This window comes from Hermetia illucens, chromosome 6 (assembly GCF_905115235.1).
Source record: "Hermetia illucens chromosome 6, iHerIll2.2.curated.20191125, whole genome shotgun sequence".
Lineage (NCBI taxonomy): Eukaryota > Metazoa > Arthropoda > Insecta > Diptera > Stratiomyidae > Hermetia > Hermetia illucens.
This window is the reverse complement of record NC_051854.1, coordinates 61,656,769-62,180,300: the sequence shown is the minus strand read 5'-3', so window position 1 is coordinate 62,180,300 and position 523,532 is coordinate 61,656,769. Positions and strand designations below refer to the sequence as shown.

At 42.6% G+C, this 523,532-nt stretch overlaps 1 protein-coding gene across 1 annotated transcript; it reads right to left on the bottom strand.

Annotated features, from left to right (window-relative positions):
- Positions 1 to 37,130: 37,130 nt before the first annotated feature.
- Positions 37,131 to 520,038, bottom strand: LOC119660594. The gene is made up of 10 exons (XM_038069268.1): positions 519,571 to 520,038; positions 191,029 to 191,157; positions 182,933 to 183,165; positions 131,093 to 131,294; positions 86,313 to 86,462; positions 86,058 to 86,201; positions 85,695 to 85,934; positions 38,459 to 38,700; positions 38,147 to 38,333; positions 37,131 to 37,686 (listed from the first exon to the last, which is right to left on the bottom strand). The coding sequence occupies exons 1-10, from the start codon at positions 519,662 to 519,664 to the stop codon at positions 37,460 to 37,462; spliced, it is 1,848 nt and encodes a 615-aa protein (XP_037925196.1). The 5' UTR covers positions 519,665 to 520,038; the 3' UTR covers positions 37,131 to 37,459.
- Positions 520,039 to 523,532: the final 3,494 nt, after the last annotated feature.

Genomic DNA, 523,532 nt, shown 5'->3' with positions numbered 1-523,532 from the left:
ACTTTAATGAACTTTGTTACGGTATTGTCGAATCCTTCAAGGATTATATGTTGCGTTTGGATACATGGCATGTTCGACCACGTTCTCGCTACAGCAAGGAAGTTCATTGGTGTTGTTGGTGGACGGGTGAAGAGTTTTGGAAGATTTCTGGGCATGCGATCATCAATTCATTGCTTTCGAAGTAGTTAACGCTATCAATCGCTGTTCACCAGTCCGGCTTTCTCCCTGCGCGTGGAACCTCGCGGAGGGGAACATCGGGAGATTCGGCGACGCTTTTGGAGCAGGTAGAGTCACACGGGGGACATTTTGGGGGGGGGGGGTATCATTGCAGCTGATACTGCTGTAAATTCAGTTGCGAACCGGATAACGAGTCCTGCGGGGGCTCCAGCAGACATCCTGGATATTTAATACCGAACAGATGGACCGCATGGTATGGGCATCATTCCTTACACATCCCGGGTCGATAAAAGCCGAGAGAAGGCAGTCGCTTGTATGAAAAATAGGAAAGTGCCATGTATGCCCGATGGTATTCGGAATTTATTTCGAATGTTGCGAATGTGAGTGAGATGACGCCACCGGTGCTCTCCACGCATTTTTAGAACTCGCCACAGGAGTGGAGAGCAGGCGAAAAGAGTGCCATGAGTTGGCGGCAGAATGACAGGAAAAAAATAATTGCTTATTTTCTGCCTTCAGTTGGTTAACCGTACCGCCACGGCGAGTGATTTTCAATTTTGAGTTAAGACTTGCTCAAACTTTAATGTATTTTGAATTTGACTTGTTGAAACTTAAGTGCAAGCGATAAAACGTATTTATTAAGGGGGTCATCCCGTGTGTCGAATCCGCGGAATCGATTTTTTTTGCAACAATTGTATCTAGATATAGTGTAGAATATATGGGCAAAGTGATTTTTTGATATTCGGAGTCGTTCGGAAATTATAGTGTTAAACACGTGATAAGTCACATGCCAATTTATGTCGATCGCCGTAATTAAGCGCTTATTTATCGGTCGGAGGGACGTTCGAATGACTTCACTAAAAGGATAAGAATTGAAGCCAAGGCAGTACATGCGTTTCTTGAAGAAACCTAAAGTTTATGGATTAGGTATAGGAGATCAATGGTCAGTTAAGATTTCGCATTCTACTTTTTAAATGTGTTTTTCTCGAAACTGCATGTTGTAAATCGGCTGCCACCATAGCCCAAAATCTATCCACCGAAACTCTTTGAAGTTTTCGGGACTTATTCAAAACACAATGAAAAAGCCGTGAAGAAACACCAAAATTCGCAAAAAAAACAAATCACCAAAAATTTAGCTTTTAATATTTTTTAATAATCCTACTTTGCGGACTGTAGTTCAGTCTGTACGTTAAAATGCTGTTTACTTTTTTTCTTTAAGATGATCGCAGCGCCTTCTAGCGTGGCAGCAGAAAAACACCTTTCTTTGGAGATGGGTGTATAAATCGCTCTGTATTTCAATAACGAATCATGCGATCATCATCATCACCAACGGCGCAACAACCGGTATCCGGTCTAGGTCTGCCTTAATAAGGAACTCCAGACATCCCGGTTTTGCGCCGAGGTCCACCAATTCGATAGCCCTAAAATCCCTCTGGCGTGCTGACCTACGCCATCACTCCATCTTAGGCAGGGTCTACGTCGTCTCTTTTTCTGCCATAGATGTTGCCCTTATAGACTTTCCGGGCTGGATCCTCCTCATCCATACGGATTAAATGACCCGCCCACCGTAACCTATTGAGCCGGATTTTATCCACATCCGGACGGTCATGGTATCGCTCATAGATTTCGTCATTGTGTAGGCTACGGAATCGTCCATCCTCATGTAGAGGGCCAAAAATTCTTAGGAGGATTCCTCTCTCAGACGCGGCCAAGGGTTCGCAATTTTTCTTGCTAAGAACCCAAGTTTCCGAGGAATACATGAGGACTGGCAAGATCATAGTCTTGTACAGTAAGAGCTTTGACCCTATGGTGAGACGTTTCGAGCGGAACAGTCTCTGTAAGCTGAAATAGGCTCTGTTGGCTGACAACAACCGTGCGCGGATTTCATCATAGTAGTTGTAATCGGTTGTGATTTTCGACCCTAAATAGGAGAAATTATCAACGGTTTCAAAGTTGTATTCTCCTAGAGTTGTAGTCTCCTTTCCTTATTCTTCCCGTTTGACTAGTGCGGTTCGATATTGTTCATTGGTTGGTTTTTGGGTGCTGACGTTGCCACCATCTATTTTGTTTTGTCTTCATTGATGTGCAGCCCAAGATCTCGCGCCAATTGTCGCCTGCTCGATCTGGATGAAGGCAGTTTGTACGTCTCGGGTGGTTCTGCCCATGATGTCGATATCGTCAGCATAGGCCAGTAGTTGGGTGGACTTAAAGAGGATCGTAAGTCTTGCATTTGCTCAGCATCACGGATCACTTTCTCGAGGGCCAGGTTAAAGAGGACGCATGATAGGGCATCTCCTTGTCGTAGATCGTTGTTGATGTTGAATGGTCTTGAGAGTGATCCTGCTGCTTTTATCTGGCCTCGCACATTGGTCAGGGTCAGCCTAGTCAGTCTTATAACCATGCGCTCGGGCTGCAAAAATTACTATGATCGCTCAAGATATTAATAAATCTATGGTGAAAAATTCGTGTTTGTATCTTTATCCAGTTCTTCACAAAAAAATTTCAAAAATTTCGTCACCGACAACAGTCAACTTTGCATAGTGGTTTAGTCGCCTCTAAACACCCACATTTATTACCCCCTACGAGGTTAGATTCCATTGCATTATGGAAAGAGCATTTGAGTTGAGCATAAATATCAAATGGAAGCGATTACAATTTCAAATTAGATCCATTATTTGAAGTTTAAATATCAGGAGAGCACTTGCAATCCAGAATCCTTAATTAATAGTCAGTCATGGTCGAATATTGCAAGAGGAAGAAGATTTTCTAGTCCTCATTATACATAATATCTTCTAAAAATCGATTAATCCATTAATAATTGGTACTCGAAAAAGTACTCCGTAAATTTCAATAAAACTCAATTGGAGTACTTTTCTCTTTTGCTTTTTTCTCTGCTTTTTCTTCTCGCCATAATTGTCGAAGAGTACATTTTCCTCCCGTATAATTTCGTAAATTTCGCTATTATTCAGGACCCAAAGGAGGAGACGGACTTCCCACAAAATATGATTTTCCGAAACCTCTTTGAGAACTTTTAAAGGACTTTTATGTAGGTTCAGAAATTTTTAATCGGCAGCTTCCAGGAGTATGAATGGCGAGAGGAGGTGGGACGGGTACAATTTTCATCGGAAATATTTCAAGTGCAATGAGAAGGTCGCCTCAAGTGTTGAGCTTACCCTTTGGATAATGGTTGCAAGATGGCTGCTAGGCTAAAGTGGAAATTTTCTGGCGATTCTCAACGGTTTAACCGGAAATTTTAAAGTTTTAATGAGTTTTCTGGAAGGTGTGTTAAGCATTTAATATGATTTTTCACTCACCATATGGCGTTGGGTTTCGATTATGGCTTCCTAACTTTTTGTTATTTATTTTCCCTGGGTTTGAGTAAATCCAGAATATTTTCGGTTGTTCCTGAATTCTGGCCACTTCATTCCAGTCATTTCTAGTTTTCGCATTGACAATTTCTTAATAAAAATCCGAATTTGGCAACGATGCATTTCGAGATTAAGCTCAGTGTCCTTCTTTTTGGTATTTTGTCCCATTTTTCTTTTCAAAGAAACTGCTTTAGTTTCTGGAGGATCGCAGGTAATATTACGCAAGTGGCAAGCTTAAAGAAGCGTGATCGTCCATCCATGATTTTGAATCAGAATTTCAATCCGGGACTACGAGATCGATAGGTTGACGCTCAACCAACTATATTATCGCACTGTGACGGAGCGAGAAACTTGCGTGTCGAACGTTCCAGGCATCATCATTTAAACACCGCAATCGTTGAAACTTGCGGCAGCAAATTCCTTGTGATCCGCATGAATGATTACAGGCAGGTAGACATTAGTCTAGGACTTCGACGAGGTTTTTGGCGCTTCATTATCGCAAACATCAATATTTTTATCTCAGGGGCGGATTTCCGGTGCCACTATGGGTTGCTAGTAGATCTACATAACAGGTCTCTCATTAATCGCACAACCTTCCTTAGGTCATCAGGAACAATATCCTCCTGTTCACCCAAAACTCTTTCTGTCGTTAAAGGCGTGGGCGACCCACTTTTTTAAAAATACCGGAACATCACTACCGAGTGTAGCCTCTCTGGGCCCGTTAAGCATGATGTTCAGCACCACATCACCACTAGTGGTTTTCTAAGGTGCATATATTACCATCACAAAAGCTCGCAGTTGTGTGGAAACGGGTATTTGCAAAACCTTATTCAGTTGTTAGTCTTTGCCACTTCACATGGTCTCTTGTGACGACTACAGACGTCTAAATGCTCAGAAGATTCCGGACTGTAACCCCATTCCACTTTATCACAAACTGCCGTAGACCTTAGACTTAGTAAAGGCAAGCTATAAAAGTCCTGTCGCTCTCGCAGATATTCAGAAAACGGACTACTCGAGTTCACTAGGAAGACGTTTGAACTGTGCAATGCAGTGCAAACCTTTCAGAGAGTCATACACTCTGTGTTGCGAAATCCTTACTTCTGTATCATATATTTGAATGATGTTCCGGTCGCGTTTTACTCTGAGTGCAAGCATTTAGAGCACCGTGAGTGTATTTTTCAATCTCGCTTTGAGGCCGGCCTAGTACTTGCTTTCGAAATGCAAATTCCTATAACCACAAATGAGATTTTTCGGCCAGCTGATTACCTTTGAAGGCGTCCAACCGAGCCCAGTCAAAGTGCAAGCGATTTCGAGCTTCCTGCTTCTGAAAAATATTAAGGATCTGAGAAGGTTCTTGGGCATGTTAAACTCTTACCGTTGTTTCTTGCGCAAAGCCGCCCACCATCTGTCGATCTATAATGCTTACTTGTGTGGGCCGAAGACCAAAGACGCATGCTTGATTGTGTAGTCCCAAGAGGCTATCCAAGGGTTTGGGACCACCAACCAACAGCTGGTAGATGTTACACTTTTGGTATCCTCTCAGCAGAATACACCCCTAATCATATTCGGTGATGTCTCAGACATTGCTGTAGGTGCTGTTCTTCACCAAACGGCGAACCAAATCTTCTTTTTCAAAAAGCTGATCCCTGCTCAACAGAACTACAGCATTTATGATCGTAAGTTATTAGCCGCGCAATTAAACGGTTCCGGTATTTTCTTGAAGGCAGGCGTTCACAGTGTTCACGGACCAAAAGCCACTCATTTTTACTTTGAAAAAAAGGCTCGTCAAAACATCTCCTCGCCAACTTCGGCACTCAATTGTTATAGTTATAGTCAACTCGCCGGTCAATATGGGACGAAAGGTCGTAATTTCCTCTCTGGTGAAGATGACTACTTGGTGTTTTCCAGCGTAAGGCTGCAACCATGAGTAGTTATGAGTAGTCGTTCGCTTTCTCGTTGCATTAATATGCCAGGTTTGTCCCTGTTCAACACTGCGTCCGGCAACAAGTGCCGCAATATCGTCTCCATTACCGACAAGGCGCGACTCTTTTGGCATGTTGAGTCTTAGCAGACTATCATAAGAAACGTTCCAGAAGTCCGGTCCTAGGATGGACCTCGTAGTGAAGGGAGCTGTCTTTCTGATGATCCCTCAATATCCGCAAGAGAGAGCTTGGCAGGTGGATAAGTTTTATAATGTACCTAGCATATTAATTCATCTTACGGACTTGAAGGAATTTCTAACAGCCTCGGCTCGCTGCATCCATAACCTTTACAATTGTATCTACCGTGGATCTCCCTGCTCTGAGCCCGAACTGCCTTGGGGATAAGTATCAGAAGCGCAGGTCGCTTCAGTGAGTCTATTCTTGATGAGCTTTTTGAGCACCTTCCAGGCCGTGTTAAGCATATATAGCGGTCGGTAAGCAGACGGCACCTCAGGGTATCCGTTTTCTCTGCTGATTAGTGCGAGTCTCACTAACTTCCAGCGTCAAGAAAAATGCCCTACTTCAGGCAAGCCTTGAACGCTCCGAGTGGTAAGTCTGACCGTTGGTCCAACACTAGTTTATAAACTTCCGCGATAACATCAGGACTTGGTACCTTCTTGCTTTTCATGGTGGAAACTGCATTTTCGAGCTCTTTTATTGTAAAAAGGAGGCAGCCCTCGACGCTTTTCGCGCTGTTGACATCAACCCCCTGCGGGATGCAAGGGGAATAATGCCCATGCAATGCGGTCCATCTGGTCGATACTTACTATGAAGGGCACAGAGCCCCAATTTTCCGGGTGACAAAGTTTATAGCCAAGTCCTCACGGGTCTTTATTTACCTAGTTGACTAAGATCCTCCATCCAGTCGTGAGCTTTGCTTTTATTTATCATACTGCGGACACCCCTTTTTGGTGGTCAATACTTTGCCTTTATGTCGCATACCTCTTCCTGGATATGTAAACATTGTGCCAAATGGAGCTTATGACACTCTTTCCGTAAGTCCGGAGTTTCTGCCGTCCAGTGTATAGAACACTTGTCACGGCTGGGGCTCCTCCGGAGCATATAAGCCTCACATGCTGTTGTTATCAGGTTCATCACTGAATTCATAACAGCATCAGCTAAAGCGCCATCCAGCGCGACACTGCCTGTTTCAAGAGTTTCGATTAATTTTCCACTGTTTACCCTGAGACTTTCCACTCTTGCGTTCTTTCCTTTTGTCCTTCGTTGCCTTCTTTTTTGGGCCTTGAAAACTACTTGGATAAAATCTCCTTCAGACGCGTCTTCCTCTTTTCCCTCTCTTCCTTCCTCGGCTCTAGCTAGGACGGTCGACTGCATTTCCATTCGGTTCATGTCAGAATTCACCTGCTCAGAACTAGCGATTTTGGGTGCGATTTTTTCAAGATCAGGGACACTGCAGGGTGTTGGAGTTGCAGTGTTCGCATCATCAGTTGCATCATTTTGTAAGGCTTCCTCTTCATTTCGTGGTCTCGTTATCAAATCCGATGTTTCAGCCCCCGCTGCCTCTTTCGCTGGTCGCTGTGGTTAGCGATGCATTTCCATGTTGCACCCAAACTCAGTCAGCCCTTTCTGCTTCCCTGATAATTCGTCGATTCTTCGAATTTTATTATATGTTTCTTCCATTTAAGTTTCGCCAGCGCATCGTATGCAAGGGAGCAGGCTGCAATAGTCAGAAACGTATGAAACCTCGGAGACAAAACTCGGTTCCCTGAGGGCTGACCTACACTTAGCTGATCCCGGAACTCACGGACAGATCAGCGCCTGCTCGTGGTATCGCAGTCTACTAACGTCCGCTCAATGCACACTACCCGGCTAGGGCTGCGAAGGTGTTAGCTCCTGATACACGTCAGAACTACCACCTTGACAGAGCTAGGCTTATATTACCCTCTCAAAGTGGGCAGAGAGCTGCCGACGGCTCGGAGAACTCCTAGTGTGTCCTGACGTATACCGGTCATTCGCCGTTTACTCTTCGCTTAGAATGGACTTACCTACTGCCAACTACTTACTCGGGCACCCCGGGGACGTCACTCGCCGTATTATGAGCGACGCGCTAAAGATCGCTAATGACCCCTGGGGTGGATTAGGTTTTACGAATGGGGCTGTTGGCCACAACCCCGACATACCTTCCGTTTCGAGCCAAAAGCTAGTGTTTGGTCTCCCAACTTGGCTAGATTTCTAGGTGTCCGAGGTCTCCCGACGAGGACGTGTGAGCAGGACTCTACTGGCAGAGCATTTATCAGATTTTGATGCCTTGGGTAATCGACTTCGTAACAAAATGACGTCTGAGACAAACACTTCGACACCCTAAGCTATCATCTAAAAAAAATTGGGTTTTCAAGGGGATGAAGCACCCCCGAACTTCATATGCAATTATCCTCCGGCTATTGATCTTAGATAGCTCCGGATAGCTGAGTGGTTACAGCACAAGGCTGTCGTACGGAAGGTCGCGGTTCAAATCTCGTTGGTGGCAGAGGGATTTGTATCGTGATTTGACGTCGAATACCAGTCGACTCAGCTGTGAATGAGTACCTGGGTTAAATCAGGGTAATAATCTCGGGCGAGCGCAATGCTGACCACATTGTCTCCTACAATCTACTGTAGTGTAGCGTTACGGTCTTGAATGAAGTGCTCTAACACACTTCAAGGCCCTGATCCAATATGGATTGTTGTGCCAACGATTATTATTATTATTATTTTCCGAGTTATCACAATCTCGGCAGATGCCAGATTTTACCTAATACTAGCACTAAGTGCCAAGCATTTAGGCTCGGACGATCCTACCTACTTAAAAACTAAAGGGGCGCTGGTGGTGGTGGCCGGTGGTAGGTCAGTGGGAGAATCCGTCGAGTACTCCCCGCAACATCGAGCACGTATGCAGAATGGTGTACTTCTGCATGGTTTGAACCAGACTGTGCGAAAGTCCCAGGACATCAAGGGAAGCCGTGAGGGATTTAGGTACAATACCTGTAGCTGACAATATTATGGGAACTACAACCAACCGCTCGAGACGCCAAATTTCTTTGATTTCCCGAGCCAATGGCTCATAGTTCACCTTCTTCTCCACGTATTTCCGTTCAATGTTGTTATTATGGGGGATAGCAACATCAATAATATACGCGGAGTGACCCGTCTTGTCAACTAACCCAATACATGCTGTAAGCAGAACTATCAAGTACTGCTTGCGGCTCATATCGGTAAACCGGACATGTTCCCGTGATCAGCCCATGCTTATATGCAAGGTTTTGATGGATAACCTTACAGCATTATGCCTGATGATGTATTACACCGGTGCCATAACAGTACAGCCAGAAACGAGATGGTCCAACGTCTCTAACGCCGAACCACACATTCTGCACTGGTCGTTCTCCACCCGTTCTTTCATGATGAGCTTTTTATAAGCTCGGGCGGCGACCACGCCATCCTGACTGGTACACATGAATCCCTCCGTCTCAGCAAAGAGCTCCCCAGTACACAGCCATCTGTTCGACAGATGCAAATCGACAAATGGCTGCCAAAGGCAATTCACGTGTTTACCGTGCATTGCCTTCGACTTCCATTCATCGATCCGCTCTTGGTCCGACTTCACCCCACTCAAAGGATTGAAAGATCGATCCTTCAAGTTAAGTGGAGTTAGTCCACAGTTTGCCTTACAGACAACCACATGCAAGGGACTCGTCTGCTCTTTGCTGTAAAAATAAGCGTGCAGCGAGTCGACTTGGCGATGATGTTGTGCCGCCACGTCAACCACGCCCCTACCTCCGATGACACGAGGCAGGTTCATCCGCTCCACGGCAGACTTTGGGTGGTGCATTCGGAATTAGGGCATAGTTGTCCGTATCCGCTGCTGGACGTTTTCCAGATCGGTCTTCGTCCACGGCAATATTCCGAATGCATAAGCCAGTGAAGGGATAGCGAATACATTCAACGCGCTCATTTTATTCTTCCCCGAGAGATGCGATTTCAGCACCAGCTTTACACGTCGCAGGAATTCGGACAGCAGAGCTTCCTTCAGATCACCAACTCGAGCATGGGTTCCTTGCAGAATTCCTAGGTACTTGTAGAAGTCTGTCACGGTCGACTTCGATGTGGAGGCCACCAATGCTATGTCCGGCATGCGGCTCATGATGACCTTTGCGGATGGCTTGGATTCGACTCTTGTCTAATCCAAACTCCATCCGAATATCACAGCTGAACATGTCTGTTATTCGCAACAGACTTCTAAGATGGTTGTCAGTACCAGCATACAGCTTGATGTCATCTAGGTACATCAAGTGTGTCAGTTCGCACTTAACACGTAGGCCATACTTTATTACAAAACCATGCTCTCTGGCATCATTCAGGGGTCCGACTGAAAGGGGTTTCAGTGCCATACAAAACCAAAGGGGACTCAACGAATCCCCCTGGAAGATGCCCCTCTGTATACGGATGGGCTCTGAGGTATTAGCACCCACAGATGTACGCACCGATAAGGTGGTATGTCACCCTTCCATGACTGTCGCCAAAAACTTTATTAGTTTCGGATCAATGCGATACAGATGTAGGATGTCGATTAGTCAGGTATGCGGAACGCTGTCAAAAGCCTTGGCATAATCGATATAGCAACTGAAGAGGTTTCTTTGGCCTCTAGTTGCTTGTCCTACAACTACCGAGTCGATAATGAGTTGCTCTTTGCAACCCCTTGACCCAACTCGGCAGCCCTTCTACTCCTCGGACAGAATGTTGTTGGTCTCGAGGTGCGCATTGATCCTTCCACTAATAATGGACGTGATGAATTTGTAGAGGGTTGGTAAGCAAGTGATCGATCTTGTGTCTGCGGGGTCCTGCACCGTGTCCTTCTTAGGGATAAGGTAGGTAATCCCCGCAGTGAGGAAAGGTGGAAATTCCTCCGGCCGACTCATGACTTCATTTATACTGCGTGCCAACCGACTGTGTACGCTGGTAAATTTCTTATACCAGAAATTCTGCACCGGATCCAGACCTGGGCCCCTCCAGTTCTTCGAGATGTTTATGGTTCGTCGAACTTCCTCTTCGGTAACATCCGCAAAATTCATGCCAGGGGTATTGGCATGGCGGGTGCCTTCGGCGGTGATCCACTCAGCATGTTCAGCATGCTGGGCAGGTAATCCCCAAAGTCCACCCCAATACTCTTTCGCTTCCGTCACCGAGAACTGTATTGTCTGGGCGCTCTGTTGGGATTCGTTGAGAGATCTGAAAAAGCTCCGCTGGTTCCTCGCGTATGTTGCATTCTGGACATGTCTGGAATAACTTTCGCCATACCGTCGTAACCGACTGCATATGACCGAAAGTTTTTGTTTTAGTGTGTCCAGAATTTCAACAACGGGTGTCTCACAGGGGAGGGCATAGTTCCGGTAAACCCTCTGCACTTTATTTCTCACCCGTCGGCTGGCATTGCCAGCGCTGATCTGGATCAGTCTAGCAATGTCCTGCCTTAGTGAGTCCCGCCGACGTTCCAGACGAATTTTCCATGGTGGATCCCTTTTGTCACTCAAACCAATAACACGAAAGTGAATCTTCTGACCATGCAGTCTGATAGCCGCAACTGCACCACAATACACAAGTGATTGTAGTTGCAGCAGCGACATATCAGCACACAGTCGAGCTGCAATCTCATCATTGATTTGAGATAGAATTCCCGGAGTTGCTGGAGATGCATAGAGTCTGGGAATACCTGGTCTATGCAAAGGATCCATACCCGAGAATTCTATACATGCTCTTTGGAATTCGTCCCGAACCTCAGCGGAAACCTCAGCTGGACGGTGGAGAAGAGTGCTTCGGCGAGTACTGAAACTGTTACCTGCAGTGCGGCGTGGTGTTGTTGCTGCCGCCGCCACTGCCCCCATCGACTCTCGGTCACCAGTTTCCCCGATGACTTCAAGTCGAACACGCTCCCTGATGGTGGCCGGGATTGTGTCGCTGCGAGTAATAAAGCGGTACTGGTCTGCGACTCGGTGCACAGTCACGTGCGCGAATTGCGGGAAACGCTCGACGAATCTCTGGTGCAACAAGGGGTGGTAAGATGTTGTACCCGCCCCCGACGTTATTTCGTAGTAGGAGCGGATGATGAAGAGGTTCATTTCTTTAGTCCATTTCATCCGCTTCCTACGCGAACCTGCTGAAGTGGTCGCCACAGATTGTGGCGAAACAGCTGCAGCAGGCGGCGCCTAGACGTCGAACCATCCCACGACTAGCGGTTTCGACGCCGTGCTGTCCATTACGCCCTAAGCGAGCCCGACCCAGTCACCAAGTCAGACGACTCCCGCCGGTTATCCGTACCGGACCTTAAATTTCTCCTTCTTCTCATTTTTGGTGGTGCATTTTATCCCTAGCTGCCAGGTGTTGAGATAGCTTCCTTAGTGAGTAATCTACAAGACTGCAAAGTTCCTGCACTTTCGTGAGGAAACGCTGCGGTGGCGAACAGCCATTCAGACTGAAGCTATCCATCCCTCCTCCTTTCACAACCGGGCTTGGGACCGGCTTCGGCGGAGTTACTGTTATTATTGATCTCAGACCAAGATAATTCCGACTCGTCTTCTTCCACGCGGAAGATGTTTGAACAGATACATTATGGAATCGTACGATGGGCCTTATATATGAGACATTCGTGATGGTTCCGTCCATTTCTTAGCTTAACGTAACCTTAGTCAGTTTGGTTCTGCTCAAAAGTTTCAAACTTGTCGAATAGTGCGGCAACTTCGAATCGTTTTTGGGAAATAAGGAAACAACATTTAAAATTGCAATCAAATTTTCAAGTTTGTTGTTTGTTCTATTTGTTGTGCCGATAATGAAAATAACTTTGCAGAATAAATTCCTGCGTTTACTTCACCTGGCTTGTGTTAAATGAAAGAAAATACAGAGAAGAGACGGACTTTCCTGAACTAGTCGAGGGTTGTTTTTATGGCTATTATTCACCTTACATTGTTCGATGGTTTAATTTATTTTTCGAAATAATTGGAGCCTGGAATTTGCATTCTTCTGGTACGAACGTCTTTTACTAAGTTTTCTTGCCTGGATGTTCCGGCTTTTGTAAAAAGCACGTTCCAATATTTCAATAATGGAATTGAACCCATTAAAGGATAAAAGTTCCTCCGCGGAGTTTGTTTTCATTTGCATTTAACAACTCTGAACTGTGGAAATTGTTTTCAAATTCACCATCAGCCAACCACGAAATCTCCATAAGCAAAGCTTCCTGTCTCAAGACTTCATTTTCGCAGTTCCTCCAAGTTTAGTCCTTAAACTACAACTTTTACGTTCCTCTTGCTCTTCATTACTATTCTCTTTCCAGAGCCTTAAAAAAATAAATTAATGCCGCCTTTGTGTTTCGGCGCTGAGTAGTTACTCAGACTATTAAGTCCAACATGGAGGTGGCTTGGAAGTTTTCAAAGGAGGGAAGTGCACCGAAAAGCAGAAATAAAAATTAAATTAAAGTGCTGTCCTGCATTCGTTCCGTTGGTTTCCATTTGTCGGGGCGAAAGAAGATAAACCAGAACGGGTCGGAGCTGAGTGCGACCTCGGAGTTTGAGGACAACGTGGTACTGTGCGGACGGAAGTGCAACTACATGGAAGGGAAATTAGTGCCATTGTTTCGAGCTGGGAGCTGCTAACGAGGAGTTAAATGCTGTGCTAGTTCGAGTCAAGTGGACATTCAGAAATGCGGTCACCATCCCGAATGGAAATACCTTAAAAATGTTATTTAGCCCCTTAATTAAGCATTTTTGTTCCATAAGGAACACTATATTGCTATTCTTGGCTTGGTAGCGGCTGGAGCGGAGCAACGAACGTGGGAATAAATTTACCGCGGGGTTTTACGGAGCTTAGTGCAAAGGATGCTTTTGTAAAGAATCCTTACAAGCAACGAAAGGTCTACGTAGAAACTGTTCACTGTGGAAGGAGGTGTAGCGGCGGTTTGAATATCTGTTTAGTAGGTTTTTATCCAAGCTGTTCCCAGTATACAATGTATAGTATGTCATGGGAGTTTTTGCTTGCATAAAAATTGTGTCATGCGATTTCCTAGCGAGGGAGAAGCTCATTCTTGATGACAGCCCTGCTACGTGTCCCGGTTTTTTCTAATCAGAATTGTTTTTAGTGGCGGTTGACCAAGAACAGGGTGTGTGATACCGGTGACACTGCATAGACCCGAGGTGATTGCTATTGAGAGTTATTAGACAGGGTGCGGCAGCATAACTTCCTTTTTTCAAAACTCAATAAAAACTATTGTATGTATCGGAAAATATTTATTTATTTTTTATAATGTAGGTACATGTCTAAAGTTTTTACTTACATTGTTTTGAAGATCAAATCTGTTAGGTGACGTCCCCCATTCTCCATACATTGCGTAAACCGATTTCTGGCGTTTGTCATGACTCTTGTTAGCATAGCAAGTGTTATGTTGGCAATTTCTTCTTGGATGTTGGTCTTCAAATCTTGTAGGGTTCTTGGACGGTTCACATAAACACGGGATTTCAAAAAAACCCCATAGAAAAAAATCACAAGGGGACAGATCGGGAGAGCGTGCCGGCCATTCCAAATCGCCTCTAATTGAGATAAGGCGCTCTGGAAAGTGTTCCCTCAAAACAGCCATCGATGCTCTTGAAGTGTGTGCTGTTGCACCGTCTTGTTGGAACTAAGTGTCCCCCAAATCCAAATTTTCTAGCCGTGGGAAAAAAAATTCTGTAGCATGTTTACATACCGGTCCGAATTCACTGTCACTGTAACCTCATTTTCCTCAAAAAACCAGGGACCAATAATTCCAGCTGAGGAAATTGCACACCACACTGTGACTTTAGGTGAATGCAAAGGCTTTTGATGCAATTCTCGAGGATTCGTGTCAGCCCAGAAGCGCATGTTTTGTTTGTTAACCGACCCACACAAATGAAAATGGGCTTCATCGCTAAAAAAACAATAGCACCCTCGGGAACGACATCAAGAAGAAGCTCACACGCGTTCATCCGAGAATTGAAGTCACATTCTGAAAGTTCCTGCACTATCGCCATCTTATAGGGATGAAAATGAAGATCATCACGAAGAATTCTTCTCACAGAACGATCGGATAGTCCAAGGGCAGATGCGTGTTTGCGCGCAGAACGCCGTGGCGATCGCAACATTGACGCTCTCACTGCTTCAATGTTCTCAGGTGATCTAACGGGCCGAGGGACTCCAGTTCTTCCTTTTGTCGCACTTGCAGTTTGTCTAAATGCAGTGACCCATGTAACAATTGATTTGCGGTCTGGGACGGGGGCCAACGGGGCTAAATTAAAGCGATTCCGAAATGCACGCTGTGTTGCAATAACCGAACATCCGCTTGAAAAGTAAACCTCAACGGCAAAGACGCGCTCCTCACTATTCCAACGCATGATGGCGACTGAACCGTGTCGGGACAAAACTCTACAGTATCCCCTCTTGAACAAGACCACTAGCGCTTCGCTATGACATCAACTAACTGAGTGGCGCGCATTTTAAGTTAGTTAGTTACGTTGTTTCATAATATGCAGATAATTTCGTTTCTCCTCTGTTTTGCAACGAGCTTATGAGAAGATTCATTTGCTTGTATCCCGTTTTCTCCCTTCCCTTCCGATCTAGCTTCCGTTAGCACCGAGTTCACATCACGTAAAAATATTCATCATCATCAACGGCGCAACAACCGGTATCCGGTCTAGGCCTGCCTTAATAAGGAACTGCAAACATTCCGGTTTTGCGCCGAGGTCCACCAATTCGATATCTCTAAAAGCTGTCTGGTGTCCTGACCTACGCCATCACTCAATCTCCGGCAGGGTTTGCCTCGTCTTCTTTTTCTACCATAGATATTGCCCTTATCGACTTGCCAAGCTGGATGATCCTCATCCATACGGATTAAGTGACCCGCCCACCGTAACCTATTGAGCCGGATTTTATCCACAACCGGACGGTCATGGTATCGCTCATAGATTTCGTCGTTATGTAGGCTACAGAATCGTCCATCCTCATGTAGGGTGCCAAAAATTCTTCGGAGGATTCTTCTCTCGAACGCGGTCAAGAGTTCGCAATTTTTCTTGCTAAGAACCCAAGTTTCCAAGGAATACATGAGGACTGGCAAGATCATACTCTTGTACAGTAAGAGCTTTGACCCTATGGTGAAACGTTTCAAGCGGAACAGTTTTTGTAAGCTAAAATAGGCTCTGTTGGCTGTCAACAACCGTGCGCGGATTTCATCATAATAGCTGTTATCGGTTGTGATTTTCGACCCTAGATAGGAGAAATTGTTAACGGTCTCAAAGTTGTATTCTCCTTCCTTCATTCTTCCCGTTTGACCAGTGCGGTTTGATGTTGTTGTTGGTTGGTTGGTTGTCGGTGCTGACGTTGCCACCATATACTTTGTCCTGCCTTGATTGATGTGTAGCTCAAGATCTCGCACCAATCGCAGCCTGCTCGATCTGGATGAAGGCAGTTTGTACGTCTCGGGTAGTTCTTCCCATGATGTCGATATCGTCAGCATAGGCCAGTAGTTGGGTGGACCTAAAGACGATCGTACCTCTTGCATTTACCTCAGCATCACGGATCACTTTCTCGAGGGCCAAGTTGAAAAGGACGCATGATAGGGCATCCTCTTTCCGTCGACCGTTGTTGATGTTGAATGGTCTTGATAGTGATCCTGCTACCTTTATCTGGCCTCGCACATTGGTCAGGGTCAGCCTAGTCAGTCTTATCAATTTCGTCGGGATACCAAATTCTCTCATGGCCGTGTACAGTTTTACCCTGATTATGCTATCATAGGCGGCTTTAGAGTCGATGAAAAGATGGTGCAACTGATGTCCATATTCCAACCGTTTTTCCATCGTTTGCCGCAGAGAGAAAATCTGATCTGTTGCTGATTTGCCTGGAGTGAAGCCTCTTTGGTATGGGCTAATGATTTTCTGAGGGTATGGGGCTATCCAGCCTAGCAAGATAGCGGAGAATATCTTATAGATGGCACTCAGCAACGTGATACCTCTATAATTGCTGCACTGTGTGATATCTCCCTTTTTATGTATGATACAGATAATGACTCTTTGCCAGTCGTCAGGCATTGATTCGCTGTCCCACACCTTGAGCACAAGTTGATGAACCACTTGGTGTAATTGATCGCCTCCATATTTAACTAATTCGGCTGTAATTCCATCGGCTCCTGGCTACTTATGATTTTTAAGCCGATGAATTGCAGGGACTGTTTCTATTATACTTGGTGGTGACAGAATTTGTCCGTGGTCTTCATTTGGCGGGACCTTCAACTCGCTCATGTTCTGAATGTTCAGTAGTTCATCAAAGTACTCAACCCATCGCCTAAATATTCCCATTCTGTCGGAAATAAGATTTCCCTATTTATCTCGGCAGGATGATCATCGGAGTCTGTAAGGCTTCATCCTGCTGACTTGGTGCGGTTGCTCCCTGTATTTTTCGAATTCACAGACCTGTTGGTTCGTCCAGGCGGAAAAAGGTCTGTGAAGTCGCTTTTCCGTTCGTCGAATTTCGAGATAAATCTCTGCGCGTGCCCGCGTTTGTGGAGAATGCAGCATTACTCGGTATGCAGCATTCTTCCTTTGCGTAGCTTACATTCATCGTTAAACCAACCTTCTGACTCGGCTGCGGCTGAGGCCAAGTATGCTTGTGGCCGTATTTATGATAACGTTTTTCAGGTGATTGTGAAGATCAATTGTTGATGCTTCATCTCTAGGATCTATGTTGATTGCGGTTATTGAGGAATCCATTTCCCTCTTATAGGTGCTACGGAGGGCTGTGTTGCGGATGGTTTCAGTGTTAACTCTCACCTGATTGTCAGAGGGGATTCTGGGTGGTGTTGTTATTCGGGCTCGGAGCACCATGCCAACGGGATAGTGTCTAGAGTCTATATTGTCGTCTGACATTCATCAAGCCTGAGAGGTGGCGGCGTTCGATGAGCACGTGGTCAATTTGGTTGATAGTGGTCCCGTCTGGAGAGGCCCACGTATGTTTGTGGACCGCTTTCCGCGCGAACCAGGTACTTCTAACAACCATTTCATTGACACTGCTAATTGAATAATCCGCAGTCCGTTATCAGTTGTATTTTGATGTAAGCTATGAGAGACAACGTATCGCCTGAATACGGGCTCCTTCCCTACTTGGCTGTCAAAATCCCCAAGTATGATTTTGATATCATATCTGGGACAGGCTTCGAGGGTTTGTTGTACTACCTCGTAGAAGGTATCCTTCTCCGACTCTGCAGTTTCTTCTGTAGGGCGTGCACGTTTGCCTCTCAAGCGCAGAGTGCATAGCCGTTCGCTTATGTTTTCAAAGACGATAACAGCAGGTTTCACTTTTTGGCTGACTAAGAAACCTACTCCGAGCACATGGTTTACTGGATGGCCACTATAATATATGGTGTAGCAACTCTTTTCCAGGAAACCGGTCCCTGTCCAACGCATCTCCTGTAACGCTGTTACTTTAGCCCTATATTGGGACTGTACAGGGAGCGGATATTCCATGAGAAAATGCGCATATGGTTATTCCTTTGTCGTTGCCGGGTTCGTCGTTGTGTTATCCGTTCAGTTCGACAGTTCTGTTGTGGCTTCGTAACTTTGGTTTTCCGTGTAGCAGTTCTTCGTTGAAAATAGTGTCGAGCCACGATTCACCGATACCACAGAAAAAGTACTTGTTAGTGAAAGCATTTACTAGTAGCAGTGATGATCAGTTACGAACTGCCCCTCCCTTCCCTACACACAGAAAGAACATTGACATGAAGCAACTTTAACTTGATCAACACCAGCGGGTTGGGGTATCCACATTACGAGGTTTTAAATAAAATTGAAAAAGTGGATTAAGCACTGCTAAAATGCCGGGTAACATCAAGCTCGTCCCGCCGTCTGCAGAAACAACGCTACCATCATAGACAAATTTATCTTCGTTTTTCTGCCCATTAATGTAGAAAGGAAAAGTCCGATAACCAGTCAGACTAAAAATCTTTGTTTTGTTAGTGTTTATCTTTTGTTCGACTCTACCTGCCTCCTTTTCCGAATCCAACGCTAATTTGACCAACCTTTATACTTTTTAAATAAACTTACCATAGCCCTATATGTGTGTGGCCACCGTCAAAGATTCCCTCACTTTACGTTCGACTTATTTGAGAATCTTCGCATTTGATGATGCAGCATTGCTCATTCACTTATTTATCACGAGCATCATCTTTTCAGGTGGCTTTTTTCTTCTGAATAATATCGGATATCTGATCTGCGCAGATCCGATACACACTAATACCAAGCCCGTTTCAATCACATCCTTAGCTCTCCTTCCTTCCGCTTGTTCCGTTTAGATCTTTGGAGAAATTATGGAAGGTATAATATAATAGTATTTATGATTCACACTGGATTCTTGCTAATGTATCTTTTATCTTATACGCTCGGATCTACCCTAGAAAGGCCTATGCTACAATTTCAAATCTCGACTCGGAAATCTCCACATCTGTGATTCTATCCTTCTGGTCACATTTCAACTTTACCATTTAGTACTCAAAATACACCCCCTAGTTCTGATCACTAGCCACATGGACGATATCCTGTGCCTTGCTTTACAGGACGGCAATTGAACATGTAAAATCTTTTGGCCTTCCCAGCTTAGTTTTCACGAGACCATCCACGAGAACTTACGGCTGCAATTGCCCTCTGGAGGAGTCCTCTGTTTAAAACTTGGCCTTGGTCTTATCTTGAATGCTTTGGCTCTTTCTCAGAATTCTAAATTGCACCGTTAATATTTTACTATCCTTAAAGAAAACTACCAAAGCAGCGTTCAAAAACTAGATTCTTTTCTCCTTGCTTTCTCGTTAATATTACTATGAAAAAAAAACAGATTCAATGACATCTCTACCTGAAATCGTGGGAGAAGCTGAAACGTATTTCAAATAACCATGAGCGATGGCGTGTAGGTGTGGTTGACGCGCTATACCCCAGCAAGAGGTGAAAGGCAACTATATATGTATATCTATCTGATATGATCACCTTCTAAAATGCGTGTTTCCTCACGTGTAAAATCGTAGAAGTCGACCGCGGAGTAGAGTATTCCAAAGCCTTAATGACAGAAGAGACTATCACGTGTCAGTGAGATCTCATCGGGGTAACAACCCCACTTTCCGCCAAAGTTTCAGTTCCCTTGTATTTGATTTATTTGGGTATTGGCAAACCTACAACAATGGCCATTCTTTCTCTTTTGCTTCCTGATTCACATAACAATTCAATTGTATCTAAAATAGTTTCATTTTCTTAATCTTTCTCGCCACTTGTTGACTAGAGTTCCCTATTGCCACTCTTTTCTTTCGGTCTTTCGGTTTTTGCAAAATTTAGGCGGAGCACCTATTGTTTTAGGAGAATTGTTGTATTCTACTGGCCGCGATTTGCGTACTCAACATCGTAGATTAATTTGGAATTAGCTATCCTTACAACTTGGAGAATACAGATCCTTAACTTTTTCTAGGCACACTAAGCTGAGTTGTGAACCACTACGGACAATGCCTCCACATTGAGGTAGTATGCTTTATAGGAGTGAACAAATGTCTTTCATCAACTAGTCGTATTAACTACCTATGAAGCCCTGTTTCCTTACAGCTACCCCTCTCTCTATCCACAGGCGTAGCTCCTCAATAAAATTTGCTTAAGATCACTTTCAGTCTTTACACTCCTATTCAAACTTCTAGTGATCTTCATCTTCGCAAGCTCTTGTCGCTTGGTTACATAATAACTCCTTCTTCGCAATTTTTTGCTTCCATTAATATTGATGGACTGCTTGCCATGTTATCTGAGCATCAAACTCTTGATCCCGTTTCTACCAATTCGTTTATGATCGTTATTGTGCTATCTTGCTCTATAGGATTATCACTTGTGATCACAGCTCTTACATGCGCCTTATTGGCTTAAGAGATTAACCCCCCCCCCCCCCAAAACGATTTTTTATTACATTTTGTTTGTCGTTAGAAACAGGAAGATCTTCCACCTCAGTCGACGCGGCAGGACGGGCCCCAGTCCTCTCGAGAAATGGGTAGGGGTTCTTGACGCATGGACGGTGTCAGGACGTAAGTAAATTAGTCCGAAAAAAACAAATACGTGTCTGTACGATAAATGTTGGCATCCTAACTGGAAGGAGGAACTCGCAAGAGCCTTTCGCAAAAGGCGCATTGATATCTGTGCTCTGCAAGAAACCCGATGGTCTGGTGCCAAAAGCTGCGATATTGAACGCGAACGCTGTAGCCCACATACTCAATACGGTGTTGGCATTGCCATCTTAGAGCAAGAAGTCGAATGATTTGATGATCGGGTGAAGAAGCTCACCATTATATCAGCTGATTGCACTACAGACAGGTCGACCTGATGGCGAGAAAGTTGCGTTCTGGCAACTTCTCAATGAAAAGACCTGTAACGTGCCTGCTGATGACTATATCATTATTGCCGGTGACCTTAATGGTCATGTGGCTGAAAAGGCTTACGGTAACAGATGCCACGGGGCAAAGGGGTTTGGAGCGCGCAATGAGGGTGGCGAGGGTACAACCGATTTTGCGGACACCGATGATCTTGTACTGTACTGTGCTGTTGGTATTCGTCAAAGAAGCGCCCTATCACCACTTCTCTTTGTTGTTGTTATGGACACCGTCACATGGGTACTCTATACACTGCTTTATGCAGATGCTGTTTTGCTAGCATCTAACACCAAAAATTATCTAGAACAACTTGTCAAAAAATGGAATGATCGCCTTATGCAACACGGTCCTAGGTTGAATCTGAATAAAACTGAGTTTTTGATGACCGATCCTTGTGAAACAGGCACAATCACTGTTAACGGAAGTTACCTGCCCAGAATTGAACGATTTAAATATATCGGATCAATGCTATCAGCCAGTGGAAAACTGCGATATGCAATTGCGCGACGCATTAACGCAACCTGGACGAAGTGGCGTCCAACAACTCGTGTTGTTTGTGATCGACGTATCAACGAACGTCACAAATCTAAAATTTACCGCAATGTCATCCGCCCTTCCGGTGTCTATGGTTCTGAGTGTTGTTTGACTATTAAAGATAATGAACGGCGTCTTGCGGTAATGGAGCCGAAGATGTTGCGTTGGACTAGTGGCGCGACTCGTTTTGATCACATCCGATATGACGATATCTGCGACCGGTATGGGGTTGGATCGTGGAAAAACTGCAAGAGAGGCGGCTTCGATACTAAGGACACTAAGGATAATTTACTTGTCAAGATTGGTCCGAATATCGAAGCCGATGGTAAGCTACCAACAGACCCGCTGAAATAACGGTGGATTGATACGTTCGATGGGGATTTAAAAGCCTGGGGATTGCATTCATATTAGGCATTTGATAGAGCCAAATGGCGAAATCGATCACGACGAGCCGACCCCGCTTTTGAACGGGACAAAAGCTGAAAGAAAAGAACAAGAATATGTGGGTGTGTATAGAGTGGGGGAGAGAGTCAACCTCTAAACATTTAATCATTGAGGTGCTCCAGTCTAACGGAATATCTCAAATTCAGATTATTAATCAAACTGTTTTCATTCTCAGCACCAGATACCAAAATTCTACCACCCAGCCTTTATCTTCAGTAAAATTTTAGCACGGAGCTCTACGCCTGATTTTAAATGCAAACTATTTTTTCATAGGAAAAGGCTAACTCAGCTCTTTATGCTCCTAATTTACATCATTATACTTCCTGCAAAACTAACGATTCTTAACAGGATTTCTTCTCCCTTAACAAGACCTCCTGTATTTCTTATTTTCATAACTATCTCCTACTTATCTCCTTACCTGAAGGTTTCTCAGGCTAGCTTGCTGCATTAAAATTTTCTGTGAATGACACACCACTCTTACACTTCCCGATTTCTAGTTCGATCTGAGAAAAACTTAAGCATTCATTTTGAGTACTTCTTTAAAATATTCTGAATATTTCAAGGATTTTACTTAATTATGCCTATGATAGCATAGCCAGGGTAAAACTGTATACGGCCATGAGAGAATTCGATATCCCGACGAAATTGATAAGACTGACTAGGCTCACCCTGACCAATGTGTGAGCTAGATAAAAGCAGCAGGACCACCCTCAAGACCATTCGACATCAACAATGGTCGACGAAAAGGGGATGCCCTGTCATGCGTCCTCTTTAACCTGGCCCTGGAGAAAGTGATCCGTTAGGCTGAGGTAAATGCGAGGGGTACGATCCTCTTCAAATCCACCCAACTACTGGACTAAGCTGACGATATCGACATCATGGGAAGAACGACCTGAGGCGTACAAACTGCCTTCATCCAGATCGAGCAGGCCGGGATTGGTGCGAGAGCTTGGGCTGGACATTAATGAAGGCAAGACAAAATAGATGGTGGCAACATCAGCACCGAAAACCAACCAACCAGCATTGGTCAAACGGGAAGAATAAAGATAGGAGACTACAAGTTTGAAATCGTTGATAATTCCTCCTATCTAGGGTCAAAAATCACAACCGATAAGAGCTGCGACGATGAAATCCACGCACGGTTGTTGGAAGCCAACAGAGCCTATTTCAGCTTACGAAAACTGTTTCGTTCGAAATGTCTCACCATAGGGTCAAAGCTCTTACTGAACCAGACTATAATCTTGCCAGTCCTCATGTATTCCTCGGAGACTTAGGTTCTTAGCAAGAAAGCGAACTCTTGGCCGCGTTCGAGAGAAGAATCCTACAAAGAATCTTTGGCCCCCTACGTGAGGATGCACGATTCCGTAGCCTACATAACGACGAAATCTAGGAGCGATCCCATGGCCGTCAAGTTGTGGATAAAATCCGGCTCAATAGGTTACGGTGGCCGGGTCACTTAATCCGTATGGATGAGGATGATTCAGCCCGGAAAGTATATAAGCGCAATATCTATGGTAGAAAAAGAAGACGAGGCAGACCCTGCTTGAGATGGAACGATGGCGTAGGTCAGGGCGCCAGACAGCTAGATATCGAAGAGATATCGAATTAGTGGACCTCGGCGCAAAACCGGGATGTCTGGAGTTCGTTTTACGAGAGAGGCTTTACCATTAAAGTCGGGCCAGATCCAGATTGGTCCCGATGTTTTCCCATTGCAAAAGGGACGCTGGTAAGCTTTGATAAGGCAGCGGAGCAAATCGCAGTTAGCAGAAATGACAACAAAACGAAGGTTAAGATACAAATTATAAAAAGCACGTCATCTAGCAGAATATTGCCATTGGTGAATACAATTATGAAAATGTTGACAATTTAACATACTTAGGAAGTTAACTATGAAGGGACGTAAATTAATTTAACGAAATAAAGACAAGAGTTCAGTTGACGGATAAAACATTACTCGATTTTCCCAATTTTAAAGTGAAAATACATGCAAGAAATGCGAAGCTACACATTTACAAAATGGCCACCAGACTAGTGCTGGGCAGACTTCCTAGTACAACTTGGGGGTATCTTAGTTGCATCAGAGGTGTTAGATAGACCTCGCATCTCCTGGTATGTATCCTGAGTCTGCACTAAGCATAAACTAGTATCGCGGTGCTAGTCATAGCAGGGGCTCTGATTGTGGTCCCCCAATCTATCCGTGTTCGAAGAGGACCGTGGGATTATGCCTATACGGCGGGTCCTCACGTTAAACCCGACGTGATAAGTCTAGTGCCATGTTACGATAGCAAAGGACGCACCCCCAAGCAGCAATAAAAATATTGGAAGCTTTCGGAAGGAAGGTTCAATGCAGAGTAGTGGGACAGCACGAGGGGACAATAAATGAAGTAGGCCAATCGGAAAACGCAGAAGAAGATGAGAAAATGAAGTCGATGTTAACGGTGAGATGATATTAGGAGTAAGAAATTGGAGGTAAATGTTGAACGAAGCCCTAAACGGTATGTAGTGCTGCGAAGAACAATAAGAAACTTTAACTAGTGTTATAAACTGTTTTCAATTCGTTTAAATGTTAAGATGAGGAAACGTCGATTGATGGTTAGTCCAGATGTCTGCATGTACAACCCAAAGACTATTTTCCTTTTTATAAATGAGCGCTTCCTATTGGTGTTGTACTTAAAATTACATTAGAATTATAACGATGATTGCAGGCAGTGTTTCTGCAACCAAGCGCTCCTTTTCTCGGACTAGACGCGAAGGATTACTGGTTTTAATCAACAAAACGGAACTGGTAAAGTATACAAGGACACTTTCCGTGGATGAGATTGGATTCCACCTTGGTTCTAACGTAGCCATGAAACTACTTAATTCCTAGTGAAAAGCAAAGAAAATTCTCCACAAAAGCCGCATGTACATGCCTGTTAAAACAGTCTGTTATATCGATCTGCTTACTTTTCCTCTCATCATTTCCAATCATCAGGATAATTGCAGATAACGTTCGAATCGCACCTGGAAAGGGGCGACCTTAATGATCATGTGGATGAAAAGGCAGACGGTAACAGGTGCCATGGGGGAAAGGCTTTCGGAGCGCGCAATGATGGTAGCGGGCGTATTATCGATTTTGCGGACACCCATGACTTTGTACTTATGAATACATTGTTCATCAAACGATTGTCTCATCTTCCTACATTTTATAGTGGGAATAGTAAAACGGTTTTAGAATGACGATGTTGAAATGAAGGTCCGTGAAAAGAAACGCCTTTACCACAAATTTCTCCATGATAAAACACTGGACAATTGGTAAATTTATAAGAATGTCAACCGGGAAGCAAAGAAAGCAGTCGCTGTCCCCCGAGCGGACCATTACAAACATCTTTACTATAAACTTGACACTCGGAATGGCGAGAGAGATCGGTATCGACTTGCCAAAAGCCGTAACGAAAGCACACAGGATATCGAACATTTCTGCTGCATTAATGATAAGAGCGGTACTTTGCTTACCAACCGTCGAGTCGCGACGGATATATGGCGAGTATACTTCGAGCAGATTTCAACTGAAGAATTTGCTCATCCTCTATTTCCACAATCATTGCCGACATTTGGAGTAGTTCCAACTGTCAGCGTAACTGGTGCTCAGAGGTGGCGGCGAGGAAGATGGGGCGGCAACCCTATCGGCCAAACCAAAACCAAGTGGTCGAGGAGAACCTCCGTAGTGGTGGCACCGGGAGACGCTGTACTCACTTTGGTTTGCCGGCCGTGATTCAGTAGGCGAATGCTCCAAAGACGTAATCAGGGCCATCAGACGCGAGTCTGCACGGGGACTCATCTGAAGTGGCAAATTGGTCACGAAACCTTACCAGCGGTATACTGGTACCATGGGAATCGGGAAAGCCCCTGGACTCACATACTTCGGGTGAACTCCTGTTGTATGTGAGGACAGCTCGGTTATTTGCGGTTGGCCCCCCTAGTGGGAGTTTCATGGTGGTTGTGGTTGTGCTCAAGCGAACAGAGACCTTCGGGCCTCGACGTGGTGTTGCGTATCAACACGGGTCCCGTACTCCATAGTTCGGTAGAGATTTAGGTAATTCTTGCATCCACCAGTATGAATGCTAAGCCATGCACTTGGTATAGACTGGTACCGTTGTTGCTTGTCTCCGCGGGGCTCTGATTGTGGTCACAAAATCAATCCGTGTCTTAAGAGGACCGTAGGATTAAGTGTCACGACAGGTGCCTACGTAAAACACTATGGGCTTCACTGTCAGCGCAACTGGTGCTCAGAGGTGGCGGTGAGAAAGACGGGCGGCAACCCTGTCGGCCAAACCTAAACCTCCATAGTGGTGGCACCGGGAGACGCAGTACTCACTTTGGTTTGCCGGCCGTGATGCAGTAGGCGAATGCTCCAAAGGCCTAATTAGGGCCATCAGACCCGAGTCTGCACAGGAATTCATCTGAAGTGGCAATTGGTCACGAAACCTTACCAGGGGTATACTGGTACCATGGGAACCGGGATAGTCCCTGGACTTTCATACTTCGGGTGGACTCCCGTTGTATGTGAGTACAGCTCGGTTGTTTGGAGCTGGTCCCCTAGTGGGAGCTTCATGGGGGTTGTGGTGATGCTCAAGCGAAAAGAGACCTTCGGGCCTTATTTCCTTATTTCGGTAGAGATTTAGGTTGGTCATGCATCTACCAGTATGAATGCTAAGCCATGCATTTGGTATAGACTGTTACCGTTGTTGCTTGTCACAGCGGGGCTCTGATTGTGGTCACAAAGTCAATCCGTGTCCTAAGAAGACCGTGGGATTAAGTCTTACAGACCGGTGCTCACGTTAAATCCTCAAGGAGTTAACTGTCAGCGCAACTGAAGTCGAGGAGGCAATAAAACGAATGAATCGGGAAAACCCACAGGACCTGACGACATCACATCTGAGCTCTGGAAAGCGAAGAGCTTGGACCCAACATTGTGGCACAGTGAATTTTTTAATCGGGTTATTAAGAAAGGAACAACACCATCTGACTGGCAAGAAAATACCACAATTCCGATATGGGAGAAGAAAGGTAGTCCAACAGAAATTATGTTCAAATTATCGTCCGATTCGGTTACTTTCCCATACCATAACGATTTTGAACGCATTCTTGACAACCGTAGGCGCGAAATCGTTGAAATAACCGTGAATCATGTCGGATTTATCAAAAACTGCGGAACTACTGAGGCAATACACGCTGCTCGGTTACTAACGGAAAAGCACAGTGAGAAGCATCGCCCTTTTTACTTTGCATTTCTGGATCTGGAGAAAGCATTTGACCGTGTGCCATACCAACTCATCTGGTATGCTCTACGACAACACTTAGTGTCAGAAGAACTCGTACGGTGGGTTCAATTGCTCTACCACGATCCGAAAAGTAAAGTTCGAAGTATGGCGGGTGTATCAAAACCGCTTCGTGCCTCCGTCGGTGTTCATCAAGAAAGCGCCCTCTCACCGCTGCTCTTTGTTCGTGTTATGGACATCGTCACACGGGACACCCAACGTCCAACGCCGTATAAACTGCTTTATACAGATGCAAACATGATCTCGAGCAACTTGTCCAAAAATGGAATGATTGCCTCATTCAACACGGTCTCAGATTGAATCTAAACTAAACTGAATTTTTGACGACCGATCCCCATGAAACAGGCATAATCATAGCTCAGTGATCTGCAATGTCGTTCGTTCTGTCGCACTATGTGGTTCTAAGTGTTGGCTGACTATAAAATACAATGAACGGCGCCTTGCGGTAGTGGAGACGAAGATGTTTCGAAACAACGGTGGCTTAATACGCTGGATGGGGATTTTAAAGCCACGAGATTGCATCCAGATCAGACATTTGATAAAGCCAAATGGTGAAACCGATCACGACGAGCCGACCCCACTTGTGAACGGGACAAAAGCTGAAGAAAAAGAGAAGGCACAGTCCGACGTGTAGCACTGATGAAAGGAAAAATTAGTTCCCAAAATATCGGCATATAAGAATTAACTTAGGAAAAAAAACAAATAGGCGGCAAGCTTGACCCTTCAGGTATGAAAGGTTATGTGCTTCCTATTAAAGTTTGCTGTTGCAAAAACGGATGAGCTTAAGGGTTGTTTACATATATCAAAATATGATAATGCACTATTGTTAACTTTATTTGAGCAGACGGGGAATAGTTTAGGGCCTGGATATCATGTGCATAAACCGTCATGATTTTTTTCAGATTTTTAGGTTGGGAAGTTTCTGAGAACGGGTCTTTGAAATAGGTGACCCCTTTCGAATCGTATTCCAACCGTATATTAGTTTTGATAGAGCTCCTTCTCTTTGCGACCAATGTCAAAACTAATATCTGCTTCGAAAAGTACTAATAGAGGTTTTTCATATGATATCCCATATGACTATATTCGGTAAGAAGAAAATTTACACCCCCTTTTCGCATGTATAGTAACCACCCCTTAAACTTAACGTATATCGACATTACTCACTGCGTCCAAGGAAATTCACAGTTCCAGCCTTTCTACCAAAATTTATTTTTGAGGAAACGGGTTTAACAGGCAGACAGTAAATCGGTGTTAATAAGGATGTGTTATCAATAAAACCTTAAAAACCGTCTAATTATTTCTAATAATTTAATGGCTAGAATTACCGAAAAAATAACACTTAGATTGTAAGTAGGTATTTTCGCATGTTCACTTAGATCCGATCATCATGTTGATCGCAACTCAATTCTTTTGGCATGTTAGCATTCTCCGTTGCAGATTTTCTGGAATCAGCACTTTGCTTAGAGTTTCCTCCAGATTTCTTCCTTCGTCCACAGTAGAAGAATGCGCACATTGCGTTCTGGGACCAATCGCAGTTTGACAATCAGGTAAAGAGTTCACTTTAAAACTGTAGAGGTAATACCGATATTTTAAGTACTTCGTGAAAAAATAGGTGAGATTATAATTGATATCGTCATGCATTTTTTTCAACTATTTGCTGGTGGCAAGGATCAGCCTGTGTATTCAATAAACCTAATCGCTGACTTCAAGGTGTCAATCCACATCATTCCTGATTTGACGAATGTTACTACGCCCTGAAGAGAGTATACACATCTCCCAAGTTGGGGGTGCATACAACAAAATGAAGCTTATCGTAGTGGCCAAAACCAGCCTACAGGTATCCCTCGACCCTTCTACCTTTGGCATTTGCATAATTTGGAGCGATCCTCCTCATTTTTACAGTGTCTAAACTATTGGCGTTTGAAGTACTTTTTCTTCATGACCTGTTCGCGGATACTATAAACAACTCAGTGTATTTTTATCCTTCCTCTCGCAGTGAGGAAGACGGGGCGGCAACCCTGTCGTGGTGGCATCGAGAGACGCTGTGGTTGTGTTCAAGCGAACAGAGACCTTTGGGCCTCAGTGTGGTGTTGCGTTCCAACACGGGTGCCGTACTCTTTAGTTCGGTAGAGATTTAGGTAGGTCTTGGATCCACCAGTATGAATGCTAAGCCATGCACTTGGTATAGACTGGTACCGTTGTTCCATGTCACAGCGGGGCTCTGATTGTGGTCACAAAATCAATCCGTGTCCTAAGAAGACCGTGGGATTCAGTCTTCCAGGCAGGTGCTCACGTAAAACCCTGAAGGACTTAACTTAACTTCCTCTTTCAATAAGTTTCTTCGTGCTTTCTGGTGGAAGGATAAGTGCAGCAGTTTCTGCGTCGCCGTTCGCTTCCCGGAAATATATCGTTTTTAAGAATATTACATTCGCCGTTCCGAACTGTGACCGGGTAGGTTGGGGGTCTAACATCTGAACGCACGCCCAGGGCTTGGCGGGTGTTCCTTCCCAATTTCGCTGATTTTCTCCCCCAATTTGAGTCCTCTTAATTGTGAACACCGCTTTGACGATGCGTTCCAGTTTTGGGTCGGTTTCGACGATACGCGCTATATGCGGATACAACATTTCGCCTTTTGTGTTTATCAAAATAGCGCCGGGACTGACATCTAATGAGTCCTTTCCTGTGATTATTTTGATTGTTTTCGTTTACCTGATCTGAAATTTTTACAACGTTTGCAACCGGAGCGTTTTCGGCGTGACATTTTCTCAATATTTGATGGATCTTTGTTAATAATGGAGAGAACTTGCAGCCTACAATCCCATCCTTTCGGTTGCTTTCTCCTATTCATATCTTTTCCTTCAGAGAGCAGTGTGACTTTTCCCTTTGCTTACTAAATGTTTATCTGGATATAACGTTGCCATAACAGGCAAAGGAACCACAAGACCAAAGTAGAAATTGTACAAAGAGTGAAATAAAATGCCAGAGATAAAATCAAATAAATCATTAATTTGATTATAAACTTTTTATTGATTTATAAAACTTTACAAATTATATCACAGATAACAATTTTTGTTTAAAAGTTTATCCCCACAATTTCACTTTAACACTCGTTTCGGAGCGATGATGTGGCAGCTGATAATCATGAATTTAACAGGCGATTACGATTCAATCAATTTACAAATATTTCATTTACTAATTTAATTAATGCCTGTCAATTGCATGTTACTCAGCTTGTGGAGCAATTTTACTAGTTTTTTTTTACTATGAAAATCATCTGGAATTCGCTGATACAACAACTTTCTGTGTTTGCTTTCAGGATATTGATTTCTCTTATTTTTAATTATGGAAAAAATTCATTAATCAAATTAGGACAGTAGAGATTAATGAGGAGATAACATACGTAAATAACAACATTCAATGGAAAACCAGGAGAACATTTTACTAACTAGAATTTCAGAAACCAAATCAACAGAGTTAAGGGAAAATTTGGTTAATTTTTTTCGAGATCTTAATTCTACAGAGAAGGCACTTATATTTAATTTTATATAACATAACTCAACTGTATTTATATTTCTTTTACATATATTTATTCACATTAATTCAATACGTATACTTAAGCTATGTATGTATATTATACTGACGAGTTTGGAATTTGATTTTTTGGTAAATTATCTCAATTTTTTGAGTCGTACTCGATATTCGAGAATAGTACGTTAGAGAAATAACGTACCATCAACGGCTTATTTATTATATTAAGTTAAAAGGAAGGATTGGTTTTAAGTTTCATTACCTGGTCATGTATTCTGCATATCTGAATACGTACTCATCCTTAAGATGGGTGTCAATGAGGAAACTGGGATGGTTGGGCTACTAGCTACTACTAACAATGCGACGTTTAGGATGCAGCACTGGGGAGTGTCTTACCAGAGATCTTTCTCAGTTTACGGTTGGGTCCTAAATTTCGCTGTAAGGTCTCCTACCCTTTCAGAGACTCCAGGATAATCGACTCATTCACAGCTGAGTCGACTTGTATCCGACGTCAAACTACGATACAAATCTCACTGCCACCAGTGAGATCTGCTGTAGCCATGAATAATGACAGCTTTACACGAAATGACTGAAGAGGTATGTTATAAGTCGGCCATCAAGACTGCCAGGTAGCGTACTCGGCTGGACTAGTGTCAAAACGTCAAAAGCGAGTGTGACTCAGTAAGATTTTGATCAAGGAACATAGGAGCCCATCCTTTGTTAAAATTCAGAAGGATTCTGGACGGAATCTGCTGGTGGGATTCTGAAGCTTCCAGTCTACACGCATTTCCTTGCCAGCTAGGTGGATTGTGAGCCACCTTGTTTAGAGGGTAAACCGCCAAGTCGTGTGAAATTATCAAATCGGTAATTACGAAGAATAAAATCAGCTTGTTCACACATAAATCTCCGGTTCCAGGGGGCACAATGCCGGTTATGCTTCAGAAACAGCAAGAAAGGTGTGTGCCGTGGGTTGTAGAGATTTACCGGAACTGTATTTAGTTCGGATGGTTACTGTACTCTTAGCGATGCACGCACGTTGGTTTTTATACCGAAAGCGGAAACACGTAGCCAGAAATCCGTGAAGGACTTTTGCTCAATCAGCGTTACCTGTACGCATCTGTAAATCTTAAACGTAAATTAGGCTAGCTCTCTGACGATGGTTAGGTGTTTAGTTGGTACCGAACTGGGAGTCCAGCACTGTGTGCGTAAATGCATTCACCTACCCTACCTACCCAAAAAAAAAAAAAACGTAAATTAATACAAACCGCTCTTCACAAGATAATTAGCACGGTTGAGCGGTGGTTACACAACTGCGACAATGCAGCCCTGAATCCCTGATCCTTCACATTAAATATGGTCTGGCGTGCAGTGTGTTGTTACACTATATGAGTCCGGATGCTGAACAGCGAAGCAGCGAGCATTTTCAACGGATTATGCCACACGTGAGCCGAGGTATGAGAAATGTAGCGTATGCTTTTGCAAAAGGATGTCAGCCGCAGCTACCGAAAATAACATCGACTTCGTTACTGTATTCCGTATCACTAAAGAGCCTGTGGGTAATCGTAAACCTTGCTATTGCGTGTGTGGTGACGTTAACGCCAGATTTCTTATCTATGATGATGAGTTGAAGAGGCACTTCCCCACAACCCCCAGTCAAATTCTTCCCTAGGGAGAGGAAAGAGGAGATAATCGTCAAAATTTTGAAGAAGTGCACCTTTATTTTGTGCGAGATGTGGAGGGTTGCTTCAATGCTTGCCGCCGCTAGAAAAATAATAGGTAAAATAATCTAGGGACAAATCAAGGAACACCTTGCAACCTTGATCAACAGAAGGAAGGCTGGTCTCCACTCTGGATTCTCTTCCACTTAACACACCTTAGATCAGTATGCTGAGTTCAGATCTCGGTTTCATGTACTTTTTAGCCATTGATCAGATAGATTCTGGCAGTGTGAATAGGGAGCGTATCTGGAATGCTCTATACAGGAGGGACATTTCGGAGAAGCTGGTCGTTATTATCAACGGATCATATGACATGCTGACGCACGGGAAAGACTAGAACTGGTTCCATCGACAAGTCCGTTCAGAAGAAGTTTGATTCTTTGCAGATCCCCATCGTACGGGCATACGCTCTGCGATTGAAAGTGGTCCTTTCAGGAGGGAGGGTGAAGCGATAATACGCAAAGGAAGAAACTTTTACGTCTAATTACCCGAGCGATGCAAGATGCAGCCACCAATTGAGAATTACCTTTATGGAGCTCAGCGAATTCACCAAAGAACGCCAGAATATTCATCCGAATATAAGGGCTATGATAAGAGGCATCAGGTTTGCATCTGGCCACGAGATGAAAGAGCAGCGAAAGCGCCAGGCAAGAAGTGAGCCAGGTGAGAAAAGAGACACCCATTCAAAGCACGAGAGAGAGGAAACCGAGATATCGGTGCACGGATGGTTAAACGAATAAACAAAAGGGCTCAACTCTGAAAAAAACTAGAGCATGTGAGGAGAACGGTTGAATTTGCTGGCGAAACTCATGTAGGTTGGAGAATATTATTATTATTTTCAAACCAGGTGAAAGGTCATATGCTGACATTCTCAGGAGGGTAAACGCCGACCCCGACTCACGAATCTGAGAGATAAAGTTGGCGACATTAGTCTATTCCAGAAAGAAAACCTTATGTTTAGCTAAAGAAATCAAAGGATCTAACCGCAGACAAATTTTTGAGCCAAATTGGAAAGAAAATGATAAGGAAAGCTTACGGTGGAACACAAATCGCCACAGTCAGCCTACCAGTGGGAGCAGCACTCAAATTTTTGGCAGTAGGGAGAGTAAGAAAGAGTTGGGTTATGTGTTGGTTTAGGGAGCAGGTGGCACTGAAGTTGATACCAATCAACCTCAGTTACTGCCAGGCGGCGCAGAGCTTACTCTCCCCAATCATCTGCGAGAAACACGTCGATTTATAGACCACCAGGTGGTATTTGGATGAAAATCCAACGGGCATTTGGATCAAAAACCAAATGGGCTAAGCAGCGCTACGGACCTGGGGAGAACAAGCCTTTCAGGAAATAATGGAACATCCAGAGAATGGATTCGTCAGAACAAAAGTAAAAAAAATCCACATATAGAATATTGCTGTTATATTGTATTAAACCTAGTGGTACAATTACCGAACTTGAGCAGATATTAAGCGCTATGGTTTTCACGCGAGAAGACTTTGGCTAAAATTCATAGCAGGGGATTTTAATGCATGTGCTCTTAAATAAGGCAGGCGCACACTGAATGTGGTGTTCCATTTGAAGCATTTCAGGAGTGAAATGTGGTGCTACCGAATGAGTGGAAGAGGACTAGTCTATAAAGGACCTGACATATGTGAGCGCTGCTTTAGTCAGAAGAGTTGTTTGGCAAGTTAGTGAGGACAATACTCACGGTGACCACGTGGCATAGAAATTAAGTGCGAAACGAGTTAGAAAAGAGCGCTCGCAGAATGCTAGGTGAGGTGGCCGGGAGGACCCCGAGGGCTTTTGAGCCGACAGGTTTTCCGACATATGGCTGGATGGTACGGCCAAAGAAAAAGCTGCTCTAATTGCCTAATGGGTGACGGAAGTATGTGATGCAACTATGCCCTTAAGGCGGTTGTTTCTCTGTAGTCAACCCAAATGCTCCTGAAAAAAGAACGAATTCACAACTTTGCGAATCGTATATTTTCAGGCAAGGAGGCTTTAGCAGAGGCTTACGGAAAAACTCGGTACTGTCAATCGAGAGGAGACTCAAAGACAACTGCACGGCGCTTGAAAGAGGCAATTCGGAGGAGTGAAAAAAGTGCTTCAAGCAATTGTGCGACCCTGTTATGGATATAAGCACTTGGGTTGGGACCTACTGGCTGAGTGGGTGGTGACTTGCCCTGGGCTTCTGAAAGAGATTGTTACCACTCTGTTTCTTCACCACCAAAATAGCGGAAGGCAAAGGTCCAGTTCAACGAGCGTAGGGTGTTGTGTCTATTGATATGGAATTTCATATACTATATAATGGGGTCGTTATTCTTTCCATCTCAGAAAAGGATACGGTTGTACAGCAAAGCAGATGTAGAGGTCTATGTGATAGGGGCAGATAATGAAAGCCGAACCGACTCAGGCGGATGAAAAATAGAAGTGGTACCGTAGAAAGAAGAACGCAGTGAAAATGGGAGTTGTTGTACATATGGTCGTATCGAAGCTGGCTATGAAATGTGGAGATTGGTATTTAACTGAGCTGTATTGTACAAGACGTATAGAAGGGGACACAGAGGGTGGGAATGTAGCAAAGCCAGACTCGTATGATCTCAGATCCAAGCTTCTCAGTCTGATTAATTATCTCACTCTTTTTATTTGTATTAATGGGTAGAATAATGAAAGGGTTAGTCAGTTTTTACAGGGTGTGTTCTCAAACTGGTAGCACAGTGCTCTTCCTGGGCGAACGGAGGGACGAAGGGATCTACGCACCCACGATTGTTGGAGGGGAATACTGGGAACGTTGGGAAAAATCGGCACTCGGCTTCCGGCTGTTGAAGTGAACAGGTCGCTTGGACTGTGGATACTTGTCGAAGCGCCTCGTCTCAGGGAATCGTGAATCATTTACTGGAGCAACGATACGCGATTAGCTTTTGTATGAAACTTGGTAAAACGGGCAAAGGGAGGGAGTATTAGGGTCGCTGGGTAGCACAAGCTGTTCCAAGAGTATAGAGAAAGAGGGGTAAATGTTAACCGTTCCTTGCCACCAGAAAGTGCGACGATAATGTATCTTGAGCGAAAAATTTAGTGAACTGTGATCATAGAACGAGCATCAGAATGATTGCTGATGTTTTGGGCATCTCCCAAACTCGACTTTTTGAAGTCGTGACAGAAGACTTAGTCATTAAAGAGTATGCGTGAAGTTTATGCCGCGAGTGCTGTCAAATGAGTAAAAAGGCAATCGAAAAGCTATCTGCAAGCATCTTCTTCATCATCTGAATGGGGATTCCGGCTTTCTGGACAATGTAGTGACTGATGATGAAACTTGGGTGTTTGATTACAGCCCGGAGAGCAAGTGGCAGAGCTCAGAATGACACCCCCTTTTTCCACGTCTGCTTAAAGTACGAATGACCAAATCCAAGCAAAGGTCCAGGCTCACTTACTTTTTTGTTCGACATGGGGTTATCCTCAAAGAGGTCGTACTACCAGGACAAATATAATAATTAATTATATAATTAATGCAGATTTTTATGTGGAAATGCTCACAAGGCCGCGAAAACGCATTGTTCGTGCCCGTTCGGCCATCGCTAACAGTTGGCTGCTGCGCCATGACAGCGCACGCACCACACAGTGTTCCGCGTAGTGGAGTATCTTGTCCAGCACGACAACGCTGCCTCAGTCCCCCTAAAACCTCGCCTTGGCCCCACCAGACTTTTCTCTATTCCAAGGGGAAGCAGGCCGTGTCGAGGGAGCTAAACAGAATTCCTGTCCAGGTCTTCCTTACGAAAACTGGCATACTCGTTCACAGCAGGATGTGTTGATCTGCAGGTAGAAGTGGAAGTGGAAGAAAGGGCAACAATCCAATCCAATGTTCAGAATAGTGGAGGTTGAGCTATAAGCACATTGCCAACAATTGTGCGTAGGTGTTTATGGTAACCATATAAAATGTAAGATGCGTTGCTTATATGTAGCAGCGACGTCAGTTTGTAATATTACAGCGGACTAAGTACCAAGTATTGATCACATGAATATGATAGTTTTCCCAATCATATATGTGGGCAGATTCGCATCAATTGAAAGAAAAATATTCACATTTTAAGCCGGAAAGTCTGCCTTTCACAAGAGTGAGTCTTGATGAGCATAAATCTGTCATCGGATTCATTGTCCCTGTGGTTGATCCTCTATGATGCCACATAGAGAAGAGAAGAAACCTAAGAATATACGTATATACCCTGTAGATGAACTAATTAGGTGCATTGGTGAGCTTATTGCCAATTATACACAAGGATCTCTGCAGCAATAGATGCGTGGGAGCTCCTAATGAGTGGCCTGTTTTGTCGGTCGAAGTCGGATTAAATTTTGTTTTGAAAGACTTCTTATTTGATGAAAGTTAATGTTAGAGATTTTTATCCATAATTGACGAGTTTTTTCGTTTGGTGATGTTTCTTCGTTAATTGCTCATTTGCAATGATTATCTCTGTCAGTTTGAATGTGCTCTGCCTTCGCTCTCAATAATGAATGGACATGTGTTTTGATATATTTTTCTTGGTAAAAATCCATTCAAAGCTGCTTGTTCCAACTTCCATACAATTCATAACCTTAGGGAAAGGATAGTGCAGCCTACAAGAGCGTTATGTATCTAAGCCGTTGTTGAGTACGTTTCAAATTTAAAAAGTAATGTTCATGTGAAGGTTTGCTTGTTGGATATAAAAATCATCATAGCTGCAAGGTCGTGTCAGACTTGTATGTTTGATATATTGGCAATTGCCTTGCATTTTATCTTATTTCAATTACATTTTATTATCTAGAGTTACATTTAACTTACACGATTAACTTTAACGCCATTCAGTTGCACACCACCTAAAAACAATAAGTTCTTCCGGAGGAACTTTTCCTACTATCCTTGGTTTTGCTATCTGCTTCGAGAGCGCTAGGGTTTGTGACGGCAGTTGATTGTTGTGAATCATCGTCAGACTGATTCGGTCATCCGTAGTAGAACTGAGGATTTTGTGCTACGCCACTCGAGAGTGTCCTTGGTGCGGTACCGTCATAGTGGAATGTCCCTGACTGAGGGTGCTGTGGTAGAGCATGCACAGGCTGAGTAGAATTCGGACGTCGGAGGATGCCTTCGTGGTCCATTATGTAGGCTGGATGGAAAGTGGTAGGGGCTGTTGTGTATTGTGCTAGTGAAGTTATTGGTACTACGGCTCCTGTGGATAGAAATGAGATTTTGTAGATTTAAGTCATGGTTGAATTGTTTTTAGATCATTGCATTCCGACGAATCTGTCCAACAGAAAAATTGAGAGGACATTGCCCACATTTATTGGAAATCTTAGTTTCTGTGGAATCACAACAGAATATGTATTGCAAATGTGGATTTTATGGGTTATCTGAACTTGGGCGCATCACAGATAAGTAGTTATGTATACTGAGACACTATCAAACGAGCTCTATATTGTCCTTGGATGACTCCAATAATGTCCTCGGTCATTTGCTCAGTTTAGGTTGTTCAGAGTTTATTAATAACAGTCCACAACTATAATCACTCCTGCATAAACTCCATCACCTATCAACGCTCATAATGATAATAACTGGATTCTGCTTGGACAGTTTGTCGCATACAATTGGAGCAGGACTAATGGCAATAATTAAAGTTCAATTTATCCTACCGATAGCGCTGCTGCCTCCTAGTGGTGGTTGACCAACAAATGTGTTGGCTACACCGATAATGTCGGGTGATTGTCGAGCACATACTAGTGAATTTGTGGGCAATAGCATTGTCGTGGACGTGTGAGAAACATTCGATGGTCCAAGGCTGCCATACAAATTTGTTGCCGGTCCGTACGTGATGTAATTCTGGGGAGAGGCAATAAGATTTCGAATCAAAGAAGTGAAACACATTCAGTGCATCATCCGTTGTGGATATCTGGTAGTTTCTATTAAGGTAGGGCACATATGGTCGTAAGGTATCCGGTACTCACCTCACTCTTTGAGACACTTGGCACTGGGACGGGCGTTGCTAAATCAATGTCAGCATCTATCTCTGAAATGCTGTCGTTGAAGCCATTGGAAATAGTCGTCTCTCCTTTTGGTGATGATGTTGTATCGTCGGATCTGGAGCGACGTTTTTGTAGCACTACACGTGCTACCACCAGAATGATACATAAAAGGACACCAACCGAGCCAGCAATTATTAAGTACAAATAGAGACGGTTTTGGCTATCTGTAAAACATAGAGGATAAAAGAAGTGGATTAGGAATCGAGCAATTTGAGTATGTGCTTCTGAAGCGGGAAAATGTTCTGAGTATTTATAGTTTGTGTATGGTGTGGGAACGTGTTGTAATTGATCTTCTTACAGAGTTCGCCAAACAGCTCTAAATGTACATATGTGTGCAGTTCCGGAGTGAATGGAAAAATCAAAAAATCATGATTGTAACATAAATCGTCATATATGTAGTGTGCGGTTTAGGAGACTTTTCTGACGCAAGTCAACTTTCACAATTGGTGATGACACATGAGTTGATGCTGCGGTTATTGAATGAGATAATCGATTTATAATAGCTTCCATAATGGAGCAGGCTCACATTGTAAAAGTTCAATTTTTCCTATTTTTGCTATTGAGGTAAAAATAACCTATTGTAACTTGGCAAGAAATTTAATCAGAGCATCTGATTCTATAATCTTTCCCCATCTCATTCACTTACTCACTTTTCGAGATCTTCATAAGGATGTAATTGCTAGTTAGCCAAAGTAACAAACGATAGTTTGAAGGAGCTATGACCGATGAATATATTGCGTAGGGTAAAGCCTCTCTGTTCACCACATTTGAATGGTTGTGAACAACTTTCTCAATCCCGAGCAGTTCATTGTCATACAGTAGAATAAGTTTGTCGAGTCGACACTCCTATTATGATCCTTTGGAAGGGAAGAAGAAACGATCACAGCCTGGCCATTCTCTCAAAATCATTCCGGGAGCAAATACTCACTCGTCGAGGAGCAAGAGGTCATTGAATTTCTTATCGCTAAACAGATGTGTAAGAGGTGGAGTGCTGAGCCCGTGTTCACCGGCATACGCTTTCGACCAGAGCGAAACGTGGATTGGTACCCACGATGGAGCATAAAATCTGGGAAACGCCTCCTGAACCAACACCAACAGCTGCATTACCAAACGCCAACTCCAACTTCACGTGGTGACCGCGTGGAGTTCTTTCTTAACGAAAAACTGCAGACGGAGAAGGATGAAGACGAGTCTCCCGCCCTTAAAAACGGGATAAATTGTACTACCTGGTCCTCCAGGTTGCGGGTTGGGTAGGACCGACAACCCTACACGGAGAACAACTTGTTATGAAGCCACAAAATGAGCGTCGGACTATACTGATAATACAACGACGAACCCGGCAAAGAAAATGGAATAACGATTTGCACATTTTCTCATGGAACGTGCGCTCCCTGTACATAGAAGGAGCTGTCAGGCAGCTAGCCAATACCCTGCCGCAATATATGACTGATGTAACCGCATTACAGGAGATGCGTTGGACAAAGAGGCTTCACTCCAGGCAAATCAGCAACAGATCAGGTTTTCTCATAAATTTCGTCGGAGTAGCGAATTCTTTTATGGGCGTGTAGAGTTTTATTCTGGCTATGCTAGGCGGATTTAAACCCGATGAAAAGATGGTGCAACTGATGTCCATATTCCAACAGTTTTCCCATCGTTTGCCGTAGAGTGAAAATCTGATCGGTTTCTGATTTGCCTGGAGTAAAGCCTCGTTGGTATGGGCCAATTATTTTCTGGGTGTATGGGGGTATCCGACCTAGTAAGATAGTGGGGAATATCTTGTGAATGGTACTCAGCAATGTGGCACCTCTATAATTGCTGCACTGTGTGATATCTCCCTTTTTATGTATGAGAGAGATAATGCCTCTTTGCCAATTGTCAGGCATTGATTCGCTGTCCCACATCTTGACCTGTTTGGTGTAGTTGGTAGTCTCCATATTTAACTAATTCGGCTATAATTCCATCGGCTTCTGACGACTTATGATTTTTAAGCCTATGAAGTATTTGTTTCTCGTCTTCAGTTGGGGGACCTCGCCGATGTTCTGGTTATTGAGCAGTTCATTAAAATATTTAACCCATCGTTCCAATATGTCTATTCTGTCGAAAATTAGATTTCCTTCTTTTTCTCGGCAGGATGAGCATCGAGGTGTATAAGGCTCCTTTTGACTTGTTGGTAAAATTTCCGCGCCTGGTGCAGGTTCTCCCTGTATTTCTCGAGTTCACAGACCTGTTGGTTTTCCCAGGTTTCCTTTTTCCGTCTGTGAAGTGGCTTCTCCGATCGACGGAGTTCGTGATAAGTCTCCGTTCGTGCCTGCTTCCTTTGAGAGTGCGACGTTACTCGGTATGCGGCATTGTTCCTTTTCGTTGCTAGCTTACATTTATCGACAAACCTGCCGTTCCGTTTTTTTTATTGCGACTGGGGTCAAGTATGTTTGTGGATGTATCAATGATAAAGTGCTTTAGATGATTGTGAATATCACTTGCTTGATACTCCATCTCCAGGATCTCTGTTGACTGCAGTTATTGCGGCATCTATTTCCCCCTTATAGGTATTGCGGAGGGCTGCGTTGTGGACGACTTTAGTGCTAACTCTCACCTGATTGTTAGAGGGGATTAGGTGGTGTTGTTATTCGAGCCCGGAGCACCATGCCAATGAAATAGTGATCCGTGTCTATATCGGCCCCACTATATTTTCTGATATTCATCGAGGCTGAGAGGCGACGTTCGATCAACATGTGGTTAATTTGGTCGAAAGTGGCTCCGTCTGGAGAGGCCCATGTATGTTTGTGGATCGCTTTTTGCGCAAACCAGGTACTTTCAACAACCATTCCGTCTGACACTGCTAATTGAATAATTCGCAGTCCGTTATCATTGGTATCCTTACGGAAGTTATGGAAACCAACGTACCTCCTGAATAAGGGGTCCGTCCCTGCTTAACTGTTAAAATCCCTAAGTGTGATTTTGTTATCTTACCTGGAACGGGTCCGATGGTTCGTTCTACTGCCTCGTAGAAGGTATGCTTCTCCGACTCTGCAGTCTCCTCTGTAGGGGCGTGAACGTTTATGAGGCTTATATTTCTAAATTTGTCTCGCAAACGCAGAGTGCATAGCCATTTGCTTATTTCTCCAAAGCAGAAAATAACAGGTTTCATTTTTTGGCTGACTAAGAAACCTACTCCGAGCACATGGTTTATCGAATGGCCACTATAATATATGGTGTAGTGGTTTTTTCGGTCCCTGTCCAATGCATCTCCTGTAACGCTATTACATCAGTCCTATATTGGGACAGAGTATCGGCTAACTGCTTGACAGGTCCCTCTCTGTACAGGGAGCGTTGTTCGTTCCGTTGTCGTTGCCGGGTTCGTCGTTGTGTAATCCGTCCAGTCCGAGGCTCCTGTTGTGGCTTCGTAACAAGTTGTTTTCCGTGTAGGGTTGTCAGCCCTACCCAAACCCCAACCTGGAGGACCAGTTGGTACAATTTGTTACGGTTTTGGGTTGTTTGGTTTTTAGGGGCGGGGGACTCGCCTTCATCCACCAGCTACTGGCTTATGTTGATGATATCGACATCATGGGAAGAACGACCCGAAATATACAGACTACCTTCATCCCGATCGAGCAGGCGGCACGAGATCTTGGGATGCACATTAATGAAGGCAAGACGAAATATATGGTGGCAACCAAAAATTAAACAACATCAAATCGCACTGGTCAAACAAGAAGGATACAGATAGGAGACTGCAACTTTGAGACCGTTGATAATTTCTCCTATCTAGGGTTGGACATCACAACCGATAACAGCTACGACTTTGAAATCCGCACATGGTTGTTGGCAGCCAAAAGAGCCTATTTCAGTTTACATAAATTGTTGAAGTGGTAGTAGGGGCCCCGAGTGAACGCTGATCCGTCAGTGAGTTGCTTGATCAGCTAGGTCAGGCCTCAGGGAACTGGGGCTTTGATATCGAGGGTCATCAGTTCCTGACTATTGCGACCGGCTTTCTTGCACTTGATGCGGTAGTAAGAACTTGAATGGTGAATAAAAATTACATAGTTAAGGAGATAGTAGGTATGCAAATGCGTCGCTCGTTGTGTCCAAAAAAAGTGGCAGTAAAGGCTGCAATACCCCATCGTCGAATAAAGAAGAAGATTCGTAAAGTGATGTGGCACCCGTAGCATGGAAATCGCTGAAACTGAGCAGATGACAATTGGTTGGTTCTAGATCGTATTTTGCACTTAAGGCGGATATGGACGCCAAGGAAGATGCGCGAAAAGCAGGCGCAGCCACAGCTCCGTAAGCGTTTAATGGATCGCATTTAGTCCATTGCAGAAACAACTGGGGGAAAAACCCAAGGAGGAAGAATTATCTGAAGGAGACTTCACCTGTTAGTGTCCCGGGTTCACAGGAAGAAGATGAAGATGGGACCAGAGGCAACAACACGCAGCGTCATCAGAAAAACCTTTGTTTAAAATTAAGTTAGGCACGAATGGTGGAGTACCAAACTAAAGTTGGGGGAACGAAGACGAACTAGATCGTCAGCGCTGCTTATTAAGTAACTGGAAGGTAAGACAGGCTTTTGCTCTGGAGGACGCTATCTTGGGTACGGAGGGTGATTCCAGATCGGGGTGACTTTATTGCCAGGGCACTTAATGGGGCAGGCCTCAACCGACTCCAGAGGAAAATGAACTCTCGAAATGGCGACGAAAACAGGATTCGTAGTTTTAAACATCGGATAGACTTTTCGGGGAAACATTCCCGATGTAACCTTTGCGAGTTCTGGAAGACTTCTCGGCAAGCGACCATCAATACATTGCGTTCGAAGTGGTTGATGCATCTTCTTTCTGTGCTTCATCCCGGCGCTCTTTCTGTGCGTGGAACATCACGAAGGTGCATACTGAAAGATTTGTCGAAGATCTTGCAGCAGATGGAGGTGGAGGTGGCGCAGTAGCTGCCACTGTCGTAAATTCAGTTATGAACCTGATAACGATAGCCTCCGGAGCATCCATGCTCAAGAGGGTATCGAGACGTAGGGGAACTGGCAATCCGTGCAGATGGACCGAATTCTCTACTCCTCCCAACTCCCTGCGCTTCCTGTATGAATTGATGACAGCAGCGTGGAAGGTGTCGACTTCCGTCCCCTTCTTGCTAAGGAGCTTTAAGTCATATACAAGCGCAACTGAGAAGACCCAAAGGGTGCAAAACGACAGTGTACACAAAATGAGTGGCAACTATTTTGCCAAAATGGGAAAAGAGGCAGATGGACTGAGCGGCTCATTGCCAACTTAGGGACGTGGCTGAATCGGAAGCATGGTGAGACTTACTATTTCCTTACTCAACTCCTAAGTGTGCATGGAGGTTTTCATTCTTACCTGCTCAAACTTGGGGGGATTATGTGTTTGGTAATGGAGTTGTAGATGACGCCCATCATACATTTTTTCTTGGCGAAGGGGACAATATTGTTGGGAAAATGCTGACGAGTGCTGAGAGGTGGAGCCGTGCTGCGAATTATGTTCAGTTTTTCTCGCTGGAAAGAAGATAAAGCTAGACCGGTGAAGGGTCCGCCCGGCAGGGGGTTCCTTGAACTCACAGTTCCATTTTTCCTCTTCCCTCCCGTTATTGAAAGGAATTTCCTGATTTAAGGGATCGCCAAGATGGGAGAGCGCGGTCCTAGCTCCAAGTAAGATGATAAAGAAATGCAGGCCCCTCTCACGATTGGGGGGGGGGGGGGTGTTTAATTGCGTGCTGGTGCGGAAAGAGCATCAATTAGAAAAAGTAACTGAGAATATTAACAACGATTTTATGACCCACTCTGAGTGCCGTGGTCTAAGGTCTAAGTGTGCCAAAAAGTGAATGGTACCCATCTTTAGAAAGTGAAATTGGTTTTTAGTTTAGTGATGTTTGATAAAAGAGAAACCCAAAGCTAGCAGATCTTGGGTTGAACAATTCATGAAACGATCAGGATCAGTATATGTCGAAAGTATCCTCTTGACTTCGAATGGAAGCTTGTATGTTATCATCGCTATGGTAGCTTCTTTTCCAAAGAAAATATTTTCTGCTACCATATGCAGATAAGAAATTTAGAGTTTCAAAAATGTAACGTGCTGGGAAAGCAGGTGGTATGCATATACGAAATTACGATCAATAAATCACACTCGATTAAAAACACCATCCTCATTTCCAAGCCTGCAAAACGTGAAACAATGTGCGGCTTATTTGCGTGTAAAATATGGTAATAAATAAACATTTTGTTTTAGATACATAAACAATATTTTCAGTAATTGCTTTATTAACAACAACAAAGTTCAAATGATAACTTATCGCTATCGAAAATTCCGAGTAACAGATCCTGTTTAGATCTAATAGAGCCCACACAGTGCCTATCTGAAAGGAAGCTTTGAATATCGTAAGGAGAAAACAGGAAGAAGCCAAGTTTGCGTAGTGGGCGAGGCAATGATGGAAGAGAAAGCGAAATTAGTCCGAAGCGTAGCAGAACACGTTAATATGGTGAGGAAGGAGATATATACATATATCGAGGTGATAATGGTGTAAAGAAGTTGAACTTGCTTCGAGAAGTATCCTTTCGTGGAGTAAAGGCAGAAAAGGCGGCTAGGTCAGAAGAAGGAGGGTTCAGGTTTTTTTTGCAAAATATATTTGTAATGTAAAGAGAATTGTGAATGACATATTTCATAACGTTAACGAATCTTTTGGGGTTGCTTTTCATAGACGTTGTCGAAGCTTGAATTCAGTGGACTGTGAATATGGTGACTACGCAAGGTTTAATTTTGTGTACCTATGCATGTATTTAATATGCATGTACTTTTCTCAGAAACGATGGTGCCTAAGGTACCTACAAATTAAGACATGCGTGCACGAGTCGAGATTCCTATGGAGGTCGGTCACGTTTTTGACGTAGCTGATGGAACAATCTGGTGGGGTTAACGCCCGACCTAATGGCGAGTGCAGAGTCGCTTTGGAGTTTCAAGTTCCCCCCATATACCAGCTCTGTGGGATTTGCAGTAAATTCCTCGCGGTTGGCTATCTGGGGGCTAAGTAGAACCATTGGCAGAACTTGCAACGAAAAAGGTTTTCTTGGGCCATTCTAGTGGCCTTCAGCGTCCTCTGCCATCTTTCAAGCATTCCATTGGATTCTGGGTGGAATGCAGCTGCCCGGTGGCGTTTGAAGTGGAGGTGTTTGCCTGGTACTGTGAAAAGAAGGACTAGAACTCCCTTCCCTGGGGGCTGATTATAACTGTCGGCAAAGTGAAGCATGAAATTTATGCTCGACAGAGAGCCCCGGCATAAAATTTTGCAAAAATGTCTTTCAAAGGTATTGCCTCAGGCTACCCCGTGAACTTATCGATGATTGTGAGGCAATACCTGAAACCGTGCGAGTCTCGGAAAACGCCAATTAAATCGAGATGGATTGTGTGGAAGCGGTTGGTGGACCCAGGCAACACGCCTACCTCTTTTCTCAAATGTTTTGGTATGCGATATAATATTTGGTTCCAAACTCGTCATCCTTCTGGGCCTTTGTAGTTGTCGGAAAATCAACAGTGGCGGGAATCTTGATCTCTGCAATAGGTGACAAAGCGTCAACAACTACATTATCCATTTCAGATACGTTTCGCAAGTGAACTGGGGGAGGATGCTTTCTTGTGCTTCTGTTGCAAAGTAAAGATTAGCGGCACTTTTGACCTACTATAACTTTGTTAATAATATTAGCACTTGTTACTGCCATTTTGTGAATCTGTGATAAGTTTAAAGGGTGTTCGCAGTAAATTTTCAAAATATAATAATATGCTATTAGTAACTTTTGAGTGTTACGACGAAGAGTATCTTAAGGCCTAGACATCATGTGCATCATGATTTTTTCAGATTTTTCAAGTGGGTAGTTTCTGCGGAACAGAGAGAAAGGTGAGTGTTACGTACGGTGAGATAGACAGACGATTCGTTTTCAACAAATCCTTAAAAGCCGGGAAACCGGAAGTTTGACGCTTTAGGTTTAAAAAGTTTTGTGTTTCCCTATGTGAGGAGCATAACGCAGTTCTCCATTGGCTGATAGCATTGACTCGAAATATTTAAATGGCTCAGTTCTGTTAGCGGTAGTGACCTGCCCAGAAATGAGCGATTGAAATATCTCGGGTCAGTGCTATCGGCCAATTGAGAACTGCGTAATGAAATTGCTTCAAGCATTAACGCAACCTGGATGAAGTGGCATTCCACAACTGGTGTTCTTTGTGATCGACGTATCAGCGAACGTCTCAAATCCAAATCCATCGTCCGTCCTGTCGCTTTCTATGGTTTTGAGTGTTGGTCGACTATAAAAGACAATGAATGGCGTCTTGCGGTAATGGAGACGAAAATGTTGCGTTAGACTAGTGGCGTGACATATTTTGATCACTTCCGAAATGAGTATATCTACGATCGATATGGAACCGATCGTAGAAAAATTGCGAGAGAGGCGTCTTCGATGGTATGGTCATGTAATTTGGGGTAACGAGAATTTACTTGAAAAGATTGGTCTGAAAATCGAAGTCGATGGCAAACGACCCAAAGGCTGACCAAAACAACGGTGGGTTGATACGCTAGATGGGGATTGAAAAGCCTCGCGATTACATCCAGATCAGGCATTTGATAAAATGAAATGGCGAAACCTATCACGACGAACCTACCCCGCTTGTGAACGGGACAAAGGCTGAAGAAAAAGAAGAAGATGTGAGGAGCGATGAGTGCGTGGCAGTTCCGTTTCACATAGTTACAAATTCTATTGACCTCCATTTCTTAGAAAGCGATTGAAGTAAATCATCTGATGAAAAGCACTGTATTGATAATAGTCAACCTCATACGCTTCACACTCGGAATTTAATATTGTTAGCAAATGTGAAGAACTTAACCTACAACAGATACAAAAAGGGCTGGGCAGAACTAGATTTTTCATGAATGGAATTTTAATATGGCGTTAGCATGTTATTTGCACTGAACTGCTATAAGTTTGGCGTTAATGGCCAGATGCGAAATTTGGTAGTCCTAGCATAAATTTAAGGGGGGTTTTTCAGTAAATTTCTAAAAGTTGGTAATATACTATTAGTAAGTTTATTTGAGCAGATATCGAAATGGGACATATTGAGGCCTAGATTCCATCTAAGCGCACTTTCCTGATTTTTTCGGATTTTTAGGTTGGGTAGTTTCCGAAAATGAGTCCTGTCTCACTCTAAGTGCGTACATTTTGACTCCTTACTCACGCACTTTGGCATTCACGCCAAAACTAATATTAGTTGCGGAAAGTACTAATCGAGACTTTTCATTTGATACCCTACACGACTATATCGGGTGAACATTTTTTTTTAATTCTCCTTTTGCATGTATAGGGAGCCCCTTTACTCCACCTATATTTATGTCACTCATTGTAAGCGTAGGATTTCATAGTTCCCATCTGTCCACCAAATTTCGTTTGGATTGGTTTAACCGTTTTGGGGAAAAGTGCGTGTGACAGACAGACAGCGAATCAATTTTAATAAGGTTTTGTTTTACACAAAATTTTGAAAGTGAGCTCGAGCTGCTCTAAATTTTCTTATTTAGAAAAAATATGTTTTAAAAGAAATGAAAATCCTTCCTCCGATCGTTATAAAATTTGGTGAGAATATTCTTGAGATAATGTACTTTTTTCGATTTCCGTAACCAACACAGTCTGTTAACTAAGTCCAAGGTCGAGAAAATGAGTCAATTTACGATAGAGTGCATCAAATCGTAGATGAGTGGAACGAGATATCGGTCTGCAATTGTCTGGGCGTTTATAATCGTCTCCATTCGCCATTGGGTTCAGGGAACATGGAGAATGGCGAAAATCAACCGCTGTTTGAATGTCTGCAACTGCCCTTAAGAAATGTCTCTCCACGCAACTGCAAGCTTCTGCGGTGGTAATTGGACGCACCTTAGAAAAGATAGGGAAGCAGTGGTGTTAATGTGGTGCGGAAATTTACGCTTAAAGCGGCAGAGTGTCTAGGCTCGGTAGTATGGTGGCGATATTTTTGCTGGAGTGCTCAAATACCTGGGTCGGGAACATTTCTAAAAGCCATGGAAAAAAAGTTGTTCTCGCTGATGAGGAGGGCACTGAGTTTATGAGGGAAATTGTAATGTGAATGATGGATTTGTTTTACAAATCAATTAGTAATCCATAGTATCTAAAATGGAATTGCTGATATCCGCACTAATGAAGAGTTAAGACAACGTGTCGAAGTCCTAGATTCATGTGCCTGTAGCGGTAAATGTCGATCGACGGTTATAATTCTGGGATGCGTACACAACCGAGACTTCAGCGCCTGTATCGACATGACAGTGATGACACCGGCTCAAGGACTTTTAAATTGTCAGGCTACGTGGTGCTTCATTTCAGGTAGCCGTCGCCAGAGCTCCCGGTAATTTTACGAGAAAGTGCATAGGCTGGGATCTTTTGTGGCCTTTTCAGCAAACGGTGGTAGCAGTGTTGTCCGATATTTGCCGAGGTTCCTAACAACTTATTACCCAATCACCCTTTTTCGGGAGGCGGATCTAGACCTATATTGATCTAGTTCCAATATTCAAACGCGAAACACCCACTTTCTCTGCCAATTTAGAAACAGTAGCTATTAGCGCTGCCACGGTGTGCAGCAACTAATGTACCTAGTTTGACGTGTCGTGAGTAACCCTGTTAATTACGGGTCGTGGATGAACCTCATGGAATTTGTCTCCGGTGGTGGCTAACGTGTGTAGAGTTCCCAAGTCCACACATGCCAGGACGGCCTGTGTTCTATTCGGAAGTCTCTGTCACCATCCAGCTGGTTCATTCAGTGCAACAGTTGGCTTGCCGCACGGTTACCAAACGTTAGTTCTTTCAGTAAGTGATTAAGATTAGTCGTTTGAGCTGCTCCTTCAGTTTCTTGTAGCAGCAGCCTTCAGACACGTCAGAGACAAGCTCAATTGTCTCTTTATCCCCGCTGAAGAAACCATGCTACCGGGATGTTACGCTAAAACGAAAAAACCCTGCTTGTACGGCAGACATTGAGGAACCTGTCTCCATCCTGTCCGTGGAGATCCTAAGGCAAACAAAGGAACATGCAAGGGCAACCCATGCATGAGAGAAAAGAGCACTGGAAAAAGCGGAGGAAAAGAGTCTTACGCCTCTTCTTGCGGTGTTTTCCTTTTCTTTTTACAAGACTTTCATAGAATGAAGTAACTAACTATTATATCGTCAATGTTAATGATTAACATGTTGCCTTCTGCCTACCGAGCACTTGAGTTGGTGTTGGCACTCGTCTGAGGAGCACTTCACCATCAGGGGTTACGTTTCACTTATCCATTTGGCAGGTCGCACCGGCACCACGAAAGATGGTATGGGATTATGTTTTGTTTGTTTGTTTTTCACCGTGCTGCCTCCTTTCGTATTCCGAATTTCATAGCTTGAATTTTTTTGCTTACCTCTAATAGGCCGAATAATTTAACTTTTTTCTTCGCGTGCAGTGAGTAATATAGAGAAATCTAGATAAAAACGACAGATACTATATGACCTTGTAATCTCGTTTACTGGTCACTGGCCAGCAGATTCGATTCGTTTCTTCTCCTAAGTTGGGTTTTTAGCGAAAAGAAGCGATTTTTACAAAGGGCGTCTTTTTCTTTTCGTGCTACTGCTGCAATAGATCCAGGATAAGAAGAATCTATTTTGGGAGAAATCAGTTGAGCAATGAATCGTAAACGTTTATTTCACAGCAAATCCTTAGTTTAATGCTTGTTTTCATAGACCCATACACTGAGATTCGGCGACAATGAATAAAATCAATATTCAGGACGTTCTTCCATTTGATGCCCCCCTTTCTTACTTTTATTGTTCCCTCCACTGACACCCTTTCCGTCAATTCCAAAGACGTAATTTTTTTTTAAATAAAGATCAAGTACTTTACCTAGGAGCCATAATCATCCTAAATTAGAAAGTTGAAGTGAATAAAAAGGACCACATTTTCTTTATTCTGCTTTCATTCAGTCAGGCAAAAGGAATCGCTAGAGAAAACTAAAAAAGTCTTGTATTCACATTAAATTTAACTTACCATTGTATTAATTTGCAAGCCACTCGGATAAGAACGAACCAAGACAAATATCTTCCGGGACCGAAGTTTCGAGATACATAGCTAAGTAAATGGGGATAATAAGTCGAGAATAGAATAAGAGTCCCGTGCTCGGGCCATAAATCCTTAAAAGTGTATAATTCGTAGCTGTAAATCACCCGCGTAATCTTTTTTGATGACATTTTTGTAATGCTTTCTTTCGACAACGAAAAAGACTAGTCACAGCTTGGCTTTGCTAGCACACGAAAAAATATCCCCATTCTATTATATATTCGTTTTAAGGAAATCAAGCATCACATTTGTTCGACCATTGAATCAACAGTAAGAAGAGGAAACAAATAGGATGAAAATGGGAAAATAGGAAAAACGTGGAAATGATGGGCTTACTTCCGTTTGTCTTCAAAAATGCCAACTCGCTTGAGAATTAAATGTTAGAACCAACTGAGAATGTCAGAACATGGGAAGGATTTTCTTCGTTCCACTCTAAAGATTTCTATTTGCCCAAGGATAACCAGCGAGAAGGGATCATAAGAAATGTCTGTGACATGAGCATAGGAAACGTTTTCGAAAATTTATTCCAGGAATGGATCACATGTCATCACAAAGCTTCCGCAGGAGTTTTAAAGTGTCCTTTATTTCAAGGCTTAGGAGAAGTTTTGAGTTCTTAATGAAAGTTTGTCCATAGCGAAGTAAATCTAATAACATGTTTTCCTAAAATTTATTCAGCTGCGGGGTTTGATCTAAAAAATACAAAACTACTTTCGATTTATGTTTTGTCATTGCAGTAGCAATATCCGATCTAAGGTATTTGGGGTCCTTGCCAATCCTTAACGCCGCGGAACTTTAGACATAGTTCACCATGATTAAATACAGTATATATAGTAGTATATGCTGTCCTTTTTACAGGGTCGATCAAATGAAGGGTGCCTTCCCGGCATTAACAGCTACCAATTTTCATCTCCAAGTGATTGCTGGGACTTCTTTCTTAACGAAAAACAGCTGCAAACGGAGAAGGAAGAAAGCAAATCTCCCGCGCCTAAAAGCGGGCAAATTTTGCCAACAGGTTCTCCAAGTTCTAGTGTTGGCTTGGGCTGATAATGCTTCTCGGGAAAACTTCCTACCACGAAACCCAGAAGGAACCTTGGACTGGACTGACAATACAAGAATGTTTCCGGCAAAAAATGATTTAGGATTTGCGCATTTTCTCATGGAACATCCGCTTCATATACAGATCGAAAGTTGCTGACCAGTTAGTCGATATCCTGTCCCAATGTAAGACTGATCTCATTGCGTTTCAAGGGATGCACAAACACAAAAGTGGTGGTGGAGTTGGTTGTAAGTAAGCTACGAAACGGAAGAACATTGCGTACCAGTCACCGGACTAAACCTTAAAGAATGCAGGCTCGTAGAGACCTATCGCGAACTCGATCTGCTTGGGAGAATTGACAAAAAAACAGAAGTGCAGGGGGCAAGAAAGCTTTACTAATTAGCCATGGAATGAAACTATATAAACCTCGTGATCATTATGCGGAGTTAAAAAGAGAAAATAGATTTTCGGCCATATTCTCTTAAGGGAAAGTCGCACCGCGTCCTTAAAGAACTATTGGGCCCATATAAACATATTGGAACGACGGGTTGAGTATGTTTATAAATAAATTACTTAACAACCAGAATAATCATGGTGTATGCTGAACGTTCGCCAAGCCAAAATGTTAGAGTTGATTAGAGCAGGTGCCAGACGAGGTCTTGTTGTCTGACCACCATTACTTAGAATTTACTCTAACTATTGCCGGCGACCAGACTATAATACACAAGCGGAACCCTTGGAAAAGGGATTGGGAGAGTTGGTAATAAAATCCCTAGGCAACTAAGATCTCTTTGCAAATAGAAGTTTTATTGGAAACTCTGAGTTGCACAACTTTAAGTGTTTTGAACGGGTTTGTTCTATTACCCGAAGCAAATGCGGTAGAATGGTTCTCTGGTGCAACCGAGAACTGCAGAAACTCGAGAAACCAACAAGATGACTTCTAAATCGTGCAAAAGTGGTAAGAATTAAGACTAGTTAAATTTCAAGAACACACGGCGTAAATATAAGAGACCCGTATGAAGTTCCAAACGAGACATCTTTAGAACATACAATAAGGATTTCAAGGTTGAGGGGACCCTTTAAACGGAATGAGTTGGCCAAGCTGAAAGTTTCATTGAATCTTCATAAACTCTAGAATTGAATCACAGTAGACTCTCTTCAAGGTTCAGAAATCGGAAACTGGTGACAGAAGTGGGAGGCAGCGAATTAACGATTTGTGCAAACTTTTTAACTGTTACAAAAGAAATCGGACCATTACGAGAGCAGTTGTTACCAGCAAAAAACAGCTAACAGTACTATCCTTTGATCCGATAGTACTGGTTTCTGAGAAATTAGAAGGCACTTTGCATAGGTGTTTACAAACTACCTACGAGAAGGGTCTTTCCGCAGACAGGTAATTAGGAAAGCTTGTGTTGATCCTGAAGTCCAGTTTGGCTTTCCAGAAGGTTTGACTAGCTGCTGACACTACTAAAATGTTTGTCAACCTAGCCAGAAAAATCTTTGCTGTACGGAAATACATCGGTATCATCGAAGCGCTCATCGCGGCATAGATGCCCTATTATATACTTTCTGCAGCGAAAGCTACTCTTGCGAAGGGTCGAAGAGGTATATAACGGCAGGTGTTCCTTAGGAGTCAGTTCCCGATCCCTGCTATGGAAAATCATGTATGGTGGACACGGTGGATGTAGGAAGTACCATTATAGGTTCAGCTTGGATGAATCATTAGATTGTCTTTCGGGCAAAGGTGAAGCCAAAGATGCAGAACATGTTTTTAAGGTTTTGTGTAAAACAAAACGTTATTGAAATCGATTCACTGTCTGTTTGTCTGTCGCACGCACTTTTCCCCAAAACGGCTAAACCGATCGGAACGAAATTTAGTGGATAGATGGGAACTATGAAATCCCACGCATACAGTGAGTGACATAAATTTGGGTGGAGTTTAAAGAGGGGCCCATACATGCAAAGGGGGGAATTAAAAATTTTTTACACCGGATATAGTCGTGTAGGGTATCAAATGCAAGGTCTCGATTACTACTTTGCGAAACTGATATTAGCTTTGGCGTGAATTGCAAACTGCGTGAGTAAGGAGTAAAAATGTATGCACTTAAAGTGATACAGGACTTATTCTGGGAAACTATCTAACGTAAACATCCGAAAAAAAATCAGGGTGGTGCGTTTAGATGAAATCTAGACCTCAAAATATGTCCCATTTCGATATCTATTCAAATAAACTTACTAATAGTATATTACCAGCTTTTAGAAATTTAGTGAATCCTAGGACTTCCAAATTTCGTACCAACATAGAGAAGAATATTTTGTATAAATGTGCCACGGCTGACCTTTTGGTTGGTTACCGTTGACTTCGATGTTCAGACCAATATTGGCAAGTGAATTCTCTCGCGCGAATTACGTGACCATACCATCGAAAACGCAATTCTCAATTGGCTGATAACATTGATCGGAGATATTTAATTCGCTCAGTTCTGGGCATGTTGTTGAGCAATTTAAATATCTCGAGTCAATGCTCTCTGCCAAGAGAAAACTGCGTTATGCTTCTCACTAAGGGAAACGGAAAACCTTTTATACTTGAAGCGTCAAACTTCCGGTTTCCCGACTTGGTTGTATTTGTTGTAGGTTAAATTCTTCGCATTTGTTAATAATATTAAACTCAGAGTCTGAAGCGTATGAGATTGACTATTATTAATACAGAGCTTTCCATCCAATGATTTATTTAAATCGCTTTCTAAAAACTAGAGGGCAATGGAATGTTTAACTGTGTGACACGTAGTTGTCCTGCACTCGTCGCTTCGCACATCTTCTTTTTCTTCAGTCTTTGTCCCGCTCACAAGCGGGGTCGGTTCTTCGTGATCGGTTTCGCTATTTTATTTTATCAAATGCCTGATCTGTATGCAATTTCGAGGCTTTTAAACGACCATCCATCGTATCAAGCCACCGTTGTTTCGGCCGGCCTTCTCTTGGTCGCTTAACATTGACTTCGATGTTCAGACCATCCTTGATAAAAGAATTCTCGTTAACGCGAATTACGTGAACATACTATCGGAGACATCTTCCGCGGAATTTCTCCGCGATCGGTGCTACCCCATATCGATTGCGGATATCTTCATCTTGGATGTAATCAAAACCAGTCCAACGTACTATCTTGGTCTCCATTACCCCAAGACGGCGTTCTTTCTCTTTTATAGTCGGCCAACACTCAGAATTATAGAGAGCGGCAGATAGACGACATTGCATTAAATTTTAGGTTTGAGACGTTCGCTGATACATCGATCACAAGGAACACCAGTTGCGAAATGCTACTCCATTCAGGTCGCATTAATGCGTGAATCAATTTCATTAGTCAGTTCTCCATTGGTTAATAGCATTGACCCCACATATTTAATTCGCTCAGTTCTGGGCAGGTTACTGAAGCTGACAGAACTGAGCAATTTAAATGTCAATGCTATCAGCCAACGTAGAATTGCGGTATGATCCTCACAAAGGGAAACACAAAACCTTTTATACCTGAAGCGTCGAGCTTCCGGTTTCCCGATTTGTTTTCACTTGCCTCAGATTTGAAAGTTCAAGGAGAAACTGGCTGAGACTGAGTTTTAAAAAGTCATGGAAAATGTGGTTGGCTAAACGGTGGAATTGAATACAACATGGAAGACAGTGGTTGCTGAGATGAATGTGCCAGTGATTAAAAGAAACAGTAGTGGAAAAGAAGGGAAGCAAATCGCCCAAAATAGTAGCAGCTAATGCATCTAGGGTGAACAGTTACCAACTGAACAACTTCGCGAAGCAACACCAGAACGTTGGTTCTGCGAGAAGAGTGTGGAGGAAGTATGAGAGTTAAGAGTCAGCATGGAGTCTTTCGATTACAAATACGTATTAATGGGGGATTTTTCCCAACCGAAGAAAACAAGCCAGAAAACTGGGAATTGTATTTATTATTTTATATTTTGAATAAACCCGATATTTAATTCGATACGGTACTGACATTATATTTCTTAACGGGTCGTTTGAATTGCCGTTTATTGAATATATCGGCAGCTGTTAGCTGGTAGCGCTTAACAACTAAAATAGAAAAAAAACATACAAATTATAACCGGATCGACATGAAGGAACATTTACGCTCCGAATTGGATTTCGAGCTGGTTACTGGTTGTCGAAGTGAAATAGGAGCAGGAAGGAGCTGGCTCCTCCCCTTTATTTAGCTTTCTCGTTGAATACTGAAACGGATATCTAAGCTCCTTACATTGAATGCAAGTTGAAATTGCAATTTTTGCCTGAATGACTCTACGTAGAGTGGACGTACACAGAAAGGCGACCTGTTGCTAGAACTTTAATCTCGTGTAGATGGAGGTGAAGACTTACGAAAGAAAATCGAAGTGTCACTGGGTGATACTCCGGTGGTCAAAATGACTAAGGATTCGGTGACGATCGAGTGCAAATGCCTGGATAAATTCACCAGAAAATCGGAGGTCTGTGAAGTTTTGCAGACCCTATAAGGGCTACAATTAGTGAGTGAGGTTAATATGCTATGACTTTGGAGAGGCGTACGGTGACACACAGATAGGATCGATAAGTCTTTCTATCGAAGGAGCGAAAAAGCCGATTCCAGTAGACATAATATGCATTGGATCGGTGGTCTGCCAGATACATGCTTCGAAACGAATGTCGCTATCGTGTTTAAACAATACGGGAACGTGTCAACGAGGAGTACACACGCAACTATCACCAGGCTATCATCTTCCAAACCTCGCAAAGGAATATTATGAAGTCACTAAAAATAATAATGAACGGCGTCTTGCGGTAATGGAGAAGATGTTTTGATCACATCCGAAATGAGGCTATCCGCAATCGTTATAGAGTTGCGCCGATCGTGGAAAAACTGTGAGAGAGGCGCCTTCGATGGTATGGTCACGCAAATCGTGCTAACGAAAATTCACTTGCCAAGATTGCTCTGAAGATCGAAGTCGATGGTAAACGACCAAAATAATAATAATAATAATCGCTGGCGCAACAATCCATGTTGGATCAGGGCCTTGAAGTGTGTTAGAGCACTTCATTCAAGACCGTAACGGTACACTAGGAGGCAATGTGGTCAGCATTGCGCTCGCCCGAGATTATTACCCTGATTTGACTCAGGTACTCATTCACAGCTGAGTCGACTGGTATCCGACGTCAAATCACGATATAAATTCCACTGCCACCAGTGAGATTTGAACCGCGACCCTCCGTACGATAGCCTTGCGCTCTAACCACTCAGCTATCCGGACAAACGACCAAAAGGCAGGCCGAAACAACGGTGGCTTGATATGCTGGATGGGGAATTAACAGCCTCAAGATTGCACCCAGATCAGGCATTCGTTAGAGCTAAATGGCAAAACCAATCACGGCGAGCTAACCCCGCTTGTGAATAGGACAAAGGCTGAAGAATAAGAAGACTAAAAATAATAAAGATGAGCTTGGTAACCAGTGAATTTGCCGCAAAAGTGTTGAAGGAAGTATTTCTGGAATATATATTGTTAGAAAAGTACAGGGAGCAACCGAATGGGCATATTGGAGCCATGGGTTGAGTACTTTGATGAACTACTGAACAACCAGAACATCGGCGAGTTGGAGGTCCCGCCAACCGAAGACGACTGATAAATATTGCCACCACCGAAAATAGGAGAAACAGTCCCTGCAATTCATCGGTTTAAAAATCATAAGTCGGTTGGAGCCGATGGAATTTCAGCCAAAGTAGTTAAATATGGAGGCGACCAATTACACCAAATGGTTCATCAACTTGTGCTCAAGGTATCGGACAGCGAATAAATACCTGACGATTGGCAACGAGGCATTATCTGTCTCATACATAAAAAGGGAGATATCACACAGTGATATAGATATAGATATTCTCAGCTATCTTGCTAGGCCGGATAGCCCCATACGCCCAGAACTTCATTTTCCCATACCGAAGAGGCTTCACTCCAGGCAAATCAGCAATAGGTCAGATTATTCTCTGTGCGGCAAGCAATGGAAAAACTGTTGGAATATGGACACCATCTTTTCATCGACTTTAAAGCCGCCTATGATAGCATAGCCAGGGTAAAACGGTACACGGCCATGAGAGAATTCGGTATCCCGACGAAATTGATAAGACTAACTAGGCTGACCCTGACCAATGTGCGAGGCCAGATAAAAGCAGCAGGATCACTCTCAAGACCATTCGACATCAACAACGGTCTACGACAAGAGGATGGCCTATCATGCGTCCTATTTAACGTGGCCCTGGGGAAACAGATTCGCGCTACCGATGTAGAGGCACCATTTTCTTCAAATCCACCCTGAGACCATGGGAACAATGAGCCGAGACGTACAAACTGCCTTCATCCAGATCGAGCAGGCAGGGATTGGCGCGAGATCTTGGGCTGCACATCAATCAAGTCAAGGCAAAATATATGGTAGCAACGTCAGCGCCAAAAACCAGCCAACCAACAACATCAAACCGCATTGGTAAAACGGAAAGAATAAAGATAGGAGAATACAACTTTGAGACTGTTGACAATTTCTCTTATCTAGGGTCGAAAATCACAACCGATAACAGCTACGATGATGAAATCCGCACACGGTTCTTGGCAGCCAACAGAGCCTATTTTAGCTTTCAAAGACTGTTCCGCTCGAAACGTTTCACCATAGGGTCAAAACGCTTTCTGTACAAGACAATGATCTTGCAGTCCTTATGTATTCCTCAGAGACTTTGGTTCTTAGCAAAAAAAAGTAGGAACCCTTGGCCGCGTTCGAGAGAAGAAACCTCCGAAAAATGTTTGGCTACCTACATGAGGATGGACAATTCGGTAGCCTACATAACGACGATATCTATGAGCGCTACCACGACCGTCTGTTTGTGGATAAAATCCGATTCAACAGGTTGCGGTGGACCACCTAATCCGTATAGATGAGGACAATTCAAACCGGAAAGTCTATAAGGGCAATATCTATGATAGAAAAAGAAGACGAGACAGACCTTGTCTGAGATGGAACGATGGTTTAGGTCAAGACGGCAGACAGCTTTTAGGGATATCGAATTGGACCTCGACGCAAAACCGGGATGTCTGGAGTTCCTTATTAAGGCAGGCCTGGACCGGATATTAGTTGTTGCGCCGTTGATGATGATGAATTTCGCATGTATTTTCTGGCTGAGTTTTGTCTCAATCAAACGGTCAAATTCTAATGTAACATAAACAATTGATGCTTCTAATATATCTTATATATATGTAATATATAAAAATGTACATATGTTGCTGGAGGGTATGGAATTTAATAATGCATTTTCCATAGTTATATATTGGCTTGCACAATGGAATAAATTACCAGTTTCGTAGGATTTTGGGATACCTGATGTTGTTACTGCCAAATCTTTTCGCTTGTTCTTGGGTTAACAAATTGAGAATTCATAATCGATGGAGTCCATAGAGAATCATAATTATAAGCAATCCTATCTTATCTCTTGGAATTTTATGTAATCTTGTCTAGACGAGATGACTGTGGAAAAAAATTATTCATACATCAACCCTTTAGTATTAATTTGAAGCCTTCGGGTAAATATAGATAGACTGCTAGAACATCATCAGATTTCAATATCGACCTCAAGCGAAGATCCTTTCTATGCTGATTCCATTAATAATCTTCCAAACTAAAACCTTCCAGAAAAATAAGATAAAAAAATCAGCTCTGAAATCGGTTAAGGAAGGGAAAGAGCAGGTCATCGAAATAGAATACTGTCCTACATGAAAACCCATTTAAATTGAAGACTTTTCCTTTTTCAACTTCCATACATCGACTTGGGGTAAAAGTGCTTAGACCCATCCCTAACGGGCTTTTTTTAGAATGCCGTGGAGACCATCTTTGACTTTTATTGAACACATAGATGTGGTGACCACAAACTCAATTGGAATTTCAATATTCTTGTGACAACTTTATTGGCCAATTGTTCGTATAATAAAGTGAATTGAAATTGAAAACTTTTTTTCTTTCACTTTTCTTCACTTGTAAACAGTTAGTACATAAAGGCAACGAGAGTCCGATGGCAAAAGATGGAGATTTTATCGGGAATGGTGAATGAATAATAATCCTCTGGAATGCCAATTCAAGGCGCTGGAGCTGCGGATGGGGGGAATCCTTCATAGTTCATAACACCATTCGTAGCCAATCGATTGAAAAGTTTGAAGATAATACATGCGATAAAACTTCGGAATGAGTGGCTTTTAACTGACTTCAATTTCGTCAATGCAGTGGTGAGTTTTAATTGGGCGGGGAGACGGTTGTTATTGTAAGAGGTGGGCAAGTCCTTACTGGCTGTCTACATCCTCTTGCTGATCAATATGAACGCATTTTCTTTCCACTTCATATACAAGAATTGAATTTACATTTCTGACAATCTTCGCAAATAATACAGGGTGCGCAGCATAACTTCCTTTTTTCAAAACTCAATAAAAACTATTGTATGCATCGGAAAATATTTATTTATTTTTTATAATGTAGGTACATGTCTAAAGTTTTTATTTACATTGTTTTGAAGATCAAATCTGTTAGGTGACGTCCCCCATTCTCCATACATTGCGTAAACCGATTTCTGGCGTTTGTCATGACTCTTGTTAGCATAGCAAGTGTTATGTTGGCAATTTCTTCTTGGATGTTGGTCTTCAAATCTTGTAGGGTTCTTGGACGGTTCACATAAACACGGGATTTCAAAAAACCCCATAGAAAAAAATCACAAGGGGGACAGATCGGGAGAGCGTGCCGGCCATTCCAAATCGCCTCTAATTGAGATAAGGCGCTCTGGAACGTGTTCCCTCAAAGCAGCCATCGATGCTCTTGAAGTGTGTCCTGTTGCACCGTCTTGTTGGAACCAAGTGTCCCCCAAATCCAAATTTTCTAGCCGTGGGAAAAAAAATTCTGTAGCATGTTTACATACCGGTCCGAATTCACTGTCACTGTAACCTCATTTTCCTCAAAAAACCAGGGACCAATAATTCCAGCTGAGGAAATTGCACACCACACTGTGACTTTGGGTGAATGCAAAGGCTTTTGATGCAATTCTCGAGGGTTGGTGTCAGCCCAGAAGCGCATGTTTTGTTTGTTAACCGACCCACACAAATGAAAATGGGCTTCATCGCTAAAAAAAACAATAGCACCCTCGGGAACGACATCAAGAAGAAGCTCACACGCGTTCATCCGAGAATTGAAGTCACCTTCTGAAAGTTCCTGCACTATCGCCATCTTATAGGGATGAAAATGAAGATCATCACGAAGAATTCTTCTCACAGAACGATCGGATAGTCCAAGGGCAGATACGTGTTTGCGCGCAGAACGCCGTGGCGATCGCAACATTGACGCTCTCACTGCTTCAATGTTCTCAGGTGATCTAACGGGCCGAGGGACTCCAGTTCTTCCTTTTGTCGCACTTGCAGTTTGTCTGAATGTAGTGACCCATGTAACAATTGATTTGCGGTCTGGGACGGAAGCCAACGGGGCTAAATTAAAGCGATTTCGAAATGCACGCTGTGTTGCAATAACCGAACATCCGCTTGAAAAGTAAACCTCAACGGCAAAGGCACGCTCCTCACTATTCCAACGCATGATGGCGACTGAACCGTGTCGGGACAAAACTTTACAGTATCCCCTCTTGAACGAGTCCACTAGCGCTCCGCTATGACATCAACTAACTGAGTGGCGCGCATTTTAAAAAAGGAAGTTATGCTGCCGAACCCTGTATAAATACGCTCAAATTCGTTTACTCGAAGAACCACTATTTTTGAAATTTATCGCAAACATTCTCAGAACATTTAAACAATCTGACTCTTTGCCATGTAATCGAACCAGCCGCCTGCCTATGCCAAAAATCGAATCACTTCGCCTCCAGCATTTCCAATTGATTGCGCTCTTCAGATAACCGTGTTCCTTTATACGAGAATAATCGAATAAATCATATTCGTACTTTCAAGTGAGCTTACTCGATGCCGCCCACGCAATGTTTTATTGGCCCGAGAAACAAAAGCATTTTATCTGATGGCTTGTACGAGTATACATACTACATACATATATGTACTCCTTCCCTATTCCGCCGCTTCCATTTCATTTTACGGCCGTCTTGAAAAAGAAAAATAATAAGCATTTAGATGATAAAACCTTGCGGTCTTCCGAATTGCTCTCGGCCTATTTTATTGAAGTTCCTACTAAACTACATATAGAGACAACCAATAGCAGGATAACGCAAAGACGCAATCCTACGGGAGTCTCGAATCTCTCTATAATCCGTAGTTTATAGCAATCATCAAATATAGATAATCTCACTCGTAGGATTACAGAGAAACAAAAGAAAGCTGCTCGAATCATATACTGCTAGTTTGATGTTGAAGCTAGAGCTGCGTCCTTATAAGGATACTAAACTGATACATTTTGAATGCTTTCGAAATGAGTTTTTCTTTCTTGTTGTGAGAAGAGACTCATTAATGAGGACCTTAATCCGTCGAATACAGTAGGACCTGAGCACAAATTATTGAAAACCGATAAAGTTGATATCAGCTTTAAAATTTCTGAATCCTCTTTTACCTTATTAGGAACGGTGACTACGGGGAACGTGACCGATCCTATATAATCCTGATAATTAGATGTCATAAAAAATTTCTAAAAAGAGTATCTCAATTGAGACGATAAAGGATAAGATTTAATGTCTGATAAAGAGCTACCAAACGGACGTTTCTCTGTAACAATATTAACCACACCGCCAAACAAAAGTTTCCTATCAACGCCATTAGCTTTTTGTTAAGGATGTAAAACTTTTCGGCTTTTCCACATCGTTGTTTTTTGTCGGTTATTCGTCACGATATCATTGTGATAATAGATATAATAATCTATGGCAGAAATGCATTAACTGTCGTTAAAAACCGACAAGTCAGAAACCAGAGGCTCGGCATTTCAGGTATGAAAGGTTTTGTTAATTTTTTATGTAAGAATATTTGGCCACACCTGATCTCGCTTACATATAGCGCGTAGTTAATATACGTTGAAATATCGAGTATATTCAATTCGATGTGGTATGATACCAGTTTTTTGACACGAAAGAAGCAACTTTAGCCCACTATAACTTTGTCAATAATAACAGGATTTCCACCAAACTTCCCAGTATGATATTTCTTATTAAAACTTATTCCAAAATTTTATAAATCTAGGATGAATATTGTGGGTGTTCGCAGTATATTTTCAAAATATAAATATGTAATATAAATATTATTAAATTTATTTGGGCAGATGTCGTAATGGAGAGTATTTTGAGGTCTAAATACTATGCGCACGGATGATTATAATTTTTTCCAGATTTTTCGGCTGAGCAATTTCCGAGAACGAGTCCTTGAAGTAATTGTCTCATTTTGGACACCCGCACTCCTTGCCTCTGTACCTAATGTCAAAAATAATACCTGATACGGAAAGTACTACTCGATACCTTTCATTTGGTACTCTACATGAGTATATTTGGTGAAAAAATCTGTGCCCACCTCTTTTAGTTATATGGGGACCCCCTCCATAAATTTATTTTCAGCAATGTCATTCACCGCATGCGTGGGGGATCCACAGTTCCCACTTTCCTACCAACTAACTCATTTCATGTTAACCGATTTTAATAAGGTTTCGTTTTCCATAAAACTATAAAAGGTCAATACCGGGAGCTGGGTGCTTCGGGTATAAAGGCTTTGTGCTCATCTTATGTGTGGAGCTTTCTATGCCCGGCTTTTTATTCAGAATATTCCTGCAATAACTGCTAAACTCCAGACATAAATATTGAGCTAATCCTAAATAAACAAAAGTTGCCCATTCAACTTGATCTAAAATATAGTGGTATGCTATTATTAACTTTATTTAAGCAGATATCTGGATGAGATGTACTTTGAGGCCTAGATCTATACAAAGATGTACCATTGTGATTTTTTTCATATTTTTCAGTTGGATAGGAAGCGAGACCTGTTTCACTTTTTGGGGCACAAATTTCGAGCCCTCACTTCCCTCTATTTCATCCAATATCAGAAATCGTTTCAAAAAGTACTAATCGAGTTTTTTTATTTGATATCCCACATGACCATATTTTGTGAAAAAACTTTTGCAATCCTCTTTCGTGTGTATGCCGCCCTCCCTCAAACTCAACACAACATAGCGCCATTTGCTATGTGTAAAGGGATTCACAAAGCATACTTTCTCACCAAATTTCGTGATAATAAGTTCAGCCGTTTTCGAGTAAACCGTGTGAAAGACAGAAAGACAGATTGAATTGATTGTAATAAGGTTTTGTTGCTTACAAAACCTCAGAAATGATCATGTGGGTAGAAAGCCTTGCAACAATCCTAGGGCCCTCAGTCGACGCAGCAGGATGTACACCAATCGAGAAGTGGCCAATGTATCATGACGCAAGGCGGCGTCGAACAAGCCAAATACTTGTCTGCACGCAAAATATTGGCACCGTCAGTGGAAAGAGGTCTTCTGACAACTTCTCAATGCAAACACCTGTAATGTGCCTGCTGATGACTATATCGTCGTTGGAGGCAACTTTAATGGCCATTTGGGTGAAAAGGCCGACAGCAACAGGTGCCTCCTCGTCGGAGAGGAATATGGAGCACGCAATGACGGTGGCGAGCTTATAGTCGATTTTGCCTGCACTCACGATCTTGTACTTGTGAATACATGGTTCATCAAACGATTGTCTCATCTTCTTACATTTAATAGTGGGAGCAGTAAAATGCAATTGGACTATATCCTAATGAGACGCCGACATTTTGTCACTGTCACTGACTGCATCGATGAGTACATCGGCCGTTGAGGGTTTAAATAGTGACAATTTCGTGGGAAAGAAGAACAAATTATGTCACTTATGCGATTGCCAGCCATTCTGAATGTCGGAAATGGCAGTATATAGGTCACACTCTAAGAAAGTTGACAACTCTATTGCCGGCTATGCCATACGTAGATTCTATGGATGTCCTGACAACACATGGCATGCAACAGTTGAAGTAGAGCGAACGGTTTTTGGGAAGACCTGCAGAGAGCTAAATCATATTTCACCGAACTGATTGCGAGCAAGTGTGATTGATGCGATCTATGAACTATTCTCTCCGGAAATCAAGAAATTTTGAGTCTTTAAGGGTAGTTTCAGTTTCCATAACAGTGTTAGCTACTGTAGTCTTTTAGGGTTTCCAGAGTGCCCAGAACCTCCTGCACAATGTGAATTGAACCATCGAGAAATACTTTTCACTTTGCATATGCATGTGTTCAATGTTTTTGGCGAGCTTTCTCGATGCTCCATCACTGCCCCTCCGTTTTTTATTAGGTAGGTGAGCCATTATTGTTTCTGATTTGGAGACACTTGACGGGACAATATGTAGATAAGAGTCCACACAAAACCTATGATTTGATAAATTTGAAGCTAATAATATCATTCAGATATTTGATTTAGGCTAGAAGTTTTTCGAAAATACGCAACGAAGGTGCTGTACCGTATTAGCTCATTTTGCCTGTTTTTTTTGCATAGTTGCATTAATTATAAATTTAAAATCATTCAGATTCAGGGAAGATATTTCGGAAGACACACCGGGTGAAAAATCTACCAAGATTACCAAAAAAATGGTGGGCAACATAAAGGTCGAAAAGTTAGAACGGAGAAGGGAAATATACTTGCATGGCCATTGAGGTGGATGACTTAGACCTGGATAGAGCGCTGAAGTCGGACAGTGAGACGATACTGCAACACTGGAGAGGAGCTTCAAGGATTAATGGAGTCAGTGGCCAGCACTAACTCGAAGGGTAGTCATGGCATCGAGCAATTTTCGTTACGTTGGTGAAGGTCTATAAGGCGAACGCTCACCGACTTCTCCTCGGCCAACACGCATTGTGAGATATGGGGAAGTAGTGTCACCACTCAAGAGATGTGCTAGAAATAGGCAAGAAGAGCTAGACATAACTCCTCTGGGGAAGAGTCTTATAAATAAGCTGAAGATAAAGTCGCTATATCGGATCACAGAATGATAAGATTCAACATTGAGGACAGTTCTGAGGTAGAAAAAATAGCGATTAATCGTAGGAGAACGGGCTAGGTTATAAGGCACCAGAGCAATGATATGACTCATCTAGAGGTGATCGGTGATATCGAGAGTAAATTAGAACTAGAAATAGTAGTGGAGGACCAACGGCAAGAAGGCCAATATAAGTGACCTACATTCCGAAAGCGGGCAAAACAGTGGAGAAGGATTTAGAGAACTACGTTAGAAAAAACGTTGAACAATAATCTTTTACATACATGTTAACTTGCCTACCGAGCAAGACAGTCAACTGAAACTGTCATGTATTAACTCATCATCAACGGCGCAACAACCGGTATCCGGTCTAGACCTGCCTTAATAAGGAACTCCAGACATCCCGGTTTTGCGCCGAGGTCCACCAATTCAATATCCCTAAAAGCTGTCTGGCGTCCTGGTCTACGCCATCGCTCCATCTTAGGCAGGGTCTGCCTCGTCTTCTTTTCCTGCTATAGACTATACTATACTACTATAGACCTTATAGACTTTCCGGGTTGGATCATGCTCATCCATACGGATTGAGTGACCCACCCATCATAACCTATTGAGCCGGATTTTTTCCACCATCTGACGGTCATGGCATCGCTCATAGATTTCGTCGTTATGTAGACTACGGAATCGTCCATCCTCATGTAAGGGGCCAAAAATTCTTCAGAGGATTCTTCTCTTGAACGTGGCCAAGAGTTCGCAATTCTTCTTGATAAGAACCCAAGTCTCCGAGGAATACATGAGGACTGGCAAGATCATTGTATGTATGTAGGGCGCCAACTTAATATCGCGCGAGTTCATTATTTTAATTTGAATTAACAAGTTATTTTTTTTGCTGTGTAAATACAGAGAAAGTATTTGCTCCGTAGATTGTAGATCCTTGCAGCGATAAGTTTTAAAGTGTATTAATTTAAAAAATAACTAAACCACGTAATATGGGTGATATCGATAAAGGATAAATAATTGGCTTATTTCATAGAAAAAATAGCGGCCAGTGTGGATTTTAGCTAGTCCTTTATAGCTGACTTTTTAGAAAAATGTCGGGTCGTTAGATCTACTGCCCGAAATCAGGGTTTCGGGGATTCTGCCTGCGGGATCGGTTCAAAAGTCCATCAAACATTAAGCAAATCGGGAAACTGGAAGTTGGACGCCGCAGGTATTAAAGGTTTTGTGTATTTCTTATATAAAGGCATTTGAGTGTGCATTTGCCCTATTAGTACGTAGCACGTAATATATGCATATTACTGAAAATTAGAATAATATACTATTATTCATTTTATTTTTGCAAATGTCGGTATTTCGGAGCCTAGGCACCATATAGTAGCCTTTTGATTTTTTTCAGATTTTATGGTTGGATAGTTTCTGAGAATGGGTCCATTAGAGGGATGTTGAGTTTCGACCCCCCGCACTCTCCATTCTGACAAATATCAAAACTAAGACCGGCTTCGGAAAGTACTAATCGAGATCTTTCATTTTCTATCCCACAAGACTTTTGCATATATGGAGACTCCCCTTAAATTTCATGTTCCCATATTCCCGTCAAATTTGTGTCAATTGTTATAATCGTCTCCGAGAAAAATATGTGTGACGGACAGACAGTAAACCGATTTTAACAAAGTTTAGTTTCATACAAAAATTGATCCATCAACGGTCTGTAGGAGGCTTAGAACGGCCGGCCTCCATGGACGACAAGTTTCTTAAATGGGAAAAATGGGGAAATAACCTTATTTAAGAACCAAGGACCACGAAAATTGAGCTCTAGAGCGAGCAGACAGTAATTTTTTTCCGATGAATCCCAATTTAATATTTTTGGATGAGATGCGATCCACCACGTATGGAGAATGTCGGGTGAACGATGCGGAGTACATCCAGTCAGACGGTGAGCAGAATGATCCGGGTCTGCTTTATGGTGTGCAATGAATTTCCTTAAGAGTTAATGGTGCAGCCTATAAACGACTTTTAGAGGAACATCTGATGCATGGAAGAGCAACACCAATATTCACGCGAGGTCATCTTTCAGGACGATTCTGCGGTTGCCGCAGGTCCACATCACAAGCAATAATTTATAAGAAGTATTGAAGGCTTCCTAATTATTTGACTTTTTTCTCTTTGATTTGCCTCGGACCAAACCCATAGAAAATTTGTATCATCATCATCATCAACGGCGCAACAACCGGTATCCGGTCTAGGCCTGCCTTAATAAGGAACTCCAGACATCCCGGTTTTGCGCCGAGGTCCACCAATTCGATATCCCTAAAAGCTGTCTGGCGTCCTGGCCCACGCCATCGCTCCATCTTAGGCAGGGTCTGCCTCGTCTTCTTTTCCTACCATAGATATTGCCCTTATAGACTTTCCGGGTGGGATCATCTTCATCCATACGGATTAAGTGACCCGCCCACCGTAACCTATTGAGCCGGATTTTATCCACAACCGGACGGTCATGGTATCGCTCATAGATTTCGTCATTGTGTAGGCTACGGAATCGTCCATCCTCATGTAGGGTGCCAAAAATTCTTCGGAGGATTCTTCTCTCGAACGCGGTCAAGAGTTCGCAATTTTTCTTGCTAAGAACCCAAGTTTCCGAGGAATACATGAGGACTGGCAAGATCATAGTCTTGTACAGTAAGAGCTTTGACCCTATGGTGAGACGTTTCGAGCGGAACAGTCTTTGTAAGCTGAAGTAGGCTCTGTTGGCTGACAACAACCGTGCGCGGATTTCATCATCGTAGTTGTTATCGGTTGTGATTTTCGACCCTAGATAGGAGAAATTGTCAACGGTCTCAAAGTTGTATTCCCCTATCCTTATTCTTGTTCGTGCTTGTGTTTGACCAGTGCGGTTTGATGTTGTTGGTTGATTCGTCTTCGGTGCTGACGTTGCCACCATGTATTTTGTCTTGCCTTCATTGATGTGCAGCCCAAGATCTCGCGCCGCCTGCTCGATCTGGATGAAGGCAGTTTGAACGTCTCGGGTGGTTCTTCCCATGATGTCGATATCGTCAGCATAGGCCAGTAGTTGGGTGAACTTGAAGAGGATCGTACCTCTTGCATTCACCTCAGCATCACGGATCACCTTCTCGAGGGCCAGGTTAAAGAGGACGCATGATAGCGCATCCCCTTGTCGTAGACCGTTGTTGATGTCGAATGGTCTTGAGAGTGATCCTGCTGCTTTTATCTGGCCTCGCACATTGGTCAGGGTCAGCCTAGTCAGTCTTATTAATTTCGTCGGGATACCGAATTCTCTCATGGCCGTGTACAGTTTTACCCTGGCTATGCTATCATAGGCGGCTTTAAAGTCGATGAACAGATGGTGCAACTGTTGTCCATATTCCAACAGTTTTTCCATCGCCTGCCGCAGAGAGAAAATCTGATCTGTTGCTGATTTGCCTGGAGTGAAGCCTCTTTGGTATGGGCCAATGATGTTCTGGGCGTATGGGGCTATCCGGCCTAGCAAGATAGTGGAGAATATCTTATAGATGGTACACAGCAACGTGATACCTCTATAATTGCTGCACTGTGTGATATCTCCCTTTTTATGTATGAGACAGATTATGCCTCGCTGCCAATCGTCAGGCATTGATTCGCTGTCCCATACCTTGAGCACAAGTTGATGAACCACTTGGTGTAACTGGTCGCCTCCATATTTAACCAATTCGGCTGTAATTCCATCGGCTCCTGGCGACTTATGATTTTTTAGCTGATGAATTGCACGGACTGTTTCTCCTAAACTTGGTGGTGGCAGTATTTGTCCGTCGTCTTCAGTTGGCGGGACCTCCAACTCGCCGATGTTCTGGTTGTTCAGTAGCTCATCAAAGTACTCAACCCATCGCTCTAATATGCCCATTCTGTCGGAAATCAGATTTCCCTCTTTGTCTCGGCAGGATGAGCATCGAGGTGTATAAGGCTTCATCCTGCTGACTTGTTGGTAAAACTTCCGCGCCTGGTGCGGTTGCTCCCTGTACTTTTCTAGTTCACAGACTTGTTGGTTCACCCAGGCTTCCTTTTTCCGTCTGTGAAGTCGCTTCTCCGCTCGACGGAGTTCGTGATAAGTCTCTGCGCGTGCCCGCGTTCTTTGAGAATGCAACATTACTCGGTATGCGGCATTCTTCCGTTCCGTTGCTAGCTTACATTCATCGTCAAACCAGCCGTTCCGACTCCTTTTGCGGCTGGGGCCAAGTATATTTGTGGCCGTATCCATGATAACGTTCTTCAGGTGGTTGTGAAGATCATTAGTTGATGCTTCATCTTCAGGTCCTCTATTGACTGCGGTTATTGCGACATCCATTTCCCTCTTATAGGTGTCGCGGAGGGTTGTGTTGTGGATGGCTTCAGTGTTCACTCTCACCTGATTGTCAGAGGGGATTCTAGGTGGTATTGTTATTCGAGCTCGGAGCACCATGCCAACGAGATAGTGATCCGAGTCTATATTGGCCCCCCTATATGTTCTGACATTCATCAAGGCTGAGAGGTGGCGGCGTTCGATCAACACGTGGTCAATTTGGTTGAAAGTGGTCCCGTCTGGAGAGGCCCACGTATGTTTGTGGACCGCTTTCCGCGCAAACCAGGTACTTCCAACAACCATTTCGTGTGACCCTGCTAATTGAATAGTCCGCAGTCCGTTATCATTTGTTTTTTCGTGTAAGCTATGGGAGCCAACGTATCGCCTGAATACGGGCTCCTTCCCTACTTGGCTGTTAAAATCCCCAAGTATGATTTTGATATCATATCTGGGACAGGCTTCGAGGGTTCTTTCTACTGCCTCGTAGAAGGTATCCTTCTCCGACTCTGCAGTCTCCTCTGTAGGGGCGTGAACGTTTATGAGGCTTATATTTCTAAACTTACCTCGCAAGCGCAGAGTGCATAGCCGTTCGCTTATACTTTTCAGGTTTTCAGGTTTCATTTTTTGGCTGACTAAGAAACCTACTCCGAGCACATGGTTTACTGGATGGCCGCTATAATATATGGTGTAGTGGCTCTTCTCCAGGAAACCGGTCCCTGTCCATCGCATCTCTTGCAACGCTGTTACATCAGCCCTATATTGGGACAGGGTATCGGCTAGCTGCTTATCAGCTTCATCTCTGTACAGGGAGCGCACGTTCCATGAGAAAATGCGCAAATCGTTGTTCCTTTGTCGTTGCCGGGTCCGTCGTTTTGAAATCCGTCCTATCCGAGGCTCCTGTTGTGGCTTCGTAACATGTTGTTTTCCGTGTAGGGTTGTCAGCCCTACCCAACCCCCAACCTGGAGGACCAGTTGGTACAATTTGTCCCGTTTTTAGGCGCGGGAGACTCGCCTTCATCCTTCTCCGTCTGCAGCTTTTCGTCAAGAAAGAGCTCCCAGTGGTCACCACGTGGAGGTGGAGATAGGGTTTGGTAGTAGAGCTGTTGGTGTTGGTTCAGCAGGCATTTCCCAGGTTTTATGCTCCATCGTGGGTACCAATCCACGTTTCGCCCCGGGACCTATACTACCCTTTGACCACAATTTGTATACTTAGGCACTAATGAAGAAAAAGGTAGCTGAACAGAAGCCGAAAAATCAAAATTATCTGGATTTAATCGTCTTAAGGTCGTAAATTGAAATTGCCCTGCAGATTCTTCAGAATCTTATTTAATCAATGCCAGGGCGGATTAGAGTGGTAGTTAAGCAAAGGGAGGTGCGACCAAGTACTAATTGAGCATTTATGAGCTTATTGTTTAGTTATTAAGTAAACAAAAAAAATATTATGATACGATTTTGTGATTGATATGAAGCATAAACTAAATTTACCTAAAAAAAGAACGAAAATGTTGACTGACGGTTTCGTCCAGGGCAGAGGCAACTCATCAGACGCTGCCTCACCTCTGCCCTGGGAGCAGCGTGACCGAAAGTAACGACAGATGGTAATTGGTCCACTTTAATATAATCGCAAACACGTAATGGGCGCGAATTATATTCAAGTGAAATCCGTCATAAGTCCAGACCTAAACCAGGCCGAAGTATTTTTTTGTAGAGGATGCTGGAAGTCCTGAGTCCGCACCCACTTAGTGACGGACCGGACCACTTGGGCATTCGTACCCATTATGTTTGCGATTATATTTAAGTGCAATTACCATCTGTCGTTACTTTCGGTCACGCTGCTCCCAGGGCAGAGGTGAGGCAGCGCCCGAGGGGTTGTCTCTGCCCTGGACGAAACCGTCAGTCAACATTTTCGTTCTTTTTTTAGGTAAATTTAGTTTATGCCTTCGTCTTCGTTCTTCTTTTCATTTTTGAACTTTAGGTGTTAACCCAAAAAGAGGAGCCCGTGGACCATAAACAGTGGGAGCAAATTGCTCTTCATTTGGTCCGGTCTGGCATTAAATGGATGCGGACTTAGGACTCCTCAATCCCTAAAAAGAAAAACATATTAAATTTTTCGGGTAGCTCTATATCTTTTCTCAAAAATCAGACTCTTTTTACTGATCGGATTTTTTTGCCTAGAACTATATGTCCAAAAGTTACAAGGGCTGGGATATTTCCTAGGTCTATAACAGGCAAAATATACGGACGCACTTCGAAAATACTACGCCAAATACACGCTGCAATAGTAAGGCCAATGATGACCTACGGGGTGGTAATCTGGGCATATAGAACCGAATTCAGCTCAACAGTCAGGGAGTTGCATAAACTTCAAAGACTCACTTGTGTATGTATCACTGGTGAAGTTATGTTAGTATGTGCGTGACAGCACCCTGGTGATCTTTCAGGGATTAATTCCTTTCCATCTTTATATAAAGCCACGGGCAAGGAATGCAATCTTTAGAATGTGTGAGGGTATCAGCAAGACGGAGAGTGGAGAGGGTGGTATTTTGAATTATTGGTACTAAGGGATAGCATGGCAATCAGGTTTCCTTTCCACAGGAACTGTGAAACGCGATGGAGTAAATTGCTAGAGCATTACAGTTGCATATTGCTTAAATCAACTGATTACGGGTCTTTTGCGACAGAGGGCACGCACAGCGCTTATTGATTGAAGAGAAATGTATTTTTGACCAATAAGAGTGCACTAGCATATTTCAGGTCTAAATATACTCTATGGATAGATGTGCCTCTTTCAATCTTCAAAGGAACTGTAGGGAGCAGGATATTGCTATTCTTCAACTTGAAACTGGTATCGGAATGCTTTAGTACACTGAATTGCATAATAAGCTTTAATGCTCGACCTGAAGATGAGCTTCTTCGAGCAAATCAAAGCAGCCGCGGACAGGGCTGCAGCAGGAGTCGTGGCCTTGAGTCGGCTAATGGCGAATGTCGGCGGCCCTATATCAACTAGGAGACGTCTCCTCATGGGAGCAACGCAGTCCGCCCTTCTCTATGGTGCGGAGAGTGCAGAGGCGGGGAGCTTTGCGAGTGGCGTCTGCTTATCGCACCGTCTCCGAACCGGCTGTGATGGTGATTGCGGGAGTGATCCCCGTTGCCCTCCTTGCCAAGGAGCGCAAAGCTATCTATCGCCGTAAGGGCGAAAACTTAAGAGAAGTGGTTGCCCGTGAAGAACGTCAACGCACCCTTAGCGAATGGCAACTTTCTTGGCAAAATGAGCCAAGGGGCAAGTGGACTGCGCAGCTCATCGACAAATTAGACCCATGGTTGAACAGAAAGCACGATGAGATTGATTACTTCCTTACCCAACTTCTTAGTGGGCATGGAGGTTTTCAGTCTTACTTGCACAGGGTTTGGAAGGCGCGATCTCCTGATTGTGTGTTCTGCAATAGAGTGGCGGATGACGCTGAACACACCTTTTTCTCTTGCGAGAGTTGGGACGGCCTCCGCCAGCAGCTTTATGCAGACACAGGGGAGCTCTCTCCAGACAACATTGTCAGAGAGATGCTGAAGAGCGCTGGCAGCTGGAATCGTATTGCGCATTATGTTCGGGCTCTTCTTACTACGAAGAAGATTGAACTCGACCGGCAGAGGGATCGGACGGTAAGGGGTTCCCTGAACTAACAACTCCCTTCCTCCCCTCCCCTCCCGTTGGTGAAAGGAATTCCCTGACTTGATGGCTCCCAAAGCCGGGAGAGCGGGAGGGCTAGCCCGAAGTAATGTGTCAAACGGTTCCAGGCTAGTTCTCTGATGACAGGAAGGTGTTTAGTTGGTAGTCCACCAGCGTGCGGTTGCGGGAGTCTAACACTCTGTGCGTAAACGCATTCACCTACCCTACTCCCAAAAAAAAAAACAAAAAAAAATTGCATAATAAGGACTGGATAATCTAGGTTTTAGGCGGATGAGCCCTTCTAGGAAAGGACCATGAGCCCTATTCATTTGCCCTTATCCAGATTTAATTCTTTTTAGTCCGGATCACAGGATTGAATTCTCCACACATCCCGCAATTAAAGTTATCTTAAATTTCTTCGTTTGAAAAACGCTTGAATGCGCCAATAATGATATCATCTAAGGAAAACTTGTTTGTTATCTGGTCGCATATGGCAAGTGAGTTAGAGAAATTTCCTAACCTGAAAACTCATTTCTTCATCGCAGGCTTCCATCATATCTATGTATGTAGAAAAAGACCTTGACAGCTTTTTATAGAATGCGTATACGCACAAGTAACAATATAAATAAGATCCCTTAATTTTCCAGACGAAAAGAAAAACAATTCAGCTCGTCCCTGGCAAAGGGAAACACAACTTGACTTCTCTAATGGAAAATCGAAGAAAAACTTTCTTCCTTCTGTTTTTATTCGTTCTGTCAGAAATGAGGACAGAATCCTTGTATAGATTCTTCTTTCGTGAAACTGTCGCACGTTTTGGTTTCTCTATGGATGACGAGGTAAATTTAATTTACTGAATCGTATCTGTAGTTGCACACAGTGTTTTTCCTATATTTTCTGTCAGTCAATATTTCCCGATATATGACGAGAGAAATTTTCTGTGGCAGGAAAGAAAATTATGTTGTTAAGTGAGAGGTTTAATTAACCTGTCCCGAAATGATGTGACATAAACAGATAATGTTTACGTGATTAGCTGGTTGGGAAAAACATCGTAGCAATAGTTGATGCTTCGCTATAATTTGTATCTTTTTAGTGATATTAAATGTTGTCATGTGAACATATGGAAAGAAAGTGTGGAACAAAAGGTAGTTGTTCTTAAATGAAATTAATTTGAATTCTGGGTCCATATTAGTGTCGAAATACCGGTATAAGGATAATGCAGGCAAATAATAATTTGCAATATAAAACCGAGACAGTCTTTCACTTTCAAACTGAGAAGGAAGTAAGTTCAAAAAGAAGAACTGTGAACTCAAATGGAGTTAATTCTTTATGTAATTTTGACACATATTTTAAAATACGACTAAACTATAACATTTGTACTTTAAATATGAAGTCATTCAACTGAATCAATATGGGGTCAGTCAAGTATGGAAACCGTATTTCAACAAGCCAATCACATGTTCAAAATTGAAAAAATTGGGATGATTGGAAGGTTTCTAAGCTCCAATTTCAGATTTTGAGATCAATACATTGAAGGGACAATTTATTTCGTTTGCTTATTATATTTGAACAGATAACCGTACAGTTTTCTAGTGATTTTTTTAAAAGGTCACTACAGCACGAGCCGAGTAAATATTGATTGGATGAAAGTGGGGGATGTTATTGGTCCATGTAATCTAATTGAAAGCCATAGACGGCATGATTGGAGTGAAGCACTGAAAAACTCATTTATATCTGAAAGAGAATGAGGGTAGGGCTCTATTGGGCTGGAATCACTGCTGTAACGTTAGCTAACGTTAAAAATTCCGGAAGAGGGGATCAGCCTATAACAAAAAATTGTAATGACTAATTAGGTAGGGGATGAAAATGCTAAACTGAAATAGGGATTCCGGACCAGAAGTTGTTGTATACACACACTCCACTAGTATGCAGGCGGGGGGAAATCTACAGGGTAAACTGTCCAGAGGGCCGGAAAACATAAAGAACCAATTCAGCAATTAGTCTAGAATCGTGAACACCAAACCATCAATTGAATCTGATGATAAATACAGCATTCGTAAAAGTAGCCCAAACACTTTGTGGGCTCCTAAGTAATAATAGTGAATCATGTTGTTTTGTTGTTGTTTTTTGTTTGTCCCCTGGGACCCGGCAGGCTATCAGTCTAAACAGGATCTGATACCAGCCACGAAGTAAACGAACAGGACTGATGGCAGGCATTTAGTTTATGTGGCCAGGAACACACTACCGTTTATGGCCAAAAACAGCCAAACGCAAATTTAGTAAGTTTGATTCTTTTTAAGGTTTTGTGTAAAACAAAACCTTATTAAAATCGGTTGACTGTCTGTCCGTCTATCTGTCTGTCCGTCACATGCATGTTCCTCGGGGACTGTTATAGAGATTGACACCAAATTTTTTTCCCATACATGCAAAAGGGGGCTGTAAACTTTTTTTCTTCAAATATAGTCATGTGGGGTATCAAATGAAAGGTCTTGATTAGTACTTTTCGAAGCCGGTCTTAGTTTTGACATTTATTGGAAAGGTAGGGAGTGCGGGGGAATGAAAATGATCATTTCTCTAAGAGGTTCTTAGAAACCACACAGCCGAAAAATTTGAAAAAAAGTTAGGAGGCTGCCACTGGGCTGGGCTCCGAAGTACCTTCCATTCCGATACCTGTTCAAATAAAGTTAATAATAGTATATTACCATCGTTTTTAGTAATTGGCTGCAAAATCCCCTTTAAGTTCACCCTAGCACCACGAAATTGCAGTGATGTAGGCTATAAGATACAGCACAACCTTACCAAGCTTGGTGGAAATCGTACTAAAGCTGTTGCTTCTATAAAAATTCAAGACTACGAATGTCAATATCACCCGAAAGTGGATACTCTCACATAATATATGCATATATTTACGTGCGACGTACTAAGAAATACACAAAACCTTTCGTAGCTGAAGCGTCCAGCTCCCGGTTTCCCGACTTGTTTTAATTATCCGATACACTTACAAACACATAAGTGTCAAAGCCTGCCCGTACAGGCTGGACACGTAATGAGTTGGTAATATTTAAGTTGAAAAAATTAATCCACATTTCAGGTCAGGATTGTTAGTGTTTTTTCGTCGTTTTCGTAGTTGATGATGATGATCATTATAAGTTTCAGTATACAAAAAGATGAGTTCCGGGAGAAACAGGATTCATTGTAGAATTAACGGTGATTGAGTTCCGGAAAACCAGGATTCTGTATTCCATTCGAGTAAAATAAAAAGTTGTCTGCATTCTCCATCCGAAAGGCCCCCAAACCAGACAGCAACTTGTCGCACGAACGCAAAGGTTGCTAGGTAGTTTAAAGGTACACCTTGTGGATCAGGTACTTCTCCGCACCTCTACTAACCATTGCGAACCATTGGAGCGACGAGGGGTAATGATAGATGAATGCAAGATAAAAGCACGGAAATGGCAATAAGTGCCGTCCCATGAAGAACCTGAAACTATATGTATTATAATCTGACTCTAGCCTCTTTAAAGAAATATAAAAGGTCACCAGTCATGCCAGGATCTCTACTCAAAAAGATTTGTTGAAGGTTAAAAAACTTATTATGCCATCTACACTGAACCCTAAAGTGGGCATAGTCCTTACGCTTGAAAATTATGTGTTCGTCAGTTTCTCTAACCACGCAAGTGTTACATTTGTCCGAGTCTATGTTTCCGAACCTTTTGTTATATGTGTGATTGGCCTGAAGACGGTTCATTATTTTTTCTTCAGAAGTTGTAATCCAACGCGTAGCGTCCGCTTAAATTGTGGGTGAAGCAGCGTGAATGTTAGAGAAAAGTGGTCCTTTGACACGTGATATTGCCAAAAAGTCATCCTTCCACTCTCTATAGGAGTGTTCCTGAATTGCCTTCAGAACATCTATAACGGAGGGTTCGAATAAACTTGTGGGACTAGAGTCCAGAAACTTACGGGCCTCTACAAGGGCGAGTTCATTTAATGGGTGTCCCGCATAGAACTTTTGTAGATTTAACATAAATGTATTTTGTCCACTAGGTGATGCAATGGCGTAGTTTGTTTGAGTAATTTACAAGTATGGGGAGAGTCTGTAATGATAGCAAAGTTTTCCTCACCCATCTTGAAAGCCATCCTGATGGCCTGAAACACAGCAAAAAGTTTAGCCGCCTAAACCGAATTGACATTCAAGGAAAAACGTGAGACTTGCATTCCATCTGGACCAACCAGACCCACCACGCATAAACGCAGCATCAGACGCCAGAACCAGCAAACGTCATGATTTCAGGCACTCCACCGAAAGGATAACCTGCATCTTATTAGAGGTTGCGGGAATTACAGTGTCAAAGTAGCTGCGGAACGACTTATAGGTCGAGGAGAGGCCAATATCAGCATCCGCGTTCTGAACCTCCACACTATAGGTTTTAGGATTTTTTTCCTTTAATTTAAGAAGTTCTTTGGCTGTCAGGAGGGGCCTTCTGAAACGGGGAGGTGGCCCTTTGGTCAAAGCAAAAATCTGGTGGAATCGGGTAGTCCTGGTCAGTTCGAGCATCTTCTCAGGATACAAGCAGATATTGATTTGAGCATGTTTTCAAAATATTTTAGCGGATTCACAGTGGACGTAGCGGAATCTCTATAATGGGCCTTACCACAGATCTATAGAAATTGATGGCCTTATGGGGGTGTGGGGCCTGCTTGGCTTCACGGTTTTAGGAATAATGGAGTTCAAGTGGTTTCTGACCGAACTAGTTCTTGTCATTTGCTTGCCTAAAAAGATGATGAATTTGACATGGACAAGGCGTATTTATTATGCAGGGATGTTGTATAGATATTAAACAACATGGGATTTAAAACGTATCTGTCGTAAATGCCATTTCCAACTAGAACGCTGTCCAACCGTAGCCGTAGGCGTTGATTGGACATTATGCTTGACAGCTATAAAGCAATCTCATCAGGAAAGCGGAAATCTGACATTATGTCCCCAAGGGTAGCCAGATCAACCTTCTCAAAGGCGGTCTTCACTTCCAGTACCACAGTCAATACCTACTGCGCTTTACTTTTTGACATTTCTCGTTACCGATAAGTCAGACCAAATTTCACGCCAGCGCTTCCGTTTAGTGTCAGCAACAACCATCTTCCATAGACGTTTGGCCTCCTCAAATAGGAGAATATTTGCGGTGCTGGATCTGGTTCTGAATCGCCTATACGCGATTTGTTTCCTTCTAAAGTACAATTTGAACTCCGGGACCCACAAGCCTTCGGCTGGCCCATGTAATTAGTGCAAGGTATAGTTGCATCAGTAATTACCCTTTTCAAAGGGTTAGTAAGAGTAGTAATATCTGCTAGAGGCGCTGAGTGGCTGATCTGCGCCTTTAACCTATTTGAATCAATTTTAAATTTAGAAGAAACATTTAGCACCTGCGTAGAAATGCAAACGGGTGTATGGTGTCTATTAGATATTTTATCCATGATCGGATTCCATTGCAAACATTGACTGGCAGAATTAGGAAGAGCTATGTCTAGAACCAAGTCAGATTGATTAGGCATAGACGGAGGGTTGAAAAAAGTGGGCATTCCATTATTAAGAAAATTAAATGAGGAGTTGAGGACAGCAGCCTCCAATCTCATCCCTTTGCCATTACTAAGGCAGTCACCCAGATTTTTGGATGAGTAATGAGTACATTGTTAATGCATAAAGGTGAAATTTACAGAAAATGTATGTATATTTATGATTTTAGGATTGTGACAGCCATCGCAAGTGAGGCTCACAAAAATTACTGTGGTCATTCGCTGGAAATGAAAGATAAGCTTTGGATTCTGCAAAAGGTGTACAAAATGTGAGAAATAAGACAAGGAATAGATTTAGGTAAGAACCGTCAACGATCTGGAATGAACCCGTGAACCGCCTTGACGACTGTTACTTTCGTTTGTGATCATAACTGGCATTAACGGAAACAGTCGAGCCAAATGGGAATATCTTCACATACGGCTGGCATATAAACATGTTTTGAGCCCTGAGGTATCACCTGAGCTTGAAGGTGATGCACCACAGAAGTAGTCCTTGCATTTTAAGATGAAAACTGACAGTAGTGATAGTTACTTTGAAGGTCACCTGGAGACGCCAAAACCATTCAACCAAGATTATTTAGACGACCTTATAAGAGATCTAGGACTGTCAAAATTTCTAAGCTAACAGAAAAAAACTTAGTAACAAAAGAAACGCAAATTATGTATTGCCGAATAAGAGAACAAATTCTCCTTAAGTATTCGGATTTGGTAAAGATGAACCTCATTCAATGGCTGCAATGAGATTACAATGGGACAATAGAACGTTTTGCCTTCGTTGCATAAAAAGCTAGGGATTATAAAACAATTTGTAAAAGGTCTTGACAAAAATGGAAATTGTTTCCCTTTTCTACCAAAAATGTTTCCGAAATTCAGTGTAGCAAAATGAAAGCGGACATTTTTCATGGGCCACAGATAAAATCGTTAATAAAAGACTCGAATTTTACGGACACTATGACAAAGGTCGAGAAACTTGCATGAAATGAGCTTCTTTGCTTGTTTAAATTTTTTTGGGAAATATGAGAGTTTCTGACTTTTCTCAACACGTCACCGTTCCAGCTTCCAGACTGCGAAGAAAGCATTCTCGACGTTAGTGTCGGAGTCACTGGCCGGGTTGTGAGTTCTAAAAGGCTTTCCAGCGAACGACCATTATCTACCACTATCCCTGCGCGTGCAATGTCGAAAAGGTGAACATCGGGGAAGAGGCGGGGCCGCACTGGAGGACTCTTCGGAAGGTAGTAGCGCTACAACCAACACTGTTGTAAATTCAGTAATGGTAACGACAGTCCACCGGGCTTATATTTCTTGGAGGGCACCTTCTATTGCCGACCTACAGAAAGAGTGTCATTAACTTACGCACCACAATGGCATAGCACGGTTTAGATAAAAGGAGATTCCGTGCCGTGATAAACAAAAGCAAACCTCACAGTTCATTGCCCACTTTTCACCATGAAAGACCTGGAATTGACAGTCGCTCTTTCCTTAACAAAACAAGAAGGGCCAAGGACTCGGGGGTGCCCCTCCAAAGGTGCATAAGCTGTTCCATAATTGGTGGCACCTACTTCTATGCGCAGTCAATGCATACCTAGAGGATTCAATTTTCCTTGTTGGTGAAAAGTGTCAAGACCAGCACAGATTGGCTTAAGCAAACGAGATCCCGAGGAGTATTCTCTCCGAAGCGATATATACTGGCGGGGAATTGTTCCCAATATAGTTCGGTTTTAGAGTAAAAAAGTCCACACTGATGTTGTCATGGAGGTTGTGGTTGCTATTCATCGAGCTGAGGCGCAGAGCCGTTAGTGTCGACTCCTCGTAACTCTTGATGTCAAAAATGCCTCCAATAACGTAAGGTTGCAGATATGCTAGCCAATCTAGAAGATTCATTCAGTATACTGGACTACTTTTTGGGCATGTTGTGGGATTATCTGAGAGTTCACTTCCTGTCCTATGAGACGTTGAAGGCCAAGGTCCATTCCAACTTTCGAACACTTCTTACGAGAGTCTATTAAAACTCGACATGCTAGAAAAGGCGGACATATTGTTGACACAAAGTAGAGTTGACATATTGATGCGATGTGTAAGTGGATAGGTGACTATCCATGATTTCACCTTTGCACTGAAAAATACTGAAGTAGTCTAAGGCACCTGCGTGGCTGGGATGACGCTTTGGGCAGGAGGTGTATCGCAAGTACAGAGACGGGGAGCTTTGAGTGTGGTATCTACCCAAGACGCTATCTCAGAATCGATAGTGATGGTGGGCGCGGGAGTAAATCCCGTTACCCTTCTTGCCAAGGAACGTAAAATGATTTACAAGTGCAAAGGAACAGACACAGCAGAGGTGGTTGAACCAGAAGAACAACAATAAACACTTACGAGGCAAATATATTGCGCTACTTGTAATCAATTTAGGTCTGTGTTTGAACCGAAAGCATAGTGAGATTGATTATCTTTTTACCTTGTTCTTAGCAGGCGTGGAGGTTTTCGATGTTACCTGCACAAGATTAGGAAGGTAAAAATTCTCGAGTGTGCGCTGCTATTGCAATCGTAAACGGCGCCGTTGAGGTTCTTGTTGCGAAAAAGATAGAGCTCGACCGGTGTGGGGTCCAATGGTGTTTCTTTGAACTAACAATTCCCTATCTCCCCTGCCCTTCTTTTGGTGACAGAAATTCCCTGATTGGCGGGCTGCCTAAAGCGAGGGTAGTGGAAAGTAATGTGTCAAACGGAGACATTCATTTGGTATTTCGAGGGCTTGTCGTTCCGGAAGTCCAACACTTTGTGCGTAAGCATATGTATCTATTCTATTGGAAAAAATGTGAATATTGGAAGAATCGGAAGTAAAACATAGGAGAAGCTCGGAAATTGGAACCGCTTATTTCAATTTCAGAGTGGTACATGTAAATAAATTGTTTGTTTTAACTTCCAAGCTTTTCTAATTTCTGTGAGTTCTAATTTTCAAGCTGTTACTGTATTTTGTCACACTTTTGACTTTGGCGTAATAGTGACATTCAAAGTTTTAGATTGCAACAAATTTGCACAGACAACTTTCACCTATTATAACTTTGTCAACAATAGTGCGAGTTCCACCAAACTTGTTAGTATTGTGTTTTATATTATAGTCTATATTTTTGTTTTGACTTTCGGACGTGAGACTACAGCCACATTCGAATTCACTTGTGTAAATACCAAAATATTCATATATTCGTATTCATAGAAAATCATCGTACGAATTTATTCGTATTCGTATTTACCAATACAAATATGCTCAACACTGTCCGGAGAGTCAGGTACTTGATAAATACAATTGCTAGTTCTTAGAACCTTTTGAGAGAAGAATCTTTTAAATAATTTTCAGCCTCTACTCGCTGAACATCTTGATCGTCCGTCTCAGAACCTAGAGCCTATATTCCAAATTCCATGACTGTAAGGGAGCAAGGGAATGTTATCTGCATGTTCGATGTACTAGAAGAAAAATGGCATCGTCCGTTGAATCCCTCCACGTCTTCGAACCAAATCAACACCGATAAAAAAAAATATTAGTAACAGAATACAACCGTGAAAACTCCACTTTGGACTTCAAATTTGCACTGAAGCGATAACATTGACCTACCATAGACATCGAGCCAAGTAAGCGGTTCATCAACCGAGATATTTGGGTTTGGAATGGCGAAATAAATAAGAGTCCATAAAAAAGCCTCTATCACAAGTTTCTCAATGATGAAATGCTGGCCAATTGACAAATTTACAGGAATGCCAACTGACAAGCAAAGAAACCGATTGCTGACACCCGAGCGGCCCATTATAAAGATTTTCACGATGTATTAGACAGTTGGGACGGTGAAAAATGTCTGCATCGGCCTGTCAAAAGGCGACACGAATGCACAAGGATATCGAACACTTTTGTTGTGTTAACGACAAGAACGGTACTTTGCCTACCGAAGACGACCTGGCGAGAATATTTTGAGTAGATTTCAGCTGAAGAATTGGTTCACCCTCCACTACCGCTAGCATTGGAAACGTTCATTTATTAATTATAATGGCTTAAAAATTGAATTCTCACAAGGCGGAAAAGAAAACGCGGTGATTGACTGACTTTTCTTATAACGCCATCTAGCTAGCAATTTGAATCATATCTACGTGAAAGCATCCAGTTTAGTGTTTGTTACTTGTTACTTTTCCAGTAATCGATCAGTTTTTTATAGGAAAGTGGAAAATTGATGTGTGAATGGACAATCCTTCAATTTATTCTATGTTTTGTTCTATGCACAAAATGGATTTGCACTGCGCGGGATTCGAAGCTTGGGTCGGTTGAATATTCTGCGGTATCTCTGATTTGAATTTGAATAATAGTGACAGAAAATTCTAACGCAATCGTATATTATCAATTAAGATTGGAGTTAAAGTTAAAAAAATGTTAACTCATATTGAAATGATTCTCACAGTTTAAACCTAACTCCAAACAAACTGGATTCGGAACAGCCTTTTTGGCTGCTTTCTGCGGGGTTTTAGTGGAGTTATTCGTGCAGCATCGTGCCAATATTTCATCGTCCTCCTTGGCATTTCACGCGAGAAATTAATTTTGGAAGTTTTATATTTTTATGAGTAACTGTCAGTTGTCGGGCTACTGAAGTTTCTTGACTCGAGTTATGACGTCACACATGGCGCGAGCTTTTCAGCCTATTTGAATTTAGTTGAATTTAAAATGCTGATACTTTGAAACACACCGTTTTTTTCCAGACGGTCTTTGGAAATTTAGATTGCACCATAGGAGTGACTTGAAAATAAGGCAGGGAGCCATATCATGAAGATTTTTGAACGCATTCTTGACAATTCACGAAATTGTTTAAATAACCGTGAATCAATTCGGAATTGTCAAGAACAGCGGAAATACTGAGGAAGATGTTGTGTTGGATTAGTGGCAGAATACGTCGTGATCACATCCAAAATGAGGATATCAGTGATCGATATGGGATTGCACCGATGGTGAAAAGACTGTAAGAGAGGCGAGTTCGTTGGTATGGTCAAGTAATTCGCGCTAACGGCCGGCCGGATGGGATTTGAAAGCCTCACGACTACATTCAGATCAGACTTTTCATAGAGCAAAATGGCACAACCAATCACCACGAGTCGACCCCGCCTGTGTACGGGACAAAGGCTAAAGAAACAGAGGATGTTACGTCACTGCCAGCAATTTCACTCAGAGAGGAAGAGGAAAGATTTTTTTAAAGGTAACATGAGTCTGCAAAACATTGTGAGGGAATGCTCAAATAGGAGGGAAATTCGCGCATAGTGATTTTGGGGATTACGAGGATTGAGGTGGAGCTTTGAAAGGTGGAATGCACGAAGAACCCAAGGTGTGACCGTTTTAAGCGCAGTCCTTCTCGTGAGGCAATAGTTCGCGGCAGTCCTGCCAAAAAAAGGGAGAAGAAAAGAGTGGGGTTTCAGTGGGAGAGAATTGCGCAAATTGCTGAAGTATCTTGCTAAGCTTATCATCTCCAGAAAAAAAGAAGACATACAGATAATAAACTGAATTTATAAGGTTTTGTTTTGCACGAAATCTTCAAAATCAGGTACGTCTTTAGGCAGAATAAAGTATGAAAATTTGGCAACTGGTACTATGTGCATTCCTAAAAGAAAACGTGGACTCTGTACGCTCATCCTAAATGAAAAAATGCTGATGCGATTTGAAGATTTTGGAAGAGCATTCGCCGTTCATTAAAAATGAGTACTTATAATACGAAAGTTCTACCGTACCTGGGAGAAATTACCCTGTTGCTAATTTCAATTAATAGAAGTGCCAAATATTTACCAAAGTAGTTCAGAGTAGCATGATTGATTGATTCCTACAAGTTCAAAATTCGTTTCCAAAGTCCTTTTTGTCTTTGAGTTAGTCAGGTCAAGATCATATTTCAATCTAAATTTTTGTACCTATTTGATAATAAAAAATAAATAAATTGGACGCTATTCAAATAATGAAGTGGTGGGATAACACAAATTTCAATGAAGGTAATTTATAGAAGTTAAAAAATTGCTTGCTTTTCATCTAATTTCTAAAGAACTATGAAAAAAAAAAAATACTTAATTCTATTCATGGCCTTTATTGCCGCATCAATATTTACCCCATTCAGATACCTATCAAGTAACCGAACTGCAATTGAATTTCAAATATCCACTGCCTTTTGCGGGAAGCTTTTAAATTGAATAGTATGAGGGATTTGTGTAAACCTAGACACTTTTCAGTAATGAGAATACTCATGGGCAAGCATATCGTCTCCCAAAATCCTTTATAGAAGGGAACTCTTTGTTTAGCTGTTATGCACTTTCAAATCAGAAAATTGAATTTCACTTTCCAGGAGATTTTAATACTAAGCTATGTATATATATACATACCTTCAAGGCTGATTCCCTTAGGTTGTGTCACTATTGGGTTTTGAGTAGTATCTGGTTCCATTGTGCTAGAGATATTTACTACACTGACCCGCGTGAAATTACTTTGAAGTTTCGGAATGGCTTCGGACTCTTTGTAGAATTGATCCTCATCGTAAATATCGTTTTCATCACCGCCAAAGTTCTCTACCTCATCTGGTTCGATGTCCGATTCATATCTATCTTTGAGTACTTGTTTTGGTACTGTGCCGTAGTATGGAAGAAAGAGCGAAAATATTTATTAGAATCTATAAAATTGGAGTCAGATTATGGATTTAAATCATATCCTTGGATGGCCAATGACCAATCAAGATAGATGATACTTACCGCATGTATAAACAACCTTCAGGTAGATCCTCGATTGTGGGCTACACGGAGAGCCAAAAGTTGTTGTATCTGCTGATAAATTACATCGTCTTCGTCCATGGCAAATTTGCATTACAGTTTCAGTTGCGTAGGAGACCAAACATGCTGGTAAAACATGGAAGGAATAAAAGGGATTAATAACGCCGTGGGATATTCTCATGTTGCTGACATTAACAGGTGCTGGTAAACATCAAAGCATTCTAAATGACAACTTACTTTCCTCTTTGACGCCCTGGGGCTGGGGACATTGGATGCTTTCATACTCCGTACGACCAAAGCTGGCACTGTAGATCGCAATTCGGGAGTAAGGATTGCACTCCAGTTGGATTATGTCGTTTTTGCATGCAACCTTGCTCCGGAATTCATCTGAAAAAAATAATACACATAACTAGATTTCACTAGTTCCTTTTGATGTGGTTTTGTTCTATTGTTTTAATTGGATTGTAATTTTACTACCTGGATTGCTTTATTTTGGGAAATTCATTCAATATGTTTGCATGATTGATTTCTCTTTGTTATCCGATTTAACACAGCCATACAAATTTAGGCATTTCAGCCCAATTCAACATCTTAATGAATATTACAAATTGTAGACATTTCTCAGAAAAGCCAGTAATATCTTATGTAATATATCCCAATAATTACATATCAATTACTTATTCTGTAATGTTCATCAATTTCCAACATTTCCGTATTTGCATATCCCAAATGATTTATTCGAGCCCTAAAGCTACTCTTTTAGGTAAACAATTTAGTTGGGTCCAACAATGAAACTGACAGGAAAACGTCCGAGAATAGTTTGAGAAACAAACAATGTTGATTGATCCAGTGGAAATTTCCGAACAACTAAATAACTAGGCGCCGCGGATATTTTCTGTTCTGTCTCGGAAATGAGGATTATTTATGTAAACGTATATGGATTTATTACATATTCAGTATAGTGGGAACATATTTATAAGGTTTTAAGTATTTTTTTGTTTCTATTTGCATGACAATCAGGAAAAGAGAATTTTGTGTTTAAATTTTCATCCTTGAGTAAATTAAGACGAAAACTAACTAATCGGAAGTTTAATTATGATAGTTGTTACCCCATTAATCGTTTCGGTCTTGCCTACAAATTTTTCACCCCTGCCAGCCCTATGAAGATCATCATCATCATCATCAGCGGCGCAATAACCGGTATCCGGTCTAGGCCTGCCTTAATAAGGAAATCCAGACATTCCGGTTTTGCTCCAAGGCGTCCTGACCTACGCCATCGTTCTATCTCAGGCAGGGACTACTTCGTCTTCTTTTTCTACCATAGATATTACCCTTATAAACTTTTCGGGTCGGATCCTCATTCATACGGATTAAGTGACCCGTCCACCGTAACCTATTGAGTCGGATTTTATCCACAACCTAACGGTCATGGTAACGCTCATAGATTTCGTCGTTATGTAGGCTACGGAATCGTCCATCCTCATGCAGGAGGCCAAAAATTCTTCGTAGGATTCTTCTCTTCAACGCGGCTAACTGTTCGCAATTCTTCTTGCTAAGAACCCAAGTTTCCGAGGAGTACATGAGGACTAGTAAGATTATTGCTTTGTACAGTGAGAGCTTTGACCCTATGGTGAGACGTTTCGAGCGGAACAGTTTTTGTAAGCTGAATAGGCTCTGTTGGCTGACAACAACCGTGCGCGGATTTCATCAGCGTAGCTGTTATCGGTTATGATTTTCGACCCTAGATACGATCTCAAAGTTGTAGCCTCCTATCTCTATTCTTCCCGTTTGACCAGTGCGGTTTGATGTTGTTCAATGGTTCGGTTTTGGTGCTGAAGTTGCCACCATATAATTTGTCTTGCCTTCATTGATGTGCAGCCTAAGATCTCGCGCCGCCTGCTCGATCTGGGTGAAGGCAGTTTTTACGTCTCGTGTGGTTCTTCCCATGGTGTCGTTATCGTCAGCATAGGCCAGTAATTGGGTGGACTTAAAAAGGATCGTACCTCCCGCATTTACCTCAGCATCACGGATCACTTTCTCGAGGGCCAGGTTAAGGAGGACGCATGATAGGGAATCCCCTTGTCGTAAACCGTTGTTGATGTCGAATGGTTTTAAGAGTGATCCTGCTGCCTTTATCTGGTCTCGCACATGAGTCAGGGTCAGCCTAGTCAGTATTATCAATTTCGGGATACCAAACTCTCTCTCATGGCCGTTTATAGTTTTACCCTGGCTATGCTATCATAGGCGGCTTTAAAGACGATGAAAAGATGGTGCAACTGGTGCGCTTGCCGCAGAGAGAAAATCTGATCTGTTGCTGATTTGCTTGGAGTGAAGCCTCTTTGGAATGCGCCAATGATGTTCTGAGGGTCTGGGGCTATCCGACTTAGCAAGATAGCGGAGAATATCTTATAGATGGTACTCAGCAACGTGATACGTCTATAATTGCTGCACTGTGTGATATCTCCCTTTTTATGTAAGAGACAGATAATGCTTCGTTGCCAGTCGTCAGGCATTGATTCGCAGCCCCACACCTTGAGCGACCTATGATATTTAAGGCGATGAATTGCACGGACTGTTTCTTCTATACTTGATGAAGGCAGCGTTTGTCCGTCGTCTTCAGTTGGCGGGAACTCCAATTCACCAATATTTTGGTTACAGTTACTGTATAATACTCAACCTATCGCTCCAATATGCCCATTCTGTCGGAAATCAGATTTCCCTCTTCATCTCGGCAGGATGAGCATAGAGGTGCATAAGGCTTCACCCTGCTGATTTCTTGGTAAAACTTCCGCCCTGTACTTTTCGAGTTCATAGGCCTCTTGGTTCTTCCAAGCGTCCTTTTTCCGTCGATGAAGTCGCTTTTCCGCTCGACGGAGTTCCTGATACGTCTCCGCGTGTGCTCGCGTCCTTTGAGAATACAACATTACTCGGATAGTGATCCGAGTCTACATTGGCTCCTCCATATGTTCTGAGATGAAAATCAAGTCCGGATAGTACAATGCAATCCAATTTAGTAATAAATCTTTGGCGTACTTCATTCAAGACCGTAATAATACAGTAAGAGGCAATATGGTCAGTATAGCTCTCGCTCATGATTATTACCTTGATTCGCAGTTGCGTAAACTAGTACCCAACTTTCAGTTAAGATCAAAATTTTCCTGTCAACAGTGAGATTTGAACTGCGGCCTTCCATCGTAGCATCATAGTGTTCTAACCAGTTAACCGTTCAGCTAGTTTGTATCAATTTATTGCTAATAAAATATACCGGTCCTAATGTACAGCCCCGAAAGCTAGCTCTCATTGTTTATATGTAGTCTTCTGGGCCTGGTATACATACATATGTAGCTTATTGAATAGTTTCTTACCAACTAGATAGGAAAGGTAGTGGGAATTATCAGGATGATTGAAGATATGTAATGACTTAAGTAGTTTGGGCAGGAGATAAAGGATTGGATGGAGAATTGGTGGAATCGTGAGGGCAACGATATCTGAGAAACCTCAAAAGATACCGAAATTGATCATGAATGTCCGCCGACCAATACTGTAGCTCCGCTAAAGTGTAACACGCGTTTGCGCGCATCCGTGGCAGCTGTACTCCGAAATATGGGGTGCTCCCTTTGAACACTTTAGTCCCTCACGCGCTAATAACTAAAATTTCATGTGTCTTTTAGCCGATGTGTAAGAAATCGGGACCTGAAATGCAAAATGTGTGTGCATGTAAAGTTAGGGCAGAAACGGAAGCGAGGCTAAAATGTGAAAATAAAAAAGTACTGGATCGATCAAGCGCGTGGAGACCTAAAAACTCGAGAGGGAAGATTCACGGCGAAACACATCCTCAATCGATGTTTCCACTGTCTCAGATTTTCAAAAGGCGCAATAAATGGAGGATGTCCCTTAATTTTTGTGTGAAAAGGAAGAGGTCGTTAAATTAATGAATTACTTCAATGAACTCATTTTATATTCACTCATCATCATCAACGGCGCAACAATCGGTATCCGGTCTTGGGCTACCTTAGTAGAGAACTCCAGACATCCCGGTTTTGTGCCGAGTTTCACCAGTTCGATATCCCTCAAAGTTGTCTGGCATCCTGACCTAAGCCATCGCTCCATCTCAGGCATGGTCTGCCTCCTCTTCTTTTTCTTCTATCTATGATATTGCCCTTATAGACTTTTCGGGCTGGATCATCCTCATCCATATGGATTAGGTGACCCGTCCATCAGAACCTGTTGAGCCGGATTTTATCCACAACCAGACTCGTTGTATCTCTCATAAATTTCGTAGTTATGTAGGCTACGAAACATATTCATTAAATAACAATAATAGGTCGCAATTTAAATAATTTCATAGGAAAAGGAAAGAAAGAAAATAAATTTAAAATGAAAATAATAAACAAGTCGAAAACCAGATGCTGGGCATTTCAGGTATGAAAGGTTTTTGTGTACTTTTTGTGTAACAATATTTGAGTGGATTGCTGTTCCATTTGTAGGTAGCTGGCAATATATTTATATGTACTTAATACGTTAGACTATTCACTTTAGTATGATATTTTTATTAAGTGTCTTGGATTGCAGTAAATTTTCAACAAGCAGACAACTAATCGAGACCTTTCATTTGATATTCCACATTACCATATTCGGTAAAAAAATTGTACACCCTCCGTTTATATGTATGGGGATCCCCCCTTAAACTAATCGTAGAATGATGTTATTCATCGCATGCATGGGCGTTCACGGTTCCAAATTTTCACTACATTTCGTATTATTAGGTATAACCGCCACTACAACAAGAAATACCACCAGCAACACTAGCTCTCAGCCCCAACTACCTTCCGGTCATTACACGAAGATAGCCGGCGCAAACAACGATGAAGCAGGCCAACTATTCATCGCAAGTCAAAATCAGGCGAGTGAGGAAAAATTCTCTCCCATAATTATCCGGGCAGATCCCATAACAACCAAAAATATAACTAATAAGGTTCTCACTTCAAATCCCAACATCATCGCGATAAAAAACATTATTCATTCCACTCACGGACTCGCTACATTCCAGGCGGACTATGAATCCGCCAAGGAAGATAACCACCTTTTCACATACATCCCGTTCCACCTCATACCTGTAAATCTAGTTCCGCGTGAACTAGATTTCACATATCCCCCAGAGAACATACTAAACGAATTCCATCGCCACGGCGTCTCCGAAGTCACCAGTGTCTAGCCCTACGAAACGTCGTCGTGTTCAATTTCAAAACTCCTCCATTTATTCTTTGTGACGTTCCCTCCGAAATTCCAACAGTCCTCCTTTACAAAAGTCAGGCCGAGGTTCCATTGAATCAGTGCAGCTCCACGGTATAATCCAGTATTAAAACTGCCAGCGCATTGGACACGGTGTGTCGAACTACAATCCCCCATAGCGTTGCGTTAAATGCAACTTCCACAATGTCCAAAAAAAAGGGGAAGTGAAGTCCTTGGTGTTTTACGTGGGTACCTGTCATGGAGACTTAATCCTACGGTCCTCTTCAGACACGGATTGACTTTGTGACCACAATCAGAGCTCCGCTGAGACAAGCGCAACGGTACCAGTCTATACCAAGTGCATGGCTTAGCATTCATATTGGTGGATGCAAGAATTACTATCTAAATCTCTACCGAACTACGGAGTATGGCACCCGTGTTGATACGCAACACCACGTCGAGGCCCGAAGGTATCTTCTCGCTCGAGCACAACCACAGCCCCCATGAAACTTCCACTAGGCGGCCAAACGCAACCAACCGAGCTGTACTCAGATACGACAGGAATTCTCCTGAAGTATAAGTCTAGGGGCTACCTCGGTTCCCATGGTACCAGTATACCCCTGGTAAGGTTTCGTGACCGAAGCCACTTCAGATGAGTCCCCGTGCAGACTCGGGCCTGATCGCCTTACCACGGTGCCACGACGTGGAGGTTCTCCTCAGCCACTTGGTTTTGGTTCAGCCGACAGGGTTGCCACCCCGTCTTCCTCCCCGTCACCTCAGAGCACTAAAGAAACGGGGAGAAAAGCCTTGCTGCATCAACTGCGGAGCTAGCCCACATCCACCGCCCGCCAAACACAACCTCAAAGTGCAAACCTATTCTACACGCCAAATCAGCCCTGTACCCAAAACTCTCCTACGCAGCAATCTAGAAATGTCACCGGTCCGCAACCCACGTTCGATTTTGACTCTGAGATCAATACGCTATTCAACACCTCCACGGCTCAATTAGCCTCACAGGTCTGAATTTTCCTTCCCACTTATAATTCCCTTTCCTCGCCGATGGAGGCGAGGCTAACTCTCCTCTAATTTCTCTGCCAAGTGTCTCCTAGTAATGTCAAGTGGTATTGCTGAACGTCAATTCAGTAATTAGGCAACAGTAACGTCATGAATTGTCCACCCTCCTTAACCTCCAACCTATTTCTTCTCACTGAATCCAAACTAAAACCCAAACATGAGGACAATCACAACGTGCACCAAGCTATCAAAAACATGGTGGGAGCCACAGGAGGAGGAAACGGGTCCCAAGAAAAAAGCCGAATCCTGTCGTTGTAAGATGGAAATTGCCATCATAACTGAACCACACAAAAGCCGCCATGGCGGCGCATAGTTTACAGATTTGACCGGTCGAGGACGATAGTTGGTCGCAGTCGCCAAGCTATTCAGTGCACCATGAGTCAACCGGCCAATGGTTTTCTGTGCGCAAAATAATCGTTTTGTATGTGTACAGTTATTATGCATAGCCCAGTCTTACACTGTTTGAGTTTGAAGATATGTTAGACAAACTTGTTCACAACGTCAAGGGAACCAACTCCAAAGTTGATTCCTACTGATCTTAAAGCGTGAGCTTTCGATTCGGAATGCAGAAAGAACAACACAAGAACAACAAACACCTTTTGGAAAGAAGGGTCTACCTCAATCGTAGATCTGACCCTTGTCTGCCCTGCTCTGGTACGCGGTATGTCATGGCACATTACCGAAGGCTACACCTACAGGGATCACCAGGCAAACTATGGAGAGAACCACATGGCAGGGAAGCACCACATTAAAAGCCCAAAAAGACATTAGGCTTGTATTCAAAATCATTTGGTTAGCAAATTTTCATGGGTAGACCAACCTACCGAGGATGGTTGGAGATCTGCAGCAGAGTAGTCAAAAATAAACTTCCGGCTCTGAACGGTATATCGCATTGATCCTTTAAGCTCGCCGTGAAATCTAGACCGAACATATCCCCTAAATTGTTTGAAGCGTATGTGTCCAAGAAAATATTTCCTGCAGTGTCAGAAGTTGGTACTGTTGCCTAAGGCTGATAGACCTTTACTGTCCCATATGTCTTCTAAGCACTATGTGGATGTATAATATATTAATATGTAAGAGTGGGTAATTTATAATAAATTGTTAAGAGTTACTTAGAACCCAAGAGGCCTTTCAACGTGGTCAGTTGTTCCGGAGGAAAGTGGCCTTTTCTCGTGAATCAAAGAAAAAAAATTGTCGCCTCCTCGCTGTGGTGGAGAAAAAATCGAACAGGACATCCGGGACATAAGAAGTTTTCGAGTATCCCGATGAAAAGATATGTTCATTGAGCGCCACAGATTGGATCCTGCAATGTGGAAAGATACGCCTTTTAATGCCGCCATACATATCTTCAAGTGTAGGTCAGTTTTGGTGGTAGTCCAGGGTCCGTGAAATATTTATTAAAGCTGGCGCTTCGGTGTTGGTTGTCGTCCCGGGAAATCCGAATTCCAGCTTCCGACTTTTCGATCGATTTACTTTGCTGGCAGAAAACTTAAAGCTATTCCAGGCATGAAGGTCCTCCTTCTGCTTCCAAAGAGGACCGTGCGATTATTATTGGGAATCAGAGTTTCGCTGTGACTAGCACAACGGTACCAGTTTACACCGAGTGCAGGCTCAGCATTCATACTGGTGGAGGCAAGGCCCGCGTAAAATCTAACGAGTATGGTACCCGAGTTGTACAGCGCAACTCCTCTCCACTATCATCACTCAAACTCCCACGGGGTGCCAACCGTGAATAACTGGGCCAAGAGCATATCCTCCAGGAATTCTTCCGGAACATATGCGCTTAGGTAGCCATCCCGGTTCCGATGGTACCAGATGATTTTCGGTGAGGCTTCGTGGCAAGGGCCACTTCAGTTAATTCCCTTGCAGACTCGAGTCTGGTCGCCTTTTTCAAGTATGTTCGTTCTCGTTTCTCGCACCAAGCTGATGGAGCCAGAAAATCAGGCAGGAAATCGAATCTATGAACCCTTCAAGTGTTTATTTGTTGGTTGAGGCATGAAGGGGTCCTCCTTATCTTCCTTTTTTTATTATTTCTTTTTTAATTGCGTGTTTTGATGCCTTTGCTTTCGATTTCTTCTTTTTCTTCAGCCTTTGTCCTGCTCTCAAGCGGGGTCGGGTCTGCTTTCGTTGGTTGTCCCTTAATGATTCTTATTGAGTTACATTGAAATGAAAAGCTAATTCCTTTTGATTTGAGAACTCCCTCTTCCCCTTCTCTTCAATAACTTACAAGCCTCAGATCAATCAAAAGAGAATCCCACTATACTATGGCTTGAGCATGCCAAGGCAAGCCGTGAACATCAAAGGCCGCGCCTCATGAACATCTGAGGCAGTAGAAGCAACGATTGAGAAAGCGAGTCCGGAGTTTGAGGGCACCACACGCGCGGTCCAGCCTTTATTTTTTAACATTTTGTTGAAAATAACACTTTATTAAAATCGATTCACTGTCTGTCTGTCACCCGTAATTTACTCAGAAGCAGTTACACCTGTTGTCATGAAATTTGCTAGAAACGTTACAACTGTGAACCGTCATACGTTACATTGCTGTACATCGAATTTAAGGAAGGTTCCCAGACACGCAAAAGAAGGATTCAAATTTTCTTTTACCGAATATAGGCATGTGCAGTATCAAATGAAACGTTTTGATAAGTACTTTTCGCAGCAAAAGTTAAAACTGGAAAGTTTTGTGGGAATCTTATTACTATTACCAAAGTTCTAGTAGGTTAAATTTGTCAAATTACTATTCCCCCCTCCCCCTCCTTTCCTGAACCTGGTTAGCAAAGGGGCAAGTAAGATCGTGTTGACGGAATATTTCGGTGGAGCATCAATATTTGCGGGCGGACCACCACGGTCAAACTCGGTCAATTTCTTTTTAGATTTTTGAGTTAGCTCTTCTTTTTCAGTCGTCTGCAGCCACTCAGGGTGGTCTTTTAAGTCATTACAAGCTAGTTACCGAATAAACATATGTTTACGCCAGCAATTCTTAATACCAATATTCACTATACTATAATATCAAAATCATATGAAGGCAAGGAGAGGCAAACCATTGTTAGCAATTAAATTTAATCCCCATTCCAAGGCTTCATCTTTTCCTGTTTGGGATCAAATTCATTTCATATCGTTTGTGAAGATTTACCAAACTTATCTCAAGACATGGATACGTATGTACATACATATATGTATCTTTTGTACGAAGCGTAGTGAACTCATTTTCATGAAATCTAATAAATGTTTACGATGTGGATATTGCTATTTAAATAGGATCCTCAAATAGATTCTTCCTCCGTCATAAATTATTCAAGATGTCTGAATACATGCGTTTATAGCTACAGCATTTAACTTTATTCTACTACCTTCCTTTTATTGTTAATTGGCTTTAATTGTCTGGCAGGCTAACATTGTTTGAATGTTTTCATTTACTTTTGTAATTTGCTCAAGTACCGTCAGGTAGTAAAACACATTCATTTACATTCTGGAAGGTATTCCTTGTAGGATAATTTTAAAGGGCTGAAGGATATGGCATAGTATTGAGGGAAGCAAGGAATTTTTTGAATATTTCTTGAACGACTAAATAAATTGTGTTGTGATTTAAGGGGGTCATCCCGTGTGTCGGGTTGGAGAAATCGATTTTTTTTGCATGAATTCTATCTATATATAGTGGAGAATATGTGGGCAAAGGGATTTTCTGATATTCCGAGTCGTTCAGAAATTACAGGGTTAAACAGGTAAGGAGTTTGCAGCCGCGGCTAGAGTACTCGATGAGAAAGAGCATCGAATCGTTTTTTAACTGTTAGGAGCAGAGACCCAGATTAACAATGAGTCATTAAATGCATTGGTCTGGACTTTCGCTCCTAAACACCTTCATTCTGGGGCCAAGGTCGTAGAAATAGCCACTTTTCTGGCTGTAATTATTTTCAATGAAGGATTCAATGGCATTCTCAAAATCCTAGTGACAATGGGATATCAAGTTGGACACATATGTCAGGTTTATGTCGACCACTGTAATGAAGCGCGAATTTGGCGGTCCGAACGACGATCGACTGACCTCGCTAAAAGAGCCAGAATTGAAACCAGAGAGCAACAATTGGCCTTACAAGATTTTTTGAAGAAACGGAGGGTGCTCTCTATGGATCAGGTATAGCAGATTAATGGTGAGTTAAAATTTTACTGTTGATAATCACATTTAAATTTTCAAATGCGTTTTTATCGAAACTGCATCTTGAAAATCGGCTGCCACCATAGCTCAAAATCTATCCAATCAAAGTCTTTGAAATTTTCACGACTTCTTTAATACATATTTCTACGGTCCGCAAACTAGGATAATTGCAATCGGACGGTTCGTTTTTTTTATTCATAAAGAAAGCCGTAAAAAAACACCAAAATCCAAAAAATTAAGTTTAAAAGCCCACCAAAAATTTATCTTTTAATATTTTCTAATTATCCTAGTTTGCGGGCCGTGGAATATTGTCCACATTAAAATGCCGTTTAGTTTTTTTTCCTCAGATGAACACAGCGCCCTCCCTCCCTCCCTCCTCCAAAATAATTTTTCAAAAAAAGGCAAAAAAAAAAACGGCCTTCACTCGGGATGACCCCCTTAAGTACCTGGGCCGGTGTTTTGGGAGGATTGCAAGCAGTAATTTTTCCATAATACATTCGGGCGCACTTTCAAATGTTTTGGGTAACAAAGTTTAACTGCACACCAGGTACAAGATATTCATATATAATAGTTGTATCTACATTTGCAATTTGGCACCATCAATATTTATGTCGGTCCTTACAGAATTGGTAATCTGTCGTTTTAAAAACATATGTACATAGGTGAACATTGTTTTTATATAAGGGTAACATGGGACATGTCCAGATTTAGATGGTCCGGTTTTCAAGAACAATGGATGGGGTGCGTGAAGATAGCGAAGCTTACCGGAAGTTTATTTTTCAAAAGAGCACATCGTACCCTAATAATAGAGGCCGTGGACTTGGTACTGGGGGTATAATATGGTCCTTGCTGTTTCGGACTCAAAACCGCATTTGAGCGCATGATAATCAAGACTTAAATCAATAAATTAAATTCGCTAAAAGGACAAGAATGGAAGCCAAGCCTATACATCTGTTTCTTGAAGAAACCTAAGGTTTATGGACTAGGTATAGCAGATTAATGGTCAGTTAAGGTTTTATGGCTAAAAATCGCATTCTACTTTTTGAAAGCGTTTTCCTCGAAACTGCATGTTGAAAATCGGCTGCCACCACAGCTCAAAATATATTCAACGAAATTCTTTGAAATTTTCACGACTTATTCAGAACATATTTCTACGGTCCGCAAACTAGGATAATTGTGATTCATTCAGTAGTTTTTTTTTATTCACTGAAGAAGCCGTAAAAAAACAGCAAAATTCACAAAAGGAGTTTAACACGGCACAACAAATTTAGCTTTTAATATTTGTTAATAATCCTAGTTTGCGGACTGTAGTTAAGTGTGTACGTTAAAATGCCGTTTACTTAACACCTTTTTTTTGGAGATGGGTGTATAAATTGCTCTGTATTTCAATAACAAACTATGCGGTTGGGCTGGACAAATTACTATGCACGCTCAACATATTAGGTTGTTGCATATGAAATGGCTGATTTGGCAATCAAGTGACGTTAGTTGCGATTTTGCTGTATCAAACCACCACCAGTTGGCGCTGTTCGCGTCGGATAATGAAATATAAATATTCCTACATTTAATCAAGGAGTCATTTCAGTTTTGACCATCGTTGTGATAACAGTGAATGAAAAGGAAAAAAGGATGGAAAAGAGCCAAAAACGTATACTTTTTCTGTATGAGTTCAAACTCGGTCATAAAGCAGCGGAGGCGATCAGGAACATTAACAGCGCATTTGGAGCTGATACGGTAAGCGAATGAACCGCACGGCAGTGGTTCGAAAAATTCCAGTCAGGCGACGTAAACCTTCAAAATGAGTCACATGGACATCCAGGACCGTCGATTGATAACGACGAGCTGCGTGTGCTAGGCGACATGTCAGTCTGTGAGAGACATTGCAGAGAAACTGGGCGTACACTATTTGACAGTTTCTCGGCACTTACAACAACTTGGAAAGGTGAAACACTCGACAAATGGGTATCGCAAGCTCTTACGTAGCAAAATATGCGATTCGAATGGACATTTGCAGTTCTTTATTCTCCCGCAACAGAACCCCTTTTTGTACAGAATAGTGACATGTGATGAAAAGTGGATATTATAAGACAATCGTTGTCGATCAGCACAATGGCTAGATGATGATGAGCCACCGAAGCATATGCCGAAACCGAGCCTCCATCCGAAGAAGGCACTGTGACTGTTTGGTGGTCTACAGCTGATGTTATCCATTATTCATTTTTGGCACCTGGAGAAACGATAAATGCACAGAAATACTATGCCCAACTCGAGGAAATGCACCAAAAATTGAGTATACAACGGCCGCGATTAGTCAACAGAGATGGTGTGATACTCCTTCACGGCAATGCACGAGCTCATGTATCCAGAACAATGGTTCAAAAGTTGAACGAATTGCAGTATGAGACTCTGCCTCATCCACCATATTCACCGGACCTTTCGCCAACCGACTACCACTTTTTTAAGCATTTGAATCATTTTTTGGCGGAAAACAATTTAGGAAGGAAGAGACTGTCAAAATTGCCTTCGACGAATTTATCAACACCCGACAGTTGGACTGCTAAGAAGCTGGCATACATGCTCTTGAATCTCGTTGGGAGAAGTATTTTGAGTCGACTGGCACCTATTTTGATCAAATAAATAAATTTTTAAATTTTTATAAGTTTTACAGTCGTTTCAAATTTTGGTACCAAAACGGCCATTTCATCTGCAACAACCTAATATTAATGAATCTATGATGAAAAAATCGTATTTGTATCTTTATCCAGTTCTTCACAAAAAAAATCTAAAAAAGCCAAAAAAACGGCACGGGATAGAATATCAAGATTTGGTAGTGACTTCATTCCGATAAGTATCTACCTCATCGTAATTCACACTCTATATGCTCTAGTTGTACAATCTACAAGCAGAGTTAGCTGCTTTGTGCTCCCTAGGACGTAGGAAAAAAATCATTACAGATACAGTTCTTGGCCATGTTATTAGGCGTACTATCATTTTTAAGGTCTTGTATCTTGTGTTAAAACGATTGACGCCAAATTTGGTAGAAAGGTGGGAACTGTGAACGCTCACGCATATAGTGAGTTACATCCTTTTACATCTAATTTAAGGGGGGTCCCCATACATGCAAAAGGGAGGTGTACATTTTTTTTTCATCAAATATAGTCGTGTGGGGTATCAAATTAAAGGTCTCGATTAGTACTTTTTGAACCCGGTCCTAGTTGGGAGTTCTGGGGGCTGAAAGTGATCATTTCTTGAACGACCCATTCTCAGAAACTACTCTACCGAAAACTCTGAAAAAAATCAAGAGGCTGCCTTTTTATGGTACCTAGGTTCCGAAATACCATCCACACCGATATCTATTCAAATAAAGTTAATAATAGTACATTACTATAATTTTTTAGTAATTGGCAGGAAAACCCCGCTTTAGTTTACCCTAGAATCACGAAATTTTGCAGCAATGTAGGCTACAGCATAGAGCATTCTACTAAATTTGGTTAAAATTGCATTATTACTAACAAAGTTATAATAGGGCAAAGCTGTCGCTTCTGTGCAAATTCAAGACTTTGAATGTCAATATCACTTGAAAGTGGGTATTCTCACATACATATTAATGGGACAAATGTAAACTCAAATCTCTTTATAAACGAAATACACAAAAATGTCTTGGGTCGAAAATCATAACCGATAACAGCTATGATGATGAAATCCGCGCACGGTTGTTGACAGCCAACAGAGCCTATTTCAGCTTACAAAAACTGTTCCGCTCGAAAGGTCTCACCGTAGGGTCAAAGCTCTTACTATACAAGACAGTGATCTTGCCAGTCCTCATGTATTCCTCGGAAACTTGGGTTCTTAGCAAGAAAAAGTGCGAACTCTTGGCCGCGTTCGAGAGAAGAATCCTTCGAAGAATGTTTGGCCCCCTACATGAGGATGGACGATTCCGTAGTCTACATAACGACGAAATCTATGAGCGATAAAATGATTATTATTATCAGATAAGTCAGTATTGAAAAAGTAAAAAAAACTAAAGCTAAAGAACTTTGCCGGGAAGAAATTTAAACGGTTTGGATTTTAAAAATGCAAAATACTTCACGAAATTATTTGGTTTGTCATCAGTAGTAAACGCACTGGACGCTTTTACGATGTAAAAGACACAGTAAGGTAGGACGAATATAAACGAAACCGTCGACTGATGCAGATCGAAAAATGGTTTCCGAATTAGGATCTTTTTTTATGCAAGATGAAACCATTTGCAACATAGCCTGGTTTACAAAAATATATTTTCAGGAAAATAATGTCCCCATTCCCAGAGAGTGAAAGAAGGGGATGATAGTTAAAATTAAGAATGTGACAAATTGAGAGGTATCTGCGTGCTCCCTGCCGTCGCAGAGGTAATAGTTAAAGCTATCTTCAAAAGCATCAAAGAACATCTCGAAAGCTTGATCGGCAGAGATTAGGCTGGTTTCCACCCTGGATTCTGCTGCATTGACCATATCAGCACCTTACGCATCATTTTGGAACAGTGCGCGGAATTTATATCTTTGCTGCACCTGCTCTTAATTGACTTCGAGAAAGAATTAGATAGTGTGTACGAGGAGCTCTATGCAGGGGCGCCATTCCTGAGAAACTAATAGCTATTATCAGAGCGACATATAGTACATGTGATGATGCAAAATGTCGCGTGCTGCACTGAGATAAAATCTTAGAGAATATTGTGGTCTCAAGCGGAGCCCATTGGGGTTGCATTTTGCCAACGATATTATTAAGGTTTTGTGTAAAACAAAACCTTATTAAAATCGATTCAATGTCTGTCTGTGTGTGTCTGTCTGTCTGTCTGTCACATGCACTTTTCTCCAAAACGGCTAAACCGATCCGAACGAAATTTGGTGGACAGATGGGAACTATGAAATCCCACGCATACAGCGACTGGCATAAATTTAGCTGGAGTTTAAAGGGGGCTCCCCATATATGCAAAGGAGGGATTCAAAAATTTTTTCACCGGATGTAATTATGTAGGGTATCAAACGAAAGGTCTCGGTTTGCATTTTCCGAAACTGACATTAGTTTTGGCATAAATTGCAAAGGGCGTGAGTAAGGAGTTAAAATGTACGCACTTGAAGTGAGACAGGACTCATTTCCGGAAACTACCCAACCTAAAATTCCCAAAAAAATCAGGGTGATGCGCCTAGATGAAATCTAAGTCTCAAAATATGTCCCATTCCGATATCTGCTCAAATAAACTTACTAATAGCATATTGCTACTTTTTAGAAATTTACTGAAAAACCTCCTTAAATTCCTCCTAGGACTTCCGAAATCTGTACCAGCATATAGGACAATATTTTGTATATACGTGCTAAATTTCGTGGAAATCTGGCAATTAACGCCAAAGTTATAGCAGTTCAAACTTAGCAATTTCACGCCAATTTACTGCTTCCAAAGCCTTGCAAATCAGATGCTGACGTCATAATTACCAGGAATAATTGACATTCGCGTGAAATATTAATGTCGCATTTATGAAGAATCTATTTATCTGCAGCCCTTTTTAAGGTTTTGTGTAAAACACTTATGTGGAATCTAATGTTCGAGAGATGTCCCATTCCGGTATCTGCTCAAATAAATTTACTAATAGTATATTATCAATTTTTAGAAATTGACTAAAAAGCTCCCCTTAAGTTCATCCTAGGTGTGCCAAATTTTGCACCGACATAGAGGACAGTCTCGTGCATACACATGTCAAGTTCCATGAAAATCCAACTATTAGTGTCAAAGTTATAGAAGTTCAAACTTATCAATTTCGTGCTAATTAGCAGCATCCTAAGCCATACAAATAAGATGCTGACGTCATAATTAACGAGAATAATTGAAATTCGAGTGAAATATTAAAATTCCATTCAAGAAGAATCTAATTCTCCCTAGCCCTTTTTAAGGTTTTGTGTAAAACAAAACCTTATTAAAATCGATTCAATGTCTGTCTGTCTGTCTGTCTGTCACACGCATTTTTCTCGGAGATGGCTGTAGGCATTGTCATTAAATTTGGTAGAAAGGTGAGAACCGTGAAAGCTCACGCATACAGTGAGTTACATCGTTTTACGTTGAATTTAAGGGGGGTTCCCCATACATGCAAAGGGGGGTGTACATTTTTTTTTCATCAAATATAGTCATGTGGGGTATCAAATTAAAGGTCTCGGTTAGTACTTTTCGAAGCTGGCTTTAGTTTTGACATTTGTTAGAATGGTGGGGAGTGCGGGGGGTTGAAAGTGATCATTCCTTTAAGGGGGCCATTCTCAGAAACTACAAAACCGAAAAATCTGAAATGGGAGTCTGCCACTATATGGTGCCTGGGCTCCGAAATACCTTCTATATTGATATCTGTACAAATAAAGTCAATAATAGTATATTACTATAATTTTTAGTAATTGACTGCAAAACCCCCCTTAAGTTCATGCTAGCAAGACGAAATTTCACAACAATATAGAGTATAATATAGAGCATAATCTTATCCAGTTTGGTGGAAATCGTACTATTACTAACAAAGTTATAATACGTCAAAGTTGTGGCTTCTTCGCAAATTCAACACTATGAATGTCAATATCATCCGAAAGTGGATATTCTCACATAACATATGCATATATCACCTGCTACGTACTAAGAAATACACAAAACCTTTCGTACCTGAAGCGTCCAGCTTCCGGTTTCCCGACTTGTTTTATTTATATTTGATGTTGGTTAAATTGTTGGCATTTGCTAATAATATTAAACTCAGAGTGTGAGGCGGATGAGGTTGACTGTTATCTATACAGGAGTTTCCATCAAATGATTTATTTAAATCGCTTTCTAAAAAATAGAGGGCAATGGAATTTTTAACTATGTGACACGGAGTGGCAATGGATAGGTCACATATATACCACTCTCCGAAAATGTCCAACGAGTGGTTCGCCCCACGAGGAATTGGCGCAGAGCAGTGGAGAAGGAGTGCTGGCATCTCAGGAAAACGTGAGGGAGTTGAAGCGCATTTCATGCAACCGTGAACGATAGCGCGTAGGTTTGGTTGACGCACTATACCTTACCAAGGGGTAAATGGCAACTACATATATATTATATATGGAAGTACTCTCTAGGACTTGTCTCGTTTTTTCCATGACATTGCTACAGTGGTTTTGTGAGTTATCTGTCACCGACTCTGTGATGAACCTGCGGCCTCTGAAGATATACATAGGTAGCAGTACTGCGATGGCCTTCATATAACTATAAAATAAAGCTTGCCTTTACTATTGTGACCAAATTTCGAAGATTCAACGCGATTGTCATTTCATTCGCCCTGGTGTCTGCAGGCGTGTTAGATGTTCCTGGCATCGCTATACTTACCATATGTATATTAAGAGAAGTAATAGCGGAAATTTATTCGTAATCACAATTATAGTATGCCCAGATAACATTAATTTAATGAATAATATTAAATTAATTCCCTAGGATATACATAATATGAGCGTGGATTGAGCAAAGAGAAACAATCGGATACAAATGGGAGTTTAATTTAATAATAAATAACGCACTCCCAGCTTGTGCTCATATAAAATTCGGGAGGAAAAATATTTAATTCACATGGGAAAATGTTTCTCATCTTCAATTCGGAAATATTTCATTTATTTCACATTAGGAAAGGAGAACATGCAAAATGACGCATGTAAAGGCAAATGCCAGGTTAATATTTCCGATATAAAATTTACGATATCCGTACGTGATCCGGTTGAAAACAAATACGGAAATTACACACATGTCCATCCAAAACTCAGCCTTTTTTCATCCCCGTGTAAAAGGAGATTGATGATAATTCGCATATGCAATATTGACCATAAAGTGAAGTTATCGGGATAAATGGAAGGGTTCATAAAATTTTTCCATCAGATATCTACGGATGCTTGTATGGTATTTTCTAGAGATTTGTTAGCGCTCCCATAGAACACTATCAAATGTTGGTCTGCAGGAGATTCAAATTTGATTCCGACTCGCTGAACTTACTATGTACATATATATAGTTTGTGGGGATGCAGCTCAATGTACTATAAAGCTCTATTCCGCTATTGGTGTACCAGATGGGGATACAATTGGAAAAGTAGATTCTATTTTGTATGTACCCCGTTTGATCTCGATATGAAACAAATTTCAGAAGTAAAGCCGATTTAATGGTCTGCAAATTAATTTGATGTTATAACATGGCGAAACTCAGTGCAGGCTACTACATAGGTAGGAATTTGAATACACAATGGCGGTAGGAAGACATAAATATGGATAACTCTTGGATAAAGAAATTTGATTATGTATACAGGGCTTCTAAAACAGAGAGCCTCTAATCGGGGAATACCGAAATAGTGACTGTGAATGTCTCTCCGGATAGTTAGTTCGGCTAACAATGTAGTAACATGATCCAGAGAAAAGGTTAAGCTAGGTTGACGGAGCGGAGGGAATGGTAGCTCCAATACTGTGACCTCATATATTAAGCCCATTGTCCCACCTTCTTATACGTTCATATATTCAGACAATTTCAGGCTTTAATAATGCGTGCGTACAATTCATTGCTTCAAGACCCATAAGACGCCAGGAGCTGGTGAAATTACAGCCGAGTTTTTTCAATTGATTGGTAACTGTTGCCGCAGCAATCCAATTGAATCAGGGCCTTGAAGTGTGCTAGAGCACTTCATTCAAGACCGGAAACGGTACACTACAGGATTACAGTACCTTGTAGGAGGTAATGTAGTCAGCCTTGCACTCGGCCGAGATTATTACCCTGATTGGACTTAGGTACTCATTCATAGCTGAATCGACTGGCATCCGACGTCAAATCACGATACAATTCCCATTCCCACCAGTGAGATTTGAACCTCGACCTTCCGCACGATAGCTTTGTGTTCTAACCACTCAGATACCCGGGCTTTAGTGAAATCTAAGGACGCCTCGCACATGCAAATTGCTAGTTGTAGCTGCCTTCTCTATGGCAATTACGTCTCTAGTCTGAAAAATGACGTTGGTTATTAAGGGTAACGCTGTGTCTTGTCCTTTTACTGAAATTTACTGCAAAGGGTCGAGCCGAGTTGAAATAATACAAATTGATCATATAATACATCTTCAACGGCGTGCCCATTGAGATGCAAACAGCAAGAGTGTGATGACCCGTCTGATTGAGTACCTTGATTTTGTTGCCATTTATTTACATGAGGCCTATTTTGCTTACCTCCTTCTCTAAATCTAGAAGTTCGATGGAAAACAGGTAGATGTGATCAGTATAGTAAAGGCTTTTGAGGAAAGGCGACATATCGTCGATTGAAACCGTTCACATTATCGAAATCTATGAAAAGCAGATGGAGCAGTGATCTAAACGTGTCCACTGTTCCACAATGAAGGTTCTAATATGGTCAGCATAAAAGGATCAAGAGAGGCATTTGGTCTACTCTCTGTCAATCGAGTTTTCAAAGTGTTTGTGATGCACAGAGAAGGTTCGCAGGGAGACCATCAAGGCTGACGGCTTTACAGGTTCACTTCTGTTTGGAAAAGCAGTCCAGGTAAGTGGGTTACGATGGCTAGCGATTACATTCACAAGAGGTGGAACTTCAGCGGGTGTTATATAATTGAAATAGGACGTACATGGCAACCTGAACAGGGAATTGGAAAAGAGTGGCTTAATATCCGTCAATATTCTCAGCCGGCAATTCAAAACCAGTAGCGTTCAATCAAGAAGATAATCTTCCGACTGATTGAACTCAAAAAATTTGTAAGGAGTCATTTTAAGGGAACTTGGTCACTGCTGGTTGGCATTTGTTGCGTAATTGATTAAAAATTTGGAGATTATGACATGGCTGACAACCCTACACGGAGAACAATTTGTTACGAAGCCACGAAAGGAGCTTCGGTCTGGAAAATATATAATAGTGGTCAGTAAACCAGAACAGGTTCCTTAGTCAGCCAAAAAATAAAACCTGGTGTTATGGGCTTTGAAAACATAAGCGAAAAGCTATGCACTCTGGGCTCTCAAGGTAATTCCTTCATTAACGTTCACGCTCCTACAGAGCAGACGTTCGAGTGGGAGAAGAAGAGCTTCTATGACGCAGTAGAACGAATTTTCGACACCTGCCCCAGGTATGACACCTAAGTAGGGACGGAGCCCATATTCAGGCGATATTTGTCTCCCATAGCTTACATAAGAATACCAATGTCAATGGACTGCGGATTATTCAGTTAGCAGTGTCATAAGAAATGGTTGTTGAAAGTACCTGGCTTGTGGGAAAGCGGCCCCCAAACAAACGAGGTATTCTCGAGAAGGGACTACTTTCAGCCAAATTGATGAATGATAGAGCATAGAGGAGGGCCAATATACGACGAGTCAGTAGGATGTAGACACATATATTTCGATGCTCATCCTGGGGGGTTGAATATTTTGATGAATTGCTTAAGAACCAGATTTCGACAAATGCGGTCATCACCAACAATGTAAGAAACAGTGCGTGCAATTCATTACCTCAAGACCCATACGTTGCTAGGAGCCGGTTGAATTACAGCCTAGCTTTTTAAATATTAATAATAACCATAGGCGCAACAATCCAATTGAATCAGGGCCTTGAAGTGTGTTAGAGCGCTTCATTTAAGACTATAACGGTATACTAAAGGATTGCAGTGCCCTGTAATGGGTAATGTGGTCAGCATTGTGCTCGCCCAAGATTATTATCCTGATTTGATTCAGGTACTCATTCGCAGCTCACGATACAAATCCCACTGCCACCAGTGAGATTTGAACCGCGACCTTTCGTACCACAGCCTTGTGCTCTAATCACTCAGCTATCCGGACACAAATATTGAGGCCACCAAATACATCAAGCGGTTCATCAACTTATGCTCAAGGTGAGGGTCAGCGAATCATTGAATGACGACTGGCAGCTAGGTATTGTCGGTCTCATGCAGAAAAAATGTGATACCGATACGCAATGCAGCAATGTAGAGGTGTTCCGTTTCCAAGATATTCTCCGCTATTTTGCTAGACCGGATGGTTCCATACGCCCAGAACTGATACCAGAAGGCGATAGGAAAACTTTTGGATTATGGTCGTTAGTTGTACCGGCTTCAAGGCCGTTTATGCTTACACAGCCAGGATACGACTGTAGACGGTCAGGAGAATTCGGTCCTTAAGCTTTTTAAATGCCTGATGGGCAGTTTTGCCTTTTGCAACGTTATCGTTCGTATCGCTCCTCATAACACAAGCAGTCCGGAATTTTTTCGAAGTACTGTTTGCCGAACTCGATAGCAATTTTCACTCACCCACTCCTAGAGTATGCCAATTTCACAACTTCAGCTCTTGATTCCCTTGGTTTGGTCCATTTTCCTAGTTTTAAGTACTTAATTGGATTTTCTCTCTTTATTAATACACATAAAGAAGCAACAATAATTAGAATAAATAAATAAATAAATAAATAAATAAAAAAAAATTTATGTCATAATTCTTGGGTTTATTATGCGGTTTTTTTGATGCACAGTTGAGTGTGTCGAATGTCGATCTAAAATCCTTAAATACAATGTATAAGGGGTTGTTTCACCACACAAATTGCCTGACGAGAGTGGCTGGAAGTTTTCTCAGTGGTCCAGAGCAGATATTTCTATAAAAATAGGAGAGCCTCCATAATTTTTAACCCAAACCCGTCACATCCCGCGCCCGAATTTTCGCTCTACGGCCGTGGCCGCTGTATTTCTAATGAGATAACTTCTAGTAGCGTTACTAACCACTCCTCCTTTCATTCGTTTGAAATGAGTTAGTGAACCTCTCTTTTTAATATAGCAATATTTGCGTAGCCAAAAAACCATTGAAAGAGTCAGTTTTCAATTATGTTGTCCTTAATTGATGCAATTCGCCTGCATTGTTGCAGTATTTAATGTAGTATTGCTGTAGGTGTTACATGGAAAAGGATGCCCAAAAATACCTACCAAAAGAGGAGTTGGAGGAGAGCAGAACATTGGAGGTAGACGGCTTTTTTTCGTAATTAATTAACAATCGAAATTAAATATTGGTTAAATTACTCAACCTATGTCGTTTGAAAATATTTTTCCGTGAAATTAGCCCAAAGGTACAATGCTTTTACAAAAACGCCTCCCTATATTCACATTAATGCAAAATAGTCCTTCCCTCCCACTGTCAAAGCTGAAAATAATCGGTGGTAGAGGTAGATACATATTAGTTTCATTCAACTGGCCGTAATAATAGGGAAATTTAATCACATTTGGCTGGTCGGCTCAGGTTACTGTATTCTGTCAACTTGTACAATTTCTTCCTGAAAGGGTGGTATTCCACGCGACATGTGTCCGATTAACAACATATATAGAAGGATAGAATGGGTCTGGTTTCATATTCTGTACATAATGGATTAAATTTCATGTTTTTCATGTTTAATAAATTGATGTTAGTGAAAGTAACCTCGGAGTGTAATTTGGAATAATGAAGTTTTTGTTTTTCCAGATTTCACCAGGATGGTCGCCATATGAGCTGTTATGTTATCATGGGATAATGTTAAAATTGTTTGGTTACATATGAATCTATTATATAAATCATTGAATTGATTTTTGAATTAGAACGATGCAAAATGGGAAGTCTAGCTCAGAGAGAATACATAACCTTAATTATTACATCACGGGGCGAAGTTATCTTACTTTGGCTAGGTCTCCGCGGGGTTCGTAACCCGCTTCAACATTTTCCCCATAGTGTCTAGAATACATACGGGTCTATAGGAGGACGGTTCCCCTGGCGGTTTGCCAGCCTTAGGCAGCAGCACCAACTTCTGCCGCTTCCGGTATGCCGTCCAGACCCGGGGCTTTGCTGACAGCGACTTGGCGATGATGTTGTGCCGCCACATCAACCACGCCCCTACCTCCGATGTCACGAGGCAGGTTCATCCGCTCCACGGCAGACTTTGGATGATGCATTCGGAATTTGGACATAGTTGTCCGTATTCGCCACTGGACGTTTTCCAGATCGGTCTTCGTCCACGGCAATATTCCGAATGCATAAGCCAGTGAAGGGATAGCGAATACATTCAACGCGCTCATTTTATTCTTCCCCGAGAGATGCGATTTCAGCACCAGCTTTACACGTCGCAGGAATTCGGACAATAGAGCTCCCTTCAGATCACCAACTCGAGCATGGGTTCCTTGCAGAATTCCTAGGTACTTGTAGAAGTCTGTCTCGGTCATAGCTTCGATGTGGAGGTCACCAATGCTATGTCCGGCATGCGGCTCGTGATGACCTTTGCGGATGGCTTGGATTCGACTCTTGTCTAATCCAAACTCCATCCGAATATCACGGCTGAACATGTCTATTATTCGCAACAGACAACAGATGGTTGTCAGTACCAGCATACAGCTTGATGTCATCTAGGTACATCAAGTGTGTCACTTCGCACTTAGCACGTAGGCCATACTTTATTGCAAAACCATACCCTTTAGCATCATTCAGTAGCCATGAAAGGGGGTTCAGTGCCATACAAAACCAAAGGGGACTCAACGAATCCCCCTGGAAGATGCCCCTCTGTATACGGATGGGCTCTGAGGCATTAGCACCTTCAGATGTACCCTTCTGCTCCTCGGACAGAATGTTGTTGGTCTCGAGGTGCGCATTGATCCTTCCACCAATGATGGATTATTATTATTATTATACTGGACATTCATATGTACCTAAAAGTACAGGCCTACTAAGCATATGTAAATTTTGTATAAATTAGGAAACATGAATTTAGAAATATATAGTTCGTCAGAATTATCAAAGCTGAACAGGACGTGTTTAAAACTTGTGGAGTTTAAGCAATTGCTGCTCCCAAAATCGGTTAGCCTGGAGTTTGGCACTTAAGCTGCTCCGACTTTCCATAATCTCGTATAGAGAGAAGATAAAGAGGCTAGGATCGGAGGGGGCACAAATACGACCCTTGGAAACTATCATTGGGCTGGTAACATCACACATTCGTCTGGCTCTGTGGCAAATCGATCGAAAGCTGGCAAGTTCACGATTCCACCAATAATTGGGTCTTCTAGCGGGGAATGGCCATCTCCTAGGCATCGACGCGTCACATGCCTTAGAGATGCTTTGTGTAATACGGAGAGCTCTATCCGTGGAGGTGCCTGCTTTGCTAGGCAGGTCTAGCCACACTTCCTGACTATGGCTTTCGTTAGTCGATAAGATATTGTGATATAATAGCATGTGTCAGTGTTGGCCAAGGTGTCGCTATGAAACTAGTACTATATATAAGTACATATTATTTATTCCGAGCATTTTCTTTTATTTAAATGCAGTTCGCAGCCATTGGAATTTTAAGTCCTCCAACCATAGTCTTGGAGCTGTAGCTATTCTGAATAAAACTTCCATGAATTTTTATATATTCAGCTGTTTTTCAGAACACAATTTTTAACTGAATTTATTATTCAATTAATTATTTAAATTGTTCCTGTTTTCTCACTTTTCTTCTGCTGCTGCTTTCCACTATTGTGCACAAAGGTCGTGTCATGGAAATTTCTTGTTGGCCATATAGCGGGACGAGTTAAATTCATTGGGCTCCCGAACATTTGACAATTCTGTTTGAATTTCGTTTTCTTTTCCTTTTGTCCTCGATCTTTAACTTTTTTTTGTCAAACGATGGGAAATTGAATTTTCGCATGAATGCCTTTAGATGCTGTTGGAGGATATTTGTATCTCAGTCGAAACAAAAATCATCCAGGGAAATGGATGCCGCCACGTAAAAGTTTTGATTAAGATTTTGTCAAACTTCCTAATAATATTTGTTGCAAATGACAATCATGATTGGAAGAAAGAACCATAATTAAAATTGGTTGGATAGTAAGGGAGTCATATGGAGAACACAGTTCTGTAGCGTATATTGAATCATAAAGGTGAAGTTTAATTAACGACAGCATATCCATGAAACTTCTTCAAAGAAAGGCCGCTTATGGAACTACATAAAGTACTAACGCCTGCACGGTTTGTAATCGACCGGGTCAATGGAGCGAAATCAGCTCGTTTGAGCTGCATTCAACGGGTTTTCGACGTTGTCATCTATTTACGAACCTGCCAATTACATCAAATGCTCGCAATAACCTGCTTTGCATGTATCCAGGTACTCAAACGAAGAGAGCAGCGTCAAAGGGTTGAAAGTGTTAGGGCATGAAATCAATAAAGTGTGTGACGCTGTCAATGAAAAATCAAGCCCGATCAGAAATTCAAAGTCCAATGGGAGTGCAACATAAGCCGGGAATAATTTCCATTTCTTGGAAAACTAAATGGAACAATTTGTTGCCTGGGTTCATAACTATGTACCCCTAACAACGGTAAGTTCTCCTCTCAGTAATGCAAAGAGGGTGTACGTGAGATAGTATAAAATGTACTCACGATCGGAAAATTCGTGAAATACCCAACCGATTAAGGGCCACAATATTTATGGGTTTCAGAACCATATCTTTTTCACAGATGTGGAGAAAACAAACAAAGAAAAAGTTGCTTTTTACTTTCAGTGCATTGGCAAATACGTACGCTTTTGCTTACGTTTATGAAAAGGAAATAGGGCAACTCTTTTAGAAGATGAAAATTTTTAAGAAGGAATTACATTTTCGTGGAATTTTCCGGGTTTGCTGGGTCGAATAACGTTCTTATTATGCCCGCGGGGCTTGTAATCCTTTGAAGTTTTTTAGTAGGGATGAAGTATCTACTAAATACCCATACGGAATAGAAGACGTTGGAGGGAGTCGTGAATACTCTTTGGTACTTTTATATTCGGCTAACCCTGACCTACTTAGCTGGTGTTTAAGAGAATATTAATGTTCTTTAGCCAGGAGCATTGGAAGTGTTTATAAGGGTGCAGTACTAACCGCATTCGTTAAAGTGCGAAATTTCCTTCCTTCCTACAATTATACGGAAATCTGCGCCAATATCAATGCATACCAATGTGTTATTCAGTTCGGGATAAAGGCGATGATTTTCTTACTTTTGAGAGTCGTGTGGAAAAATGAGGAAAAATGCATAGATGTAAGTTAATGTTCGGCAAGGGAAATACTTTTTAAGGTTTTATGAAAGTTAATTTACTGTTTGTCGTCTCCCTTTTGTCGGTTCAGCCAGGTGGAAATCTTAGAATGACAGCGTGTGAGGGATTTTCACTCAATAAAACCATCACCATTTTTTTTTTTCTCTCTTTTCAGCGTAGCAGCCCCAAATCATTACTTCGCAAGGAGCACTGCACTTTAAGGCGGTCTTCTACCGTCAAATGCAAATTTCAAGCCTATTTTTGGGAATTAATTGGAAAGCAACCACTAAAGATAATCTTTAGTTTTCTTTATTTGCTTTGTACATGTTTTAATAATAATAATAGTTAATAGTTTAATAGTTGTGAGTGAGACGTCTTTGCCGTAGTCCTTGCCGGTAAGTTATAGCGAGATGTTCACCGAGCAACTGAAGATGCATCCAAAGTCGTCAAAAACAAAATTATCGCGTTGAGTCATAAGCCTCGGAGAAATAATAATAATTGTCGGCGCAACAATCCATATTGGATCAGGGCTTTGTATTGTGTTAGAACACTTCATTCGACACCGTAACGGTACACTACAGTACACTATAGGAGGCAATGTGGCCAGCATTGCGCTCGTTCGAGATTATTACCCTGATTTCTCAGGTACTCATTGACAGCTGAGTCCACTTGTATCCGACGTCAAATCACCATATAAATCTCACTGCCTCCAGTGAGATTTGAACCGTGACCTTCCATACGACAGCCTTATGCTCTACCCACGCAACTATCCGGACACCCTCAGAGAAATGCTAGGGCGTTTATCTCAGGCGAGGTGGCAAGACGGGCCCCGGTCCCAACGATTTGATGATCGGCTGATGAAACTGGCCTTTATATCAGCTGAAGGCACTATTTATTTCTTTACCGCGTATGCATCGCAGACAGGTCGACTTGGTGCTTTCTGGCAACTTCTCGATGCAAAGGCTTATAACATATACATGGTTTATCAAAGGATTTTCTCATCTTCCTACATTTTATAGCGGCAACAGTAAAACGGAGACCGACTATATTCTCATAAGATGCGGACATTTTACCACCGTAGCTGAATGCAAAGCCCTTCCATATGAGACCATCGGACTTCAACATCGACCTTTGATTGCCGTCTTGCGAATCCAGCCACGAATAAAATAACTTGAGGAATGCACTGGCCCGCCGCGCATTAAATGGTGACGATTTCGTGCGAGGAAAGAATGATCTCACTTACGCTATGACCAACCATTGCGAATGTAGAAGAATCGTGGAAACATGTTAAAGGCACGATTCACATAGCGGTTCATTAACCGAGCAACTTGACTTTGGAATGACGGTGTTTCTCTGCTATAAAACGCTCCTCCAGTCAGGGTTGTGTTCTATGTGGGGCAGACTCAGAGGACTGGTTACATGTCCTCTCTGTTTGTCCAGCGTACCGTGACATCCGCAATCTAGGCGACTTGGGCGTTCACGGGGTGAACGGTATCTTCGATGTTAGCCAGTGCCTTGCTAGCAGTGGGACACTTAAAAGCGCTAATGAGTTCGCGCGTGCTGCCTCCTCGACGCTGCTTCGCCTGCAGTTTATGGGCAATTGGCCTAGTGGCCGCGGTGGTCAGCCACCAGTTTTGCGTGTTTGGTGTTAGTGTTGTTTTATGATGTTCTTTGTGTTGTATTGTACGCAGAGCGGTAGTTAGCTGGTGAAAGGTTCCGTTGCCAGTTAACCCGTTGGGGAGTTCCGTCCCCACGTACTCGAGGAGGGCGATCAGACCCGAGTCTGCAAGGGACTCATCTGAAGTGATTCTGCTACGAAGCCTCACCGGAGGTTATCTGGTAACATTGGAATCGGGATGGCCCTCTGAGAGCATACGCTCCAGGAGAATTCCTGGAGGATGTGTTTTCGGCCCGGTTATTTGCGGTTGGCCCCTTAGTGGGAGTTTCATGGTGGTTGTGGTTATGCCTACATAGCGGGCTAAACTCCTCGGAGCTCAAGCATGGAGTTGCGCTGTACAATTCGGGTGCCGTACCCCTTAGTTGCGGCAGAGATGTTATATAGGCCTCGCATTCACTGGTATGAATGCTGAGCCTACACTCAGTATAAACCAGTACCGCTGTGCTAGTTATGGCGGGGCTCTGATTGTGGAGAATCAATCCGTGTCCGAAGAGGACTTTGGGATTATGTCTACACGGCAGGTACTCACGTTAAACTCCCAGGACTTTCATGCAATAAAATGCTGGCCAATTGGCAAACTTATAAGAATGCCAACAGGGAAGCAAAGAAAGCTGCAACCCGAGCGATTCATTGCAAATCATTACGATAAACTGAACACTCGGGGTGGAGAGAAATCTGTATCAATTTGTCAAAAACCAACAACAACGCATACAGGATATCGGGCACTTCTGTTTGCTTACCGACCGACAAGCGGCGATGGACAGATGGCGAGAGTATTTCAAGCAGATTTCAACGGAAGAATTTGTTCATCCTCTACTATCACAAATATTGCCGAACAATTCCACTTGGCAGCGCCACTGAAGTTGATGAATCAATAATAAATGAAATCGGGGAAATTCGGGGAAAGCAAAAAGACCTGACGGTATTGCATCTGAAGTCCGGAAAGCGAAGAGCTGCGACTTAACACTGTGGCTCAGTGAATTTTTAAATCGGGTTATTGAGGAAGGTAGACCACCATCTGACTAGCAAGAAAATATCACAGCTCTAATATAGAAAAAGAAAGGCAGAATGTTCAAATTGTGATCGATCCAGTTGCTGTCCCATATTATAATTTTTGAAAGCACTCTTGACAACCGCGCGACTTGAGAAGCTTGACTTCGACCTTGTCCCCGCTCAACTGCTGCAGTTGGCTCGGGGAGCGGTCGCCTCCGTCAGCAAGGCGTGAGGGTGCCCTTTAATTTTGAGTAAGAGCATTCTTCAAGCATGTCGGCGACTAGTCCAAACAAACTGCTCGTTCAGGATGACGAGCCCATGATAAAATTGCGTGGCGTCAGTAGAGATGCCCATGAGCGCGAACTGCGCCTCCAATTGGTGGAATCTGGCCTCCTGGTTATGCCGCCAAAACGGTGGCACCCCCACTACCGCTGCGGCTACCAGGGGTGCGAAGGTGCCGGAGGCGTCTGCAGCGTTGTTGTCGAATGATAAAGCGAAAAACCTTCCGAGCCCACCTCATTTTCCTTTAGCCCTAATGTATATGTGCATTCAGCGCTCACTTTAATGTGATATTGATATTGAGTACTTTAGGTTGCAGTAAATTTACACGGAAAAGTCAACTTTGAGCTGCTGTAACTTTATCAATAATAGCATGACCCAATTTGGGGATATCATGCTTCATACTATAGACTCTATTACTACAAATTTTTATAACTCTAGGGTAAACGTAAGGGGGGTTTCTAGTCAATTTCTGAAAGACAGTAATATACTACTGTGAACTTAAATTGAGTGTAGAGTATTTTGAGGACATGGTCGTGGCTATTTGATTCACTTGACTACCAGGTGTGATATTGTCCAGAGATATCAGACGTAAGGAAGCGGAATCGTCGGATGGAAGCTAGGAGGTCCGCACTGGATACAGTATGCTTTTCGGTCGCGGTAATGTGGGCAAGGGCCATAGACCAACATATCTGCGGTAGTTAATGCTATACTTTTTATTAGGTCTTGCTCCAAGGTTTTTCGTGGGAACTATTGCCTAGTCATTTTCGCACTTCTAGCTGCAAAGAAGGAGAGAGCAAGCTCCAGTTTCGTTTCGGACCACTGCCTTCGGAATTTTTTATAAGGTTAGCAAGTTGTCACAGGGACAATTTACTATTTTTCAGTAATGCCTATGGAACAAGATGTTGGAGCTTAGACCGGGGCCAAGGTTTTATAATCAAGGTTTTCGTGATGGGTTTCCCCATTTAGAGTGGATGGATGGGGCTGTAATAAAGTGGCTCCAAGAGGAAATCCAAGCCCTTAGTTCTCTGGATGAGGGCATGGACATGGCCGCACTGCCAAATGCGGCAATTGCTAGAGAAATTGATCGTGAGGGGATCGAGCCTTTGACAGTATAGAGTGAACGAAACTTGGCTAGAAACCGACCATGGCATAAGCTTCCAACTGGAAAAAATATAAAAATCAGAATATTAAAAGCCCTCAACGCTGAGGGTCGTCCTTATATCTTTTTGAGGAAGAGCCATGGGTTCGATTTAACAAAATCTGTGGTATTGGATCAGTTAAAGGGCCTAGGATCTTTTACGATTTATAATCTTCAAGCCTGTGTCCTAATGTCAAAATTTTGATTGACGGGCAATGAACGATTAGATCGCCCAAATCGCAATGAGTAGTCAATTTGACAGTTCTTCTTCTTTCCTTTAGTCTTTGTTCCGTTCCGAAGCGGGGTTGGCTCGTCATCATATCATCATCATATGAAGCCACCATTGTTTCGGCCGGCCTTTTGGTCGCTTACCATCGAGTTCAATGTTTAGACCAATCCTGGCAAGTGAGTTTGCGTTAGTGCGAATTATAAGGCCTTCAATTTTTCCACGATCGGTGTAATCCTATGTCGATCGCGGATATCCTCATTTCGGATGTGATCAAGGCATGTCACGCTACTAGTTCAAAAAACACCCTGTTTATTGTCTTTTATAGTCAGCCAGTTAGAACTATAGAGGGTAACTGGGCGGAAGACATTGAGGTAAATTTAGACTTGAGACGTTCGTAGATATTTCGATTACAAAGAACGCCAGTTGTGGAACGCCACATCATCCAGGTTGCGCTAATGTGTGAAGCAATTTCAAAACGCAGTTCACCATTGGCTGATAGCATTGATCCGGGATATTTTGAAGTTATCTCTGAATATGAGTAATAAAAAGGGATTTCCTAGGGGATCACTTTTTGATGACCGCCGGTCAAGTCTCAAAAGAAAATTACATGATGAATCTGAGAACCTAGTTGGTCGCTGCGAAGCTAATAATAACTTCACTATTGTGTACCCTATTACTTGTAGGTAGTTGTAAGCTTTTCGATGGGCCTGTGAGGGAAGTTAGCGGTAGGTTCTTTACCCACGATGACGACCTTTTGAAGGGAAGAAGGAACACTTCAACATCATTTTCGACGGTGTGAATTTTAATAGAGGGTGAATCTGGAGTGTTTCCAGATAGAAGGAACATTTCGGAGAAATTAATGGCTATTACCCCAGCAGCATATGATGGTTCAAAATATCACGTGCTGAGTCGAAATAAAATCTAAGATAAATTTGAAGTTTAGAGTGGAGTTTGAAACTAAAAGGTAAAACAATTAACTTTGAATTTGCATTAATAGGTAGAAAATTAAGGCCATTGTTCAGTTTCTATATGTGTATCTGTGGCGTTGTTACTACTAATGACTGTATCGAACTTGATATTGCTCGACGCATTAACAGCGTCAAGCTCACCTTCAGTATTTTGCGTAAAAATGTAAATGTAAAATGGTCGTCACTGGCATTTAGAATATTTCAAAAGATCGTGTCATGCGTACCTTCATTTCAGACGATATTAAAACGAAAAACTCAACATATCTCGCATATCTCTTACCATCCCAGAAGCTCGCAGTTGCTAAGAAAGCTTTCGACACTGTATTAAAGCAGGATATTTGCACATCAAATAGCTGCTGGTCTTTTTCACTTCACATGGCCCAAAAGTCCACCAGGGAATGGAGACCATGTGGCGATTAATAGGTACACTGTAACCAGTAAAAGGGGCACAATAGTTCTTCAAGGACGCGATGCGACTTTCCCTTAACAGAATAATAATAATAATAATGTGGCGATTACAGATATCTAAATGCTCAGATCATTCCAGACCGCTATTCTATACCATTCATCTACGACTTTGCGCATAACCTCGCTAACTGCTGTGTTTTCAAGAACTTGGACTAAGCCAGGGCGTACCAGAAAATCCCTGTAACCCCAGAAGATATTCTGAAAACCGCAATATGTACACCCTTCGGACACTTCGAGTTCACACGGATGCCTTGTGGTCTGTGCAATGCGAAGCAAACTTTTGACAAGTTCATCCTATCTTGCGAAAAGTTAACTTTTGTTTCGTGTACTTGGATGATGTTTTGGTCGCCTCTTCTTCAGAGTCTGAGCATTTGGTACATCTCGAATCCATTTTCAGCATATTCTTTAGGCCGGTCTTGTGTTTAACGTTGAAAAGGGTAAATTTTTTCAACAGCAGGTGAAGTTTTTAGGCTACATGATTTCCCTTGAGGGAATCTAATCGGATCCAGACAAGGTTTACGTCATCACGGACTTCAGACAACTTAAAACTATCAAGGATCTGCGAAGGTTTTTTGTATGTTAAACTTCTATCGTCGTTTTTGAACCAAATAATAACAATCGTTGGCGCAGCAACCCATATTGGATCAGGGCCTTGAAGTGTGTTAGAGCACTTCATTGAAGACTGTAACGGTACACGACAAGATAGTCTGTAGGAGGCAATTTGGTCAGCATTGTGGTCGCCTGAGATTATTACCCTGATTTGACTCAGGTACTCATTCGCAGCTGAGTCGCCTTGTTCCGAAGTTAAATCACGATACAAATACCACTGCCACCAGTGAGATTTGAACCGCGATCTTCCGTACGACACTCAGCTATCCGAACACTTTCTGACCAAAGCCGCACAATATCAAACGATTCTCAATGCCTACTTGTTTGGATATAATATTAAAGACTCACGCATTATTGCGTGGTCTACAAAGGCCGTCCAGGCGTTTGAGTTAGCGAAACGACAGATGGCGGACGCTACCCTCCAGGCATTCCCTCAAACCGATGCAGCTCTAGCCGTATTTGTCGATGATTCAGACATTGCTATATGTGCTGCTCTCCATCAAAAGGTGAAGCAGATCTGGCAGCCGTTGAGCTTGTTTTGAAAGAAATTGAATACAACTGAACAGGACTACAACACCTACGATCATGAGTTATTAGCCGCGAAAATGCAATAAAGTACTTCCGATACTTTCTAGAAGGCCATTCACAGTGTTCACGGATCACAAACCTTTTACCTTCACTTTTAAGTAGAAGCCCGACAAAGCATCCGCCAGCCATCTCTGGTACCTAGGCTTCATAAGCCAGTTTACTTCGGACATCGAGCAAGGATAATGTAGTTGTAGACGCTTTGTTACGAGTTTCAGAGGTTAAAATCTCTGCCGCGGACAATTTTTTGGCAATCGCCGAGGCACAGAAGGATGATACAGTGCTTCAGAGCCTCAAGCACAACTCCAAATACAAACTTCAAGTGTTTTTTTCGGCTTAGCTTCCATAATACTCTGCGAGACCTCTGAAAAGAGACCTGGGCCATATATTCTGGCCGATTGTCGCAAGGAAGCATTCCATGCAGTACACAATCTTCCGCACCCAGGCATTCAGACAACAAATCGGCTTGTCACTAACAAATATTTCTGGCCCTCAATGAATACGGATGTAACCCCTGGGCTAGACAGTGCACCGGGTGCCAGAAGTGTAAAGTCACAAAGTACATACAGAAAGAAGTAGGCTCATTTCCTCGGTCTACAAAGCGTTTTCACACGATTCACATGTACATTATTGGCCTCTTACGAGATTCGCATGGCTTCAGGTATTGCTTCACAATCATCGATAGTTTCACGCGGTGACCTGGAGGAATACCTCTGGTCGACATTTCCGTACAATCGTGCGCCGAGGGCCTTTGGTGGAAATGGATCCCTGAACGCTGTTCGAGTCTACCCTGTTCTCGGAGTTGAGCCAAATCAAACGCCACCGTAAGAATGTGTACCACCCAAAATGCAATGGGATACTGGAACGCTGGCATAGGACACTGAAGGCCGCTATAATGGCGCACGATGACTCTTCATGGTCGCAAGTCCTGCCTTTCGTTTTACTTGGCCAACGTACAGCCCATCGTGAAGAGTTTGCCCGTTCAGTGCAGTGATCCTGTGTTCGATACCAGGTTAGCCCTTTCCATCACTGTTTTTCCTTGGACATCGTGGCAAGATTAAAGTCATCCCGCCATCCCGTCATGCTTCGACGAGGACTAACACCTCCAACACATGCCATGGTTCTCGTGGATGCTCCCCGGAGATCCTTGAAAGCACTATCTAAGGCCCATGTGAAGTATTGAACATAGGGGAGCACTTCTTTAGGCTTGACGTCCACGGCAGGACCAAGAATGTCTCCGTATTCAGGCTTAAGTCTTTTGTTTTCGTGCCTGAGGTTTCGGGGAAAAAGGGTGCACGTTATGTGAGATTCAATCTTTGCTCCTAAAGTTGGCGTGCTAGGAGTCGGGTTTTGTCACTGAAACCGCGTATCAGCTGGGGGTGAGGTAGTGTGAAAGCAACACCAGGGTAGTGTAACTCGCCTGAGTGGCTCGCCTACCTGTTGGTAGCGGGTTGATAGCCAAGAGGTCAGCAGAGCAACCAGGGAGGTTTAGTTTACGGTGATAAGGTGAAAAAGTAGAATGATGGTTTAATAATTTTTTGAATTGGAAATATTAATATTCATTGAGCGGTTCATCAACGGGGACACTCGGGACGACAAGAGAGATTTATATCGACTTATCAAAAGTATACAGGATATCGAACACTTCCATTGTGTTAATTACAAGAACAGTATTTTGCTTACGGATAGATGGCGGGACTATTTCAACGGAAGAATTCTTCTTCCTCCATTTCCGCAAGAACTGCCGACATTTGGAGCAACACGGAGTCTCGCGGTAATGGAGTCGAAATTGTTGCGTTAGAGTAGCGGCGTAACTCTCTTTGATTACGCCCAAAATTAGGATATGCGCGATCGATGGGGTTGCACCAATGGTGGAAAAAAATGCGCCTTCCTAGGAATGGTAATGTAATTTGCGCTAATGAGAATTCACTTGTTAAGATTGGTCTGAACATTGAAGTCGATAGGAAACGATCAAAAGGGGGACTAAAGCAACGATGGATTGATACGCTGGATGGTGATTTGAAGGCCACACGGCTGCATCCATAGCAGGCCTTTGGGAAAGCAAAAGTGCACAACAGATCAACAGAAAGGGCAAAGGCTGAAGAAGAAGAAGAATCATAAAGAGTCAACTTCCCTACATAAGGGGACAAAAAGCTCCAGTTCACTCAAATTCGAAAACATCCAACCATTGCAAATAATATCAGATTTGTTTTTATTTGCCATTTGCATTCGCTCTCATAAAATAATCATCCTCTTATTCCGCCATCATGACAATTTTCTTCTCCTTCAACATAAACGGTATCGAAGCCGTGAGTTTATTCAAAGATATTCGAACGCTGATTTAATGCTGCACAATGTACCGTGGAGACACCATGAAAATCAACCGGATTGAATGGATCCTTGCATATTGCAGATGGGATTTATGAAAGCTTTTCGCATTACAATAAGTAGTCTTTGTTGTATGCACTTGGTAGGATTTCAAGGGTTCCTATTAGAAGTGTCTTTATTGTCGAGTGGATTTCTCCGCCAAGTAAGAAAATGGCACTCGATAAATCCCTAGAAGTGCAGGTATATGTCCTGTTTGTACACACATGTGTATGTATATGAGCATATATATATATAATTCGCAATAAAATGGAACCGTGGAGGAACTCTTCGTGGCGCGGAGACAGACACTAAAGATGGGTTGGTCCTAGGCATTACTATTGAGATCATTCTCGAATGGTCTCTCCTGTTCTAAGGATGTCGTTTCTTTTTACTGCTCACATATGTAGGGGGAGGTTCAATAAAACTTGGATTTCAATCAGAAAAATATAAATGTCATTCAGAATGTTTATTTTTTAGTCACATAAGTCTTTCTTTATGTTGAACTAGAAAATGTACATTTGTAAAGAATGGTTGAAAGGAAGGCTCTGGGAAAATTATCTCTTCACAGGAAAATGCTTAAGTGTATTAATTCACTTAAATTGTACTCTACCAATTTCGCGGTCTTATGATAATCTAGTTGTACCTGTCTTTGTCGTTATATTGAAGACAGTTATACTCTACAAGCCTAGGATAGCTTAAAACAGTTTACGATAGGAAAAATAAGTTCCACGAGGACTTAAGCAAACATTTCAGATGCTTCTAATTTCCATCTCGTTTACGACCAGTATGATGCAGAGCAGATTGCTTTATTTCTTAAATGGTGGAATCTTGTCCCTTTTATATCCTGCACTTCAGTTTAGCTCACAGTTAGTTTCGTAGAAAATATTCCGTCTTTACTAAATGAATAAAATGCATAAAGTCTCGAAAATGTACATGAAATTTTCTACTTTTCTGGATGTAACATTTGCTTCAAAACCTTCCTGCTCACCTCTCTCTTCCTTTCCTTTAAAGTATCAAAGGAAGTGGCAGCCAAGTTGTAGCAAGGAAATTCATGTAAATGAAATTTCTGTACATCAACAAAGAATTTGAATGGCTCCGGTATGTGGGACCGTCTTCTTAAAAGAATAATATTCCTGGAGAACATAGTAGTTTTATAGTACATCTTTAAGATATCTAAATAGTTCTCAATGATTCAAGGAATTGCTATAGAGCTGATCACAGATTCCGAACAATGGAATAACAGCAAATGAGGCAGGTATCTTACAGTGAGCAAATAATTTTGTGCTGTCGGTATCAAGATGTTAGAGGTAGAGTAAGAGAATTCACTTCGAGAGAAACTACACAGGAACATATCTACTTCCAGAGATACTATAACATAATGTGCGGTACCGCAATTTGAAGATAACAGGAGCTCTTTGCGGGAGCAATATTCAGAGTATTGATTACACTGATAGCGTAGTCTATGTTGGAATCACTCAGTTGTGACTGCCGCTATTATTAGCATAAATGGTCTTACGAGATAGAGGAATTGCTTCCCACCATCTGCCGGTCTCAAACGATCGGAAAATGGTACTTCTGATAGTTCTTCGCAGCATACAATGAGTGCGGAATATTGGTAGTCAGTAATAGGCAAGAATAATAGAATGGGTGAACTTCCTTGGTATAGTCATGCATATCATTGACGAATCGACATGAACAATATAGGTGACACGGATGATAACTCAAACTCAGAGACACAGTTCACAATTTCACCGCAAAATATAATGAATTATGTTATGATACTGGTTCTGATTTGAGAATATCTCGGTAATGAAATGTAGTCCTTTGGGATTTGTAGCCACTGCGGTTCGAATGCTCCATTTAAAACTGTAATACATTTCCCGTAGGTAGGAAGTTAGTTATATTTCATTCTGTTTTAGGCACAATTTCCCGAGTGTGCAGGAAAACTCATCGCCGGGAAGTCCTTTATAGTGCGATACAATACAGACCTCCATAAGCTACTTAGCAGGCTCTTTGTACGTGCACAGAATCGGTCTATTGAAAACAGACCTGTTGAGATCATGGTTGCATTGAACTGGATAAAACCATATGATTGTGCTTCATATAGGGATTTTGTGGGCTCTTTTTACAGTAGACAATTTGTTAGTTTTTAGTTTCAAAAGCAATATTGTAGGTGCATCCTTTATTATCATGATTTAGTTCGACATTTTGTTGTGATAAGTGGACTTGCACTTCTCCTGTTGCTCTCTATGGCATAGATGCACGTTTTTGTAACACGGTGGATACCAATATTTTATAGTGTGAAGTTTGATGGAAATTATGAGGAGTCTCAAGTGTAATCTACCCATGATTCCACCAATATTTGATGAAGCAATGGGTAATCTAATTGCTCTGCCATATACGGTCCAAAGTTTGTTAGAGAGAGGCGGAGAGAAGAGCTACTATAATTTGGAACACCTAGCCATCTCAGGAAGTAAGCGAGGTAAACTATTCCCGGACTACTTTACTTTAAAGGGCTCATCCGTTGTAAATATACTATTACTAACTTTATTGTGTAAATATCAGAACCGGATATATTTTGGGGTCTAGATTTCATAAAAATGCACCACTGTGATTTTTTTCAGATTTTTCGGTTGGATAGGTTCTGAGAATGAGACCTGTTACACTTTTTGATGGTCATATTTTGAGCCCTCACTCCCTCATGTTTCAACCGATATCATATATGGGACCAGTTTCGAAAAGTACTAATTGAACCCTTTCGTTTAATACCTCACTTTTTATGAAAAAAATGTTGCATCCTCCATTCACATGTATGGGTAGCCCCCTTAAACTTAATACAAAATGGCGCCACTTGCTGTATGTAAAAGGAAGAACAGTTCACACGCTCTTACCAATTTTCCCGGCAATCGGTTTAGCCGTTTCCGAATAAATCGTAAAACCGGGATGTCTGGAGTTCCTTATTAAGGCAGGACTAGACCGGATACCGGTTGTTGCGCCGTTGATGATGATGATGACAGACAGACAGACGGATAGACAGGCATCGAATCGATTCTAATAAGGTGTTGTTTCATACAAAGCCTTAAAAAACATTGAAAGCTAAATTTTTGGTGCCTTGTTAAACTTTTTTTTTGTAAATTTTAATGCTTTTTCAAGGTTTCTTTAATGAATAGAAAAAAATAGCGAATGGATCACAATTATCGTTGTTTGCAGACCGTGGAAGTATGTTCTGAATAAGTCGTGATAATTTCAAAGAATTGCGTTGGATAGATTTTGAGCTATGGTGGCAGCAGATTTTCAACATGCAGTTTTGAGAAAAATGCATTTAAAAAGTAGAATGCGATGTTCAACCATAAACTCTTACCTGACCATTAATCTGTTGTACCTAGTCCGTAAACCTTAGGTTTCTTCAAGAAACACATGCAAAGCCTTAGCCTCAATTCTTACGATTTTAATGAAGTCATTCGAACGTCATTCGGACCGGTAAATACGCGCTTTATCACGGCGATCGAGAAAAACCTCACTAAAAATCACTTTGCCCATATATTTTACACTATATCTAGATACAACTGAAGCCAAAAAAAATGATTCCTCGGATTCGACACACAGGATGACCCCGTTAATTTACTGTTAAGAATTACAATTCTTGGATACTTTGGTCTGTGAATGCTTCTCGACGACGGTATTGACGCTCTCCCAGAATGTTCCTTGAGTCGACTGGTATCCGACATCCAGTCACGATAACACAGTAGGCAGAGGGATTCTGCTACCACTGGGATTTGAACCGCGATATTCCGCTACGACAGATTATCTTGAGGAGATCGCCAGAGAATATTGATGAGTATTGAGCTCACATTCAAAGTGTTGTTTTTTGATCGGACCCATAGGTTTGTTGATTGTCAAACAGGAATTTGCTATTGTTCTGGTCACGTATCGCATCAGAAAAGAATTTGCAACTGGCTGCAAGTCTTTCAATGGTACCGTTAAAGGCGTATACGGTCGTCTTCTTATTCACATTGCTGAGCCGCTTAGCAGATGGAGAGAACATTTAACCACGGTTATCAACTGCATAACATAATGTGCGGAGTTCAGGTCAGTTTCATCTGCACTTTAGTGATTTTGAGAAAAGCTTCGCAGCGTCAACAAAGTGACATATGATGGTATAAAATTTTTACGATTCTAGTATGAACTTAAGGGGGAGGGGGAAGACGGATCATTTAATAATATATCATTATCAACTTTATTTGAGAAGACATTGGCATTGAAGGAATTTTAAGTCAAGATGCCCGCTTTGTGATTTTTTCAGGTTTTGAGTTAGGTAGTTTGTGGAAGTGGCCCCGTGAAAAAAGTGATCATTTTTTAACACATCATCTCTGCAATCCCCCCTTTCATCATCAACGGCGCAACAACCGGTATCCGGTCTAGGCCTGCCTTAATAAGGAACTCCAGTCCCCGGTTTTGCACCGAGGTCCACCAATTCGATATCCCTAAAAGCTGTCTGGCGTCCTGACCTACGCCATCGCAGGCAGGGTCTGCCTCGTCTTCTTTTTCTACCATAGATATTGCCCTTATAGATTTCCCGGCTGGATCCTCCTCATCCATACGGATTAAGTGACACGCCCACCGTAATCTAATGAGCCGGATTTTATCCACAACCGGACGGTCATGGTATCGCTCATAGATTTCGTCGCTATGTAGGCTACGGAATCGTCCATCCTCATGTAGGGTGCTAAAAATTCTTCGGAGGATTCTTCTCTCAAACGCGGCCAAGAGTTCGCAATTTTTGTTGCTTAGAACCCAAGCTTCCGAGGAATACATGAGGACTGGCAAGATCATTGCCTTGTACAGTAAGAGCTTTGACCCTATGGTGAGCCGTTTCGAGCGGAGCATCCCCCCCTTTACATCAATATCTAAACTAGGACCTCTCATTCGATATCCACTTGCCTCTATTTCGTGAAAACGCCGGCGTTAATGCCGTGTATTTGACACAGAGCACATCTGTTTATTGCTTGTCACATCAGATGGGGATATACACCCAAGAAAACCATCTAAGCGTCGTCGAGACACCGACACACCAAAACATTAACCATATGGGTCACAGGTACACAATGATATTGCGTGCTGGGGGAGCTACAACCTTTTGGCAAAAATATTTGGGTGATTTCTAAGTTTTTCTGGGTATTTTTTTAATTTGACTAAGTATTTTGTTATCTACGGGAGGAGCATTTAGATCTCGATGTAAGCTACTATTTTTGATGAACCAAGGCGTATTTGCTATTATTGGAAAGATCTTTTATTGGGTTTGTTGTAGTAGTTTGATGCTGGACATTTTTGTTGTACTTTATAGCTGGGTATGCCGTAGGTCCGGATGGGTTTAACTATTGTCTTTTACAAAAGGAACTTATTACAACTTATTATAGATACCATTCTTATACTGGTAACTAATTGTAGATACATTTTACTTTCAGGTTCACTTGTGTTCGTTTAGCTTCCATGTGTCTTCTTCAAGTAAGACGTCGATCAGGGTGAAAGCCAAGATATCTGACCCTGGCATGTTTTCCAATGAAAAGTGAAGATAACGTGATAGCTTCGCCACACGTTTGCGCGTTTTCTTCAGATATAATTCCCTGGATCTAACGATCACCGTATCATCCGCGAACGTAGATACAAGATTTGAAGATTTTAATCAGATACTTGATAGCGTGTAGAGGGAGTTCTTGACCATTTTGAACGTAATTTTGTCGTGGTTACATGCTTTTTTAGAAGCGAGTTCTCTGATCACGCCTTTGTAACTCTGAAGCGAAGGTTCGTTTCAGCAGATAAAGTTGCAAGTTGAACTTCATTTTTCATTGAGGTGGGGGCAATAAGATTTTCTAAATTAGCCGCCAGTGCAGCACGTTTTTCAGCATCGCTCCAGGGCCCAGTTACCATGTCCAACGTGCAAGGGTTAGGCGGATATTGAGGGATTATCTGAAAGACCGCTTCCTGTTCTATGAGACGCTAGAGGGCCAGAGGAGGATGGAAATCACGTCGGGAGTAGCGCAGGGATCCATCCTAGGGCCGGACCTCTGGAACGCTTCCTACGATAGTCTTCTGAGACTCGATATGCCTGAAGAGTCGCGCCTGGTCGGTTATGCAGACGACGTTGCGGCACTTGTTGCCGGACGCACTGTTGAACAGGCGCAAAGCAGACTTGGCATATTGATGCGACGGGTAAGCGGATGGATGACTGCTCACGGTTTCAACCTTGCGCTGGAAAAAACCGAAGTAGTCATCCTGACCAGAAGGAGAATCCCGACCTTCCGTCCCATATCGATCGGCGAGTTGACTATAGAGTCAAAACCAGTGATTAAATACCTTGGTTTAATGCTCGACTCGAAGATGAGCTTCTTCGAGCAAATCAAAGCAGCCGCGGACAGGGCTGCAGCAGGAGTCGTGGCCTTGAGTCGGCTAATGGCGAATGTGGGCGGCCCTATATCAACTAGGAGACGTCTCCTCATGGGAGCAACGCAGTCCGTCCTTCTCTATGGCGCGGAGGTATGGGCTGATGCCCTTGACAAGGAGGTGCATCGTAAACGCCTCGCTCAAGTGCAGAGGCGGGGAGCTTTGCGAGTGGCGTCTGCTTATCGCACCGTCTCCGAACCGGCTGTGATGGTGATTGCGGGAGTGATCCCCGTTGCCCTCCTTGCCAAGGAGCGCAAAGCTATCTACCGCCGTAAGGGCGAAAACTTAAGAGAAGTGGTTGCCCGTGAAGAACGTCAACGCACCCTTAACGAGTGGCAACTTTCTTGGCGAAATGAGCCAAGAGGCAAGTGGACTGCGCGGCTCATCGACAAATTAAATCCGTGGTTGAACAGAAAGCACGGTGAGATTGATTACTTCCTTACCCAACTTCTAAGCGGGCATGGAGGTTTTCAGTCTTACCTGCACAGGGTTGGGAAGGCGCGATCTCCTGATTGTGTGTTCTGCAATAGAGTGGCGGATGACGCTGAACACACCTTTTTCTCTTGCGAGAGGTGGGACGGCCTCCGCCAGCAGCTTTATGCAGACACAGGGGAGCTCTCTCCAGATAACATTGTGCGAGAGATGCTGAAGAGCGCTGGCAGCTGGAATCGTATTGCGCATTATGTTCGGGCTCTTCTTACTACGAAGAAGATTGAACTCGACCGGCAGAGGGATCGGACGGTAAGGGTTCCCTGAACTGACAACTCCCTTCCTCTCCTCCCCTCCCGTTGGTGAAGGGAATTCCCTGACTTGAAGGCCCCCAAAGCCGGGAGAGCGGGAGGGCTAGCCCGAAGTAATGTGTCAAACGGTTCCAGGCTAGTTCTCTGATGACAGGGAGGTGTTTAGTTGGTAACACTCTGTGCGTAAACGCATTCACCTACCCTACTCCCAAACAAAAAAAAAAAAAAAACGTGCAAGGGTGGAGAATGTTCTCTCGGTATTTTCAGATTCCTACAAGCTTTCCAAAGAAAAAAATCGATATCTGCTTTTGAAGTTAAATGAGGTAATTTTTCTTACTCTGCATAGAGCTATCTACATGCTCCCTGTCGTCGGAAAGATAATAGTTAAAATAGTCTTGGAACGCATTAAGCAACATTGAAAGGAATCAATTTTTAACTCTAGATGTTTCTGCATTGACCACATAAATACTCTGTGGATCATTTTGGAGCAGCGAGCAAGGTTGAGATCTTCAATTCACCTACTTTACATTGATTATGAAAAGGCGTGAAGGACACTCCGGAGAAACAAATAGGTATTATTTGAATGACATAGGATGGCGCGAGCTGATGCCGCGCCGGAGTAAAATCTAAGAGAAATTTGAGGACAACAGCGAAGTCTGTGAGAATTGCATTTTGTCCCCGATATTATCTCTTCTTGTTATCGATGACATTCTTCATCATGCCTTGTCTGGACGACGTGGTGAAGTTCTATGGACCATGGTATCTTTCCTCAAAAAACCTCGACTAAGTTGGTGATATCTGTTCGCTCTTTCACCGGGTCATTGATCTTGGGTGAATGGCTCTGTATTTGGAGAGAGAGAGAGAGTCGGAGTGAATATAAAAATCAATAACATTATCTCAATTAGTGTGCAGAGTATATCTAGTAAGCGTGGTTTTTGCCAACGGTGGCATCGAACTGAATTTCGCTTGACAGCGCTAGGTCTGCTCTGACTGTCTTGTCTAAATTCTGGAAATTTATTTCTCTCAACCCCAAGATCAAGTTGAGACTGTTCTGCCCTAATGTTATCTCCATGATGCTATTTGGGAGTAGCACATTTAAAGTGACCACCACTGCTACTCAAAAGCTCCAAGTCTTCGGCAACCCTTGTATATGACGTATAATTTCAAACAAAGAATTTGGTCAGTGTACAGGCCAGTTACCTGTGAGTTATGTGGTAATGGATAGGCAACGCATTAAGGAGGGGCGACAATTGCATTGCTACGCCATGCAGTGGAATCCACTCTTTCAAGATGGGCGATGAGTGAGTCACCCCAAAAGTACTCAGCGCAGAACAGTAGAAGAGGTTTCGAGAAGTCCTAGAAGGGGATGAAATGCATTTGATCGGATTGCAGATTTGTTCGTTAGAGCATCTGGTTTGCTTTCACTGTAGCGCTGTTCGGACATCAGGAGACTGATAGGATGAGAGTTGGTAATATGATTTAGCTGAAATCGTTTTTCGACGAGTATTTTTCGTTATTGCGAAATCGATGGGATAGAAAGTTTTGCAGGGGTGGCCAGTGGAGCTTAAATGACTCTATAGAAGCCTAATACGTGGAGAATTGTAGAATATATGTGAAATATTTTACCTTCTTAATCATACTATTCTCTTTACTCCAGAAAAATTAATTCACGATGCCAGTGCGTTGTGCTAGAAGCATTACGAGAATTGAGGTCAACTATTATGATACTATTTTTACGTTGGTCGGGTGCAGAATTTTCCTAATAATTTCTCTTCTTAACTAAGTAATATGAAACATTAAACCTGAGTTATACTCAATTATTTTGAATAAATTTATTATACTATCAATGATGTACGAAAACTTGTACATACACAAAACTTCCCATGCAATCTTTATCGTTGTAGAACGTGAAAAAAAAACACCATCTTCACTTGACTACGCTATTTCTATAAAACGATTTCACTGCATCGAATTGAAAAATGGAGATTGAAAAATTGAAATTTTATTCTCATACTCGTATGTACTTACATGGTCGACATTTGTAGGCGATTTCAACAAACTTTCGAATGCGAGGGCATGGATTCAATTTAGTATTTGGGCTATCGTAACTAGAGCTTCCAGTGGCGTCTCCAATACCGCTTCGCCCCGCTCCATAGCCATCCGGGAGAACGTTGAATTTACAATGTTTCTTCTTTTGGCACGCTTCCACGACTGTTTGCAGCAACGAGTACTGTTTGTGAGAAATGGGGAAAAAGGATTAAAATTAAATATAAATGAGATGTGTATTGAATTGTAAATGCAAATCTATGGAAAGGAATAGTGAAATATTTATGAATCATATGTAGCTTATCATTATTCACGAGTTCGTTTACCCATCACGAACTCGTGAATAATGATAAGCTAAGTTCAGTCTCTGAATTACTTATTAGTTCTAAGTACTGACGAAATTTGTATGCACCATATCTTATATCGTTACGATTCTTTGCTGGCTTAGGACGCAGTAAGTTCAAACGATAGGCAAATTTGACCCTTCATAATTTCGGTAATAGTAGTACGATTCCATCAAACTTTTCATATTTTATGAACTTTTCTGACCATCCCAGGTTAACTTAAGGGGGCTTTTTAGTAAAATTTAACAATATAGTAAAATACTATAGTTAATTTTATATGGTTTTACAGAGGAGCATCTTAATTATTTTCTTTTACAATTTTTCCATTAGATAATTTCTGATAATGATTCTTGTCTCACTTTTAGGTAGTAATTTTAAATACTTCGCTCCCCTACTAAATACTAATTGAAATCTTTCGTTTGATAGCTCAGGTTATATTCGCAAATATCCACAAAAAATCATGTATTTCATTCTATGTATGGCATTTCAAAGACTGCATATATTCAGAAAAGTATGTGTGACAGACGGACAGACAGACAGTCCTGCCAGATCTCATATCAAGTGCGACCCCGTATGGCGGATACGGGTCTATTTATTGATGTGTATATATGTTTTCATGTACTTTCTTTTCAAACTGTGCATGGGCAAGTCCTTGTTCGAGGACCAAAATATTATGAGAAGGATACCAAGAACACAAAACTATAATGAAGACTGGAGAAGGAGAAAACTTACAGTACGGGAACTCAAACTTCAGTATCGGCGGTTTTCTGGTCCGAGCAAGCGTGTTCCCGGCTGTCGATACTTTCCAGTGACCGTGATTCGGTAATGAACAATTTGCTCCCAGTGATATTGAATGCTGGAAATGGTTTATATCTGAAGAAGAAAGGGTTCGTATACGGTTCGACTTTGCCAAGAAAACTACTAAGAAATTCGAAGAAACATGAGCTGAAAGGAGATCAGTGGACGCCGAAAACTGCTACAACTCCTATCATACTCATTCAAGAGGGGCGAAGGCAGGAGATAGTTAAAGATGAAAAGAGGAGCTCCTCAATTCTGAAATTTCCTCAAGTGCCAAAGATGATGAAAGGAGGAAAATAGGGCGAGTTTATTAAAGACAAGCATAACGTATACCAATCCATAAAGAATGTGGTGAGAACTTTAACAGTCCTCTATCACAGTTCGAAGAAGACTAAGATTCACTGAGGAAGCGACGACTGATCCTCAAAAACTCAATATATTGAAAACAAAGGGGAACGTTTTCAGCGTTATCTTAAAAATCAGCCAAATTGACATACGTAACAGTATAATTAACTCGGAGGAGAAAGGAAAACAAATCCAAGAAGAAGCCGAAACCTGCTGTCCCGACCAGTGTCACAGGCGATTCAAGTAACAATTAACCGCACTGCCATCGAATTACGGCTAAATAAATGAGTACTGGAAAAAGAGGGAGTTCCGCTAGGGATTCAATAGGCACCTATGAAAAATAAAGCCATACAGGTAATTTTGAAAAGTGGAGCAACAAAGTCGAAGCAAGCGCGACTGTCGTCTGCAGCGTAGCGAAACCTAAGAGCGAAGCGAGAAAGGTAAGTGCAAAAGTTCTCAAGGCGATTGTTATTTGTAACAAGGGTAATCTATCTTATTCAGAAATACTGAAAAAGGCCCATCATCAAAAATTCAGTGCGAAAATATCAACATTACAAGAAAAACCCTGATGGATTTCACGCTCAAGTTAAACACTAACTTGTGGACAATATTGGAGTGCGCGCCCAAAAACCGGAGAACTACATACAGTGTAAGGTTGTCATGAGGCGGTATTTAGTTCAAGTCGGAAAGACTTTTGGAGGAGTCTGTTGAGTTTACGAAAAGCCTACGGGTCCCAAATTGCGGACGGCTGCCGAACCAGCATGAGCCAGACGATAGTTTTGTGTGGACAACATGTTTCTGGTCAAAAAGTCATGGGTTCCATTTAAAAAGGGGAGTATCGGATCAGTTAAGGTGGCTGGGTTATTCTACGGTGAAAGATCCACAAAATCGAGAGATTGTGTTTTGATGTCAAAATTGTTAGAGGCGACTTTGTTGAGACAATTCTGTCCCTAAGACCTAGACGTCTCATTTTACAACACCAGATTAATTGTAAGAGGGAAAACCCGATAGTGTCCTCCACCAACGCAAAAACTAAGCTATCCGGTTGCGTATGCAGTGTCGTCTGGCTTATCGCCCTTTATAGTTCTGAATGTTGGCCTACTATAAAAGGAAATGAACGGCACCTTGCGGTAATGGAGCAGAAGATATTGCTGGTCTTATGACTGCAAATGTATGATGTAGCTCTATGTTCCTGGGACCTAGAAGAAGTGAAGTAATCTTACAGTTGATTAGAGATTGACCATTGCTTGACGGAGTTTCAGTGACCAGCCATTGTTATTGTCGTTGTTATTCTGACATTATTTTTATTATTATTAGTGTGAATGAAGATTGCTGCGCCAATGATTATTATTATTAGTCTGACTATTGTAGACTATAATATAAACATGGAATTCTATGAAAACGAGTTGGAGAAAGTTCAATGAACTTCTTAGGAAAAAGTACTGCGCTCTAGGCGACTAAGATCAGTTGATAGTCCGAATCTCACACTTTAAGAGTGCTTTAAAGAGATAGGCCCTGCTATCCTAGGCAAAAACCGTAAAGAGGCTTCCTCGTGGAACCGAGAACTGTAAACGTTCAGAAAATCAATCAGACGGTTTCTGAATAGTACTTTTCAAAGTAATAAGAATGAAGACTGGTTCAACTTCAGAAACTTTCGGCGTAAATATAACACAATTTTAAAAATTTCGAAATGAAAGACTTGCTGTCAAGAACTGGAAGTCGAAAGAGAAACTTCAAGCCTGTGTAGTATCCTTAAAAGGGATGAGTCCGTCAAGCTGCATTCTTAGCTCGGAAGTAACTGTCCCGAACTCCAGAGTTGGAAGTACACCATTCATGAGAACAGATGATCAAAGTTGACGGAAGAGAGATGGTGGCTTCCACAAGCTTTTCGATACGAAAGTTATAAAGTGAAATGGAAAACTGCCAGAATATTAGTTATCTGTGAAGAAGCAAAAGCTGCTGTACTATTATTTTAGCAGGTCAAATCAACTGAAATGGAAGGCAACAATCGACAAATGCTAAAGGAAAAGAAGCACCTAAACTGACTTCTAGGAAACAATTTTGTTCTGCGTTACGAGCTTACCTCTTGGCAAAAGGTTAAGGTAGCTTAAACTCAAAGAAATTCTGACAGATCAGCTTAACATCATTCTGGCTAAAATTTCTTGCGAGTTTGGTTAAGCGTCATATTCTGAGGAATGCGCTAAAGTTGTATCCACTAAATGTAAACCACTACCAGTGCTTACAAGAACGTAACCCTGAAAGGCGAGTACGCGATAGGATATTTAACTGTGTGCCTTTCCACTTCGTGATGCCGCTAGAAAGCGTGTTGTCAATGATACCTTAAGTGTATCTGTGCTATAAATGGTTTTCGTTTAACCCCTCGCTATCGTTCGTGGTTACCTGAAATGCCCTTCAGCACCCCTCACGACTTCCCGAGACGCTTGCAGTCCTCGTCTTCTGTTCTGCACCAAGTGCCTTTAGGGCGACCCACTCTTGGGCTATCTTAGGAGAGTGGATTCTATTGCATGGCGCCCCTCATTAACGTGTGACCTATCCACTGCCACTTATGTTTTTCGATCACCGTGCGTACGAGTATCAGGCTTGTACGCTGACCGAGTTCTTCATTTGAGGTAGTGTCATTCCAGCGTACTCTGTTGATACGACGCAGACAGGTATTGAGGGAGCTTTTGGGTAACAGTCGAGTTTACTTTCCATGTCCTACTCTCAGAACACTAGGACAGAACAATTTCTACTTGATCTTGGTGTTGAGATAACTGCATTTCCAGATTTTAGACTGGATGGTCAATATGGATATAGCACTGTTAATGTGTCGGGCCACATCCAGTTCGGTGCTAGCATCGACAGAAACCAGCGTTCCTAGATGTACAGATTGATCGACAACTTCGATGCATTCCCCATTAATGCAGATAGGGAGAGTGCCCGCCAGACACAGAACCTTGATTTTGTTGGTGTTTATCTTCAGTCTAACTCTACTTGCTTCTCTTTCCAAATCCAAAACTATTTGGCGAAGGTCCATGATCCGGTGAGCGAGCAAACAGATGTGATCAGTGTAGTCAAGGTGTTTGAAGAAGGATGTCACTGTCCATTGAATGTCTCCACGTCTTCAGGACAAGGCAGGTTGAAGAATATCATCGATAAAATCATGTGTCGCTCTGGTGATAATTATTAGCCCCTCCTGCGTAGAGCACTGTCTCGAAATCGATGAAGAACAGGTGAAGCAAAGATCTTAACCCCGTACACTGTTCAAAAATAATCCGTAGAGCGTTGAAGTGGTAAATGTAAGAGGATGCGAAGCAGAAACCAGCCTGCTCCCTGTCGATCAAGTTTTCGAGATGTTCTTTGATGCATTCCAGGATTATTTAGTTATTATCTTTTCAACGGCGGGGAGTACGCAGCTTCCCCTCCAATTATTACACTCAAAACGGGTCCCCTCGATTGGGATCTTGACGATCACTGCCTTCTTCCACTCTCTGGGACAGGTTTCGGATTCCCAAGATTTCCGTACGAGTGGAAGTAGCACATCCGCAGTAATTGGAGATGTAGCGATACATAACTCTACGGGGAGACCAGCAAGTTCAGCGGCTTGACTTATTTCAGTGCATTGATGGCTGAAATGATTTCTCTTCTGCTTAGACAAATAGTCCGTACGCGCATGTTGCGGTAAAAAGCCATTTCACCCCCAAGAGCAGGAACCCCACTGGATGTGATACGGTTAAAAATTGTGGCGAAGTGTTCTTTCCATCTCTTTAGTTGTTCATTAATGTGGATGAGAAGTCGACCCTTTAGGTCGGGCGTTTAGGAAGTCTCCCTTGAACCGCGATTAATTGCTCGTAGAAACCATCGTTCTTCGCTATATTCGAAGTCTCCGTTGTTGCGTAGTATTGTACAATTCTAATGCTCCTTATCCTGGACCAGAATCTTGTAGTTAGAAGTCTGTCAGAAACAGGCTCCCAGGTCAAAAGAGCGCCCCTTGCGGTAGGCGAGGAGCGCCTGTGCAGTCTAGAAGCCAATGATAGTCTATTTATGATAGCAAACGGTTGTTGCCGAGAGGTCAATCTTTATTCGAGGCGTTGCTAACGTTTCAGTAGCAGTAAAATTTCGAGATTTGTAGGTTGCTAGCCCACAAATTCGTAGCCCTAGTCGGCACTTATGACAAGCAGGGAAGGCTGTATTCGTAAGCCCCAGCTCATAATCTGTGCTATGCTCACGTATAAATATTTATGCGCTGAATTTGGTTATTTCCTGATGACACTACTACACGCACTATGAAAAGGAGGAAACCGAATGATCTTTACATTAAAAAGATGACAAGGAAACCCTTCAAGTTTCCAAAGAAATGAAATATGTAGGAGTAATTTTTGTTTGTTTCCTTGCTGCCAATGCATCCATAGTGTGGTGGGTTGAGATGAGACCAAAGAGTTTTCACTGTAAGCTAGCCTCACGGTAAAGAACTGTATACTTGGGTATTCCCGATGCCCATAATACGACATCCGGGGTAGCGGTAGATGCATTAGTCAATCTGAAGCTCTTGGATATATTTACATACTCAGAGTACTTCAATGAGAGCAACTCATAGAGTAGTTCGTTTAAGTGTGTGAGGAACCAACGAACGTGACGGGCACATAGCAGTGGAAGAAATGTTGGGAGAACTGAATATAGTATAATCATTAACGTTCACGCCCCTACAGAGGAAATTGCAGAGTCGAAGAAGGATAACTCCTACGAGGCAGTAGAACGAACCCTCGAAGCCTGTCCCAGATATTATATCAAAATCATACTTGAGGATTTTAACAGCCAAATAGGGAAGGAGCCCGTATTCAGGAGATACGTTGGCTCCCGTAGTTTACATTAAAATACAAATGATAACGGACTGCGGATCACTTAATTAGCAGTGTCACATGAATTGGTTATTGGAAGTACTTGGTTTGCGCGGAAAACGGTCCACAAACAAACTAGGGCCTCTCCAGATACGACCAATTTCAACCAAATTGGCCACGTGTTGATCGAACGGCGCCACCTCTCAGCCTTGAAGAATGTCAGAACAAATAGGTGGGCCAATATAGACTCGGATCACTATCTCGTCAGAATGGTGCTCCGAGCTCGAATAGCAACACCACCCAGCCGCAAAAAGAGTCGGAATGGCTGGTTTGATGATCAATCTAGGCTAGCAAACGAAAGGAAGAATGCTGCATACCGAGTAATTTTGCATTCTCAAAGAACGTGGGCACGTCCAAGAGACTTATTACGAACCTCGGCGAGCGGAGAAGTGACGGACAGACGGAAAAAGGAAAAAGGAAGCCTAGTAGAACCAACAAGTGTGTGAGCTAGAACAGCTAGTACAGGGAGCAACCGCACCAGGCGCGGAAGTTTTACCAACAAGTCAGCAGGATGAAACCTTATACAACTCGATGCTCATCCTGCGGAGACAGAGAGGGAAATCTGATTTCCGACAGAATGGGCATATTGGAGCGATGGGTTGAGTACTTTGATGAACTACTGAACAACCAGAACATCGGCGAATTGGCGGTCCCATCAACTGAAGACGACGGACAAATACTGCCACCACCAGGTATTGGAGAAACAGTCCGTGCAATTCATCGGTTTATAAATCATAAGTCGCCAGGTGCCGATGGAATTACAGCCGAATTGACTAAATATGAAGGCGACCAATTACACCAAGTGGTTCATCAATTTGTGCTCAAGGTATGGGACAGCGAATCAATGCCTGACGATTGGCAACGAGGCATTATCTGCCTCATACATAAAAAGGGAGATATCACACAGTGCAGCAACTACAGAGGTATCACGTTGCTGAGTACCACCTATAAGATATTCTCCGCTATTTTGCTAGGTCGGATAGCCCCATATGCCCAGAACATCATTGGTCCATACCAAAGAGGCTTCACTCCAGGCAAATCAGCAACAAATCAGATTTTCTCTCTGCAGCAAGCGATGGAAAAACTGTTGGAATATGGACAACAGTTGCACCATCTATTCATCGACTTTACAGCCGCCTATGATAGCATAGCCAGGGTAAAACTATACACGGCCATGAGAGAATTCGGTATCCCGACGAAATTGGTAAGACTAACTAGGCTGACCCTGACCAATGTGCGAGGCCAGATAAAAGCAGCAGGATCACTCTCAAGACCATTCGACATCAACAACGGTCTACGAGAAAGTGATCCGTGATGCTGAGGTAAACACAAGAGGTACGATTCTTTTTAAGTCCGCCCAACTACTGGCCTATACTGACGATATCGTCATCATGGGAAGAACCACCCGAGACATACAAACTGCCTTCATCCAGATCGAGCAGGCGGCGCGAGATCTTGTACTGCACATCAATGAAGGCAAGACAAAGTATATGGTGGCAACGTCAGCACCGAAAACCAACCAGCCGACAACATCAAACCGCACTGGTCAAACGGGAAGAATAGAGATAGGAGACTACAACTTGGATGGACGATTCCGTAGCCTACATAACGACGAAATCTATGAGCGATACCATGACTTTCAGGTTGTGGATAAAATCCGGCTCAATAAGTTACGGTGGGCGGGTCACTTAATCCGTATGGATGAGGATGATCTTGCCCGGAAAGTTTGTAAAGGCAATATGTATGCTAGAAAAAGAAGACGAGGCAGACCCTGCCTGAGATAGAGCGATGGCGTAGGTCAGGACGCCAGACAGCTTTTAGGGATATCGAATTGGTGGACCTCGGCTCAAAGCCGGGATATCTGGAGGTCCTTATTAAGGCAGGCCTAGACCGGATACTGGTTGTTGTGCCGTTTATGATGATGATGATTGACGAGCGATTGAAGGACAGGTGCAGGAGTTTAGAAACCATTTTCTGTTTTTAGATTGAACATGGTGGAATTACTTTGGATACCTTGGTCACTATGTTATAGAGGGAAATAAAATCTCAGATATTTTAGGAGAAAAGGATTTTCCTGTCATAACCAACCAAACATATCTCAAGTTTATCCTGTCGAGAAGCAGGAAGTCTTCCAGAAGTATTGTTTCTTAGCATATGTTCAGAATAGGAAGAAAATGCAAGATTATATTAGTCCACCCTCTAATGAGGAAGCGGAATTTATGCAGCACCAGTCATTAAATTTCTAGTGCTGATTTACTCCAGGGTTAGTTGGTTCCAGTACATCAACTATCGAAAATCCTGGGATACACAAACACAAAATTACCAACCATCAAGGGAAAAATGGCGAATATTCATATGTGGATAGGATGCGACCTGGAAGCCTCAGTTTAAATGGAAATGACTGAAGAGAATGCATAAAATAATAACGAAATCAAGGTAACGCTGTAGAAGGCGGCAATATATTTTGATTATGCATTTAAGCTAAACTTATTACAAATTTTAAACAAATTCTTCCGAGAAATGAAGTGATTTTATCAACAACTTGAACCATAATCTTGGAATTAAATTCATCTTTGGATTTCATTCACTTAATTGTAGCAAAAGTGGAGCATTTCCGAGGTTTCCAATTTTTTTTTATCTCGATATGTGCAAATGTATATGCATGCTTATTCTTCTTCTGCTTTGCTTCACTCTCTAAATCTACTTCTGTTGAGTAAAGTTGTATTTTCGCTATGTCGTCAATATGGTGGCTCAATCTAATATGTGTCTTGATCGAACTCTCCATTTAATCAAAGGGATTCCTATGGCTTCTATCAGATCCATCTCGTTAAGATAAAGATTAATCACCCGTACACGTTTATTATTTACTTCTGACAAACATTTTTCCATTTACATATTTCAGAATAATCTGGGTATTTCCATGTCAGGAAGGATAACATCGATATAACGGCACATGGTTTAGAGAAAATGTTGCACGAAGGGAGAACCACCCTGACTGCCGTTGGTGATTTGTAAAGTGATGCTGCCATCTAATTACATTAATTTCACGGAACATTCGTAATGAATTACTAAGTGAGCTTTTCAATGTTCAAAAGGAATATGCTTCACTTTTGCTTTATTCAAGTTGATTTATGTTAAATATCAAGCTCAAAACTAGAGCTGAGTTTGTACTTGTGAATGGAGCCGTTTGTCAAGAATAATTTAATTGACCTCGTGCTGTATTGAAGACGATATAATATAATATAATTATTTGTGTATATTTCGAAAGGACGATAGGGACGAGCTAATTACTCCAAAAAGTCTTTTATGATATTTCAAAGTGTACTTTTTACTTTTACAAATGTTTACAAAAGAGCACTCTTCGTACGTATTCAAGCAAATCTCTTGGCAACTACTTGAATTAGATACTTAGGTTCCGTTCTCCGTAATGATGAATTTAGTAGGATTTGAAGATTTGAAAATTTGCTCAAGTTTTTTGTTTTGAATGTTTCTAAAAATACGCTTAATGTTTGCCAGCATTTCGACATTATGAGGAGTCATTTTGCGCCCAATTATCCACCCCCGTTTAAAGTCCTTGTTAGGAAACCTAAAAATTTTGCGATATCTAAAATACTGTTTTCTGTGAGCATCTTTGTTTGAGTTCTTCAAATTTCTTATTTATGTTAGAAGCTGTTCAATTTTTGAACGAATATTATTCTGTCATTCTATGTATAAATTTAGATGTTTTCCCCAATTTTAATATCCCCATTTACATTTCAAAGCGGCATACTGAGCCCACGCACAACTTTATTGAGAGTTTACTTGCCATTTAGCACTAAATAGAAATTTTTCAGATGTTTTCTCGTCGGATCCGGTGATGTCCTCTTCGTCCTATTTTCACAACTTGATTGATTTTCGACCTTGTTGATACGTATGTACATATATATATATATTATTTGGTTACTTGGTGGAACACTTCAATGGATTTGTAATGTCGTTTTGGGTCATATGAGAATGTTGACCTTTTTTATTTTCGGACGGAAGTTTAAGTATGGTCTTTTTATTGAGAGAATCAATCGAGACAGAATAAACTAACCACAGAGAAGAATCTGAATGGAAAAACTGAGACTACGCGGTTGAAGCATTTCCGAAGTTGAGCTTTGCGATGAGATAGGTTTTTGGAACAGGACGAGAAATTATTAGGAATGGCGGGAGGGGTGGAGAGACATATCGTTACCACATATATACATATCGCCAATCTCAATCCCCAGACAATCGGTTACTACAGAAAAGGCTTCTAGCCAACGGCGGCGGAAGGCAATTCGGAGAAATGCGAAGCTTATTAGGAATGACGACATGGGCGTTGCTGCAGCATCAGATGTGAACAAGGTAGTAACCCCAGTGAGATCCAAACTTGGTGCAGTAGACTGCTCCCTACGGCTACAAGCAGGGAGATTGGTTAAGTTGATTTGCAAGATGTCAAAGACTCTTCCTTTCTACTGGTAACGAGGTTGAAATTGCAGCACTGTCCTTATATGTTTTTTTGGTACAGCAGTCAATTAATAAAATCTGTAATATTGGACAAGAAGAGGGGGCTGGGATTTCCCAGGATGAAAAATCCTCAAAACCAAGAGTTATTATTGCCTCTGTGCACTTACCCTATGATTCACTGTTTTCTTCACTGACGTAAGATTTAAAGGATTTTGTAGGGTATGTGGAGTTAAGTGGACTCGGACTTTTAATAGGTTGTGCAAAAACTCAACATTTTTGTTGAGGAAATGGTAAATGATTTGACTTCATCTTTTCAGTTGGTCTTATGATTGCGAATCTGGTGTGTGACCCAATTTTCGTCGGGTCAAGAAAAAACGAAGTAATTGACCTAAGAATTTGTACCGCGGCGATAGATTGTGGTACACAGACGGAATCCTAGGGAAGCGGCATAAAGTTGAATGTGTTTCTTTGCAACAAAGTGCTATTTCCTAGGCGGCTACGGATTACTTTAGGGATAGAAGCTCAATTGGAAATTCTGAATCACATAATTTTACAGTTACTTTGAAGAGCTTTGTCATATTATCCTAGTTAAACCCGTTAAAATGACAGAACCGACAACTCAAACCACTCAGGAAATCAACCAGACGACTTTTGGATCGAGTTTATAAAAGCGATGAGATTGAAGAGTGGTTAAACTTCAGGAATTCACAGCGTGAATACATGAGGCTTATAAGAGACTCTTTTAGAATATACTGTGCGAAACTGCAAAGCGAAAGAGGTACTTCAAGCCTTTGCAGAGTCTTTAAGCGAGATTAGTCGATCAAGTTGGACTCTCTTAGAAAACTGGATGGAACTTTCGTGAACCTCACAGTCGAGACGGTGAAGGTTCTCTTGGAAGCACACCAGCTGGGAGAACAGGTTCCATAGGTGGGAGGGTGAGAATCAACGATTTCTGTAAAACCTCCACCATGAAAGTACTCCACCATGGAGAAACTGGAACACTGTGGTAGTGGTTTAAAAAACAAAAGCTGCTATAACATCCCTTGAGCATTTCAAAGCACTTGGAATGACTGCGTCTATCGGGTAATACTAAAGAAGAGCATCAAATGTCAAGAGCGACTGCTCTATCTCTATTTTTTAGCATGTTTTCCTTTAGCCCACGTGTCTACCTCTGGGCGGAAGGTTCAGATAACTTTCACACTGCATATGCGCGACGAAAAGTTCCACTGGCTAAAAGAAAACCAACATGCTTATGATCGTGGAAAGTCCTGCTCTTCCGGGAGGAAGCTCTGAAAGGTGAATATGCAATGAAAGTGTCCGTAGACATTGAAGAGCCTTTTGACTGCTCGGTGTCTAACTTTAGGTACATATGTGGATCTATGCTATGCTAACACAGAGATTGCTATGTGCCCAAATATTGGTCGTTATGTGACAACATAAGGTTGTCCGTAAAGAGGGGTCACACTTTCGTGGAGTATGTTGACCAACTCGCTACTATGTCAATTTTAGAATCTGTCAATATCCACCCAAGCTTATGTCGATTCCGGTTCTATGCCAGCTCTTGGTCGAGAGCTCGGGACGGTATGCAGAAATATATAACGCGCCGTTGATTGAATTTACATGATTGGTGAGTCAGGCATGTGTTTTCAGTAAATCTAAATGAAATCATCAACAGTTGGCCTACAGCATTATACGACCACGAGCAGTGATGCGATACTTCTAGACAAAGTCTTTAAAATAATTGAAAGTCTCGTAAGCAGCTGGGGGAAATCAACATCTTTCCTGCTGCCTCAGAAAAGGCAGCTTCGTATCCACTGATGACTGTTCTGGCAATGGATTTTTGACAAAGAACAGCAACATAAACGCCGTTACTGCAGCGCCAGAGGGACACTCAAAGGAGCCGAACTAGTTGACTAATCTAGTAAAATATCTTTCGTTGACAAACTTGAAAATCCGTCTCCGAGGAGCACATATTACGTTTTGGTATCTATTGGTATCGTGAAGAATGAAACAAATTTTCCAAGATAAGAGGATTTCTCCTTGCCATTTCTGGGTTATTGACGAACGATCGGAAGACAGGCGGAACGCAATCTCCCGCCATAGTCAAGCTTCCTTGAAGGCGCTGAGTAGCCCTTTGATTGCCTGCAAAATCATTCAGGAATGTAGAAATCGTTTGAACTATATATCTAGATTCAATACGGTAGAACTACTTTGGGTAGAGCAGGATCCACGGAATATTTTCTATATTAGTGTCCCGCTTATGGACGTATAAGACATCAACTTTTGTGTTGAAGTATTCCAGCAGCAGCGGATAGCATCACATTTACTAAGGGAGAATTTTGACGGGTTGCGGTTGGAGCACTTTTAGGAATATCATCGTGTTAAGATGCTGGTCGCGCAAGTGTAGTGGGTCGACAAAACGTGGAATGGGAATGTATTCGAATTTGGATTTACTTTGATGTTGCTGCTAATTAGGAAGTTGTCAAGATAGGAGTGGCGAGTGCCGGCGTAGAATTGGAGATATTTGGTGCAGCATTACTTGTTATCAGCCAGGGCGGTGTAGCACTACTCTGGTTTTATAAGTCGAACCAGGAGTTATGTCAGCAAGGGACTTGCTGACAAGACATGCACTCAATTCAATCATAATAATTGACGGGATAGTTTGGCAAACTGTGAAGATCCCGTATAGCATGGTTAGCGGATGCTTGTAAGGTTAGTGAGCTCAGATTGCTATTGTACAGAGTATCGGTGGAGGATACAGATGGTCGCGTGAAAAAGGACGTTGAGATTACGCAAGGTTTGTTTGGTTGGATCGAGTTGCTTCACAGTGAGTCGACTCGTTTCTGTTTCCTTAATTTTGATGAATTTAGGGCATTAATTGACCCGCTGACATTTCATACATTTCAGAAGCTGCTATGCTATTCATTGTCTTCATGACCAAAGTGCAGTTTATCGCTTTAACTGGATTGGGACCCTCGACCTCGAAGAAGGTATGAAACACTATAATCCTAGTTTTATTCTAGGGCTGAGACGAATGGTTTTACGGAAAGTCCACTGGGAATGAATTGGGCATCCAGGCGCCTAGCGATCTCTTGGGCGGAATAAGTGTGCTCACGATTGATGGGGGATATGATTCTTTTCTAAAGGGGCTAAGTTTATGTGAAGGACTTTGACAAGAAGGTTTTTGGTTGTTGTGTAGTCCTCTTTGTTTTTAGGAAGTATATATTTGGTGATTTACAAGGAAACCTTTAGTAATAGGATTGGTCACAGAGTTTTGCGTGGTATAAGCTTTCAGTTGACTAGTACAATTGGAGAAATTCTGGTATCAAAATGTCGGCTGCTTCATCATCATCAACAGCGCAACAACCGGTATCCAGTCTAGGCCTGCCTGCCTTACTGGCCTACGCCAGCTCTCCATCTCAGGCATAGTCTGCTCTGTCTTCTTTTTCTACCGTAGATATGGCCCTTATAGATTTTCCACGCTGGATCAACCTCTTCCATACGGATTAGGTGACTCCTCCACTGCAACCTATTGCGCCGGATTTTATCCACAAGCAGACGGTCTGGTATCACTCATAGATTTTGTCATTATATAGGCTACGAAATCATCCATCCTAATGTAGAGCGCTACCAAGGAAGCTGCTGCATGGTCGCTGTTTGTGATGTTTGTGTTCATCTTCACGCTGCCGGTTGCTGTGACCGTATAATAAAAACTGCCTGATACTCCATAAAGGACTGATGCGGGAATATACCAGCAGCCCTGGGGGGGATTGAAACTCCGGAGCCCTCCCTCCCCCCTCAGAAATTGCAAGATCAATTTTAATCCGGGACCCTCCCAAAAAGGACGAACAGAACGGTTTACTTTTTCTGAACTGTTTGCTTATGGAGGGTATAGGGGCCCATAGTGCTGAATCGAATCTCATTATCCAATGTTAGTATTTTACGGATTCCAAATGTGGAAGATCCTCTTCTTAAGATATTAGATATTGAGAGGGAATTTTGAGGTTGAATTGAGAACTACTGTGGCGCCGATGTCTACTGAACGAAATCTATGGTAGAAAATTATTTTAGGTCAATAAAAGGTTTTATCAACTTCGCTTCTTCATATGCACTCAAAAGAAGATGATATACGTTGGTAATCATCTCAGTCGTAAGTTTTTCAGTAATCCAAAGCTTCTAGGCCTTCTGTTCCTTATAAGTCATTTTTTAGTGAGTAGTTGAACCTCGTGTATATAAAGTTATCAGGGAGCATGATAGAATTCTTTCTTGATTTCTCATAGTCAACACTTCTATATTACGGAGAATCTAGGGTAATTTCGGCATGTTTCTTCTCCTTTTAAAAGCATTAAAAATTAGTCGAGAGATCTTCCGATGTGCTTTAGATATTCCCTAAGCTTAGTATCAGATTACAACTTCTTATACAGAGAGCGACTTGCCTTATAGGCACGAGGTGCTGGTTTAATGTCATCACTATGAGTAGAAAGTCATTTAGAAATATGAATACATAACGATGTCGGTATGCAACGGTGACTTTATCTATTAGCCGCTACATGGTTTGCCATGAATCGAGAGCCTAAACTGCACAGTCATGATCTGATAGAGCGATGGTTCAGGGGCTGTGAAGGTGGTCTTCCGATGCCTCATCTTGAGATATATGTCGAAATGCGTTTAGACTTGTAATGGATCTTCCTTTTGATTTATAAACAGCTTCTCTGCATACAAATCTCCATGCCCAGATGGCATAGCGCCAGTCATGCTACAGAAGCAACAGGAAAGGGTTGTGCCGTGGCTTGTTGAGATTTACCGGAGCTGTATCTCTTTAGGATACGTACCCCGGTCCTGGAGGGGCGCATGAGTGGTTTTCATACTGAAAGCAGGCAGGCGCGGTCATGAGTCCGCGAAGGACTTCCGACCAATCAGCCTGACCTCTTTCGTGCTGAAGACCCAAGAACGCGTCCTGGACATTCACTTAGGGACGATTATGGAGAGAACGCCTTTCTCTAAGTCCCAGCATGCCTATCTCAAAGGAAAATCCACAGAAACCGCCCTCCACGAGGTAATTGGCACGGTTGAGCGGTCGCTGCAGTACAAGTAGTATACCCTTGCTGCTTTCTTGGATATAGAGGGAGCTTTTAACAACGTCAGTACCAACGCCATCAAGGAAGCCTTGACCGGTATTGGATTGGAGGGGTATCTCATGTATTGGATTATATCCATGCTAAGTACCAGGATAATCCAGTCGGATCTGGGAGGCAACCACTTGATCAGAGCTGTGAACAGAGGCATGCCTCAGGGTGGCGCCATCTCACCGGTGCTCTGGTTAATAGTAATGGACAAAATTTTACGTACATTGGACAGTAGTGGGGTGAAGGTGGTGGCGTATGCTGACGACTTGGTACTATTAGTATCAGAGATATTTCTGTCCAATATGAGCGACATCATGGAAGGAGCGTTGCCTGTGGGTCGCAAGATGCGGGCTCAGCATAAACCCAACGAAAACGCAACTGATGCTATTCACCACCAAGACAAGGATACCTGAATGCCATCTACCACGGCTGAATGAACAAAGATTGGTTCTTTCCTCTAATGTATCTGGGTGTAATCCTGGATCCTAAGCTAAATTGGAGATTGAACATAGAACTGAGGGTTGGCCTGTATAGCCTTCTATGCCTGCAAGAGAAACTTTGCAAAGAAATGGGGTCTTCGGCCGAGGATGGTTTTCTGGATGTACACCGCTATAGTGCGTCAAATCCTAACGTACGGCTCTATTGTATGGTGGCAGGCTTTAAAGAAAAAATACAATAGAACGAAGCTTAATAGGATTAAAAGAACTGCGTGTGCAGGTGCTACTGGGGCTCTGTTGTAGTCTTGCCCGGCAGATGCTCTCAATGTACTCCTGCATCTCCTCCCCTTAGACCTCCACATTAAATATGTTGCAGCGTGCAGTGCCGTCAGACTACGTGAGTCCGGATGTTGGGCAGTGAAGTCCTACGGCTACCTCAACATCCTAGATAAAACACCTCGGGAAATCTGGGAATCCCCCACGGACTATGCCACACACAAGCTGAACTTCACGAGAAACTTTGCTGTGGACCTTCCAACCAGGGCAAAGTGGAAGATCGGCTGCGTGTTGCAAGGCAAGGTTTACCCTTGGCAGTCCTTCAGTGAATACAGTCGGTGTTCCGCTGGTGGCTGACGGGGACCGAGTCTACTCGCACTACCTAGCAGCTGCTGGCCTGAGATGGCGAAGGCTTACAAGCTGTGCCAAGTCAAGGAGAATTTGGCCCGTTTATAGCATAGGCCGATCACGAGAGCTCCTGTACCAGACGCGTGCAAATGCATTCAAGATTACGGCGTCTGCACTGGGCACTGACCCATAGGAGACCATGCCGCTAGGCTCGGCATACCCTACAACACGCATTGCCGAAGCTGCGGAGAAGGAAGGGAAACCCTCATGCACTTTCTCTGCGATTGCCCAGCTTTGGCTAGAGTCAGGTTGCAGGCACTGGGTAAATCATTCTTCGGGGACCTCAGAGAGATTTCTAGCTGCTGGGGGGAGAGCTGCTTTCTTTCGTGAATGCTACGGGCTGGCTCTGAAGATCTGAGCCGGCTCTCTGCCTCCCTGCTCCCATAACAACAGTCACGGTCTTAGGAGTTTGTGGCATCAAAACGGCGCACCAAAGCGCTAATTGGGCTCCTCGGAGCGGCCACTGATACTTACCTACCCTACCCTACCTTTTGGTTATAAATTGGTTGGTTATAAATTGGTTGGTTATAAATTAAAGAAATATTGCTGCCTGCATTTTCAACCCACGCCACGCCATTGCTCAGTTGCTCAGAATAAAATATCGTTGAATGCGTATTGCCCCAGGGATAAAGTCTACTTCTTGTTTTTCTCTGATAGGTTGACTCCTGTTTCAGAATCTTGTTCTGCTTTTGAGCCAACTCGAGATCCAGAAGGTTGTTTCCTCATAGATGTACACGAATTTAGTCTATGAATTACTCTCCAACCATAGAATCTGGTATCTGGAGCGCTATTAATAAACAAAGAAACAGTCCCCTGCTGTGAGGTTAGTGTGAAGCGAAAACGATTCTGTTTCACCTTGATCCACCTTCCTGCCGATGCATAGATGAAGATAGGCCCATATGCACAGCACATAGGCTACATGTGCCTGACTACCTTCGACCTTAGTAAGTATCACATCTTGATGAAAACATATAACAGAGCCTTCTTGAAAAAAAAAAATCAAATTTTAGAACCTCCTTGGGTTCAGTATGCTTCCAGATTACGGAGTTCGGCACAGTTTTCCTTAAACTTTGATAATATGAGGAATTTGAGTCCAGAAAGTTTTGTAGTATCTTCCTCGTTGTTTGTTTAGCTCATATCACTTCTGTTGCTTTCCTGGTTTTGAAATTTTCTCTCCAAAAAGGGTAGCATATACCTGTATACTTCACACCCACGATAATTATCTGGATACCAAATGTAGTTTGACTGAAGTTGTCGCGACATGCTATACTCAGTTATTGGGGTATTTAAATGGGGGACGGTAGGGTCTGAGAGGTAGTGTTACGATTTATTCTATAATTGCTTCTCTTGTCGATATATCAAGGAGAAATCACTCATTAGGTTCACAACATTATAGTCACCTTTCCACAATTAAATTTGCTTTAAGTTGCTTATATCAGTTTCAGAACCACGATTCTGGAATAGCTTTCAACGTTCCTTAGGTCTCGGTCATGGCCGGGAGGACAAAACATGAAAAACAATTGCACACTTTTCTTTTAAAACTAATTTCATGGAAGAGAAAAAGGAAAATTAATTTACTAACATAGACATGTCCTTACATCATACTATTTATGAAAGGAATTATCCATATCCCATTACCAAGGAGTATTGTGTTTGTCTGAAGGACTACGCTATTTTCTGCTTCAGTAAACAAAATGAACGTCTCCCTAAGGATGTTGGATACTTTTCCATCATGTGCTCCTTGTCATTAAACTAATGGATGAACATAGTTACGAAATACAATATAAGAAAAAAAACTTGAATTTATGGCGAGAGTTTGTTCTATTCTTTATGTGGACAGTTTTGGACCAATGATCCATGGCATCCAAGTTGCTTTAGGGTAATTTTCTTCTTAGTGAAGGAGGACAGGAAAAAATGGATTAACATTGTTATGTTCGCGTTGCTAAGAAATATATGCCAGAAAGTGAATGGAGTTTGTCAATATCGATGTTTTTAAAACTACGTCAAAAGCTGCTGAACGGCGAACGGCTGAGGTGGGCATTTTGCAGTTCTGGCTTTACCCCCTTTTAAGAGAATAATGTAGTTTGATTTTGATATTTGGTATCTGTTGTGCGAAGGAATGGGAAAAGGTGGTTTAAAAGCTATGATAATATAATAAGTATTGAGATTATTACCAGGAACTAACTGTTTGTCGTTCTGGCTTCCTAATTATTAATAATATTATTGAAAATAATGGTGGCAAATTAGGTACTTGTTGTAAACGGCGATGAACAGGATTGAAATATGTAGGGTCAGCGACACTTCGCGAACACACATTCCCATTCTGCTGGACTATCTATGTTTTTCCATATTGGAACTGTGGTACTTTCTTGCCAGTCAGATGGTGTTCTACCTTCCTGAATAAGCCGATTAAAGAATTCACCAAGCCACAGTGTAGGGTCCCAGCTCTTCGCTTTCCAGAGCTCAGATGTGATGTCGTCAGGTCCTGTGGCTTTCCCCGATTTCATTCGTTTTATTGCCTCCTCGACACACTGCACTGTCAGTTAAGTTCTTGAGGGTTTTATGTGAGCACCTGTCTGGAAGACTTAATCCTACAGTCTTCTTAGGATACGGATTGATTTTGTGACCACAATCAAAGCCCCGCTGAGACAAGCAACAACAGTACCAGTATATACCAAGTGCATGGCTTAGCATTCATAGTGGTGGATGCAAGACCTACCTAAATTTCTACCGAACTAAGGAGTACGGCACCCGTGATGAAACGCAACACTACGCCGAGGCCCGAAGGTCTCTTCTCGCTTGAGAATAACCACAAGCCTCATGAAACTCACACTAGGGGGCCGACCGCAAACAACCGAGCTGTACTCACATACAACGGGAGTTCACCCGAAGTATGAGAATCCAGGGGCTATCCCGGTTCCCATGGTACCAGTATACCCCTGGTAAGGTTTCGTGACCAATTGCCACTTCAGATGAATTCCCGTGCAGATTCGGGTCTGATCGCCCTGATTAGGCCTTTCGAGCATTCGCCTACTGGTCCACGGCCGGCAAGCCAAAGTGAGTACAGCGTCTCCCGGTGCCACCACTATGGAGGTTCTCCTCGGCCACTTGGTTTTGGTTTGGCCGACAGGGTTGCCGCCCCGTCTTCCTCACCGCCACCTCTGAGCACCAGTTGCGCTGACAGTGAAGCCCATAGTGTTTTACGTAGGCACCTGTCGTGAGACTTAATCCTACGGTCCTCTTAAGACACGGATTGATTTTGTGACCACAATCAGAGCCCCGCTGGGACAAGCAACAACGGTACCAGTCTATACCAAGTGCATGGCTTAGCATTCATACTGGTGGATGCAAGAATTACCTAAATCTCTACCGAACTATGGAGTACGGGACCAGTGTTGATACGCAACACCACGTCGAGGCCCGAAGGTCTCTTCTCGCTTGAGCACAACCACAACCACCATGAAACTCCCACTTGGGGGGCCAACCGCAAATAATCGAACTGTACTCACATACAACAGGAGTTCACCCGAAGTATGTGAGTCCAGGGGCTTTCCCGGTTCCCATGGTACCAGTATACCCCTGGTAAGGTTTCGTGACCAATTTGCCACTTCAGATGAGTCCCCGTGCAGACTCGGGTTTGATCGCCCTGATTAGGTCTTTGGAGTATTCGCCTACTGAATCACGGTCGGCAAACCAAAGTGATTATAGCGTCTCCCGGTGCCACGACTATGGAGGTTCTCCTCGACCACTTGGTTTTGGTTTGGCCGATAGGGTTGCCGCCCCATCATCCTCGCCGCCACCTCTGAGCACCAGTTACGCTGACAGGTGGAACTGGTCCAAACTTCGGCAATGATTGTGGAAGTGGAGGATGAGAAAATTCTTCAGTTGAAATCTGCTCCAAGTATTCTCGCCATCTATCCGTTGCGGCTCGACGGTTGGTAAGCAAAGTACCGTTCTTGTCATTAACGCAACAGAAGTGTTCCATATCCTGTGTACGTTCGTTAAGGCTTTTAGCAAGTCGATACAGACCTTTCTTGCCATCCCGAGCGCCTAGTTTATCGTAAAGATTTTTGTAATGTTCCGCTCGGGTGACAGCGACTGCTTTCTTTGCTTCCCAATTTGGCAATTGAACAGTGTTTTATCACCGAGAAATTTGTGGTAGACGCGTTTCTTTTCACGGGCCTTCATTTCAACATCATCATTCCAAAGCCAAGTATTTCGGTTGATGTACCGCTTACCTGGCTTCATGATCCCGATGGTTGCAGAGGCCGCTTTGTGGATCGTGTTTTTCATTTGGTGCCACGATTCTTCCACATTCGTAATGGTTGGTAATCGCGTAAGTGAGATCATTTCTTCTTTCTTCTCACCAAATCGCCACCATTTAATGCGCGGCGGGCCAGTGCGTTCCTCACGCTGTTTTATCGGTGGCTTAATTCGCAGGATGGGAATCAACGGTTGATGTTAAGTACGATGGTATCATAGGGAACGGCTTTGCAATCAGTGACGGTGGTAAAATGCCGGCGTCTTATGAGAATAGAGTCGATTTGCTTTTTACTGTTCGCACTATAAAATATAGGAAGATGAGACAATCGTTTGATGAACCATGTATTTATAAGTACAAGGTCATGAGTGCCCGCAAAACCGATTATACACTCGCCATCCTCATTGCGCGCACCGAACCCCTTTCCCTTATGGTACCTATTACCGTCCGCTTTTAATCCATATGACCATTAAGGTCGCCGGCAATGATGATATAGTCGTCAGCAGGCACATGACAAGTCTTTTCATCGAGAAGTTGCCAGAAGGTATCTTTCTCGGCATCAAGTCGACCTGCCTGTGGTGCGTACGCGGTGGAGATGTGAATAGTTCGATCTGTTGATATAATGGTAAGCTTCATCAGCCGATCATCAAATCGTTCGACTTCTTTGATGGTATCACGGAAACCCTGTGAGATGGCAATGCCAACAACAATGATATTGCGTTGGATCAGTGGCGAGGCTATGATCACATCCCAACTGAGGACGCACACGATCGATGTGGGGTTGCACCGATAGTGAAAAAAGTACGAGAAAAAGGCAATCGAAGACGCCGTGGGGACATGTAAATCGCATTCACTTGCCAAATCAAAATGGACGCGAAACGGCCAAAAAGTCCGTTGAAACAATGATGGCTTGATAAGCTAGATAGTGATTTGAAAGTCTTTCGACTCCATACAGATCAGTTCTATGACCAAACAAAACGACTCGATCAGGACGAGCTGACAGCGCATCTGAGGAAAACATAGGCTGTTGTTTAATCTGCGAGTTTATCCTGCAGTCTTTCGTGGGCGTCATCATTGCGGTCATTGCTACGGAGGAAATAGTGTAGAGGTTGGGAGCTCACTGTCACAGGCACAGGAGGCGAGGAGGTAAAAGTAGAACGCCATTGCGACCTAAGTTTATTTGAAACTAGAGGCGCATGGTTTCAGTCCACCCGTTTGTATTTGTCGGCGGGGTTGATCTCGATTTTCCCTGAATTTCCTGGAAAGACAGATCTCGTCATTCGATGAAGAGGGAGCCTCAAGGAAGTAAGGATCTTTCGCTACTGTACTGGTATATTTACAAGCGGCGATTGTGGGAAATACATATCCAACCAAAACCTCTGCGAAACCCCCAAAACACCGCTCATCGATGTCTTCATACACAGGTTCTTCCGTAAGATTAAGTAGATTTATCAACAAAATGTTGTTTTTCCAAGAATTGCACCAACGAACCAATTTATAATAATTTCAGCTCACCAAAGTTCAAATCAGAAAGTAGCCCTAATCAGGTTAATACACACATGAAAGCTAGCACCATAATTATTCCGTTTTTAGTTACAAACTGAATAAAGTTTCCAGAGAAATTCAGGACAGGGTCGTCCTTATACGACAAAAAGAGATAAGAGTGGCTTTGCTAATTAAGACCTGAATTTATTATGAGGAGGGGATATCTCACCTGCGTAATGAATAAATCATGGAGTCCCTTTCGTCGTTCTAGATACTATTTATTTAATTTTGGGGAGTAATAAGACGAACACAACTTCTATTTAGTAAGTCATCGCCTCATGTATCTTTTACTGGTAAACTTTTAATTGTATATTTAGGGTTTGCTTCTCTGTAGTTCCTTATTTCAATGAAAGCAATTGCAAAATAGCTCCTCTTAATATTGGATTATTCGGTTGATCCTAGATAAATTACAAGAAGTTTATTTGTCCACGAATGTAAGTATAGTATGTAGGCATGAGCCTTTTATTGGGTGAATATAAATTCGCACATACTCGTCCATTCTAGTGATTGGGGATGATTTTTGTTTCTTTTTGGGTTATTTCGGCCCCGTGCTAAGAACGCTTCGCTGAGAATTATTTTCCAAACCAAATCATTAATTTCTCACGATCTTTTATTCATGATTATGGTCTGGTCTACACATATTTTGCAGCCGTGATCCGAAGTTTATGCCTGTTTGCGGAAAGTAATTAGGGGTTGTTTATCTTCTTTTGAATGTAAGTTGAATTGATTATTTCTCTTTAATAATTCTATTAATAAGTTCGAAAGACACGACTGCTACGGTCTACTTTTGTTACTTCGCAGAGAGTCAGCTGCAAGCATATGGAATGGGGGAATTTTCCAAAGCAATACGTACGTACGAATATGCATGTTATAATTAGATATGATATCAGAAATGAAGTTATATATATATTTAAGCCGAAACTGTTGAAGTGCGTAGGTCATTTTGAACGAAGCAATAATAAATTTGCAATTGCCGAAATTATTACTTGAATCAAAGAAGTTAGTAGTAGTGTTCAGGCTAATACAATTTTAAGGGGTTGTGCCTTAAGGTGGTTTGAAATAATCCATGTTGATTTCACATCGACAGCCTTACCAATAAATCAAACGCTTACCTCCATGACGGTAATCGTTAGGTAACGTAAATCAGCAGATGAGGAAGGATGAACGTGTAGGATAACGTAGAGAGGAGCTGACTGGTCCTTCAGGGCAGGGGTTGTGCAATAAACTGAATACTTGTTCATAAGTAATTGATTGCCATGGAGCCCGAAACTGAGCTCCGGGTCGGAAAAACGGAAACATAATGACTAACAGGGAAATGGAAAATAAATTATGAATTTGGAATTTGAAATGTGCGAAGCTGAAAGTGAAGCTTCGATGCCCTACTTTCGAACGATGTACAGATGTACAAAAGAGCAAGTCCAACGTGGAATTACTAAAGGCCATAAGCTTTACAACATAACTAACGATAATGGTAGCTGTCTCCTAGATCGCGTATAACCTGGTCACCCTGTTGCCCGTGTCGGTGGCATTGTTGATTAAATCTTCCAGAAGACGAAATAGGAAGGTTTGGCAGAAGGAAGTCCCAAATCTGCATGTCACAACCCTATCTTTCACCCCTACCAGGAAAAGCGGAAGAGAGGAAAGCTAGTGATTTGGACACAACTTGTCTAATGGCGGTAAGTGGAAATGGATCCAAGCAGACCGGGCACGGTGAATCAGGGAAAGCTCCCAGTCGACGGCAGTGGAAGGCATTTCGAGCGAAGGTGTGACAAAATTAGATGAAGGCAAACATAATCAAACGGAACCTTTGGCAGAAGGTAGGGATGAACTGTAAACCAGCAGACTCTTCACTTGGCCTTAGCATACATTAGACTACGCTTAGACCTACAAATATAAAGGTTGGTCAAATTAACTTGCAGTATGCCAAAGCCTCTTCGTTTCCATCCACACGACCGAGAGCCTATGTCCTAGAAGCAGCCATGCTGGGACAATTCTGTATCCAGGACTTAATTTTGATCATCTCAGAATACAAGATTAATGGTAAGAGAAAAAGGGGCATGGTTGCTTCTGTGTATCTACCCAATAATTCTCTGTGTTCCATCGGCCCAAGTACTAAGGAATCTTATAGAGTATGTGGCGTTGATCCGGCGGTGTGGATCCGGCGCAGCTCTGAATGCACTACTCAATTTGCAGCGCCTGGATATATTTATTCAAAGCACTGCAATGAGAGCAGCTCATAGACTAATTCGATTAGATCTATGGGAAAATAACGGATGTGGGGGCACAGAGCATTGGAAGAGTTACTGGGAGGACTGAATCCAGTTCTTACAATGCCTTCCGATTCTCGTGTCCCCATACATCTGTTTGGTAGAAGATATGAAGTTACCCTGAAGCGTAGAGAGGACTGGGAAGACCCAGAGGAATGCGTGGCGGGATATGCGGAAGTCTTCTATACCGATGGCTCAAAAACAGAAGAGGATTCTGGAGCCGGAGTCTACCTCTAGAATAAAAACGAAAAGTGGGCTTTTCCTTTGGGACAATATGCAACGGTTTTTCAAGCCGAAGTTTATGCGATCCTAAGGGTGGCAAACTGGGTGATTGACGAGCGGTTGAAAGGCAGGCGCATCGCAATCTGCAGTGACAGTCAAGCTGCACTGAGGGCATTGAGCAGTCCTTTGATCACCTCGAAAATCGTTGAGGAATGCAGAAACCGTTTGAACTTTATGTCTAGATTCAATACGGTGGAACTACTCTGGGTACCTTCTCATTATGGCATAGAGGGAAATGAAATCTCGGACGCTTTAGCGAAAGAGGGATCAATCTCCCCTATGCCAGCAATTGGAGTATCAGTAGCATTGGTTAAATCTGTTTTCAAAAACTGGGAACAAGTTTCCCATAATGACAGGTGGCAGAGCCTAAATGCTGCTCGACACACCAAACTTTTCCTGCCAGAACCGAACATACGTACCGGAAAGTTTATCCTGTCGAAAAGCAGGATGACTTGCAGGTGTATTGTGGGCATTCTGACAGGCCATAATTCACTAGCTGGGCATATGTTCAGAATAGGAATTACCGAAGATGATACGTGTCCCTCCTGTAATGAGGAAGCGGAATCCACGGAGCATTTCCTATGTGAATGGCCCGCCTATGGACGCATCAGGCATCAGATCTTTGGTGCCGATGTTCTCCAATTGCGACGGGTAGCATCACATCCACTAACGGAAATCCTGCGATACGTTAACGAATCCAGAATATTCCGTTAGACGGGGGAGGCGAGTACAATGGACCAGCACGGCCTGAGTGCTCAGAAGCTGAAGCTTCTCCCCCACCATACACACACACACACATATGTGGTGTTGACCTGTCGTAAACTCCTATTGGGATGTGATGCAAACGCTCCACATATTTGTGGGGAAAATAGCAAGTAGGTGAGAAGCTATTTGATTTTATCACTTGAGCTGATTTTAAGACTGCGAATGTGGGATGCACCTCCATGTTTGTTATGCTTTTGGCATTTGTACAGCAACAGGGGGGAAGCTATAGCCCCAATCAGAAGGCGGTGGCCCATTGTACTCGACTCCTCCGTCTAACGGAATATCCCGGATTTGTTAATGTATCGCAGGATTTCCATTAGTGGATGTTATGCTACCCTTTGCAACTGGAGCGCATCGGCACCAAAGATATGATGTCTGATGCGTAGAAAAGCGGATTCCGCTTCCTCATTACCGGAGGGCCACGTATCATCTTGAATAATTCGCATTCTGAACATATGTCCAGCTAGTGAATTGTGACCTGTCAGAATACATACTACTCTCCTGTAAGTCGTCCTATTTTTTGAAAGGATAAACTTTGCGGTGTGCATGTTATGTCCTGACAGGAAAAGTTTAGTGTATCTAGCAGCACCTGTTATTATGGGAAGCTTGTTCCCAGTTTATGAAGCCAGCCTTAGCCAATGCTACTGATACGCCAATTGCTGGTTCCGGTTCTGGCATGGGGGAGATTGAACCCTCTTTTGCTACTGCATTTAAAATTTTATTTCCCTTTACACCACAATGACCAGGTACCCAGAAATGATTAAAGGATTGCTCAATGCCCTCAATACAGCCTGGGTATAACTGCAGATTGTGCGTGATTGCGACTGCCCTTCAACCGCTCGTCAATCACCGAATTTACGCATTTAGGATTGCATATACTTGAGCTTAACAAACCGGTGTATCTTATCCCATTGGAAAAGCCCATTTCTCGTTTTTATTCTAGAGGTAGACTTTGACTCTAGAACCCTGTTCTGTTTTTGAGCCATCAGTGTAGAAGACTTCCGTATATTCCGTCACGCATTTCTCTGGGACTTCCCAGTTCTCTGTATGTTGCAGGGTAACTTCATATCTTCACCAAACAGATGTATGAGGACCCGAGAATCAGAAGGCATTGTAAGAACTGGATTTAGTTCTGCCAGTAGCTCTTCCAATGATTTGTACCGAATCGAATTAGTCTTTGAGTTGCTCTCATTGCAGTGCTTTGAATAAATATATCCAGGGGCTGCAAGTTGAGTAATGCATTTAAAGCTGCACCGGATGTCGTGATCATCGCAGCGCGGCTAGTTTACGGTGAAAACTTTTTTGTCTCACCTTAACCCACCCTACTACGGATGTATCAGCGAACATCGGCTTAATGACAGCAACGCATATTCACATTACCACATGAGGTCTGAATCCCCATATCGAGGCAAAGGTCCGTTTGTATAGTTTATTGGCAGTGGGAGGTCTGTCAGAAGTTCTTTGGATTAAAATAGCCATCTTTCCCAGGCTTCTGTATAAAGACTACCGTCACCTTCTGCCAAGACGTAAGCCCATAACCTAAAGCAAGACATGCTAGAAAAATATTCGTTAGCAATCGCTCTAAGTGCTGCATACCTTTCTTGAGCGTCGCTCGATAGTATGGTAGCCCTCACCTTCTCATAGGTAACAATCGGTTTAGCAGTATTCCAGTTTAGCTTGCAGCTTGTTGGAGGGGTTGCAAGAACCGTCAACTCGCCTCCCTCCCTTGCACGTCTCTCACCAGTTCTCCCGTGTACTGCCAGGAAAGTCTGTACTGATTACAGCCTGGAGCTTGTGAAAGTAAAATCGTGTTTTCTAGGAGAGTTCAACTCAGCTGACTCATTCCTTTTAAGGATTCTGCACAGCCTTGAAATTTTTCTTTCGCCTTCCAGATCCTCACAGTACGCTCTGAAGGAGTCTCGTTTCGAACACTTAAAGAGCCTCTGTTTTCGCGCTGAGACTTCCGAAAGTTTAGCCAGTCTGCATTCTTATTGCTTTGATATGTATGGTTGAGAAGTCACCTGGTTGATTTCCTGAGTTTTTGTAGTTTCTGATTTCACCAAGCAACGGTTTTACTGCTGTTACCTCGGGAAATCGAACAAGCCTCTTCATAGCACTCTAAAAATGTGCTTTTCAGAGTTTTCAATTCATCTTCCAGCAACAAAGGGGTCCTTACTCGCCTAGCGAGCTGTACTTTATTGCTAAGCAGATCAATGAACTTCCCCCAATCCGTTTTCCTAGGGTTCCGTCTTTGTATTGCAGACTGTTCGCCCGCAATAGTCAGATTGAATTCTAGGTATCGGTGATCTAACAGTGAGATTGCCTCATGTACCCGCCAGTGTGTAATCAATTCTAACGCCTTCGAAGTACAGATTGTTAGGTCAATTACTTCATTTTTTCTCGGTCCCGCGAACATAGGGGCGCCTTGACAAATATGTTGAGCACTCGTATCGCAACCTATTAAGAGTTCGAGACCACTTGATTCAGCATACGCTACGAGATATCTTAGTTCCTGCGACGGTGGAGCACACAAAGAATCATAGGGTAAATAAGCAGAGATATCTATGATGCTTTTGCTTTCACCATTAATCTGGTATTATACGATGACGGTAACTTGGTCTTGGGAGCAGAACTCTCTAAACATAGTTGCTCTAACCGTCTTGACATCAAGACACTAGTTCTTGGTCATATGGACCTTTCATCGTAAAAGATCTTAGCCCCTCTTGCTGATTCAATGCCATAGATTCTATTAAATCGAACCCATGGCTCTTGCACCAGAAAAATGTAGGTCCTGTAGTCCTGCAGCTTTGTCAACTTCCCTGTCAGCATATAGGAGGAGACTTTGGCATGCTGCCGGCTAATTTGACCAATCTTTATGTTTTTCGATATAAACTTAGTCTAATGTGTAATGCTGTGTAATGTAAACTATTAGAAGTGTATGGCGCGGTCCGTGTGTGGAGGGGTTTCCCCCTCACTGTACTCGATCCTCTCGGGTTTGATTTTTCTGAGAATAGTCGAACTTGGAAGTACAGCAGTTCCCATCTCCTCATCCATGAAAAATCTCATTTCACCCCGCAGAGCATTTGTCTGTTTTCCACTTAACACCTTCACTGGTTTTCTGTGTCCAGTTTGCATAGATCTGACCACACGAACTCAGTCAGTTTCGTTCACGTCTCTGGCTTTCCTTTTTTCCGTCTGTTTCGTAAATGGTGTAGGAGAAGTTACTAGCAGGTAGGATTCACGTTTTCCACGTTTTACTGTAAGACTAACGCTACTTATAATATGATAGAACCAAATGGCGAAACCGATTACCACGAACCGACCTCGCTTGTGTTAAGAAAAAGAACAAGGCTATCGCTACTTATAATATAGTTTGAACATCCCAGGAAAATGGATTGAACAAGGGTCAGTGAACTTCACAGGAAAAAAGTGCAGTTCCCTAGTTGACTAAGGACTTTCTTAGCGATAGTAGCTCAATTTGAAACTTGGAACCGGACATTGGAGTTGGAGTGCCTTAAAGAAGCTTGTCCATAGGTAAATGAAGTAAAGTGCTGTAACCGGGAAGGCCAAAGTTCAGGATGTCAACCATCATTCATCGTGCTTTTAAAACCAGTAAAAATAAAGGCTAGTTAAACTTCAGGCGCTCATAACCTGAATGTAAAAGGCTCGAAAAAAAAAAATCGGAATAAGGCTCCGCTAGAACATACTATGAAGAATTGGAAGGTAAGACTGGGACTTCAAGGCGGGATAAGTCCGCCAAGTTGGAGTCTCTTAGTAACCGTAATAGAACTTTAAAGATCTCCACAGTTGTGCGAGTGGAGACTTTTTGGAACTACACTATCCAGGAGAATAGGTGACAGAAGCGAGAGGTAGAGAATTGGCGGTTTCTGCTACCCTTTCAACACGAAAATGTTGAAAAGGAAATTGAAACACCACGAGAGAGGTTTTCAGAGAAAAAGTAGGAGCCTACTACCCTTTGGCATCCATCCAACGATGCTAAATGAAGAGTTCCTAGAGCAACCTGTAGGAATTATTTTTTTTTGGCATATCTTGTTTTGGGCTATGTACCTGCTTTTTGGAGGAAGGTTAATGTAGTTTTCATATCAGCTGGGCAAGCTGGGAAAATATGACTATTCAGACCAGAATATTTCAAACAAATGAGCTTAACATCGATTTCGTTGAAGTTTCTGGCGAGACTGGTTGAGCATCATATTCACGAGAAAGCGCTAAGGTCGCATCTACTAAATGGAAACAAAAATGAGCGCCAGCATGCGGAGCCCTGTAAATCCGCTCTTCTCGGTTTAAAAAATGAAGGACACAACTCTGCAAGGCGAGTACGCGATGGGGGTATTGGTGGAAATTGAAGGGGCCTTTGACCTTTTCAAAAATTTTGTGATGCTGCTCGAGAGTACGATCCCGAACTGTTCCGGGGAGGGGTGATATTGCCATTTCTATGGAGAATGTTGCTCGATTCACTACCATATGAACCACAATTTGCCAATACACGAAAAGCCAACGACGTTGATTGATTTAATTGATGAGTGTTGCTTCAGGCATTGGCTTTTAGTCAATTTAAAAAACATAAAGGTAATGTTTATAAAAAGGAAGAAATTGAATAGTTTTTGGCTTCTTCTTTGGAACAAATATGTGAAGGCAAGGATGAAACGAGCTTTCATAGCTTATGGACCGTATAGAGGGACCACTGGATCGACATAGAGTCTTGTGCCAGTTGTAGTAATGTTCATATATGTTGCTATCAACCCTCAGGTATCAGCAGGCCGATGTTCATCTCGGTTGATGTACCGCTTACCCGGCTTGGTGACCCCGAGTGTTGCAGAGACCGGTTTATGGATCGTGTCTTTCATTTGGTTCCACGATTCTTTCATATTGGTAATGGTTGGTAATCGCGTAAGTTCTTTTTTATTCTTACGAAATCACCACCATTTAATGCAGGCGGGGCAGTACGTTCTTCACGCTATTTTATCGGTGGCTTAATTCGCAGGACCGCAATCAACGGCCGATGATGATATAGTCGATTTGCATTTTACTCTTTTCACTATAAAGTGTAGGAAGATGAGGCAATCATTTGATGAACCATGTATTCATAAGTACAAGGCCATCGGTGCCAGCAAAATCAATTATACGCTCGCCACCCTCATTGCGCGTTCCAAACCCCCTTCTTCCATGGCATCCAGTGCTTATCAGCAAACAGTACGGGAACAAGGACCCAGCCGCATGTCGTCTTTTCTTATTACGAACCGTTGTCGCTGGGTTTGGAACGGCACTTCACTTCGGGTTCGGAAATAAGCCCGAGGGGATGGTTTTGTCTAGATCTAGGGATAACGTTATTTAGAGATTTTGGCTTCGGGCGCAAAGCCGAAGGACTGGCTTTGCCTGGATTTGGTGTTTAGGGAAAACGCTTTTCAGCGACTACGTAATGGAGAACGCGGTTCCACCACCATTCCAGGTTCCAGGCTGCGAAGAAAGCATTCCCGACCTTAGTGTCGGAGTCACTGGGCCGGTTGTGGCATACCTAGAGGATTAAATTTTCCTTGTCGATGGAAAGTGTGACTTTCCAGGCTGGATGGGATGGATGGGGTCAAGCAGTGTACTGCAGGATAGACTGATGCGGAACATAGCTCCCTGAGGCCAACCTATCTTTGTCTAAGGATGAGTTGTCTCTCCTCTGGGACGGTGTGTGCCTTTTCAGGGGCCAAGCCTCTCGTCTACCAAGACCGTTAGTGAGTGGTGATAGCCACACCCTGTACGAGGTGACCCTACTATTAACAAAACGCTACGGATCTAGACTGGGGAGTCGAAAAACACCTCCCCCAATCCAGGGTGTCATGCGAACCGTGCCCATTGGATAGTTTGCAGTCGGGGGTAACTGACTGTATTCGAACGGAGCCTCACTGATACCTGGTCGCCTCAGTGAGTAAGTTAGATCTTACCGTGCTACGGGGGGCTATGGCACGGCGGACCTCTTAACCCCCATACTCGTGGGAATCAAATGAGTACTAAATTGGAAAAAAAAACAAAAACCAAAAAAGCGGGGCCCCGTACCGCACCAAAACTGGTTAATCAGGTGGAGGCACGTCTCCGAATTACTGAAAGCCAGGTGACTACACCCAAGAAGGGAGAAGTTGGGACGTCAAGCAGTGGATCCAAGGTGAGCATTGGTATACTGCATGGACTACAGCCAACGAACACCACTGCTCAAAGAGCAGGGACCAGCAAAAGCACGTCTGAGATAAATATAACAGACGTCAGGAAGGAGACAGGTCTCAGTGGCGGCGGGGTTAAATGGTACCTGCGCTATCTGAAGGAAGGCCTGAAACCAGAAGAGGCCCTTAAGAAGGCTCAGGACAGACCTAAGCCATCTCTACCGGAGCCGAGAAAGCGGGGAGCAGCAGAGATCAGCCCGCATGAAGGGAATGCCCCCAAAAAACCCAGACCTGAACCCACGGGAGGAGAAAACCCGGGCAGGTCAGGAGTGAAGGCAGGACCCAGGAAGCCCGGCATTAGCTATGCTAGTGCGGTCAAGGGCATTCGACTGGCCATACTGCCAAAAAGGTTTCCCGAGCAAATACTCACTCGGGAGGAACAGGAAACCATTGAAGAACTTGTCGTCAAGCAGATGATCAAGGGATGGACGTCGAAACTGGTGTCCACCGGGATACGCTTTCGACCAGGCCTTATACTGGTGGACTGCGCGACGGAAGGTACCGCAGAATGGGTCAGAACCATAATTCCTAGATTGCCAGGCTGGGAAGGGGTGGAACTGTCAACATGTGCTGGAGATGATATACCAGGAGCCCACATGGTGACAGTTTTTCTCCCAAAGGCCGCGGCAATAGTAACAGAAGACCTCATGAGACTCCTAATTGCTCAGAACGAAGATCTCCATACTCGACTATGGAGAGTCTTCAGAAGCAAGGTGGAGGGAAAGGGTAAACTCCTCACGATCGGGGTAGACGACCGATCCCTAGAGGCAATTAAACGTCGGAGTTGTCATATCAACTACCGATTTGGCAACATACCCGTGCATGTGCACAAGGAAAAGCCAAGGAAAGAGACCTCGGAGGAGGCATCGGGTGGAAAACTTACCGAGGTCCCTAAAGAAGTCGCGGAAGCCATAGAGGCGGAAAGAACGGGATCAACCAGGGAAATAGACCTGCTGCCCAGTGAATAGCAGAAGCTGGACGACCTAGACCTAGGACTGCTAGGGCTCGGGGTGGACAGCGACGCGCAGGAAAGCGCCATGTCGGAGGAGGAGGGTGACACTCCGACAGTGGAGAAGAGCTCCAAACAATAACGGAGCCAATGGCCAGCACTAGGATAGCCCAGATAAACCTCCACCATGCGAGAGCTGCATCTGCAGTGATTGCAAGGGCAAATTCCAAGGAGAACATTGGAATAGTGCTGGCTCAGGAGCCCTGGGTGTACCGGGGGCAGATTCGCGGTCTGCAAGGAGGAGACATGCAGGTAATTTGGGACTCGTCTTGTGAAAAACCAAGAGCTTGCATAATTCTCAAACGTAATCTAAAATACATATGTCTTTCTGAGTTCTTAACCGGGGACCTTGTGGCTATCCAAGTCCCATTGGAAGCCGGGAGGAGCACTCGAAAGGTAGTGGTAGCATCGGGATACTTCCCAGGAGACGAGAGCCGGGCTCCACCGGAACAAGTCGCAAAGCTGACGGAGTATTGCGAGGAGAGGGCATTACCACTTCTTCTCGGCTGCGATGCCAACGCCCACCACGTAGTGTGGGGAAGCAGTGACACTAATCGTAGAGGTGAGTACCTTCTCGAATTTATTCTTAGTAATAAGTTAGAAATATACAACGTAGGGAACACTCCAACATTTGTGACCAGCACCAGACAAGAGGTACTAGATACAACTCTAGGAAATACCCTAATGAACGGGATGGTCAGGAATTGGAGGGTGTCGGATGAACCCTCAATGTCTGATCACAGGATAATCAGATTCGACATTGAGGGTAACTCCGAAATAAAAAGAATAATAAGGAATCCCAAGAGAACGGATTGGGAATCCTACACAATGCACCTGAGCAACAACATTGCCCACCTTCAAGGGAGCGGTGACATCAGGAGCGAATTAGAATTAGAAACGGTGGTGGATGACCTCAACACAATCGTCATTGACGCATATGAGGCCAGCTGTCCTGCCAAGACAGTCAAGTCATCAAGGGATGTACCATGGTGGAACAGAAACTTAGCCAGAATGAGAACGGAGGTACGAAAACTCTTTAACCGGGCAAAACGAACCGGGGACTGGCGGAGGTATAAAAATGCACTGACTGCGTATAGCAACGCGATCAGGGAAGCGAAACGGAACAGCTTTAGGGAATTCTGTGAAGGGATTGAAAAGATCACAGAAGCAACTAGGCTGTACAAGGCTGTAGCCAAAGACGGGAGAATATCCTCTGTCTGCTTGAAAAAGGAAGATGGGACATTCACCGAGAATGAGGAGGACAGGGTACACCTGCTTCTCAGAACTCATTTCCCGGGGTCCTACCCCTCGGCGGCAGGCGACAATAATCTGCCTGACACCCCAACAACGAATAAAAGGGGAAGGAAATAGAGCTGGAAACTAGCAAAAGGGGTATGCTCAGAAGCTAGGCTAAGATGGGCAGTGGGAACCTTTCAACCAATGAAATCTCCCGGAGCAGATGGCATTTTCCCTGCACTTATCCAGAGAGGCCTAGGAATTATCCTAGAGTCTCTTCTGAGGGTGGTAAGGGGGAGCATAGCACTGGGTTACATACCAAGGGCATGGAGACGGGCAAAAGTGGTCTTTATTCCGAAGGCGGGTAAAAAGGATCCTTTTCACCCTAAATCTTTAAGACCAATCTGCCTAACATCGTTCGTACTCAAAACGGTGGAGAAGGTAATAGACAACTATATTAGAACTAACGTTCAAAAGCGTAATCCCTTACATCACTGTCAACACGCTTACCGGGCAGGAAGGTCAACTGAAACTGCTCTGTATCAGCTGACAGAGGTACTACGGGACGCCATTGAAACAAAAGAAATTGCACTGTGCGCGTTTTTGGATATCGAAGGAGCATTCGACAACACATCGCACACAGAGATACAGGATGCCCTGAGCCGCAAAGGAGTGGGAAACACCCTGGCACTCTGGATGGGCAAAATGCTAGAAAGCAGACAAATAGAGGTACAAACAGGTACAAATTCTATTATCATGAACACCACTCAAGGCTGTCCACAGGGCGGAGTACTATCGCCGCTGATGTGGAGTATGGTAGTGGATGAACTCCTGGACGTGTTAACTAATACTGGAATACAAGTCCAGGGGTACGCGGACGACATTGTTCTAATCTGTAGGGGCAAATATGAAGATACCCTATGTGATAGAATCCAAACTGGATTAAGGGTTACTAGTGCCTGGTGCAGGAAGGTGGGACTGCGGATCAACCCAACCAAAACCACCATAGTACCATTCACTAGGAGGCGTAAGCTGGATCACCTGAAAGCCATAACATTACATGATATGGAGGTGAAACGAGAAACAGAGGTCAAATACTTGGGAATCACGCTAGACCAAAAATTACTCTGGAAGACACATGTCGGAAACACTTGTCGGAAAGCCACGAGGGCTCTGATGACTTGCAGATCCATAGCAGGAAAAAAATGGGGTTGTAGCCCGAAGATACTACTTTGGATATATACTGCAATAGTAAGACCAATGATTACCTATGGAGCGGTAATCTGGGCAGAAAGAACCCAACTCAGCACAGAAGCCAGGGAATTACATAAGCTCCAAAGGCTGGCTTGCGTGTGTATCAGTGGGGCAATGAGGACATGCCCAACGGCATCCCTGGAGGTCCTTCTGGGATTAACCCCTCTCCATCTGCACATACAGATGCAGGCAAGGAGATCAATATTCAGGATGGCTGGTAGCATGAGTGAGGCGGGGAGCTGCCTAAATTGAAGGAAGATTGATATCCTTTCTAGGCGGTATCCCGAATTACTGATACCGAGGGACAACATGACAACGAGGTTTCACTTCGATAAGAAGTTTGAAACACGTTGGAGTAACAAGACAAACTGGGAAGGCGTGGCTGCGACATACGGCTTAAACCAGCAACTGATTACTTGGTACACTGACGGATCCCTCACAGCAGAGGGAGCGGGTGCCGGTGTCATTGGTCCAAGGAAAATGTACTTTGAGCCAATGGGCAGGTACACTAGCATATTCCAGACGGAAATTTACGCCATAGGCAAATGTGCGTCCTTTAGTCTGCAAAGGAACTACAGGGGGCAGAACATAGCTATTCTCACCGATAGGCAAGCAGCGATCAAGGCACTTAGGTCCAACCAGGTGAACTCTAAACTGGTATGGGAATGCCTTGAGAGACTGAATACACTCGGCTCGTCCAACAAGGTCTGGATACTTTGGGTTCCAGGCCATGCTGGGCTGGAAGGCAATGAGGCAGCGGATGAACTAGCCAAGAAGGGAGCAGGGATGCCTTTATACGGGCCAGAACCCTTCTGTGGAATCGGAAACGGTTTCATGGCTATGAATCTAAGAAACGAAGAAAAACGGCTGAGGGAACTATATTGGGCGGGCCTACCAGGGATGGAGCAGTCCAGAGTGCTTATTGGGGGATACGAACCCATGCGCACAAAGGATTGCTTAAACCTCACCAAAAAGAACCTCCGAATCATAGTGGGAATTCTCACTGGTCATTGTCGGCTGAACTACCACCTAGGGAAGCTAGGGATATCTACGGACACTGCCTGCAGGTTCTGTGAGGAGGAGGACCAAACCTCTATGCACGTCCTGGGACAGTGTCCAGCACTTGTGCAAAGTAGGTCGATACATCTGGGAGAACACTTAATACCAGATGCAAAGCTGAAACTTCTGGAAGTGGGGAACATACTAAAGTTCCTAACGGTTACTGGCCTGCTTGAGATACTATGATCAACGAGTACACTATAACCAGTAAAAGGGGCACAATAGTTCTTCAAGGACGCGGTGCGACTTTCCCTTAACAAATAATAATAATTCCAGGCTGGATCATCCTCATCCATACGGATTAAGTGTTCCCCCCACCGTATTGAGCCGGATTTTAACCACAACCTCACGGTCATGGTGTCGCTCATAGATTTCGTCGTTATGTAGGCTACGCAATCGTCCATGTAGGGGGCCAAAAATTCTTCGGAGGATTCTTCTCTCGAACGCGGCCAAGAGTTCGCAATTTTTCTTGCTAAGAACTCAAGTTTCCGAGGAATACATGAGGACTGGCAAGATCATTGTCTTGTGCAGTAAGAGCTTTGACCCTATGGTGAAACATTTCGAGCGGAACAGTTTTTGTAAGCTGAAATAGGTTCTGTTGGCTGAGAACGACCGTGCGCGGCTTTCAGAATTGCACTGAAAAATACTGAAATAGTCTAAGGCACGCAGGTTTGGGATGATGCTTTGGCCAGGAAATGTATCGCAAGTACAGAGACGGGGAGCTTTGGGTGTGGTGTCTACGATGGTGTCTATGGTGGTCGCGAGAGTAAATCTCATTACCTTTCTTGCCAAGGAACGTAAAATAATTTACAAGGAAGAGACACAGCGGAGGTGGTTGAACCAGAAGAACGACAATATACACTTAGGAGGCAAATAGATTGCGCTAATTGTCAGTAACTTAGGTCCATGGTTGAACCGAAAGCATGGTGAGATTGATTATTTTTTTACTTAGTGCTGAGCAGGTATGGAGGTTTTCGACACAGCGCATTGGAAGTCATATTATATATGGATGCGTCAATCACTCGTATGCACCATAATTCACGGTTCGCTGAAATGTACATAAACTCGCTCCAGGGCTTCCCGCGAACCCTACACTCCTCCTCTATTGCGTGGCGTAGCCGACAATGGAATCGTCGGACCTCTTTAATATGAGACCTTCTGATTAACTCAATAACGGGTAACTGGCCTGAATGCCGATGAAGTTAGCTCTGCGAGGATACCGGATGAATGCATTTATGGTTTAGATATTTTCTTTTGTGCCTGATGACTAGCTATTTCATCGACAAGAGACAAACTTCAACGGGTGTCATACAGTTATGAATCGTTGTGAATGTCTCTATCTCTTTCGCTGCTAGTCATCGCTGACGAGGAGTCCACTGTTAACGTTCCTCACAGGACAAGTGAAAGATTTGCACTACAAGCAATTTCTTTCGCGATGAGGTATACAGTGAGCTGCAAATCCCCTTTCGTCACGGCACATAGCACTTTGAACTTCCTAAGATTTCGTACGATAACGTAGCTCGAGCACGTCAGTATTTTTAATGCCGGCCAAATTCTCATCACTATTACCATGCGGGTAGTTCGAGGTATCTGACATCTCCCAACGTAGAGTGACAGTCAGATCATAAAAGAGGTCGATGCTGAACTTGATCTGATCCCCTTCGAGGCCGATGTCATTGCCTCTCTTGTTATGCACATCCAGGAGAGAACCCTTAAATCTACTGCTGATCTTAAAGTAATTAATCTGATTGCTCGTACGGTGTCGGTCTCTGCGCCCGAACATGCTACCAACAATGAAATAAGGCAACAATCCACAAGACCATCGCATCGAAATTTACAGCGAAAGTCAAACTGCGCTGAGGAAGTTGAACAGTCTTTTGATCACCCCAGAAAGCATTCAGAAATGTAGAAACCGTTTGGATTGGATTGCTTCTGGAATGCAGTGGAACTACCCTGGATACCTAGTTGCTGTAAACTAGAGGGAAATGAACTCTCGGAATTCATAGTAAATAAGTTTGATTTTTTCCCATGTCGGGACTAGAAGCAGCAGTTGGAATGTCAAGACGAATGTTGCTATCATAAACCGGAAACAAGCTCCCATTAATGTAGAAGTAGAATAGTAGAATATTGCTAGATACACCAAACCTTTCCTGTCAGAACTAAACAAACATTTATATTCAGTCTAAAAGCAAATTGGCAGTACGCTGTGAGTGGTCAGAAGCTCTTCCTCTCGTGCAGTGGATCCTTTTATTCTATAGCCTAATTCCAGAAAATTCTGTATAAGCTCTTTGGTATTTCTTGTACACTTCTGCATAGTCTTCAGATTTACGATGTAGAAATGTGCTTCGGTGACTACTAAGCCTGTTGTCTGCAGTATTGTGGATGCTGTCACGTCTGTTCCCGTCACTTCTCTACCACTAGCTTGCTTGATTATTTCAACTAATACACAATAACAGGCAATTTTGTACTACCAGAAGTGATAAATTGGTAGTGATCTGCAACGCGCTGCACAGAGACATGTGTGAATTGGAGTCTCGGCTCAGTTACCAAACCAGACGGCGCTCACCGGTTACTCGCAAAGGGCCCCAATTTTTTCTTCTTTGTTTTAATTGGCACTACATCTTGTTTCTGGTTGTCAGGTATCGTTGTAGTTTTTTAGTGGGTAATCTATGAAGCCTGGGATTACTAACAGATACAGGGAGCAACCGCACCAGGCGCGGAAGTTTTATCAACAAGCCGGCCGGATGAAGCCTTACACACCTCGATGTTCATCCTGCCAAGACAAAGAGCGAAAGAGGGACAGAATGGGCATATTGGAGCGATGGGTTGAGTACTTTGATGAACTACTGAACAACCAGAACATCGGTGAATTGGAGGTCCCGCCAACTGAAGACGACGGACAAATACGGCCACCACGAAGTATAGAAGAAACAGTCCGTGCAATTCAGCGACTTAAAAATCACAAGTCGCCAGGAGCCGATGGAATTACAGCGAAATTGGTTAAATATGGAGGCGACCAATTACACCAAGTGGTTCATCAACTTGTGGGTTGGGAGATATCACACAGCAATTATAGAGGTATCACGTTGCTGAGCACCATTTATAAGATATTCTCCGCTATCTCACTAGGCCGGATTGCCTCATACGCCCAGAACATCATTGGCCCATACCAAAAAGGCTTCACTCCAGGTAAATCAGCAACAGATCCGATTTTCTCTCTGCCGCAAGCGATGGAAAAACTGTTGGAATATAGACATCAGTTGCATCATCTTTTCATCCACTTTAAAGCTGCCTATGAGAGCATAGCCAGGGTAAAACTATACACGGCCACAAGAAAATTCGGTATTGACCCTGACCAATGTGCGAGGCTAGATAAAAGTAGCAGGATTACTCTCAAGATCATTCGACATCAACAACGGTCTACGACAAGGGGATGTCTTATCATGCGTCCTCGATAACCTGGCCTTGGAGAAAGTGATCCGTGATGCTGAGGTAAATGGGAGAGGTACGATCCTCTTTAAGTCCACCCAACTACTGACCTACGCTGACGATATCAACATCATGGGAAGAACGACCCGAGACGTACAAGCTGCCTTGATCCAGATCGAGCAGGCGGCAATAGGCGCGAGATCTTGGGCTGTACATCAACGAAGGCAAGACAAAATATATGGTGGCAACGTCAGTACCAAAAACTAACCAACCAATAACATCAAACCGCACTGGTCAAACGGGAAGAATAAAGATAGGAGACTATAACTTTGAGACCGTTGATAATTTTTCCTATCTAGGGTCGAAAATCTCAACCGATAGCAGTTACTATGATGAAATCTGTGCACGGTTGTTGTCAGCCAACAGAATCTATTTCAGCTTACAAAAACTGTTTCGTTTGAAACGTCTCACCATAGGGTCAAGGCTCTTACTGTACTGTAAGACTATGATCTTGCCAGTCCTCATGTATTCCTCGAAAACTTGGGTTCTTAGCAAGAAAAATTGTGAATTCTTGGCCGCGTTCGAGAGAAGAATCCTCCGAAGAATTTTTGGACCCCTATATGAGGATGGACGATTCCGTAGCCTACATAACGACGAAATCAATGAGCGATACCTTGACCGTCTAGTTGTGGATAAAATCCGTCTCAATAGGTTACGGTGGGCGGGTCACTTAATCCGTATGGATGAGGATGATTCAGCCCGGAAAGTTTATAAGAGCAATATCTATGGTAGAAAAAGAAGACGAGGCAGACCTTGCTTGAGATGGAGCGATGGCGCGGGCTATACAGCTTTTAGGGATATCGAATTGGTGGACCTCGTCGCAAAACCGGGATGTCTGGAGTTCCTTATTAAGGCAGGCCTAGACCGGATACCGGTTGTTGCGCTGTTTATGATGATGATGATGAATCTATCAAGCCACGAAGTTTATGCATTTTTTTAACCTACCTCCTGAAACGTGACAGTGGCTTTCCGTTATTTATATTAAAGTTATCCATTCTTCTTCCTTTCGAACGTGGGCTAGAGCCTGGCTAGGGTAGGAATCCCATAGGCCGTATCTCATCAACATCCAAGCGAAATTTGTTGGATGTCCTACTATTATTAACAGGGTTATACAAACTGAAATTTGCCTTCATAGCTTCGAATTACTACACTTTAAGGACTACTATAAAATGTCAATACCGCATTGAACTGAATATCAGGTGTATTTAATGTATATACACTATGAGCTATGACTCCAAACTGGTATAAGACCTAAGACACCTGAATTTTATTTTGAAGCAAGCAAGCATCAAAGGACCTGACCTACCTTCCCTCAAAAGTTGGCAGAGGGGTTGTCGAGCGTATGTCGACTGATGCTTCGTTTGGAGTGCACTTGAGTGGTGCCGCGTTATCAAAATTGAGTTTTCAATTCCCTTTCGGCAGCTCAGCCAATTTTGAGTAATTGATTAGGCGTCGATAGGTCTTATAATAGTAATCCCAATACTGAAAATGGCTTATCTGAAACTGTAGACAAAATTCCTCTGTAATTGTAATCTTGCGGCTATTAATCACAGATAACCTATGCTCTATTATCCTTATATCCTTCAATCAATTCTAAATTCTTGCTATACCCCCATTCTTTTCATACAATTCATAATTTTCCCAACATATTATCCTTATCTCCCATGATACCAATATATCTGACTTACACATTCATCAAAAGTTTTTAAAGAAATTTCGCCATCAATAAATCAAGTAACGTATTTAAAATGGAACGAACGGACGATGCAAAAATACCCAACAGGGAATTCAAATAGGAAACGGATAGAAGGAGTTTGGTCGAAAAGTCACGTGAAAGTTGGGATGCTTCTGTCATCGCGGGCGGGAGGATATTGGGGGTAACTTTAAGGAGTCCGAGAAAACGGTCATTGGAATTAGATGACCAGAGGCATCATATTTGGGAAGTGAACGCTTTATGGGAATTGGGATGCTATGGAAAAGGCTTTTCCATTTCTAAAATGCTGTGTTGTGAAAGGTTTTGTAAGTTCAACAAAAGTGCCAGACGTTTTAGCTAAACTTTATGCTGAGGGCAACTTGTGACAAGATGAAATATGAGAGTAATATAAAGTTAGATGCAGTTTCAGCTTGGTGGCGTTAATTCAGGTTCTATTTTTTATTTCCTCTTGTCAGTGAAATGTGTGTACCTGGGAATATTAATATCCTTCTCCGATATAGTAATGTCCTGAACATTCACTCTGAGGATTAGTTGGTATTTGTTGCTTGTAATAACTACTTGGAAGGTTGACTGTGAAATGTTTACACTTTTGGTAGTTTGTAATGGTATTTTGGATTTCATCTTTGACGGGCCTTGTCCTCTTATCCCTAGTGTATTTTGGTATAATCATACACACGTAATCATGTGGGAGAGGATGGAAGGGATAGGGATGGCCCGTCTCTTCTACCTTTCTAATAGCGGCGATAAATGCCATACCAAATCACCACCAAAATATGAAAACGCTTTAACTTTGATCGGTGATCCGTTCGAGCTTTCAGTGGGGTTAGAGAGAAGGAACCTCTATTTCCCGTTACCATACATTCGTCTTTGGCAGTATAATGATATCAAAATAAACCCTCAACAAAAAAGCTCTTGTTATCGGGGACGTTTATTGTTGCCTTGCCCGGAGAACCTGGAGGAGTTCAATGGACCATGGTGTCTTTTCTCAAACACATCGAACACCTACCTAACACCTCGATGATAACTGCCTGCTCACCGGGTTATGGACCCTGGCCAAATGTTCCTGGATTTAGAAAGAGAGGCAAGTAGAGTTGGATTGAAGATAAAACTAACAAAATCAAGGTTCTCAGTCTGATGGGCGATGGCGTTGATTTTTTTCTTTTGCTTCAGCCTTTATCTCGTTCACAAGCGGAATCGGCTCTTCGTAATTGGCTTCGCCATTTAGTTCTATCAAATGCCTGATTTGGATGCAATGGCGAGGCTTTTAAATCCCCATTCAGCGGATCAAGCTACCGTTGTTTCGGCTCGCCTTTTGGTCTCTTACCATCGACTTCGATGTTCAGACCAAGCTTGCCAAGTGAATTCTCGTTAGCACGAATTACGTGACTATACCATCGGAGACGCCTCAGTCGCAGTTCGGTGTAACCCCGTATCGATCGGGGATATCAAAATCAGTTTTGTTTAAATTCAATCTGAGACTGTGTTGCATGAGGCGATGATTGATGATATTTTTGGACAAGTTGCTCGAGATTATTTTTGCAATTAGATGCTAGGAAAACATCTGTATAAAGCAGTATGTAGGGGACTGGGCGTTGGATATCCCGTGTGGCGGTGTCCATAACAAGAACAACGAGGAGTGTTGAGAGGGCGCTTCCTTGATGAACACCAACAGAGACACGAAGCGATTTTGTTACACCCGTCGCACTTCGAACTTTACTTTTCGGATCGTGGTAGAGCAATTGAACTCAGCGCACGAGTCCTTCTGACCCTAAGTGCTATCATAGAGCATACCAGATGAGTTCGTGTGCCACACTGTCAAACGCTTTCTCCAGATCTAGAAATGCAATGTAAAGAGGCGATGCCTTTCATGTATTGCGTGAGTAGTTCCGCAGTTCTTGACAAATCCGGCTTGATTCACGGTATGGAAAAACAGTTGGATCGGATGGTCATTTCAACATTCTGCTGGACTACCTTCCTTTTTCCATGCTGGAACTGTGGTACTTTCTTGCCAGTCAGATAATGTTCTACTTTCTTGAATAACCCGATTAAAGAATTCATCGAGCCACAGTACTGGATCCCAGCTCTTCGCTTCCCAGAGCTCAGATGCGATGTCGTCAGGTCCTGTGGCTTTCCCCGACTTCATTCGTTTTATTGTTTCCTCGACTTCCGTTGCGGTGACAGATGGAACTGCTTCAAATGTCGGAAATGATTGTGGAAGTGCAACAAACTCTTGAGTTGAAATCTGTTCGAAATATCTTCTGTCCGTCGTGTCTCGACGGTTTGTAAGCAAAGTACCGTTCTTGTCATTAGCGTAACAGAGGTGTTCGATATTTTGTGTGCGTTCGTTTTGGCTTCTGGTAGCTCGATACAGATCTCGCGATCGATTATCTACTTTATCGTAAAGATTTTTGTGATGGTCCAATCGGGTGACAGCGATCGTTTTCATTGCTTCCCGGTTAGCATTCTTATAAATTTGCCAATTGGCCAGTGTTTTATCATCGAGAAACTTGTGGTAGAGGCGTTTCTTTTCACGGACCTTCATTTCAACATTCATTCCAAAGCCAACTATCTCGGTTGATGTACCGTTTACCTGACTTGGCGACGCCGAGCGTTGCAGAGGCCGCTTTGTGGATGATGTCTTTCATTTGGTTCGACGATTTTTCCACATTGGTAATTGCGTAAGTGAGATCATTTCTTTTTCTTCGTTCGGCTTCTTTGATGGCATCACGGAAACCCTTTGAGATGGCAATACCAACATCGTATTGAGTGTGTGGGCTACCAAAATGGAGAAGTTTATAGCCATTTTTACCGCGTTCGCGTTCCATTTCGCAACTTTTGACACCAGATCATCGGGTTTCGTGCAGAGCGCAAATATCAATGCACCTTTTCCGAAGGGTCTTGCCCATTTTTCGACAGGACCGGCGCCAGTCCTGGCGCGTCGACTGAGGTGGACGCCCTAGCATTTCTCCGAGGCTTGTTACTCGATCCGATAATCTTGTTTCTAACGACATTCGATGCATTGTCTTGGTCGCCCTGTCGCGCGACCTGTCACCAAGAGAGGAGAGGTAGGATTTAGCATAATGGGATAACTCCGACTATACTTTATCTACCTCTTTCCTTGATCTCAGCAATTTATTTTTGTTTTCCCGAGGACAGTACAAAGTACGCTGCCTCAAAACCTATTCCTTTACCTGAACATGGGACCAGCATACTATTTTAATAGCATGTCGTTGATAAATTTGTATTATTTAGGAAATAAAGAGACGTAGTGATACCAACTCAAAGATCAAGTTGAGGTTGCCCTGAAGTAATCTTCTATCTGTGTTGCTATATTAGGCCATGGAAAGTGGCCCCCACTGTTATTCAGAAGCTCAAAGCCTTCGTCAGATTTGTCTGCGATGAGTCGTCGGGATACACTGTCTTGATAACTTTTTGAACAAAGAACGTCGGACTACAAATCAGTTACCTGTAGACAGTGTGATCAGAGAGCGAAAGTGGCAGTGGATAGGACACACTTACCATGCAGTAGGATCCACTCTTCCAGGATGGGCGACGAGTGAGTCATTCTAAGGGCACTTGGCGCTGGACAATGAAAGAGAAGTGCAAGGGTTTCCGGAATTTTCGGAGGAAATTAAAATGTATGTCAGCAGACAATGTACGATGACGTGTAAGAGTGGTTGACGCTCTATGCACTACGAAGGGATGAATGGCAACGATACATTATAAACCTGATGTGAAAGATGAAGCTGAGGAAATATGAGATGAAAGCCTGACATTTATTATATTAACCAATTTATTTATTGATTTATTTTTTTACAGTAAGTAAGAAAAACTGTTACACTTCATTGCGTAAGGAACTTCCCAAGGAAAGAGGGCGCTCTGAGCTACGTTACGGGATATTAATACAGGTTTACTTCGATTTAAGAAACTATATGGACCTATAAAAACGTATCATAAGTCGATAATGACGTTAGCCGGACATCAAATATGTATACAGTCAAAATATAAGCTAAGATATCTGGATTGGTGGAAAATCTGTGACATATCTCTCATCAGGCTTTGCTTTTTCTGTGGATAAGGAAACACTCACCGGACGGGATCTGGGACTATACACGTATAGGCGTAACTCAGATAGGAGGGAGTAAAATGCCATCCGTGGTTAAAAATTCGCTATGGGGCGGATTCCCAGAGAAGTACAGGCAATAGAGAGATCGGTATTATTAGTGTGCCAGCAAGTGAAAATAGGTGTTAATATTGATTATGGTGGGCAACTTAAGAATAGGTAGGATCTCACGCAGACTCAGGGGCTAGTATGCATCCCTAAAGGGCTCCTACAAATGCCTCGATTTTGACTACTTTGCAGAAACATACATCAGCCAATTTGATGCACCGGAAAGGCGCAAGAAGTGCCGTGGTTTCGTACGAGCATAGGCAAAGAGGACAACAGTTGCACCATCTATTCATCGACTTTAAAGCCGCCTATGATAGCATAACCAGGGTAAAACTGTACACGGCCATGAGATAATTCGGTATCCCGACGAAATTAATAAGACTGACTAGGCTGACCATGACCAATGTGCGAGGCCAGATAAAAGCAGCAGGATCACTCTCAAGACCATTCGACATCAACAACGGTCTAAGACAAGGAATGGCCTATCATGCGTCCTCTTTAACCTGGCCCTGGAGAGAGTAGTTGACGATGCAGATGTAAACGCGAGACGCACCATCCTTTTCAAGCCCACCAAACTACTGACCTACCCTGAAGATATTGACCTAAGAGAAGAACAACCCGAAATGTACAGTCTACATTCATCCAGATCGAGCAGGCGGCGCGAGATCTTGGGCTGCACATTAATGAAGGCAAGACGAAGTACATGGTGGTAACGTCAACGCCAAAAACCAAAGAACGAACAACATGAAAATGCGGCACTACAACTTTAAGACCGTTGATAATTTCTTCTATCTAGGGTCGAAAATCACAACCGATAACAGCTATGATGATGAAATCCGCAGATGGTTGTTGGCAGCCAACAGGGCCTATTTCAGCTTGCATAAACTTTTACGGTCGAAACGTTTCACCATAGGGTCAAAGCTCTTACTGTAAAAGACTATAATCTTGCCATTATGTATTCTTATGTATTTCTCGGAGACTTGATTTCTTATCAAAAAAAAAATGCGAACTCTTGGCCACTTTCGAGAGAAGAATCCTCTAAAGAATTTTTGGTCCACTCCATGAGAATGGACGATTCCGTAGCTTACATAACAACGAAGTCTATGAGCGATACCATTACCGTCAGGTTGTGGATAAAATCCGGCTCAATAAGTTACGGTGGGCGGGTCACTTAATCCGTATGGATGAGGATGATCCAGCCCGGAAAGTCAATAAGGGCAATATCTATGGTAGAAAAAGAAGACGAGGCAGACCCTGCCTGAAATGGAGCGATGGCGTAGGTCAGGACGCCAGACAGTTTTTAGGGATATCGAATTGGTGGACCTCGGCGCAAAACCGGGATGTCTGGAATTCCTTATTAAGGCAGGTCTAGACCGGATACCGGTTGTTGCGCCGTTGATGATGATGATAGGCAAAAAGGGTTCATATCTACAGCTGCTACGCTCATTCTAGCGTAATAATAACACAATGTGGCGAGATGTGAGAGAGTTTCGCGTTGGACACTGGAGATCCACTGCCATGACCCAGTCTTGAAGTAAGGAAGCCTTGCGTGTCCGGAGCATACCAGATGCCACATTTTAACGATTATAACTCTGTTAGTAATAATGCGACTTCCACCAAAATCATTTGAACAGATATTGGTATGGGGGTATTTCGAAGCCTAGGCACTGGATAGTGGCAACGTAGAGATTTTTTTCAGATTTTTCGGTTGTCTAGGTCTGAGAATGGGTCCGTGAAAGAGATTACCACTTTTTAGCCCCCACCTTCCCTCATTATGCATTAACATTGTATTTCAATCTGAGATCATTTTCACCTGATACACCACATGGATATATTTGATGGAAAAAAAATTACACATTTCTTTTGCATGTTGGAAATAACAAGGCTGGGGGACTGGACAGGATTCCGAATGAAGCTCTTCTCGGGGATATTTTAATTACGCATGGCGCTTGCTACCGAAGCGTTAAAAGCCACTCGAGTGTCGCCTGTATCCGTCTTATAAATACTACGTGGAAGATGTTGGAGGGGATGATATACATTGGCTGCCGGCCTTCTATCGGAGAGATAGTATGGGATTCGGCGAGCCTATCCCATAGCCAATCTATTCTCTAGCAGTGCAGTGGTCATTGACAGGTGCTGACCAGTAACAACACTACATTTCAGAAATGCCTCTAATTCGGCCAGTTAGAGTGTGAATAAACGGTGAGTCACTGCCTATTTAGCTTGGATAATCGAGGAAATCCCCCGGAAACAGAGGCGGTGCTACAAGACAGATGATAGCCCAGAAGAATATATTGCGAAAGCAGATGTTCTTCAAAGTTCCGCGTTGAGTTTTTTGTTGTCGAACATTATGGAGCATGGAGTGTTTGATCTTTTTGCGTTGCACGTAGCGATAGTGATGGGTTTCGCAGACAATTCGATGGTAGTTGTATGAAGTTCTAACAGCATGGGGATATGAAACTATGGTATATGGGGAAGAATCTATTGATGTTGCTAAATGATGGTTACGGATGGTCAAACTGGAACTAGCGTTCGAAAAGGCGATGGCAGGCTTCGTTGCTTATCGCAGAAAAAAGAAACACCTAAGTGGGAACAGCGGGAAACGATGTGAACTTAAGGAGGGTCGGTTGAATTGCGCTGAGGATGTGCGGTCCATTTGGGATAGCATTGGGTGATACTTTATCAGTTATCGTGGAAGTGGTGCTTATATGTTCTCTAGCACGAAAAAGGGAAAAGGGAGGAAGAAACAATACAAGATCAACAGTAGGGTAATTCCGAAAGTGTCGGTGTACCTAAATTCTGCTTTTGTATATTCAAAATAGGAGGAGTGGAGAATTAAATTTTGACTTGACAATGTTCCTGCCCCTTTCTCCAAGACATTTGATCGAAGTCGAAACTCGGCGTGTTTGAAAGGAGATATTATGACCCATTGTACTCCATCACAATTTCCAAGGAAGCAGTATGATATGATATGGATGTCACCAATAACGAGAAGAAAAAATATCGAAGACGGGATGCAACCATGTCGGATTACACTTTGGAACTTAATTTCCTCTGAGATGGAGCACGTTATGTTATAATAGGCTTTACAAAGAAAAGTTCCTTTGTTTTCTACAATTGGGTAATGAAATCATTTAAAAATTAATTCCAAGTATATTGTAGATGTTTTATTGAGAGTTTGTAGCAGACACGTGTTTTGGACATAAAATGTGTCCTTCTTCAGTGCTACTTGTACAACTCCCCAATAAAACAGCTACAGTATAATTGAAATTCATTTTGAAGTGATTTTTGTTCAGGGGTTGAGGAGTCCTAAGTCGGCATCCACTTGATATCGGATCGCGCCAAGTAGAGGGCAACTTACTCTCACTCTTTATGATCCATGGACTCCTCTTTTTGGGTTTAACATCAAGTTCAAAAATCAAAACAGGGGACGAAGACGGTTACGGTTTCGTACCAGGGCAGGGGCGACTCATCAGACGCTTCCTCACCTCTGCCTTGGGGGCAGCGTGACCGAAGCGGCTAGCAAGTGTTAAACGCTTATAGGTAGCGGGCTAGTGAGTTGTCTCTGCCCGGCTACGAAACCGTAGCCGTCTTCGTCTACGTGGATCAACAACTTTGGGAGAAAGTTTCTTCACGTGGTTGACGGACCCAGGATTCCTTCAATTGCTGAAGAAAATTTGGTTTCAAAAGGCATGGTGGGGCCATTCAGGGCGAAAACCATAGCACTCAAATATCCACTTATTACATTGAAAATGGAAATTTTAAACATTGCCCCAGCTTCGCGGAATCTTTCTATAAGTAGAATTAGTAACTCTGCAGAAATTGCAAGAAACTTCTCTGCGGGGAATTCGCCAAGGCTTTGTTCTGCTAGAGTGGAAAAAATATTTCTCTTTTATTTAGAGGAGCAGTTCGTATTCGTATATAAATGCGAATGGTAGAACTTAAATTGATATTGCACTTAAAGAGTCATGGTGAAGCACTTCTTTCACCTTTTCAGGTGGTCATTATAGATGAAAAGGCTACCGTTTATGCCTCTCACAGCCCTTAATGATGGGATATGTGGTAGCAAGATCATTATTATTTGTAGCTGCTTCTGCTTTTCTGAACATCACATCGGTGGATTTCTTCTTATATTTTATGACGGTAATGGAGCTAAAGCGAGTCATGCTGACTCTCTTTCGTAACGATCAAGAGCATTCTAAGTTTCTTCTATTCGTTTACGTTCTCACAGTTAGTCATGTCTTGTGATGTCACTTTGGCACGTGGCAGCAATCTGACTTGACACCCAAGAGAAAGACACTGATGGTGACCCAGTGCGAAATATATAAAGAAACTGGGAACCGTCACTTTCGTTGTTTTCAAGGTTATCAAGTGTGGTTAAGATGCAAGTTGAACGGTTGAAATTCTCTCGATTTCATAAAATCATTCATTAACGCTCTAATGGGGCAATGACATTTGCAATTATTCTCTGCCTCCTTCAAACAAGGCCACATAAAATCCATACATAGCTTCCCATAGTCAAACCCGTCTAAAGCAAAAACTTGTATCTAACTTTTGTTTATAAATTGAATGTATTTCAAATGACGCTATCGACAAAAGAACCATGCTTACAAGGAAAGTCTATTAAGGAGACAATAGTCTTACAAGCTGGGATCATCGAATCAAGTCCTGGCACGAATAAGGAAAACAGCCATTTATATATAGAATGAGGGTACAAGTCGCAAGAATTCAACTTTCATTCCGCTTCGAAGTAGGGATGGCGACCGAGAGTCTCACATCCGCACTCGTTGAAAGAGTTAATGAACAAATGAATAAAGTTTTCCAATTCTCAAACATTAATTGGCCTTTAAATTCTAGCTAAATAGCACCCAGTCTCCCTGCGGAGCTGGCATCGAGTCAAACTTGGCAATTTATACTTCTTATGAGACCAACGAGGATTACCATAGATGCAAAGGATAACATTGAGTTGGCTAGATATGTGACACTACCCTTGAAACAATTTCAGGAGCAGAGTGTGTGCTATGAAAAGGCGGCAGTCGTGTGCAATTCAAATATATGACGCCCATTGTGATCATCCAGGCAACTTGTTACTGGCCGTTATCATGGCTCGGAGTCCAAAGCCCTATCATTGCGAACTTATGGCTACTGAAAATCCAGGGTATCTCAGTTCGCAAACGATTGACCCTTCTTCTCACAAGCTCTGTAATGATATGCAGTTAGGAAGATTCCTTATAACGTCTCTAAGAAACGTTGAGGTCATGGCGGGTTGGAAGCAAATCTACTATGGAACTTTTCCAACACCGAATGGCGGTTAATTAAACGAGTTTTACTGTTGATTTCTTGATATTACGTTTAATGAAGTTTTCCTAGTGATAATTTCACAAGGAAAGTCGGAAATGAAGCGTGAACTTAAACAAGGACTAATGAAAGACTTTAGAACAAACCTGCAATGCATTTGGCCACAAACAGTTCGACGGGATGTTCTCCTTTTGTGCTGAAAGAATGTTGTTTGAAGCTGTGTTGTTTGCGGAAATAATGGATGTTGCTATATTTGTTTTTCCAATGGATGCCGTTGATTCACTGTTCAACGATGAGGCTGAAAGTAATGTCCTGTCTCCCACATTTGTGTTGATATTGTGATCTCCCGAAGCACACAAATCTTCCAACGTAACCCCATCTGAAAAAGAAAATTGAGAAATTTAATGCCAATGTATGCAGTTTTGTCGTAACTGCTTTACCCAATAGTGTGGAATGGAAGTGAAAGTACATATCCACCGTGATGCATCCTCTTCGTAGGAGTGCATTAGTTTCAGGCGGAAACTGTTCATTTTTATGGAAATAGCTCTTATTGGATGTTAGTACTAAGGTTGGGAAGGACCTTCATAGTCATAGGTTTAGTCCTTTAATTTAACCTCAGCTTAAAAATCGAAGCGATCCCATCAACAATGAGTTTTGTTCTCAATGCGATTTATTGTTTTAAATAACTCTTTACTAAGGAGTCCCTTGAATGAATAGAATGTCAATTGATACCATTAACCTGTTATTCAGTTAGGAGTGTTACACAAAATTATCGTTGCAAGTATTCGTTTGCGCGGAAAGCGGTTCACAAACATACGTGGGCCTCTCCAGATGGGACCACTTTCAACCAAATTGGCCACATGTTGATCGAACGGCGTCACTTCTCAGCCTTGATGAATGTCTGAACAAATAGGGGGGCCAATATAGACTCGGATCACTATCTCATTGGCATGGTGTTCCTGCCTCGAAAAACAACACTACCTAGAATCCTCTCTGACAATCAGGTGAGTGTTAACACTGAAGCCATCCACAGTACAGCCCTCCGTAACACCTGAAACGGAGAAATGGATGCCGCAATAACCGGCGTCGACAGAGATCGTGGAGATGAATCATCAACAAACGGTCTTCACAATCATCTGAAGAATGTTATCATCGATACGGCCACAAACATACTTGGCCCCAGTCTCAAAAAACTTGGAACAGCTGCTCCGAAGATGAATGCAAGCTAGCAACGGAACGCAAGAATGCTGCATACCGAGTAATGCTGGATTCTCAAAGGACGCGGGCACCTACGGGGACTCCGGCCAGCGGAGAAGCGACTTCACAGACGAAAAAAGGAAGCCTGGGAGAACCAAAAGGTCTATGAACTCGAAAAGTGCAGGGAGCTAGCGCATAAGACGCGGAACTGTTACCAACAGCAGGATGAAACCTTACATACCTCGATGATCATCCTGCTGAGACAAAGAGGGAAATTTGATTCCCGACAGAATGGGCATATTGGAGAGATGGGTTGAGTACTTTGATGGGCTGCTCAACAACCAAAATATCGGGGAATTGCCCCGCCGCCAACTGAAGACGACGGACAAATGCTGCCATCACCAAGTATAGAAGAAATAGTCCGTGCAATTCATCGGCTTAAAAATCATAACTCGCCAGGAGCCGATGGAATTACAGCCGAATTGGTTTCATATGGAGCTGACCAATTACACCAAGTGGTTCATCAACTTATGCTTAAGGTGTCGGACAGCGAATCAATGCCTGATGATTGGCAAAGAGGCAATATCTGTTCCATACATAAAAATCAATATATCACCCAGTGCAGCAATTATAGAGGTATCACGTTGCTGAGTACTATCCATAAGATATTCTCTTCTTCTTTAGCCCCATTCGCCCAGAACATTATTGGACTATTCCACAGAGGCTTCAGTCCAGGCAAATCAGCAACAGATCAGATTTTCTCTCTGCGGCTAGCGATGGAAAAACTGTTGGAATATGGTCATCAGTTGCACCATATTTTCATTCATTTTAAGGCCCCCTATGATAGCATAACTGTACACGGCCATGGAAATATTCGGCTGACCCATCAACAATGGTCTAAGACAAGGGAATGGCCTATCATGCGTCCTCTTTAACCTAGCCCTGCAGAGAGTAATTTGCGATGCAGATGTAAACGCGAGACGCACCATCTTTTTCAAGTCCACCAAACTACTGGCCTACCCTGAAGATATTAACATAATGAGAAAAACAACCCGAAATGTACAGTCTACCTTCATCCAGATCGAGCAGGCGGCGTGAGATATTGGGCTGCACATTAATGAAGGCAAGACGAAGTACATGGTGGTAACGTCAGCGCCAAAAACCAAAGAACGAACAACATCGAATCGCACTGGTCAAACGAAAACAATGAAAATGCGGGACTACAACTTTAAGACCGTTGATAATTTCTTTTATCTAGGGTCGAAAATCACAAACGATAACAGCTATGATGATGAAATCCGCAGATGGTTGTTGGCAGCTGACAGAGCCTATTTCAGCTTGCATAAACTTTTACGGTCGAAACGTTTCACCATAGGGTCAAAGCTCGTACTGTAGAAGACTATGATCTTGCCAGTCCTTATGTATTTCTCGGAGACTTGATTTCTTATCAAAAAAAATGCGAACTCTTGGCTACTTACGAGAGAAGAATCCACCGAAGAATTTTTGGTCCACTCCAAGAGAATGGACGATTCCGTAGCTTACATAACAACGAAGCCTATGAGCGATACCATGACCGTCAGGTTGTGGATAAAATCCGGCTCAATAGGCACAATGACAGAGTGCAGATTAGCAGAAAAGAGAGTCCGCAGCGATGAATAATTAGTAAAGCCCCCGCTGGCAGAACCTAATTAATGAGATGAATAGGAATCCGTGAGGACTGGGTTATACTTCATAACATAAAAAATCAGGGCTCCGAGGAAAGCCTAAACAGATGTACTGAGATCATTCCCCGCACATTAAGCAAGGGTTGGAACGCATTGTAGATTGCCCAGTTTTCTCTTTAAAAGAGTTGGAAGGGGTATTTTTCTCGTTGAAAAACACAAAGTGGTCAGGAGCCGATGGTAGCCGGCAGTAGTGTAGTAGTGATCACTTGCGGACTCATAACAGAAAAAAATGGGAATGCAACCTGAAAATACGCCGTTGAGTACTTACTGCAATAATAAGGGCATGCTTATGGGGTGGTAATCTAGGGAGATGGAATCGAACCCAGTACAACATTCAGAGAGTTACACAACTTTACAGACCAGTGGGTGTATTACTATGGCAGGGTAAACTGGTAGAGTGTGACTGTGACCTACGGCTTAAACCAGTAACCTAGTACGCTGACGGATCTCTTACACCAGAGAGCGGGGCTGTTTGTCCAAAAAAAACGTACTTTGTACTAATGGGTAAGCACGCTAGTATCTTCCAGGCAAAAATGTGCGCCATAGATAGATATACCTCCTTTAACCTTCGAAGGAATTCTAGGGGGCAGAACATTGCATGTGATATTGTGATCATGAAGAGTAATCTGAATACTGAGGTGGACTTTGGGCATGTAAAAAGGTCTTGGACACCATAACGATAATTATGAAAAGCTTGTGTGTCAATGAATGCTCGATCAGATCGAACAAATTGCGATCAACCGTACATTTAGGAATTGTCTTTTGGATGTAGGTAACAAGAAAGATGTTAACATCCGCCTTAAAAGGGATCATCATGGTCGCCTGTTTTCGCTCGCGTATTGTGTCGGCCATTTCACGCGAAGTTGCAGAGCTGCATCCCAAGTTCAACATCGCTCGCTTATATGATCCAGTTGTTGTCCGACAATTTGAAAGCTATCTTGGTTATAGGATGGAAGATTCCTTGATAATTGTGACATGGATGGATCGTCACTAATCTTTTCTTGGAGGGTACGTAGGTCGTTGGCCATGTCCCGAAGATGTGTCACAATATCTGGATAACGGTGGAATCATGCAAGCAAATGGGTGAACCTAAGGGACTGAAAGCTTTACGAGTATTAATCGCTGCGAGTAGTCACGGGCGTGACGTGCTCGGTATAATGCAAAATCCCCTTTGTTCCGTTAATGGTCGACTTATCATTCACGATGCTGACCAGCTGAAGAGGTAGAAGGAGCACTTAACCAGGTTACACCTCTGGTGAATGAAATTACTAGTTGCTGTAGAGTATTGATACAGACCCCATATAGAAGGGAAATCATATCGGCCAAAAATGGCCTTCTTTTTCTCCGGCTTTTGTCGATCGATTTCGATTTCGTTGGTTTTACTACTTCATTGTGACTGGTCTCTAACTCCGCCATGCTATTAACATAGTATGCTGGCCCCAAGCCCAAGTAAAGGAGGAGGGCTTGAGGCAACGTACTTTGTACTAACCTCAGTAAAACAAAATAAAATGCTGAGATCAGGGAAAGAGATAAATAGAGCATAGTTGGAGGTTTTCCACTTCTTCTCTCTTGGTGACAGGTCCTGCGACAGGCCGACCAAGAAAATGCATATAATGTCGTTACAAACATGATGATCGGATTGAGTCACAAGTCTCGGAGAAATACTAGGGCGTCCACCTCAGTCGACGTGGCAGGATGGGCCCCGGTCCTGTCGAGAAATGGGCAAGGTTTCTTGACACATGGACGGCGTCAGGACGTAAGCAAGTTAGTATGATCAAAACAAACAAAACAAATACGTGTCTGCACACTAAATGTTGGTACCCTAACTGGAAAGAACGAGGAACTCGCAAGAGCCCTTCGGAAAAGGCGCATTGATATCTGCGCTCTGCAAGACCCGATAGTCTGGTGCCAAAAGTTGCGACATTGTACGCGAACGCGGTAAAAATGGCTTTAAACTTCTCTATTTTAATAACCCACACACTCAATATGGTGTTGGCATTGCCATCTTAGAGGGTTTCCGTGGTGCCATTAAAGAAGTCGAACGATTTGATGATCGGCTGATGAAGCTCACCATTATATCAGCTGATCGCACTATTCACTTCTTCACCGCGTACGCACTACAGACAGGTCGACCTGATGCCGAGAAAGAAACCTTCTGGCAACTTGACGATGAAAAGACTTGTCATGTGCCTGCTGACGACTATATTATTATTGCCAGCGACCTTAATGGTCATGCGGGTGAAAAGGCAGATGGTAACAGGTGCCATGGAAGAAAGGTGTTCGGAGCGCGCAATGAAGGTGGCGAGCGTATAATCGATTTTGCGGACACCCATGATCTTGTACTTATGGATACATGGTTCATCAAACGATTGTCTCATCTTCCTACATTTTATAGTGGGAACAATAAAACGCAAGTCAATTATATTCTCATAAGACGCCGACATTTTACCACCGTCACTGATTGCAAAGTCGTTCCCTATGAGACCATCGCACCTCAACATCGGCCGTTGATTGCCGTCCTGCGAATTAAGCCACCGATAAAACAGCGTGGGGAACGCACTGGCTCGCGGCGCATCAAATGGTGGCGATTTGGTGAGAAGAAAGAAGAAACCATCTCACTCATACGATTGCCGACCATTACGAATGTGGAAGAATCGTGGCTCCAAATGAAAGACACGATCGCGGCCTCTGTAATCCTCGGGGTCACCAAGCCGGGTAAGCGGCACACCAACCGAGATACTTGGCTTTGGAATGATGATGTTGAAATGAAGGTCCTTGAAAAGAAACGCCTCTACCATAAATTTCTCGACGATAAAACGCCTGCTAATTGGCAAATTTATAAGAATGCCAACCGGGAAGCAAAGAAACCAGTCGCTGTCACCCGAGCCAACCATTACAAAAATCTTTACGATAAACTGGACACTCGGGATGGCGAGAGAGATCTGTATCGACTTGCTAAAAGCCGTAACGTACACAGGATATCGAACACTTCTATTGCGTTGATGACAAGAACGGTACTTTGCTTACCAACCGTCGAGCCGCATCGGATAGATGGCGGGAATACTTCGAGCAGATTTCAACTGAGGAAGACCAGTTCCACCAGTCGGCGCAACTGAAGTCGAGGAGACAATAAAACAAATGAAATCGGGGAAAGCCACAAGACCTGACGACATCGCATCTGAGCTCTGGAAAACGAAGAGCTTGGACCCAACACTGTGGCACAGTGAATTCTTTAATCGGGTTATTCAGAAAGGAAGAACACCATCTGACTGGCAAGAAAGTACCACAATTCCAATATGGAAGAAGAAAGGTGGTTCAGCAGAACGTTCAAATTACCGTCCGATCCGATTACTTTCCGATACCATGAAGATTTTTGAACGCATTCTTGACAACCGTATTCGCGAAATCGTTGAAATAACCGTGAATCAAGCCGGATTGGTCAAAAACTGCGGAACTACTGATGCAATACACGCTGCGCGGTTACTCATGGAGAAACACCGAGAGAAGCATCGCTCTCTTTACATTGCCTTTCTGGATCTGGAGAGAGCGTTTGATCGTGTGTCACACGAACTCATCTGGTATGCTTTACGACAACACTTAGTACCAGAAGAATTCGTGCGCTGGGTTCAATTGCTCTACCACGATCCGAAAAGTAAAGTTCGAAGTATGGCGGGTGTATCAAAACCGCTTCGTGTCTCTGTTGGTGTTCATCAAGGAAGCGCCCTCTCACCAGTCCTCTTTGTTCTTGTTATGGACACCGTCACACGGGATATTCAACGTCCAGCGCCCGACACACTACTTTATACAGATGATGTTTTTCTAGCATCTGATAGCAAAAATGATCTCGAGCAACTTGTCCAAAAATGGAATGATCGCCTCATGAAACACTGTCTCAGATTGAATCTAAACAAAACTGAATTTTTGACGACCGATCCCATGAAACAGGCACAATCATTGTCAGCGGCAGTGATCTGCCCAGAAGTGAGCGATTTAGATATCTCGAGTCAACGCTATCAGCCAATGGAGAACTGCGTTATGAAATTGCTTCACGGTGCTGGTGTTCTTTGTGATCGACGTATCAATGAACGTCTCAAATAAAAAATTTACCGCAATGTGGTCCGTCCTGTCGCTCTCTATGGTTCTCAGTGTTGGCCAACTATAAAAGATAATGAACGGCGTCTTGCGGTAATGGAGACGAAGATGGACTAGTGGCGTCACACGTTTTGATCCGATCGTGGAAAAGTTGCGAGAGAGGCGCCTTCGATGGTATGGTCATGCAATTCGTGCTAACGAGAATTCACTTGCCAAGATTTGTCTGAACATCGAAGTCGATGGTAAACGACCAAAAGGCAGACCTAAACAACGGTGGCTCGATACGCTGGATGGAGATTTAAAAGCCTCGAGATTGCACGCAGATCAGGAATTCGATAGAGGCAAATGGCGAAACCGATCACGACGAGCCGACCCCGCTTGTGAACGGGACAAAGGCTGAAGAAAAAGAGGAAGTGTGACTGGTCTCTGAAGCGGGCGGTACAGTTTTCTCCGGATTCTAATCCATTTCGGAATCCATTAAATTAATAGCCATGTTTGTGTGCTTCGAAAGAGCGTACAAATGTAATATTGCAGATTCCAAGTTATTCCTATTAAAATGAATACTCAGTTCAAACAATAACATAAATAGGATTGTTTGGATCAGTGTCACTGGCAATTAAGGAGGCCATCCTGCAGGAGAAGGTGCTGTCTGAAATAGTCGCCTGAGACACAACCACAGTAAATTTCAAGTGGGAGGCAAAACCGAAAACTTCAAATGCCATGTTCATGATAAAGACTTAGAAATAATATTTGTTCATATCTGTCTACGTCTGGCTCACTGGGATCCCTGGTTTAGGCCCCCATGTTATTGTACTGTTCATAGAAATATATTTTCAACAATATTGATAAGCAAGTTACAAATGTTACTGGAAAGTACCTGGCTCCTATCAATAAGGCGGTTGGATTCGGAAAATGGGAATAGATTTTCTTGTGAATATCTGAATCAAGCTTCCGGCTCCGATATTATTGTATCCAAAGTGAATACTCACTTCCGTAGCTCCTCTTTGTGTCGCACGTGTGCCTTTTGAATATGTATGGATAAATAAAGGGAAACGTGGAGATATACTCTTGCAAAATAAAACCCATTGTAGTAGGTGCAAGAGAATATTCAAATCAGTTTGTTGGATAAACATCATTTTGGAAACTTTCTAGTGAATGAATAAATACATGTGCAGACTTAGGAGCACATATCCCACCTAGTATCTATTTGGCTACGGTGAAAAACTTACCATTTCGATTAGATTTTCCAAATTGTGCCAATTCGATGGAAATGCTCGTGCCTCGGGGACATGCTAATGAAACTTGATCCGTGTCGCATCCCAACTTTTGATATGTTCTTAGTGTTGCCGATAGTAAAGCTGTGGTTTTGCGTACAAGTAATAAAACCGTTGCAAGTTGATGTGATTGCATCGATTCCCCGTCCAGAAGGCAAGGATAGTTTCCAATTGTATCGGGTGGACGTGTGGATTTTCAGGTTGATTCGTCCACATGACACGGTCGAATAGCACCGAAATGTTTCATAGGATGCGTCCCAGGAGTATATAGAAGTGTTTTTGATACGAGTATGTGCGGACGATGCATGAATTTCGATATCGAAGGATATGTTGAACAGGTGCCGGCGAACATGAAAGTAGAAAAAGAAAGCAAAAATATTTTAATTCAATTTACTATGCTTGACCTGAAATTAATGTTGAACTATTTAATTTGATTTTATTTTTCTTTGAAGAGTTTTATGGAATGCCTTTTTCTGTAATGCTTTGGTGAATTTCAGTTTTCGAATAATTTAATAATAACAATACATGGTATGGTGGTCAAAGGGTAGTATAGGTCCCAGGGCGTAACGTGGATTGGTACCCACGATGGTGCAAAAAACCTGGGAAATGCCTGCTGCACCAACACCAACAGCTCTACTACCAAACCCTATCTCCACCTCCACGTGGTGACCGCTGGGAGCTCTTTCTTAACGAAAAGCTGCAGACGGAGAAGGATGAAGGGGAGTCTCCCGCGCCTAAAAACGGGACAAATTGTACCAACTGGTCCTCCAGGTTGGGGGTTGGGTAGGGCTGACAACCCTACACGGAAAACAACTCGTTACGAAGCCACAACAAGAGCCTCGGACAGGACGGATTTTAAAACGACGGACCCGGCAACGAACACGGAATAAAGATTTGCGCATTTTCTCATGGAACGTGCGCTCCCTGTACAGAGATGAACCTGACCAGCAGCTAGCTGATACCCTGTCCCAATATAGGGCTGAGATAACAGCGTTGCAAGAGATGCGATGGACAGGGACCGGTTTCCTGGAGAAGAGCCACTACACCATATATTATAGCGGTCATCCAGTAAACCATGTGCCCGGAGTAGGTTTCTTAGTCAGCCAAAAAATGAAACCTGCTGTTATCGGCTTTGAAAACATAAGCGAACGGCTATGCACTCTGCGCTTGCGAGGCAAGTTTAGAAATATAAGCCTCATAAACGTTCACGCCCCTACAGAGGAGACTGCAGAATCGGAGAAGGATACCTACTACGAGGCAGTAGAACGAACCCTCGAAGCCTGTCCCAGATATGATATCAAAATCATACTTGGGGATTTTGACAGCCAAGTAGGGAAGGAGCCCGTATTCAGGCGATACGTTGGCTCCCATAGCTTACACGAAAAAAACAAATGATAACGAACTGCGGACTATTCAGTTAGCAGGGTCACACGAAATGGTTGTTGGAAGTACCTGGTTTGCGCGGAAAGCGGTCCACAAACATACGTGAGCCTCTCCAGACGGGACCACTTTCAACCAAATTGACCACGTGTTGATCGAACGCCGCCACCTCTCAGCCTTGATGAATGTCAGAACATATAGGGGGGCCAATATAGACTCGGATCACTATCTCGTTGGCATGGTGCTCCGAGCTCGAATAACAATACCACCTAGAATCCCCTCTGACAATCAGGTGAGAGTGAACACTGAAGCCATCCACAACACAACCCTCCGCGACACCTATAAGAGGGAAATGGATGCCGCAATAACCGCAGTCAACAGAGGACCTGGAGATGAAGCATCAACAAATGATCTTCACAATCACCTGAAGAACGTTATCATGGATACGGCCACAAACATACTTGGCCCCAGTCGCAAAAGGAGTCGGAACGGCTGGTTTGACGATGAATGTAAGCTAGCAATGGAACGGAAGAATACCGCATACCGAGTAATGTTGCATTCTCAAAGAACGCGGGCACGCGCAGAGACTCTTCACGCACTCCGTCGAGCGGAGAAGCGACTTCAGAGACGGAAAAAGGAAGCCTGGGTGAACCAACAAGTCTGTGAACTAGAAAAGTACAGGGAGCAACCGCACCAGGCGCGGAAGTTTCACCAACAAGTCAGCAGGATGAAGCCTTATACACCTCGATGCTCATCCTGCCGAGACAAAGAGGGAAATCTGATTTCCGACAGAATGGGCATATTAGAGCGATGGGTTGAGTACTTTGATGAGCTACTGAACAACCAGAACATCGGCGGGTTGGAGGTCCCGCCAACTGAAGACGGCGAACAAATACTGCCACCACCAAGTTTAGGAGAAACAGTCCGTGCAATTCATCAGCTAAAACATCATAAGTCGCCAGGAGCCGATGGAATTACAGCCGAATTGGTTAAATATGGAGGCGACCACTTACACCAAGTGGTTCATCAACTTGTGCTCAAGGTATGGGACAGCGAATCAATGCCTGACGATTGGCAACGAGGCATTATCTGTCTCATACATAAAAAGGGAGATATCACACAGTGCAGCAATTATAGAGGTATCACGTTGCTGAGTACCATCTATAAGATATTCTCCACTATCTTACTAGGACGGATAGCCCCATACGCCCAGAACATCATTGGCCCATACCAAAGAGGCTTCACTCCAGGCAAATCAGCAACAGATCAGATTTTCTCTCTGCGGCAAGCGATGGAAAAACTGTTGGAATATGGACAACAGTTGCACCATCTGTTCATCGACTTTAAAGCCGCCTATGATAGCATAGCCAGGGTAAAACTGTACACGGCCATGAGAAAATTCGGTATCCCGACCAAATTAATAAGACTGACTAGGCTGACCCTGACCAATGTGCGAGGCCAGATAAAAGCAGCAGGATCACTCGACCATTCGACATCAACAACGGTCTACGACAAGGGGATGCGCCATCATGCGTCCTCTTTAACCTGGCCCTCGAGAAAGTGATCCGTGATGCCGAGGTAAATGCAAGAGGTACGATCCTCTTCAAGTCCACCCAACTACTGGCTTATGCTGACGATATCGACATCATGGGAAGAACAACTCGATACGTACAAACTACCTTCATCCAAATCGAGCAGGCGACGCGAGATCTTGGGCTGCACATCAATGAAGGCAAGACAAAATATATGGTGGCAACGTCAGCACCGAAGACGAATCAACCAACAACATCAAACTGCGCACTGGTCAAACACAAACACGAAAAAGAATAAGGATAGGAGAATACAACTTTGAGACCGTTGACAATTTCTCCTGTCTAGGGTCAAAAATCACAACCGATAACAACTACGATGATGAAATCCGTGCACGGTTGTTGTCAGCCAACAGAGCCTATTTCAGCTTACAAAGACTTCCGCTCGAAACGTCTCACCATAGGGTCAAAGCTCTTACTGTACAAGACTATGATCTTGCCAGTCCTCATGTATTCTTCGGAAACTTGGGTTCTTAGCAAGAAAAATTGCGAACTCTTGGCCGCGTTCGAGAGAAGAATCCTCCGAAGAATTTTTGGCCCCCTACATGAGGATGGACGATTCCGTAGCCTACACAATGACGAAATCTATGAGCGATACCATGACCGTCCGGTTGTGGATAAAATCCCGCAAAACCGGGATGTCTGGAGTTCCTTATTAAGGCAGGCCTAGACCGGATACCGGTTGTTGCGCCGTTGATGATGATGATGATGAATACATGGTATGATCAACAAATAGTATGACTGATTGGATATAAAAACAAGTCGGAAAACCGGAAACTGGGCGCTTCATACCTGAAGGTTTTGTTTGCTTCTTCTGTGAGTCTATTTGAGTGCAGAACTATCCCATTTGTACGTACTCCATTATGTATATGTATTTAGCATGATTTTTTTCAGATTTTTCGGTTGGGTAGTTTCTGAAAATGGGTCCTTTAAAGAAATCATAACTTTCCACCCCTCCCACTCCACGCTTTTATAACAAATCTAAAAACTTCGATTCGGAAGGTGCTAATCAAGACCTTTCATTTGATACCCAACATGACTATATTCCTTGAAAAAAAAATTTACACCCCCCTTTTGCATGTATGGGGACCCCCCCTAATCCGAACGTAGAAGGATATGATTCAATGCATGTCTGGGCGTTCACAGTTCTCACCAAATTTCGTGTCAATCGGTATAGCCGTTTCTGAGAAAAATGTGTCACAGACAGATAGACAGACATTGAACCGATTTTAAGAAGGTTTTGTTTTGCAAACAAAACCTTAAAAAGAAAATTAGGGTATCCTCTAATGCATTTCAAAATGTCGATTCAATTCTTTTTTATCATTCAAAATTCTTGGGGTAAACTTTATGCACACATTCCTCATTGCCAAATGTTCACTGATGATGGTTTGGACGGTGCCCTAGGACAGGCTTAACTCCTTATTAACCAGACGAATTGATACCGGATGAGCAGAGTTAAGAAATTGTTCTATTACCATAACATTGCTGTTAACTCTTGATATGAAAACTCTTTAAAAGGATAATACAAACCGGGGAGTGGCAGAGGTATAAAAATGCACTGACTGCGTATAGCAACGCGATCAGGGAAGCGAAACGGAACAGCTTTAGGCAATTCTGTGAAGGGATTGAACAGATCACAGAAGCAACCAGGCTGTACAAGGCTGTAGCCAAAGACGGGATAATATCCTCTGTCTGCTTGAAAAAGGAAGATGGGACATTCACCGAGAATGAGGAGGACAAGGTACACCTGCTTCTCAGAACTCATTTCCCGGGGTCCTACCCCTCGGCGGCAGGCGACAACAATCTGCCTGACACCCCAACAACGAATAAAAGGGGAGGGAAGGAGAGCTGGAAACTAGCAAAAGAGATATGCTCAGAAGCTAGGCTAAGATGGGCAGTGGGAATTTTTAAACCAATGAAATCTCCCGGAGTAGATGGCATTTTCCCAGCACTTATCCAGAGAGGCCTAGGAATTATCTTAGAGTCTCTTCTGAGGGCGCTAAGGGGGAGCATAACACTGGGTTACATACCAAGGGCATGGAGACGGGCAAAAGTGGTCTTTATTCCGAAAGCGGGTAAAAAGGATCCTTTTTACCCTAAATCTTTCAGACCAATTTGCCTAACATCGTTCGTACTCAAAACGGTGGAGAAGGTCATAGACAACTATATTAGAACTAACGTTCTAAAGCATAATCCCCTAAATCACTGTCAACACGCTTACCGGGCAGGACGGTCAACTGAAACCGCTCTGTATCAGCTGACAGAGGTACTACGGGACGCCATAGAAACAAAAGAAATTGCACTGTGCACGTTTTCGGATATCGAAGGAGCATTCGACAACACATCGCACACAGAGATACAGGATGCCCTGAGCCGCAATGGAGTGGGAAACACCCTGGCACTCTGGATGGGCAAAATGCTGGAAAGCAGACAAATAGAGGTACAAACAGGTACAAATTCTATTATCATGAACACCACTAAAGGCTGTCCACAGGGTGGAGTACTATCGCTGCTGATGTGGAGTATGGTAGGGGATGAACTTTTGGACGTGTTAACTAATACTGGAATACAAGTCTAGGGCTACGCGGACGACATTGTTCTAATCTGTAGGGGCAAATATGAAGATACCCTATGTGATAGGATCCAAACTGAATTAAGGGTTACTAGTGCGTGGTGCAGGAAGATGGGACTGCGGATCAACCCAACCAAAACCAATATAGTACCATTCACTAGGAGGCGTAAGCTGGACCACCTGAAAGCCATAACATTACATGATATGGAGGTGAAACGAGAAACAGAGGTCAAATATTTGGGAATCACGCTAGACAAAAAATTACTCTGGAAGACACATGTCGGAAACACTTGTCGGAAAGCCACGAGGGCTCTGATGACTTGCAGATCCATAGCAGGAAAAAAATGGGGTTGCAGCCCGAAGATACTACTTTGGATATATACTGCAATAGTAAGGCCAATGATTACCTATGGAGCGGAAATCTGGGCAGAAAGAACCCAGACACCCAGAACCCAACACAAGCCAGGGAATTACATAAGCTCCAAAGGCTGGCTTGCGTCTGTATCAGTGGGGCAATGAGGACATGCCCAACGGCATCCCTGGAGGTCCTTCTGGGATTAACCCTTCTCCATCTGCACATACAAATGAAGGCAAGGAGATCAATATTCAGGATGGCCGGTAGTATGAGTGAGGCGGGGAGCTGCCTAAATCGAAGGAAGATTGATATCCTTTCTGGGCGGCATCCCGAATTACTGATACCGAGGGACAACATGACAACGAGGTTTCACTTCAGTAAGAAGTTTGAAGTACGTTGGAGTAACAAGGCAAACTAGGAGCGCGTGGCTGCGACATACGGCTTAAACCAGTAACTGATTACTTGGTTCACTGACGGATCCCTCACAGCAGAGGGAACGGGTGCCGGTGTCATTGGTCCAAGGAAAGTGTACTTTGAGCCAATGGGCAGGTACACTAGCATATTCCAGGCGGAAATTTACGCCATAGACAAATGTACCTCCTTTAATCTGCAAAGGAACAGGGGGCAGAACACAGCTATTCTCACCGATAGCCAAGCAGCGATCAAGTCACTTAGGTCCAACCAGGTGAACTCTAAACTGGTATGGGAATACCTTGAGAGACTGAATACACTCGGCTCGTCCAACAAGGTCTGGATACTTTGGGTTCCAGGCCATGCTGGGTTGGAAGGCAATGAGGCAGCGGATGAGCTAGCCAGGAAGGGAGCAGGAATGCCTTTACACGGGCCAGAACCCTTCTGTGGAATCGGAAATGGTTTCATGGCTAGGAATCTAAGAAACGAAGAGAAATGGTTGAGGGAACTATATTGGGCGGGCCTACCAGGGATGGAGCAGTCCAGAGTGCTTATTGGGGGATACGAACCCATGCGTACAAAGGATTGCTTAAACCTCACCAAAAAGAACCTCCGAACCATAGTAGGACTTCTCACTGGTCACTGTCGGCTGAACTATCACCTAGGGAAGCTAGGGATATTTACGGACACTGCCTGCAGGTTTTGTGAGGAGGAGGACGAAACCTCTATACACGTCCTGGGACAGTGTCCGGCACTTGTGCAAAGTAGGTCGATACATCTGGGAGAACACTTAATACCAGATGCAAAGCTGAAAGATCTGGAAGTAGGGAACATACTAAAGTTCCTAACGGTTACAGGCCTGCTTGAGATACTATGATCAATAGGTACACTATAACCAGTAAAAGGGGCACAATAATTCTTCAAGGGCGCTGCGACTTTCCCTTAACAGAATAATAATAATAATAATAACTCTTGATGCTGACTGGCGACCGGCGTATTCATAATTTTCGACGAGTTGACTTTGCTCCCGAAACAATTTGTGTTACTCAAAGAGACTTGAGCCGTTCATCGTTGCATCCCGGTAGATCTGCTTGATAATTTCCAAGGTTTATTTGGCGTGTCCGGATAGCTGAGTGGTTAGAGCGCAAGGCTGTCGTACGGAAGGTCGCGGTTCAAATTTCACTGGTGGCAGTGGAGTTTGGATCGTGATTTGACGTCGGATACCGGTCCACTCAGCTGTGAATGAGTACCTGAATCAAATCAGGGTAATAATCTCGTTACGGTCTTCAATGAAGTGCTCTAACACACTTCAAGGCCCTGATCCAACATGGATTGTTGCACCAAAGATTATTATTATTATTTATTTGGCAATTTTTTGCAAATTAGAAGCAAAACTTGACGTTGAAGAGATACTTGCAAACTTTTGGGACGATGCTTCTAAACAGCTGCTCGTAGGAAACAGAGAATGTGGACGCTCCAGAGTTGGAGTAGAATACCGTCTACAAGACCCAGGAACGAAGCTTCGGAGCTTCTTCGGGTATGAGATAATAATTATATTTCCAGATTTCAACCGCAAAATGTGGCAGCTTCGAGGTCATTCACTAGTTTTATGTGAAATAATAATTGGAAGTTCCATTTCGTGCTCCAAGAGAGCCATAAATATACATGGGTCTCTCCAAACGTGACTATTTTCCAGCACTGAATTTTCAGAGTAGAAACTTCAAACTAGTTAACTGGATTCTCAAATCCACACTTCATTCCCTCTTGCTCCCACCATAAAACATGGTATCCAACGATAAAGTCGATACCAAACAAGGGCAGCGAATCAATTTTCCGACTCGAATCGAATCTTCTAGCATAACCAACCCACAGAAAACATCTTCACTCATTCTTTCAACCACCCGAATCATCGTTTTGTCGTACCGAATGTTGTCACAATAGTAGTCCTGATGTCTGAAAATAAGAAATCCACAGGTCCCAATAAAATTCAATATATAGGAGCATACTTGCTCCTAGCATTTCTACCTTTCTCTTTATACTCCCCACCTTCCTTTTAACCTCGATAGCTACAATCGATTCGATCCTGTTTTACTATCGCTAAGCGCAATTAAGCACATTCCAGTTCACCATTCGATCTAAACACTCGGCCAAGCGTTTCTTGTCCAGGTAAGATTCCAACCATACTCTGCCTCCTAGACATTTTTGTTTACAGTGGGAGACCGTAATTCTTTGGCCTTTAGTAGACCCATTGTACCAACCCCTTTTAAACAATCACAAACATCCACCACTATAATCGGGCTTCGAAGTCGGGGCACAACGTGCAGTAGTGGATCTAGAATAAAATCCTGTGGTTTATCAAAAGAACCACCACCACGTACTTAGTGACAAGGCAATGTTAATCGTTGCGATTTTCGACAGAAGTATCATATAATTAAAAGAGCCGTGTTGATAATTTTAATACCGGACCGACAGATTGACCGATGTTCCACAAAGCCCCGTTACTCTTTTGTTATAAGGTAGCCAAAGTGAGCGGTCAACTGTTGACATATCTCGCAAGTACAGGGTGCGGCAGCATAACTTCCTTTTTTCAAAACTCAATAAAAACTATTGTATGCATCGGAAAATATTTATTTATTTTTTATAATGTAGGTACATTTCTAAAGTTTTTATTTACATTGTTTTGAAGATCAAATCTGTTAGGTGACGTCCCCCATTGTCCATACATTGCATAAACCGATTTCTGGCGTTTGTCATGACTCTTGTTAGCATAGCAGGTGTTATGTTGGCAATTTCTTCTTGGATGTTGGTCTTCAAATCTTGTAGGGTTCTTGGACAGTTCACATAAACACGGGATTTCAAAAAACCCCATAGAAAAAAATCACAAGGGGACAGATCGGGAGAGCGTGCCGGCCATTCTAAATCGCCTCTAATTGAGATAAGGCGCTCTTGAAAGTGTTCCCTCAAAACAGCCATCGATGCTCTTGAAGTGTGTGGTGTTGCACCGTCTTGTTGGAACCAAGTGTCCCCAAACCGAAATTTTCTAGCCGTGGGAAAAAAAAATTCTGTAGCATGTTTACATACCGGTCCGAATTCACTGTCACTGTAACCTCATTTTCCTCAAAAAAACAGGGACCAATAATTCCAGCTGAGGAAATTGCACACCACACTGTGACTTTGGGTGAATGCAAAGGCTTTTGATGCAATTCTCGAGGGTTGGTGTCAGCCCAGTAGCGCATGTTTTGTTTGTTAACCGACCCACACAAATGAAAATGGGCTTCATCGCTAAAAAAACAATAGCACCCTCGGGAACGACATCAAGAAGAAGCTCACACGCGTTCATCCGAGAATTGAAGTCACGTTATTAAAGTTCCTGCACTATCGCCATCTTATAGGGATGAAAATGAAGATCATCACGAAGAATTCTTCTCACAGAACGATCGGATAGTCCAAGGGCGGATACGTGTTTGCGTGCAGAACGCCGTGGCGATCGCAACATTGACGCTCTCACTGCTTCAATGTTCTCAGGTGATCTAACGGGCCGAGGGACTCCAGTTCTTCCTTTTGTCGCACTTGCAGTTTGTCTGAATGTAGTGACCCATGTAACAATTGATTTGCGGGGCGCGGGACGAGAGCCAACGGGGCTAAATTAAAGCGATTCCGAAATGCACGCTGTGTTGCAATAACCGAACATCCGCTTGAAAAGTAAACCTCTACGGCAAAGGCACGCTCCTCACTATTCCAACGCATGATGGCGACTGAACCGTGTCGGCACAAAACTTTACAGTATCCCCTCTTGAACGAGACCACTGGCGCTCCGCTATGACATCAACTAACTGAGTGGCGCGCATTTTAAAAAAGGAAGTTATGCTGACGCATCCTGTAGTTAGAAAAGTTTACTTGTAAAAGTTCATGGAATATACATAATGATTTGAATCGAAACTTGACAACTCGACATTTTTTGAGGCGGTTTCCATAGTTAAGAAGCTATTTCTCACAGGTACAGGTAGCTTAGGGCCGTCAAGGAAAATTTAGTTTATTTATAAACGGATCAGGAGGACACGGCGTCTTCGGATTGCTTTAAGCCATGGTGAAAGGCAAGGGTTATTGCTTATTCAAAGCTGGTACGCGAGAAGATGGTTCGCCCGAATTCGCTGCTTAACTTGGTATTTGTTCTAAAGCAGATGCTTACTAGTGGCTAAATTGATCTCAGAAGACACGTCAATTACGAAGTAAATTGCATAAATCCAAAGGAATATCTTCCAGATTGTACATATTGCCCAAGATTCATAAAACTTATAAACTGCTGATCCCTTGTGTTAGCTTCTTCTAGAACTTCTTCTTGCCTAATTCATCACATATCCGAAGACGGTGTTATCAGAACGCACCTCACTCATTATGATCACAGTGTCACCTTTAGGAAACCCCCCTTGACTTCATTAAATTCCTCATAGAAGGAGTCCTTCCCTTCTGAACCGGAAGTTTACTATCGAAATGCTCCTCATTCTGATCAGGAATCTCGAATTCGAAATCGATTCCAATGTAATGAGGTGCGTCCTGCAGTTTCCGTGAGAATTAATCCAACAGCGGATTCACAATGCCGCAAGAAATATCCAACTTCATTTAAGCCCTGAATGTTTAACTTGTATTGTTGGAACTCTCACTAGAGTTAGACAATTCTGGAAGCCCTCGATATCGTTATCAAGAAGCGAATTTTCATCTTACGACAAACAGGGAATCCCTTCAGTAAATTCTTAATTCCCATCTCCCAGTCGCAAATATTAATAGGGAATACTATTAAAAAGGCCCCATCCCTGAGACACGGCCATTTGGACTATAGCGAGTTGTCATTCCCTCTTTCTCAAATTCAAACCTTCTTTGTCGGGGGCGTATGATACCGTAAAATGTCTTCTAGCCTTGGTGCAGACACGTACGTACAAACCGACACCCAACAAGTTTTGTTAATGAGATCTTGAATAAATAGGTCAGCAGTTCCCAGATGATCTGACTGTTCTGTATAGATAGTGTCAAACTGCGACTTATTTCCAATGACAACAAAACTTTTATGAACAAGTTGCGGTGTAGTGATAGATATTCACCTGAGTCTCATTGTAGATGTTAAGACATCATAGATATGGTATGTTTATATTTTCAAGAGGGAAGGGAAGAAAGGAGAGAGCGAAACTATTCTTGATACTAGTGTTGTGATTTACGAGGATTACTTTTTTGGTTATTAAAAATTATGGACATGGACTGTCAATTGAAATGAGTTTTAACTTTATCTTGAAAATCCTCGTTAATATTGAAGGAGTTGCCCTTGTTTAGTCACTTCCTCCAGGGTAGGTAAGGGAGGAGCCTAACAAAAAATTTCTCTCATTTCTGAAATTGGTTCAGGATCCTTTGGAATTCAAAGGGAGATCTTGAAGTCGAGCCATGTTTTAGATAAGAACAATTCATGATGACAATATGCCCCTTTTTTATCGGCTATGCACAAATGTCATTGATTTCCATAATAAACAGCTGCATTGATCGTAGTCTCATTATGCATGACCTCCAAAACCAATGCAAATTTTGATTCTAAGTTTCAGTAGCCATGAGTTTTTTTCATGAAATTGAAGGAGTCCTAAGTGACCCATCAGTTTGATGGGAGCAGACCAGTTCCACGATTTGTGGTCCACAAACTCCCATAAGGAGCCATAACTCACTCCCCCTCTATCATCTATCATGAGCTCTTGAGGTGACCCAATTCTCGGTTATCTTAGCTAATATGTTCGTCAGACATATATACATTTATTTAGGTGGTAGTGAAAGCGCCAGATTTGGCGCTTTCCCAAAGGGTTTAGTGAAAAGGTCGCGTTAAATTTATATAAAGCAGATTAGCTAAATAGGGTTGCAGACTTTAGTCCTATTGAAGGCTGGGGGATAGGTAATGGCGTGAACTGATGAGCACCGATAATAATTGAACAAATCGGGTTAGCTCTAATGGTTTAGAGAATTTATTTCGAAAGTTCCCTCCCATTTTCCGATGCTCTGATTAGGGTCAAAAATGAATTTTTTCATCATCCTCAACTCAATGAATTTTCAATTCACGTGATCAAAAGTCGTTTAAAAGAAATTTATTCATACAATTTTCTAAAGTCAACTCGGCAAAAACTTTTAATTAAGTTCAACATAATCCTTGGCTCTTGTTTGCCATGAAAAGTCTGCCTAGTTTTATTTAGCGTACAAAAAAAATTTCTGGTCTGATTCCCTGTTTCCAATTTAATCTAATTGCAATTTCCCATACAACACAATAAACTTCATGCCGTTTGAAATTCTCTGGGGTATGACATAATTTCCCATTTTTATAACACATAAGTTACAAAATCACAACGACAATAAAATAGGAGATTCGCAGTTCGCCTCCATAGCCGTGGCGCGTTCATTTTGTAAGGGGATGCCGCAGTCAACAAACCCAGCTAAACCTGGAGCCAGGGAACATGCGAAGCGAAACGACAGAATATTGTACAACCGTAGCACGAATGGAAATTCCAAATAATAGGGAAAGCGGTGGCGGCAAAAAGAAAAAAAAACAAAAACATAGTATTGAATGGATTTACCCCAAAGAGAGGAAGAATAAAAATTGCAGATGAATACGTAGGGGATGGCGAAAATGGGAACTCACTGGGAGAAAATGTAAATCAATTTCGTGCTAAATCCTATGACTTTTGGGTACTTTTTGCACGTATTCATTTGGATATTTTACTAACGCAAAATTCCTTGAATAAGTGTTCTGGCAAATTATTGACATTGGCAAAGTAAAAATGTATTTCCGCGGAATGGAAAACAGCATTTCCGATCCCATTAATTGGATCAGGATGTACTTTATTTAGATGCCTAAACCACATCACAAACTCCAGAAACGACAATGAATCGGGTTGTATCTTTCCTCCCCAATTGTCTTCTTTCTACTGTAAGCCGTTGTTAGAGATTACATATGTATGTATGCACCTGGCGGAATCCGAATCTGCGATTGAACGTCATTTGCCAAGTCAATCAAATGCGGAGTATATCAGCTTCATTACTACCTGCTCCCCCAAAGGAGTGTATTCCGGTAAAATACAAGGAGCATCAAGTACTTGAAGTAAGTCTTCGCAGTTTGCTAAATTTATCACGAGTAGATAAGTTATACCTAAATCAGATAAGTCGTCCTGACTTTTTTATGTAAATGTATTTTGTATAGTCCCATCGAATCCTTACGACCATTATCAACGGCGTAACAACCGGTATCCGGTCTAAGCCTACCTTAGTAAGGGACTCCAGACACGCCGGTTTTGAGTGGAGGTCCACCAATACGATATCCCTAAAAGCTGTCTGGCGTCCTGACCCACGCCATCGCTCCATCTCAGGCGGGGTCTGCCTCGTCTTTTTTTTGTACCATGGATATTGTCCTTATAGACTTCCCGGGCTGGATCATCCTCATCTATACGGATTAGGTGATCCGCTCACGGTAATCTATTGAGCCGGATTTTATCCACAACCTGACGTCATGGTATCGCTCATAGACTTCGTCGTTATATAGGCTACGGAATCGTCCATCCTCATGTAGGGGAGCAAAAATTCTTCGGGGGATTCTTCTCTCGAACGTGGCCAAGAGTTCGCAATTTTTCTTGCTAAGAACCCATGTCTGCGAGGAATACATGAGGACTGGCAAGGTCATTGTCTTGTACAGTAAGAGTTTTGACCCTATGGTGAGACGTTTCAACCGAAACAGTTTTCGTAAGCTGAAATATGCTGTCTATTAGACCAGAATGTCCTTCTTGGATCACGCTTTCGTAACCTGTCAGGAAATCGATGAAGATCAGGTGAAGCGAAGATCTAAATTCCACACATTGTTTCAAGCTGATCCGTAGAGTGCTGATGTGGTCAATGCAGGAGGATCCAGAGCGGTAAACAGCCTGATCTCTCTCCATCATAATCTCGAGATATTTTTTGATGCGTTCCAGGATTATTCTGGTTGTTGTCTTTGCGACCGCAGAGATCACGCAGATACCTCTTGAATTGTGGCAATCGAAATGTATACCCTTCTTTGGAACCCTTACGATCATCTGCTGCTCTGCGAGAGGTCTCGGATTTCCAAGACTTCAGTATAAGTGGAAGTAGCAGATCTGCAGAAATTGCAGGTCTTCTTCTTCTTCTTCAGCCTTTGTCCCGTTCACAAACGGGGTCGGCTCGTCGTGATCGGTTTCGCCATTTGGCCCTATCGAATGCTTGATCTGGGTGCAATCTCGAGGCTTTTAAATCCCCATCCCGCGTATCAAGTCACCGTTGTTTAGGCCTGCCTTTTGGTCGTTTACCATCGACTTTGATGTTCAGACCTATCTTGGCAAGTGAATTCTCGTCGGCACGAATTGCGTGACCTTACCATCAAAGATGCCTCTCTCGCAACTTTTCCACGATCGGTGCAACCCCATAACGATCACGGATATCCCCATTTCGGATGTGATCAAAACCTGTGACGCCACTAGTCCAACGTAACATCTTCGTCTCCATTACTGCAAGACGCCGTTCATTGTCTTTCCCCATAACGATCACGGATATCCCCATTTCGGATGTGATCAAAACGTGTGACGCCACTAGTCCAACGTAACATCTTCGTCTCCATTACTGCAAGACGCCGTTCATTGTCTTTTATAGTTGGTCAACACTCAGAACCATAGAGAGCGACAGGACGGACAGCAATACGGTAAATTTTCGATTTGAGACGTTCGTTGATACGTCGATCACAAGGAACACCAGTTGTGGAACGCCACTTCATCCAGGTTGCGTTAATGCGTGAAACAATTTCATAACGCAGTTCTCCATTGGCTGATGGCGTTGACCGGAGGTATTTACATTGCTCATTTCTGGGCAGATCATTGCCGCTGACAGTGATTGTGCCTGCTTCATGAGGATATAATCGATTTGCGTTTTACTGTTCCCACTATAAAATGTGGGAAGATGAGACAATCGTTTGAAGAACCATGTATTCATAAGTACAAGGTCATGGGTGTCCGCAAAATCGATTATACGCTCGCCACCTTCATTCCGCGCTCCGAACACCTTTCTCCCATGGCACCTGTTACCATCTACCTTTTCACCCACATGACCATTAAGGTCGCTGGCAATAATAATATAGTCGTCAGTAAGCACGCGACAAGTGTTTTCATCGAGAAGTTGCCAGAAAGTATCTTTCTCGGCATCAGGTCGACCTGTCTGTGGTGCGTACACGGTGAAGAAGTGAATAGTGCGATCAGCTGATATAATGGTGAGCTTCATCAGCCGATCATCAAATCGTTCGACTTCTTTAATGACATAATGGAAACCCTCTAAGATGGCAATGCGAACACCATATTGAGTGTGTGGGTTACCAAAATACAGAAGTTTATAGCCATTTTTAACGCGTTCGCGTTCAATGTGGCAGCTTTTGGCTACAGATCATCGGGTTTCTTGCAGAGCGCAGATATCAATGCGCCTTTTCCGAAGGGCTCTTGTGAGTTCCTCGTTTTTTCCAATTAGGGTACCAACATTTAGCGTGCAGACACGTATTTGTTTTGTTTGTCTTGTTCAGACTAACTTGCTTACGTCCTGACGCCGCCCATGCGTCAAGGACCCTTGCCCATTTCTCGACAGAACCGGGACCCGTCCTGCCGCGCCGACTGAGGTGGACGCCCTAGCATTTCTCCGAGGCTTGTGACTCAATCCGATCATCATGTTTATAACGGCATTGTATGCATTGTTTTGGTCGGCCTGTCGCGGGATCTGTCACCAAGAGAGGTCAGGTAGGATTTAGCATAGTGCAATAACTCCAACTATACTCTATTTATCTCTTGCCCTGATCTCAGCATTTTATTTTTTGTTTTACTGAGGTTAGTACAGAGTACGTTGTCTCAAACCCTCCTCTTTTACCTGGGCTTGGGACCAGCATACTATGTTAATAGCATTGGCGCAGAAATTGCAGTTGCAGCGATAAATAATTTTGCCGGCGGACTGTCGAGCCCAGCGGTTTTTTGATTACATTCATGGGTGGAATGATTTCTCTTCTCCATAGAGGAACAGTCCGTATCCGCATGTTATGGCAACTAGCCATTTCATCCAGAAGAGGAGGAACTCCACCGGATATGGTACGATTAAGAATCTTCAGTTGCTTGTCATCGTGAATGAAAAGTCGACAAATAAAGTGCTTCAGAGGACCATCGAAAGATTTGCGATTACTTGCAAGTTCTTCTGTCACGCGGTATACAATTCTGACATCATTGTATTTTGAAGCATATTCCGCTTCCCTGACCAGTGCAATAACAAATTTCCTTTTGGTACGGAACACACAACGCTGAACTTCTCGGGATTTCGCTCGGTAAAGAACTTTGAGCGCGTTCATCCACCCTTCCGTTCATTGATCCGCTTCCACAGCTCTGCAGTTAGCTAGATCTTGTGACGTTCATTCGGAGTACAGCCAACGACCTGCGTCGCACCCGAGAAAAGGACGACCAATGCTTATATTCTCAGGTGGACTTTACAAGTGGTCGATGTTGAACTTCGAGGGTAGCAGCTCTTCAGTCCTCCTACAAGTGACGGACGCTACACGCGATTGAACGCCAGCTACCATCGCGCACATCTAGAGGACAGCTCCTAAATCTACTCCTGATCGCAAAATGCTGCAGAAATCTACAAACCTTCCATCATTATACAGGGTGCGGCAGCATAGCTTCCTTTTTTAAAATGCGCGCCACTCAGTTAGTTGATGTCATAGTGGAACGCTAGTGGTCTCGTTCAAGAGGGGATACTGTAAAGTTTTGTGCCGACACGGTTCAGTCGCCATCATGCGTTCGAATAGTGAGGAGCGTGCCTTTGCCGCTGAGGTTTACTTTTCAAGCGGATGTTCGGTTATTGCAACACAGCGTGCATTCCGGAATCGCTTTAATTTAGCCCCGTTGGTTCCCGTCCCAGACCGCAAATCAATTGTTACATGGGTCACTACATTCAGACAAACTGCAAGTGCGACAAAAGGAAGAACTGGAGTCCCTCGGCCCGTTAGATCACCTGAGAACATTGAAGCAGTGAGAGCGTCAATGTTGCGATCGCCACGGCGTTCTGCACGCAAACACGTATCTGCCCTTGGACTATCCGATCGTTCTGTGAGAAGAATTCCCGTTCCCGAGGGTGCTATTGTTTTTTTTTAGCGATGAAGCCCATTTTCATTTGTGTGGGTCGGTTAACAAACAAAACATGCGCTACTGGGCTGACACCAACCCTCGAGAATTGCATCAAAAGCCTTTGCATTCACCCAAAGTCACAGTGTGGTGTGCAATTTCCTCAGCTGGAATTATTGGTCCCTGGTTTTTTGAGGAAAATGAGGTTACAGTGACAGTGAATTCGGACCGGTATGTAAACATGCTACAGAATTTTTTTTCCCACGGCTAGAAAATTTGGATTTGGGGGAGACTTGGTTCCAACAAGACGGTGCAACAGCACACACTTCAAGATGGGTGTTTTGAGGGAACACTTTCCAGAGCGCCTTATCTCAATTAGAGGCGATTTGGAATGGCCGGCACGCTCTCCCGATCTGTCCCCTTGTGATTCTTTTCTACAGGGTATTTTGAAATCCCGTGTTTATGTGAACCGTCCAAGAACCCTACAAGATTTGAAGACCAACATCCAAGAAGAAATTGCCAACATAACACCTGCTATGCTAACAAGAGTCATGACAAGCGCCAGAAATCGGTTTACGTAATGTATGGAGAATGGGGGACATCACCTAACAGATTTGATCTTGAAAACAATGTAAATAAAAACTTGAGACATGTACCTACATTATAAACAATAGATAAATATTTTCCGATGCATACAATAGTTCTTATTGAGTTTTGAAAAAAGAAAGTTATGCTGCCGCACCCTGTAGTTACAGTCGCCAAGAATGTGTTCTCCATCACAAGTCTGACCAAGGTGTTGTCAGAGCACACCTTTACTCATCATAATATCACCTATAGGAAGCCTTATCTGAACTGTTTGTAGAAAACATCCCCCTCCACTAGATTGAAAGTCACCTTTGGTGCACAGCACTGTACAATTCTGATGTTTCTTAGCCTGGACCGGAGTCTTCTAGTCAGAAGTGTGAAGAAACCGCGAAAGTCAAAAGAGCGTGCCTTGAGGTAACCATCAGCAACAACACGACACTGGATTCGCTTCTGTTACCACTCGTCTTTCCAGAGTATAAAAGCACATTGCCATTAGTGTGGCAAGAGGGAGAGGGATACTCTCTAAAATCCCCCCCCAGCTTACTTCGCTTAGGCCAAGAATGTCCAGTTTATGTATATCGTTGGAATTCCCGCCCAAGTTTCAGGAAGCCGGACGAGAACTCACTAACTAAGATTAGACCGAGCATCAAAGTCGATTGGGAACGACCAAAAGGTCGATCGTAACAATGATGTCTTGATATGATTTCAGAGCTTGTCGGCTGGATTAAGCCATTACAGGTAAAAATGTGGCCTTCGTTCCAGAAGAACTAAACTTGCTACTGAAGAGAGAAAGGGTAAAAAACAAAAGGATTTCTGTGGTCATTAATTTGAGTGCAGTGGCAATAATTGACAATCAACCATCTGGGTAGTTTCCGTTGCAAATTGGCAGATTCTAATTATAAACGCAGCAGCAATCCGATTTTTGACCTTAATAGATTAACATATCCAATTATTCTGCCTAATATATACATGTGTGCAGAATTTGGAGACTAAACCAAGCATTAAATTCTTCTCAATTTGGCACCATACATACTCATACATAAATCAAGAAACGAAGTCGGAATACAAATATCTCGGAAGCAATCAAATAAAACTTTTTCTCCCGCTCTCCCTTCAGCTTCTTTTCTCTTGTCTTCTATTTCGGTAATGGTCCGACACTGTCCAGTTTCCTTGAAGCCTATTGTCCTTTTTATTTTATGAGGCATTCTGTGAAGCCACGAAATTCTTGCCCGTCCCATTTCCATCCTTCAAGGAGCAATTTATAAATTTGACCAGCATTAACTTCAGCCACAATGTCCTTGCTTAATGTACACATACTGATTACTATCAGGACATTATTCTTTTCATCCTGCATACACTCATGCATATGATGTCCAGTTGGTTAATATTGTTTGGACATGTTTATTCGCATAGTTAATCAACGTTATTTATCCTATTTTAAAATTAATCTGATTACATACTATTTTGGAAAAAGGTCTATGCCGTGGAGAGTTAACCCCGGTACCTTTTGCAGTAATTATTTGAAACCCTAGAGGTTTTTTTGTGGGGCATTTTTGCTTCATCCTTTGTGGTGGAGCCATTACGAGAGTTCATATTTGTGATGCAAATTATTTAAAGGGACGGGCTGTAATATTTCATGTTATTTAGCGGGAAAGCGCATAAATTAATCAGGGAAAGTAATCATATTTCTTCCTTTCTTTTTGGCAACCAGAGAAAGGATAATTTACCGGCGTCCTAATTAAACAAATGGTATGGTGCGCTGTTTCGTCAAGAAAATGTTTTCAACTGGAATCGTCCTGGGATTTGTGTGGTTTAGTTTGTATGCGGAAATAGGATAATCGGTAGCCTGGAAACCAGGGAACTTCGGCAGAATTTCACATTGTTAGGATCGAACTAGGCGTCACTATAGTTCCAAAACCCAAACCGATCCTGATTTAAGCGTGCAGAATAGTTATATTCTAGGAAACTACAATATCTTTATTCCATCTTGCTTCACAAATTGCTTACTATCAAGCATGTGCTTATATTATCAGGACCAACTATTATGAAGCTATTCGTAGAACTTACGGAAGCAGAACTTTTCATATATGGAAATATCCCAAAATTCGGTCTTACCACAATTCATTGTCATGGAACAATAGCTTGATAGGAATAAAAATATCGATCAATTCCGGCATATGTTATTAAACCGAAAACCAGGCACAGTACATACAATGGAAGCTTCAACAGAAGCCGAGATCCCTGGCCGAATCAGTTATTTCAATACCCGAATAAGCATAAAGGATACCAGAAGACGCATCTATTGCCTGGCAATCAATTCACCTTTCTCCTCGTTTGACCTACGTCCAGCACAAGTCAATGCTACCCGAACCGTATTTTGTAATAACAATGGCAACGGACAAGCCAGGAATGTTTAAAATTCTAAGCGTTCACCAGACTCTACCTAACTTCACCAAACTTGAAGAATGTGTGTTCTCTCCTCAAAAATCGAATAGAATTAACCGGGATCGAGAGGTGTCTAGAAGAGGGTAGCAAACAGCAGGCTATTGTGGAATATGTTTTATGTGATCCTGTATATGTTTAGAATTCATGGTACGTTCTGTTGAAAGGTTTTTTTTCCTCGTATGGACATATTGCTTCGTGGCTTCCTACATTCCACACCTTTTCACATAATAAGTAAAAGGTAAAATGACCTTTGCTACAGTGTGTACGAGAACGGAGTCTGAGTTGGGCTGTTTTAGAGTCGATTATTTCCATATGTAGTAATTTGAAAATCATGAGAGGTGGATTTAATACCAGGGTCAGTCATAAACGTAATCCTGGATGAATGAATGTCTTAAGTGGGGCAATGAACACGGACATACAGTAGACGCAATGAACAGGAGCTCAGCCTTTATTCTCGCAAAACTTGTAGCATCCTGATAGCTCACAACTTAATGTCCATTACCACTGGAGCCATGATGCTAGGGACCATCATGAAACACCGCAAGGCATTTGACATCACCTCGAAGCTGAACTACGTGGCCATGGTGGACTTATTTTGATTTACGCCTGTTTAGAAGTCGAAAGTCGTCCTGACTAAGATCTTCTGTAGGGAAACTTTGCAAGTCGACTTAATCTATGCGACAACGTTTCCTGAATTAATTGCTCGTATGATCCCCTGAAGCTTGCCATTGTTCTCTTAGCTCCGCTTCCTTGACACGTACTCTCCTAAAACTTCTGCATTATGGTCGAAGTAAATACATTTAAATGTAACATCTAATAATCTTTTCGGAGATACAAACTGAAAGACTTTTGCACGTGCTTTTTCTGCTACTTTTTCGGGGGATGAAATAAGTTCCTTGGAAACTTTTATATTTATTTTATTTGGTTTGAAAATTTGAACAAGTTTGCAGGCGGTTACGAGTATATTGTAGTAGCAATCAAGGGGATGAAAAGCACAAATATGTAAGGTCAAAGAAACCACTCAATTTATAGCTCTAAGGTAGACGTTGATAGTTACCGTCCTTTGGATACAGCGTGGAGTTTTGCTTTTGGTTGTTAGATGGAAAACTTATAGTCACATACCATGACAAGCAGGTGCAACCCAAGTTATAGTCGCGTTTTCCCTGTTGCATTGTGTCCAAAAAATGCAGCTTCGAATATATTGTTTAGGTGTTTTAGGTCAAGCTGTCGCCAGGAACAATTTATTGCCTTTAACGTGGATGGTGGGCGAGCTATGATTGATTGAAAGTGGCATACATCTTTCGAATGACTTAAGTTTTTTACGGCCAAATTTAAATTGCGGATGTCACTTCTTCCCGGACCTTGAATATTGTGGAAGTTCTAAATTGAAGTTTTTCTTGAGTGACGTGCTAAGGATAATGAAGTGTCAGTTGGTTTGAAAAACGTATTGAAATGCAGGTGAAGTGGATCGCATATTTTTGCAGTGTAGATATTGTTCCAGAAGTTCTCGATGATCACCTAACATTTGATTGTTTCGCGTTAATACCAAGGTACTATTCACATGCTACGTATATACGATGTTTTTGGGTACGGTAACAGACAACTTTTATCTACAACAAATTTTTTAATAATGGTATGGTTTTCACCAAATTTCCCGGGATAATGATCGTGAATGGTGGACTCTGGACACCAGGCGATCATCAGTTTCAACTAGCCTTGTCTCAGAGAAAGGGGCGCTGTTGAGGTCGACTCACTTTCCCCGAATTTACTTTCCAGGTTTCAGTCGGCGTCACCTGCTGAAGACTTGTCCATCTATAGTCGCGCAAAAAACAACTTCTGGGCTAACCGCTTTATGACAAAACAACGCCTCACGCAAACCGCCTTTGGGGAAATTGATTTGGGTAAACCGTCTTTGTTCAAACCTGCCCAGGTAAACCACCTCCAGCTAAACAGCTTTCGGTCAAACCAAGGCTCATAATTCGTGCCAAGGTTGAAGTGAAAGGAGCTTCCAGTGCATCCGCAACTAGGAGCAAATCGAAGCAGTAGCGATTCTGTGACGATCATCGGCGCAAAAGCAACAAAGTGGGCGCGGCGGACAAGGTCTTCATTTCAAGGCAATCGAAGCCGATGGATGGGTATTGTATGACGGTTAAGATACTGAGCAATGAGTGAGTAACATCTCTAGTTGTGAGGACTACGTTTTCGCAAGGCAAGCGCTTTGAGTCTGCAGGTGTATTTTGTGAAATGTTAAATTTGTCGACGAAAACGCAAGCTAGTGGTTCTGGCAGTACCGCTCCCCCGCAACCAAATATGAGAAGTGCGCGACGAACCCTGAGTTGCCACTCTTCGAAAAGTACTTTCTATCGCTTCCAGAAAAGGGGCGTAATGGTGCTGAGATTCTGAAATAATTTAGTGTCTAGAATAACTTGAACACCACTACTTGGATGCTGCTATGCAACTTATCAGGAGAGAGAGCCGATAGGGCGAGTGTGTTCCTTATGATCGGCGTTCCTGAACCGGAAAGGTTAGGGAATAAATCTACTGCCGGCCTTATTACGGGGTGCGTGCAGTTCACGACATTTTTATATTAAATGTAGATAACGTGCTTTCTTCGAGTAAATTTGCAGCATTGTAAACAGATCTCTGCAATAATCAGTCGTCGGATCAACAGCTCTACGCTTCAATTTACATATATACATAATACAAGAACGGTGCGTTGTTGGTGGGAAACTTAGGGACTTAAACTTGGTTGTATGCCAATGGAAGTTGTAGACTTCGCTCCTGCCCGATGGATTCAAAAGATCTTCAGACGTCTTGGTTAGTGATCTATGCGATGGTAATATTACAGCGGCTAAAATGTCAGTTGAAAGATAAGGGAGATCCTAAGAGTAAGTTCCCAGTTACAGATTCATAAGGATATGATGTTAACGGCCACTATATGGGCTGGGGAAGTTAGAGCTTCAACATAAGAGGATCGGGACTATTGGAATATTTGATAGGGACTGAAATTCAGATCCCCAATTTGGTTAATAAACCCGCTTTCAGTTTTCACGGAGGCATCCCCTGACATTACCTCATTTGTCGGAGATATTTAAGAATATCTGGCTCATGGATCACAGGCGCGTTGATTTCGTAATGGACATGGATCCATCTATAACATCTAGAACTGAACACCTGAGATGCATCAATTGCTGGAATTAAAAACTTTCAATAAGTCAAAGGAACTCGGATAGCTAAAACAAGAGTACGATAACCGAGCTTTAATGTGTGATTCAACTGTTGGTTGGAATTGGTACAAAACGGCTCAGAAAGGTCCAAAGGCCGGGTAAACGATCATCATAGCGATGCATTTGGGAAGAAACTAACTCTGCTGAGGCAACCTCAAAGTTGAAGTGAATTCTTGTTAAAGAAATGGGCAGCTCACTTGTTTCATAGATACAAGTGTGCGGGCGCGGAAGGCATCATTCCTGCTCTAGTAATAGAGGGAATGGATACGTTGGATCAACATATTCGAAAAATACACCGTGCATGCCTAGCACATCCCTATATTCCTATTAACTGGGCCCAAAAGTTTCGACCGATCAGTCTAACTTCCTTTTCAGTAAAAGGATTGGACTACTTATCTGTCCATCGGTTGATGCATACATCCCTAGGTGGCAATTTCACTTTAGGCAACATGTCTACCAGAATGACAAATCCATGGAGGCAGCACTCCATGAGCTCACGGCAAAAAATGAGAAGGTTTGGTTTGAAAAAAAGAATACGCCTTAAGGGCATTCATGGACATCAGAGATGCTTTCAATTATGCCTCATTCGGTGCAATTTATGTCGTGGCAAGACAGCGTGAAATCGATCCGCTGTTAATCATTGCATTTGATTGCCAAATAGCCGTAATGATTGTCGGTATTTCTGCGAACACTGTGTCCATCTGAAAATTCCTTGGCAAACAGGTGAATCTAATGCCTGCCGGTCATATGGTTTTCAAATTTGTGTTCGAAAAGAAATATTCCAGTGTAATCACCCAGAGGGAAGAATGGTCAAAAAATGGTCACTAGTCTTTTGGGATTACAGACTCAACAATTTTCACTGATGGGTCAATGAGAGACAGATCGGGCGCAGGAGTGTAATCGGAATCCGATTATGGATCTGGCTCGACATCTTGGAAAACTAACCAACATTGTCCCGGCGGAGATATATGACAATTTATTGGTAGCCACCAATTGTTTGGGAGAAAATTTTCAGGTTCGCACCGTTCGAATCTGATTCTGCAGTCGGGCAGTGTTTTCACCACTAAACCGCTACCAAATATCAAGCCAGTGCAGTAAATATAATTGTTTTTGAGAAAAGTGTCTGTGACAGACAGACGGACTAAACAGACGAACAATAAGACAGTATTTCAACAAAAGTCGTTAACGAAGAATCAAAAGAATAGTAGATTCAGAATGGATGAAGAGGAAACACAACTAAAAAATACACCAAAGAAACGATTAGAGGGTAAGAAGGCGAGCCATGGAAAGAGTGACAGGGAAATATTATGTCGACAAGTTTGGAGAAAAGTGTGGAGCGGTTAGCAATGTTAAACGTCTTAGAGGAATCGGTAACGTTCACTTTCTGGTTGGAATTTGAGCAGAATGGAACAGTCATTCTTAGTGACAGTATGTTGGCCAAAAGGATAGGACACTAGAAAGATAATGGCTTCTGGAATGAGTTTTCAGTGATTTACTGAAGGTTGCGAAGTTTAAAAGCAAGCGAAACCAGCGTGTATTCGGAAAAGGTATTTTTTCATTACTGTGTATTTGATACCATCTATAAGATATTTTCCTCTCTTTTGCTAGGCCGGATAGCCACTCCAAGCAAATCAGCAACAGATCAGATTTTCTCTCTGCGGTCCCTGCGGCAAGCGATGGGAAAATTGTTGGAATATGGACATCAGTTGCACCATATTTTCATCGAGTTTAAGGCCGCCCATGATAGTATAGCCAGGGTAAAACTGTACACGGCCATGAGAGAATACGGTATCCCGACGAAATTAATAAGACTGACTAAGCTGATCCTGACCGATGTGCGAGATCAGATAAAAGCAGCAGGATCACTCTCAACACCATTCCCTATGCCCTATCATGCGTCCTCTTTAACCTGGCTCTAGAGAAAGTGATCCGTGGTGCGGTGGCAAATGCAAGAGATACGATCCTCTAAGTTCACCCAACTACTGGCCTATGCTGAGGATATCGACATCTTGGAAAGAACCACCTGAGACGTACAAACTGCCTTCATCCAGATCGAACAGGCGGCGATTGGCGCGATATTTTGGGCTGCACATCAATGATGGCGAGACAAAATATATGGTGGCAACGTCAGCACCGAAAATCAACCAACAAACAATATCAAATCGCACTGGTCAACCGGAAGAATAAAGATAGGAGAATACATCTTTGAGACCGTTGATAATTTCTTCTATCACAACCGATAACAGCTACTATGATGAAATCCGCGCACGGTTGTTGGCTGCCAACAGAGCCTATTCCAGCTTACAAAAACTGTTCCGCTTGAAACGTCTCACCATACCGTCAAAGCTCTTACTGTACAAGACAATGATCTTGCTAGTCCTCATGTATTTCTTGGAGACTTGGGTTCTTAGCAAGAAGAATTGCGAACTCTTGGCCGCGTTCGAGAGAAGAATCCTCCGAAGAATTTTTGGCCCCCTACATGAGGATGGACGATTCCGTAGCCTACATAACGACGAAATCTATGAGCGATACCATGACCGTCTGGTTGTGGATAAAATCCGGCTCAATAGGTTACGGTGGGCGGGTCACTTAATCCGTATTGATGAGGATGATCCCACCCGGAAAGTCTATAAGGGCAATATCTATGGTAAAAAAAGAAGACGAGGCAGACCCTGCCTGAGATGGAGCGTTGGCGTAGGTCAGAACGCCAGACAGCTATTAGGGATATCGAATTGGTGGACCTCCATGCAAAACCGGTATATCTGGAGTTCCTTATTAAGGCAGGCCTGGACCGGATACCGAATGTTGCGATGATGATGATGTGTGTTTCAGGCGAAGCTTTTTTTAAGTATTTCATTGGAGTATCAGAATCGGTAAAAACCGAGGGACTAGGTCTAGAAAGGAACATAACAAGGAAGCAAGTTACTTGGAATGGTATAAAAGGAATATATGGGTTGGCTTAATTACTTGTTAAGCCATTCATTAAGATGTTCATATAACACGTGAGTTAGAGTTAATGGGAGGGGCTGAAGACCGGGAAGCGTCAGTCTATATGTCCAGTCAGGTATCAGAAATGCAGAATAGTTTGCTTTTGGCGATGTCGTCGTGGATACGGTGAGTTGGTGTGGTGGTGACGCGATTTTTAGTAGCGGTCCATTAGAATATGTTCGATTTGCAGCGCTCGTCAGATTGACGGCAGCATTTGAGGCCACTGAAAGTGTGTAGAGAAGCAGGAGCGAAGAGCTAGGTGTCCAGAAAGGCTCAGTATTGACACCAACTCCTGCCTGAATGTTAGATGTGGAGTGAAACAGAAGCGTCGAATAAAAGGGACAATATCAACTGCCTGGTTATATGGCAGTATTTTGGTGTAACCACCATTATCATGAAGGACGCAACAACCGATATGTGATCTAGGCATGCGTATATAAGGAACTCTAGACATTCCGGTTTTGAGCCGAGGTCCACTAATTTGATATTGCTGGAAGCTGTCTGGCGGCTTGGCTTACGCCATCGCTCAATCTCAGGTAGACCCTACCCACGTCTTTTTCCAACAATAGATATTACTTATTGCAATTGAGAGTGTAGTACTGCTACAAGCGTTTCATCGGTAGATAATCTCCGAAAAAAGCTTGACGCGAATTCTAAGAAACGCAGTTGGGCGGCCTAGACATTTAGTGGAATTCCCATAGTATCCCCAGTAGTTATTCTTGTAGATTACCAAATATTTTACTTCGTATAGGTTAAGCCTTGTGAGGAGAGCTGCTGTTTTTTTTCAATAAAAACTGAATTACAAGAAATCGGGAAGAAAACCGATCACTGTGTGTCGACTTTCACGGCATCAGTTGATCAGCTTGATACTGATCCATTAACGGCCATATTGAAAAAGGAAACGGCAAACGGAGCCAAGGTAAGTAAAGGAGTCGGTATATGCAATAAGGGGAACAGTATATAGGACACAGTAAGGCGCGCTAACCAACGTCTGAAATTCAACATTTACTACAGTATTGCTCTCGCAATAAACGACGTCTCGTGGGTATAAAGATAAAGATTTTTCGCAAAATCAAAAACTCAAAAGTGAAAACCTTTTTGAAAGGATAACGAAAGAAGCAGCCAGGCGTCAACTAATTACGTTCTCCAAATCAAATGCGTTTCCCGTCAAGTTTACTTGGAAAACACGTTGACATGCTGATGACGTCTTTATTCTGCAATCAGAAATTGAAGTCTGAATTCAGAAAGATTATTTTGAAGAGATTCATGTATGGCAGGAGGAGGGAAACAAGTTGAATAATGATGAAATAATCAAATGGTCGAAGAAATTGATTGTTAAGTACGAGATCGGACCGGATTGATTAATACTCATCAATTTTCTGAAATGCTCGATAAAATATTCCTCTTAGCTGATAAAATCCAGAAGATTTTCAGATTATCCCCCGCTGGACTCTTGCCTTTCAGGGTTTCTCTTTACATTTGCTACAAAGTGTGTTATCTTTAGAAACTGACAGTTTCTAATTCCGTTCGCGTGGCTTACCATCACAAATTAACACCACTGTGTCGAAAGGTTTTATATACGGATTCTGTCACCACTGATGAAACTTATCCTGAAAGACTGAAATTACATAACACAGGCTAGGTTGACGGGGGAGCCGCTGCTAAAAGCTCTCAGGTCTTTTATTGGGCCCGTTATACTGCCTTCTTGAATTCAAATTCAATATTCAATGGCTTCTCGCTTGCGGCGTTCGCACGCATTTACGAGAACGTACAGAGGCGTTGAAGTAAACCTTTCCGAGATCTGAGGATGTTGGGTATCATATGAAGTGTTGGGGCGTCAAGTTCTCTTCCTCAGCAACAGACAGTCAAAATCATCAGCCTAACTGTTCCAAGTGGTATTTCAAGCAGTGCCTTGTTAAATGTCTTTCTTTAAGGGCACTAAAATTGCTGCTGAACGGCTGTTCGAACGCCTTGGCATTAAAGACCTTTTGCTCAGCCGTGGGAAAAATAACCGGAAACCAAAGCACCTGGGAGAACAATGTGGGTTTCTCAAGGAGAAGAGGAATATTCACTTCGATACTGGGCATTAAGTTGCCTCATACTAGGGGGTAGCAGAGGAGAAAAACGGCCAAGCGTAATGGATTAGTGAATAATTTGGTGCCCTTCATCGATGAAAGCTGAGCTGGCTAAAATTTTGGGAAAAGTTAGTTCAAGAGCAAAAGTGGACAGCGAGAACTGGCAAAAGGACAACACAAAAAGATTTGTGCGGGAATAATCATTATAGTATTTCCAAGAAATGCAAAATGAAAGTGGATCCGGACAGACTTGGTCGATAGTGTGGGTCGTATTGGGCGAACGCAGAAAAAGGCAAATTAATCCAGTGAAAACTAAGCGGGTTTCCGCGGTCAGGTGGAAAAGGTGCTAGGTGAGCAGGCAGAAGTGAAAACTTGAAAGCAGGAGATACTAGGACCAAGATGAGGGTACGTCAAACAACGTACACGCTAAGGAAACAATTTGATCTTAGCGGAATAGAATAGAATGACCCAAAGAGGATGAAGGAAGCATATGGGGGTACCCAGGCAGCTATTATTACCTTGGTGGAATCTTAAAAACTGATTACCGTAGGTAAGGTATGAGTAGACTGGGTCGTGTGCCGACTTAGGGAGAAACTATCTCTCAAGATATGATAATCCATGAAAATTATCGAAATTACACTAGTGATATGTTGGTAAAAGACATATCTTGGCACACGACGATAACTTCATGCGGAAGGAAAAAGTACAAAAAACCATGGAATTCCCGAAAGGCAGCCAGATGAGGGCCAAATTCAAAGCGTTTATATCTACAGATGTCTCTTCTCTCTTAGTGCAATAATAGCGCAATATAAGACGAAACAAGAGAGCTTGGTGTTGGACGCTACAGACCAGTCCACTTTTGACTTTGGAATGTGGAAGCCGAGTGACGAACACCAGGGACCAAATTTTTCTTGCCCACTTTTTAAAGCAAAAGGTTAAGTTCGATCGTTGATTTGACTTACCTCAGTACCATATTGCCAAGAGAGTTGGTCTGGTGGACGAGTGAGCACTACACCGACAGTGACCCCCACCCCATTCGATTTCGCAACAGAATTGAAAAATTAGGATAGCTGGCTGCTCAACTGTTTGCTTTAAGAGGAGGTCATGACCGCGGTGGAGAAGGTGAGTCAGCCATGTCAACGGATAACTGACGCAACTTACTCTACAATGCTGCGAAGGCGTTTTCACCACGGTATGACGCAAAACTACTGATGGAACCAGGAAATTTCGCTGCTGGGATCATGTGGAGGAGGAGGAGGGAATCGGAGAAAGAATACTGAAATCTTTGTACATGTGGGCTATATGGTACAATACGATACGAATAAGTAGGGCGCTGCCTACAAGGAGAACAAGATACGGGACAAAAAATCGACCCAAGTGATGTGTCTACGATTCTTGTTTAAATAATCACAATACTTTCCCCATAACACGAAAAAAGTGGACCTCCTTCAGCGGTTCAACAGAACGTGTTCTCGTTCCATGGAGTAACTGAAGAGGAACCACAAGAGATCAATAGATCAATTGAGGATAATAAAGTTCCGAGATTTGACGAGATTTCGAACAAAATTGGTCTGACATGGTTCATAAACACATTTTAATTGTGCATGGTATAAGAAGCGTTTCCTGCCAAGTGGAAAAGGCAAAGATTAGTCAGGCTGCGCCAAAAACCACCTGGTATGCCCTGATTGGCCCCAAAGTTTCGTATTGTTACCCCGCTATGGAGCATAAGGTATGATGAAGTGTAAGTAAAGCCATTGATCTTATAAAAGCATGGTTATGAATAATTAAATTTAACCTGGACGACGAAAAGATGGATGCAGTCCTTACTACCAATGGTAGGAAAAGCAATACTGCTAAAAAAGAAAGTCTTTGCATCTCTTCGGATTGGTCTCCCTTGAACCACAACTGTCCCCGGCACTACACCCGAAAGCCTGGAGTATGTTATGCTCCATTGGTCGAGATTTACAGATGGAAGAGTGAGGTTAACTGAGAACAATAATCGCGATACAAGAAAAGTTCCAGGAACTGGATCGAGCCCAGAAAGTGCCAAGGACGTGTGATTTAATCGTGCTGGTGTAGACTCGAGTTCCTTTCATGAAATAACACTTTACGGTCGTTCCGCGGAAAAATGAGTGGAGAAATGCGTGTGATTTTAATGGGTGGGAATTGGATAACTTGGCCCATCCATGAAAAAACTGTGTCCAAAAACTTGACAATAGTTATTATGGCTGCGTCGTCCAGGACCGCTTGCGCGAATTTCTTTGTCTCGTCTAGGAACCATGGCAAGGTATCTATGTATTAGCCCACAACAAAGGTAAAAAAAACCCTCCCCGTTGCTAGCCTTAAGGTAACCTGCCTTAAACATACACATTTTTTGTGTCTTTACAGGTGACATTTCCTGGTGTCACATCACGCTGGGTAATTTGAATATAATTGAATAATATATGTGGTATATATTCCGAATATGAAGATTAAGAACATTCGTTTTTTCTGTTACAAAAATAGGAATGATATAATTCCAGTCAGTGGATTTTCATCTTTAAAACCAGTTTCATGGCCCATTAGGCCTGAGATATGATTCTGGTTGGTGCCTGGAAAGTGCACTTAAGGCAGACGGTTAGCTTCAACTTAGAGGTCACCTTGAAGGAGTTAGTCTCTTCTCAAAAGCTTCAGAACTCTCTAAGCATCTTTGCACCAATTCCACGCAATAACTGAGTCATACTTCGGAGTTCGGTTAAGCACTGCTCTTGTCGTTCACCTCTGTTTTGCCAAAGCTGAGTTCAACCATGATGTTGTCTCCTTTTTAAGCTATTGAGTGGACAGTGTTCTACGAAAGCCTCTTTTATCCTAGTGGGGATCATCTGTGTTGTTAGCTGGGTTGAGTTCCGGTAATGGATTTGTGCACCACCTGGGGATCCTAACTCGGGTGCTCTGCTCTAGCTTGTACGTCGCACAATCTCTATTCTTCGGCAAGGGCTACCATGTCACCGTCGTGTCGATGACCTTTTTCCTTTCCGCACTGTAGTTGTGAATTAATTATTCAAGTTGAAGATCTGCAGTTCGGTCCCTACCATGGGCATTAGTATCGCATCCTGTCATTGCTCTTTTATGAATTTCCACTGGCAACTTTCTGCTCGTCTTGTGGTTTCATTTTGATAAGAACCAGACGCTTTAGAAATACTTAATTTTCAACGCGTTACAAAGATTACAAAATTTATTTTAAATATACGATGAATTGAAGTTTATTCCTTGTATAGAAATTTCTCTTTCTTTTTGCCACCAGATGAATTATATAAGACTATTTATAAATCTAGTCGGCGGGTGACATGGGGTGGTAAAATTTTAGGGCTGCAAAATTTATCAGCTGAAAAGAATGTTATTTTTAGGAGGCACGGGTTTCTATATTTTCAGTTGAGTTGCTGCCTCTCGCACAGTTATCTTCAGAAGCAATCATCTAGATAAAGTGTATCTTTTTTGTCGACTTGACCTGATATTTTTATTTTGTATAATACTTAGAGCGAAAACTCATAAACTAGTATCACCATGCCGTCATTTGTAGCGAGTTCATCTAGCTCCAGCGAAATCTATCCCCTAAATCTTCCAAGAAATCCTGTAACACGCTTTTAATAATAACACTTGCGCTTGGGCGTAAACACATAATACATGTTAACATGAGACACAAAAGACCTAAAGCATCTCGACTTCTTGACAGTCTGACCTTGTGTGGAAATACCTCTAAAAGCTTTTATCAGGATATCTGATATACGATATGTTAGGATAAAACAATTTGCCCATATCTTAATATGTTGTTTTTTGTTTTACGACCATTATACCCGAGCCGATTTGGGAATGATAAAAATTAGTTCTTGTTCGCTGGCTAAGGACCAACAGATTATAGACTCTTAGTCTTATTCCTGCAGGCATACGAACTGAAGTTACTTTGCGGGGGTGATTTATGAAGAGTTTATTTGTGGGGGTGGAGTGTGGGAGCATAGACTTGCCGCTCTTTTGTGCTAGTGGGAGCAGCTTGATTATATCTTTTTTAAAGACCATTCATGATTCAAGAATAATTGGAAGCATAAGGATAAACGTCCCTCAATTTATTATTGATCTACGGCAACTGCTTTGATATCTACATTTGCCGTCGAGGGTTCTGATATAAATGGCTTCCAATTCAGTGGTGCTATAATGTATTGATACTTCAACAAGGACTTGAGTATCACGACGGAGTAGAGAAGCCACGTATTGTGAAGTGGGGAGTTTTTATCGTTAATTCATATATCAACGAAGATGGGTGGGTTGCAAAAAGACATGATAAGGTTTGAAATTTTCTGGTTGATAATAAGAGCTTTTTTCTAGGACATCAATTTATAATGCTATGTTTACAACTTATTATCGGTTTCGTTGGTGAAATATGTTACAAGAAAGTAGGGCGGCTGGGATTCGGTGAACTTCTAGACATTCATTTATTGTAAGCGAAAAATGAGACTTTAATATGTAGAGTGGGAAGCATATTTCAGAAACCTCCCAGACAAGAGTTCAAAGTACAACTGAATGAACTTCATCTAAACATCGCATTTCGCACCTCCAGCAGAAATTTCCGCTATCTCTCAGTCTTGAACAAAAATAAAATGACTTCACTAAAATGTAGATAATTCTGCAGCAAAAGAAAAAACTGACCTAGACATTTTATATCCCTTTATTCTCGTACTCAATTCGGCGGCGAGATAAGGTTTCACTTTATTCTGTTGTCATCGTTCGGGCCACGATGCAGAAGATATTTCCTCTAAGTGCTTACTCACTTGATTTCTCGCAAACACGATGTCAATGTTTCGAGGATAAGGAATGGGTGCCACCCCCAACCGTTCATTGTGTAGAATGTCAAATCCTTTTTCCGTCTTTCTTTGGTGACTTTATCTGTTGGCAGAATCGTTATTGCGTGGCGGCATAATAAATTTTTTTCGGGACAATGATTGCAAGTTCTTATGCTAGCGTCTCTATGGAAATGTGGGGGAAAAGGAAAAGGCAGGTGGTGGGGGATACAGCATGGCAAGGAGCTTTTAAATTGTGTATGGGACCTAATCTGATCGGGTTAAATATCATGCATGGAAGTATTTGTACTTACTAGGTTAATGTTGACATCCTCTAGGATTTATGAGATGACATCTAGGGAATTCGGAAGGTTGCTTGTAAATTTAAAGAAACCAGGTTTCAATTTTATATTGGCCATTAAGAGGTTTACGATGCCATCGTATGATTGTTATTCCTTGGATGGTAAGGTTAAATCTAATATATTACCAATGAATGAGTCAAGTTTTTGCTGTTCCCTAAAATCTGCTCTTTAAATGTGTCATGAATACATCAGAAGCTTTGAAACTAAGGACGAGTGTCGGCCGCTGTTTCGTCACAGTCTGTGGCGACCACTCCAGCAGGTTAGTGTAGGCAACGAATGAAGTGGATTGAGGATGTGAACCTCTTTACCATCCATTCCTACTACGAAATAACGGCGGGACAAGAATAACATCGTGCCGCACCTTGATGCACCAGAGATTCGTCGAACGCGCTTTCCGACATACGCGAACGTGACTATGAAGTGGGCCGCAGACCAGTACCGCTTCATTTCTGGCAGTGCTACAATCCTGGCCATCATCAGGGACCGTGTTCCACATGAGGTTATCACGGAAACTGGTGATCTAGAGTCCATGGGGCAGAGGTAGTGAGATCAATAACACCACGCAGATAATAGTTTCAGTACTTGCCGAAGCACACTTCCTCACCGTCTGGATGAAGTCTACGCTGAGGTTCGGGACGAATTCTAAAGAGCGAAGAGTGTGTATAGAAAGCATAATGTCCATTATTAGTGGAAGGGTCAATGAGCAGAAGGGCTGCGGGTCGGGTCTTTGCAACTCATTATCCCTTCGGTACTTGTAGGAAAAGCAGCTAGAGGCCAAAGAAGTCTCTTCAGCTAATCCATATAGCGGATTATGCCAAGGCTTTTGACAGCGTCTGGCACACCTAGCTAATCGATGTCTTACATCTGTGTCGCATTGATCCGAAACTAATAAATTTCTTGGCGACAGCTACGAAACGGTGGCATAACGCCTTATCAGTGCATTCATTTGATGGTACTTACACCTCAGAGCCTATCCGTATAAGGAGGGGCATCCTCCAAAGGGAGTATCCTTTGGCTTTGCATGACACTGAATCACTTTTCATGCTAAAGGGGGTGAAACTATGACCTACATGCTAAGTACGAGCTGACACACTTGATTTACTTAGATGATATCAAACGGAATGGTAGCACTGACGACCACCTTAAAAGTCTTCTGCGAACAGTAGCTGTGATATTCGGATGAAATTTGGATTAGACAAGCGTTGAATCCAAACCATCTGCAAAGGTCATCGTGAGCGGCATGCCGGACATAGCATTGGTGATCTCTACATCCAAACTGTGACCGAGACCGAGTTAAACAAGTACCAAGGAGCGGGAGAAATCCACTTAACTTGAACGATCGATCTTTCAATCCTCTGAGTGGAGTGAAATCAGACCAGGAGCAGATATGAATGGAAGTCGAAAGCAATGTACGGTAAAAATGCGAATTGCCTTTGGCACCCATTGGTCCATTTGCATTTGTTAAACAGATAGCTGTGTGCTGGGGAGCTCTTTGCTGAGACGGGGGTATTTATGTGTGCTACTCAGGTCAGCCTGATCGCCACCCGAGCTTATAAGAAGCTCATTATTAAAGAACGGGTGAAGGACAACCCGTGCACAATGTGTGGTTCGGTATTAGAGACATTCCCATGTCTGGCAATACTATTATGGGACCGGTAGAATACACGAACAGGCACAATGCTGTATGTAGGGTTATTCACTAAAACTTTGCATGCATTGGGCTAATTACAGAAACATGTCCTGTTTACCGGTATGAGCCGCGAACAGTGCTTGATAATTCTGCTTACTGCATGTATTGGGACTGGCAAGTTCCAACTGATCGCTACATAACGCATAACATGCTTGACATGCTGTTAGTTGACAAGACGGGTCGCTCAGGTGTATTATTGATGTTGCTATCCTTCACAATAATATGTATAATAATGGATGTGTCCAATGTGGTTAGAGCACTAGGCTGTCGTACGGAAGTGCACCGTTCAAATCTCATTGGTGGCAGCGGAATTTGTATCTGGATTTGATGTTGGATACCAGTCGACTCAGCTGTGAATTAATACCTGAGGAAAATCAGGGTAATAATCTCGGGCGAGAGCAATGCAGACCTCGTACAGGCTACTGTAATCCTGTAGTGTACCGTTACGGTCTTGAATGAAGTGCTCTAATACACTTCAAGGCCCTGATCCAATTGAATTGTCGCGTCAACGATTATCATTATATTATCCTCGATAATAGCAACATTGAGCGAAAATACGTGGAGAAGAAGCTGAACTGTGAGCCACTCGCTTGGGAAATCAAAGAAATTTGACATCTCGAGAAAGTGATTGTAGTTCCCATAATATTATCAGATACAGGTATTATATCTAAATCTCTCACGGCTTCCTTTGATGTCCTGGGACTCTCATAAACTTGGTTCAAATTATGCAGAAATATCTTGGAAGATTCCTTCGCCTTAATTTTCCCGATTATTATTTTCTCGTGAAATTAAAAAACAAATTCTTTCGCTGAATTCTTCACATGTTGACGAAACGTTGGCTGTCTCTCAAACTGCCCACCGAGCAAGTGAGTCCTTGCTCACTTCAAGCGATAATTTCGCCTAAGTTCACGACTAAACATTCACCGATACTGGGAATGTAATTCTAACAGAGTGCAATTTCACTCTGTGCTATTCTTCTGCATCGGTTACAATTACTCTCCTGAGGGAGTGAGTTTCCTCTACTCGTACGTGCTAGAAAAATATCTGCTAATTCTTCAATTTCAACATCCGTTTACCCTCAAGTCCCAGCTTCGGCTACAACTGCCAACTGTAAATCAAAAATTTGCTACTTGCATTTAAGAACACTTTTGCTGCCTTCAAATTTTACCGCACTAATAAGAAAAACCCCAGGTTGTATTCTCCTGCGTCCTGATATTGATGAGTACATTTGATGCTCCGCAAAATCATACAACGAAATTTCCCTATTGCCCCCCCCCCCCCCTCAAACCGTTAGCTTAAAATGCATTCAATTGCATGTTGACAAGAGCATGTACATCCAATTGAAACTGTTATTCCGATTTGGGATGGGGGGTGATGAGCATGACGAAAAATTCTATGTTGTATAAAATAAAATGAAACTTTTCATAAGTGGGAATCAGGGCAATGAAGAAACAACGCTAATTTGCAAATTGCAAACCGGCGCATGTAACACATTTGTGTTTTTTATTTGAGCTATTCGAATGAGCAAATTGAATCTGATATTCGACATTGAGGGTAACTCCGAAATAGAAAGAGTAATAAGGAATCCCAGGAGAACTGATTGGGAATCCTACGCAATTCAATTGAGCAACATTGCCCACCTTCAAGGGGGCGATGACATCAGGAGCGAACTGGAATTAGAAATAGTGGTGGCAAACCTCAACACATGTCATTGACGCATATGAGGCCAGCTGTCCGGCTAAGACAGTCAAGTCATCAAGGGATGTACCATGGTGGAACAATAACCTGGTCAGAATGAGAACAGAGGGACGAAAACTCTTCAACCGGGCAAAACCAACCAGGGACTGGTAGAGGTTTAAAAATGCACTGACAGCGTATAGCAACGCGATCAGGGAAGCGAAAAGGCACAGCTTCAGGGAATTCTGTGAAGGGATCGAACAGATCACGGAATCAACCAGGCTGTACAAGGCTGGGGAGACGGGGGAATATCCTATGTCTGCTTGAAAAAGGAAGATGGGACATTTACCGAGAATGAGGAGGACAGGGTACACCTGCTTCTCAGAATTCATTTCCTGGGGTCGTACCCCACGGTGGCAGGCGAGAACACTTTGGCTGACACCCCAACAACGAATAAAAGAGGAAGGAAGGAGAGCTGGAAACTAGCAAAAGAAGTATGCTCAGAAGCTAGACTAGAATGGGCAGTGGGAAATTTTAAACCACTGAAATCTCCCGGAGTAGATGGCATTTTCCCAGCACTTATCCAGAGAGGCCTAAGAATTATCATAGAGCCTCTTCTCAGGGTGGTAAGGGGGAGCATAGCACTGGGATACATACCAAGGGCATGGAGACGGGCAAAAGTGATCTTTATTCTGAAAGCGGGTAAAAAGGATCCTTTTCACCCTAGATCTTTCAGACCAATTTGCCTAACATAGTTCGTACTCAAAACGGTGTAGAAGGTCATGGGTAACTATATTAGAACTAACGTTCTAAAGCGTAATATCCTACATCACCGTCAGCACGCTTACCGGGCAGGACGGTCAACTGAAACTGCTCTGTATCAGCTGGCAGAGGTACTACGGGATGCCATAGAAACAAAAGAAATTGCACGGTGCGCGTTTTTGAATATCGAAGGAGCATTCGACAACACATCACACACAGAGATACAAGATGCCCTGAGCCGCAAAGGAGTGGGAAACACTTAATGGGTACGAATTATATTCAAGTGAAATACGTCATAAATTCAAACCTAAACCAGGCCGAAGTAAATTTTTGGTTGAGGATGCTGGGAGTCCTGAGTCCCCACCCAACTGGTGACGGACCGGATCACTTGGGAAGCGACTTACTTACTACGTGTTTGCGATTATATTTAAATGGAGCGCTGCTCCCAAACCAGAGGTGAGGGAGCGTCTGATGAGTTGCCTCTGCCCTGGACGAAACCGTCAGTCAACTTTTTCGTTCTTTCTTGCTTGTATGTCCTGCAGACTTGATCTCTGAATAAGGCTAAAAGGTCAACAACTTTTCCAATGACTAGGTCATGCATAAATTGAAATTAAATATCTAGACATAGAATTGAAACCAATAAACAACTACTTTGCAGAAAAATATCATCTAGAAATGGCCGTTAAAAACGACTGACGTGCTGTTTTATTCGAATTCTCAAATTCCACAAACAACATGCAATATCGAATGTCAAAATATATCGTTAGTGAAAAATACAAGAAAGCGTCTTTAATATCTGCTTAGCGAAGCAGAAATCGTTTCCTGTCACTTCAATTACCAACAGAAGGAGCTTCACGAACAACTTAATTTTATTGCGAATATTTCATTCTTAGAACCAAGTTCACATAGAAAGCATTAAAGGAAATTCAGATGGTATGTGCTAAACGTGTTCACCTTTAGATTGGATGCTCGGAAAAATGGGAAAACATATGTTGGAGACAACTGTCTGGGGGAAAAAACGAGGGGAGGAATAATAATTGGAAAGGTTGCAAGGACGATAAATATTTGAATTTTCTTCAAATTTGAATTTGAATTGTTTGCCTGAAGTAGGAAGAAGATTGCGAGAATTCAATAAAATAGAACTTTATTTCTGGAATTATTCAATCCTTGTGTTGAAAGACAATTGAAATTCGTAAAATTTTACCTCCTTCTTAGTGATTTTAAAATATTTCTTGATTTTTTTTAAACGTAAATAAAAAGCATCATAAACACAGGATAATGTGTACGTGTATTCCTTTCATTCAAATTATTTGAAACAAAATTTGAAGAAGTTCACGTCAGTTACAAAAATTCTAATTTCATGCTTGAGATATCATAGCCGCTTGTATTTGGTGAAAAGTATACTTGCGGTTTCTCAAAGGATCATCTCTGTTCCAAGAAATCTGTATTCATCTTATGCGTTTCGGATTTTTAAAATTTTGTGATTTGTTACTTTCGTTGCCGTCTATAACGCCAAAGATACATTTCGCTTGTGCAGAGTAAGTAACATAATCTAATACAAATTGAGTAATTTTACATTGGCGATTTGGAAAAATTGGGAAATTTCAAACCGGTTGCTCTTTTCCAATTTCTCAACATAATCCTGGGTGCATTAAATATTCTTCTCAGAGAAGTTCAAGTTCAAAGTCGTTCACAGATGGAAAAAGATGTGATCCAAAGATTTCAACCAGCGTCGATGGAGGTTTGGAGGTGTGCCCAAAAAGTGGAGAAAAAGACTAGATAATCAACATTCTCAAAACGAATCACGTTGCGTGCTCTGAAAACGAATGCGAAAATCAAATTGCAGGTTGGCAGTGGAAAGTTGGAAATATCTAGTACTGAATACGTTGTCATTTTCCTGAATAACAGTAATCTCCACTTTTATAGCTTTAGAATAGAATTAGAGTTGAAGATATTTACTAAATTTGGGACGTTCATGAAATCTTCCATAAAGTTACGCTTGGAGCGATTTCGGAAAATGAGGAAGAGTACTGTGTTAGAACTGCGGACGACAACAAGCATATCGACCTGGTTGGTGTTTTAGAACCGGAAGGATATCAGTGTGCATCTGAAGAAGGTTTTGTGTAAAACAAAAACTTATTAAAATTGATTCAATGTCTGTAAGTCTGTCTGTCACATGCACTTTTCTTCAAAACGACTAAACCGATCCGAACGCAATTTAATGGGAACTATGAAATACCACGCATACACCGAGTGGCATAAATTTAGGTGGAGTTTAAAGGGGGGCTCCCCATACATGCAAAGGAGGGATTCAAAAAATTGTCCGCCGGATATAGTCGTGTAGGTTATCAAACGAAAGGTCACGATTTGTACTTTCCGAAACTGACATTAGTCTTCGCGTGAATTGCAAAGTGCGTGAGTAAGGTGTCAAAATATACGCACTTAAAGGGATACAGGACTCATTTTCGGAAACTACCCAACCTAAAAATTCGAAAAAATCAGGGTGATGCGCTTAGATGAAATCTAGGCTTCGAAATATGTCCCAGAGTCACAGTCTGCAGTGCACAGTCTGACATTTACATATATTCTGCTCCACTATGCATAGGTGATAAGTTTCCAGCACTAGAACAACACAAAGACGAACAATACCCAATTTGGGGCAGGGGGGGGGGGCAATGGGTAAAAATCCCACACTCTGGCGTGCCCAGGCGAAGGTCTTTTAAAGATTTCCACCTCCTTACAAAAAAAAAAAGACAGACAGACAGACATCGACTCGATTCTAATAAGGTTTTGTGTTTACATCATGTCATGTGAACTCACCTTGTTGTGGAATGTCAACATGTTATGATGACGTCATACGTCTTCTAGAATGCACGAAATTCATACAAAATGTTTTAGTAAGGTTTTGTTTCGCACAAAACCTTAAAAAAGACAGACAGACATTGAATCGTTTCCAAAACAAAACCTTAAAAATTAATTTCTGGTAACCATCACATAATAAAACCTCCTAGATGCAGACAACATAATTTCAATTATCCTACAGAAACAACGACGAAAACTTGTTCCATAATGACAGAGATTTATCGGAGGTGTGTGTGTGTGTGGCTTAGGCACCATACACCAGGAAATAGGTAAGAATAGTTTTCGTAACGAATGTAGGATTTAAGGCCAATTAGTCTTACATTTTTTGTATTCAAACCCCTAGAATATGATTTAACGAACTTAATGCAAGCTGATTACGAGGAAGGCTTTCCTGGACAAAGAAAAAGCGTTTGACAATATCAGAAATGAAGCTACGGGTTTTTTACGAAATCTATACCTATAATTAGAGTCATCGAATGACTTCTGACGCACCTGATGATTAATAACTGGGGATGAAATCTTAAGGAACGTATGCGGGTTGGGGTCTGCTAACGATGTTGTGAAATTGAGAAAGGACAATGGACAGTGCATTCACTGAGTTTACAAAGATTGTCTGCGCAGGAAACATAGTCTAATCCCAAGTGGTAGCACCCCAAAAAGTACCATTCTTTCGCGTCAAAACGAATTATCTTATTTTGATTAAATCTAATATTTCCGACAAATATCTACTTGAAAATTACCAAATGATTGTCCATCTTTAACTTCGGGAGGAGTGCTCCTAGTTTAACTTCGTATTATTCTGCATGAATGCATTAAATGTAATATCATTGAAAACATGCTTAATCAAAAAGTTTTCAATCATAAACCGATTTGGTAGTGATTCAAAAAATTAACACTTGTCAGATCAAAATGAAAATCCATGGATTGAAATGTGCGGGGAGCAGGAGGTGAAGTGGCTAACACGAAACCATCGCGCCATATAGTTAGAAAGTGTCCAACTTTCAGATCGCATATTTTGTGCAATTGCGATTGTACTGTTCTTATGAAATTTATATTGTTTTTAACAGAACGACTATAAATTTTGGACCACGCTAATAACAGGATTTCAATTTGGAATTCTAGAAATAACAAGCCAAGTTTTGGGAAAACCAAAGAAAAAACGAATTCAGTTTATATCCTTGAAGCAATCAAAGTAGTAAATGAGCAGTAACATTCCCTAGACTTCATTATAATTTTATCACAAGTTGCGGTAGACGCACAAGGCACAAAGGATATTATGAGAATGTTCTTTGAAGGAATCCAATTTTCTTCCATCAAGGACTGCGGGTACTCTACACAGTTTCCCGGCAAGTAATCTTAGACGACTTCGTATATTGAACGTACGTTTATGTACGCCATGACGCCGCCCGTAATATCAACTGCCGACAAGAGAAACCTAAATTTTTATACGTCCCCGGTTGGCGTCGTCCTTCGTAGTCTTTGCCAGTCAACAATGCCCGTAGAAAACGCTCAAGTTCCATTTTCAATATTGTTGTTGATATAATTCGATAGAATTTGAGTAAAACAAAAGCGTGGCATAATAGCAAATAAGTACTTTCTTCTGTTTGCTCGGATCAACTTGATCCGCCTAAATGGCGCAAGTGTATTTTTTTGTCTGAAATTCGATAAGGTTCTTCCGGGAAACATACAACTGAATCGAATGGAATATGTCGGAAAAGTCCAGTCGAATCAGAAAATGTCTTTCAAAATAGCGATTACAAGGTATTACGTTGCTGAGGAAAGATATTTTCACATCACATAGTCGTAAAAGGAAAACCAACTGATAACTGTATCCTTTTAAGGTTTTGTGTGAAACAAAACCTTATTAGAATGGTGACGGTGTCTGTCTGTCCGTCTGTCCGTCTGTCTGTCTGTCTGTCTGTCTGTCTGTCTGTCTGTCTGTCTGTCTGTCACACCCGATTTATTCGGAAACGGCTAGACCGATTGTTACGAAAATTGGTGAGAGTATGTAATCTGGTGATCCCTTTACATGCAGTAAGTGGCGCCATCTTACGTTAAGTTTAAGGGGGGCTCTCCGTACATGTGAATGGAGGGTGCAAATTTTTTTTTCACAGAATGTAGCCAAGTAGGGTATCAAATGAAAGGTCACAACTAGTACTTTTCGAATCTGGTTCAATATTTGATATTAGATGAAACATAGGGGAGTAAGGGTTGAAAATATGACCCACAAAAAGTGTAACAGGTCTCGTTCTCAGAACCTATCCAACCGAAAAATCTGGAAAAAATCACAGTGGTGCATCTGTACGAAATCTAGGCCTCAAAATATATCCGGTTCCGATATCTGCACAAATAAAGTTAATAATAATATATTTCCACATTTTAGAAATTTACCCGGCAGCCCCCCTTATGTTCATCCCAGAAATACAAAATTTGGCATGAGTGTAACGAAGAATATAATGCACAGTTTGGTCAAGTTTGAAGAAAATCCAACTATTATTAACAAAGTTATGGGGGGTGAAACTTTACAATTTTTTGTGAATTTCGTGCACTTTACAACCCGCATGACGTCATCATCACATATCAATTCGTCAATTCCACAACGAAATGAATTCTTATGAATTGGGTCGCAGACAATTATTTTGTTTTAGTTTTTTAGTTATTTGTCAACCAGACATGTGTATATGTAGGTATATAATATATGCGTGCTAATGAACTTTGCGGCTAGTGCCTAATTCAGATAGATATAAGACGTAAATCGGAAATATGGGTACGATAAATTTAGATACGTGCATATATGTGTACAGCAGGTAATAGGCAGTTTGTTTGTTTAGGGTGAGCGTGATATCTATGGCTCTAATATGTACGTATGTCTCGTAGTTTGGAAAAATATGAAGGATTATGTTGGATTTGTAGCTATATACGGACAGAGAAATGTGCGTCTCTTACATAAGATGAACACAAAACCTTTATACCCGAAGCGCGAGCTTCCGGTATTCCGACTTGTTTCAATCTGTAGTTAGTTGAGTTACACGCATGTTCGTCACTCGTGAGTACAGTGTTGGTTCCTGTTGTCTCGAACACGCGAAAAATGTAAATATCCTCGCACGTGTACATATCCTGGCAGATCTCTAGGCATGTCGTTTGATAACTGATTTGAATTTCTGCTTTTCAATGCATCCATATTCTTTGACAGCAAGATTGATGTTTGGCAAATTTTCAGGATTGTTCTCGCTTTATCGAAAAGATATCAAATTATATGCCTGATCTTCTGTTGCCTAGAATCACACAATTGCGGGTGACAACAGTTTTAAATGACAGAACTGTTTGTATATCAAGGACAATTCCCATTCCGCGGCGAACCACAGGGAATATGTATTGGAAGTTCTGACTGAATTGGAAAGTAAAAACACGTCCCCAAACTCCGTGCATGAGATGAATTTCATTTTTGATCACGTGGCAAAAATCAGATTCGTTATAAATCTGTTTGATATGTAACACACATGACTCTACTGTGAATTTGTAGTATATATTTCCTTTGCAAGAAGGAGGTCCCTGCAGCCGGAAAAGTAAATACATATGAGTTGTCATGCCCGGACAACGACTGTCATGAACTTGGGTTCTGTTTCAACGGGTATGAGAGTAAACGTTAGATCATATCCATATTTATAATTTGAAAATGTTTCTATGTTGTTCTATAAATAAAAATATTTGAATTTTGTTAATTTTTTTTATTTTTATTAAATTGATATGAGGGGGATGATCGTGGGCATATTATATTCCATCTTACTGCTTAGCCTCTGAGCACTCAGATCACTGTGGTTCATTATACTCGATAACCCGTCAAGTGGAACACGTCAGATTCAGTTCCATACTGCAGGATTCCATTTAGAGGAGTATATTAGCGCTACCTCACATAGGAAGTGTTTCGTGGTTTCCGCTTCCTTGTTACAGAATGGATTATTTAATAATACTCATATTCCGAACACAGATGAAGTTCAGGAAGTCATGGCCAGCCAAAACGTACAAAATACTTCTGCATAACTTCTTGCTTTTAAATACAGCAAACTTCCCAGCACATTTTTTTGGTTCTGACAGAACTAGACTCCACACGACTTGTCCTAATTGGAAGTCTTTCTTTACTTTGTGACAGCAGCATTTTTCAATACTACTGGCACTCCAATTACTGAGTTCTGGTTCAGATATGGAAAACATTGGACCTTTTTTGCTGAGGTATCCATCCATTTCATTACTTTGTCATCATCATCAATGACGTAATAACTGGTATCCGGTTTAGACTTGCCTTAATAAGGAACTCCAGACATCTCAGTTTTGCGTCGAGGCTCACCAGTTCGATATCCCTGAAAGCTGTCTGGTATCCTGGCCTACGTTATCGTTCCATCTCAGTTAGAGTTTGCCTTGTCTTCTTCATTGCCTTCGTTGATGTGCCGTTCAAGATTTCGCGCCACCTGCTCGATCTGAATGACAGTTTGTGCACCTCGGGTCGTTCTTCCCATGATGTCGATATCGTCAGCATATGCCACTAGTTGGGTGGACTTAAAGAGGATCGTACATCTTGCATTTACCTCAGTATCATGGATCACTTTTTCAGGGCCAAGTTGAAGAGGACGCATGATAGGGCATTCCCTTGCCTTAGACGGTTGTTAATATAAAATGGTCTTGAGAGTGATCATCAGGATCAGCCTAGTCAGTCTTATTAATTTCGTCGGGATACCGAATTCTTTTATGACGGTGTACAGTGTTACCCTATGCTGTGATAGGCGACCTTAAAGTAGATGGTGCAATTGATGACCATATTTCAACAGTTTTTCCGTCGCTTGTCGCAGAGAGAAAATCTGATCTGTTGCTGTTTTTCTAGGAGTGAAGCCTCTTTGGTGTGGGCTAATGATAAGTAACCAAGTACCTAGAATAATTCCACTATATTTAATGCAAATGTAAATCTCATGATTAAGGGGTTGCTAAACGTTCTCAAGGCTTGAAGGTGGCTATGCGCTTTTTTGATAGTCATCAGTCAAACATCCAGGTTGTCGCTCTTAGGTTCTAATATACTCTAAACAATCATTGTGTCTTGCCTAAAGGAAACTTGCGACTTTCTTTTTTGTGTGAGAGGTAAACCACTACTCCAGAAGTTTATTCTACTTTTGAGCCATCTGACTTCCGTGTATCTAGCCACGCTCTCCATATAAGAGGAGAGGATGGTCCCTTCGAGGCGGTCGCCTACTCCCTAAGTTATCATCCCTCCAAATGTTTTTATAACATCATGGTAAAATTTGAATTGTCAACACTACCCGATTTATATCACAGATAATTGTTTTCATTCTTACAATCACAATAACATTAATAAGCCGAGAAACCAGAAGCTGGACGCTTCACGTGTAATGAGTTTTGGTTATTTCTTACATAAAAACATTTACCCTATTAGTACCTAGCACGTAGTATATATGCATATATTACGTCACAATATTCACTTTCGCATATTACTCACATTTAGAGTCTTAGAACTTGCACTGAAGCGAAAAAAAACTTGACCTATTATAATTTTGATAGTAATAGTGTGATTTTCACCAAACTTGGCAGAATCAACCTTTATATTATAATCTATATTATTGCAGTTTCATGATTTTAGGTTGAACTTAAGGGACCTCAGTCAATTACTAAAAATTGTAGTAATATAATATTGTTAACTTTATTCGAACAGATATCGATATGCGGAGTATTTCGGAGCCTAGGCAGCATATAGTGACAGCTTTGTAATTTTTTTACAAATTCTTCGGGTAGGTTGTCAGAATGGGTTCGTGAAAGAAATAAACACTTTTCAGTCCCCGCCATCTCTTTTCATAAATTTCAGAACTGAGATCAGTATTGAAAAATACTAATCGAGACCTTTCATTCAGGACTATATTCGATTGAAAAAAATGTACATCCCTTTTTGGAGACCCCCGTAAATTACACAAAACCTTAAAAACAATAATAAATATAATCGCTACGGCAACAATCTATATTGGATCACGGCCTTGAAGTTTGTTAGAGTACTTCATTCTAGATCGTAATGGTACACTACAGTACACTGTAGGAGGCAATGTGGTCAGCATTGCGTCTGCCGAGATTATTACCCTGATTTGACTAAGGTACTCATTCACAACTGAGTCGACTGGTTTTTGACATCCAGTCACGATTACAAACCCCTCTGCCACCAGTGAGATTGGAACCGCAACAGCCCAATAATTGGGTGGCTCAATATTTTCGTTGGGTTTTTTTTTTGTTCAAGGAATTTTACTTCAACAAAAATAATAAAATTATTAGTAACATATGTATTCCCAGAAGTCGTTTATTGACTTAGAACCTGTTCCCATCTCTCGCCAAAAATTGGCCGGTCCTGCCTGACAGAAGTTGCTGAGCCAGATTTTGATGTAAGCGGGAAATCTGTTGGCCAAAGATTTGAAAAATATCATGGATGGTGAAGAACCTTCCATATGAGCTCTTGGAGTGTGCCTTTGACCAATTGTGTAATATGAAGCCTAAGGTAGTCGTGAAGCAGTATTGTTTGACCCTGGTAGTTTCCTTTCTTCAGATGAATTGCTTCATTTATACAATACAGCTGAACAATTTTTTAGCTCCTTTCTGATCTACTTTTTTGGCAAAACTGTGTCACTCTTGTGCAGCTGAGTGCAAATCATGGTCATGGGAATTTTGACGTTTCTCCTGGACCGACCCATTCTCTTCTTTGTTTCATATTGATCATCTATCCTCACCATCCGATACAAGAAATATTGCTTGCGTCCACGTGTTGCTCGGTGGTGGTAAAGCTGCTGAGAGGCAATTTTAAGGCGCCGTTCTTTGTCTTCTTCGTTAAGCTGAGTTTTTCGACAAATCTTATCGAAAGAAAATAATTAAGCACTGTTACATGACAGCAGCTCATTTCTTCGACCAACTTACGTTAGGGACCGTCCTTCTTCAAATGTGCTTTGAGATGATCTCCGTCCGATTCGGTCCCTGTCGTGGAGATCAAACTCACAACTTTTGAACTCGGCCAACCAGTTCCGTGCCATTGTCACACCTATATCTGCAAACATTGCAAATGTTTCAAGAAGTGGCATTGTTAGTCTGATTTTTGACCTCCTTGATGCTCTATTTCTTGGCAAAAAGGATGATGAAAAAAACTCAAAAACCACCAGGCTTATGCAGCAGTAAAAGTTACTTCAAATGGCTGTAAACCTTTTTCTTTTGAAATGAGGAGGAAGCCACAAGCCAGGGGAACAGTATAAAGTCGCAAAAGCGTTGGACGAGGGAAGCTTCTAGGAAGCTTGCTATCCAGCGGAGCGATAGGGAATGTCTTAAGAAGCTCTACTCGGAAGCGGATGTAAATTCGTGGGAGCGTGCCTATAGAATTATGGTGGGATGGTTGAGAGGCGGGTCACTCCCACAGATCATATGTGCTACTCTCTTGTTGAAAATCATCCAGGGGTTATTCCTGCAGCAGAAAAGTTCCCGGTTTGAACGGTATACCAAATAGACCTCTTAAGTTCGCCGTAAAACCCAAACCGGACATGTTCGCTGAATTGTTTGAAGCGTTCATGTCCGAGGAGATATTCCCTACAGCATGGATGTATCAGAAGTTGGTACTGCTGTCTAAGGCTGGTAAACCTCCCATATGTCTTCCAAACCTGCTAAATATTGGACCGGGTATGTTACAACAGATTACTCCCAATCGTTGAAAGGCAAGGAGGACTTTCAAGTCGGCAGTTTGGGTTCTGTAAAATCAGATCAACCATTGATATCATCAAAATGGTTACTGGCTGGGCCGAAAATGCAATTCATGGAAGGAGTTGTACTAGCAAATATTGGGTGGTGGTGGCCCTGGACGTGAGGAATGCATTTAATTCGGCCAATTGGAACCTTATACAAAATTGCCTGGAGACGATTGGTGTTCCCGCCTATCTCGCGGTTATTATCGATGGTTACCTGCGAGAACGGACGCTCTGGTATGACACCGATGATGGACCCAAGGAATATGTTGCCCCCGGGGGTGTTCCACAGGGCTCCGTACTGGGCCCACTACTGTGGAACATCATGTATAATGATGTACTTAACCTTCCTCTTCCGGAGGAGGCCACGGTGGTTGATTACGCCGATGATATAGATTGGTTGTAGTTGCAAAGCATCTAGAGAGAGCTAACAGAGCTAAGATAGCGCTGAACTGGCCCTTGTGGAGGAAAAAAAAAGGAAGCAGTCCTCATCACAAAGCGCCGGAAGCGAAATTACGCCCGATTTAGAGTCGGCAGTCACATCGTCACTTCCAAGCCAATCACCAAATATTTGGGGGTGATGATAGATGCGAAGCTTAGTTTTAAGCAACACGTGCAATATGCTAGTGATAAGGATAATGCGGAACGTCGAAGGGCCGCAGTATAATTGTGGGGTACTTGTTGCCAGGGTGGTGAGCTGGATCTTCCTTTATGTCACCGCTATTTGTTGAAAGACATTTCGCATATCATGTAATGCTCATAAACTGAGTGCGTAGACCGCAAGGAGGACAGCCCTAAGGGTGTGTTCTGCCTTCAGAACTGTTCAGATGAGACTCAATTCGGAATGATGAATATATTCAATCTGAAGTCAGTCTCTGCTTTGTCGCAGACGAAGAACGCCGAAAGGGAGAGATCTGTAAATAGATGGCAGGAGCGGTGGGGTCGGTAGACACATAGACCGATCCCTACCATCAAGGCGTGGCTGGGGAAACAACATAGGTAAATTAATTATAATCTCACCCAGTTTCTGACAGGGCATGGGGATATAGCCAATATTTCGACAGGTTCAAATTGGACCCCGAGCGTATATTTTTCCACTGTCCTAGATTCAGGGACGAGAGGAGGATTGGGATGTGATCAACTCAATGATAGCATTAACCCAGGGCATACTGTGAGAAGCGAAAGAGGAGAAGAAGGCGTGGTTACGAACGTCGCGCATAGAAGATAGGAGAAATAGCTAAAGTGGGCTAACTCCGCCCACAGATGTAATACCTTATCGTGGTTCCACGGGCAGGAGCGAGTCAGGGGTAGTTTTAGTGGGTAAAAATTCTACACTCTCGCATGTCCAGGCCAGAGTCTTTTGAAGGTTTCCACCTCACTCGGAATACCGGAAGCTGGCGCCCGGGTATAAAGAGTCATCTTACACATTCACATTTTCCCATTTGTATATAGCTTCAAATCCAACATATTCCCTCATATTTTTTTCAAACTAAAAGATATGCGTACATATTACAGACATAGATATTCTCACCTTAAACAAATAAATTGCCTATTACTGAATACTGTACATATCATGTTTCCGGCTGCATTTCTAAAATATGCTAATATACTATTATCAATTTTATTTATGTAAATGTCTCAAATCTAAAATTTACCGCAATGTCGTCTATCTACCGCTCTCTACAGCTCTGAGTGTTGGCCGACTATAAAAGACAATGAACGGCGTCTTGCGGTAATGGAGACGAAGATGTTGTTTTGGACTAGTGGCGTAATTTTGATCACATCCGAAATGAGGATATCTCCGATCAATATGGGGTTGAGCCAATCGTGGAAAAACTGCAAGTGAGGCGTTTTCGATGATATTGTCACGTAATTTGCGCTAACAAGAATTCACTTGCCAATATTGATCTGAACATCGAAGTCAATGGTAAGCGACCGAAAGGAAGGCCAAAACAATGGTGGCTTGATACGCGGGATGCAGATTTAGAAGCATCGCGATTACATCCAGATTAGGCATTTGATAAAATAAAATGATGAAATCGATCACGACGAACCTGACCTCGCTTGTGAATGGGACAACGGCTGGAGAAAAAGAAGAAGATATGAGGAGCGACAAGTACATGACGGCATACGCTTCGCACTCTGAGTTTAATATTATTAGCAAATGCGAAGAATTTGCTCTATAACAGATAGAAAAAGGAGTAGATTTTTCAGGAATGGAATTTTAATATTTCATTTGAATGTCAGTTATTCATTATCTTATTTGTGTGGCTTAGGATACGATAAATTTGCACGAAATGGATAAGTTTGAACTGTCATAACTTTGACACCAATAGTCGGTGCAAAATTTAGTACGTCTAGGATAAACTTAAGAACTAGATTTTTCATAAATGCGAGTCTAATATTTCACGTGAAAGTCAATTATTCTCGTTAATTATGACATCAGCATCTTTTCTGCATGGCTTTAGAAGCAGTAAGTTCGGCGAAATTGCTAAGTTTGAACTGCTATAACTTTGGCGTTATTGGCCAGATTTCCATTGGAAGTAGGATGAATTTAAGGGTTTTTTTTTAGTCAATTTCTAAAATCTGGTAATATACTATTAGTAAGTTTATTTGAGCAGATATCGGAATGGAACATATTTTCAGGCCTAGATTTCGTCTAAGCGCACCATCTTGATTTTTTTCGGATTTTTTGGTTGGGTAGTTCCCGAAAATGAGTCATGTCTCACTTTAAGTGCGTATATTTTAACTCCTTATTCGTGCACTTTGCAATTCATGCCAAAACTAATGTCAGTTTCGGGAAGTACAAATTGAGACCTTTCATTTGATACCCTACACGACTATGTCCGGTGAAATTTTTTTTAAATCCCCTCTTTCCATGTAACTCCCTTTAAACTCTACCTAAATCCATGCCACTCGCTATATGCGTGAGATTTCATAGTTCCCATCTATCCACCAAATGTCGTTCGGATCGGTTTAGCCGTTTTGGATAAAAGTGCGTATGACAGACAGACAGGCAGTGAATCGATTTTAATAAGGTTTTGTTTTCCACAAAACCTTAAAAACTAAACAAAATAATTCTTTTTTACTCCATTCATATGAACCCACCTCGTTATGGTATTGACGAATTGATATGTGATGATTATGTCATACACATTGTAGAAAGTACGAAATTCAGAAAAACCGGCAAAGTATCACCCCTTATAGCTTTGTCAATAATGGTTGGATTTTTTTCAAACTCGACCAACTATATTCTTCATTACACCTATGCCAAATTATATACTTCTGGGATGAACATAAGGGGATTGCCGGGTAAATTTCTAAAATATGAAAATATACTATTATTAACTTTATTTGTGCAGATATCGGAACCGGATGTATTTTGAGGCCTAGATTTAATAGAGAAGCACTACCGTGATTTTTTTCAGATTTTTCGGCTGGATAGGTTATGAGAACGAGATCTGTTACACTTTTTGATGGTTATATTTTGAGCCCGCACTCTCCTATGTCCCACCCGATATCAAATATGGAACCAGTTTCAAAAAGTACTAATTGAGCCCTTTCATTTGATGCTCCTCGTGGCCACATTTTATAAAAAAAATTTTGCACCCTTCATTCACATGTATGGGGAGCTCCCCTTAAACAACACAAAATGGCGCCACTTGTTGCATGTAACGGGAACAACAGATCACATGCTCTTACCATTTTTCGTGACAATCGGTTTAGCCGTTTCCGTATAAATCGGGTGTGACAGACAGATAGACAATCACACAGCCCGACAGACAGACATCGACTCGATTCTAATAAGGTTTTGTGTTTACACAAAATATTAAAAAACTTAACTTAAAAAAAAAAATGTGTCCCTGCGACCTCCCATTCATGTGAACTCAGTTTGTTGACGTCATACACCTTGCAGAATGTTAAAGGTGTTAAAGTTTCACCTTCTATAAATTTGTTATTAATAGTTGGATATCCTTCAAACTTCCCAGAGTTATGCCTTATGTGATATACACTTCTAGCGCGAACTTAAGGGGGTCATTCCGTGTGTCGGAACCGCGGAATCGAATTTTTTTTTGGTAACAATTGTATTTAGATATAGTGTAGAATATATAGTGATTTTTTGATGTTCGAAGTCATTCGGAAATTATAGTGTTAAACACGTGATAAGTCACATGCCAGATTGATGTCGACTGCCGTAATAAAGCGCGTATTTATCGGTTCGAATGATGTTCGAATGACTTCGCTAAAAGGACAAAAATCAAAGCCAAGGCTGTACATGTGTTTCTTGAAGAAACCTAAGGTTTATGAATTAGGTATTGCAGATTAATGGCCAGTTAAGGTTTCATGGCTAAAAATCGCATTCTACTTTTTAAGTGCGTTTTTCTCGAAACCGCTGCCACCATAGCCCAAAATCTATTCAACGAAATTCTTTGAAATTTTCACGACTTATTCAAAACATATTTCTACGGTCTGCAAACTAGGATAATTGTGATTCATTTAGTAGTTTTCTTTTTGATTCATTGAAAAAGGCGTAAAAAACGCTAAAATTCACAAAAAAAAAGTTTAACACGGCACCAAAAATTTAGTTTCTAATATTTTTTAATAATCCTAGTTTTGCGGACTGTAGTTAAGTCTGTACGTGAGAATGCCGTTTACCTTTTTCTCTACGATGACCGCAGCGCCATCTAGCTTGGCAGAAGAACACGTTTTTTGGAGATGGGTGTATAAATTGCTCTGTATTTCAATAAAAAGCTATGTGATCGGGCTGAAAAAATTACTATACACGCTCAAGATATTAATAAATTTCGGGTAAAAAATTCGTATTTGCATCTTCTTCCGGTTCTTCACAAAAAATTTCTAAAAGAAGCTAAAAAAACGGCCTTCACACGGAATGACCCCTTTAAGTGGGGTTGCAGCTAAATTTCTAGAATATAGAAATATACTATTGATGAGATAGATGAGATGTATTTTGAAGCCTAGATTTCGTTTCGATACACTACTGGGATTTTTTCAGATGTTTAGGATAGGATATGTTCTGAGAAAAAAACACCTGTGACACTTTTTGAGGGTAATATTTTGAGTCCTCACTCCTCTACGTGTCACCCGATATCAAATATGGGACCAGTTTCGAAAAGTATTAATTGGGCATTTTCATTTGATACCTTCACTTGGTCACATTCTGTAAAAAAAAGTTACTCTCTCCTTTCGCATGTATGGGGAGGCGCCCTTAAGCTAAACACAAAACGGGGCCGCTTATTGCCGTTTTCGAATAAATCCGGTGTGACACATAGGCAAACGGACAGTCGACTCGACTTGTTTCGCATAAAATCTTAAACAAGTCGGGAAACCGGAAGCTGGACGCTTCAGGTACGAAAGGTTTTGTGTATTTCTTTTATAAAGAGATTTGAGCGTGCGTTTGCCCACATTAGCATGTAGCACGTAAAATATGCATATATTATGTGAAAATAGCCACTTTCAAGTGATATTGACATTCATAGTCTTGAATTTGCAGAGGAGCGACAGTTTTGACCTAGTTTAATTTTGTTAGTAATAGTGCGATTTTCATCAAACTTGGTATGATCATGCTCTACATTATAGCCTACATCACTGCAGAATTTTGTGCCGCTAGGATGAATTTAAGGGGGGTTTCCAGCCAACTACAAAAAATTATAGTAATATACTATTATTAACTTTATTTGAACAGATATCGGTATGAAAGGTATTTCGGAGCCAAGGCACCATATAGTGGCAGCCTCCTGATTTTTTTCAGATTTTTCGGTTAAGTAGTTTCTGAGAATGGCCCCCTTAAAGAAATGATCACTTTCAACCCTCCGCACTCCCCACGTTTCCAAGAAATGTCAAAACTAAAACCGGCTTCGAAAAGGACTAATCGAGACCTTTAATTTGATACCCCACATGACTATATTTGATGAAAAAAAATTTTACACCCCCCTTTTGCATGTATGGGGACCCCCCCTTAAATTCAACGTAAAAGGATGTAATTCACTGTATGCGTGAGCGTTCACTGTTCCCACCTTTCTACCAAATTTGGTGTCAATCGCTATACCCGTCTCCGAGAAAAATGCGGGTGACGGACAGACAGACAGACAGACAGACAGACAGACAGACAGACAGACGGACAGACAGACAGACAGACAGACAGACAGACAGACGGTAAACCGATTTTAATAAGGTTTTGTGTTTACACAAAACCTTAAAAAGACAGACAGATATTGAACCGATTTTAATAAGGTTTAGTTTGGGAAATAAAACCTTAAAAATCAATTTCTGGTGATCGTCACATAGGAAAACCCCCGAAATACAGACAGCATAATTCAAATTATGCTACAGAAACAACCACGAAAACTTGCTCCATTATAACAGAGGGTGTACCTCTCGTTTAGGCATCATACACCAGGAAATAGGTAGGAGTAGCTTTCCTAAATGAGGATTTAAGGCCAATTAGCCTTACATTTTTTGTATTCAAACCTCTAGATTATGATTTAACGGACTTTATACAAGCTGTTTACGAGGAAGGCATTCCTGGACAAAAAAAAGCATCTGACAATATCAGAAATGAAGCTATGGGCTCCTTACGAAACCTATACTTAGAGTTAGAATAATCCAATGACTTCTGGAAAGCTATAATACCATTTAACCGGAATCGTCTGTAGAGGGTGGAAATTGGGAAGGCTACCAATTAATTTGAATTGTCCGCACCTGGTTATTAATAATCGTGGATGAAATCTTAAGGAATGTAGATGGGTTGGCGCCTGCTAAAGATGTTGTGAAATTGAGGGAGGTCAATGGACGGTACAGTCACTGAGTTTACAAAGATTGTCGGCGCAGGAAACATAGCCTAATCCCAAGTGGTGGCACCCCAAAAAGTACCATTCTTTCGCGCTAAAACGAAGTACCTTATTTTGACTAAATCTTATATTTCCGACAAATATATACTTGAAAATTACCAAATGATTGTACAGCTTTAACCTCGGAAGGGGTGCTCCTGGTTTAACTTCGCGTTATTCTGCATGAATGCATTAAATGTAATATCATTCAAAACACGCTTAATCAAAAAGTTTTCAATCATAAACCGATTTGGTAGTGATTCAAAAATTAACACTTGTCAGATCAAAATGAAAATCCATGGATTGAAATGTGCTGGTCATTCTTCCAAAAAAAGACATCGATTAAATTCAAATTTATAATTCTTGATATTTAAAAAAAAACATGCTCAACAGTGAAACTGCAATTACACAGTGTAAAAGTAATGAAGTTTTTTCGCAAATTACATCATCAATAACGAGCTCTGGGCCTTGCACTCCCGGCAACAACATACTAAATGCAGTATCAACACGTTATTAACTGCATGCAATTCGGGGCTCATATAAAGTCATGAAAAAGTGATTTTTCAGGCTGCAATGTAAAGCTGGAATAATGACATGCTGCCCATCAAGGACTTTTTATTGGACTGGGACGAAAAAATTTTCTGAAACTGAGCACAATTTGGGGTCAGTAATGGTCATACAATTTTACGCTTTATGAAATAAAGTAGGGCAATGCGATGTGATTAACTGTAATGATTTTTCAATTGAAATTTGGTTTTGAAGGATGAGTTCCTTGTGTAAATTGTGAAAGGAGCTGCACATACGAACATGTTTTATATGAGTGTCAATAGCCATTGAGATTATAATCTGTTCAACATGACACCAAAGAATGAATTCATCTCCTTGTTTGATTAAAAAATTCCAGGTATCCGTTTTCACACCATGAAAGCGACTCTGATGAGCCAATAAAGTAAAATTCTAGATGTCCAGTCCTTTTTCCCTCGAAAGCTCTCCGTGTATACTTCACACGTATTATAGCCTTTCATCAAGATTTTTCCGCATTGTTAGAGTTCCTAAAATACCTACTTTACACTGACACGTGTTAATTATTATGGTCTATTACTTCGAACCCTCGTCAATGGTCACAATCCGCTTAACCATCGATTCCTAACGCATTCTCTTCACGTAACCATGTAAGCGGATTTTCTTGCCCAATGAATCGATTCAATTGAAAGTCAATTAGAGAAGCATTACAAAATTTTTATGATTGACCACGCCACAGATTTAATACTAAAATAATAGCTTACACTGGAGATTTTCCAGGATTATTTGCTCACCATAAGCACGCACTTACACTCCCCTCTCCCATTCTTTCCAAATAAATCCTTGGAAATTTTTTATAGGACCTTATGAAATTCAACAAACGTCGCGTTATGAAGGGTGAGGCTTTTCCGATACCTTGAACTTCTTGATGGTACTTTTTCAGTGTATTTCAATGGAAAGGACATTGGATTTACAAGGCACCAAAGTTGCTTTTGTAATCCATCTTTTGAGAAAAAAATCTTTTGCGGTTATCTTTGTTTTCCAATGTGGGATGTTTTATATGCCTTTCGGGAAAGTACCAATACTTTTGATTGAGTCAGTTAATGGACAAATGATGTTTGGGTGTTATTCAATTACCCTCGGCTACAAAAAAATATTCAAAAGAACCGAATTTCTTAGATAGTATATTAAAAAACTGGAGCAGGTTATATGTATATTATACTATAACTACGAGCATATAATTATAATCATATGTAAACACGTAACATACCCGTATGTGTGTCCAAACACTTTTTGTTGTTTTTGAGTGCCCAGCAAATTTGAGTGAGTATTAAATGAGGAGATGGGTCGAGTGCACTGAAGATATTCTAGACTTGCATTTTTTTTAAATCCGCTTCTCAATTTATTGTCTTTCGATGTTAATATAGGATACGCGTTAAAACTCTAGAGATCTTCGTCTCAGCGCAAGATATGGTGGCCCTTACAAATATGGGTATGGGGGGACAAAGAGGATGTACTGGTTGTATTGGAAAAGAGGACTACGAGAACAGGATATAGAACAAATTTGAGAATATACGCGCCAAAAACGGGACAAATTGTACCAACTGGCCCTCCAGGGTGGGGGTTGGGTAGGGCTGACAACCCTACACGGAAAACTAACGTTACGAAGCCACAACAGGAGCCTCGGACTGGATTATATAATACAACGATGAACCCGGCAACGACAACGGAATAATGATTTGCGCATTTCTCATGGAACGTGCGCTCCCTGTACAGAGATGAAGCTGATGAGCAGCTAGCCGATACCCTGTCCCAATATAGGGCTGATATAACAGCCACTCAGGAGATGCGTTGGACAGGGATCGGTTTCCTGAAGAAGAGTCATTACACCATATATTATAGTGGCCATCCAGTAAACCATGTGTTCGGAGTAGGTTTCTTAGTCAGCCAAAAAATGAAACCTGCTGTTATCGGCTTTGAAAACATAAACGAACGGCTATGCACTCTGCGCTTCCGAGGCAAGTTTAGAAATATAAGCCTCATTAACGTTTACGCCCCTACAGAGGAGACAGGAGGGATTTTAACAGTCAAGTAGGGAAGGAGCCCGTATTCAGGCGATATGTTGGCTCCCATAGCTTACACGAAAATACAAATGATTACGGACTGCGGATTATTCAATTAGCAGGGCCACACGAAATGGTTGTTGGAAGTACCAGGTTTGCGCGGAAAGCGATCCACAAACATACGTGGGCCTCTCCAGACGGGACCACTTTCAACCAAATTGACCACGTGTTGATCGAACGCCGCCACCTCTCAGCCTTGATGAATGTCAGAACATATAGGGGGGCCAAGATAGACTCGGATTACTACCTCGTTGGCATGGTGCTCCGAGCTCGAATAACAATACCACCCAGAATCCCCTCTGACCATCAGGTGAGAGTGAACACTGAAGCCATTCACAACACAGCCTTCCGCGACACCTATAAGAGGGAAATGGATGCCGCAATAACCGCAGTCAACAGAGGACCCGGGGATGAAGCATCACCAAATGATCTCCACAACCACCTGAAGAACGTTATCGTGGATACGGCCACAAACATACTTGGCCCCAGTAGCAAAAGGAGTCGGAACGGCTGGTTTGGCGATGAATGTAAGCTAACAACGGAACGGAAGAATGCCGCATACCGAGTAATGTTGCATTCTCAAAGAACGCGGGCACGCGCAGAGACTTATCACGAACTCCGTCGAGCGGAGAAGCGACTTCACAGACGGAAAAAGGAAGCCTGGGAGAACCAGTAAGCCTGTGAACTGGAAAAGTACAGGGAGCGACCGCACCAGGCGTGGAAGTTTCACCAACAAGTCAGCAGGATGAAGCCTTATACATCTCGATGCTCATCCTGCCGAGACAGAGAGGGAAATCTGATTTCCGACAGAATGGGCATATTGGAGCGATGGGTTGAATACTTTGATGGGCTACTGAACAACCAGAACATCGACGAGTTGGAGGTCCTGCCAACTGAAGACGACGGACAAATACTACCACCACCAAGTTTATGAGAAACAGTCCGTGCAATTCATCGGCTTAAAAATCATAAGTCGCAAGGAGCCAATGGAATTACAGCCGAATCAACTTGTGCTCAAGGTATGGGACAGCGAATCAATGCCTGACGATTGGCAACGAGGCATTATCTGTCTTATACATAAAAAGGGAGATATCACACAGTGCAGCAATTATAGAGGTATCACGTTGCTGAGTGCCATCTATAAGATATTCTCCGCTATCTTGCTGAGCCGGATAGCCCCATACGCCCACAAGATCATTGCCAATATCGAAGAGGCTTTACTCCAGGCAAATCAGCAACAGATCAGATTTTCTCTGTGCGGCAAGCGATGGAAAAACTGTTGGAATATGGACAACAGTTGCACCACCTATTCATCGACTTTAAAGCCGTCTGTGATAGCATAGCCAGGGTACAACTGTACACGGCTATGAGAGAATTCGGTATCCCGACGAAACTAATAAGACTGACTAGACTGACCCTGAACAATGTGCGAGGCCAGATAAAAGTAGCAGGATCACTCCCAAGACCATTCAACATCAACAACGGTCTACGACAAAGGGATGCCCTATCATGCGTCCTCTTTAACCTGGCCCTCGAGAAAGTGATCCGTGATGCTGATGTAAATGCGAGAGGTACGATCCTCTTTAAGCGCACCCAACTACTGGCCTATGCTGACGATATCGACGTCATGGGAAGAACGACCTGAGACGTACAAACTGCTTTCATGCAGGTCGAGCAGGCGGCGTGAGATCTTGGGCTGCACATCAATGAAGGCAAGACAAAATATATGGTGGCAACGTCAGCACCGAAGACGAACCAACCGACAACATCAAACTGCACTAGTCAAACAGGAAGAATAAGGATAGGAGAATACAACTTGGAGACCGTTGACAATTTCTCCTATCTAGGGTCGAAAATCCCAACCGATAACAGCTACGATGATGAAATCCGCGCACGGTTGTTGTCAGCCAACAGAGCCTATTTCAGCTTACAAAGACTGTTCCGCTCGAAACGTCTCACCATAGGGTCAAAGCTCTTACTGTACAAGACTATGATCTTGCTAGTCCTCATGTATTCCTCGGAAACTTGGGTTCTTAGCAAGAAAAATTGGGAACTCTTGGCCACGTTCGAGAGAAGAATGCTTCGAAGAATTTTTGGCCCCCTACATGAGGATGGACGATTCCGTAGCCTACACAATGAGGAAATCTACGAGCGATACCATGACCGTCCCGTTGTGGGTAAAATCTGGCTCAATAGGTTACGGTGGGCGGGTCACTTAATCCGTATGGATGAGGATGATCCCGCCCGGAAAGTGTATAAGGGCAATATCTATGGTAGAAAAAGAAGACGAGGCAGACCCTGCCTAAGATGGAACGATGGCGTAGGCCAGGACGCCAGACAGCTTTTAGGGATATCGAATTGGTGGGACCTGTGGGCGCAAAACCGGAATGTCTGGAGTTCCTTATTAAGACAGGCCTAGACCGGATACCGGTTGTTGCGCCGTTGATGATGATGATACTTTACAGAAACCGCAGGACCGAGCTTATGTAGCGGCCATCATTTCAGTCTTAAGTTTTATTTTTATTGATCCACGGGTTGAGTAGGATTGGAGGCAGTACTGGTTTTCAAAAGTTTTGTTTGTTAAAAAAACTTTATTAAAATCGGTTCAATGTGTGCCTGTCTGTCGGTCTATCACACATACTTTTCTTAGAAACGGATATTCCGTGTGATACCAAATTTGTTGAGAAGGGGGTACAATGAAAGCCAACACATGCAGGAAGTTACATCTTTCTACGTTGAGTTAAAGGGGAGGGGCGTCCTCATACATGAAAAAATGGGGGTGTAAATTTTTTTCAATCTAATATAGTCATGTTGGGTATCAGACGAAAGATCTCGATTAGCACTTTTTGGAGGCATTGTTAGTCTTGATATTTCTTGGATAGGGCGGGGAGTGCGGGGTCCGGAAGCGATCATTTCTTTAAAGGAGCTATTCGCAGAAACTACCAAAAAACTGAAAAAAATCATGGAGTTCCCTATATACAATGTACAGGTCTCCAAATACTTTCCATATCGATATCTATTCAAATTAAGTTAATGATAGTATTTAATTGTATTTTTGGGGAAGTTGACTAGAAACCCCCCTTAAGTTTATCTTAGAGATACAAAAATGCAGTAATACAGACCATAGCATGAAGTATGATATCCCAATCATGCTACTATTGATAAAGTTACTGTAGCTCAAAGTTGTCTTTTCCGTGTAAATTTACTGCAAATATCAATATCACATTAAAGTGAGTTTGACAATGCTAAATATACATATACATTACGGGCTATGCACCAAAGGGATAGTTCTGCACTGAAATATGCTTACATAAGGAATCAACAAAACCCTTCATACCTGAAGCGTCTAGCTTCCAGTTTCCCGACCTGTTGAATCTATTAAGCAAACAGTTGAGAAACCGTGATGTAGAAAATGTGATAATTATTTTTCCGTTGGAGAGTAAGAACGGATAAAGTTTCAATAACTTTCTCATAACCTTCTGAGCTATAATTGTCATTATGAATAGCGCATAACTTTTTCCTTAAATATCATATCGGAAGAACATGCCACTTCCATGTTTATGTCAGTTTCGGAGTAAATTCAAATCCTCCAGTCCCTTGGCTTACGGGACAGAACAGGGGCCTGGGAAATTGCTAACCAGCCTAAAGCAAGCTTGTGGTTTTAGCGGTTACCAACGAATATACAGGTAATTCTCAGCATTTCGGAGGCAACCGATCTTTCGCGGTTGTTCGAAATGGCCGATCGATTAACCGAAGTTCGTGAAAGATTACTAAAAATTTGAAAGAGGTTCTTGGACATTTTAATCATTTACCGGCAGGAGGATTCGGTTTTGTGGTCTATTTAAATGAACGCATAATTTTCATATTGGTTAATTGCTTAACTCATAAGTTGAAGTAATAAAAACTTGTTGTTTCTTTTTCGTTGGTGTGGTTGGTAGCACTGATGAAGGGAACAAGTGGTTCCCGAAATATCGGAATTTGCAAGACTAAATATCCACACCAACGAAAAAGAAACAACAAGTTTTTATTACTTCAATTAATTAATCGTTGGAAACACCGCATAATTTCACTCAGATTAACTCATAAGGTTGCACGCAACGACTTCCATGAGTCCCAAGGATGGCAAAGTTGAAGAAATTCAAGTTCCTGTTCATAGCGAAGGCGGTTTGACTTGTTAGCGGAAAAGCGTTAAAGTAGCTAGACTAGCCTGAGGGCTATCGAAAATGGTTTTATTAGTTTTTGCAATGTGGGGACGCTCCTCGGTAACAGTATTGAGTGAACCCAGAATTTTTGCTTAGCTTCAAATCGAGCAAGCATATATATAAGCATATAATAGCTGGGGGTTCTTAGCGTAATCGAACGGTGAGGGTGAAATGTGGAGGGTTCTTCTATTCCTCTTGTGGGACTGTGCTTTTGTGTTCTGGAAAACCAAGTGGTAGCGAATGCGAATCTGGTGTCGAGCTGTCGTAAACGATAATAGAAAGGCGTGCTTTCATGAACATCGACAGTATCTTGACTGCGAGATTCCGTGGAGGGTTAAGGAGCATCATATTTACGCAATGCTTTTCAATGTAGAGCAGAAGAATTCTTTCTATGTGAAAATAGATGTAGTCCAGGAAAGGATTCTGTTCATTGTGATCATTATGTGTGATCTGAATATGAAGGTGAGATCTGACAACAGTTCACAGCAAACGGAGTGTCAGCCGAAATTTCTGGCATACAACTGTCGTTCAGCATTACGAGAACTTTCCTGCTACCACAGGAGTTTGAAACATTCATATCGAGAATATCGATGGCTGTCGTAAATGCGTATTCATCTCTGATATGGTGAAGTTGTTTGCCAGATCCCAAATGGACGTTACAAAGCTTGGGTGATTGTGGGAACGTGGAAGCAGATCGATGAACATAAGGAGCTAAGAGCTCTGCTGATGGTTGGAAGCAGTGGTGGGGGCGAAGCGCTGGAACTTGACAGTACATTTCCTAGTAGGGGAAGTACAAGCTGCCGCAAATAACAACGATTTTGGGACCGTATAGCGTATCACGAAAGAACTTCCCGGTTAACTTGAATAGTACATGTCTTTGTAGAGGAAGCAGAAGCTGCCGCAAATAACAACGCTTTTGGAACCGTAAAGCGCATCATCAAAGGACTTCCCGGTGGTCGTAATCCTTTTGGTGTTTTTCGGGGACGTTAACGGTCCACGATGTCGAGCACTTAGATATGTGGCAGAGGAATTTTACCATAATTTTGAATTGTATAACATCTGGTGAAGTTCACTACTTGCGAATGATATGATAAACAAACAGAAGTGAAATTTCCTTTGCTATCAAAGCTAACTCCCTCGGAACTTTTCCATGTAGCTCTTGGAAGTCTTTGTAGAGTTGTTACTTGTATTCATTCATAACTGCTAAGAGTTTAAGATCTTTTGAAATGAACAGATGAAGATGTCCATTGAAATTCTGAAGGAGTTCACCTGTCTTGAGTGTGACAATTGGCGTTATTGATTTCGAAAACGTTTTCTATAGCCTGAACATGATGGGCATTCTGGAAGTGTTGATCCATTGAGGACTATGTCATTGCAATGGAACTCACTATTTCAGAATAGCTGATGACTGGTTCGCATTAGAAGCAAGTGACGTAGAACGAAGAAGGACGTGTGGGTTGGCAGCGATGATGCATAAGTGTGGTGCGCGCGGTGTGCCCCACATTAGGATCTTTGGTAACCAGATTAACATTAAGAAGGCACACAGAGTCCCGCCCCTTCTATTTAATGAGTAAAGGTGAAAGAATCCAATTTTAAACTTGCGATGCCAGAACGTGTACGTGAACGGAAATGGGCACATGTGGGAATGTTTATGCGCAGGCCGAGTAGGTGACGGCAAAACGTTTACCCACGATTAAAACGTGGCTATGCAAAGGATATCCAGAAATATAATCAAATATAGAAGAGGAGATGAGAGAAAGTGATAATGCAGGGCTTCGGAAATCCGGTTTAAGCAGCTTTACTGAGCGGGTAAGTCAGAAATCTAATGAATACAGTGCCTTAGCAGGAAGAATCTTAGGTACAGTGGCATTCAATTTTACAAAACGTGCGGGAGGGTATAAAATTGGTTCCATTCGAGGATTTGTTAAAAAGATGTTTTAGTTGAATTAAGCTTACCCCCGTACGAAGAGCAGTACCTAGCATTGAAAGTGCTTCCCTCAGCGCAGAGAGTGTAATGATATAATGGCATAGGTCGGTGGCCGAAAATACCATCCTGACCTGTCGGAGACCACCAAGAGAGGGGAGTTATCTCAAAACTTAAAATGAAAACAAAGTTGGCGAAATCAACCGTGAAGTTGCGCCCGCAAATACTGAAGCTCCATTGAAGGGTTCTGTCTACACGCGCTTGCTTGTATGCTAGCCTCAGGAATGTGGAAGGGCGGGGGTCTTCAGAACACTACCATGCATCCTGAGATGTACGGCCACTTACGATGATCGCGAGGCCATCAGCCAAATCCATTTAAGTCACTACAAATTGCTCCCACCGTGGGGCCTTAAATTTCCAAGGTTCATTGTCCAACATTCATTTGGTTCGGATACCTGAATAGGTGGAAGATAGCCTATTCCGGCTCCCAATTTAATTTTCGTATGTCGTATAGAAATATAATAGCTTCGCAGCTTTCTTCCTGGCTGGGTTTCAGGTGATCTTTCAAGTTGTAAGTTGACACTTTTCAATTCAATTGTCAATTTGCCAGGTGTAAGTTGACACCTTTCTTTCCAGTAGCAAGTGTTCTTTAGCCTCAATTTTCCATCCCAGAGTTTCCTCTCTTGTCGTTGGATGTAAACCTCTTGTGTTTGCATTTGAGATTTAGCGTTTTGTATGTTGGTTAATTGCTTTCCAGAAGTCTTTGGATTTATGGGCCTTATGGGTATACACTGCAAAGTATTGCTGTCCAAGCTAATTGAAAAGTTTGATATCATTTCCTCTTCGTCTGGATGAAATGACGGGTGAGGGACGGGGAGGTCTGCCAATGCTATGCTGTTCCGTCCTCAATGTCTCATCCTGACTTTTCGACTCGAAGCGTGGAAGCTATCAAATTTTCTGCGAGGGGGAGAAACTTGGTGTATGCTTCTCCTTAAACGGGAGTTTTCCGGTGTAACAAATTTTTGAGGCTGTGATGGTGTTATGGTCATCCGTAAGTCTTGCGGGGAGTTGAGAGTATGAGAGTCGAACAATTTAGGGCGAAAGGAGTCCTCAACGTTCATTGTTGAGAATATTCGTTTACTTTTTAGTTGATTTATATTCTTGATTATGTGATAGCTTTCGGACTTTTTTCATATTTGCAATTTTTCAATTTTGGGGATTTCATCGCCCCTTTTTACCCTTTATTTTATTCCTTTCGGTTCTTTCCGATTTTAAGTAAATTGAAGCTACGTGTCATCAATACGACCGTTTTTCATGCAATGGGCTTCGATGCCTATTTTGGCTCTACGTAAATGGAGATCTCTTGATTTTGACTTCCTAACGAGGTTCTGTAGGTTGGGTTGATCTTTCCATGCAGGATGCAAGGGCAATGGATGCCTATGTCGCTTTACGGGTTGAAGAAAAGTTTCGAAAGCGATATGTTGCCTCAACCCGTACAGCACATTAAAATTAAAGACAGGACGATGAGGGGTACGTCAATTTTTAAGGACATGACGGCAGGTGTTGATCCGGGAACTGTGACGGACATAACGACTGTATGTACAATTTTACTCGGATGATGACGATTTGTCTATTGGATGCCAAGGACGACCACTTAATACCATCTCAGCTGATTGTGCTAATACTATAGCATCCTGAAAACTGACATTTGCTGGCGCTTCAACATATTTATTCACAGTCAACCTTACAGGGGAATTCAACGTTTTTTGCACAAGTACTTACGTATACACACTTTCTTAGAGACAGAACAGCAGATTGTTATTGGGATGACTACTGGTCTGTCAGAGAAATCAAGTTAAGGCACTTCGCTAGCAGTTTTAGGACTCACTAGAAACTGATCCGCAATCGCACCCATCTGAAGAATTTGGCAGTTACCATAAAGCCGTGCATTTGCTTACCAATGGACCAGGAAATTCCTTGACGGAAGGTAATCTACTGAAGCTGGAGAAGCGGTGAACATGAAATACAACTCACGGAATCATCAGTCTTAGAAGAAGATTTAATTGCTGACTTGGTATATTTATGAGGACTGTTTGGAAGATCTCAAAGTCTTTTGTCATGACTGCTGGTTTCCAAACATGTTCAAAATGCCGAGTTCCAGAGCCCAATTCCAGTCATCCGTGTATTTCTGAATAAGCCACACGTGACTGCGAAGGCATTGCGACGACGTCTTTTACAGGAATTGCGAAAGTTGCCATATTGATGCGGTCCGACAACTTAGAGATGATAAGTACGGATTTGACTTAGTTCTGAGGCGGTTGAGCTCTACACTTTGCATACAGCGAAAAATGCGGGATCGTCGTCTCTACTACTTTGATGTTCCCACATTCGTATTCGTCCTTATGTTGATGTTACAGTTTTTGGGAGAATGTGCCTCAGGACTGATTAATACCGGAGCTACGGTAGGTTATTTGGCTTCGGATTTCGCCTAATTTCGTTATGTCATTACATGAGTATAGCAGGAGGAAATTTTGGCATCTAATTAGGTGAACGACGTAAGACGTAGTGACCAATTGGAAGCGGTTTTTATTGCACTGGGTAGTAAAGTTATGGATTTGTTAGAATTTGTTAAGAAATGCAAGAGTATTCATTAGAATATGAGAGTTATGATAAGGGACGTGCGACACAGCGCAAGATAAAAGAGCGGGAAGAAACCAATAAGACAAGTGATGCGCACTCAAAATACGGAGATGCTGTATAGATAGCTGAATAGATCAAGGGGACCTTTTAAAGACAGAAGAGATGAACACTTGAAAAATGCGCTACAATTACAGTGCGTGAGGAAAAGAGTGGATCCAAGATCGGGGATATGGTAGACTGGGGAAGAAATAGAGAGGGCGGGGATAGATCGGAGGTGACCGACATCTCCAAAAAAAGTGAGTTCTTAAAAAAAAATTGTGGAAGTGAATCTTCAATCAATGTGAGGGCAGATATTAATTGCATCAGACAGTCTCAGAAGGAAGACGTTGGACTGGATCTCAAGAAATTGCAGGATGTAGTTGAGGGCAGATTCTACAACCAAACTGAAAAGTCCTTTGGAAAGTTACAACTTAGGGACATGTGGTACTGAAAAAATGCTTCAGACATATTGGCTTAAATTATTTACAGGTAAGGCATATCAATGCAGAAGAGACATTCAAGCTACGTAGAGAATGCTAAGAGGAAAGTGGTATTAGTAGCGATTGTAGAGTCGAATAAAAATATATGCTGTGCAGGCAAAAGGGTTTAAGTATTTTCCTAGAGTACAGGAGAGCCACCAACGCATATCACACATGAACTTGTTATAAACATGATGACCACTGCGAGGTGTGTTTCTAACGAGTGGACTCTTAAGGAAACAATAAATGGACACGTTGGGATTTCAAAGATTTTCTTGTTAAGAAGTTTGGGGTCCATTAAAGATCTGACATATGTGAGCGAAAATTACCCAGGGGAGTCTGAATGTTAGTAATCAAAGCGACTTCCAGGAAATATGATTTGAGTTTAATGTCGCATCGAACTTTAGAAGGAACTCTATGACCGCACTGACAATGAATGTTTTTGTGGTCGATATATCATCATCATCAACGGCGCAACAACCGGTATCCGGTCTAGGCCTGCCTTAATAAGGAACTCCAGACATCCCGGTTTTGCGCCGAGATCCACCAATTCGATATCCCTAAAAGCTGTCTGGCGTCCTGACTTACGACATCGCTCCATCTTAGGCAGGGTCTACCTCGTCTTCTTTGTCTACCATAGATATTGCCCTTATAGACTTTCCGGCTGGAGTCATCCTCATCCATACGGATTAAGTGACCCGTCCACCGTAACCTATTGAGCCGGATTTTATACACAAGCTGACGGTCATGGTATCGCTCATAGATTTTGTCGTTATGTAGGCCATTCGTCCATTCTTCGGAGAATTCTTCTCTCGAACGCGGCCAAGAGTTCGCAATTCTTCTTGCTAAAAACCCAAGCCTACGAGGAATACATGAGGACTGGCAAGACCATTGCCTTGTACAGTAAGAGCTTTGACCTTATGGTGAGACGTTTCGAGATTTTGTAAGCTGAAATAGGCTCTGTTGGCTGGCAACAACCGTGCGCGGATTTCACCATCGTAGCTGTTATCAGTTGTAATTTTCGACCCTAGATAGGAGAAATTATCAACGGTTTCAAAGTTGTATTCTCTTATTTTTATTCTTCCTGTTTGACCAGTGCGGTTTGATGTTGTTGATTGGTTGGTTTTCGGTGCTGATGTTGCCACCATATACTTTGTCTTGCCTTCATTGATATGCAGCCCAAGATCTCGCGCCAATCAGTGCCTCCTCGATCTGGATGAAGGCTGTTTGTACGTCTCGGGTGGTTCTTCCCATGATGTCGATATCATCAGTATAGGTCAGTAGTTGGGTGGACTTAAAAAGGATCGTACTACTTGCACTTACCTCAGCATCACGGATCACTTTCTCGAGGGCCAGGTTAAAAAGGACGCATGATAGGGCATCCCCTTGTCGTAGACCGTTGTTGATGTCGAATGGTCTTGAGAGTGATCCTGATGCTTTTATCTGGCCTCGAACATTGGTCAGGGTCAGCCTAGTCAGTCTTATTAATTTCGTCGGGATACCGAATTCTCTCATGGCCGTGTACAGTTTTATCCTGGCTATGCTATCATAGCGGGTTTTAAAGTCAATGAATAGATGGTGCGACTGTTGTCCATATTGTAACAGGTTTTCCATCGCTTGCGGCAGAGAGAATGATATTCTGGGCGCGTGGACCTATCCGGCCTAGCAAGATAGTGGAGAATATCTTGTAGGTGGTACTCAGCAACGTGATACCTATATAATTGCTGCACTGTGTGATATCTTTTTTTTTATATATGAAACAGATAATGTCTCTTTGCCAATCGTCAGGCATTGATTTGCTGTCCAACACCTTTAATACAAATTGATGAACTACTTGGTGTAATTGGTCGCCTCCATATTTAACCAATTCGGCTGTAATTCCATCAGCTCCTGGCGACTTATGATTTTTTAGCCGATGAATTGGACGGACTGTTTCTTCTATACTTGGTGGTTGCAGTATTTGTCCGTCGTCTTCAGTTGGCGGGACCTACAACTCGCCGATGTTCTGGTTGTTCAGTAGCTCATCAAAGTACTCAACCCATCGCTCCAATATGCCCATTCAGTCGGAAATCAGATTTCCTTCTTTGTCTCGACAGGATGAGCATCGAGGTGTATAAGGCACCTGGTACGGTTGCTCCCTGTACTTTTTTAGTTCACAGACTTGTTGGTTCTCCCAGGCTTCCTTTTTCCGTCTTTGAAGTCGCTTCTCCGCTCGATGGAGTTCGTGATAAGTCTCTGCGCGTGCCCGCATTCGTTGAGAAAGCAACATTACTCTGTATGCAGCATTCTTCCGTTCCGTTGCTACCTTATATTCATCGTCAAACCAGCCGTTCCGACTTTTTTTGTGACTGGGGCCAAGTATGTTTGTGGCCGTATAAATGATAACGTTCTCCAGGTGGTTGTGAAGATCATTTGTTGATGCTTCATCTCCAGGATCTCTGTTGACTGCGGTTATTGCGGCATCCATTTCCCTCTTATAGGTGTTTCGGAGGGCTGTGTTGTGGATGGCTTCAGTGTTAACTCTCACCTGATTGTCAGAGGGGATTCTAGGTGGTGTTGTTATTCGAGCTCGAAGCACCATGCCAACGAGATAGTGATCCGAGTCTATATTGGCCCCCCCTATATGTTCTGACATTCATCAAGGCTGAGAGGTGGTGGCGTTCTATCAGTACGTGGTCAATTTGGTTGAAAGTGGTCCCGTCTGGAGAGGCCCACGTATGTTTGTGGACCGCTTTCCGCGCAAACCAGGTCGATACCTCCCTGAACAGAAAGGTCACCCAAGTTGACTGCAATGCTGCGGGTCATACAATTTCGAGCAAGGGAACTATCGGATACTTATAGAGGAACCCTGTATTAATGGTGGAGAAGAAACCTATAGGCAATTGCGGGGCAGCTTGAAAGAGATCATTTGAGGATCTATACATTAATTTTTCGAGTGGACAAAAATTAGAACAGATCGCTTGCGTACCGTTCTGTTTTTTCAGCGCATCAAGGAAAGGCAAACAACGGTCCATTATAATGGGTGCGCTACACCTCTAGTTACTTTGGAGAATCTGCCGGAAATAAGACTTTAGGTTTGTATGACGTTATCAATAAAGTTTTGAAGTTGTAAATGAAGACTAGGTTCGAAGAGGCATGCCTAGAAGAAGGAATATTCGGTGCCCTGGAGCAAAAGTTGTGGTTATTACTGAAGCTTAATAAGTTATTTCGAGGCCCAAGATCATATCGTCCGATCTGTTTGTAGGAAACAATCGGGAAGATGATGAAGAAAGCCATCTACAATGGAACGCAACCACCCCACCGGGAGCATAATACGTTCCGTGTTTGCATGGGTGGAAAACACCATTTAATTCAAATCATTGACATAGCCAACTCAGCCCGTGGCAGACATATCAAAATCATGAAAAAATATTTGTCGCAGGATATTTCCTTGTATCTAAGAAAAATAGGTTATAAGTTGCAAAGAAAGGAATCATATGCGCACTTTTTTTCTTACCTCAGAATAACTGCAATTTTTATCAAGTTTGACTTATCATCTCCAACCCTCTGTTTTGAGGCTTTGAGTCACGTAAATCGACTGTGTACGTCCATGAGAAAATATGAAAATCTTGAAAATGTTCATTTTACTTCTAGGCTGACATTTTCGCATAATTTGTCAATTTGGGGACGACAGAAAACTACAAAATCCTTCGTATTCAGGACAGGACTGTTGTTTTTCGACTTTTTATTGAATACGTAATAAAGGTAATAACACTCTCCGGAGGTATAAAAACTTCTTCTAGACAGAGAAGTTATTTTTGTGGAAGTAGATGTACCTGGATAGAAACAAATGGAAGTAATAAATTTAACAGGACATTCCCGACCACTAATGTCGGCAAGACAAATTCCATTTCTGTGCGTATTACATCTTCAAGTGAATTGTGAATGGGAAGGAGGAAGTGTTGCAAAAATCAATATCCCCACTCCGTTTGGTCTTTTTTTCTGCGAAACAGCACCAGTGGGAAGTCGGTTCCTTAAAATAAGCCTCATATAAATTATTTTAGTTTTATGTCGGCACACAAACTGTACACTGTTAACCGCGCAAGGGACTCATTATTTTGCATTAGCAGAAGATTCCAAGCCCGCATGTGGGTAGATATGTCTGGATCCTGTGGTCTACATGCACAAAGCACGAGAATGTAATAAGATTTGCGGTGACGCAAGAAAATTGTGTAACACATGCATTTTCAATATTCTCCCTCATATTAAATACAATATAGGGACAAATCGTATAAATATTACTATGGGCAAAGACAGCTGCCACATTATTGGCCAGAGCTTTGCATGTGAGATTTCTGCCTCCCGGATCTTTTCCCATTATCTTGTTCCCTTTACATATTTTACGGATGTCCCTGATACCGTAAAATTCCTTGACGAAAATGCAAATTTAACGATAACGATACCTAGATGTTATAAATGGCAGGCGATGAGGCGGGCAAAGGACTTTTATGCATTGGGGTAGTTACGGTTTATGATATCTTTCTTTGCATCATGCTTAATTCAGCAGGTTAGAGGAATTCTACGTAGGGTAGTGAGGGGTAATTTTTGGCAGAGAAGATGTCTACTACTTCAAAGTCTAGGATGGCGTCTGCGATAGGCGTGGGTCTGAAATGCAAGAAATTCATTCCAAATGAAAATATGACGAGAAAAGATGTCGTAATCTTTACTCATTAAGGATCGTTTGAAGTTATTCTGCTTCTAGATTCGTGGAATCGACTTTTTTTGTCTGGCCAGATTTCATTAGTCTAAATGTTCATCTTTTTCATGGAAGGACTGAAAGAATTCAAAGAATATTAATTTCCCGGCCCTCATCCAACATAAAACGCATATGCATCATCATGTATCAAACTTATGTCTTTAGAGATATTGAAGACTGATCTGTATCTTGTCCTAAGTGGCAGCTTTCATTTGCAAAATTTGATGACGATCAGGACGAGGACAACTTAGACGGGAAGTTTAGTGGGAAAAACTCTTTTGCTAACATTTCAGGGAACATTTTTCGGACAAGTTTATGGCCAAGGTCTCCCCTTGTATAAAGCAAGCCTAATGCTGAGTGGAGAGAGGCTGAGCATTCAGGACCTAAATACTTTCTGACTGTAATTTATGCATATTTATGATGCCACTTTCGTACCTACAGAAAGTGTCTTGTAACAACTGTGTACATTGGTATCTAGTGAGCGTACATGAGTACGCATATTTATATTTACATATTGATGTATGCATAACCAAGGAACGCTAGTGTAGGCTTAGTGCGACAGCAGCTTAGTATTCCTTCGACGGATGAATCTTCGTGGCAGTACTATCAGTTATTCATAAGATACTTACGTATAGATGTACGAATGTACATTTCGGCATTAAAATGTAGAGGGGCAGGCAAGGATGCAATGATAAATTCAGCGGGAGTACGCAAGATGAGAAATGACTGTAAATTGAACTCATGACATAGTCATAGCGTGAATCATCCACCTATTTTCAAGTTTTTACATATACATTCATATTTGATTTTTCCATGAGAAATAGAGCCTGCATAGGATATAAATGTTTTGAGTTGATGTCTTTTCCCGAAGCTTTTCAAAGACATGTATATTTGCTCAGAATTTTTTTATACGAACTTATTTCCCCCTTTTGTGGGGGGAAAACTTTTCAGAATCACTCAGATGGTTTTCTTTTCGTTTATTTAACCCATTTCTAGGCCTCGGTTTTCCGGTTATGAGCCCATCATATATTGAATAAATTTTTAGGCTCAAGTGAACCAACTAGTTAGATAAGTCCTTTAAGAATTGGAAAATAAGGTAAAAGTCGGTGCTTCAGTTAATTTTTCTTAGAAAGCTAGCTCAGGTAAGTGGGCATATATGGTCGCCATGCACTATTAAATAGGGCTTTGCACCTCAAGCATAGGCGCCAATGTTGTCGGTTTGATGAAATGTGTTTCAGCTACACTTTCCGAGAAGTTTGCAACCTTTTTTCTGGGTTCACCATTACAAGGTTCTGTCCTGTAATAGTGAATTCCATTGTATGGTATAGCTAACAATGGGGTCGTCACTTTTGCCCAATTTGTGACGCGTTCCTTGCCACTTTCCGCTTCTCGTCAACACGCCCACGATCATTATTGCCCTTAAGGCAATCGAGCTCTTCAAATTTAGAGCTATTAATGTGATAAGCGATATCAAGTTTGCGGCTACCGTTGAAAGGAAAAATGTTTCGTAGATAAAGCTCATAATGCAAGACTGAGAGCTTTAGTTTTGTTGGTATTTATCTTCAGTCCGACTTTGGCTGTTTTATTTCCAAACCCAGAACCATTTGTCCAGGCTGCATGATCTGATGAGAGAGATGTCATGATCTATTATACCCTTCTCCACCTTCTGGAGAATAAATAATATCTGCAATAGGACATCACCCTGGCGGACTTCAAAGAGCTCATTCTCAGCACAATTTTAACTTTTATCTTTTTTATGGCCGGAAGCACGCGTTGTCACAAAATTGCTAAATAATCCCTGGACATTTTGATGCCAGGATATAATATAGGAGCAGTTTCATGATTATTTTTTCACATTTTGGGTTGGACATTTCCTGAATATGGCCTCGTGGAATAAGTGATCATTATCTGGCCTCCACATTTAAAACTAATGTCAAAGCAAGGATTCACTTCAGTACGAACCAAGACCTTTCATGTGGGGATATATGTGTGCCTTCGCAAGTCCACCCTTCCTATCAAACTTCGTGTCAATCGGTATATAAAGTCAACAGATAGACAAATAGACAAATGAATCAATAAAAGTTCGGAAAGGGGAACCATAAGAACCGTGGACCAAGGACGTAAATAAAGGGATGAAGAAGGAACTAAAAACGCAAATTTTCCCAGAGATAATTGTAATCTCCAGCAAGGAAAATCTGTCAAGTGCGGAATCCCAAAAAGCGGACTTCATGTTTGAACTGTAAAAGGCACAAAACATGAGATCTATATTGCAAGGGGGAAAGGAGAACAGTTCATTTTCGCAATGCAACTATAATAGGAGTTAGCGCAGAAGTTGTTGGCCGTAGGAAAACTTCGAATTGGATGGGTTGCTTGTCTAACAGAATAGGTCTTATTAAAGAGGTGTTTCAAATGCCTTATGTTTGAACACTGTGCGAAGGTATGTACCAGCGGCATTGATCAGTTCGTTTAGTGCAGAAGGTGTAGGGAGCAAGGACACGGTGATATGGAGGATAGGGATGCAATGCATATAGTATGAAGTGAAGGGGATACGGGATAATATACATAATGATGAAAGTAGAAAACGCTCGGAATTTAGGAACTCAATAATGATAAAATAAAGTTCATTCCAATCCTTCCCTCAGTAGGGTCGCTAAGGATTTGTTTGAGCAATCTTTTACGAATTCGAGATGGCAATTGCCATCATAACTGGCCCCAAGCCATATAATATATAATGAGTCAGTTGGCTAGTGGCTTTGTGTAGGTCAAAACAGGCGGTATATACATGTACTGCTCTCACATTCGACCTAGTCATGTTTTGAATTTGAATACTTGTTAGATAGCCTTGCCTTGACATCCAAAGTCCAAGTTTGCCGATGACTTTAAACTATAAAATAAATAACGGAAAGCAGGCCAGCTTTTTTTTTTAAATCCTTTACTCTGTTAGATACAGTTTTAGTTAATAAAGGTGATGAATTCACCTATTGGAAGAGCAATCTGGTTCAATTGCAAATCCTGCTACTGTCAAATCTTACGCTTGCCCGCAGTATATCTTTGGAAGTCAGTTCAAGCAACCATCAGGCTATCACTTTTGAACTATGAAAAAAGTCACAGAACAGGACACCCGCAGGCCAAAATCAAAAGATTAGATTGGTTTACCGTTCATCTTCGAAGATCATGCTTCATTCAGCGGTGCTGTTCAGATGAATCTACTTTATATGAAAATGACGTCATACACGTCTTACGAGTGCAATAAATTCATACAAAATGTAAAACCTTTACGCTCTATAACTTTATTAATAGTAGTTCAATTTCCTTCAAACTTCCTATTTTGTTTGGTTTCACACGAAACCTTTAGAAAAAATCAAAAAAGTAACAAGGGGCAATCATCTCCTATCTCGGAATAGACTGCTTTATTTTCACTAATGACAGAAATCATTTCTATGATGAAGTCTAACAAAACTCTCAAAGGCCGTTAATCTATATCATGATTTCAAATTTCAACTAAATTCAAATGCATTGAATAGCGTGTGACGTCATAAATCGCGTCAAGAAACTTCAGTAGATCGACAACCAGACGTTGCTTACCAAAATTTCAAAGTGTTAAACTTAATTCCGCACGTGAATTGTCAAGAAGGACGGTGAAATATTGTTTCGTGCTTTGCTGCTTATATAATTCCGCAAAACCCCGCTGAAAGCTTTTTTAGCTTTCCCCAAAGGAAATATTCTTGGGAAGTGCATCGCCATTGCCCGACGGAGTCCAGTTTCTTAGGAGTCAGGTTGAAATTTTGGGGATCATTTTGTGGCGCGGCAGGATCTGCAGCATTCGAAATTTATTTCGAATGTTGCGGATGCGGACGGGTAGATGGCGCGGAACTCTGCACTCACTCATTTTTGGAACGCACCAAGGGAGTGGAGAATTAGCGGTGGAAAAATGCCGTTGGTTGGGACAGTAAGGACCGCATGGAAATAAGCCGGTCTCTTCTGTTCCAACCGCGGCGGTGTAAACACCTAAAGTAATTTGTAATATTTGAAAAGGTTTTTTAAAGTCAAAGGTTTTTAAAGTTAAAGTTTAAAGTTTAAGTTAATAAATTCGAATTGGTTTTTAAAGTGGTGACCCCGACACTGGACCCGCAAACGCAGACAGTAGGTAGGTAGGTAGGTATCAGTGGCCGCTCCGAGGAGCCCAATTAGCGCTTTGGTGCGCCGTTTTGATGCCACAAACTCCTAAGATCGTGACTGTTGTTATAGGAACAGGGAAGCGGAGTCCAGCTGGATCGAATCTTCAGAGCCAGCCCGTAGCATTCACGAAGGAAAGCAGCTCTCCGACCCTGTAACTAGAAATCTCACTGAGGTCCCCAAAGAATGGTTTACCCAGTGTCCGCAGCCTGACTCGAGCCAGAGCCGGGCAATCGCAGGGAAAGTGCATGAGGGTTTCCCTTCCTTCTCCGCAGCTTCGGCAATGCGAGTTGTAGGGTAAGCCGAGCCTAGCGGCATGGTCCCCTATGGGCCAGTGCCCCGTGCAGACCGCCGTAATCTTGAATGCATTTGCACGCGTCTGGCACAGGAGCTCTCGTTATCGGGCTATGTTATAAGTGGGCCAAATTCTCCTTGGTTTGGCACAGCTTGTAAGCCTTCGCCATCTTAGGCCCGCGGCTGCTAGGTAGTGCGAGTAGACTCGGCCCCCGACAGCCGCCAGCGGAACACCGACTGTGTTCCCCGAGGGACTGTCAAGAGCAGAGCCTTGCCTGGCCAATCCGTCAGCCCGCTCATTCCCTTCTATGTTCCTATGCCCGGGAACCCAAAGGAGAGTGATCTTGAGCGTGCCGCCCAGATGGTTGAGCGTGTCTCTGCACTGCCCCACCAACCGGGAAGATGTCGTCGTTGAGTACAAGGCCTTGATGGCCGCTTGGCTGTCGATCAGAATGGCTATGTTACGCTTGGGGCTCGAATCACGCTCCAGCCATCGACAGACTTCCAATATCGCCAGTACTTCCGCCTGGAATACACTGGTGAAACCTGGGAGACCATACGACTTGGACACACCGTGTGTATTCGAGAAAACCCCCGCGCCGACTCCATAGGCCATCTTTGATCCGTCCGTAAAGAATACCGTGTCGTAGTCTTGCAACACGCCGCCGGTCTTCCACTTTGCCCTGGTTGGAAGGTCCACAGCAAAATTTCTCGTGAAGTTCAGCTTGCGTGTGACATAGTCCGTGGGGGATGCCCAGATTTCTCGAGGTATTTCATCTAGAATGTTGCTGTGGCCGTAGGACTTCGCTGCCCAGCATCCGGACTCACGTAGTCTGACGGCACTGCACGCTGCAACATATTTGATGTGGAGGTCAAGGGGGAGGAGATGCAGGAGTACATTGAGAGCATCTCCCGGGCAAGACTGCAGAGCCCCCGTAGCACCTGCACACGCGGTTCTTTGAATCCTATTAAGCTTCGTTCTATTGTATTTCTTCTTCAAAGCCTGCCACCATACAATAGATCCGTACGTCAGGATCGGACGCACTACAGCGGTGTACATCCAGAGAACCATCCTCGGCCGGAGACCCCATTTCTTGGCAAAGGTTCTCTTACCGGCATAGAAGGCTACAGGCCTTCTTAACCCTCAGTTCTATGTTCAACCTTCAATTTAGCTTAGGATCCAGGATTACACCCAGATACTTCACATTAGAGGAAAGAACCAATCTTTGTTCATTCAGCCGTGGTAGATGAAATTCAGATATCCTTGTCTTGGTGGTGAATAGCATCAGTTGCGTTTTGGTTGGGTTTATGCTGAGTCCGCATCTTGCGGCCCACAGGCACACCTTTCGCAACGCTCCTTCCATGATGTCGCTCATAATGGAAGGAAACATCCCAGATACTAGTATCACCAAGTCGTCGGCATACGCTACCACCTTCACCCCGCTGTTGTCTAATGTACGTAAAATTTTGTCCATTACTATTAACCAGAGCACCGGTGAGATAGCACCACCCTGGGGCGTGCCTCTGTTCACAGCTCTGGTCAAGTGGTTGCCTCCCAGATCGGATTGGATTATCCTGGTACTCAGCATGGATATAATCCAATGCGTGAGATACCCCTCCAATCCAACACCGGTCAAGGGTTCCTTGATGGCGTTGGTACTGACGTTGTTGAAGGCTCCTTCTATATCCAAGAAGGCAGCAAGGGTATACTGCTTGTACTGCAGCGACCGCTCAACCGTGCCAATTACCTCGTGAAGGGCGGTTTCTGTGGATTTTCCTTTGAGGTAGGCATGCTGGGACTTAGAGAAAGGCGTTCTCTCCATAATAGTCCTTAAGTGAAGGTCCAGGACGCGTTCTAGGGTCTTCAGCACGAATGAGGTCAGGCTGATTGGTCGAAAGTCCTTCGCGGACTCATGACCGCGCCTGCCCGCATTCGGTATGAAAACCACCCGTGCGCGCCTCCAGGACTGCGGTACGTATCCTAAAGTGATGCAGCTCCGGTAAATCTCAACAAGCCACGGCACAACCCTTTCCTGCTGCTTCTGTAGCATGACTGGCATTATGCCATCTGGGCCAGGAGATTTGTATGCGGAGAAGCTGTTTATAGCCCAGCCGATCCTATCCCCGGTAATTACCGATTTGATAGTCTCGCACAGCTGGGGTTGCCGCAAACCCTCCAAGCGAGGTTCTGACTCACAGTTCTCCTCGCTGGAGGGAAAGTGCGTTTGCACCAGCAGCTCCAAGGTTTCACTAGAAGATTCCGTCCAGGAGCCTTCCGACTTTTTAAGGAAGGATGGACTCTTATGTTCCTTGGACAGAATCTTATTGAGCCTCGCGGATTCACTAGTGCTTTCAATGTTCTGACAATAGTCTAGCCAAGACCGCCTCTTGGCGGTCCTGATGGCCGACTTGTACTTCTTTAGGCAGTCCTTGTATGGCTGCCAGTATTTTTGCCTGTAGCAGATGTTGAAGATTTCTCTGGTCAACTTCCTGAGACTAGAGAGATCTTCGTTCCACCACGGTGGCAGGGTCTTTTTGCTGTACTTAGCAGGGCACGAGACTTTGAAGGCGGTATCAAAAGCCTTCTCCAGAGCCCCGACCTTTGACTCCAGTTCGTCTGTCGTGCCAATCCTACCAATATGCGCACCAGAGAGTTTGTTCTTAATTACCTGACCAAACTTTCTCCAGTCGATCCTCCTGGGGTCTCTAAAGGGCTTGGAGACCTCTGCGGCGAGATCTAGACTGAAGAGTATCCAACTGTGGTCAGGGAAGGATCTCTGGTCAGACACTCTCCAGTCCTCCACCCTAAGAACCCCGTTGTCGGTTATTAGGGTGATATCAAGGACCTCCTCCCAACCGTCACAGTTCTCCGAGCAGGGGAAATGAAAGGTTGGTGTACTGCCCCTGTTACACACCGATAGATTTGAAGTAATAATAAAATCAAAGAATGACTCACCCCTTTCGTTGATTTCAGAGCTGCCCCAAAGCGTATGCCTTGCATTTGCGTCGCAGCCTATCAGCAGATTGGCTTTCTTTGGTGTTATGGTGTTCGTCAGATGTTGTAGTTCTTGTGGCGGAGCTGATCGGTCGTGAGCCATGTACGCCGAGGAAATATACACGTTCTCTGCCCCCACCTGCTCCAGCTTGACCACAACTAGGTCACTGGAACTCAGGTCCGGGCACAAAAAAAGGGTGCAGACTCTTCCTCGCAAGAATACATGCTCTAGGTTTAGCATGATCAGCGTCTCCTGTGCTGTGGAATAAATTAAAATATTTGCTTTGGAGCCCTTTGATGGTTCGGTCGCTTCCGACCCAGGGCTCCTGTATTAACGCGATGTTGATGTCGTCCTCTAAGAGGAAGACGAGCAGATTAGCCGAGGCACACTTCGAGTGCTGCAGATTTATCTGCGTTACCCTCAGCATGATCTGCTTGCGTGGGGGGTTCGTCAGCCCCCGTCGGACCGTCGATCGTCATCTCCTCCAACAGCTCGTTGGCGGCGTCGATTGGGTCGAGGTCGTCGTCCGGTTTTGCAGAGCGGAACACTTTTACTTTGGCATTCCTGACTCCGAACCACACTTTGTAATCGGCCTTTTTCAGTGCCTCCAGGCACTCCTCGTTTATGCGGAGTAGTACGGGCTGGCTGTTTATCTGAGGTTCCTCCTCCTTTATAACAACCCAGTCGTCCATGGGAATCCCGGAGTTGTGAAGGCGCAGGAAATGGACAAGCTTGTCCTTCTCCATGCGGATCTTCGGCAACCAAATGCGAGCGACCGGTCTCCTGGGAATCTCGTCGTAAGGGATAGTCTTGAGCTTAACGCCCTCCCAAGCGTCGCTGATCTTAGCGACGCACGAGCCGAGAAAGTCCTTAGAGAACTGGTTCATGCAAGCTATTACGTGGAACCCACGGACCACATGAGATGAATCAAAGTGGGGAGTGAGTCCTGGGTGTTTGCCTCCGGTTTCCACGAGATGTTCATAGACCATGCCCGACAGCCTAGCCTCAACACTGGTTCACACCTCCAGCGTTAGTTTGCCGCTAGCAGAATTGCCATCCGCCAGCGCCACCCATAAGTGACTCCTGGCCACATCGCTGAAGGTCTTCGCAGTACGTGGCCCGCCGGCTGACGGCTGCTGTACAATTTCCTTCGTATGTTGCTTGGCGTCTGCGCTCTTGCCCACTCTACTCCGCTTTTTATCTTGTTCGACCTCGTCTTGAGATCGGTTGCGTTTTAGGGCTTCGCCTTCTGCTCGTCAGCCCGGCGTTTGCTGTTGTATTCATCAACAATCGCCTGGTATTTAGCGAGGTCTTTTTCATCCCGCTCGTCGACAGTACCGGCCTCCTTATTCTTGGCAATCTTGCCGAGAATATGCATGGCCTTCTGGTACTGACTCTTGAGCAGGACACCCGTGGACCTTCGCTTCTTAGCCGGTTTCCGGCGATTCTTGTCGGTTTTCGCTTTCGAGGGATCCCCCGACGCTGAGGGCTTCGGGTCAGGAGTACTATGTCTGGTACTCGCTACACCCAGCCTGACGGCAGTGGGTTCCAGGCTAGAAGCCACTAGTCCGTCTGACGCCTCGCTCCGGGAGGTCCCTGCGGCTGGTTTCAGCATAACGGTGCTACGGCTGACACCGAGTGTATTGCTCTCGACGGCCACTGTCTCCTGGCTGGAGGCCAGCAGCTCGTCCTCCGATGATGCGCCTGGCATCATCGCCTCCTCTTCTATCGTCGTTTTGGTTTTTTTATTAATTGAGTCCATGCCTTGGTCCCACGAGTAGTCCGGGAAGAATGTCCACCCTGGCTGGCCTGGCCACCAGGGTAAGGGTCTTATTTGAAACTGAAGGTGCCCAAGGTATTCAGAGTTCGCATACTAAAGACCAAGCTCTCCATTGGCCACGCAGCCCTCGGCGTATGCTGTTCCACCTTGGCTTGGGGTCCTATTAGCACCTTCTCCGGTGCAGGGAAGACGATCCCCAGTACAAACTATAATTCGGTCTGTGTTGACGACAAATGTGCAAAGCGGGTTAACAACGCTCCCGCAAGGTCTAACTCTGCTCCATCAGCCTGGTCAGCAGCCACAGCTAGTGCAAGTGCAAAACAGTCAACCAGTTGTCCAGCAACAGCAAACAATACAACGAACGATTATTTCACAACCGCGGCCTCAAGCCCAAATAAGGCCACAACGAATTATCATCCAGCAGCACAAAGACCAGCAGACAATTATAACGCAGCAACAACAGCTCCAGGAGCAGCAGAAACAACAAACCCAACAACAGCAGCAACGGCCGCCCCCGGCACCGCCAACGCCGCAGCTACAGCCCGACGAATTCGAACCAGCGCCGCCGTCGAGGAGAACCCCAGCTCGGCTTGAAAGTAGCACACGCAAGGACAACTAGTTATATCCATTTCAAATTTATTTAATTGCATCATTTATTATATCAAGTGAAATTATTATTATCTCATCTCTATACTCATTTTATATCCATTTCAAATTTAATTGTTATCATTAGTTTTGCAATATTCGCACTAGAGCGAACCCCGAGCAGTGGTTCGTGCATTTGGAAGCGCAGTTCCAAATGTCCGGCATCACATCGGACGCGACCCGCTTCAACTACGCGGTGGTCGGCCTGGACGAAGAGTCCATTCTTATGGTGTCTGACGTAGTGAAGTCGGCATCATACACGCAGCTCAAGAGTGAGTTGATCAGGCGCCTGTCGGCAAGCGAGTCGGCAAAATTAGACCACTTGCTGGCGGGTTTAACGTGGGGTGATCGAACTCCCAGCCAATTGCTTCGCGAAATGAGGCAATTGGGTGGGAGCAAGATTGGCGACGACCTGATCAAGTCGCTCTGGCTGCGACGGCTTCCGGAGGGCACCCAGGCGATACTAGCTTGCGTTTCCGGTCCCTTGGAGGAACTGGCAGCGACGGCCGACCAGGTACAGGAGGTATACGTTCGCCCAACCATAGCGGCCGTTCAACCACAGTCGGATGAGGTGAGCGACTTACGGCGCGAGATAGCTGCTTTAACGGCCAGCGTGGCCGAGATGCGGGCGACGTTAGGCGCTCAACGTTCGAGTGCCAGATCGCGAGCTCGCTCACGGTCTGCCACACGAAAAGGGCGTTCGGGTAGTAGGTCGTCAGGACAGCCTGCGGGCAAAGGTATTTGCTGGTACCATCTGAGATTCGGAGATAAAGCGACAAGATGTACGCTACCTTGTAAATTCGCGCCTACCGCAAAAAACTAGGTCCGCGGGGGGTCTTGGCGACGGCCACCCAGAGCGCAGCGCCACGTTGCCTAACTATTTTCGACCCCCTCAGCAGACGCAACTACCTCGTCGACACGGGTGCGGAGGTTTCGGTTCTTCCCGTACCCCGGCATTATCGACTATATCCACAACCCCTCAAACTGGCGGCAGCAAATTCCTCCCGCATCAATACATACGGGTACAGGCAAGTGGACGTGAGTCTTGGCTTGCGTAGGACGTTTTCGTGGCGTTTCATCCTGGCGGATGTCAGCTTCCCCATATTAGGCGCAGACTTCTTGTGTCACTATGGGTTGCTGGTGGACTTGCAAAATAAGTCCCTTATAGACCCCACAACCAACCTAAATTCGTCGGGCCAAATGTTATCTCACGCTGACAATAACCTTTCCGTTCTTTTGGAAGACATCACCGACTCTCGTGTTCGGACACTCTTCCAAAAGTTCAGCCAGATTACTACCGAGTGTAGTCTCTCGAAACCAGTGAAGCACAATGTGCAGCACCACATAAATACTACTGGTTCCCCGATTTTCTCGAAGGTGCGTTCTCTACCACTCCAGAAACTGGCTATCGCGCGGAAAGAAGTTGAACAACTTGTTCAACAGGGTATCTGCAGGCCCTCAAACAGCTGTTGGTCTTCCCCTTTACATATGGTCCCTAAGCCAAATGGCGAATGGCGTCCCTGTGGGGATTACAGAAGGCTAAACGCACAGACTGTTCCTGACCGATATCCGATTCCACTCATCCACAACTTTGCGCATCGCCTCGCGAATTGCCGCATCTTTTCGACCTTGGACTTAGCCAAGGCATACCACCAAATCCCAGTAGCTCCTGAAGACATTCCAAAGACGGCAATATGCACACCCTTTGGACTCTTCGAGTTCACCCGAATGACTTTGGGATTGTGCAATGCAGCGCAAACCTTTCAAAGGTTCATTCACTCAGTCCAGCGAAACCTCGATTTCTGTTTCGTCTATTTGGATGATGTTCTGGTCGCTTCTTCCACTGAGTCTGAGCACTTAGCCCATCTCGAGTGCATTTTTCAACGTCTCCTTGAGGCCGGTTTAGTCCTAAACGTTGAGAAATGCAAATTCCTTCAACAACAGGTGAGATTCCTCGGCCACTCCATTTCCTCTGAAGGAATACAGCCCGACCCAGACAAGGTTCAAGCAATCACAAGCTTCCCGCGTCCAAAAACAGTGAAGGAGTTGAGGAGGTTCTTGGGCATGCTAAACTTTTACCGTCGTTTCCTGCCCAAGGCCGCCCATCGCCAGTCCGTTTTGAACGCGTACTTGTCTGGCCCCAAAACAAAAGACACACGAGAGATTGTGTGGTCTGAAGAGGCTGTCCGCGCGTTCAATAAATCCCGACAGCAACTCGCCGACGCTACACTTTTGGCATTTCCTCAGCAAGATGCCCTAGCCGTTTTTGTCGATGCCTCTGACATCGCAGTAGGTGCTGCCCTTCACCAAAAGGTGGACCAAGTTTGGCAGCCGTTGAGCTTCTTCTCGAAACAGTTGAATCCCGCTCAACGGAACTACAGCACCTACGATCGCGAACTGCTCGCCGCATACCTGTCCATCAAATACTTCCGTATCTCCCTAGAAGGCAGGCCGTTCACAGTGTTCACGGACCATAAGCCTCTCACGTTTGCTTTGAAACAAAAGCCCGACAAAGCGTCCCCTCGTCAGCTTCGACACCTGAGTTTTATAAGCCAGTTTACGTCAGACATCCAGCACGTGTCCGGCAAGGACAACATAGTTGCTGACGCTTTGTCTCGTGTCTCCGAGGTTAACATCCCCGCCTCACTCGATTTCTCGGCTATTGCCAAGGCGCAGGAGGATGACGCAGCACTTCAGAGCCTCAAATCCTACCCCAAATACAAATTTCGGGAGTTGCCCATCTTCGGCTCAAACCGCTCGCTCTGCTGCGAAGACTCGGAAAAGGGACCTCGGCCATACATTCCGGCCACATTTCGCAAGGAAGTGTTCCACGCAGTTCACGACTTGGCGCACCCCGGCATCAGGACAACAAACCGGCTAGTCACCGGCAAATACTTCTGGCCCTCCATGAACAAGGATATCAATTCCTGGGCCAGAGAGTGCATCGCATGCCAAAAGTGTAAAGTCTCCAGGCATGTAAGGAAAGAAGTGGGCTCATTCCCCCGCACTACCAAGCGTTTCCACACGATACACCTCGACATAGTAGGGCCTTTGCGAGTCTCGCACGGTTACAAGTATTGCCTCACAATCATCGACAGGTTCACGCGGTGGCCTGAGGCAATACCTCTGAAAGACATTACGGCGCAATCTTGTGCCGAAGCCCTCTGTCGAGAGTGGATACCACGCTTTGGCGTCCCTGCAGTGGTCATCACTGACCAGGGAATGCAATTTGAATTCACCCTTTTCTCGGAGTTAGGCAAACTCCTGGGTTTTAAACGCCAGCGGACTACGGCATACCAGCCGCAATCCAATGGGATGCTGCAACGTTGGCACCAGACGCTGAAAGCCGACATTATGGCACGCGACGACCCGTCCTGGACTCAAGTCTTGCTTCTCGTCCTACTCGGCCTTCGTACAACCCGCCGAGAGGAATTTGCTGCCAGCCCCGCGGAGCTGGTTTACGGGGAGAACCCAAGACTCCCAAGCGATCCGGTCTTCGACAAGAGATCGGGTCTCACAGAGTCGGGGTTGGTGCGTCTGCTGAGGGACAATCTCCGACGCATCAAAGCGCCACCACCCACTCGACACTCGCCCACACCTGCCTGTTCGCCCAAGGAACTGGACACATGCACGCACGTTCTGGTCAGGACGGATGCCGTCCGGAAGCCGCTGCAGCCTCCATATGAGGGCCCGTACCGCGGGAGAACATTTCTTCCAGCTCGAGATCGGTGGACACAAAAAGGCGGTCTCTTTGTCCAGGCTGAAACCCGTGTGCGCCCCGAAGCAGCGTCGTGTCCGCTTTGTGGATTAACGGGGAACGAAGTTCCGGGATCCGTCGCCGAAACCCCCTAGGTTTCGTCTGGGGGCGGAGTGATGTCGCGCGGCAGGATCTGCAGCATTCGAAATTTATTTCGAATGTTGCGGATGCGGACGGGTAGATGGCGCGGAACTCTCCACTCACTCATTTTTGGAACGCACCAAGTGAGTGGAGAATTAGCGGTGGAAAAATGCCGTTGGTTGGGACAGTAAGGACCGCATGGAAATAAGCCGGTCTCTTCTGTTCCAACCGCGGCGGTGTAAACACCTAAAGTAATTTGTAATATTTGAAAAGGTTTTTTAAAGTCAAAGGTTTTTAAAGTTAAAGTTTAAAGTTTAAGTTAATAAATTCGAATTGGTTTTTAAAATTTCAATGTGAACATTTTTTCAACTTCAACTTCAATCTTATTAATAATATATGACTGTTAAAATTTTGAATCACTACTATTCAAATAGAAATCTAGTCACAGAGGACGAGATACCGGATTGAACCGGATCAAGGTTCGAATCCCACTCAGTTCAAATCAGTTCAAATCCATTATTAGAATCGGTTTACTGTCTGTCTGCCTGTGTGCCTGTCCGTCTGTTTGTCTGTCTGTCTGTCTCGGAGACTGCAGCAGCGATTGACACCAAACTTAATGAGAAGGTGGGAACTGTGAACGGTCACGCACACAGTCCATTATATCCTGTTACGTCGAATTTAAGGGGAGGTCTCCATACATGCAAAAGGGGGGGTGTAATTTTTTCCATCAAATATAGTCATGTGGGATATCAAATGAAAGGTATCGGTTAGTACTTTCCGAAGTTGGTCTTAGTTTTGACATTTGTTGGAAAGCCGGGGAGTTCGGGGGGTCGAAAGTGATAATTTATTTATCAGAAACTGTCCAACCGGAAAATCTGAACAAAATTAATTGGCTGAGCTCCGAAGTACCGATTTCCTTCAAATAAAGTTAATAATAGTATATTACTATAATTTTCAGTAATTGACAGCAGAAGCTTCCTTAGGTTCATTCTAGTACCACGAAATTGCAGCAATGTATGCATAATATAGAGATCGATCCTCCCAAGTTTGGTGGAAATCGTACTATTACCAACAAAGTTATAATATGTCAAAGTTGTCACTTCTTTGGAAATTCTCAAATAATATATTCTCACATAATATAATGCAACGAATTCACACTCAAATGATTTTATAGAGGAAATACACAAAATCTTTCATACCTGAAGCGTCCAGCTTCCGATTTCCCGATTTGTTTTTCCGGCCTGTGTTTCTTTCAGACACGTACGTTTTATCGGCGTCCAGGTTAAGATACGAGTGAAGTTTCTTGTGCACCTGCGTTCGGTCATTATTTCAGCAGTGTAAACATTGTGTTTGAACATGTTTGAACATTAACTGCACTCCTCCACAGGATTGTCTCTATAACTTTTACGCTGGCACAGGTAAATCAATTATGCAACAAGATGGCGAAGATCCGCATTAATTTAATTTCTCACGCTTGTTAAATGGAAAATATGTTTGAAGCAATCGATGGAAACAAATAATAATCAACATTACAAAACTATTACTCCACTTAGTATAATATCATATAATTAAGTTTTAACACCTCTCTTTTCCCCTCGTCCCGTACTTGTCAGAATTTGCTATACAGCTTGTCACCTTTACTGTCGAAACGTAAGGTAAACTGAAAGATTGTTCTTTCACGCAACAATTACCCACTTTTCAGTGAAAAACTGGTTGATTACTTTAAAAGTAAATAGTAACAACCACTAAACCGTACGTTTTCAAGTAGATGAGAGTCAAATCGCTTCCTCCTTGAAGTCACATGAAGTTTCACCGCGTTACCTTTTCCATCTTTTGAGAAGTCAATTTTTTAACCATTCTAATTGATAAATGAGTATTACGAATTGATTTTTTTTTCAATGGATATGGTAATTGCGTAGGTGAAAATATTATTTCGGCTTCAAAAAACATATAGTTAGCGCTAGGCTTTTCACCATTGTGATCTCGCGAGATCCACCAACCTAACAACCACTATCCACCAAACTAATTCTTAGTGGTTTGCGTATTTGACAATCTTATTAGGACAAGTACGTTATTGGTAATTACATTTTATAAATTGTTTTCCCCTGGAAGCGTTTTAAAGAAATTTTCCAATATTTCACAGGTAAAAAAGAGGTCGGCTTATATTCGGTTGTTGCACATGAAATGGCCGATTTGGTACTAAAATTTGAAACGACTGTAAGGTAGGTAGGTAGGTATCAGTGGCCGCTCCGAGGAGCCCAATTAGCGCTTTGGTGCGCCGTTTTGATGCCACAAACTCCCAAGACCGTGACTGTTGTTATAGGAACAGGGAAGCGGAGTCCAGCTGGCTCGGATCCTCAGAGCCAGCCCGTAGCATTCACGAAGGAAAGCAGCTCTCCGACCCTGCAGCTAGAAATCTCACTAAGGTCCCCAAAGAATGGTTTACCCAGTGTCCGCAGCCTGACTCGAGCTAGAGCCGGGCAATCGCAGAGAAAGTGCATGAGGGTTTCCCTTCCTTCTCCGCAGCTTCGGCAATGCGAGTTGTAGGGTAAGCCGAGCCTAGCGGCATGGTCCCCTATGGGCCAGTGCCCCGTGCAGACCGCCGTAATCTTGAATGCATTTGCACGCGTCTGGCACAGGAGCTCTCGTGATCGGGCTATGTTATAAGCGGGCCAAATTCTCCTTGATTTGGCACAGTTTGTAAGCCTTCGCCATCTCAGGCCCGCGGCTGCTAGGTAGTGCGAGTAAACTCGGCCCCCGACAGCCGCCAGCGGAACACCGACTGTGTTCCCCGAGGGACTGCCAAGAGCAGAGCCTTGCCTGGCCAATCCGTCAGCCCGCTCATTCCCTTCTATGTTCCTATGCCCGGGAACCCAGAGGAGAGTGATCTTGAGCGTGCCGCCCAGATGGTTGAGCGTGTCTCTGCACTGCCCCACCAACCGGGAAGATGTCGTCGTTGAGTACAAGGCCTTGATGGCCGCTTGGCTGTCGGTCAGAATGGCTATGTTACGCTTGGGACTCGAATCACGCTCCAGCCATCGACAGACTTCCAATATCGCCAGTACTTCCGCCTGGAATACACTGGTGAAACCTGGAAGACCATACGACTTGGATACACCGTGTGTATTCGAGAAAACCCCCGCGCCGACTCCATAGGCCATCTTTGATCCGTCCGTAAAGAATACCGTGTCATAGTCTTGCAACACGCCGCCGGTCTTCCACTTTGCCCTGGTTGGAAGGTCCACAGCAAAGTTTCTCGTGAAGTTCAGCTTGCGTGTGACATAGTCCGTGGGGGATGCCCAGATTTCTCGAGGTATTTCATCTAGAATGTTGCTGTGGCCATAGGACTTCGCTGCCCAGCATCCGGACTCACGCAGTCTTACGGCACTGCACGCTGCAACATATTTGATGTGGAGGTCAAGGGGGAGGAGATGCAGGAGTACATTGAGAGCATCTGCCGGGCAAGACTGCAGAGCCCCCGTAGCACCTGCACACGCGGTTCTTTGAATCCTATTAAGCTTCGTTCTATTGTATTTCTTCTTCAAAGCCTGCCACCATACAATAGATCCGTACGTCAGGATCGGACGCACTACAGCGGTGTACATCCAGAGAACCATCCTCGGCTGGAGACCCCATTTCCTGGCCAAGGTTCTCTTACAGGCATAGAAGGCTATACAGGCCTTCTTAACCCTCAGTTCTATGTTCAACCTCCAATTTAGCTTAGGATCCAGGATTACACCCAAATACTTCACATTAGAGGAAAGAACCAATCTTTGTTCATTCAGCCGTGGTAGATGGAATTCAGGTATCCTTGTCTTGGTGGTGAATAGCATCAGTTGCGTTTTGGTTGGGTTTATGCTGAGTCCGCATCTTGCGGCCCACAGGCACACCTTTCGCAACGCTCCTTCCATAATGTCGCTCATAATGGACAGAAACATCCCAGATACTAGTATCACCAAGTCGTCGGCATACGCCACCACCTTCACCCCGCTGCTGTCTAATGTACGTAAAATTTTGTCCATTACTATTAACCAGAGCACCGGTGAGATAGCACCACCCTGGGGCGTGCCTCTGTTCACAGCTCTGGTCAAGTGGTTGCCTCCCAGATCGGATTGGATTATCCTGGTACTCAGCATGGATATAATCCAATGCGTGAGATACCCCTCCAATCCAATACCGGTCAAGGCTTCCTTGATGGCGTTGGTACTGACGTTGTTGAAGGCTCCTTCTATATCCAAGAAGGCAGCAAGGGTATACTGCTTGTACTGCAGCGACCGCTCAACCGTGCCAATTACCTCGTGGAGGGCGGTTTCTGTGGATTTTCCTTTGAGGTAGGCATGCTGGGACTTGGAGAAAGGCGTTCTCTCCATAATCGTCCTTAAGTGAATGTCCAGGACGCGTTCTAGGGTCTTCAGCACGAAAGAGGTCAGGCTGATTGGTCGAAAGTCCTTCGCGGACTCATGACCGCGCCTGCCCGCTTTCGGTATGAAAACCACCCGTGCGCGCCTCCAGGACTGCGGTACGTATCCTAAAGTGATGCAGCTCCGGTAAATCTCAACAAGCCACGGCACAACCCTTTCCTGCTGCTTCTGTAGCATGACTGGCATTATGCCATCTGGGCCCGGAGATTTGTATGCGGAGAAGCTGTTTATAGCCCAGCCGATCCTATCCCCGGTAATTACCGATTTGATAGTCTCGCACAGCTGGGGTTGCCGCAAACCCTCCAAGCGAGGTTCTGACTCACAGTCCTCCTCGCTGGAGGGAAAGTGCGTTTGCACCAGCAGCTCCAAGGTTTCACTAGAAGATTCCGTCCAGGAGCCTTCCGACTTTTTAAGGAAGGATGGACTCTTATGTTCCTTGGACAGAATCTTATTGAGCCTCGCGGATTCACTAGTGCTTTCAATGTTCTGACAATAGTCTAGCCAAGACCGCCTCTTGGCGGTCCTGATGGCCGACTTGTACTTCTTTAGGCAGTCCTTGTATGGCTGCCAGTATTTTTGCCTGTAGCAGATGTTGAAGATTTCTCTGGTCAACTTCCTGAGACTAGAGAGATCTTCGTTCCACCACGGTGGCAGGGTCTTTTTGCTGTACTTAGCAGGGCACGAGACTTTGAAGGCGGTATCAAAAGCCTTCTCCAGAGCCCCGACCTTTGACTCCAGTTCGTCTGTCGTGCCAATCCTACCAATTTGCGCACCGGAGAGTTTGTTCTTAATTACCTGACCAAACTTTCTCCAGTCGATCCTCCTGGGGTCTCTAAAGGGCTTGGTGACCTCTACGGCGAGATCTAGACTGAAGAGTATCCAACTGTGGTCAGAGAAGGATCTCTGGTCAGACACTCTCCAGTCCTCCACCCTAAGAATCCCGTTGTCGGTTATTAGGGTGATGTCAAGGACCTCTTCCCAACCGTCACAGTTCTCCGAGCAGGGGAAATGAAAGGTTGGTGTACTGCCCCTGTTACACACCGATAAATTTGAAGTAATAATAAAATCAAAGAATGACTCACCCCTTTCGTTGATTTCAGAGCTGCCCCAAAGCGTATGCCTTGCATTTGCGTCGCAGCCTATCAGCAGGTTGGCTTTCTTTGGTGTTATGGTGCTCATCAGATGTTGTAGTTCTTGTGGCGGAGCTGATCGGTCGTGAGCCATGTACGCCGAGGAAATATACACGTTCTCTGCCCCCACCTGCTCCAGCTTGACCACAACTAGGTCACTGGAACTCAGGTCCGGGCACAGAAAAGCGTGCAGACTCTTTCTCGCAAGAATACATGCTCTAGGTTTAGCCTGATCAGCGTCTCCTGTGCTGTGGAATAGATTAAAATATTTGTTTTGGAGCCCTTTGATGGTTCGGTCGCTTCCGACCCAGGGCTCCTGTATTAATGCGATGTCGATGTCTTCCTCTAAGAGGAAGACGAGCAGATTAGCCGAGGCACACTTCGAGTGCTGCAGATTTATCTGCGTTACCCTCAGCATGATCTGCTTTCGTGGGGGGTTCGACAGCCCCCGTCGGACCGTCGATCGTCATCTCCTCCAACAGCTCGTTGGCGGCGTCGATTGGGTCAAGGTCGTCGTCCGGTTTTGCGGAGCGGAACACTTTTACTTTGGCGTACCTGACTCCGAACCACACTTTGTAATCGGCCTTTTTCAGTGCCTCCAGGCACTCCTCGTTTATGCGGAGTAGTACGGGCTGGCTGTTTATCTGAGGTTCCTCCTCCTTTATAACAACCCAGTCGTCCATGGGAATCCCGTGGTTGTGAAGGCGCAGGAAATGGACCAGCTTGTCCTTTTCCATGCGGATCTTCGGCAACCAAATGCGAGCGACCGGTCTCCTGGGAATCTCGTCGTAAGGGATAGTCTTGAGCTTAACGCCCTCCCAAGCGTCGCTGATCTTAGCGACGCACGAGCCGAGAAAGTCCTTAGAGAACTGGTCCATGCAAGCTATTACGTGGAACCCACGGACCACATGAGATGAATCAAAGTGGGGAGTGAGTCCCGGGTGTTTGCCTCCGATTTCCACGAGATGTTCATAGACCATGCCCGACAGCCTAGCCTCAACACTGGTCCACACCTCCAGCGTTAGTTTGCCGCTAGCAGAATTGCCATCCGCCAGCGCCACCCATAAGTGACTCCTGGCCACATCGCTGAAGGTCTTCGCAGTACGTGGCCCACCGGCTGACGGTTGCTGAACAATTTCCTTCGTATGTTGCTTGGCGTCTGCGCTCTTGCCCACTCTACTCCGCTTTTTATCTTGTTCGACCTCGTCTTGAGATCGGTTACGTTTTAGAGCGATGGGCTTCGCCTTCTGTTCGTCAGCCCGGCGTTTGCTGTTGTATTCATCAACAATCGCCTGGTATTTAGCGAGGTCTTTTTCATCCCGCTCGTCGACAGTACCGGCCTCCTTATTCTTGGCAATCTTGCCGAGAATATGCATGGCCTTCTGGTACTGACTCTTGAGCAGGACACCCGTGGACCTTCGCTTCTTAGCCGGTTTCCGGCGATTCTTGTCGGTTTTCGTTTTCGAGGGATCCCCCGACGCTGAGGGCTTCGGGTCAGGAGTACTATGTCTGGTACTCGCTACACCCAGCCTGACGGCAGTGGATTCCAGGCTAGAATCCACTAGTCCGTCTGACGCCTCGCTCCGGGAGGTCCCTGCGGTTGGTTTCAGCATAACGGTGCTACGGCTGGCACCGAGTGTACTGCTCTCGACGGCCACTGTCTCCTGGCTGGAGGCCAGCAGCTCGTCCTCCGATGATGCGCCTGGCATCATCGCCTCCTCTTCTATCGTCATTTTGGTTTTTTTATTATTAATTGAGTCCATGTCTTGGTCCCACGAGTAGTCCGGGAAGAATGTCCACCCTGGCTGGCCCGGCCACCAGGGTAAGGGTCTTATTTGAAACTGAAGGTGCCCAAGTTATTCAGAGTTCGCATACTAAAGACCAAGCTCCCCATTGGCCACGCAGCCCTCGGCGTATGCTGTTCCACCTTGGCTTGGGGTCCTATTAGCACCTTCTCCGATGCAGGGAGGACGATCCCCGGGCTGTTACTTCAGACCATCCCCCCGCCAGATCTACTTGCCCCTAACACATGACCAGCAGACAAGCAGATCCTCGTCAGTTGGATGGGCCTACTCCCAGCCCGGCCCTACACACTCTTGGCCCGCCCGAAGACGGTTTCCAGCGGCCACCACGCGGAGGTCGTGTGAGGACTTGCCTAATTACGCAACTTTAACCTGAAGCATAATCAGACCAGGCCGACTGTAAAGCATACAAACATTAATTTAATTAATTGAAATATGTGCCCGTCGATTCAAAACACTTCTCCCAGCGAGATTCAAGAGCATGTATGCCAGTTTCGTGAAAGTTAAATTTTCGGGTGTTGATAAATTTTGACAGCCTCTTCGTTCCTAAACTGGTTTCCGGCAAAAAATGATCCAAATGCTTAAAAAAGTGGTAGTCTGTTGGCGAAAGGTCCGGTGGATATGGTAGATGAGACAGAGTCTCATACTGCAATTCGTCCAACTTTTGAACCGTTGTTCTGAATACATGAAGTCGTGCATTATCATCACACCATCTCTGCTGACTAATCTCGGCCGTTGAATACTCAATTTTTGGTGCATTTCCTCGAGTTGGGCACAGTATTTGTGTGTATTTATCGTTTCTGCCGGTGCCAGAAAAGAATAGTGAATAACTCCAGTTGTAGACTACCAAACAGTCACCATTACCTTCTTCGGATGGAGGCTCGGTTTCCGCATATGCTTCGGTGGCTCATCAGCATCTAGCCCTTGGGCTGATCAGCGACGATTGTCGTATAATATCCACTTTTCATCACATCTCACTATTCTGTACAAAAAGGGATCGCTTCTGTTGCGGGAGAGTAAAGAACTGCAAATTTCCATTCGAAGCGCCATGTTTTGTTTCGTAAGGGCATGCGGAACTCATTTGTCGAGCTTTTTCACCTTTCCAAGTTGTTGCAAGTGGCGGGAAACTGTTGAATGGTGTACACCCACTTTCTCTGTAATGTCTCTCACAGACTGACGTGTGTAGGATTCGACTCCTGGATGTCCACGTGGCTCACTTTGAAGATTTACGTCGCCTGACCGGAATTTTTCGAACCTCCCAACTGTGGTTCGTTCGCTTACCGTATCAGCTCCAAGTGCGCTGTTAATGTTTCTGGTCGCCCCTGCTGCTTTATGACAGAGTTTGAACTCATACAGAAAAAGTATACGTTCTTGGCTCTTTTCCATTTTTTTTTTCCTTTTTATTCACTGTTATCATAACGATGGTCAAAACTGAAATGACTCCTTGATTAAATGTAGGAGTATTTATACTTCATTATTTGACACAAACAGCACCAACTGGTCGTCGTTTGATACAACAAAATTAACTTCTCTTTATTGCCAAATCGGCCATTTCATGTGCAACAACCTAATATATGTAGGTATATTATCCTTGTATACTGCATTTCAGACTATTCGTTTCATTATAATGCTGATATTTTCTGATGCTCTAGAGGGCCGTAAATTCAAATTTGACGCTATAACTTTGCTAATGGTAATAAAATTTGATCTTAGTATGGGTTTCCTTGTGAATTCAATTTACAATTGAGCAAAAAGCAAAAAAAATGCAAATAAAAATCCAATATTTCTTCCCATCAAAATCCCATATGCCCCCATCAAAACTCTTCAAATCGCAAGAAGTGGTCAAGCCGATCGCGCGTCCTACACATCAAGCCAATTCCAATTCGCACGTAAGAAAACAGGTTTCATTATCATCAACGGGGCAATATAGACTTTCCTGGCTGGATCATCCTCATTCATATTTAAAGATTTCGTCGTTATGTAGGCTACGGAATCGTCCATCCTCATGTAGGTGGGCAAAAATACTTCGGAGGATTCTTCTCTCGAACGCGGCCAAGAGTTCGGAATTTTTCTTGCTAAGAACCCCAAGAAAACGGGTTTAGCAGTTAGTAATATAATGGAATGGTTTGCAGTGTGTGTGCCTCCAACTAGTAAATTTCTAAAATATAGGGATAGGATGTATTTGAGGCCTAGATTGTGAATAGGTACGATTTTTTACAGACGTTTCCGTTAGATAGGCTCTGAGAACGAGACCTGTTTCACAGACTCTGCTGCACTTTGCCCAATGTGAATGTCTAATTTAGCCCTTTTGTTTGATATCCCACACGGCCATATTCTGTAGAAAAGTTTTGTTATCCCCTTTCGCATGTATGGGGAGCCCTACCCCCGCAAAGTCAACACAAAATGATGTCATTCTTTGCACTTGTAGCGGTTCACAGACCACATATCCTCACCGAATTTCGTGACGATAGCTTCAGTCGATTTGGAGTAAATATCGTGTGACAGACGGACAGAGAGACATTGAACCGTTTTTAGTAAGGTTTTGTTTCACACAAAACCTTAAGAATAGCTTCCAATTATACTTTGGGATGTTGGCTATTTGGATAACCCACTCGGAAACATGTGTAATTATGTATCGATGGAAAGTATTCTTGCCAGGTTAATCACCGTTGATTCTATATACATATGTATTATACAAATGCTAGCTTTCTCATCTCAGTACGCATACGTCCCTTGATTGTAGATTCGTAAGGTTCGCGATACATGGAGTATACACAATGATGGACTCACAGACTACACCCTTTATGCAGATAATCTTAAAAATTAGTCATTCAGGCGAATCTCTTGTGTATATTTTGCTGATTTTGAGATTCTGTTCTTTCTTCACAACATATCAAGCACTATGAAATCCTTCATTTTCCTAGCAAACAAAAGATCCAATTACCAATTTAAACTGAGCTTTTTCCGCACTCCTTAGTGTAACATTACACAAAATTTAAACTTATCTTACGACTACCTACAATGACATACTCATATATACAATGAAAATTACCTAATGGATCCACACGGAAGATAACCTCTGCGGAAAGTTTTCCGTTGCATAAAATGAAAAAAATCAGGATTACGGTGTTTATTTTCGCTACTGCTGCAAGTGGATGGCATGAGATGTTCCAACTGCTACGCTTGCCAAGCTTCATTTTGTTCCATCCAATCCGTAGATAATGATATAGATATATGTAACTTCGAAACCACAGATTTAACAATAGAATTCTGTTTTCACTCCCGAAAATTCACTGCGAAAGCTTTCATATACACTCACATGCACATGAACAAATCCAGGATAAACTCATACGAACTCATACCAGCGCTTTCATAGGGATAAAAATTAAATTGGAACTTTTTATACCGTCAAAAACCACCACGTCCGCTATGAAGTAACTTTTTTCCTACCAAGGATAGTAAATAGGAGGATGTTTGATGTCCTGAGTCCGGGTTTGCTGTGCATTCACTATTTATTATCATCCAGAATGGAGTTGGCATGGGAACTACCAGGAGTAAGTATGTTTGGTCTGGATTTTACCATATTTTAACCGTTTTCCTTTAAAAACTTTTAAATGAAATTTGTGAGAATTTTAATTGAGACTCGATCCTGATGTGAATTTTATATCAATGTCATCGATGGTGATGTCTATTCACAAAAATTTTTAATTGGAGGTCCTGAAGTGTGAATGAGAATGTGGTAAATTACATAGACAAAAGCGAAAACTGAGATTGTGTGTTTTAAAAGAGAATTGGAAATTTAAAATTGTTTATCTGATAAATATTCGTTTATATTCAAATGCTAAAAATATACATATGCATAGGTATGTACAAAGGTAGTACATGCAAATAATAGTGAGAAAAAAGTCACAAGTGGCAACACGTGTTGCGTTGTTCACATCAGACAATACCTGTCAGATCGAGTACATAGATGTCACTTTTCTGCTCTTGTGCAAATAAGCAATTATTCAGTCTTCTAACAGGGCGAAAACATTTGCGGGGACTTTAGCTTCATTATTTTATTAAAAAGAATTGAAAATCCTCCATAAAAAAAGAACTTGTAAGCTTGGATTATGTTGTAACTAAGTAATAGTAATAAGATTCGCGTACATCACTGTGCAGCGGGTTGTAGACAAGTACCGCTTTACTACCCGCAGCGGTTTTGCGCCGAGGTCTACCAATTCGATATCCCTAAAAGCTGTCTTGCGTCCTGACCTACGCCATCGCTCCATCTTAGGCAGGGTCTGCCTCGTCTTCTTTTTCTACCATTCATATTGACCTTATAGACTTTCCGGTTGGGATCATCCTCATCCATACGGATTAAGTGACCCGCCCACCGTAACCTATTGAGCCGGATTTTATCCACAACCGGACGGTCATAGTATCGCTCATAGATTTCGTCATTGTGTAGGCTACGAAATCATCCATCCTCATGTAGGCGGCCAACAATTCTTCGGAGGATTCTTCTCTCGAACGTGGCCAAGAGTTCCCAATTTTTCTTGCTAAGAACCCAAGTTTCCGAGGAATACATGAGGACTGGCAAGATCATAGTCTTGTACAGTAAGAGCTTTGACCCTATGGTGAGACGTTTCGAGCGGAACAGTTTTCGTAAGCTGAAATAGCTCTGTTGGCTGACAACAACCGTGCGCGGATTTCATCATCGTAGCTGTTATCGGTTGTGATTTTCGACCCTAGATAGGAGAAATTTTCAACGGTCTCAAAGTTGTATTCTCCTATCCTTATTCCTCTTCGTATTTGACCAGTGCGGTTTGATGTTGTTGGTTGATTCGTCTTCGGTGCTGACGTTGCCACCATATATTTTGTCTTGCCTTCATTGATGTGCAGTCCAAGATCTCGCGCCAATCCCCGCCTGCTCGATCTGGATGAAGGCAGTTTGTACTTCTCGGATGGTTCTTCCCATGATATCGATATCGTCAGCATAGGCCAGTAGTTGGGTGGACTTGAAGAGGATCGTACCTCTCGCATTTACTTCAGCATCACGGATCACTTTCTCGAGGGCCAGGTTAAAGAGGACGCATGATAGGACATCCCCTTGTAGTAGACCGTTGTTGATGTCGAATGGTCTTGAAAGTGATCCTGCTGCTTTTATCTGGCCTCGCACATTGTTCAGGGTCAGTCTAGTCAGTCTTATTAATTTCGTCGGGATACCGAACTCTCTCATGGCCGTGTACAGTTTTACCCTGGCTATGCTATCATAGGCGGCTTTAAGGTCGATGAACAGATGGTGCAACTGTTGTCTATATTCCAACAGTTTTTCCATGAGACAGATAATGCCTCGTTGCCAATCGTCAGGCATTGATTCGCTGTCCCATACCTTGAGCACAATGGAATGACAATGACATCGAAGAAGAGTTAACTTATTTTGGAAGTACGCAGACTTAGAGAATAAGTTACAAGATTGGTTTGGAAAGTATAACATCGTGCCGGGTATCGATTTCTGCATTGCTTATTATCCGAAAACAGAAATTTCATTTGTTGTATCCTCGGTTTCACCCCATATAAGTTATTCTGTCTCGGCACACGAAAATATCTTGTGCCGAGCTGGTGGAAAAATTGATGTGATCGCTGATCATCCAATTTCCAATTTTCTAAAAACCATTAATAAAAATTAATGTATTTTAAATATTTGTTTTAAATTATTATTTTAAACATTTCTCCTCAAAGCTCATCAACCTTAAAACTTCCAATAATAATAAACGTTAATTAATCAATATCCAGTTATATATTTTATAAGCGATTTCTTTTCGTGTAATTTGCATCGCATGATGTGTGATTTCGCATACTAGTGTTCGATCAAGGGCATTTCTACCTAGCGGATCGGTGCCGGCAATAAAGAGACATTTATGTAGGCAATATTGCACACCGTTTTTTGTTTCGGGTGGCCGAAAGAACGAATACTGGCAAATGGTGACGCAAATCAAAAAGCAACTTCTCTGTGTTTTTAACAACTGCGCCATCATACAACAAGAAAAAGAGAAAAGCTTGAGACTGGCGCGGTAACAGTTCTACCAGGAAATGGGAATAATCGCTGCACAGATCGTAGGAAACTTTTGTTCTGAGGACTACGCGAGCCATTGGTTTGAGAAACACGAGTTTCAATTATGAACCTGCGATGAATCCTTGCATTTCTTTTTGCGTAATATTGTTTGCGGCAACCTCGGTATTTCGTGAAATAAGGTCCATTATCCATAATCAATGTAACCCCATTGAGCGTAAAATCAGTAGTATCCATTCTTTTTCAATTTTTCTCTGAATCGAAGGGAATTTGGCTCCTGTAACTTTCCGGAGTTGATTGTTTCAGGCAGTTTTCTTTCATCATCATCATTTACAGTGTAATTGGCATAATTGGTTTCTTACAGGAAGGTGTGGGCGGAAAAAAGTTATTGATAATAACTTAACGTAAGAGCGCGTTCTTTTTCTTCATTTTTTGTGCCGTTCACAAGCGGAGTCGGCTCATCGTGATGAATTGCGCCATTTCGTTCTGGCATTTGCCTGATCTGGATTCAGTCTCGAGGCTTTCAATTCTTTGTTTACCATCGACTTCGAATTTTGGCGAGTGAATTTTCGTTTGCGCGAAAAAACTTGACAATGCAATCAAAGACGCTCCTCCCGTAATTTTTTCTCGATCGACGTAACTCCACATTTACCGCGGATACCTCATTTCGGGTGTGATCAAGGCGCCACTAGTTTAACGCGTTCATTGTCTTTTATAGTCGGTCAAAACTTAGAACCATAGAGAGCGACAGGACGGACGACACTGTGCAAAAATTTAGATTTGAGACGTTCATTGATATGTCGATCACAAGGAACATCAGTTTTGGAGCGACTAAAGTGTGTAAAAGGATCCCCCTTCCCTGCATGCTCTAGCCTGGTTAGCAGAGTGACGGGCAAATATAATAGATTCATCAGTGGAGTCGCACTAGTTTGAGGTAGTTATCTCCCCATGATTTCCCGATGGATTGATTTTCAGCTTTCGAACACCATACTTGTTTGGAAATTTTCTCTGGGCACGAAAAATGTCGAATTTGCAGGTCACTTCGACTTGTAGCCTAAGGGCGGCCAGGCCAACCGAAAAAGTTTGAAGGCATCACCTTGTCACCTGTTCCACCATCCACTAGTCAAAGTCTGACAATTCAGTTCACGGGTGGATCACCTTCAAAGAAGAACCCTTCCGCTGTGAGAACATTCGGAACTTGGGCGCTGATGGTGGAACTGTGCAGTAGGGATAAGGGCAAGGGCCAATCAACCAACAATCCCGGCAGACCTTTATTATTAATTAGCATGATAAAGACGAATTTGAGTATGACGATAAAGAACTTAAAAAAACTATCTAGAAGGAAGCAAAACATATTTACGGAAAAACTGGGCTTGAAATTTCTGTTTCGGACGCTAGAGAAAATTTCGACATGGGGAGGAAGCCCACATTTTCCACCGCTTCTCATTAGGCTTGGTAGGAAGTGATAGCAGGACTCTGCTTTATGCAGAGGTTTGGGGATACAACCGGTATTTCAAGGTGTTCCTTCCCTCTAAAAGTTCAAATCAAAATCGGTTGAAGTGATCCTCGATATAACACACTAGTAGCTTCATATACCCTTGAAATTTCATTATAGCGTATACTGTACTATTTATTGTTACGTAGGAATTATCTGGCAATGATTTAAAAAGATACAACAGTATAAATTAATAAGAAAAGTGATTAAGAATGCCTTTGAAAAAGATACTTTTCCGGCATGATGTAAGTTTCATTTCGCGTGACTGCGGACTTTATGTTACAGAAAACATTAAAATCTTATCAGTTTAAGAGAGCTACATGCGAATCATCTCCGTTTTTCTATTGTCTTGTGCACTACTACTCGTTTGCGATATTTCTCTTTCGTTGTCATATAGCATTTTTATTGTTTTCTTGTTTCTATTTTCTGTATTCCTTCCCGACTACGTCCTTTAATTATGCAATATTATTCCTATTTGGTTTACATGGGTTAATCAAGGAAGGTAGCTTTTCCCTTTTGGTTTGCCGGTCGGGTATGGCGTGTATACTGGATTGATAAATTTTGGGTTACACGCTTTTCTCCTAGTAGAGTAGAATTTGGTCATTGTAGTGTGAACTCCACAAGAAAGTACTTTACTGATGTCTTTGAAGGTACCTTCATGTGCCGGGAATTAATTTGCCCCGATTTTCGTTTGTAAAGTGCTTGAGGCTTTGAGGCTGGTAAGGGAACCTACCTTAAGTACCCCTTTGAGGTAAAGACTGTTCTTCTGTCTGAATTTCTGTCTTTATCTGAATGATGATTCTTCTTGTAAATTTGGACGTGAGGTAAGTGATCTTTGCTTCTTTGCATCCAGGAAGAAGTCTTCGAGTATAATGCTGGAAGCGGAGGATTAAAGCGAGGTGCTATGCATGGTGACTTCAATATCTTTTTCGTTCCCATTTCGGATGTCATACATGGTAGTCGGTGGAACCTCCATGCAAGTCAATGACAGTATTGCGTGGGCTATTCACGAGAGGAGGACGATTTTTCTAATAGACTTGATCTCAGTATCGGCTAATGTCACTTTATTGAATAAGAAGTAAAAATGCTGCATTCGCTTCCTTCACATCCTTCCAAAAAAATTGTGAACCATTTTTTTTGTTCGATAAAAAGGTGAAAAACAAACAAGTCGGGAAATCGAAAACCGGACGCTTCAGGTATAAAAGGTTTTGCGTATTTCTTTTATAAAGACATTTGAGTGTGCATTTGTCCCATGTGACATTCAAAGTCTTGCAAAGAAGTAACAACTTTGACCTATTAAAACTTTGTTAATAACATTGCGATTTCCACCAAACTTGGTAGGATCATGCTCTATGCTATAGCCTATACTACTGCTAATTTCGTGGTGCTAGAATGAATTTAAGGGGTGTTTCGCAGCCAATTACTGAAAATTATAATAACATACTATTATTAACTTTATTTGAACAGATATCGGTATGGAGGGTATTTCGAAGTCTAGCCAATATATAGTGGCAGTCTCTTGATTTTTTTTTCAGATTTTTCGGCTGGGAAGTTTCTGAGAATGGGTCTGTTAAAGAAATTAGCACTTTCAAACGCCCGCACTTTTCACCTTTTAAACAAATGTCAAATCTAAGACCGGCTTCGGTACTAATCGAGACCTTTCGTTTGATACCCCACATGACTACATTTGGTGAAAAAAAATGTACACCCCCCTTCCATTCGACGAAGGAGAATGCAACTCACTATAGCAATCTTTAACGGTTTTAACCGTCTTCGAGAAAAATGCGTGTGACAGACAGACCGACAGACTGAGAGTAAATCGATTTTAGTAAGGTTTTGTTTTACACAAAGTCTTAAAAAGAGCAGTTTTAGGAAGCATTACTTTAGCTGCAAGTATTGGACTGGAAATGATAATCACATTTATGCTTGCCAAAGAAAGAAAAAATTAAAATAAATCTCCTTAAAGGACAAAATACCTTTATGGTATAAAGTTTATACTATTGGTCAAATATTATTTAAAAAAAAAACATAAAATTCGGATTACAAATAAAAAGAAATTATCCACAAATTAAAAGTGAATTTCACTGGGTTCTGAAGAAGACAAGCAAACATAATAAGTTCAAAGTCTGCATCTGATGAAGCAACAACGGGTTAGTATGTTGAAAAATTGAAATTTCAGTTAGAAATGTCTCCTGTCGAATTTTATTAAATGCGCTGACCTTTAGGAGGATCTGTTATCGGTTACTGTAGGAGAATAATCTGCTGCTTTTGGATAAACCAAAAATTATTGAAAGCCCATTGACGTAGTCAAGACAGCATACTTCCACCAAAGTGCATATATTATATGATACGGTACCATTTATAAAGATGATGTGCAACTTGAAGTAAAGCATCTTGCCTTTTCCTCCATTCTACTCTAGCCTTTACGCTTTACGAGAGTGCTGCTGGTGATTCCGATTGTAGAATGGAACACGTTAAAAAAGATGAAACAAAATGGCGCAGAATTCAGCCTTTCTCGATTAGTGGTTGCTAAGGAGCCAGTTACATATTTCGGTGTGTCAAGGGAATTTTAGGACGCTTGGGAATATAACATCAATCAATAGCGATTAATAACATCAATAATTCGTGCTAACTAGAATTCACTTTCCAAGATTGGTTTGAAAATCGAAGTCGACGGTAAGCGACTAAAAGGCCGTCGAAACAATGGTGGCTTGATGCACTGCATGGGGATTTGAAAGTCTCGCAACTGCAACCAAATCAGGCCTCTAAGAGAACAAAACGGCGTAAGCGATCACGACCGACCTTAGGCGCATAATAAATGACATTCGATAAGAGACTGTGCTTACAAATGGATAAGACTCCTTTTTGGCAGATAGTTTCGAGTGGACAGCGGAGCGGACAAGGACACAACAGGAGGGCATCCATGTAAAAAGTTATGATAATGGCTGATGGTCTGTCGATTTGATTAGCGACAAAAAGTTGGTGATAAGTTTGACATGTGGGCATGGACCTTACTGGATAGTAGAATCTTCAGCCGAATATATCATGTCCTAATTGAAAAGAAGGTTGCCACTTAACTTTTCCCGAAGCAAATAGGGTCATTACCTACTAAGGAAAAATATCGCAGCCACATAGCGAAGTATGCCATCTATAAAGCCAGTCGTGAAACCGGAACATTGTGATATACTACAACTGCCATCGAGACCTTTCATGTGATACCTCATATGAATATATTCAGTGAAAAGAAATTGCATTTTGCATGTAGGGGGCCCCCTTTAAACCTAACGTAGTATGGAGTTACTCATTGCATACAAGGGGGTTCGCCGTTGCCACTTTCCACCAAATTTTATCTTAATGGGAAAAACCGTTTTGGGGAAAAGGCGGGTGTGATAGACGAACGGTTTGACAGGCAGACAGTCGGCCGAAGAAACAGACAGAAAATCGATTCTATTAAGGTTTTGTTTCACACAAACAACGGAGTAAAGACATTAGCGGGGGAGACCGTAGGATTTGCCAATAGACAACGAATTAACTGATTTGACCAAGAATGAGAACCATCTCCTTTAATTCCTAGTACTGAAATTTTATGCAATTATATGTTTCTGCTTACGATTATATTTCAGAACAAATTTAATTATAGATGCGGTAATATTGGGTTGGGGAAAAAGAAATGTCCTATTTGTGATCGAAATTTGACGCTTTATTTAACATACTTAGAATTATCCGATTTAAGTCATATATGCGCCATTTCGTTCGCAAACTTGTTGCCATTTAGAAGGTAACTCAATTATGCTCCTCGTATAAACGCCAGACAGCCAGTTTTCGCAAGCCACTTTTGGGGCCAACTTGGTAGCACCAAGAGCGTTTTGCATGGACCGGAAGAGATGGCGCCGTTGATTCGGTCCAAGAAATTTTTTTACATGAACTCGTGTGGCACCCAAACATCCAGCTTTTTTTGGAATCCAGTTTTTTGCAAATGGTTCCAAACGGTTTTGTGGTCTATATTCAGTCCCTGGCCAATCGAGCGAATGCTCACATGCCGGTCTACTTGGCTGATTTCGATGATTTTATCGGTTTCTACAACGATTGGTCTACCAGTACGGGGTGTATCTTCGACATCCACTACACCAGAACGAAATCGATTGAATCAACACTGTCTTGTGCGAAGCATTACAGTATCGGGCCCATACACTTTTTTTTCGGCCGCCTTCGTTGCATTTTTATCTGACAGGTAGTAAAAACGTAAAATATGACGAATTTCTTGCTTGGTGGACGCGCTATAACTTGAGACTGAAACGTACGATCAACACTGTCAAAGAGACACTTGTAGCACATATTGTCATCTTCAAATCGCCGAATAGTATGACCCGATGCGATAAGTACAACACAAGATATGTTTAAGTGCCGCCATCTATTGACAAAATGCGACATTTGTTTTTCCCCAAGCCAATATTATATTATTACCGTGAGTAGCGGTTTGGTGTAACAAGTGATAATTTAGCACTCTTCATACCGCATTTAATGCAGTGAGTGATTATACTGCACCAGTACACTTTTCCATTGTATACAATATTTGCTGGATTATCATCATCAGTGAGAATAGTAAATAAATGAGATAACCAGCTAGGTTAAGTGCAGTTGTGTTTCAACTTTTGAAATAAAGAACTTGTTTAAAATAACTCTGCCAGGCACCATAACTGGCGCCCAGCGTGTTTCGATGGAACATTTAGTGACAACAGAAAACTCCTACAACCTTAATTAGAAGAGCAGCATTAAGAGGATTAAATAATTAAAAGTCTTTTTACAGCCCCGAAATAGAACGAGATTTATTCAGGAGAATGCAAACGCTCTCACTAGGTTTTGAAGGAAAGCGAAAAGCAATATAATTCAACTTTACTATAATGATATCAAAATACCCAAAACTTTCCGATTTCGTGCAGGATTTCCAAGCCTTTCATAAGAATACAATGCGGTTTCTGCCTCACTGCGTACAGACTATTCTAAGTGTACTTGAAATAATTTATTACCCTTGCAAATACCGATATTTCGGGAACTTGACTTGTGACTTATTATCCCTGATGAAGGGAACAAGTGGTTCCCGAATATGGGTGTTTGCACGCTTAATAAATATTACCAGCGAATGGAAAAGGCAAGTGGTAATTATTTCAAATAATTTAACCGCTAGGAACAGTGCAAGATCACTCTTAGGGGATGAAAAAGTTGTTAGATATCAAAAAGACAAAAGACAAAAGAGCCTTGGAGCAACAGCTTCACTCAATGGCCCAGAGGCACACAATCATAGCCTGTATGCTGCAATCAATCATCAACTTTCTTTAATTACCAATAAAATAAAGGCTGAGGTGTATTCAGATACTATTCGGCTTTAACGGAAAGTTCAGGAATAGAGCCTTCAATGCCTTCGTTAGAGATGTGAATGGGGATCTCTCTAAAATCTTGATAATCCCAAATTCCCAAACATTGTCGGGGCATACGCATCCTGCATCGAGCTTCAAAATTTCAATTTTCGACACACTCTCTTAGACCAATAAATTCGTAGCCATGGTACTACGCCTGAAGTTGTGATGCTCCAACAAGCTCCACCTATCCCAAATCAATAGGTTACGGTGGGCGGGTCACTTAATCCGTATGGATGAGGATGATGCCACCCGGAAAGTCTATAAGGGCAATATCAGGAGAAAAAGAAGACGAGGCAGACCCTGTCTAAGGTGGAGCGAGGCGTGGGTCAGGACGGCAGACAGCTTTTAGGGATATCGAATTGGTGGACCTCGGCGCAAAACCGTGATGTCTGGAGTTCCTTATTATGATGATAATGATGATGGGTACACTATGGTTCCCTTTATTTAAACTTAGGTCATCGTGTATGTACGTTGAATATACCTGACATTCAATCCAATGTGGTAATGATATTCTATCTCACAGGGAGTAGAGAAAATTTTTCCTATTATAATTTTGTTCATAATAATAGGGTTTTCCACAAACTATGTTACTTTCACAGAGCTGGGATTTAACGGGGTTCGCAGTAAATTTTCCAAATTACAAATTACAGTTATATACAATTATTAACTTTGTTAACGGAGTGTAGTTTGAGGACTAGGCTTTTGGAGTCGGTGGTTTCTGAGAACGGGTACGTCAAGTAATTGACCCCTTTCCGAATTATGCACTCCCCCTTTATGCAACCAATGTCAAAACTAATATTTGGATGGAGGAAGATCACTGAGCTTACTGAAACGGTTGTAGAAAAAACGAGCGTATGAGGTTTTAATGCCAAAACATTCTCGGAAGCGTAGCCCTAACTACTGGTAATAATAATAATCGTTGGCGCAACAATCCATGTTGGATCAGGGCCCTGAAGTGTGTTACAGCACTTCATTCAAGACCGTAACGGTACACTACAGAACACTGTAGGAGGCAATGTGGTCAGCATTGCGCTCGCCCGAGATTATTACCCTGATTTTGACTCAGGTTCTCATTCACAGCTGAGTCGACTGGTGTCCGACGTCAAATCACGATACAAATTCCACTGCCACCAGTGAGATTTGAACCGCGACCTTCCGTACGACAGCCTTGCGCTCTAACCACTCAGCTATCCTAACTACTGGTAGAACGCTGAAGTAGTAAAATGCCGTATAGAATGCTTGACGGGCAGAAGGCGAAGCCAGCGCCGCGGAAACACGCCAGAGCATGAAGAAAGATACTTTGAGTATAAACACGAACGCAGAAAGTTGCAGTGGCCCATGGCGAGAAGTAAAAAGTATTTCATCAAGTGACTCTGCGATGAGGTAGACGCTGCCCCTTAAGGAGGTGAGGTGAGGGCCCCCTACTATTATGTGCCCTAGAGACAGTTTCTACATTGTTTTCCTAACATCTGGAAACTACCACGGTTTCCACCGGTAACAATGGGCACCGAGAACATCCTTTTAGTAATCGCAGAAGAAGCTCAAGACGCCGTAAAAGGGGTCCCGGATAACACATCTTCAGTATAGATCGCTGAAACTGACAACTAAAATGGCATCAAGCATGTTCGGACAGGTGTCCACTGACTACCTAGAAGAAAGGTCTTTCTGCACAGAGCCTGTATTGATCCTGGATCAGGTAGACCGATAGGTGAACGAAAATCCTATAGACCTATCTGGCAAAACTCTTGAGCGGATAATTTACAACCGGCTATATCTAGTAATTGATAGTGGCAGTTATTAGGAACTTGGGCTTTCAGAAGGCACTGTAGGCGGTTGATGCTACCAAAGTGTTTTTTGAGCTAGGCAGAAAGCCTCTGGCGAAGGGAAAAACTGCACATTGGTGACTCTCAACATCAAAAACGCCTTCGATGGCCTTCCAAATGGAACGATATCACCAAAGTGCTCAGCCCGGCATATACGTCAAAGTATATACAGAAATATGTAGGGGCAAATACAATATGAAGATACCCTATGTGAAAGAATCCAAACTGGACTAAGGGTTACTAGTGCCTGGTGCAAGAAGGTGGAACTGCGGATCAACCCAACCAAAACTACCATAGTACCTTTCATTAGGAGGCGTAAGCTTGATCACCTGAGAGCCATAACATTACATGATATGGAGGTGAAACGAGAAACAGAGGTCAAATATTTGGGAATTACGCTAGACCAAAAATTACTCTGGAAGACATATGTCGGAAACACTTGTCGGAAAGCCACGAGGGCTCTGATGACTTGCAGATCCATAGCAGGAAAAAATGGGGTTGCAGCCCGAAGATACTACTTTGGATATATACTGCAATAGTAAGGCCAATGATTACTTATGGAGCGGTAATCTGGGCAGAAAGAACCGAACTCAGCGCACAAACCAGGGAGTTACATAAGCTCCAAAGGCTGACTTGCATGTGTATCAGTGGGGCAATGAGGACATGCCCAACGGCGTCCCTGGAGGTCCTTCTGGCATTAACCCCTTTCCATCTGCACATACAGATGCAGGCAAGGAGGTGCAATATTCAGGATGGCCGGTAGTATGAGTGAGGCGGGGAGCTGCCTAAATCGAAGGAAAATTGATATTCTTTCTAGGCGGTATCCCGAATTACTGATTCCAATGGATAACATGACAACGAGGTTTCACTTCGATAAGAAGTTTGAAACACGTTGGAGTAACAAGGCAAACTGGGAGAGCGTGGCTGCGATATACGGCTTAAACCAGCAATGGTGTCATTGGTCCAAGGTAAATGTACTTGGAGCCAATGGGTAGGTACCTCAGTATATTCCAGATGGAAATATACGCCATAGACAAATGTGCCTCCTTTAATCTGCAAAGGAACTATAGAGGGCAGAACATAGCTATTCCTACCGATAGCCCAGCAGCGATCCAGGCACTTAGGTTCAACCAGGTGAACTCTAAACTAGTATGGGAATGCCTTGAAAGAAAGACTGAATACACTCGGCTCGTCCAACAAGGTCTGGATACTTTGGGTTCCACGTCATGCTGGGTTGGAAGGCACCGAGGCAGCGGACGAACTAGCCAAGAAGGGAGCAGGGACGCCTTTATATGGGTCAGAACCCTTCTGTGGAATCGGAAACGGTTTCATGGCTATGAATCTAAGAAATGAAGAGGAACGATTGAGGGAACTATACTGGGCGGGCTTACCAGAGATGGAGCAGTCAGGGAGCTTATTGGGAGATACGAACCCATACGCACAAAGGATTGCTTAAACCTTACCAAAAAGAACCTCTGAATCATAGTGGGAATTCTCACTGGTCATTGTCGGCTGATATCTACGGACACTGCCTGCATGTTTTGTGGGGAGGATGACGAAACGTATATACACGTCCTGGGACAGTGTCCGGCACTTGTGCAAAGTAGGTCGAGGCATCTGGGAGAACACTTAATACCAAATGCAAAGCTGCAAGATCTGGAAGTAGGGAGCATACTAACGTTCCTAAAGGTTATAGGTCTGCCTAAGATCCTATGATCAATAGGTACACTACCACCTGTAAAAGGGGCACAATAGTTCTCGAAGGACACGGTGCGACTTTCCCTTAATAGAGACTTAAGACTTCTTCAGAATAAACTTCAGACAGCGAAAGCTACGGTTCGGAAGAAGGGCCGAAGACGTACGATATATCGGCTATTGAACATAATGTGTGATAGCGTTCTACAGCTTCCGGTACCTAAGAAAACCATTGTCACTGCATTCGCAGATGATGTTGGAGAGATCAGAACATCCAATCACCCCGAAGAAGTAAAAATCTGTACTGTGTACTGAACACAAGATGGAATCGGTACTTTTTATAAAGCGGCGGAAATAGAAAACTCTTCTGTTCATCGGGCAAATGTTTTTCGTCCCCAGCCAACGTGAAAATTCTTGGGGGGTAACTTTAGACTCCAAGCTGAATTTTAATTATAATTGACGCAAAAATTCATGCTTGATCAGGGCCTTGATTTGACTCAGGTTCTCATTGACAGCTAAGTTGACTGGTATCCGACACCCAGTCACGATTACAAATGAGTTTTAAACCCTTTTTAAAGCTTACCCCGTAGCAAACAGCCTGGGACCAGGGTAAGAATGTCCTGTGGATATACAGGCTTATCCCAAGTATAAACATGTGGACTATGCGAAACCGTAGAGAGAGTTCTTAACTGGCCATTAGGGGCACGAGAGATACCTCTGTAGGTTCGGTTTCGATGAATAGTCTTACATGGGAAGTGCAGGTGAAGATGCAGAATACGTTTTATTCTCGTGTCCAAAATTCTTGAGACTGAGGTAAATACCTGTTTAACCGTTGAAAAACTGGTAAGGTACATGATGCAATTAAATATAGCATGGAACGCAGTAGTTGTAATAGTGAAACGGATCCACTAGCGACTAAAAAAAGTAGAAGCGGAGCGGAGGTATAGAAGGGAAACTACTGAAATTAATGCAAAGCTCAGAAGCTAATCTAGAGTAAACAGTTAAGCATTGAAGAGCCCTGCGAAGCAATTTCAGAACGGTGGCCTCGTAGGAAGAATATGGAAGGTTATAGTTGGTAAGAGTCCAGCGTGCGCGTCCAAGATTACAGATGAGTATACATTGAGCGCCGAAAGAAAAAGGGCAGACAGACGGATAGACAGATAGACAGACAAACAGTGAACCAATTTTAATAAGGTTTTGTTCGCGCTTTGCGTCTGGAGAGTTCATGTGCAAAAAAAAACAACAAACAAAGAAATAAAGGACAGACCGTTATTGTAGACAGAAACGATGCAAAAGGACAATCGTATCAGCATCAGCACGGCCACCGAAGAAAAGATTTACAAATTCTACCTAAAGAATGTACTTTCCCCGTCCAATACTTAGCCTTGCCAAGTAAATACCAAGGCACTAATTGGTATTATGCTTCCCTTGTATTACATCCTTTTGGGTTGGTAGTAATTCATTGGGCATCTACGAACAGGTGTACAACCCGCAGCGTTATAAGGTAATATGAATGAAAAAGAGATTGTCCTGGATTTGGAATATCTCCATAAGTTTCACTTCGACGATGTCAAAATGTTTGGTAGTTTTCATTTAACGGGATAACATGGCCAATTTTGGAAATTTCATTTTTCCAAACTCTTACTCAGAGTGGCAATCGTCCATGACAAGCAGATCTAATGATGTCGTGATATCTTTGAGGAACGAATACTGTGAAACATCCATGATCTCATACAGAAGAGATCAGAAATCAATGACCATCCGCTGTATTCCTTCTAATCAAACTTCGTAAGCTTCAGTGAGCACGTCATGTGGCCAAACAAATCCTGAAGAGTGAAGCATCACAAGGAAAACCACGAAAACGATGAGAGGAAATTATGGTAGGATTATAGCAGGTCACTGTTAGAATTCGGCAATTGAAGGGCGGGATCAACTGAGTCATATTTGCAACGCAATATGTTGAAAACACTTGTCTGCTACGTATAATCGAGGTACGCTGGTGTGATAAAATTCTGAACGAAGAATTTCGTCGATGCACAGACTGCCTGCCGATGTGTTGATCAAAAGGCGGAAATGACAGTGGGTGGATCAAGCAATAAGGAAGGGCGACAAACCTATTACAGGCTACGCCATCCACTGGAATCCACTATCTCAAGCTGATCCTCGAGAGGGTAGAATCAGAATATATGCCGCAGAACGGTGGAGGAGGAATGCAACCATCTCGTGAAGCTTTCACAATGGCGCCTAGGTGTGGTTGACACTCAATGCCCTATTAAGGAGTGTACGGCAATCAGGCTCAATTTTCTACTCTCGTGTCACAGACGATGATCACATTTACTGCATAGCTGCCAAATAAACAAGCCCTTTCCTTATAAGAATAGATCCCGTCCACATTCAGGTAATTCAATCTGATTTTTTCCAAAATGATCCCGAAGTGTTTTATTGTCAAAAAGGAAAATACGTTTCTGTATATCATCTCACAATTATTGAATCAGAGTTTTTCCATTAGAAGTATGTTGCTTCACATGATTTGCATAACGAAGTGGTATTTCTTCCATTTGTATCCGCACGTGTCTTTCAATTCGTGGAGGAATCTTTTTCGTTCACGTCTGAGCAATTTGGATACATGAACCATTAGATATAAATCTGGAATAAGTGAGAATGCAATCATTCATAGAATGGAGGATTAATTTTATTTGAGGTTTGAATAAATGGAGAAATTATATGCAAGTCCAGATTTAAACAATTTAAAACTCCGTTGCAAGGATGCGAGTAATATTTACGTTAACCTGGATTTGTGATTTAGAACGTAAACATTTTTATACCGTAAAACAACTTTTTCAAGGGAGGGAGAGTTCCCCGTGGTAACTAACTCACCAAATGAATTTATACGAGAATGTAAAACTAAATGGTCGGGCAATGTGAAGTGTCTATGTGGAGCATTTCTCACGAAGGGAGATGAAAGGAGCTTTTGAACTCAAATTACTGGGGCATCACCTCTTACTTGATGGTGACTGAATTTCTTAGAAATACCCTTCTTGGGAACTCGACGGCTTAAGATTCTTGAGTTTGCAAGTGTTTAAATAACACAACCTACTCATACTTCTGTGCTACTTATCCTTCGAAAGATTTGGAACAGATTAGGAAAACGACTGAGTAATTAGTTTTTCCCTACCATGAATAACTGTTCCCATTTTGGTAAGGTGAGTTTATGGACGAACTAGAGCTTTAATGCGCTTAGTAGATAGCTAAATAAAATTGCCAGTCGGGTGGACCTTGCAGTTCTCATAAATTTTGTTATGCTTATATCAACTTAGTAGGCGTAAAAGTTGGTCCTTCAAGAGTTGGATAGAATAACCCCGTAAGGGTAGATGACAAAACGTTCTCCTTAAACCGCTACTCTTGACGTATGGGCAAATTTCGCCAGTAGGAAGGCATAGAATGTATCGGAGGAATTCTGTCTATAATAATGCGTCTGTGAGTTAAGTTTGAGGCACCTATCCTGGCCAGGAAGACCTCGTTGATGATGAACTAATTTAGTGGTTTCAGATTTATTTTCTAGCGTGGAGAACCAAGGTTTGATTGGAATTCGTAGGGAGATTTTGGCGTGGGGAGATATTCCTCATTCCGGACATCCATGAGGATTATCTTTAGTCCGTCGTTCAAGGACGGCAGGGAGATTACGATTGAGCCCGCTGGAATCCAAATTAGCTGGACTTCGTCAAGGTGGGAATACTCAACAATGGCACGAATTTCTGCAGCTGATTAATGGGTGAGTATTTGAGATGCGATGCATTTGAATGCTCTAGAAATGTCGTTTAAAATTACAATTTTTCGGAAATCTAGGTCCTATGCTTCACGGATTGAAAATTTAATGACGGTTAATTCTACAATGAGGATTGAAGTTTCACCGACTTTGAAGAGTAAATATTCCCCAGACGTCGAGAACACAACAGTGCCGCCTGTAGGAGGAGATGCAAGTCACAATTTGTGAGCTCATCCACAAGTCGGCTACCTACATTGTGTTGAAATTTGGGACTGAGAGAGGTTGGAGAGGGTGATGTTTTGTGGTTCGGATTTTGGTGGACCTGGTGGGTGTTCGATCGGGTTTGATCCGTTGAGAGATGTTTTCAATGGCTCTCGTATAGTGCGAATAATCATTTTCACCTTAGATAGGTACCACAGAAACTTGACTGTTGAAGGTTTATAATTTGATGATTTCTTTTGTCGTGAGAATCATTCTTCAGTGTTTGTCGCGAGGTGCGTGCGTCATGGCGAAGATGACATGCGTCAGGGTGAATTTGCAAATCCTGCACAAAGTCGCAGTTGCTAGGCTGAAAAGCAGTCCAGGTTTTTGTTAATGTAACTGGGACTGTTGATAGTGAATGCTGTAGGATATTCAAGTCTAGGTCTGATTGAGCTCCTATAGAGCATTACGCTCTTGTTGAGATGGATTCCACTGTTAATATCTAACCCTGCCTGTAGAGTGTTGGTTGGAGCTGCGGCACTTGATAAGAGATCATCAAAATGAGGTTTAAGAGACTGGTAAGGGAGATTTCCTCTCCTGATATTGGGACTTTCCCTTATATTGGGCCTTTCCCTTTCGGTACTGCAGACTGTAGGCATAAGGCGATTTTATTAACTTCTGTGGGAAGGGTTATGTTTGGAGATTGGTTTTTAGTAGACTGCACGCTACAAAAGATTCTGTACCTTGCGTAGTAGAAGCGGTAGAGATAAGGATTGGGCTATAGTGGTTTTTGCTGATATTAACCATTAGCGTGCCCCACGTCTAAACTGGGATTGTTAATTGTTCTTAAGTCCGGAGGTGAGTCCGTGAGTTGTTAGTGAGATGGGTGTAGGTAGGTTTTTCATTGTTAATGGTTTGCAAGTCTGTTTCAGAACGGGAGCCGGACCCTTGAGAGAATTGATAGTATCACAGTATGTCTGGGAAATCACCAGCTAGAACAACGTTTGGTTTGGTTTGCATAATAAAGAGACGCTATTTTTTTATTTTTTCCGAGTTATGACAATCTCGGCAGATGCCGGATTTTACCTAATACTAGCACTAAGTGCCAAGCATTTAGGCTCGGACGATCCTACCTACTTAAAAACTAAAAGGGGCACTGGTGATGGTGGCCGGTGGTAGGTCAGTGGGAGAATCCGTCGAGTACACCCCGCAACATCGAGCACGTATGCAGAATGGTGTACTTCTGCATGGTTTGAACCAGACTGTGCGACAGTCCCAGGACATCAAGGGAAGCCGTGAGGGATTTAGGTACAATACCTGTAGCTGACAATATTATGGGAACTACAACCACCCGCTCGAGACGCCAAATTTCTTTGATTTCCCGAGCCAATGACTCATAGTTCACCTTCTTCTCCACGTATTTCCGTTCAATGTTGCTATTATGGGGGATAGCAACATCAATAATATACGCGGAGCGACCCGTCTTGTCAAGTAACAGTACGTCAGGCTTATTGTGTGCGGTATGGCGATCAGTCAGAACTTGCCGGTCCCAATACGTGCTGTAAGCAGAACTATCAAGTACTGATTGCGGCTCATATCGGTAAACCGGACATGTTCCCGTGATCAGCCCATGCTTATATGCAATGTTTTGATGGATAACCTTACATACAGCATTATGCCATAACAGTACAGCCAGAAATGAGATGGTCCAACGTCTCTAACGCCGAACCACACATTCTGCACTGGTCGTTCTCCACCCGTTCTTTCATGATGAGCTTTTTATAAGCTCGGGTGGCGACCACGCCATCCTGAATGGCACACATAAACCCCTCCGTCTCAGCAAAGAGCTCCCCAGCACACAGCCATCTGTTCGACAGATGCAAATTGACAAATGGCTGCCAAAGACAATTCACGTGTTTACCGTGCATTGCCTTCGACTTCCATTCATCGATCCGCTCTTGGTCCGACTTCACCCCACTCAGAGGATTGAAGGATCGATCCTTCAAGTTAAGGGGAGTCAGTCCACAGTCTGCCTTACAGACAGCCGCATGCAAGGGACTCGTCTGCTCTTTGCTGTAAAAATAAGCGTGCAGCGAGTCGACTTGGCGATGATGTTGTGCCGCCACGTCAACCACGCCCTACCTTCGATGTCACGAGGCAGGTTCATCCGCTCCACGGCAGACTTTGGGTGATGCATTCGGAATTTGGACATAGTTGTCCGTATCCGCCGCTGGACGTTTTCCAGATCGGTCTTCGTCCACGGCAATATTCCGAATGCATAAGCCAGTGAAGGGATGGCGAATACATTCAACGCGCTCATTTTATTCTTCCCCGAGAGATGCGATTTCAGCACCAGCTTTACACGTCGCAGGAATTCGGACAGCAGAGCTTCTTTCAGATCACCAACTCGAGCATGGGTTCCTTGCAGAATTCCTAGGTACTTATAGAAGTCTGTCTCGGTCATAGCTTCGATGTGGAGGTCACCAATGCTATGTCCGGCATGTGGCTCGTGATGACCTTTGCGGATGGCTTGGATTCGACATTTGTCTAATCCAAACTCTATCCGAATATCACGGCTGAACATGTCTATTATTCGCAACAGACTTCTAAGATGGTCATCAGTACCAGCATACAGCTTGATGTCATCTAAGTACATCAAGTGTGTCAGTTCGCAATTAGCACGTAGGCCATACTTTATTGCAAAACCATGCCCTCTAGCATCATTCAGTAGCCATGAAAGGGGGTTCAGTGCCATACAAAACCAAAGGGGATTCAATGAATCCCCCTGGAAGATGCCCCGCCGTATACGGATGGGCTCTGAGGTATTAGCACCCTCAGATGTACGGACTGATAAGGTGGTATGCCACCCTTCCATGACTGTCGCCAAAAACTTTATTAGTTTCGGATCAATGCGATACAGATGTAGGATATCGATTAGCCAGGTATCCGGAACGCTGTCGAAAGCCTTGGCATAATCTATATAGCAACTGAAGAGGTTTCTTTGGCCTCTAGTTGCTTGTCCTACAACTACCGAGTCGATAATGAGTTGCTCTTTGCAACCCCTTGACCCAACTCGGCAGCCCTTCTGCTCCTCGGACAGAATGTTGTTGGTCTCGAGGTGCGCATTGATCCTTCCACTAATAATGGACGTGATGAATTTGTAGAGGGTTGGTAAGCAAGTGATCGGTTTTGTGTCTGCGGAGTCCTGCACCGTGTCCTTCTTAGGGATAAGGTAGGTAATCCCCGCAGTGAGGAAAGGTGGAAATTCCTCCGGCCGACTCATGACCTCATTAATACTGCGTGCCAACCGACTGTGTACGCTGGTAAATTTCTTATACCAGAAATTCTGCACCCGATCCAGACCTGGGCCCCTCCAGTTCTTCGAGCTGTTTATGGCTCGTCGAATTTCCTCTTCGGTAACATCCGCGAAATTCATGCCAGGGGTATTGGCGTGGCGGGTGCCTTCGGCGGTGATCCACTCAGCATGCTGGGCAGGTAACCCCCAAAGTCCACCCCAATACTCTTTCGCTTCCGTCACTGAGAACTGTATTGTCTGAGCGCTCTGTTGGGATTCGTTGAGGGATCTGAAAAAGCTCCGCTGGTTCCTCGCGTATGTTGCATTCTGGACACGTCTGGAATAACTTTCGCCATACCGTCGTAACCGACTGCATATGACAGAAAGTTTCTGTTTTAGTGTGTCCAGAATTTCAACAACGGGTGTCTCACAGGGGATGGCATAGTTCCGGTAAACCCTCTGCACTTTATTTCTCACCCGTCGGCTGGCACTGCCAGTGCTGATCTGAATCAGTCTAGCAATGTCCTGCCTTAGTGAGTCCCGCCGACGTTCCAGACGAATTTTCCATGGTGGATCTCTTTTGTCACTCAAACCAATAACGCGAAAGCGAATCTTCTGACCGTGCAATCTAATAGCCGCAACTGCATCACAATACACAAGTGATTGTAGTTGCAGCAGCGACATATCAGCACACAGTCGAGAAGCAATCTCATCATTGATTTGAGATAGAATTCCCGGAGTTGCTGGAGATGCATAGAGCCTGGGAATACCTGGTCTATGCAAAGGATCCATATCCGAGAATTCCATACACGCTCTTTGGAATTCGTCCCGAACCTCAGCGGAAACCTCAGCCGGACGGAGGAGAAGAGTGCTTCGGCGACTACTGAACCTGTTACCTGCAGTGCGGCGTGGTGTTGTTGATGCCGCCGCCTCTGCCCCCATCGACTCTCGGTCACCAGTTTCCCCGATGACTTCAAGTCGAACACGCTCCCTGATGGTGGCCGGGATTGTGTCGCTGCGAGTAATAAAGCGGTACTGGTCTGCGAGTCGCTGCACAGTCACGTGCGCGAATTGCGGGAAACGCTCGACGAATCTCTGGTGCAACAAGGGGCGGTAAGATGTTGTACCCGCCCCCGCCGTTATTTCGTAGTAGGAGCGGATGATGAAGAGGTTCATTTCTTCAGTCCATTTCATCCGCTTCCTACGCGAACCTGCTGAAGTGGTCGCCACAGATTGTGGCGAAACAGCTGCAGCAGGCGGAGCTGTGCTCCTGGTCGTCATGGCGCCTAGACGCCGAACCGCCCCACAACTAGCGGTTTCGACGCCGTGCTGTCCATTACGAGAGCCCGACCCAGTCACCAAGTCAGACGACTCCCGCCGGTTATCCGTACCGGACCTCAAATTTCTCCTCCTTCTCATTGTTGGTGGTGCATTTTATCCCTAGCTGCCAGGTGTTGAGATAGCTTCCTTAGTGAGTAATCTGCAAGACTGCAAAGTTCCTGCACTTTCCTCACCTACCCCCTGAGACGCTGCGGTGGCGTACAGCCATTCAGACTGAAACTATCTATTCCTCCTCCTTTCACAACCGGGCTTTATATTATATTTATTTTTTTTATTATATATTTTTATTTTTATTATTATATATTTATTTTTTTTTTCTTCATAATTTAGTTTATTGGTAATTGTATTGAATGCTTTTACATCTGGTTTAGCAACTTTTGATAGTCAGAGACTTTCTGGTTACTCGAAGGGTTATAGCATTGAAGGTCCCATGATCAGGTGTGGGAAAAATTGAACGTTTTGTTTACGGGGTGGCGTAATATTTCAGCACTGCGCTAAGGGAATGTTTCCCTCTTCGAATTTAGTTAATGTCGTCCTCGTGCGGGTTTCTGATGGGTAAGGTTTTATTTTCGTTGAGAGACGGAAAATTTGTGTTTGATCTCAAACCAAGCACTTCATAATAATTGACTGAATTCTTTTGGACATCTCCAATTATGACGTTTTGGAGGGTACCTATTTGGTTGTGTTGAAAACCATTTTGGGCAAGATTTGTTCTGGACTTGGTGGTCAGGGCTACCAGCAGCATTTTGAACACTCGCTGTGAGGTTTGGTAATGGTTAGAAAAGTGACCTAGTCTTCCACACTTCCCACATTGTCATGGTTTCGGAATGTAGTTTTGTAGTCCGCGGGTAGTCAAAAACAAATTTTCCCGGGGAGGTCAGATCCACTGAGCATGAATTTAACAGTGACCAAACAAAGAAATTCCCCGTGATTTCCAGATTTCTTCCATTTAGTCTTTGAACTATAACTATTTGTATTAGCAAGGTGGATCCTTCAAGGATTTTCTTCTCCGTCATGGCTATTTTCTTTACTATTACAAAACAAAATATGTTATTCTGAGCTATGAAGGCTCTCAAGCCTTCCTACTTCAATTTTTCAAATAATAATGCACGTACAAAGCGCGGTGGATACTTGGATCCTCGAAATGCTATTCAAATGGAGAGAGAGAAAGAGAAACCCAGAAACTATTAGGAAGGCTAATTCGACGAAGACAGCGCACTGCTAATGGGATTTCTAAAGGAAATGGATGACGCGATAGAAGAAGATAGTTGAAGGAGAAGTCCGAAATGAAGAGTCTCGACGACACCTTGTGGAAGAGGAGACTGTCTTCAAAATAGGACTTTCTCACCTTGCCTGGGACAGGTACATGGAAGTTGATAGCAACTGTAACTCGAAAGTTTTCTTGACATACTGGTGAAGCACTTGTACTTTTGTTGATCAGAAGCCGGAAGGAGAAGAGCCGAAACATATTTCTGCAAACTGTCAACCATTAGGCGTGGTTGATGCACTATTCGCCATTTTGGGATATATGACAACCATATATTGCCTACTTTTGTGTCTAGATGGACAGGAAATATACAAGTAAAATGATAATAGGAATAAAGTCTTGTAAGTATAAATTACTGGGGTTTAACTCAAAAAAGAGGAGTCCATGAATTACAAAAGAGGGAGTCAGTTGCTCCCCAAGTGGTTCGGTCCGTCACTAAGTGGGTGCGGTCTCAGGACTCCCAGTATCCTCAACAAAAAAAAAATATTATTTACTTCGGCCTGGTATAGGTCCAGACTGATGACGGGTTTCACTTAAATATAATTCGTGCCCATTACGTGTTTGCGATTATATTTAAGTGGAGCAACTACCATCTATCGTTGCTTTCGGTCTCGCTGCTCCCAGGGCAGAGGTGAGGCAGCGTCTGATGAGTTGCCTTTGTCCTGGACGAAAGCGTCAGTCAACTTTTTGCTTTTTTATAAATTAGATGTTCTCTTATAGCAAATATTGACGGTTTTCTTCAAGGGTTTTATCACTTTTGACCATTTACTACGTGATATTCCCCTCTACCTCCTCTCAGGATAGTATTAAGATGCACTCTTTAACAGATCCTTTTTAAGGGACAGTCTAACTGGGATTTTTTTCGAACGAGCGCTGTCTACCTTTGAATATTAATCGTTAGCGCACATATGTAGATATAGTATGAAATTTCGTGTTACATTCACTAAAAGGGTTTGGACAGTATTGATATGCTCACTATTGGGTATACTTTCCGCATCTATGGGATTTTCAAACAGGGATAGGTGGACGTTGATAGGCGTTATGTTGTTTTTGTCGCTTCGATGGCGTCCGTCAAACTTGTTGTTAATTGTCCACTCAGTGATGCCAAATAACTGCGGCAAATTACACGATTGAGTAGCACATTCAAATGTACGTCTACTGTTCATCCTTTTGTGGAGGACAGGATATTTACACAGTCTTTTGTCGTAGGTTGTTATTTGTCTTTTTATTTAATTGTCTATTGTGATGGTGCCATGTTATGGTCCTTTAAAGTCGGCTCCCCAACATTCGGTGACCTCATAATTAACCAACACCAACAACCAACTATATTATAAGAGGGCTAGACCACTCGAAAACCTCACCGCTGCACCCACAGTGTGGGGTAAACCAAAAGAAGACAATTCTAGGGTGTGGACAAGAACTTCAGGTGACGTAGATTTCAACTTATTGAATTTTGCGTCCGTACTTGGATCAAGTTTACTTTGGACTACAAGTCAACTAAAATAATCATCATCATCAACGGCGCGACAACCGGTATCCGGTCTAGGCCTGACTTAATAAGGAACTCCAGACATCCCGGTTTTGCGCCGATGTCCACCAATTCGATATCCAAAAAGCTGTCTGGCGTCCTGATCTACGCCATCGCTCCATCTTAGGCAGGGTCTGCCTCGTCTTCTTTTTCTACCATAGATATTGCCCTTATAGACTTTCCGGGTGGGATCATCCTCATCCATACGGATTAAGTGACCCGCCCACCGCAACCTGTTGAGCCGAATTTTATCCACAACTTGACTAGTGGTATCGCTCATAGATTTCGCCATTATGTTGGCTACGGAATCGTCCATCCTCATGTAGGGTAACGAAAATTCCTTGGTGGATTCTTTTCTCGAACGCGGCCAAGAGTGTGCATTTTTTTTTAAGAACTCGGGTTTCCAAGGAATACATAAAGACTGGCAAGATCATGGTCTTGTAGAGTAAGAGCTTTGACCCTATGGTGAGACGTTTCGAGCGAAACAATTTTTGTAAGATGAAACAGGCAGCCAACAACCGTGCGCTGATTTCATCGTAGTAGCTGTTATCGGTTGTAATTTTCGACCATAGATAGGATAAATTTTCAACGGTCCCAAAGTTGTAGTCTCCTATCTTTATTGTTTTCGTTGTTCGATGTTCGTTCTTTGGTGTTTGGCCTTCATTAATGTGCAGCCGGAGAACTCGGCCCGCCTGCTCGATCTGGATGAAGGTAGACTGTATATCTTGGGTTGTAATTCCCATAATGTCAATATCGTCAGCATAGGCCAGTAGTTGTGGACGTGAAGAGGCTGGTGCGTCTTACGTCTGCATCGCGAATCACTTTCTCCAGGGTCAGGTTAAAGAGGACGCATGATAGGGCATCCCTTGCCTTAAACCGCTGTTGATGTGAATAATCTCGAGAGTGATCCTGCTGCTTTTATCTGGCCTTGCACATGGATCAGTGTCAGCCTAGTTAGTTTTATTAATTTCGTCGGGATACCGAATTTTCTCATGGCCACAACATTGCTACATAAAAAACAGATTCAACCTACAAGAGGTTCAGCAGGTGACACTGTGTCCTCCAAAAGTTACTATATGATGCTGATTTCTGACTGGTGACATCCTTGAATTGTTATTCTCTGAAATCGGTGGTGCCTCAACGTCGTTAATTGAGAGTGCCAGTGCCATATATTGATAATTACCAATTTTTGTTGGCTTAAGTTGAACAATCTTTACATGGATGATTAACGGACGGCATATTGTACGGGCAATTTGAGTGTGCAGTTATTTCTTGAAAAGGCTACATAGATCGGTGCACTCAAAATTGGCGTAATCCAGGCTGCCGCTCAAATTTAGCCAGATCTATGTGACAAAGTTATTGAAAATTGGATTTGTCCTACTTTGGAAACCCTCAGTGGAGAGTTGAAGTCTGATATATTTTATTTAGTTTTTCTTTCATGTTTTAGCACATTTGTTTCTATTCCATGTCAACATTGATTCACCCTTATAGGAAACCCCTATAAGGCCTATAGGGGTATTGAAACTACATTAAAATGTTGTTTGTATTAAAGGGTAAATGCGATTACTTTTTAATTCTGTGTAAAATGATACTTAAAGGGTTCGACGTTTCTTTCTTCAATATATTTTATAACCTGTAGTGACAGAGTACTGAAGAAGGACGCACTTGGTATTCCGAGCAAAGGCTTACGGGGAATTAAAAATAATATTGTTTGCCATACAGTCTTCCATTTTCCTGCTCTTATTCTCATTCTATAAGTACGAAAAGCTGCTCTAGAAAACATTGCTTTGGTTCTTTGTTTGCAATTCGATTTTCATTCGAATTTTCCGAAATTTTTCGGAGGTAGCAATACGAATTCTTCCCCGATTTCTCGCCCGCCTAGCTCATACTTTCAATGTCTATCAGTTTCAATGTCCCAGTTCCTTCTTTTGAAATTAAAACTAATCCTGTATGACCCGCCAGGATCTTATTAGTGCCATGGTGATAAGGTCTCTGCAAATTTGGGGGACCTTCGGGAACAAATTGTATAATCATAGCAAACTGAACTCCTTAATTTAAGGTTGGAAGATATCGTGCGCCTCAAATGCATATGACTACAAAAAAAAGTTGGAAATAGTACTATGAAAAATTACAATCCCGACAGAGGAAAAGCTTCGTAGCAGCCTTGTGGTATACACCTCCAGGTTTCAATTTGAAAATTCATGGTCCATTGACTATGTAACAATCCAACATTTGCCTCAAATTTCGTTTTGTTATATTTTGCAAATCAATGAAAATTTCAGAAACCAATGGAATTCTGTTGCGCTGCGTTTGATTGCTTTCAATGCAAATACTCCCAGTTAACCTGAATTTAACTTGTTTAAATATTGATCCAGCACAAACTTTGCAAAGTAAACATTTTCCTTGATCGAAACTCTTCGCTTTTCTGTTGCTTTTTAACTGTTTCTGTAATGCAGGTTACAGCCAATGGTATACTGGGTCTGTCAGACACTTGCCTGAGTTTCCCATCTATAAATTCCTCAATTGCGAAAGTTCATCCTTTGACTTGAAAATGCGTAGATAAAACCTCCTATTGCATGTAGAGTTGTGAACTGATGTAGCGGCATCAGACGGAGGGTGGAGATTAGCGAGAACACTCATATATTTTGTTGAAAATTGAAATTTGTAAGGGGAGGGGGTCACTAGTCTGCTGTTATGCTAACAATTACTGAGATTCACTGATAAAAATGCCGATTGCTAATACTTATTAACACACACTCAGTTTTCGCGTTCACTATGTCCAATCAAAGGACTCACTAGGGGAGCTACTAACCAGATACTCATTACAACGGACGATCTAGCGGTTTCAATTCAAATATTCGACAACGACTAACTAGAGACAGATCCACCTCAAACTTCTAGCTGCTGGATAGGAGAGAGATTTGGATTCATGTCCATAGAAGATTCGTAACTGATCAAACGTCGTTATGATGAATGGGCCCCGAGCTCATTAGCGATGCAAATGCAGTTCACGACCGTTGCGTCCTTTGCCTCTCTAACATAAATGCTATTGTTGCCACGCGTTTCAATTTCAACTAATTTGGTCCGGTGCTGCCTCGCGGAGCCATCGAGCAGTGGTTATCGGGATTCATTAGCATCATTCAATTGATAGGAATGTTCTAACAACCACCGCAACGAAGCACGTGATTATGTAATTATCGTGCATTAATTAGATACGACCGCGACGTTGATTCCAAGAAGGACTTAATATTCTACTTTTTGGAGGTATTCCATGCAACGTCGCTACTAAATCACTAGGTTTATGGCTATGAATTTATAATTAAAACCAACGACACCGGACACTAAACACCGGACACCGAACACCGCACTATCGAAAATACATCAAACTCGGGACTCGAATCCTTAGAACATTCCCGCACATCCGACACGTTCGTATAATACATGGGCCACGGCTGGCTTCTGATGCTTTGAAGAATAATAAAATATTGTCGAGTTCACGGAGTGCTACAACTCACGAACCAGCGATTGTACAGATTGCACTGAAACAAGGCTCGAAAGATACGTTTATTTTGGTCCATGCCTCAGCATCCTGAGTGAGAGTCGTGCCCAGCAAGGATTTCTCTTAAATTTTAGAATGTTATACATAGGAATCGTGAATGAGAGTTCTAGCATCACAGCTCGCCTAGACTTTGGACTGTGTTACTATCTCGAAATCATCCATATGTGCTGTGGATGTTGGGTATAGCCTTGAAATGGAAGAACTCACCGAATTTTCCCAATTTTCCGGGGCACATGAGCACACTTTCGGAATATGAATCAAATGTGGAGTGGATGCAATGCGCGCAGACGTGCTTCCATTCTCTTGGAGAAAGTGATCCTAGTGTTTCTCGATTTATGAAAACATTCTGAAACGCTTGATACCACAATGATGCCTTCGGTGGGTATTATGGATGCTGTAACATAGCAATGGCTATGTTGATTCGGACTGGATGTCTCTTAAATTTCATAGGGAGTGCCATTGCCCCAGTTAGGCCATTCTTCGTGGGCGCTCGTACATTATGGAATTTGAATTGGTTCATGGTACCAATGTTTTTGCGTGGAGCTCGAAAAAGGACACACATGTCGGCAGGGCGCCAACATGCTACGTTTGCGATGTTTCCATTGATACTGTTTCGGAGTATAAACTTTTGTGGTATTATAGATATCTGAATATCTGGTAGTATCATAAATGGATGATTAATTTGTGGATTTGTGTAACGGAACACGGTTTCGGCATTTGCGTATAAAGTGTCCTGTTGTACGAGGTTAGGGAAGCTTATTATTGTGTTAGTTTCCAAATGGTCGTAAGTATTTGATAACACTTGATGAATTAGATGGAAATTTGGACGAGTTTTACGGGATAATTTGAATTATACTTTGTAATACCAGTTGAGATTATTGTCAATTAGACGGGAAAGTATATCAATATATAAATATGCATATGTAGCTCCGCAACGTGAGTGCCCATTCATTTTCTGTTTGATGCTCTTTAACTTTCAAACTCTTACTTATCATTGAAAAATAATTTAACTACTTTACTATAATGTAACTACTTTACTGTTTTCTATGCGTAAATACCAAGTGTCTTAAAATTGTAACTTGTAACTAGTGTAACACTTGCCAGGCCTTTTTTCAGGCTAATATAAGAAACTGAATATAAGCCCATAGTTTCCCACTTTTCAAAATGTTTCACAAAACCTTATTAAATTTGATTCAATAAAATATACATACACATATATATATATACATGGTGCCTTTAGCAATGAAGGTAAAAGTATACAACAGGAAAAGATATTTCATTCGCTAGTGTGATACATATTTATTTACCAAATATCGATATGTCGGAAACAACTTGTTACTCAGTGTAAGACATTCCCGTCCCGGTATTGATGTTTGTCCGTCTGTTTTTAGGGGTTGAAAATCTTTTAAAATATTATACATTGGCGTATATTTACTAGGGTGGGGGATTATTACCCATTTAAACCATCCTGTGTTTCCTTCCTCATCCTAATGGAACTTTCTTGAATTTTCCTAGTCCATTCATCAATTTTGCAATGGAACCGTATATGTACACATTTTGTTTTTTAAAACTTTAACTGATTATATTTTATCTTTATATTTTTAATGATCCATCCTGAGTGGCCGGACACGACTAAGAGCTATCTCAAAAACTTAAAAAGTTAACGAAATCATCGATTAAAGTCCGGGAATGTGGAGGGTACTTTGAACACTTCGACCCCTCCTGGTCGTCTCCCGGCATTCAAGATGGACGTTAGGCATCAACCAAACCGATTAATTCATCACAAATAGCGCCCAACGTAGAGCTCAAAGGTTTCAATGGATAGCCTAGTCGAAGCTTATTCCGACTCCCAACTTAGTTTTGGTGTGTCGGTTAGAGATACAATAGTTTCTCAACTTTGCTCCCGGTTAGGCTCTACGTACTCTTGACTCCATCCTTCAAGTGGAGACGAGAGTTTGCTATCCTTTTCTTGGTAGTATATTTAACGAACTTGTTGTCGTTTGTTTATGTCCTTGAGACTTAGCGTCTTGCAAGTCTTCCAAAAGTCTTTGGATCTCCGGGCCTTTACGGCTATATGCTGGAAGATATTTCCGTCCGAGTTGCTCAGCAGTGTCTTCCATAATGGCAATCTCTTTATTAATTTTTTTGAAAATTCAATATTAGTTCTTCTTCGTCGGGATGAAACTGGAATAGGGTAGTCGGTCAATGCCGTGCCCGCCCATTCTTGGTTCTCGGATTCCAATCGAAGAATATTGAATTTTCGTTATTTTTTTTGTTGTTTTCGGAGCAACGTTGGTGTCTTCCCGTTGGCAAATGCAAAGATGTGGCGAACAATTTTTGAGGATGGGGTGGCATTTTGGCTATCCCTGAGTTTTGTAGAGTAGTCGAAAAACTAGGGAAGATGAGTTGTTATGATTCATTTTTTGAGATGGTTAGTTATTCTTTTTCGATTATTTTGGTTATTGATAATTCACCTATTTCATTCTTGATCTGGATTCTTGATCTAATCATTTCACGATTTACATTTTTTCCGTTTTGTCGATACGAAATAGCCAAAGGCCGGCTGAAGCAACGGTGGTTTGATACGCTGGATGATGGTCTGAAAACCTCGCGACTGCAACCAGATCTGAGATCTTGCCGGCCACACAAAAGGCAGAAGTGGAAGAGGCCATAAAGCGTGAATGTCTGGAGGTAACCAATGCCCGGATGAGTATGACCTCAGTAAATGATCGAGGCGAAAAACTCGCCGTGGTGGAAGCCTCCGAGCAATATGCGAGAAAATTTCTTAGCAACGGCAAAATTAAAATTGAATGGCTAGTACGCAGGGGTACGAATTTGGATAATCCCCATCAAGTGCTACAGGTGTCTGGACTATAAATACGTCAGTGACTTGCAAGTGACCCGAGAGGAGGAGAGCATGCTGCAGATGTGGTCAGGTAGGCCACCAAGCGAAGACCTGCAATGGAAGCGAAAGTTGCGTTCTCTGCAGGGATCATGGCGCATCTGGTGAGAGCGTCGCATACACTGCCGGTTTGGAACGGTGTCCAATCTTTAGGGCGGAACTTGAAAGGGCTAGGGCGCGAATAGCATGATCCGCATTCTACAAATTGCACCGGAGTGTAACCGCTCACCAGCTGCTAGCGCAGTTCGCTGCGAAGGTAAAGGCGGATCTAATGTTAATCAGCGAACACTACACAGAACAGGCATCCGGCTTCATGGCATCTTGACTTATCGGGTACCGATACCATCTGGGTTCGGGACGACGTTGGAATTTGTGTTCTTGCTCAAGGTCGAGAATATGGGTTTGTCTGGATTCGGAGATTAGGGATAAGGTTTTTTAGTGTTTATTTGATGCCGAATGAGACGATGCCGGACACGGAGGGGTGAATCTTGGTATGCGATGATTTTAATGCTGGGGCCCTTGAATGAGGCATGCCTCAGCCAGACTTCAGATGGGAACGGATCCTGGAAATGGCGTTGAATACCGAGCTTGTAGTTTTAAACACTGGATCCACTTCAACGTTTCGGCGCTCCCCCTGCTTTTGGAATATCGCGAGGGTGAACATCTGGAAGTTCGTCGAAACTCTTGGAATAGGGAGGGTTGCGCTGGGGGTGCGGTGAGGAAGATGGGGCGGCAACCCTATCGGCCAAACCAAAACCAAGTGGCCGAGGAGAACCTCCATAGTGGTGGCACCGGGAGACGCTGTAATCACTTTGGTTTGCCGGCCGTGATTTATTAGACGAATGCTCCAAAGGCCTAATCAGGGCAATCAGACCCGAGTCTGCACGGGGACTCATCTGAAGTGGCAAATTGGTCACGAAACCTTACCAGGGGTATACTGGTACCATGGGAACCGGGAAAGCCCCTGGACTCACATACTTCGGGTGAACTCCTGTTGTATGTGAGGACAGCTCGGTTATTTGCGGTTGGCCCCCCTAGTGGGAGTTTCATGGTGGTTGTGGTTATGCTCAAGCGGGAAGAGACCTTCGAGCCTCGACGTGGTGTTGCGTATCAACACGAGTGCCGTACTCCATAGGTCGGTAGAGATTTAGGTAATTCTTGCATCCACCAGTACGAATGCTAAGCCATGCACTTGGTATAGACTGGTACCGTTGTTGCTTGTCTCAGCGGGGCTTTGATTGTGGTCACAAAATCAATCCGTGTCTTAAGAGGACCGTAGGATTTAAGTCTCACGACAGGTGCTACGTAAAACACCATGGGCTTCACTGTAGCTGAAAGGTGTTCCGTCCCCACGTACTCGAGGAGGGCGATCAGACCCGAGTCTGCAAGGGACTCATCTCAAGTGGCTCTGACACGAAGCCTCACCGGAGGTTATCTGGTACCATGGGAACCGGGATGGCCCTCTTAGACCATATGCTCCAGGAGAATTCCTAGAGGATGTGTTCATGGCCCGGTTATTTGCGGTTGGCCCCCTAGTGGGAGTTTCATGGTGGTTGTGGTTATGCCTACATCGCGGGCAGAGCTCCTCGGAGCTCGAGCGTGGAGCTGCGCTGTACAACTCGGGTGCCGTACTCCTTAGTAGCGGCAGAGGTGTTAGATAGGCCTCGCATCCACTGGTATGAATGCTGAGCCTGCACTCAGTATAAACCAGGACCGCTGTGCTTGCATGGCGGGGCTCTGATTGTGGTCCCAAAATCAATCCGTGCCCGAAGAGGACCGTGGGATTATGCTTTCACGGCAGGTACTCACGTTAAACCCCCAGGACTTTCATGTCGCTGAAAGGTGGCGAGATTGATCAGCATGGGAAAAGAAGACCCTGACCTATCGTTTGACCACTACACTACCGACCACTGTGTATGCTTGAAACGGCTGGGAAAGTGCTCGAAAAGCTAATCACGAGTAGACTCGCTGAAGCAATCCACGTTGCCGGGGACTTATTCCCAAGGCAGCTCAGGTTTACAACAGGGGAATCCATAGTGGATGATGTTATGGAGGTCGTGAATGGAGTGGGCATTTGTACCTAGTTCCTAAGGTTAATGCATTTAGTTAGTCAGATCACTCACTTTGGTGTGATACTGACTTTCATTCATTCTATTTGCAAAAAGTAGCAACTTGGACCTATACCTATAATTACTCTTTTAGTAATAGTGTGATTTTTATCAATCTTGGTAGCATCGTGCCCTATAGTACCCTTTATTGCTGGAAAACTTGACGATTCTAGGATAATCTTTAGGCGGGGTTACCAGTCAATTTCTAAAAAAATATACCTCTAATGAATAATGGCATAATAATAATGTTCATGGACCACCCTATTTTTTTCTGCTATTTGGGTTGTATAATTTCCGGGAACGGGTCCTTGAAGTAACTGACCATAACCCCGCACCTCTGCCTTTTGCAACCAATGTCAAACCTAATATCGGTTTCGGAAACTAATCAACACCTAATTTGATATCCCACAAGACCATACGCGGTTAAAAAAATGTACACCCCCATTTTGCATGTATGAGGACCGTCGCCCCCCCCCTCTCCCCTAAACTTTACGTGGAACTATGTGACTGCATGCAGAGGGAGTCACAGGTTTCTCACAGGAGTAACCGTTTCTGAGATAATGGGTGTAACAGATAGACCGACAGTCAGACGGAGAGACAGACAGTAAACCGATTTTAATAAGGTTTTCTTTTACGTAAAACCTTAAAAAGGAGATGACACGCAACTGTTAAAGGGGACCCCACGCACTCTAGCATATAAGGAAGACCTTAATCGGGATAGTACAGATGGCGGAAAGCCATACGAACCAAGTTCCTTGAAGAACAGGGTATGATCAACGGGGTCGAAAGCTTTAGAGAAATCAGTATAAATTGTATCCACGTTTTACCTTCAATTAAGGGATTTAGATAAGGGCAAAGTGGAAGAGCGTGGCTATTATACACGGGTTAAACCAGCAACTGATTATTTGGTACAGCTGCTATTAAGGCACTCCAACCGTAAAGAAGAACAATTTTATTCCTATATATAAAAAAATTCTTTCTTCCGCGGCTACTAGTCGCTGCAGAACTGCATCCATTCACGTCAAAACCATTGGAAGTGAAATTTCAGGAACTGAAGGAATAGAATAATCGTGAAGATCCCATAGAAATGCATTAGAGCTCAGTGAGATGATTTGGTGGACTTGGAAGGGGACCCATTTCCGTTCTGGATGCTTCACATATACTAACCTGCTTAACGCTGGTTGATCTATCACAGAGAAAAAGCTATTAAGGCAGAAGATTTTCACAATGTTAACAGGAAGTATATGCTATTTGGATTACGCTGTGCATAAAAGATATTCCTGACAAATACAGAGCTTTTATCAGAAATACATTTAAAACTACCAAATAAGCGCGTCTTAGCTGGAATTTTATCAAATTTTGCGGCAATCTCATGGCCCCGGAGAGGTTAATTTTGATTAGGTTCATTTGAAAAATTTACATAACATCTTAAATCAACAAAATGAAGTCCTCTTTTATGTTTGCTGTCTTATTAACGGAATTCTACATATTTTATGTTCAATTCGAGCGTAAGGTTGATTACGTATCACGTTTAATATATGTACTTGTTACTCCCTCCATCAAAGTAGTCATTCGAAATATAAGTACCTGGGAGAGATGCAGTCCATGCGCCGTAAGAGACGTACATACTCGTATAAAGTTTTCCCTGGTAAAATTTTGTAGCAGGCATTTATTCACATAATACTGATTTAGTTCACTAAATCGTGTTTGAATTGAAAGGGATGTTGAGGTCGAATATCAAACACTACTATACTAGCTTTAGTTCCTATGTTTGGTTTTCTCAACTTATGACCTTGAAGCTAGAAATTTATGAAACCCCCTTCGTATTTTAGTGAACTAAAATGTTGATATTGTTTAAAGTGGACTTCTAAAAATGTGTATACTCATATGTACTATTTATTATCACTTGGTTAGTCAATAGTTGTAGATAAATTACATACATTATTAAGCCCGATGCTAGGGCTCCAGCTTTGATGAAATAGAAGATACCGAATCGGTTGAATGTGGCTAGTAAAATGCCAACATTTCCTATCAAGTTATATTTATTAACCCAATTCCTGGTTTAATAATAATAAATCATTCATTTTCCCTTTCATTGGCGTCATATTGAATGCAAATGAGTTTGAAGTTGACGCAATTGGAGGTAATTATTTTATAACGTATTCTTTCAATGGTAATCAATGTTCATTGCAATTTGGTTTGCTTCAGAGAGAGAGATTATTCAAAGTGAGGTGGAATGTGGCTCATTAAATACCATCAGGAATGACGCAGTATTTGCCTAATACGATATTTAATCGATCATCCGGAATTTGGTTGGAAATAATTTGCAGGCATTTGCATTTTCAGGCGACATAATTTTGCCATTTTTGGTTCGTATCGTAACGTATTTAAGGGCTAAATGAAAAAAATAATTTCAGGCATTCCATTTTGGTCGCCGGTTACACACGCATCAAATTCGAAGCTGAAGTTTACGCGTTTGGCCTAAAATCCCACGATCCCTCTCCGCGCTAAATCGGAAATGGGGGTAACTAACCTAAGGATGGATGGGAGGCAATATCCAATGGCTCGCATTATAATGATGGTGAGTTTTTGCATAAAATATATGCGACCATTCGAAAATGAATTGCTACGTCCTCAATTGTTACAAGGAGTGGCGTGGAGGTTCAGATCTTGAAAGACAAACGGATGGCGTATTCAAAACAATACATATTATAGTCTGAGAACAGAGTCTGTAAGTCCAAACTTTTACAGAACAGGAGTACTTATTGCAAGGATAGCAGCTTTTTGCATCACCAGGTATAGTCTACCACTAAAAGATACTTTGACGTGAGGTCCTGTTGGAGAACCTTGCGGATGGAATTCTGACAGCTGGTGTGCTCGGTGCTGGTCAATATTCTATTCACAGATGTATAATCTACAATTGGAATTGACAATTGAACGGTCATGGTATTTGTTGATCATTTTGTAAGGCTTCCAAACTAATGCTTGCCAACAACGAATTTTTGAGACGTCTTTCTCCTTCTACTTGCGACGATTTTCTGCTAGCCTGAAATTACATTCGACATGGGATCCCATTTTATGCTTTTGAAGTTCAAAAGAGACAATTTATTATCTTTCATGATGGTAGTCTAATGTAATAAGCTAGAGGATTGTTTCTCGCTGAAAAACTCACGAAGAGCGCACTTGAATGAATATGTTTTTATAATTTGTAGATAAGTATTTCGAGAGCTATTTACTCTCTTCCTCAGTATTTTAACAACTAAATTACTGGGAAGTTTTTTTCTGTTTCTAAATAAGAAAAGTTAAAAGGTAAAGATACATATGTAGCTACAAATTGTAAGAAGTTGTATTAAAACCCAAAGATCATCATCAACGGCGCAATAACCGGTATCCGGTCTAGGCTTGCCTTAATAAGGAACTCCAGACATCCCGGTTTTGCGTCGAGGTCCACCAATTCGATATCCCTAAAAGCTGTCTGGCGTCCTGACCTACGCCATCGCTCCATCTTAGGCAGGGCCTGCCTCGTCTTCTTTTTCTACCATAAATATTGCCCTTATTGACTTTCTAGGTGGGATCATCCTCATCCATACGGATTAAGTGACCCGCCCACCGTAACCTATTGAGCCGGAGTTTATCCACAACCGGACGGTCATGGTATCGCTCATAGATTTCGTCATTGTGTAGGCTACGGAATCATCCACCCTCATGTAGGGTTCCAAAAATTCTTCGGAAGATTCTTCTCTCGAACACGGCCAAGGGTTCACAATTTTTCTTGCTAAGAACCTAAGTTTCCAAGGAATATATGAGGACTGGCAGGATCATAGTCTTGTACAGAAAGAAAAACCCAAAGATGCGAAGATACAAATTGTAAAAGGAGAAAAGGTCCACATATATGTTAGGTAGAGATTAATGCGATAATGGTCACTAATTATCAGTAATTAATGGGTGGTGCGGTGCCTATATTTGTTGGCAAGTTCTTTAATTAGTCCCGATGCACAGTTGCTCTCATCTGTGTTCATCAATTTTGTCGCATCCTTTCGCAATATTTCTCTCCCATGCGTCCAAGGTGGGCGACTTATTCACTTGTCGTACCAGCTCCAGATTTGACCTTGTCTGAGAATGGGTTTCCTCGATAACGTGCATAGCTACCGATGATCGCACCGTTCTGGTTCCTCGTCTTTCCCCTTTGTCTACTTCTTTTATGTGTTGCTGGAATCTCGTCGTGATGATGCGTTTTGTTTGGCCAATGGAGAACATCTGGCAAACATTGCAGTTGATTTTGTATATTCCACTTTTTTAAGGTTTTGTGTAAACAAAAAACCTTGTTAAAAGCGGTTTACCGTCTGTCTGTCTGTCTGTCCGTCACACGCATTTTTCTCGGAGACGGTTGTAGTGATTGACACCAAATTTGTTAAAAAGGTAAGGTAACTATGAACGTTCACGCATATAGTGACTTACATCCTTTTACGTCGAATTTAAGGGAGGTGTACATTTTTTTTCATCAAATATAGTTATGTGGGGTATTAAATTAAAGGTCTCCGTGAGTACTTTTCGAAGCGTGTTTAAGTTTTGACGTTTGTTGGAAAGGTGGGCAGTACAGGGGTTTGAAAGTGATCATTTCTTTAATGAACCCATTCTTAGAAACTACCCAACCGAAAAATCTAAAAAAAAAGTCAAGAGGCTGCCACTGTATCGTACTTTGGCTCTGAAATACCCTCCATAGCGATACCTTTTCAAATAAAGTTAATAATAGAACACTACTATAATTTTTAGTGATTGATAGGAAAACCCCCCTTAAGTTCACACTAGAATCACGAAATTTTGCAGCAATGTAGGCTATAGTGTAGAGCATGATGAATTTGGCGAAAATCGTACTATTACTAACAAAGTTATACTAGGTCAAAGCTGTCATTTCTGTGCAAATTCGAGACTATGAATGTCAATTTCACTTGAAGGTGTATATTTTCACATAATATATGCATATATTACGTGCACATGTGTGTGTGTATGGTGGGGGAGAAGCTACAGCTTCTGAGCACTCAGGCCATGTTGGCCCATTGTACTCGCCTCCCCCGTCTAACGGAATATTCCGGATTCGTTAACGTATCGCAGGATTTCCGTTAGTGGATGTGATGCTACCCGTCGCAATTGGAGAACATCGGCACCAAATATCTGATGCCTGATGCATCCATAGGCGGGGCATTCACATAGGAAATACTCCGTGGATTTCGCTTCCTCATGACAGGAGGGACACGTGTCATCTTCGCCCCATCCATCTTGCCTGTCAGAATGCCCACAATACACCTGCAAGTCCTCCTGCTTTTCGACAGGATAAACTTTGCGGTACGTATGTTCAGTTCTGGCAGGAAAAGTTTGGTGTGTCGAGCAGCATTTAGGCTCTGCCACCTGTCATTATGGGAAACTTGTTCCCAGTTTTTGAAAACAGATTTAGCCAATGCTACTGATACTCCAATTGCTGGCTCCGGTCCCGGCATAGGGGAGATTGACCCTTCTTTCGCTAAAGCGTCCGGTATTTCATTTCCCTCTATGCCACAGTGACCAGGTACCCAGAGTGGTTCCACCGTATTGAATCTAGACATAGAGTTCAAATGGTTTCTGCCTTCCTGAACGATTTTCGAGGTGATCAAAGGACTGCTCAATGCCCTCAGTGCACCTTGACTGTCACTGCAGATTGCGATGCGGCTGCCCTTCCACCGCTCGTCAATCATCCAGTTTGCCACCCTTAGGATCGCATAAACTTCGGCTTGAAAAACCGTTGCATATTGTCCCAAAGGAAAAGCCCACTTCTCGTTTTTATTCGAGATATTGACTCCGGCTCCAGAACCCTCTTCTGTTTTTGAGCCATCGGTGTAGAAGACTTTCGTATATCCCGCCACGCATTCCTCTGGGTCTTCCCAGTCCTCTCTAACGTGCTATATACTAATGGCATAAAGGCGCACTCAAATTTTTTTATAAAAGAAATACATAACTTCATACCTGAAGCGTCTAGCTTCCGGTTTCCCGACTTGTTTTTCTTTTAAGTATTGCTAGAAAAGATTTAATTCTGTAAAAGTATTTGGACAATAGCATGCTAATCCATTGATGTTGATTCTTTAGCCAATTTTAAATGGGTGCTATATGTTTTTAGGTTTTATTTTGCTTATAGTTCCATGCGTTTCTTGACCTAGCTAAAGTACTGAGGAAGAGAGTAAGTAGCTCTCGAAATACGTATTTACAAATTATAAAAATATATTGTAGTAGGAGAAGCTACATAATTTTATTTAGAAGAACTACAAGCATCGGAACGATAACTATTTTTTGAAGTGGGATGTTTTCAAATGAAGCAACCCCTTTTCTCCATGTTTGCGAGATTCACACGACGCACAAATTCTTGCTTGCAATATGGCGAAATAGTTATGTACGTTGTCCATCATAATCATCATTATCGCAACAATCGGTATCCGGTCTAGGCCTGCCTTAATAACGAACTCCAGACCTCCCGGTTTTGCGCCAAGGTCCACCAATTCGATATCCCTAAAAGGTGTCTGGCGTCCTGACCTACGCCATTGCTTCATTTCAGGCAGGGTCTGCCTCGTTTTCACCTTGTATTTTGTGGTTTTTATTGTTGGTAACTGCGAAAAAGTATTTAGGAGGGAGGAAGCTGAAGAGCATGCGTCTAAACACGAATGAGATGACTCATGAAAAATCCGGCTTGATTCACGGTTATTTGAACGATTTCGGGAATACAGTTGTCAAGAACGCGCTCAAAAATCTTCATGGTATGGAAAAGTAACCAGATCGGACGTTATTTTGAATATTTTGCTGGACTACCTTTCTTCTTCCATATTGGAACTATGGTACTTTTCTTGCCAGTCAGATGATGTCCTACCCTCCTCAATAACCTGATTGAGTTCACTGAGCCACCGTGATCGGTCCCAGGTCTTATTTTCCCCGATTTTTTTCGGTTTATTACTCCTCGACTTCAGTTACTGTGACAGGTAACATTCCTCAAAATATCGCAATGTTTGTGGAAGTAGAGGATGGATAAATTCTTCAGATGAAATCTGCTCGAAATATTCTAGCCATCTATCTATCGCGCCTCCTGGGTAAGCAAAGTTGTCGTTAACGCAACAGAAGTGTTCTATATCCTCTGTGCGTTCGTGTCGGCTTTCATACATATCTCTCTGGCCATTCCGAGTGTTCAGTTTATCACAAAGATCTTTCCAATGGACGGGTCGAAGGACAGCGATCGTTCTATTTGCTTCCCGGTTGAATTCATGTAGATTTGCTCATTGGCGAGCATTTTATCGTCGTGAAACTTATGGTAGAGCGTTTCTTTTCATGAACCTTCATTTGAACATCGTCATTACAAGGCAAGTATCTTGGTTGATGAACCGCTTACCTGGCTTACTGACCCCGAGGGTTTCAGAGACCGCTTTGTGGATCGTGTCTTTAATTTGGTTCCACGATTCTTTCACATTTGTAATGGGTGGTAATCGCGTAAGTGAGATCATTTCTTCTCACGAAATCGCCACCATTTAATGCGTGGCGGGCTAGTGCTTTCCGCGCCCAACTTTATCGGAGGCTTGATTCGTAAAAGGATTCGACCGCCGATGTCATAGGGAACGGCTTTCCAATCAGTGACAATGGTAATGGCGTCTTATGAGAGTCAAGTCGATTTGCGTTTTACTATTCCCGCTATAAAATGTAGGCAGATGAGGCAATTGTTTGATGAACCATGTATTATAAGTATACGATCATGGGTGTCGGCAAAATCGATCATACGGTCGCCACTCTCATTTCGCGCTCCAAAGCTCTTTCACCCATGCCCCGTCTGCCTTTTCACTCATCGTCATCATCATCAACGGCGCAACAACCGGTATCCGGTCTAGGCCTGCCTTAATAAGGAATTCCAGACATCCCGATTTTGCGATTTCGATATCCCTAAAAGCTGTCCGCCATCGCTCCATCTCAGGCAGGGTCTGCATCGTCTTCTTTTCCTACCATGGATATTGCCCTTATAGACTTTCCGGGCTGAATCATCCCCATCCATACGGATTAAGCGACCCGCCTACCGCAACCTGTTGAGCCGGATATTATCTCTCGGTTGTGATTTTCGACGGCTAGACAGTCAATGGTTCCTTCTTTATGCACGTGTTAAAAATATTGAAGCGACGGGTCGACTGCATACGGCCAGAAATTGCCGCCGATTTGAAGCTCCGACATGATAATGTGTCCTCTCACACCTGCTTTATGGTTGCCTAACAAGAAATGATATCGAAATAAATCCATCTCCCGCACTCCAATTCCCCTGAAATTTTGGATGGTGTCAGCGATAGGTTTGGGGAAAGGCGTAGGAAGGGGTACATGGAGGAGCGGATATGGTAGGTTTTTCAAATTGGGACTGAGAATAATTACCCGTGTAGAAGGCTACTCTACCCTTCGAATCGAAGAAGGGGTTTCACGACTAGAAGGATAAGAGAAGTTCAGAGAACAGACGAATATAAAGAAGGTTCTTTTCGACGGGATTAATCATGACCTAGGTGAAAAGGTGTTTATGTCTGATATTGGTTTAGGAAGGTAACTTTGTGACCAAAAAGGACAGTGCCGAAGAGGGGAGTTTGTCAGGGATCATATACGATTTGGTTGGAAATTTATTCAAAATACTTTTCGTTTTTGTAGACATTAGAGTACGGAGTCACACGGAACCTTTCTATTTGGGGCGAGAAACTGTTGGCCAGAAAATGAAGCCAAAAATGTAAAAAGATTTGATGAGTTGTTTGTAACAGAACAGCTTTTCTGGGGCGTTGGGGCGCAGATCGGACGGGATACAGGGAACAGCAGGCACCGTTTTCATAGCTCAGCACCTTCGAAAAATGGGATATGTGGGGAAGACGCGAATTAATCTCCGCCCCTAGGTTGGTGACTTCATTCCTAATGAGAGTGAGCGTATCATGCCTTGTCATGGCAATGTCTTCCCACATTTTCAGAATCATCCTCATGTTATTGCAACACACAATCGGTAATTGTTAACGTTTAAAGTATCGATAAAGCTCTTCCATATAGGAATGTACACGAGTTTCCCCAAGGTAAATGTTTTTGGTGGACGATAGCGTTAAAAGTCCGTTTAAAAAAGACAGCGGTCAAAAGAGAAAAAATGTTGACTGAATGCACTGGGCAAGGAGTAGACATTCGAGCATATGTAAGGCAATCAAAGCTGCTGTCGAATGTTGACTTTGCAGATATTGCAAGGCGTCCTGTTAAATTCATTTAGGGATTCGTAACTTTGCTTTTTGCTTTCTGAACTACTACTTATCTCCTTCTTTCGGTTTTGGTCCTTGTTTTTCATTAGGCTTTATTCGAAAAGGTAAATGCATCAGGGTCAAAAACTATAAATGGGTTAGTGTTGTTTATATTTTGTAGGTGCATAACTATCCAGACTAGTTTGAAATCTTGCCTCGCCTTTTTTTGACCATAACTGAGCTTCGTGGAAATTTCCGGCCCGCCCGCCTGCCTCGCCGAACTTGAATTATTCCAAAAACTATACGCTATTTTATCAAAATGTAAGGGGCCTAAGGACCAAGCTGTCGGATTTCAAACTGTCTGCCTTAGCATTCCAACATCATGTCATCTGCATTTCTGAAACCTGGCTGGATGATAGGGTTGTAGATTCTGAGCTCCTTGAAGGTTACTCTGCCTTTCGTTGTGACAGAGACTGCGCTGCGCTTGACAAGACAACTGGCGGAGGTGCGCTAATAGCTGTTAAGTCCTCCTCTTCCTACGATTCTGTTACCATAGGTGCCCTTCCGCCAAACGTATGTCCCTTTATCATATCGTGTGTATATTCTCCCTGCCTAAGCCCGCCTTCTCTGTACAAGTATTTCTTCGACAGATTATCAGAGGCCCTAATCGTTTTGTTTCCCTCACTTCCTTTCATCCTCTGTGGCGACTTTAATCTTCCTATGCCTATCCTCCTGGCCCATTACTCCTGGCCTTCCCTCCCTCCCTAATAACTCGACCCACTCTTCCCTTCCTCTATCCAATTTCATGTACACCTGTGGCGCCCTCCAGTTTAACCTTTCTGGAAACCACTTAGATCACACTCTTGACTTTGTCCTCTCTAACCTTCCTGTGCGTTGTCTTTCCCAATCCCAATGCTCCGTCTTACGTTGTCCCTGACGCCTATCATCCTGCTCTCGAGTTCGATGTTCAGATATCCCGACTCCACTCTCCTGTCGCTCGGAAGCCTACCAAGTTCAACTTTCGTAAGGTGAACTTCGAAGGTCTGAACTCAGCCCTGGCGTCAATGAACTGAGTTCCTCTCTTCTCTCCATTTACGTGTGACCAAGCACTCAACACTTTCTATACCATTTTATCTGATCTACTTCCTTGTTACGTTCCCTCCTCTCCTAAGTGCTTACGCTCGTACCCAGTCTGGTTCACCACTGAAATTCACAAAAAATACGTCAAAAACAAACTGCCTGAAAGAAGTTCCTGTCTTCTAGAAACTTTGCTGACTTAGTTTTTTTTCAAATCGCTTCTTTCCTCGGTCAAATCTGTAATACGTAAGTCCAGAAACGAATATTTGTCCAGCGTGGAAGACTCACTAAAGCGCGGAAACCTAAAACCTTTCTGGTCCCACATTCACAACTCCCGCTGCCCTGCCCAGTTATCCCCTCCGTCCATTAAATTCTCTGGCTTCTCAGCTAACTCTCCTTAATTATCTTGTGATTTACTCTGCCGCTACTTTTCGTCAGTCTATGTTCCCCCTCCTTCCTCCGAATCCCTCCCGATAGTGGATGTAGCCTGTCCTGCATCGCCTACCATTCCCCTTCTTACCCATATCGTTGTCGAGTACCTCATTGGCAAACTTGATGCCAATATCGGACCTGTCTACGGTGGTCTTCCAAACGTCTTTTTGCTCGAAACTGGTAAGTCCATCTCCCTTCCCCTATCACTTATTTTCAACAAAAGCCTCCAAGAGAATTATTTTCCTGGCTTGTGGAAAGAGGCTCTCATCATCCCCATTCACAAAAGTGGCGATCGTCCTCTTGCCGAGAATTACCGCCATATTTCCCTCCTCTCTTCCTGTTCCAAAATCCTGGAAGGATATGTCGGTGACTGGTTGTCCGCCCACTTTGGCTAACACATAGTGAAAGAATAACACGGCTTCGTTAAACGTAGGTCCACTGCCTCCAACCTGCTTGACTTTACTAACTTTGTAGCCAAATGTATAAATTCACGGTAAGAAGTGCATACCATTTACACTGATTTCGCTAAAGTATTCGACACTGTAAATCACAAGATACTTCTATCCAAACTCTCGTCCCTAAACGTTCCCATACCATTTGCCTTATGGCTTGCCTCTTACCGTTCCAAGCGATTGTGCCGCGTCTCTTTTGACGGCTGTACTTCCCGCTCCTTCTCCCCCTCCGCTGGCGTCCCACAGGGATCTATTCTGGGTCCTTTGTTATTTTTATTTTTTATTAACGACCTTCCTCCCCTCCTTACTTGTCCCTGTTTGCTTTATGCAGACGACCTTAAGCTGTTTTCCGCTATATCGTCGCCTATGGACTGTTTCCCTTTAATCTAACCTGGGCACTCTGGTTCGTTGGTGCTCGACTAATGGTTTAGCGCTAAACGTCAGAAAGTGTCACTCTATGTGCTACTCCCTAAAATCCTCACCCACATTCCTTATCCTGCTTAAATTCCACTCAAAACCTCGGAGTCACTTTCGACAATAAGATCCGCTTTGACACCCATTGCCTCGATGTCATCATTCGAGCAGCAAAATTGTCAGGCTTTATACTTCGCTCCTCCTCTGATTTTGACTCCATACAACCCTCCTTAGCTCTCTTCAATTCCCTCGTGAGGAATACCCTCGAGTATTGCTCTGTGATCTGGTCACCCTCCCGTAACTGTGATTGTCTTGCCCTTGAAAATGTGCGACGTAAATTCACCCGTTCCCTCTTCTTTAAGAAAAGCTTCCCTCGTGTGGACTACCCCTCCCGCCTCCGTTTTCTGAACCATGCTTCCTAAAACAGCGTAGATCCTATCTGAATTTATGCACGTTCTTTAAACTTACCTCGGGACTCATGGACTGCTCCGCCGCTGATGAGATCACCTGCCGTCCTGCGTCTTATAACACACGTAGCGCAACCATTTTCAACGTGCCCTTCGCAGAGCTCGAAGTCAACTTTAATTCCCCGATTCCTAGGCTTCGCCGAAATTATAACGCAGAACAGTTTGGTCCTTTTAACTTCCCTACTTTAAGTAGTTTTAAACGCAGGATAAGTTTTTTGCTTTCTCCTCCTCCTGAGGACAATAATTATTTGGAATTTACTCTGTTTGTTGTCCGTTAAATTAAATAAATAAATAACTAAACAAATCCTCGATAATCTGAAACTTCATCATCATCAACGGCGCAATAACCGGTATCCGGTCTAGGCCTGCCTTAATAAGGAACTCCAGACATCCCGGTTTTGCGCCGAGGTCCACCAATTCGATATCCCTAAAAGCTGACTGGCGTCCTGACCTACGCCATCGCTCCATCTTAAGCAGGGTCTGCCTCGTCTTCTTTTTCTACCATAGATATTGCCCTTATAGACTTTGCGGGTGGGATCATCCTCATCCATGCGGATTAAGTGACCGTAACTTATTGAGCCGGATTTATCCACAACCGGACGGTCATGGTATCGCTCATAGATTTCGTCATTGTGTAGGCTACGGAATCAGCCTAGTCAGTCTTATTAATTTCGTCGGGATACCGAATTCTCTCATGGCCGTGTACAGTTTTACCCTGGCTCTGCTATCATAGGCGGCTTCAAAGTCGATGAACAGATGGCGCAACTGTTATCCATATTCAAACAGTTTTTCCATCGCTTGCCGCAGAGAGAAAATCTGATTTGTTGCTGATTTGCCTGGAGTGAACCCTTTTTGGTATGGGCCAATGATGTTCTGGGCGTATGGGGCTATCCGGCCTAGCAAGATAGTGGAGAATATCTTATAGATGGTACTCAGCAACGTGATACCTCTATAATTGCTGCACTGTGTGATATCTCCCTGTTTATGTATGAGACAGATAATGCCTGAATCTGAAACTTACCACTGAAAAACAGAATACGGTGTTCGATGTAACATACACTGAGATCCAGAGCTTCCACGATACTATCATATAAATGCATACCACTCGATAGTACGTATTGAATTTCCAGCTTCGTCATATGTGATGCACTTAATCCTGGTCTCACTAGCTGCGGTCTGTCGTCTGTTTTACCCATGATATTCTATGTTTGTTAAGAATACACTAGCTGTGTCTTCGTTTCTTGTCTTCTTATGGATAAAAAGGGCCGAATTTATTTTTCGTATATGGAAATATGTGGTTCCAGAAGCCTACATATTTCCTTATAATTTTATTGATATATATGTTATTGGAGTGGCTAGCTGCCTCTTATGGTCTAAATCCTCCTAGCATCATGAAGGTAATGAATTAATAGAAATTTGCTTTATTATCCCTTCATTGACAGATTGATCGAAAGCGGTGATAAATCCTAATGAAGGAATTTCCTTGAATTATTTAGAAGCAGGGTGCACTGAGACTTTTTTTTTTCATTTTAATACTTTTTGATACTCTTAGCTACAACAAAGTACATCTTCTGTAAAAAGTTGGGAAAAACCAGCCACTACTGGAATTGACTTATTTGCATTCACAGATCGAACCTTCTTTTAAGGACCAGTTGTCCATAAAATTTCTGTTACTTTGGTACTTTGATCAACCTACTCATCGGACAATACAATGTATTTAGCACGCATCATGTCCTAATAGTTTTGGTTTTGCGGGTGCTTTAATAACACATAAACCTCACCCACAAAATTTGGAACTACAACTTGTCTATAAATTAAAGAAAGCTCTTCCTCGCCTTGGCCTAAGTAGAGCATTGATAGTTGAAATTGAAATCTGTTTAATTAGTTTTCCTTTCATGCATACCGGTTTTCAAGTAACCCTTCCAAACATTTTAGATAAATAACTTATTGCTTCAGATAAGCTTGCATCTTATTTGGAATGTTGTTCCAATCTGTACTGTATCGAAATTGAAATTCCTGAGTAACGTTCCTTTCTACTCCAGGGAACACATTCACTACTCGTAAGTTTATTGTAGTATCTATTAAGGTGTCTTGTATCGTTTCAGATGCTACAACATCTCGGATGCATTTGCAAATTCATTTTCTTTCATAATCCCAAATACTTTTCTGAGCTAAATTGCAAGATGGATGTACGGAGTTTATCCGACCGGAACTTGAACATCTCCCTGAGCCCTTTTCCTTCATTCGGCGCCGCCTCTCCTGTAGTAGTTATAAGATTTCAATTAGAAATTACAAGGCTTCTTTCCATCGCACCAAGAACATTCTTCAAATCCTGTTTGCAGACTTTACATGGCACACATTGCCGTTGCACATCGGTTGTAATACTCAGCACATACCCTGGACGAGTGCATTCAAGTGCAGGAGGAATTCCATATGTACGATTATGAGTGGATGCTCATTTTGGGAAACGAATTCTTTTGAGGACTATAAAAGGCACACATGCAGTACTTAAGGGCGGAGAGCGTGCATTGGGTTATCCCGTCGTTAAATGAAAGACTAGCGTGAAAGTACGAAAAATAGCTGGAAAATTTCCAGCAGTGTAGATCCTTCTTTTGGGATTCATGCGGATGCTGTCGTTGATGCTACGATGCATGGGAAGGAGAGGTAGCTGCAGAGAGTGTTCGCGTCAGACGAAAAGTAGATGATACGAAAGACAACGGGAGGGCTTGGCACATTCACCATGTGTGTAAACCTCTTCGACATGCTTTGGATTTTAACACATACCAGATCTTACACACTAATTTGCATTTCTAATTACTGTCGTCATCGTTGTCAAATGGTGTTTTCGCCTTCGGCGTGGTGCTGGAAGTACATATTGTGATATATCTTTTATAGTAATATCTTCTGAAGTATCATTTTTAGTTAAGAATTTTACGCTTTAAACGAAAAAGGTTTTGATGTTGCAAGGAGTCGTGCAGAATGAATTGAGATTTTTCAATGTTTTCAGAACCGTCGAATGAGAGGGTGAAGGAACATACTTTCTTAGATTCTTTGTATTTTTATTGTCGAAATAAACAAGAGTGTTCCTTGGAAACCTTCGATTCCTCACGTGTTATTCAAGAAAAGTTCACGTGACCTTTAATCGATGCGCGGGTCCGCACTGAAACTTGGAAAATAGCAAACCTTTTCCTTCCTTTATTGAATAATCAACACGGAGCTAAATTGGAATTGAAAGAAAAAAAAAAAAAATAACTGCTCCATCGCGCTTGTGGAGCTGTAAAACTTAAGATCCGAGTGCCGACATTATGAGGGAAAGTCTACGACGCATCGCATCCTCAATCGATGGTTCTTCTACTTCAGATGTACTACGAAAAGTGGCTTTTGAGGCTTCCGCTTTACCTTGGCGTCGCCGGACCATCATATTCAAGGATTTCTCTTGTTTAGGGTAAGAGTTGCGGGGTTAAGAGGGAGGAGGGTAAGAAGAAGTCCTCAAATCAATAGTATCTTATCTGAAATTCGTTGTTTTCTGTTAAAAAATGAATCCATAACAATATAGAATAAATTAGTAATATTATTAGTTTATATTACTAATTTAAAAGTCGGGAAAACGGAAGCGTGACGCTTCAGGTATAAAAGGTTTCGTGTTTCCCTATGTGAGGAGCATAACGCAGTTGTCCATTGACTGATAGCATTGACCCGAGATATTGAAATCGCTCAGTTCTGGGCAGGTTACTGTCATTGCCAGAACTGAGCGATCTAAATATTTCGGGTCAATACAATCAGCCAAAGGAGAACAACCTAATGAAATTGCTTCACACATTAACGCATCCTGAATGAATTGGTATTCCGCAACTGGTGTTTTATCTAAAATTCTGAGTCTTGGCTGACTATAAAAGGCAATGAACGGCGTTTTGCGGTAATGGAGACGAAAATGTTGCGTGGGACTAGTGACGTGACACGTTTTAATCACATCCAAAAAGAGGTTATCCGCTATCCATATCGCGAGAGGGGCGTCTTCGATGGTATGGTCATGTAATTAACTTGCCAAAATTGGTCTGAATAGTGAAAAGCGACCAGAAGTCCGACCGAAATAACGGTGGGCTGATATAGTGGATGTGTATTGTAAAGCCTCGTGATTACATCCTAATCAGATATTTGATAAAATAAAATGGCGAAATCAATCACGACGAGCCGACCTCGCTTGTGAGCGGGACAAAGTCTGAAGAAAAAGAAGAAGATGTGAGGAGCGATGAGTGCCTGATAGTTCCGTGTCACACAGTTAAAAATTCGATTGGCCTCTATTCTTTAGAAAGCGATTTAAATAAATCATTTGATGGAAAGCACATTATTGATAATAGTCAATTTCATACGCTTTACACTCGGAATGTAATATTATTAGCAAATGCGGAGAATTTAAACTACAACAGCAACATTGTTCCCATCTTTCCACCGAATTTTGTTCGGATCTGTTTAGTCATTTTGGAGAAAAGCACGTGTGACAGACAGACAGACAAACAGACAGTGGATCGATTTTAATAAGGTTTTGTTTTACACAAAACCTTAATAACGAGTCCGAACCCGGAAGCTGGACGCTTCAGGCATGAAGGGTTTTGTGTATTTATAAAGACATTTGAGTGTGCATTTGCCCCATTAATACGTAGCACGAATTATATGCATATTTTATGTGCATACATATTCAGTCTTGAATTTGCAAAGCACCGACAACTTTGATCTATAATTACTTTGTTAGTAATGGTTCGATTTCCATCAAACTTGTAGGATAATACTCTATATAGTGTATAGTCATTGTTGCAATTTGCTGGTGCTAAGATGAATTTAACGGAGATTCTGCAACCATTTACTAAAAATTATAGTATGGAGGGTATTTCGGATCCTAGGCACAATATAGTGTAGCTTCATGGCAGTTTCTGAGAATGGGTTCGTTAAAGAAATGATCAGTTTCGACTCCCCGTACTCCCCGCCTTCCCAACAAACATGGGGGGAGGGGGACCCGCCCTTAAATTCGATGTAATTATATTTCTCACTGTATGCGTAAGTGTTCACAGTTCCCACCGTTCTACCAAATTTGTTGTGAATCGCTACAACCGTCTCCGAGAAAATTCGTGTGACGGACAGACAGACAGATAGTAAACCGATTTTATTAAGGTTTTGTTTTACAAAAACCTTAAAAATGGAATAAAAAAGTAACCAAAGTAAAAAGGCATGCACTTAGATGGCATCGAGCTGCATGCTGGTACCTTAGGAGTCCGTTGCAAATAGTAATTTGTTTAACCTTGATATTCGGATGGAATATAATTTAGAAAAATTTCGAATCTAAATCATACTTAAAGGTCATCACGAGGCGCACGACAGACATAGCATTGGTGACCTCCACATCCACACTATGACTGAGACGAATTTATACAAATACCTATGAGGTTTGAAGTAAAATAAGGACACTGAAAGTGTTCGCTATGGCTTCACTGGCTTATGCATTCGGAATAGTACCGTAGGCGAAGACCGAACTGCAAAAGGTCCAGCGGCGTATACGTATACTACGTCAAAATGCCGAATGCATCATTCAAACTCTGCCATGGAGCGGATGAATCTGCCTTGTGACATTGGGGCAAGGGTGTAGTTGACATGGCACAACACCATCGCCAAGTCGACTTGCTTCGTGCTTATTTTTACTGCAAAGGGCACGTGAGTCCCTCGCATGAGGCTGTTTTTAAGGTGGACTACAGACTGACTTAACTTAACTTGAAGAATCCATTTTTCAAACATTTATTCCTAGGTAATACAGATCACACAGGCAAAGCAAGGAAAATAAACACAACCAACTGCAGCGAAAGTATTGGCACAACAAGAGAAATGAACGCATTCTAAGTAAAATCCAACCGAATTCGAACTTTCATTGAAATTTTAATGTTATGTACTCAATTGCGGTTGTAAAACAACGATTTATCGGATTGGGAAGGTGTTGAAACACACCCGGGTAAATTTTGTTCCCAATAAAGCCACAATGTTTCCCAGAAATCATTTCTTGAAGAGATGTGCCTTATATGAACCTGGAGTTTGAGGAAATAATACAGATGTTCAAACACGTTTTACCGACTGAAGAGGCATATAGAGTTTGCATGAGCATTATACAACCACATTTTCCGAAATAAATGGTGGTTTTATGCCCAAGGTGCTCTCTAAAGTGAATGTATCCGCCGTGGACGTCGTGACATATTCATACAATGTCATAGCGTTTTCGGTCGGTCTTCTCTGTCTGTTGCCAATGACGCCTTATCTTTTTCGAATTACCATCTTTCGCAGTAGGTCGTTCCAATTTACGTCCAACAAAAAAAACTGGTGGATGTATTTCAATTACCTAATTCGTTTGACCAAAATTCCCAACTGAATCCCAGGAGCACTCAGAAGTTTATTAGCGCAGTGAAATGAAAAGTTTACCCTAATTTCATGCAGCACGTGCTAATACCAAAAAGTCTGAACCAATGCACCACCAATTTGAATCATCCGATTGTAGAGAAAACTGGTTATTTGTAGATGGATAATTCGCACTAATTCTACGATTTGGGATGTAACATTTATTCTAACCAATAATATTCTCGAATTTAACTCGGCCATGCTATTAAGACACTATGCTGGTCACAAGCCCAGGAAGGAGGAGTGTTTGAGGGAACGTACTTTGTACTATCCTCAGTAAAACAAAAATAATATAAAAATAAAATAAAATAAAAAATAAAAAGTATCATTGGAGTTATTCCACTATGTTAATTCTACCTGACCTCTCTTGGTGACAGGTCCCGCGACAGGCCGACCAAGAAAATGCATCCAATATCGTTAGAAACGAGATGATCGGATTGAGTAACAAGCTTCGGAGTAATGCGAAGGCGTCCACTTTAATCAACGCGGCAGGAGGTGCCCCGCTCCTGTTGAGAAATGGGTTTTTGACGCATGGACGGCGTTAGGACCCAAGTAAATTAGTACGAACAGAACAAAAACGTGTCTGCACGCTAAATGTCGGGACCTTAACTGGAAAAACCGAGGAACTCGGAAGAGCTCTTCGGAAAAGGCGCATTGATATCTGCGCTCTGCAAGAAACCCGATGGTCTGGTGCCAAAAGCTACGACATTAAACACGAACGCTGTAAAAATGGCTATAAACTTCTCTATTTTGGTAGTCCATACACTCAATACGGTCTTGGCATTACCATCTCACAGGGTTTTTGTGATGCTATTAAAGAAGTCAAACGATTTGATGATCGGTTGATGAAGCTTCCTATTATATCAACTGATCGCACTATTCACTTCTTCACCGCGTGCGCACCACAGACAAGTCGACCTGATGCCAAGAAAGATGCCTTCTGGCAACTTCTCTGGGGCAAGGAGTTCAGAGCGCGCAATGAGGGTGGCGAGCGTATAATTGATTTTGCGGACTCCCGTGACCTTGTACTTGTTCATCAAACGATTGTCTCATCTTCCTACATTTTCTGGTCAGAACAGTAAAACACAAATCGACTATATTCTCTTTAGACGCCGACGTTTTGCCACTGTCACTGATTGCAAACTCGTTCCCTATGCGAATTAAGCCACCGATAAAACAGCATGAGGATCGTACTGGCCCGGTGCGAATTAAATGGTGGTGATTTCGCGAGAAGAAAGAAAACGATCTCACTTACACCGTTACCAACAATTACGAATGTTGAAGAATCGTGAAACCAAATGAATGACACGATTGACAAAGCGGCCTCTGTAACCCTTGGGTAAGCCAGGAAAGCTGTACCTCAATCGAGATACTTGGCTTTGGAATGACGATGTTGAAATGAAGGTCCCTGAAAAGAAACGCCTCTATCACAAGTTTTTCGACGATAGAATGCTCGTGAATTGGCAAATTTATAAGAATGCCAATCGGGAAGCAAAGAAAGCGATCCCTGTCATCCGAGCGGACCATTACAAAAGTCTTTACGATAAACTGGACATTCGGGATGGCGAGAGAGATCTGTATCTGCTAAAAGCCGTAACGAAAGCACGCAGGATACCGAACACTTCTGTTGCGTTAATGACAAGAACGGTACTTTGCTTACCAACCGTCAAGCCGCAACAGATAGATGATGAGAATACTTCCACTTCCACTTCCATAATCATTGTCGTCATCTGGAGCAGTTCCACCTGTCAGCGCAACTGACGTCGAGGAAGCGATAAAACGAATGAATTCGGGGAAAGCCATATGACCTGACGACATCGCATCTGAGCTCTGGAAAACGAAGAGCTGGTACCCAACACTGTGGCTCAGCGAATTCCTTAATCGGATTATTCAGAAAGGAAGAACATCATCTGACTGGAAAGAAAGTACCACTGTTCCAATATGGAAAAAGGAAGGTAGTCCAGCAAAATGTTCAAATTACCGTCCCATACCATGAAGATTTTTGAACACATTCTTGACAACCGTATTAGCGAAATCATTGAAATAACCGTGTATCAAGCCGGATTTGTCAAGAGCTGTGGAATTACTGACGTAATACACGCTGCGCAGTTGCTCATGGGGAAACACCGTGACACAGTGATCAGTCCAGAACTGAGCAATTTAAATTCCTCGGGTCAATGCTATCAGTCAATGGAGAACTGCGCTATGAAATTGCTTCACGCATTGTCGCAACCTGGATGAAGTAGCATTTCCCAACTTCTGTTTCTGATCGACGTATCAACGAACGTCTCAAATACTAAATTTACCGTAATGTCGTCCGTCCCGATGTCCTCTATGGTTCTGAGTGTTATAAAAGACAATGAAGTGCGTCTTGCGGTAATGGAGACGAAGATGGTGCTTTGGACTAGTGACGTGACACGTTTTGGTCACCTCCGAAATGCGGATATCCGCGGTCGTTATGGGGTTGCATCGATCGTAAAAAATTGCGAGAGAGGCGTCTTCGATGGTATGGTCATGCAATTCGTATCTAACGAGAATTCACTTGCCAAGATTGTTCTGATCATCAAAGTCAATGATAAACGACCAAAAGGCAAAAGGAAATAACGGTGGCTTGATATGCTGGATGGGGATTTAAAAGCTTCGAGATTGCATCCAGATCTGCCATTTGATAGGGCCAAATGACGAAACCCATCACAACGAGATGACCCCGCTTGTGAACGGGAAAAAGGCTAAAGAGAAGAGAAGAATATATCTCGAATTTGTTTTTTCTATTTACACAAACTTGAGTATTCCAGGAATACATGTAATAATCCCTTAAATCTTTCAACTTCTGTAAACTCGAACAAAAGTAATATTTAAAGTTTTTATAAGCAAACATTTCACGAAATTGTCTGAAGCGTTTCAACTGCCAAAACGGGTCCACTCCTTACCCAGCCAAAGATAAGAACGATCTCTTGCGCCGAGTCAGTTCAGCTGATCATTTTCCGGAAGAGGTTCCGTAATTCTTGCATTTTGCTGACCTTGAGCGTCAATTTGAAAGTTGGGGACAGCAAAAGCAAAAATTATATCAAATTTTTCACATTGTTACATTCCCTCCACACAAAGCGAGACGTTACGCTTACCATACATTCAATAAGATGTAGTCTGGGCAAGTACCAGGTGGGGGGTTTATTGAAATTATTAATTTTAAATATTAAATGTTAAGTATAAGTGAATGTTCCGATGGGAATTAGGAAATCGAAGGGAGTATATATTGAAAAAGCTAGAGGGTGCTAAAAGCGTGCGAAAAAGAAGAAAAGTTTCATATTATTAAATGCACTCTATTGTCAGAGCGCCTGGAAAAGACGAATTAAATGTTACATATGTCGCAAAGCTGCGTAAAGCTGTATAGGCATGCTGTTAAAAAGTTTACTTCCCATTGGTGTTCCCTACAAGAAAATGCTTATCTAAATGAGTTCGCTCTGGAGCCTGGAAAGATTGGCCGTAATTTTGAACATAACCAAAATATATTAATAATATTAGGCTTTAGATGATCTTCAGTCTGTTAAAATTCTACAGTAATTGCCTTGTATCATCGCTATTGATCAGGTTCCAATTTGAACATGTCTTGCGGTTCCTAAAATAAGGATATATAAGTTAAAGTTCACTTATGCTTTTCACATAGGGGAAACTAGAAGCAAATCCTTTTCATTCGGTCGGACTCGGTTAGGGCAATAGGGTTCGTGGAGGGACGATCTTTCCTGCAATTTTATATATCCCACTACAACATCTAATTTTCAGTATCTCAGTAACAGCTAATTTTCAGTATCTCAAAAATATTCAGTACAAAATTCATTAGCATCCTTAATCCCGTAAATCTTATTAATTTATTCAATACAGTTATATACAGGGTGCGGCAGCATAATTTCCTTTTTTCTGGCGATTTCTGGCGTTTGTCATGACTCTTGTTAGCATAGCAGATGTTATGTTGGCAATTTCTTCTTGGATGTTGGTCTTCAAATCTTGTAGGGTTCTTGGATGGTTCACATAAACACGGGATTCCAAAAAACCCCGTAGAAAAAAATCACAGGGGGACAGATCGGGAGAGCGTGCCGGCCATTCCAAATCGCCTCTAATTGGGATAAGGCGCTCTGGAAAGTGTTCCCTCAAAACAGCCATCGATGCTCTTGAAGTGTGTGCTGTTGCACCGTCTTGTTAGAACCGAGTGTCCCCCAAATCCAAATTTTCTAGCCGTGGGAAAAACAAATTCTGTAGCATGTTTACATATCGGTCCGAATTCACTGTCACTGTAACCTCATTTTCCTCAAAAAACCAGGGACCAATAATTCCAGCTGAGGAAATTGCACACCACACTGTGACTTTGGGTGAATGCAAAGGCTTTTGATACAATTCTCGAATGAAAATGGGCTTCATCGCTAAAAAAACAATAGCATCTTAAAATAGTTATCGTTCCGATGCTTGTAGTTCTTCTAAATAAAAATAAAACTAGGTAGCTTGCTCCTACTACAATATATTTGAATAGTTAGTAAATACGTATTTCGAAAGCTACTTACTTAGTAGCTTAAGTACTGAGGAAGAAAGTAAGTAGCTTTCGAAATACGTATTTACTAACTATTCAAATATATTGTAGTAGGAGCAAGCTACCTAGTTTTATTTTTATTTACAATAGCATTCTCGGGAACGACATCAAGAAGAAGCTCACACGCGTTCATCCGAGAATTGAAGTCACGTTCTGAAAGTTCCTGCACTATCGCCATCTTATAGGGATGAAAATGAAGATCATCACGAAGAATTCTTCTCACAGAACGATCGGATAGTCCAAAGGCAGATGCGTGTTTGCGCGCAGAATGCCGTGGCAATCGCAACATTGACGCTCTCACTGCTTCAATGTTCTCAGGTGATCTAACGGGCCGAGGGACTCCAGTTCTTCCTTTTGTCGCACTTGCAGTTTGTCTGAATGTAGTGACCCATGTAACAATTGATTTGCGGTCTGGGACGGGAGCTAACGGGGCTAAATTAAAGCGATTCCCAAATGCACGCTGTGTTGCAATAACCGAACATCCGCTTGAAAAGTAAACCTCAACGGCAAAGGCACGCTCCTCACTATTCCAACACATGATGGCGACTGAACCGTGTCGGGACAAAATTTTACAGTATCCCCTCTTGGACGAGACCACTAGGGCTCCGCTATGACATCAACTAACTGAGTGGCGCGCATTTTAAAAAAGGAAGTTATGCTGCCGCACCCTGTATTTCTAGAAACAGAAATAATTATTCATCCTTAAAATGCGTAATCAAATGTATTTCTATATAACGCGTTGCAAAAATGGCGAATATTTGGTAATAGATTTTGCGACATTATTTCGAATATTTAGCAAGATTCGAGCAAGGAGTTGCCTCCTTGGGAAGGAGCCTGAGGATCAGTCAGTGAGGGAGAGAAAAACTGTTATTAAATTTCGTAGCCTAACTTACTTGTAGTAATGCAAACCAGATGTATTGATTGTAAGCGATGAGATTATCCTTGGACTTTCAAGGGAGGATTTCTCCTCTACAATACATCGATGGCGGAACAATCCAATTTGGATCTAGATCTTGGCACGTGTTATGGCACTTCATTCAAGACCGTAACGTTACAATAATGGGCAATGTGGTCAGCATTGTGCCCGTCACGGAGTGTTGCCCTGATGTCACTCAGGTATACAGTAGAGACGGCTAGTATCCGACTTCTAGCCAGGATATAACCTCTTCTGTTATAAGTGTTATTCGATCTGTAACTACTGTTCTAATCATTAAACCATCCGAAAACACACAATTTATTGCTTGATTTAATTTGCTTTTCTTTTTCCTAGTTGTCATAATTTCGGGAGATGCTGAATGTCGGTGGTAGGTCAATGGGCAAATCCCCTAAAGTTAAGCACATTTGCAGACTGATGTAATTCTTCATACTTCAATATAATATCAGACCATCCTAGGACATTAATGGAAGCTGTGAGGGATTATGCAAGCTGAAAATATTATGAGATTGCAGACACCGTTTCGAGACGTCAAATTTTTATGATTTCCCGAGCTAGTGGCTTATAGTGGACCTTCTTCACCATGTTTTTAAGTTCAATGTTGCTAATTATGAGGATAGCAACTTCAATAATATAAACTAACAGCACGTTCCGATCCCAATACAAGTAGAAATATCCCCATACATGCAAAAGGGGGGTGTACATTTTTTTTTCATCAAATATAGTTATGTGGGGTATCAAATTAAAGGTCTCGGTTAGTACTTTTTGAGGCCAGTATTAGTTTTGACTTTTGCTGAAAAGGTGGGGAGTGCGGGGGGTTGAAAGTGGCCATTTTTTTAACGAACCCATTATCAGGAACTACCCAACCGAAAAATCTGGAAAAAATCAGGGGGCTGCCACTATATGGTACCTAGGCTCCGAAATACCCTCCATATCGATACCTGTTCAAATAAAGTTAATAATAGGATATTACTCTAATTTTTAGTAATTGACAGGAAAACCCCCCTTAAGTTCAGCCTAGAATCACAAAATTTTGCAGCAATATAGGCAACAGTATAGATCATGATCCTGCCAAATTTGGTGAAAATCGCACTATTACTAACAAAGTTATACTAGGTCAAATCTGCGCTCCTCTGCAAATTCAAGACTATGAATGTCAATATCACTTGAAAGTGGGTATTTTCACATAATATATGCATATTTTACGTGCTACATGCTAATGGGACAAATGCACATCCAAATCTCTTTATAAAAGAAATACACAAAACCTTTCATACCTGAAGCGTCTAGCTTCCGGTTTCCCGACTTGTTTCTGTCTAGCTTAAGCACAATGGGTCGGATCTTTTGCTACGGAATAATTTTTACGAGAGAATGGTTGCTCATGGCTATACTGTGACTTGTAGTTTACTTTTTTGATAAAAATTTTGAATCGCCCCAGAGCTCAATGCGGCAGGAGATCTGAGAACATTCTAAGTTCCTTGGTACCTCCTCCGGAGATTCCAAGTCCACTAGGACACTACGATAAAGTGCAGTCTTTGTTAACTCATTGAATACCACTCTGGTGTAGCATCCACTACCCTACCAACCATAACCGGCTATGACAGTAATTAGAAACCTCCTTTGATGTTATTGCACTTTATAAGGAAACAATTTCAAAATACCCGCGGATGTTAGTGTAGCTTATTAAAACAAAGTTGCCAGTTTCTCTCCGATGTCTTCAAATAATATAAAAACACAATTTTTCAATCCTTCGTACTTTATTATTCTCCGCTGCGCTAGACAACGTTTCTCAGAGAATTCAGGAAACAATGGAAAACACAAGCCATTAACGAAAGGGTGCATTCCTTCCCAGCTTCTTTTTTTTTCATGCAGCTCCATAATGAACCTGCTCCTCGGCGAAAATTAATTAGAACATGAAATAATTGTCTACCACGAATCGAATGCGATCCACAGACTAGCTGAATAAGTGAACGTAGAAGCAAGACCAAAAAGGACGTTTCAAATGGTTTTAATTACGACTCTGGTCACAAGGTAAACGGTTTTCCATGCCTTTATGGTGACTATACGATGGAGCTGACTGAAGTTCCAGCCTTCGCACATGGAAATTGGAGCAGTTTTAATGGGATTATGCAAATCGAGCAAACATTGTTTAATGAATGACAGGTTCAGCGAAGATACCGAGAAACAGTCGTTTTTACTGGGATATAAAAGTAAGTATAATAAACCTGTAAAACAGCCGACTTGGGGGCTTTATGGAAGTGGTAAGTCCGCAGTTTATTCCTTATTAAATGAATATAGGATGGGAACAGAAGTTGTATTCAAAGGTAAACTCAATTGCCCGTTCTCCTCTATCATCATCGGAATAAATAAGGAACGGAAAAAATATCCTTTAGTCGCGAAGGAACAACCATCGTCAAACGACAATTATTATTTTAATTATCTGGAACTTTCTCATTTTTACCACTTCGATGCCACAATGTTCCAATAGTATTGAGGTACCATCGCTGCAACCTTTATTGAGTACAGGCATCCCAACAGCTTTGAGAAGATTATCGAAATCCTGCAAAGTTTGGACTGAAATACGCTAGGACGGGAGAAAAAAAGTTTTAATTAGAAATTTCCTTGCAGGGATAGAAATTTAAACGATAGTTCGGTTACTTTGTTGAAACTGGGTGGTCACTGTGATGGAAGTAATCATTACTCGACTGCAATTAGCGTTTTGGAAAGTATAATCAAAATGACTAGTCCTTTTGGAGGGAGCGACCATTGCGTTCATTTTATGCAATAATTTTGGATGAGGTTCATTCATATTCGCTTGGAATTGTGTTTGTAATTTTCAGGTATTTTAAATAATGATTTCGCATTTACGGTAATGCAATTGGTCCTTCACAAAATCATTTTACTATTTCCTTTCGATTGCCACTTCTTTATTAGCCTTTATGTCACAACTCCCAATTCATAAAATTAGGTTTGATGGAAAGACCTTATCTTTCTCGAAAGAACGTGGGGAAATTGAAAATACCATAGTCGGGGAAGCACATTAAGTCCTTGAGGAAATTACATAATATAAACAATAAGATACTGTGTATTCGGGTGTCAATGGAACGACATTAAGTATTATTATGAGCAACACATCTAAAAAATTTTAAAATTCGCTTAGAAGCCTACAGAGTTCCCGATCTCAGATCGGGATCTCCCAAGATGCAAGAAAGAAATTAAGTTCAGTTGCGATAGTTATAGAAGACAGAAAATTTACTTTTGCTTTAGTCGGCTTAGGGTTATACTGCGGGTTTTTCGCCTATAATACGACTCATACCTATATCGTGTTTGTGTATACATATAAGAGAACAAACAACAACTGGTAACGCTTCTTTCGGGATGGGGATGAATTGTCCCAGCTCTGGACGTCCGCCTTCAATTCTAAAAAAATCGGATGCTTTGATTCCCGGTTGGTCCATTTCTATTGTAGAGGTGGGCCAGATTCTGACTACTTGTCTCTTTCCTAAAAGAGGGGTCCTTGGACTAATAACAATGGGTGTAAGTTATTCTCCATTTGATCCGGTCGAAGATCAACTGGATGCAAATCCTTCAATTCATAAAAAACCGCCTTAACAAAATTATGGAAAGGCATTCCTTCAATTTGGCTACAGCTCTGTGCCAGCCCTTCTGCAAGATCTCATTTGCGCTAAAAGTCCCACAAAAGTTAACCAGGTAGATAAAGATTATAATGGAGTACACAATCCACAATCCAAACCACAATCCAGAATTGAAGAAGCGATGTACCTGTATATAAGGACGATACTTAATGTTATGACTTTGTCATGACATAGGCACATTACTTAGAGCCACAAAAATTCGTGTCTCTACGCTAAATATTGGTATTCTCACTGGTTAAATGGAGCAACTTCCCCGGAAGAGTATTATCGCTGTCTACAAAAATTCAGTGATGTAGGGCCAACAGCTGTGACACAAAAAAGGGAAAGGTGATAAAAGTGACGTTAGTACAACTCAAGGAACGCACTGGCCCTCCGCGAATTAAGTGGTTGCAATTTTGTGAGGAGATAATTTTACTCTCGTTATTGCTGGCTATTATGAATACCAAAGATACAGGATCCGCCATCCATTGGCTTGGCAAGCGGTTCATCAATCAAGATTCTTGAAATAACGATATCTAAATGAGGATTATGAGAAGAAATTCCTCTATCATCATAAGTTCCTCGTTAATAAAACGCTGGCCATTTGATAGACAAACCGATCGCCGTTTCAAAAGCGGCTGCTTATAAAAATCTTTATGATAAACTGAAGATCCGGGACAGCACGGGAGATCTCTATCGCCTTGTCAAAAGCCGATGACAGCTCAGACAAGATATCGAACATTGTTGTTTTAATGACAAGGATGGTACTTTGCTTATCGCGACCTTCGCTGGATAGATGGCGGGAATTCTTTCAACAGATTTCAAAAGAAGAATTTTTTTTCCTTCGCATCCACAAGGATTGACTACATTTGAAGCGACTCAACCAGTCGCCACTACAGGTGCTCAGGGTCGCAGAGAGGAAGACAGCAACCCTGATGGCTAAACCAAAAAAGCCTATGTCTGTGGAAAACCTCCTTGTGGTGGCACCGGGAAACACTGTACTCATTTGGTTTGCTGGCCGTGATGCAATAGGCTAATGCTCCCTAGCCTCATTAGGGCGATCAAACCCTAGTTTGCAAGGGGACTCATTTGAAGTGGCTTCTGTCACGAAACTTTACCAGGTGTATACTGGAACGGGGATAGCCCCTGAATTCTCTTGGTTTAGGAGAAATCCTAGAGCGTATGAATTCAGTCCAGTCGTTTGCGGTCGGCCCCCTTGTTTAAGCTTCATGGGGGCTATGGTTACGTTCAAGTTAACAAGACACCTTCGGCCCGCAAACGTGGTGTTGCGGTTCAACACGGCTGTCATACTCCAAAGTTCGATAGAGATTTAGTTATGTCTTACATCCAACAGTATGTATGAACTCAGCCGCGCACTCAATATAAACTGGTATCGTTGCGCTCGTACCAGTGTGGTTCTGAGTGTGGATACAAAATCAATCCGTACATTAAGAAGATCGTTGGGTAAAGTCCACTGGACAGGTGCTCACGTAAAACCCATAGAGACGTAACTGTCGGCACCACACACCCGACTAATTCCAGTCAAGTCGGTGGGGAGCACCGTCCCCAGATTCTCGATAAGGGCGATGAAACGCGAGTCTGTAATGTTACTCATCTGAACTGAATCTTGCCAAGAGACTTCACCGAAGGTTATCTGGTGGCATTGAAAACGGAATGGCCCTTTGAAAGTTTATGCTCCACGAAAATACCTGGAAGGTGTGTTCTCGGGTCGGCGGAGACGTACGGGCACTATTCCCTGCCCACTTCGCACGGGATAATGAGCCGTTCATTGAGCGGAGGAACATAGCAGCTGAGCTCGACGGGTTGTGCTCCTCGTAACGCTTGTCGTCAGAAGCACCTTTAATTCCGTAAGATGGAAAGACATTCTAGGCACAGTAGACAATACTTTCCACGTGCCGAACTATCTCCTACATACTGACTATCTAAGGAACCGCTCTCTGTTCTCTGAAGCGGTAGAGGGTCAAAGGAGAATTGAGGTCACGTCGGGGGTAACACAGGGATCCATACTAGACCCGGGCCTCTGGAACGCGTCCTATGATAGTCTACTTAAACTCGACATGCCAGAAAAGTCGCGTTGGTCGGTCGGTTATGCAAATGATGTCGCGGTGCTTGTTGTTGGACGCACTGTCGAGCTGGCGCAAGGCAGACTTGGCACATTGATGCGACGGGTAAGCGGATGGATGACTGCTCATGATTTCAACTTTGCATTGGAAAAAACCGAAGTAGTCAGAGCAGAGCGGGGGTATGTGCTATTGCTCTTGGCAAGGAGGTATATCGTAAGCGTTTCGTGTAAGTACAGAGATTGGGAGCTTTGCGGGTGGCGTCTGCGTACCGCGCTGTCTCTCAACCGGCCGTGATGGTGATCGCGGAAGTGATCCCCGTTGCTATTCTTGCTAAGGACCGTAAAGCAATATACAAATGCAAAGGAGAAGTGCCAAGGGACATGGTTGCTCGTGAAGGATGGCAATGCACCTTAGATGGCAAAATGAAACTAGACGCAGATGGACTGCGTCAGTCATTGACAAATGTACTTTCTTTTGATTCTGAAATCATCACTTTGCTCACATCCCACTTAACCTCCACTCCATTCTCAGGAGACTGACCAATCTCATCGATCGTCATGGAAATTTTGGGAGTGCACAACGATGTATCGAACTATAATACTTCGGAATGATCATTGTCCGTATTAAACCAAAGAGAATAAATAGAATGCCCTTAGTTCCATTGTATTCTTCTTTTAGAAGATTCTGAACCATCTAGAGTGTCTTCAGATCCTTTAGTGAAATCTGGCGATGCCGATAAGTGCTTGAATCTTCTTTTCTATTAGGACTCGCCGATTTTGATATGGTCGATTCAGGACGTTTGCGTAGAATTTCCTCATAGATATCTAAGCGATCTATCGCTGACTTTGCACCGTCTTAGTTTACCTTGCAGCATCATTAATCCAATATCGGAACCATCATAGACCAAACTGAATAGGTTTCTAAATGGCTTATGGTAGCTAATACCTTCCTGAAACAAAGGAATATCTACGGTTGGTGGACTGCGTCAAGATAATTTCTTCCTCATAATGGAAAAGTTTTAGCTTTATCCACTAACCATCGATTTATCCTCAGGAACCTCGCTTGCCATGCTTGTGGTATTCTTTTTCTCTTCTCTCGCCCGCTCCTTTGAATTACTACTTTTAAGCTATGCCTGGTAGGTCCTTGTTGTTCCTCTGCCACCAAGGATGTGTATAATCTTTTGGGCGTATCTATTGGGCGTCCGTCAGTGAATATCAAAAGAATGATTTGATATACAGGGTGCGGCAGCATAACTTCCTTTTTTCAAAACTCAATAAAAACTATTGTATGCATCGGAAAATATTTATTTATTTTTTATAATGTAGGTACATGTCTAAAGTTTTTATTTACATTGTTTTGAAGATCAAATCTGTTAGGTGACGTCCCCCATTCTCCATACATTGCGTAAACCGATTTCTGGCGTTTGTCATGACTCTTGTTAGCATAGCAGGTGTTACGTTGGCAATTTCTTCTTGGATGTTGGTCTTCAAATCTTGTAGGGTTCTTGGATGGTTCACATAAACACGTGATTTCAAATAACCCCATAGAAAAAAAATCACAAGGGTACAGATCGGGAGAGCGTGCCGGCCATTCCAAACCGTCTCTAATTGAGATAAGGCGCTCTGGAAAGTGTTCCCTCAAAACAGCCATCGATGCTCTTGAAGTGTGTGCTGTTGCACCGTCTTGTTGGAACCAAGTGTCCCTCAAATCCAAATTTTCTAGCCGTGGCAAAAAAAAATCTGTAGCATGTTTACATCATCATCATCAACGGCGCAACAACCGGTATCCGGTCTAGGCCTGCCTTAATAAGGAACTCCAGACATCCCGGTTTTGCGCCGAGGTCGATATCCCTAAAAGCAGTCTGGCGTCCTGACCCACGCCATCGCTCCATCTTAGGCAGGGTCTGCCTCGTCTTCTTTTTCTTTTTCTACCATAAATATTGCCCTTATAGACTTTCCGGGTGGGATCATCCTCATCCATACGGATTAAGTGACCCGCCCACCGTAACCTATTGAGCCGGATTTTATCCACAACCGGACGGTCATGGTATCGCTCATAGATTTCGTCATTGTGTAGGCTACGGAATCGTCCGTTCACTGTCACTGTAACCTCATTTTCCTCAAAAAACCAGGTACCAATAATTCCAGCTGAGGAAATTGCACACCACACTGTGACTTTGGGTGAATGCAAAGGCTTTTGATGCAATTCTCGAGGGTTGGTATCAGCCCAGTAGCGCATGTTTTGTTTGTTAACCGACCCACACAAATGAAAATGGGCTTCATCGCTAAAAAAAACAATAGCACCCTCGGGAACGACATCAAGAAGAAGCTCACCCGCGTTCATCCGAGAATTGAAGTCACGTTCTGAAAGTTCCTGCACTATCGCCATCTTATAGGGATGAAAATGAAGATCATCACGGAGAATTCTTCTCATAGAATGATCGGATAGTCCAAGGGCAGATGCGTGTTTGCGCGCAGAACGTCGTGGCGATCGCAACATTGACGCTCTCACTGCTTCAATGTTCTCAGGTGATCTAACGGGCCGAGGGACTCCAGTTCTTCCTTTTGTCACACTTGCAGTTTGTCTGAATGTAGTGACCCATGTAACAATTGATTTGCGGTCTGGTACGGGAGCCAACGGGGCTAAATTAAAGCGATTCCGAAATGCACGCTGTGTTGCAATAACCGAACATCCGCTTGAAAAGTAAACCTCAACGGCAAAGGCACGCTCCTCACTATTCCAACGCATGATGGCGACTGAACCTGCTGCCGCACCCTGTACAACATATCTTGCAGTTGAGCAATTTTTTAAAAAAAATAAACGACAATGGCCGCTATTCTTTAAGGCAACGCGCGTGTGTCGCAATTACAAAATCGATGAATAGTAAGGCTACCGCAAACCAGAATTATACAAAAAATTTGGCGCAGTAAATAGTTACTGCCAGGCACTTCCAGCAAGGTGTACGCAGTAACCGCAAAAGTCAGTAATTGGAAGGGTCTTCATAAGCGAAGAATTCACGATTTACAAATGGTAATACTATAAACAGTACCAAAATGATTGAAACAAATTTTTAAGGTTGTTCAAAACAAAACCTTATTAAAATCCGTTCACGATCTGTTTGTCTGCCACACGTACTTTTCGCAGAGACGGTCACGCCTATTGAGAGGATACTGTATAGAAAGGTTGCAACTGTGAACCCCCAACACGTGCGCCAAACTACTTTGTACCACGTTGAACTTAAGGGGAGGTCCGCATACACCTAAAAGGGCAACGCAATTTTTTTTCACCGAATATAGCCATCAACTAGGGATATCAAAGGATTAATACTTCTTACAGCAAAGTTAGTTTTGACGTTGGTTACAAAGGGAAAGAGAATGGAGGTCCAGAAAATGTTAAAAACTGGACAAAATTAAAAGGTCCATGCGAACGGTATCTGGGACTGAAAGTACTCTCCGATACGATATCTGCTCAAAGAAAGTTAATAATAGTATATTTTATATTTTGAAAATTTACTGCGAACTTCCTTAAGTTCGTCTTAGATTCATAAAATTGTTATGTAATATATCAAATATTATGTATAGCATATTCTTTTTCTACAGCCTTTGTCCTGTTCGCAAGTGGGGTCGGTTCGTTGTGCTCAGTTTCGAAATTTTGTTTTAACAGACGCCTGATTTGGATGCAATCGCGAGGTTTTAAAATTCCCATCCAACGTATCAAGCCACCGTTGTTCGGGTCGGCCTACTGGCCGCTTACCATCGACTTCGATATTCAGACCAATCTTAGGGAGTGGATTCGCATTAGCACGAATTTGGTGACTATAGCATCGACAGTGCCTCTCTCGCAATTTTTCCACGATCGGTGTAACCCCATATCGATAGCCGATGTCTCATTTCGGATATGATCAAAACGCATCATGTAAGGCGCCGTTCATTATCTTTTATAGTCGGAAACCACTTAGAATCATAAAGAGCGACATGATGGACTACATTGCGGTAAATTTTGGATTTGAGACGTTCGTTGATGCGATCACAATATCAGAACCCCAGTTGTGGAACGCCACTTCATCAATTCAATCTGAGACCGTGTTGCATGAGGCGATCATTCTATTTTTGGACAAGTTGCTCGAAATTAATTTTGCTATTAGATTCTAGGAAAATATCATCTGCATAAAGCAGTGTATAGGGTGCTGGACGTTGGATGTCCTGCGTGGTAGTGTCCATAACAAGAGCAAAGAGGGGTGGTGAGAGGGCGCTTCCTTGATGAACACCAACCGAGACACGAAGCGGTTTTGATACACCTGCCATACTTCGAACTTAGTAGAGCAATTGAACCCAGCGCACGAATTCTTCTGGCACTAAGTGTTGACGTAGAGTATACCAGATGAGTTTGTGTGCCACACGGTCAAACGCTTTCTCCAGATTCAGAAATGCAAGTAAAGAGGATGATGCTTCCCACGGTGTTTCTACATGAGTAACCGCGCGGCGTGAATTGCGTCAATAGTTCCGCAGTTCTTGATAAGTCCGGCTTGATTCACGGTTATTTCAACGATTTCGCGCATACGGTTATCAAGGATGCGTTCAAAAATCTGCATGGTATGGGAAAGTAATCGGATCGAACGCTAATTTGAAGATTCTGCTGAACTACCTTTCTCTCATATTTGTGTGGTATTTTCTTGCCACTCAGATGGTGTTTTCTTTCCCGAATAACTCGATTAACGAATTCACTGAACCATCGTGTTGGGTGCCAGCTCTTCCCTTTCCAGTGCTTAGATTCAATGTCGTCAGGTTCTGTTGCTTTCACCGATTTGATGCGTTTTAGTGCTTCGTCGACTTAAGTGGCGTTGACAAGTGAAACTTCTTCAAATGTTGGCAATGCTTGTGAAAGTGGAGGATGAACATATTTTTCAGTTGAAATCTACTCGAAATATTCGCACTATCCATCAGTCGCGTCTCGACGGTCAGTAACCAAAGTACCGTTCTTGTCATTAATGTAACAAAAATGTCCAATATCTCGAGTGTGTTGGTGTCGGCTTTTGACAAGTCGATGCAGATCTCTCTTGCCATCCCGAGAGTCCAGTTTGTTGTAAAAATCTTTGTAATGGACCGCTCGGGTGACAGCGACTGCTTTCTTTTTTTTCTTTTTACGGACCTTCATTTCAACATTGTAATTCCAAAGACAAATATTTCGGCTGATGAACCGCTTACCTGGCTTGGTGAACCCGAAGGTTGCATAAGCCCTTTTGTGGACTGTGTCGTTAATTTGGTTTCACGATTCTTTCACATTCACAATGGTTGGTAACCGTGTAAATGAGATCAATTCTTCTCACGAAATCACCATCATTTAATGTGCGGTGGGCCTGTGCATTCCTCACGTTGTTTTATTGGTGGGTTGTTTCGCAAGACAGCAATAAACGGCCGATATTGAGGTTCGATGGCGTTGTAGGGAATGTCTTGAAATCAGTGACGATGGCAAAATGTCGGCATATTCCGGCGAAGTTAGTGGATACTAAATACGGAACTACGGGTTACGCTAGTAAAAAGATAGTGGTGGAAAAATGGAGACTTCGACCAAGGATGATTTCACAGCTACAGTTCGTCTGATGTTCGTCTATGGTTCTGTCGTAATGGTCGCTTGTGCTGCGCATAGGTATAATGGGATGACGCTTAATAGGACCTAAGAAACCGTTGTTGGGTGCATTGATCTAGCTATGTGTCCCTCCGTGGTCCTAAAATTAGAGTATGTCAGCACATTCAAAGCGGAGATACTGATGATACGGGAGGATAGCCCACAGATGGTGCGGGAACCGACATCTAAACAACCGGGAGTCAAGCCGGTATCAAAACTTTAGATCCAGACACGGACTGAGCAATCAAAGTCTCCCCACTCTGGGTTGCCGGGCTCAGAATTATGGAGAAGAATATGTCAACGAACTGAAATTCTATTCGTAGATTAGTCGCTAATTCCAAAGGTCTACGACAAGGGGATGCCCTATCATGCGTCCTCTTTAACCTGATGTAAATGCAAGACGTACGATCCACTTTAAGTCCACCCAACTACTGGCCTATGCTGACGATATTGACATCATGGGAAGAACTACCCGAGACGTAGAAACTGCTTTCATCCAGATCGAGCAGGCGGCGATTGGCGCGAGATCTTGGGCTGCACATCAACGAAGGCAAGACAAAATATATGGTGGCAGCGTCAGCACCAAAGACGCACCAACCAACAACATCAAACTGCACTGGCCAAACAGGAAGAATAAGGATAGGAGAATACAACTTTGAGACCGTTGACAATTTCTCCTATCTAGGGTCGAAAATCACAACCGATAACAACGACGATGATGAAATCCGCGCACGGTTGTTGTCAGCCAACAGAGCCTATTTCAGCTTACAAAAACTGTTCCGCTCGAAACGCCTCACCATAGGGTCAAAGCTCTTACTGTACAAGACTATGATCTTGCCAGTCCTCATGTATTCCTCGGAAACTTGGGTTCTTAAGAAGAAAAATTGCGAACTCTTGACGGCGTTCGAGAGAAGAATCCTCCGAAGAATTTTTGGCCCCCTACATGAGGATGGACGATTCCGTAGCCTACACAATGACGAAATCTATGAGCGATACCATTATCGTCTGGTAGGTGGGTGGGTCACTTAATCCGTATTGATGAGGATGATCCAGACCGGAAAGCCTATAAGGGCAATATCTATGGCAGAAAAAGAAGACAAGGCAGACCTTGCCTAAGATGGAGCGATGGCGTAGGTCAGGACGCTCAGGACAGCTTTTGGGGATACCGAATTGGTGGACCCCGGCGCAAAACCGGGATGTCTGGAGTTGATGATGGTGATGAATTCCAATTAAAGTGCGCTCAGTACCCTTGCGGGATTCGAGAAGATTACAACTCTTGCCAAACAGCTGAAATTATGAGCCAGATATGTATGAATGCCTACAGGATCACATCGATCTGCACGAAGGACTGTCCAATTGAGTACTATGCCGCCATGACCAGAATGCCCAGCTCTGGCCATAGTCAGGACTGGAATTGCATAATATTGAAATAGACTATACATAATACAATGTTTCTTTGAGAAGGGTTACGTTTGTTCTCATTTCCTTTTTGAGTTCATTGATTTACCTGGCTTAGGATTAAAATATTATTGAAATGATTCTATTGAGAAGACCTTTTAGACTCCGGTCCTGATGAAAACTTAATATGGTTCTCAATGTTAACAAAAAAAAATATTTTCTCAAATACCAACTTCTCTCCGCAATTCATCTTCAATCGGGTATATGTACTGCAACAGATTCATCTGGAATTTCTTTCCTTACGACATACCGTGAGCAGTAATTTGTCTTCCAGACATAATACATACTCAAACATATCACATATAGTTCCTGGCGTCCCATTCAGTGTCACACGTCAGTATTTTCATGGAAGAGGACGCGTGACATGGAGCAACTGCGACTGCGGATTCGGCGTTTCAACAAACCACGGAGACCATTAAGTCATAATGATTGTCATGTCGAATCAATTCTATTGTCGTCTGTAGACGCTGGAGATGGAGGATGTAATGGATATTATTGTGGTTACAACATCCCTTTTTCAGATGCACTGCATGCACTTGGAATTTTAAGTTGCATCCAAAGCGATGAAACATGACACCGAAGAGCTATGAATAGAGTAGGAATACTGCACCTGACTCTTTTGGATAAATTTAGTCTAAAAGGGATAATGGATCTGGAAATGAAATTGTGTACATTCCTACATTATTTGCTGGGTATATTTATACGAACATATACATTATTATTTAGTCATGTGAGCTTGTAAGATGTAATCAAAGATATTTCTTGTAGAACTTTTTATTTTAAGTGGGAATAGTACGAAGTAAAAATTTCAAGGTCCTAAGTTTCTAAGTTTGTGTTTCACAATATAATTAAAAGATGATACTTGTGTTAATCTAGGTTGAGAACTCTCCTTTTTCTTGCAGAGTGGTAAAATTACATATTTAATTAGGTGTGTGTGCGCAGCATGCGTTTGGCAAAACCAACCTCAATTTTTCTCTTTTAATTTCTCATGCGCTTTTCTTGATATGAAATCGCGCCTAATGTGGGAATCAAGCCCGTGTATCATATGTTTTGTTATGGGGTATGTGTAATGGTGGGACTTAAGAATATACTTAAAGTCTCCCTTGTTTGTTGTAAGAGACGACCAAAAGGGATAGAAATTTGTGGACCAGCAATATGCAAATTTCGAAATTTTATTGTTCTCGAAACATCAACAACGTGGATAAGGACTGGCTATCAAAAACGGACTATCATTTTTTTCTGGAATGTGCGCAGGCTCCTCGACAACGGTAGCGAGGATTCTCAAAACGCTTGCTTTCTCCAACTTGAGCTTGATATATACTTCACATTCTGGGCCTAAGTGAAGTAAGATGCTGGGATTTTGAAGAGTACTCCTCTCTCCCTTGCCAGGCTAATGGGATTATGCTTTTGTGCTCTACAAAGCCAAGTGGTAGCAGACACGAATCCGGTGTCGGGTTGTTTCTGATGGCTACCGAAAGGCGCGCTCTCCAAAACTTGGGGCCGTTTTCTGATAGACTTCTATCTGTAAGATTCCGGTCCAACTTAAGGAGCACCACAATTGAACAGTGCAATGCCCCAAAGGAGACTTCCGATATACTGGAAAAAGATACTTTCTGCTAGCAATTACACCCATTTCGAGCGAGGCTTCCTAAAAATGACATTGTGATCATGATGTGTGATCTGAATGTCAAGGTGGGCTCTGACAATACCTTGCTCGGACGTGTGATAGAGAAACACGATCTTTGCGACCGTAACGATCATGGTGGTAGGTTCGTTCATTTCTGTAACTTACACCGCTTCGTCATTTATGGCACACTATTCGAGCACAGAGCCAGGCATAAGATCAGTTGTGTTTCGACTGAAAGGCACCGTACTACTGTTGTGCAGCAGAAATAAATTTCGAATGTTGTTAATTCGATTGACAGATGCAACCGCCCGTGTTCTTCGTGGTGGAGTAGGCCTTGATTTGACAAGAAAAGTAATTGAAGTTAAATCAAGGCCTACTCCGCCACGGAGAACACCGGTGGTGGCATCTGTCAATCGAATCAACAACATTCGAAATAAAAAAGAGTAACGGATCTAAAAATTAAAAAAAAACCATTTCCGAGAATTCGATCTTCAGAGCGAAATATTTTGTGACTCCTAGTTGGATCATGTTGACATGATCAATCTAAAGAAAAGAAAATTCAATGAAGGAAAACAAAATTCTCAGATCCCATTACTTGTGTGACTGAGAGCAGTTCGTTTGCAGTGACTGAGGCCGTTCAACAATTGGCGAATGCGAAAATTGAAAGTGTCGACTATTCACACTGTCAGAAGACTCCGTCAACGTTGTTGCAATTCTGACTCGCGGTAGCGAACCCATCATTTACCACGTATCCAGACTCATTCGGAGAGCCGGAGCATCAGAAGTCCAACGAGCGCGACCACCTTTCAACATTCGCAGCAGTAATATAGACAACGCACGATTATTTGGCAACTGCGGCCTCAAACCCAAATAAGACCACAACTGACTTCATCTCAACAACCACCACAGCATCATTTGCTATCACAGATGCAAAAACAGCCGTCTCATCCGCAGCAATCAGTGGTCTCGATTGGAAATTTAGTTGGGCCGATGTCGACGACGTTGGCAAATGGTTTCAATTCGTCAACCCCAAAATCGCCCAAGGAATAAAAACAACTTGTTATAATTGTTGAAATATTTAAAAAAAACTAACCTTAATAATCATCATAAAATCACCACAAGAGATGGCATCGATACTCTTTGGATTTTCGCCATTTTGGCGTGTTTGCATTTTGGTCTGCGCATCAGGCGTCTGCTTCCGGGTGCGTCGGTGGTGTTTACTTTGTTATGCCGATTGATAATAAAGACGCGTCAGGCCCATCGGACCCTCAAGTGACCGCCCTCGCTGTGCGCGTCCCTCCCTTTTGGCGACGGAATCCAGAGCTGTGTTTCGACCATCTGAAAGTGCAATTCCAGATGTCCGGAATCAGGGCGGACATGACAAAATTTAATTATACCATTGTGGACCTGGATGAGGAGTCCATACTCTTGGTGGCCGATATCGTAAAATCGGCCTCTTACACCGTATTGAAAACAGAGTTGATCAAGCGCCTGTCGATAAGTGAGTCAACTAAGCTGGATCACTTCCTGGCAGGTTTGACGTTGGGCGATCGAACTCCCCGCTAATTGCTTCGCGAAATGAGACAATCGGGTCCTCGCGTTCGTCTCCAGTTCTTTGGAGGCGCTGGCAGCTGTGGCTGACAAGATGCATGAGGTGCACGCGCAACACACGATAGCGGCCGTTCAGCAGCCTTCAGATGAATTAGGCGAGCTGAAGCGTGAGATGGTCGCTATTGTGGTCAGCATGGCGGAGATGAGGGCGACGCTGGACGCTCAGCGTTCGGGCGGCAGGTCGCGAGCTCGGTCTACTGCTCCAAAAGGCAGGTCGTCAGGACAGCCTACGGACCAAAGCATTTGTTGATGGCATCGCAGATTTGACGAAAAAGCTGTAAATTCGCGCCTACCTTAAAAAACTAGGTCCGCGGGGGGTCCTGGCGATGGCCACCCAGAACACAGCGCCACGTCGCTTAACAATTTACGACCTTCTCAGCAGGCGCATTGTAGACACTGGTGCCGAGGTTTCGGTTCTTCCCGTACCCCAGCACGATCGGCTATTCCCTCAGTTTTTAAAACTTGCGGCGGCAAATTGCTCGCGTATTAACATCTATGGGTACAGGCAAGTGGGTGTGAGTCTTGACTTGCGTAGGACGTTCCCGTGGCGATTCATCCTGGCGGATGTCAGCTTTCCCATTTTAGGCGCAGACTTCTTGCATCACTATGCGTTGCTAGTGGGCTTGCAGAACAGGTCCCTTATAGACTCCACAACCAAACTTTATTCGTCAGGCCGAATCTCATCTCTTCCCAACAACAATCTTTCCGTACTTTTGGAGATTATGTGGGCTGAAGGGGCTATCCGCGCGATTGACAAATCCCGACAACAACTGGCTGATGCCACCCTCTTGGCATTTCCTCTACAAGATGCACCCCTAGCCGTTTTTGTTGATGCCTCTGACATCGCAGTAGGTATTGCTCTTCACCAAAAGGTGAATCAAGTCTGGCAGCCGTTGAGTTTCTTTTCTAGACAGTTAAACTCGCTCCACGGAACGACAGCACCAACGATCGAGAACTGTTCGCCGCGTACTTGAGCGTTAAGTACTTCCGCTTCTCCCTAGAAAGCAGGCCGTTCACAGTGTTCACGGACCATAAGCCTCTCACATATGCTTTGAAGCAGAAGCGCGACAAAGCGTCTCCTCGTCAGCTTCGACACATGAGCCTTATAAGTCAGTTCACCTCAGACATACAGCATATGTCCGGTAAGGACAACATAAATGCTGAGCTTTGTTACGTGCCTGCGAGGTTAACATCCCCGCCTCACGGGACTTCTCGGCTATCGCTAAGGCGCAGGAGGATGACGCAGTACTTCAGAGCCTCAAATCCAACCCCAAAATGCAAATTTCGGGAGTTGCCCATCTTCGGTTTGAACCTCTCTATCAGCTGCAAATACTCGGAAAAGGGACCCCGGCCATACATTCCGGTCACTTTTCGGTTAGTCACCGAGAAATACTTCTGGCCGTCCATGAATAAGGACATCAACTCCTGGTCCGAAGAGTGCATCGCATGCCAGAAGTGTAAAATCACCAGGCATGTAAGAAAAGAAGTGGGCTCATTTCCCCGCACTACCAAGCGGTGCCACATCTTACACCTCGACATCGTAGGCCCTTTGTGAGACTTGCACGGTTTCAGGTATTGCCTCATAATCATCGACAAGGTTTGCGCGGTGGCCTGAGGCAATACTTCTGAAGGACATTACGGCGCAATCTTGTGCCGAAGCCCTCTGTCGAGAGTGGATCCCTTGCTTTGGTGTTCCTGCAGTGATCATCACTGACCAGGGAATGCAATTTGAGTCCACTTTTTTTTTGGAGTTAGGCAAAGTCCTGGGGTTCAAACGCCAGCGGACTACTGCATACCACCCGCAATCCAATGGGATGCTAGAGCGTTGGCACTGGGCGCCGAAAGCCGCCATTATGGCCCGCGACGATCCGTCCTGGACTCAGGTCTTGCCTCTCGTCCTACTTGGCCCCGCGGAGCTGGTATAGGGGGAGAACTCAAGGCTCCCAAGTGATCTGGTCTTCGACAAGAGATCGGGTCGTACAGACTCGGGAGTGCTGCGTCTGCTGAAAGACTATCACCACCTCCCACCCGGCACACATCCGTACCTGCCTGCACTCCTAAGGAGCTGGACACGTGCACGCACGTCCTGGTCAGGACGGATGCTGTCCGGAAGCCGCTGCAGCATACGAAGGCCCGTACCGTGTTTTCGAGCGAGGAGAGCATTTCTTCCAGCTCGAGATTGAGGGACATAAAAATGTTGTCTCCTTTTCCAGGAGTTCAGTTGCTGAAACTTCTAGGTTTCATCTGGGGGCGGAGTGATGTGGCGCAGCAGGGTTAACAACATTCGAAATTTCTTTCGATTGTTGTTAATTTGATTCACAAATGCCACCAGCGGTGTTCTCCGTGGTGGAGTAGGCCTTGATTTGACGAGAAGTTAAAAAGTTGAGTTGACATGAGATTTTCAATCAAGCAGAGCTAATTATAAAAAGTTGAAAAATTTTTCGAGTCAGAGAGTCTCGTTAATTATTCCTTAACTTTGAGAGAGTTTCACTAATTATTCTTTAACTTTCCTGTATATTAATAAAATTATTTAAGCTGAGTTTCTACGATTATTTTAAAATATCAAGGTTCTGAATTGAAAGCAGTTGCTAGCGATATTCATATTTAATATCTAGAAGAATGTTTCAATCAAACCGTACAAGACTAAACGACCAATCAGATCGAGCATTGCGCCGTGCTGTGCTCGAACTCCGATTCCATGTAGTCGCCAATCTTTCGATGGTCCTGTGGAGAATGTTAACGGTTGATTTCTCATCCACGATGATGAGCAAGAGGAGGAAAGAACACTTTGCCATGGTTCTTAATGTTAAAAAAACAATTTTTCGATGCCATGACCATCGCGATTCGCATTTGCGTGCGTCCGACATGCAAGTTTTTCGCTACGACATAAATGCACTAAAACGGAGTAAAGACGCTGGGCGTAACGGTCATAGTTATTATATTTATCGCTGCACCTACAGTGACTGCAGATCGGTTGCTGCCACTCGTACGAAAATCTTGGGAATCCGAGACCTCTCCCAGCATGTGGAACAAGGAGATGTGAGAGTGTTTCTGGTGTGCTCTACTAACAGCTATTATCAGAGCGACATGTGATGGCGCAAAACGAGTTGCACAGAGGTAAAGTCTCGAAGGATTTTGAGATCAAAAGCGAAGTCCGGCAGGGTTGCATTCTGTCACCGATATTATTTCTTCTTGGTATCGATTACGTTCTTCATATTTCCTCGTCCGGAAGAGTTGGAGGACATGACATCTTTCCTCAAACAACTGACTACCCTGATGACATCTGTTTGTACTCTCACCGGGTCATGGGCCTTGGTCAAATGGCTCTGGATTTGGAAAGGAACGTAAGTAGAATTGAACTGAAGATAAAAACCAATTAAACTAAGGTTTTCAGTCTGACAGGTCATCGCACGCTCTCTATCTGCATTAATGGATAGAGCATCGAAACCGTTGAAAAATTTGTAAATTTAGGAATCATGGTTCCTGCCGACGGTGGCACCGAACTGGATGTTACCCCACCCATTAACGCGGCTAGATCTGCTTTAGCTGCCCCTTTCAAAATCTGGAAATGCAATTATCTCAAAAGCAAGATGCAGATGATGTCTATGCTAGTAACCTTTCTGGGTTGCTATATGGAAGTAGCATATGGAGTAAACTCCACTGTTACTCAAAAGTTTTTACGTCAACAGTCTTCTGCCCCGTGTTATCCGAGTATGCAGACGAAAAACTGGGCGCATAGGTCTGTCATTCGTATGCGGTGATCGGAAGACATAAGTGCCAATGATATGTTACATATTAAGGAGAGGCGATAATTTCATTGCTGGCTACGCCACGCAGCGAAATCCTCTTTCCCAATATGGGCAACGGGTAGGTCGTACCAAGGACAGTTGGTGCAGAACAGTAGAGAAGGAGTGCAGGAATCTCAGGATATTGTGGGGGGAGTTGAAGCGCATTTCTGGAAATCGCGAACAATGATGCGTATATGTCGCTGACGAGCTATACGCCAGCAAGGGAAAATGACAACAATGTATGTACATACGTGTAATGAATTTTATATTTAATGATGTTCAAAATGGGTATGTAGCATCTACTATTGTTAGCACCTTGGACAGAATTTCCCAACATAGGAAAAAATACCGTATTTTAAACCTCGTAGGCGCCTAAGGACAGCTCAGAAGAACTATCGATTGTCGGGTGCTTAGTCTCTTTGTTTTTAAAGGCGGGTTGAATTCTTCTATGTTTAATTCTCTCTCATGTAATATGAAAAAAAACCTTGTGTCCTGGCTCCAGCCCATTTAGGAAAGATGTACCAAGCCTTTCTCGAAAACTTAAGAAATACATAGGAATGCAACTTTTTGTTGTAAATGCAGTTCTTAAGAAAAGATTAGCAGATGCCGAGCGGGTGATATCTTCGAGATGCATTTTCCATTTTATTTTTATAACTATAATTTATATTACAATCGAAATTTAGTGTTATCCAGAGAATTCTGGTAATGGATAAACAGGCACCATTGGGGGTGGCAACCTACAGATTTCTTCGATTTTTTACTCGAACATGATTTCCTTCTTGGGAACAGGAAAATTTATAGTATAATTAGAAATTTAAGATAGAACAAAGCTTATCGCAACATTCGCGAAATTCCATTACAAAAGAAAGTAAGGAGAGAGCGACGATATAGTCATCTCGCAACAATCCCCAGTTGATATCTACTGAAAGCAAAAAGAAGGAATAATTGGAAGCGATAATCTAACTATCAATGCCCTCGAGCGGCCTAGGAGAACAAAACACATTTTCGCTGCTCTTTGTTGAAACTACCTTAGGAAGAAGTTTATAAGCCAGTGATTTTCCTTCACTTCACGCCTCCTTTTCCGTTTGAAAAAAAAAAAAACAAATAAACTGAGCCGGTTTAACTACTGATCTTACGGTACGATTAAAAGGACTCTTTTACGTATGTTGCAAGTTATGCACCTTCTGAAGTTAAAATCCTTGGGAGGAAGTTTTTCTCTTTCCTTTCGCCTCTTGGTTATATTGTATATTAATCGTTGCGCTGAAATTTATATCTTTTTCAAGCCAACAAAAAAGCATCTAATTCAAAATAAGTGGGAGACTGGGTGCTTGGGTCTTCGGTATGCAAGCTTTGTAGGTACATAGTACGTAGTTTGTACGCGAATAATAGAATGTGTGTATACGGGATTAGTTACTTCAATCTGATACTGATGCTAAGGCAACTTTTACTTATCCACAATTGAGTAGAATCCCTGAGAAACGCCTTCTGAACCAACATGGTTTTGCTCCCAAGCCCAATCTCCCTCTCAACGTGGTGATAATTGTGTGTCCTTCTTTAATGAAAAACTGCAGACGGAGAAGAATGAAGTCGAACGACAAATTTGATCGACTGGTCTTCCAGGTTGGGGAATAGATAGAGGTGAGAAAAAAGGATTGATTTTGTAATGGCGCATTTTGTAATCTAGCGTAAAGACCAAACCCTGTCCCAGTATCACAAGAGATTCGCTAGACATGTAACGGTTCACTATATTATAACAGTGAACCTTATCAGTCAGTCCTTGTAGATGATTTCCTAATCAAAATAAAATGCTGCTTTTATCGGCTTTGAACACTCCAATGACAACAGACTGCTGATTATTCGGCTAGAAATGTCATCCGAAATTCTTGTTAAAAATACTTGAAAGATATCCATAAACAAACGTGCGTCTCTCCAGATGGGACTACTTTCAACCAAACTGACCACGTGATAATCGAAAGCCGTCACCACTCAGTCTTCATGAATGTTGAATAACTGCCATAAACTGGCAATTCATCGGTGGAATTGTAGCTAAACTGGCTAAATATAGAGGCGACAAACTACACCAAGTGGTCCACCAGCCTGTTTTCAAGGTTTGACACATCGAATCAACGCCTGATGATCGGAAACGGGATGTTATGTGGTGGTGAGCCAAATTATTGATGTCGAAACTCTTTCCATCACTCCGTCCTTTAAGGTGAACTTTTCTCCTCCCATCTTTCTCCAAGAAGGAAATTGGATATCACCTTTTAAATGCTAACTATGGGACTATAAAAAATCATATCAAAGGCAAAACAAGTCGGGAAACCGGAAGCTGCATACTTCAGGTACGAAAGGTTTTGTATATTTCTTATATAAAGACACATGTATTTATTCCATTTGTACCTAGTACGTAATATATGCATATATTACATGAGAATTTCCACTTTCGGCTGATATTGATATTCAAAGTATTGAATTTGAAAAGAAGCGACAACTTTGACCTATTATAACTTTGTTTTTCGCTTAACTTGGCAGGATCATGCTCTATCTTACAGCATACATCACTGTAATTTCGTGGTGCTAAGATGAACTTAAGAGAGGTTTTGCAAAGAATTACTAAAAATTATAGTAATATGCTATTATTAACTTTATTTGAACAGATATCGCTATGGAAGTTATTTCGGAGCGTAGGCACCATATAGTGGCAACCTCCTGATTTTTTCTGATTTTTCGGTTGGCTAGTTTCTCCCCACCTTTCCAACAAATGTTAAAACTAATACCGGCTTCGGGAAGTACTAATCGAGACCTTTCATTTGATACCCCTGACTATATTTGGTGAAAAAACAATTTACACTTCCCTTTTGCATGTATTGGGACCTCTCCTTAAATTCGACGTAAAAGGATGTAACTCACTGTATGCGTGAGCATTCACATTTCTCACCTTTCCACCAAATTTGCTGTCAATTGCTGTAACAGCCTCTGACCAAAGAGGGTGCGACAATTGAGCTTGTCTCCGAAAAAAAGGTGAGGAGCAGGTCTTTAAACGAAATGAAATGGCTAAATTAAGTCACTTACTGATGGAGGTAAATTTTGGTGGTTGCGGGTGAAGTCAACTGCTGCATGGAATGAAGCAGTTGGGTATGGCAAGTGGCGAGTTACTAATCTTTGCGGCTGCAGGCACTTCTGAAATACTTTCGTGGTCTTTGGACATGTTGGGCGCTGAAAAAATGCATGAGATTCACGCGCATCACTTGGTTGGTAAGGTCTAGCATGACACATCCAGTCGGGTGGCTCAGCTGCAGCAGATGGTGATGGCACTAACAGCTACCTGTTAAATTGGTTAAAACAGTTGGGGTATTCCGAAAGTTACATTCTGATCAAAATCCACCTCCTGAAAAGTGCGAACGGGTACTAGGTCGTCGGGAACCTTGACAAATGCCAGAGTGCGCTTGTACCACCGAAAGTTTGCGAAAAGTTCTCGAAATTTACTAGCCCTTGTACTTTTTCAAAAAAAGAGACTGTCGGTGCCTCTGTCGGGGGCTACCCAAAATGTAGTATTGCGAAAAAATGTATGACCCCATGAACCGGTGTCACTACGTAATCGATACAGGCGCTGAAGTCATGGTTCTCCGCGAGCCCTGGGATCATAGGCTTACATTGCAAACCTCAAAACTCTCGACAGAAAATTTCCAGTTGATCTACACGTACGGCTACAGATGGGAAGTCATCAGTAAAGGACTTCGACGAACCTTTTCTTGGCGCTACATTATAGCGAACATCAATGCTCCCATTTAAGCGCAACCTTCCTATGCCATTATGGATTACTAGTGGATTTACTCATCACATCAATGATTGACCCCACAACTTTACTTAGGTCATTAGAAACAATCTCTGTAAGTCTAAACTTCTTTCCGTCATTTTTGACGACAATTCCGATACACGTATTCGGGCATTTTTTGAAAAATACCGCAACATCACTACCAAGCGTACTCTTTCTGAGTTACTTAAACAAAATCAGCACTATTGGTGCGTCCATTGCGAGCGCAGAAGCTCGCTGTTGGTCGGGAACAATTCTTAAAAATTTAAGCTCAGTATTTGTAGATCTTTAGACAGTTCTTGGTGTTCCTAACTTTATATGGTCCTTAAACCCAGTGGCGAATAGACACCTTGTGACGATTACAGACGTTTAAACTCCCTGGTGATTCCCAACCGATACCCATGGTATGGGTAACGCTGACTGCCTCATTTTCTCGATTTCGGACTTCGACTTTGTCAAGGCACATCATCATATCCCTGTAGCTTCTGAAGGCATTCCAAAAACGGCACTCCTCGAGTTTATTAGGATTACTTCCGGACTGTGCGTTTTTGGAGATTCATATACTCTTCACTTAGAATCACGTTTGTTTCGCATATTAGGATGGTTGTGGCGTCTTCCTCTGAATCCGAACATTTACAGCATATCGAGTGCCTTTACCAACGTCTCCTTGAGGCCGGACTAGCATCCAATTTCGAGAAATGCAGGTTTTTGCAATGGAAAGTGAGTTTCCTGCTTTCGAAAATAATTGAGGATCTTGCATATTAAACTCCTACCGTCATTACCCACGGTCACTCACCATCAGCTGATCCTTAACGATTATCTGTGTGGGACCAAGACCAATGATTTTAGAGGTTATGCAAGCTTGTGAGACCAACAAGAAGCAGCTGGTGGGAGCTATAATGCTACATTTCCTCAGTAAGATGGATCTCTAACGATTGAACCTGTGGTAATCTTTGAAAATTTCCTATATAAAAGTTAGGGCTTTGAGGTTATAAATACTGAAACAAGTCGGGAAACCGGAAGCTCAGCGCTTCGGGTATAAAAGGTTTTGTTTGCTTCTTCTGTGAGTATATTTGAGCGCAGAACTATCCCATTTGTACGTAGCCCGTATGTAGCCCGTTATGTATATGCATTTAGCATGTCAGACTTTCACACTTTAGTGTGATGTTCATAGTTACAATGAATGCGATATATTTTCAGGCCTAGATTTCATTTGATACCTCACATGGCTACATTCGATGAAAAAAATTTTACATCCCCCCTTTACATGTATGTATAAACTCTACGTAAATTTATGTCATTCAATGTATGCGTGGGATTTCACCGTTTACATATGTCCACCAAATTTCGTTCGAATCGGTTTAGCCGTTTTGGAGAAAAATGCGTATAACAGCCAGTCAGTGAATTGATTGTAATAAAGTTTTACACAGGGGCGAAACCGAAGTAGGGTACAAATTGTGTGCTCTTACCCAACCGAAAAATCTGAAAAAATCACAGTGGTGCAACTATATGAAATCTAGGCCTCAAAATACATCCATACATAGTGAGTTAAAGTTTTCCGTTTCAGGTAAATTGATGGCACCCAACACGTGTATGACGTCATTGTCATATAAAGTGAATTTGTATGAAAGGCGGGACCGTGGGAACGTTTTAGTTTACGTTGTTCGACTTTATTTTTGGTTATTTGCATTTCATTGTCAATTCCTACAGGTAGACATGTAGATTCTAACAAAGCTTGCCGGTAGTAACCAATACAAGACATGTGAACGGGGCAAAGGCTGAAGAAAAAGAAGAAGATGTTCTGGTTACCAGAGGTTTCTAATTCATATACCTAACATATAGGTATATGTATGGTTTTGTGCACGGAGCAAAGTGGAAATGCGTGAACATACGTTACATCAATTTAAATGTGTACATCTATATGCTTGCGCCGCCATGCGGTAAGAGACAATGCTTGTCACTCTAAATGGTGAACACAGTTTTTATGTGAATCTTGAGCTTTGTGAAAATATTGCTGAATATTTTATATTCTTAGGTGTGTCTTCTTCTTTTTCTTCAGCCTTTGTCCCGTTCATAAGCGGTTCGTCGTGATCGGTTTCGTCATTTAGCTCTTTCGAATGCCTGATCTGGGTGCAATTTCGAGGCTTTTAAATCCCCATCCAGCGTATCAAGCCACCCATTGTTTCGGCCTGCCTTTTGGTCGTTTACCATCGACTTCGATGTTCAGACCGATCTTGGCAAGTGAATTCTCGTTAGCGCGAATTGCGTGACCAATACCATCGAAGACGCCTCTCTCGCAATTTTTCCACGATCGGTGCAATCCCATAACGATCGCGGATATCCTCATTTCGGATGTGGTCGAACCGTGTGACGCCACTAGTCCAACGCAACATCTTCGTCTCCATTACCGCAAGACGCCGTTCATTGTCTTTTATAATCGGCCAATACTCAGAACTATAGACAGCGACACGACGGACGACATTGCAGTAGATTTGAGACGTTCGTTGATACGTTGATCAAGTGGAAAGTCGTACATAGCGAATTTCTCACATAAGATAAATACATAACCTTTATACCCGAAGTGCCCGGCTTCCGGTATCCCGTTTTCATCTGTTGTAGGTTGTCTTCTTCACATTTGTTAATAATACTGGGCTGGGGTTGACTGCTATCAATATAGGGCTTTAAGGATCAAATTATTTGTGTAAATGGTTCTTTTAAAAAGTAGAGGGCAATTGAATTTTTAACTATCGACTGTCATTCCTCTCATAGAGGAACAGAAAATCTTTTATACCTTATATTCCTCAATTTTGACTAACATTGAGTGTTTAATTGTTACACACAACCAAATCTTGCACAAGATAAACACACGGCACGTGCATATGAGCACATGAATCGGACATTACCAAACCATGTACTATGTATGTATGTTTCTGAATTGAGACTATTGCAGCTGGAAAAAAATGAAAATATCCCGGTTCTTTCCAATAAACTCAAAATCAGGTTTCAGTTTTAGTCGAATAAACTAGTCGTCAAAGACAGACGAACAGAGACACAGCTATTTTCAAATCGGATATCTTATGTCAGTACAAAGCCTTAAAAGCAGTTCTAATTTCAGTTTGCATAACTCTAGAAAGCATGCGCCCCTAAAATCAATCAACAACTAAAATATTTGTAAACTGCTCAAATCACACTGGTAGCTACGGTGATTTCGTATGATTCCATGATTATGATTACGGTAATTACGACTTCAGGATTACATGATTGCAATCGTAATCATGGCCTGTGATTATGATTACAATTATGTAATCACAAAATCATGCTCCTTTGGGATTATAATCACAATCATCATCGTAATCATAATCATGATTATGATTTGCCCACTTGCACGCGATGACGATGTTGATACGCAAAATCAAGGTAAATATTTATTGAAGGTATGGATTTTGCGGCAGATAGCAAGTGTATGGACGCGGCATAATAAAGAAGCCAATAGTTTGCACATTTAATTATACGTCTGCCATATTAGCACAACACATGCACAAATGCTTTAAAGGCAATTTGAATATACCTCAGCAGTTTCTCCGCAGATGACCCTCGATGCTTTGAAGTTTGTTTGAATTTACACCAACTGTAATTAGTACTCCATGTTATTATCACATAATGCCTCTTTAATTAATGCGATAGTACAGTTCGAAATTGAAATGATTAACATCGAACAATACTTCATTGAAGCACTACCGACGGGGAACATGTTGGTGCACATATCACCACTCGGTAACATCAATATTGCTTAATCGCAATGTCATCACATCAATTTACCTTAATCACTCTAATTGAAATTATGGTAGGCATTAGCATGTTCCTAGGACTAATCGGTCGTAGGTCGTAAGGATAATCAAATAATCAGCATAAATAAAGGTGATTGATTCCATTTGAAGGTATGCAAATTCTGTACAGTTCTCGAGATCATCTTATTCCTGTCCATTTTGCGTCCATTCAGAGAATAATTACAATTGACTAAGAAGAATCAAAAGGGAGTCACGACCCCAATATAGCAAATTCTTTTCCCTACCCTTCAAGCAGCCTTTTTTGCTTCTCATATAATCCTTAACACGCGTTCATGCTCCATAATGGCTGAATGACCCCCCTCTTCCGAAATAAGCCGATTTATTTTTCTGAAACAACATTAAGGACTATTAGCTCAAGTACCTTTCGCCTTAGTGCGTTTCAATTGCCGTTTATTTTAAAATTCTCCGGCTATAATAGAAGCCAAGCTGAGCGTTATTATGGCCTTGTGGGCCAGAATGCTAGGGAACAATGCAGAGGAGACAGTCTACAGCAGCAATCCATTAGGGGTAACCATTTGTCTTCATCTTGCAACATGTTGTTCAACGGAGAGATTGTGTTTTGAAGTTAGTGGCAAACAAACATTGTTTTGATGCCGAGATTTATCTTTTTCGTTATGCCACTGAGTATTGGAGCATATTTAAGATTCTTGAAAGTTTAGCTACGTTATGCAGAAGAAAGTGTTTTTGAAATTTCACAATATCAGCAACGGATGCGTTTTTGAGGGCTATCGAAAGTTTGAATGTCTTCATGATACCATTTAGATGCGAAGAAAATATTTTAAACTTAAATATATGAGGCGAAGTAAAAATTGAAAACAATCTCAGAATCAGATTAGAATATCTTCGTGTTTTGAAAAAGAAAGGGTCGATAATGCCTTCCTTTTAATCCATCAGTATTTATATGCACATAAATTACACCGAATGGACTCAAATGGAAAGGGCGCAATTGTCGTACTTTGTAGAAGGCTACTATTTTTGATTCCGTCAGAATACTTTGCCTCAAAAATTTTGTGCAAACACTCTTCTACGCATAAGGCGTGGCTGAAAGTTCGGAATCCGAAAAACCTCTTCTTTTTCTTCAGCCTTTGTCCCGTTCACAAGTGGGGTCGGTTCGTCGTGATCGGCTTCGCCATTTGGCTCTATCGAATGCCTGATCTGGGTGCAATCTCGAGGCTTTCAAATCCCCATCCAGCGTATCAAGCCACCGTTGCTTAGGTCTGCCTTTTGGTCGTTTACCATCGACTTCGATGTTCAGACCAATCTTGGCAAGTGAATTCTCGTTTGCACGAACTGCGTGACCATACCATCGAAGACGCCTCTTTCGCAACTTTTCCACGATCGGTGCAACCCCATAACGATCGCGGATATCCTCATTTCGGATGTGATCTAAACGTGTGACGCCACTAGTCCAACGTAGCATCTTCGTCTCCATTACCGCAAAACGCCGTTCATTGTCTTTTATGGTCGACCAACACTCAGAACCATAGAGAGCGACTGGACGGACGACATTGCGGTAAATTTTAGATTTGAGACGTTCGTTGATACGTCGATCACAAAGGACACCAGTTGTGGAACGCCACTTCATCCAGGTTGCGTTAATGCGTGAAGCAATTTCATAACGCAGTTCTCCATTGGCTGATAGCGTTGACCTGAGGTATTTAAATCGCTCAGTTCTGGGCAGATCACTGCCGCTGACAGTGATTGTGTCTGTTTCATGGGGATCGGTCGTCAAAAATTCAGTTTTGTTTAAATTCAATCTGAGACCGTGTTGCATGAGGCGATCATTCCATTTCTGAACAAGTTGCTCGAGATCATTTTTGCATCAGATGCTAGGAAAACATCATCTGCATAAAGCAATGTGTAGGCCGCTGGACGTTGGATATCCCGTGTGACGGTGTCCATAACAAGGACAAAGAGGAGTGATGAGAGGGCACTTCCTTGATGAACACCAACAGAGACACGAAGCGGTTTTGATACACCCGCCATACTTCGAACTTTACTTTTCGGATCGTGGTAGAATTGAACCCAGCGCACGAGTTCTTCCGGCACGAAGTGCTGTCGTAAAGCATACCAGATGAGTTCGTGTGGTACACAGTCAAACGCTTTCTCTAGATCCAGAAAGGCAATGTAAAGAGGGCGATGCTTCTCACGGTGTTTCTTCATGAGTAACCGCGCAGCGCGTATTGCGTCAGTAGTTCCGCAGTTCTTGACAAATCCGGCTTGATTCACGGTTATTTCAACGATTTCGCGAATACGGTTGTTCCGAAAAACCTAAAATCCAATAATTGTAATCAAGGGCTTAAAGCCAATTGAACCGCCGATATTCATCTCTCTGACAATTTCCTACCTTCGTTTCCGTTGGAACTTTGAAGTAGATTCAAACTTGTTTCCCAGTTTCTTTAAAATTGATTCATCATATTCTCACCTGAAATGGTAAGAAAACAAAATGAAATGTTAACAATTTGGATAAAAGCCAGTTTAGTTTATGTAAGGGAATTTTCAAAGGCATTTATGTCAAATTAAAGAAAAGGCAGCAGTTCTCATCCCCCTTTTATATTAGTAACACCAAATTAATATGTTCGATATAATTAGCGCTTAATCAATATAATTCTATCTAATCTGGCAGGTAGCAACTTGACCAGAGCCGCAGATAAAGGGGTGTCCCAAAATGGTGTCATCTCTTTGGTGCTCTGGTTGAGATGGGCAAAGTTTGGAACTATTCTCCAATTTAAAGTATATACCGCGCTAGGTGGTCAAAGTGTAGTTTAGGTCCCAGGGCGAAACGTGTGATCGCTGAAAGCTCTTTCTTAACGAAAAGCTTCAGACGAAGAAGGATGAAGGTGAGTCTCCCTCGCCTAAAAACGGGACAAATTGTACAGAACAATAAAGAATAAAGAAAGGAGACTACAACTTTGAGACCGTTGATAATTTGTCCTATCTAGGGTCGAGAATCACAACCAATAAGAGCCACGACGATAAAATCCGCGCACGGTTATTAGTAGCTAACAGAGCCTATTTCTTGGCCGCGTTCGAGAGAGTAATCTTCCGAAGAATTTTTGGCCCCCTACATGAGGATGGATGATTCCGTAGCCTACATAACGACGAAATCTGTGAGCGATACCATGACCGTCCGGTTGTGGATAAAATCCGGGTCAATAGGTTACGGTGGGCGGGTCACTTAATCCGTATGGATGAGGATGATCCCACCCGGAAAGTCTATAAGGGCAATATCTATGGTAGAAAAAGAAGACGAGGTAGACTCTGCTTGAGATGGAGCAATGACGTAGGTCAGGACGCCAAACAGCTTTTAGGGATATCGAATTGGTGGACTTCGGCGCAAAACCAGGATGTCTGGAGTTCCTTATTAAGTCAGGCCTAGACCGTATACGGGTTGTTGCGTCGTTGTTGATGATGATGGTGAAGGTGCCTCACATTTATCACCGTCTCTGAGTGGAGAATTGTTTTCTACGAGACCCTCGCACCCCAACATTCGCGGTTGTTTGCTGCTCCGGAAATCAAGCCACCGCCTGTGACGGATTAAATAGGGGCGATTTCGTGAGAAAAAGAAGAAAAAACGAAGAGTCGAGTTAGAAACACGATTCACAAAGCTTCATATGCAGGTCTCGGGTCACCAATCCTAAAGTGGTTCATCAACAGAGATATTTGGCTTTTCATGGCGACAATAATGTGGACCAAAGCGAAGAAAGCAAACGCTGTTATCAGAATGGTCAATTACAAAAATCGTTATGATGACACTTGGTATAACGACGGGGATTTGCCTTGGCGAGTAAAAAGCTTACAACAAAGCCAAGAAAAAATGCTGATCGATCGACGAGCTGCGATGGACAGATCGTGAGGATTTTCAAGTTGATCCTTCCCTTGCACAACCATTGCTATCACCCGGAGTGTTTCCATTTGTCAACGCCACCGACGTCGAGTAATCAAAGGAATAAATTGAGGGAAAGTCAGATGACTTGAGTCCTTCAATCGGGTTATTCAAGAGAGTAGACCATCATCTGACTGGGAAAAAGCACGACCGGTACACTATGGGAACAATACAAAATCAAAAGTTTAGCGATTCAGGTATGACAGGTTTTGTGTACTTTTTATATAAGAACATTTGAGTAGATATTTGTCTTATTAGCATCTAGTTCATAATGTATATGCATTTAATATAATTCGAAGTCTTTGATTATAATAAACAAGTCGGGAAACCGGAAGCTGGGCGCTTCAGGTATGAAAGGTTTTGTTTGCTTCTTGTGTGAGTATATTTGAGTGTAGAACTATCCCATTTGTACGTAGCCCGTTAAGAATATGTAATGTATGTGTAAACTTAAGGGGGTTTTTACTCAATTTTCACAAAAATATGGTAATATACTATTATTAACTTAATTTGAACAGATATCGATATGGAGAGTATTTTGAGGCCTGGGCACCATATAGAGGCAGTTTTTTCAGATTTTTCGGTTGGGTAGTTTCTGAGAATGGGTCCATTAAAGAAATCATCACTTTCCACCCTTCCCAATCCCCGCCTTTTTAATAAATCTCAAAGTTAAAACCGGCTTCGAAAAGTAATAAAGACCTTTCATTCGATACCCAACATGACTATATTTGGCTAAAAAAATTGTACACTCCCCTTTTACATGTATGGGGAATCCGCCGCCCCCCCCCCCACCTCCCCCCTAAATCTCAATGTAGAAGGATACCACTCACTGCGTGTCTGAGGGTCCACAGGTCCCACCTTCTCACCAAATTTCGTGTCAATCGGTATAGCCATTTCTGAGAAAAGTGCCTGTGACAAACAGACAGACAGACACACATTGAACCGATTTTAATAAGGTTTTGTATCTTGGGACCTATTTCCAAAACTGCAGCAGTGAATTTATTTTTTGCTAGGTTCTTTAGCCTATATGTTTGTACGTGTAGTCCCCAGTCTCATCTAAGTTTTACTCCGTAGGTTGTGGCAACGCAATTAAAAGAAGGACGTAATCTGGAAGATAGTTCTTTATTAACTTTTTGCATTGCATATAGTGCAACTGAAACCGTGGTTACATATATACACATATATATGATTTGCAGTATTGGGCCAAAATCGAACTAAAGTCCTACCCTCCGGCTGATAAGCTCAAGAGATCCATCGCACGAAACCCTAACAGCTAGCTATTCAATTTGGCCAATTGGAATCTAATGCGTGAATCCTGGCAAGATTGGTATTCGCGCTTATTTCGCAGCTATTTAAAAGAACAGGATACATTGTCTCCGCGGGCTTCGTACTGGGCCCATTACTAAGGAACCATATGTACAACGATGTACTCAATCTTTCAATTCCGATCCGATCCGATCCGTAATGCGTAACATGGCTCTACCTGTCAGCGCTCTTTACCATCTTTTCGAAAATGTTGTCTGCAGCTCCTGTGTTTATCGGCCTCTAGTTTCAATTTGTTAAGAGGGTGCCTTGTCCTTCTGTACGAACAAGGATGACTACTTCGGTTTTTTCCAATGCAAGGTTGAAACCATGAGCAGTCATCCATCCGCTTGTTTGTCTCAACAATATGCCAAGTCTGCTTTGCGCCTTTTCGACAATGCGTCCAGCAATAAGCGCTGTGAAATCATCCGACTATGTGGCAGGTCGAGTTTAAGCAGACTATCACAGAAACTACTAAAATCTACGACAAGGGATCCTAGGTTTATATAAAAGAGAGAGAGAGAGAGAATGTAATTAGATACATCAAAAAATCACTGGAATAGTTTTTAAAATTATCATCCTGGATGCGGCACTAATTATGTGTATGAGAAAAAAATGTTAGGCGATGACGGCTTTACGGTTTTTTAACTGGGCAGAGGCAAATCGTCAGACGCTGCCTCACCTTTGCTCTGGGAGCAGCGTCACCGAAGCGACTCGCAGATGTTAAGTGTTCATTTATATAATTTGCAGAACACAGCATGACTACGAATTATACTGAGCGCAAATCCGCCAATTCTATTGACCGAAGCTTGCCCAGAGCTAAAAATTCTCAAAAAAATATGTGTGTGAGCCTTATTCACATGTCGCACTGGTCCTACGTTGTCAGTTGTGCCCTACATTGTCCTTATTCGTTAATGTTTACAGCAACCTCTGATTTTACTGTATTTGCTCCTCGTCTTTCGCCATGTTCTGTTCTGATGAACCGCCTTTTGTCTGCCCTACGTAAATTTTGTCATACTCACTACAACTTATTGTGTATACGCCGCGTTTTACCTCTTTCTTTAGTGGATCCTTTTGACTACCCTTTTTTTGTGATAGTTATCCCTCTACTGAAACCGACCACCATTTTCCCATAAATGTTTTTATTCTGCGGAATTTGTTTTTCGACCAATATTTAATGTGGGCTCCTCCGTATTTCCTTTTGTTTTCACCAAATTATTTTATATTCTATAAATACATATAGCTAGCCCCATATTAGCAAACAGGATCAACTTTTAAAGTTAGTGTAGTCGGTTGTCGACTTTCCCATGCTAGTTGTTTCGAACGTGGTCCATCTTTCACTAAATTTCAGTTTCTCTGAGAGCACTTGAGGATGAAATAAATAATAGCTCTAACCTCAAGCAGATGACTGACGGCTAAGATACATGGGAGTTTTCATTGGTTTCTTGATCTCTTGATTTCAAACCATGGTTTGGTCGTAGATCGTTCTGCATAAGATATGCATATCTTATGCACAATAACGGTTAATGAATATGTTTCCAAAGTGCTTCTATTTATAGAGACTTGAAAGGATCCGATGACACCTCAGCCACTTCTTTCAAGTAAACCATGAAAACAACGAAAAACTCGGTTTCCGAAAATGATGGCATCCTTACGCTTGCTTTGGCTGACTTATTTTTCAAAATAAAAGGTCTTTGCAAACAGTTATGAAAAGCTGTCGGTTTAAATGATCATGATCCAGAGCGAAGGAGAGCTTGAGGTCACCGAGGCGTTCAGTCCGGCTTATAGGATCGGAAGTAATAAAACAGAATCTTATTATCAGTATATTTGACAAACGGTTTCAGTCGCTTAATGCGTGGTTTCAAAATGGAAAAATTGACCCTGGATAAAAAACTTTTTTTTAGATTTTAAACAATAAACTAAGTTATTTAAAGCTAATGGGGCAGAGGACCCCAAGTGAACTCAAATGGCAGTGAAAAATGGTAGCCAGAGGCTTCATTCGGAGTCAAAGCTATTTGAAGCTGATGGATCGGGCCTGCGACCCCACGTTAAACTACTTTATTAGATTGGTGAAAAGTGTCAACCACATATCTGTTATAAAAGTTTGAAGAAAAGGGGACCGTCATGCTACCTATTGCGCGGTCCAATACACCTTCTTTAAAGGGGCAAGTGAGATTTCGTAACATTAGATTTGCCGCCTTATAAAGCAGCTCATCGATTCAATTGTTGTAATATACTTGTTGCAAGGGTTGGATAACATTCTTGGATTTTAGATGTAAGAAAGCTATTTTCTGATCACAATATTAGAATAAGTCGAGAAACCGGAAGCTCGACACTTCAGGTATGAAAGGTTTTGTGTATTTCTTTTATAAAGACATTTGAGTGTGAATTTTTTTCATTAGTACGTATCACGTATAATACGCATATATTATGTGAGAATATTCAGTTTCGGGTGATATTGACATTCAAAATCTTGAATTTCCAAAGAAGTGACAACTTTGACCTATTATAACTTTCTTAGTAATAGTGCAATTTCTCCGCCTTTCTAACAGATGCCAGAACTAAGACCACCTTTGGAAAGTACTAAGACCTTTCATTTGATACCCCAGAGTATATTTCGTGAAAAAAATTTACACCCCCCTTTTGCATGTACGTAAACTAATTGTGCGCAAAAATACATTGTGTGCCAGTAGTGACGATCCCCGGGAAGTGTGTTAAATTTATTACTAAAGATCAGGAAGCACTTCTGATGTTGACCAACAGGATGAACGCTGCCTTCTCGGTGTAAAAAATAAATAAATAAATATTCTAGATTTTGTGTAGGTGCACCACTGTGATTTGTTCTCGATTTTTTGGATGGATAGGCTCTGAGAACGATACTTACTTTTCGCGGCATACATTTTAAACCTTTACTCTTGCTTCATCATCGTCATAAGACGAATTTTGACAAATACTAATCAAGCCGCTGCATTTGATAGCTCGCATGACCATATACGCCTTCTCATGTATGGGGGAGGGGAGTCCCTCCTTAATTCCAACATAAAATAATGCCACCAATTACACGTGTAGCGCTTACCAACAGTACCAAATTTTGTGACAATAACCTGAGCTGTTTCCGAATAAATTGAGTGTGGCAGACAAACAGACATTGAATCTATTTTAATAAGATTGTGTTTCACATAGAACCCTAAAAAAAGGAACACTCCTTGATGGAACTTAGAATTGTCAAAGCAGAGAAAAGAGCATGGGTAATTCATAATTGAGCTTAACAGCCTCAGTTTGCTAACTATTAACAAATACAAAGATGCTCAGAAGGTTCTGAAGGAAACTATAACGTGTTTTCTTGGAGAAGCAGATTCGCTCTAGGCAATCTCTAAATTTTTGCCTGCAATTCGGCAACCTAAGCATGGTCTGTCCTTGAGACACACTCAATTGTCATTCTAGTGAATTACCATAAATGGCTATTTAAGCCGCTCAAGAGATGCATATTGGCGGACCCTGATGGCGTACTCCGTGAATTGGAATATATATACTGAGCCTGAATATTAGGAATATATGACATACGCACGTTTTCATTCAAAAAATTTGAGAAGTGAAAATGATATTTGTTGGCAGACCTGGGAAACAGATGTAGAAGGCTTCTAACTAACTAACCCGACTTCGTTTCCTCTAAAAGGACTGAAAAGAGTGGTAGATCATTTCATGAACGCTTCTATGTTCCTAAATGATCTTCGTCCCTTTCTGATACAGCTGGACAAGTTGTTGTTTGACGCTGGAGATCCTACTCCTAAAATTATTGCCTTCGATTTCAATGTATGGGGTTTGGAGTGGGGAAGCCTAGCGACGAACACCAGGGGTCAAACTCTACTTTAAATCTTTGCGGAATTGGAGATCGCACTAGACAATGTTTAGCGTCTGCATACCATCCGAAGTAGAGAGGTAGGCTTGACTTTTAATCTAACTTACCTTGGTACTTATGCTAGTTTGCGAGAAAGATGGAGTGAAGTGAGAATAAACACCACGCCCATATTGACTATTAGTCCTGCTCCTCGTTCTCGACATTGGAAACGGAGGAGACGGCAATCGAAGGCTCAACTAGAGTAGTTGAGATGGTTGTGTCTGCGAATGCGGAGAGTTATCTAAGGGGGCCAAAGGAAACATCGTGAAGTCCAGACGTTGAAGTAAACCGAATCGCTAAAGGCAGGCGTGCCTTGAAGCAAATGCCAACAAGTTGTGTGCTGGCTAAAAGGTTGTAATGAATAATATCACTTCAACTGATCTGCGATTCAACTCTAGTTCAAACAATCGCATCTCTTTGCACAATACGAAGAAAGTGAATCTCAAGCAATGGTCTTCTGAATCCCAGACTTATTGAGAACTACGAAAGATCAGTCGACAAATTGGAAATAATAAGGCTGCAGGATTGGACGGAATCCCGAATAAAGCTGTAAATTTGGCTGCTAAAATTAGGCACACATGGTTCATAGACACATTTTTAAGGTTTTGTGTAAAATGAATTGTAAAATGCACGAATGGAAAGTCAAAATGGACGCACTTAAAGTGAGACAGGACTCATTTTCGGAAACTACCCAACCTAAAAATCGAAAAAAAAATTGAGGCCTCAAACTATGTCGCATTCCGATATCTGCTCAAATAAACTGACTATATAGTTTATTACTAACTTTTAGAAATTTACTGAAAAACCCCCCTTAAATTTATCCTAGGACTTCTGAATTATATATACGTGCTAAATTTCATGGAAATTTGGCCATTAACGTAAAAGTTATAGTACTTTAAACTTAGCAATTTCGCGCGAATTAACTGCTTCCAAAGCCTTGCAAATAAGATGTTGACGTCATAATTAACGAGAATAATTGACATTCGAGTGAAAGAAGAATCTAATTCGCCCCAGCCTTTTTTTATATTTGATGTAGGTTACATTCTTGGCATTTGCTAATAATATTAAACTCAGAGTGTGAAGCGGATGAGGTTGACTGTTATCTATACAGGAGTTTCCATCAAATGACTTTTTTAGATCGCTTTCTAAAAAATAGAGGGCAATGAAATTTTTAACTATGTGACACCAAACTGTCAGGCACTCATCGCTCTTCATATCTTCTCCTTTTTCTTCAGCTTTTATCCCGTTCACAAGCGGGGTCGGCTCGTTGTAATCGGTTTCGCCCTTTTTTTTATCAAATGCCTGATCTGGATGTAATCGCGAGGCCTTTAAATCCCCATCCAGCGTATTAAGCCAACCGTTGTTTCGGCCGGCTTTTTGGTTGCTTACCATTGACTTCGATGTTCAGAACAATATTGGCAAGTGAATTCTCGTTACCGTGAATTACGTGACCATACCATCGAAAACGCCTCTCTCGCAGTTTTTCCACGATCGGTGCAATCCCATATCGATCGCGGGTATTCTCATTTCAGACGCGATCAAAACGTATCACGCACCAGTACAATGCAACATCTTCGTTCCCATTACCGCAAGACGCCGTCCATTGTCTTTTTTAGCCGGCCAACATTCAGAACTATAGAGAGCGGCAGACGGACGACATTGAAGTAAATTCTAGATTTGGGACGTTCGCTGATATGTCGATCACAAAGAACACCAGTTGTGGAACGCCTGCAGCAATTTCATTACGTAGTTCTCCATTCGCTGATAGCATTGGCTCGAGATATTTAAATTACTGAGTTCTGGCAATGGCAGTAACCTGCCCCTCGAGATATTTAAATTGCTCAGTTTTGGCGATGGCAGTAACCTGCCCAGAGCTGAACGATTTAAATATCGCGGGTGAATGCTATCAGCCAATGGAGAACTACGTTATGATCCTCACGTAGGGAAACACAAAATCTTTTATACCTGAAGCGTCAAGCTTCCGATTTGCCGACTTGTTTAGATATTATTTTTGGGGTTTCGGGGAGGTGAAATATGAGACGGATGATGATTGATAGGCGGAACAGTAGGTAGGTAGTAGTAGTAGGACTCCGTGTTGGAGTCCCTGCCGTGGAACGTAATATATGAAGGAGTGTTTGATCGTCACGTGCCAGAGAAAGCAACATTCATTAACTTGGCAGACGACCTGGTGGTTGTTGCGCAGCATTGCAAAGGCTAGAGAGAGAAGTAGTAAGCCTATTCATCCCATCAAAGCATGGTAACGAATAATTAATCTGGGAGACCTGGGGGACGAATAAAAACCGCGACGGTCATTGTTCGCCGGAAAAATAACTCTGTCAAAGTCCGGGGTAGTAACCGCGAAGTCGATTCAAAATTGATCAAGTTGAGTTTGAAGGAGCACTCGGGTTATGGGTGAGAAAAAAAAGAATGATATCAGAATGAATATCGAAGGAAGAAAATATAGTCGCTTTCTGTCTATTACAGGAGTGGCGATATCTCTCCTGCTAGATGCGGCTTCTGTCTGGGCACTCCACAACACATTAAGCCGAGAAGAGCTGCTGGGCTGACTCATACACTGATTCCGTATATTGAGAGATGGGTCCAATTACTTCCTAACATTGTTGCTTACGGCACATGCTGGTTACAGGGAGCATTTACATCGGTTCGCATCCCCCAACTGTTCCTAATACGCCGCTATATCCGAAGATCCATAGTTCAATTGTTCGAGATTTACAGATGAAATAGGGAGTTAGCGCAGTTGTCAGACTCATAATCTCATCGAGGAGATGTTGTTGTTAGAAGCAAATTTGAGCACGGTAAACGCAACAATAACTGCGATACAAGAAAAGCTGCCGGAACTGCATCGAGCCTGAAAGTGCAAGGAACGCGTGATCTAATCGTACCTGTACAAGCCAGAGTCCTTTTCGGGAAGTAATACAAATTTTAGTGGTTGAGAATCCCACGCACTGCCGCAATCTGGCGCAACAGTGTCATTTTAAGATTTCCACCAAAATAACTAAAGAAAACAGAATGTATTCACATATGAACACATCAAAATTTCACGACTACTGCATTAATGAGTAAATCTTCTAGTCCTTTTTCTTGTTTAATATGCGTTTGCTCTTGATAGTCAACTGTAAAAGCCCACAAAGGAGTTAAGAGGAAAACTGTTGCTTACGGCTATTGAAACTATGGTAAAATCACTTTGACTCAAGAAGGAATTTAGTTTTAATATTCAGGAATCAACTTTCATGCTGTGAGCAAAAAGGGACTCCAGACAGAGCCACTTTTATTCCTTTGGGCGATTAGACATTTATGGAAAATTTCAAAGCTTCCAGCTTTCCTACCCAGTTCGGCATTACCACAAAAGACAGCAAACCCAATAGAGACAACATTTTCCACAATAGTTTCATGTCTTTGAGAAAGCTTAACTGTTAAGATATGTACCGGCATTTCAGACTATGATTAAGGCATTTAGTCCATGAGAACATTCGTCTAAAATGGTAAATATGGTTAGCGTTTGTAAGTACTCATATGTGAAGCCTGAAGTCATTGTAAAAAACGTTTTTGTTGAGTTTCAGTTTCATAAAGCTGATATTTGTGCTTATGTGCTGAATTGCCCTAGAAGAAAAGAGAGTCCTTTTTCAATATCCAGAAACTAGCATACAACTATACATGACTATATCGACATTGGTATACACATATTATCCTTCAATTGACCTAACGGCATTCACCATATGTCTGCATCATCCACGAAATTCATCATCGGAGCGCCTTCTGTGAAGGCGAAAGGCGGAGGAGTCTAATGCATTGGGGAGAGTGTCAGAGGAGCAAAAGAAACTAAAAGAGGCGAGATACTTCATACCAACAGTGAATACAAGAAGGGAGAACGAGGAAGACTCAAAAATTAATTTAGGCTATGTTGTCGACTAGAAGTAGGTCAAGAGCTGCTTTTGATCCTTTTCGGAAGAACGGAGACATTGGCCATTTTCTTGTGTATTTGAAGAGTATGTACAAATATGTGTACATATCGTTTGATTGAAAAGTGTAGTCAAGCGGAAAAGTGATGCGTTTTTTGGTATCAACATTAAGTTGCCTCGGGAGATATAACAATGCAAAGCAAAATGTCTTCATTCAATAATGGGATGGGCTGTTTCTTAGAAAAGTGTCCAGCTAACATAACATTTATAGGAATGTCATCCTTGATGTTGTTTAAAATGACTCCCACGCATCCTGTACATATATATAATAGCTCTCGGAAATACTTCATCTAATAAGTTTCTCCCAGGCTGTTCTCACAATGGGAAAGTTAATATCTTGGAAATTTGGAATTTTGGAGGACAAGCACCGATTGAAGAGGACTTGCTTTCTAGGCTATTGCTTTTTCCCCAGTCCGTTTGCCTGAAATCATTCTCAGTAAATTTCGTATGCAATTGAAGTACTATATTGCCAATATTTTGGTAATACATACATAAATAGAATTAGGTATCTTCAGACATGACTCTTGATTCTGATGGAGTCACCTTTTGATTTATTGTCACCAATTGATACGTATTCAGAACCAATTCGTACTTCAGTGAAGATTTCACAAAACGAGGGTTATGCTTTCATGATAAGGAATTATTATCCTAAAGAATGTTTCGAATTCTCCAATTCTCCGCATGAATGGTGCCATTGAATTGCCAAATTTGAGACAACCCCCCCGCCCAAATCAACCCCGACTCTTTTCGTATTAGAAAATTATTTTGCTTGCAATAGCGAAACAGTACATCCAGCTGATCTCTGTGATAACAATAGGATATCAAGAACTTTTTTTTGTTCTTGTTTTCCAGGAAGTGGAGGAATGGAGAGTTTTAAAGTGGTAGTATACTGAGGGAAAGTGTCCGGATGGCTCAAGTGGTTAGAGCGCTGGGCTGTCGGAGCGGAAGGTCGCGGTTCAAATCTCGCTGGGGGCAGAGGAATTTGTTATCGTGACTGGATGTCGGACACCAGTCGACTCAGCTGTGAATGAGTACCTGAGTCAAATCAGGGTAATAATCTCGGGCGAGCGCAATGCTGACCACATTGCCTCCCACAGTGTACTGTGGTGTACCGTTTCGGTCTTGAATGAAGTGCTCTAACACACTTTAAGGCCCTGATCCAATATGGATTGTTGCGCCAACGATTATTATTATTATACTGAGGGAAAGTTTTCTACTACGTATTATGTATTATAGAAGAGTTTTAGAAGCAGAGATACGACGGTGACTCCGATAGAGATAGATAATGAGTAGGAAGAGAAAGAAAGCAGATGTTGTCGAAAATTTCGTAAATATTCGACTAATCGTTCAGAAATATAAACACGTTATGCAGATAGGGCCCTAATGGTTGTTATTAGAAAGTGACTCAAAGTTATTCGAAGTGAAGAATAGAATTACTGTACTTTATTAAAAGGGGCCATGTTAGTCACTTCCGTTTACAAATCATGCCTATAAGGTTCTCAATTCTCCGGTCTATATCTCTACTGAATGTCTCGCTCCACATTGTGTTATGTCTGAGTATTCAGCCCGCGTTGGCAACTTTAACTTTTCCATTATGTACATTAAGCCCGAGCAGTCTCAATTTAAGGTTGGTGTTGCTGACAAACTCATGTTAGGGATCATTATCCTGGTTTGCTAATGTCAGCCTTTCCGGTTTTTCTGGATGAAACCTCCTAGGAAATCAAAATTCTATTGCGTGTTTATGCTCTGCTCGTTGGGTTTTAAGCAATATTTCTTACTTGTCGTAAATGTCGACAAAAAGGAATACAAATCTGTGGGTTAGAAGTCTGTAAATTTGGAAACCTTACTATTACCGAAATGCCAATATCGGACTAAACTCACAACTACGGACTTTGGCTATTGAAAATTAGTTTCTGGAACGTGGACACGTTCCTCGGTAACGGTCTCGGGGGTCGCCAAAATGTCTGCTTTCTCGACTAGAACGAGAGTTACAGCTATATAAGCTTTGCATACTAGGCCTATGCAAAATAATATGGAGGAAATGTGCAGTGTACACCTTTTCCTCTTGCGGTACTGCGCTTTTGCACTCTGGAACCCAAGTAGTCGGTATCGCATTGTTACCAATCGCTATCGCCCTCTCGCAAGAGCCAGTTTCTGATGAGATCTTGACTGCAATATTCTGGTCCAAATTAATAATCAAATAATCGTTGATCGATAAACTAATTGGACCAAGGTTTCGAAGCACTTTAGAGCACTTCATCCAAGACCGGTACGGCACACGACAAGACTGCAGTACACTGTGGGAGGCATTGCGCTCAAATCTGATTATTACCCTGATTTGATGTAGGTACTAATTCACAGTTAGGTCCACTGCTATCCGACATCTAGCCACTATACAAATCTCTCCGTCTCCAGTGAAATTTGAATCGGGACCTTCTGCTATGAAAGCCTAATGCTCTAGCCAGTGAGCCATCCGATCCAGGTTAACGAACATCACAATCGTATATGCACAAGCAGAGCCATCCGAAACAGTAAAAAAGTATGCTTCGTATGAGCTATGCTTCGTATGAGTTCAAGAGAGACCTCCTGAAGGTGTGGTTATCGCAATGAGTGATCTGAACGCCAAGACGGACTCTGACAACACCTTGCCAGGACATGTGATGGGTAAGCATGGTTTTGGTGAATGTAATGATAGTGGTGGCAGGTTTGTGGATTTCTACAGCTTCCATTGCCACGACATCAGAATTGTATACCGCATCACGAAAGAATCCTGCCGAGACAAAGAGGGAAATCTGATTTCCGACAAAATGGGCATATTGGAGCGATGGGTTGAGCACTTTGATGAGCTACTGAACAAACAGAACATCGGCGAGTTGGAGGTCCCGCCAACTGAAGATGACGGATAAATATTGCCACCACCAAGTTTAGGTGAAACAGTCCGTGCAATTCATCGGTTAAAAAATCATAAGTCGCCAGGAGCCGATGGAATTACAGTCGAATTGGTTAAATATGGAGGCGACCAATTACACCAAGTGGTTCATCAACTTGTGCTCAAGGTATGGGACAGCAATGAGGCATTATCTGTCTTATACATAAAAAGGGTGATATCATATAGTGCAGCAATTAGAGAGGTATCCCGTTGCTGAGTGCCACCTATAAGATATTCTCCTCTATTTTGCTAGCCCGGATAACCTCATACGCCCACAACATAATTGTCCCATACCAAAGAGGCTTCACTCAGGGCAAATCAGCAACAGATCAGATTTTCTCTCTGCGGCAAACAATGCAAAAACTGTTGGAATATGGCCATCAGTTGCACCATCTGTTCATCGACTTTAAAGCCGCCTATGATAGCATAGCAAGGATAAAACTGTACAAGGCTATGAGAGAATTTGGTATCCTAACGAAATTGAAGGCTGACCCTGACTAATGTGCGTGACCAGATAAAAACAGCATCATGCGTCCTCTTTAACTTGGCCCTGGAGAAAGTGATCCGTGATGCTGAGGTAAATGCAAGAGGTACGATCCTCTTTAAGTTTACCCGAGACGACCCGAGACGTACAAACTTCCTTCATCCAGAACGAGCAGGCGGCGCAAGATCTCGGCCTACACATCAATGAAGGCAACACAAAATATATGGTGGCAACGTCAAAACCAACCAATCAACAACATCGAACCGCACTGGTCAAACGGAAAGAATAAAGATAGGAGAATACAACTTTGAGACCTTTGATAATTTCTCCTATCCAGGGTCGAAAATCACAACCGATAATAGCTACGATGATGAAATCCGCACACGGTTGTTGTCAGCCAACAGAGCCTATTTCAGCTTACAAAAATTGTTCCACTCGAAACGTCTCATCATAGAGTCAAAGCTCTTACTGTACCAGACAATGATCTTGCCAGTCCTATGATATCCAGCGAAACTTGTCTCTTGTAGGTAAAGTGGCAAGTCATTGCAGCATGCGAATGCGAATTGCTGCTCTTACTGAATGATAAGTCATCAATCATCAATGCATTCAAACGGAGTGAAGTCGCTGGGCTCAACGCAGAGCTATTCATCTCTGCATCTACAGTTTGAGGTCCATTACCTCTGAGACCTTTCCTAGGGAGTGAAAGAAGGTAATGATCGATAAGATTTAGAAAAAGAATAATCGTCTTGAAAGCGTCAATTGGAGGGGCATCTGCGTGGTCCCTGCCATCGTAAAAATAATAGTAATCATAATCCTGGAACGTATTGACACCTCGAAAGCCTAATCAGTAAAGAGCAGACTGATCTCCGCTTCTTCTGTATTGGCCACATCAACACTCTGCAGTTCATTTTGGAAAAATGTGTGGATTGTACATCTTCGCTTTACCTACTCTTCGTCGATTTCGCGAAGGCTGTCAAACGCGTAAACAGGTAGTTTATTTGGAGTGCCTTACACAGGACGAGTATTCCGGAGAAACCAAGACAAGGTTGTATCTTGTCACTGATATGATTTCTTTTTGCTAATTGCAATATCCGGAGTAGCGTAACACTTCAAAGAACCATTATATCTTTCTTCAAAGTCGTTGACTATGCTCAAAATATCTGCTTGCCCTCTCAACGAGTCATAGACTTTGGGCAAATGGCTCTGGATTTGAAAGGAAGCACGTCGAGTTGTACACGAATACAGCCACAAATCTAAGGTTCATTTGAGCGAATCGAGAACAACGGAGGGTAAGCATAGTTGACGCACTATGACCCGTTAAGGGTTGAATGGCCAATGGCCACAATATAAAAGGCTCCCGTATTTCTGCTTCTTCAAATGCTGATTATGTTTAGATCATTCGATTTTTAAAGTTTTGTACTTCTCTGTAGCAGATGGTGACTCCACTATATCTGTCAGGATTTCAGGAGCCGTTCACCCTAATGCCACAAAACGTATGGAACTGTGTTTTGATTGTCGTAAACCAGAAACTCAGAATTATCGTAATACAGCGCTTCGCTTCAGTCAATTCACCTTCCATCAAGCTTTAAACGCCTTGACAGTAACAGAAGACCTAAATATGAGCTGTATTAAAGGACAAAGGTAGATGCTTTTCTAAAGTAATACGAAAGAGATTCCGGGCTGGGTAGTCCAGTTGGAGAAATTGTTTTTAATATGTAACTTGATATAAGGACTTTAATATTTCATCCACGTTATGACCTGGTTGAGGGTACATCACCCATTCCATCTACCTTTTTTCCAACTTGCTTATTTATCAGGCTTGAAGTTCAAGATAAAAAAAGGTAGATATCGTTAACTATGAATAGAAAACATACATATGGCTTTGTCTCGTACAATCATGGTTTAAAAAAATTCAAGTTCAGAAATATATTACTAGACGACAGAAATAAGCCGGGAATTTTGCCTAGATCTTCCGTTAAATGTAATTTTTTACTACATCAGCTTCTCGCCTACTGATACCTAATCAGTGGGCGAGGAGCTAAATTAGCGGTGGGGTGGGCCGATTGCTAAGATAAGAGCCTCGGGCTCATTCCATATTATATTCCTATGACCGGAGACCCAGAGAGGCCTACTTATTGTTGGGGTCGAGGGCGAAGAGTTGGAGGAGCATGTCTTACAGGCATAGAGGTCTATAAGTCTATCCTTACTCTTAACATTGATACTATCCAGTGCGTGAGACACACTACTTTAATGGTACCTCTATATCCATGAAACCAGCTAGGGTATATTGCCTGCATTGTAGCGCATTGTGGGGTACGCATGATGCGATTTGGAGGGGGGCGTCCGCTCCATGACCACAATTAATTGGATGTCTAGGATCTTCAACACGAATGAGATTAGGCTGATTGGCCGAAAATTTTGCGCGGATTCATGCCCAGATAAAGGAAAAAGGTTTGAAGCAACGTACTTTGTACTACCTTCAGTAAAACAAAAATAAAATGCTGAGATCACACAAAGAGATAAATAAAGTATAGTCAGAGTTATTCCACTGTGATAAATCCTACCTGAAAGGTACTGGGACAGGCCGGCAAGAAAATGCATCCAATGTTGTTCGTCATCGTTGTGTTGAGTCCTAAACTTGGCTTGAAAGTTCACTTTAGTCGACGCGACGCGGTTCTTAACACATCGACGGCGTCAGGACGTGAGTAAATTAGTCCGAACAAAACATATACGTGTCTGTACACTAAATATTGGCATCCTTCCACTACTTCGCTTCATACGCAGCACAGGCTGGTCAACCTGATGCCGAGAAAAATACATGCTGGCAACTTCTTGATGAAAAGACCTGTAACGTGCCTGCAGGTGTCATTGCATTGTCATTGCAGGCGATCTTAATGGTCATGTGGGTGAAAAGGCAGATCACAACAAGTTCCAAGATGGAAAAGGGTTTGGAGCGCGCAATGAGGTTGGTGAGCATGTAGCGATTTTGCGGATACTCATTACATTGTACTTGTGAATACACGATCAAAGGATTCTCCTATCTTCTTACATTTTAAAGTGGGAACAGTAAAACGCAAATCGACTGCAAATGCACCGACTTTTTATCACCGTCACTGACTGCAAAGTCGTTCCCTATGAGATCATCGCATCTCAACCTCGCCCGTTGATTGCTGCCTAGCGCATCAAGCCACCACCATGAGGAATACCCTAGCCCATCTCGTATTAAATGGTGGCAATTTCGGGAGAAAAAGGAAGAAACCTCACTGATGCAATTACCAACCATTGCGAATCATGGAATCAAGTTAAAAATACGGCTTACAAAACGATCTGTGCCCGGGGTCACCAAGCCAAGTAAGTGGTTCATCAATCGAGATACTTAGCTCGATGTCCAAATGAGGATCCGTGGAACGTCTCTACCACAAGTTTCTCGACGGTAAAATGCTGATCAATTGCCAAATTTAAAAGAATGTCAACTGGGAAACAAAGAAGGCGATCGCAGTTATCCGAGCGGTCCATTACTCCTCAAAATCACACAATTTTGTTGCGTTAATGACAAGCATGGTACTGTGCTTGCCGATCTATGTGCCGCGATGGGGATAATATTTCGAATAGATAACAACGGAATAATTTTTTCACCCTTCACTTCCACAGGCATTACAGGGTCTAACTCACAGCATTGCCATTTGAAAAAATTCCACCTGTTAGCGCCACTGAAGTCAAGGAAGCAATAAAACCAATGAAGTCGAGGAAAGCAAGAGGACCTCATGATATTGGGGAAATCAGCTGGGACTCAACACTGTTGTTCAGTGAGTTCTTCATGCAGGTTTGGCAGAACAACATCTGACTGGTAAGAAAGTACCACAGTTCAGATGTATGGAAAAAGAAAGGTAATCCAGCAGAAAGTGCAAATTACTGCCCGATCCGGTTACTGTTCTATACACGCTGCGCGGTTACTTATGTAGAAACGGAGTGCGGCGTGCATTTCTGGATTTAGAGAAGATGTTTGACAGCGTGCTATACGAACTCCTCTGATTTGATGTATGAAAACACCTAGTGCCAGAAGAACTCGTTCGCTGGGTTAAATTGCTCTACCACGATACGAAAACAAAGTGTGCGAGCAGAAAACCACTCCGTGCCTTCTTCGGTATTCATCAAAGAAGCGCCCTCTCAAAATCTCTTATTGTTCTTGTTATGCATATAGCCACATGGGATATTCAAAGTCCAGCGCTTTATACACTGCTTACACACTACAGATGACGTTTTTCTAGCAACTCATTGCACAACTGATCTCAAGCAAGTTGCTCAAAAATGGAATGATGGCCTCAAGCAATATGGTCTCAGATTGAATCTGAATAAGACAGATTTTTTGTCGACCGATTCCCAAGAAACAGGCACTATAACTGACAGCGACAGTGACTTGCCCAGAACTGAACGTTTTAAATATATCGGGCTTTGGTTCACGAATTAGCATAAGTTGGATTAAGTGGGGTTCCATAACTAGTGTCCTTTGTGATCCGCAGTGTCGTCCTCCTGTCGGTCTGTATGGTTCTGAGTGTTGGCCGACTATAAAAGACAATGAATGACGTCTCGTTATAATGGAGACCGAGATGTTGCTTTGAACTAGTGGCGTAACAAGCGTTGATCACATCCGAAATGAGGATATCCACGACCGATATGGGGTTGAACAGATCGTGGAAAAATTGCGAGAGAGGCATTTTCGATCGTATGGCCTTATGCGCTAACGAGAATTCGTTTGCCAAGATTGCTTTGAATATCGACGTCGATGGGAAATGACTAAAAGGCCGGCCGAAACAACGGTGACATCATAGGTGGATGGAAACTTGAAAGCCTCGCGATTACATCCAGATCAGGCAAATAACAGACCAAAATCGCGCAACCGATCACGGCCAGTGGACCTCACTTTTGAGCGGGGCAAAGACTAAAGAAAAAGAAGAAGACTGGGGCTGCATACCCCCCAGGCAAGGGTCTAACTCACAGTCTTCCTCGCTGGCGGAAAATTGCGTGCTTCTAGTAGATGTTAGACGGGACTTTGAAGCCGGTATATCATCAAAGCTAAGAAAGTAGAAGTAAATTATCTTTCTAAAATTCGAATCAACAAACGAAATCTTTTGCCTTTAACACCAATCATAACCAACTTTGAGACATTCTCATATAAATTACAACATTTTCATTTTTAAGGTTTTGTTATTAAAATCAGTATAATGTCTGTCTGTCCGTCTGTCTGTCTGTATGCCTGTCTCTCTTTTCTTTTTTTTTGAGGAGGTAGAAATCTTCAAAAGGCACTGCTCTAGGCACACCAGTGTGTGGGATGTTTACCCACTAAAACCACCCCCGACTCCCTCTCTGCCCCATGGAACCACCCTAAGGTATTACATCATGAGGCGGAGTCAGCTAATTCTAGCTTAATCCCATTTCTTCTATATGCGGCGTACCTGACCGCGCTTTTCTCCTCTCCTCTGCCTTTCGCAATTTATCTTGAATAGATGCGATCATGCAGTTGGCAGCATCCCAATTCTCTTGTTTTGCTAGCATTTTCGCCACCTGATTTTCTGGTACCAGCAACTCTCCTAGAATCCCCTCTAGATTCCTACTTTTTTCCACAAATCTCGGACAGTGGAAGAATATATGCTTTGGGTCCTCTGGGGCTCCATCGCAATTTGGACAATCGGGTGAGGTCTCCAATTTAAACCTGTGCAGGTATTGGCGATATCCTCCATGCCCGTGAGAAACTGGGTGAGATTATAATTAATCTCTCCGTGTCGTCTCTCCAACCACTTTTTGATGGCAGGAATGAGCCTGTGAGTCCACCGAGCCTTTCCTGAGCATTCCCACCGCTCTTGCCATCTATTTATGGATCTCTCCCTCTCAGTTTTCTTCGTCTCCAATAAGGGAGAGATTGGCTTCGCATGGTATATATTCGCCATCTCATCTCCCAAGATGTCAATCGGCATCATTCCAGAGATGACGAATGCTGCATTATCTGAGACAGTCCTGAAGGCAGAGCATACCTTCAGGGCTGTCCTCCTATAGACTGTATTCAGTTTGCTAGTTTTAACTGACATCCGCAACGCCTCCCTCCAAACTGAGGTCGTGTAGAGCTTGATTGAGGTCACCACCCTGGCTATAAGCAACTTAGAGGTATCCGTGGCCCTCCCACGTTTGACATCATCCTCGCCAGGGCCATACTAGGAGTGGATGATTTATCACAAACATACTGTACGTGTTGCTTATAGCTGAGCTTCCTGTCTATCACCACCCCCAAGTATTTGTTAGTCGGCTTGGAAGTGATGATATGACTCCCGATTCTAACACAGGGGTAATTTCTCTTCCGTCGCTTCGGTTTTTTCCTCCGCAAGCGTCAGACCAGAGCTCTCTAACCAGCATTTGACAGCGTCTAACCAGACGATAGCAGCGAGATAGGTGGGAATACCAACCTTCGCTAGCGGTTTGCGTATTAGATTGCAATTGGCCGAATTGAATGCATTTTTCACATCCAGGGTTACTACCACGCAATATTTGCTGGTACTACATTTCCCGTGGATTGCATCTTCGGCCAAGCCAGTAACCAATTTGATGGCATCAATGGTTGATCGGGCTTTACGGAACCTATACTGCCGATCTGAAAAGCCGCCTTGGTTCTCAACAACCGGAAGTAATCTATTATAGATTAGTCGCTCTAACATTTTCCCCACCGTGTCCAAAAGATATATGGGTCGGTATGACGATGGTCACCTGGAGGTTTACCAGGATTAGGCAGAATTATCGACTTCTGTCGCTTCCATGCCGCTGGAAATATTCTTTCGGGCATGCACGCTTTGAACAACCCAGCAAACATGTCCGACCTGGATTTCACGGCAAGCTTAAGGGCCTTATTCGGTACTCCGTTAAGGATCGGCGCTTTCTTGTCTCCTATTCTACCGCAGATCTCCAGTAGCTCGTCTCTGGTGACTGGCGGGATTGCCGTTACATTCAGAGGTGGTTGGAATGTGTCGAATGTGGAATGTGTTGCTGGGGGGATAACCTCTCTTTCTTTTTCGGTTCCGGGCATGATAGCTCTTTGCGCTGTGGCTCGACACATGTCTCAAAGAAGATTGCCTGGTGATCACTGTGGGTGTAGCGTTCGCTGACGCGCACCAGGACACACCACGCGCCTGCGAAGGACTGACAAAGGTCAAGTCTACAACCGAGCCTGACCTCCCTTCCTGCAAGGTGTTTACAGCACCTTTTAGCCAAAACTATGTCCATCTGCGCAAAAGCTTCTAATAAACTGCGCAGCCTAGCATTTGATTCTCTGTTACCCCACTCTAGGGCCCAAGCATTGAAATCACCAGCAATCACCTTTGGACTTCGTCCCCTTGCGTCGAGAACAAGATTATCGAGCATTTGCTCGAATTCAGACACTTGAGTGCGAAAGTCATCAGTTTTGCCTACGCTGGATCTTTTCAGCTCGAACATGAGATCCCTTTTCTGGGTTCTTCGGATTCTGTTCACATTTCCGCTCAGATCTTTTAGGTCGGTATCTCCGCGTAGGACAGATTGCCCTTACTTACTTACTTTTCGTTCCGCTTTTTTGTTGGTAAATTTAGTCTGTCCATCGTTTTCGTTCGCCTTGGGTTTCGCAACGCTGATCTAGTTTCCTAGATATGCTGCACGTTTTCCTCCTTCTGAGCTGTTGGTGTTGGTTTTCCGAATGTCCTGTCCGCCTTTTTTTCTCTTAGGCGAGTGCTGATTATTTAAAGGATCCCCCTCTTTTTCACGTACTCGTTTATTTCGCCGGGATTCGATGGTAGTACGGTTCGGCGTCACTTGGGTCGCCTGTGGCACTGTTGGTACAGCGGGGTTCGGCGTGTCTTTATTATTCTTTTCCTCCATCTGTGATCTATTATAGAGTGTGATCTCTAAGAGCCCTCACCATATTCTTTATGGCTTGGTGCACGTTACGATTGTCCTTGATAAACTCGGACAGCTCAACTATTTTTGCCCCAAGCTGGGTGAAGGGTAATTCGAACGGATCAGGACTCTGCTCCCTATAAGTACCGGCAGGGTTACTCCTTTTACACGGTCCTTCACTTTTGGCGTTTATTGACCTGGCCTGTACTTTATCCTTCATCGTCTTTGGCATTGGTTATTGGTGTTCTCGGTAAGGTCGTACTTCGCTTGAACACCTCCTTCTCCAGATCCAAATCACTTGTAGCATTATATGCCAAGGTGGCCAAGTTATCCACCACCGAGGCACTGCTGTCGAGGGTTATCGACGACCGGGAGCCCGCTTGCTCACTCCCAAAAGCCGTCGGTACTAGGGTTCGGACCTCCTGCACCGTAAGTTTCCTCCTTCTCTCGTCTTCCATTGTGGTTTTATGTTCTGGGTATCCTTCCCATATTCATTTTGGTCCACGCACCAGAGATGACCAAACACTAGCCCATGCACAGTCAGAAAAGAAAATTGCATGAACACATATTTACACATCAATAGGTATGCCCCAATTCGCCAGCTGGTGTCGCGCCTGATGGGAGATCTGGCCACTCCTCACAGGTCTGTCTGTCACATGGACTTTTCTCAGAAACGGCTATACCGATTGACACGATTGTGCGAAGGTGGGAACTGTGGGCCCCCAGACATGCAGTGAGTGATATCCTTCAACGTTGAGATTTAGAGGGGTCCGCATACATGTAAAAGGGGGGTGTACAACATTTTTTTCACCAAATATAGTAATGTTGAGTATCAAATGAAAGGTCTCAATCAGTACTTTTCGAAGCCGGTCTTAGTTTTGAGATTTATTGGAAAGGCGGGGAGTGGAAGGGGTGGAAAGTGATGATTTCTTTAACGGACCCATTCTGAGAAACTACCCACCCGAACAATCCAAAAAAATTCATGAAGCTGCCTTTATATGGTGCCTAGGCCTCAAAATACTCTCCATATCGATGTCTGTTCAAATTTAGTTAATAATAGTATATTGCCATATTTTTGGGAAAATTGCGTAAAACCCCCCTTAAGTTTATCTCAGAGTTATAAAAGTTGGTAGTAGAATCAGAATCAGGAATCAGAAGCTGTCCCCAAATTTATTTATAAACTCGCATTCATTCTTTTTGTCTCGCTATAGATACTAAGCAGTCGTTATAAGACGGATGCTAATAAAGTGCGGTGTAATTGATTTAATCCTATCAAATTTGCATGAGCATCTCCACAAATCTGATAAAAGGTTCACGAAATGAAATATTGTATTTTGGCTATTTCTTTATTCTTTTCGTGGAAAATGCAAAGAAATTCAGGAACACAAAAAAGAGATAATTTTCGTCGGGAAATTGCAAAGATGCAGAAAGTTTTGTTGCCGCGCAACTTGGCTATCAGAAGAAAATCATATTGTTGGCCCGAATATCGTCATGAATAATATATATAATAATATAATAAGTGTCTGTTTTCCTTGTCTATTTTTTGAGGATTTTCTGTGTTAGACTATTTTTTTGTTTGTATTTAATTTTTCCCAGTCATTACGAATCTCTGCAAAGTAAATTTTGCTCGTTCGCGAGCTGGGTTACAAATTCGTGGTTGTATAAGTTCCTTTTAGTAAACATTTTGACTTAAAATCTATGGTTTTGGGCAATCAGGAGACAATTGGAAAAGCTTTCAAGTGGATACGAGATAACAATTGTTAATTGTGGAAAAACGGGGGGAAATATTTACGAAAATTTTCGCTATCCATTAATAATAATCGACTGTCGCTCCTTCATTTCACTCATCAAATTTGACATCCTGAATGTTTTCCGTACTCGGAGAATAAAACCAATTTTTTCAATTTTATCAAAAACGCCGTTCCCTGGGAAATGAAGGATGACTGAATTGAAAGGATTGTGTTCTGTTTTCAGTTGATGTATTATCGGCATTTGTACGGGGGCGCGTCGACGCCTGTCATATCAATGACAGAGGACCTATGGAACAAGGTACACGACGATCATTTATATCCTTGCCTGTGATAAATTGGCTCCAAAGCAGGAAAAACACCTTCAAAATCCATAACCCGACTCTTTCAAATTCATTCCACCCGAGGAAAGATAGAAAATCAACTCTTCATTCAATCTAAGTCAATTTTACAAAGCAGAGCCCATAGCGCTGGTACCATCGGAAGTCATCAGGTACGGACGAGCCTTTCATCCGTAACCAATTTTTATCTCATTGAATTTTATGTAAATGATTTCCTCCCTGCGAAACTGTATATCGTCATCTTTCTTTTCCGATCCAAGGGTTCTCTGGTCCAGTTACGGAGAGAGAAGAATATGTACAAAGCGCTCCAAGTACGTGTCGGCCGGGTAAATTAGACACTGTAAGCTCCAGTGAATTTTGATTTGCAGGAGATTGAAAAGTTTCACGGAGAAAATATTGTGGCTTTCAAATCAGGATTTATGGAAACTTGCTTCACATGACCTAGAAAAACACCCTTTCCGTGTTGCTCGTCGGGGCCGTTTGAAAAATGAATTCCAATAAGTTGCCGATAAACAATTCGTAAAGTATGAGGAAAATGTATTATTCAGGGATGGGCGAGGTCCCTGGCGGAGTTTCCATCACGGGTCACATTCATTGTTAGTCTAGGATCAATGGTCAGTAATCAATCATCTATTGTATTTGGGGGAGGTAGAGTAGACGCCGTGCTATTAAAGTCAATGAACCTTCTCATGAGGGTTCGCTGTTCGGGTCCAGAGTTGTGATATCGGTCTAAATATGATGCTTAGTGCAGTCATGTAATTTGCTTGCTGATTTATCGCTACGGTATATGTAGATAATTGTTGGTAATTAAGCTTGTGGTCTGCGATTTCGAAATTACCTGGATACGAGCACGAGCTCTGCGCACAGAAGAAGGATGCTTTCGATTAGTTTCTTTCCCGATAAGAGCCCCAGCAATGATAAATATTCGATCAATAAATTCAGACGTGCTTGGTGGGTGAAATATGCTACAATTACCTCTTGTATTTTGCTGTCATATGAGACTTGTGTTGGGATGGTGGTTTGAATTCAGAATAGTTGCTCAACTAGATATAACACCAAGCTTGTAATTAATTTGCGTCAACATGCTTGTAAAGTTTTCAATGCATAATAATGATACTCACCATGATGAATGACAATAATGCTTTTCAGGAGGGGGCTATTCTAGTGGAAGCCCAACAGTAATTTTATATTAAGACGTCCGGTCGTAAGTTTGAATTTTGAGCCTCCAAAAGTTCACATCTGTTACGCTTTAGATATGCATTGAAGCCTTCACCGAAAATACATCCCATGTGTTTAATTAACGCTTATTACTTGCAGACACTGATTTTTAAACTGGTGCAATATCAGTCGATTGTATGACATTAAGAAAGCAGAAAGGGGCTTAGTTATCTAAATTTTAATCGGCTCACCAGCCCTCCAATCTTCATCATCAACGGCGCAATAATCGGTATCAGGTCTAGGCCTGCCTTAATAAGGAACTCCAGACATCCCGGCTTTGCGCCGAGGTCCACCAATTCGATATCCCTAAAAACTGTCTGGCGTCCTAACCTACACCATCGCTCCATCTTAGGCAGGGTCTGCCTCGTCTTCTTTTTCTACCATAGATATTGCCCTTATAGACTTTCCGGGTGGGATCATCCTCATCCATACGGATAAAGTGACCCGCCGTAACTTATTGAGCCAGATTTTATCCACAACCGGACGGTCATGGTATCGCTCATAGATTTCATCATTATGTAGGCTACGGAATCTTCCATCCTCATGTAGGAGGCCAAAAATTTTTCGGAGGATTCTTCTATCGAACGCCGCTAAGAGTTCGTAATTTTTCTTGTTAAGAACCCAAGTCTCCGAGGAATACACGAGGACTGGCAAGATCATAAACTAGTACAGTAAGAGCTTTGACCCTATGGTGAGACGTTTCGAGCGAAAAAGTTTTTGTAAGCTAAAATAGGCTCTGTTGGCTGCCAACAACCGTGCGCGGATTTCATCATCGTAGCTGTTATCGGTTGTGATTTTCGACCCTAGATAGGAGAAATTATCAACGGTCTCAAAGTTGTATTCTCCTATCCTTATTCTTCTTCGTGCTTGTGTTTGACCAGTCCGGTTTGATGTTGTTGGTTGATTCGTCTTCGGTGCTGACGTTGCCACCATATATTTTGTCTTGCCTTCATTGATGTGCAGCCCGAGATCTCGCGCCATTCCCCGCCTGCTCGATCTGGATGAAGGCAGTTTGTACGTCTCGGGTGGTTCTTCCCATGATGTCGATATCGTCAGCATAGGCCAGTAGTTGGGTGGACTTGAAGAAGATCGTACCTCTTGCATTTATTTCAGCATTACCGATCACTTTCTTGAGGGCCGGGTTAAAGAGGGCGCATGATAAGGCATCCCCTTGTCGTAGACCGTTGTTGATGTCGAATGGTCTTGAGAGTGACCCTGCTGCTTTTATTTGGCCTCGTACATTGGTCAGGGTCAGCCTAGTCAGTCTTATTAATTTCGTCGGGATACCGAATTCTCTCATGGCCGTGTACAGTTTTACCCTGGCTATGCTATCATAGGCGGCTTTAAATTCGATGAACAGATGGTGCAACTGTTGTCCATATTCCAACAATTTTTCCATCGCTTGCCGCAGAGAGAAAATCTTATCTGTTGCTGATATACCTGGAGTGAAGCCTCTTTGGTATGGGCCAATGTTGTTCTGGGCGTATGGGGCTATCCGGCCTAGCAAGATAGTGGAGAATATCTTATAGATGGTACTCAGCAACGTGATACCTCTATAATTGCTGCACTGCATGATATCTCCCTTTTTATGTATGAAACAGATAATGTCTCGTTGCCAATCGTCAGGCATTGATTCGCTAACCCATACCTTGAGCACAAGTTGATGAGCCACTTGATGTAACTGGTCACCTCCATATTTAACCAATTCGGCTGTAATTCCATCGGCTCCTGGCGACTTATGATTTTTTAGCCGATGAATTGCACGGACTGTTTCTTCTACGCTTGGTGGTGGCAGTATTTGTCCGTCGTCTTCAGTTGGCGGGACCTCCAACTCGCTGATGTTCTGGTTATTCAGTAGCCCATCAAAGTACTCAACACATCGCTCTAATATGCCCATTCTGTCGGAAATCAGATTTCCCTCTTTGTCTTGGCAGGATGAGCATCGAGGTGTATAAGGCCTGCTCCTGCTGACTTGTTGGTAAAACTTGCGCGCCTAGTGCGGTTGCTCCCTGTACTTTTCTAGTTCACAGACTTGTTGGTTCTCCTAGGCTTCCTTTTTCCGTCTGTGAAGTCGCTTCACCGCTCGACGGAGTTCGTGATAAGTCTCTGCGCGTGCCCGCGTTCTTTGAGAATGCAACATTACTCGGTATGCAGCATTCTTCCGTTCCGTTGCTAGCTTACATTCATCGTCAAACCAGCCGTTCCGAATCCTTTTGCGGCTGCGGCCAAGTATGTTTGTGGCCGTGTCCATGATAACGTTCTTCAGGTGATTGTGAAGATCATTTGTTGATGCTTCATCTCCAGGTCCTCTGTTGACTGCAATTATTGCGCCATCCATTTCCCTCTTATAGGTGTCGCGGAGGGTTGTGTTGTGGATGGCTTCAGTGTTCCCTCTCACCTGGTTGTCAGAGGGGATTCTAGGTGGTATTGTTATTCGAGCTCGGAGCACCATGCCAACGAGATAATGATCCGAGTCTATATTGGCCCCCTTATATGTTCTGACATTCATCAAGGCTGAGAGGTGGCGGCGTTCAATCAATACGTGGTCAATTTGGTTGAAAGTGGTCCCGTATGGAGAGGCCCACGTATGTTTGTGGACCGCTTTCCGCGCAAACCAGGTACTTCCAACAACCATTTCGTGTGACCCTGCTAATTGACTAATCCGCAGTCCGTTATCATTTGTTTTTTCGTGCAAACTATGAGAGCCAACGTATCGCCTGAATACGGGCTCCTTCCCTACCTGGCTGTTAAAATCCACAAGTATGATTTTAATATCATATCTGGGACAGGCTTCGAGGGTTCGTTCTATTGCCTCGTAGAAGGTATCCTTCTCCGACTCTGCAGTCTCCTCTGTAGGGGCGTGAACGTTAATGAGGCTTATATTTCTAAACTTGCCTCGCAAGCACAGATTGCATAGCCGTTCGCTTATGTTTTAAAAGTCGGTAACAGCAGGATTCATTTTTTGGTTGACTAAGAAACCTACTCCGAGCCCATGGTTTACTGGATGACCGCTATAATATATGGTGTAGCTGTTCTTCTCCAGGAAACCGGTCCCTGTCCATCGCGTCTGTTGTAACGCTGTTATATCAGCCCTATATTGGGACAGGGTATCGGCTAGCTATTCATCAGCGTGATCTCTGTACAGGGAGCGCACGTTCCATGAGAAAATGCGCAAATCGTTAATCCGTTGTCGTTACCGGGTCCGTCGTTTTTTTTTTTAAAAGTCCATCCTGTCCGAGGCTCCTTTCGTGGCTCCGTAACATCGGTTTTCCGTGTAGGGTTTTCAGCCCTACCCAACCCCCAACCTGGAGGACCAGTTGGTACAGTTTGTCCCGTTTTTAGGCGCGGGAGACTCGTCTTCATCCTTCTCCGTCTGCAGCTTTTCGTTACGAAAGAGCTCCCAGCGGTCACCACGTGGAGGTGGAGATAGGGTTTGGTAGTAGAGCTGTTGGTGTTGGTTCAGCAGGCATTTCCCAGGTTTTATGCTCCATCGTGGGTACCAATCCACGTTTCGCCCTGGGACCTATACTACCCTTTGACTCTTTGGCCATTGGGGACGTTTCAGTTTTCCTTTTTTGGCTTTTTTTAGTTATTTACATTTCAGTGTCAATTACTCAAGGTAGACATTTATATGTATATGCTAATAAAGCTTGCAGGTAGTATCCCTAATATGATCGACACACCTGGTTACTAGGGGTTTTTAATTTAAGTATCTAACATATATATGTATATGTGCGTGAAAATGCATTAGATCTATTTTGAAACGCAAATATAGTCTATATGCATGCATCACAATGCAGCAATAGACAGTGTTTGTTTATTTAGGGTGAAAACAGTATTTATGTTGTTGATTTGTATGTTCATATGTGTATCTTGCCGTTTGGCAAAATATGACGGAGTATTTAGTATTCTTAGCTACGTACGATTGGAAAATCGTGCATAGAGAGTGACTCACGTAAGATGAATACAAAACCTTTATACCCGAAGCGCCCGGCTGCTCTTTGGAAGGTTGCGAGGGTTACGCTGATCCACAACGGGAAACGCAAACCTGAGTTGCCGTCTTCATTGCACCTACTGTATGCTTGACACTGCTGGAAAAGTGCTCGAAAATTACATCATAAGTAGATTCGCTGAAGTGGTGTGCGCTGCCGGAGATTTATATCCCCGGCAGTTTGGTTTTAGAGCAGGGAGATCCACAGCTAATGATGTAATGCAAGTCGTGGATGCCGTTCGACGAGCGAAGCACATAGCCGCCGAACTCGATGGGTGGTGCTCCTCATAACGCTTCACGTCAGAAACGCCTTTAATTTCGTAAGATGGAAAGATATTCTAGACACACTAAACAATGCTTTCCAAGTGCCGAACTATCTCTTACGGATATTGAAACACTATCTGACGAACCGCTCCCTGCTCTATGAAACACTAAAGGGTCAAAGCAGGGGGTCACGTCGGGGGTGGCACAGGGATCCATCCTAGGGCTGGACCTCTGGAACGCTACCTATGATAGTCTACTTAAACTCGACATGCCAGAAAAGGCGCGCCTGGTTGGCTGTGGAGATGATGTCGCGGCGCTTGTTGCTGGACGCACTGTCGAACAGGCGTAAAGCACACTCTGCATATTGATGCGACGGGTAAGCGGATGGATGAGTACCCATGGTTTCAACCTTGCACTGGAAAAAACCAAAGTAGTCATCCTGACTAAAAAGAGAATTCCGACCTTGCGTCCCATATCGTTCGACAAGTCGATAATCGAGTCAAAAGTAAAGTACTTCTGGTTGACTCTTGACTCAAAGTTGAGCTTTTTTGAGCAAATCCAAACAGCGGGGAGCAAGGATGCAGCCGGAGTTTCATTGTTAAGTAGGCTAATGGCAAACATTGGGCGTACTACATGGTAAGGAGGTAAATCGTAAACATATCGTACGAGTAAAGAGAGGGGGAACTTTGCGGGTGGCGTCTGCGTACCGCACTATCCCTGAACCGGCCGTGAAGTTGATCGCGGGAGTGATCGTCTTACAAAGGAGCGTTAGGCTATATAGAAGCGCAAGGGAGATGAGCCAAGGGAGGTTGTTGCTCGTGAAGAACGGCAACGCACTCTAAAGAAGTGGCAGCTCTCTTGGCAAAATGAAACTAGAGATGGAGTGTGCGGCTCATCGGCAACTTCGGTACGTGGCTGAATCGGAAGAATGGTGAGACTGACTATTTCCTTACCCAATTTTTAAGTGGGCATGGAAGCTTTCATTATTACTTGCACAAGATTGGAAAGGCGCGATCTCTGGATAGTGTGTTTTGCGATGGAGTTGTCGACGACGCCCACCACACTTTTTTTTGTGTGGAAAGTGGGATGGGATTCGTCAGCAGTTCTGTTTAAACACAGGAGATCTCTCCCCAGACAACATTGTTGAAGAGATGCTGAGGAGTGCTGACAGGTGCCGTGTTGCCTATTACGTTCAGGTCTTTCTTTTTGCTAAGAAGATAGAGGTCGACCGCCAGTAATTGTTCAGGTTTAAACTAGATTCCGCACCCGATTATCCAAACTGAAATAGAGTCCCAGAGGACCCACAGCACATATTCTTCCACTTCCGAGGTTTGTGGAAGAAAGAAAGAACCTAGAGAAGACTCTAGGAGGGGTGCTCGTACCAGAAAAACTGGTGCGAAGAATACTAGCATGTCAGGAAGGCAGGGATGTGATCAACTCCATGGTCGCATCTATCCAGGGTAAACTGCGAAAGGCAGAGGAGACTAGAAAACGCGGTTACATACGCTGTGCAGAGACGAACGCGGACCAAGCGAAAATGAGCTGACTCTGTCCCATGATGTAATACAGTGTGGTGGTTTCATGGTGCTTGGGGGAGTCTGGGCTGGTTTTAGTGAGTAAGAGTCCCACACGCTGGTATGTCCAGACTAGCGTCTTTTGAAGATTTCCACCTTCCTAAAAAAATGACAGTCGGACAGACAGACATCGACTCGATTCTAATAAGGTTTTATTTGGCACTGCTGTAACGATCTTGAGGATACTACCGATCATTGGTGGCCTAAGACTCCAGATTCTAGTTTGGGTAATTGTTCTAGATAACAAAATAAACTGTAGAAAATTGAGAATGGCATATCGGCTAAGTGCACTTCGGTATGCAGTGCGTATCGGACAACATCAGGAGAAGCAGCATATGTACTAACAGGGATGCTCCTCAAAGACATCTTGGCGAATGAAGGCCGGTGACTCTACGACAAAAAGTATGAAGTTGGGGAGTCTAGCGTATTTCGACGGCAGCTGGCACGGTGTACCAAAAGAGATGGGAAGAGTCACAAACTGGTCGTTAGACATACCGCATCAATCTGGATATTCGGAGATGGTTTGAACGAAGCCACGAGGAATTAAGCTACGAATTAACGCAATTCTTAAGTAGACATGGAGGTTATCGTGCTTATTTACATGGATTTGGTCATGACGAGTCACCATGCTGCCCAAGATGTGGTGACGTGATTGTCCCAGGTTTACCGTGCACCAAACAAGAGTGAAAGCGGTCGCAGACAGGTGGTTAACACCTGAAAATGTTGTGGAGTTCATGCTGGAGTCAGCGGATGCTTGGAACCAGGTTCTAGAGGAACCGAAAGCTATTCCATAATATGATTTTTAACACCACGAAGGGTGCATAGCTCTGGCGCTCGATCGCGATCTTTAACGTGATCAAGAAGAGATCCAGCGAAGACGATCGTGATGCAGAAACAGCTGATATGCTGCAAGGTTCCCACAATTGCATAATTGGATCTGCCATTTCCGAAGAACTGCTTGTACGTTCCAAGTCCCAGAAGTCGCACCGTTTTCAAAAAAGTTGTCCGGCATTCGGTCCACAGCCTTCATACGTATCACACGTAGGAGGTGGGAAGGCTTTTGGTATAATATAGCAGTTCGAGTCCAACTAATATCTGCATATTCTCTGTGTCTTCGGACACTGCAAACGCGCTTATGATGCTCGGCTTGAAGCCAATATATTTCCCTTCGGTTGGGGATGACTGAACTATAGCCGCTATCTGTTCCAGGATTTGGGGTCCAATTCACTAACCATCTTGTCGAACTTAAGGACTTCCTGGGTTGAAGGAAACCTCACCATTAACAAGTAACATTTATTAACGAATAATGAATAAAGAGTAAGGACGACTCGGAAGTCGAAGTTACTATCAACTTATACACCCTCGTCGTCATGCCAAATAATGGAAAAAAGGATTTCTAGCCGTTTTCAGCGAAATTTGCATGCTGACCAGCTCATATTATTGTTGTTTTTGTATCCATGTACGTACATTTGTCGTAAAACCGACAATTTAACATAAATTTTTAAAAAGTCCAGCAGACAGTTTCAAAAGTAACGCAACTTTCACCAGATATTAGAATCCACACTAAGATATGTTTAATCATTCTCCATTGGTTGGGAGCATCACTAAAATTTCCCAGTTTCGGTTGGCACGTTAACTCTAAGTTGGTTCTTGGCTCTGATGAAGTCCACACTGTTCCTAAAAAAATGTGTCCTGACTTAGTGCGTGCCTCTGAATTTAAAACATTTTGTCTCACGTCCTTGGTAGGTCATTCCATCCAGAATTCAAATATTACAGAGAGAAGGCTTCACTTATGAAAGTTGCAGTTTTTCGATTCTTCAAGTTCACAACTGCTTGGTGAACCATGTACCTAAGTGTTTGGAATGTGTACTGAACTTGTCCGTGGGCTGCACAGGGATCTGGACACACATATTAAATTGTGAAGAAAGTGGAGGAAAAATAAATAGCGGAGGACACTTGCCATTTTTCCGTGCTATGTGTGATGTTTTCCAGTGAAAAATACTGTACACGACAAAAACAAGAAATGAAACAATGCACATGTCCTGTCAGGAACGTTAGAAGTGGATACTTGCTCGAGGAGTGTGTTATGAAAGTTCGTGTTAACATATAGTGCTTACTTCCAGAGAAGATGTGAGGCAGAGATACTAATATCCCCGACAAAATCTAGTGCGGGGGCAGAAGACTGGGTTACTCTATAAAAGATATTTCATATGTCCATTTTTCATACTGTACAAGCGGAATGCCATCGGTTATTTTGTTTTTATGGACTGCTGTTAGCCGATTTCTAAGGATCTTCCGGTATTATGTAGTTCACGGTTTTTAACAAAATTTGGGAGATGTCTAGGCTAGGGGAAGGACAATGAGAGTATTTATTGAAAATGGTGGGATTGTCTAGATCATTTGTCTTCATTTTGTTGAAAATAAGAATTAATGTGGTGGCAGCAGTTCAACTCTGTTTTGATCATTTAACGGACAGGATATGGTTTAAGATTAAGTTTTTACAGGTTGGATGCGGTTTTCCGAGTATTTTCTGCTCTTTCGCATAATTGATTTGGGAAAGATTTTTCCCAGCATGTCGCATATACATTTAAATGTAGAGATTCAGGTCAGTTTGATAAAAGTTCATATAACTAAGAGCTGCGATTTCGTCCAGGGCAGAGCCAACTCATCAGACGCTGCCTCACCTTTACCCTGGGAGCAGCGTGAGCGAAGTGGTTACAACGTGGTATTTGCTCCCTTTTATTAATTTAAAAACACGTCATGTGTATGAATTATAGCAAACAGAAATCCGCCTTGTAAAATTGTTGGGCCTAAGCTGGCCAAGGGGGAGGCAGTGTCTGATGAGTTGCCTCTGCCCTGGACGAAACCACAAGTTTAAATTTTGCATTTTGGGTGCTTGCCCAAGAATGAGGGTTTCGTGGACCACAGCCGCGAAAGTATGTTGCTTTCCAACTGGTCTGGTCCGGAATTAAGTGGATGGTAGACTTAGGAATCTTTATCTTTAGAAAAATGCATCTTCTTATGACCAAATAGAGTACTTTCCATGCTTAGTATAAACGGGAAGGTCAGAGGTATCTTTGATCTAAATAATCACGTCAAAATAAAAAATAATCAAATAAACTAAATAGAAGAAAAGGGGAAATCATTGTGTGTTGAGTTGCCCAGAACTGGCGGCTTATGGCAATTGACAAAGGCGTTGGTGGTCGTCGATGTCTAGCGACCACCGGGGTTCAGAAACTTGGTCCCTGTGTCATCTTAAGGGGTAACAATAGAGTGAAAAAGGGTTTCATCCTGGATCCTTTTCCTAAGAGCTCGAATGTTGTGTGTGTTTGGGGTGGGGGAGAAGCAAAGCACTCAGACCTTAGTTGTACATTGTACTCGATTCCCCCATCTAATGGAATATCCCGGATTCGTATATGTATCGAAGGATTTCCGTTAGTGGATGTGATGCTACACTCTGCAGTTGGAGCACATCAGCACCAAAATCTGATATCTGATGTATCCATAGGCAGGGCACTCACATAGAAAATGTTCCGTGGATTCCGCTCCCTCATAACAGAATGGACACGTATTATCTTGGAACATTCCTATTCTAAACATATGCCCAGCTAGTGAATTATGGCCTGGCAGAATGCCTACAATACTTCTGCAAGTCTTGCTGCTTTTCGACAGGATAGATTTTGCAGTATATTTGTTTGGTTCTGACAGGAAAAGTTTGGTGTTTCTAAATGCATTAAGACTCAACCACCTGTCATTATGGGAAGCTTCTTCCCAGTTTTTTGATAGCAGCATCAACTAATGCTACTGACCTCAAAATTACTGGTTCTGGTCCGGGCATGAGGGAAATGGAACCTTCGTTTGCTAAAGCATCCAGGATTTAATTTCCCTTTACACGACAATGACCAGGTACCTAGAGTAATTCCACCGTATTGAATCTAGAAACAGAGTTCAATCAGTTTCTACATTCTTGAACGATTTTTGAAGTGATCAAAGTACCAATCAACGCCCCCAATGCAGCTCGATCGGCACAGATTGCGATACGCCTACCTTTTGCTCGTTAATCATCCAGGTTGCTGCCCTTAGGATCGCATACACTTCAGCCTGAAAGACCGTTGTGTATTGCCCCAAGAGAAAAGCCCACTTCTCGATTTTATTCTAGAGGTAGACTCCTGCTCTAGAACCCTATTCTGCTTTTGAGCCATCGGTGTAGAAGACGTCAGTATATCCTGACACGCATTCTCCTGGTTCGTCCCTGTTTCCCCTCGTTTCAAGAAAACATCATATCTTCTACAGAACAAATGTATAGGGATCCAAGAATCAGAGGGCATTGTGAAAACTGGATTCAGTTCTGCTAATGATTCTTCGAATGCATATTGAGTAATGCATTTAAAGGCGGGCCGAATGTCGTGCTCATGGCACCGGTGATACCCAGACACACAGTTCTTTGCAATGTGGCTAGTTTCCCCATGTCGAGACAAAGGTCTACATGTCTCTTTCAAAGAAACTTCTTGTCTTGTTTTATTTCGATTAACTGAATGTCCAAGCCTTAGACACCAACTCTCTATCAAATCAACGACGCCTTGTGTATTTCTATACACCATTCCGAGATCCCGACCAACAGTCATCCGCATAAGGTCTATCGTCAAAGGAGTCCTTAGTATACTAGGGGGTTCTACTTTGCCGCCAAAAAGTTCATTGAAGTTTGTCCCGTCCGTTTTCCTAGGATTCCGACTTGTGGATCTGTGCAGGTTGTCCGCCTGGGATAGTCAGACCAAATTCTAAGTAACGCTGATCTGAGAGTGAGACTTCATGAAGCACTCGCCAGTTTCTAATCAATTCCAAAAACTTTGAAGTGCAGATGATTAGGTCAATTACTTCACTTTTTCTTGGCCCCACGGACGAAGGAGCGCACCCTACATTTGCGATATTAATGCTGCTGTTGCAAACGTCCAACGTAGATGCAAATTGGAACACCGATCCTTCCCCTAGAAGAATGCATCAATGAACTCCGCGAGTTCATTAAGGGGAGGTAGTATATTTACCAAAATATCAAGACTCTAATAAGCGGCATTAAATTATCAGGGTACTAGCGGAGGAAACCGTCTGGTAGGTAAGAACATAGATTAATGGATTGGGGACGGTATTAGCAAACTTTTTGGTGCTCAGCAAGCGGCCAAAAATTGTCCAAGCCAAATTTGTCAACAGTTGAGTCACTGAAAGCGGAAGAAGGGCGAAAACAAGAGCCGTCTGGAAAAAATCATTATTTCCAAAAAAAGGAGATATAGTCAATCTCGATATTCTTCGAAAACTACGATTCTGGAATCGAAACGAGACCTTACGTTGAATCTAAGGTGGTGTGAATTCGCTAGCGGGAAATATTGAAAGTGACCCTTTTAAGAAGAGTAGCAAGGTAGTACGAACCTCTGCAGAAAAGGCTGATAATGGTCATAGAGTTAGTCAATGTACTTTGATGAAAGACTAGAATGCTGAGCACGGGGAGATTACGAAGTTTGGAACAATGATAAAAAAAGTTGTAGATTATGTCCATGCTCGGCATAATGTGCACCACACAATTAAGGATCGCCATCAGAGCCGCATATCTTGAAGTACGTGAGGAATTAAAAAGAAAGGATGAAGGGCGAAAACCGACTTTAGGAATGCTATTAACAACAAGATCGTTATAATCTAGGAGAGCTCCTGCCTTGATTTAAGTAGAGCAGTGCAATATATATCCAGCACAAAAGAAACCCCGGAGCTCTGTAATGGGGAAGGGGAATTATCTCATTGCTGCCAGAAAGGAAAATTTGAGAACACCGTTCAGGTGTTCAAGAATTTCCAGGTGAAAAGGATTGCGAAGAAAGACCCGATTGCCTGTTCTCCAGGTAAATAAACCACATCGATAACATCCACATTGTAGGTTGCAGCTCGTGCTTCTTCTTACAGCTAAGCCTAAACCATTGCCAGGCGGTTCAAACCTACTCTCCCAGATTATAATTTAGAACAAAATCAACGATGCCATTGGCTTCGAACAGAACAAAGATTTACGCAGTGGAATTTGAGTTACCGATATGGGCGAAAAGCCGCGATATGTATATACGGAAATCGAGTCATTGAAGGGGCAAATAAGACCATCGAGAGTGGTTTCACGAGAGCGAAAATAGGAAAAGGAGAGCTTAGCGGTGAATAGAAACGACCATAATCCTAAGATCGTTATTAACGTATGGGCTGAAGAATGGGGAAGTTGAGAAACAAACGCAAGAGTCTCTTTCTCTCCTGAATCTTGTACTCGCAAACACTGGATGCGTCAACACTTTGCGAAGTAGAGAAATGGGGTCGGTGGTAGATGTCATATTTATTTACGATATTTAAGCGAAGCATCTCCAGTGGCACGTTGGTGAAAACTACTCACACAGTTACCACCAGACTACTATTTTTGAAAATATGCATTGCAGAAAAATAAAATGGCCCCGGAAGACAGCGACATAAGATAGGCAGTAAACAAGTTTGACGAGGGAACTTTCAAAGAAGTTTTGCAGCAAAATACAATGCTGGAAAGAAACGCAGATGATAAGGCTTGTTAGATCGGCGAAAACTGTTGGCGAGTCTGTAACCCGCCCATGCCAAAGTGTATTATATCCCGGAGGCGCGTACCGGACGTTCGGTGGAACTCCTGAATCGCGGAATGTCGCAAGACCTGCCTCAAAGGCAGAAGACGCCGTCAGCGAAACAGAAACCGGTCCAAATACGAGTATGTGTATGAACAATACAAAAAGGCGCTAGAAAATGCATTTGGCTTCAATAAAAGGTAAGAGTGAACACTTTAAGTGACTATGTAGGGAAGCGAAACGGACCCCTGCTGTGTCGCCTGGAAAATAATAATGTCGAAAGTCAAATGAAAACGCTCTCCACCGATTTTCCACAAAATGTGTGTATCTTCGTCCTACCGGCCAATATGCCTTTTAAATAACACTGGCAAATTATTCAAAAGGATAATCCATAAAAGCCTACTTGCGATTGCCGAAAAGGAAGGTAGCCTCTCCGGAAAGGAGTTCGGTTCTCGAAAGAGGCAGTCTATGACTGATGCAGATATTGAGGTGACCAACATAGTTAAAGCGGCGCTTGATGAGGATAGATGCCGCGTACTGATAACACTAGATGTGAAGAATGTTTTCAATTCCGTGAGGTGGTGTAAAATACTTGAGTCCCTAACGAAATTAGATGAGTACCTGGTACGCACCGATGACGACGTCTTAACCGATAGACGTTTGTGCTATGAATCAGAGAAAGGACCGAAATCATATCGACTGAGATCCCATCCCCCACAAGCGTCCGTCGGAGTACTGATGCTAGATCTTCCTACTGCGTGGTTTCCACTGCATTGATTTCTTTAGCAATTCCTGCGCAAGAGTGGAAGGAGAAGGAGGTTTTAGTGAAAAAGGGTCCCACATAACTGAGCTAACGGTATCTTTTGAAGCTTTCCACTTTACATCGAAGAAACCAAAAAAAAACGCAATTATGAGTATTCACTGAAGGTTGGAATCAGTGGTTAAACTGATTGCCGCAGTCAAGGTTAGTATAGCTTGCGTCGTATGTCGACTTAAGATGCAAGAATCTCTTAAGAGATGCCTTTGATGTGGATGTGAACTGGAGGTTCACCATTCACGTTGTGCAAAGGAAAGAGAGAGTGGATGAACAGCACGTTGCTCGTAGTGGTGAGTGTTCAGCATACATACATTCTTTTTCGAAACCACAGCCCTAAATTTATTTCTGACTATTTCAACCCGTAGACCAAAAAATAGAGAAGGCAAGTGGCAAACGCGAGGGGCTAACTTTTACTTGAATCCTTTGCGGAGTTGCAGATATATATACTAGCAATTGTTGAATGTGTGCTCATCATCTGAGGCAGAGAGTTAGGCTCGATCGTCGATCTGACTTACTCCAATATCTCTTTGGCGAGGGAGATGATCTGGCGAGCGAACAATGCACCTATAGTGACCATCAGATTATTTTTCTCTACACTAGAAACGGAGGAGCTGATAGTCGAATGGGTAACAGATCTGAAAACCTAGAATGCTAGAATGCTGGCTGCACCTCACGGATTTTCGAAGAGTGTGTACGTACGTGAAGAAGGTTAATTTGTTTTGTCAGCGAATAACTGAGGCATGCGACTCTGAAATGGTGCGACGTCTTTTCTATGACAGTGGAAAACCACACTACAGGTGGAATGAAGAAATCTCGGTTTTTGAAATCATCGTATCTACGAGCGATAAGGCTTTGTCAAGGGAAAAAAGGCAAGCCACAACGTCAGCAGCTGGAGAACTAATACCGACAGGGTAGAAACCTTAAAAAGGTTTACGGCGAAGAAAGCGGAACAGCCATCGATGCTCTTGAAGTGTGTGCTGTTGCACCGTCTTGTTGGAACCAAGTGTCCCCCAAATCCAAATTTTCTAGCCGTGGGAAAAAAATTCTGTAGCATATTTATATACCGGTCCGAATTGACTGTCACTGTAACCTCATTTTCCTCAAAAAACCAGGGACCAATAATTCCAGCTGAGGAAATTGCACACCACACTGTGACTTTGGGTGAATGCAAAGGCTTTTGATGCAATTCTCGAGGGATGGTGTCAGTCCAATAGCGCATGTTTTGTTTGTTAACCGACCCACACAAATGAAAATGGGCTTCATCGCTAAAAAAACAATAGAACCCTCGGGAACTACATCAAGAAGAAACTCACACGCGTTCATCCGAGAACTGAAGTCACGTTCTGAAAGTTCCTGCACTATCGCCATCTTATAGGGATGAAAATGAAGATCATCAAGGGCAGATGCGTGTTTGCGCGCAGAACGCCGTGGCGATCGCAACATTGACGCTCTCACTGCTTCAATGTTCTCAGGTGATCTAACGGGCCGAGGGACTCCAGTTCTTCATTTTGTTGCACTTGCAGTTTGTCTGAATGTAGTGACCCATGTAACAATTGATTAGCGGTCTGGGACGGGAGCCAACGGGGCTAAATTAAAGCGATTCCGAAATGCACGCTGTGTTGCAATAACCGAACATCCGCTTGAAAAGTAAACCTAAACGGCAAAGGCACGCTCCTCACTATTCCAACGCATGATGGCGACTGAACCATGTCGGGACAAAACTTTACAGTATCCCCTCTTGAACGAGACCACTAGCGCTCCGCTATGACATCAACTAACTGAGTGGCGCGCATTTTAAAAAAGGAAATTACGCTGCCGCACCCTGTATATGTATGTAATTACTATTATAGTAAGTGGTAATTGGCAATGTTTGTTTGTTTGGGATGATCATAATAATAATGCTATTTTGCAGAATTATTTCAATCTTTTTAACATGCTAATACGTTACGGTATTTATAAGAAACGTTTTGAATGTTTTTTAAATTACAAGTAGACTTGTCCGGTAAATACTCCACCAACAACTTTTAAAAGGAGAAAACTACACATACTTACATATTATCGACTTTGGTAATTACTCACCTGTAACGGGAAAGAGAGGAAGATTTAAGTAAGTTTGTTTAGTCAAAACGAGCTAAAACTTTAAAATAATAAAGTGATTAAATATTTTAAAGGAGGGGGGAAGATAAAAGCAGTTTTAGTAAATTTAAAATCGTCTGCTCTTCTTCTGTATTGTTCTGCGCCAAGTATGGTTCGGAAGACCCACCGGTCGGCCATCTTAGGGAAGTAAATTCCACTGCAATGCCTGTTGCCTTCCCTTAATATGTGACCTATCCACTGTCACTTCTACCTTCCAATCACAGTATATGCGAGTGCCACACCTGGGCGCCGACCGAGTTCTTCATTTGCGATAAGCCAGCAACCATAGGTTCCACTTTTCATATCCATTTTCCATATACTGTTTGGTTGGTATTGGTGTTGAGATAATTGAAGTTCCGTTTTTTTGGGCGAGAGAACGAAAGCGAATTTAGCGCTGTTAATACATTGGACAACAGCATGTCTGTCGGCAATAACTATGCTTTGGATATATAAATTGATTGACGTATTCGATGATTTGTGCACTAATGCATATAGGGAGAGTGCAACGACCCGTCAGGCTGACAACCTTCAATTTGTTGGTGCTTGCCTTCAGTCGAATTCTGCTTTCCTCTCTTTTCAGATCTAGAGCCAATCCATCATCATCATCAACGGCGCAACAACCGGTATCCGGTCTAGGCCTGCCTTAATAAGGAACTCCAGACATCCCGATTTTGCGCCGAGGTCCACCAATTCGATATCCCTAAAAGCTGTCTGGCGTCCTGACCTAAGCCATCGCTCCATCTCAGGCAGGATCTGCCCCGTCTTCTCTTTATACCATAGATATTGCCCTTATACACTTTCCGGGCTGGATCATCCTCATCCATACGGATTAAGTGACCCGCCCAACGTAACCTATTAACCCGGATTTTATCCACAACCGGACAGTTATGGTAACGCTCATAGATTTCATCGTTATGTAGGCTACGGAGTCGTCCATCCTCATGTAGGGGGCCAAAAATTCTTCGGAGTGTTCTTCTCTCGAATGCAGCCAAGAGGTCGCAACTTTTCTTGCTAAGAACCCAAGTCCCCGAGGATTACATGAGGACTGGCAGGATCATTGTCTTGTACAGTAAGAGCTTTGACCCTATGGTGAAATAGGCTCTGTTGGCTGGCAACTACCGGGCACAGATTTCATCATCGTAGCTGTTATCGGTTGTGATTTGCGACCCTAGATAGGAGAAATTATCAACGGTCTCCAAGTTGTAGTCTCCCATCTGCCACAGTCAATTGAACTCCTCTCATTCTCCAAACAAGACTGCCACGTCCAAGAACGCCACTGATAATAAGAAGAAATAATACTTCGATGAACTTCGAGGTTTTACCTTGCTATTCTACGTGGTATTTTCCCCTTGATACCTCCTGCATAGAGCTCCCTGGATGTACTTTCTGTTCACAATGTCGAAGGCTTTCTCAAAGTCAATGGGGAGCAGATGAAACGAAGATCTAAACTCCGCGCACTGTTGTAAATTAATCCGCAGGATCCGAAATGATACAAATCTGCTCTTTGTCGATCAGGCTATCGAGAAAGTCCTTATTACATTTTAGGGTTATTTTGGCTATTATCTTTGCAGCAGCAGGGTGCACGCTGGCGTCCCACCAATTGTCACACTCAAAACAGTTGTCCTTCTTCAGAATATTAAGTGTCATCGCCTTTGGGAAAGGTCTCAGATTTCCGAATCAGTGAAAGTAGCAGATTTGCCGAAACTGCAGGTGCAGCGATAAACAACTCTAAAGGGAGATGTCAAGCCCAGTGACTTTACTTCGTTGAAGTGCGTTGATGGCCGCAACATTTTCTCTTTTGCTTGGAAGAATAGTTCGTATCTATATGTTACGGTGACTAGCTATTTCATCCACAGAAGAACCGTGAGAAATGTTCTTTCTACCTCTTCAGTTACTCGTCATTGTAGGTGACAAGTCAACCGTTAACGTCCTTCACAGGAATATCAGAAGATTTGCGACCACATGCAAGTTCTTACGCGATGCGATATAAACTTCTCCGGCATCATCCACTTCCCTGACTAATACAATAGCAAATTGTTTCTTATCACAGCGCACACTACATTGAACTTCTCGGAATTTGGCTCGGTGTTGGAGTTCGGCTCTCGAACGGGAACTGTATCACACAAGCGGTTGATGTTGAATAATGTTGTTGCCGCTGCTTCCCAACCAAACGAGAAGTGGCGAACGCAATACGCAAGTAATCATCAGATGGTGATCCCTTTCGAGGTGGATATTAACGTCTCTCTCCCCAACTCTTAAATCTATTGCTGGTCACGAAGTAGTCGATCTAATTGGTCGTGTGGTATTGGTTGGCTGAAACCCAGCTGATCTCCTGGCGAGCTTTGTGGGCGAACAATGTGCCGCCAATGATGAGGCGGTGTAGCTTACAGAAATCTACAAACTTCCCAACATTATTGGTACGGTCGTAAGAAGCGCACCGTGTTTCTCCATTACATATCCGAACAAAGTGTTGTCATAACCTACCTTGGCATTCAGATTACCCACCATGATGACAATTACACCTTTGCCAAACCCCCTCATGAACTGCGTGTAATTGCTCGTAGAAAGCATCCTACTTCACTATATCGGAGGTCTTCGTTGCTATATAGCATAAACAAAATTGTGATGCTCCCTAGCCTGCACCGGAATCTTGCAGTCAGGAGTCTGTCAGAAATTGGCTCATTGGTCAAGAGAGCGCCTACCCGTAGCCGTCAGAAAAAGTATGACCTCGAATTACCTTCTGCTACCATTCGGCTTGCCAAAGTACAAAAGCACATTTCCGCAAGAGGGAGAGGTGTTCTCCCCACAGTCCAACCATCTTATTTCACTTGAGCCTAGAATGTTCAGCAGATATAATTGGAATTCCCGCTGAAGTTGGAGAAGGCGAGCATTCTGTGGATCTTCGCAACAGTTGTTGGTGAGCGTGTGCACATTTCAGAAATCAATTATAGTCATTTTCGATAACAAAAGATTTTCGGCCTGAGGTTAGTCCCAATCGGAGGCGTTGTTGACGTTTGGGTTGCAATAAAGTTTCAAAATTTGCAAATTACTAGACCACGAATTTCTTTCCTTTTAGTCGCCTCTTACGACAAGCAGAGTAGACTTTGAATGTATTCTTAAGTCACAACACACAGGCTGAGGAAGCGGAAGTTACGGGGCATTTTCTATGTGAGTGCCCAGCCTATGAACAGATTAGACATCAGATTTCTATGTTGACATATTCCAGTTGTAACGGATAGCCTCACATCCACAAACAAAAATCGTGCAATACATAAACGAATCTGGGATATTCCCTTCGACGGAGGAATTGAGTACAATGGTCCACAACAGTCCTAATACTCAAAGGCTATATCCCTCCTCCACCGCGGCTGGTTTGACGATGAGTGTAAGCTAGCAACGGAGCGGAAGAATGCCGCATACCGAGTAATGTTGCATTCTCTAAGAACGCGGGCACGCGCAGAGACTTACATATCACGAACTCCGTCGAGCGGAGAAGCGGCTTCACAGACAGAAAAAGGAAGACTGGGAGAACCAACAAGTCTGTGAACTAGAAAAGTACAGGAAGCAACTGCACCAGGCGCGGAAGTTTTACCGACAAGTCAGCAGGATGAAGCCTTATACACCTCATCTTGCCGAGACAAAGAGGGTAATCTGATTTCCGACAGAATGGATATATTGGAGCGATGAGTTGAGTACTTTGATGAGCTACTGAATAACCAGAACATCGGCTAGTTGGAGGTCCCGCCAACTGAAGACAAACGGACAAATACTGCTACCACCAAGTTTAGGAGAAACAGTCCGTGCAATTCATTGGCTAAAAAATCATAAGTCGCCAGGAGCCGATAGAATTACAGCCGAATTGGTTAAATATGGAGGCGACCTGTTACACCAAGTGGTTCATCAACTTGTGCTCAAGGTATGGGACAGCGAATCAATGCTTGACGATTGGCAACGAGGCATTATCTATCTCATACATAAAAAGGGAGATATCACGCAGTGTGGCAATTATAGAGGTATCACGTTTCTGAATACCATCTATAAAATATTCTCCGCTATCTTGCTAGACCGGATAGCCTCACACGCCCAGAACATCATTTGCCCATATCAAAGAGGCTTCACTCCAGGCAAATTAGCAACAGATCAGATTTTCTCTGTGCGGCAAGCGATGGAAAAACTGTCGAATATGGACAACAGTTGCACCATCCATTCATCGAATTTAAAGCCGCCTATGATAGCATGGCCAGGGTAAAACTGTACACGGCCATGAGGGAATTCGCTATCCCGACGAAATTAATAAGACTGACTAGGCTGACCAATGCGCGAGGCAAGATAAAAGCAGCAGGATCACTCTCAAGACCATTCGACATCAACAACGGTCTACGACAAGGGGATGCCCTATCATGCGTCCTCTTTAACCTGGCCCTCGAGAAAGTGATCCGTGATGCTGAGGTAAATGCAAGGCCTATGCTGATGATATCAACATCATGGTAAGAACCACCCGAGACGTGCAAACTGCCTTCATCCAGATCGAGCAGGCGGCAATAAGGGCGAGATCTTGGGCTGCACATCAATGAAGGGAAGACAAAATATATGTTGGCAACGTCAGCACCGAAACCAACCAAACAACAACATCAAACCGCACTGGTCAAACGGGAAGAATAAAGACAGGAGAATATGCATATGTATATGAGAATATACAACTTTGAGACCATTGACAATTTCTCTTATCTAGGGTCGAAAATCACAACCGATAACAGCTAAGATGATGAAATCTGCGCACGGTTGTTATCAGCCAACAGAGCCTATTTCAGCTTATAAAAACTGTTCCGCTCGAAACGTCTCACCATAGCTCTTACTGTACAGGACAATGACCTTGCCAGTCCTCATGTATTCCTCGGAAACTTGGGTTGTTAGCAAGAAAAATTGCGAACTCTTGGCCTTGTTCGAGAGAAGAATCCTCCGAAGAATATTTGGCCCCCTACATGAGGACGGACGATTCCGTAGCCTACACAATGACGAAATCTATGAGCGATACCATAACCGTCCGGCTGTGGATAAAATCCGGCTCAATAGGTTACGGTGGGCGGGTCACTTAATCCGTATGGATGAGGATGATCCCACCCCGAAAGTCTATAAGGGCAACAGCTACGGTAGAAAATGAAGACGAGGCAGACCCTGCCTAAGATGGAGTGATGGCGTAGGCCAGGACGCCAGACAGCTTATGGGGATATCGAATTGGTGGATCTCGCAAAAGCAAATCTCATAATATTACAAGCCGAATGACGAATGACAATAAACAGTGAATTGTAGCTATTAAACGACAAACCAGAAACCATCATCCATAATGACATTCGACAGCTTAAGCGGGCAGGCCAGGCAAATTTATGGACGATATAAAAATTTCAAGATGCCTATTCAAAGGCAAGGTAGAAGGTAAGCAACCACGTTGAAAACCCAGAAACAGGTGGGGAATTAAGTAAACAATACAGGGTATACACTGCTCAGTTTCTGGGATTGGTGGATGTAGCCGATCGACCGAGAGTGGAGACAAAGGCTTCGGCGGCCGAAGGACAGACGTTGGACTGTGACGTCATAGATGGAGTAGAATAACTAAGGTTGTAATAGCAATCATTGTGCGATATTAGCTCTATAAATCTAAACTTGAGGTATGTCCTTCAAAATGAGCTTCAAAATTATCCCCTTTTTGCTAATGGTGCCTAAGATCTTGGGATAGAAAGATGATTTACTGTAAAACTAGAGCGCATAAAGCAACTACGAAAAGTTTCTTAGCGTACTGCTCACTTCAAAAAGCAGCGCGCAGTTTTGGAAATGAAGGAACTGAAATTAGATAGATGAATGTAGAAAGCGAACTATGCAGAACCGACAACGCTAGTAATATTAACTTTGCCCGCTTTTCCTCCTTTTATTTTCAACTGTCGAAATAACTGAAATTTCAAAGAAATGTCGAACTTCTAATGTGTTCTAATAAATTTGGCCTCAAGATATTCCATCAAATAAATCTGAAAACCGACGTTTCTAGGTATTTTTTAATGCGAATTTGTATTACGAATCCATAAACGAGATTTCAGAATTTATTTCTACATATCTATTCAAAAACATTTGATTTCTAGGTCAAACTTTTTCGAGCCTTTGAAACTCTCTGTCCCCACTCCACAATTCGCTGCTATCTTTCGCTACGTTCCCGAGAAGAAAACACACATTATATCCGTCCATCGAGCCGAATTAAATTTATCCTGTCAAATATTTTACTCCATAAGCACACAGTTTCCATTCAAAGTCAAAAGCTCGAGAAAACGACGCTACAGAGAAATGAAAATCAATCTTTCGTAATGGAAATAGATACTCAACCAACTGAATCTTACATTTCTCCTATGCCACGTAGCCTCCGAAAAGTGTCCATTACGGGATAAAGCCATCACGCCATGATTTAGCTGAGGTGCTTTCCGAACTCGACGATAATCATCAGAATCTCGTCAGTATCGTAGTCGCGAGGAAAAATACGTACATGCGGGGTATCCGCTCAGCAACCGAATTTCCATTACCGAATCGTATAATAAAAAAGATATCTTAGGATGTCTGCAAACATTAAAAGGACTAAGGAGAAAGTCGAGAAATTTGATTAGCGAATTTCGAAGCAGTGCGAAAAGCTTTCACAGGAAGGCATGAAATTAGGATGTTCTTGCTTATCCTGATAATGTGGTGACCTCGTATAATTCATTTAATCCGCACTTGTACATGCGGCGTTATGTGTAAGGAGAGGCAGGAGAATAATGGAGTTAGGATCTTGAAAGCGGTCGTTAATGTGCTGCTATCGGAATCTGTGTGTTGCACGCGCCAGTTCTCAGAACGGGTGGCGAATTTTGCTCTGAAATTAAAGGATGGTCCTCCTCCCTTCTATTCATAACCAAAAGTACATTTCAAACCTGAGTTACTACGAATATTTGTGGTTAGCATATTTATACGAGTCTATAAAATCTCCTTTCTTAACCAACCCGTACTTTACTCAATCATTTTGTAATATTGGCACACCGAAACCCTCTAGAAATACGTGCTTCACATGACTTGTGCTCACTATACATATGGACATCTACCCTTACATATTCGTTCACATCCCTTACCCCGTTAAATAAATCTAATTTGCACTAATATGGAAAAACTTCACTTTATGTCCTTCCTTTCATGAAAGCCACTCTCCCTGGGCGCAGCCTCCCCTGATCCCCAGCAGCCCACCGGTCCTTCTGGGCAAGGATATGTATTTAGAAAATTTCATTTGGAAATAATTTTGTTATTTTTACGGTTGAGGCAGGAGAGTCATGTTATCGTTGGATGACACGGCACATGCTTATCACGCAAAGTGACAATGATAAATATGCTCGGGTAATACGACATTTTTAGGTGGACTAGCAACATTTGCGCTATACCAGGTAAGTGACAAAAGTAATGCTTTCGCGAGGGGTCGTAAAAAACAGAAATCTACAAGATTTGTTGGCTTGAAAATCATAATATTCACAATGAGATTACTTGGGAATGATTTCGGTAATGACGAAGTAATTTCGGTAGTTAGTCTGGGTTATGTGGAACATAAATAAGGACACAGCAGTGCGTTCGCATAGCATGAATTCAATGGCCTGCGATTTGTAATCGTTAGGGGTTAGGAGGCATGCATACCTGATGTGAGTTCCTTTTTTTGAAAAATGCCTTAATACGTGCATGGGTATGTGGTGAGCACATTCGTTTTATAAAGATCAACATAAAGATCTTGACTGCAAAGTTGAGGATAAGGGAGAATTTAGGACGTGGATTCGTTGGAAAGTTATTTTTTTCGGTTAATTTTGAGAGCTCCTCGTCCCAATAATATAAACGGAGATTATGGTTCATCCCTAAGGCCCTTGGGAATAGTTTGTTCCTAATACGAGTAGTTGTACTGAAACTGATTACTGAAAAATGCAGTGGAATGACTGGGGCGTTGCAACGAGGGAAAAGTTTCAGTATATACCAATAGTTAGCGCGGCAATTCAATTGGATCACGGCCTTCAAGTGTCGTAGAGCATTCATTCACAGACCGTAAGGGTACACTATAGGATTACAGTACTCTGTAGGAGGCAATGTGGTCGCCATTGCGTTCGCCTCTGATTATTACCCCGATTTCGCTCAGGTACTCATTCACAGCTGAGTCGCCTGATATCCGACATGTACTCACGACACAAATCCCATTGTCACGAGTGAGATTTGAATCGCGATCTTCTGTGCGATAACTACCGTATTTAGCACGTAGGATGTCAAATGACGTTAATACAAATTAACCTTAACCACTACCACGAAACTAAGCGCCCTCTTTCGAACAGGATTCGAATGTGAAATGTCGAAATGGCTCTTTATTCTGAAAAGCTGTACGCCACTGAGGGAACTTTTCAGTCTTGAAAATTACTCACCGAGGAAGCTGTCACCACACCTGGCAGTTAAGTAGAAAGTGCAAATCCAAAAATGAGTAGAAACAGAAATTTGAAAAAATGAGTAGAATTTGAAATTTGAATTCGTCTGACTTGGTAATCGGATCGGTCTCCCGATGCCGCTACGATGACTTTTCAGTGGCTCCGCCCGCTACATCTGTTTCACCACCATCAGTGGCGACCACTTCAGCCGGTTCGAGTGGGGAGCGGATGAAGTGAATTGAAGATCTGAAATCCTTTATCCTCCGCTTCTATTACGAAATAACAACCCCGGGGCGAGGTCCAACATTTTACCGCCCCTTGTTGCACCGTCGTGCGCTTCCTGCGCATGTGACTGTATTTCTCGCAGCGACACAATCCCGGTCGTCATCAGGGGACGTGTTCGACTTGAGGTCATCGCGGAAACTATGACCAAAAATAGATGGGGCCAGAGGCGGAGTCATGAATATCACCACGCCGCACTGTAGGCGGCAATTTCAGTACTTGCCGAAGCACCCTCCTTCACCGCCTGAAGTCTCCGCTGAGGCTCAGGACAAATTCTGAAAAGCGAAAATTTTCGGAAATGAATCCAGGGATCAATGATGAGATGGCATCTCGACTGATATGATGCTCTTGCAACTATAATCACATGTGTATTGTAGTGTAGTTGCAGAAGATCCACTTTAGTGTTATTGGTTTGAATGACCGAAGAGATCCACCATGGAAAATTGGTCTGGAACATCGGCGTAACTCATTGGGGTGCGACATTGCTAGGCTGACTCAAATCAACACTGGCAATGACAGCAGATAGGTGAAAAATAAATTGCAAATTGATTACCAATACTAAGTCGTTCTGACACACTTGACACACTAAAGCAGAAACTTTCTGTTATATTCAGTCGGTTTCGAGAGTACGGCGAAAGTCACTACAGGCGTCCAGAATGCGACGTACGCGAGAAACCAACGCAGTTTTTTTCAGATCACTCAACGAATTTCATTCAGACGGTAAAGTGTTCGGTAACGAAAGCGACAGAATATTGGAGTGGAATTTCTGAGTTACTCGCTTAGCTTGACGAGTGCGTTGCCGCAGAAAGCATCTGCCATGACATTACGCCGGGCATGCATTTTGCGCCTGTTACCGAAGAGCAGGTTCGACTAGCCATAAACAGCTGGAAAAAATGGGGGTCCCAGGTCTGGATCGGGTGCAGAACTTCTGATACAAAAATTACATAGCCAGTTGGCACATAACATACACCAGGTCATGAGTCGGGCGGAGGAATTTTCACTCTGTCTTACTGCGGGGATTACCAACCTTATACGGTGCAGGACCCGGTGATAAGCAAAAATGATCTTACACCTGGCTAACCGTGCTGCATTGATCCGGAACTAATAAAGTTTTTCGCGGCTGTCATGGAAGAGTGTCATACCACCTTATCAGTGCATTCATCTAAGGGTACCAACACCTCAGAGTCCGTCCGTATACGGAGAGCCATCTTCAAGAAGAATTCATTAAGTCCCCTTTGGTTTTGCACGGCACTGAAAAGGGGTTCCTTTTCATGGTTACTGAATGATGCTAGAAGGAATAGCTTTCCCATAAAGTATGGCCTACGTGCTAAGTTTGTGCTCACATACTCGATGTACTTAGACGACATCAAGCTGTTTGCTGGCATCGATGACTATCTTAGAAGTCTGTTGCAAATAGACATGTTTCGCCGTGATATGTGGATGGAATTTAGATAAAACAAATGTGGAATTCAAGCCACCCATAAAGGACCTAACGAGCCGGATGTTGGACATTGGCATTGGTGACCTCCACATCCACGCTATGACCGAAGCGGACTTCTACAAGTACTTAACAATTCCGCATAGAACGCATGCTCGAGTGATGATCTGAAAGGTTTCCACATTCGCTATTCCTTCACTGGCTCATTTATTTGAAACATTGCCATGCACGAAGACCGTTGTGAAAAACGTCCAGCGGCGGATACGGAGTACTATGACCAAATTTCGAATGCATCATCCAAACTTTGCCGTGGAGCGGATAAACCTGCCTCGTGACATCGGATGCAGGGGCATGGTTGACGTGGCGCCAAATCACCGGTAAGTCGACCCACCTGCGCGCTTATTTTTACAGCAAAGAACAAGCGAGTCCTTTTCCTGTGGCTGTCTGTAAGGCAAACTGTGGGGTGACTCCACTTAACTTGAAGGATCGATCTTTCAATCCACTGATGGGGTGAACGGGAACATGTCCGATTTACCGGTATGAGCCGCAAGTAGAATTCAATAGTTGTGCTTGCAGTATTTTTTAATTACCTGTGCCTCAATAGATTAATTCATTTTCATTGTTCGATACACCACTAGGACTTCTGAATTATCTATTATTGAAGAAATGCTTCTCATTTTTTAGATAAGTCGATGTAGGTTTTCCTATTGAAGCATTTCAGTATCCCCTGACTTCCCGAGATTCTCGCACTCCTCTACTGTTCTATTCTAAGTGCCCTTGGGGTGATCCATTCCTATGAGAGTGGTTCCTAATGCATGGCATAGCCAACAATGCAGTTGTCGGCATTCCTTAATGTGTGACTTATCGGCTGCAGCTATCACGATGCGTATGAGTGGCAGTCCTGTGCGTCAAAAAAGTTGTTCGTTTGAGATAGTGCCAGGCCAGCGCACTCCGATAATATGACCCAGATATGCATTTACGAAAGCTTGGTGCTTTTGAGTAACAGTGGAGCATAGCAACACAGAAGGGACACTAGCACTAAACAGTCTCAAGTTGATCTTGGTGTTCACATGGTTACAGATTTTGGACAGGGTAGCGAAAGCAGATCTAGCGCTGCGTCAGATAACATCCAATTCAGTTCCACCGTCAGCAGAAACCACGCTTCCGAGATATACAAATTGATCGATGCATTCGATGCTCTGCCCGTAAATCAAGAAAAGGAGAGTGCAGTGACTCTTCATACTGACAACCTTGGTTTTGTTGTTGTTTATCTTCAGTCCAACTCTATTCGCTTCTCTCGCAGAAATTTAGAACCATTTGGCCAAGGTCCATGACCCGATGAGAGAGTAAATAGATATAATCAGCGCAGTTCAAAAAAGTCACCTTTAATAAAAAAAAATAATATCGGTGACAGAAGTCAACCCTGGTGGACTCAAACTTCTTGGAGATTTTTCCTCGGCGTAGCACCTGACATGTTGTGTCATCATATATCGCTCTCATAATAGCTATTAGTTTCTCTGGAATACCCCTCCTGCCAAAATCATTCCAGATACAATTCCTGTTCACGTTGTCGAAAGCTTGCTTGAGATTGAAGAAGAGCAGGTGCAGCGGCGATTTAAACTGCTCGCACTGTTCCAAAATGCGCTTCAGGATTATTTTAGTTGTTATCTTGACGACGGCAGGGAGCACCTCCCTTCCAATGGTCACACTCAAAGCGGGTCCCCTTCTATGGGATCTTGATGATCATCCCCTTCTTCCACCTCAAAAGCCGGCAAAAGTCTAGGATTCCCAAAATTTTCGTACGAATGGAAGCAGCAGATCTGTAATAACTGTGGATGCAGCAATAAATAACTCTGCGGAGAGAACATCAACTACAGCGACTTCACTCTGTTTGAGTGCATTGATGGCCCAAAATTATTTCTCTTCTGCTTGGAGAAACAGTCCGTATCCGCATGTTACGAGATAGAAATTTATCTCTTGCAACGGCGTACACTATGTTGAACTTCTCGGGATTTCACTCGGTATCGGAGGTCGAGCGCGTCACGCCCGCCATTACTCGTAGCGATCAGTAGAGCCTTCAACACCTTCCATTCACCGATCCACTTCCACGATTCCGCTGTCAGCCAGATTTCATTATGACGGACGTGCCAACGATCTGTGTAGCACTCGACAAAATAGCATTTTTGATGGCGACCCCGATATTCTCGGACGGGTTATTCAGTATATCTGACGTTCGATCAGCAAAATAGCTTTCCAACTGCTGAGCGACAACTGGGTCATACAAGCAGTCGATGTTGAGCTTAGGGGGTCGCAGCTCCCCATCTGCGAAAATTTGCGCAACACACAAGCGAACATAACCGACGATCAGATGGAATCCGTTGTCAGCACCTCTCTTGTTTCGCCCATCCAGGAGACAACTCCTAAATCTAGTGATGATCACGAAGTGGTAAATCTGATTGCTCGTTCGGCGCCGGTCAGTTGAAACTGCCTTATGGCCAGTTCTGCGCTAGAACAATGTGCCACCAATGACGAGGTGATGGAAGTTCCAGAAATGCACGAACCTCACATCATTACCGTTGGGGTCGCTAAAACATGCAAAAGGGGTTTGTAAAATTGGTTTTTACAGGTTGTGGTCAATGGAATAAAGTGAAAGGGCTCGATTAGTACTTTTTGAAACTGGTCTTCCATTTCTGTGAAGTGTGTTAATCGATTCATTACTATGCGAACTGCACAATTTGCCAATACATGCTCAAGCATAACCTGATGACGTGATTATGTTTGCTGTTGATCGGAATTTCGGAACGGTTTGTGGAAATATATAACGCGCCGTTTATTTGATTAATAGTTGGTGCCTTAGGCATTGACTTTCATACATAGCAGGCATAGTTCTACTTCTAGTTCTACATTACTCAATTTGCAGCCCCTGGATATATTTATTCAAAGCACTGCAAAGAGACTGATTCGTTAGGATCTATGGGGAAACAACGGTCGTGGTTGGCAGAGAGCATTGGAAGAGCTACTGGCAGAACTGAATCCGGTTTTTACAATGCCTCCTTTTTTGTAGGTCTCCATACATCTGTTTCGTAGAAGATATGAAGTTACCCTAAAGAACTGGGAAGTAGGAATACGTGGAGGGATATACGGAAGTACTCAACATTGATGTCTTAAAAACAGGATATTTACACAAACAGCATGCCTGCGATTAATGTGAATTCCATCGTAGGAACCCACCGAAAAGCAGAGCTCTTTGACTTGACTGCCAGGTAACAGCCTGACATTTTGATTTCAGAAACCCATCACAGTCCGATAATATTCAAGGATTTCGAATTGATGATGAATAATAGTCGAAATTGTGATGGAGAAGATGGTACCGTGGTAGTTGTGTGTCGCCATTTTCTTTAATACTAGAGAAAATAAAAGTCTTTGAAAGTTGAGAGGAAATGTCCGCACGCTTGCACGCGGCCCAAAAGGATTGCTTCGTCAAATGATGAATATTAGGTAAGTAATGAAGTGATTATGCCACTGCTGCTATGCCGAGGTTCGACGCAGACAGAGTCCGTTAGATTGTTTCGGAACCATATAGCGTGATCCGAATTGTATATAATTATAGTTAATTATTTATTAGCAAAAAGCTCTGAATACCACAGTGGCCATAATGTTTAGTGCTTCCCCATACATGTGAAAGGGGGTGGACATTTTTTTTTTCACCGAATATAGTCGTACGTGAGGTATTAAATGAAAACGTTTAATCAGTACTTTTCGAAATTGATGATGTTTTTGATATCGAGTGAAGGCGGAGTGAGGGCTCAAAACGTATTCACCAAAAGGTGTAACAAGTCGTGCACTCAGAATCTATCCAGCTGAAAAATCTGAAAATTCACATATGAAATCTACGCTTCAAAATACATCCCATTCCAAAACCTGGTCAAATAACGTCAATAGTACTATAATTCCATATTTTAACAATTTACCCGAAAATCCCCCTTAAGATTGAGAAAATCCAACTATTATTAACAAACTTATAGAAGTTTAAAATTGTGAATTCCACGTGAATTTGTCGCTCTTTAAGACGTGAATAAAATGAACTAATATGAACGGTCAAAGGGTAGTATAGACCCCAGGGCGAAACGAGGATTGGTATCCACGATGGACCATGAAATCTGGGAAACGTCTGCTGAACCAACACCATCAGCTCTACTACCGAACCCTATCTCCACCTCCACGTGATGACTGCACACGGAGAAGGATGAAGGCGAGCCTCCCGCCCCTAAAAACGGGACAAATTGTACCAACTGGTCCTCCAAGTTCGGTACGACTGGGTAGGGTTGACAACCCTACACGGAAAACAGCTTGTTACGAAGCCACAACAGGACTGGATGGATAACACAACAACGAACTCGGCAACGACAAAGGAATAACGATTTGCGCATTTTGTCATGGAATGTGCGCTCCCTGTATAGAGATGGAGCTGCCAAGCAGCTAGCCGATACCCTGTCGCAATATAGGGCTGATGTAACAGCGTTGTAGGAAATGCGTTGGACAGGGACCAGTTTCCTGGAGAAGAATCGCTACACAATATATTATAGTGGCCATCTAGTAAACCATGTGCGCGGAGTAGGTTTTTTAGTCAGCCAAAAAATGAAACCTGCTGTTATCGGTTTTGGAAACATAAGCGAACGGCAACGCACTCTGCGCTTGCGAGGCAAGTTTAGAAATATAAGCCTCAATAATGTTCACGCCCCTACAGAGGATATTGCAGAGTCGGAGAAGAATAACTTCTACGAGGCAGTAGAACGAACCCTCGAAGCCTGCCCCAGATATGATATCAAAATTATACTTGGGGATTTTAACAGCCAAGTAGGGAAGGAGCTCGTATTCAGGCGATACGTTGGCTCCCATAATGATAACGGATTGCGGATTATTTAATTAGCAGTGTCACACGAAATGGTTGTTGGAAGTACCTGGTTTGCACGGAAAGCCTCAAACATAGGTGGGCCTTTCCAAATGGGACCACTTTCAATCAAATTGACCACATCTTGATCGAACACCGCCTCAGCCTTGACGAATCTCAGAACATATAAGGGGGCCAATATAGATTTGGATCACTATCTCGATGGCATGGTGCTCCGAGCTAGAAAAACAACACCACCCAGAATCCCCTCTTACAATCAGGTGGAATCCAACACTGAGGCCATCCACAACACAACCCTCCGCGACACCTATAAGAGGGAAATGGATGCCGCAATAACCGCAGTCAACAGAGATCCTGGAGATAAAGAATCAACAAATGATTTTCACAATCGCCTGAAGAACGTTATTATAAACCACGCCACGCCACAAACATACTTGGCCCCAGCCGCAAAGAGAGTCAGAATGGCTGGTTTGACGATGAATGTTAGCTAGGAAAGGAACGGAAGAATGCTGCATACCGAGCAATATTGCATTCTCCATGAACGCGGGCACGCGCGGAGGCTTGTCATGAACTCCGGCGAGCGGAGAAGCGACTACACAGACGGAAAAAGGAAGCCTGGGAGAACCAACAAGTCTGTGAACTCGAAAAGTACAGGGAGCAACCGCACCAGGCGCGGAAGTTTTACCAACAAGTCAGTAGCCTTACACACCTCGATGTTACACACCTCGATGTTCATCCGGCCGAGATTAGGAGAGAAATCTGATTTCCGACAGAATGTGCATATTGGAGCGACGGGTTGAGTACTTTGATGAGCCATTGAACAACCAGAACATCGGCGAGTTGTAGGTCCCGCCAACTAAAAACGACGGACAAATACTGCCACCACCAAGTATAGGAGAAACAGTCCGTGCAATTCATCGGCTTAAAAATCATAAGTCGCCAGGAGCCGATGGAAATACAGCCGAATTGGTTAAATATGGAGGCGACCAGTTACACCAAGTGGTTCATCAACTTGTGCTAAAGGTGTGGGCCAGCGAATTAATGCCTGACGATTGGCAACTAGGCATTATCTATCTCATACATAAAAAGGGAGATATCACACAGTGCAGCAATTATAGAGGTATCACGTTGCTAAGTACCATCTATAAGATATTCTTCGTTATCTTGCTAGACTGGATAGTCCCATACGCCCAGAACATCATTGGCCCGTAACAAAGAGGCTTCACTCCATGCAAATGAGCAACAGATTAGATTTTCTCTCTGCGCCAAGCGATGGAAGAATTGTTGCATTATGGCCTTCGGTTGCACTTCGTCGACTTTAAAGCCGCCTATGATAGCCTAGCCAGGGTAAAACAGCACAGCGCCATGAGAGAATTCGATATCCCGACGAAATTAATAAGACTGACTAGGCTGACCCTGACCAATGTGCGAGGTCAGATAAACGCAGCAGGATCACTCTCAAGACAATTCGATATTAACAGCGGTTAACGACAAAGGGATACCCTATTATGCGTCCTCCTTAACCTGGCCCTCGAGAAAGTGGTCCGTGATGCTGAGGTAAATGCAAGAGGTACAACACAAGACGTGTGTGTATGGTGGGGGAGAAGCTACAGCTTCTGAGCACTCAGGCCGTGTTGGCCCATTGTACTCGCCAGAGACGCCACAAGGCGCTGATTGGTGGGAGATCTTGGGCTGCATATCAATGAAGGCAAGACAAAGTATATTTGGCAATGTCAACATGAAAAACCAACCAACCAACAACATCAAACCGCACCGGTCAAATCGGAAGAATAAAGATAGGAGACTACAACTTTGAGACCGTTTATAATTTCTCCTATATAGGGTCGAAGATCACAACCGATAACAACTACGATAATGAAACCCGCGCACGGTTGTTGGCAGCCAACAGAGCTTATTTCAGCTTACAAAAACTGTTGTGCTCGAAACATCTCAGCACAGTGTTAAAGCTCTTACTGTACAAGACAATGATCTTATCAGTCTTCTTGTATTCCTCGGAAACGTGGGTTCTTAGCAAGAAAAATTGGGAACTCTTGACCGCGTTCGAGAGAAAAATCCTCCGAAGAAGTTTTAGCCCCCTACATGAGAATGGACGATTCCGTAGCCTACATAACGAGGAAATCTATGAGCGACACCATGAGCGTCTGATTGTGGATAAAATCCGGCTCAATAGGTTACGGTGGGCGGGTCACTTAATCCGTATGGATGATGATGATCCAGCTCAAGTCTATAAGGTCAATATCTATGGTAAGAACATGACGAGACAGCAAATCCTGCCTAATATGGAGCGATGGCGTAGGTCAGGATGCCAGACAGCTTTTGAGGATATCGAATTGGTTGAGTTCGGGGCAAAACCGGGATGTCTGGAGTTCCTTACTAAGGCAGGCCTAGACCGGATACCGGTTGTGGCGCCGTTGATGATGAATATGAACGGCGGAGCTGGAGTTATACATATGGCATTGTCAAATTGTTGGACTTTGGAAATGTCATAAATCAAAGAATATTTTAAATTGAAGATATATGCGAATGAAAAAACGTGGATAGGAAATTTCTCGCACAAGATGAACACAAAACCTGTATACCTGAAGCGTCCAGCTTCCGGTATTCCAACTTTTTTATGAGATTATAAGATGGTTTTTCTTTAATTGTTTTTTTTTCGGTTTTTCGATTGAAGGGCAGGCGCATCGCAATCTGTAGTGATAGTCAGGCTACATTGAGGGCGTTGAGTAGTCCTTTGATCATCTCGAAAGTCGTTCAGGAATGTGGAAACCGTTTGAACTCTAACTCAAGATTCAATACAGTTCAAATACTGTCACTGTGGTCTAGAGCGAAATGATATCTCGAATGCCGGGACCAAAACCCGCAATTGGAGTATCAGTAGGATTGGCTAAGGCTGCTTTCATAAATTGGGAACAACCTTCCCATAATGACAGGTGGCTGAGCCTAAATTGTGCTAGATACACCAAACTTTTCTTGTCGGAACCTAGCAGGCATATCGCAGCTCTATCCTCATGGTTGGCAACAGTGCAGTCAGTTGATAATTTAATCAGCCCCCAGAAGCGGGGTGCATCACAGTTCATTGATTGACTTTCACGTTGCTTTGTCATTGCAACTATTTGACACGATCTTACTGGTATTATTCGTTTTTGCCTTGCCCTTATTGCATGATTTGAATTGAATCTATTATAGTCAAGAAAAACAATAGCTTTATATGTGTACATAAAAAACGAAATAAATTAAAGGTTAGGTCTTGTAATGCTAACGCTACTCACGAAACCAACAAAGTGCTTTCCTTAATAAAAAATGTATATATTGCAGCATTATAACATACTCAACATATTCATTCGCGAGGATGACACAGAAGTTTACGAGCAGAACTCTCCAGCCCACGCTTAAGTTCGCCTGATTAAAAATTCCATACGAGGTATAATCTGTTTCCGCAATTTCTGTCTTTCAAGAAAGAGTACAATTTTAAATGGGTACATCATCCATTTTCGCACTTCACTCAACAATAGCACATTATGCTGGATTTTAGGAGAGCATCATCTTACTCGTCGAACTTGATGTGTTCGCTGCTGATAGTACAGACTCTACATCGACAAACAACACCCGAATATGCCCATGTCGTTGAGCGTGTGGTACATATACATTCCACCCCCATAATGAATGTGACACCCTCATTCTGCGGTGAGGTAATTAAATCCTTCCGGGACTATATTGTATTACATACATCTGGAGTAAGGCTGTGTAAGGAGGTACTATAAGTTTGACAAATTATAATTACAATCCTTCACACCTGCACACGTGCCTTCGCCATACATATTTAAGCAATGCGAATAATTTGCCGAGTTATCCATTTATTTATCTGATTGTTCCGAGGTTTGGCAGCAAAATAGAAGGATTTCGTTAGATGATTCAGTCAGCCGAATAGCATTGCAGTGGAATCACATTCAAATTCTTATCAGTTAGTTTCTGACTGTATCCAAAACGAGAATCTTCCACAAAGTTGCTATCTAAGCTACACTAATTGCAAAGATGCGTCAGTGCATACAAATTGAGACGACCGGCTTCCTAGCCCACTTCTAGGGCTATGTTATCGTCCTCCTAAATCTGCCCAATATTCTGCTTGGGAACTGTCCTTTTTTAAGTGGTTTTAAGTTGTATAGCCTCCAGCTGAAAGTACTCGATACTAATAATAAGCTTGGAAAGAAACGGCAAAATCGCATTCCATATTAATGCGAAAAGATAGAATTCTGCAGGACGTGGAATTGATGCTTAAACATCCCCGTTTCCTCCAAATGAACAAAATTTAAAGTTTTGAGCTAAGACCGTCTTATCCATGAAATGTTGCAACATTTGAGTGTTATCTGTTCTGTCAAACTTGCTCCGGTATACACAGCAATGACTGTATATTTCCTCTTCGGGGTGGGTCACAGAAAATACCCCGCTTCGAATTACGAACCAAAAAGTTTTCAATATGAATTCCTTATTATAACTTCGTTCATTGAATATATATTTATTCTGGTGAATGTAATATACGTAGAAGCGTGGCGGAGTAATCCGATTATGGGTTCTGCATTTCCTCCTCTGAAGGTCGCGTTTGAAGACTTGTAAGAGTACATCTGAAAACAATAACTGGGAAGCAAAAAATCCTTCAAACATTGGCAATCTCATTCACAGTTCACTACAAGCGCGCACAAATACATTTTCAGTTTATTGAGGACCATAAAATCTACTCAGAGTCAACTTTTTAAAACTGACAACTTCCCCAAATATTATACGAAATCAATACGGAAACTGCTTGAAAAATATCCTACGCAAACATAAAGGCCGTATGGATTGCTACTTGGCAAGTTTCCAAAAGCTAAAAAAATACTTCTTACGAGCAAACTCTTGGACCATAAACTGTATATTGTCTTAGATAACGTAAAATCTTTTAGCCATAACTAATGGTTTCAATTTTTGAAACTTAAATAGAAAGGATGTCTCGAGAGAAAGTATTATATATCACGAAAAGAGGGAAGAAATCATTGCTGTAAACTAAAAATAAGGATAGGGCAGAGTCGAGCACATTCAACATCATTTATCGTTCGAGAGCACTCAACGAATGTTGGCGAAAGCAAGTTTTATTGTATCCTTGGAGGACTTTCTAGTTGACTGCAAAATGGGGCCTTAAATACGAGTTCAAGATTTTAGCTGATGGCAATACAAAGGAGTCTTGTAAACTTTTTAACATCACGGATTGCAAAATATAATAGACAGATAAATACTGCGGGAGCTTGTTTAAAGGGTGGCAAAGCTTAGTTGTTGTGAAAGCACATATTGAAGTACCCACTGAGTCCTCCCCCTCGGACACCACCTTGTCGTGGTGGGGGAGCTTGTGGTAGTTTTCTACTACACTATGAGTGTCCAAAAACACATGAAGATGGAAATAAAGGATTGTAACTCTTCAAGGGGTAAGAAGTCACAGACTTCGAATCCACCCGCGACTCTGAGAAATCTGGTCGTGACCGAGGCACGGATTTTGGAGGCCTCACCTAATTCATGTTCCCCCATGGAGAAATCTGAGGAAGACTGGGTCTCCACTTCGGTGACACTATTACCTAACTCTTCCAAAATACGGGGGAGGAAGGCTCGGCAGAAAGAAACTTCAGCCGCAAAGGAGAAGGGACTACAGGCTTGCCTGTTAGAATCTTCTCCTGCGCCTGTACCAGGAAAAACGGAAGAAAGGGAAGCTGGTAATGTGGACTCAACTGGTTCAACGCCGGTATGTGAAAATGGATCCATGCAGCCCAGACTCCGTGAACCTGGGAGGGCTTCTAGCCGACGACAACGGAAGCCACTGCAAAAGAAGGCGAAGGTTCTTGGGAATGAGGACATGGACGTTGCTACACAACCAATTGTGGCGATATTCAGAGAAATCGGACGCAAGAAAGCGGAACTTTCCGTGGAAGGTGAGAGCAAGCTGAGGTGAGGTGAGGTCCACACTGAACGCAGCAGACTTTTCAGTTCGCGGCGGTTTTCATATTGGACTGCGCTTATGGCTACAAACATAAGAGTTAGTCAAATTAACCTGCAGCATGCCAAAGCTTTTCTTTCTATCTACTGACGGCAAAGTTGCAGGACTGTCCTTATATATTTCTGATTCAAGAGGCATGGGTTCGTTTTCACAGAATCTATGGTATTGGATCAGTCAAGAGGACCAGGATCTTCTTCGATGAAAGATCCTCGAGACCGAGGGCCTGCGTTCTGATGTCATAATTGTTAGAGGAAACCATGCTGAGACAATTCTGTTCCCAAGACTTTTTTTGCGGTCAACTTACAATACCAGGTTAATAGTAAGAGGGGAAACGTTATAGTTGCCTCTGCCTACTTACCCTATCACTGTTTGTGTCCTCCGGCGAAGCAAGAATTAAGGGACCTGGTAGTGTATTCAGAATCAAGTGGTCTTGAATTGTTAATAGGCTTTGATCCAAATGCTCAGCATATTAGTTGGGGGAGTAGCAAATGCAATCCTAGAGGAGAGAATCTGCCTGATTTCATCACTTCAGCTGGTCTGATGACCGCGAACGCAGGGTGCGCCCCTACGATCGTGTGGCCAAGAAAAAGTGAAGTAACTGACCTAACAATCTGCACTTCAAAGTTGTTAGAGTTGATTAGAAACTGGCGGGTACTAGATGAAGTCTCACTCTCAGATCACCGTTACTTAGAATTTAGTCTAACTATTACATACGAACAGCCTATAATGCAAAGACGAAATCCTAGGAAAACGGATTGAACAAAGTTCAACGAACTTTTTGGCGACAAAGTTGAATCCCCTAGGCGACTAAGGACTCCTTTGGCGATAGAAGATCAATTGAAAACTCTGAATCGCACACTTTTAGAGTGCTTTGAAAAGACTTGTCATATTTCCCTAGGCAAAGTGGTAAAACGGTTCCATGGTGGAACCGAGAACTGTAGAAACTCAGGAAATAACCAGGCGACTTCAAAATCGTACCTGCAAAAGCAATAAAGATGAAGACTGGTTAAATTTCCATAATTAACAACGTGAATATAAGAGGCTCGTAAAACATTCGAAACGGGACTGTTTTAGAGCATACAGTGAGGAACTGGAAAGTAGACTTCCAGGTTATGCAGAGTCCTTAATAAGGATGAGTCCACCAAGTTGGACTCTCTTGATGGTACTTTCACGAACTTCAGAGTTGATTCTATACAGACTCTCTTGGAAGTACACCACCCAGGAGAACAGATCTCAGAAGTGGGAAAAAGAGAATTGGCGTTTTCTTCAAACCTTTCAACACGAACGTGTTGCAAGGGGAATTGGGACACTGCGAGAGCGGTTGATACCAATGAAAAAACGAGAGCTGACTATCATTTGAATACGTCAAGTACCAGCTGTGGATGGCATCTACCCAGCGATGCTAAAGGAGGGTATAAACCACTTGGAGCAACTTCTGAGAAATATTTTTCGGGAATGTTTTGCTCTGGGGTACGTGCCTTCCTCTTAGCAGAAGGTGAAGGTAGTGTTGATACCGAAGCCTGGGAAAGATGACTATTCTAATCCAAAGAACTTCAGGCAAATCAGCCTAACATCATTTTCGGTAAAATCTCTGGAAAGACTGGTTGAGTGGCGCATTCGCGAGAAGACGCTAAAGTCACACCCGCATAAATGAAAACCAACATGCTTACCAACGTAGAAAGTCCTGTGAATGCAACTCTGAAGGGTGAGTACGTGATGAGGGTGTTCATGGACATTGAAGCGGCTTTTGATTGTGTGCCCTTCCAAAAGCTTTGTGATGCCACCAGAGAGTATGGTGTTGACGAAATTCTAATAAAGTGGATCTACGCAATGCTAACGCAGAGATTGTTGTGTGCTGAAGTGGGTGTTGATCGCTACTTAACAACGAAAGCGACGAAAGGATGCCCTCAAGGAAGTGTGCTATCGCCACTTCTATGGAGTATGCTGATCAACTCACTACTATCCGAACTATAAAATCTGCCAATACGTGTTCAAGCTTATGCGGATGACGTGGCTGTACTGGCTGTTGGTCTAGATCTCGGAATGGTGTGTAGAAATACGGAACGTGCCGTTGATTTGATTGACCGTTGGTGTCTCAGGTATGGACTTTCAGTAAATCCAAATAAAACCACAATCTTGAACGAGGTTATTATAAATGCCAATTCCCTGAAGTTTACGTTCTCATCTAAGCAGGACGTATGTGAAACGCTTTGTTTAGTTTGAAGCTTGAAGCGACGATAAGAACTGGGATTACAGAAATCTCTAAAACGATTGTTTAGCTATTTGGAATTTAAGGTCGAAGGTGTTCCGCAAAAATTTTGTTCAAAAAAGCCCAGTTGTTTGTGTTGCAGGCAAATAAATCATATTGTTTGTGCCTACATCCAAGGCAGCAGCACATGTGCGGTGTTTAGGGATCTGATCAACACTATAATAATAGCCGTTGGTGCAACAATCCACATTGGATCTGGGCCTTGAAGTGTGTTAAAGCACATTCAAGACCATAATGGTACACTACAGTACACTGTAGGAGGCAATGTGGTCAGCATTACGCTCGCCCAAGATTATTACTATGATTTGACTCAGGTACCCATTCACAGCTGAGTCGACTGGTATCTGACGTCCAGTCACGATACCAAATCCTTCTGCTACCAATGAGATTTGAACCGCGACCTTCTGCTACGACAGCCTAGGAGCTGCTCCTCCAAAGTGTACTCAAACTAAAATGGACGGAAGCTGGACGCTTCAGGTATGAAAGATTTCTTCTAGCACGTAATATAAGCATATATTATGTGAGATTATCCACTTTCATGTGATATTGACCTTCAAAGTCTTGAATTTCCACCGAAGCGACAATCTTGGCCAATTATAACTTTGGTAGTAGTGGTGCATTTTCCACCAAACTTGGTAGGATCATGATCTATGTTATAGCCTATATTTCGGATATACTTAAGATTTCGGATGAACTTAAGGGAGTTTTTGCAGTCAATTACTAAAAATTATAGCAATATACTATTATTAACTCGATTGGAACAGATATCGAGATGGAAGATATTTCGGAGCCTAGGGACCATTTATTAGCAGATTTTTAGGTCTTTTTCAGCTTTTTCGGTTTCCAGCAAATGTAATTTTTTTTATTTTTGCACAAAAGGAGAATTTCCCACATTGTGGAAGAAGGAGAAGTTAATAACCGTTTCCAAAGTAACCACACCTCCAGACGAACTTTCAGCCTAAAAAACCATGGGTCTTTCAACTAATTCTCGCCAATTGTACGAATGAATAAGCTATGACAGATTAGTTTCGATTCTCAAAAAGGAGGATGATCTCCTTGAAAAACGGTTTTGATTTTGAAAAATGCAATTTATGACTGATACAGATAACCTTGTGGCTAGTATGGCCAAAGTCCTCCTCGAAGAACTCCATATTTAGTGTATGACATTTAAGTCCGGGTTGGAAAACGCTTATCTGTCACTCGCAGAACAAAAGAAGAAGGTAATACTTATCATTAAGGAGGAAAATTGCACAAACATAAACGTTGAAGCCCAAACAATACAACATACATTCCCAGCCTGCCCTCAAGTATTTAGACGAAATGATCCCATTTCCCGAGCAAATATTCACTCGTGAGGAGCAGGAAATCATTGAGGACCTTGTCGGCAAGCAGATGATCAAGGGTTGGACTTCGAAACTGGTGTTCACCGGGATACGTTTTGGACCAGGCCTTATACTGGTGGACTGCGCGACGGAAGACAGCGCAGAATGGGTTAGAACGATAGTTTCTAGATTGCCAGGCTGGGAAGGGGTCGAACTGTCAACATGTGCTGGGGATGATATACCACGAGCGCACATGGTTACAGTTTTTCTGCCAAAAGCCGCGGCAATAGAAACGGAAGACCTTATGAGCCTCCTAATCGTTCAGAATAAAGATCTCCATACCCGGCGGGTCAAAGGGTAGTATAGGTCCCGGGGCGAAACGTGGATTGGTACCCACGATGGAGCATAAAACCTGGGAAATGCCTGCTGAACCAACAGCTCTACTACCAAACCCTATCTCCACCTCCACGTGGTGACCGCTGGGAGCTCTTTCTTGACGAAAAGCTGCAGACGGAGAAGGATGAAGGCGAGTCTCCCGCGCCTAAAAACGGGATAAATTGTACCAACTGGTCCTCCAGGTTGGGGGTTGGGTAGGGCTGACAACCCTACACGGAAAACAACCTGTCACGAAGCCACAACAGGAGCCTCGGATAGGACGGATGTTAAAACGACGGACCCGGCAACGACAAAGGAACAACGATTTGCGCATTTTCTCATGGAACGTGCGCTCCCTGTACAGAGATGAAGCTGATAAGCAGCTAGCCGATACCCTGTCCCAATATAGGGCTGATGTAACAGCGTTGCAAGAGATGCGATGGACAGGGACCGGTTTCCTGGAGAAGAGCCACTACACCATATATTATAGCGGCCATCCAGTAAACCATGTGCTCGGAGTAGGTTTCTTAGTCAGCCAAAAAATGAAACCTGCTGTTATCGGCTTTGAAAGTATAAGCGAACGGCTATGCACTCTGCGCTTGCGAGGCAAGTTTAGAAATATAAGCCTCATAAACGTTCACGCCCCTACAGAGGAGTCTGCAGAGTCGGAGAAGGATACCTTCTACGAGGCAGTAGAAAGAGCCCTCGAAGCCTGTCCCAGATATGATATCAAAATCATACTTGGGGATTTTAACAGCCAAGTAGGGAAGGAGCCCGTATTCAGGCGATACGTTGGCTCCCATAGCTTACACGAAAAAACAAATGATAACGGACTGCGGACTATTCAATTAGCAGGGTCACACGAAATGGTTGTTGGAAGTACCTGGTTTGCGCGGAAAGCGGTCCACAAACATACGTGGGCCTCTCCAGACGGGACCACTTTCAACCAAATTGACCACGTGTTGATCGAACGCCGCCACCTCTCAGCCTTGATGAATGTCAGAACATATAGGGGGGCCAATATAGACTCGGATCACTATCTCGTTGGCATGGTGCTCCGAGCTCGAATAACAATACCACCTAGAATCCCCTCTGACAATCAGGTGAGAGTGAACACTGAAGCCATCCATAACACAACCCTCCGCGACACCTATAAGAGGGAAATGGATGCCGCAATGACCGCAGTCAATAGAGGACCTGGAGATGAAGCATCAACTAATGATCTTCACAACCACCTGAAGAACGTTATCATGGATACGGCCACAAATATAATTGGCCCCAGCCGCAAAAGGAGTCGGAACGGCTGCTTTGACGATGAATGTAAGCTAGCAACGGAACGGAAGAATGCCGCATACCGAGTAATGTTGCATTCTCAAAGAACGCGGGCACGCGCAGAGACTTATCACGAACTCCGTCGAGCGGAGAAGCGACTTCACAGAGGGAAAAAGGAAGCCTGGGAGAACCAACAAGTCTGTGAACTAGAAAAGTACAGGGAGCAACCGCACCAGGCGCGGAAGTTTTACCAACAAGTCAGCAGGATGAAGCCTTATACACCTCGATGCTCATCCTGCCGAGACAAAGAGGGAAATCTGATTTCCGAAAGAATGGGCATATTAGAGCGATGGGTTGAGTACTTTGATGAGCTACTGAACAACCAGAACATCGGCGAGTTGGAGGTCCCGCCAACGGAAGACGACGGACAAATACTGCCACCACCAAGTTTAGGAGAAACAGTCCGTGCAATTCATCGGCTAAAAAATCATAAGTCGCCAGGAGCCGATGGAATTACAGCCGAATTGGTTAAATATGGAGGCGACCAGTTACACCAAGTGGTTCATCAACTTGTGCTCAAGGTATGGGACAGCGAATCAATGCCTGACGATTGGCAGCGAGGCATAATCTGTCTCATACATAAAAAGGGAGATATCACACAGTGCAGCAATTATAGAGGTATCACGTTGCTGAGTACCATCTATAAGATATTCTCCACTATCTTGCTAGGCCGGATAGCCCCATACGCCCAGAACATCATTGGCCCATACCAAAGAGGCTTCACTCCAGGCAAATCAGCAACAGATCAGATTTTCTCTCTGCGGCAGGCGATGGAAAAACTGTTGGAATATGGACAACAGTTGCACCATCTATTCATCGACTTTAAAGCCGCCTATGATAGCATAGCCAGGGTAAAACTGTACACGGCCATGAGAGAATTCGGTATCCCGACGAAATTAATAAGACTGACTAGGCTGACCCTGACCAATGTGCGAGGCCAGATAAAAGCAGCAGGATCACTCTCAAGACCATTCGACATCAACAACGGTCTACGACAAGGGGATGCGCTATCATGCGTCCTCTTTAACCTGGCCCTCGAGAAGGTGATCCGTGATGCTGAGGTGAATGCAAGAGGTACGATCCTCTTCAAGTCCACCCAACTACTGGCCTATGCTGACGATATCGACATCATGGGAAGAACCACCCGAGACGTTCAAACTGCCTTCATCCAGATCGAGCAGGCGGCGCGAGATCTTGGGCTGCACATCAATGAAGGCAAGACAAAATACATGGTGGCAACGTCAGCACCGAAGACGAATCAACCAACAACATCAAACCGCACTGGTCAAACACAAGGACGAACAAGAATAAGGATAGGAGAATACAACTTTGAGACCGTTGACAATTTCTCCTATCTAGGGTCGAAAATCACAACCGATAACAACTACGATGATGAAATCCGCGCACGGTTGTTGTCAGCCAACAGAGCCTACTTCAGCTTACAAAGACTGTTCCGCTCGAAACGTCTCACCATAGGGTCAAAGCTCTTACTGTACAAGACTATGATCTTGCCAGTCCTCATGTATTCCTCGGAAACTTGGGTTCTTAGCAAGAAAAATTGCGAACTCTTGGCCGCGTTCGAGAGAAGAATCCTCCGAAGAATTTTTGGCCCCCTACATGAGGATGGACGATTCCGTAGCCTACACAATGACGAAATCTATGAGCGATACCATGACCGTCCGGTTGTGGATAAAATCCGGCTCAATAGGTTACGGTGGGCGGGTCACTTAATCCGTATGGATGAAGATGATCCCACCCGGAAAGTCTATAAGGGCAATATCTATGGTAGGAATAGAAGACGAGGCAGACCCTGCCTAAGATGGAGCGATGGCGTGGGCCAGGACGTCAGACAGCTTTTAGGGATATCGAATTGGTGGACCTCGGCGCAAAACCGGGATGTCTGGAGTTCCTTATTAAGGCAGGCCTAGACCGGATACCGGTTGTTGCGCCGTTGATGATGATGATACCCGACTATGGAGAGTCTTCAGCAACAAGGTGGAGGCCAAGGGTAAACTCCTCACGATCGGGGTAGATGATAGCCATGTCGGAGGAGGAGGGTGACACTCCGACAGTGGAGAAGAGCTCCAAACAATAACGGAGCCAATGGCCAGCATTAAGATAGCCCAGATAAACCTCCACCATGCGAGAGCTGCATCTGCAGTGATTGCAAGGGCAAGTTCTAAGGAGAACATTGGAATAGTGCTGGCTCAGGAGCCCTGGGTGTACCGGTGTGCAAGGAGAAAGCATGCAGGCAATTTGGGACTCCTCTTGTGAAAAACCAAGAGTTTGCATAACTCTTAAACGTAATTTAAAATACATATGTCTTTCAGAGTTCTTAACCGGGGACCTTGTGGCTATCCAAGTTTTATTGGAAGCCGGGAGAAGGACTCGAGAGGCAGTTGTGACGACGGGATACTTCCCAGGAGACGAAATACGGGCTCCACCGGAACAAGTCGCCAAACTGACGAAGTATTGCGAGAAAAGGGCGTTACCATTTCTTCTCGGCTGCGATGCCAACGCCCACCACGAATTCTGGGGAAGCAGCGACACTAATCGTAGAGGTGAGTACCTTCTCGAATTTATTCTTAGCAATAAGTTAGAAATATACAACGTAGGGAACACTCCAACATTTGTGACCAGCACCAGACAGGAGGTACTAGATATAACTCTAGGAAATACCCTAATGAACGGAATGGTCAAGAATTGGAGAGTGTCGGATGAACCCTCTATGATTGATCACAGGATAATTAGATTCGACATTCAGGGTAACTCCGAAATAGAAAGAATAATAAGGAATCCCAGGAGAACGGATTGGGAATCCTACGCAACGCACTTGAACAACAATATTCCCCACCTTGAAGGGGGCGGTGATATCAAGAGCGAACTGGAGTTAGAAACGGTGGTGGAAAACCTCAACACAATCGCCATTGACGCATATGAGGCCAGCTGTCCGGCTAAGACAGTCAAGTCATGAAGGGATGTCCCATGGTGGAACAAGAACCTAGCCAGAATGAGAACAGAGGCACGAAAACTCTTTAACCGGGGGCTGGTAGAGTATAAAAATGCACTGACTGCGTATAGCAACGCGATCAGGGAAGCGAAACGGAACAGCTTCAGGGAATTCTGTGAAGGGATTGAACAGATCACATAAGCAACCAGGCTGTACAAGGTTGTAGCCAAAGACGGGGGAATATCCTCTGTCTGCTTGAAAAAGGAAGATGGGATATTTAACGAGAATGAGGAGGAGGGGTACACCTGCATCTCAGAACTCATTTCCCGGGGTCCTTCCCCACGGTGGCAAGCGACAACATTCTGCCTGACACCCCAACAATGAATAAAAGGGGAAGGAAGGAGAGCTGGAAACTAGCAAAAGAGGTATGCTCAGAAGCTAGGCTAAAATGGGCAGTGGGAACTTTTAAACCACTGAAATCTCCCGGAGTAAATGGCATTTTCCAAGCACTTATCCAGAAAGGCCTAGGAATTATCTCTTCTGAGGGTGGTAAGGGTGAGCATAACACTGGGATACATACCAAGGGCATGGAGACGGGCAAAAGAGGTCTTTATTCCGAAAGCAGGTAAAAAGGATCCTTTTCAACCTAAATCTTTCAGACCAATTTGCCTAACATAGTTCGTACTCAAAACGAGGGAGAAGTTCATAGACAACTATATGAGAACTAACGTTCTAAAGCGTAATCCCCTACATCACTGTCAGCACGCTCACCGGGTAAGACGGTCAACTGAAACTGCTCTGTATCAGCTGACAGAGGCACTACGGGATGCCATAGAAACAAAAGAAATTGCACTGTGAGCGTTTTTGGATATCGAAGGAGCATTCGACAACACATCGCACACAGAGATACAAGATGCCCAAAGAATCCAAACTGGACCAAGGGTTACTAGTGCCTGGTGCAGGAAGGTGGGACTGCGGATCAACCCAGCCAAAACCACCATAGTACTATTCACTAGGAGGCGTAAGCTTGACCACCTGAGAGCCATAACCTTACATGATATGGAGGTGAAAGGAGAAACAGAGGTCAAATATTTGGGAATTACGCTAGACCAAAAATTACTCTGGAAGACACATGTCGGAAACACTTGTCGGAAAGCCACGAGGGCTCTGATGATTTGCAGATCCATAGCAGGAAAAAAATGGGGTTGCAGCCCGAAGATACTACTTTGGATATATACTGCAATAGTAAGGCCAATGATTACCTATGGAGCGGTAATCTGGGCAGAAAGAACAGAACTCAGCACACAAGCCAGGGAATTACATAAGCTCCAAAGGCTGGCTTGCGTGTGTATCAGTGGGGCAATGAGGACATGCCCAACGGCATCCCTGGAGGTCTTTCTGGGATTAACCCCTCTCCATCTGCACATGCAGATGCAGGCAAGGAGGGCAATATTCACGACGGCCGGTAGTATGATTGAGGCAGGGAGCTGCCTAAATCGAAGGAAGATCGATATTCTTTCTAGGCGGTATCCCGAATTACTGATACCAAGGGATAAAATGACAACGAGAAGAAGTTTGAAACACGTTGGAGTAAAAACGCAAACTGGGAGAGCGTGGCTGTGGCATACGGTTTAGACCAGCAACTGATTACTTGGTACACTGACGGATCCCTCACAGCAGAGGGAGCGGGTGCCGGTGTCATTGGTCCAAGGAAAATGTACTTTGAACCAATGGGGAGGTACACTAGCATATTCCAGGCGGAAATATACGCCATAGACAAATGTGCCTCGTTTAATCTGCAAAGGAACTATAGGGGGCAAAACATAGCTATTCTCACCGATAGCCCAGCAGCGATCAAGGCACTTAGGTCCAACCAAGTGAACTTCAAACTAGTATGGGAATGCCTTGAGAGACTGAATACACTCGGCTCGTCCAACAAGGTCTGGATACTTTGGGTTCCAGGCCATGCTGGGCTGGAAGGCAATGAGGCAGCGGATGAACTAGCCAGGAAGGGAGCAGGGACGCCTTTACACGGGCCAGAACCCTTCTGTGGAATCGGAAACGGTTTCATGGCTATGAATCTAAGAAATGAAGAGGAAAGGTTGAGGGAACTATACTGGGCGGGCCTACCAGGGATGGAGCAGTCCAGGGTGCTTATTGGGGGATACGAACCCATACGCACAAAGGATTGCTTAAACGTCACCAAAAAGAACCTCCGAATCACAGTGGGAATTCTCACTGGTCATTGTCGGCTGAACTATCAACTAGGGAAGCTAGGGATATCTACGGACACTGTCTGCAGGTGTTGTAAGGAGGAGGGTGAAACTTCTATACACGTCCTGGGACAGTGTCCGGCACTTGTGCAAAATAGGTCGAGACATCTGGGAGAACACTTAATACCAGATGCAAAGCTGAAAGATCTGGAAGTAGGGAACATACTAAAGTTCCTAACGGTTATAGGCCTGCTTGAGATACTATGATCAATAGGTGCACTATAACCAGTAAAATGGGCAGAATAGAATAATAATAAAGGTATAAATCACCGGAGTACTGATCACGAGAGTGCTATCAAGTATAGATAGCCCAGGGTTTCCTTATTTCAAGGGCGGTCAAATCATTCCCAATGTATGCAATCCCAATGTGGGTAGCTGCACTGGAAAATAAAGTTGATACAAGAAAAACAAGCCAGAATACCGGAAGCTGGATGTTTCGGGTATAGAGGTTATGTGTTCATCTTGTGTAAGAAACTTTCTATGCACGTTTCTCCAGTCATATACAGTTAAAAATTCAAAATATTCAATTCCGCCGTTTATATGAGTTCACTTATTCACTATATAATGATGACATCACACATATCTTACGTTCTATAAATTTGTTAATAATCGTTGGATAGCCTTCAGACTTTCTTTGATACCTTACACGATCCAGTGCTGTAAAAAATGTTACTTCTATGGGGAGTCCCGTGAAACCCAACAGGAAGTGATGCAAATCGTTACGTGTACAGCGGTTCACAGACCACTTAGTCTCACCAAATTTCGTTACAATAGGTTCACCCGTTTCGGAGTAAATCTGGTATGACAGATGGATAGACACACATAGAATCGATTTTAATAAGGTTTTGTTTCAACACAAATTCATAAATCCAGCCTTCGACTTGTTTTTATTTGCATTGTTTTTCCATTTATCTGTTCATCCATGTCAGGGAGTTCCACATTATATATAGTCGTAGAGGGTGTGTTGAATGTAGATATGCTGATCAGCGAGGTATCGTAATTGTAAACAACGACAGGTTCATGATCTCAGCTAAGAGCATGGCCAACTAATGAGAGATTCTCATTATTAATAGCTAAGATAAACTTTCTATATTAAACTGGAAATTTGAAACTGCAAATTTAACCTTTGCTGCACGTCTTGTTACTGCCTTTAATAAGATCCTCACGTCACGGATAGGTGTAAAATGCATCATAAATCGCAAAGATTTGCGAATGAAAATCTTTTCTTCTCGAGTTTAATGCTTGCGAGGTAAACTCAAACTTAGACATGACAAGGACACTAAACTTGACAAACTGCTAAATATTGCCTTCGAGCGAAACTTGTTTAAATACGTCAATCTGTTGACTTTCACGACTATGTGAGCACACTTACGTCATTACCGTGGGCTCCATGACTTGAAGCGATGACAAGGATAAGGACTGCCTCTCGTTAGAATGTTTAATTACATGTTCAAATTCGTTGCGCAAGATATGACATGGCTCCCCAGTCATGCAAATGTCTCTCCCGCTGTATATTAGCATTTTAATTGGTTCCCAAAACTTTTGTGCACATGAGAATTCAGTACCGAATTTCATTACCAGCTTGCAATGATATTGTTTGAGTTTTGATATGGGAAATTCATATGCATACACAGGTGTGTATGGTCTTTTGGAAGAGCTCCTTTGTGTGAGGGACGTTGTCAAGTTACTAATTGTGGTAACTCTTGTAAAATGTCATTTATAGGAAAGCTCAATGGATTTATTTTACTGAAATTGTTTTCTAAATAAATTTGTGATTTTTTATTGTGATATGTACAATGTACGTACAGGCCTAACAAGAGGGGGATGGAAAGAGGGGATTTCCCCCAGGCTCCGAGCTTTCTTTAGGACCTGAAATGGAAAGTGCGAGGAAAAAAGGGATAATATGGGAGTTCAGGGAAAGTAGGAAAGGTATAAAATGAGAAGCTGAAGGTCCTCTCTCACCAACCTTATTGAAAAGTTGCAGTGATCATTTCCACTCACCCTCGAAAAGTTACGGTGCTTCAAAAGGGTTATTTCGATATGACCAAGGTAAAGTTTGGCTGAGAAAAAGGAAAGTCTCCATTATTAGCCTACTAAAATCTTATGGCAGTTACCCTTTCATCATATGAGACGGCCCAAAAGGAACTATGTCATTGATAGAGCTTATTTTTAAGGTAATTACCGCCGCTTCTTCTTTCATCCCTACCCCATTCCAATTTGGGCGGTGGCATTACGTATATTCGGCACTGCCTTCCTAAACTCTTTATAAATATTCACGCGGGTGCGTAATAAAAAGGATTCGTTTAGTGGGTATATGCCGAAGAGCATGCAAGTAACTGATTATTTGAACATAGGCGGTTTACTTAAGAACGGTCTGAAAGTTAATAAGCCAGTTAATTTCAAAATATTGTACCCCCTCTCCTTGTGTGAATCACATTGAATTTATTTTTTTCTTTGATTCCATTTCCAAGTACTGTACGGTACAATTTCTACCTTTTGTAACTGAAAGTCCTCTAGTAAGAAAATTAGCTTGTTTTTCCGGTTGACACGGTTTAGATTTCACCATCTGTTTGACAGAATGGTGGCAAACGCCAATATGTTTAGTTCGAAGGCTGGTAATAGACAAAAATCGTTTTTGGATTCACGACTGAATTCTAGCTTAACCTTCTGACTTCTTTGGTGTATCGCAACACGCACCCGTCGCATCTTCGTCTTTATTTCTTAGTTGCAATAAATCAAAATATCCGCTACCTTTTCTTAATGAAGACTCCTGCCGTTTCTACGGTTTTGTGGAAAACAGGACAGTATTAGAGTCGGTGCAGTGTCTACCTTCTTCTCTACACGCATTTTTTTAAAACATATTACACCTATTGATACGACACAATCACATTACAAACAAAAGTTGGAACCATAAGCCCCCATGCTTGCCACGTATGACATTCTACACCTTGAACTTAAAGAAGGTGGTGTACGATATCAAATTAAAGTTTAGTAATTCGAAACGGGACTTACACAAGATATAAAGGAGGAAGGAGTGTTTAGCGAGCGGCAATTAAAAGTAAGAGTCGGTTCTGATAACTAAGTAGTTTCTTTCTCTGGGAAATATGAGAAAATTAATGTGTGGCGTGTATATGATATTTAAGCCTTAGAACTGCCTCCGATTACATCTATATATATAAAAGAAAGTGGTGTTCGGACATAGGGTACTTTTTATCCCGCTCGACCGCGTTTCCGTGAAGTCCCTATAAAACGTGTTATAACAAAGACGCATCTGGAATAACAAAACTCAATTGACAGCTAAACGTGTCTATGGTTAAGTAGAAAATTTGATAATATAAATTTTGTCAGAAATATATTATCATCAGTAATTTGTATTCTCTTTCAATCATTATTAACAATGCCGCGACCAAGACGATCAAATGTTTCCCGACAAAGTCGTAGTGCAAGAAGGTTGCGAATGAAGTGACTGAAGAAGCACAAGGAATTGCCCTGAAGAGCGCCGCGTTAGTATGGCTCGACTTCGTGCTTCTCAATCACAAGAGCAAAGCGAGGCAGCCCGTGAAATGGCTCCGTTGGCAATGCGAAATCGTCGAGCGAATAACAGAAACCAACAAGTAGATAATTTTCGACGCACAAGAAGAGATTTATCAAGTGTTGATTTGAATCGAGCAGCGTTTCCATATGATCGACGGCAAGTATTCCAAACGATAACCACGGAAATTAACGGCGGAGACCATCACTGGCAACGATGGTTATCCACTGTATCGCCGTCGATCACCCGATGATAACGGTCGAACTGTCGCAATAAAAGTGAAAAGAATGGATTTCGTTGTCGACAACAGTTGGATTGTTCCATATTCGCCACTTATTTCTAAAACGATCAAGACACATTGCAACACTGAATATTGCAATTCAGTAAAGTCCTAAAAATACATTTGCAAATATGTCACGAAAGACAGCGATATGGCGGTTTTTGGCATCCAATCTTCCAATACCAACGATGAAGTTGCGCGCTATCAAGTTGGTCGGTATGTGAAGCGATTTGGCGTATATTCGCATTCCCTATTCACGAACGTCATCCTGTTGTTGTGTATTTGGCGGTGCATCTGGAGAATGGTCAATTAGTATATTTCACGGCCTCGAATGTTGTTCAACGTGCTGAAACACCTCCAACGACAACATTGACCAGTTTCTTTGCGATCTGCCAAAGCGATCCGTTTGCACGAACTTTGCTTTACTAGGAGGTGCCACGTTATTACACTTGGAATTTTCAACGACGGCAGCAAGGCGATACGGTTCCTGGTTAGCCGGATGTGCGTTCTACTGATGCTCTTGGTCGTATTATACAGTTGATGCGAAGAATGATGAATGCTTCAATTTGCAATTGTTGCTGGTAAATGTGCGTGGGCCAACGTCATTTGAGTGACTACGGACTGTTAATGGTAGAATATTCCCAATATATCGTGCTGCAAGTGAAGAATTCAATTTACTAGAAAACGATGCCTATTGGGATACGATAATCGTTGAAGCCATTATCTCTGCATCTTCAAGTCAAATACGCACATTATTTGCAACCATCATTTCGACATGCTTTCCGTCGAACCCATCTAACCTGTGGCATAAATACAAGGATAATATGTCAGAAGATATTTGACATCAAATACGTGTCAGTTCCAGAAATCCCGATCTTGAGACGAATGAGGAGATACATAATCGGGCTTTACTCTTGATCGAAGACATGTGTTACCTTATGTGCGGTAGTCAGGTTAGGAATGCCAGTGCCAAATTGTGAAACGAATGCCGCATTGAATCGAGAATTGGAACGAGAACGTGAATATGATCACCAGGAATTATATTTAGTAGTTCAAACGAATGTACCACTGTTGAATCCCCAACAAAAGGAATTCTGGAATAGCAGCCACATTTTTTGAAGGATGCCGTACCGTAATTCAGCATTAAAATTGCCGTTATATCTTCAAACTATTGAAGAACCAAAATGTTATATTTCAAAAAACTCCGGAATGGTCAAAGTTTTATCAGCATCGAAAATCATCATCTGGGACGAATGCACAATGGCGCATAAACGTGCATTAGAAGCCACTTAACCGAACATGAAAGATCTGCCTCGAGATGTTTTGGAGGCGCAATGATTTCAGTGTCTGACGATTTCCGCCAAACACTCCCAGTAATTTCAGGATCAACGGCTGCCGACGAAATAAACCTAAAGGTTGGCTCCGTAGTAATCATGCTTCGCAACATAAACCCACCAAAACTTTGCAATGGTACGCGTTTGGTGGTAAATGATTTGCGCGACGATACTCAAAGGAAAATTCGAAGGTGAGGAAGTTCTCATTCCGAGAATCCCGATGATCCCAACCGATACGCCGGTTGAGTTTAAAAGACTTCAATTTCTGATCCGTCTTGCATTCGACCTGACCATTAACAAATCACAAGGTAAATCCTTGAAAGTTGTGGTCTGACTCTGGAAAATCAATGTTTTTCACATGGTCAATTATATGTGGCATGTTCATGGATCGGAAGACCATCTGCGTTATTTGTTCTTGCGCCTGATTATAAAACAAAAAATGTCGTGTATCACAAGGTGCTTAACTGAAGAGTACAACCTATTAAAAAATCATTGAAATAGTTGATAAATAAAAAAAAATTAACTTAATAAAATCAAAAATCTGCTTAGTTTTTGCCTCTAAGGCGGAGCAAAGTTCGCAGGGTCAGCTAGTATCTCTATAAAGAAAGTTATTGAAAGCATATTACTGGCGGTCAAAGGGTAGTCTACGTTTGCGAGATAAATTTAGAAATATAAGCCTCATAAACGTTCATGTTTCTACAAAGGAGACTACAGCCTCGGAGAAGGATACTTTACGAGGCAGTTGAACGACCCTCGAGGCCTATCCCAAGTATGATATCAAAATCATACTTGGAGGTTTCAGCAGTGAAGTAGGGACGGAGCCCGTATTCAGGCGATAAGTCGGTTCCCATAGCTTACATAGGGATACCAGTGATAACGGGCTGCGGATTATTCAATTAGCCGCATCGCACGAAATGGTTGTTGGAAATACTTGGTTTACGCGGAAAGCGGTCCAAAAACATACGTGAGCCTCTCAAGACGGGACCACTTTCAACCAAATTGACTACGTGCAGATTGAACGCCGCCATCTCTCAGCTTTCATGAACATATAGGGGGGCCAATATACACTCGGACCACTATCTCGCTGGCATAGTGTTCTGAGCTCGAATTACAACACCACCTACAATCCCCTCTGGCAATCAGGGGAGAGTGAATACCAAAGCCATTCAAAACACAGCCCTCCGTAATATCTATAAGGGCGAAATGAATGCCGCAATAACCGTAGTTAACAGAGATCCTAGAGATGAAGCATCAACAAATGTTCACAACCACCTGAAGAACGTTATCATTGATACGGCCACAAAGATACCTGGCCCCGATCGCAAGAAAAGTCGGAACGGCTGGTTTGACGATGAATGTAAGCTATCTGCGGAACGGAAGTATGCTGCATACCAAGCAATGTTCCATTCCAAAAGAACGCGGGCACGCGGGGAGACATATCACAAACTCCGTCGAACGGAGAAGCGACTTCACAGACGGAAAAAGTAAGCCTGGGAGAATGAACTGCTCAGCAACCAAAATATCGGCGAGTTGGACGTCCTGCCACCTGAAAACGACGGACAGATGCTGCCACCACCAAGCATAGAAGAAACAGAATTGGTCGACCTCGACGCAAAACCGGAATGTCTGAAGTTCCTTATTAAGGCAGGCCTAGACCGGATACTGGTTATTGCGCCGTTGATAATGATGATCATTTTAATTGACTTGTAGTCCAAGGTAAACTTGATCCAAGTCCGGACGCAAAATTCAGTAAGTTGAAATCTGCGTCATCTGAAGTTCTTGTCCACGCCCTAGAATTGTTTTCTTTGGGTTTACCCCACACTGTGGGTGCAGCGGTGAGGTTTTCGAGTGGTCTAGCCTTCTTATAATATGGTTGGTTGATGACTATAGTTTTAATTGCAAACTCTCATCAATTTGGTTTTAGAATCAGAATGTGATAATATGTGCACTGCAGTCGTTCGCAAAAATATAGGTAATGTATGCTGATGTAATAGCTGCCGCCTTACTATCTTTACTCTCACTTCCTCGCTGGTTACCCTTAGCAAATGCCAAGCAGCAGTGAGGTACGGTAAGCGATAAGTTGACTGAGCCGTAAAACAGAAATGAGCCGAATGGTTCTGCAGGTTGGAAGCTATACAATAGACTGACAATCCGTTCACAGTATTATGTTATATTGCCTTGTAACCTAACATTGAACCTCACACCGGATCGAAAATATAGCGACGATTAAGGCAAAGCAATAAGGGCTAAAGTTTGAAACCTTCGGACATGAACTCTCTCATTTGAACTGGCATTTTCAAAGCTGTCCTGGAGGAGCTAGAAACGAAATCATTAGGTGTACCCTCGAGTATCCACTATTGTGAGACAGGAAACTGAACTACAACGCGGGAATGTGATACAGGTTTTCTTTCCACAAAATTCCACCAGAAACACCAGAGAAAACGAAATTTGTCAACGTTTAGCTAATGAACGTGCATATGTATATGCATCCAAAGAAGATAAAGTCGATTCAGTAAAAGGCCAATTCTACAGTCGCCTTGAGTAAGTATTTGATCTAGAAATAGTACTAGGCGACTCCAACGAAAAGATTGGAAAAGGAGTGGGTTCATTGGAGGCAATGTTCTACACGATATCAGAATAGGAACGTGCAGATATCCAGGCCTCGGAATTTATAAGCGCAAGATGTATGAAAGAAAAAGTAGAAGTAGCAGACCTTACTTCAGATGGTGCGATGATTAGGCCAGAACCCCAGAACGCTTCCGGGGTTATCGAATTAGCGGACCTCCGCCAAACCCACGATTACTGAAGTTCTTATCTAATGGGCGCCTAGAATCAGACACCAGCCATTGCGTCGTTGTTGATAATGATGTTAGGAAAACGCCTGTAGACGTTGAGTCGACACCAGGAAGCCAATGTACTGACTTGAGGAAAAGTCAATTGGAAGGTGCTATTAGAAAGGCTGCTGCGGCGGTTCATATAAATACCCAGACATGACCGAAATAGTCCCGAAGGAGGCACTGGAAACAGTTCGAAAAGTAGCTAAGAAAATTATAGTAAAGGTAAAAGAAGAGAAAACCGAAATCATAACACAATTCGGAGAAAAAGGCTCATCAGACGCTGAACGATTACAATTTTGAACAAGTTGACAGTTTTATGTACTCAGGTGTAGATATAATCCACAACAAAGGACAATATCGAACTGGACGAAATCAACAGGCGAATCATGATTGCCAGCAAACATTGACAATACGAAACAAGTCGGGAAACCGAAAGCTATACGCTTCAGGTATAAAAGTTTTTATGTTTCCCTATGTGAGGAGCATAAAGCAGTTCTCCATTGACTGATAGCATTGGCTCGAGATATTTAAATCGCTCAGTTCTGTCAGCGACAGTGACCTGCCCAGAACTGAGCGTTTTAAATATATGGGGTCAATGCTATCAGCCAATGGAGAACTGCGTAATAAAATTGCTTCACGCATTAACGCAATGTCTTCATCCACATTGGCGTTTCACAACTGGTGTCCTTTGTGATCGACGTATCAGCGAACATTTCAAATCAAAAATTTATCGCAATGTTGCGTTGGACTAGTGGCGTGAAACGTTTTGATCACATCCAAAATGACGATATCCGTGACGATATGGGATTACACCGATCGTGGAAAACTGCGTGAAAGGCGTCTTCAATGGTATGGTCACGTAATTCGTGCTAACGAGAATTCACTTGCCAAGATTGGTCTGAACATCGAAATCGATGGTAAGCGACCAAAAGGCCGGCCGAAAAAACGGTGGCTTGGTACACTGGATGGGGTTTGATTGATATTTTGATTTGATAAAATCCGACCCCGCTTGTGAACGGGACAAAGGCTGAAGAAGGTGAGGAGCGATAAGTGCATGATAGTTTCGTGCCACATAGTTAAAAATTCGATTGCCCTCTACTTTTTAGAAAGCGATTTAAATAAATAATTTTTTGGAAAGCACTGTATTGATAATAGTCAACCTCACACGCTTCACACTTGGAGTCTAATATTAAAAATATTGTAAATGCGAAGAACTTAACTTACAACAGATACAAACAAGTTGGGAAACCGGAAGCTGGACGCTTCAGGTATAAAAGGTTTTTTGTGAGTGAGTGTGCAGAATATTCACATTCAGCCTTGAATTTGCAAACAAGCGAAAGCTTTGACCTATTATAATTTTGTTAGTGTGCGATTTCCATCAAACCTGGTAGGATCACGCCCCATGTTATGCCCTATTGCGTGATGCTAGAATGAACTTAACGGCAGTTTTGCAGTCAATTACCAAAAGCTATAATAATATAATAATATTATTAACTTTATTTGAACAGATATTCGCATGGAGGCTATTTCGGAACCTAGGGACCATACAGTGGCAGCTTCATGATTTTTTCAAATTTTTCGGCTGAGTAGTTTCTGAGAATGGGTCCGTTAAAGAAATGATCACTTTCAACCCCCGCACCCCCACATGCCAGCAAATGTCAAAACTAATTCCGGCTTTGGAAAGTATTAACCGAGGCCTTTCATTTGATACCCCAAATGACTATATTTATGGACAAAAAAATGTATCCCCCCCCCCCCCCCCCCTGCATGTATGGTGACCCCCCTTAAATTCAACGTAAGAGGATATAACTCACTGTATGGTTGAGCGTTCACAGTTCCCACCTTTTCACCAAGACGGACAGACAAACAAACAATACACAGATTTTAAAAAGTGCTGGGCAGTACTAGATTCTTTATTTATGGAATTTTAATATTTCACTCAAATGTCAATTTTTCTCGTTAATTATGACGTCAGCATCTTATTTGCATGGCTTAGGTTTCGGTAAATTCGCGCGAAATTGATAAGTTTGAACTGCCATAACTTTGACACTAATAGTTGGATTTTCATGAAACTTGGCTTGCGTATGCACGATACTGTCCTCTATGCCGGTTCTTCTAAGATGAACTTAAGAGAAGTTTTCTGTCAATTTCTAAAAGTTAGTAATATAGTTGGCTTATGGTTCAACCTAAAACTTCTATTCTTGGCTGGTAGGCATTTGGTAGGTCCATTAGTGTTTCCTTCTTAGTTTAGTATAAGTAATCCACACACTCAGATTGTGCTTCTGTTTCATTATTATCACAACGCTGTGTACCCATGACGACTGGGATTCGAACCTAGGGCAGCGAAATTGGGAGGCCTCCTAAGCATAATTTTCAGTTTATAAATTACTGTGACATCATTCCGGAGGTCTTTTCAGTTCCCATAGTAGGTACAGCTACTGCTTTTGCTCAGTACGTCTTGAGTAATTCAGTTTGAAAGAATCTAAATTTGAATTTCTCAGCGAGTGCTATTTTTTTTCCGCTATGGCCTTCTTTTGATCAGTAAGATCGCGTACTCACAGTTACCATTGGTAGTGAAAGTGAAAGGTAGTGAAAAGAGAAAGAAAAATGTCTTGCTGAAATCAACTGAATCAACTTAGGGATAACCAATTGGCTTATTTACCATTTGTTCACATAGATCAGAGTAGATCAATTCCAGGACTTCTACTGCAAGTTTGATGATCTCAAAACAAGTAATTTATTTCTGCTTCGGTTGACTTAGGACTGAATTTACTAGGCAATTTTGTGTGTTTATATATAATGCGCACAAATAGCGTGTTTGCAATTTTATACAAAGGAAGGAATAACCACTTCGGTCACGCTGCTCCAAAGGTAGAGGCAAGTGAGTGTTTAATTAGTTGCTCCTACCATGGACAAAATGGAAATTCGTATGTTTTTGATGATGAGGATTTACCTCATTGTAGGTAATTCGTCGCGGTGCTTCACAGCCACAGTTTCTGTACTGTAAGCGGCCGGTGACCTTAGCTATACTACCAACTACACTGATAGAGACACTATTCTGTTGCCCATGTGATTTAGATATTTTCGCGAACTCTAGAATATAATTAACTTATTTTCACTTCTTGAGATGTGCTGAAGATCAAAAATCTATCTACCACCTTATACTGCGATTATTTGCCGAGCATAGAAAAACGATGAAACCCTTTTCTTACTTGCAGCTACTGTGACCCTGTTTCTAGGGACTTCTATCAAGATTCTCTTTTTTAGTTTTGTGAAATCGGACGTTACATATGTATGTTCAATATTTATCAGAGATATAACATCAGGGATTTATCTTGCCTTGCGTGCCACACTTCGCCTAGTACCTGTATTTTGTACCCGTTTTGAGGTCCTCGATTTTTAAGGTTTTCTGTAAAACAAAAATGGTCAGTTAATCCAAAGACCCGTCTCAGTAACTACCCGTTCCAAATATCTGATAACAAATATGATGTGCATACTATCTAGGCCTCAAAATACTCCCCTTTTTAAATAAAATTAATAATAGTATATTACCATATTTCTTATAATTATTTTCATCATTATTAGCGGTGCAATAACCGGTATTCGGTCTAGGGCTGCCTTAATAAGAACCTCCAGACATCCCGGTTTTACACCGAGATCCACCAATTCGCTATCCCTAAAAGTTGTCTGACGTCTTGATCTACGCTATCGCTCCATCTCAGGTAGAGCTTGCCTCGTCTTCCTTCGCTGCCATAGATATTGCCCTTATAGATCATACGGGTTAGGTGACCCGCCCACCGCAACTTGTTGAACCGGACTTTGTCCATAACTGGACGGTCATGGTATCACTCATAAATTTCGTCATTATGTAGGCCACCGAATCATCCGTCCTCCTGAAGGGGCCAACAATTGTATGGAGAAGTTTTCTTTCGAGCCCTACTTTTTTGAGGTCTTAAACCTCAAGTCTCCGAGGAATACATGAGGACTGACAAGATCATTCCCTCGTAAAGTGAGAGTTTCGATGGTGAGATGTTTTGAGCGGAACAGTTTTTATAAGTTGAAGTAGGCTATGTTAATATATAGATATTTATTATACAAATCGGGAGGCTAGGTTACTAGTCTATTCATCAAGCACATTCAGTCCCAGTTTATTTTGTGCGATGTAGTGATCATTTCGTTGCCATACCTCTCGCACAGCAGTAGGGAAGTATAAAACCGTTTTCATTTTAAACAAATGCGAATGAGTTTTTTAGAAACTACTCCGTTGAAGGCTAATCTATATCAAAATGCACATTTCAAGAATTCAAGTATAATTTTTACAAATATAAAGTTATTCCTTATATAGAGTGCAATGCGAACTTCTACTTGATCAATAATTTTGCAGAGAAAGTAGTGTTGTTAGAAGTTAATTACTTTTTCAGTTGTGAATTTATTATCAGCTTGGATAAATGAACGAATTACTACAATGTCATCCCGAAAGTGCAGTAGTTACATTTGTCGATAAAAACCATACTAACCTTCCATGGATTCATTTTTCAGTAATTTGAAATGATTGATATTTCCAGTCCAGTGGGATGGGAACAACGGCGCATATACGCAATGATTTTCTTCCACCATACAAATTCAAGTCGGGAGACGAGTCTTCTTCACTTCTGCATATAACATATGAATATATGAAAGAATACTTTGTGTTCGACTTGCTACACTCTGGTAAGTATGAATATTTTTCTCTGTGCTGCGTTTGACGCGTTTTGTTTTGGGGACGCTACATGCTGACATGGATAAAGCTTAATTCGGCTTTCAGTGGGTTCCGAATACCTTTGAGCATTATTACTAATTCGTTTCATCGAGGCAGGATAAGACCCTCGACCACACTTTCCCTGGTTTTTTGAATGTTAATGTTTATGTCTGTGGCATTTTCCCACAAATCTTCGAAATGAGAGGTGGTTAAGTTTCCACGAGGTCGCTTCTGACGTATCAACAAAAATGTCACGCGCCCTGCATTTACTTTCAGAGAGCGTGCTGTTCACATAGTCGACATGTTCAATGATAGTGGCTGCTTCCTTATAGTCGCTGTCTAAACTCCGCTATTATGTTCATATAGGTCGGATTTGGTTACAATGAATAATTTGTTTAATTATGCTGTGTCCGCCAGTTTGGTTTCTCTTTGATTTGTGGATGAAGTGGAATATTTGATGATTACAGACCATCCTTGTTGGCTGAAGTCAACTAAGAGGGCAGATTTATCAAAGAAAGAAGAAAGCTGTACTGAAGAAGGGGGTAAGTTGCTCCCGAAATATATAACTACACTGTAAAATAAAAATTGTAGTTTGGAGTAAGCTACTGGTCTACCAATTTTAGAGTTTACTACAAATAGAAGAAAATATCTGACTTCTGTCAAACCTGATTTGTGGATTAATTGGAATATTGGATGATTAAAGACCGTCCTTTTTGTTGTCAACTAAGAGAGCAAATTTATCCAAGAAACTGACCATGGAGGTTTGCTCAAAAATCTGAAGCTCCTCACACCTAGATCACAGGCAAGGAAAACATCAACTGGAATTGTGATCAGTCGTAGATCGTCCTCGCCGACCGTTACGTTTGGGTCTTGAGTCTTACAGCTAACGAGCATGGTCGAGGTGGTATTTCTTTTATTTCTAATTTTAACTTCGCATGTGCTTTCCGAAAGGTTCACGGGGTCCCATGTATCGACTAAATGACACGTGAAATATTGCTGCACATTCCCTAGAAGCATGCAGAACTTCAGTATTTGCGACCAATTAAGATGGGGTTTTGGCCGCAGCTCCATTCATAAGTCACCCGTGGAAGTCCTAGCAGATGGGTTGGCCATACCCATGACTTCTGGTCTATTGATTTTCATTATACGTTTATACGTGTGGTATACTTTGGTGAAAATTTCAGTTGTTGCAGTTGATTTTCGGTGAACCTTCGCAGAGTTTAAAGGGGTTATTTTTAAGGTTTTGTGTAAAGAAAAACGTTATTAAAATCGATTCAATGTCTGTCTGTCTCACGCAATTTTCTGAAAACAGGTAGACTAATTCAAAACAAATTTGGTGGACATATGAACTATGAAATCCCACTACTACTACCCAGTATTTTCCGAAAGTGATATTAGTTTCGAAGTGAATTATAAAGTGCACGAGTAAGGAGTCAAAATGAGACAGGACTGATTTTCGGAAACGTTAAAATAGGCTTTAAAATATGTCCCATTCCGACATCTGCTCAAATGAACTTACCAACAGTATATTATCAATTTTTAAAAATTGGCTGAAAGCCCCCCTTAAGTTCATACTAAGAATACTAAATTTTACATCAGCATAGAAGACAGTCTTGCGCAAAAGCATGGGAACTTTCATAGAACTTATCATCTGAATGTAAATAAGATGCTGACGTCATAATTAACGAGAATAATTGATATTCGAGTGAAATATTAAAATTCCATTCATGAAGAATCTACTTCTCTCCATCCCTTTTTGAATCTGTTGTTTATTATTAGATTATTCACATTTGCTAATACTATTGAACTTCCATTTTGGAATGAATGGGGTTAACTATTATCAATACAGTATGTAGGTAGGTAGGTATCAGTGGCCGCTCCGAGCAGCCCAATTAGCGATTTGGTGCACCGTTTTGATGCCACAAACTGCTAAGACCATGACTGTTGTTATGGGAGCAGGGAGGCTGAGTCCAGCCGGCTCGGATCTTCAGAGCCAGCCCGTAGTATTCACGAAGTAAAGCAGCTCTCCAGCTAGAAATCTCTCTGAGGTCCCCAAAGAACGGTTTACCCAGTGTCCGCAGCCTAATTCTAGCCAGAGCTGGGCAATCGCAGAGAAAGTGCATGAGGGTTTCCCTTGCAGTTTCGGCATTGCGAGTTGTAGGGTATGCCGAGCCTAGCGGCATGGTCCCCTATGGACCAGTGCCCCGTGCAGACCGCCGTAATGTTTAATGCATTTGCACGCGTCTGACACCGGAGCTCTCGTGATCGGGCTATGTTATAAGCGGGCCAAATTCTCCTTGACTTGGCACAGCTTGTAAGCTTTCGCCATATCAGGCCCACGGCTGCTAGGTAGTGCGACTCGACTCGGCACCCGACCGCCGCCAGCGGAACACCGACTGTATTCGCCGAGGGACTGCCAAGAGCAGAGCCTCGCCTGGCCAATCCGTCAGCCCGCTCATTCCCTCTCTATGTTCCTATGCCTGGGAAACCAGAGGAGAATGACCTTGAGCGTGCCGCCTAGATGGCTGAGCGCATCTCTGCACTGCCCCACCAGCCGAGAAAATCTCGTCGTTGAGTACAAGGCCTTGATGGCCGCTTGGCTGTGGGTCAGCATGGCTATGTTAGACTTCCAATATCGCCAGTACTTCCGCCTGGAATACACTGGCGAAACCTGGGAGACCATACGACTTGGATACACTGTGTGTATTCGAGAAAACCACCGCACCGACTCTATAGGCCATCTTTGATCCGTCCGTAAAGAATACTGTGTCATAGTCTTGCAACACGCCGCTGGTCTTCCACTTTGCCTTGGTTGGAAGGTCCATAGCAAAGTTTCTCGTGAAGTTCAGCTTGCATGTGACATAGTCCGTGGGGGAAGCCCGGATTTCCGAAGGTATTTCATCTAGAATGTTGTTGTGGCCGTAGGACTTCGCTGCCCAGCATCCGGACTCACGTAGTCTGATGGCACAGGACGCTGCAACATGTTTAATGTGGAGGTATAGGGGAGGAGATGCAGGAGTACATTGAGAGCATCTGCCGGGCAGGACTGCAGAGCCCCAGCAGCACCTGCACTCGCGGTTCTTTGAATCCTATTAAGCTTCGTTCTATTGTATTTTTCTTCAAAGCCTGCCACCATACAATAGAGCCGTACGTTAGAATTGGACGCACTACAGCGATGTACATCCAGAGAACTATTTCTTTGCAAAGGTTCTCTTGCAGGCATAGAAGGCTGTATAGGCCTTAATCCTCAGTTCTATGTTCAACCTCCAATTTAGCTTAGGATCCAGGATTACACCCGATACTTTATATTAGAGGTAAGAACCAATCTTTGTTAATTCAGCCGTGGTAGAAGGAATTCAGGTATCCTTGACTTGGTGGTGAATAGCATTAGTTGCGTTTTGGTTGGGTTTATGCTAAGTCCGCATCTTGTGCCCCACAGGCACACCTCAATCAATACAGCGCTTTCCAGATAAAATTATATGTATGAATAAGCAATTGAATTTTCAATGTATGTATTCACGGATCGTTCCTCACAAAGAGGAACACAAAACTATATTTGAAGCGTCTAGCTTACAGTTTCTCGACTTGATTATGTAAGTTCCGGCTATGAAATAAATTTCAGTGGTAAGTAGATTATTTGTTTTAATTTGGATTGTGCCTATTTTTTATTTTAATGTTCTAAATTAGTTATGTTAACCACTTTATGTTGACCGCTTTACCATTGAGCAAGTGATTTGCCCCGATTGGATTATTTTTCCTCTAAAATCATTTAAAGAAGTCACCATGTTTGATCAATCGTCGTTAATGATATTCATAATGACATCTTTGAGATAGTCCAGTCATTAAAACTTTCAACCTTTGAATTCTTTCAGACAAGACCGATTGACATGAAATTTGGGGTGTCAGTAGAGGGCGGCATAGGAAACAAAAGTTATATAGTGCTAATATGCGCTTCTTCCTCGGGGCGGTGTGGGACCCCCCGCCGGGAGTGGACATTTTTCTGTGAAAATCACCGCAAAAATCGATTACATGGTCAATTCAACGTTAAAAAATGTTTTATGAAAATTTTTCATTTTCAAGTTATTTATATTCAAACATATCGCATTTTCATCGAAAAAATGCATGTTTTTAAAGAGTTTTCGCAAATAACTCGAAAACGAGCGTTTTATGTAGAAACGACATGAAGCAGGAAAAAAGCATGTTTAATAACAAAATGCATGAACCCTTTTATTTTTTGGTAGCGTACATAAGCATTGTACAGGGTGCGGCAGCATAACTTCCTTTTTTAAAATGCGCGCCACTCAGTTAGTTGATGTCATAGCGCAGCGCTAGTGGTCTCGTTCAAGAGGGGATACTGTAAAGTTTTGTCCCGACATGGTTCAGTCGCCATCATGCGTTCGAATAGTGAGGAACGTGCCTTTGCCGTTGAGGTTTACTTTTCAAGCGGATGTTCGGTTATTGCAACACAGCGTGCATTTCGGAATCGCTTTAATTTAGCCCCGTTGGCTCCCGTCCCAGACCGCAAATCAATTGTTACATAGGTCACTACATTCAGACAAACTGCAAGTGCGACAAAAGGAAGAACTGGAGTCCCTCGGCCCGTTAGATCATCTGAGAACATTGAAGCAGTGAGAGCGTCAATGTTGCGATCGCCACGGCGTTCTGCGCGCAAACACGCATCTGCCCTTGGACTATCCGATCGTTCTGTGAGAAGAATTCTTCGTGATGATCTTCATTTTCATCCCTATAAGATGGCGATAGTGCAGGAACTTTCAGAACGTGACTTCAATTCTCGGATGAACGCGTGTGAGCTTCTTCTTGATGTCGTTCCCGAGGGTGCTATTGTTTTTTTTAGCGATGAAGTCCATTTTCATTTGTGTGGGTCGGTTAACAAATAAAACATGCGCTACTGGGCTGACACCAACCCTCGAGAATTGCATCAAAAGCCTTTGCATTCACCCAAAGTCACAGTGTGGTGTGCAATTTCCTCAGCTGGAATTATTGGTCCCTAGTTTTTTCAGGAAAATGAGGTTACAGTGAGAGTGAATTCGGACCGGTATGTGAACATGCTACAGAATTTTTTTTTCCCACGGATTTGGTGGACACTTGTTTCCAACAAGACGGTGCAACAGCACACACTTCAAGAGCATCGATGGCTGTTTTGAGGGAACACTTTTCAGAGCACCTTATCTCAATTAGAGACGATTTGGAATGGCCGGCACGCTCTCCCGATCTGTCCCCTTGTGATTTTTTTCTATGGGGTTTTTTGAAATCCTGTGTTTATGTGAACCGTCCAAGAACCCTACAAGATTTGAAGACCAACATCCAAGAAGAAATTGCCAACATAACACCTGCTATGCTAACAAGAGTCATGACAAACGCCAGAAATCGGTTTACACAATGTATGGAGAATGGGGGACGTCACCTAACAGATTTGATCTTCAAAACAATGTAAATAAAAACTTTAGACATGTACCTACATTAAAAAAAAAATGAATATTTTCCGATGCATACAATAGTTTTTATTGAGTTTTGAAAAAAGGAAGTTATGCTGTCGCGCCCTGTATAACAATTGTTTCTTATGCCACCCTCTACCCGCACCCCAAATTTTATGTCGGTCTTGACTGATGGAATTCGGAAGTTGCAGTCGATTTTCTTCAGTGACGGGACTAAGATCCAAGTAAGGAAGCAAGGAAGAATGGGTGGAGTGTTGGTCTGCGTGCCATGAGGAAAGTGTGCGGACAGTTGGTATTGCGAATGTTGCCAGAGGAATGAAAGGCCAACTGAAAAGCGATCTGTCAGGGCCATCTTCACCGTGTGAATGAGGACCTCGACTTTTTGGACTTGGCCCCGTCACTCTTTTTTCTATTCCCGAAAATAAAATTAGCCGTGACAGGGAAGCTAAACAGGGGAGAGAGCTGCTTTACAAAATTTTTATAGTTTGTATTTTATTACGAATATTTTTTTAAATCAATGCTGCTACTTTCATAGCATGGGGGGGCGGTGTTACCCAAAGCATTAAATAGTTTGGATTTTATTGCATTCTGTGTAAGAGCGTATCCTTGTTGTTACCACCCAACTGGAAAATGAAGGCTTGTAGGCATATGTTGCTAGTAGTATTAACGTTTTTGAATCTACATTTTTCATATTTTAAGTTAAGGAACGTGGATTCTCATCACGGAACTAAACACGGCTTACCACAGTTGGGTCATCGATGTTTAGCCTAATTGCCAGAGAGAAAGAGACAGTCAGGATTACGCGTGGAACTACGTATTTAATTTATGAGTTCTTGACTTAAATACTTTTTTCGGGATTAGTCCATTTCTTATTCTGTGCTTAATTTCTAGTCTTTAAAAGCTTCATACATAGTAGGTTTTCATTCCCACACAACGTCGTACAAAATTTATTTGTATTTGCTATATTTCCTTCAATGAAAGTTGCTGATTTTGTTATTTCCCGCAGCCGTCTTACATATTTTCTTTACTCTCTGTTTTTCCCAAAATGTAAGACACAATAACTTGATTGATAGTGGCTAATTAGTGAAGCTTTTTCCTATCCGCTAGCTTGATAGATTACACGGAGCCATATCAGATTCCTTATTCTTTTGTCGACTTTACTTTGGTGAATTATATTGTACACGCTGAGATAAATCCTTGCAGGCCAGACACGAGCATGGAATCTTATATCGCTTCCAAGGCGATAATAAGTCAATATTTGGAATTTATCCTAAATATCAAGCATGTAGGCCTATAGACCTGTTCCTAGTACCCTAGAAAAGCTGAGTAATTATTCTACTTTCCTTTTAATTGAATTGTGTGCCAGCTTGGGTTATATAAAATGACATGCTTTTGGTACTCGTGTCAATATCTTTGCTGATGTCGACTTTTACAATTTCGGAGAATGACCAAAATTATTAAAAAAAAATCCTTCTGACAAAAGCTTCCAGAAGTCATGTATAACGACTTGTAGGTATGTGTCCATGAGCAGACAAGGCAGTAACATAATGGAATAGGCATTACAGTAAAGGAACACTTCCTTCATGACGAATAAGCGAGATTCCAATAAAGTCTAGAGTTTTTCTCTGGAAAGATGAATACACGTGTGAAGTTTAAATGTCTGTTGCCATCTTATTCCGACAATCAAAAAGCGAAGTTTGAAGTAAGAATAGATTAGTTCCATGACTTTCATATTCGTGAAATGTACCGCTTTAGGGTCCTAAGTTGGGCTCTATTAGTAGAGTTTCTTGACCTTTCATTCCATAATGAAGGTGTGTCATTTTGGTAATTACCTGAAGATATTATCCCTGGCAGATAATCGTCTTGTCAATGTCTCTAATACGGTGGCATGAATTAAAATGTTTTCTTGTGTAAGCTTTTTAAAGATTTTGTGTTATTAAAATCGGTTTCTGTACGTCTGCCTGTCTGTGATAAGCATTTTTATCAGAAACGGTTATAACGGTTGACACCAAATATGGTGGAAAAGTGGAGACTGCGAACGTTCACATATACAATTGGTTACATCATTCTACTTTGAATTTAAGGGTGGGTACATGCAAAAGAGGGGTGTACATTTTTTTTCACCTGATATAGTCATGTGGAGTATCAAATGAATGGTCTTAGTTAGTACTTTCCGAAGTTTTAGTTTTAACATTTTTTCGAAACGTGGGGAGGGCGAGGGGTCGAAAGTGATCATTTCTTTCACGAACCCATCCTTAGAATCTACCCAACCGAAAAATCTGAAAAAATCAGGAAGCTATATGGTGCCTAGGCTCCGAAAGTTAATAATACTATATTACTATAAATTTTAGTAATTAGCAGTAAAACCCCCCCTGAAATTCATCCTAGGATCAAGAAATTTTGCAGCAATGTAGGATATAATGTAGAGCATCATCTTACCAATAATGTCAGTATCACGCGAAAATGGATATTCTCCCATAATATTTGCATATATTACTCATCATCATCATCATCAACGGCGCAACAACCGGTATCCGGTCTAGGCCTGCCTTAATAAGGAACTCCAGACATCCCGGTTTTGCGCCGAGGTCCACCAATTCGATATCCCTAAAAGCTGTCTGGCGTCCTGGCCCACGCCATCGCTCCATCTTAGGCAGGGTCTGCCTCGTCTTCTTTTCCTACCATAGATATTGCCCTTATAGACTTTCCGGGTGGGATCATCCTCATCCATATGGATTAGGTGACCCGCCCACCGTAACCTATTGAGCCGGATTTTATCCACAACCGGGCGGTCATGGTATCGCTCATAGATTTCGTCATTGTGTAGGCTACGGAATCGTCCATCCTCATGTAGGGGGCCAAAAATTCTTCGGAGGATTCTTCTCACGAACGCGGCCAAGAGTTCGCAATTTTTCTTGCTAAGAACCCAAGTTTCCGAGGAATACATGAGGACTGGCAAGATATTACTCGCTAGGTATTAATGGGACAGATGTCCATTCAAATGTTTTTATGAAAGAAGTACACAAAACCTTTCATACCTGAAGCATCTAGCTTCCTGTTTCTCGACTTGTTTCGTCCTTGCAAGGAAAAAATTGGATAGTGTGGACTACTGCTGCTATTGAAGCTCATATAGAGCTGAAAATTAGGTAGAGGGTTGAATATTTTTGTTAAGGAGATAGCAATTTTGCGGTCTTCCTTGATCGGCGCTCGTAATCGCCTTCCTGACCTCTTCTGCTTCTCTGGACGTTCCGCAAGTCGAGTTTGTGACCCTTACGGTTTCTGTAAGGTTTACATATGATGGCAATTTTCATCTCAGATTCATTAATGGTCTGCTCAAGTAAATCCTGAGCGACCTAATTTTTTTTTTTTTTTTTTTTTCTGGATGGAGGTGGAAATCTTAGAAAGACGCTGCTGCGCCAGGTTGCAGCAGTGTGTGGGATTCACAACCACTAAAACCACCCCCACTCTTCCGCCCCTCCCGGCGGGACCACCGTGAAGTATTACTTCGCGGGGGAGGCTCTGGTTCGCTATACCAGCTCGTCCATGTCACGTCTCCGTCGCGTCGCCTTCCGAGCTCGATCCAACTCCAGGAGTTTTGCCTGCACCACGGCTACTGCCTCATTTACCGCCATCCAGTTTTCCTCCGACTTCAACATCTCTTCCACCAGGTTGGAGGGCTCGATGTCCGCCCCTAAGATGCTGTTCAACCTCCTTTTCTGCTGTAGAAATCTGGGACAATAGAACATAACGTGCTCCGGGTCCTCGAGTGTAGCACCGCATTCAGGACAGTTGGGAGACTCGTCCAACTCGAAGCGATGCAAGTACTTCCTATAGCCACCGTGTCCCGTAAGGAACTGTGTCAGGTGGTAATTCAATTCTCCGTGCTTTCGGTTGACCCATTTCTCGATGCACGGGATCAATGTATGGGTCCACCGTCCCTTGTCGGAGTTATCCCATCGTTGTTGCCACTTGCCACACAACTCTCTCCTGATGGCTTTTCGGAAATCCGCATTCACCTCGGCTGGATTTGCCTTCCGTTTTTCGTAGAGCCAGTGTGCCTCGCTCGCTAGAAGATCTATAGGGATCATTCCTGCGATAACACACACTGCCTCCGTCGAGGCCGTCCTAAATGCGCTGCACACCCTTAGCGCAATTGGCCGGTATGCCGAACATATCTTCCTCCGGTTGACCGCGTGGTTCAACGTTCCCGCCCAGACAGGGGCCGCGTATAGCAGGATCGACCTCACCACTCCCGCGATGAGTAGCCTGCGACTATACTTCGGCCCTCCCACGTTAGGCATCATCCTTGCAAGGGATGAGCTGGCATTTGCTGCCTTTTCTCGCGCATAATCCAAGTGTCCCTTGAAACTCAGCTTGGCATCGATCATCACCCCCAGGTATTTGACAACCGATTTTGAGACGACCTCACGATTACCAACCCGGATGGTAACCGTGTTGTTCTTCCTACGGTTGGTAATGAGGACCGCCTCCGTCTTTTCGTCCGCCAGGTCCAGCTTGGCCATTCGTAACCATGACTTGATGGTATGAATGGCTTCATTTGCATAAAGCTCCACGTCCTCGGGAAGCTTTGCAATTGCAATTACCGCCAAGTCGTCCGCAAAACCAATCAGCGTTGTCTCCTCCGGCACGCGAAGGCCAAGCACTCCATCGTACATTATGTTCCACAGCAGCGGTCCCAATACAGAACCTTGAGGCACACCTGCTGTCACAATGTACTCCTTCGGCCCGTCGTCCGTCTCGTACCAGAGAAGTCTATCGGAAAAGTAACTCTCGATGAGCCGAGCCAAGTAGCTAGGAACACCCAGTTTGGCCAAAACGCCTTTAATCCAGCCCCAGTTGGCTGAGTTAAAAGTATTTTTGACGTCCAGCGTCACCAGAGCACAGCATTTGCCCATGGCCATCGCATTTCGAGCCAATTCCACGACCTTTGCTACTGCATCGACCGTAGAACGGGCTCGCCGAAACCCATATTGCCGCTCTGAAAGACCACCCGCAAGCTCGATGAACGGGAGCAGCCTGTTGTATATCACCCTCTCCAACATCTTCCCCATGGTGTCTAAGAGACAAATAGGGCGATATGAAGAGGGCACGCCGGGTGGTTTTCGAGGCTTCGGTAGCAAGACCAGTTTCTGCCTCTTCCACTGGGCGGGAAACACTCCTTCCGCCATGCACGATTCGAATGTGCTTGCGAACCACCTTGGTCTGGCCTTGACCGCCACCTTCAGAGCCCTGTTCGGAATTCCGTCCAATCCCGGAGCCTTGCTGTCCCCAATACGTCTGCAGATTTCCCAAAGTTCCTCTTCGGTAACATCAGGGATCGAGAAGACGTCCTGCTGAGCTGCCAGTTGGGGTTCTCTTTCGTCCTGCTCCTGCTGCGTGAAAAGAGTTGCAATTATTTGCAACAAGAGCCGTGGGCATGTCACTTGAGGTGATTTACGCCCGCGGATCTTCTTCATTACAATTTGGTAGGCTGTACCCCACGGATTCGTATTAGCCTCCATGCAGAGCTTCTGGTAGCATTCCCACTTGCTTCTCCGAATGGCCTTCTTAAGGTTGCTTCGCAGATCCCTGTATTCTTCCTCACGCTCCTGGTGCTCCGGCCTTCCTCTTGTCCTGTGGGAAAGTCTCCTCGCTCGGAGACAAGAGGATCTCAAGGCAGCGATCTCCGTGTTCCACCAGTAGTTTGGCCTCTTGCCGTGGTGCAAACGTCGTCGTGGCATCGTAGCGTCGCATGCTTCGGTTACACGCTGAGACAGCTGTGTGACCCTTTCCACCGCTGTTCCATCCGGATCATGGGCTCCCTCCAATGCGGCCAGGAATATCTCCTCGTCGAAAGCTCCGATAGACCAGCCAACCGCCTTAGCCTTTCCACCTCCAGAGCGTCGTTGACTGCTTCCCCGGTTCCCAATGTGGAGGAAGATGGCCTGGTGGTCACTGTGGGTGTAGTGCTCACTCACTTGCCAAGCCATCCCCCTCACCAGTGAAGTGGTAACAAATGTCAGGTCAACGATCGAACCCGACTCTCTTCCTCCAAAGGTGGGCACGCATCCAACGTTGGCCAGCACGATGTCCAGCTCCGCAAATGACTCCAACAGAATTTGACCTCTGGTGTTCGTCGATCGGCTTCCCCAGTCCAGGGCCCACGCGTTGAAATCGCCCGCAATGATTTTAGGGCTGCGGTCTCTAGCATCCAACACCAGACTGTCTAACATCTCCTCATATTGTGCTAAGGTTGCACTAGGAGGAGCGTAGCAGCTGTAAATATGGACACCGTTGACCTTCGTCCTTATAAAACCGGCTGCCGGGGGGGCCATGACTTCCTGAATGGCCTGTCTTCCGCACGCCCAGATTGCGGCGTTGCCAGACGCATCCACCGCCCAAGTCGCACCGCCGTAGTTTCTGTATGGCTCGCAAATAACCGCGACATCGACATTCGACTCTCGAATGGTTTGCGAGAGCAGGTCCTGAGCTGCCTCACAGTGATTGAGATTGATTTGTATCAATCTCATTTTCCTGTGCGGTTCAGCTCCCTCCTATATACCGGACATCTGCTGCTTCCCGCAATATGCCGGCCGTCCACGCCCTCTTTCCCACTGCATAACATACACCGTGGATCTCCGGTGCAATCTTTGATGAGGTGGCCCTCTTCCCCACACTTCCTGCAACTCCTCGACCTATCATGCTGGCTAGTGCATGCCGCCGCAAAATGGCCGAAATCGAGGCATCTGAAGCATCTCTTTAGAGAGATTTGTTCCCTGAGCCTGCACACGACCCAACCTACTCTTACCTTGCCCGCGGTAATCAACTTAATAGCTGATTCCGCCGGCAAACTAATAATAGCGGTCTGTGTGCCACCATATGCCTTCTTCATCCTTTTTATGGCACTCTGGTCTATATCGCCAAGGTTGAACTGCTGCTTTAGCGCAGCACAGATGTCCTCCCGTGAGGTGACTTCATCTAGGTCCTTGCACTCAACCACTATCTCCTGTTTCCGAGCTCTTACCTCAGCTTCCTCTCCAAGTACACTTTCCACCTTCCCGCGGAAGTTATCGGCCGACTTGTCGGCGGATTTACTTAACTCCAGCATCAGATCCCCTTTCTGTGTTCGCCTAATACGGCTCACATTATCCCCCAAATCCTTCAATTCCGGGTCTGACTTCACCTTATTATTATTATCATATTTCCGGGCGGAGCTTCTTTTTGTCCTTTTTCCTCTTGTTGCTCACCTTAGTCCATTGTTCGGGCCTCCGGGCGTTGGTTTCTTCCACTTTTGTAGGTGTTGTGGCTGCAATCGTGAGATTACCGACTTTCGCGGGTACTCTCGCCGACTCCGCCTTCTTTGGTGAAGAGGCTTTTTTCTTCTTCGGGGCTTGCTGTGGTCCAAGAGGCTCACTGGTACCGTCTCTAGTCCGTTTTCCTGTCTTCCCGCCTGCTTTATCACGGGGAGGCGTCACCTGCGTTTCCCTTGTGACCTTGCCAACTGACGCTTGGGAATTCTTTTCTTCGAGTGCCCTGATATAAGACAATTTAATGCCTCTTATCAAGGCTCGAATATTTTGATGGATATTCCGCCTCTCCTTGATGAACTCACACAGTTCATTTATTCGTTCCCCAAGTGTAACGAACGCCATTCCGGTATGTTCTTGTTTGCTTTCGCGCTTTGCGCCACAAGGAATGATCTCGATTAAGGGACTATTCGTATTTCTTTCAGAGTCCCGCTACGAATCTCGACTACCAAAAAGAACCATTGTTCTCGGTGGTGATCTCCCAAGCTTCGAACTCCTCCTAAAGGGATCCGGTGTGGACCTAATTTCCACTCCACCATTATCTCTTGTAGCATTAGATGCCACAGTAGCCAAGTTTCCCACTACTGAGGCACTGCGGTCGTTGGATATCGACGGCCGGGAGCCCGCTTGCTCACTCCCAAAAACCGCCGGCACTGGGTTTCCGAAGCCCTGCACCGTAAAAAAACTACTTTTCTCCTCTTCCATATTTGGTTTAATTTCTGGGTGTCCTTCCCATAGCCAATTTTTATCCACGGGTGGGCGTTTACTTCCCACCTACCCGGCCTGCGCATAAGCATGCCCATACACGCACATCTCCGGATGCGTGCATATGCATGCCCATGACACATTCGCCGAGCATTCCCTTATCCGCACGAAGGGACGCGCCTGATGGGAGATTTGGCAACTCCGCACAGCGACCTAATAATAATATAATCGTCTGCGCAACAGTCCAATTGGATGAGTGTTAGAGAACTTCATGCAAGACCGTAACGGTACACTACAGTACGTTGTAGGAGGCAATGTGGTCTGTATTGCGCTCGCCCGAAATTATTGCCTTGATTTGACTCAAGTAGGCATTCACAGCTGGGTCGACTGATATCCGACGTCAAATCACGATATAAATCCCACTGCCACAAGCAAGATGAACCGCGACCTTCCGTACAACAGCCTTGTGCTCTAATCACTCAGCTATCCGGACAGTGTCCGGACTCCACAATGATATTCATTGAAGTTTATATGAATAAACCATATTTTTTCATTGCAGTCAACTCCATCTTAAATTCAGGGCATTTAGCACTTCCGATGATATGCCGGTTATCCCGCCCTTCTTTTCCTTAACACAATAAGCATTTGAGGTTCCCATTACAAATCTTCTGTGTCGATCGGACCGATTAGTGCGCTAGTACATGCCTTCGGGAAGTATCCAAACATAATGGACTTGAAGTACCTCATTAGTGGAATCTGTTCTTTCAGATGCAGATAACCCATTCGATTCGAACTTTTCGGGCAGACACTAATTTCTGCGCTGCCTCCACTAGTGATTGCCTTTTCCGAAACTCACAATGCATTCTTCCCCGAGCTCCTTCAACTTCAACTCTTCCTTCAAGCCAGACCATTTTTTTGCGCGTGATGGAACATTCTGCCCAAGCTGGATTTTTGGAGCGGGTTCTTCGTATTCTGCTCACATTGTCGCCTGGATCTTTTATTTTGGAGTCAGCTTTCACCTTTTTCAATACCTCAGCGTATGACAGATTGTCCTTGTCGGTAATAACAATTACCTCTGGGCGAATTTTCACCTTTGCTTTCTTCGGCATCTCTCTTGCTATTCATCACTTGCCTCCATTCAGCTATGTGAAGGGCTCGGGGCTCTGTTCTTCATAAATCCAGACTTGATTATTTCTTTTATATAGTCCTTCACCTTTGATATTCACTCCGCTTCATCTTTTATGATATTTGGCATTTGTGGCGATCTCAGATTCGACCAGCTTCTGTCTGTGTGTTTGTCTATCTCTGGACCACATGTACTTTTCTCCGAAACGGTTAAACATATTGACACGAAATTTCGTAGAAAACTTGGAACCATGACCTCCACACATACGGTAAATTACACTGTTTTATATTGAACTGAAGAAGGTGCCCATGCACGTAAAAGGGGGGTGCAAAATTTAGTCAGCTATTAGTTTAAATTATGCGGACCCCTTTAATTTCATGCTAGATCCAGAAGGAAAGTATGATGGAAATCCTACTATTATTAACAAAGTTATGGTGAGGCAGTTTCCTTTTTCGAGTCAAATTACTACTCCCTAAGATATAAAATGTTGGTACCACACTGAATTGAATATCAGGTATATTTAAACTACTACCAGCTATGTATAATTTGGAATCAGGTGTAGTCAAACTCTTTTATATAGAAAGTCAAGAAAACCTGTCATACCTGAAACACGCAGTTTCCGGTTTCCGAGGTGTTTTTAAGGTTTTGTGTAAAACACTTAATCGATCTGAACGAAATAATCGGACTCCAGGGCCGAATGCAATCGCTAATAACGTCCAAAAATTAGCCGCTAAGACAGCGCCAAGTATGTTTGCCAGAATTTTCGCGGCAAGCCTTATATATTTGATTCTCACTCACCACTTGCAGGGGTATAGCGCGTCAACCACACTTACGCGCCATTGTTCGCGGTTACCTGAAATGCTCTTCAGCTCCACCCGCGATTTCAGCAGCCAAGTGCTCTTGGGGCGACCCACTCGACGGCCATCTTTGGAAAGTAGGTCCCGTGACATCCTTAATGCGTAACCTATTCATTGCCATTTCTGGCTTCGGATCACAGTGTATATGCTATGCACCGGCCAAATTGTTCGTGTGAGATATGTAGTATTAGGCCAGCGTTTCCCGATATAGGTGGCACCAGGTTGCAGGTATATACCATGATTTGGAAATTTCTGGTAAGAGTAGGCGTCACTTTCCGTGTGCTACTTCCATGTAGCAACATAGAAAGAACGCTGACACAGACCAGTCTCAACTTAATCTTGATGTTGAGACAACTGCATTTCCAATTTTTAGATAAGGCAGTGAGGGCGTACCTAGCGGTAGTAATGCGTTGGAGAACATCTAGTTCAGTGCCACCGCCCGCAGAAACCACGCTTCCTGTATATAAAAGTTGATTGAGTGCGATGGCCCGTTACACTGAGAAGCTTGATTTTGTTGGTGTTCATCTCAGTCAAACTCTACTTCCCACTCTTTCCAAATCTAAAGTCATTTGATCAAAGTTGATGGCACACGAGAGGACAAACGGATGTTTTCAACGCAGTCGAGGTGTATCAGGAAAGTTCGCCGGACAAGGCTGCATGAGATAGAAATTTATGGGTTAGCAACCTGCAAATTTTGAAACCTAATTGCTACCAGAACGTCAACAACGTCATGGTTAGGGGCTGACTTCACGGCTACGACCTTTGGTTATAGAAAATGGACTTTGGCATGCCTTAGAGAAAGACGATTCCGAGAGTATTGAAAGCTACAAAAGATGATACCCATTCCGAAAGGAAACAAACCATTGGGTGATTTATTTTCATATAGATATGTCTGGTTAATATCATTGGCAAAGTACATATGTGGACGAGTAATATACAGCACTGCTCGGAATTTCTGAAAAGGATGGGGGATTTTCTAGCAAGCAATTTGGATTTCGTAAGGCTAAATAAACTTTCGACACAATTAACATGGTAACTTGACTCAGGCTGCACTGCAGCAGAAGGCAGAAGTTGCGAAGCAGTAGCCCTTGACGTAAAAAAAGCCTTCAATATTTCAAAATAGAAAATAGTATCGTGGTACTCGTCAGACTGCAGGATCTAAAATACATTATAAACATTATTGTTGACTTCACCTTCTCTTCGTCAATTTCGAGAAAGTTGTCGACAACGAGTATATCCGGCGCACTCCCCGCAGGAGGAACATTTCGGAGACCTATTCCCAGAGCGACATATTATAGCGCAAAATGTCACTTACTACACTATTTCTCGGTGACGTTTATCACGCTACCTTGTTCGGAGGACGTGGAGGAGCTCTACGGATGGTGACATTTTAAAACATCTTGACTGTGCTAATAACATCTTGACCAAATGGTTCCGGATTTGGAAAGAGAGGTAAGGGGGGGAGGGAGGTTGGGTTGGGTTGGGAGGTTCTCGTTCTGACGGATCATCGCACTCTTCCTATCTGAAATGATAGGCAGAGCATCGAAGGGGTGGACCAATTTGTATATCTAGGAAGCATGATTTCTCTCGATGGTTGCACCCAAGTGAATGCTGCCTGTGTTTTGCTATGTGGGAGTAGCTCGTGGGAAGTGAACTCTACGGTTACTCGAAAGCTACAAGCCTTCGTGTAAACATGTTTATATAGTGCGACTTTCCTTGACAATATTATCAGTACACCTGTCTGCAACTTATCGTTGGAGAAAGGCAGGCCCCGAAACGAAGAACTTGGCCGGCATACATTCCTGACACCTATGCGTGAAGTTATTGGAAAGCGGAAGTGGCATTGGATAGGTCACATATTAAGGAGAAGCGATAATCGTATTGTCGGCTACGCCATGCAGTGTGACCCACTTTTCCAATAAGGCCAACGGGTGGGTTGCCCCAAGAGAGAGAAGAGGAGGGGCCAGCGTCTCGAAAAGGCCTGCGGGGACCTGAGGGATATTACAGCGAACCGTGAGTGATAGCGCATAGATGTTGTGGACGCGTTATAACTCATCGAGGGTATTTTTTAACTTTTCGTGTAGCTTGAAAAAGTTGGACCGTTAAAATAAAAGAGGATCTCTTGGAATATTTGGATTTTTTATATTTTCTAAGGACTTATTGGACGACATTAGCGATGCCACTGTTGTTCGGAAGCTTTAACTTTTCATCAGTTCATTTCGGCTACGTGTTATAGGGGTATTCTTCAGTAAGACAATATCAAATCAAGAACTTGGTCGCCATAAGGGCAGGTACCTGTGATCTGTGGTGTTTGCTTTGGAAGAGAGGTGCAGCTTTTTCGAGTAATACCTCTTGAGTAGATTTTATTTTCAGTATTTTTTTTTTTAAATTTTATAATCTGCCCACAATGTGTCAACCAGGACAATTACAAATAAAGAGGCATCTTAGTGGGTTACTTAGAAAGAAACGGAAAAATCAACAACAAATCACTGCTTCTGTAGCGTTTTTAAGAAACATGTCAAGGATGAGAATTATATATGTATGAATTACTTCAGAAAATGTTGAATATAATCATAAACTCAACATAACATTTGTTCCCTGCGAATTGAGTTGTTTACCATTTCCTCTCAGAATAATCTGAATAAACAAATCGTTGGGGAAAGATTATTTATTTGGAAAAGTCAAGGAGTTTCTTATTATTCATATTTCAATTTTGAACCACAACCTTGAGTTGTTGAATTTGGAATTTTGTGTTTTCATATCAAGTTGCACCTGATACTAATGAAAGGTGGAATATTAATACCGACTTACTTTGAAGGTTACATCAAACGGAAACGAGAGACCCTAAAACTGTTCAGTTATATATAAAACAACTGCACATTTGTTAACCCGCAGTCAAGCAGATACCAAAGGAGAAATTTCCATAAAATTCCATTCTGAGGAATGCCTTTTCTTTGAATCTTTTGTTTGACGAAATTGCTTTGTATGTGGGTGGGGTACATCCTGTGTTATATACTCGAAAAGCGATTACCTCGTCCCTGGGCTGTCAGTCAATCCTCACAGTCAGCAGGTATTACAGTTCAAGGTGGAGTTCGTGCACACGCAAACAAAAGGTTGCCAATAATAGGGTTTACAATGAAGTTCTGTGAAAAGTTTTCGATCTGCTCTTAACATAATTTCTGCTGGATCAGATCAAGGAGTTCATTGATAGCAAAGTATCAGCGAAAGCGTTAGCTTCTTTTTGGGAAACTGATAGTTTCAATGTCTTTACTACAAAGTTCAACGCTTTCTGCTATAAATTTCAAATAAGATTTTTCTCGCTTGTAACGAGCTATTAGGTTCGTTCACATAAAGGGCACATCTTGTTATAATCTAATCCAGACGCTTTTAAACTTTCCCATCCAGAAGTAAATTCTTTAAAATGGATTTCCTCATTAAAAACTTCAGCAAACCAGCTGGAAAGGAATAAATCGAACCAATTACTTCGTATCCAGAAATTAAGCCCGAAAATTACGTTTTATCAACTTTTCTCCAGCTTCTAATTTCTATAAAAAGTTGAACGGATCCTGTCTGTCTGTGTTTCATAAATTTAAGGATTTGCTTTCGTGGTGGAGGTCGTAATCTGAAGTATGAGGAAAGTTCAGTGATAAAATCATTTCGTCACGATAGCTTTCAGAAAAAGTTGGAAATTTATCAAAAAAAGTGAAAAGGGTCAATCAAAGAAGGAAATGGCTCAATTTTCACGCTCCTGCTCTGCAGGAGTGGATGAGAGCGCTTGTTCGCAACTCGACAGACTTTCAGATTTTGTTAATTTAAAAAAAAACTTTGAAACCACTTTAGTAAATGAGGGATCTGGTTTGCACATTTCATGCTCTGATTTTGGAAATCAATTAACTTTGATGTATTTCAAAGCCAATCATTTTAGGCTTTCAATCGGTCAAGGATTGTAACACTTTAGTAGACTTCTATGACATAGTATTCAGAACTTTGTAATATTGGCTAATCAGAAACAGAGAAAATTATAGAAAATTTCGAGAAAGCCTCTGTCACGAATTTCAAATTTCCGTCATGGAATCTCTGCTAAATGAAATCAGGATTTAATTTAAAGCGGCCCAAAACACAGTGCGACTGTCAGTGGAGGAGTTGTTGGCCGTGGGAAAAGTTCGGATTGGATGGGTTGTCTGCCGACTGAGGAAACAGATCTCCTTAAAGAGGTGCTTGAAATGCCTAATGTTGGGACACTTCACGAAGGCATGCACTAGCGCAATCGATGGGTCCTATCGATGTCGAAGATGCGGGGAAAAAGGACGTATTGCCAAGGACTGCAATAGAGACCCCAAATGCATTTGGTGGGAAGGAAAGGAGGGAAGGGATAATCGGCATATTACCGGAAGTGGTAAATGCCCGGAATTTAGGAAACCGTTCACTGCAGTGAAAAAATGAGGTTAATAAACCTCAATCATTGCAAGGTCGCACAAGATTTGCTTGGACCGATCACTTACGAATCCGCGATGAAGATTGCTATCATTAGTGAACCGTACAGAAATCTTGACGGTGGTGTATGGGTCACAGATTTAATTGGTGGAGCGGCAGTATGGGCTTGCGGTCGTCAAGCCATATAATATATCATAGATCAGGTGACTAGTGGCTTTTTATGGGTAAAAATAAGCGGTATATTTGTATCCAGCTGCTACGCCGCACCGAGACTTACACTGCCTGAGTTTGAAGACCTATTAGAAGATCTTGTTCATTACGCAAGGGAACGAGGTCCAACGGTGATAGCCGGTGACTTTAATGCGTGGACTTTCGAGTGGGGCAGTAAAGAGACTAACGCAAGGGGCAGTGCTTTTTGGATGTAGTTTTAGTCAACGAAGGTGATGTAAACACCTATCGGAAAGTGGATCTGATTCAATTGTAGATCTGACATTTGGTAGCCCTGCACTGGCAAGTGACATGTCCTGGCAAGTTAGCAAGGACTTCACGTACAGCGACCACCAGGCAATCACCTTTGAACTAAGGACGGAATCACAAGGCAGGAGACCCGCACCCCCGGAAGCCGAAATTCAAAAGAATACCAGGATGGTCTACAAAAGCGTTCGATGAGGAAACATTCATGGAGGTGTGGCTAGACTTGCTTAGCACAGCAGGCACCTCCACGGATAGAGTTCTTCAAATTGCCCAAAGTGCGACGGAGTCAGAGAGGACCCAGAGCATGTATTCTTCCACAGTCCGAGATTTGTGGAAGAAAGGAGGAATCATGAGGAGACTCTAGAAGAGATGCAGGTACCAGAAAATCTGACGCCGAAAATGGTAGCACAAGAAGAGAATTGGGATGTAGTTCACTCCATGATTGCATCTATCCAAAATAAACTGCGAAAGGCAGAGGCGAGGAGAAAAACGCGGTCACGTTCGCCGCGTATAGAAGAAACGTAATTAAGCAAGAATGAACTGACTCCGCCCCGTGATGTAATACCTTAGGGTGGTTTCGCGGTGCAGGGAGGGAGTCGGGGGTGGCTTTAGTGGGGAAAAATCCAATACACTGGTGTGTCCAGAGCAGCGTCTTTTGAAAATTTGCACCTCCTCAAAAAAAAAAGTTGGACTGACGGACAGGCGGACAGACGGAACCAGAAATCAAATGCTTTGCAGTGGTGATAGATGCGAGACTGAATTTCAAACAACACATACAACATGTTCACACTAAGATGACTAATGTTACCCTGACCTTGGCTCCATATAGCTAGAGTGATGAGCTCTATACTGCACTACGCACCGCCAGCTGGGGCAACTGCGTTGCGTACCACATGCAGTGATCAAAAGATGAGCATAGTTTATAGAAAAACCGCCTTAAGACTGCGTTATGGTTTTATACTCATCTCAGCCGAAGCGGCTTATGTGGTAGCAGAACGCTGCCGATCGATATTTTGCCCGATGAGATGATGCGCATCTATGAAGGACCTGATTCTTCCTCTGATCGACATGTTGAAAAAAGCTGAAAGGCAGAATTGTTAAGTAGGTGGCAGCAACGATGGGAATGGGTGGAAAAGGGTTGATAGACCCACAGATTGATCCTCAGCATTAACGAGTGGGCGCTGAGAACGCATGGTGAGATAAACTTTGATTTGACCCAGTTTCTCACGGAACATGGCGGATACTGTAAATACCTCTAGGTTTAAAGTGGCCAGCTGGCCCAACTGTTTCAGCTGCGAGGGAATTGTGGACGTGCCGGAGCATGTTTTCTTCACAGAGGGTCTAGAGGAAACATCGGGGTAAACAGTAGTACGAGAAAGTCCAATTGGGTTAAATCTTGCCTGTCTGAAGAACTGAAATGCAGTTAACGTCTTGGTAGGGCGGACTCAGTGTAAGCTGAGAATGACAGGAGAGGCGAGAAAGGCGCGGTTGCGAATGCAATCGATGGGCGAAGGGAGGACCTAGAACCATGTCCACCCTGTGACGTAATACTTTACTTTACGGAGATGGCAGGAATTATGAGGTGATTTTAGGGGGTAAAAATCTCACACGCTGGAATAGGATACCAGTTTTTGCGCCATTGATGATGATGATGATGATACCTGTATGTTTATCAAGGAATATATTGAATTGGCGGTATATCCGAATCATGAGAAGTCATGAGAAGGAAATTTCTCACACAAAACCCTTATAGCCGAAGCGTCCAGCTTTTGGTATTCCAATTTGTTTTAGGCCTCTTTGGGATTGAAATGATGTGGAAGACTTACAGTTTGAACAGGGTTGAATTAATTACTAGGTAGAATCAGAAACAATCAATTTTATTGAACACCAAATTTAAGGGGCACCTTATTTCGCAATGAATATATATATCACAACGTTGTACTTCGCAGTACCAAAGATGTCATCTGTTAAATAGAGCCACATTTATGCGGAAATATTTTCCAAAATTCAGTTGAAAGGGTCGATGTTTGGAAACATGGTTGTGGTAGATGTTTTCCTGATCTTGTTTGCATGCGTAAATAGTAGTCTTTATAGTATGCTTCCATAAAGAATTATGAAATTATGAAAACATTATGTTGAAATCAGACGACCTGTTCTAAAGTGGAGCTCGGGGAACTTGCATTCTGCTAGGATTTTTTCTTGTATGTAGGTGACAACTTGGCTTTGAGGTTACATATGTGTGTACGTGTATGATCCAGAACAGTTGAAGAATGCAACTTCCTGCACCAACTATTACGAAGCTGCCATCAGGTTTAGTTCAGAAATACAGATTCTGCTTTTTTACTATTTTCAATAGCTGATTGCGCTACCCTTAGAATGATGTTGCTATACTTGTTGACATACTGACACAATTTAAATTGAAAACCCAGTTATGGCTTCTTTTTGCCTAAATATGAATCAACTCACAATAGAAGTGCTATAAACCTATATATTGTACATATTTACGACACGGTTTTCTATAAATTGGATGGAAGCCAATTCATGTTCCCCAGATAATTTGAAAGAACCCAACAATTTAATAATGTTATCAATGTTATTACGACAGGCATGAATTCAACATTTCTAAATCAACATTTCTAAATCAACCCGTGGTTTCTCTTCTATCCAAATCAGATATAATTGCAATTACGGGCACTACGAATGTTTAAGTATTCTATCAATGATTTACGGGATCCGTTCACAGCAGTGCTAAAATAGACCAAATTTTAATGAGGCTTTTCCGAATAAAAGCATATCTGAATGAGGACAGAGCTTGTGTTGCGATAATTGAACCAATTTGCATTTGATTGGTTACCAATTACTTATTAATGATGAAACTCTTCGACCCTAATGTGACGCTTTATTTAATTAGGAAGGGTAAGGTAGCACTAGGCGAGGGAGAATGTTCGAATACCAAAATAGAGCAGAAAAGGATTATGTTACATAAATGAATAGACCCTCCACATTTACATTTTCAGATAAAAAGAGCATTCATTCAGTGTCTAGGATTTCAACCAATTAGGACACATAAGTTCTGTGAGATGTGTGGTATTAAAAGAACTGAAAACATACATTAGGCGATAAGAGCAGAAAATACCAAAGGTAAATAAAATGATGAAGAATCCGATTCAAGGCAGTTCATTCATGAGATGTTCGACTTTCGGAACAAATCGAAGAACTGAAGGAATATCAATAGAATATGCAAATCCATTTACATATTTCACCACTTCTTCCCATTATTTCGGCTCTCGAGAGACTTCTGAGTCCAGCTTCTAATGATTCGCAATATCAAAATTCAGGACAATTTACCACTGCATTAATTCCCAGAAAAACCTCGCTAAGAAGCGAAACAAAACTATTGCGTTCAAGGAGCATGATTCTATCTTATTTACGTGGCAGCTAATGCATTAAATATTCAAATATGTAGAATAGAAACTTCAAGGATTTACTCACTATGAGGTACTTCATATAGGAATGGAACTCGGATCATGTATTATATATTGCGGATTCCTAACCACAAAGATATTAAAATGGGGGCGGTTTTCGGTATTGTATCTAGTCCTCCATCATGAAGATACACATTAGTTGAAGGTGGATAAGACAACATAAGTTGACAGCATTTCTTCTTGTAGATGTTATATGTCATTTACTTCATTAGCAGTTTGAAAGCTAATGTAAGCAGCGGTTGGAGTGCATACTTTGAACACAATTTTAACACAGAATATATGTACATATTCATCATTTTAATCGAAGCGTAGGTAGCTACGCTAAAGATAAAAGGATCTAGAAAATGAGTGAACTCTAGTGTTTCTCTCACCGTTATGCGTAGGGGAATAAAATAAATGATTGCAAGGCAAAACAAAGGGAAAGAGAAAATCTCTCTCTCTCAATCTCAACGTAACAGGATATCAATCACTGCATGTTTGGGGGTCCACAGGTTCCACCTTCTCACCAAATTTCGTATCAATCGGTATAGCCGTTTCTGAGAAAAGTGTCTGTGACAGGCAGACAGACAGACAGACAGGCAGACCGACAGACAGACCGACAGACAGACCGACAGACAGACCGACAGACAGACATTGAACCGATTTGAATAAGGTTTTGTTTTGCAAACAAAACCTTAAAAAGGGCTGCCTACAAGGTCTGTTAGGCATAATCTACAACGTGTTTTTTAGCATTAATCCTGAAGCGGGGTCGGCCCGTCTTGATGGGTTCCTCCATTTAGCTTAGTCAAAGGCCTGATCTGGATGGTGTTACGAAGTTATCAGCAGCATATGAGGCCCTCATTGTAAAGGCTGCGGTCGATTTCAATGTTCAGGGGAATCTTGGCAAGTGACTTCTCGCCATGTCTATACTATCGAAGACGGCTCTCTCGCAATTTTCACATGATCATGGTGTGTTAGGCTACTTCTCTAACGCAACTTTTTCATCTTCGTTACCGCGAGGTGGCGCACATTGATTGAATGATCGGTCAGCACTCAAAACCATTGCGGTAAATTTTGGATTTGAGACGTTCACTCATACATCGTTCATAGCGAGCGCACCATTGGCAACTTAACAGTGTATACGGCGTTGGAAATTTGATGACAGAGTCCATAACAGGAACAAAGGGAAGTGGCGAGAGGGTGTTTCCTCGATGTACATTGACAGAGATATGAAGCGATTTTTATTTATTTCCCAGACTATGAACTTCACTTTTCGGGTCCAGGTAAAACAATGTAACCCAGGGCACGAGTTCCTCCGACACTAGGTGTTGTCGCAAATCAAACCAGATAACTTTGTGTGGTACGCGGTGAAACGCCATATTCATATCTAAAAATTGTAATAAATAGAGGCCGATGCGTCTCACGGAATTTTTCCATGAGTAACCGCGCAGCTTGTATTGTGTAGTAGCTCTACAGTTCTTGACAAACCTGGCTCGGTTCATTGTTATTTGAACAATGCTGCAAATACGGTAGTACTACAACTGGATGCGACAGCAATTTTTTCTTCCATATTGCTTTCTTGTCAGTGAGATGGTGTTCTATCCTCCTCAATAACCCGATTAAAAAACTCACTGAGTCACAGTGTTGAATTTCAGCTCTTTGCTTTCCAGCGCTTAGGCGCAATATCGTCAGGTCCTGTTCCTTTCCCAGATTGCATTCGTTTGATTATTTTCACAAAGTTCACTTTCAAGTTATAATAATAATAATAATCGTTGTCGCAACAATCCATATTGGGTCAGGGCCTTGAAGTGTGTTAGAGCACTTCATTCAAGACCGCAACGGTACACTACAGTAAACTGTAGGAGTCAATGTGGTCAGCATTGCGCTCGTCCGAGATTATTACCCTGATTTGACTCAGGTACTCATTCACAGTTGAGTCGACTGGTATCCGACGTCAAAGCACCACCAGTGAGATTTGAACCACGACCTTCCGTATGACAGCCTTGTGCTCTAACCACTCGGCTATCCAGACTCTTTCAAGTTAGATTGCTCCAAATATCGGGAGTGCTTTTGGTAACTTATAATGAACAAATTATTTGGTTGATATTTGCTCGAAATCTTGCCGCCATCTATTTGTCGCGTTCTTGTCATTGAGTTTCCATATTTGTAGGCGAATATTTGATTGGTTTTCAATTGTATTTATTTAATAAATATGACTTGGATATCCGAAGCGCCCAGTGCAACGAACCTCGCTTTACGTTCCTTGATTGCGATGGCTACTGCAACAAATCTTTTCACATAAAGTGAAGAGTCGAGAAATTTGGTGATCCGTACAACGACGCCAACAGTATCACCTATTGCTGCAACATCTGCCATTTCATCACCCTGGCTGATGCGATACAGCTGCTTCATAAACAATCTTTGACTTTGGCTGTCAGTGAGTCGTTGAGACTACTTCTTTTGAATACCAGCTGCTTAGCATTCTACCTGCAGCATCACCTTTTTCAACTATTGCTACAGCCTCAGTTGTTTCATCATCTCCTTATGTCATGACCTCACTAAGTAAAAAAATTTGATATAACGACCAAATACTCTGCCCAAAATGCCAGGAGTAGTCATCGCTACCTATGTCTACCCTGCTGCATAAGGGATTCATTCGATGACACTTTGGATACAGGAAATGCTCCTCCTGTTGTACGTATCAGTGTTACTTCAACGTCTTCTCAGGTGTCGGTACAACAGACCTCTCAGGATGAGTTGCCTACGAACAGCTCCACTCAAAGGCCCAGGCCGGAGTTATGTGATTTAACGTTACGTACGCGACGAATTACTGACTACAAAGGATCCTCATCTATTTCGAACGCATGTTGGGGTATTTGCCGTCTTCTCTCGCCTGTACTACATTGACGAAAACAACAACCCTCGCAAATTATAGCGTCCTTGAAAATTACTTATCCACATAATTTGGAGCGGTTGAATCTAACGCGGAGCCGCACTGGGACTTTTTAAAGAAATTACCGTCTTCAGGTACGCACTATTACTATTTTCAATATATTGTCAGAATGCAATAGGCTGTGACTTCGGTAATTCATGGTGCCATCTGCGCAATGAAACCTGACTACGGCCGGCCTGTCGGTGACACTGTTGCCTAACTCTTCTAAAATACGGGAGAGGAAGGCTCGGCAGAAGAAAACTTTAGTCGCAAAGGACCAAAACGGAAGAAAGGGAAGCTGGTAATGTGGACGCAACCGGTCTAACACCAGTATGTTAAAACAGATGCATGACACCCAGTCCAGACACCGTGAACCTAGGAGGCCTCCTAGCCGACGATAACGGAAGGCACCGCGAAAGAAGGCGAAGTTTCTAGCGAATGAGGACATGAACGTTGCTACACCATCAAGCGTGGCGCTATCTAAAGAAATCGGATGCAAGAAAGCGGAACTTCCGGCGGAAGGTGAGAAGAAGAAGGTGGTCCCGGTGAGATCCACACTAAACGCAGTAGACTTTTCAGTTAGCAGCGGTTTCATATTAGACTGCATTTATAACTACAAACATAAGACTTCAAATTCAGTCAAATTTACCCACAGCATGCCAAAGCTTCTTCCTATCTATTGGAGGCAAAGCTGGCAAAGTTGCAGGGCTGTCCGTATATATTTCTAGTTCAAGGGAAATGTGTTCGTTTTAACAGAATCTGTGGTCTTGGATCAGTCAAGGGGGCCAGGATCTTCGTCGATGAAAAATCCTCGAGACCGAATGCCAGCGTTCTGATGCCAAAATTGTCACAGGCAACCATGCTGAGACAATTTTGTTGGCAGGACCTTGTTGCGGTCAACTTACAATACCAGGTTAATGGCAAGAGGAGAAAAATCATAGTTGCCTCTGCTTACCTAACCTTTGACTCTTTGGATGTTACCTTCACGAACTCCAGAGTTGAGTCTATACCGACTCTTGTGGAAGTACACCATCCGGGAGAACAGGTCTCAGAAATGGTAAGAAGAGAATTAGGGGTTTCTACAAACCCTTCAACGCGAAGGTGTTGCAAAAGGAATTGGGACACTGCGAGAGCGCTTATTTCCAATGAAAAGGAGAGACCCGCTATCATGTGAACATTTCAAAGCACCTGGCATGGATGACATCTATCCAAAGATGCTAAAGGAAGGTATAGAGCACTTAGAACAACTAAGAAGAAAGAAGAAATATTTTTCGAGGATGTCTTTCCCTGGGCTAGGTGCCTTCCATTTTGCAGAAGGTGAGGGTAGTCTTCATACCTAACCCAGGGGAAAGTGAATATTCAATATCATTTCCGCTGAAATGTCTGGAGAAACTGATTGAGCACCACATTCGAGAGAAAGCGGTAAGGTCGCACCCACTAAATGAAAACCAAACATACTTACCAACGTGGAACGACCTCTGAGTCTTCATTCTTTTCTTTTAAAGATAGAGGGCGCACTTCTGATAGGCGAGTACGGGATGGAGCTTTTAATTGTGCGACTTCCCAAAAGTCCTGTGGTCCCGCCAGAGAGCGTGGTGGACGACTTTAACAAAGTGGATTTATGCTATGCTAATGCAAAAATTATTGGATGCTGAAATGATTGCTGATCGCTACCTAACACCGGAAGCGACGAAAGGGTGCCCTCAAGGAGGTGTGCTATCGCCACTTCTGTGGAGTATGCTGATCAACTCACTACTACACGAACTGCAAAATCTGCCAATACAAGTTCAATCTTATGCGGATGACGTTGTTATGCTGGCTGTTGTTTGAGAATGTTCGGAATGGTGTGTAGAAATACACAACGCGCCGTTGATTTGATTGACAGAAGCATTTTCGCTGTAAACTCGCCACACTGCAAAGAATTGTGTATCTGGGTTTCACCGGTGCCATGAGCAACACATCTGAATGCATTACTCAACACATCTGAATGCATTACTCAACTTGCAGCCCTTGGTGTTGTTTATTCAGAGAACTGCAATCAGAGCAGCTCATAGTCTAATTCGAATAGACCTATGGGGAAAGAGCGAAGTCATTGGAAGAACTGGATCCAGTTTTCGCAATGCCTACGAATTCTCGGATCCCCAGACACGATGGCTTAAAAACAGAACAGAGTTCTGGAACAGGATTCTACCTCTGGATAGGATAGGGTAGGCACATGGCAATCTGTAGCGATAGTCAAGTTGCTTTGGGAAGTCGTTTAATCATTTCAAAAACCGTTCAGGAATGTAGAGACCGATTGAACTCTCTTTCTAGATTTAATACGGTGGAATTACTCTGGGTACCCGGCCATTGTCGTGTATAGGGAAATAAAATCTCGGATGCTTTGAAAAAAGAGGGTTCAATTTCCCCCATGCCCGGACCGGAACCAGTAATTGGGGTGTCAGAAGCGTTGGCTGATGTTGCTATCAAAATCTGGGAAAAAGCTTCTCATAATAACAGGTGACTGAGCCCTAATGCTGCTAGACACACCAAACTTTTCCTGTCAGAACCAAACAAACATACTACAAAGTTTATCCTGTCGAAAAGCTGGAAGAATAACAAAAGTATTGTAGGCATTCTGACAGGCCATAATTCGGTAGCTGAACATATGTTCACAATAGGAATTGTACAAGATGATAAGTATCCCGCTGTAATGGAGCAATTTCTATGTGCCTATGGACTATGGGTGATGTACTGCAACCGCAACGGATAGCATCACATTCACTAACGGAAATTCTGCGATACATAAATGAATTCGGGATATTCTGTTAGACGGAGGAATCGAGTACAATGGACCACTAAGGTCTGAGTACTCAGAGGCTTTGCATCTCCCCAAATTCAAACACACAACACACACACGTCGAGAGCTGTGATGTCTTTTTACAATGTAGTAATTCCAGAAGCAGTACCATGGATAACGTTTAGTAACCGAAGTATTCTAAAATATGATCATTTTTAGGACATCCTTTTTCGGGGAAAAAGGAAAGGCCATGATTTGATGGGAAAAAATATAATTCCACCGATGATCCTTCTGAGCTTCTTTCTAGATATTGGCAGCAGAATTTTCCTTTTATGGCTAAAAAGCTTTGTGTTGATTTCCCACATGCACTGCGCTTCGAAGAAGGATTTATGAAAACGAAGAGGCCTCTCTTAACTCAGTTCGGTTCAAATAATATTTGTCTGTTATTTTGCTGGATAAGATATATTTCTATGTAAGATTGCCTATGACATGCAAGCCCATGCCGACCGTACACTTCAGCGGAGCTTTAGTGTTTCTGGGCGCACACCATCGCAGTCAATTTCGCAATCCTTTTATGGTTTTGGAACAGTTCTGCCCACTTGGTTAATCTTGATCAACCAGAATGGTGCTTCTGGTCATCGCCAATCTCAATAAGTCATTACAAAATCAGCTTTTCCTCTCAGAACATAATAATCATAATAGAAGTTTGTCCTGTCGTAGGAGGATATCTACCTAGTGTTCTGATATAATTTTAGTAAAGCTTAATTTATTTTCCCCGGGATATGTGGCGAGAATAAGAAGGCGTCCTCTGTAATCCTTCTGAAAACTTGTGGTCGTCATCCGCTTAAAAAGTTAAGGCCTTCAAGAAGGGTTATTTTTATGTCATGAATAAGCTCGTCGGTAAGACGGTCACCTCCAGGCCCTCCAGGGGTTGAAAATTCAACCTTAACCATTTCCAGTTGAGATTCCTCCAGGCAGTACTGATGTACAAATTAAGACGGAAAAGTGTTTTGTTTTTTTTGTCTTCCTGAAGTGTATAGCATTTTGCTCCGAAAAAAACCCTCTATCCAGATAATGCCAGAACCATTGAATGAACAAATGGGAAAATAATTCTTTGAAGATTAATTATTAAAATAATAGCGCAAATGTTCTACAATGTTTTTTTCTCAGCAACATTAGTGCTAAGAAAGAATATGGCTTCGAAATTTTCCGAAACTATCCCGCCCTGTAGCCAAAATAAAAGTTAGTTTTCCTTCAAAATAAAACTCCAAGTCCCATCGACATTAGGCAATCCATTCCCATTAATTCCACCACAACATCAAAATTCCAAAAGTTTCAGGAAATTCTGCCATCATGTTTCATAAAAATGAAATATTGATTGATTTTATTGAACTGATCCTTTATAGGGGAACAATTTCAACCTGATATGTCAGCAACCGAAAGAGCATGGAAGGAATGCTTGACATGAGGTTTCCTTGAAGCCAAAGCAAAGTTCTGTGCGTTTCTAATAAACGCGAACAAAATGTACATTGTTCGAAGCAAGGATTCTTTCTAGTTCCTTGAAATGACTAGTTAAGCTGTTGCAAGCATTTTGAAAAATTGCTCCAGGAGCAGGTGATATTGAACGTTTATAAGGAACTCCGTTCAATTTTTCTCGGGTGCAGATTTCACTACATCTTATAACAAGTTTAGTGGCTTATTCGCCTTAAAAAGTGTTTAATTGAACGGGAATGCTTCAGGGGAAGTTTATGTAAGATTATTTCTTTGAAGAGAGCTTTTTCTGGTTAGATCCTATATTTCCCATTAAGCGCCAATGACGTTCGTTCAGTGAGACCACTTTGATGTCTATAAAAAAGTATACAATAGTTTATCTTTGAATAGGCACTAAAAAGGACCTGTTCGAGAAAGAATTCCAGGAATTTTTCCCAGGAATCCTCAAAGGTAGCAGTCATCCCCACTAGGAGTGTAATAGAGCATTCAAAGTATGTCACGGATGAATAATTAAATGCCAACTTAAATGCTGACAATACAGTTTGATGGCCTTTCTGCTGAACTTTAATTAATTTTTTCCTTCGCTATCATTCTTCTTTATCGTCCTTTTCATATTATTCCCCAAGCTGACATTCCTGAAATTTTTATCTTGTGGCTTTTCTGTATTCGTTCTGGTGCTCTTGGAGATAAAACCGCATGCTGAATTCCTTGTGTGCTATAAGCCTTAGACGTAGCGTAAGCCTAGGCATCGCGTATACGAATCTTCCTGGAAGATATTTTCTAGGAACATTTCCGCCTAACACCTGCTCGCCTGTCACACATTTGAAGCATAGCAAAAGTTTACCATTAGGAAAGCGCCTGGACGGGGGGTTGCTGAGGTGTCGTTTGAAAACAACAATGCTTATCACAGAAGTATTTTGGCACGATATAGTAGTGGAGGGGGTATGCGTATTGTGGGAAAGCTGTCAGATCTACGAAAAGTTTGTCGGTGTACGAGGATGGGTGTTTTGAAGGTTACTCCGTGGAAGTGTTCACCTTTCATAGTAGTTGTGGTAGATTGTATGATGCAAACAATATTAGAAAATATTTGCAAATGGGAATTTCACCTCATTCTGTACTTCTGAGGATGGTATGAGTATTTACTAATGATGACTAGGCATATGTAATTAGTTGAGTTTATGCTGACTGATTTTGAATTTATATTAAAATTTTCAGCAACGGCAGGGAAACATGGCAAGATGAAATTTGTGATTACGAAGGACGCTCTGCCATATACCTACATTAAATATAGCATATAACATACATTACTAGGATCCTCTTTTATATTAAAACAATAAAGAGGTGATGATCTATTATAGCTTTGTGTTAACTCAATCTGTCTCTCGTTTAGTGTGTCTTCCATTATGCCGTAGCTTCCTTGTGCGGAGAAATAGGAAACTTAGCTCAACTGCAATATTTGGATAGTGCACTCAAATGATATAGGGACTGATTCTTTTGGACTTTCACATAGAAACTGGAACTAGGAAAATTACAACCTTTCTGTTACTAAGTTACACTATAGGTATTTTACATAGGTAGATTGAAACGATTCGAGAAATCATGACTATAAGAATTCAGATTTTAACGTGGGACATAGTCCATTGACCATACCTCCGCGTTATTTATGTGTCGTGGCAATGTACTTGAACTGCCACGAATTTCCGAGAAGGCTGCATAATCCACAATTAAGTTGTCGCCTTTCCACATTCTATGATAGTTAACACGTTCACGAGTGTTTGATTCTTACGAAAGGAGTTCTTCATCAGTTGACTGAACAGACAACGCAGAAATAAATTGAAGACAGTTTCGATCTTCTGAGTAAAAGTCGCGGTCACTCTTCATGTGCTGCTCCTATACACAAAGTGACACAGAGAGAACGTCGACCCGGAACAGCCTCAACATGACTTTGAGGATGAAATAGTTGCCTTGAACACCTGTCCAAGTTTTCTCGAGCTGCCGCATCCCTCGACCCAGGCCAATTACTTCAATAAGCAGTGCAACAAACCGGAAGCTTGACCCCTTCAGGTATAAAACTTTTGTAGTTCCCTTTGTGAGGAGCATACCGCATTTCTCCATTGGCTGATAGCATTGACTCGAGATATTTAAATTGCTCAGCGCTGCAATTGCAGTAACCGGCCCAGAACTGAGCGAATTAAATATCTCGGGTCAATGCCAGCAGCCAATGGAGTACTGCGTAATAAAATTATTTCAAGCATTAATGCGACCTGGATGAAGTGGCATTCCACAACTGGTGTTATTTGTGATCGACGTATCAGCGAACATCTCAAATCTAAAATTTATCACAATGTCGTCCATCTGCCGATGGTTGTAAGTGTTGGTCGGCTATAAAAGGTAATGAACGGCGTCTTGCGGTAATGGAGATGAAGATGTTGCATGGGACTGGTGGCGTGACGCGTTTTGATTATATCCAAAATGAGGATTCAGCAATCCGATCGTGGAGAAACTCCGAGGAAGGCGTTTCGATGGTATGGTCACGTAATTCTCATTAACTAGAATTCACTTACTAAGATTGCTCTGAACATCAAAGTCAATGGTAAGCGACCAAAAGACCTGGCTTGATACGCTGAATGGATATTTAAAACCTTCGAAATTGCATCCAGATCAGGCATTTGATAGAATGAAATGGTGAAACCGATCACGGCGAGCCGACCCCGCTTACGAACAGGACAAAGGCCGAAGAAAAACAAGATGATGTGAAAAACGACGAGCGCATGACAGCTCCATGTCACAAAGTTAAAAATTTCATTGCCCCTAGAAGGCGATTTAAACAAAATAATTTGATGGAGAGCCCTGTATTGATAATAGTCAACCTCATACCCTTCAGAATCTGAGTTTAATATTCTTAGCAAATGCAAAGGATTCAACCTACATCAGATATAAACAAATCGGAATACCGGAAGCTCGCGCTTCGAGTATAAAGGTTTTTTGTTCGGCTTATTTAAGGAACTTCAACGTACATTTTTCTATCCGTATAGGTTAAATATCCGCTTGGGTCGCTTATCTCCCATTTACAGTTAATTCCGAAACATTGTAAACATTATTGAGTGCACCTGCATAACGGATGCACAAACCAATAGAATCATAAACATTATTAAGTGCACCTGCATAACGGATGCACAAACCAATAGAATCATAAACATTATTAAGTGCACCTGCATAACGGATGCACAAACGAGCGAGCATCGTAGGTATTAAGGTAGCAGTAAGATAATAAAAGGAAGAGTCTAGTTGGAACTGTGAAAGGATGAAGATCAATAAAATATATTAAATAAATAACTAGGAGTCTAGTTGGAACGGTGAGAGGATGAAGATCAATAAAATATATTAAATTAATAACTTCAAGTGTTATTAATTTTAGTGGCGCAATCGGTAGGATCCATGCATCGAGCAGGATCCAGTGATACGCGAAGTTACGTGTTTTAAATTCGTTCAAGAACCGGCGCAATTTTTTAGAAACAAAGTTGTTTTAACTAAAAAAATCAAGTGTCGCGATTCGTTTAATAATATAAAAAAAAAAAAAATATATTACTAAAATAAATACAAAGCTAGGAGGCGGAGTAACAAGCATAAATCCGTCTTAAAACACATTCTGAGGCTGGTTTGGAATCCTAGCAATAAAAAAAAAAAAAAATCTAATATAAAAGTGCAGTGAAATAGACTCACCTCAAGACTCAACGTAGAGACAGACTAGCTATTTACCATCGACGCATCCTTCAAGCCGAAATGGATAACGTATTAGCGCAACAATTGATAGCAGCTTTGGAGAATTTTGCTAATTTGCAACGGCCGAATCGAGCAGAAACAATAATAAAACAAATTGCCTACATAAAAGAGTTTTCGGGAGACAGGAAGCAGCTAACGCAGTTTCTAACAACCGTTGGTGGTCATCTTAGTGCTATTGATGAGGAATCACGGGAAGAAGCCTGGCAGGTAATTTATAACATAAAAATTACAGGAGCGGCAAAGGAACTTTTGTTAAATAATCGTCCGGAAAACTGGGAGTCGGCTAGAAATTTACTCAAACAACATTTTCGACCATCTACGAACTACAAGGACCTTTCGAGAAGAATAACGCAACTCAAAGTATGTTCTACCTCCGATCTTAACTCTAAAATTGAATATATTATAGAAGAAATCAATACATTCGCCACTTATGAATCGAATACAGCGGAAACTCGCCAAACTTTCTACGCGTTATTAGTGAATAGAATTAAGCAAATAGTTAGTGGTAATTTGTCACGTGATATAAGAAATTTGTTTGATTTACATGAAGTAAAAGAAATTTTATACTCGTACGTGGGCTACGATCAAGATAATTTAGACCGAGAAACACTATATCAGGAAAGAAAGAATTATAACAGTCAGGACTATAGAAAACACCATAACAAACAGGACAATAGACAGAAACAATCCGGTAATCATGGACAATACAATTCAAATTTTGGTAGACCAAATAGGGTAGAATCAAATCAATACAGACGTAGCTCGGGACATTTTTGGCAAGATCGACAAAATTCTCGACTAAATAACTTCCGAGATTCTGGGTTTAGAAGTAATAATAATCCTACTCAACATAGACAACATTCCTGGAATCGTTCTGACCAGGTTAGGCGATCACCACCTAAACCTATGGAGATAGGTACCGTGACCCATAGAAGATCAAATCAAAATAGAAATGACCCATCACCCGGGTCTAATTCAGTAAACGAGGAGGTTCATAATATTGAACCAGAGTTTTTTTATGAATTAGGCCTCGGAAACAAAATCTTTGCTAATCTTACCATTGATAATAAACTGTACAAGTGCTTGATAGATACAGGTTCAACAATGAGCATTGTGAACTCTGCTAGAGTAGATTGTAGCAAGTTTGAAATCTTCGATAAGACTAACATCCGTTTGCAGACTATAAACCATACAACCACGGAAAGCGTTGAACGAGTAATTACAAATATTCCAACAGAATTTAACTTTGATCCAAAAGGTGGAATCAAATGGTATAAGAGGGATTTATTAGGGAAGTCGTATGACTTTTTAATCGGAATGGACATATTATCCAAAATTGTGAAAATCTTCAATTTTGAGAATAAATGTCTCATCCTAAATAATGGTAGTAAAATATCTTTAGATTCTTCAGAAAATGAAGAAAACCTCAAGTGCTTTGAACTTAATGCCGAACAAGGGAAAGTTGATTTAAGTCATTTAAATAAAGAAGAAAAAAGTGAAATGGAAAGCTTATCGAAAGAATTTAGTCAACGTAATCAACGGTGGTTACTGAAACTACAAGAGTATCAGTTTGATATAGAGTATATCAAAGGTAAGGAAAACAAGGTTGCAGACTTCTTGAGTCGCATTCCAGAAGCCATTAATCAAAAAGAAAATTCCACTGATAACCAATCGATCAATGATTTGTCAGATAACGCTACAGTTCATTCACAAGATGAACAACAGTTGGATCACATTCCTATTAAAGAGACCATAGTAAATAAATATAAAACGCAGTTAATACTAGCATATGACGTAGATCAGGAAATAGAAATATTGCATAACCGTAGAATAATATATATGGATATGACTAGGGATAGGGACCATTGGGTTGACCTTTTAAGAAGGTATATTCGACCAGGTATAACAGGAATCTACACCGAACTTTCATACCATCAGTTTAATAAAATTCAGCAAGTATTAATTGAACTATTTGGAGACGATAGGAACATAAAGTTTATCAAAGCTTCAATGAGGGCTAGAGAAATAAAAACAGCAGAGGAAATCCATAGACAGATATCCTTATATCACACAGTTGAGAGTATGCACAGTGGGATTATAGAAACCTTTAATAGTCTAAAAAATAAATTGTATTACCCGAAGTTAGTCGAGGAGATAACCAAAGTTATTAATAATTGTAAAACGTGTTTGGAAACCAAATACGAACGTAAGCCTTTCAGAGTTAAATACAAAATTAGTGAAACTCCCACTAGTATAAACGAAATTTTGCATATGGATATATACTATTTCATGAAGCAGGCATTTCTAACGCTAATTGATAAGCTGACGAAAAAAGCTTATATTTATCATTTGCAAAATAGAAATTGGAATAGGAAGATCGAAGTGTTGGAAGAACACTTCTCTAAATTTGGTAAACCGCAGAAGATTATTACCGATAATGAGTTCGCCAGTATTAATATCAAGGACTTCTTTAGAACGCAAGGTATAGCATTACATTTCACGAAACCAAATACCCATACAGGGAATAGTGATATCGAAAGGTTTCACTCAACATTACAGGAAAAACTAGTATCTATGAGGAAATTAGATCTAACTTTATTACAGAAAATACATAGGGCAGTAAGTAATTATAATGATAGATATCACTCTTCTATCAAAATGACTCCGAATCAAGCAGTACGGGCTGATCCTGCAATGCTTGAAAAGACTTTGAAGCAGTACAAGAATAAATATATAAATAAGCTTAATAAGAAAAGAGAAGATTATAGGGAGACTAGGAGAATTATTCCAGTTAAGAACTATAAACGTAATTACTATAAGAACGAACCGCAATTAGTAAAACCTTTCAACAACTCACAGAAAACGAAAAATTATTAGTAAAAAAAAAAAAAACAACTGAAAACAGACCAAATTTTAAAAACTCCGAATTTTGGAAGAGAAGTTAAATCAGATTATTGACAACATAGCAATGATGAAACATGGATTGATTCACTCTAGTATGCTAACAGCAACCGAAATTTTGACGACTAAACTGGACTTTTATAAACTCAAAAACGTACGAACCGGACTACTGAAGTATAAGGAAAACACAATAATTTTGGCCCTTAAAATTCCAAATTCTTACAAAATTGAAGAGTACAAATTAATTACATCGTTACCCACTACGAATAATTTACAAGCAATGTTAGAAGATCAGTATTTTATAGAAATAAATGGAACAAAATATGTTTATGATGAAAAATTGAATTATGAAAGGGAGTTGAAACCCTTGAGTAAGAGTATTACAAGAAATAATTGCGTACTTGTAGAAAATAATGGAACAGAAATTGTGAAGGTTGATGATAACACTATAATCTGTAAGAATCTTAAACAAACTAATATTGTTAATTATTGTGACGACAGAAAAAAAACAAATGTAAAATTTATTGACAGGTTCTTTTATAATGAAAATACGGATTATAATTTCACCAAAAACATTGATTTCAAAGAGATAGTTTAGAAAATAAGAGAAACTTGGAACATATCAATATTTTAAAATTTCATAAAAATATAAATTACCTATCTGGTTCAATTGTAAGCGCATTTTTGTTAATACTATTTATCATAATACTTACCCTATATCATGGACACAAAAAAAAAAAAAAAACAAAAAAAAAAAAATTGAAAATTGTTGTAAAAAGCTCGCAATCCAGTAAAATTACGGAGAATTTCAAGTTAAATAGTGGAGAGGTTAAATATCCGCTTGGGTCGCTTATCTCCCATTTACAGTTAATTCCGAAACATTGTAAACATTATTGAGTGCACCTGCATAACGGATGCACAAACTAATAGAATCATAAACATTATTGAGTGCACCTACATAACGGATGCACAAACCAATAGAATCATAAACATTATTAAGTGCACCTGCATAACGGATGCACAAACCAATAGAATCATAAACATTATTAAGTGCACCTGCATAACGGATGCACAAACGAGCGAGCATCGTAGGTATTAAGGTAGCAGTAAGATAATAAAAGGAAGAGTCTAGTTGGAACTGTGAAAGGATGAAGATCAATAAAATATATTAAATAAATAACTTCAAGTGTTATTAATTTTAGTTATATAGCTAAAAATCGAACATATTTTTTCCAAACTATAAAACACACGTACATATTACAGCCATAGATATTATACTCAGCCTAAACAAACATAACAAACTATACACCCACAGTGACCACCAGGCCATCTTCCTCCACATTGGGAACCGGGGAAGCAGTCAACGACGCTCTGGAGGTGGAAAGGCTAAGGCGGTTGGCTGGTCTATCGGAGCTTTCGACGAGGAGACATTCCTGGCCGCATTGGAGGGAGCCCATGATCCGGATGGAACAGCGGTGGAAAGGGTCACACAGCTGTCTCAGCGTGTAACCGAAGCATGCGACGCTACGATGCCACGACGACGTTTGCACCACGGCAAGAGGCCAAACTACTGGTGGAACACGGAGATCGTTGCCTTGAGATCCTCTTGTCTCCGAGCGAGGAGACTTTCCCACAGGACAAGAGGAAGGCCGGAGCACCAGGAGCGTGAGGAAGAATACAGGGATCTGCGAAGCAACCTTAAGAAGGCCATTCGGAGAAGCAAGCGGGAATGCTACCAGAAGCTCTGCATGGAGGCTAATACGAATCCGTGGGGTACAGCCTACCAAGTTGTAATGAAGAAGATCCGTGGGCGAAAATCACCTCAGGTGACATGCCCACGGCTCTTGTTGCAAATAATTGCAACTCTTTTCACGCAGCAGGAGCAGGACGAAAGAGAACCCCAACTGGCAGCTCAGCAGGACGTCTTCTCGATCCCTGATGTTACCGAAGAGGAACTTTGGGAAATCTGCAGACGTATTGGGGACAGCAAGGCTCCGGGATTGGACGGAATTCCGAACAGGGCTCTGAAGGTGGCAGTCAAGGCCAGACCAAGGTGGTTCGCAAGCACATTCGAATCGTGCATGGCGGAAGGAGTGTTTCCCGCCCAGTGGAAGAGGCAGAAACTGGTCTTGCTACCGAAGCCTCGAAAACCACCCGGCGTGCCCTCTTCATATCGCCCTATTTGTCTCTTAGACACCATGGGGAAGATGTTGGAGAGGGTGATATACAACAGGCTGCTCCCGTTCATCGAGCTTGCGGGTGGTCTTTCAGAGCGGCAATATGGGTTTCGGCGAGCCCGTTCTACGGTCGATGCAGTAGCAAAGGTCGTGGAATTGGCTCGAAATGCGATGGCCATGGGCAAATGCTGTGCTCTCGTGACGCTGGACGTCAAAAATACTTTTAACTCAGCCAACTGGGGCTGGATTAAGGGCGTTTTGGCCAAACTGGGTGTTCCTAGCCACTTGGCTCGGCTCATCGAGAGTTACTTTTCGGATAGACTTCTCTGGTACGAGACGGACGACGGGCCGAAGGAGTACATTGTGACAGCAGGTGTGCCTCAAGGTTCTGTATTGGGACCGCTGCTGTGGAACATAATGTACGACGGAGTGCTTGGCCTTCGCGTGCCGGAGGAGACAACGCTGATTGGTTTTGCGGACGACTTGGCGGTAATTGCAATTGCAAAGCATCCCGAGGACGTGGAGCTTTATGCAAATGAAGCCATTCATACCATCAAGTCATGGTTACGAATGGTCAAGCTGGACCTGGCGGACGAAAAGACGGAGGCGGTCCTCATTACCAACCGTAGGAAGAACAACGCGGTTACCATCCGGGTTGGTAATCGTGAGGTCGTCTCAAAATCGGTTGTTAAATACCTGGGGGTGATGATCGATGCCAAGCTGAGTTTCAAGGGACACTTGGATTATGCGCGAGAGAAGGCAGCAAATGCCAGCTCATCCCTTGCAAGGATGATGCCTAACGTGGGAGGGCCGAAGTATAGTCGCAGGCTACTCATCGCGGGAGTGGTGAGGTCGATCCTGCTATACGCGGCCCCTGTCTGGGCGGGAGCGTTGAACCACGCGGTCAACCGGAGGAAGATATGTTCGGCATACCGGCCAATTGCGCTAAGGGTGTGCAGCGCATTTAGGACGGCCTCGACGGAGGCAGTGTGTGTTATCGCAGGAATGATCCCTATAGATCTTCTAGCGAGCGAGGCACACTGGCTCTACGAAAAACGGAAGGCAAATCCAGCCGAGGCGAATGCGGATTTCCGAAAAGCCATCAGGAGAGAGTTGTGTGGCAAGTGGCAACAACGACGGGATAACTGCGACAAGGGCAGGTGGACCCATACATTGATCCCGTGCATCGAGAAATGGGTCAACCGAAAGCACGGAGAATTAAATTACCACCTGACACAGTTCCTTACGGGACACGGTGGCTATAGGAAGTACTTGCATCGCTTCGAGTTGGACGAGTCTCCCAACTGTCCTGAATGCGGTGCTACACTCGAGGACCCGGAGCACGTTATGTTCTATTGTCCCAGATTTTTGCAGCAGAAAAGGAGGTTGAACAGCATCTTAGGGGCGGACATCGAGCCCTCCAACCTGGTGGAAGAGATGTTGAAGTCAGAGGAAAACTGGATGGCGGTAAATGAGGCAGTAGCCGTGGTGCAGACAAAACTCCTGGAGTTGGATCGAGCTCGGAAGGCGGCGCGACGGAGACGTGACATGGACGAGCTGGTATAGCGAACCAGAGCCTCCCCCGCGAAGTAATACTTCACGGTGGTCCCGCGGGGAGGGGCGGAAGAGTGGGGGTGGTTTTAGTGGGTGTGAATCCCACACACTGCTGCAACCTGGCGCAGCAGCGTCTTTCTAAGATTTCCACCTCCATCCATAAAAAAAAAAAAAAAATATATATATATATAAATATGTATATAAATTGATCGTATCCATATTTCCGATTTATTTCGTGCACAAAAGCATACATATGTACATATATAGGACGTATATTAGATATTGCTGATTTAATGTACGAACGCAAACTTCATTAGCAAGCATATACTATATACCTATGTACACACATGTTTGTTGGAGTAATTGATATTCATATACAAATGAGTAAAAAACTAAAACAAAATAATTATTTCCGACCCCATTCATAAGAACTCATTTCGATGTCGTATTGATGATGTGATATGTGATGATGACGTCCTACAGGTTGCAGAGTGCACGAAATTCACAAATGATGGCAAAGTTTCATCCCCTATAACTTTCTTAATAATAGTTGGGTTTTTCTTTCAAACTTAACCAAATTGGGCATTGTGTTCTTCACTATACCCATGCCAAATTTTGTACTTCTAAAATGGACATAAGGGGGGTTGCTGGGTAAATTTTTAAAATGTGGAAATATATTATTATTAACTTTATTTGTGCAGATATCGGAACCGGATATATTTTGAGGCCTAGATTTAGTAGAGATGCATCACTGTGATTTTTTTGAGATTTTTCGGTTGAATAGGTTCTGAGAACGAGACTTGTTACACTCTTTGTGAGTCATATTTTGAGCCCTCACTCCCCTATGTTTTACCCAATATCAAATATAGAAGCAGTTTTGAAAAGTACTAACTGAGACTTTGATACCCCACATGGCTAAATTTTATCAAAATGGCGCAACTTACTGCATGTAAAGGGAACAGCAGATCTCATACTTCTCAATTTTCGTGGCAGTCGGGCGGTGTGTAAAACAAAACCTTGTGTCCGGATAGCTGAGTGGTTCAAGTCTCACTGGCGGCAGTGGAATTTGTATCGTGATTTGACGTCGGATACCAGTTGACTCAACTGTAAATGAGTACCTGAGTCAAATCAGGGTAATAATCTCGGGCGAGCGCAATGCTGACCACATTGCCTCCTAGTGTACCGTTACGGTCTGTTCCAATATGGATTGTTGCGCCAACGATTATTATTATTATTATTATTAAAAGCGGTTTATTGCCTGTCCGTCTGTCTGTCCATCTGTCAGTCTGTTCGTCACACGCATTTTTCTCGGAAACGGTTGTAGCGATTGAGACCAAATTTGGTAAAAACGTGGCAACTATGAATACTCATGCATGCCGTGAGTTACATCCTTTTATGTTGAATTTAAGAGAAGGGGGGGGGTGGTCCGCATATATGCAAAAGGGGGGTGTAACATTTTTTTTCATCAAATTTAGTCATGTCCGTATCAAATTAAAGGTCTCGGTTAGTACTTTTCGAAACCGGTCCTAGTTTTGACACTTGTTAGAAAGGTGGGGAGTGCGGGGTGTCGAAAGTGGTCATTCCTTCAAGGGGCCATTCTCAGAAAATACCCAACCGAAAAATCTGAAAAAAATCACAAGGCTGTCACTATATGGTGCCTGGGCTCCGAAATACCTTTCATATCGATATCTGTTCAAATAAAGTGAATAATAGTATATTATTCCAACTTTCAGTAATTCGCTGCAAAACTCCCCTTAAATTCATCCTAGCACCACGAAATTGTAATGTAGGCTATAACATAGAGCATAATCCTACCAGGTTTGATGGAAATCCCACTATTACTAATAAAGTTATGCTAGATCAAAGTTGTCGCTTCTTTGCAAATTCAACACTATGAATGTCAATATCATCAGAAAGTGGATACTCTCACATGATATAAGCATATATTACGTGCTATGTTCTAAAAAATATATAAAACCTTTCGTGCCTAAAGCGTCCAGCTTCCGGTTTCCCAATTTGTTTAAGGTTTTGTGTGAAAGGAAACCTTATTAAAATCGGTTTCAGTCAGTCTGTCGGCCCATCTATCTGTCTATCACATCCATTTCTTCAGAAAAAGTTACTCCTTTTGATACGACATTTTTTGAAAAGCTGGGAACTGTAAATACCCTCGCTCGCAGTCGGTAGCATGGTTCTACGTTACCACTTATATCAGATCGGACGCTATATACCCCAAATATAATCAATACCGGACGAAAAAAGTAACCCGTCAGCTAGTTCAATGCGGTCCTGTAGAATGATTGTTTGCTAAATTGGAGGCATGAGGTAAAATTTTGTGCTTATTAAAATCGGTTTACTGTCTGTCTGTCTGTCCGTCACACACATTTTTCTTGGAGACGGTTATAGCGATTGGCACCAAATTCGGTAGAAAAGTGGGAACTGTGCACACTCACGCATATAGTGAGTTACATCCTTTTACGTAGAATTTAAGGGGGGTCGCCATACATGCAAAAGAGGGGTGTACATTTTCTTTCATCAAATGTAGTCATGTGGGGTATCAAATTAAAGGTCTCGGTTAGTGCTTTTGAAAGCCGGTCTCAGTTTTGATATTTTTTGAAAAGGTGGGGAGTGCGGGGGTTGAAAGTGATCATTTATTTAACGAACCCATTCTCAGAACGTACCCAACCGAAAAGTCTGAAAAAAATCAGGGGACTGCCACTATATGGTGCCTAGGCTCCGAAATATCCTCCATACCGATACCTGTTCAAATAAAGTTAATTATAGTACATTACTATAATTTTTAGTAATTGACAGGAAAACCCCCCTTAAGTTTACCTTAGAATCACACAGCAGCAATATAGGCTACAGCATAGACCATGATCCTGTCAAATTTGATGAAAATCTAACTATTACTAACAAAGTTATACAGGGTCAAAACTGTCGCTCCTCTGTAAATTCAAGACTATGAATGTCAATATCACTTGAAAGTGGATATTTTCACATAATGTATTCATATTTTACATGCTACATGCTACTGGGACAAATGCACACCCAAATCTCTTTATAAAAGAAATACACAAAATCTTTCATACCAGAAGCGTCTAGCTTCCGGTTTCCCGACTTGTTTCTGTCGTTACAACTGATAAAAGTCGACAAAAAACGGCCTTGTAACCAATGATGGCTTATTTGAACCCGGGGGAGTACGATACTAGGGAACAGTCATATTTCTGTAAATTTTGGTACACAGTGTTTATACAATGACATGATGTCGCTATATTTAGTTATGTAAATCCTTTTTCATGATGTTGTCTCCGGTTTTAGCTGTGACTGCATTGTAATATGTTTTGCAGCAATTTGCAGCCTTCACTCTAGAATTTGTGAATATTTATTAAAAACCCTTAATTAATCTTACATAATAGGGGTCTTTTCGAATTATTAGTCTCCCTTTAGGCGCAACACCATTTATATTTAAATACGTGTATGTTTTCCAATTTCCACCTCAAATGTTGAAAATAAATTTAAATAAATTTTGTAAAATTGAATGGTATAGACACTGTGCAAAGCTCCAAACGCATGCATAAATGTGTACTTAATTGTTTCAATAGTTGCAGTTGAAGTGCCGCGGTTATGCAACTTGTTTAAATAATTAAAACCCACATACAATTTAAATTATGCGGACATTATTTTTTCCTACATATATATGTGTATAATCTCAGATATTTGGCCATATAACATAGGGGCGAGGATAGTACCTCAAAAAAATATATATAGTCTATGCTTTTCGTTGATTGCAGTTGGATTTTAATGAGACGAGAGTTGATTACCTATAAAAGCTAAATTGTGAAAATTTCCCCTAATGAGAAGCTTCACTATTTATTATGCATAACTTCAGTTTTACTCTTAAATACAGAATTAAATCATTATCAAAGCAAAACGATTAATTGACGTATGTATGGTTAAAAAGTACTTTTACTTTGAATGGATAACTAATATATAATACAATGCAGCTACTAAGTGCTGAGGGGAGTTACGAGAAAAAGGCGAGCTGATATACATAATTAAAAGTAATTAGATTTCTGTGTAAACACCTGTCAGATATCCAAACGAACACCAGGACTTCGGGCAGGTGAGTTAAAAGCACTAAGGCTTTCTCATGAGAAGATCCGTATACATATATATCCATGAAGTAGTGTTTCATTCAGGAAAGTATTGACATTTTTCAGTGTTATATGTACAATATACAGTGAACCTTAGGGGGTACCATGATTGCAGGTATTGATTGCTTCTGTCCACATAAACAACGTAGAATGTGCCCCACTTACGAGTAATCTTTTTAAACACCGCTGTGGAGTCATGATAGAACCATTGAACCGGAATCGGAGAGATGCAGCTTCCTGCTGCCCTAAGGGTCTAGTGCTTGGAGCTATTCAAACACAAATACAAATTGGCTCTAACAGTAAGGAGAGTGACAAGGGACTTTAGGAAGGCGTATTAGCTTGAGGTTGAGGTGCTATTCTATATTCTACACTGAACAATTATAAGCAAAGTTGTGCAAAATAGCATACTTTGATTAACTATGTAAATCTATTTATAGTTTGAATTAAAGCAGTTGACTATATGAACGTTCAGTTAAGGAAAATCCGAGACTGTGACTCAGAAAATTATTAATGGATGAAAGATGAAAAGGCAAAGAATTATCCTAAAGGGCAACAATGGTGTAATTACCAACTTTTCATCCCATGTAGCAGGAATCGTATTCCCAAAAAGTGAAGAGCACTCAATAATTGCATTTATAGTGAATGACATGATTATGGATTGAGTTCAAAGAAAAACGTGCATTTATGTGAAAAGAAGTCGTAAAACCGGAAGCTAGAAACTTCAGGTATGAAAGGTTTTGTGTATTTATTTTATAAAGAGATTTGAGTGTGCATTTGTCCCATTAGTATGTAGTACGTAATAAAAGCATATATTATGTGAAGATATCCAATTCAAGTGATATTGACATTCAAAGTTTTGAATTTGTACAGAAGCAACTGTTTTGACCTATTATAACTTTGTTAGTAATAGTGCGATTTTCATCAAATTTGGTAGGATTATGCTCTATGCTATAGCCTATGTTGCTTCCGTGATTCTAGGAGGAACTTAGAAGGGGTTTTCCTGCCAAGTACTAAACATTATAGTGATATACTATTATTAACTTTATTTGAAGAGGTATCGGTATGAAGGGTATTTTGGAGCATGGGCACCATACAGTGGCAGTCTCTCTCTTTTCAGATTTTTCGGCTAAGTAGTTTCTGCGAATGGATTCGTTAAAGAAATGATCACTTTCAACCCCCGCACTCCCCACACTTCCAACAAATGTCAAAGCTAACACCGGCTAAGTACTAACTGAGACCTTTAATTTGATACCCCACATGACTAAATTTGATGAAAAAAAAAATCACACCCTCCTTTTGCATGAATGAGGACCCCCCATTAAACTCGACGTAAAAGGATGTAACTCACTATATACGTGAACATTCACAGTTCTCCACCTTTCTACCAAATTTAGTGTCAATCGCTACAACTGTCTCCGAGAAAACTGCGTGTGACGGATAGACAGACAGTAAACCAATTTTAATAAGGTTTTGTGTTTACAGAAAACCTTAAAAAGCAGCTAAACAATTTCTTGTGGAATACCAAGCGAAGTCCTTCCTTTACTATTTGAAAGGAGCCAAGAAACCGGTAAATAAACACTTCAGATATGAAAGGTTTTCCCTTTTTCTCATGTAAGGAACTTTAGCTATATGACCGCCGAAATTATAAATAATTAAAAATTCAATTGAATACCGTAGAAAAGTTAACAAAGTGAAAACGAAATGGTCTCCTTTGCTTCCTCATCTAAGTAACTAGTAACTATTCACTTAATGGAAAAAGACGGGAAGACATTCGAAAACGAAAACTTAGGTCCATTCCAATTTACATAATCATAGAAACTTTCCCCAAAAACCCTTTTAGTACTATTTTTAATGTTTTAATATTCAGAATCTATTTTCTATTTATCCGTTCCCCAACAAAGTACTTTCATACCGAATAATGCATAACCTTGGTGATTGACTGGCTATCGCTTAACGCATTCATCAAATTTTCACGTAAATATTGTGTTATTATTAATTTAGAATAATATTATTCGAAATAGAGTCACATAATGTTAGGCCATTGTGTTTATGTAATAATTATTAAAGAAGTTTGCCTCCCATATTGACCAACCCCTAATGATTAATCTCGATGTCACTCTCATTCGTCGAGCTCGTCGAGCCCGGAATCTGAGTTCCAAAATTTGCTTGTTAATATGGTTGGTTCCATTTTTAAGGTTCTGTGTAGAACAAAACCTTATTAACATCGACTCACTCTCTGTCTGTCGCACGCATTTTTCTCCAAAACTGCTAAACCGATCCGAACGAAATTCGGTGGATAGATGGGAACTATAAAATTCCACGCATACAGCGTGTGGCATAAATTTAGGTGGAGTTCAAAGGGGGGCTCCCCATACATGCAAAGGGGGGATTTAAAAAAAAATTCATCGGATATAGTCGTGTAGGGTATCAAATGAAAGCTCTCGATTAGTACTTTCCGAAACTTAGTTTTGGTTTGAATTGCAAAGTGCGCGAGTAAGGATTCAAAATGTACCCACTTGAAGTGAGACAGGACTCATTTTCGAAAAGCACTCAATCCAAAAATCCAAAAAGTCAGGATAGTGCGCTACCATGAAATCTAGGCCTCAAAATATATCCCATTCTGATATCTGTTCAGATAAACCTACTAATAGTATATTACCAACTTTTAAAAATTTACTGAAAAACTTCCTTAAAATCATCCTAGGACTACCAAATTTCGCACCAGAGGAGGGCCATATTTTACATACACATGCTAAATTTCATGAAAATCTGACCATTAACGCCAAAGTTATAGCAGTTCAAACTTAGCAATTTCGGGCGAATTTATTGTTTCTAAAGCCATGCAAATAAGATGCTGGCGTCATAATTAACGAGAATAATTGAGAATCGCGTGAAATATTAGATTCGCATTCAAGTTCATCCTAGGAGTACTAAACTTATCAATTTCGCGCGAATTTACTGCATCCTAAGCCATATAAATAAGATGCTGACGTCATAATTAATGAGAATAATTGACATTCGAATGAAATATTAAAATTTCATCCATAAAGAATCTATTTTTCCCAAGCCCTGTTCTGTATCCGTTGTAGGTTAAATTCTTGGCATTTGTTAATAATACTAATCAAAGTGTGAAGCATACGAGGTTGACTATTATCAACACAGGGTTTCTATTAAATTTATTTATTTTACTTATTTAAATCTCTTTCTAAAAACTAGAGAGCAATGGAACTTGCAACTATATGACATGGAGCTGTCATGCACTCGTCGCTCGCGGTGATCGGTTTCGCTATTTTATTTTATCAAATGATCTGGATGCAATTTCGAGGCTTTTAAATGCCCATTCAGCGTATCAAACGACCGTTGTTTCGGCCGCCCTTTTGGTCGCTTATCATTGACTTCGATGTTCAGAGCAATTTTCGTAAGTGAATTCTCGTTAACGCGAATTACCTGACCATACCATCGAAGACGCCTTCCTCAGAGTTTCTCCGCGATCTGTGCAACTACATATCGATCGTGGATATCCTCATTTCGGATATAATCAGAACGTGTGACGCCAGCAGTCCAATACAACATCTTCGTCTCCATTACCGCTAGACGCCGTTCATTGTATTTTATAGTAGGCCAACACTCAGAACTGTAGAGAACAGCAAACGCATGACATTGTGGTAAATTTTAGATTTGAGACGTTTGCTGATACATCGATCACAAAGAACACCATTTGTGGAATGCCACTTTATCCAGGTCGCATTAATGCCTGAAACAGTTTCATTACGCAGTTCCCCATTGGCATTGACCCGAGATATTTAATTCCCTCAGTTCTAAGAAGGTGATTGCAGCTGGCAGAACTGAGCAATCTAAATATCTCGAGTCAATGCTATCAGCCAATGGAGAAATGCGATATGCTCCTCACAAACGAAAACACAAAACATTTTATACCTGAAGCGTCAAGTTTCTGATTTCCCGACTTGTTTTTTCTTAATTGTATAATACATAATTGAAAATTTCGAAATTGCATAATAAATTGACTTTACTGGAGCAGTATGGAGCATGAATGAATAACAATTTACTTCGTAAGAATATCCCTTGTATGTGTACCCTGTCGAGAGAAATTGCAACAGACCGTCGTGCGTACCAGTTAGCACTACGTTCAACCAGACTGATAATGAGAAACAAACCGTTTGTAGCATTCTTGATATGAGTTGATACTGTGGGGCAATCTGTGAGAATAGGTACTATTCTCATCAGAGGAGAATATAAATTCCTGGTAGCAAATAATGATAGCAGCAAGCTGACCCGAGTTATCAAATTCGATATTGAAAAGCTCCAGAACGAAGAAATCGGGGCGTTTGAATAACACACGCAATAGACGTTGAACTGGCATTAGAAAGGCGATTGCATTGACGTGAAGTAGATCTAGCTTAAAGACGCACTCAAGACGACTGCAGAAAAAAACATTGGAAGCACATCTCGACACAAAGCGAATGAATGGTTTGACGAAGTCTCAAAAGACGCATCGATGAGAAAAAAACTACAATATCAGGGGTAACCCACAAAAGGCAAATGAGACAACTACGTACACTGAAAAGATCTGCAGAACCAAAGAACACAAACATCAGAATGACGAGATTTGTAGATTGAAGGTTAACTTTCAAGGATAAAATTTAAGGTCCGCCTACATTTTTGATGAAAAGAATCAACGCAGTATTCCAGCTCGAAACAATATTTTACAAGGGCGTAGCACAAATTGGAGACGTGGAGTGGATAAAAAATTGATGGGCTCATTATTTCGAGAAGCTACGTAATGTTACAAGACAATTTCAGTATATTAAAGAACACGCAGAAACAACAAAGCGTCGGGATGGAATACTTGTAAAGCTACTGAAAACAAGGATCCTCGGGACGACAACCAAACTTCATGAGCTCCTAAACACTCTTTGGTCTAACGAAATTATTTCGGCAGGTTGGGTCAACATTGTCGTTTACAAAAAGCTGGAAGACTATACTCCAGGAATTATAAGTAAATACTGTTGTTAGGTACATGTTACCAATTCCAGTCAAAAACAATTGGGGGAAAGACTCACGCCCTACAAAAAAATTATATTTGCCAAATGTCAGCAAGAATTTCAGGGTGGAAGGCATATTTTCTGTAAAATAGATAATGGAAGAATTTTGGGAAATCTTTTGGGTCATAAATTCAAAGAGACCAAAACTCTATACCGACGCAAATTGGGTCAACAGCCACCAAATTTCCGTCGGCGCAGACCTGGAATCTAAAAAATTTATCTTGGTCTCGGATATGAAGCGTGATTGGATATTACTAGCTGAAACAATTTTACCAATAGTATCTTCTTTGTGTCACTGCGAGTTATTCGGATTGCCCGAAACTGTATTGAAGAAAGTACGCAGGACCACCACCTGGAGTTTGTGCTGAAGCTCTGTGTCTCATTTGATCCTGACCCAGGATTCTATGTTGTCCTTAATCAGCTTCACAATTCTTACTATTTCGGTTGTATTTCAAAGCCGGGTGTTATTTTACGGAATATGCTACAATAGAATATCTACCTATACTATTTGAAGCTTGCTCAAAGTTTCCAAAAATCTGGTGCATATTAGGTTGTTATCTTAGATTTCCAGCATTTCTCGAGCAGCTGCTTTACTGAGAAGGTTACAGACTGCCCAGCGCTGAAGGCGCTGTGATATTCAATAATGATCTTATTAAAATCGGTTCAATGTCTGTCTATCTCTCTGTCTGTCTGTCGGTCGGCCTGTCTGTTTGTCTGTTTATCTGTCACACGCATTTATCTCAGAAATTGCTATACACATTGACACGAAACTTACTGAGAAGGTGGAAATTGCGAACGTTCGCATATATAGTGAGTTATATTCTTCTATATTGAGTTTTTTTCACCAAATATGGTCACGCGGGGTATCAAATGTCAAAAGTCACGATTAGTACTTTCTAAAACCAGTTTTAGTTTTGGTATTTGTTGGAAAAGCGGGGAGTGCGGGTGCTATAAATTGGTTATCTCTTTAACAGACCTATTCTTGGAAACTACCCTACTAAATTTGAACAAAATCATGAAGCTATACGATGTCCAGGACTGAAAATACCCGAATGAAGGTTAAGGATAAGTTAAAAATTGTTTATTACTATTTTGTGGCCAAATTGATATGCTGTTATCACACTAAAGTGAGTAGTCTGACATTCAAACACAGGAAATACAAAAAGCTTCCATACTTGAAACGATGAGCTTACGGTTTTCGACTTGTTTTAATAGTTTTCGTCAGGATGCAGGATCCGTTTCTCTTAAATATTAATGCAGTATAAACGGGAAATTCGCAACAGCAAGGCAGTTAAAAAGTCGAGCAACAATATCCATGACGGCTGGGACTGGACCCTGGTGCATTCTACTCCGCCAACCATCGCGCTGACAAAAGTTACCTTGGTAACAGTTATTCAAAACTGTTTAATATTGTGGAGTGGGGATCGAGGGTGCACCGCATACAAAGTTTCTTTACGAGCTCTGCTCAGAGAATTCGAGATGATTTGCATGTCGTAAGACTGTTGAATACCTGGAGGATTTTTTACAGGTTTTATTATTATTATTCTGTTAAGGGAAAGTCACACCGTGTCCTTGAAGAACTATTGTGCCCCTTTTACTGGTTATAGTGTACCTATTGATCATAGTATCTCAAGCAGGCCTATAACCGTTAGGAACTTTAGTATGTTCCCTACTTCCAGATCTTTCAGCTTTGCATTTGGTATTAAGTGTTCTCCCAGATGCCTCGACATACTTTGAACAAGTGCCGGACACTGTCCCAGGATGTGTATCGAGGTTTCATCATCCTCCTCACAAAACCTGCAGGCAGTGTCCGTAGATATCCCTAGCTTCCCTAGGTGATAGTTGAACCGACAGTGATCCGTGAGAATTCCCAATATCATTCGGAGGTTCTTTTTGGTGAGGTTTAAGCAATCCCTTGTGCGTATGGGTTCGTATCCCCCAATAAGCAGCCTGGACGGCTCCATCCCTGGTGGGCCCGCCCAGGATAGTTCCCTCAACCGCTCCTCTTCATTTCGTAGATCCATAGCCATGAAATCGTTTCCGATTCCGTGGCCTGTGTAAAGGCGTCCCTGTTCCCTTCTTGACTAGTTCCTCCGCTGCTACTCTTGAGGGGACATAATTGGCGAAATCGCACACCAAATTATATGCATATGTGTATATAATATATACATATATGGTTACCATTTACCGCTTGGTGGAGTATATAACGTAAACCCAAATTTCATGCTATTGCTCGCGGTTACCTGAAATGCGCTTCAGTTCCCCCCAGATTTTCCGAGGCACCCATACTTCTTCTTTACTGTTCTGTGCCAAGTGCCTTCACAATTTACCTGAGCCAGGGAGAGTGTGTTTCACTGAATGGCGTGTCCAGCAATGCAATGCCGCCCCTCCTTAATATGTAACCTATTCATCGGCACTCCCTGCTCACATTGTCGGAAGCTTTTGTGAAATCGCTGAAGAGCAGGTAAAACGAAGATATAAACTCCGCACACTTTTTCAGAATGATCCGTAAGGTGTTTATATGGTCAATGCACTAGTATACGGAGTGGAAACCAGCTTGCTCTTTGTCGATCAAGCTTTCAAGATGTTACTTAATGAGTTCGAGGATTATCTTAGCTATCGTCTTTGCGATGGCAGGGAGCACCCAGATAGCCATCGAAATTTTAGACTCAAATCGGGTGCGCCTTTTTGCAATCTTAATGACCACTCACCTCTTCTACTCTCTGGGAAAGGTCTTGGATTCCCAAGAATTCCATGCGAGCGGAATTACCAAATCAGCAGTAACTGCAGGTGTAGCAATAAATAACATTGCAGGGAGACTGTAAAACCCAGTGGTCTTACCATACTTCGTTTGAGTGTATTGATGGCTGAAATAATTTCTTTTCTGATTGGAGAAACAGCCAACATCCGCATGTTACGATGATAGTCACCTCGTCCACGAGATGGGAACCTCACCGGATGTGATACGGTTGTGAAACATGATGAAAACTTCTTTCCACCTTTTCAACTGTTCGACATCGTGGATGAGAAGTCGACAGTTAACGTCCATCGTAGGACCATCCATAAATTGGCGATCGCATGCAAGCTCTTTCATGATGCAGTGTACACACGGTATCAGGTCTAATAGCGCAACCACAAATTCCATTTTGGGACGGCGCACAAAGTATCAAAGTTTGGGCGGGTTTTCCCCGCCATCATTTGCAGCGGTCAATATAGCCTATAATTCATACCGTTCATCGATCTGCTTCCATAATTCGGCAATCAGCCACATCTTATGACACCCTTTCGGGACGTAGCCGCATTTTTAATGCTCAATGATATTCTCAGGTGAGTTATTCAGTGCACCTGTCATTCTATCAGCAAGGTAGCTCCACCGCTGGCAGATGATGATCTTTTGAGAGGTTGATGTCAGAGCCCTGCTTGTTACGGACCTCCAGGAAAGAACTCCTAAATTTGACCAGCGTTCATTTTTCAACCTTGTGTATATATCTTCATGGGCAAGTATTCCAAATTTATACATCTGAGCGACTATTTACAAAAAAAACGGCAACAATGAAATAGGCTCTTACAGCGTATGAACTGGGGGATTCAGGCCGCATTTGGTAATTTGCTGTCATGAGGCCGATATTTGCCTATGCATCCGCATTGTGATAGGTTAAAAATGAGGCAATATGATTTTCACTGTAAGCCAATCTCACTGGAAAGAGCTATACACCTGGGTATTACCGATACGATGGAAAAGACATTCTGGGTAGTTCTTTGAGATCTAGACATTCTGGGTAGATAATTCTTTGAGATCTATAGGGAAACAACGGACATGAAGGGCAGAGCTAACTAAATTCAGTTTTTGCAATTCTTGGTTTCACATACAAATGTTTGTAGAAGATATGTAGCTATTCTCAAATATAGGGGAAACTAGGGCTGGACTGGAAGAATTTGTAACAGTATATACCATCATCGATGGGTTAACAGCAGAACAGGGCTCTGGCGTCTGAGTCCTTTGGGATGCTTTTCCTTGAAACAATATACAACGATTGTTCAGGCTGAAAGTAAGGATGGCAACCTGAATGATTGAGGAGCAATTGAAGGATAGTCACAGCGTAATTGCCGCAGTAGGCCATCTGTTCTTATTTCTTGGTTCGATACGGTGAAACTACTTTCCGCAACCCATAACTGCGATACCAAAAGAAATGAAACCTAAGGTGCCTTGCCACAAGGACATTAAATTTCTCATCCTGGAGCCAGATCTGGCAATTCTGTATTGAAGAAACGGAACTCAATGAATATTTCTTGGGTGAGCGCCTTGCCTATGAATAATCAGATAGGAGATTTGCTACTCATGTGCTCCTCTTGCAGCGGGTAGCAGGACATTCGCTAACGGAAATCCTACGGAGATACGAGATATTCCGTTAGATGCTTACAGATAACCTCAACTTAATCAACCACCCCAAAAGTGTTTCAGTGAATGGCTCACTCTTATAAGTGACGAACGTTACACGGAAATGTAAATAAACTCTACAGTAAAGAGAACTAAGGTGTCTGGGCCTATGTTCCGCAATGTGCACCTAATCTAGTTGCGGAATCGAGAGAAGTGCTCCCATATTCTTAAGGTACGCTATAACTGGGGTTATTCGTTTGAAGAATGAGAATCAAACAAACCTAAAGCAATTCGGGAAACCGGAAGCTCGGCGCTCCAGGTATTGTTGTAATAAAATTCGTGATGGTTTCATTTATAAATATCTCGTAGTGTATATAACATACGTTGAAAGTACCCGATATTCAATTCGATGTGGTGTTGACATTTTGTTTCTTAAGAAGCATCAATTTTACGCCAAAGAGGCAACTTTAGCTTTGTTAATAGTGGTTGGATTTCCAGCAAACTTTCCAATAGAATTTGCAGTAAATTCTAAAAATATAATAATATGTTGGTATGGAGGGTATTTCGCTGCCTAAATGCCATATAAAAGTATCATCATGATTTGTTTCAGATTTCTCTGGTAGATAGTTTCTGAAAATGGGCCTTTGATTTAAGTGTCCCTTTAATGACCCTCCCCTGTTTTGCAATCGGCTTCAAAACTAACATGGTTAGATTCTATGATAAAAAATTTACACTCCCCTTCACATGTATGGGGACTTCCCCGCAAGTTCCACATAGAACAAACGGTGTAACATACTGCATGCGTGTGCGTTCACAGCTTCCACCTTCCTATCAAATTTAGTGTCGATCGGTAGAAATGTTTCTCAGAAAAGTGCGTGTAACAGAAAGATAGACCAACAGCCTAAGGCGACCATACGGCGTAACGTCGGCACCGACTGTTGCGTCAACTATGAAAGCATTGTCTGCGGGTAAAGTTTACGTAAGATGGATCGTGCGCAGGCTACACGAGCAAATCCTCCTAAAATGCTTTAAATGCTTCGGAATCTGACACATGGCGAAGGATTGAACTAGCACCAGTGGTGTCGAAGATGTTGAAAGGAAAATCATTTAGCGATTGATTGCACCAAGAACTCTCACTGTCTTCTATGAAAGGAAACTAAAGATCACGCCCAGCCTCCTGGACTGCCTTAACTAGTTTACATAAATGAGAGTCATCCAGTTATATTTAAATCACTGCCAAGCTGGTCAGGACCTGCTGTCACAAAAAGTCTTCGAAAAGGAAATTGAAGTTGCTATTGTCTGCGAACAATACAAAAACCTCCAGCAAGGCGTTCGGGAAACGAATGTAAGAGGAAATGATGCAGTGTGGGCCTGCGGAAACTGATCTTTGCAACAAATAATGGAGCATCGCGAACATGTGATGGTTAAGATCGACGACAACTACATTTACAGCTGTTATTCCGCACCAACCGTGACACCATCTGAATATTGCAATATGCGTGACAGACTAGCCGGAGACGCTAAAGAGCACAACCCCAAGAGTATGGCTGTGACTGCAACGGCTGGGCAGAGAAGTGGGAGCAAAACAAATTAAAGGGGAAGAACTAGACTCCATCGTGGATCTTACTTTCGTTACTGGCTTGCCTGTCAATCATATGCACTGACATGTTAGCGAGAATTATACGTACAGTAACCACCGCGCCATATATATCACCATTGATGAACAATAAATGTCAACCTAAAGAGACTAGGACCAGGTAGGTCATCATGATCACTTGTGGAGTATTAAATTTGTGGAGTATTACGGTGGCGTACTGAGTTTGCTGAAATAGCTGCAGATAAGGAATAAACAGTTGTCACAACCGATATGTCGAGCATACGACGCCTCCATATCAAGGCATATACACTGTCAAAAGCAGAATCTCTAAAATGTCTGAACGCCAGAAGGTGAAATTAACGCCGAAGAACACGCTGGAATATGAACAATGCAGTGCTATGGCCATCACGAAGAGTAAAAACGCGATATCACTAAGTGCCGAAGACATCCCTCCAATAACCGGCATTGATCTTTTGGCACAGGTATTTACCGACTGCCTTTTCCCGCAGAGTCGAAATTACAAAAACTTGTATTGGTGCTGAAGCCATGTAGGCCGATAAGTGAACCAACGTCCTGTAGACCAATCTGCCTTCTGAATACAATAGGCAAATTTCTAGAGCGGATAATGTATAATCGGTTATATAAAATAATTGATTGTGGCCGCTATTTATCAAATAGGCAATTAGACTTCCGGAAGGTTCGTTCAGCGGTTGACTTTGAACTAGCCAGGAAAGCCTTTGACGGTAGACAATTCTGCGCACTGGTGACTCTCGACATTAAGAAATCATTCAATTCTGGCAGAGGGAACGGTATTATTGAAGCGCCCATCGTGACACAAAGGCCAAATTATATAAATAATGTATAGTTTTCGACTACTTCTAACAACGAAAGCTACTTTACGATTCGGATGTAGGATCGAAGACATACGATATAACGGTAAGAGTTCCGCAAGGGTTTGTTCCGAGTACTCTGCAGCACCTAAGCAGGTAGTTGTGGGATTCGCAGATGACGTTGGGGCGGTCAAAATATCTAATCACCCCGACGAACTAGAAATTTATGCGAGTGAGACACTCCATATGATAAAGTCTTGGCTTGAATCATAGAGCATGATCCTACCAAATTTGGTGAAAATCGCACTATTCACTTGAAAGTGGATATTTTCACATAATATATGCATATATTATCTGCTACATACTAATGGGACAAAAGCACATTCAAATCTCTTTATAAAAGAAATACACAAAACCTTTCATACTTGAAGCGCCTAGCTTCCGGTTTCTCGACTTGTTAATTTCGAAAATTGAGGAGCTCTCGCCTGCGATTGCGATGAGTCGTCCATAAGTCCAAGGTGACAGCTTATCAAATAATAATAATGATGAAAGGCCAGTTTTCTTCGATAAAAATGCTATAAAAGTGGGTCTTTTCTCTTCGCCCAAAAAGAAGAGTCTATGCTCCATAAATACCAAGCTAAATTGATCCTTTAAATTTAAATTTTATTCACGTTTTTCGTTGGACAATCGTTACCGGATTATCTCGAAGAGAGTAAGAAAATTTTGTTACAAGGCCATGCAATCAGGCTTAAGAGTTCAGTGTTTAATTCCATAGAAAACCAGAAAGGACAGATTGTACATCTGTCATTTTCCTTAAAATATTCCGAATAAGTGTCTATTCCAGTAAATTTTCCCATACAACTCCACCATTAAATTTGAAAGTAACATTTCTAAATGAAAATGTCATTATCGCCATTTAGGAAATCGGATTCCGATTCCAAAAGTACTCCCAAATAATTGAAAGTAAACCTGACCCTGCACCGAAATTTGAATTTCTACGAATCGCCTCAGTGAAATTAACACCATTTCCAAGAGTTTCTATTTGAAAACGTGAATTCAAAGTGCCAGGTGTTGAACAAGTTACCCGAGAAGGTCCAATCCATTGGAAAACAAAACCAAAAGATTCATTTCATTATTTGAATCTATTTCATTCTATGGAATGTTCTAAAGCGCTATACAGCAAGAGATTCAGTTTTCAGCCTTGAGTTAAATGATTTTCCTCGAAGCAATAAATTAAAACAAGAACTTTGGGCTTTTTCCCAAACAAGAGTGTTTGTCATTCAGGAAATCATGCGGAAAACTACTCATGACATCAAGACCTTTCCATACATTTGCCACGTACGTTGAGAAAAATTTATTATATCATACGTCATTTTTACCAGTCAATCCATCTATCCTTCACGATTGTCAGATTTTGTCACCGAACTTCCTGCTCCTTTTTCCGTCATTTCAACATTGACTTCAAAGTGATGGAATTTTTCGGTGACGGAATCGACGACGTACCCATTTGATGAGTTTTTCAATGACTGTGGTCGTGGTTCGGTTTCTATTTCCTTTCAGTTATTGAATAATTTTCGAAAATTGGTATTCAGTGACTGCCCTACTGAGGGATACGGGGGCTAGATGGAGATGACCGGGGGCACCATTTCTCTAGACTCGAATCTGGCTTGGACAGTTGAAAATATTCAAATAGTTTATCCTCCATGACTAAAATATGTCGAAGAAGTGGGCATAGTAGGCATGCCAAGAATGTTATGGGCCACAAAAGTATGTTCCACTTTGCTGAAAATATAGGAGGCGGTTGTATGGGAGACTATATATGTATATGCAATGTACGCCTTTCCTGAAAAGTTTTGATTTTGATCTTTGAGTCAACAACGTTTTCTGTAGAAAATACGATTACGGAGAACATAGACCGGATATAAATTTGTTCCAAGTTTCAAGTCAACAATAAATAAATGCTGAGTAATTATCTAATGGAATAACTGTTCAAAATTTTATTCCAAGGAAATGTTGGCTGACATTATGTAAGGAGCTTTCAGTTGAAATTTTTTAAATAAAATGGGATTGTTTTTCTGCAGAGTGAGATGATGGTATAGAGGTTTGAGGATACCAAATTGGTAACTGATTTGCTTCCAGCATTTCTTCATAATGGCTCAGTCGTCTTCATGCATTTGATCCAGCTCTATTTTGGTAATTAACATATATTTATATTACGGCTGAGTATGTGAGGAACAAACCAGCCTTTTCATTGGTAAGAACTTAGATCCTTCATGCACAATAAACAAATTCACCATTTCATTTACCTAATTTCTCGCCGCACTCTATTAGAGCCGCATTCAAAAGTAACACCAACAAAATCGCGTTCATATACTCCCGTCTTCTAGAAGCCATTATCATTATTTGAATAGTTGAATCCTCTTTCTCAAATAAATCCACAATTCCTGCTCAGTAAGCTTCCACACTTAACTTGTAACTCTCCAAAACTACAATTTCACCCAAATATTGTATTTAAATCACTGATTCATTGTTCCATTTAATTCACTTGATCACCCTCATCACTGTTGCACAATTATCAAGGACATCTCGCATCAACAGACACCACCAGTTTTTTATTGACTGAAACTCAACACTTTCGCCGTTAAAACACGAAGTTAATTGGGTAATTTGAATTCATTACACCCGCGAAGTACATCATAACAACGCATCGACTATACATAGGTATACGCACAAGGACATGACCCGCTGTTAGGAGAGCAATGATTCCGAAGATAATGCTATCAGCACACGCGGGTGGTTGATAAGCGACTGTTTTCATTATTTTTTAAAAGCACCGTTACAGTTGACGGAGAATGTCCTTTGGAGCTTAGTAGCTTGAGGGGAATCCCCTGGCGAACGAGTTTGCGCGATAAAGAGGGTAACGTAATTTTTCCAGCAGAATGAGCAGTAGAGCTGCTTTCTTGAGGGAATGCAGCTGTGCTCCTCAGATAAAAGAAGCTTCAAACCCGGAGAAATTACCCCAAACACCAATTTCGTTCTCTAGTCATTGAGAAGGATATTTGCTCGATTGTTTACGCTATTTTTATCAACAGCTTGAATTAAGCTTTCTATTATGCAAGGAAGGATTGCCTGGAATAGCCCACTCATTCGGCTTTTGGCTTTCGTCCCCATAATGTCCTAGTAATGTGCGGTAACCTTATTTAAAGCTTTGCTTGCAGTTTTCGGTTTGACTAGGACACTAGCAGTGCACAACCATCAGGAGACATTGGCACTTAAGTGTCTGTGATTGTATGAACATGTGCATGCCTGAATAAGCAGATATGTAACGTCAACACGAACATTTTCAGTTGATAGTCAGTAAAACGTATAGTGCATGGTGGACTTTGTTTAGAAAGTTAACAGCTTCTTCACATGGATGTACGGCAAGATATAATGCTAACGCAGATGGTGGGCATTGAAATTTCCGGGAAAGTTTTATTAATATTGCAAGAAAATCCTGATTGATTATAATATCCGGATGAATTAAATTGTTGTCAGAGCTCTAAGCTGTGATACAAACCTCATTAGTGACAGAGGGACTTGTGTCGAGACTGAATATCAGATACCAGTAAATTCAGCTGAGAATAGGGCTCTAAATAAAATTAGAGTAATAATTCTAAGCAAGCCCAACGCTGACTACATTGCCTCCTAGTGGGCAGCGACAATTTAGAATGAAATGAAATACTATAACATACACGTGGTATGTGCAGGTTTGCGGGAGGCAAATCATCTTTGCAGCATTCCTCTTTTAGCGCTTTTATCAGTTTTAACAAACCACTTTCTATTATCAATGTGGTGATTCGCGGTGTTTCTAGCGAACAGGTTTAAGGGAATTAAACGTGACGTGTATACATCCGTGCATGATAATCCAGTCGGATCTGGGAGGCAATCACTTGACCAGAGCTGTGAACAGAGGCATGCCCCAGGGTGGCACCATTTCACCGGTGCTATGGTTAATAGTAATGGACAAAATTTTATGTACATTGGACAGAAGCGGGGTGAAGGCATAAACCCAACCAAAACGCAACTGATGCTATTCACCACCAAGACAAGGATACCTGAATTCCATCTACCACAGCTGAATGAATAAATATTGGTTCTTTCCGCTAATGTAAAGTCTCTGGGTATAATCCTGGATCCATTTAGCTTAGGATTAGGAGATTGAACATACAACTGAGGGTTATTCGAAGTCTGTCGATGGCTGGAGCGAGATTCGAGCCTCAAGCGTAACATAGCCATTCCGACCAACAGCCGAGCGGCCATCAAGGCCTTGTACTAAGTGACGACATCCTCCAGGCTGGTAGGGCAGTGCAGAGACGCGCTGAACTATCTGGGTGGCACGCTTAAGGTCACTCTCTTCTGGGTTCCCTGGCATAGGAATATAGAGGCGAATGGGCGGGCTGACAGATTGACCAGGCAAGGCTCTGTTCTTGGCAGTCATTCGGCGAATACAGTCGGCGTTCCGCTGGTGGCTGTCGGGGGCCGAGTTTACTCGCACTACCTAGCAGCCGCGAACCTAAGATGGCGAAGCCTTATAAGCTGTGCCAAGTCAAGGATAATTTGGCCCACTTATAACATAATCCGATCAGGAGAGCTCCTGTGCCAGACGCGTGCAAATGCATTCAAGATTACGGCGGTCTGCACGGGGCACTGATCGATAGGGGACCATTCCGCTAGGCTCGGCATACCTTACAATTCGCATTGCCAAGGCTGCGGAGAAGGAAGGGAAACCCTCATACACTTTCTATGCGATTGCTCAGCTCTGGCTAGAGTCAGGCTGCGGAGACGGTAAACCATTCTTTGGGGACTTCAGAGAGATTTCTTGGTGCAGGGTTAGAGAGCTGCTTTCTTTCGTAAATGCTACGGGCTGGCTGTGAAGATTTGAGTCGGTTGGACTCTGCCTTCCTGCTCCCATAACAACAGTCACGGTCTTAGGAGTTTGTGGCATCAAAACGATGCACCAAAGCGCTAATTGGGCTTCTCGCACTGAAGAAGGGAACAAGTTGTTCCCGAAATATCGATATATATCATATATCGTTTAATAAAGTAATCACTACTAGCGACGGAAACGGTGTTAGGTTTTAATTTCCACTTTCTATCTTCTGCATCTGATTCCAATTAATAATAGTCGTTGGCGCAACAAGCCGTATTGGATCAGGGCCTTGCAATGTGTTAGAGCATTTGATTCAAGACCGTAAACGGTACACTACAGTTTTAGTTTTTTTTATTTTCAATACTGACTTACATTGGTTGCTTATTTCTATCTTAAGTTAAACGTAGCTCCCAATTCTATTTCAACGGATAAGTATCCCGTATTCCTACCTATTTAGCAACATCAGGAATTGGATAAAAAAGTTTCAACTGGAAATCGTAGTCGATCGTCCACCTTGCGAAATTTACGGGGAAGCGTCAAGGATCCTTTGACAGCGGAGGAAAAAAGGGGGATCTACAGAAAAACGTGTAGCGGCTGTAATAAAATATACATAGAGCAGACTAAACCCCTGATTACGACTAGATTTAATGAATACATCAAGGAAGCGGTAAGTAGTGTGATCATCAGTGACAACGCACATAGTCGAAAAAGCCCATACCATTCAACGGGAAAATTCTTGTGTCATTTAAACTGAACGACAACCTTGGACCCTTGGAAAAGTCTAGAAATTTTGAGAGAAGACACGACGCGGTTATTAAACACAGATTCGGGTAACTGCCCTTCAAAATATTTAATTTTTTAATAATTAATTTTTTTAATATTTAATTTTTTTTCTTTTAAGTAATTTAAGTAATTGGTGTTTAAGGGCGTCATCCCGTGTTTTTTGGCTTTTTTAGATTTTTTTTTTGTGAAGAACTGGATAAAGATACACATTTTTCACCATAGATTTATTAATATCTTGAACTGGATAAAGATATAAATAAGAATTTTTCACCATAGATTTATTAATATTTTGATAGTGCATAGTAATTTTTCCAACCCGATCGCAGGGTTTGGTATTGAACTTGTCGCCATTTAGAAGGCAACTTCATTATCCCCCTCTTATAACCCCCCCCCCCCCCCCCCCTTATTTGCAAAAAACTCAGACAGGCAATTTTCGCAAGCCTTTTTTGAGGCCAACTTAGTAGAACCAAGAGCGTTTTGCATGGAGCGAAGGAGATGGTAATTACCTGGTGCCAGGTTTGGACTATACGGTGGGTGTGATAGGACATCCCATCCGAGCTCTCGTAGCTTCTG

Excerpts from the sequence above, each read along its gene's own strand:
- LOC119660594 (XM_038069268.1), bottom strand. The coding sequence starts at position 519,664 with ATGATAATGGCTTCTAGAAGACGGGAGTATATGAACGCGATTTTGTTG. Across the intron at positions 85,935-86,057 it reads GAAGGTTGTTTATACATGCG|TACCAAAACAAGTACTCAAA; the intron begins GTAAGTATCATC and ends ACTACGGCACAG. Across the intron at positions 37,687-38,146 it reads AGGAGGCAGCAGCGCTATCG|GAGCCGTAGTACCAATAACT; the intron begins GTAGGATAAATT and ends TTCTATCCACAG.